Genomic DNA, 570,815 nt, shown 5'->3' with positions numbered 1-570,815 from the left:
TGTATTCCTGTTGTATTCGGCGCATGTGACAAATACAATCTGATTTGATTTGATCCATTTTAACATTCAATATGATCTGCTGGTTTGGTTAGAACAGGCTTGGTAACATCGTGAAACTAAGTAGCAGGATCATTGGTACGAACATAACTGACCATTCTGATCTGTATCAGACATGAGTCATACTTAAGGCTTAATCCATTCTGAGGGACTCCCAGCATCCCCCCTCGGAGCGCAGATACAGGCTGCCTAAGTTTTAAACAAAACTATCCTTCATGCTAGCTGCTATCAGGTTTCTCAATAAGCTGTAGCTAGTACTGAACTGTTAGGTATTGACTGACTGTTCATGCATGGTTTAAGGGTCTACTACCTGTGTACATATTGCTGTATATATAGTTTTTGTCTATATTTATTGTCATGGGTCCACTGTGTTTTTACTAAGTGCTGCAAAATGGATTGCCCCCAGTGATAATAAAGACTACTCTTCTGAATGAGAAGGACGATAGTCAGGACCCACATTCACAAAGTACTGTCTTTCTATTCAAACTGCACCACATGTCAGCACAAATGAGTCATTAGACGTTTTAGAAATGTTACTCAGAGGTAAAATTACATGCAATTAAAACAGTTGGATTGTCTTGTAATTATTCCATGAGGGCTTATAACAGGCATGCGTGAAATATGTTATCAAGCGAGGCTAGATTGATATTCACCAAATTAACGTCATTAATGTATGCTAATTTAATTGTGTGGATTAGCTCAAAATGTTAATTATGCAAATGAGTTAATTAAATATATTGGTTCAGGGAATGGGACGCTCTCTGACCTTTTCAAGTATCTTCCAGTCCAATAAAATACTCATTATGCTACCTATTTTTCAAATTCACTATTCCACAATTCACATTTTCAAAATATAGTTTTTCTTCTATTCATCTCCAAATGCACCAAAAAGGAAATGCAAGAGGTTTATGCTGCTGTTGAGCAGTGCTCATGCTGATATTATTCATCTAGGGGGTTTCTAAACAGGAAATGCACATGTTGATGTTAGTTTCTGTCAGAGCACAGCAGGGAAGCATCCCAGTAAGGCTTGGTAATCCTTTAAATAGCATGTGCTCTCACAGAGACTGACTGTCAGCGCAATGAAAATACTGCCTTACTACATCTCTAAATGAATGACGAGACACAAATTGGCGCTTCTTTGCGCTTTTATTTTCACTTTAGCTGCCACTTGCCTCAAAGCCCATGTAGTCATTCATTCACCCAGGCTGTCAGAATCACCACGGTGACAGAATGCATGAATAATAATTTCCCCATTTCACCTCAGCCATTAAGAGGATGAGAGTTGCCAGATACTTCTAATATCTTTATGCAAAGCATCTGTCTGTTGTTTAAAGGGGCAATCTGCAGTTGCTACATTCTTTTTTGGACTAAAGTTATGATATGTACCCATTTCATTCTTGAAGAATATATCTTATAAATACCGCACAAGCTTAGTTTAACTGTTGTACGCTATCAGAACTCAAAATATAAGCTTGTTTTACTCCAGTGTTTGTAAACAATGTAAATGTAAACAAACACTGGATAGCCTCAAAACATAGTTAAAACTATAATCATGGATGGTCAACCCTTGCATCCATAGCTCTGTCTATAAATTAAAGAGTGGTTACATTTCTTCATCCCCATCCCGAAAAAGTGGCAGGGACTCCACTTTGTTATTTTTTCAACTAAAGATTGTCCCTTAGCAAGCTCTTTGTTCCAAGACAATATATTTCCTTCTCCATTTTCTAACCTGTCCTCATTCGTCCAGCAGATACCTTAAATAAAGGTTAAATTAAAAAAATAAAAAAACATTTCAAAAGCCTTTGATTACACTGGTGAGCCCTGCCATGGCTGTGGCGATGATGAAGCTGGTGTGTGAATGGTTCTTTTTGTCCTGGGGTTAATGGTGACGTGAGAGAGATGGGGAAAGGGGGAGGTGAAGCAGGACCTAGCCAGCACAGATCACTGGCTTCAGAGGGTGTCTGCTGGCCTGCTAGGCCTTCCATGGGCAGTAATCACTGGGAATGACGAGATGACATGTCCAAGGTGTTCCATAACACCAGAGAAATGGCTAACTCGTCATTACCTCCTTTCTCCATCATAGCTGTTTTACCCAGCTACTGCTTTATTTCTCTAAGTTATTTCTGCCTTGTGTTTTCTCTGTGGATTTGAAGCCTTGGAGTAATGGACGATATACGGAGAATGTAGTGTGTGTGTGTACTGTAAATGTTGTTTGTGTTTTTTGTTGTTGTGTGGCCTGCCTGCGTATGTGTGGTTCTGGCAGCAGTGAGATATGGCCCCCAGCTCTCTGCTGTGAAGCAGTCACTCCTGGAGGACGCCTCTAATTGCTTATAAATGTGTGAGTTTAATAAAACGTTGAGAATCAGCTAATGATGATTTATTGTCAAAACTGGGGGATGCTGCCTGCCTATGAGAGCCAGGGGGAACAGAGACCCATCATACAACCAAGAGGAGAAATCGAGTACACATGAGGTGCAACCTTCATAGCACTGAATCATTTCTCAACTGGATCAGATACGGCTGTTTTGTTCACACCTGGATAAGGAACAAGTTCCATTTCTGTTGCCTTTGTCACCGAATGAACGCGTGGGATCACGTTCCCTAAAATACTGTGTTGCGGTGAAATTGTAAGGCAGTAATTCAAATCACTATGGAATATCAAAGACGTGTTAAATGTTGACCCTCTACTATGCAGTCATACTCTCCTTGTATTACCTGTGGTTCAGATGTTTATGCTCATTAGACTTAAATGATCACTTCTGTGATGATTAAAGATTCAATGGGGCTTCATTAATCACCTTGTAGCTGCTGGCAATTAGAGCTTTCTGCCACACACGCACACACACACACACACACACACACAGACTGAAGTCCCATGCGGGCAACTGCACACTATAGAGATGGAGAGAAAAAATAAAAATGTATGACAACTGATGAAATATATAGCTTTGCCTGTTAGAGGATTGTAGGCGCCCCATATCTCACCTGCACAACATCATCAGCCATTCTGATTCAGGACCAATCTATCCACATGAGTGATGGTTCTGTTCAAATACTGTAGAATTGGGTGTTTTTGAGTTTACCTGTGCCCTCACCTTCAACCCTTTCAGCACTCAATCCCATGCATATGTTGCCAGTTCCTCAGTTTATAAGAGAGCGAATTCATTTCCGTTTTTGCTGGCATAAAATATTCAACATTTTAGGTCTTTTTGGACAAGAGACGATTTGGCCTGTGTGATCCGAGTTCTACATGTAGCAATACCAAAGACGGCTTTAAACTCTCATGAAAGGAAATACTCCTTTACTTGCCTCACTATTTTAGTTTAGAACAATGCTACGTTGCTCTGTAAAATTTTAACATGATCTCCTCTCATTCTCAGAAGACATCGAAAAGGACGAACAAGAAGATGGAGAAGGCAGGAACCACCTGGAATGAAGTCAAGAAAACCTCCCAGCACAGATTTAGCTGGAGATCGTTGAGGCCCTTTGATCCACTAGGAGCTGAAAGGAATACAGTATGTCAAGTAAGCCCAAGTCCTCTCATTCCCTTAGTAACGTGACCATCTACTCATTCATGTAGATACTTCATACCTTATCCATGAACCTGTGAAATCATTTTCAACCTGGCAGCCAGGTTCTGTAACGTCAAATCCAATGTGAGTGGATGCTAAACTAAGGAGATATGACTCTCTACTGTGAACGTATACTCCCCAGGGTGTTGCGTGGGTAGGCTACTCCTCAGGGTTGGCGAGGGTTAGTGGCTATTTATGAATACTACCATCCCCAGTTGAGTCTGTGAAATGATACTCTCGGGAGAAAAAAATTACAGATTAGAAAAGATTAAAAATAGTTTATGGTTTAAATACCGTAATGGGCTCTAGTTCCATGTTATCTGAGAAGCAACAGCTTTGCCGTATTGAAAGGATTGTCAAAATGGATGCTGAGAGTTCCACTTGAATGAGCTTGAGTATGAGCAGGCTCTGTGAGTGGCATTGGTCATCGAGCCTGTCATGGTAATCTATTTGACGATGTTGTTTACGTGTAAACCCCTCTCAATTGTACTCATTCTAAGCACATACATGCACACACAGTCACACACAGCCACACACAGTCAACACAGTCACACACAGCCACACACAGTCACACACAGTCACACTTGCACCCACACACATTCATCAGACACCAGAAGAGGGCAATCATGAGCCTTATCTCGCTTCTCTCCTCCTTTGTCAGTCCAGACTGTCTGGACGTACCTGATCCTGACAGACTATTTTACAAATGGATGGATTATATATGCTTGAGACCCACTAAAGGAAGAACAGTGTATGCTTTACAGGGCTCAGTTCCTATGTATGTAATGCATTATCCTCACCATAGATGTTGGCTCTCTATTTGGTGTCAGAGGCAAATGCCAGATCACTGTCTCTCTCACACTTAATCAATAATTCTATCTTGATTAGTCAACTGTCTACCTCAGGGAGGTGGAGGTCTATTTGCTATCACAATGGCATTAGTGAACATGATCTCTCTGCTCACAGTGCTTTTCTACTGTCTTGTTGTTTTGAACACAGTCGGGACATGGTGCAGCTGAGCTCCAGTATGTGGCCCAACCCAGACTTGAACAGTGGGAGGAGAGGGGGACCCCGCTGGAGGGGACTGGGGCAGTGTGTGAACACACTAATCCCTGTAGCGGATGTGGGGACACACAGGGCCTGTGCAGCCAGCTGGTCCAGCAGATGTTGAGAGTAGATGGTAGCTGGTGTCATCCACACACGTGCACGGGGGCATCAGTCAGTGTGCTTTGGTGCATGTTTATTTCTGTGCAAATGCAGTCTTTGTGAGCATCCCATGTGACCTATGTTGATGGGTAATGTCTGTGCATGGCAAGAGAAGGAATGGGTGGTAGAGCTGGAGAGAAACTTGCATGTAAATAGGGGACCATACCTTTGTTCCCTCAGCCCTATGTTCCCTCAGCGCTATTTCCCCCCAGCCATGTTCCCTCAGCCCTGTTCCCTCAGCCTTATGTTCCCTCAGCCATATTTTCCCTCCGCCATATGTCTCCTTAGCCCTATGTTCCCTCAGCCCTGTTCCCTCAGCCTTATGTACCGTCAGCCCTATGTTCCCTCAGCCCTATGTATCTCTGAGCCCTATGTTCCCTCAGGCCTATGTTCATCATACCTATGTTCCCTCAACCCTATGTATCTCTCAGCCCTATGTTCCCTCAGACCTATGTTCCCTCAATTCTATCTTCTAAACTATTGGTCGGCAATCCAAATGAGAGAAATAACCTTTTTTCAAATTCTCTCAATATCTAGTACTTTTGGAGCTGCACGGAATGTACCCCTGTTTAAAAGGGTAAATGTGTTATGTGAAAATAAATATTTGACATAGGATATATTTTTTACCTGCTTGATGTACACAGGTCTTCTAGTGAGTGGATCCTCTGTTGTATAAATGAATCAACAAGGACCATCAATTACAGATCAGAAGCATGTTTATTGTAACACATTGTTTTTGTACCTTGCATAGGACTGCTCCGAAAAATAATTACATTTCTTTTACTTGAGTAGATGCTGAGATTATTTAGTTTTATCTCAGAAAATGCAATTCTGCTTTAATATTGACAAAAGGTCAAGGTCATAATGATTAAACATATTATTCAGTAGGACCCATACGCACTGAGTATACAAAACATTAAGGACACCTGCTCTTTCCATGACATAGAATGACCAGGTGAGTCCAGGTGAAAGCTATGATCCTGTATTGATGTCACTTGTTAAATCCACTTCAGTCAGTGTAGATGAAGGGGAGGATACATGGATTGTGTATGTGTGCCATTCAGAGATTGTGTATCAAGAATTTTCCACCACCCAAAGGACATCCAGCCAACTTAACACAAATGTGGGAAGCATTGTAGTTAACATGGGCCAGCATCCCTGTGGAACATTTTCAACACCTTATAGAGTCCATACCACGACAAATTGAGGATGTGCTGAGGGCAAAAGGGGACTAGGAAGGTGTCCTTAATGTTTTGTACACTCAGCCCATATCCTTGCATATTTGTGTAGATGTTGAAATAATCAGCATTTTGTACCTTGGCACAATAAGCATTTGAGCCAATTTTGATTGAAATTGTTTCAGTGTGTATTGAGGGAACATAGCAGGGCTGAGGGAACATACGGCTGAGGAAACGTAGAGCTCAGGGAACATAGGGAGGGGGGAACATAGGGTTGAGGGAACATAGGGCTGAGGGAACTTAGGTCTGAGGGAACATAGCAGGGATGAGGGAGCATGGCAGGGCTGAGGGAAAATAGGGCTGAGGGAACATATGAGCTGAGGGAACATAGGGCTGAGGGAACATAGGGCTGAGGGAACATAGGGCTGAGGGAACATAGGGCTGAGGGAACATACGAGCTGAGGGAACATAGAGCTGAGGGAACATACGAGCTGAGGGACCATAGGGATGAGGGAACATAGGGCTGAGGGAACATAGGAAATATAGGGCTGCATAGTTGACAGAGCAGAGGTGACTACATGTAAACAGAACTATATTGCACTGACCTTTATTTGCATTTCAGTATTCTCAGCATGCCAGGCTAGCTTGGAGCATGTATGCTGGAACTCCTTTGTCCACATTTTGAAATACAGAAAGAATGAAGGAGGTAATTACCACAGGGGTTGACTGAGGCATGTGTGCCATTAAAAATCACATAGTGAAAGAGGAGAAAAACATGGCTCTCCGAGCTCCTCTGGATCAAAGAAAGACCATCACATGGCTTGTTAGAACCACACATGTAACCATCCGCACATAACCACCTGTACAGTGGCTTGCAAAAGTATTCACAACCCTTGGCATTTTTCCTATTTTGTTGCCTTACAACCTGGAATTAAAATAGATTTTTTGGGGGGGTTTGTATCATTTGATTTACACAACATGCCTACCACTTTGAAGATGCAAAATATTTTTTATTGTGAAACAAACAAGAAATAAGACAAAAAAATGAAAACTTCTATTCACCCCCCCAAAGTCAATACTTTGTAGAGCCAGCTTTTGCAGCAATTACAGCTGCAGGTCTCTTGGGGTATGTCTCTATAAGCTTGGCACATCTAGCCACTGGGAGTTTTGCCCATTCTTCAAGGCAAAACTGCTCCAGCTCCTGCAAGTTGGATGGGTTCCACTGGTGTACAGCAATCTTTAAGTCCTACCACAGATTCTCAATTGGATTGAGGTCTGGGCTTTGACAAGGCCATTCCAAGACTTTTAGATGTTTCCCCTTTAACCACTTGAGTGTTGCTTTAGCAGTATGTTTAGAGTCATTGTCCTGCTGGAAGGTGAACCTCTGTCCCAGTCTCAAATCTCTGGAAGACTGAAACAGGTTGCCATCAAGAATTTCCCTGCATTTAGCATCATCCATCATTCCTTCACTTCTGACCAGTTTCCCAGTCCCTGCCGATGAAAACATCCCCACAGCATGATGCTGCCACCACCGTGGGGATGGTGTTCTCAGGGTGATGAGTTTGCGCCAGACATAGCATTTTCCTTGATGGCCAAAAAGCTTAATTTTAGTCTCATCTGACCAGAGTACCTTCTTCCATATGTTTGGGGAGTCTCTCCCACGCCTTTTGGCGAACACCAAACGTGTTTGCTTATTTTTTTCTTTAAGCAATGTTTTTTTTTCTGGCCACTTTTCTGTAAAGCCCAGCTCTATGGAGTGTACAGCTTAAAGTGGTCCTATGGACAGATACTCCAATGTCCGCTGTGGAGCTTTGCAGCTCCTTCAGGGTTATCTTTGGTCTCTTTGTTGCCTCTCTGATTAATGTCCTCCTTGCCTGGTCCGTGACTTTTGGTGGGTGGCCCTCTCTTGGCAGGTTTGTTGTGGTGCTATATTCTTTCAATTTTTTAATAATGGATTTAATGGTGCTCTGTGGGATGTTCAACGTTTCTGATATTTTTTTATAACGCAACCCTTATCTGTACTTCTCCACAACTCTGTCCCTGACCTGTTTGGAGAGATCCTTGGTCAAATGATGTGACTTCCGAAGGTAATTGGTTGCACCATATCTTATTTAGGGGCTTCATAGTAAAGAGGGTGAATACATAAGCACGCACCACTTTTCTGTTTTTAATTTTTTAGAATCAGAATAAATAAATGTTTTCATTTCACTTCACCAATTTGGACTATTTTGTGTATGTCCATTACATGAAATCCAAATAAAAATCAATTTAAATTACAGGTTGTAACACAAAAAAATTGGAAAAACGCCAAGTGGGATGAAGGCACTGTACGTAAACACTCACACATACACACAGTCTTGTACAACTAACCTTGTGCGGACAGCCAATTTAGTCCCAATCAAAATCCTATTTTCCCTAACCTTACCCTTAACCCTGGGGAGGCAGGTGGTTAGAACGTTGGACTAGTAACCGAAAGGTTGCAAGATTGAATCCCCGAGCTGACAAGGTAAAAATCTGTCGTTCTGCCCCTGAACGAGGCAGTTAACCCACCGTTCCTAGGCCGTCATTGAAAGTAAGAATTTGTTCCTAACTGACTTGCCTAATTAAATAAAAGTAAAATGAAAAATAACTAACCTATCCCAAAAACCTAACCCTAAACCTAACCTGAGCTATTAACCGTAAAACTAATTCTAATCTTAACCCTAAACCCACTAGAAATAGCATTTGACCTTGTGGGGACTAACTAAATTTCCCCAGTTGGTCAAATTTGTGTTTGTTTACTATTCTTGTATACATAGTTACATTTACATTACATTTACATTTAAGTCATTTAGCAGACGCTCTTATCCAGAGCGACTTACAAATTGGTGCATTCACCTTATGATATCCAGTGGAACAACCACTTTACAATAGTGCATCTAACTCTTTTAAGGGGGGGGGGTTAGAAGGATTACTTTATCCTATCCTAGGTATTCCTTAAAGAGGTGGGGTTTCAGGTGTCTCCGGAAGGTGGTGATTGACTCCGCTGACCTGGCGTCGTGAGGGAGTTTGTTCCACCATTGGGGTGCCAGAGCAGCGAACAGTTTTGACTGGGCTGAGCGGGAACTGTACTTCCTCAGAGGTAGGGAGGCGAGCAGGCCAGAGGTGGATGAAAGTTAGTTAAACATGTCCACACACAGACACAGACACAGACACATACACACTGCATAGCTTCACCTTCACTCGCCACACAAGAACAAACAGTCCCAAGAAGACTCATTATGTACTCCTACCCTCTCCTTTAAGGTAGAGTATTAGTGAATTCAGTCATTAAAAATGTTTATTTTGATATCTTTCATGCATTGCCCAAAAACCTTAAACATAGCCTACATATGCTCTAGGGCCCCTTTCCACTAGATTGGTAGCTCAATACCTCAGACTTTCTGAAGTGTTGGGTCAATAATGTTTTTACACAGTTTTAAGCATCGATTGCTGCCTGCAAGAGATTTAATTGTCTCTGTGAGTATGCGTTGGGTGAGATGAATAGCATGTTGGGCTATTGAACAAGGGGAAAAAGTCAGCCCATCACAATGCAGAATCAATGGCAAATGGAGTAATTTGTAGTTGATCTCATTGACTAATTTGTTGTGCTCCAATTACACTGATGATGTTTCACGGTTGAGTGAACGTGGGATTCTGTATAGGGTGGGGTCTCTGTGAATAACTAATGATCTCTGGGGTTATAGTGTTTTCTTTCCACAGCATGTGGGAGCTTTGTGGCCACTCAATAGAAAACATAATTCATCCATGTTAAAACTATGTATCATTTGTATTGTGGAAAATAAGTTAGTAAAATGGGTCTGGTATGATTTCTTACAGTTGGCCCAATGCACCATCTCCTGTTGTGATATTGACGTAATCAGCAGGTGGAGTCAGTGTTGAATAATGCTTCACTGTAGTCTCTATGTATGCCCCAAAGCCTCTCTCCCATCTCTCCTCCACTATGGCCCCCACTGGGCTCACAGTCCTTCCCCTCCCCCAGCCTCTCCTCCAATCACACGCTCCGCAGCCCAGCGCAGGACTGTGGGGGTGCGTAGAGGGGAGAGAAGAAGATTTATGGTTGAAATTAAATATGGAGAAGCACATCACAAGAGCAGAGGTGAGGGGGATTAGCAGTGTGGAGAACTGTGGAGGTGTAGGACTGCCATACCTCATGAATCCTAATGCTGGCTCACTTATGAATCATTGCTCTAAAGGGGAGAGGAATTACAATTCTGGATGAATGATTTAAAAAAAATCTCTACCCCAACCTGTTAGAGAAGTGCACCAAACCTGCCAGGAGGGTTTATGAAGTTTAGAAATTAGGAAGTTATGGGTTTAACTGTAGGAGTGAACTTTTAAAAGGATATTGCAACATAAAAGCATAGCAAATTACATTGATACCGTTTTGTGTTTGTGTTTTCATAACGAAGACTGTTTGTGAAGTTGACAGAAGGGGCTGTGCACCGGAAATCACACATCTCTTTGTCATCAAGCAGACAGGTCACGCTCATCAGAGCTAAACCTGGGCGATTCATCTCCTCTGTCTGATCATTGCTATTCTATTCTATTATCATTACCTCTCATCTCCATCATCTGTCTCATCTGCCATATGCAAATGCTGCCAGATATTTACTGCTTGGTTTCCCAAAAACCATTGATGAATGGTTCACCCAAACAAAGGCATTCCCGTAGAAAGGGAACAACATTTAAGGAGACATAAAGGAGAAGACATCTGAGTGGCCATCCTTTATCCTTTCAGATGGCTCCGTGTGCCCTGCAGCGTGACTAGAGCTAGATATTCAACAGGCCAGGTGTGGGGGAATGAAGCCAACGTTTGTTTATGTTTGTTTATATCTCCAGACGGCCAGACGTTTTGTCTGGCTGTCACGCCTTCAGCCGTTCAATCCCAGGATGTTATCAGTGCTTGGTGCTAACGAGGCCGTCTGTCTGTTCTGTCTGGCTCCCCACAGGTAAAGGTCAGGCCCAGAGCAGAGACCTGTCCTTTCTTTCACTACATCCACACATAGCTCTCTGCTCCAACCAACCACGGGCCTCCCAAACACTGTGTAGCAGCCCCCTGAACAGATACCGCAGCATTCTAATCTACTCCTGCTGATTGACACTATTCATTTCTGTATTGTTGCTGTTGATTGTCAATCAGCTGCATCATATTTTGCTATTCTCTCTCTCTCTTTTTCCCTCTGTCATCACAACATCCTTGTGAAGCAGAACCATAATAAATGACAGAGGAGAATAGGAGGGGATAAGAGATGGCTGCTGAGAGCGTATCAACCATTTGACGGGTGTTTTGTTGGGGCGTTCACGAGGGATGCTTCCTCACTCCTCGAGGGGGTAAATTAAGAGCCAGTCTCCATGCATGAGTAAGTATGAGTTTGGCTTCCCAGAGGCCCACTCTGCTGTGGAGGACTGTGCCTGCCTGCCTGCATGAGGGACAGCCAGTGGAACGATGGGGAGGGTCTGCTTACAGTAGCTCACATGCCACCCAAGAGAGGGAGGGTTGTGCCAGGCAACCACGTTGATTGACAGTTACTAGCTTGTGGTGATCTACCCTGACACTGCATCAGTAATGGGAGGGCGTGTGCTAAAGACAGCTTGAAATAGAGGATGTAATATTAGAAAGTGATGTCAGAGCCTTGTGAATGATCTCTAACACAAAGGAGCTTGTGCAGTGGTTATATACACCCAAAGCTACCAAAGTGCATGTGCGTGTGTGTTTGTGTGCGCAGTGTGTCTTCCCACCTGTATGTATGATCTTTCCGTACGGCAGCTCCTTCATGCCACTGCACTATCCAGCACAGAAGCTGACAGGCATGCAGGTCAATAACATGGTTCAATAATGCAGGGAGAGAAGTTCTAACACACGTTGGAGACAGAAAGTTTAGTACTGTCACGTTCCTGACCTGTTTTCTCTTGTTTTGTATGTCTTTATTGGTCAGGGCGTGAGTGTTGGGTGGGCAGTCTATGTTTTCTATTTCTATGTTGGGTTTTGTGTTCGGCCTGGTATGATTCTCAATTAGAGACAGGTGTGTATCGTTTGTCTCTGATTGAGAGTCATACTAAGGCAGCCAGGGTTTCACTGGTGTTTTGTGGGTGTTTGTTTCCTGTGTCAGCGTTTGGGCCACACAGGACTGTTGCAGGTTAGTCACGTTTGTTGTTTTGTTAAATTTGTAGTGTTTGTTGGTTTGCCATTAAAATCATGAATACCTCCTACTCCGCATCTTGGTCCGATCCATGCTCCTCCTCGTCTGAGGAGGAGAACGACATTGACAGCCGTTACAAGTACCTCCAAAAGATTGTGCATTTCTCTGAAATCCCCAGTGGCTGAATGAAAAGTGAGATTCAAAGCAGAACCTGTGAAGAATGTGACATAGCTCATATTGTCACAGAGGAGATGCGGCACAGAGCAGAGGCAGTTTAGACGCCTGTGGTCTATCACTGTCTGTGTCAAGGTATTGAGTGTTAGCTGTCTGTCATTCTCTGTCTCATGTCAAGGAGGAACTCACAGAGGACTATTCGATAGCTGAGCCTCAACAAATTGCCTAGTGAATAATGTATCTATCAATATCACTAATCCACACTAAAGAAACTTAGTGGAAAGTGAATATGTTATATTATCTAAGGATTTATTGGAAACAGGATTGCTTGGTGGTAATGTGTTTCTTATTTAGCACATATTTAAATTATCCAGAGGAACAGGGAGGGACAGGTACATTATAGCTGCATTTGATAGGGTCAGGTAAAGTAGGTTGACTGCACAATCCCACTGTAGCTGAATGATGTGGTAGGGTTCTTAGGACCAGTGGTGGAAAAAGTACCCAACTGTCATACTGGAGTAAAAGTAAAGATACCTTAATAGAAAATGACTCAAGTAAAAGTGAAAGTCACCCGATAAAATACAGAAATACTAGTCTAAAAGTATCAAAAGTGAATGTAATTGCTAAAATATATTTAAGTATCTAAAGTGAATGTAATTGCTAAAATATATTTAAGTATCAAAAGTAATAATATACCTCATTTCACATTCCTTATCTTAAGAAAACCTGATGGCACAATTTTATTTTTTAACATTTACGGATAGTGAGGGGCACACTCCAACACTCGGACACCATTTACAAATCGAGCATTTGTGTCAGTAGGCATGACCAGGGATGTTCTCTTGATAAATTCGTGAATTGGACCATTTTACTGTCCTGCCAAGCATTCAAAATGTAATGAGTATTTTGGGGAAATTGTATGGAGTAAAAAGTACATTATTTTCTTTAGGAATGTAGTGCAGTAAAAATAGTCTAAAATAAAATAGTAAAGTGAAGATACCCAAAAAACTACTTAAGGAGTACTTTAAAGTATTTTTACTTAAGTACATTAAACCACCCCCTAAGTATTGTATTTTTGGTACATAACGCTGTACAGTACATGCAGTGACTGTCCTAAGAGGGTTTTTTGTCTCAGTTAAAAGTCATGTTAGGTGTGAGGGATTCACCTGCAGATCTGTCTGAGGAAAAGCCCTATTCTGTAATGGAGTGTGTACTTGATTTTTATCTCATGTTCAGCTAAATCCTCAGTGTTGAGCAGAGCAGTGTAATCATAAAGCTTTGGAGCATAGAGGACTGGCTGAACACTTAATTCTCCAGCTGCTGGTTGGGCCTTTCATTAAGTACGGGATATCCTGTCATTTATCCTCTCAATAGCCAAGGTAACTCTCAAAAACGGGCTTTAGATGCCAACAAACCCGAAGTCAACAAGTCTACCCAGCTGTTTGAAACAGACACAAACACTCCCTTACGTATGTACAGTATTTGTACAGCGATGCAAAAATGTTTCATTTGTCTCTTTCCTCCAACATTTAGGATTTGAGATCAAATAGTTTTACCATTTAGAAGAAAACACTTTATATATCTAGTCCCCCCATTTGAAGATGTCAGAAGTATTTGAAAACATTTCACTTGTAGTGTATTAAAGTAGACAAAAGTTTAGTATTTGGTCCCATATTCCTAGCACACAATGACTACATCAAGATGTGACTCAAACTTATTGGATGCATTTGCAGCTTGTTTAGGTTGATTTGGATTATGTTTTGTCCAATAGGAAGTGAATGGTGAATAATGTGTCGTGTCATTTTGGAATCAGTTGTATTGTCAGTAAGAATATTTGTGAACACTTCTACATGAATGTGGATGCTACCGTGATTATGAATAACCATTCATGAATTGTGATTGATGATGAGTGAGAAAGTTGCAGAGTGACACATTTCATACCCTTCCAAAAAGGTTAGCGGGCTTTCTTGTAGCCTTTGTAACATTCATTGTTATTCATGATTCATTCATGATTTTGCTTTATCATGGAATTATCAGGATTGATTTAGAAGTGTTCTGAAATATCTTATTACTCACTTAGAAAGACAATTACTCCAGTCATCATTCAGTTCCTATTGGGCAAAACAAAACTAAAACCCAACCAAAACAAAATGCAAATGCATCCAATGAGTTTGTTGAGTCACAAGCTTGATGTAGTCATTGTGCCTAGCGCTTAGCGAACTGAATGATGAATTTGGAACCAAATACTAAACTTTTGACTACTTTGGTACACTATAAGAGAAATATGTACAAATAATTGTCATCTTCAAATGGGGGCACTAGATATATAAAGTGCTTTCATTTCTAAAAGGGAAATTAGATTTGCATGACAATACCCTCAAATAAAAGTCACTTCATATGAAATATTTGATCTCAAACCCAAAATCCTGGAGTATAGAGACACATTTAAAAATGTTGCATCACTGTCGGTAAAGGTTAAGCTCTGCCTTATCTCAGCTCACTGGTCACCATACAACACCCACCCGTAGTACGCGCTCCAGCAGGTATATCTCACTGGTCATCCCCAAAGCCAACACCTCCTTTTATGTTATTAAATTTGTTTTATTTCACCTTTATTTAACCAGGTAGGCCAGTTGAGAACAAGTTCTCATTTACAACTGCGACCTGGCCAAGATAAAGCAAAGCAGTGTGACACAGACAACAACAGAGAGTTACACATGGAATAACATGGAACAATAAACAAGCCAATAACACAATAAACAAGTCAATAACACAGTAGAAAAAAAGAAAGTCTATATACAGTGTGTGCAAAAGGCATGAGGAGGTAAGGCAATAAATAGGCCATAGTAGCGAATAATTACTATTTAGCAGATTAACACTGGAGTGATAAATGAGCAGATGATGATGTGCAAGTAGAGATACTGATGTGCAAAAGAGCAGAAAAGTAAATAAAAACAGTATCGTGATGAGGTAAGTAGATTGGATGGGCTATTTACAGATGGACTATGTACAGCTGCAGCGATCGGTTAGCTGCTCAGATAGCTGATGTTTAAAGTTGGTGAGGGAAATATAAGTCTCCAGCTTCAGCGATTTTTGCAATTCGTTCCAGTCACTTGCAGCAAAGAACTGGAAGGAAAGGCGGCCAAATTAGGTGTTGGCTTTGGGGATGATCCTGCTGGAACGTGTGCTACGGGTGGGTGTTGTTATCGTGACCAGTGAGCTGAGATAAGGCAGAGCTTTACCTAGCATAGACTTATAGATGACCTGGAGCCAGTGGGTCTGGCAACGAATATGTAGCGAGGGCCAGCCGACGAGAGCATACAGGTCGCAGTGGTAGGTGATTTGGTAACAAAACAGATGGCACTGTGATAGACTGCATCCAGTTTGCTGAGTAGAGGATTGGAAGCTACTTTGTAGATGACATCGCCGAAGTCGAGGATCGGTAGGATAGTCAGTTTTACTAGGGTAAGTTTGGCGGTGCGTGAGTGAAGGAGGCTTTGTTGTGAAATAGAAAGCCGATTCTAGATTTGATTTTGGATTGGAGATGTTTAATATGAGTCTGGAAGGAGAGTTTACAGTCTAGCCAGACACCTAGGTATTTATAGTTGTCCACATATTCTAGGTCAGAACCGTCCAGGGTGGTGATTCTAGTCGGGTGGGCTGGTGCGGGCAGCGAACGGTTGAAAAGCATGCATTTGGTTTTACTAGCATTTAAAGGCAGTTGGAGGCCACGAAAGGAGTGTTGTATGGCATTGAAGCTTGTTTGGAGGTTAGTTAGCACAGTGTCCAAGGAAGGGCCAGAAGTATACAGAATGGTGTCGTCTGCGTAGAGGTGGATCAGGGAATCACCCGCAGCAAGAGCGACATCATTGATATATACAGAGAAAAGAGTCGGCCCGAGAATTGAACCCTGTGGTACCCCATAGAGACTGCCAGAGGTCCGGACAACAGGCCCTCCGATTTGACACACTGAACTCTGTCTGCAAAGTAGTTGGTGAACCAGGCGAGGCAGTCATTTGAGAAACCAAGGCTATTGAGTCTGCCAATAAGAATACGGTGATTGACAGAGTCTAAAGCCTTGGCCAGGTCAATGAAGACGGCTGCACAGTACTGTCTTTTATCGATGTCCGTTATGATATCGTTTAGTACCTTGAGCGTGGCTGAGGTGCACCCGTGACCGGCTCGGAAACCGGATTGCACAGCGGAGAAGGTACGGTGGGATTCCAAATGATCAGTGATCTGTTTATTAACTTGGCTTTCGAAGACTATAGAGAGGCAGGGCAGTATAGATATAGGTCTATAGCAGTTTGGGTCTAGAGTGTCACCCCCTTTGAAGAGGGGGATGACCGCGGCAGCTTTCCAATCTTTAGGGATCTCGGACAATACGAAAGAGAGGTTGAATAGGCTGGTAATAGGGGTTGCAACAATGGCGGCGGATAGTTTTAGGAAGAGAGGGTCCAGATTGTCTAGCCCAGCTGATTGGTACGGGTCCAGGTTTTGCAGCTCTTTCAGAACATCTGCTATCTGGATTTGGGTGAAGGAGAAGCTGGGGAGGCTCGTGCGAGTAGCTGCAGTGGGGGCGGAGCTGTTGGCCGGGGTTGGAGTAGCCAGGAGGAAGGCATGGCCAGCCGTAGAGAAATGCTTATTGAAATGTTAGATTATCATGGATTTATCGGTGGTGACTGTGTTACCTAGCCTCAGTGCAGTGGGAAGCTCCTTTGGCCGCCTTTCCTTACAGTTCTCTGCTGCCAATGATTGGAACAAATTGCAAAAATTGCTGAAGTTGGCGATTTATATCTCCCTCACTAACTTTAAGCATCAGCTATCTGAGCAGCTTACCGATCGCTCTAGCTGTACACAGCCATCTGTAAATAGCCCATCCAACTACCTACCTACCTCATCCTCATATTGTTTTTATTAACTTTTTTTTGCTCTTTTGCACACCAGTATTTCTACTTACACATCATCTTCTGCACACCTATCACTCCAGTGTTAATTTGCTAAATTCCAATTACTTCGCAACTATGGCCTATTTATTGCCTTACCTCCTTACTCCATTTGCACACACTGTATATAGACTTTTCTATTGTGTTATTGACTGTACTTTTGTTTATCCCATGTGTAACTCTGTGTTGTTGTTTTATGTCGCACTGCTTTACTCTATCTTGGCCAGGACGCAGTTGTAATTGAGAACTTGTTCTCAACTGGCTTACCTGGTTAAGTAAAGGTGAAATAAAAAATAAATTAAAATTAGCTGTCCAAATACGTAAGTAGGGGAGTGTACCTTACTTTATATTAAGTTCACATACAGTACAGGCACTCATAAACTAAGCAATCTCTTTGTGTTGAAACAAAGTTGAATCATCTTTGCTTAGAAAGAAGAGCTCAGATACAGATGACTTTGATGATAGTGCAGTTGTGAGGTCATCAGGAAGTGCATGGTCAGGCTTGGCTGATGAATCTCCACGGTCATTATTTTGGAATGCAGCGCATCACAACAGGGGTTGACTATTTCTGAAGCCCATGCGGTGAGCCATTAACAGTCTGCATCCATACAGGGTGGTCCTGAGTTGTGCTGAGTTAGGTCTGGAATCTCTGAACTAATCTAATAGAAACGGTAAATAGTGTTAGCCAAAAGACAGTTTCCGCTGACATCGCAAGTCAGGTCTTTTAACTTCTGCTCTGACCTTGTTGAAGGATTCACGTGTTTGACGGGTGCATGTCTGTCTCTGTGTGTGTGTCAGGGTTGGGCTCAATCAAGAATTGTATTGAGAATGCCACAAATTCCAATTCAATTCTTGAATTTGAATTGAATTTGAATTTAAGTAATAAACAGGAATCAGAATTGCAATTTGAATAAAAGGAAATAGAACTGAATTCAGTAAAATTCAAATGCCTATACAAAAATACAGTCGGATCTGAAATTATTGACACCCTTGATGAAGATGAGCAAAAATGACTATGTAAAATAATTCAAATAATGAGCTATATTGTATGCTAAAAAATAATTGGGAAATTATTTTATACTAATACAATTGCTCAGAGAAAGAGATTTTGTTTAACAAGTAATACTTTCTTTCTCAAAAAGATAGGGATCCAAATTATTGACACCGCTGTTTTCAGTACCTTTCAATACCTCACCTTGCGAGGATAATGGCACTGAACCTTTTTCTAAAATGTTTTATGAGATTAGAGAACACATTGGGAGGGATCTCAGACCGTTCCTCCATACAGAATCTTTCCAGATCCTTGATATCCTTCGTCTGTGTTTATGGACTGCCCTCTTCAATTCAAAACCACAGGCTTTCAATGGGTTTCAAGTCCGAAGACTGAGATGGCCATTGCAAAATGTTGATTTTATGGCCAATTAACCATTACTTTGTGGATTGTGATGTGTGCTTGGGGTTATTGTCTTGCTGGAAGATCCACTTGCGGCCAAGTTTCAGCCTTCTGGCAGAGGCAACCAGGTTTTTGGCAATTTTTTTCCCTAGTACTGGGTAAAGTTCATGATGCCGTTGACCAGGGCCCCAGGACCAGTGGAAGCATTCAGTATGGAGGAATGGTCTAAGATCCCTCTCAGTGTGTCTCATAAAACATTTTAGAAATAGGTTCAGTGCCATTATCCTTGCAATGTGAAGTATTGAAAGGTATTGAAAACAGCGGTGTCAATAATTTTGACCCCTACCTTTTTGAGAAAAAAAGTATTACTTTGTACAGTATTAGTATAAAATAATAGAATTTTCGCTCATCTTTATCAAGGGTGTCAATAATTTTGGACCCCACTACTTGTACATAAAACATGAGACATGTCGTTATATACATGCATATAAAATATTGTTGAAACAACTGATTTTCAGGACAAACACTTAAAATGAATGGGGGGGGGGGGGGGGGCGACGACAAACACACACAGACATGGACACAGAGAGTAATAGCTAATTGAGTGTGTGCAGTGGTACAGTTATAGAGGGGGAGCATGGCTTTGCAGATAGCTTGATAGTAAGAATTGGAGTGGATATGGCCTGATGAGATGTGACACTTTGCTGAATGGGAGGATGTGAAGGTCAGTGTCTGGGATGAATAACTCCTCATCCCACATGGGAACAGCACCTAGAGCTCTACCAGTGCCACCTGCCATGGAGGCTGTAACAGAGATTTCAAATCAAAGTTTATTTGTTGCTTACACAGATTAGCAGATGTTAAAGCAGGTGGAGCGAAAATGCTTATGTTTTTAGTTCCAGTAGTGCAGTAAGTGTCTAACAGTACAATACTAAAACAAAAATAATCCCCCTCACAAAAATAAATAAATAAGAAAATAAGAAATATTACAACGAGAAATGTCAGAGTCCGGAATATAAATATAGGATCTCGCTAGCAATAAACATTATGTAAACATTATTAAAGTGACCAGTGTTCAATGACTATAGACACTGAGTATACAAAACATGAAGCTCTTTCCATGACATAGCTTTCACCTGGTCAGTCTATGTGCCCTTACTGATGTAATTTGTTAAATCCACTTCAATCAGTGTTAGGTGAAGGGGAGGAGACAGGTAAAAGAAGGATTTTTAAGCCTTGAGACAATTGAGACATGGATTGTGTATGTGTGCCATTCAGAGCCTGAATGGGCAAGACAAAAGGTTTAAGTGTCTTTGAACGGTGTATGGTAGTAGGTGCCAGGCACACCGGTTTGTGTCAAGAAATGCAACTCTGTTGGGGTTTTCACGCTCAACAGTTTCCTGTGTGTATCAAGAATGGTCCACCACCCAAAGGACAACCAGCCAACTTGACACAACTGTGGGAAGCATTGGAGTCAACATGGGCCAGCATCCCTGTGGAACACTTTTGACACCTTGTAGAGTCCCATGCCCCGGCGAATTGAGGCTGTTCTGAGGGCAAAAAGGGAGGGGGAGGGGTGCAAATTAATATTAGGAAGGTGTTCTTAATGTTTGGTAGACTCGGTGTACAGTACATAGGGCAGCAGTCTCAGTCTCTCTAATGTGCAGGGTAGTGTCCCGGGCTGTACCCGACTAGTGACAGTGTTTAAGATGCAGGGCAGGGTACTAGCCGGAGGCCAGCTAGTGATGACTGTTCAACAGTCTGATGGCCTGGAGATAGAAGCTGTTTCTCAGTCTCTCTGTCCCGGCTTTGATGCACTTGTACTGTCTCTGTCAGCGAGATGGTAGCAGGGTGAACAGGCCGGGGCTCGGGTGGCTGAGGTCTTTGATGATATTCTTGGGCTTCCTGTGACACCGGGTACTGTAGATGTCCTGGAGGGCAGGCAGTGTGCCTCTGGTGATGCGTTAGGCTGACCGCACCACCCTCTGGAGAGCCCTGCAGTTGCTGGCGGTGGGGTTGCCGTACCAGGTGGTGATACAGCCTGACAGCTCTTGATGGTGCATCTGTAGAAGTTTGTGAGGGTCTTAGGGGCCAAGCCAAATTTCTCTCGTGAGGTTGAAGAGGCGCTGTTGTTTCTTCTTCACAACGGTGTCGGTGTGGAGGGACCATTTCAAGTCCTCAGTGATGTGCCCGCAGAGGAACTTGAATCTTTTGACCCTCTCAATTGCAACCCTGTCGATGTGGATGGGGGTGTGCACTCTCTGCTGTTTCCTGTAGTCCATGATCAGCTCCTTCGTTTTGTTGACAGAGGTTATTTACCTCACACCACTCCGCCAGGGCTCTGTTGTGGAAATTCTTATCCAGGGACACTCGAAGCCAATCTTAAATGAATCATTGTTTATTATCAGCACGCTGGAGAGGTTCCAACAAACTTGATGCACCATAGTCTGTCAGGAGCTCTACTGGGGCAGTCCCAACTATGCCTATACAACGTAGTTTACAGAGATGTTACATAGGCATAGTTCATAGGGTTGGTTCCGGCATGTGTCTGGCACCATCTCCTATCTTAACATATTCTGGCCGTTCTGCCAAATAGTCTATAGAAGGAGGTCATGACACCCCCCCCCCCCCCCCCCATATCTTTACCAGGCACAGACAGGAACCAAGGATTGTTAATGACACCAAAGACAAGATGGGCAAAGTAAAAGTTTTAGAGCTCTCACATCCTCCCTGTAGTCCAAACAAAGGATCCAGGTCAGGGAAGTTAAATTTCTGGTTGAATTTTTGGTGAGTGACCGCCGATCTAATGTGCAAACGTTTTTTTTTGGTTGTGGGAAATAATACTAGAAAAGTTCTGAGCAAGTAATGTTAGAAAAAATATAAAAAAAGCTAAATACTGCAAAGGTGGCTAGGTGCTAGAAACAGGGTGACCGTGTCGGTTGGTGCCATCTTGTCACTGTAGCAACGGTCATCAAAATTGTTAAAAGGTTTTAAATGATGATATTTTGTACTTTTTAGTGATATCCAATTGGTAGTTACAGTCTTGTCCCATCGCTGCAACTCCCGTACGGACTCGGGAGAGGCGAAGATTGAGAGCCATGTGTCGTCTGAAACACGACCCTCCCAAGCTGCACTGCTTCTTGACACACTGCTTGCTTAACCCAGAAGCCAGCCGCACCAATGTGTCAGAGGAAACACTGTACAACTGGCAACTGTGTCAGCATGCATGCACCTGGCCCGCCACACGAGTTGCTAGAGCGCGATGGGACAAGGACATCCCAGCCGGCCAAACCCTCCCCTAGCCCGGACGACACTTGGCCAACTGTGCGTTGCCTCATGGGTCTCCTGGTCACGGCCGGCTGCGACACAGCCCGGGATCGAACCCGGATCTGTAGTGACACCTCAAGCACTGCGATGCAGTGCCTTAGACTGCTGCGCCACTGGAGGCCCCTTAAAAACAATTCTAATAAATATAACAGTAATGAACTGGGGTTATTTGCGTATATGAATGGATTAACATAATAGGGTGGAACAGGGCTGAAACCATCAAAACTTGCTCTGTCTAGGCCTCCCTGCACTACAGTGGCGGTCAGTGTCGTTTAAGATTAGGAGGACGATTTTTTAATTTTTATGAGCATGGTCTTATTTCTATTACAGCATATTGGTTGACTGTCATTCATATCCCATCACCTAGCTCAATGTAAACATCAATAGGTTTAGGCTTCTATTGTACATGATACTCAAATTTTCCCTATACCCATCATGAGGTTGCTACAACCTAGCCTACAAATTAAAGTTTACAACGTAGGTGCACAGGTCAAGAAATTGTTTTGAGTAATCAAGGTGACAGACACATTCAATACCGCATTGCACACTCTTGCCTGCATCTAGCTGATCTAGGGTGGAATCATTAGTCCAAACAGTTGCAGGCGAGATTGGACAAATTCAGATATGTTTATCCCCGCTTCGTTCCATTTGCTTCAGTTTAAGAAACGTTTTTCAACAGAATCGGTGGAATGAATACACCCCTGATCACCCGCAAACAGTTAACTTTCATAGCAGCCACATACAAACAGCATGATCACTTTGCTCTTTGTATAATTCCTTCTCGCATCTACACACTCTCCTTCTCTCACCTTTTCCCTTCACTTGTGGACAGCTGTCTGAGACCAGGCAAAAAGAAACATTCTAAACCAAACCTTCATACTATAACTGCTAACCGCTACACACAGCCTACATTGTTGTCACCATATTAGCTAACATCATAGTCTACAAATAGTTACTAGAAGTAATGCGTTAGTAAACCCGCTATAATCATGCAGTACAGTGTACAGCAAAGCTTACCTTGACTTGGAAGAGTTCCAGTGTTGGATTGCCTTAGCCAGCTAGATAACATAGCATCCCTCTCTGTTTGAGTCTGGTGTTTGAGTAGGCTAAACTAGCTAGCTGCATTCACTGGCTAAGTAAGTGAAAGCCAAAAAAATGCAATGAAATATAACCATCTCTCTCTCTCTCTCTCTCTCTCTCTCTCTCTCTCTCTCTTGCTATTCCTTCATTTTTACGAAATACTGTACATTTGTTCAAAACTGTTAAACTATTGTCTTTGTCTCTCTTTGAGTCAACTATTCGCCACATTTATGCACTGCAGTGCTAGCTAGTTGTAGCTTATGCTTTCAGTACTAGATTAAATCTCTGATCCTTTGATTGGGTGCACAACATGTCAGTTCATGCTGAAAGAGCTCTGATAGGGTGGAGGACATCCTCTGGAAGTTGTCATAATTACTGTGTAAGTATAAAATTGTATAACATTTTTACTTTTTTCAATTCCACAAAAAGGTTGTCTTTCTTCTCTTTCTTGTTATGTAAGTGTCGAGAAGATGCGTTAAATCCCTGATGAAGCTTCTTACAGATCCAACGGAAAGTCAATGTATTTCACTGAGCCCATTTCAGCCATTACCATGGTGTATCTGACAGGTCATTACAAACATTTTCACAGTTGTAACGTTAACGGAAGAAATTAATGACACAAGCAAGAATATACGACAGAGTCGCAGCAGTAAAATGAAAGCAATCAATCCAGCGAGATTTAAGTGACAAGTGGATTTTGCACCCCTCAAACACAGGAAATAAATAGCTGAAAAAAAGAGATCTTAAGGTGGGCGGGGCAGCTTCAGCTTCGCCTGCATGGTGGAGTCAGAGACAGTCACTTCCTGCTCCTCAGCGTTAATGCCTACTGTAAAAACAGGCCACAAAACAAAATCAAATACAATTTCATTTGTCACATGCTTTGTAAACAACAGGTGTGGACAAACAGTGAAATGCTTACTTACGGGCCCTTCCCAACAATGCAGAGTGAAAGAAAATAGAGAAATAATAGAAAAGTAAAACATGTAATAATAAAAGTATTAATAACCTCTATGGGATCGGTACCCCCCCCCCCCCATGGGACGGTTGAGCTAACGTGCACTATTGTGATTAGCATGAGGTTGTAAGTAACAAGAACATTTCCCAGGACATAGACATATCTTATATGGGCAGAAAGCTTACATTTTTGTTCATCTAACTGCACTGTCCAATTTACAGTAGCATTACAGTGAAATAATAAAATACTATTGTTTGAGGAGAGTGCACAGAAAATGTATTAATAAACCGATTAGGCACATTTGGGCAGACTTGATACAACATTTTGAACAGAAATGCAATGGTTCATTGGATCAGTCTAACACTTTGCACATACACTGCTGCCATCTAGTTGCCAAAATCTAAATTGCGCCTAAGCTGGAATAATACATTGTGGCCTTTCTCTTGCATTTCAAAGATAAGGAAAACTAAAACGCATGTTTTTTTCTTTGTATATATATATTTTTTTACAGATCTAATGTTTTATATTCTCCGACATTAATTTCACATTTCCACAAACTTCAAAGTGTTTCCTTTCAAATGGTATCAAGAATATGCATATCCTTGCTTCAGGTCCTGAGCTACAGGCAGTTCGATTTGCGTATGTCATTTTAGGCGAAAATTGAAAAAAAGGGTCCGATCCTTAGATACACAATGAGTAATGTTAACTTGGCTATATACAAGGGGTACCAGTACTGAGTCAATGTGCAGGGGTACGAGGTAATTGAGGTAGATATGTACATATACATGTAGCTAGGAATAAAGTGACGGATAGTAAACAGTAGCAGCAGCGTATGTGATAAGTCCAAAAAGTTAGTACACACAGGGTCAATGCAGATAGTCCGGGTAGCTATTTGGTTAACAATTGAACTACCTATTTAGGAGTCTTATGTCTTGGGGGTAGAAGCTGTTCAGGGTCCTGTTGGTTCCAGACTTGGTGCATCGGTACCGTTTGACGTGCGGTAGCAGAGAGAACAGTTTTTGACTTGGTTTGAGTCTTTTACCATTTTTAGGACCTTCCTCTGACCACCTGGTATAGAGGTCCTGGGCTGCAGGGAGTTCGGCCCCCTTTTTGAGGATCTGAGGGCCCATGCCAAATCTTTTCACATGTAGAACTGAGGAGAGGAAACATACTGATTATCAAGGACTGTAGTAATTGGCTGCTATGTTGGAATAGTTGACCTTTTTAGCCGTTGTATCACAGTAACTCTGCTCAGGGTTGTAGTGAGAGATGGATCCAAAAGTTAATCTCATGTTATTTTGCCAGTGGCTGCCAAATGTGGATCTCTGAGAAACATAGAAAATGCACTGGTCTTGACTTCTCCTTTACCTGCAGAAAGGATACAATACAGTGCCCCTGCTGAGACAGGCTCACTGTAGGTTTACTTTTCCTTTGATCTTTGACCTAACATGGAAAGGCAGATAGAGTTTCTCAGTTAGTTTCTGAACTATCCAGGGAGAAAAGCCAAACAACAATCTTTATCTCACTTCTTGACTCTCTTCCTTGACTGTGAGGATCATGAGGATTCTCTCAGAGAGCCTGTGAATTGTGTGGCCCTGACACTCAGAGAGGTAGAGGTAAGGGTTTCTGTTTGGCCCTGGTCAAGGGAGTTGAAGGAGTGGATTTGAGACGAATTTCATGGTGAGAGTGTGCTAGTTGTCTCTGTCATATAACACTTCTGTGTCACGCAAACTAACACTGTGGGGATGAGAATCAATTCAGGTGGGAAGGTTGGTACAAATCCTATTCCTTTGTAAAGTCTCCCCTTTGGTAACCTCTATGTTCAGCATGGAATGCTCCTGTCCAGTGGATACTGTCAGTCCACCTGATCAGTGACCAAGTGAAGGAGGGAGTCCTCTGTATGAAATGGAGCTAGATAGGTCACCCTGAGTAAGGGCATCTGCTAGGCTAATAAATAGAGTGGGGTAATACAATTATAAATGGCTGTGTTGGCTGACTTCCAAGTCTGTAAAAAGTACTGCCTTGTACCACTAACATTGATCAGGTGCTCTCTCGTCATGTCTTTTTAATGTTACATAACGCTCTGAGACAGGGCTCAGCTCTAGAACTCGAGCTTTAGAGGCTATTTTCTTTTTTCTTTATCTTTATCCAAGGCAATCCTAATCAATATTGACCTTTATAGATAATATATTTGAGATACACATCCTTATAAGGGAAATACAGTTATTATTGGGACAGTGAAGGATTTTTTATTCTTTGAGCTGTGTACTCCAGCACTTTGGATTTGAAATTATACAATGAAATGAGTTTAAAGTGGAGACAGCCAGCTTTAATTTGAGGATATTTTTATTGTTTCTAAACACTTCTACATTAATGTGGAGTGTACCATGATTATGGATAGTCCTGAATGAATCATGAATAATGATGAGTGAGGAAGTTACAGACGCACAATTATCATATCCCCAGAAATGCTAACCTCCCCTGTTATTGTAATGGTGAGAGGTTAGCATGTCTTGGGGGTTTGATATTTGTGCATCTGTAACTTTCTCACTCATCATTATTCACGATTCATTCAGGACTATCCGTAACCATGGTAGCATCCACATGAATGTAAAGTGTTTAGAAACATATTCTATTCGTATTTACAATAAAAGGGACTCCAAAATGACACAATACATGATTTACCATACATTTCTATTGGGAACAAAATGATCGGAAACACAACCAAAACAAACAGTAAATGCATTCAACAAGTTTGTAGAGTCTTAAGCTTGATGTAATCATTGCGTGCTAGGAATATGGGACCAAATACTAAACTTTTGACTACTTTAATACACATATATTGTAAGTGAATTTGTCCCAATGCTTTTGTTGCTCTAAAATGGGGGGCTATGTACAAAGAGTGCTGTAATTTCTAAACAGTTCGCCCGATATGAATGAAAATACCCTCAAATTAAAGCTGACAGTATGCACTTAAACCTCATAGTCATTGTTTGATTTCAAATACAAACTTTTGGAGTATAGAGCCAAAATAAGAACAAATGCTTCTCTGTCACAATAATTACAGCGGGCACTGTATATTACATTGCCTTCTCTTGATTCAAGGAACCCAATTGATGTTAGTTATTGGAGTAGGCCTCAAGCATCAAAATTAGCTTCCTCATAAAAATGTGATTAAAGCAAAAATGCGTCTGTTCCCCTCCAATAAGCTGAATCATATTAATCTACTTCAGCGAAAACATTGAAGCCTTTCAAGGGGGGGTAATTATTATCACATACTTCAAAATGTATGTTTTTTATTCACGCTTTCCTTCTGATTAATTGATGACATTAGATACCAGACATGAAAGTAGACTTAAACTTTGCAATTGAATATCATAGTTTGCTGCAGAATGAAAGCCTCTTGGATTTATTTTGGGTGAAGGATAAGACTGAATATCTTATTGTGTCAATTAATTTCACTCACATTTACCATAATCCACCAAGGAAATGTAAGTGTCAAAATGTCTTATTATTAGTTCAAATAATGAGTAATAATGAGTAATGCAGTAATTGTGATAACTTGGGATATTGATAACTACTGAAACAATACAATTGTGAATGATGCAGATAGACACAATGCACACATTACAGTACACTATTGAATGAACAAAAGACATAAGAAGCAAGTTTAGAAACAAATATAACAACAGTAAATTCAAGATAATTACAATCTTGATAATGGCTTGATAAGAAACACTTTAGCAGAACAAGAAGAAGAAATATGGCATATTGAATATTGACACAATGATGGCCTCATTTCCACAGAATTGGGAAGATAATAACAGACCTCAAACTTGAGGAAAGACTGTGTGTATCTGTGCACACACGCTGTATGTGTATGTGTCTGCATCTCTACCTGCCTTTATTGTTGTTTTAGGCCTTTGTATATATACCATTCGTACAGTGCATTCAGAATCTATTCAGACCCCTTGACTTTTCCTACATTTTGTTACATTACAGCCTTATTCTAAAATTGATTAAATAGTTTATCCCCCCTCATCAATCCACACACAATACCCCATAATGACAAAGCGAAAACAGGTTTTTTGAAATGTAAAAAACTGAAATATCACATTTACATAAGTATTCAGACCTTTAACTCAAAACTTTGTTAAAGCACCTTTGGCAGAGATCACAGCCTTGAATCTTCTTGGGTATTTTAGGTTGGATGAGGAGCGTCACTGCACAGTTGTGTTCAGGTCTCTCCAGAGATGTTAGATCAGGTTCAAGTCCGGGCTCTGGCTGGGGCACTCAAGGACATTCAGAGACTTGTCCCGAAGCCACTCCTGCGTTGTCTTGGCTGTGTGCTTAGGGTCGTTGTCCTGTTGGAAGATGAACCTTCGCCCCAGTCTGAGGTCCTGAGCGCTCTGGAGCAGGTTTTCATCAAGGATCTCTCTGTACTTTTCTCCGTTCATCTTTCCCTCGATCCTGACTAGTCTCCCAGTCCCTGCTGCTGAAAAACATCCCCACAGCATGATGCTGCCACCACCATGCTTCACCGTAGGGAAGGTGTCAGGTTTCCTCTAGACATGACACTTGGCATTCAGGCCAAAGAGTTCCATCTTGCTTTCATCAGACCAGAGAATATTGTTTCTCATGGTCTGAGAGTCTTTAGTTGCCTTTTGGCAAACTCCAAGCTGGCTGTCGTGTGCCTTTTACTTAGGAGTGGATTTTGTGTGGTCACTACCATAAAGGCCTGATTGGTGGAGTGCTGCAGAGATGGTTATCCTTCTGGAAGTTTCTCACTGTCATGCCCTGATCTGTTTCACCTGTCCTTGTGATTGTCTCCACCCCCTCCAGGTGTCGCTTATTTTCCCCAGTGTATTTATCCCTGTGTTTTCTGTCTCTCTGTCTTTCTCTCTCTCTCTCCAAAATGTTGGTTTACTTTAATATAGCTGTAAGCTAGGTGTTGATAGCAACTGGCTAACTCATGCAGTGCTACTGAAATTATTTTCCAATCGTTTAGTTCTGAACATATTTCTTTTGTTTTGTTCCGTTTAACTGTTTTCTGACCAGAAAAATTAAGTTCTGAACCGGTTCAGCCCCCCGTCCTCCCATAAATGTTTTATTTAAATTTTTTACATTTAGTTCAACATTAAATTACTTCAACAATCATGCAGCGGATAGAGCAGCTTGCTATGGAGCGGGCAAGCTATAGCACAGTGAGTTGTTTACATGCGTGAAGGAAAGACGGCGTGAGATGCTACTGAAATTTTGCTGTTGGGGAGAGAGCGAGAGAGGGTGGAGGAAGAGGCTTGGCTTGAAGCGCTGGGGATCTTGTGATGACATGCATTATCTGAATTAGGCTCACAATATTATACCTACAGAGGACCGGCTTCTATGCAGGAACTTTGAATGTCTTTGAACTTCAGAGTTGGTTTAATGTTGGACCAGAGAAGCTAGCTAGCTAACAATCTTGTGTGTGCAGAGCGGCACCAGAATTAAAAACACGTATTTAATAAATCCAATGTGAAATGTAATAAATATAGTATCCCTAACTAGCATTGAAAAATTTAATTAATTCTTCTCTAATTGAAAATCTCTCTCCTTATCTTCTGAATCAAGCTTGAAACATCAGTAGACTACAGCTATGCTTCGGAGGGGATAGGGCAGGTAGCCTACACGCGCACACACTGGCAAAGATTTTCAGCTGGCAAGCAGAAGCTGGAAGAAGTTTCTGGTTGACAGAGGGTGTCACGCCCTGACCTTAGAGAGCCTTTTTATGTCTCTATTTTGGTTTGTTCAGGGTGTGATTTGGGGTGGGCATTCTATGTTATGTTTTCTATGTTTCTTTATTTCTATGTTTTGGCCGGGTATGGTTCTCAATCAGGGACAGCTGTCTATCGTTGTCTCTGATTGGGAATCATACTTAGGTAGCCCTTTTTCCCTCCTTTCAGTGTGGGTAGTTGACTTTTGTTAGTGGCACTATAGCCCTGTAAGCTTCACAGTTGTTTCTTCGTTTGTTGTTTTGTTGGCGACATTTTAAATAAAAGGAAAATGTACGCTTACCACGCTGCACTTTGGTCCACTACATTCGACGGCTGTGACAGAGGGAGGAATTGAGTAGGCACTTTGTTGCGTTTTTTTGTGGGACTTTTAAAAAATGCTTGTAAAAGAACGTTATTAACCTGTTTCCATGCTTGTAAATTAACAGTTCTGTTCCGGAAGAGTATAGATCACTTTCGTTCCGACTTCTGAATCTGTTCTTTGGAAAATATTGTTATTTTCCGGTTTCCGGTTCCAACCCCTAGTGCTACCATAATGTTAGCAGGCTAGTTGGCTAGCAACCTTGTAAGCTGATATGTAACCATAAATTCATAAAGTATTTGCTTGTAAGTTCGTTGAACATTTTATTGAAACCAGTCGTCATGAATGCAAATGATGGGGTTTAATTTGAAGTTATACATTTGAAGTTATTTCTGTTGAAGTTTACATGATAGGGAATAGGCTGGCTTGCCGGGTCTTCCATATTACATCACACCCTGCAAAAAAAAATTCAGACATGACTTTGTCATTCTTCGGAATTCTGATCGGTTTTATGTAATAACTCGAAAAAATTGAAAAGTGAGATGTAACTTTGCATTGGGACTATGCATATACTAATGCAAATCCATATTTTACAATTGCTTAAGCTTATGCTACCTACTCTTTAAAGCTGCATTCATGACATGTCAGCACTAGGAAAACTCAAAGTTAGAAAGATGATACCCCAGTTTGTTTCCTACTTGGAAAGTATCAGAATAAACCAATAGGAAGCTTTACGCAAATAGCTCTTACGCTACTTGCAACTCGGATATAGGAAGTTCCCACTAGGACATGAAAGCCTAGTAATTTGAACTGAAATAGAATCCTTTTGCATAAGTTACAAAATTCATACACAAATATACAATCGGAAAGTTCTGACTTGGAAAGTCTTTGTATAAACATGATACCTCACTTTCCCAAGTATCAGAATAAACCAATAGGAAACTCCAATAGGAAACTCCAATAGGAAATCTACATTACTTTCAGCTCTTTTTCTTTTAGATCTAAACCTTCATGTTGAGCATCCAACATTTTGTTTACATCATGCTGTCATACAGATATCAGAACTGTCACGATCGTCAATGGGAGAGAGAGAGGACCAAGGCGCAGCGTGTGGAAAATACATCTTCTCTTTATTAGAAGAAGGACAACGAAACAAAACAACAAACAGACGACCGTGAAGCTATCAAAGACTAAGTGCAAACATGCAACAGACACAGACAATTACCCACATTAACTTAATGCCTATGGCTGCCTTAAATATGGCTCCCAATCAGAGACAATGAATGACAGCTGTCTCTGATTGAGAACCCTTCAGGCAACCATAGACTTACCTAGACAACTACACTATACACTGCCCCATACACATACAACACCCCTAGACACTACAAAAACACATACATTCCCCATGTCACACCCTGACCTAACTAAAATAATAAAGAAAACAAAGATAACTAAGGCCAGGGCGTGACAGTACCCCCCCCCCAAAGATGCGGACTCCGGCCGCAAAACCTGACACAGAAAGGGGAGGGTCCGTGGTGGGCCCCATCATGGCGGCGGCTCGGGTGCGGGACGTGGCCCCCACTCCACCATTGTCAATACCCGCTTTGGTAGCCTCCTCCAAATGGCCACCCTCCAAATTAACCCCACCGGACTAAGGGGCAGCACCGGACTAAGGGGCAGCACCGGACTAAGGGGCAGCACCGGGCTGGCTGGCTCTGGCGGATCCTGTCTGGATGACGGCTCTGGCGGATCCTGGCTGGATGACGGCTCTGGCGGATCCTGGCTGGATGACGGCTCTGGCGGATCCTGGCTGGATGACGGCTCTGGCGGATCCTGGCTGGATGACGGCTCTGGCGGATCCTGGCTGGATGAAGGCTCTGGCTGATCCTGTCTGGCGGCAGGCTCTGGCTGATCCTGTCTGGCGGCAGGCTCTGGCTGATCCTGTCTGGCGGAAGGCTATGGCTGATCCTGTCTGGCGGAAGGCTCTGGCTGATCCTGTCTGGCGGAAGGCTCTGGCTGATCCTGTCTGGCGGACGGCTCTGGCTGATCCTGTCTGGCGGACGGCTCTAGCGGCTCCTGTCTGGCGGACGGCTCTAGCGGCTCCTGACTGGCGGACGGCTCTGAACAGACAGGCGGCTTTGAAGGCTCGGGACAGACGGGCGGCTTTGAAGGCTCAGTACAGACGGATGGCTCAGATGGCGCTGGGCAGACGGATGGCTCAGATGGCGCTGGGCAGACGGATGGCTCAGATGGCGCTGGGCAGACGGATGGCTCAGATGGCGCTGGGCAGACGGATGGCTCAGACGGCGCTGGACAGGCAGGCAGCTCAGACGGCGCTGGGCAGACGAGCAGTGCAGGCGGCGTTGGGCAGACGGCCGACTCTGACCTGCTGAGGCGCACAGTAGGCCTGGTGCGTGGTGCCGGAACTGGAGGTACCGGGCTAAGGACACGCACCTTCAGGCTAGTGCGGGGAGCAGCAACAGGACGCACAGGACTCTGGCGACGCACAAGAGGCTTGGTGCGTGGTGTAGGCACTGGTGGTAATGGGCTGGAGACACGCACCACAGGGCTAGTGCGTGGAGGAGGAATAGGGCTCTGGAGACGCACCGGAAGCCTGGTGGTAGGCACTGGTGGTACTGGGCTGGGGCGGGGGAGGTGGCGCCGGAAATACCGGACCGTGCAGGCGTACTGGCTCCCTTGAGCACTGAGCCTGCCCAACCTTACCAGGTTGAATGGTCCCCGTAGCCCTGCCAGTGCGGCGAGGTGGAATAGCCCGCACTGGGCTATGCTGGCGAACCGGGGACACCATTTGTAAGGCTGGTGCCATGTACGCCGGCCCGAGGAGACGCACTGGTGGCCAGATGCGTTGGGCCGGCTTCATGACATCCGGCTCAATACTCACTCTAGCCCGGCCGATACGAGGAGCTGGAATGTACCGCACCGGGCTATGCACACGTACAGGACACACCATGCGCTCTACTACGTAACATGGTGTCTGCCCGTACTTTCGCTCTCCACGGTAAGTACAGGGAGTAGGCGCAGGTCTCCTACCTGACTTCGCCACACTCCCTTTTAGCCCCCCCAATACATTTTTGGGCTTGAGTAACAGGCTTCCAGCCTCGCCTCCGTGCTGCCTCCTCATACCACTGCCTCTCGGCTTTCGCTGCCTCCAGCTCTTCACGAGGGCGGCGATATTCTCCAGGTTGAGCCCAAGGTCCCTTACCATCCAATTCGTCCTCCCATGTCCAGAAATCCTGTGTAGGTTGCTCCTGCTGCTGCTTCACACGCTGCTTGGCCCTGGTTTGGTGGGTAATTCTGTCACGATCGTCAATGGGAGAGAGAGAGGACCAAGGCGCAGCGTGTGGAAAATACATCTTCTCTTTATTAGAAGAAGGACAACGAAACAAAACAACAAACAGACGACCGTGAAGCTATCAAAGACTAAGTGCAAACATGCAACATAGACACAGACAATTACCCACATTAACTTAATGCCTATGGCTGCCTTAAATATGGCTCCCAATCAGAGACAATGAATGACAGCTGTCTCTGATTGAGAACCCTTCAGGCAACCATAGACTTACCTAGACAACTACACTATACACTGCCCCATACACATACAACACCCCTAGACACTACAAAAACACATACATTCCCCATGTCACACCCTGACCTAACTAAAATAATAAAGAAAACAAAGATAACTAAGGCCAGGGCGTGACAAGAACTGCTGTCATGAAATGGTCATGGCCAAAGTGAAGAGAAACTGAATGAATTGGGAACCTACAACCCTCTGCCATAAAGTCTGTGTGCATTTGTGTTAGCAGTACACTGTTTTGTAAGAGTAAGATTGATGACCGCACTTCAATGTCTGTGAGTGTGGCACTAAATCTGCTACCCAATTTATACTTACCTGTGGCCTCTTGTTTCTAGTGCTGCCACATTCCATCAACACGGCGGGGAATATTCTCCTCACCGAAGAGCTCAACACTGGGAATCGACATCAACTACGTACTTACAGTACCTGACTAACTAGCCATTTAAAATAGTTTTTATTATTGTTACTGTAGTGTGCACACGTTCATTTTTCACAGCTGTCACTCATCCTGTGTCCAAGCAACCTTGATTTTGTTGTGAAATGATTTTTGGTTCCATTTCGTTTCAATTATTATTTTAAGTTTCTTTTTTATATATATACAGTGGGGAGAACAAGTATTTGATACACTGCCGATTTTGCAGGTTTTCCTACTTACAAAGCATGTAGAGGTCTGTCATTTTTATCATAGGTACACTTCAACTGTGAGAGACGGAATCTAAAACAAAAATCCAGAAAATCACATTGTATGATTTTTAAGTAATTAATTTGCATTTTATTGCATGACATAAGTATTTGATCACCTACCAACCAGTAAGAATTCCGGCTCTCACAGACCTGTTAGTTTTTCTTTAAGAAGCCCTCCTGTTCTCCACTCATTACCTGTATTAACTGCACCTGTTTGAACTCGTTACCTGTATAAAAGACACCTGTCCACACACTCAATCAAACAGACTCCAACCTCTCCACAATGGCCAAGACCAGAGAGCTGTGTAAGGACATCAGGGATAAATTGTAGACCTGTACAAGGCTGGGATGGGCTACAGGACAATAGCCAAGCAGCTTGGTGAGAAGGCAACAACTGTTGGCACAATTATTAGAAAATGGAAGAAGTTCAAGATGACGGTCAATCACCCTCGGTCTGGGGCTCCATGCAAGATCTCACCTCGTGGGGCATCAATGATCATGAGGAATGTGAGGGATCAGCCCAGAACTACACGGCAGGACCTGGTCAATGACCTGAAGAGAGCTGGGACCACAGTCTCAAAGAAAACCATTAGTAACACACTACGCCGTCATGGATTAAAATCCTGCAGCGCACGCAAGGTCCCCCTGCTCAAGCCAGCGCATGTCCAGGCCCGTCTGAAGTTTGCCAATGACCATCTGGATGATCCAGAGGAGGAATGGGAGAAGGTCATGTGGTCTGATGAGACAAAAATAGAGCTTTTTGCTCTAAACTCCACTCGCCGTGTTTGGAGGAATAGAAGGATGAGTACAACCCCAAGAACACCATCCCAACCGTGAAGCATGGAGGTGGAAACATCATTCTTTGGGGATGCTTTTCTGCAAAGGGGACAGGACGACTGCACCGTATTGAGGGGAGGATGGATGGGGCCATGTATCGCGAGATCTTGACCAACAACCTCCTTCCCTCAGTAAGAGCATTGAAGATGGGTCGTGGCTGGGTCTTCCAGCATGACAACGACCCGAAACACACAGCCAGGGCAACTAAGGAGTGGCTCCGTAAGAAGCATCTCAAGGTCCTGGAGTGGCCTAGCCAGTCTCCAGACCTGAACCCAATAGAAAATCTTTGGAGGGAGCCGAAAGTCCGTATTGCCCAGCGACAGCCCCGAAACCTGAAGGATCTGGAGAAGGTCTGTATGGAGGAGTGGGCCAAAATCCCTGCTGCAGTGTGTGCAAACCTGGTCAAGAACTACAGGAAACGTATGATCTCTGTAATTGCAAACTAAGGTTTCTGTACCAAATATTCAGTTCTGCTTTTCTGATGTATCAAATACTTATGTCATGCAATAAAATGCAAATTAATTAATTAAAAATCATACAATGTGATTTTCTGGATTTTTGTTTTAGATTCCTTCTCTCACAGTTGAAGTGTACCTATGATAAAAATTACAGACCTCTACATGCTTTGTAAGTAGGAAAACCTGCAAAATTGTCAGTGTATCAAATACTTGTTCTCCCCACTGTCTATCTGAACGTGGTCCAATTTGTACAACACAGAGCAGCTTATAGCATCGTCAAAATATAAATAAAACAAAGTACATCTTTGCTCCCATTTGCCTATGTTTCTTTGAACGGTTAGCTTGTAAAACTTTAAACTCACCATGTGATATAAGCACATTAATGACCGTTATATAACATCTCAAATCAATGTCACTTTATATAAGGTGTCTGTGCACACTCAGCATATGACATGGTTATGATGTAATAATGTGACACAGAGGTTGGTAAATTAGAAAGCACACTGTTATAACATCTGGTATGTAGACTTATGTATCATGTAATAACATATGACATAAGTTGTAATGCAGACTCTGAAGTGGCAGCTCTTCTTAACAGTTGACATTAGAGCATATAACCACAGGAAGAAAAGTCAGCCATAACACCCATTATAACCACTGAACAAAAATATAAATGCAACAAGTGCCATGTTTCATGAGCTGAAATAAAAAATCCCAGAAATGTTCCACAAGCACAAAAAAGTTTACCAGGTGTTATAGCGGTGCAGCGAAATTCTCATGTTACTAGCTCCTAACAATGCAGTCAAATGTCAAACAGCTAAAATGTAAAGAAAAATACAAAAAAATAAAGGCAAGAAATCAAGAACGGTGTGACAAATCCAATTAACAACCCAAATAGCCCTGTAGCAGTATCAAAATGAAATCTGTACACCAGGGGAGTTTACACAAGCTAAACTAAGAGGAACCCTTTGGAATTATCTGGATTTCTGCATACACTGGTCATACAATTTGATCTGATCTTCATCTAAGTCACGACAATAGACAAACACAGTCTGCTTAAACTAATAACACACAAACAATTATTTGTTTTCTTGTCTTTACTGAATAAACTGTGTAAACATTCACAGTGCAGGGTGGAAAAAGTATGTGAACCCTCCTTTGGCAGCAATAACCTCAACCAAACGTTTCTGTAGTTGGCATCAGACCTGCACAACGGTCAGGAGGAATTTTGGACCATTCCTCTTTACAAAACTTTTTCAGTTCAGCAATATTCTTGGGATGTCTGGTGTGAACCCCTCTCTCGAGGTCATGCGACAGCATCTCAATCGGGTTGAGGTCAGGACTCTGACTCGGCTACTCCAGAAAGTGTATTATCTTCTGTTGAAGCCATTCTGTTGTTGATTTACTTCTGTGTTTTGGGTTGTTGTCCTGTTACATCACCCAACTTTTGTTGAGCTTCAATTGGCGGACAGATAGCCTTACATTCTCCTACAAAATGTCTTGATAAACATGGGAATTCATTTTTCTGTCGATGATATCAAGCTGTCCAGGCCCTGAGGCAGCAAAGCAGACCCAGAGCATGATGCTCCCTCCACCATTTTACAGTTGGGATGAGGTTTTGATGTTGCTGTGCTGTGTTCCTTCTAAACAACTCAACTTTAGTTTAATCTGCTCTTTTGCGAACTTCAGACATGCAGCAATGTTTTTTTTGGACAGCAGTGGCTTCTTCCCATGAACACCATTCTTGTTTACTGTTTTACGTATTGTAGACTCATCAATAGATGAGTCTTTAGCTGACATTCTAGGATTCTTCTTAACCTCATTGAGTATTCTGCACTGTGCACTTGCAGTCATTTTTGCAGGACGGCCACTCCTAGGGGGAGTAGCAGCAGTGCTGAACTTTCTCCATTTATAGACAATTTGTCTTACCGTGGACTGATGAACATTAACGCTTTTAGAGATACTTTTGTAACCCTTTCCAAATTATGAAAGTCAACAATTCTTAATCTTAGGTCTTAGGTATTCTGAGATCTCTTTTTTCGAGGCATGGTTCACATTAGGCAATGCTTCATGTGAATAGTAAACTCACATTTTGTGTTTTTTTTATATTGCAGGGCAGCTCTAATCAACATCTCCAATCTCGTCTCATTGATTGAACTCCAGGTAAGCTGAGTCCTGACTCCAATTAGCTTTTGGAGAAGTCATTAGCTTTTTCCAACCTATACTGTGAATGTTTAAATTATGTATTCAATATAGACAAGAAAAATACAATAATTGTTGTGTATTCTGTGTTGAATTAAAAAAATTGCTGTTGATGACTTTGCAAATGCTATAAATAGCTTAATTGATGGTCATATTTTACTTGCTCTGTTAAACCTACCCTTTGGAATGACTTCTACAGCAACAGTGAATCTATTTAGTTTTTAAGTGGAGATCTCTTAACAATCATTCTCACGATAGCACATTGGTAATAGTCAGTGATAATTATCATAGCTAACAGGGCTGGGCTTTGTTAAAACCTTGGATGGGAAACCAAGGGGTAACTGTAGATGTATCAATTCTCCGGTAGGTGGTGCTGCCTAGCCTATTTTTTCTTCTACTTATAGTGGATATAACGTAGAACATCTGACGTTGTTTTAAAGGTACAAGTTTAACACATTGTCTATGTTGAAATTTGGTAACTATGATGACAATCATGTGGTTGAAATGTCACCCTCAAAACAACAGTTGATGAGGTTTTTCTAATATTGTCCACATAGATTTCACGTCACAATACGTTGACAAATTACGTTGAAACAACGCTGATTCAACCAGTTTGTGCCCAGTAGGAGGTGTGAGTCCCTGCATTTCTGCATGGCTTTATTGTTGGTGTTTTGTAGGCCTATGTGTATTTACGTATGGCTGTGTGTGCCTGTTCCTTTGTAATGGCCAAAAAATAGCAGACATTTTTAGGGAGCAGAAATGAGGTAGAGGGTGCCTCCATTATGTCTCCCCTTCTTTCTGCGCTCTTTTATTCCCCAATAAATCATTATCCAGTCCAAACACACACACAGACTAGGGCCTCTAACAGCCAGTAACTTCAAAGCCTGCAGGAGAGCCCCATTCTTCCCATAGAAATGGCTGTAGCTCTGTGCAGACAGAGGACTGGCGTTAGGAGGCTGCACCATTATTCCTGCTGCCTTCCAACACTCAGCCATTGTGATGTACCTGTACAAAGACCTTTGCTTCACGGAAGATAAGACAACTGGTCAAGAATTCCATTCAGTGTTTCAATTACCATTCCCATGCGGAACAATATCTGATTCATCTACATTTAATTCAATTAGAAGAGTTGTGGTCCTCGCAGATGCTAATGTCAAGCAACAGTTACTGATTCACACGTGGGAGCAGACTGGGTAGAGACAACAGTTACATATTCCTGGATTAATGCAAAATGTCACTCCATAAACTAATTGAATGATGGGATCTGTGGGTGTCTCATTTTGACCAACTCACAATACAGTTACAAGCAATAGAATATAATTATCCTTCAATAGTTTATGGACTGACGTTTTGCATTAATCTGGCTATCAAGACACAAGGCGAGACCCAAATGCAGACACAGGAGGCAGATGGTTGGAGTCTTTCAATGTTTATTAATCCAAAGGGGTAGGCAAGAGAATGGTCATGGACAGGCAAAAAGGTCAAAACCAGATCAGAGTCCAGGAGGTACAGAGTGGCAGACAGGCTCGTGGTCAAGGGAGGCAGAATGGTCAGGCAGGTATAAAGTCCAGAAACAGGCAAGGGTCAAAACCAGGAGGACTAGAAAAAGAAGAATGCAAAAAGCAGGAGAACGGGAAAACCGCTGGTTGACTTGGAAACATACAAGACAAACTGGCACAGAGAGACAGGCAACACAGGGATAAATACACTGGGGAAAATAAGCAACACCTGGAGGGGGTGGAGACAATCACAAGGACAGGTGAAACAGATCAGGGTGTGACACTGGCAATATGTAACTGTTGTTTCTACCCAGTCTGTGAATCAGTACCTGTTTATTATATTGCTTGTTGATGGTGTAACTGTATTGTGAGTTTGTCAAAATGAGACACCCATCTCGTTGTGATGGACCAAACGATGTCTCTCAGAAATCCCAGGGGTGTAGGAAATAAGTCTTGCCTGCTCCTCTGACTTCTTATTGTCACGGATTCGCTAATCATTTGCATCCAAAACAATTTCATACAGTGCAAGCTGAACTTCAAGTGCATGCCGATCATAATCAGAGAGGTGATTAATCACCTATATACTTAATTAAGTTGAGGAACAACAGCATATCCTCCATTCTCTTTTCTTCTGGCTATTGTCACAGTAGCACCAAAAGGTGTTTGGCTCAGATGAACTTTGACACTGTGAAGGTCAGGGAGATAACAGCCAGCTCAATGTGTTTTTAATTGTCTCATTTAGTTAGTTAATGAGCTTTGTATTAAAGCCAAAGAGGCACAGAGAGCATCCAAGAGGCCTCCAATTAATGATGTTGTTGTTTGGTTATCTAAAGGAGATACTCATCAATACCAACCTTAATTCATCAACAAGAAAGCATGAACTTAAAATAGTACACTACACTCATCAAGTTCATTACTATTTAGGAAAAACAAAGGATAGGGTAATAGCACACAATAGAGAGAAAGAGAGAGTGAGATAGATAGATAAGTAGATGGATTTGAATACCTTGATGGATGGATAGAGGGATGGACAGAGAGACATGATGGATGAATAGTTTGACAGATGAAAACAAAGAGTTGTAGAGTGATGGATGGGGTTATGGTAAAAATTGAGATATGGTTAGATAAATAAGATACTGTATGAGTGATGGATATCCATAGTTATGGCAGTGACATTACCAAAGGTGGAGAGGCGGTGGCAGGTGGTCCACAAGCAAACTGTTGTATTTCACTTCTCTGTGTTTGGTAACGATGAAACATGACCATGTAGACCACACAGACAATGGCTGTACATTGGCATCATCCAATAACACACGCTAGATGTCAGGTATTTGAGTTTGCACTGCTTGTGGATGTCAAACACATTGAATATAGTGGTTCTCTAGTCTAGGCAGCAGAATATCAGCTGTGCCAGTGATGTTGGTGGTCAGCTCATGTAAAGCCTGTGGGGTCTTATTCTTCACCACTCTACACAGAGGGACGGCACCCTGACATAATGTCTGAGTTCCCACTGATCCTTGGTGTCTCTCTGCAGCTCTCTGTGTTCCCTTACATGATGTGACTGACCAGTTATCAAGAGAATGTGATGAGTGTACAGTGGAAAAATGTCAATGAGCCTCTGCATAAGAAGCCTGGGTGGTGGGGGTTAGATAAGGATAAGGACGGTTAAGACACATGAACACTGCATGTAAACAGTCCAAGCCAATTCCAGGCTAGGTTATCTGAAGAAGGGGGAGGGTGGGGGGAGGGGGGACAGGGGGGGGGGGAAGACTCCACAGTCTACACCCTGGTACGAGGTGGACTTAGCTAAGCTTGTCCGTCAGTTCTCTGGTCTCGCCTTGCTTTCACTCAATACCACTACATCGCTGCCTGATGGCATGTATGGATTTCTGTCTGTTCGTCCATCCACTTTGAATGCTAATGTATTCACAGCTATGACATCGCTTGTCTGTAATGCACGTATCTATTTTTTGGCTGCAGTGGTAACCCTTTTTCAGCCTGTAGGTCCTGTGGCGGTGGACTATGGGAAAAGTCTGTATGTCACAGGTGTGTTGGTAGGAGGGCACAGAGCTTAGGCACAATAGATGAAGCTGAGCATTCATAGTACACGGTGTAGCAGGGGCTACAGATGAGAGTAATACTGTAGTATGTTGGTTGAAGCTGTCTAAATCACTGTAATTGGTTGGATGAGTCCGGCTCTGTCTCTATGTGTGCCTGACTCTGTCGTCAACACAGTTGGTATTCATGCCACCCAGTGGGCTGTGTACTTATTCAGGAAATACATTTGAATAAATCTCCAATAGATCACAACTCCCTCAAGGTCTCCGGCTGAGACGCACGCAGCAGCAATCTCCAGAGCCTCCACTTCCAACAGGGCCAGGAAATTATTTCTCCTCACTTTCTGTTGAGAAAATATATAATAACCTCCTTGAGATGGGAGATCTCACATTCCGTAAAATATTGTCTCCCGAAAGACAAACATGCCCTGGGTGCTTTTGAATTGGTTATGTTCAGTATTTTTGAACTGTCATTGTTGTTCAGTTATACTAGTGCTATGAATGACTCAAGGTTGAACCTTTTGCCATACAGACAGAGAACCCTCCCCTCCTGTAACGGCTGTTGGAAGGAGAGGACCAAGGTGCAGAGTGGTACTTGTCCATATTTATTTAACGAACACTGAAATAACAAAAATAACGACCGAAACAGTTCTGGCTGGTGCAGACACACAACAGAAAACAACTACCCACAAACACAGGTGGGAACAGGCTACCTAAGTATGGTTCTCAATCAGAGACAACGATAGACAGCTGCCTCTGATTGAGAACCACACCCGGCCAAACACATAGAAAAGGACAACATAGAACAAAACATAGAATGCCCACCCCAACTCACACCCTGACCAAACCAAAATAGAGACATAAAAAAGGAACTAAGGTCAGGGCGTGACACCTCCATTCTCCCCTGTTGCCCTCCCTTTAGTCATTAGCCTTTTGTTAGGTGAAAACAGACAGAAATCGATGAGTTTGTCACCTGAGTGATATCCTATGCAGAGCATGTGGAATGGTCTGTCTGTGCTGCAGGTACAGAGCTATGTCTGAGAGGAGTAATCCCACAAAGACAATATGGGTGCTTTGTTCAGAGTTAACTCTGTAACACTGATATGACTCTGTCACTGCTGCCCTATATACATACACAGACATGGAATCACTCGCCACTTTAATAATGGAATAGTAGGCACTTTAATAATGTTTACGTACTGCTTTACTCATCTCATATACATATACTGTATTCTCTTCTACTGTATTTTAGTCAATGCCTCTCCGACATTGCTCATCGTAATATTTATATATTTATTCATTCCATTCTTTTACTTTTAGATTTGTGTGTATTGTTGTGAATTGTTAGATACGACTGCGGCTGGGAACATAAGCATTTCGCTACACCGCAATAACATCTGCTAAATAATATGTGTATGTGACCAATAACATGATTTGATTTGATTTTATATGAAGGTTTAGAGTGCATAATGGATACAGTAGGGATATACAGTATAAAAACACACAACAGTGTACTCCTGCATGCAAGCTTCCACACAGAAACACGCAAACATGCATGTACTTGTTTTTTGATCTGTTAAAGGTTACGCCTCTCTCTACTCTAGAGCTTCCATGTATAGTAGTTGCTAATGAGAGTTTGTTCTGTGACACCACAGCTCTCCTGATCTATTTCCCCACCTGACCTCTGACCTGACCTCTCCAAAAAGGTAATCAGCTCCCCGATGGAGGATGTGCCTTAAGAGGCTTTCCTCCAAGACACCCATTGATCAGACACACATTAATCACTCTGTGTGTGAAGGAACACACCCTTCCTATGGTAAACCCATCATATGTTTTTTTATGAGAGGGGAGGTTGACCTCTAAGCTGAGCGATTTGTTAAAAGCATTTGACACACAAATTCAGGAAACAAGGGGGAACACAAAAATGGACTGACAGATAAACGGAGTGATGATGAGTTGGCGGCAGGGAGTGAATGGAGCTGGTGGTGTGTGTGTGAGAGACAGATAGCGCGAAGAAACAGAGATCGAAAGAAAGAGCTTGTGTGAGGAAGCTGTGCATTTGGCTTGAGAGGGTGGGGGTGGTAGGACCATAAAACAATATTAACCCCATCAAGGCTAACTGAGTGTGTTTAAAGGTCTTTGGGAAGCATTGTTCCATGTTAACGATCTGTTAAGCAATGATGTGGTGACGACGGGGATGGTGAGAGGGGCGGTCCTGGAGCGCTCCTTCATCCCCCTCATGGTTTTAATTAACCTCTAAAAGTCTAAGGAGGGGGGGGGGGGGGGTGTTCTACTAACATATGGAATTGTTTTTAAGGACATACGATGGATCATTTGGCTATTTGTATTTATTTTTCATATGATAAAATATAGAATTTGGGCTTTACTACTATAGCCCATTGAAACACATTGAATAACACATTCATAAATTGGAAACAGACAATCAAATAAATTATCATAAGGAATAAGATCCTATATCTAGCCTCTTTTTTTTGTTGGTACAAAACTATCTCCATACTTCCATTCATTTTTTTATACCGGTACCGGGTTACCTTCAGACAACTCCCGTGACAGTTGTGGGGGTTGTAGAGCAAAACAGAGAGAGGCTCCCCTTTCCATAGTGGATTCATATTAGTTTGTTGCCCAAACGGTTCGGACGCTACAGACAGAAGTTGGCACATCGGCAGTACTGACTTCAGACGAGTCCTGTGGGGCTTGTTGGGGTCGTAGAGCAAAACGTAGAACACCATCATGTTGGTGAGTCTCATATTTCCATAGAGTGGTCATATTACTTAGTAGGCCAAACCATCCGGACGCTACAGACGTTTTCACGAGAAGACGGATTTTCAGGATTCCTCCTGGTCTGACAAACAGTGCTATAGCCCTGCACTTTCCACCACAGATGCGAAAGGCCTACATAGGTGGATGCGATGGATTGAGAAGCAGCCCATGCAAAAACCAGATATCTCTCGTTTAAACTGATGGATTTCCATGGGAATGTTGTTATTATGTTAATTCGATTGACTCATGGGTGTCAATAGACTCTTAAGGATGACCGCACTGGATCCTCTGTGTTTTCCCACCTAACGACCCCTCATTTTACACGACTTAACCTCATGAATAACAAACACATCCCCTCATTACTAGCATATAAATTCATACAGTGCACACTTGGATTTTGTCTTATCTTGATTTTTGTCCAGCTATGTGGTCAAGTGCTGCTAAGAAAGACCTAGTTAAGCTGCAACTGGCCCAAAACAGAGCGGCACTTCTTGCTCTTCATTGTAATCAGAGGGCTAATATAAATACCATGCATGCCGGTCTCTCTTGGCTAAGAGTTGAGGAGAGACTGACTGCATCACTTCTTCATTTTATAAGAAACATGAATGTGTTCAAAATTCCAAATTGTTTGCATAGTCAACTTACGCAAAGCTCTGACACACACAGTTACCCCACCAGACATGCCACCAGGGTTCTTTTCATAGTTCCCAAATCCAGAAAAATGTAAGAAAGCGTACAGTATTATATAAAGCCATTATTGCATGGAACTCCCTTCCATCTCATATTGCTCAAATAAACAGCAATGTTGCTTCTCTGTGATGTCTTAAGTTCACAATTGAATGAGAAAATACAGTACACTTCACCACAAAAACAGGTCATTATCCTGTCAGACAGCTGTCTGCTAGTGTATTTGTTACTGTACTGTATTAATGGTCTGAGATAACAGGACAGCTACACAGACATTTTAGTAATTTAGCAGATGCTCTTTTCCAGAGCTACCACACAGTGAGTGCATACATTTTCATACTATTCCCCTGTGGGAATTTAACCCAGAATCCAGGTGTTGCAAGTGCTATGCTCTACCAACTGAGCTATATGGGACCTAGTATGTTAGTTGTTCTGACATACAGTACAGTATAACACAACCTGGTCTCAGTAGTAAACACTCCACAGAGCCCATGGCTTTCTCTGGTGCAGTTCCACACTGTTTATTTTGGAGATTAGCATGTAATCTTGTCAGCAAGGGCCCAGATCTGCTCCTTTTGAAGTGGAAATGTGGGGGCCATACCTGGCTAGCTTTCTCACTGAGTAAATTGTCTTCCTTTAGCAGAGACACTGACTGATCTCCCTCTCTCTCCCATGCCTGTGTTCACCACTGATTGATAACGAGTCGCTGTATAAAATATGTAGAACTGGCCGATAAGATCAAGGGGTCGTATCTCCAGCAGGTCACCAAGGAGATTTGCACCTATCAGAGGTGACTGCAGTCTCAGAATATTGATTGAGGGAAGCAGGAAGTTAATTTGTCTAAAGAAAATTGTGTATTTGTATGGAAAGAGGAATCAGAAAGGCAAATATCACACAATCGAGGTCAGATTACATAAATGTGAATTACTGAATATGAAACTGTGTATGTGCATGCATGTGCACGTGCACAATTATCTGTAGCCTTGCCACTTGTCTGAAGACCTCTGTTGTTTTATCCTGTTTGATTTGACGCTTCATCACTGGACTAATGCACAAGGCAGCTCATCCCTGTGTCCTCTAACTCAAATGTCAATTACACAGTGACTCTGATATGAGGTTCAATTTAACAGCTTCAAACTAATGGCCATCTCCGCCTCGCTCTATCTCTGCCTCCTCATTCCCGCTCTCTCACTTTTATTCATACTAATGTGATATTATCAGGCATAAGAGGGATTTGAGGATAATATCACCGGACATCCTTTGTAAGAGCTTTACTGAAAATGTGAAAAATGTTTATAGCCAATTTGACTATACCTTCTCTGTAGAGTAATTGGTTGAAAATGACATATAGACTGAAAGGCTACACTGACTTGATAAGTTTGACCATCCAAGTACAAGGACACAAAGTATTTACATGCTCCGATCAATCCACCATCTCTGGCAAGAGACAGAGAAAGACGGTCAGGCCAAAGGGGTGGTCTCCTGGGCCTCCCTGGTCAGATTACCACAGTATCCCCCCAGGGTACCCAGCAGACATTACACCACACTGAGGTGACAGGACTAGTGTTCAGACTCAAAACACATCAACTCTCACCTCCTACAAACACAGGGGGTTTGGGTGAATGGCCAAAGAGTGGCAGTGATGGGAACCCATTACGATTAGCTACTGCCCTCCACTGTATCTAACAATAGTATGTCTAGTCATTTCCATACTGGCTTGTAGGTTCAGCATCTCTCATGGCTGTGTTGCTCTTATCACCCACATCTCCAATCCGTCATGACTATTAGTCTGAGTGTGAATGAGGAGAGTAATTACATTAAGATGTGTATGTAACAAAAGAATGCAGAATGTAATTATGCTATTCATTCAATCTCCTCCATTTTGCTACTTTGCATTATTGTGGGCCCCTATCTCTCTCATACCTTCATATCTCCAGATTTGCAGTAGAGGCCCCCCTCTCCAGTAGGGACTATCTCGCCTCGGTTTCTCCACTCCTCAACAGGCTGTGACCCATGTCTCTCCTGCTCTGCAGTGAAAAAATGATGCAATATTAACGAGCCTGGAGAGAGAGCGTTTTGTTCCACTCCTCAGCCTTTAGGATAGAAACACATTGAATAAAATTCCTCCTTTAGGATAGAAACACATTGAATAAAACTCCTCCTTTAGGATAGAAACACAATGAATAAAACTCCTCCTTTAGGATAGAAACACAGTGAATAAAACTCCTCCTTTAGGATAGAAACACATTGAATAAAACTCCTCCTTTAGGATAGAAACACAGTGAATAAAACTCCTCCTTTAGGATAGAAACACAGTGAATAAAACTCCTCCTTTAGGATAGAAACACAGTGAATAAAACTCCTCCTTTAGGATAGAAACACAATGAATAAAACTCCTCCTTTAGGATAGAAACACAGTGAATAAAACTCCTCCTTTAGGATAGAAACACAGTGAATAAAACTCCTCCTTTAGGATAGAAACACAATGAATAAAACTCCTCCTTTAGGATAGAAACACAGTGAATAAAACTCCTCCTTTAGGATAGAAACACAGTGAATAAAACTCCTCCTTTAGGATAGAAACACAGTGAATAAAACTCCTCCTTTAGGATAGAAACACATTGAATAAAACTCCTCCTTTAGGATAGAAACACAGTGAATAAAACTCCTCCTTTAGGATAGAAACACAATGAATAAAACTCCTCCTTTAGGATAGAAACACAGTGAATAAAACTCCTCCTTTAGGATAGAAACACATTGAATAAAACTCCTCCTTTAGGATAGAAACACAGTGAATAAAACTCCTCCTTTAGGATAGAAACACAATGAATAAAACTCCTCCTTTAGGATAGAAACACAGTGAATAAAACTCCTCCTTTAGGATAGAAACACAGTGAATAAAACTCCTCCTTTAGGATAGAAACACAATGAATAAAACTCCTCCTTTAGGATAGAAACACAGTGAATAAAACTCCTCCTTTAGGATAGAAACACAGTGAATAAAACTCCTCCTTTAGGATAGAAACACAGTGAATAAAACTCCTCCTTTAGGATAGAAACACATTGAATAAAACTCCTCCTTTAGGATAGAAACACAGTGAATAAAACTCCTCCTTTAGGATAGAAACACAATGAATAAAACTCCTCCTTTAGGATAGAAACACAGTGAATAAAACTCCTCCTTTAGGATAGAAACACAGTGAATAAAACTCCTCCTTTAGGATAGAAACACAGTGAATAAAACTCCTCCTTTAGGATAGAAACACAGTGAATAAAACTCCTCCTTTAGGATAGAAACACAGTGAATAAAACTCCTCCTTTAGGATAGAAACACAGTGAATAAAACTCCTCCTTTAGGATAGAAACACAGTGAATAAAACTCCTCCTTTAGGATAGAAACACAGTGAATAAAACTCCTCCTTTAGGATAGAAACACAGTGAATAAAACTCCTCCTTTAGGATAGAAACACAGTGAATAAAACTCCTCCTTTAGGATAGAAACACAGTGAATAAAACTCCTCCTTTAGGATAGAAACACAATGAATAAAACTCCTCCTTTAGGATAGAAACACAGTGAATAAAACTCCTCCTTTAGGATAGAAACACAATGAATAAAACTCCTCCTTTAGGATAGAAACACAGTGAATAAAACTCCTCCTTTAGGATAGAAACACAGTGAATAAAACTCCTCCTTTAGGATAGAAACACAGTGAATAAAACTCCTCCTTTAGGATAGAAACACAGTGAATAAAACTCCTCCTTTAGGATAGAAACACAATGAATAAAACTCCTCCTTTAGGATAGAAACACAGTGAATAAAACTCCTCCTTTAGGATAGAAACACAGTGAATAAAACTCCTCCTTTAGGATAGAAACACAATGAATAAAACTCCTCCTTTAGGATAGAAACACAATGAATAAAACTCCTCCTTTAGGATAGAAACACATTGAATAAAACTCCTCCTTTAGGATAGAAACACAGTGAATAAAACTCCTCCTTTAGGATAGAAACACAGTGAATAAAACTCCTCCTTTAGGATAGAAACACAGTGAATAAAACTCCTCCTTTAGGATAGAAACACAGTGAATAAAACTCCTCCTTTAGGATAGAAACACAGTGAATAAAATTCCTCTGAGTATTAGCATTTTAATGATCATTTGCAGCTTTTATTATTTTTCATTTGTGGCTGTGACAGGTTAAGTGAAAAATCTTGGTGTGGCGGCACAGCGTTCATTTGCTGGTGTGGCAACCAGGGAAGGATATACTGAACAGCATGGTTTTTGTCATGTAACGTGTTTACTGAATGTAGAGCAGCACACAAAATGATATACGTATTCAAGGATTAGATTGCAAAGTCCCCCATGTGATTGTGTTTAGATTTAGATTTAGCCAGAGTTTGATTAGCTTGAGGAATGAAAGAAGCAGAGACTGCCCTGCACACCGATGGACGGATAGAGTATGACAATCGTTTGTCACTGTGAATATTAAAAACAGGAGTAAATGTTCTGATCATTTTTAAATGACATCAAAACACTATACATACCAATGAGCACATTCATGGATGAATAGTGAATCCCTTGTATTTTACTCAGTGATGGACATATTACCCATGGCACAGTACATATGACTTGTGGCATTGAGATCAGGCATATCAACTCACAAAATAATGTCTACAATCCCACCTCACTAACATCCCAGACACACCACAAACAGACTTTGGTTGGGTAGGAGAAGAGTCAAATCATAACTGCAAATTATCTGCCTACAAATTGTCGAAGAGGCTATTCATTATAATAGGGATGAGTTCATAATACGCTTTTTTTTTCTCAGACAAACGAAAAACCGAGAATGCAGTAATGAAGGAGAGGATGAGAGAGAAAGATGGAAGTGCAGAGTGAGTGAGAGAGACGGAGGAGTGGAGAAGGAGAAAAAAATGTTCATTACTTCACCCGTATCGCAATAGCTCTTGGGTATAACTGTTAAATTACAGGAGTGTTCTTTTCCACCTATTTCCCCTGGGGATTGTGGGTATTGATAAGGAAATCCTGATAAACAGAGCAGAGCAGAGAGGAAAGGGAGAAAAGAGTAGAAGAAATAGCAATCAGCCTCTGTAGAATTACACATTTATCTCACAGACAGAGCAGCACTCTGTCTGTGAGATAGAACCACAACCCTTTTTTTTTTACTCTTGCCAAGGACGGTAAAATATTGTCTTTCCAAAAGGTTATTGACATTTTCTTGTGTGCCACCTCTCTGGAATCATTGCTATGGAATAATTTAAACTGCTATTTCCACAATAGGGAAACATGGTCAAGCACAGACTCTCTACTTGTTTCTGTTTTCCCCCAGTTTTCATCCACTCTGTTCTCACTTTTTATGTGCTGTTTATCTGTTGCCAATTGTTAGTGTTGGATCTCTCTGGGGACAGCAGGCTATCACATGCCATGGTTTTCCCACAGACCCCTCTCATGCTCTTTCTTCTCCATGTTCACTGACACCCTCCTGTGGAGTGTTTGACATACCCGGACCGCCAACGGCCTCAGCTTCAGTGACTGAAGCCACTCTCTCTCCTCCCCACTCTCCCCTCTCCTCCCCACTCTCCCCTCTCCTCCCTCTCCCTAACTCTCACATCTCCCGCCATCAAAGACAGGCATCTCAGTAGTGGAGCACTCCCTGACCGTGCCCAGCCTTTCACACAGACCACCAGTAAAATAGGCCCCGATGTTCCTGTGGGGCACTGGGTCTGGCTGGCTGCTGGTGAGTCACTGTAGAATATGATAATAATGCATAACGAAAAGAGAGAGGTATATTGCCTGAGAGTGGCAATGGTTGTCTGTGAAAATTCTAGATCCAGTACACATGTGGATATCAAGTCAGGATTCGGCCATAATCAGACCATAGTGGGACTATCCTTCAATGGGAGACCTGGCTCAAAGTATGTCGTTGTTGCTAGTAATATCAGAATCATAACAATTATCAATTCGATTATTTGCCAATCAACAAATGGCTCCTTGAAATTATAACATTCCAATATCTCGGAGAGAGTAATTTGGTCCAGATGACCTCAGAACAAATTGGTCTCGATAGCAGGACTAGAACAATTCAGCACCTCCCTCATAGTATTAGGAGCACTTTCTCTGTTGAATTGCTAGCCCATCACAGTCGAGATGAAATGTATTACAGGTTTGATAGAACAGGACATTCTATCTTGTCTAGAACATTATTGCCATTGTAAATACTCTAAAGAGCCAAAGACCATGGACATTTTTGTGTTCAAACTATAAAACAACCCACTGGGCACAGACATCAGTTCAACACTTATTTTTTATTTACATTTGGTTGAGTTGTCAACTAACGTGAAATCAACAAAATATGTCACCGTGTCATTGGATTTAGGTTAAAAGTTGGGTGAAAAAAAGGTGAAATTCCCATATGTTAATGACACTTTGCAAGTCCAAAAAGTTTTTCAAGTTGATTCAACGTCATTACATACATTTTTTTGTCCAAATTACGTGGAAACAACATTGATTGAACTAGTTTTTGGGAAGGTTGTAACTGATTCAGTAGATACTTAAATTCCATACAATGCGCACTACAAAATAGTTTGATAATTAGGTTGGCCAAGATCTGTGCAGGCCTACCATTGAAACCCGAAGAAGGTACAGTGATGCCGAAACATTGGTGATTTACCCAATACATTACTGGGAGTTTATATACAGTATAGAGTGTGCGACTCTTTAATATTATAGCTTATAGTTTATTCGCCGTTAGTCAGCACCTCTACATAAAATAATTTTATCTGGGCCAGCTCATGTTTTTTATGCCATTGAAACCTGACACAAAATACCGATCTGTTGTTTTGGTAAATGTACGAATACGCACGTGCTCACAGGGGATATATTCACTAGATGTAGTGTTGTTCTATTTCCTGCCTCCTCTCAAGTTCTCCGTTCTTCTTTTTCTGACCTCGACCTGTTCTCTCCATCCATATTCCCTCTCTCCTTCAGCTGGGGGAGAAGCACAATACAGCCCTGACCCCCTATCTTCACAAACCTCCTCAGAGAGGCTCATGGGAAGTGAGATGAGCTTTCATCTCGGAGGAGAAAAACAGAAATAGCTATGGAGGAGAACTCTGCCCCCCCAGGCTGTGTGTCCCCCAGGAGTCAAACCCAGAGTGAGTTTATTACTCTCCTCTCTAACTTACTAACTGGGTTTGTTTGCTGAACAGCCTTCCTGGGCATTGCATGGGGCTGTCAGATGAAGACCCTTGCCGAAAGGGGAAAGGGTGCACTAGCAAAGAGAGGTGAGTGAACACAGTTAGCATCATCAGTACATGGGCAGACAGATGTTGTCATAACAGAAAGACAGTCTAGTTTTGGGTTTGTGTATGCGATACAAAAAAGCAGACATGATTAACCTGTATCTATCTTTGCTAAGTCTTACTTATTACCCTCCTTTTCCAATACGTTTCACACAAACAACATGCAATGTTTTACTTAAACAGCATTCACATTTGGATGTGTATAAACTGAAATAAATAAATGTGAGATTGTTCTTAATCAAGCTCATTTCCAGCCCTGTGATGCAGCGGTTGATGAGCAGAGTGGGCTGTATAATCGCTACAGTATTGAACTTTCCCTGTCTTCTTCCCTCTGTTTGTCTGTCTGTTCTCCCAGGAGAGGCTGAATAGGGGAGAGGTATATTGATTTAAATGGGATGGGGTGAGGCCTGTCTGTGTGCAGATAAATTCAGCCAGCTTAAAGGTGACCATCAATGCCCTTTCTCAGGCAGCCATTATAAATTGTCATCAATTACCTGTCCATAAAGCTACAGGCCATTCTCACATTATGGAATGTGTTCTATCAGATGAACTCCACAGGGTGACTCTCTGTATGTCTCTACCCGGGTTGTCTGTTATTCTGGATTCTTTTTCATTCTGTCCGTCTAGTAACCTGTAGAGATATACAGTATATGAGAGTACAAAACTGAGACGGCCAGACAGACAGGCAGTTGGATAGACAGATGGACATACTCCCTACAGTAAGAATGGGGCCTCTCTTAAGCCACTGGACTGCTTCTCTGTGTTGAGGGGGATAAGTACTGCAGCTGCTCTGGGTCAAGAGCAGCCCCAAACCCCAGACATACAGGTCTATTGTCTCACATCTATTGTCACAGACAGACTGCCACTGGAAAACACTCCCAAACGGCACACCTGTCTGTCATTACTGTCAAGTGCAACACCACTGAATGGTTGGGTAGAATAGGTTAAGAAAGAAAATCCACCTCACCGCACACTACACAGCCATTAAACCATTGAGAACCATTATACTAACACTAGAGCGCTATGAAAGCTCATTCTATGATTGTAGCACTAGGACAATAACAGATTTGTGAGGATTGTCAAGAGGTTAGAATAAAACACAGGAAAGTATGACCCTAATTATCATATGTGCACACCCAGGCACAAAACCAATGTCGAAAAACAGTGACATGGATTTTTTATCTATAGATCTGCCCAGAGCTTTGTGGTTATAGGAAGAGGTGGGAGTCAGATCCATCAGATACTAAAGGCTGGAATAACCTGCAGCACTGATTGTGGGAGAGAGGGGGAAACGCTGTTGCACTGCAGTTACAGTATCTGGGTTTTGTGTTTTACACCATGTGTCTCTGTTAAAGATAATACATGTGTTTATCTACTCGCTGTGTGCGTGCTACGTGTGTCCATGTCCATGTGAATGTATGATGATGCTTATTAGGCGTTATGGTTGAACCAAAAGATGACATGTAACAGAAATGTAATGACATTGGAAACAATTAAATATATATGTGAAATGAAATGAAACAATAATGTATGTTGATGCTAATCTTATGCTAATGCTAATGATAACAATAACCTAATATATTCAATATGCTGTAAACTATTGGCTTTTAACAGTTCCACTCAATTAATTCTAATCAACCTAATAATTATGACACACACTAATTGCACTGTTTGTCTACCTAACCTGGTTCAAACGTTCATGACATTACCCTGAAGAAGGCACAGTGATGCCGAAACATTGGTGTTTTACCCAACACTCTCTTTGTTTTTATAGCTTACAGTTTATACACTGCTAGTCAGCACCTCCACACTAAATAATTTTCTCTGGGTGTGCGCCAGCTCATGCTTTTTATACTCAACAAAAATATAAATGCAACCTTTAAAGAATTGATCCCATGATTCACGAGCTGAAATAAAAGATCGCAGAAATTTTCCATACGCACAAAAACGTATTTCTCTCAAATCTTTTACACGAATGTGTTTACATCCCTGTTAGTGAGAATTTCTCCTTTGTCAAGATAATCCATCCACCTGACAGGTGTGGCATATCAAGAATCTGATTAAACAGCATGATCATTACACAGGTGCATGTTGTGCTTGTGACAATTAAAGGCCACTCTAAAATTCACACATCACAATGCCACAGATGTTTCAAGTTTTGACAGAGTTATAAGCCGCCTCCAACGTTGTTTTACAGAATTTAGCAGTATGTCCAACTGGCCTCACAACTGCAGACCATGTGTAGCCAAACCAGCCCAGGACCACCACATCCGGCTTCTTCACCTGCGGGATCATCTGAGACCAGCCACCCGGACAGCTGAGGAGACTGGGTTTGAACAACTGAAGAATTTCTGCACAAACTGTCAGAAACTGTCTCAGGGAAGCTCATCTCATCGTCCTCACCAGGGTCTTGACCTGACTGCAGTTTGGCGTTGTGACCGACTTCAGTGGGCAAATGCTCACCACGGATGGCCACTGGCATGCTGGAGAAGTATGCTCTTCATGGATAAATCCCGGTTTCAACAGTACCGGGCAGATGGCAGATAGTGTGCATGGCGTTGTGTGGGTGAGTGGTTTGCTGATGTCAACATTGTAAACAGAGTGCCCCATAGTGTCGGTGGGGTTATGGTATGGGCAGGCATAAGCAATGGACACCGAACACAATTGCATTTTGTCGATGACAATTTGAATCCACAGACATGTCACCACACATTGAGCATGTTTGGGATGCTCTGGATCAACGTGTATGACAGGGTGATCCAGTTCCCGCCAGTATCCAGCAACTTAGCACAGGTATTGAAGAGGATTGGGACAACATTCCACAGGCCACAATCAACAGCCTGATCAAATCTATGCGAAGGAGATGTCATACTGCATGAGGCAAATGATGGTTACACCAGACACTGACTGATTTCCTTATGTGAACTGTAACTCAGTAAAATGAATCAAATCCAAATGTATTGGTCACATTCACGTGGTTAGCAGATGTTATTGGTCACGTACACGTGGTTAGCAGATGTTATTGTGAGTGTAGTGAAATGCTTCTTGATCCAACAGTGCAGCAGTATCTAACAGGTAATATCTAACAATTCCACAACAAAACCTAATATCTAACAAATTCCACAACAAAACCTAATACACACAATCTAGTAAAGGAATGGGATGAGAATATATAAGTATAAAATATATGGATGAGCAGTGACAGAGCGGCTAAGATACAATATATAGTAAAAAATAGATAGTGAAGGATACAGTACACGGTATATAAACTCAGCAAAAAAAGAAACGTCCTCTCACTGTCAACTGTGTTTATTTTCAGGAAACTTAACATGTGTAAATATTTGTATGAACATAACAACATTCAACAACTGAGACAAACTGAACAAGTTCCACAGACATGTGACTAACAGAATGGAATAATGTGTCCCTGATCAAAGGGGGGGGTCAAAATCAAAAGTAACAGTCAGTATCTGGTGTGGCCACCAGCTGCATCAAGTACTGCAGTGCATCTCCTCCTCATGGACTGCACCAGATTTGCCAGTTCTTGCTATGAGATGTTACCTCACTCCTCCACCAAGGCACCTGCAAGTTCCCGGACATTTCTGGGGGGGAATGGCCCTAGCCCTCACCCTCCGATCCGACAGGTCCCAGACGCGCTCAATGGGATTGAGATTCGGGTGCTTCGCTGGGCATGACAGAACACTGACATTCCTGTCTTGCAGGAAATCACGCATAGAACGAGCAGTACGGCTGGTGACATTGTCATGCTGGAGGGTCATGCCGGAGTGAGCTTGCAGAAAGCGTACCACATGAGGGAGGAGGATGTCTTCCCTGTAACGCACAGCGTTGAGATTGCCTGCAATGACAACAAGCTCAGTCCGATGATGCTGTGACACACCGCCCCAGACCATGACGGACCCTTCACCTCCAAATCGATCCCGCTCCAGAGTACACGCCTCGGTGTAACGCTCATTCCTTTGACGATAAACGCGAATCCGACCATCACCTCTGGTGAGACAAAACCGCAACTAATCAGTGAAGAGCACTTTTTGCCAGTCCTGTCTGGTCCAGTGACGGTGGGTTTGTGCCCATAGGCGACGTTGTTACCGGTGATGTCTGGTGAGGACCTGCTTTACAATAGGCCTACAAGCCTTCAGTCCAGCCTCTCTCAGCCTATTGCGGACAGTCTGAGCACTGATGGAGGGATTGTGCGTTCCTGGTGTAACTCGGGCAGTTGTTGTTGTGATCCTGTACCTGTCCCGCAGGTGTGATGTTCAGTTGTACCGATCTTGTGCAGGTGTTGATACACGTGGTTTGCCACTGCGAGGACGATCAGCTGTTCGTCCTGTCTCCCTATAGCGCTGTCTGAGGTGTCTTACAGTACGGACATTGCAATTTATTGCCCTGGCCACATCTGCAGTCCCCATGCCTCCTTGCAGCATGCCTAAGGCACATTCACGCAGATGAGCAGGGACCCTGTGCATCTTTCTTTTGGTGTTTTCGGAGTCAGTAGAAACGCCTCTTTAGTGTCCTAAGTTTTCACAACTGTGACCTTAATTGCCTACCATCTGCAAGCTGTTAGTGTCTTAATGACCGTTCCACAGGTTCATGTTCATTAATTGTTTATGGTTCATGGAACAAGCATGGGAAACAGTGTTTAAACCCTTTACAATGAAGATCTGTGAAGTTATTTGGATTTTTACTAATTATCTTTGAAAGACAGGGTCCTGAAAAAGGGACGTTTCTTTTTTTGCTGAGTTTATATATGAGATGAGTAATGCGAGATGTAAGCATTCTTAAAGTGGCATTATTAAAGTGACTAGTGTTCCATTTATTAAAGTGGCCAATGATATCAAGTCTGTAGGTAGGCAGCCAACTCTCTGTGCTAGTGGTGGCTGTTTAACAATCTGATGGCCTTGAGATTGAAAAACAGTTTCTATCTCTCTGTCCCAGCTTTGATGCACCTGTACTGACCTCGCCTTCTGGATGGAAGTGGGGTGAGCAGGAAGTGGTTCGGGTGGTTATTGTCCTTGATGATCTTTTTTGTCTTCCTGTGACATCGGGTGTTGTAGGTGTCCTGGAGGACAGGTAGTTTGCCCCCGGTGATGCGTTGTGCAGACCGCACCACCCTCTGGAGAACCCTGCGGTTGTGGGCGGTGCAGTTGCCTTAAACGATAGGCAGCTGTCCCTGATTGAGAACCATACCCGCTCAACACATAGAAATACAAAAACATAGAAATAAAGGACATAGAATGCTCACCCAAATCACACCCTGACCAAACCAAAAAGAGCCATAAAAAAGGCTCTCTAAGGTCAGGGCGTGACACCCACCTTAGATTGTGGGATTTTGTTTTTGCATAGTTGCTGTCTAGCCCTGCAGAACGTTACGTTCGGTTTTGTAGTGATGATCCATGGCAACAGTGTGCAGTGCCTGTCGATGGGTGAAGGGTGCTTATCATCAGTGGTGTAAAGTACTTAAGTAAAAATACCTTTAAGTACTACTTAATTCGTTTTTTGGGGTATCTGTATTTTACTTTACTATTTATATTTTTGACAACTTTTACTCCACTACATTCCTAAAGAATATAATGTACGTTTTACTCCTTACATTTTCCCTGACACCCAAAAGTACTCGTTACATTTTGAATGTTTAGCAGTACAGGAACATTGTCTAATTCACGCACTTGTCAAGAGAACATCTGTTACGCCCGTCGTTAGATGAATGAGACCAAAGCGCAGCGTGGAAAGTGTTCATGATTTTAGTACTGAACTCCGACAAAACAAGAAAATACAAAACCGAACGTAACGTTCTGCAGGGCTAGACAGCAACTATGCAAAAACAAGATCCCACAATCTAAGTGGGAAAAAGGGCTGCCTAAGAATGATCCCCAAGCAGAGACAACGATACACAGCTGCCTCTGATTGGGAACCATACTAGGCCAACAAAGAAATAGAAACATAGATTTGCCCACCCAATTCACACCCTGACCTAACCAAATAGGGAATAAAAAAGGCCTAGTAAAAGGTCAGGGCGTGACAACATCCCTGGTCATCCCTACTGCCTCTGATCTGACAGACTCACTGAACACAAATGCTTAGTTTGTGAATTTTGTCTGAGTGTTGAACTGTGCCCCTGGCAAACCATAATAAATTAAAATTAAAAATCGGGTTGTCTGGTTTGCTTAATATAAGACATTTTAAATGATTTATACTTTTACGTTTGATACTTAAGTACATTTAAAACCAAATACTTTTAGACTTTTACACAAGTAGTATTCTACTGGGTGACTTTCACTTTTACTAAATTCTGAAAATTCTGTACTTTTTCCACCGCTGCTTATCATTTCGATGGCATCAGCAGCGCCCCATCCCATGTTTATAATGCAGAGGCTGGCACTCCTCTGCGTCAACTGGCCTGCCCTGTGTTTCACTCTGTCTCCTGACACTCTATCAAGGCAAGGCTCGAGCACACAATAAACCATCCACCTGCAAGACACAGGCCGACAGCCAGCTTGGCAGGCAGCATGGATGGACACAAAGTGAAATTGATGCAGTAACAAAGCTGACTGGACTTCTCCCAGGCTCTGGTGAATGAGGCCATGAGACAACGGACGGACAGAAAGAGATAATAAGGGAATTTGGAGAGGTTGGAGGCACTGGCGTAACGGACTCCCCACGCAGCCACACGCTCTGTGGGCCCATGCACCTATCATGTCTATTGTCTATACATTTAATAAATCATTTTGATAGTAAGCTTCCAAAAAGTAATTCATAATGTACTAGGAAGCTATGTGTTTGTTTTTTGGGCTTCAGGAATGTGACTGAAAAAGTACACTCTATATACAAAAGTATGTGGACACCCCTTCAAATTAGTGAATTCGGCTATTTCAGCCACACATGTTGCTGACAGGTGTATAAAATTGAGCACACAGCCATGCAATCTCCATAGACAAACATTGGCAGTAGAATGGCTTTACTGAAGAGCTCAGTGACTTTCAACGTGGCACCGTCATAGGATGCCACTGTTCCAACAAGTCAGTTTGTCAAATTTCTGCCCTGCTAGAGCTGCCTGGTCAACTGTAAGTGATGTTAATGTGTAGTGGAAACGTCTAGGAGCAACAATGGCTCAGCCACGAAGTGGTAGGCCACACAAGGGTGGCAGGTAGCCTAGTGGTTAGAGCATTGGACTAGTAACTGAAAGGTTGCAAAATCGAATCCCTGAGTTGACAAGGTAAAGAAATCTGTTGTTCTGCCACTGAACAAGGCAGTTAATCCACTGTTCCTAGGCCATCATTGAAAATAAGAATTTGTTCTTAACTGACTTGCCTAGTTAAATAAAAATAAACCAGCTCACAGAATGGGACTGGCGAGTGCTGAAGCACGTAGTGTGTAAAACTGGTCTGTCCTTGGTTGCAACACTCACTACAGAGTTCCAAACTGCCTCTGGAATCAGTATAAGAACTGTTTGTTGGGAGCTTGATGAAATGGGTTTCCATGGCCGAGCAGCTTCACACAAGCTTAAGATCACCATGCGCAATGCCAAGCGTCGGCTGGAGTGGTGTAAAGCTCGCCGCCATTGGACATTGGAGCAGTGGAAATGTGTTCTCTGGAGTGATGAATCACACTTCACCATCTGGCAGTCCAATGGATGAATCTGGGTTTGGCGGATGTCAGGAGAACCTGACCGAATGCACAGTGCCAACTGTAAAGTTTGGTGGAGGAGGAATAATGGTCTGGGGCTGTTTTTCATGGTTCTGGCAAGGCACCTTAAATCCAGTGAAGGGAAATCTTAACGCAACAGCATACAATGACATTCTAGACGAGTCTGTGCTTCCAACTTTGTGGCAACAGTTTGGCCTTTCCTGTTTCAGCATGACAATGTCCCCGAGCACAAAGCCACGTCCATACATAAATGGTTTGTCGAGATCGGTGTGGAAGAACTGGCCTGCACAGAGCCCTGACCTCAACCCCATCGAAAACCTTTGGGATGAATTGGAACGCCAACTGCTAGCCAGGCCTAATCGCCCAACATCAGTGACCGACCTCACTAATGCTCTTGTGGCTGAGTGGAAGCAAGTCCGAACAGCAATGTTCCAACATCTAGTGGAAAGCCTTCCCAAAAGAATGGAGTCTGTTATAGCGGCAAACGGGGACCAACTCCATATTAATGCCCATGATTTTGGAATGAGATGTTTGACGAGCAGGTGTCCACATACTTTTGGTCATGTAGTATATAAGGGGATATCAGTGAACAAACGTTGTGGTCAAGGCTACGATGGCACCAGTGCAATTAGTGGAGCTTCCTCAGGTGTTCAAAGCACATATCAGACCGAGAGCCTAATGCTTCTTAGGTAGTTCATGAGTTTTAGTTTAGAAAATGATCTCTCCGCAGAAGCGACACTTACTGGGATGGTAGAAACAGCTTGTTTGCCGTAGCAACAGAGAAACCGGGCAGAAGGGAGTGGTGCTTCAAATATAGCAGTTCTGCAACACGTTACGGAAAGAAATTAACTGTACCGGAAGCTCTGGGGACAGACAGGTCTGGTTAGTGGACAGCCAATACATTTAAAGATGCAAACAGATGATCATCTTTAGTGGCTAACTGTTCTTCCTACTGGTAAACCAGCGTTTGAATTGTGTGGTTGCATTATCAACAGTCCCTTATCTCTGGAATAGCTTGGCATGCATCATTCAAGATTAAGTTTAAATTGTTTGCAGCACAATGGACAGGAAAGAATGTCTGGTTTGGCAATACTCAGTATAGAAAAGAGTCAGGCCCACAACCTGTACCTACAGGCCATGGTGAAAACATTTGTACACAAAAAAGGACAACTTCAGGAGTCTCAAGTTGGATTTCATTTACCTTGAATATTACAGCCCATTTGTGTAAGCTGGTAGACAGACAAAACCCACTGAGCTCAACATTAAATATTGGCTGATTGTCACTTTTTTTCCAAATGTGTCCTAATTGTTAAGCTATTTGATGTGTAGTTATATTTTCTTACAAATAGCAGTTAAATACAGTATATAGCTAAACAAACAGTCCCTAGTAAGCTAGTGTTGAGGGTGGACTGACTTAGTCGGGATCAGTAGACAAAAGTCAGTCTATTGATAGCCTACACAGGTCAGTTGTATAGTCAAACAAGTCCATTGGTAGCTTATATACTGGTGCAGCTGCAATGTTTGAATTGCCAACTGTACTAGTAATTACATGTTGCCACCAGCCCAAACATTGCAGCATTGTGACTGTATAGCTGTAACGGAGATGCAGGGAGTCAGCAAGCAGGTGCAGTCGGTGAGTTTAATAGAAACGAACATGGCACGAATAAAAAAAACAGTCTAAACATGATAGAATACTACCTGATGGGTGATACGAGTGCCAGATAAAGGGGAAGTAATCATGGAGTGATGAAGTTCAGGTGTGCCTCATGATGGGGCACATGTGTGCATAATGATGGTTGCCAGGACCGGTGGTTAGTAGACCGGCAATGTTCAATGGCAGCCAGCACCAACGGGAGGGGGGTAGCGGTACTTGGTTGTGATGGCATTGAGACCTCTAGTCAATGCATGGGCGAAGACCCCGTACTTGGCCACAAAGAAGAAACCTGCCGAGGTAGGAGAGGTGGATGAAACCTTGGAGAGCCTCCTGGATGTATTCCTCCATAGCCTTGGTTTCAGCCACCAACAGGGGGTAGATGCGGCTGCGTGGAGGTGCAGAGTTGGTTAGCAGGTCGATGGCACAGTCCCAGGAGCGGTGAGGAGGGAGAATGGTGTCGTGGGACTTGAAGAAAACCTTCCGGAAATCCTGGTAAACCTCCGGGATGTCGGCCTGGAGGGTAACCACAGAGTAAGGGAATGCAGGTCTTCCAATATCCGGGTGCCCAGGCCGTGATCTCCATCCTCGACCATGAGATGGTGGGGTCGTGGCGTTGGAGCCACGGGGGGCCAAGGATGACTTTCTGTACGGGTGTCTGGATGAAGAAAAGGTTTTGGTGCTGGGCCATTGCGATGAGTACGTCCAATGAGAGGGTGTCATCTCGTTTGGCTGCTGCTTCCATTATGAGGTAGTATTCTGTAACAGAGTCAGGCAGCATGGGAGTTTAATAGGACTGAACATGAATACAAAAACAAGAGTAGCGTCTAAACATGACAAAAATACTACCTGATGGGTGATACAACGAAGTGCTAGATAAAGGGGAAGTAATCAGGGAGTGATGAAGTTCAGGTGTGCCTCATGATGGGGTGCAGGTGTGCGTAATGAAGGTTGCCAGGTGTGCGTAATGATGGGTTACCAGAACCGGTAGTTAGTAGACTGGTGATGTCGAGCGGGGGAGTGGGAGTAGACGTAACAATAGCTTAGGCTTAACATGAAAAAATTATGACCAAATAGGCCTACCAATAAACGTTTATCCATTAGCTAAAGTAAAGCTATACATGTCCTGGCACCACAGAAAGTCTATCATCGATTCGATAGGCAGCCGCATAGACATGTCACAATTTCAGCATCATGGACAGCGATTGGTAATTTATACTTTGTGAGTGGCGTTCTGGCTGACACGTTACATTTTTATTTTTTGTTAGGGAGGGAGGGGGTGGGGGCCCGAACTCCGACCTTGTGGGGGTCCAGAGAAAGTGCGTTACGCCTGTGGTTGGAGGATCAAGTCGCTATGTAGGGAAGGTTGAGGCAGGAAGACCAAGTCAGGGAGTAAAGGAGTCCCTCTTCTCTCTTTACTCCAATCTAATTAATATAAGATAGTAGACTGGCAAAAAGCAAAAAGGGGGTGTAGTGGTTGGAGGATAGGGATACAGTGAGGATATGGGGAGAATGGAAGAGGAGGATGGGTAGGAGAGAGAGGCAGTGTGGTGTAGATTGTGATGAGAGGTGAGGTGAGGTTAGATTCAGTAAGGTCAGAGAAAGATAGAGGGATAGAAAATCGAGGGGTAAAGGAGAAATGGGAATTGTGGTGTGATTTGGTACATGTATGCTGCGGTTTACTGTGGAATGAGAGGTGAGATGTGATTTGGTGAGGTCAGAAAGAGATTGAGAGATGGAAGAGGAATAAAGGGGAGATGAGATTGGGATTCACCACTGCTCTCCTACACACTGGCTCACATACTCATTCTCATTCCACTCACACACCACTGTTTACTACTCAGTCACTGACCCATGGCTCTACAGGGGCATTCTTCCTGGCAAAGCTACAGTACGTACTGTAGATGTGGCGTAGTGTGTGTGTTGGTCTGTACGCCTGCAAGAGTTTGTGCACACACACATTTGAGTGTGTGTGTGTGTGTGTGTGCTTGCATGCTCACATTTCATTGTACTCCTGATGTATTCATTTGAGAACTGATTGACCTGCTACATATTTGTCGCCAAACCCACTGGCTCCAGGTCATCTATAAGTCTTTGCTAGGTAAAGCTCTGCCTTATCTCAGCTCACTGGTCACCATAGCAACACCCACCCGTAGCACGATATATTTCACTGGTCATCTCCAAAGCCAACCCCTCCTTTGGCCACATTTCCTTCCAGTTCTCTGCTGCCAATGACTGGAACGAATTGCAAAAATCACTGAAATTGGAGACTTATATCTCCCTCACTAACTTCAAGCATCGGCTGTCAGAGCAGCTTACCGATCGCTGCAGCTGTACACAGCCCATCTGTAAAATAGCCCATCCAACCAACTACCTTTTTTTTTTCTTCTGCTCTTTTGCACATCTGTATTTCTACTTGCACATCCTCATCTGCACATATCCCTCCAGTGTAAATTGATAAATTGTAATTACGTCACCACTATTGGCCTATTTATTGCCTTACCTCCTTACTTCATTTGCACACACTGTGTACAGATTTTCTATTGTGTTATTGACTGTACATCTGTTAGCCCATGTGTAACTCTGTGTTGTTGTTTTTGTCGCACTGCTTTGCTTTATCTTGGCCAGGTCGCAGTTGTAAATGAGAACTCGTTCTTAATTGACCTACCCGGTTAAATGAAGGTGAAATTAAAAAAATCTACATATATATTGTGAGAATACACCCTAAACAATTCACAGAAGGCTGTAGGCCTTCAGACAAGCTTTTGGTTTGCTTTGTGATTAGCTCTATAGGGATACGATCAGTGTTTGTGACACTGACTGATACATTAAATCTCCCCTCCAGGTTAAATACATAGCACATGAGTTGGTAGGCAAAGATTCCATCTCCAGCCCAAGGGGATCAGTGAGGGAATGGAAAGAGAAGAGTAGAATTCCAGCACTTGCAGACAGATTCCATGGAATTCATGAGCTGAATGTATTTTCCATTCAGGATGTACAAAGCAGTGATGTGCTGCTGGATCTTCCATCTCACTCTTGACTGAGAGGGAGAGGAGGCTTAAAGGGATAAGCCAGGAGAACACTGAGGGATACATGGTGTATTTCACAAGAGCAGTGGGTAGATTGGGATTGGCCTGGGGGTAGGGCTACGGTAGAGCGAGGAAGGGGATATTATTCAACCTTATGCCTTATGTTCTCTATCACTTCCTCTCCCTCTCTATCATCTCTCTCTCTTTCTCTCCCTACTCAAGGCTCTGACCTTGGCGAGGCCCTGGAAAAGCCTTGTCTCAGCATCCTTCCACTCCCCCGTCTACTGATACACTCAGAGCTTATTCAGATACATTTATGTAGCTCTGTCCTTGCGCTGTACTTGTCTATTAATGTTATGTATTATATCATGTTTTATGTTTTGTGTGGACCCCAGGAAGAGTCACTGCTACAGTAGGAGTTGCTAATGGGGGATCCTAATAAAATACTAATGCTTGCAGAGGTGCCGCAACGAGATTTCAATTGACATATGTACATCAAATTTCAATTTACATTAGCAACTGACTGTCAATGTGCTGAGAGAGAGTTGGGGGGCGTGGCAACGGACATTCTTTCACTGCAGTTTAAAATGTACCGTAACTATAAAAGAAAATACGACCTTAGAGCATTCTCAATTCTGACCATGTAGCGACTGCTCTATCCAATGTCAAGACAGAACCCTGCCCTCTGATAAGACAAAGGGCAGAATTTGCCATCCATCGAGTTAGACTCAACCATTGCTTCCATGGTAATCGACCCAGTCGTCTACTGGATAACAAGCTTCGCTGTAATGATCAATTAGCGGATATTGCAACTATTGAATCTGAATAAGGTGAATTACTATCAGAACCCAAATGAATCATCCGAAGATTTTATTGTTTCAATCAAGAATTGTACACCTCTGATTATAAATCCACACCAAGCCAGATGCACATTTGTGGCCTGCTGGAGGTCATTTTGCAGGGCTCTGGCAGTGCTCCTCCTTGCACAAAGGCGGAGGTAGCGGTCCTGCTGCTGGGTTGTTGCCCTCCTACGGCCTCCTCCACGTCTCCTGATGTACTGGCCTGTCTCCTGGTAGCGCCTCCATGCTCTGGACACTACGCTGACAGACACAGCAATCCTTCTTGCCACAGCTCGCATTGATGTGCCATCCTGGATGAGCTGCACTACCTGAGCCACTTGTGTGGGTTGTAGACTCCGTTTCATGCTACCACTAGAGTGAAAGCACCGCCAGCATTCAAAAGTGACCAAAACATCAGCCAGGAAGCATAGGAACTGAGAAGTGGTCTGTGGTCACCACCTGCAGAACCACTCCTTTATTGGGGGTGTCTTGCTAATTGCCTATAATTTCCACCTTTTGTCTATTCCATTTGCACAACAGCATGTGAAATTTATTGTCAATCAGTGTTGCTTCCTAAGTGGACAGTTTGATTTCACAGAAGTGTGATTGACTGGAGTTACATTGTGTTGTTTAAGTGTTCCCTTTATTTTTTTGAGCAGTGTATATATATATACTGTTAACAAAACGATTGCACATTAATAAAGGTAGCTAGTTAGTTGTGGCTTCAACAACTTGAAGGAGCACTGACATTTGGAGTAGTGAGGTTCATTTCTCCCCTGTTGTCTCTGTGTCACGCCCTGACCGTAGAGAGCTTTTTATGTCTCTATTTTGGTTTGGTCAGGGTGTGATTTGGGAGCTGTCTATCGTTGTCTCTGATTGAGAACCATACTTAGGTAGCTTTTCCCCACATGGTTTTTGTGGGTAGTTGTTTTCTGTTTTGTCTCTGCACCAGACAGAACTGTTTCGTGTTGTTCTATTTTTTTGTTATTTTGTCTCAGTGTTCAGTTTTAATAAAGAAAGCATGAACACTTCAGTCCTTCAGTCCGGAGCCTCCAGAGACGCGCTTTGGTCCACTCCCTCTTCTTCAGATGTCCGTGACACTCTGCTTGTTCCAGGTTGAAGGACATCCCACCCCGACACCCTACATATGTAAATAACTTGTTGGGAACCTCCCAGCAACCAGGATAATCACCATATCCCAGGATTTTATTCAGGAGTGTGCAACATCACAATGTTAGATAGAAATAGATTCACCCATGTACATGAATGCTGGAGGTTCATGTCCTTTCCTCTAGTGGTGTGGGGGCTGTGCTTTGGCAAAGTGGGTGGGGTTATATCCTGCCTGTTTGACCCTGTCCGGGAGTATCATCGGATGGGGCCACAGTGTCTCCTGACCCCTCTTGTCTCAGCCTCCAGTATCTATGCAGTAGTTTGTTTCGTGGGGCTAGGGTCAGTCTGTTATATCTGGAGTATTTCTCCTGTCTTATCCGGTGTCCTGTGTGAATTTAAGTATGCTCTCTCTAATTCTCTTTCTCTCTTTCTTTCTCTCTCTCGGAGGACCTGAGCCCTAGGACCATGCCTCAGGACTACCTGGCATGATGACTCCTTGCTGTCCACAGTCCACTTGGCCGTGCTGCTGCTCCAGTTTCAACTGTTCTGCCTGTGGCTATGGAACCCTGACCTGTTCACCGGACGTGCTACCTGTCCCAGACCTGCTCTCTAGAGACAGCAGGAGCGGTAGAGATACTCTCAATGATCGGCTATGAAAAGCCAACTGACATTTACTCCTGAGGTGCTGACCTGTTGCACCCTCGACAACTACTGTGATTATTATTATTTGACCATGCTGGTCATTTATGAACATTTGAACATCTTGGCCATGTTCTGTTATAATCTCCACCCGGCACAGCCAGAAGAGGACTGGCCACGCTTCATAGCCTGGTTCCTCTCTAGGTTTCTTCCTAGGTTTTGGTGGCTAGTTTTTCCTAGCCACCGTGCTTCTACACCTGCATTGCTTGCTTTTTGGGGTTTTAGGCTGGGTTTCTGTACAGCACTTTGAGATATCAGCTGATGTAAGAAGGGCTATATAAATAAATTTGATTTGATGTCCCTCACTTGGAAATTACTGTTTTTGTACTGACTGTGTTTTTAAGGACTCATGCACAGATACAGGAAAACCAATACAAATGTTAACATTATTGAAAATGACAAGTGTTGATGTTTCTGGTTTTGAGGCTTGGGCATCTGGTGACTGCAGTTCATGTGTCTAATCCAAGGAGAGAGAAAGGTAGAAATAATATTACAATGTTGTATTCATTTCATTGAATATACAGTGTATAAAACATTAGGAACACATTCCAACGGAGTTGCACCCCGTTTTGCCCCCAGAACAGCCTCAATCATTCGGGGGATGGATTCTACAAGGTGTCAAGCGCGTTCCACAGGGACACTGATTCAGAGGGGGTGGGTTAAATGCGGAAGACATTTCAGTTGAATGCATTCAGTTGTACAACTGACTAGGTACCTCACTTTCCTTTTCCTTTCCATGTTGACTCTACAATGCTTCCCACAGTTGTCAAGTTGGCTGGATGTCCTTCAGGTAGTGAACCATTATTGACTACACAAGGGAAACTGTTGAGTGTAAAAACCGGTGCATCTGGCACCTAATACCATTCCCCATTCAAAGCACTTAATTATTGTGTCTTGCCCATTCACCCTCTGAATGGCTCACATACAAAATCCATGTCTCAAGGCTTGAAAATGCTTATTTAATCTGTCTCCTCCCCTTCATACACTGATTGCAGTGGATTTAACAAGTGACATCAATAAGGGATTATAGCTTTCATCTGGTCAGTCTGTCATTCAGTGTTCCAAATGTTTTGTACACTCATTGCATAGTCCTGTTTTATATGCATTTATATAATTATGTTACCCTTTATCACATGCCAGTATTTGTTTTGCATCCAATGCCCATTTAGTTTACATTATAGGATGAAGTAGACTAGGTCTTCTAATCTTTACTGAACAAAAATATAAACGCATGTCACTCCTGCTCCGGCACTCGACATCGCCGGTTTTCTAACCACCGGTCCTGGCAACACATCATTACGCACACCTGCGCCCCGTCACCATTCACACCTGGACTTGATCACCACCCTGATCACTTCCCCTTTATCTAGCACTCTGTAGCCTCACTCATCAGGCAGTATGGGTTCTGTTTTAATGTCTTGAAGCTTCTCTTGTTATGATTAAACTCACTAACTGCACCTTCTTCCTGACTCCATTACAGAATACTGCCTCAAAATATGGACGCAGCACAACTTGGTATCAGCACAAAATATGGACGCAGAAGACAAAGACATCGCCCAGACGATCGATGACGGACACCTACTCTGCCAACACCATGATCAGCTGGCGCAACTGGATGAGGTCCTCCGCATGCTTGACGCCATGCAAAAGGATTCACCTTCAAATAGCAGAGGGCCTTCTACCATGAGTCGTCCCAGCGAGCCAGTCCCCCATCCTATACAGCAGTCCGCCCAGGTCATCGACAGCAGTCTGCCCAGGTCTCTGTTCCTCCCGGACAAGTATGACGAGACTCTATTTTGCCCTCAGATGGGAGCCCCCACCACTGAGAGGTCCAAGATTGCCACGGTCATTTCCATGCTGATCTGGCGGACGTTGGAGTGGCTATGGCCGTCTGGAGGAGAGGAAGAGCTGGGTTTCTGCAAGGAGTTCATGGCTCTGTTCAGGGCGGTCTTAGACCATCCATCCGAGGGCAGCCCCGGAGGTGGGCGACTACTCCAACTCCGGCAGGGTACCCAGACCTCTGCAGAGTATGCCCTCACCTTCCAGACTGTGGCAGCCTCCAGCGGCTGGAATGAGGCAGTGCACCGCACCCTATTCCTAAGAGGACAGCTCGAGGTGATCCAGATTGAATTGGCCTGCCGGGGTGACAACCTTTCCCTGATTGCACTCATCGCTAAAGGCCATCCGCCTGGACAACCTCCTTTGTGAGCGCCGGTGCCCCCCCCTTGCCCCTCACCCTCCTCCTTTTGCCGTCCTGAGGCAGAGCCTGAACCTATTGAGATAGGGCTCACACACACCTCCGCTGCAGAGCGACATCGCCAAAGACAGCTGGGGCTGTGTCCCTATTGCGGCCAGGAGGGGCAGAGGGACGTCACCGTGATCATCCGTCTTCCAGGGTAGGCATGAGTAGTCCTTCCTCATCGTTTCCCACCAAACCCTACCTTGGGTCCATTTCACTGGTTGGCTGTCCCCCAGGCGTTTTCTCTACGGCTCTAGTGGACTCCGGTGCCACAGGGAATTTACCAGGCCCTCGCCTCCTCCCTGAACATCACTGCGTACCCGCTCTCCTCTCCTTTTCTGGTTCAAGCCTTGGATAAATGACCATTGGGATCCGGCACTATCACACATCACAGCACCACTTAACCTCACTGTGGGAACCGTTCCTCGCTCACGAGGCCTTCCCCCTGGCCGGCATCGTCCTGGAGCTGTGCGTCGGGTCCTTCCCCCTTTATCTAGCGCTCTGTAGCCTCACATATCAGGCAGTATTGGTTCTGTTCATGTCTAGATGCTTCTCTTGTTTCGTATCACTCCATGTTTATTATTGTTAAACTCACTAACTGCACCTGACTCCCTGCGTCTCCATTACAACATGGAAAGTGTTGGTTCCAGGGTTCATGAGCTGAAATAAAAGATCCAAAATGTACATACACACAAAATACTTAATTCTCTCAAATGTTGTGCACAGCAATAGTTTACATCCCTGTTAATGAGCATTTCTCCTTTGCCATAATAATCTATCCACCTGACAGGTGTGGCATATCAAGAAGCTGCTTAAACGGCATGATCATTACACAGGGGCACCTTGTGTGGGGGACAAAAGGCCACTCTGAAATGTGCTGTTTTGTCACACAACACAATGCCACAGATGTCTCAAGTTTTGAGGGAGCGTGCAATTGGCATGCTGACTGCAGGAATGTCCACCAGAGCTGTTGCCAGAGAATTGAATGTTCGTTTCTCCACCATAAACCGCCTATAATGTTTTAGAATTTGGCAGTATGTCCAGCCGGCCTCACAACTGCAGACCACGTGTAACTACGCCAGCCCAGGACCTCTACAACTGACTTCTTTACCTGTGGGATTGTCTGAAACCAGCCACCCGGACAGCTGATGAAACTGGGTTTGCACAACCAAATTTCTTCAGAAACTTTCTCAGGGAAGCTCATTTGCATGTTCGTCCTCACCAGGGTCTTGACCTGACTGCAGTTAGGTGTCGTAACCAACTTCAGTGGGGAAAATGCTCAACTTCAATGGCCTCTGGCACACTGGAGAAGTGTGCTCTTTATGGATGAATCCAGGTTTCAACTGTACCAGGCAGATGGCAGACAGCGTATATGGCGTTGTTTGCTGATGTCTACATTGTGAACAGAATGCCCCACGGTGGCGGTGGGGTTATGTAATGGGCAGGCATACGCTACGGACAACGAACATAGCTTTAACTATGCAGAGATTACTTTTGTTCTTGTCACTTAAAGCCGATGATGCATGAGAGCAGCTGCTTGTAGCAGCTGAATTCCTAATGCCGAGAGTCTGGCGAGACGAGGCCTATTCATGTTCACATACTATTTGGAATTAGGAAACTCTGACATTTCCGACATGCTAATTTGTTGAACGAGGCACATGATTAGCTACAACCAGTTAGCAAGTCTAACAGTTCTCAGTTTCCTAGTTCCGACTAGCACGTGAATGTGGCATATATCTGGTCATCTGTCGCTGTGGCTGAGTCATTGAATATGCCTCATCTCGCCGGACTCTCTGGGTTTTCCTGAACAGACACTCTTGGTACTTCTGGGGGTTGAGACAGCCACGGCATATCTTTTCGTTCTAAATCTAGAATGAGCTTTTTCTCTCACTAAACAGCCAACTCTTTCCACGTCATTGGCAATTCTTTTATATTTGATTAGAAGATTTGAACAGGAGCCACATACTGCTTTTTAAAACCCGTCACCCAGTGTGTAGTCCAGTGGCAATAAAGATGATTTACCTTGCAAGTTTATGTATGTACCTGTTACAGTCATACGGTTCAGCAATAAACATATGTGATAATAATGATGACAGCAACCTGTGAGTTTGTATTTAGAATTTCGAGGCCGCACATTGAGATTTGTGATTGCAAGTACGATTCTTTATACGCAAGTTTATATCATGATGAGTATGACGATGTGTAAAAACGGTCGCAAACTTGTAACTTGACATTTGAATACACTTAATAAGATTTGCAAGCATAAATTATTTCATTTAAGTCAATTTACGACTATGAATACTCTGCTGTGAATAACAAATGCACTTGCAGATTTTGTAGCTGTGTACGCTCGGAGTTCTCTCACTGTTGTCATGTTACCAAGAGATACTTTAACTTGCATAAAGTTTTTTACGGTTGTAGAAAGAGATTTGCAAGTAAAAAAATTGGTTTGAGCAGCTTTGGTGGCAGGACCTTTTACTCTTGACCGATCAGCAAAAACCACAACCAGGTCTATTCCCACTGTCAGATTCCACATCAATGAGGAGAACTGAAATACAGTAATAGCTGAATATTAGTTGACTTCACAACTTGATGATGCCATTCAGAATGCAACATGCATTTCATTAGCTGTGGATGAATCAACACATAACACTGATATTGCCCAGCTTCTGGTGTTTGTCAGGAATTATGTGAGGAGCTGTTGGGTTTAACAAAGCACACACAAGGGGAGAGGTTATCCATGAGACCATCAAAGGGATGCTGACAAAAAGGAGGATAGATCTGAAGTCAGTGATCTCCATCAGCACAGATGGAGCTCCAGCCATGATAGGAAGATGGAGGGGACTGGTTGCAAAGAAGACCACTCTGACTTGACCACTTATACCACTGCATCATCCATCAATCTGTCCTGTGTGCCAGTCTTTTTCAGCCATGTTTTGAGAGCAACATCATCCCTACAACAACGCCTGTTACGAGGCTTCCTGACAGAGGCCAATGCCAGCTGTGATGACTTACTACTGCACAACCATGTTAGATGGCTCAGCAAAGGCAGAGTTTTGAAACACTTTTGGGCCATTCGGGAGGAAATCAAAGCTTTCCTATCAGAACAAATGAGTGACAAGGCAACAGTTATTACATTACACCGATAAAAGACCATATCCATCCAGACCTTTGCTACCTAGGACATTTGTGTCACTAAACCTTCTCAAATAGTAGTTGAGTACCCTGCAATAGAGCATCAAAATCGAAACAGGGTTTTTCTAAGGCCATACTGATTGAGAGAGCCACTGTCTTGGTCTCTGCAGATGTCCAATAGCCAAAACAGGTTTGTGACATCTTTATCATTACAATTGATTCCTTTGTTGTAAAACCAGCTGAGGATCATATCATTATTGTCACTAGAGTTTTTACATGTTACCAACATGTTTTATGCTCAGTGAGAGACTAAGGACTGCCCATGTCTCCAAAAACGCAGCTGTGCGCCCTAACCTATTGGCTTAACATTATCGTTTAGCTCGCTGTCCATATTGAAAATAAGGAAGGCTTCACAAATTCAAATAGGAAAAAGTTACACTTCTGATCTTTATTTCTCCAAAGCTATCAATGGCCTATTGACAGTATCTAGGGTGAGCAGGCCACAGTAAATAAACTTTCCACAAGCAAATTCAAATAGTTTACTCACCCCAGAGCAGAAATAATAGTCCAAATACAAGAATTTACAGTAGGCTTGTGCCAAAGAGAAAAAAGGATCTCAGTGACCGGGCGCGGCTTGCAATACATCGATTACAGTCGCCAACTTAAAGAAGTTTGTTTCAGAAAGAATTGTTGGTTAATGGTTGGAGAATGGAACATTCAAAGAAAATAATAAAGTTCCCGCGCGGCAAAACAGGTAGAATGAATCACCATTATGTAATTGTGTAGAAATGATGTTAAATATAATAATAAACTACATTCATCAATCTGACTCCATTATTATTATGAACGTGTAGGCTCATAGGCGTATCCGATGGGTCTTGCGAAGGTAGCAAGCCTTGCATCACCACTCAGAAGACTATAGGTTACATGTGTCTAAGATAACCGCTATGCAATTATAAAGAGGCTCAGAGACAAAGAGCTAATATCTTGTGATCAATGTCCTAGCATTAAATTATTGCGTTAATCTTAGCTCAGAGCTGCATTGTTAGAGACCAAGCATACAGTAGCAGTCAAAAGTTTGGACACATCTACTCATTCAAGGGTTTTTCTTTATTTAGACTATTTTCTACATTGTAGAATAATAGTGAAGACATCAAAACTATGTAATAACACATATGGAATCATGTAGTAACCAAAAAAGTGTTCAACAAATCAACAAATCTTCAAGGTAGCAAGCTATGCCTTCAAGCTATGCCTTGATGACAGCTTTGCACACTCTTGGCATTCTCTCAACCAGCTTCATGAGGAATGCTTTTCCAACAGTCTTGAAGGAGTTCCCACATATGCTGAGCACTTGTTGGCTGCTTTTCCTTCACTCTGCGGTCCAACTCATCCCAAACCATCTCAATTGGGTTGAGGTCAGGTGATTGTGGAGGCTAGGTCATCTGATGCAGCACTCCATCACTCTCCTTGGTCAAATAGCCCTTACTTTTTTAATTTTTTTATTTTACCTTTATTTAACCAGGTAGGCTAGTTGAGAACAGGTTCTCATTTACAACTGCGACCTGGCCAAGATAAAGCATAGCAGTATGAACAGACAACAACACAGAGTTACACATGGAGTAAACAATAAACAAGTCAATTACACAGTAGGGAAAAAAGAGTCTATATACATTGTGTGCAAAAGGCATGAGGAGGTAGGCAATAAATAGGCCATAGGAGCGAATAATTACAATTTAGCAGATTAACACTGGAGTGATAAATCATCAGATGATCGTGTGCAAAAGAGCAGAAAAGTAAATAAATAAAAACAGTATGGGGATGAGGTAGGTAGGTAGACTATGTACAGCTGCAGCGATCGGTTAGCTGCTCAGATAGCAGATGTTTAAAGTTGGTGAGGGAAATAAAAGTCTCCAACTTCAGCGATTTTTGCAATTCGTTCCAGTCACAGGCAGCAGAGAACTGGAAGGAAAGGCGGCCAAATGAGGTGTTGGCTTTGGGGATGATCAGTGAGATATACCTGCTGGAGTGCGTGCTACGGGTGGGTGTTGTTATCGTGACCAGTGAACTGAGATAAGGCGAAGCTTTACCTAGCATGGACTTATAGATGACCTGGAGCCAGTGGGTCTGGCGACGAATATGTAGCAAGGGCCAGCCGACTAGAGCAGCCTGGAGGTGTGTTTTGGGTCATTGTCCTGTTGAAAAACAAATGATAGTCCCACTAAGTGCAAACCAGAAGGGATGTTGTATTGCTGCAGAATACTGTGGTAGCCATGCTTGTTAAGTGTGCCTTGAATTCTAAATAAATCACTGACAGTGTCACCAGCGAAGCACCCCAACACCATCACACCTCCTCCATGCTTCACAATGGGAACCACGCATGCGGAGATAATCTATTCACCTACTCTGCATCTCACAAAGACATGGCGGTTGGAACCAAAAATCGCAAATCTGGACTCATCAGACCAAAGGACAGATTTCCACCAGTCTAATGTCCATTGCTCATGTTTCTTGGCCCAAGCAAGTCTCTTCTTATTATTGGTGTCCTTTAGTAGTGGTTTCTTATCAGCAATTTGACCATGAAGGCCTGATTCATGCAGTCTCCTCTGAACAGTATTATGATGGCGCCGGAGGGGAGGGCTGCCGTTTTATCGGCTCTCAACCAATCATGCTATTTTGTTTGTTTTTTCGCGTTGTTCGTGACATAATGTATCTGTTTTATACATAATGTTGCTGCTACCATCTCTAATGACCGGAAATAGCTTCTGGACATCAGAACTGCCATTGCTCACCTCAAACTGGACGAAGAGTTCTTCTTCAATAAGTCAGACGGGAGGAATATACTACTACAGACACTCAACCAGGCCCAGATCCCCGTGATTCGCTGGAGAAGGAAACTAAGATTTCGTGGGAAAAGATCAGGGTGCCTTGTGACGATGGGGCGATAAATAGCTAATCTACCCTTGCCTTCCATCCTGCTAGCTAATGTTCAATCACTGGAAAATTAATGGGACAAGCTGAAAGCACGTATCCTACCAACAAGACATTAAAAACGGTCATATCTTATGTTTCACCGAGTCGTGGCTGAACGATGACATTAAGAACATACAGTTGGCGGGTTATACACTCCATTGGGAGGACAGAACAGCAGCCTCTGGTAAGACACGGGGCGGGGGCCTATGCATATTTATAAACAACAGCTGGTGCACGATATCTAAGGAAGTCTTGAGGTTTTGCTCGCCTGAGGTAGAGTATCTCATGACAAGCTGTTGACCACACTATCTACCTAGAGTTTTTCATCTGTATTTGTCAGAGCTGTCTACATACCACCACAGACCGATACTGGCACTAAAAAACTGCGCTCAATGAGCTTTATATTACCATAAGCAAACAGGAAAACGCTCATCCAGAGGCGGCGCTACTAGTGGCCTGGGACTTTAATGCAGGCAAACTTAAATCAGTTTTATCAAATTTCTCTCAGCATGTTAAATGTGCAACCAGACGGAAAAAAATTCTTGACCACCTTTACTCCACACACAGAGATGCGTACAAAGCTCTCCCTTGCCCTCCATTTGGCAAATCTGACCATAATTCTATCCTCCTGATTCCTGCTTAAAAGCTAAAATTAAAGCAGGAAGCACCAGTGACTCGGTCTAAAAAAAAGTGGTCAGATGAAGCAGATGCTAAACTACAGGACTGCTTTGCTAGCACAGACTGGAAAATGTTCTGGGATTCCTCCGATGGCATTGAGGAGTACAGCACATCAGTCACTGGCTATATCAATAAGTGCATCGAGGACGTCGTCCCCACAGTGACCGTACGTATACCCCAACCAGAAGCCATGGATTACAGGCAACATTCACACTGAGCTAAAGGGTAGAGCTGCCGCTTTCAAGGAGCGGGACTAACCCGGAAGCTTATAAGAAATCCCGCTATGCCCTCCAACGAACCATCAAACAGGCAAAGCGTCAATACAGGACTATGATGGAATCGTACTACACCGGCTCCGACGCTCGTTGGATGTGGCAGGGCTTGCAAACTATTACAGACTACAAAGGGAAGCACAGCCGAGAGCTGCCCAGTGACACGAGCCTACCAGATGTGCTAAATAACTTCTATGATCGCTTCGGGGGAAGTAACACTGAAACATGCATGAGAGCATCAGCAGCTCCGGACAACTGTGTGATCACGCTCTCTGCAGCTGATGTGAGTAAGACCTTCAAACAGGTCTACATTCACAAGGCCGCAGGGCCAGATGGATTATCAGGACGTGTACTCCGAGCATGCGCTGACCAACTGGCAAGTGTCTTCATTGACATTTTCAACCTCTCCCTGTCTGAGTCTGTTTCAAGCAGACCACCATAGTCCCTGTGCCCAAGAACACTAAGGTAACCTGCCTAAATGACTACCAACCCGTAGCACTCACGTCATTAGCCATGAAATGCTTTGAAAGGCTGGTCATGGCTCACATCAACACCATTATCCCAGAAACACTAGACCCACTCCAATTTGCATACCACAGCAACAGATCCACAGATGATGCAATCTCTATTGCACTCCACACTGCCCTTTCCCACATGGACAAAAGGAACACCTATGTGAGAATGCTGTTAATTTTCTACAGCTCAGCGTTCAACAACATAGTGCCCCCAAAACTCATCACCAAGCTAAGGACCGTGGGACTAAACACCTCCCTCTGCAACTGGATCCTGGACTTCCTGACGGGCCGCTCCCAGGTGGTAAGGGTAGGTAACAACACATCTGCCACGCTGATCCTCAAAACGGGGTCCCCTCACGGCTGCGTGCTCAGCCCCCTCCTCTACTCCCTGTTCACTCATGACCGCACGGCCAGGAACGACTCCAACACCATCATTAAGTTTGCTGTTGACACAACAGTGGTTATTTTCCTTTATTTTAGCTATTGCTTTCTTTCTTTTTCCAGCAGGTGTTTACATCATCTGTTAGTTTTCTCTTGTGTCAGATTCTCACATAGAAGAGGGGCTGCACACACATCTCAGTTAGGGAAAGTGATTTCCATGTAAATGGTTGTGGAGTATAATTTTCCTGGTGGAGTGACTTGCTTTGAGGTGAGAGGAAATGAATTCCTGGAGACGGGAACGGAGGAACGGTAGCGGTAGATAGGGTCGGATTGCATTCTCACAGATAACCCCATGCAGCTCCCATATAATGGCCAATCCATTTAAATAGCATTTTCTGGATCCCCCTGTAGATGCTCAAGTGTTAGTCTACCTGGACAGAGCGTGGAAAGGAGAGGAAGGTGAAAGTAAGAGGGAGGAAAGGGGTCACCAGGCATTACCATATAAATAACCATGTCTGATACAAGCGATTGACCGATCAACCAACCTGTGTATGTTTGTTTGTGCAGGTATGTACTGTATGTATGTGCATGTGTGCTTGCTTGTGTGTAAGTGTGTGTGTACGTGTGGTAGGTTGGTGTGGCTGTGGGCATGGATGTGTGTAAAGGGAATTTTTGTATCACGATATAAATATGCTGTAGAAGTAAAGATGCAGAAAATGACTCATTTGGGAACAACAGCAAAATGTTAGCCATCTGTCTTCAACCGCCCCCGTTAGATGAGATCACATTTATAGTGGGAAACCACTAACTAAGCTGTCTTGTAACCAGACTACAGAGACAGGATTAGGAGATGAAACACATCCACATTGTTCCCTGAAAGATTCTGGAAGGCTGTTTCAGACAGATGTTTCTATAGCATTTCATTAACTCACCATCGTTAGCCAAAGTATTTGTTTCTTCATCCTGATATTAGTATATTGATTCATTGGTGAATGGATGAACCGTGGAGGGTAAATAAATCCTGCTGGGTTCAAGATGGGGCTCAGGGCTGGCCATTAGTCTGCCTGACAGTTCCACCATGGAGCACAGGCATGAGAGATAGGGATAGAGAGAGAGGGAGTGGAGGAATGGAGGAGAGAAAGAAGAGTGCAGTATCAGGGGTTAATAGAATACCCAGAACCTATCCCCCAAGCTCCTTTCTTCAACTATTTTATAGATAGAGCTCAGGTAAAATGCTTCTTTGCTTCCCTCTTTAGTCAGGTTTCTATGAAAGCGATATCACAAGACTGGTTTCTATTACAGCTGAAGAGCAGCTCATTCAATTCTTTGTGATGAATAACGGATGGATGTTACATGATTCTGTAGGATTCTGACCTTATAGGATTGTGAGGGGACTATAAAACAGTGGTGTATTCCAACATTCATCAGAATAACATACAGGGTGCGGTCCATTGATAGAACCCTTTAACTGCCTTGAGGTTAGCCTGCTGAGTGGGTCTCAAGTGACTGCTAACCAAGCCTAGCTCTTTGCATCAGTGGACAACCATACTCTGCTGAAGCGATTCAATGTGCATGGATACTGTAGGTGTGGGGGGGCTTTTTTACTGTAGAAAGTAGTATTTACTGCTAAGAATGTCAAATTGTCTTGACGTGAGCCTGTGTGATCTCACAGTGCATACCACAGTATCACATTATGTCCTTTTGTTTGTCTGTGAAAAGTAATTTTCCCCGCTAATGAATAACTCCTCCATTCCACGGCTGTCAAATAAAGCACCAATAATGGATTTACATCTCTATAAGAAGAAAAAACACGCTGACGCTCGCCCTTCAACTGGTTACGCTTCTCACTGGAGCTCCAATTAGTCTTGATGGAAGGCATTTTCTGTGGAGCGGAAAGGTTTCGATGCGCTATTCCACGGTAACGAGATTGATTGGAGAACGCTCGCCTTCGTCCAGGGAGACAGTGTGACACGGAGGAGAGGAGTCATAAGATAGTTTTTCTCTGAGAGGAGAGTTGAGCTGCTGCTTATTAGTCTACAGTTTGTTCTGTTCCAGCCTGGCCTCAGAGCCATACGAAACATACTTTACGTTTTTCTATGCACTTCCAAGACGTATACCTTCTAATGGTCTAGTTACTTTAGATAGAAATGAAACTAGGGAGGTTGGTCTGGGAGTATGGGTAGGCGTAATCCAAAGGTTGCGTGTTCGAGTTGCGTCGGGGACAACTGTAGCATTTTAGCTAAACCTTCCCCTAACCCTTTTTCTAAACTTAACCCAATTCAACATACTAAGTAAATTCTCCTAACCTTTGTCATTTTAGTTCTCCTAACCTTTCACGTAAAGTAACCTAACCTTCGTTGTTAACTTCACCTAACCACCAATGTAAATTCTCCCTGTAATTCTCCTTTGCTGTTATGATGCAACAAGCAACCAGGTAATTTGTACATGTAGGTAGGGGTGAAGTGACTATGCATACATAATAAACAGCGAGTTGCTGCAGTGTACAAAACAAATGGAGGTGGGGGGTTGGGGGTCAATGTAAATAGTCCGGTGGCCATTTGATTAGTTGTTCAGCAGTCTTATGGCTTGGGGGTAGAAGCTGTTAAGGAGCCTTTTGGTCCTAGACTTGGCGCTCCGGTACTGCTTGCCATGCGGTAGCAGAGAAAACTGTCTATGACTTGGGTGACTGGAGTCTCTGAAATTTTATGGGCTTTCCTCTGTCACCGCCTACTATATAGGTCCTGGATTGCAGGAAGCTTGGCCACAGTGATGTAATGGGTCGTACGCACTACCCTCTGTAGTGCCTTGCGGTCAGATGCCGAGCAGTTGCCATACCAGGCGGTGATGCAACCGGTCAGGACGCTGTTGATGGTGTAGCTGTAGAACCTTTTAAGGATCTGGGGACACATGCCAAATCTTTTCAGTCTCCTGATTGGGAAAAGGTTTTGTTGTGCCCTCTTCATGACTGTCTTGGTGTGTTTGGACCATGATAGATCGTTGCTGATGTGGACACCAAGGAACTTGAAACTCTCGACCCACTCCACTACAGCCCCGTTGATGTTAATAGGGGCCGGTTCGGCCCGCCTTTTCCTGTAGTCCACAATCAACTCCTTTGTCTTGCCTACATTGAGGGAGAGGTTGTTGTCCTGACATCACACTGCCAGTTCTCTGACCTCCTCCCTATAGGCTGTCTCAACGTTGTCGGTGATCAGGCCTACCACTGTTGTGTTGTCTGCAAACTTAATGATGGCGTTGGAGTCGTGTTTGGCCACACAGTCATGGGTGAACAGGGAGTACAGGAGGGGACTAAGTACACACCCCTGAGGGGACCCAGTGTTGAGGATCAGCGTGGCAGATATGTTGTTGCCGACCCTTACCACCTGGGGGCAGCCCGTCAGGAAGTCCAGGATCTAGTTGCAGAGGAAGGTGTTTAGTCCCAGGGTCCTTAGCTTAGTGATGAGCTTCGTGGGCACTATGGTGTTGAATGCTGAGCTGTAGTAAATGAACAGCATTCTCACATAGGTGTTCCTTTTGTCCATGTGGGAAAGGGCAGTGTGGAGTGCAATTGAAATTGCGTCATCTGTGGATCTGTGGGGCGGTATGCAAATTGGAGTGGGTCTAGGGTTGCCGGGAGGATGCTTTTGATGTGAGCCATGCCCATCCTTTCAAAGCACTTCATGGCTAATGACGTGAGTGCTACGGGGCGGAAATCATTTAGGCAGGTTACCTTCGCTTCCTTGGACACAGGGACTATGGTGGTCTGCTTGAAACATGCAGGTATTACAGACTCAGTTAGGGAGAGGTTGAAAATGTCAGTGAAAACACTTGCCAGTTGGTCCGCACATGCTTTGAGTACATGTCCTGGTAATCCATTTGGCCCCGCGGCTTTGTGAATGTTGACCTGTTTAAAGGTCTTGCTCACATCGGCTACCGAGAGCGTTATCACACAGTCATCCAGAACAGCTGGTGCTCCCGTGCATGCTTCATTGTTGCTTGCCTTGTTACGAGCATAAAATGCATTTGGCTCGTCTGGTAGGCTTGCGTCAAAGGGCAGCTCGCGTCTGGGTTTCCCTTTGTAGTCTGTAATAGTTTTGAAGCCCTGCCACATTCGAAAAGCGTTAGAGCCGGTGTTGTACGATTCAATCTTGATCCTGTATTGACGCTTTGCTTGTTTGATGGTTCGTCTGAGGGCATAATGGGATTTCTTATAGGTGTCCGGATTAGTGTCCCGATCCTTGAAATTGGCAGCTCTAACCTTTAGCTCGATGCGGATGTTGCCTGTAATCCATGGCTTCTGGTTGGGATATGTACGTACAGTCACTGTGGGGACGATGTCCTCAATGTACTTATTGATGAAGCCGATGGCTGGGGTGGTATACACCTCAATGCCGTTGGATGAATTTCGGAACATATTCCAGTCTGTGCTAGCAAAGCAGTCCTGTAGCGTAGCATCCGCGTCATCTGACCCCTTCCATATTGAACAAGTCACTGGTACTTCCTGCTTTAGTTTTTGCTTTTAAGCAGGAATCAGGAGGACAGAATTATGGTCAGATTTGCCAAATGGAGGGTGGAGGAGAGCTTTGTATGTGTCTCTGTGTGTGGAGTAAAGGTGGTCTTGAGGTTTTTTTCCCTCTGGTTGCACATTTAACATGCTGGTAAAAATTTGGTAAAACTAATTTAAGTTTGCCTGCATTAATGTCCCCAGCCACTAGGAGCGCCACTTCTGGGTGACCATTTTCTTGTTTGCTTATGGTCTTATAGTTGGTTGAGTCCGGTCTTAGTGACAGCATCGGTCTGTGGTGGTAAATAGATGGCTACAAATAATATAGATGAGAACTCTCTTGGTAGATAGCGTGGTCTACAGCTTATCATAAGGTACTCTACCTCAGGCGAGCAATACCTCGAGACTTCTTTAATATTAGACATCACCCACCAGCTGTTATTGACAAAAAGACACACATCCCCACCCCTCTTCTTACTAGACGTAGCCGCTCTGTTCTGCCGGTGCATTGAAAATCCCTCCAGCTCTATATTATCTGTGTCGTCATTCAGCCACGACTCGGTTAAACATAAGATATTACAGTTCTTAATGTCCCGTTGGTAGGATAATCGTAATCATAGATCATCAATTTTATTTTCCAATGATTGCATGTTAGCAAGTAGAATTGATTGCAGTGGGAGTTTACTCGCTTGCCGACAGATTCTAAAACGGCAGCCTGGTCTGCATCCTCTTTTCCTCCGTCTTGTCTTCAAGCAAATGATAGGGATATGGGCCTGTTCCCGGGAGAGCAGTATATCTTTCTCGTCGGACTCGTTAAAGGAAAAAGCTTCTTCCAGTTCGAGGTGAGTAATCACTGTTCTGATGTCCAGAAGTTATTTGCGGTCATAAGAGATGGTAGCAGCAACATTATGTACAAAATAAGTAAAACAAATAAGTTACAAAAAACAAACAAAATATCACAATTGGTTACTGGCATGTAAAACGTCAGCTGTCCTCTTCGGTGCCATCTTAACAGCTTAATGATTCGTTTGCTATTGTACGACCTGGTAAGACGTAGATACACTACGTCCTCTAATTCATATGATATTTTACAAAAGCTATTTGATTCATAATGTAACCGAAAGTAAAGTAACATGTAGTAAATGGAATGTCACAGATTTACATAAAGAATATTACGAATTTCCCTGAGACCCACGTTGCCTGTTCTCTGTAAGGAGGAGGAGCAACACAAGAGAGGTGGTTGACAGCTATTGTAGCATATTTGATTAATTTGATTTAAATTTGCTTTGTTAATATCTCCCGCGACAATAAAGACTACTTCAAGGTGATATGATTCTTGCTGGCTAATGTTTTGTGCAGTTCGCTGAGTGCCACCTTGATGTTTGCTTGTGGCGGTATGTACACAGCTGTGATAATAAACACACGTGACTTCCATCGGCATATAGTGCGATTGGCATTTTAGCATCAGAAACTACAGGTCAGGTGAACAGGATTATATCCTCTGTGGTTTGATGCATGTTATGAAATACATGGCCAGGTCGTAATTAGACTGTGCCAGGTTCATACGTCATTTGAATTGATACCCACATTGTGCCACATGCACCTGCTATTTGTGTAACCAGCAACTACTAATTAGGTTCACGTTTGCCTGATGTGTAGACTAAAAGGAACATTATGTAGGGTCTATTGCCGTACTCAGTCACTCATTATAATTAATAAGGTCCATAATGCTTATCTCCATGTACAGCACGTGCAAACGCTTGCTTTTTATGAGAAATGAACTGGTACTAAATCTATAGTAAGTCACAACCATGCTATTTACGTTATATGTTTTGTATGTATGAGACGGTATGAGACATACAATCAATCTCAGTGGAAGCTAGTCAAATAAGAGGTACAGTTTTATGAATAGCCTCCATTTTCAAGACAGATCCTTTGAGCAATGCAGGAGTTTAGGCTCACTAGCTGGAGTGGATTAGGTTGCCAATTATATTGAGAAAGTAACATTTATCCAGTCGTATTTATACTAGAGGTGGTGTGGAGAATGATGCAGGTTTAGAGAATGGGAGAACATGAAAGATGAGGAGAGACGTGACAGAACTGAAAGAGAACAGAAAAAAAGAGGATGAGGAAACAGAGAAAAAGAAAGACCATTTTAAAGTTTGCCGCTAAATTGGCTCATTAGCCTGTTTAAATGTTTGAACATCCAAGTGAGAGGAGAGGGAAAGAGGAGAAAGACAACTTTCATTCCGCAAAGGAGAGGCAGACTCTCCTATGGTGCCTTGGCTCGTTAGCCCTTATTTGATTAACGAGCAGCTCTGCTTCCTTTGCTGTAATTAGACAGCTTCCCCTGACCTAGCAGAGCCCCCTCCTTACCTCTGCGGGCTTGCCTTCTCTTGATATGCAGGAGGGGACTCCCAACATTGTCAATCTCTGGCTGGGGGCGAAGGCTATGGGGCTGAGCGAACCTCCAGACTGCCCGGCTTATCCTTACCTTGTTTTTCCCCTAGCCTTTCATATAGGACAGGTGGTTTCTGTAGCTCTGTAGCTCGAGGCATACCATGGGCACTGTTTTGGACCCTAATGGACTCTCTTTTGAAATAATTGTTTCAACCTACATCACAAGTTGGAGATTTGAATGAATATTTGAATCAGTATCTATGTATATACAGCATATAATTGGATAGCTCATGCAGAGATCTGACACATGCATATGCCAGTGATATTAGGCCCTGGTAGCGAGCAGTGGTAGAGTTTTGTCATCATGAAGCAAAATGAAAATACCATTATTTTATTCACTGCTGCTGGCTACCTCTTATTCCATATTGACACTAACAGCAGAGAATGTACTATTCACCTTGCCTATATGCTGCTAGGCTCGCATACAACACAGGAGTATAGGAGGGATTAGCATACGCTGCCATTTGCAGACTGCTTTGTGTGGACTCCGAGTGACTTAATGAATGTGGTAAGTAGAGTAAGCCCCTCACAAGGCTGACCTCACACCCAGCCCTCACCATGCAAGGTTGAGGCTATATCTCCAGCCAACCCAGAGCTGTCTTAGAGGCCCATGGCAACATGGTGGCGGGGCTTCAGTGCCTGGGTAATTAAACCATATCCCACAGACAGACTCCTATGAGAGGAATGGGCTCCAAGGGCTCCCAGGGTGCTCTGGCTAATTGAGTATCAGTTTAACAGTAACTGGCACCATTCTCTGAAGGACCAATGGCTACATATACCTCTGGGACCAAGCTTGAACCTGTCTCCCCCTCTAGCTCACTCTTTGCTCTCCCCACCTCTCTCTTGCTTTTCTCTTTCTTTCTTTCCGACTATCCCTCTTCCTCTGAGACATTCTCTCGTTGTGTGTACCGACAACAGAGGCAGAGGTCTATGTCCTTGAAACACCACCGTTGCATCACTATGAAGCTCCTCCTTCTCCTACACCTGCTTTCCCTGGGAGAACATTGAGAAGATGAAGTGAGGAATATGTGAGAGAAAGTGCTTTCCCTGGGAGAATATTGAGAAGGTGAAGTGAGGAGTATGTGAGAGAAAGTGTTTTCCCTGGGAGAACATTGAGAAGGTGAAGTGAGGAGTATGTGAGAGAAAGTGTTTTCTCTGGGAGAACATTGAGAAGGTGAAGTGAGGAGTATGTGAGAGAAAGTGTTTTCTCTGGGAGAACATTGAGAAGGTGAAGTGAGGAGTATGTGAGAGAAAGTGCTTTATCATTTACAGAACAACCATTTTGTGAAATTTACATTGAACCCTCTTACTCAGAAAGTAACCAATTAACCTTTTATACTTTAGCTTGACACCATTACATAATGCCTCTGTCTGTCTGAGGCTCAGGCATCCACACTGACTGTTGACATTAATATGCCAGGACATATTATGTACCTGTGGTAGCAGTGGTACTAGAGGCCGTTATGAGGGGAGACAGGGATCCTGTGTTCTTTCACACTTAGCCTGATGCCAGTAATGAACCTACACTCTGTCTGCTGACCAATCTAACCAGCTAAACACACACCAATACTGAGAACTTTGTAGAATGCTGGAAGTATGGCCTCCTCTGCTGTGACAAGTATTATCTGGTAACACCACTGTATTCATTATGTGGTGGTAAGGTGGCACCGGATGCGATGGCTGCCATTTTACGTGCTCCTAACCAATCGTGCTATTCTGTGTGTTTTTTCACGTTGTTTGGTAACTTTTTTTTGCACATAATGTTTTTACCACTGTCTTATGACCGAAAATAGCTTCTGGACATCAGAACAGCGATTACTCACCACAGATAGTCATGAAGATGGCGCGACAGAGCCTATTCCCCCTCAAGAGACTGAAAGGATTTGGCATGGGTCCTCAGATCCTCAAAAAGTTCTACAGCTGCACCATCGAGAGCATCCTGACTGGTTGCATCACTGCTTGGTATGGCAACTGCTCAGCATCCGACCGCAAGGCGCTACAGAGGGTAGTGCGTACGGTCCAGTATATCACTGGGGCCAAGCTTCCTATCATTCAGGACCTCTATACCAGGCAGTGTCAGAGGAAGGCTCTACAAATTGTCAAAGACTCCAGCCACCCTAGTCATAGACTTCTCTCTGCTACCGCACGGCAAGCGGTACCGGAGCACCAAGTTTAGGTCCAAAAGGCTCCTTTAAAACAGCTTCTACCCCCAAGCCATTAGACTGTTAAACAGTTAGTTAAATGGCTACCTGGACATATTTGCGTTGACCCCCTTTTTTATGCTGGTGCTACTCATTGTTTATTATCTATGCATAGTCACTTTACCCCTACCTACATGTACATATTACCTCAACTTACCTCAACTAACCTGTACCACCGCACATTGACTCTGTACCACTACCCTCTTTCTATAGCCTCGTTATTGTTATTGTGCTACTTTTTTTGTTAGTTTATTAGATGTTTATTTATTTTTTTTAGCTAATATTTTCTTGCTTACTTAAAGAAAATCTGCATTGGTGGTTAAGGGCTTGTAAGTAAGCATTTAACGATAAGGTCTAACTACACCTGTGTATTCCGCAAATAACATTTGATTTATGATTTGATTTGGTGCATCAAATGAATTGCCCTTGTTGTTATAGAGAGAGGGGAAAATATTGGCTCATAAATGAAATGGTTATTGTGGATAAATCTATGCTGAATGTCTTCAATAAACTACTATTACCAGTTTGGTGTGAGCTTAGACAGCTAACAGGTAGCTAATCAAGAGAATTTTCAACCATTGAATCACCCAATGGTAATGGAATACTTTCCAGTCGGCTTTAGGAATGTTAGAACATCAGGAGATGGAGTTTAAGAATGTATCAGTTTGGCATTTATACAGGCAGCCCAATTCTGAGCTTTTATCTCACTAATTGGTCTTTTGACAAATTAGATCAGCTCTGAAAAAGATCTGCTGTTGTCACGTTCCTGACCTTATTTCCTTTGTTTAGTCTTTGTTTAGTTGGTCAGGACGTGAGCTGGGTGGGCATTCTATGTTTTGTGTTTCTATGTTGGGTTTATTGTTTGGCCTAATATGGTTCTCAATCAGAGGCAGGTGTTTGTCATTGTCTCTGATTGGGAACCATATTAAGGTAGGCTGTTTCTCACTGTTTGTTTGTGGGTGATTGTTCCTGTTCGTGCATTCATGTGTTTTATGTTCTCTCGGTCAAGACTGTAGCGTCGTTGGTTTCGTTTTGTTTATTGTTTTGTTCGTGTTAAAGTAAGTGTTCCAATAAATATGGAAATGTACCACGCTGCGCTTTGGTCCTCCTCTCCTTCAACCAACGACGAGAGTCGTTACAACTGTGAAAAGACCAAAAATAGTAGAAAAGAATTGGGCTACCTGTGTAAACGTAGCCTATGGCTGTGTCCCAATCCAAAGGCAGCTGCCTACCTGCCTCCAAAGACCTTAGTAGGTAGTACTTTTCCAGTTGGTAACTTTTATTTGGAGCAGCATCATGTGACAACGCATTCACATTCCACCGAGTGCCAGACATTTAGTTACATTGTAGTCACTGTAGCACCGTGAGCAACTAGTGCTAGCAATTCAGTGAACAACTATCCCAAAATGGAAATATCTGACACAAATAACAAGATAACAAGTAACATAATTGATCTCCTCAGTACCTGTTCATGAATTAAGTTGACACCGACCAGAATACTTAGCCTACAGTATAGGGTCCTCCTCTAGCATATTGCTTGGTCTGCAGCTCCATAGTTGTGGAATGTGGACATGACAGGTAGGGTTGTATGCATGATACAGGAAACGATTTTCATGAGATTGCTAAATAAGCTATTTTACTGACTGCATAAGAATGATTAATAGCCAGAATAGTGGTGTTTCACTGTGAAGCTAATACCGCGTTAGAGCTGCTAACTTTGCAGTTAATTCAACTATCACAGCCATGCATATTATTAAATGACACTGATGTTCAGGATAACATTGTTTTATGTTCGTTGATAGCTAATATTGAAAGAAATACAGAGGAAGGCTAATTAATCGTAATGTAAGCTAAATGCAATGGATACAAATAGTGGCTTGTAATAAAAGATAACCTGTCCAATATAATTATATAAGTGCATATCGAACAGGAATATGTAATCAATGAAATGAATACACCATTGTACTGTAATATTATTGATGCCTTTCTCTCCCCTTGCAGGGACTTAGACAGATAAACAACAGGCACCAGATGCCCAAGTCTCAAAACCAGAATCGTATGGAGACATTAACACTTGTCATTTTGAAAACATTCAAACATTTTTATTGGTTTTCGTGTATCTATGCATTAGTCCTTAAAACAGTCCATTGTACAAAATAAGAAATTCCAAAGTGAGGGACATAAAGGAGATGAACCTCCAACATTCATAACCTTATTCAGTACATGAGGGCACATTTATTCATGACTGCCATAGTTTTTTTTAGAAACAGGACAGGAGTTTACAAGTTTTTATTCCAGCCCTTTACTAACACTTCATTCAACTAATTGTGGACTAAAAAAAGACTTGAAGACTTACACACAACACACAGTGCATTCCCCTGGGGCAGAAATCATGCCTATTTTAGAATGAGTTTTATAAGTTCGAATTTCATGACAAATCTGCATGATAAACCATAACATGGCTGAATCTATCTATCTCTAACATTGTGATGTTGCACACTCCTTCATGCCCTTCAACCCGGAACAAGCAGGGACAAGGGGGAGAAACTAACCTCACGGCTCACATTTCAGTCCTGGTTCAAGTTGGTGAAGCCACAACTATCTTTATTAATGTGCAATAGTTTTGTTAACGGTTTTGCATATTTTTAGGCTTGTTCAGTTGTTTACAGTAAGAGTAGAATAACAGCCTCTAATTTTAACTATGTTAACGTTAGGTAAACAGACACTGCATGCAGCTAGTTAGCAAGCTTGCTAAACAGACTCATCCACAGAATGCAAAAATATATTGGCTGGCTAACAAGCCTAGAATGAACAGAACACAGCTGGCTGCATTTCCTATGATTTCCCATCAGATGTTGTTAAAAATGTCTTACCTACAAACGAGTCTGGCAGAGCTGTTTTCTCCTGCCAAGCCAATACAATGAAGCGCATCGCGATCAGGTGCCCACCTTAGTCCCTGAAAACAAATGGGAAAAAACAATTCACTACATGTCTTTACATAGCTAGTAAGTTCACCAATTCATTATTTAAAAACTGTCCGGGTCTTCACAATTAACACATTGCTGAATCTACGATTAGGCCTAGTTAGTTAAGATGTTAATCTCTAAACAACGATAATCAGGATGAGATTCACTACTAACATTATCTAGCTATCGTGTACTGTACGAGGTTTTAGCTAACTAGCTTGGCAATGGGCTGATAAACAACAGTTACTCAATATTAGAATTCAAAATTCATATGAAATCTATTTGAACATTTTTACAGACTACTTACATTTCGCGAAGTTATTTCTTATTCTTCTGGGAAATTTTCTCCAAAGTGGGGACTTGTGTCTGCCATTAATTCAGAATTGTTTAGAATTTTTGGTGCACCACAAGGTGTTATGGCATAGCCTCCCTGGCGAAGGAAACAGGATGCTGCCTTCAAAATCGCCTGAATGAAGGCACCTTAGAAGGCAACATTTTAAGATACCTTGGTATTGGGACATGCCAATTTTGATGTACCACCTAGAAATGCTGATCCTTGTCGATTGGGACGTACCCTATGTGTCTACAGATGGCCTGTTCAGCATTACTGTCACAAATCATGCAGTAATAGTCTTTGTGTTGGTACAGTCGAGAGGGGTGATTATGACTGGAACTAGTGGTTGCGGAGAGAACTTTGCTGCTCCTCATTGCTATAGAAACTGACAAGACAAGCTCCCCCATTTTTCCCCCACCATGTTGTGCTGGGCTGGTTTCTCTGCAGGTATCACTGCAGGTATGTGTAGTGTTGTGCTGTGTGGCGGAGGAGCCTCACAGGATGAGCTGCTGGCCCGGCAGAGTGTAAACAGAGCCTTAGGGATGGTCTCCCATGGTGGAAGAGCACTCTACATGATTCTCTCCCTGGGCTGCTGTGTTCTCCCAGGGTGGGGGATGTTTGGCCTCTCCACTGGGAATCATTGGTCGTCTGACTGACGCTGAGCTAGATGCCGAGTCTCCCCAGGCTTCAGCAGGCCCCCATTCAGATCGACGGGGCTGTAGTGGAGCGGGTCGAGAGCTTCAAGTTCCTCGGTTGCCACATCACTAAGGATCTATCATGGTCGACGAATACCAACACAGTCGTGAAGAGGGCACGGCAACGTCTCTTCCTCCTCAGGAGGCTGAAACATTCAGCATGGGCCTCTCAGATCCTCAAAAAGTTCTACAGCTGCACCATTGAGAGCATCTTGACTGGCTGCATCACCGCTTGGTATGGCAATTACTTGGCATCCTACCGCAAGGCACTACAGAGGGTAGTGCGTACAGCCCAAGGCGGTGACCCGTTCCTGTAGGTTCATGCTCTACAACATTCGCAGAGTACGACCCTGCCTTACACAGGAAGCGGCGCAGGTCCTAATCCAGGCACTTGTCATCTCCCGTCTGGATTACTGCAACTCGCTGTTGGCTGGGCTCCCTGCCTGTGCCATTAAACCCCTACAACTCATCCAGAACGCCGCAGCCCGTCTGGTGTTCAACCTTCCCAAGTTCTCTCACGTCACCCCGCTCCTCCGCTCTCTCCACTGGCTTCCAGTTGAAGCTCGCATCCGCTACAAGACCATGGTGCTTGCCTACGGAGCTGTGAGGGGAACGGCACCTCCGTACCTTCAGGCTCTGATCAGGCCCTACACCCAAACAAGGGCACTGCGTTCATCCACCTCTGGCCTGCTCGCCTCCCTACCTCTGAGGAAGTACAGTTCCCGCTCAGCCCAGTCAAAACTGTTCGCTGCTCTGGCACCCCAATGGTGGAACAAACTCCCTCACGACGCCAGGTCAGCGGAGTCAATCACCACCTTCCGGAGACACCTGAAACCCCACCTCTTTAAGGAATACCTAGGATAGGATAAAGTAATCCTTCTAACCCCCCCCTTAAAAGAGTTAGATGCACTATTGTAAAGTGGTTGTTCCACTGGATATCATAAGGTGAATGCACCAATTTGTAAGTCGCTCTGGATAAGAGCGTCTGCTAAATGACTTAAATGTAATGTAAATGTACATCACTGGGGCGGAGCTCCCTGCCATCCAGGACCTCTATACCAGGCGGTGTCAGAGGAAGGCCCTAAATATTGTCAAAGACTCCACCCACCCAGGTCATAGACTGTTCTGTCTTCTACCGTACCGATGCACCACGTCTGGAACCAACAGGACCCTGAACAGCTTCTACCTCCAAGCCATAAGACTGCTACATAGTTAGTCCGGGTACTGTAGCTGTTTGGTTAAATATTGAACTATCTGTATTGATCCTTTTTGCACTAACTTTTGTGACTCATCACATACATTGTTGCTACTGTTTATTATCTGTCACTTTATTCCTAGTTATATGTACATATCTACCTCAGTTTCCTTGTACCCCTGCATATTGACTCGGTACTGGTACCTTGTGTGTATATAGCCAAGTTGTCATTAATCATTGTGTATTTAGTCAACTTTTATTATTAAGTCTTTTACTTTTCTTTAATTTCTCTATTTTCTCTCTCAGCATTGTTGGGATGGGAAGGGCCTGTAAGTAAACATTTCACTGTTCGTCTACACCTGTTGTTTACCAAGCATGTGTCAAATAAAATTTGACTTGATTTAGTTACAGATTGCGTTGTCTACTGTCAGGCTCGATGTCCGTGGTCTGTTCAGTGGGCTGTGACGTGCCAGGGACTTGGCTGGGGTTGTTGTGTAAGTATAGAGCCTGGATATTCAGCATAATGGCTGTATGTATTTTCAACAAGATATATCGCCAGGCTGTGATTAGCATATGGTGATCCCTGTTAAATAGCCACAGGTGAGAAAAAGAAAGTTAACTACTTAAAATTCTGTCATATAGAATTCTGTCCTCAACTTTCAACTCCCCCATGTCTCTCTCCAGTCTATCCCCCCTACTGAGGGAATGAAATGACCCGGTGTAGATAATAGAGGTGAGAAATCATTCGGTGGATACAGAACAAGTTGGGACTCGATGTCCCTCTTACTTTTTAAGAGCTGCTGAAGTCTCTATCCCTCTCTTTCTCTCTCTCCATCGGTCTCTCAAATGTCTGTCTCAAATGTCTGTCTTTCTATCTCTCTCTTTTGTTTCATATTTGAATTCCATGTTAGTTCTGCATTTCCACATTGAACAGGGAAACAAGTGATGATAAAATATTTTTCATTTTTACTGTTTAGGTCCAGATAGGATGCACATGATTTAGCTTTCACCCTGTCACTGAGTGTAGTTGGCAAACACACGTTAGAATACATTTCAAACATTAACTCAAGCTAAACTGCAAAGTTAACTGATTGGCACTTTAGTCACTATTTCCTGTCGATGTTATCTAATTGGCAATGCTTTAATTGTTTTTACCCCTCAACACATGTTCATCACTTTCTAGTCCACTGTCTACTTATTTTACTATGAAATTCACACCTGCTGTTTGTACCATATGAAATCCATTTTGTGTGGTCACGACTTAATGTGAGTCACATTACATCATATTCAATATTGACACACATAAATAATCTTATAATTAAGTCTTATTTAGAATTAATTTAGGAATTTATACACCCTCATAAGATACAAAACTCAGGTTTAAAAGATACCAGTTCATAGCCTCCCCAAATGCCCAGGTTGACAGGAAACGGTTTTTCATAACTACTGGACCTTTTAAGAGAACGAGATTACAATTTTACTCAAGGGTGAATAAACATAATACTGTTCAAAATGGAGCAGAAAGTCACACAGGCATTTCAATGAACAATCTGACCCACCCATGTAATGACAAAGAATGAGTGAAAATGAGGACGGATAGATGTACACATCTATTATCATTATCATGATATCGATAACAAACACGTGTCCAGCACAGTCTACGATATATCATAAAATATTCTCAGTATCATACTGTAGCTGCGTGTGAATCAAGTAGCCTATCTGTGAGCAAATTGCCTTAGCGCAGCCTTAGGACCCTGAGGAAATCGGCAGGTCACTGCAGGAGAAGGTGCGCGTGGTGATTTGTATGCGCTGCCACTCGTAGCTCGCATTATAGTCCATCTGATAGCGGCTCTGCATTGCCAGGTAGAACGGGATTAGGTTTTTACTCCCGGGGATCTTTCTCGCTGCTCAGGCTTGGGCGCCTTCTTGTTGATTTATCTCACACCTGAACGTATTTTCTCTTCTTTTCATAATTTCCTCTCTTTTTGGTGCCTATGCAAGGACATTTAACCGGAAAAAGATACATTTGCAAACGTTTTACAGAAAGGAGGGACCAGTAGTACATCAAACAAGCATTGAACAACTAAAGAAAGACGAATAACGACGAAAAGAGGGTGAGTTCTTGAATTCTTCAACCACTTTCAGAGGCAGCAGAAGTTAATTGACAACGTTAATTGCCAAATATTTTGACAAGGTGATAGGCTGTGGCGCGGTCTAAAAAGTTTAATTCAATTCTGTCTAATAATGGTGTAAAGTTGTAAAGACAAAATTATTAGGCTATCAATTTTGATAGAAAATGACTCAACCTGTTGATAAACTTTGATCTGAGTAGTGTGTGTGAACGAGAGAAAGGGGACTGAGAGTGTTAGAGGTAGCCTACATGTGTGAGTATTGACTGCATGAGTCCTTTGGATCCTTTGGATACACCCAGTTCGTCTAATACAATGAATCCGCATTAAGAAAGTAGGTCATATTTTCGTCTTTAAAATAATTTATGAGACTTTATTGATTTGCCATTGACGTTGTGTGGCTGTGTAATCTATAGGCTACCCTGAATTTGTTAGGTAGGCTAATCCATACAGTTTGGTTTTGCAACCAACACTGAATTACATTTTACATTTACATTTAAGTCATTTAGCAGACGCTCTTATCAGAGAAGATCTTTGGAGAACAAAGTAATTATCATTGTATTGCTTTTTAAGATATATTATATTACACACTGATTATCCCAGTACCAGCCCATGCTTCTCACCGTGCTATTTCATGGGTCAATCTAGCCATGTGTCAGAAAGGTGTGCTATAGCCTACGACAGATGCTTCCTCGCAAAACCACAATGAAGACGTATAAGCAGTTGTTGTACAATTTCCTTGACCGTCCAGACTTTCTTATTTGTTGTATATTGCCCACTGGTGTAATATCCTACATTTCAAAAGAAAGTCCCTGAGTTGATTCAGCCGTTTACGGCAGGAGCTGTCCATTCATTGTGGTGCTGAAAGTTAGAACCGCAGGTTCTAGAAGGCGGTGATGGCTTCGCTCGTGATGCAGATAATTCATGCTACTATAGTAGTGAAACATATAATTGTGTGTCTATAGAGTGTAATAATCTCATTGTCATTGATTCCGTTGAGTCATTGGTCACCCTTGGCACACAATCATATAATGGAAAGAATGGCTACAGTATCAGTACATGTATCACACTGGATAGAGGGATCAGAATTACACCTGATGTCTCTTGAACTTCTCCTTCATTAACATTCTGGGCTTGTCCCTTCATCCTGGGCCTTTTAATTCTCTGTGATTATAGAGTTTCTTTGCAAAATCCCATTGAGGCCCTGCCTTTGCCTCTCGCAGTCTGCAGTGGAACAGAGCAGACACACACACACACACACACACACACACACACACACACACACACACACACACACACACACACACACACACACACACAACATTACATCATGAGGGATTCAAACATTTCAAAGGTTGTTGATACAAGGACACTTAAGGAAACAAAAAGTACTTTCTCTTCCACACAGCTAGGCTGCCCATATCAGGTGAAACAGAGCAGTACCTTCTCTTCCACACAGCTAGGCTGCCCATATCAGGTGAAACAGAGCAGTACCTTCTCTTCCACACAGCTAGGCTGCCCATATCAGGTGAAACAGAGCAGTACCTTCTCTTCCACACAGCTAGGCTGCCCATATCAGGTGAAACAGAGCAGTACCTTCTCTTCCACACAGCTAGGCTGCCCATAACGGCTGAAACAGAGCAGTACCTTCTCTTCCACACAGCTAGGCTGCCCATATCAGGTGAAACAGAGCAGTACCTTCTCTTCCACACAGCTAGGCTGCCCATATCAGGTGAAACAGAGCAGTACCTTCTCTTCCACACAGCTAGGCTGCCCATAACGGCTGAAACAGAGCAGTACCTTCTCCTCCACACAGCTAGGCTGTCCATATCAGGTGAAACAGAGCAGTACCTTCTCTTCCACACAGCTAGGCTGCCCATATCAGGTGAAACAGAGCAGTACCTTCTCCTCCACACAGCTAGGCTGCCCATAACGGCTGAAACAGAGCAGTACCTTCTCCTCCACACAGCTAGGCTGCCCATATCAGGTGAAACAGAGCAGTACCTTCTCCTCCACACAGCTAGGCTGCCCATATCAGGTGAAACAGAGCAGTACCTTCTCCTCCACACAGCTAGGCTGCCCATAACGGCTGAAACAGAGCAGTACCTTCTCCTCCACACAGCTAGGCTGCCCATATCAGGTGAAACAGAGCAGTACCTTCTCCTCCACACAGCTAGGCGGCCCATAACGGCTGAAACAGAGCAGTACCTTCTCCTCCACACAGCTAGGCTGCCCATATCAGGTGAAACAGAGCAGTACCTTCTCCTCCACACAGCTAGGCTGCCCATAACGGCTGAAACAGAGCAGTACCTTCTCCTCCACACAGCTAGGCTGCCCATATCAGGTGAAACAGAGCAGTACCTTCTCCTCCACACAGCTAGGCTGCCTATAACGGCTGAAACAGAGCAGTACCTTTTCCTCCACACAGCTAGGCTGCCCATAATGGCTGAAACAGAGCAGTACCTTCTCCTCCACACAGCTAGGCTGCCCATATCAGGTGAAACAGAGCAGCACCTTCTCTTCCACACAGCTAGGCTGCCCATAATGGCTGAAACAGAGCAGTACCTTCTCCTCCACACAGCTAGGCTGCCTATAATGGCTGAAACAGAGCAGTACCTAGACACTTGTTTTGCTCTTCTCTTAGACAGGCCTGCAATCTGAAGGTTTATGTAAGTCTACGTACGTGGCAGAGACGGCCAAATATCAACGCCACCAACCTGCATCTGCACTTCAGGCTGTCCGAGTGTGATATGAGGGGCTGCTATTTAAGGAGCTTGTCAGATAAGGCCTGCTCCATGTAACAATGGAATGAGCAGCTCACCTCCAGAATCAGCCCCTACCTCTTGTCTCCCACAACAACAATATCTGGCTTATTCGTCAGACAAGAAAACACATGATCATCAACATCAAACCAGGCTCCTCTGACAAGAAAATGTTTATGTATGTCTGCTGTTGGTGAAACCACCTGTCTCACCTCTGTAGCTACCAGGTTGACGTGTGCAACAGACTCAAACACACACACACATTGGGATTGTTCTGGTTATTCACCCTGTCAAGTTTATTCAATAAAAAAATAAGCAAATGAAACTTACACAAAACACAATTCACCCGTTGTACCCCCCTTTGGGAATACATCTTCATTTGATTTCCTCTATAAATAAAGCATACTGTAGCCTCCCGGGTGGTCAGCGGTCTAAGGAACTGCAGTGCTTGAGGCGTCACTACAGATCCGGGTTCAATCCCGGGCTGTGTCGCAGCTTGCCGTAACCGGTTGACCCATGAAGCAACGCAATTGGCCCAGCGCCATCCGGGTTAGGGGAGGGTTTGGCCGGCCGGGATGTCCTTGTCCCATTGCGCACAAGCAACTCCTGTGGCGGGCCGGGCGCGTGCACGCTGACACGCTGACACGGTCGCCAGTTGTACGGTGTTTCCTCCAACACATTGGTGCGGCTGGCTTCCGGGTTAAGCAAGCAGTGTGTCAAGAAGCAGTGCGGCTTGGCAGGTTCGTGTTTCGGAGGACGCATGGCTCTCGAACTTCGCCTCTACCGAGTCCGTACTGGAGTTGCAGCGATGGGACAAGACTGTAACTACCAATTGGATGCCATGAAATTGGGGAGAAAAAAGGTTAAAAAAAATATTTGAAAAAATTAAGCATAGTGTGCCCCGCCCACTTCCTATTATGGTGGGAAGCATGAAGATGGATGGTGTTGACTGTGATCTTCTACCTCCTCCTATTGCCTGTTATGGCCGAACAAATCACATCCAAATCACAGACTTACACAGGGCATGTCCAGCCATGTAAATGTGGAACTGCATTGGATTTCAATAAAGTGTTGGTATGCATTATTGATGGAGACATAATACAATTTGTTTGTAGCTGGGGGTGTCTTGGCTGTGTAATGATTACAAAGACGGAGTTGACAGAAGCAGGGACTGGTCATTTAATTACACTATTGACTGACTGACAAGTCTGGGAGAGGTTTTCACCTCATGCTCGTTTCACTGTTGGTTGTTCCTGTCTACCTGTCTGTCTCAGAGATGGACAGCCACTGGCCTATCACTTGGACTGATGGGTAAAAGCACAAAATCAAGAAGAGGGAGGTTAAAAATGGCGGAGAGAGAGATAACCAGATGGATTGACTCACCAACAGAGGAACTAAAATGTCTAAAACCATGGATGAAAAAGTCAACCTAGAGAGTAATGTGCACTTATTTTGCGTATTATTATTTTTTCACAATATTTTGTGTTTGTGTAAATGTTTTTGTAATTCAAGACTGGGAGAGGCAAAGTGTGTATTTGTTGAGTGTGTATGTGCAAGTGTGTCTTTCTTGATCACTCCAGCGTATTCTAAGCAGAGCGTCCATATTTCCCTGGAGAGATGTGTCTTCTCTCTGAGGGACTGTTGCTACGCCACGTCATTCCAGCATTATTGAATTTCTCACTTTTCAGAAGCAAAACGCCTTTCACATTATAAAGGTGTGGAGAGGCTGCTTGCTTATTCAGTCTGGCTGTGTGCCATATCTCAGCTTAAGTAAAGAAGAGAGACAGAGATGAATATTTATGAGTAGTTATTTAGGAAGAAATTGTTTGTTTCACTGTGGGGGCAAAGTTAGTTTGCCTTGGAAAACAAGTCCTTGTAAGGCTCAGAGCTTGTCAGACGTCAATATTTAGTATCAAGACAAAAGTGTGCAAATGGTTTTTGTCAGGGGACTGTCGGCTGTAATTAAAGAAAAGCTGACACAGACTTCAGCCTGTTTCTAGGATTGTCTCTGTCTGTATATGCTGCGTGACTAGAGGGAAGAAGACAAAGAGGAGGAAAGAAGGGTAGAAAATAGACTGATAGAGACAAAGATAAAACACTTTAAAAAGCTGAGAGAAAGAAAAAAGGAAAGATGGGTAGATAAGGTAGGGCCAATAAGAAGACAGGCATACAGTGTAAAAGAACGACTCTAGGAAGATGGATACAGAGAGAGAAACAAAGCAAAAATAGAGAAGAGAGACAAAGGGAATGAAGGATGGTTTTGGTTTGATTTTAATGATCAACCTGGCCTTTCAATCAATTGGCTCTATCTGCTGGTTGCTCTTCTGTGCTTCTGACCACTCAGTTTGTACACATGTTCCAGGGGATGGATGTTTTGGGTAATGACCCATGTCCAATGGATGGACTTTGTCCTCCTTTATTGCCATAAGAAGTGAGTTGTAATTCATGGCCTCTGCTCCCGGGTCACCTAGGGGGAATCGATAGTGGCGCACCCCCATTGCCGAGATGCCACCTTGTCATTGTCTAGGCCATTGTTGTAATGTGTGGCTACTTGGCAAGTCATTTTCCCCTTAATGTCGAATAACGACAGCAGCACCTTTTATTTTTACCCTTGTTGATTGAGTGTCTTTTTATTGAATTTCCATTTAAGCAGTCGTTTCTCCAAACCATCCCCTCCTTTAATTTCACAGCAGACAGACACTCTCTGCACTGCTGGCATTGGCTGCAATGATAAATGGACTTTCACTTGGGTAAGGCTTATTCCTAGAGTCCCCGGCAAGCTCAGCCCAGCCCAGAGCACATACTGTAGGGCTTCTCTCTGTGGCAAAGAGCACCTGGGGTCTCACTCTGTAGCTCACAATCACATTCATTCTGATTTACAGACAGTGTACTGCTTCGATTACCATGGAAACCAGGATTTGGTAGATGGATACAAGAGTACAACACGTCTCCAGATGTGCTCTCACATCTCAGGCAATGTGTCCACTTTTTATCTATAGCAACAATACTTTTTTTTTTTTTTACATACACTGAGTATACCAAACATTAGGAACATCTTCCTATTATTGAGTTGCACCCCCCATTAGGAGATGGTTATTGATTAATGTTTGGTGAACTGAGAGGGAGATGTGTATGTTGTGTGTGGCTGATGAGTGAGAACCGTGTTAAAACCTGTGCGTGTTGCTAATGGTGTGTTATGTTATTTTGTGTTCTAGCATCTATCCACAGACATAACAGAATCAGCTAAGAGGTCAGAGGTCAGCGGCCTGCAGGCCAGTCAGACAGATCATCATCTGTAAGCCCTGACGACAGACCTTCTCACTAACCCTACCCAGCCTTATGACTGTCCATCATACTCTCCGTCAGGCCCCCAGCATCCCTCTACCTCTCCGATAGTTTTAATACTTTCTGTCTCGCTCTGTTAGCCCCTGTAATGCAGTGTCATAAGAATGGCTGACTGGCTGTGGAGCGTGGCTGCATCTGTCTCCCTGTCTGTCTCCTTACAGACAGGCTCATTCCTCACTGACACAATCTGGATATGAGGTATTTCCCAGGTGGATCTAAAGCTTACTCTAGTGTGATGGGGTCTGCCACTGGTAGAGCCTGATTCATCCCACTTTGAGTTTGCAGTACCTCTGTCACCTCATCCACCCGCTTCCAGGTTCAGACTCCTCTCAGCCCTATGCCCTGGTTGTGTTTGTGTGGTGTGTGTTGTGTTTGTGTGTGTGTGGTGTGTGTGTGTTGTGTGGTGTTTGTGTGGTGTGGTGTGTTTGTGTGGTGTGTGTGTGTATGTGTGTGGTGTGTTGTGTTGTTGTGTGTGTTGTGTGTGCGGTGTGGTGTGTGTGTGGTATATGTCCTCCTCCTCTGCTCTGAGGGTGTGATTCAATAGCACTGTTCAGTGTCCTAGGAGACCTACTGCTGGGCTCACTGATTTGGTCTCCAAATCTTGAGAAGGAAATAACCAGTGACACACACTTCCTGTACTCACACCCTGCTCTTCTTTGCTCCCTGGCACCTGCTGATCAGCCATCACATACCAATCTACCTCTCTGAGATGTGTGAGGAACATGTGAGGAAAACATATTTGTTGTCATGTGTGCTGACCTGGTTTAGGAGAGGGATGCCATACCATCTCCTTCCATCAATGTATTTCAACGTGATTATTTGATGAAAGATGGTTTCCATGTAAAAAGGGATTTAGCAATTCATGCCAGACAGATCTGTGTGGTTTGTGTGGGTTTTAGTGGTAAATATCATCATTTAGGCGGATCTCTACTTTACCATTGGCTGGTGGTGGTAGAGCACTTTTGCCTGCAGCCATTATCTGCTGATGTTGCAGGTGTTTGAATGCGCTGCTATGCTCTGTTAGGTGTCACTTCCATGTATCTCCTAAAGTTCATATGGTTTTGTTCAGACTAAATCCTTGATTTCCTGGCCCCTGACCTTATGATTGCTGATCCCTCTACCATATCAGAGTGCTGGGATGTATCCGTCTCTGCTGTGGTTTAGGATAGAGCCAGGGATAGAGAGGGGAACAGTGAGGGCACTGGAGTGAAAAAGCTGATTCTCTTCCCTGCTTCACACCCCAGTGCCTACATGTGATCTGTCTGCTGTGGTGTAGTGACGGTTCCTGCTCTCTGATATTGGCAATCTGTTAGGGGGTAAGAGGGAATGCTTCCCCCTGTCACAGGACTGGTAGAGGGAAGGATAATCAGCATCCCATTTTACTCAATCTGCAGCTCTCTCTCCATTACAATGTCATGCCTATGAATGGCTTACAGAGCAGGAGGTGGGTGTCGAACACCTAAACCAGGATTGCAACATGAGGACACAGTAGCTACATTAATAAAACAGCAAGACAGTGCTCCTGGATAAGAGTGTCTGCTAAATGACTAACATGTAAATGTAATATACAGTATTTGAAACCTGGTGTGGGACTCTGCATGTGAACCCTGTGAGATCTTGTCAGACATGTACATGCAAGACAGATATCCTCATAGACAGGGTCTTGCTGTGTGCAGACATCTTATCTGTTTTGTGTGCCTGTATGTGTGTGGGCGTTGGCCTATGTGGTGTGCATATGTGTCGTGTGTGTGTGTGTGTGTGTGTTTGTGTAGTGCACAGGCTCTCCATGATTCAGGTGGCAGCGGTGGCAGGTTAATTGAAGTATGGTAATGAGGCGGTGATAATGCACCGTCAGTCTGAGCCATTTAATCCAGGAGTCCTTAAACTTTTTCAGCCTGGGACCCAAATGAGAAATGTGTGTTTTCCTGGGACACAAGCTTAGGAAAATATGCAACTATACATAAATATTGGTACATTTCATTGCCCTTAAGCCTAAAACAAATGCAATATAGACAAAAACAATTAACAATGACATTAAATAAATTAAATATCCATATAAATATATATTAATGTTTATTTTCCCCCATTAAAACACTTACATATCTGTCTAGGTTGGAACTGTTGCTGTTAAAATACATATATTTTTATTTTTATATAGAATAAAAATGATGTATTGTATTTTAACAGCAGCATGTCTATTCTGGGCTCTGTTGTGACAGTACAACACTGGGATTATGGTCAGCCTTGAAACTTTTTCTGTACTTGTTTATTAAGTATGTCAGAGTTGAGAACCTTGACTCGCATAAGTATGTGGTGGCAAACTGGACCAGAACATCTACTGCGTTCCCAGTCGGGCAGGAGACCACTTCCTGCTGTAGATGAACAACCCAGAACTGTGTGAGTGTTTGCCTCAAAAAGCATCTCGCTTCAATCAGTTTATTCCAGTTCAGAATAACAATTATTATTGTATTTTAACAGCAACAGTTCCAACCTAGACTAGTTTCCAACGATAATTTCTACAGTAAAATGTACAGTGGGCCTGATCATTTTTCATCTTCATCTGTACTGTTACTTAGTGTTGCACTATCAGTAGCTAGCTTGCTTTGGCGAATGTTAGCGATTAGCTGTGTACAAGGCCAGGGGATTGTTTGAAAGATAAACTCACATCTACTACTGTGAGTGTTAGTTAGTACTCCCTTATTTCTGCTTATCACCTGTTATAAAATGACAATGTCTTGCTAGCTGACTTACTTTTCCACTGTCAAATCACTGTTTCCTGAAGTACTCTGCCCTGGTCTGAAAGAACTTCCTGGGTTTACCATCATGCTGTGGACTTTTGGTCAGGACGTGTTCATTTGTTCGTTATGTGAGACTCTTTACTAAACTCTTCACCGCACAAAACACATTGTGGGCGCTCCTCGTTATACGTTTGTATGAAAGAGAGAGAAACTCATCGCTGTATATTTTTCGTTTCGTGACAATTCAGTCAGAACTTGTGGCTAGCACGAATCCAATTGATGATAACGGTGAGTGATGGCGAGTGAGAATGACAAGTCAGTGGCAGACAGCGCATCGTCTGCTGCCTGAACGACAGCGCTGATCTTCAAGAAAACTGCAGAAAAAAATATATCCGTTAAACCGCGAAGCACACAGGCATCTCCCTCTCCCACTCGCGGAGCTGCCAAACTGAGCAGAGACCGCTGCTTAAGCAGAAAGCGCATTGAACAGAGAGCGCAGATGCTCTTGGCCGAATCAGTTCTAGTAATTAATGAAACAATTATACATCTACACTGACACGTCGCGACCCACCATTAACAGGACCCTTAAGGAAGGCTGATTTAATCCTTACCTGTCTCCACAGTGAGACACACCTGCATGTCTCACTGTGCCATCTAACACAGCACTCCTCTATTATCTATCCCATCACATATATCACTGGGCTCCCACCATAAACCACAGTCCACATCACCATACTGTAAAATCACCACCATCTCAGCATGTCACCACATGCACTGTTATGTCACACTTTGCTATCTCTTCTCACACTCCTCCATCTTCAAGCATATATATTATGTGTAACACCTGCTCTATTGGCTGCCTATGTGTTTTAACAGTGGAACTGTGCATGGCTTCAGCCTGCGTGTGTTGTAGAACTACAGCATATCCATCCCAGGCTGTAGTCCTGCTGTCTGTCTGCAGCATCCAGGTGCTCTAGTATACAACACTAATTACTGCAGTTTACTGAGGACCCAGAGTGCTGACTACAGATTACTGCACTCTGAAAGCGTCTGTCTCATCAGCTCCTCTTTCTCTCTTCGTACTTCCGTTTTCCCATTTAAAGTGTTTCATTAGTGTTAGACATATGCATGCGTTTTACTTATTTTTTGCTCGTTGTAATTTACCAGACACTCTTATCCAGTGCAACTTACAGGAGCAATTTGGCGTAAGTACCTTGCTCAAGGGCACATCAACATATTTCACTTAGTCAGCTGGGGGATTCAAACCAGCAACCTTTTGGTTAATGGCCCAGCCTCTTAACCGCTAGGCTACTACCCAGCCCACATATTGCAGAGGCAGTATGTTCTCTTTTTTTATCTCTTTAGCCATGTCTTTACTCCTACTGGTAGCCTGTTGCTACCAAATTATAAATGTTATTTTCTCTCGAATTCCACTGTTGGTGGATCTCTTTTTCCACTGTCCTCATTTAAAAGAGACATAACATTGTCTTGCCTGTGAAGTCTACAGTCTTCAACAGAGAGAGAACTCAGACGAATCAGAGAAGCGTTTTTTTTTTCATTTAGGGTGATCTAAAGTCATTGAAGCTTTCTGCCCTAAAATCAGGCCTGGAACAGGAACTATTAGTGGTGTAACGACCATGAACACAAAATGAAATGACCATTATAATCATCCAGAAACTTCAAGTTGTCTTTCAATCTGGCTAGCATTTTTGCTAGCGAACTTGCAACATAGTATACAGTACTACTGTATATCTTCCCAGTGAGATTGACAGATACAGCTGTGCAGGGAAGAAGTATCCAAGTTTCAAGTTTTAATGTCACGTGCACAAGTACATTCAAATGCCTTTCTTGCAACCTCTAAAGCCAACAATACAGTAATCAATAACAATGTAATACAAAAAAATAACATAAGATAGAAAAACAAACACATTAGAAATAAAAAATAAGAAATAAGAAAAACACATGAAAGTAAGGAAGCATCCTATATACAGAGTCAGTCAATTCCAGTCCTACTACAATATTTACAATGTACAGGGATGTAAGGTGACTAGGAATCAGGATACACTACCGGTCAAAAGTTTTAGAACACCTACTCATTCAAGGGTTATTCTTTATTTTTACTATTTCCTATATTATAGAAGAATAGTGAAGACATCAAAACTATGAAATAACACATATGGAATCAAAAAACTGTAAAACAAATCAAAATATATTTTATATTTGAGATTCCTCAAATAGCCACCCTTTGCCTTGATGACAGCTTTGCACACGCTTGGCATTCTCTCAACCAGCTTAATCTGGAATGCTTTTCCAACAGTCTTGAAGGAGTTCCCACATATGCTGAGCACTTGTTAGCTGCTTTTCCTTCACTCTGCGGTCCGACTCATCCCAAACCATCTCAATTTGGTTGAGGTCAGGGGATGGTGGGGGCCAGGTCATCTGATGCAGCACTCCATCACTCTCCTTCTTGGTAAAATAGCCCTTATACAGCCTGGAGGTGTGTTGGGTCATTGTCCTGTTGAAAAACAAATGATAGTCCCACTAAGCCCAAGCCAGATGGGATGGCGTGTCGCTGCAGAATGCTGTGGTAGCGATGCTGGTTAAGTGTGCCTTGAATTCTAAATAAATCACAGACAGTGTCACCAGCAAAGCACCCCCACACCATAACACCTCCTCCTCCATGCTTTACGGTGGGAAATACACGTGCGGAGATCATCCGTTCACCCACACTGCATCTCACAAAAACAGGGTGGTTGGAACCAAACATCTCAAATTTGGACTCATCAGACCAAAGGACAAATTTCCACAGGTCTAATGTCCATTACTCGTGTTTCTTGGCCCAAGCAAGTCTCTTCTTATTATTGGTGTCCTTTAGTAGTGGTTTCTTTGAAGCAATTCGACCATGAAGGCCTGATTCGTGCAGTCTCCTCTGAACAGTTGATGTTGAGATGTGTCTGATACTTGAACTCTGTGAAGCATTTATTTGGGCTGCAATTTCTGAGGCTGGTAACTCTAATGAACTTATCCTCTGCAGCAGCGGTAACTCTGGGTCTTCCATTCCTGTGGCGGTCCTCATGAGAGCCAGCTTCATCATAGCGCTTGATGGTTTTTGTGACTGCATTTGAAGAAACTTTCAAAGTTCTTGAAATGTTCCATATTGACTGACCTTCATGTCTTAAAGTAATGATGGACTGTCATTTCTCTTTGCTTATTTGAGCTGTTCTTGTCATAATATGGACTTGGTCTTTTACCAAATAGGGCTATCTTCTGTATACCGCCCTACCTCGTCACAACACAACTGATTGGCTCAAACGCATTAAGAAGGAAAGAAATTCCACAATTAACTTTTAAGAAGGCACGCATGTTAATTGAAATTCATTCCAGGTGACTACCTCATGAAGCCGGTTGAGAGAATGCCAAGAGTGTGCAAAGCTGTAATCAAGGCAAAGGGTGGCTATTTAAAACATTTCAAATATAAAATATATTTTGATTTGTTTAACACTTTTTTGGTTACTACGTGATTCCATATGTGTTATTTCATAGTGTTGATGTCTTCACTATTATTCTACAATGTAGAAAATAGTAAAAATAAAGAACAACCCTTGAATGAATAGGCATGATAAACAGAGTAGCAGCAGCGTATATGATGATTGTATGTGAGTGGGTATGTGTAGAGTCAGCTTACATGTATGTGCATATTCTGTATGTGTGAACAAATGATGAAGTGAGTTTTTATGTGTGTGTTGGTGTGTCAGTGTGCATTAGTATGTAGAGCTATGTAAGTGTGCATATATACAAGGGTCACCTCAGACCGTGTAGCCATTTTTTTTGCTATTTAGGTAGCTATTTAGCAGTCTTATGGCTTGGGGATAGAAGCTGTTCAGGAGCCTGTTGATGTCAGACTTGATGCACTGGTACCACTTGAGGTGCTGAAGAAAAGATAACAGTCTATGGCTTGGGTGGCTGTAGTCTTTAATGATTTTTCGGGCCTTCCTTTCACACCGCCTGATATAGAGGCCCTGGAAGGCGGGGAGCTCAGCCCCGGTGATGTCCTGCCTGTCCGTACCATCCTCTGTAGCACCATGTAATCGAAGGCGGTGCTATTGCCATACCAAGCAGTGATGCTGCCAGTCAAGATGCTCGCAATTGTACAGCTGTAGAACTTTTTTGAGGATTTAAGTGCCCATGCCAAACCTTTTCAACGCGCCTTCTTCACGACTGTGCACGTGTGTGTGGACCCTTTTAAAAGTCCTTAGGGATTTGGACCCCGAGGAACTTGAAGCTCTCGTCCTGCTCCGCTGCAGCCCCGTTGATGTGGATGGGAAGGTGTTCAGTCCCAGGCTACTAAGCATTGTCCCCTCCTAAGAGAGGACAATGGTGTTGAACGCTGAGCTGTAGTCATTGAACAGCGTTCTCACATAGGTGTTCCTCTTATCTAAGTGGGTGAGGGCAGTGTGGAGTGCAATTGAGATTGCGTCGTCTATGGATCTGTTGGGGCGGTATGCAAATTGGAGTGGGTCTAGGGTGTCTGGGATGATGGAGTTGATGTGTGCCATAACCAGCCTTTCAAAGCACTTCCTGATTACAGAAGTGAGTGCTACAGAGCGGTAGTCATTGTGGTATGAAACCTTAGAGTTCTTAAGAACAGAAATTATGGTGGTCATCTTAAAACATGTGGGGATTACAGACTGGAACAAGGAGAGGTTGTGGCCTTGTGGGTGTCGAGCTGATTAAAGACCTTACGTTGGCCTCGGAGAGCGAGATCACCTAGTCCTCTGGGGCGGCGACGGCCCTCACACCCGTCACAATGTTACTTTCTTCGAAGTGTGCATAAAATGCTTTGTGTTAGTCTGGTAGAGAGGCATCGTTGGGCAGATCACAGCTGGATACTCTTTTGTAATCCGTAATTGATTGTAGCCTCTGCCGCATGGGGCGACCATCAGAGCCTGTGTAATATGATTCCACTTTATTCCTGTATTGTCCTTTTGATGACTGTGCAGAGGTCGTAGCAGGACTTATTGTACTTGTTCCTGTCCTCGGCCGTAGCCTCGGGGTTGTCTACGACAGCTCTGTGTGTTGTAGCTCTGTCCTTTAGTTTAGCTCCAACCTCGGTGTTAATCCAGGGCTTTCGATGGGGAAGCAGCGAACCTTCACTGTGGGGATAACGTCGTCAATGCATTTCCTAATGAAGTCTGTGACGGAGGTGGTTAGCTTGTCAATGATATCGGCGGAGTTTTATAACATATTCCAATCAGCGGTCCTGTCGCATAACCTCTGATTCTGGTGACCATTTCTCAACAGAGCGAGTTCAGGTCATTTATAAACATTTGCGAAATGAATGTCATTAAAAGAGAAGTCCACCAAAAAGTAGATTGATAGTCGTTAAAGTAAGCTTCCGTCATCTGGTCACGTAGCTTAGCTAGCTAGCTCACAAATTATAAAAACAGTACAAACCTTGTTATCTAGCTAAGTTGACTACTAGCTACTGTACAAGGAGGCACAAACAAGCAGAAACATTTGCAGGTACAGAACTGTAAAGTGTGATTTTAGACATTCAACATCACATTTTTTCTCATCCCTTTTCTCTTGGTCCTTCACTCAGAAACACTTGAGAAGTTTAGGTAAGTTCTTAGTGTTGGCAACAGCTACTGTGTATTTTAGTGAGCGGAGGCGGGCGACAGAGTGGTGCAGATAATCTGTCAGCTGGTGCCAAGGCATCCCAGGAATCTGGCCTTCCATGAGAGAATGTGAACCAGGAGATAGCAGTTTGTTCCACAGATGGCTGATTGGTTAAACCAACTGGCCGCTCCTCTTCCACAGCCTGCCCATGTCACTGTGGCTCACCGGGCCCAAGAAAGACGGAGGATGAAGAGGGGGCGGGGGGAAAGGAGATATCTGGACAGAGCTGGCAGGAGAGTGACCATGCCTCGTTTTCCTCCAAATCAGCCTGTGAAATTGATTTATCAAACAGGAGATTGTGCCAGGGCAGCAGGAGGGTGCCAGAAAGAAAGATGACTTGCAGTGTGGTGTGTGTCTGAAAGTATATGTGAAATGAGACAAGTACGCTGCTAGGTGACACACATAATTACATTGAGGCACACAATCACACTCAGGTGCCCGTGCACACACGCAAACACACACACACACTGTATTTCCTCTGAGGGAACATGTATCAGCTGCACTGGTTTATCAGTGTGCGGGAATATAGTATTAATCTGGGCTCCTGTCAGAGTGTGTGTAGTTTGGATCAGAGAGATACTGTAGGCAGACCCAGTCAGAATGCCACTGTAGCGTTTGTTGGGTAGGCTTCAGAGCAAAGCCCATCTGTTTACCTCTTCTATCCTCTGTTGTGCCTCTTCTCTTGTTCTTTCCATGAGGTGGGGCCTTAGGAAAAGGAAGTCACCAGTGATGTTTAAAAAAAATCATTTACAAAGTAGATTGAAAGGTTTTAGAAAGTGAAAATGTCATTCAGTTCAGCACTTTTGTTTTTTAGCGACTTTATTTGTCAGTGTCTGATTGAAGAGCAACCTTTTATCTGTACTTCAATGATATCATCAAAGCAGATTATACTGTGTAGTTTACTCATTGTCTATCCATAGTAACATGTATTTCATTCAGTGGATGATTGGCAATTGCTGATTGGAGTTAATGGTCGATATACATGTGCCTCTCTCTCTCTCTCTCTCTCTCTCTCTCTCTCTCTGTCTCTGTCTCTGTCTCTGTCTCTGTCTCTGTCTCTGTCTCTGTCTCTGTCTCTGTCTCTGTCTCTGTCTCTGTCTCTGTCTCTGTCTCTGTCTCTGTCTCACTCTCTCTCTCTCTCTGTCTCTCTGTCTCTCTTTCTCTCTCTTTCACCCCATCTCTCTCCCTCGCTCTCCCTCATACCCCACTAGGCAAAAACTGGTTGAATCAACATTGCTTCCACATCATTTTAACCCCAAAAATATATTTCATGACGTTGAATCAACATGGAAATGATTGGATTTGCATAAAGTCATCAACTTCTGGGGATTTCCTATTTTCTTCATCCAACTTTTAACCTAAATCAAATGACATGGTGATTACTATATATTTTTTATGTTGAATTCACATGAGTTAAAAACTAGACCAAATGTAAATAAAAAGTAGACGTTGAACCGATGTCTGTGCACAGTGGGATGTATCAATCTTTCTGTATTTGCTGTTTGACCCTTACCTCTGTGTCTCTGTGTAGGATCACTAAAGGGGATGCTGGGCCAATGAGAACCATGTGGGTCATGTGGTCAGTTGTTACGGCTCTCCTTGTCGCCATGCTGCTCAGTATCGTCCATTCAGAGCTGCAGGAAGGAGCCCTCGTTCCAGGTAAGCAATCCCAACACAACACTCCTCATCAATCTACTCTTTGCCATTGGTCATGTAATTGACCTTACCTGCTGCAGATAGAGACTAGCACCTGTTACTGTAAAGTGCTTCTGTATAATTGCTTATCTTGGTAGTCTTATTATCAGTCATGGGTCTTTCGTAGCTTTAAGCTTAGAAAGTGAGTATCTATTTGGGAGTGTGAGATCTCATTGGTCATTGTTTGAGGTCTGGCATTAGATGTTCCATCCGTTCTACCTTTCCTCCCACTCTTATCACTGTAGGCTTCATCTGTCTCGGTGTGGTTGAGGAGTGGGCAGAGGATCATCACTCATAGTGCTCACATTACACACACTGTTAGGACTCAGGTAATTACTCTATCCATCAGAGAACCAGGGAGGGGAAGACAGGAAGAAAAGGTTTCATCTGGTCCCCATGTGGTCCAGTTTGAAATAAAGAAGTGGTAGCTGTATTCCATTTATTTTCCACTGTGGTGTGTTTAATTAGCTCTTCCTCTGCCAGGGGCTCAATCCATGCTGGGCTAACAACAGGGCTCTATGACTCAAATCCTGCAGGACTGTGTGTGTGTGTGTGTGTGTGTGTTTCTGTGTTTCTGTCTGTGTCTGTGTGTGTCTGTGTCTGTGTCTGTGTGTGTCTGTGTCTGTGTCTGTGTGTGTTGGCTGGATTTGTCTCTACTCCCCCTTAATTAGTTCCCCCTTAGCAAGCTCTGTCAATGACAATGAGATTCTATGGTTAAACAAAATATCTTAGACAATGTTCAAATGACTATATTGCATCACTTCGACCATGTAGATTAGCTGGATATCAAAGCAATTAAAGGATGAGGAGGATGCAATTGCAGCGGTTGAAAACCGGTTGGAGTAAGACCCAGCTTACACAGGGTCCTCCAGGGATTGTCTAAGAGCCTAGCAGGCTGTCTTGCAGATGTTTGAAGGGTGAGAGGCTAATGCAAAGGACAGTGTTCATTAGTAATTGAGAGCTGTTCACCATCTCACAGTGATGACTTGAGCCTGCTGTGCTGTGGAGCTCCAGAGCAGGGATTAGAGATCAGAGCAGAGAGATCAGGTTCACCCTCAGCGGTCATGACAGTCTGTCTGTCACTGAGGGAGAGAGACGTCACTTTAGGTATTCACACTGACCACTGACCATTGGATGCCGGGTGTGTTTACAATCAATCACCCTGGGGAATAGAGGGGTGATTCACATGACTAGCTTTTTTGGTAAGTTGTCCTGGAGATGTACAACTAAACACTTAAGGGTCCAAAAGATTGGAACCACATTTGCCTTCAGACGACAAGTCCATTTTTATAGGAGCTGACCCTAAGGTGAATGATCCCCAAGCTAGTGCATTTATGAAAGAAAGAGCACTAACAACATACTAGAAGTTGGGCTCAGAGGGACAGAAGAATGAACACTGTTCACTGATTGCCCTTGGCACTGGCTGGTTGTCCGTGCTGGTACCTTTAACTTTTCCATGCTGGTAACCTACCACAGGAAACTGCTAATGTCCACTGCATTGTGGGCATCCAGGGAAAAGCAATTTCAAATCAGTGGGAAGTTAAAAGGAGCTTGACATGTATAGAGCTTCTGCTTGCAAACTGTGTTTTTCCGGCTTCCTGAAGGAGTCTGTGTTGATTTATTTGTGCGTCTCTTGGCTGGTGTCCTCGTGATTGTGTGGATGGAATATTTGCTTGTGTTCTCCTTTACAGAGACAGGAGTATGATTGAGGGGAAGGCTGGAGTTATGAGGGCAGCCTGCCATCCTAATGGAAATTCCGGAAAAATAAAGGTTTCTTCAGGTACACTCTAGATGCAGATGTCAAGTGTATTTAAATTGTTCTGGCTTAAATATGAGAAAATAGTACATCAGTCCTTGAGTGTTGGGGTGTAGACTACCTGAATACTAATTTACTGCACTGTTGGTTATAAAACCAGAGGTTATGTCTGAATTTGTTAAGTTAATACAGAGGATCTGTTTCCCTGACTGTAATTCTTAGTGGGTAGTGTGACTTTCCTGACTGTGTATTGTGATGATGGTACAGCACTGGGGGCTGGTGGTGAGGAGCCCAATTAGGAAGTGTAATCAAAGGCCAGCTCGTTAGTGTTGCCATGTTTAATTAGTTGTGCAAGCAGCCTGGCGTTGGTGGGAGTTGGTAATCTAAGGGTTACCCATGGTGCTCTTTAACAACATGGCTGCCGGATGGTGAGAGAATCTATTAGTCATAGCACTTTCTCATTTTAGTCACGACACACACACACACGCGCGTGCACGCGTACGCACACTCGCACACGTAGGCACACACTCTCTCTAGTGTGACTCTCTGTCTCACTCGCTCTCTTTCTCACTCGCTCTCTTTCTCACTCTGATAATACATCACGTTCCTGTAAAAGTTGATTGAGTATACAGTATATACACTGATCTAACAATTGGGATTGTTATCTTGTTATTTTACAGAAGATGTGTTCATCTCTTGTTAGTAATAGGAGATACTTTATTACCTATTACACAGGACAATGAATCTATTCCACAGATCTACTGTACATATTAATTATATCAGTGATAATCTTTAGTTTGTTAACCCTGTGGATAAAAAATGGGGATTGCTTATTTCCCATTGGTGAGACCTTTTTTCCTCTCCTCACTGGCTCTTGGTAATCTAGACACCATGTTTGTTTCTGCCTCAAGGTGAGCTTGTTTCTAGATAACCTTGTGTCCCAAGGACATGAAGTTGTATACAGGGCTGAGAAATCCCAGCCTGAGCTTTCACGTATCCACTCTCACAAGAATTCCCTAGAATTAATCAACCTGTAAAATGCTGTCGTTTCCTTCCTGGCTGCAATCATTATGAAGTCAAATGGCTTTGAAGTGATTTGGGTGCTAGATGCAACCTCCCAATACAATGTGACACTAAAAGATAAGCCGCTGCTCCCCCGATAAGACTTTGATTGCAATGTACCACTTGACCTGACTCTGAAAAGAAGAACAGAGCTTCATTGGTCACACTCTAGTCATACTTTGGTTTGAGAGCCATACTATTTTAGCTCATTCTACTGATTATAGAGGAGGCTCAGTCCTTTGCAGATGGAGGAATATTTCCCTCTGCCGTGCGTGGGAGTGTAAGGGAGAAGACTGGTGACACGATGTGTGGTTAGCTAATTAGTAATGCTCGTTAGTCTATTTAGAGAGCCATGATGAGAGGAAGGCAGCACTAACCTCAGAGAAGAACAACCTTCACCACAACAACACCAACTGTTAGAGAGAGAAAGAGAGAGAATGTTGAGGGCTATCATTAACTGTTACACCGCTGATATGGTTTAGCTACGGTACTGTGCCACTGTATCATTGAAGAAGTGTCCTTGAGATAAACTCCCAGCTGTTCTCTATACTCCTATTGTTGTGGAGAGGCTCTTCAGACACGAGGCGAGCTGGCAGAGTGCCTGTCCGATTTTAAATAAGTGTACTCAATAGCCACTGGGCACAGACATCAATTCAACGTCTGTTCCACGTTGGTTCAACGTCATTTCATTTCATTGAAAGTGTGTGCCCAGTGGGTAGTCACCTGTTTTGGAGAGGGGGGCTTTGCCATAGTCTACTGCATAATTCGATTCAATTTCACCCATGAAGCCCACATTCACTACAACAACAACACCCTCAAGGACACTTCAGTTAGATAAATTTAGCCTTTCCATATTTTTCAAATCCTGCCAAATATACTCTCCTCACCTCCATGCTATGTTCCTCTCCTTCCCATGCCCTCTCCAACCCTCTCTGCTCTGTTGCCAGGGTAATCTGTCCAAACCAAACTTACAGAGGTGGCACTCCCCTCCTGGCAGATTGATTGCTAATATTGGAATTCATTGGCGTTTGAGTGGGAGGAAAGGCTAAGTGTGAGCAGTGGTGTAAAAAGTAAAGATACCTTAATAGAAAATGACTCAAGTAAAAGTGAAAGTCACCCATTTAAAATTAAAGTACAAATCTAAACGTATTTGGTTTTAAATATACTTAAGGATAAAAAGTAAATTTAATTTCTAAAATATATTTAAGTATCAAAAGTAAAAGTATAAATCATTTCAAATTCCATATATTAAGCAAAAAAGTATGGATAGCCAGGGGCACACTCCAACACAGACATAGTTTACAAACGAAGCATGTGAGTCCACCAGATCAGAGGCAGTAGGGATGACCAAGGATGTTCTCTTGATAAGGTTATAAGTTATTTTATTCTGAAATGTAGTGAAGTAAAAGTAGTCAAACATATAAATAGTAAAGTAAAGTACAGATACACCCCAAAACTACTTAAGTAGTACTTTAAAGTATTTTTACTTAAGTACTATACACCACTGTATGCGTGCGTGTATGAGAGATGTTTGCTATGACCTGTGGTGCATTTCCTCAGGCTTTATCATTATCACAGCACAGTGTCCATTTTGATTCATTTCGGGCATGTTTGTGTTGCTGGAAAATGTCTCAGTGATGCATTAAATTACGTTTTGACACCTGCTGACTCAGGTCATTAGTCATTCACAGATATCTGCTTCTGCCTGTGGCATCTGAGCTGATGTGAACTGAAACCTGAATAGATGCAGTATATCATTACCTTGAGTTGCAGTCATAATACGCAGATAGAATTATAGATAATCATGGCTATTATCTAGTATTAGGTGTGTATGATCTGTATGTGGCCCGCGTGTGGTCTCCTGTGCAGCTGTCTGTTGTTGGAGTTGCTGTGACAGACAGGGCAGCGCACAGGGAAAGGTACACAGAGAGGGATCAGTGTCTGACAGTGTGACAGGGGTGTGTGTATCTGTATACCCTGGTCTCAAGGATACTGAAAGGTCATTACCTCACGGATCTCTCCCTCTCCCTCTCCCTCTCCCTCTCCCTCTCCCTCTCCCTCCCCCCCATACTTGATTTAGATCAGCAAATAAACATTGTTAGTTCATTGTTTGCAACCTCCAACCAGTTAGCTGTGTTTTAGCTGTTGTTTCTGGGCCAATCCCAACATATTTGTCCTGAACATTGTATTCCACCATTTTCACACATCCATTCGGGGCACCAGTTACCTCCAGACACATGTCTATCCTGGGTGTGTTGGTGTTGTTAAATGTATTCTGGATGTTTAAACCTCTGACAGGTCCACTCTGTGAAGTTGTCTGAGCAGGGGGGGCGGGGGGCTGAGGGCGGTTGAAGGAGGGGCCGGTACAGGTCCAGCGCATTGATTGGCCACATGAATCAGCCCGCACGGCTCACTTTTTCGATCTCCATGGATTTGTGGGCGGGTGGCGGGGCACCTTTGTGGCTTATCAAAGGCACCGATTTAGCCAGCATTGCATGTCAGGCCATTCGTCTTCCTGTAAGTGACATGTCATTCCCCGAAACCAGCAGCCTCTGCCCTCAAACATACACATGCACACTTACAAGGAAAATCACACACCCGCTGCCACTCACAAATGTATTTACACACTGCTGTATATCTGAACATAGCCTAGAGACAAACACCACAACATAAAACCTTCAACACACATAACGTGCAAACCCAGTACAGTAAATGTAATGCCATTTTTTTACTGTGTCCCGTCCCTACCTGTGTCTGTGCTGTAATTCCACCCACAATGTCTCCCATCACCCTCTGTCACACACCAGTTTTCCAGTACTATCATAGGGTGATGCTAGGCTGTTCTGCATTGATTTACCATCAGTCATGGCTCCTGGCTTTGTATTGGTCTTGCAGGGAGTTGGCCCTCTCTGTCCCATCACCCTCTCTCTCTGAGGCGCTGAAATGATAAGAGTAAAATCAATAGCCAGCCTCTGGCCTCACACAACATGGCTACTCCACGCTGTATCTGTCTGTAATGTTGCACCAATTTATCAGAAAGATTCCTCCCTCCACTTATTGGAGGGTTCTGTCTGTCCATTGGTTTAATCCTGCCTGTCGTTACAGACAGACAGCAAAAATCAAATGAGTTTAATCCTGTTAGAGCAATCAAATAAAATGGACGGATCCTAAAGACTGCTTTCTCATTATTTTTTCAACCTTGTTTTCACTCGCTCTCTCCCTCTTTAACTTGGTGCTGTTTGTCCTCTTTTGCCCAAGACATAGAATGACTGTCACAATCCTAGTCCTTGCTTAGTGAGGTGTACACTAGCATAGCAAGGAACATACTGTACACTAAGCAAGATGAGCACACAGTGATGGACACAACACTAGACATGCACAATAACATTTCTGAAAGTATCTTTTCATCTATTTTCTTCTGCCTGTATTGTATTGCTGTGAATTGACCATGCACTCTTGTGCTTTTCGCAGTAGAGTTATCCCTTTACACTTGTGGGAATTGGTCTACATGGATAAGGCTAAATTTAAAAGTTTCTTACAGAAGAAATATGAAAAGCATATATGCATAACTATGGTAGCGACTGGAAGGGAACAATTTGGAGATACTGGGGAAATTCTTTGACCAAAGTTGACAACAGTTCAACTGACACAAGACTGCTTGTATTTATACTTTATAATAATCCTCAACATCTTTGAAAATACCTTGAGTCATCTTAATTTACAGCATTTCCCTCACTCGGAGAACAAAAAATGTCAAAAAGTTGCCGAATTAGCGGGAGAGATGGGGGCAATTTCTTATCATGTGCAGTGCTCGAGTTCAGAATGGCTGTCAGTCAAAACCCATATAGTCCTGGGAAATGCAGAGCCCTGACTTCATGTATAGCATGTTACTGTACAGCCACTACGTTCCAATTTAGGCACTTATTAGTGCCCAAATCTGCCATTTTCAACCCGTATACGGGTACCAGTGTAAAGGGCTACAGAAAGGGCAGAGGGTTTTTCTACCTTAAGTCCAAACTGTTCTTTAGAGGCAGTGGTAGACCCTATGGATATGTGAGGAGAGTAATGCAACAGTATACAAAGCAGCAGACCCTGGCTCTCTTCCTCTGTCTCACTGCTCCCTCCCACCCTGTATGCGCTGACAATCTCTCAATGAGATACAGTCCCATCCAGCAAATAGAGTCCTGTCACTGACCCCAAAGAGAGAGAGGCGGGGGAGAGGGAGGTGGGGAAGTTAATATCTTGCAGCTTCTTCGGATGGGATGACTGTGAGACGAGATGAGAATAAGAGGATGGAGCGTAACGATAATGAGGCTATGGTGGAAAGGGTAATGATAGTCAACGGAACAGAAGGAAGAGGCTGACAAGATATCACTCTGTCAAGGAGATAGAAGTTGGTTGAGAGAGAGTGCAATCATAGGAAGAAATAATTAGCATGTTTTTTACTGGATCAAAATGGGACTTAGGTGGTGGGCGTGGCGGGGGCGTGGCCACAGGTGTGGCCAACGGTGCGGTCGCAAACCAAAAATAATTGTTGCTGTGAACTTTTGCTGTTTTAAAGCTATTTTCCTGCAATTATACACATTTTGCCATGTGGCGGAGATAACATTTTGCCATTTTAAAACAAATATCCCAAAAAGTGGTAAACAAATCAAAATATATTTTGTATGTGAGATTCTTCAAAGTAGCCACCCTTTAACTTGATGACAGCTTTGCACACTCTTGGCATTCTCTCAACCAGCTTCATGAGTTAGTCAACTTGAATGCATTTCAATAACAGATGTGCCTTCTTAAAAGTTAATGTGTGGAATTTCTTTCCTTCTTAATGCGTTTGAGCCAATCAGTTGTGTTGTGATAAGGTAGGGTGGTATACAGAAGATAGCCCTATTTGGTAAAAGACCAAGTCCATATTATGACAAGAACAGTTCAAATAAGCAAAGAGAAACGACAGTCCATCATTACTTTAAGACATGAAGGTCAGTCAATACGGAAAATTTCAATAACTTTGAACGTTTCTTCAAGTGCAGTCACAAAAACCATCAAGCGCTATGATGAAACTGTCTCTCATGAGGACCGCCACAGGAATGGAAGACCCAGAGTTACCTCTGCTGCAGAGGATAAGTTCATTAGAGTTACCAGCCTCAGAAATTGCAGCCCAAATAAATGCTTCACAGAGTTTAAGTAACAGACACATCTCAACATCAACTGTTCAGAGAAGATTATGTGAATCAAGCCTTCGTGGTCAAATTGCTGCAAAGAAACCACTACTAAAGCACACCAATAAGAAGAAGAGACTTGCTTGGGCCAAGAATCACGAGCAATGGACATTAGACTGGTGGAAATCTGTCCTTCGGTCTGATGAGTCCAAATTTGAGATTTTTGGTTCCAACCGCCGTGTCTTTGTGAGATGCAGAGTAGGTTAACGAATTATCTCTTTATGTGTGGTTCCCACTGTGAAGCATGGAGGAGGAGGTGTGATGGTGTGGGGGTGCTTTGCTGGTGACACTGTCAGTGATTTATTTCGAATTCAAGGCACACTTACCAGCATGGCTACCACAGCATTCTGCAGCGATACGCCATCCCATCTGGTTTGCGCTTAGTGGGACTATCATTTGTTTTTCAACAGGACAATGACCCAACACACCTCCATCCAGCGTTATGGCTATTTGACCAAGACGGAGAGTGATGAAGTCCTGCATAAGTTGAACTGGCCTCCACAATCACCTGACCTCAACCCAATTGAGATGGTTTGGGATGAGTTGGACTGCAGAGTGAAGGAAAAGCAGCCAACAAGTGCTCAGCATATGTGGGAACTCCTTCAAGACTGTTGGAAAAGCATTCCAGGTGAAGCTGGTTGAGAGAATGCCAAGCGTGTGCAAAGCTGTCATCAAGGCAAAGGGTGGCTACTTTGAAGAATCTCAAATATAAAATATATGTTGATTTGTTTAACACTTTTTTGGTTACTACATGATTCCATATGTGTTATTTCATAGTTTTAAAGTCTTCACTATTATTCTACAATGTAGAAAATAATAAAAATAAAGAAAAACCCTTGAATGAGTAGGTATGTCTAAACTTTTGACTGGTACTGTATTTGTATATTTTTTATTTGGACATGGGCGGCTCGGGAAAAAAACATGAATGAGGAGAAGATGAGGAGCCGAGGACAGCTGAGAGAATTTGAAGAGCGAGCAAGAATGAGGAGAAAGTAGTATTCTTTGCCAAAGCAATCTGAGATCTGCCGTGTGCTATAAATGCAGTACATTATGAATGATGGTGGCTGGGTGTGATGAATACTGTGTTTGTCTGTCAGGAAGTCATTGTGTCTCTTTTCATTTATACCACAGTCTTATGTATCTTCTATTATATCTTGCCTTCTATCTATGCCTTCCCCATAAAATAAAAGGAAGAGGAAAATCATTTGTGAAGTTGGCCATTTTGAGAGCAGATTTATGGTTGTATGGAAAGAGCTCAGAGGGGAAACTACCTGTCTCTCATTGAATGCCTCCTAATCCCAGTCAGGCTCAAGGACATCTCTCCCATCTCTCTGAGACGATCGATACCCTGCCCTTATCACTAGATACTCTATGTATATGAGATTGCAGTTCCAAATTGATTCCAATCTCCTTGGATTAACACTAAATCGATATGCGTTCCAGCACCAGGTCTCTGGTTGTCTGTGCTAGCATGCTGAGGTGAGGTCTAAGTGAGCAACATCATGGGTGGGTGGCCACCTGAAACAGTGTCCCTGGGCTTCTCTTAGTGGACAGAGGGACTTCAGGCCGAAGTGGCAGCGATGCAGGAAAGGTTGACAGAGATGTTGCATTGTAGCCTAAGGTTTGTTCTGACAGACTGAGGAAATGCTTTTCATATCACAATTGAAAATCAAAAAACACAGTCAGACGGACTAACAAATACATTTCCGAAAGTCATTTTGCATGACACAGAACTGTTCTTTTGAAAGTGGGTAAGTTTTCCTGCTTTGTGTTGCTGAAAGTTGATGGCTGCCTTGATGTGCGGTGCCTTGCTGTTGTTTTTGGTGTTTACCGGCATAGTGGGAAGCAGTGGGACTGTGGCACGGTGACAAGCAGGCCTGCGGGCGGCTGCCGTCATGTTTAAGTGTGATTGATGGTCTCGTCTGCTCACTGAGAGTGCTAACGGTTAGTGCTGTTAATGAGCACACATCAACTTAACGCACCAAGACATTCATCTGGAGAGAGAAGCGGAGAGATGTGTGTGTGTGTGTAGTTTTACGCATGGACAAGGCTTGCTGTGATGTGTTTTAGAACCACCTGCTGGGTACCCACTGGGCACAGACGTCATTTCAACATCTAGTTTTGATTTACATTTGGTTGAGTTGTCAACTAACGCAAATTCAACATGAATTCAACAAAACATTTCACCATGTCATTGGATTTAGGTTAAAGGTTGGGTGAAAAAAAGTTAATTACTTTTTGCAAATCCAATCAGTTTTCCACATTCATTCAACATCATCGCATAGATGTTTTGTTGTTGAAATGAAGTGGAGACAACATTGATTGAGTGCTTTTGAAGTGACAGGTTGACACGAAATCTGTAGCTTATTGACAGTGCCCAACAGCTAGGCCATTTTGGTAATGAATATAGGCTACAATATAGGTATGGTAATTCACCTATTGAAGTATAAGGCTGTGAATGCAGCCGTATACACAGCTGTCCAAAATAATGCAAACTAAATGCTGATAGTAGTAGTGAAAGAGAGCGACTCTCCAGTTGGGCTGGTCTGTGACTCACTGACACCTTTCCTGGTCAGAGGAATAGAGCTACGCCACAGAGAGTTACACACAATAGGGAACTTTTTTTCCAGAGGACATAAGAGATGGATCAATCAATCAATCAAATGTATTTATAAAGCCCTTTTTACATCAGCTGATGTCACAAAGTGCTATACAGAAACCCAGCCTAAAACCCCAAACAGCAAGAATGCAGATGTAGAAGCACGGTGGCTAGGAAAAACTCCCTAGAAAGGCAGTCCTCTTCTGGCTGAGCCGGGTGGAGATTATGAGAGTACATGGCCATTTAAGGCTAGATTGTTCTTCAAGATGTTCAAACGTTCATAGATGACCAGCAGGGTCAAATAATAATCACAGTGGTTGTAGAGGGTGCAACAGGTCAGTACCTCAGGAGTAAATGTCAGTTAGCTTTTCATAGCTGAGCATTCAGAGGTCGAGACAGCAGGTGCGGTAGAGAGAGAGAGAGAGTCAAAAACAGCAGGTCTTGGACAAAGTAGCACATCTGGTGAACAGATCAGGGTTCCCTAGCTGCAGGCAGAACAGTTTAAACTGGAACAGCAGCATTACCAGGTGGGCTGGGGACAGCCAGGAGTCATCAGGCCAGGTAGTCCTGAGGCATGATTCCAGGGCTCAGGTCCCCCGGGAGGGGGGAGAGAGAGAGAGAATTAGAGGGAGCATACTTAAATTCACACAGGACACGAGATAAGGCAGGAGAATTACATCAGATATAACAGACTGACCCTAGTCCCCCAGGACATAGACTACTGCAGCATAGATATTGGAGACTGAGAGAGGGGTGGGTCGGTGGACACTGTGGCCCCTTCCGACGATATCCTCGGACAGGGCCAACCATGCAGGATATAACCCCACCCACTTTGCCAAAGCACAAGCCTCCCACCACTAGAGGGATATCAACAAAACACCAACTTACTACCTTGAGGCAAGGCTGAGTATAGCCCACGAAGATCTCCTCCACCGCACAAGCCCGAGGTGGTGCAAAACCGGACAGGAAGATAATGTCTGACTCAACCCACTCAAGTGACGCACCCCTCCTAGGGATGGCATGGAAGAGCACTAGTATGCCAGTGACTCAGCCTCCATAACAGGATCAGAGGCAGAGAATCCCAGTGGAGAGAGGGGAGCCCGGCCATGCAGAGACAGCAAGGGCAGTTCGTCGCTCCAGTGCCTTGCCGTTCACCTTCGCACCCCTGGGCCAGACTACACTCAATCATAGGACCTAAAAAATGTAAAACTTAAAGGTCGAGACCGAGTGTTCCTCTCTCACATGGATAGGCAGATCATTCCATAAAAATGGAGCTCTATAGGAGAAAGCCCTGCCTCCAGCTGTTTGCTTAGAAATTCTAGGGACAATAAGGAGGTCTGCTTCTTGTGACCGTAGCGTACGTGTAGGTATGTACGGTAGGACCAAAATGGGGAGATATGTAGGACCAAGCCCATGTAATGCTTTGTAGGTTAGTGATGGCTGTTTAACAATTTAATGGCCTTGAGATAGAAGCTGTTTTTCAATCTCTCTGCATCCATATTGATGCACCTGTACTGACCTCGCCTTCTGGATGGAAGCGGGGTGAACAGGCAGTGGCTCGGGTGGTTATTGTTCTTGATAATTCTGCCTTCCTGTGACATCGGGTGTTGTAGGTTACCTGGAGGGTAAGGTAGTTTGCTCCCAGTGATGCGTTGTGCCCTGCGGTTATGGGCGGTGCAGTTTCCGTACCAGGCGGTGATACAGCCCGACAGAATGCTTTCAATTGTGCACCTGTAAAAGTTAGTGAGGGTTTTCGGTGACAAGCCATATTTTTTCAGCCTCCTGAGGTTGAAGAGGCGATGTTGCACCTTCTTCACCACACTGTCTGTGTGCGTGGACTATTTCAGTTTGTCGGTGATATGTACACAGAGGAACATGAATTAATCACTGCTGAAGTGAAAGCTTGTTGAATGCTGCTTTTTATGCTCAATTAGGTTGGAACAATCAGTTGATCGAGCAGCAGTGAGGGCTCTTCGATATTGCACGGTACTGTCTTTCCAAGCTAGTCGGAAGACTTACAGTTTGGTGTAGCACCATTTCCATTCCAATTTTCTGGAAGCTTGCTTCAAGGCTTGGGTACTTTCTATATACCAGGAAGCAAATTTCTTGTGACAAATGTTTTTTGTTTTCAGGACTCTTTGTAATCAAATGCAAATGTAATAAAAAATCAAATCAAACAATTAATGAGAGCCCATGAGCTCATGTTGCGCAACAATTCTATAGGCTATGCAATTGTGCGAGAAAACAGAGTGATGGCCTCTTAAAAAGAGGAGGATCCCATCAGCTTTCTAAGGGCTAGGCCTACTATATTTATTTCAACTTTCTTAATTTTATGCAAATATTGAGCACATTGCTTATCTTTTCAACAGGAGTATATGAAAATGAACCACAGGAAAAGCGTCCTCCATTTGCTATTTAATGTATATCACTTGTGAATTCTATATTATCCCTTGTGGATGATGCCCAGCTTAAGGCAAGAAACAATGCCTTTTTTGTTCGAATCTTAGTCACACACCTCATGTAGCCTAACCCATAGGCCTAAATGTATGATAAGGTTGGTATCACAACTAAAGTGGCCAAATAATTTCTTAAAATTAAGCACATCTAAACATATAGCCCAACGTTTGTAGAACAACTAAAGTTACATTAATAACTCTAAATTCAGTATGTAGGAGTACCTATTTCTTTGTTAACCGCTCAACACAGAATAGCCGGATGTGCACACTAGAAATATCCTTTCTATTTTATTCAGCTTTGTTCAATTGTACTCTTCATACATAAAATAATATTAAATAATGCCAGCAAAATCTGGTCTGCTAAATGAATGAGTGTAGTCCACAGCCATATGACGTAGCCAGATCAGGACCTAACAAAAGGACAACTCAGAGGATGCTATTCTGTTCTTCTGAAATAGACTACATTTTCTTCATATCATGTTTCTTTAGACCTGTCTAAAATAAATAGTGGATTTATTGTGAAGGTGTAGGCTATATTACATGGATTTTACATGAAATGTAGATGGTCCAAAGGTCTGCATCAGTGGCTTGTAGGGAAGCCAGGAGATGCTAAATGCGTTTATGTTAATTAACGGTCAATTACCGTGAGACCGACAGTTATTTGCTTGACAATCACCGGCTGATTAAATTTTGTGACCGCCCCAGCCGTACTAATAGGTTGGCACGAAATCTCCTCTAACCTCTATCAGCACCATGGACAGCGCCCTATACAGTACACTAAAGCAAGTAATTTTGCCATTCCATACCTTAAGGTTTTTGCTGAAATGACACCACTGGCTATACCACAAATATTTTAATAAAAACCAACCAGCTAGATTGTTTCTTACCTTTTCAGAAGAGTTGCAGCCTTCTTGATGCTCTATGGAACTTCCTGAGTAATTGATCATTCCATTCTCCCCAAAATCTTTTTGTAATATCCACCTCAAAAGCCTTGGATTAGTTCAGCTTTCCTCGGGTGTAGCATGCTTCTTCTGTGCTGACTGAACACATTTGTCAAAGTGGAAAATGTGTTTTCACAGCTTCAATTGGAGTCTTGACCCCGGCCTTACAAATATAATTCAAATATTACAGGCGGAGGCGTATCCCATTATTCACTTAACCTACCACAGATGAGCCTACTACTTTCTATGGAAACCCAAAGGAGTCATACCTAACAGCCCCAGTGGCTTTCCATAGCCTGAACGTTGTGATGGCATAGAGCAGCGAAGATACAGATTTTGCCAACCTGTTCCTCAATCATTTGAACTTTTTTGCTATTTTTATATAGGGACATAAAACTAAAACTGAGGGGACACAAGTTTCAACTGAAGGGGCAGTGGTGGATAAAGTACCGAATTGTCATACTTGGCTACTTTTTAAAAGTAAAGATACCTTTATAGAAAATGACTCAAGTAAAAGTGAAAATCACCCAGTAAAATATGACTTGAATAAAAGTCTAAAAGTATTTGGTTTGAAATATACTTAAGTATCAAAAGTTACTGTAATTGCTAAAATATACTGAAGTATCAAAATCATTTCAAATTCCTTATATTATGGAGGCCAGACGGATAGCCAGGGGCAATCTCCAACAGTCAGAAATGATTTACAAATTAAACATTTGTGTTTAGTGAGTCCGCCAGATCAGAGGCAGTAGGGATGACCAGGGATGTTCCCTTGATAAGTGTGTGAATTTGACAATTTTCCTGTCCTGTTATGCATTCAAAATGTAACAAGTACTTTTGGGTGTCAGGGAAAACGTATTGAGTAAAAAGTACAATATTTTCTTTGGGAATGTAGTAAAGTAAAAGTAAAAGTTGTCAGAAATATGAATAGTAAAGTACAGATACCCCATGAAACAACATAAGTAGTACTTTCAAGTATTTTTACTTAGGTACGTTACACCACTGATTAGGGGTTAATGACAGGAAGTATCCTGTCGACATGGAACTCTCCAAGGTTCTTAAAAACAGTGACCGGCCCTTTGTTGACTTCACACACATACAGTGGTGGCCAAAAGTTTTGAGAATGACACAAATATTAATTTTCACAAAGTCTGCTGCTTCAGTCTCTTTAGATATTTTTGTTAGATGTTACTATGGAATACTGAATTATAATTTCATAAGTGTCAAAGGCTTTTATTGACAATTACATGAAGTTGATTTAAAGAGTCAATATTTGCAGTGTTAACCCTTCTTTATCAAGACCTCTGCAATCTGCTCTGGCATGCTGTCAATTAACTTCTGGGCCACATCCTGACTGATGGCAGCCCATTCTTGCATAATCAATGCTTGGAGTTTGTCAGAATTTGTGGGTTTTTGTTTGTCCACCCGCCTCTTGAGGATTGACCACAAGTTCTCAATGGGATTAAGGTCTGGGGAGTTTCCTGGCCATGGACCCAAAATATCAATGTTTTGTTCCCCGAGCCACTTAGTTATCACGTTTGCCTTATGGCAAGGTGCTCCATCATGCTGGAAAAGGCATTGTTCGTCACCGAACTGTTGCTGGATGGTTGGGAGAAGTTGCTCTCTGAGGATGTGTTGGTGCCATTCTTTATTCATGGCTGTGTTCTTAGGCAAAATTGTGAATGAGCCCACTCCCTTGGCTGAGAAGCAACCCCACACATGAATTGTCTCAGGATGCTTTACTGTTGGCATGACACAGGACTGATGCTAGCGCTCACCTTGTCTTCTCCGGACAAGCTTTTTTCCGGATGCCCCAAACAATCGGAAAGGGGATTCACCAGAGAAAATGACTTTACCCCAGTCCTCAGCAGTCCAATCCCTGTACCTTTTGCAGAATATCAGTCTGTCCCTGATGTTTTTTCCTGGAGAGAAGTGGCTTCTTTGCTGCCCTTCTTGACACCAGGCCATGCTCCAAAAGTCTTTGCCTCACTGTGCGTGCAGATGCACTCACACCTGCCTGCTGCCATTCCTGAACAAGCTCTATACTGGTGGTGCCCCGATCCCGCAGCTGAATCAACTTTAGGAGACGGTCCTGGCGCTTGCTGGACTTTCTTGGGCGCCCTGAAGCCTTCTTCACAACAATTGAACCGCTCTCCTTGAAGTTCTTGATGATCCGATAAATGGTTGATTTAGGTGCAATCTTACTGGCAGCAATATCCTTGCCTGTGAAGCCCTTTTTGTGCAAAGCAATGATGACGGCACGTGTTTCCTTGCAGGTAACCATGATTGACAGAGGAAGAGCAATGATTCCAAGCACCACCCTCCTTTTGAAGCTTCCAGTCTGTTATTCGAACTCAATCAGCATGACAGAGTGATCTCCAGCCTTGTCCTCGTCAACACTCACACCTGTGTTAACGAGAGAATCCCTGACATGATGTCAGCTGGTCCATTTGTGGCAGGGCTGAAATGCAGTGAATTTTTTTGTTGTTGAGATTCAGTTCATTTGCATGGCAAAGAGGGACTTTGCAATTCATTGCAATTCATCTGATCCCTCTTCATAACATTCTGGGGTATATGCAAATTGCCATCATACAAACTGAGGCAGCAGACTTTGTGAAAATTAATATTTGTGTCATTCTCAAAACTTTTGGCCACGACTGTACATCTGTACACTACAGCCCACTAAACAGGCATCATTGGAACCTACCTATTCTCTGATGGTGTCAGTATCTTGTGTATCCATGGCTATAAATCCCCATTAATTGATTTTGCCCTCTTAAGCACAGAGAAAGCTGCCATGCTATTGGTTAAGCACACGGATATATACCAGGATAATGATGCAGAGCAGGATACAAGAGTGAATAACTCAATCGTACTCCCGAGCCTGATCATGAGTCACCTGAATGGCTTATTGCCCCAGGCTTGCTGAATCCCTGTGGACTCTCACACATCCTATCATCGCATTCGCATGCAGGGATCTAGAGAATAATATAGTCTTATATTCTCATGAATCACATTGCCCTCGTATACAGAGATGGACCCCAAGCGGAAATCACACAGTGTGTGTGTGTGTGTGTGTGTGTGTGTGTGTGTGTGTGTGTGTGTGTGTGTGTGTGTGTGTGTGTGTGTGTGTGTGTGTGTGTGTGTGTGTGTGTGTGTGTGTGTGTGTGTGTGTGTGTGTGTGTGTGTGTGTGTGTGTGTGTGTGTGTGTGTGTGTGTGTGTGTGTGTGTGAGAGAAAGAGAGAGAGAGAATGTCAAGAATAGAGTGTCTGTGTTTGTATGTATTTGTAAATTCCAAATGCATTTGTGTGTGCTGTGTTGCTCCCTGTTTCCCGGTGGAAATCAGTGCATGTTGCAGGGGGATGAAGAGAAGGATGGATGAAGGCAGGGAAGAGGAATAAGGTAGAGTGAGTGTTCTGCTCTACAGATCTAGAGCAGTGCCAGGCCTGGCTCCAGACTATGATTGACACTTTAAGTGTATTCGTTCGCCAGTCGGCTGTTTGCTCTTGTGCACTGGGACCCGTGTGAGCGGCCAGCCATCTGTGCAACTTGCCGTTCTCTGTCGTCGCCTGTCGTCATGGCAATGTGCCCCCCTCTTCTAATGTATCCCATCAGCCTGGTGTACACATGGAACTGCCCCCCATACCAAGTCCTCCTCACCCCCTGTGTGTGTACCCCTCCAGCGATCCCTCTCTTAGGGCTGAGCTGAAATCCAATGAGATCCTTAATTTATATGGGTCCCCACCAGCTGGCTTCATTCGCCTGGTCTTGATTAAAGGGGTTTAGAAATTTGCCATTTGGCTGTTGATTTTGACCCACATTTAAAAAGTCTCCTGGTAGTCTGACTCTCTGTCCGTCTGTCCGTCTGTTTGTGTGAGCCAGGGCTGGAGTTACTTTGTTGCAGGTGGTGTTCTGTACTATGTTGTGAATGCATCATCTCTACTGATTGCATACATTGTTTTACTTTTGGACGTATATCTTACTGGTATCCCACCTAGCACCTTATCGATGCAAATATTACTACTTTATTAACTTTCCAGCACTCTCATAACCTCAGACAACACTTAAATTGTACTTACTGTATACTGTATCTAATCAAACAAAACATTACTACATGGTCAAAACATGACAGTATAAGATGGACACAGAATACACTTGTCTTTGTTGCCTCTTGTTCCTGCACGACACCCAGTAGGATGGAGTTGCAGTACCCTCTTGTGGCCTGTTTTTGAACATCACCTTCATAAAAGCTTTCCTCTTCTATCAATCTACATGTTATGAACTGAACCTTGAGTGTAATACTCAACATTGGAGTTTAACACCTTGAATGGTAGCTGACCTGTGCCAGGTAAAAGCAGTAATGTGGTTCTCTCTAGCAGCGGTGGGGAAAATACCCAATGATCATATTTGAGTAAAAGAGGAAGGACTCAAGTGAAAGTGAAAAGCACCCAGAAAAATACTACTGGAGTAAAAATCTAAAAGTATTTGGTTTTAAATATACTTAAGTATCATAGGTCAATGTAATTGCTAAAATATACTTAAGTATCAAAAGTAAAAGTAAATGCTATAAACCATTTAAAATTCTTTATTTTAAGCAAACCAGACAGCACAATTTTATTTTTGGTATTTTATTTACGGATAGCCAGGGGCACACTCCAACACTCAGACATAATTTACAAACAAAACATTTGTGTTTAGTTAGTCCTCCAGATCAGAGGCAGTAGGGATGACCAGGGATGTTCTCTTTATAAGTGAATTGGAACATTTTCCTGCATTCTAAAAGTATGGGAGTAAAAAGTTAATATTTTCTTTAGGAATGTTGTGGAGTAAAAGTCAAAGTTGTAAAAAATATAACGAGTGAAGTACAGATACCCAAAAAGTAGTACTTCAAAGTGTTTTTACTTAGTTACTTTACACTACTGCTGCAGAGGTACTCAGTCTTTTCCAGCAAGTTATTATTGATGTAGTTCTTGATGTTAGACTGTAGGGGCAGCAGGGGTTTAATCTTCAGTTATAACATCATTAATTAGTATGATTTTGGCCCGTGAGTGAGTAGCCTACAGATACAGTTGTGTATGTATGCACTGTGCAGTAGGCCTATAGAAGATATGCATGTTCATGTTTGACTGTGTAAGCATTTCTGTAATTGAAATGTGTGTGTCTGAACCTGGGGAATGGGTATGGCTGTGGGTGAACCAGTATGTTCATGGGAATCATACTGGATCTACTGTACTGAGGACTAATAAAGCCTTTGCCGTAGTATTCTCAGAAGTAAGGAGAGTTAGTTGTGTGGTTTCCAACCACAACTGTGTGGTCGATATCGAACATCCTCACATCAGAGCCCCTTTCCATGCAGCACCACACAGCTATAAGACAACCACTAAAGCAAACTGAAAAACATAGCTGTTACCAAAACACAGCTTCTTTCTCCTTGGTATGGTCTGTGTGTTTTACTGTACCTAGTTCTCAATCAGCAGTCTACCTGTGTCAGAAGCAATCCCAGCCCATTTTACAGATGGACTGTTTTTTTTCAGCTGGTGGTTGCCATGGGAATGTTGAGGAGAATGCACCACCTCACACACTGTAAATCTCAAGGTTCACCTTAAAGTCACCCAGCCCAGCCTCCCTCTGTCTCAATAGAGCAGTATACTGGTAGCATTGTCTCACTGGTCTTTCAGAAGCACTATAGAAATGGGAAATACATTCTGAGAGACAGTCTGTCTATGCAACAGGGAGACAATGCTACTAGTATACTGCTCTATTGAGACAGTCTCCCTGTGAACGTATTTCCCATTTCTATAGTGCTTCTGAAAGACCAAAAGTGTTTGCTTTTACAAATAGATGCTATGATGAGATCATATTCCTATGGTGACTTCCACATTGAGATATTGAGATCGATCACACTGCTCCTTTTTCAAGATTTATAGCATTTCACAGTTATGACTTTCCTCCTGGAAGCTACATCCTATCCAGTAAACAATTATCAAATGACAGGGGATTTAAGGTGAATTATGTGTTGCAACTAAGATGTCTTCATCATTGTCATGCACCTTATAATTATCATTTTCTTAGTGTGGAGAGAGACGAGTGAAGTCATGTTGTGCTCTCGTGGAGAGAGGAGAGAGCTTGAGAAACAGAGGGCAATAAGGTGAGGTGACGTGGGCCAATCTATAGCATGGTTTAGGATTAGGTAAAGGTTTAGGAGTTGGTTTAGGTTTAGGATTAAGTTTAGGTTTAAGTTTAGGATTAAAGGAATGCCGTTCTAATCTTGTTATTGTGTAAACCTGTGTGTCTGCTTTAAGATGATCTCTCTATAACAGTAGTGTGGAAGAATGGAGAGAATATGTTCAAAATAATCACTTTTCTTCACCTTACTCCTAATCGAATTGATATTGGCAATTTCCTTCCCCACTTTCCTCTCCATTTTTCTGCATTCCTTTTGTTTTGTCTTTTCTAGTGTTGATGGGGAGGTTAGTATGAGAAACTGGACCTGACAGAGATCCTATCCTGCACGGCTGGGACATAGGCTTAGCTTGAAATGAACAAGTCACACCTTGGCTTTCAGGGCTGATAAAGTTAGATGGTGGCAATTACTTCAATTATTCAGTTACAGTATATTTGCATAACTAGGCACACACTTCTGTTGGAAAAACCTCAGCCCATGTCATCCCTTTAAGTATTAGGCTTGAGATCTGGGCAGAGCCCTCGGATAACGAGTCAAGGATAACACTACTGTAAGAACTCAGATACGTAATAGATGGATATAAGAGGAAACTCTCAGTCGTGAGGTGAAAAGGATTAGTGTCAGCTCTATCTTCACCATATAACAGAAACCTCTCCCATTGTCTACTATCAGAGGAGTAATGTTTGGTGCTGATGACTGTCTTGGTGCTGGTCTAGGGGAAGGTAAGGTGCCAACAACATTCACAGCCTGATGTGATCAGTCATCCTTTAAAAACGACTCGATCTAATACAAATGTGTCCTGAATCCTCTTATCTGGAAAAATAATGTTAAAATTAAAGTATTGAAGGGTAACTCTTGTCCATATGGATGGCTCACAATTTCCTTGAGCTAAATCAAGACAAGACCGCGGTACTTATTGTTGGAGTCACAACACAGAGAGAGAATCTGGCCGCACATTTTAATTAATTGGCAATAAAGATAAAACACCAGATAAAAAACTTAGGTGTTATTTTAGATTCTGAACTCGATTTCGAATCACACATTAGGAATGTGACCAAAATAGCTTTTTACCACCATAGGAACATTGCCAAGTTGTAGCCATTTCCCTCTCAGGCTGATATAGAGAGACTCATCCATGCTTTTATTATAAGCAGGCTTTACTGCTGTAATGCTCTCCTGTCTGGTCTACCCAAGAAAGCCATTGGTCAACTGAAAAACATACAGAATGCTGCAGCACGGGTACTGATCAAGACCAGACGGAGAGCACGCATTACATCAGGTTTAAGGTCTCTGCTCTGACTGCCTGTGCGTTTTAGAATACTTGTTTTATATTCTTCTATTGGCTTTTAAACCACGATTGTGCACCCGAATACATGTCTGACATGCTTTTAAGTTGTGTATCCAGTAGGTCCCTCAGGTCCTCTGGCACTGGCCTTTAAACTATCCGAAAGCCTTGGACCAAGAGGCTTGGAGAGGTAGCCTTTCGTTATTATGCTCCCAGCCTCTGGAATAGCCTGCCAGAGAACCTGAGGGGGGCCGAAACTGTGGACATATTTAAAATATCTTAAAACATATTTTTAACTTTGCTTTTCCTCAGGGTGCTTTTTAGTTGTTCAGTTTGTGTCATTCTTTTGTTTTTTTATCTTATATTGTGTAGTAAATATAGAGATGTTTATTTTCATTGTTTGAATTCTTTTTTCATGTGAAGCACATTGCGTTGCATTCCATGTCCGAAAGGTTCTCTATAAATGAAGCTTTGATTTGATAAAGACTAATGGTACAGTGTGGAAGACTGACTTTCATTGAGGTCTTCGTCCTTGTCAGCTATTAGTGCTCTCAGACATTTCTATGTCATGGATTTGCTGCCAACCTTCAGAGGATCTTGCCCAATAAAAACAGCTCATGAAAACGTGTAGGCCCAATTGAACGTTGTGGAGGATATTGTCCACATTATGAGAGGTTGTGTTGGGCTAGCCATACGCCATGCACTCAATCTTCACCAGTTTGCTCAGTTTGGTCAGATCATTTCCATGCCACTCACTGGATGCATTGCTGAGAAATCCGTCAATTTCTCCTTTGTGACAGTATGACGTAAAATACCCAATATAAACAGCAAGGGGAAATAGAGGAACTTGGATCCTGTTCTAGGAAATCATGGGCCAACATATTCCTTCAGTACCCTCTAGTTCAGCCACAGAGTCAGGTCAGTATTTCTCAGAATTACACACCACCTCAAAGTCCAATCAGAGGACAAAACATGAGGGAATCCAATAACAACACGTTACAATACTACAGCATCATAACCCCTACTGTTAGTTCTACCACAACTACTAAGAACTAATAGAGTGAAAATAATCACAGTTTCCTAAGCCACAGACTGTTCGCTCTGTTACCATCTGGCAAGCGGTGTCGGCGCATCAGGTTTGAGACAGCTTCTGCAACCAGGCCATCAGTCTGCTGAAGAGCTAACCTTAGCTGTCTCCCTGAGCAGACCTGCACCTTAGAGACTATTTGCAACCTAGAGACTAGCTGCACCTGAAGACTTTTTGAACTGACTCTCCATGCATCCAGCCGGTACACACACACACACAACCACCCATAAACACGCACACACAAGCACATGCCCACAGACTCACACTCCCTCTCTCTCTCACACATGCACGCGCACGCGCACACACACACACACACACACACACACACACACACACACACACACACACACACACACACACACACACACACACACACAGTGCCTTTAGAAAGTATTCACACCCCTTGACTTTTCTACATTTAGTAGTTTTACAGCCTGAATAAAGTATTACATTTCGATTTTGTGTCACTGGCCTACATGCAATACCCCATATGTCAACGTTAAATGATGTTTTAAGAAACAAAACAACAACAAAAATATAATATGTCTTGAGTCAATAAGTATTCAACCCCTTTGTTATCGCAAGTCAGATAATACGTTGCATGGACTCACTTTGTGTGCAATAATAGTGTTTAACATGATTTTTGAATGACTACCTCATCTCTGTACACCACACAAACAATTTTATATAAGGTCCCTCAGTCGAGCAGTGAATTTCAAACACAGATTCAAACACAAAAATCAGGGAGGTTTTCCAATGCCTTGCAAAGAAGAGAACCTATTGCTAGATGGGTAAAGAAATTGGATATTGAATATCTCTTTGAGCATGGTGAAGTCATTAATTACACTTTGGATGGTGTATCAATACACCCAATCACTACAAAGATACAGGCGTTCTTCCTAACTCAGTTGCCGGAGAGGAAGGAAACCGGTCAAGGATTTCATCATGAGGCCAATGGTGACTTTAAAACAGTTACAGAGTTTAATGGCTGTGATAGGAGAAAACTGAGGATGGATCAACAACATTGTAGTTACTCCACAATACTAACCTAAATGACAGAGTGAATAGAAGGAAGCCTGTACAGAATAAAAAATATTCCAAAACATGCATCATGTTAGCAATAAGGCACTAAAGTAAAACTGCACTAAATATACCAAAGAAATTAGCTGTATATCCTAAATACAAAGCTTTGTAGAGTACCACTCTTCATATTTTCAAGCATGGTGGTGGCTGCATCATGTTATGGGTATGCTTGTCATCGGCAAGGGAGTTGTTTTTGTATATAAAAAGAAACAGAATAGAGCTAAGCACAGGCAAAATCCTAGAGGAAGACCTGGTTCAGTGTGCTTTCCAACATACACTGGGAAATAAATTCACCTTTCAGCAGGACAATAACCTAAAACATAAGGCCAAATATACACTGTAGTTGCTTACCAAGACGACATTGTATTCGGTGCATGTGACAAATACAATTTCATGTGATTGTAATATATATTGACACTCTAACACTTTCTATTTGTAAATACAATCATACTTGACAGAGAACATGCATACTCTATACTGTATATCCTATTGTGTACATATCAGGCTATTAGTAGTCCCTCTTCTATTACTGCTGCTTTTTTAAATACATTTTCTATTTGACTTCTTCTTATTGATTATTGTACTTTAACGTTGAGGGAGCTAGCACACAAGCATTTCGCTGCACCTTTTATACCTGCTGTAAACTGTGTACGTGACGAATACAATTTGACTTGATTTGAATGAAAATATAGTTTTGAGGATTGGCTTGAACTGGATGCTGTCAGGTACGGCTGTTCTGTTGAAACCCCATTATGATGACATTACTGCTGTATACACTCACCAGTTTATTAGGTATCATTCAAGAAAATGGATCACTCCTGCAGACAGTGAGTCACATGGCAGTGGCTTGCTATATAAAGCAGGCAGACAGGCATTGAGGCATTCAGTTACTGTTCGATTGAACGTTAGAATGGGCAAAACGACTGACCTAAGCAACTTTGAGCATGGTATGATCGTCAGTGCCAGGTGTGCCGGGCTTTTCACGCGCAACAGTAAAAACATCCAGTCAGCGGCAGTCCTGTGGGCGAAAGCGCGTTGATGAGAGAGATTGAAGGAGAATGGCAAGAATCGTGCAAACTAACAGGCGGGCCACAAACGGACAAATAACGGTGCAGTACAACAGTGGTGTGCCGAACAGCATCTTGGAATGCACAACTTGTCGGTCCTTGTCATGGAGGGCTATTGCAGCAGGAGACCACACCGGGTCCTACTCCTATCAGCTAAAAACAAGAAGCCTGTGGGCATGTGATCAGCAACACGGGACAATTGAGGATTGGAAAAACATTGCTTGGAGTGAATTCACGTTACTTGAGTGGCCTGCACAGTCCCCAGACCTCAACCCAATAGAACGTCTTTGGGATGAGATGGAACAGGCTGTTCGGAATATGAATGTACTGCCATCTAATCTGCAGCAACTGCATGATGCCATTGCGTCAGCATGGACCAACATCCCTGCGGAACTTTTCTGACATCTTGTAGAATGCCCTGAAGAATTCCGGCTGTTCTGGAGGCAAAGGTGGGTCCGACCCGTTACTTGATGGGTGTACCTAATAGACAGGCTATCAAGTTGCAGGTGATGATATCTTTCTCACAGCAAGACATCCTCAAACATTGTGACATTATGAAAGGTCAACAGCTGTGTGTTTGCCCAGTGATGGGAGATTGGACTGAGATGTCTGATGGAAAGGCTTATGTTTTACACACTCTGTTTTCATTTCTCTTTCTCTTTCCTTCTTTCTATCTCTGTTTTCTATTTTTCAATGGGCTTCGGGCTCAGTCACTGACCCTGTTAGTCTTTTTCGGGTTTATTTTCTTCCTCAGTTTTAAGCGAATGACGAAGGGCAGCATGGGCACAATCTGAGGAACGATCTCTGCTGTGTCAATAAGGGAAAGGGGGATACCTAGTCAGTTGTCCAACTGAATGCCTTCAACTGAAATGTGTCTTCCTCATTTAACCTAACCCAAACCCTCTGAATCAGAGAGGTGCGGGGGGGGTTGCCTTAATCGACATCCACGTCTTCGGCGCCCAGGGAATAGTGTGTTAACTGCCTAACTCAGGGGCAGATCGACAGATTTTTTTTACCTAATTGTAACAGGTCAAAGTGTTAGACTGTGAGAGAGGGAGGCGGTTTCTTATGGTCTAATCAATTCTTTGTGTTTTTCTCTGCAGAAACAGACACACGGGATAGGGCCAATGAAGATGCCACCCCCACACCCCCGTCTGAACATGAAGATGACAACTCTCTAGGCTATACAGGTACTGCAAGGATCTCTCTCTCTCTCTCTCTCTCTCTGTATCTACCTTTCAATTCAATTTCAGCCTCGAATGTTATTGTTTACTCTTAAAAGGAACGCACAATCCCTCCATCAGTGCTCAGACTGTCTGCAATAGGCTGAGAGAGGCTGGACTGAGGGCTTGTTGTAAGGCAGGTCCTCACCGGCAACAACGTCGCCTATGGGCACAAACCTACCGTCACTGGACCAGACAGGACTGGCAAAAAGTGCTCTTCACTGACGAGTTGTCTCACCAGGGGTGATGGTCGGATTCACATTTATTGTTGAAGGAATGAGCGTTACACCAAGGCCTGTACCATGGCCAGCGAAGAGCCCAGATCTCAATCCCATTGAGCATGTCTGGGACCTGTTGGATTGGAGGGTGAGGGCTAGGCCATTCCCCCCAGAAATGTCTGGGAACTTGCAGGTGCCTTGGTGGAAGAGTGTGGTAACATCTCACAGCAAGAACTGGCAAATCTGGTGCAGTCCATGAGGAGGAGATGCACTGCAGTACTTAATGCAGCTGGTGGCCACACCAGATACTGGCTGTTACTTTTGATTTTGACCGCCCCTTTGTTCAGGGACACATTATTCCATTTATGTTGTTTGTTTGTGGAACTTGTTCAGTTTATGTCTCAGTTGTTGACTCTTATGTTCATACAAATATTTACACATGTTAAGTTTGCTGAAAATAAACGCAGTTGACAGTGGGAGGACGTTTCTTTTTTTGATGAGTTTATGTATGCAGTGCTGTGAAAAAGTGTTTGCCCCCTTTCTAATTTTCTCCCCTTTCTATTTTTCATACTGAATTTTACGAGATCTTCAAACAAAATGTAATATTATATAAAGTGAGTGAACAAATAACACAACAATGACATACTTATTTAATTTATTTCATAAACAACGTTATGCAACACCCAATGCCCCTGTGTAAAAAAATAATTGCCCCCTTCCACTCAATAACTGGTTGTGCCACCTTTAGCTGCAATGACTGCAACCAAACGCTTCCTGTAGTTGTTGATCAGTCTCTCACGTCACTGTGGAGGAAATTTGGCCCACTCTTCCATGCAGAACTGCTCTAACTCAGCCACATTTGTTTCCAGTTCATCACCTTACAGAAAGAAAATTAGTAGGTGAAATAAACAGGGGGTATCATGCCACCCAATGCTGAGACACCATTATTATCATAAAACTGCATGGTAAACAATGACCCAAATCATGATGGAGCATGTTAAAAATGCTCGTTCATGGCCCAAATGTTCAAAATTGTCAAGAGTCAGCACAAACCAAACTCCTGTGCAACTAGGATTTTGATTATTACAGGCAACTGTCTTTTCCGTAAATCTGTGGAAACTAGGCGAAAGGAGCCACTGGCCAAATGAAACTAATGTGTTCTAATATTTAACTCCAAGAATGATGGAAATTCAGCGTCATGACTGGGACTAAACAGTCCCAGGTAGCAGATTGTGTTCCCTTCAGCTGGTCGGGACTACAAATTCACTGGATGCCAGTTCAGCAGCGGCCACGGAACCTCGAGTGCTCCTTCCAAAGGCAACATAATTCAATCTCTTCTCCGTTTCCCTTGGTATATTATTGTAAAGGTTCACTGTCGAGGGAGGTACCTTCATAGAGCAAATAAGCAAATTGATTGAGTTTCTCTCCATTCCGTTCCCAGAGCCTTCTCTCCCGTGGCCTAGGAGAGTGACAAACTGCACGTTCAGGCTACACAGAACAGATTGGAATGTGCTAAAGATCACAGCTTGAATGTAAGGGTCATGACCATATTACACTCCCTTGTTCACCATTTGAACACAACTATCCAGTGAAAGGAATTCAGATGTGATCAGGCACAGCCAGGTTGCTATCTTGACAACACAGTATTATCTGAAAAACACATCATTCAGATCTGTTATTGACTATATTATACATATTCGATGGACTACACCGAACAAACAAAATGGCAAAATATGGCACCCCTCTTTCAAGGCTGGTAGGTGTTACATGGAGGACCATGGGAGGAAGATGAACCCAACAACACCCTATACATTTGTGCCTACTTGCCTACCATGTCGACTGTGTTGTATTGGAACTATTTTATTATAGTGCGGGGCGCAAGTGTACTCATGGCGCCATAAAAGGTGATTGGACGAGTCGGTCCGTGTGCACCCGTCAAGTAGCAAGTCCAGTGAAAAACAGTTGCCGGTGTTATGTCGCTAGCTACCTAGCTATGCTTACTGTTTCATTCAAGTCAACCAAAGTTATATTCACCTCTGGATTCTTCATATAAAGCATAACATTACATGGTGTCAGAAGATCAGCAACGATGGCTAAGTTTCCACCTCCAGAAAACTTTGACTTCAGTCACTCAGAACACTGCCCAGAATGGAGCCAATGATTTAAGTGTTACAAGATTTCAACTAAGCTAAACAAAGAGGATGGAGAGGTACAGGTTTGTACTCTGTTCTATTAGCAGGGGAAGGAAGACCTCCTCTCTCTCTCTCTCTCTCTCTTTCTCTTTCTCCCTCTTTTTCTCTTCTCTCGGAGGACCTGAGCCCTAGGACCATGCCTCAGGACTACCTGGCCTGATGACTCCTGATTTCGGCTCTCTCTCTCTCTACCGCACCTGCTGTCTCTAACTCTGAATGATCGGCTATGAAAAGCCAACTGACATTTACACCTGAGGTGCTGACCTGTTGCACCCTCTACAACCACTGTGATTATTACTATCTATGAACGTTTGAACTTCTTGGCCATGTACTGTTATAATCTCCACCCGGCACAGCCAGAAGAGGACTGGCCAACCCTCAGAGCCTGGTTCCTCTCTAGGTTTCTTCCTAGGTTCCTGCCTTTCTAGGGAGTTTTTCCTAGCCACCGTGCTTTTACATCTGCATTGCTTGCTGCTTGGGGTTTTAGGCTAGGTTTCTGTATAGCACTTTGTGACATCGGCTGATGTAAAAAGGACTTTATAAAATAATTTGATTGATTGATTGATTCATGTTTTCCGTGGAGGAGAATCAGAATGATTATTAGACCGTTATGGGTAATCTGTACAATAATTTTGTGCCCAAAGTGAACATTATTCATGAAAGTTCCCGCTTTCATTAGCGAGCCAAAAAGCTTGCGGAAACCTAGCTGATACATGCACTTTCGATACTGCCAAGAACTAAAATATCCGGGGCAGGTTGGTCATAGGTATATTAGATAATGAGTTGTCAGAGAAGCTTCAGCTATTGCCTGAGTTGACAAATGACAAATCAGTAGAACTTATGAGGCAGTTAGAGCAAGTAAAAGGGCATATTAGCGAACAAGGGACTAATGCTAACGGTGCACAGCTCAGTGAAGTAGCATACAAACACACGTCGCACAATAACAAATAGAGACACAAAAACAGGTATGGACAAAGCAAACGGGCCAAAGCAAAATTACACAATTTGAACGACAGGATGCAGATGCTTCAGATGTGGTAAGGCACATGCTACAGAGGAATGATTTGCTGCTAGGAATGCAACATGTTGCAACTGTAGGAAGCTGGCCAAGATCCAGGCCATCAGGGCCTCCCGGGTGGAGCTGTGGTCTAGCTGTGCCACCAGAGATTCTGGGTTCGAGCCCAGGCTCTGTCGCAGCCGGCCGCGACCGGGAGGCCCATGGGGCGGCCGGGTTAGGGAGGGTTTGGCCGGCAGGGATATCCTTGTCTCATCGCGCACTAGCGACTCCTGTGGCGGGCCGGGCGCAGTGCACGCTGACCAGGTCGCCAGATGTACGGTGTTTCCTCTGACACATTGGTGCGGCTGGCTTCCGGGTTGGATGGGTATTGTGTCAAGAAGCAGTGCGGCTTGGTTGGGTTGTGTTTTGGAGGACGCATGGCTCTCGACCTTCGCCTCTACCGAGTCCGTACGGGAGTTGCAGCGATGAGACAAGACTGTAACTACTACCAATTGGATACCATGAAAATGGGGAGAAAAAAAGGGGTAAAATTATTTAAAAAAAAGATCCAGGCCATCACCCAGCTGGAACTGCCAAGCAATGTGACTGATCTGAGGAGTATACTGGGTATGATTCACTACCTAGGTAGGTACCTACTGGGTCTAGCTGATGTCACCAAACCAATCAACGACCTGCTCAAGAGTGATGCTTCATGGACACGGAGTGCAGTGCAGGAGGAGGCCTTTAGGAACGTAAAGCAAATCGTCACAGAGTCACCTGCACCGGCATTCTATGATATGACAAAGCCTAACATAGTCCGTGCAGACGCCAGTAGTTCTGGGTTTGGCGGGGTCCTACTACAGAAACATGATGGAAAGTTAAAGCCAGTAGCTTAGTGCTCCAGGACTCTCACAGATGCTGAAAAAGCACAGTCTGAACATGTGACAAGTTTACCAGATATCTGAATAGATGCATTCACACTGCAGAGGGATCACAAACCCCTCATTCCACTGATAAACTGTAAAGACCTTGACGTAGTGCCTTTGAGGTACCAGAGACTGTTGATGCGCATGATGTGTTGTAACCCTACAGCTGAGTATGTGCCGTGGAAGCAGCTTGTTATAGCACACAGCCTTTCCAGACAGACCTTAATGTGGAGGACAAGCTCGTGGTAATGGCTGGAGCGGAATGAGTGGAATAATATCAAACACATCTAACACATGGGTTCCATGTGTTAAGCCAACAGGCATCACGATTGAGAGGAACATCACAGTGGCATTCAGTTTGTCAATTTGCAGAGAAGAGAAACCCAGAGAGAGGGAAGAAATAGAAGAGAAACCCAGAGAGAGGGAAGAAAGAGAAGAGAAACACAGAGAGAGGGAAGAAAGAGAAGAGAAACACAGAGAGAGGGAAGAAAGAGAAGAGAAACACAGAGAGAGGGAAGAAAGAGAAGAGAAACACAGAGGGAAGAAAGAGAAGAGAAACCCAGAGAGAGGGAAGAAAGAGAAGAGAAACACAGAGAGAGGGAAGAAAGAGAAGAGAAACACAGAGAGAGGGAAGAAAGAGAAGAGAAACACAGAGAGAGGGAAGAAAGAGAAGAGAAACACAGAGAGAGGGAAGAAAGAGAAGAGCAGCACAGAGAGAGGGAAGAAAGAGAAGAGAAACACAGAGAGAGGGAAGAAAGAGAAGAGAAACACAGAGAGAGGGAAGAAAGAGAAGAGCAGCATGGTTTGTGCATCAGCAGTTCCAGACGTGCTGTAAGATAGAGAATATGAAGGCCGTCTGTCATATTTCACATTCTCATTGTGTGAATGACCCTGAGTGACTAGAGTGCTGCGCTCTGCGCTGAGTGGAGCTGACGAATGGAGAGAGAGAGAGGCAGAGCGTGGTGGAAAATGGGAGAGTTGGTGGATAGGTTGTTACAGATAATGGGGAGAAAGGGAAGACGCAGGAAGAGGGGGAGGTGAAATAGAAAATATTTGAAGATGAGAAATATGAAAGAGAGAAAGGGAAGATAGTGTTAGTGCCAGACACCCAGGAATGGAGTTTAAGACAAATTGGAATCTAAATTGACTGGTTAACACCACCAACGTTAACAAAGACCAATTATAACAGCCATCAGTGATTATGCACTCTATGTACATGAGGAATACCAATGTAAAATGGTACTGTATAATACTAAAATATTGTTGTAATGTATACAATACCATCCATCAACTCCATGAAACACACATAATAACTACATAAGCTTAATTGTCTCCCAAATGCCCTTAATGTCCTTAGTGATTGAGGAGCTCATTTCTACGGAGTTCTTGTGATTATGATGAGCTTATAGGGAAAGACACTGGATTTTTTGTTGTTGTGCTTCTTATTTACTGAAAGCTGCCTGACAGCAATACATGCCTTGTATAGGGGCGATTCCAGATGTCCTTGTCAGGAACACATAGCTAGTCAGGCATATGTTTAGCAGCACCTGCAGGTGTACTGTATGTTAGACTGGTAGCTACACAAAGAACAAGCTGTTGGAAAGATGGAGTGGGATGGACAGAAGCATGGTTCTTCTGTGTGAAAACACAAAGAAATCAGTTCTGTAGGAGCTACTCTTCACGACGAAGGTGACCCCACAGATATTTTCATGTGAAAGAGAAACAAAACATCAATCACTTATGACTAATTAATTATACAGAACTAACTATGCCATTATGCAATTATACACTAACTACAAAGCACTAATTATGCAGTGTTTGTTGCTGTTCGTATCTATGGAGATAGCACTTAATATGATTTATTCCTTCATGAATATCAGTGACAGTTTTAGTTAGTGTTTGGGTTCAGTCTTCTTTGGTATGGCTCGGAACCAATTTAAAGCTGGAGCTTTGAGTAGCAAAACAATCATTTTCAATATTTGCCATTGTCTGATCCCTCTGGCTTATTACTCCTTTCTCTATGACAACCAATATAATATTTGTGTTTCTCTTTGTGTCCACTTGTACTATCTGTTGCTGTAGTTACATTAGTCTTGGAGAGGCATTGGATGGTCAGGCGGACCTGTGAAATGTACCGTAGAAATCATAAACTCTGCACTCTGCAATGTGTGCTGCACCTGCTGTTATGTTGGCCACACGCATGTGCGGTCAGCTGTCCTAGTCGACCTCTACTTCATATTTATCACATTAGCCACGCTCTGCAGCTTTTGTTTAGGCAGCTGGCCTGGCACTATAGTCTCTGCTCTCCCTGGGAGAATCTGGGTGTTTGTGTAGGCAACCTTCTGACTCTTCTACACTGTGATGTGGTTGGAGGGAGGCCTCTTCTCCTCTTCTCGTCACCACATCCTCTGAGGTTAGTTAGCACATTTGATCCTCTGCTCAGGAAGGGGATTTGATGGCAAACTCACAGAATGTCATTGGATGTATTGACACGGATCCTTTCGTGTTTTGAGAGGAGAACAGTTTTCAACACTATTTGTCTCAGGAGGGGACTGGTTACAGAGGGATAATTCAATGGGAAGTATGTGTCCAGGCTTAAGTGGTTGTTTGTCTTCTTGGACTTCCTCAGCCTTTTACCCTGAAGTTTTGATTGATTGCCACCCATCCAAAACGGATCTACACTACCTTACCCCCTTTAAATAATGACCCCATCCTTCCTTTACCCCAGAGAGAGATGGAGGGGTACAAGGAGAAGAGTATCCAGCGTGATAGTGGATGGGGGAATGGGGGAGGTAGAGGGTGGGGTAGTGACAGTGGGAGGATGGAGGACCGAGAAAGTAGATCACATGTTTTTTTTTCTCATTCATCTTCTACAGGACCAAGCAGTTGTCACGTTGAGGTTATAGGACAGAAAATAGGGAACGAGTCGGCATAATGTAGCCTAGTGGTTAGAGCGTTTGACCAGTAACCAAAAGGTTGCTGAATTGAATCCCCGAGCTGACAAGGTAAAAATCTGTTGTTCTGCCCCTGAACAAGGCAGTTAACCCACTGTTCCCCTGTAGGCCGTCATTGTAAATAAGAATTTGTTCTTAACTGACTTGCCTGCTTTAAAAAAAAAGTGTGCATGTGTTTATGTGTGTGAAGGGGTGGAAAAACTCAATGTGCTGATGGTTAGCCTGTAAGTACCCATATTTTACTGTTTGTTTACCAGTGGCGCTGGGCTGGGCTGCTATGCTGCTGTACTGGTTCCAGAACTGGTCTCGTTTCATCTGCAAGCATACAGCTGGGCCGGCAGAGGCACACTCAGAGCAATAAAGAGATTTGAGGCAGGGAGGGAAGGCTTTCTTCCACCGTAGGAGCAATGCTGAGGTTTCTCTATGTGGACACATGGGAGTAAAGAGATGCTTTCTTGACAGCGAGAGAGAGAGAGGTGGTGGAGAGAATAGGGACATAGAAAGAGTCTGCAGCTCTGGGTTCATGTGTCAGGGTAATGTGTAACATGGTGCAGATTTTAAGAATAAGGAATGTCTCACATGTTGCAGGACATGCCAACAGTCGGTCATCAACATCCATTTCCCCGTAGTCAATCGCTTAGTACAAAACCAATGCAGCTTTGATAGTTTTAAGCAATTGTAGGCTGGAAATGAAAATAGTCTGGAATTTCCCTCAGCCACGAAAACATGTGATATGAGTTACCATGTTGGAAGACGGATAGAGCATCAAAGCAGGTAAATGCTGTACAATTTTTTTGTAGAAAGAGCATGAAAGAGAAGAAAACCCTCTTGTGAATAATCGCTAACATGATGCAAGTCAGCCAGCAGAGGGTGTGCTTGCTCTCTGGTCATGAAGCAAGCCAGAGAGCAGGGTTAGGCAAATTCCACTACATTCCTACAATAAACCCATTAAGCCCTCAGGAGAGTTATGTATCTTTATTGACACTTATTCAATGGTAAAATGTTCTTATTTGGTTGTATTTAAAACAGATGAAATATGTTCTCACTATGCTACATTTTTTTCATATGAAAATCATACGCTTTTATTCATACAAAATCAGATGTTTGTGTATTCTTATATTTAAAAAAATAAATACAAATAAATTAAGTGCATTCAAATTCATGCACTGGACTTGAAAAGTAAATGGTCATTCTGTCTGATGTTGGCATTGGAATGCTGAGACCGAGAGGTCTCTGGGGTTGATCTTAGTTCATGATTAAGAGAAGTGCAACACTGCTCCTGGCTAATCTCTGCCAAAGTGAATTTTAATTGGCTTATTAAGATAATATCTTGTGCCCAAGTGAGCCATTTGCGGGATTGAAAGGTCGCGTATAAACACATATGGTGTGAGACCTTGGTTCACACGGTCGTTTTAAACACAGTTATGTCTCCCAGCGGGTGACCGACGTCGTGCCTTCCCTTTGACTTTTCATTGAATAGGATGTGAAGGGAGCACCCTGTCTGTCAAACCATCCCTTTCACTTTATAAAACTCACACAGGGGACACCATTGGCTGTTGTTTAACATTTATTCTGCTGTTGTTTGAGTAGAGAAAAATTGCAGAAGAAATAAAAAATGTCCCCATCACTTTATGTTCTGCAAGTAGACGAATTCGACTGTTCATATAATTTAGTATAATTTTAATCAATTTGGTAAGACACATTAGTTAAAATTAATTCAAAAGACACTTTTAATTTAAATGTAATTAATTAAATAAGCAAGACGCGAAGTAGCTCTGGCTGGCCACAATCATATTAAGTAAAATAATATTGGTTTTAGATTTAGATTAACATTTGCACACATATATTAACATTTGCACACTCTAACGTAATAGTTAAATACATTCAATGAAGGTTCCCCGTGTTAAAATAGCCTCTGTGAAAAACCCCATTGTGGACTAGGAAGAGTGCACACTATGCAGCACTCACTAAGCGCTGCCCTTTTCAAACGTCCCTTCAGCCCTAAGTGCACGAAGTCGGGTGAGCGCCGGCTGGTTTGAGAAACAGGCAAATTAAATCAGGAAAGTGACTGAACTGAAGTTGGACGTTTGGATTTTGGACTCTGCCATATCACTCATGCGAAAGAAAACTATGACAAAGTGGAAATAATATTTGATCACAGATGAATTCGGCTAAAACCTCAGAGTTTAGTCTTGGATTTACGAAACTCACTCGGATTCGAGAAGAAGATCCCAGTTATGTGGACGATCTCGTGGGCAACCCTAATAATGTGACCGGGAGGTTTGGTATGAGCTATCAGTAAAGTATTATCTTTGTAACAGTGTACAGAAATACCAATCGTCCCGCACGGAGTTATTCGGAGACTTGCTCTCAGCATAGGCTACCCCAGCGCAGCGCACAGCCACATAAAAGAGAGTTGGAGACGGCGTGGTAGGCTATTTTACTCAAGAAGGAAGCAGAACATTTTTTATAAATATAATTATTTAGATCGAATAGGCCATATCAAACATTTGTGGATAATACACATTCGCTTCAGTCCTCTGCTGCTTTGGAATGATGCCTGCGCGTTCAGTGGGGATTTACTTTCTACTCGGATTTATTCACATTTGTTCAGGTAAAGACTGCACTATTTCACCTTATCTGACTTGGCTTATGACTTTGAATTTGAAAAGTAATATTCCTGTAATAGTCTATTCTCATGTGTGAGCATTTATGAGCGTGTGCTTGTGTGCGGAAATTAAAGATGGCATGGCATGGGTGGGGTGAGTGCATAAGTATCGACTGACTTAGAACTGTACTAAAACTGTACTATCATCCTTTCATATCTGTTTCCCTCTTTGACGTTGTGTGCCAAGCCCAGCAGTGTGGCATGAAGTGGTCTTTGTCTGAATCATGGTCTGACTGCTGACAACCAGGGTGTGCTCTTACTGCCTTAGTTGTGTAAAATAACAAGCTCTCATAGTCTCACGTCAGAATTTGAAGTTCATCGATGTTTCTCAAAAATCTAATTTCGAAGTTGTTCCAAACATCACATGTTGAAGTGTTTGGTTACATCTCTGTATGTTCCCGGGTGAAGTGTAGGCATTAACTCAGCATTCTTGAGGTTAGGTAAATTAACTCCGAATGGTAAAGGTTAGGTTTAAAACAAAAATATAAACATCTACTTTCTATAGCTGGATTTGAACATGCAACCTTTATAACCAGAGGCAGATGCTTACTGTATGCCCACCCGGCATCCCTGTCTACAACGCCTACTTGAAAGTAACAGCACTCACTCACTGTTGCCCCTTGTGGCTGATGTCCACGTCATCTCCGGATGTCCTCAGACATATATATACATCAAATACTGACTTGTATCCCAGGTGAACTGCCTGCTGTAAACATTTGTAATTATGAATCACTGGCAATCACATCAGCAGAGATCCTGAGATAAAGAATGAGACCATGTCCTCCTTATACTGTTTTAGTGTCCTGACTGTGCCTTCTCCTGGGTAGTCACCTGTCAGGGTGCCAGCTTTGCCGCTATCGGTGTTACACTTAGAGTCAACGTGATAAAGAGTGTGTTGTGTGTGTGTGTGTGTGAGAGAAAGAGCAAGAGTGACTTGAAATAGTCATTCTTCAGGGGTAAAGCAGGAACACACAAATGGTTTGTAAACGTGTAACAACCGGTCAACACACACTTTCTGGTCGCTGAGATCAGCAGTGGTGCAGGTTAATGACTAACAGTAGAAAGAGGCCAAGGTCAGTGGAGAGAGGCCTAATGAAGTCCTATTAACAACACCGCTCGTCTGAACAGGCTTGTGTACATACTGATGGGACTGGCCCGTATTGATAGGACTAACAGTGATATAGAGATTTATAATATACTCTTTAAACAAAACCAACGCCTTTTCTGTTTGGTTGTGAATGAGCAAACTGCACTTAGCTATATGAACAAGGCATTTTATTGTATTTTACATTTTATTGTGATCTCCGTTAGCTGATGCCAATCGCGATAGATTATCTTCCTGTTGTCCGACTCATAACGAAAAATACATTACAGACAAAAATACTTAACAATTTACAAAAACATGAACATAGACATTACAACTAAGTCAGATAGGGGAGAGGCATTGTGTTGTGAAGTGTTGTTTTATTCATTTATTTAAAGCACATTTTTTCTGTTTGCTCGAGTAATTTGAGATGGAAGGGAGTTCCATGTGATCATGGCTCTATACAATACTGTGCCTTGCCTTGAATTCATTCTGGATTTGGGGACTGTGAAGAGACCCCTGGTGGCATGTCTGGTGGGATAAGTATGTCTGTCATAGCTATATGTAAGTTGATTATACAGACAATTTGGACATTTCAACACAGTAAAATATCTCACAAGAACAAGGATTGATGCAGATAATCTCTCGTGAACCCTCAACCAGGAAAGACTGGCCTGCATGTTGTTGATGTTAGTTCTGTAGGTGCAGTTAAGGGCAAAGATGCTGCTCTGTTTTGAACCAGCAGCAGCTTTGCTAGGTCTTTATTTGCTGCACTTGACCATATTACCAGACAGTAATCAAGACGGGACAAGACCAGAGACTGAACAAATAGTACGGTTGATTTTTGCGTCAAAAATGCAGAACATATTTTTATAACAGACATACCCCTCCCCATCGTCACAACAACTTTGTCAATATGACTTGACCATGATAATTGACCATCAACTCAGTGGTCACACCTTTCACACACAACTCCAGTTGAGGTTTAGGTCTTAGAGAACGTTTTAAACCAAATGCAATGCTTTTAGTTGTAGCTGTATTTAAGACCAGTTTATTATTAATCAACCATTCGGATACTGACTGTAACTCCTTATTTATAATTTCAGTGAACTCACTGGCTTTGGGTGCTGACATTTAGTGTGGAATCATCTGCAGACATTGTCATTCTAGCTTTGTGTGAGACCAGTGGCAAATCATTTGTAAAAAAAGAAATATAATAAAACAGAGAGAGAGAGGGCTGTTAGAGCCAGCAAAGGGTGCTTTGCTATTTTTAGGCAGTGGAATTACTTTACCTTCCTTCCACGCCTGTGGACACACTCCTTTAGGCTTTGGTTAAAGATCTAGCAAATAGGGGTGGCAATACGGTCTGCTACCATTCTCAATGGTTTCCCATCACGGTTGTCAATGCCTGGTGGCTTATCATTATTGACGGATAACAATAGTTTTTCCACCTCTCTTACACGACTTGACCAAATTCAAAACAGCAATCCTTCTTTCATTATTTTATTTTTTATTTACTGAACAAAAATATAAACACAACATGCAATAATTTCAATGATTGTACTGAGTTACAGTTCATATGAGGAAATCAGGCAATTGAAATAAATTCATTAGGCCCTAATCTATGGATTTCACATGACTAGGCAGGGGCACAGCCATGGGTGGGCCTGGGAGGTCATAGGCCACTTGGGAGCCAGGCCCACCCACTGGGGAGCCAGGCCCAGCTAATCAGAAGTATTTTTTCCCCACAAAAGGGCTTTATTACAGACAGAAATACTCCTCAGTTTCATCAGCTGTCCGGGTGGCTGGTCTCAGATGATCCCACAGGTAAAGAAGCCAGATGTGGAGATCCTGGGCTGGCGTGATCACATGTGGTCTGCGGTTGTGAGGCCGGGTGGACGCACTGCCAAATTCTCTAAAATGATGTTGGAGGTGGCTTATTAAAGAGAAATTAATATTAAATTCTCTGGCAACAACTCTGGTGGACAGTGTTGTAGTCAGGATGCCAATTGCACGCTCCCTCAAAACTTGAGACATCTGTGTCATTGTGTTGTGTGACATTGTGTTGTGCACATTTTAGAGTGGCCTTTTATTGCCCCCAGCACAAGGTGCACCTGTGTATTGATCATGCTGTTTAATCAGCTTCTTGATATGCCACACCTGTCAGGTGGATGGATTATCTTGGCAAAGAAGAAATGCTCACTAACAGGGATGTAAGGAAATTTGTGCACAACATTTGAGAGAAAATAAGCTTTTTGTGCATTTTGAAAATGTATGGAATGTTTTATTTCAGCTCATGAAACATGGGACCAACACTTTACATGTTGCATTTATATTTTTGTTCAGTATACACAAATATTATTGTTCACTATTCAATGTTGTCGTTTCACTTCTGAGTTTTTCCACTTTACTAGGGAAATATATATACAGTTAAAGTCGGAAGTTTACATACACTTAGGTTGGAGTAATTAAAACTCGTTTTTCAACCACTCCACAAATGTCTTGTTAACAAACTATAGTTTTGGCAAGTCGGTTAGGACATCTACTTTGTGCATGACACAAGTCATTTTTAGAACAATTGTTTACAGACAGATTATTTCACTTATAATTCACTGTGTCACAATTCCAGTGGGACAGAAGTACAGTGGGGCAAAAAAGTATTTAGTCAGCCATCAATTGTGCAAGTTCTCCCACTTAAAAAGATGAGAGAGGCCTGTAATTTTCATCATAGGTACACTTCAACTATGACAGACAAAATGAGAAAAAGAGAGGCTCCTCTGTCCTCCACTCGTTACCTGTATTAATGGCACCTGTTTGAACTTGTTATCAGTATAAAAGACACCTGTCCACAACCTCAAACAGTCAAACTCCACTATGGCCAAGACCAAAGAGGTGTCAAAGGACACCAGAAACAAAATTGTAGACCTGCACCAGGCTGGGAAGACTGAATCTGCAATAGGTAAGCAGCTTGGTTTGAAGAAATCAACTGTGGGAGCAATTATTAGGAAATGGAAGACATACAAGACCACTGATAATCTCCCTCGATCTGGGGCTCCACGCAAGATCTCACCCCGTGGGGTCAAAATGATCACAAGAACGGTGAGCAAAATTCCCAGAACCACACGGGGGGACCTAGTGAATGACCTGCAGAGAGCTGGGACCAAAGTAACAAAGCCTACCATCAGTAACACACTACGCCGCCAGGGACTCAAATCCTGCAGTGCTAGACGTGTCCCCCTGCTTAAGCCAGTACATGTCCAGGCCTGTCTGAAGTTTGCTAGAGAGCATTTGGATGATCCAGAAGAAGATTGGGAGAATGTCATATGGTCAGATGAAACCAAAATATAACTTTTTGGTAAAAACTCAACTCGTCGTGTTTGGAGGACAAAGAATGCTGAGTTGCATCCAAAGAACACCATATCTACTGTGAAGCATGGGGGTGGAAACATCATGCTTTGGGGCTGTTTTTCTGCAAAGGGACCAGGACGACTGATCCGTGTAAAGGACAGAATGAATGGGGCCATGTAGCGTGAGATTTTGAGTGAAAACCTCCTTCCATCAGCAAGGGCATTGAAGATGAAACGTGGCTGGGTCTTTCAGCATGACAATGATCCCAAACACACCGCCCGGGCAACGAAGGAGTGGCTTCGTAAGAAGCATTTCAAGGTCCTGGAGTGGCCTAGCCAGTCTCCAGATCTCAACCCCATAGAAAATCTTTGGAGGGAGTTGAAAGTCTGTGTTGCCCAGCAACAGCCCCAAAACATCACTGCTCTAGAGGAGATCTGCATGGAGGAATGGGCCAAAATACCAGCAACAGTGTGTGAAAACCTTGTGAAGACTTACAGAAAACGTTTGAGCTCTGTCATTGCCAACAAAGGGTATATAACAAAGTATTGAGATAAACTTTTGTTATTGACCAAATACTTATTTTCCACCATAATTTGCAAATAAATTCATTAAAAATCCTACAATGTGATTTTCAGGATTTTTTTTCTCATTTTGTCTGTCATAGTTGAAGTGTACCTATGATGAAAATTACAGGCCTCTCTCATCTTTTTAAGTGGGAGAACTTGCACAATTGGTGGCTGACTAAATACTTTTTTGCCCCACTGTATATGTACACTAAGTTGACTGCCTTTAAACAGCTTGGAAAATTCCAGAAAATTATGTCATGGCTTCAGAAGCTTCTGATAGGCTAATTGACATAATTTGAGTCAATTGAAGGCCTACCTTCAAACTCAGTGCCTCTGCTTGACATCATGGGAAAATCTAAATAAATCAGCCAAGACCTCAGAAAAAAAATTGTAGACCTCCACAGTATGGTTCATCCTTGGGAGCAATTTACAAACGCCTGAAGGTACCACGTTCACCTGTACAAACAACGGTGTGCAAGTATAAACACCATGGGACCACGCAGCCATCATACCGCTCAGGAAGGAGACACGTTCTGTCTCCTAGAGATGAACGTATTTGGTAAAAGTGCAAATCAATCATAGAACAACAGCAAAGGACCTTGTGAAGATGCTGGAGGAAACAGGTACAAAAGTATCTATATCCACAGTAAAACGAGTCCTATATCGACATAACCTGAAAGGCCGTTCAGCAAGGAAGAAGTCACTGCTCCAAAACCTCCATAAAAAAGCCAGACTACGGTTTGCAACTGCACATGGGGACAAAGATCGTACATTTTGGAGAAATGTCCGTCTTCCAAATGGACAGTGACCCCATGCATGCTTCCAAAGTTGTGGCAAAATGGCTTAAGGACAACAAAGTCAAGGTATTGAAGTGGTCATCACAAAGCCCTGACCTCAATCCCATAGAAAATGTGTGGGCAGAACTGAAAAAGCATGTGCAAGCAAGGAGGCCTACAAACCTGACTCAGTTACACCAGCTCTGTCAGGAGGAGTGGGCCAAAATTCACCCAACTTATTGTGGGAAGCTTGTGGAAGGCTGCCCGAAACATTTGACCCAAGTTAAACAATTTAAAGGCAATGCTACCAATTTCTAATTGAGTGTATGTAAACTGGGAATGTGATGAAAGAAATAAAAGCTGAAATAAATCATTCTCTCTACAATTATTCTGACATTTCACATTCTTAAAATAAAGTGGTGATCCTAACTGACCTAAGACAGGGAATTTTTACTCGGATTAAATGTCAGGAATTGTGAAAAACTGAGTTTAAATGTATTTGGCTAAGGTGTATGTAAACTTCCGACTTCAACTGAATATATAATGGAGTTATGAAGACATATGGTGTTTGGGAAATACTGTTATGAGTAAGTTAGATGGCGGCTCCATTACCGGCTTTATGTGTCATAGCAGTAATGTGTTGAGGAAGTGCTAATGGCATGGTGCAGCACAGCGTCCAGAAAAACAGTCGCTTTCAAACTAGGGTTTTCGTGGCTAATTGAGGTAAAACAGGAATTCTACTCATAGATTATGCATGTATGAACTACACATTGACACGTCCAGCCCAAAGCAGAAGGTTTAAGAAGTACTTAATAGTCGCCAGAGTTCCGGAGCATGTCTTTATTGCCCCTTTTCAAGCCGGGCTGGTGTGAGTGTGAGTGTGTGTGTGTGCAGGCCTCCTTCTTACCCCAGAGTAAAGGGACAGTAGAGGTAACAGGTCCATGATAGCCCAGTGGCCTGCTGTGCTGCATACCATTCGTTCAAAGTGCCCCCTGTTTACTAAACAGATTCTTCTCAGGTGTTTCACTCCATAGCTTAGCTTTGCCCACCCTACTTTGACAAGTATTTTAAGTATGCCACCTTGTCTTGTCTCTCCTTCTCCACGGCACAACAACTGATGAGAGAACAGAGGACCATTAAGTACAAGACAATTCTAGACCTGTACAGGTGTTGTGCTCAGGGTGCTTCTCAGACAGAATACTGCAGCTTTGTGTAGCTGCCTCGCCTAGAACATCCCTGCCATGACACTCTCAATCCTCTTCTCAATGCTACATTTGGTATTCTAATTGAACAATCCGTATACTTTAAATGATGCCCATTAAAAGCAGTAGGAAAGAATTTGTTCCCCCCTGCAAATCCGAATGATGCATCCCTGGAGTGACGACATGATGCTAAGCAGCCTTACCCATCGGTCCCACCGCTCCCTCCTCCCCATGCCTCCATGTTTTTAACAGCCAACGTTCTCCTTAATGAATGCTCTGTAAACTCTCAGCCTCAAATGGGAATCTCTAACAAGAGAAACACATCTATGTTTTCCCTCCTTTGAATTGTGTTTTTCTGTACTGTTGTTTCCAACACTGCTCGTATAAGGGGCTTGTGAATGAGGAACATTGGCCTGAGATAATAGCCTCCTTCCTGTCCAAGCCTTGTTTGGCCTTGAGACTCTCTCAGCCATGGCTGGGCCAGATATCTCATTCTGAAGGAGGTCAGGAAGGTGTGTGAGAGGAGGAGGGAACAGAAAATAAATGGGTCAGAATATGCTCTGTCATTTGCGTTTCCACTTTCCAGAGGGGAGGAGAACTTGGAGACACCTGGCCTGCCACTGCCTTGATAGCTGAGCACAGGTCAGAGTTCACATGTATCTGGACACGCTGGCTAGTTGACAGTGACACAGTGACACAGTGACACAGTGACACCCATGCTCCTGACAGAGGGACAGCCCACAGTCCTGTGTTGTGACACCGTCAGTAATAACACAGCATGGAGTATTATGGACTAATACAGCTTGATGAGGAGGCTGACCTGCTATGTCATCCCGTATGTTAATGAGTCTCCCTCCAGTCTATTTGATGCTGACTGTGATTCACTGTATTCCTCCACTAATGAGACTCCTCCGCTACGGATGATGAGGCTGATGGCTGGGCCGTCTTGTGCTCTAAAGAGTCTCCCTTTGATATCCCTGTTCTTGACGGACTTGTCAGTTTCCTCCTGTTCTTCCACTGGAATAATGAACTAATGAGGGAGAAGCAGCACAGTTTGAATGGAATGTGTCTCCCAGCATGTCCACCATAAGACTGAGTCAGTAAGAGGGAATAAGGGAGGAAGGGAGAGAGAGGGGGTGGAGGAGTGAACAGTGTGTGTAATCTCCCCATACAGTGTGTTTTAGGAGCTTTCGTATCCTCACATCAGGGCCGGAGCTGGTTCATTCTAGCTGGCTGAAGTCTGCTCAAATGGTTGTGTTTGTTTAAAAGGAAACACACACACACACAGCTCAAGCTAAACGTAGCATTCAGTCATTCCTATCTGTTCTTTCTCTCTCTCCTGCCGGCAGCAATCTTGGCACGGCTTATGTTCTTAACCACATCATAATGGTTTTTGAAGCAATTTGTTTCCTTGTCGTTTTGGGGCGGATATTTGAAACCTGGTTTGTGATTTATCATTGAATTGAGTTGGCAGTGTTTTTGTTGAGAGTTGAGCTGGAGGTGACAGTATGGCAAGATTACGTTGTTACCTTTTTTCTTGCGTCGCGTTCCCTTGTCCTAACACATACACACTCCCACACACAACCCAGTGATCTACAGTTAACCATTATGGAAACAAAGCTGTGACAAATGGACCCTGTAAGCCAGTTGTGTTGCCAAGCCACTAGAAAGAAGAGCACTACACTGACACAACGAGAATACTGCTCACTAGGAACACTTGAATACCTGACAAAGGGATTTTATCACCCTACCAGAGAAATACTAAGACCTGCAATAAACCACAATAAAACCACCGCGCTATGCAACTGTAACCATCCATTTGTTTTCACTGCTTGGTCAGTCTTGGTCATGCTGTATTGGTTTGCAGCTCAACAAAGCACAGTGCAGTTATATAAAGTGCATTTAGAGTGGATTTTGCATTGGTATATCTTGTTTTTATTTCCCGTACAAAAAAATGGATCCTCTTTCCTTTATCGACAAGTTGTTTGAAATATCCTTTGTGTGTTTGGATGTAGGTGTGTGTGTGTGTGTTGTAAGAGCTGTGCTGAAAGCAGTGTTTCCTGATTGCTTTCCTTGTTTACGTGCTGGTTTCCTGGGGTGCTCAGTGAGCTGAGGAAGACATGGAGGGCTTTAACAAGTGCCTGTGGGGCCACAGGTCAGAGGTCATCACACCTCCACACACACGCACACACACACACACGCACACACACACACACACACACACACACACACACACACACACACACACACACACACACACACACACACACACACACACAAATACACCCCCCCCCCCAAAAAAAAGTATCTTTGTCTGCATTGCCCCTGAGGAGAGCCTGGAATGTGTATCTGAATGATTGTTCCTGGCCTGAGGCATGGAGCTCCCCATCTCTGAATGATTGTTCCTGGCCTGAGGCATGGATCTCCCATCTCTGAATGATTGTTCCTGGCCTGAGGCATGGAGCTCCCCATCTCTGAATGATTGTTCCTGGCCTGAGGCATGGAGCTCCCATCTCTGAATGATTGTTCCTGGCCTGAGGCATGGAGCTCCCCATCTCTGAATGATTGTTCCTGGCTTGAGGCATGGAGCTCCCCATCTCTGAATGATTGTTCCTGGCCTGAGGCATGGAGCTCCCATCTCTGAATGATTGTTCCTGGCCTGAGGCATGGAGCTCCCCATCTCTGAATGATTGTTCCTGGCCTGAGGCATGGAGCTCCCATCTCTGAATGATTGTTCCTGGCCTGAGGCATGGCGCTCCCCATTTCCCACTCAGCTTCCCCCTCAGCCCACGGTGCTGTGAGGCCTTCAGACTGTTGCATCCTGGGATCTGAGGTGAACCTGAAAGGACCCCCCCTAGACAACCCTGTCAACTGACCCCAAACCAAACCTGCAATCGTCCCTCTGCATACCAACCAACCTGGTCCATGTTGGTCTGTTGACCTGGATAGACCATGGGTCCCAAAGCTAAAGAATGCAAAGAGTATTGTGGTTTACTGTAGGCTATTTGGTCTATCTCTACCAAAGTTTCCTGTCCTTCTGAGATGTCCGGCATCTGCTGTGTGCTCAGTGCTCAGGGTGAGCGAGGGAGTTTTGGATAATTTGTTCTGTAAATAAACGCTGCTTAGTTTTCTCTCCAGCCCATAAGGTTGTCTGTGGTTGGTTGAGATCAGGAGGGATCCCACACGTCCGGCTCTGGAGGGTCTGTTTACTCTGGCTTTCCAGCCAGTGTCCTCCTCCTCCTCCCACAGTAAAGCTATATGGAGACAGGGAGTGTGTGTGTGTGTGTGTGTGTGGAGAGGGTCAGCCAGCTGGTTTCACTCTCAGATGGCTTTCAAAAGAGTCTTTGTGAAAAACACATTTGGAGTGGATATTATGCTGTTATGACAAGGCCTCATGGGTTGCCAATACCCCAGTGGGGTTTTAACCTATAAACAAGGACCTAATAGTGACCTACGTTATGCTGTGTTTGTTTTTGGAGCGTCAATATCAGCTTTTCCCCTAAATAAACTGTGGCTGAATACAGAGTGGAACCCATTGAGCAGAGCCGACCTAGGTGGAAATGTTTAATCAAATAAAAGGCTGTTCCCCTCACCCATTTCCCCTAGCTGGTTTCCTACAGGGAGCCTCCTGTGGTCAGAGGGAGAGGGTCTGACTAACCACTCTCCCATCCCCACCTCCCCCTGTCTTGTCCCCCTCGCCTTTTCTATGTGGGAGTCTAAACCAGGCCCTCAGGACTCCCCTACACATCTACATTCTCTTAAATCCCCTGGAATTCATTACAGTGTTCTTGACACCAGCTGAACGTTTACTAGAACACAACTATTAGGCAGCTTCACACCCTGGATGGGAGGGTTTACACATAACCTTGTATGTTTACAGAAGAAATCTAATGTGATGTGATAGGGTTGCAACGCCACACACTCACGGCACCTAGAGACAAGTACCCCTCATCTCATCATACAACATTGTTTATTTAACCCAGACAGAACCCACCTTGACAGATTGACTCATAACTAGCTTCATATTTGACCCTCTTCTTGTCCTCCCTCTCCACCTCCTCCCATACCCATCCTGACAGTACAGTGACAGAACTCAGACAACATGCCCTCCTCTCTAGGTTCAATTAGCACCCACTGTTCTAGGGCTAACATTTACATTTAAGTCATTTAGCAGACGCTCTTATCCAGACCTCATCATTAACAGTTCCCCCCAACATATCAAATCAAATCAAATCAAATTTTATTAGTCACATACACATGGTTAGCAGATGTTAATGCGAGTGTAGCGAAATGCTTGTGCTTCTAGTTCCGACAATGCAGTAATAACCAACAAGTAATCTAACCTAACAATTCCACAACTACTACCTTATACACACACACAAGTGTAAAGGGATAAAGAATATGTACATAAAGATATATGAATGAGTGGTGGTACAGAACGGCATGGCAAGATGCAGTAGATGGTATAGAGTACGGTATATACATATGAGATGAGTACTGTAGGGTATGTAAACATAAAGTGGCATAGTTTAAAGTGGCTAGTGGTACATGTATTACATAAAGATGGCAAGATGCAGTAGATGATATAGAGTACAGTATATACATATGAGATGGGTAATGTAGGGTATGTAAACATTATATTAAGTGGCATTGTTTAAAGTGGCTAGTGGTACATTTTTACATAATTTCCATCAATTCCCATTTTTAAAGTGGCTGGAGTTGAGTCAGTATGTTGGCAGCGGCCGCTAAATGTTAGTGGTGGCTGTTTAACAGTCTGATGGCCTTGAGATAGAAGCTGTTTTTCAGTCTCTCGGTCCTTGCTTTGATGCACCTGTACTGACCTCGCCTTCTGGATGATAGCGGGGTGAACAGGCAGTGGCTTGGGTGGTTGTTGTCCTTGATGATCTTTATGGCCTTCCTGTGACATCGGGTGGTGTAGGTGTCCTGGAGGGCAGGTAGTTTGCCCCCGGTGATGCGTTCTGCAGACCTCACTACCCTCTGGAGAGCCTTACGGTTGTGGGCGGAGCAGTTGCCGTACCAGGCGGTGATACAGCCCGACAGGATGCTCTCGATTGTGCATCTGTAGAAGTTTGTGAGTGCTTTTGGTGACAAGCCGAATTTCTTCAGCCTCCTGAGGTTGAAGAGGCGCTGCTGCGCCTTCTTCACAACGCTGTCTGTGTGGGTGGACCAATTCAGTTTGTCCGTGATGTGTACACCGAGGAACTTAAAACTTTCCACCTTCTCCACTACTGACCCGTCGATGTGGATAGGGGGGTGCTCCCTCTGCTGTTTCCTGAAGTCCACAATCATCTCCTTTGTTTTGTTGACGTTGAGTGTGAGGTTATTTTCCTGACACCACACTCCGAGGGCCCTCACCTCCTCCCTGTAGGCCGTCTCGTCGTTGTTGGTAATCAAGCCTACCACTGTAGTGTCATCCGCAAACTTGATGATTGAGTTGGAGGCGTGCATGGCCACGCAGTCGTGGGTGAACAGGGAGTACAGGAGAGGGCTCAGAACGCACCCTTGTGGGGCCCCAGTGTTGAGGATCAGCGGGGTGGAGATGTTGTTACCTACCCTCACCACCTGGGGGCGGCCCGTCAGGAAGTCCAGGACCCAGTTGCACAGGGCGGGGTCGAGACCCAGGGTCTCGAGCTTGATGACGAGTTTGGAGGGTACTATGGTGTTAAATGCTGAGCTGTAATCGATGAACAGCATTCTCACATGGGTATTCCTCTTGTCCAGATGGGTTAGGGCAGTGTGCAGTGTGGTTGCGATTGCGTCGTCTGTGGACCTATTGGGTCGGTAAGCAAATTGGAGTGGGTCTAGGGTGTCCGGTAGGGTGGAGGTGATATGGTCCTTGACTAGTCTCTCAAAGCACTTCATGATGACGGAAGTGAGTGCTACGGGGCGGTAGTCGTTTAGCTCAGTTACCTTAGCTTTCTTGGGAACAGGAACAATGGTGGCCCTCTTGAAGCATGTGGGAACAGCAGACTGGGATAAGGATTGATTGAATATGTCCGTAAACACACCAGCCAGCTGGTCTGCGCATGCTCTGAGGACGCGGCTGGGAATGCCGTCTGGGCCTGCAGCCTTGCGAGGGTTAACACGTTTAAATGTTTTACTCACCTCGGCTGCAGTGAAGGAGAGCCCGCAGGTTTTGGTAGGGGGCCGTGTCAGTGGCACTGTATTGTCCTCAAAGCGGGCAAAAAAGTTGTTTAGCCTGTCTGGGAGCAAGACATCCTGGTCCGCGACGGGGCTGGTTTTCTTTTTGTAATCCGTGATTGACTGTAGACCCTGCCACATACCTCTTGTGTCTGAGCTGTTGAATTGCGACTCGATTTTGTCTCTGTACTGGGGCTTAGCCTGTTTGATTGCCTTGCGGAGAGAATAGCTACACTGTTTGTATTCGGTCATGCTTCCGGTCACCTTGCCCTGGTTAAAAGCAGTGGTTCGCGCTTTCAGTTTCACGCGAATGCTGCCGTCAATCCACGGTTTCTGGTTTGGGAATGTTTTAATCGTTGCTGTGGGTACGACATCGTCAATGCACTTCCTAATGAACTCGCTCACCGAATCAGCATATTCGTCAATATTGTTGTTGGACGCAATGCGGAACATATTCCAATCCGCGTGATCGAAGCAGTCTTGAAGCGTGGATTCAGATTGGTCGGACCAGCGTTGAACAGACCTGAGCGCGGGAGCTTGTTGTTTGAGTTTCTGTTTGTAGGCTGGAATCAACAAAATGGAGTCGTGGTCAGCTTTTCCGAAAGGGGGGCGGGGGAGGGCCTTATATGCGTCGCGGAAATTAGTATAACAATGATCTAGGGTTTTTCCAGCCCTGGTAGCACAATCGATATGCTGATAGAATTTAGGGAGTTTTGTTTTTAGATTAGCCTTGTTAAAATCCCCAGCTACGATGAATGCAGCCTCAGGGTGTGTGGTTTCCAGTTTACAAAGAGTCAGATAAAGTTCGTTCAGGGCCATCGATGTGTCTGCTTGGGGGGGAATATATACGGCTGTGATTATGATTGAAGAGAATTCCCTTGGTAGATAATGCGGTCGACATTTGATTGTGAGGAGTTCTAGATCAGGTGAACAGAATGACTTGAGTTCCTGTGTGTTGTTATGATGATCACACCACGTCTCGTTAATCATAAGGCATACCCCCCCGCCCCTCTTCTTACCGGAAAGATGTTTGTTTCTGTCGGCGCGATGCATGAAGAAACCAGCTGGCTGCACCGACTCCGTTAGCGTCTCTTGAGTTAGCCATGTTTCCGTGAAGCAGAGCACGTTGCAATCCCTGATGTCTCTCTGGAATGCTACCCGTGCTCGGATTTCGTCAACCTTATTGTCAAGAGACTGGACATTGGCGAGTAGTATGCTAGGGAGTGGAGCGCGATGTGCCCGTCTCCGAAGCCTGACCACGAGACCGCCTCGTTTGCCCCTTTTTCGGCGTCGCACAGGGTCGCCGGCTGGGATCAGATCCATTGTATTGGGTGGAAGGCAAAACACTGGATCCGTTTCGGGAAAGTCATATTCCTGGTAGGAACGATGATGAGTTGACGTTAATCGTATATTCAGTAGTTCCTCCCGACTGTATGTAATGAAACCTAAGATTACCTGGGGTACCGATGTAAGAAATAACACATAAAAAAACAAAATACTGCATATTTTCCAAGGAACGCGAAGCGAGGCGGCCATCTCTTTTCGGCGCCGAAAAAAAAAAATCACAAACCACCCACCTGCCCCAATTGGATTTCAATGGGAAATGAGCTGTATTAGATAGTCTATGGTTAATGGAGGATTACGTTTGTGTGGGAGGTGTGTGTGGAGGAATGAGGTTTTCAAAGGTCAGCTGTAAAATGCCATGGTGATAGCAGGTCAATAGCAGTTGCTGATATTCATTTGGCTCTGTGTCAACTCTTTCAGTTCTATAAAGGTGCCTATCGATTGATGGACTAAATATGAGATCAGTACTCTTCTCTCTCACACACACACACACACACACACACACACACACACACACACACACACACACACACACACACACACACACACACACACACACACACACACACACACACACACACACACACACACACACACACACACACCCATTAGTGATTAGCTTGGCTCTTTGACTAATTAAACCCAGGATTAGAGCTAATCAGGATGTGTGAAACAGCTCAGTCTCGTTAGGGATGATAGGCGAGGAATGCACATTATCCCTGTACCACACACTCAATCCTCCTGCTCTCTCCCCCTCGCTTAGCCAGTCATTGGTGACACACCAGATACACAGTTCAAAGCTTTCAAGGGAAGACTGAATCCTAATGAATAGCTTTCCCATTCGTGCCATTCTCTTTTATTAAAGAGATGAAAACACACTTAATTTGCAGATCTATGATGAGCCAGTAGCTGTAAAGCTGGGGCCTGGGATCCATTGATAAGCATGTGTAATGAGTCAAGCTGAAGGCTCCAATAGTTCCCATAATTATTTGTGATTGAATACACCCCTGCTGCATTATACCTGCCCTCATCCTACCCCACTATTCTTACCCTAAACCCCAGCAGCTTTGTGATCATGCCCCTCTCATCTGAATGAGGAAGAGAAAGCGAGGGGGGTCCGGACTGGGAGTCAATGCGGTGGTGTGACGATAAGCTGAGATCAATCTAACATTCTATTAGATGTCGACAGAATTCTGCTGGATACGTGTTGACTTCCCACTTTAAAACCCATGCCTTAACATTTTAAAGAGTCAGGACTCTGACATAATGTCATTCCCATGGAATACATTCATTTGAAACATTATGGAGCCTGATAGCCTGATTCACTGTCTTGCTATACTGTAATTGTGAACCTTCTTCTATTGTGTTGGGAGCTCTTGGCTCCTCCATTGTGGCGGCTTGGTTTACCAAGCCTCAGTGGCGGTGGTTCAACCAGATGGATGGATAAACCATCCCAATCATAGCTACAGTCCCGAGAGGCTGGCATCATTCCTGGTCTGGTCTGGCCTGGGCTCAGCATGGTGTGGTCGGTATGCTCTACCACAGCCCCTCTCCATCACATCAAATCAAGTCCCATCAAACCAGCTCCTGTCCTCCAGCCACTCTTCACCTAACATGGCTGATTTGAGTTACCCTGCAGTCTTAGAGGGAGTGAGTGAGAGTGATCAGCAGAAGCAGTATAGTATTGTGCCCTGAGGGCTAACCTTGTTATCACACAGAGTGGACATGCCTATCTTCAGCTTAATTAACCAGAGGTTTGACCTTGTAATGGAGCCTCAGCCTGCCTGACCTATCTGGAGCCAGTCTCCTCTCCTAGCAGAGCAGCACTCAGTACAGACGGACGGACACCGTGTCTGGAGGCTTCTAATTAAGAGCTGGAATGAAGGGGGATTTCATTAGTGAGGGAGGGAGATAGTTGCTGTACAACGTGGGAGTGACTGAGTTAGTATGTGTGTTTGTGTATAGAGTTTGTATGTGTACTGTGTGTGTGTGGGCGTTTGTGGGCCTATACGGTTTCTGTGTACAGTGTTTGTTATAATGTGTGTGTGTGTGTGTGTGTGTGTGTGTGTGTGTGTGTGTGTGTGTGTGTGTGTGTGTGTGTGTGTGTGTGTGTGTGTGTGTGTGTGTGTGTGTGTGTGTGTGTGTGTGTGTGTGTCCATGTGCGTACGCGTGTGTGTTGTAAAGCGTGGGTGTGCGCAGCATTTCAGGTGGAGCCCGAGATAGGGGCCAGGAACAGGCTTGTCTGTTTGGTTTGTTCAGCCATACACACCTGAATGCAGCAGATACAAAAGACATGAATACGTATCTCTCATCTATTCAGTCTAATGTACACATCACAAATACTTCATCGCTGAGTGATCATAACAATATCCTCCTGTTCTTGTGTCCTGTATGGTCTGCAGTAAGCTGATGATGATGGCTATTGTTCCTCCTCTGCAGTAGACGTAGCAGTGCTCTCAGTCCGTCTCTCTCAGGCATGGTTACAGTATATCCAGAGCCCTTCTCATCTCTCTCCCCGAATATAAAAGTCCAGAGTTGAGTAACGACCACAGTGTGTGGCGATCCGCCAGCCCCTCCATTGCAGAGGCGCTCAAACTGCTTCTTCAAGCTAAATTTGATGCCTTTGTGACTATCTGAAATTGAAACCTTACCTCATCGGAAGAAATTGCTCCAGGGTGATGGTGGTGGTGGGATTGGGGGGTGGAGGGAGTGAAGGGGGTGAAGGGGGTGGGGATCAGAGCTGTTGAGTGGTGCTGTCTCTGACATTTGTGGTCTCTGGTGGTTGTGTGTGGAAATAATGAACTCATGAGAGATCCAGGCAGAGGATCAGTGGCTGTGTGGATGAGCTCCGTGATAAAAGGGAACTTCAGATAGTCATTAATCTCACTGACATTTGCTCCCATAGAACACCACTCCGCACCGTGCTCAGCTCAGCAGCAACACACCTTGGCTTCACCTCGAAATGTTCAAACCCGCAGTGTCTCTGACACACACACGCACAATAGTGTACTGCTGCTTCTGACAACATGATGTCGTGTACGATTGATAATAACGCATGGTTGATATTTTTTGATTCAAGGCCTCGACATGATAGTCGATTTGATGGGAGGTTATGCAGGGTTGCGTGGCTGCTGTATAATGAGTGTCCTGCAGTGCAAATGTCATAAGCCCTTAATCCTACCCCCTCTAGCCACATGGAGTCCACTCCATCCACACTGCCTCATCTTTCACTGAACCCACCCACTGCTGTTAGAGCATAGATTGCTGTCTCTCAGTTTCTCTGTCTCTCTACACTCACACATACATCACGCAAAGTGCCCATAGGAATCCCTTAATACCAGCATGCAGTGTGCGAGGGGAGAGAGAAAGGGAGACACGAAACAATAGGAAATGTCATCTAGTCGAGGGGGAAGAGGTGTCCCTGGGGGGGTGATTGACATTAGCAGAACTCCTGTGGATTCAGGTTGGGTAATTATAGAGCTCTAGGAAGGACTTTTCTTCACCATAATGAACTGACTTCTCTTTGGCAGGGCACTGCATCGCTGGACTGTGTGTTTTATTGCCACTCTTCCCTCTGTAATTCTTTTTTATTGACAGTCTCAAAGGTCAAATTGTTTTGCAGATGTGTTGTGTTTGAGGGATGGTTCCATAGCATATACCACAGTAGGAGAAGACTGGATAAGAGGGATGAGGGCCTCTGTAATGTGGACTGGGTCAGAGTGGGGATGAAGGCTCAGTTGTTTCCAGCCTTAATCACTCATAAAGACTGGTGTGGGTCCTGGGAGTGAGATGGGAGTTATAATGTGTGGTTCATAAGCTCACAACCTTAGCCCCCAGGGTAGATTTGTCTCAGCTCCCAGTCCCAGTGTGGATCTCCCAGCTTCCAGTTCATCTAATGACTAACTATGGCCTTGGCCAGGTTAGGGGAACACTTATCTGTCCCCTAACCCCCCCCCCCCCCCAACAGAAGTGAATGTCTTTTTAACGATGTCCCAGCCAGGCGCTTTACTGTGGCTATATTGATAGAAAAAGCCTCCTCCAGCTGAATTTGCCCCTCATTAATTTCCCATCGTAATATTTACGTTGCCCTGTTAAGCACGCGTTAAATCCCAACGCCATTTTCCCAAAGATCCCTTCATTCCGCCAGGCTGCTCCCGGGATTGTTTTCCCCTCCCTCCCTCCCTCCCTCCCTCCCTCCCTCCCTCCCTCCCTCCCTCCCTCCCTCCCTCCCTCCCTCCCTCCCTCCCTCCCTCCCTCCCTCTGTGCCCCTCATCTGGGATCAGCCTTCTCTGGAAACAGCAGCCTTCTCGGAATCTCAATCCTGCCTTGGATTTATGATGCCATTTAATTCCCATTCAGGCCAATAACATCAAGGGCTCCGACCATTCATTCTGCTGTTCCACAGGACCTTGGAAATAGCTTCCGTAGACCGGCCATGGTGAGAGAGTTGTTTCAGGTTGTAAGAGGGTGTTTGTGTGGTTGTGTGTGTTTGTGATGGGGATTCTAGAAGTGAGGATATGCACTCCTGAGTGGGCTATGGTTCTATGCTGCTGTGTAAATGACTTGGTGCACAGTGCTGCTCAGGCTGTCTCCTCACATTGTGACAGAGAGTTGACATCTGGCTGCCGCTGCCAGGGGCGTCATTAAGATCTAAAATACATGCTGTTCATGCTGACACACACACACCAGTGGTGGTCGGTGCTGTTTCAGATGAGGGAGGAGGATATTATTTTTCATAAGCCTGGCCTTATTTCTATTACACCATATTGGATGACTGTCATTCATATTCCATTCACCCACCTCAATTTTACAGCAATAAGTTTACATGATACTCTAATTTTCCCTATTCCCATCATGAGGTTGCTACAACCTAGCCTATTATTGAACGTAGGTGCACATAGGTCGAGAGAAGAGTTTGCGGTGGCAGACAGTGACACGTTCAATACCTTCTTGCACATTCCTGCCTTCATCTAGCTGATCATAGGGTGTAATCATTAGTCCAACAGTTGTAAACAATAGTTTGTTTTGTACAAATTCAGGTACGTTTATCCCCGTTTCGTTCCGTTTGCTTCCGTCTGGGAAACGTTTTTCAACAGAATCGGCAGAATGAATACACCCCTGATCACGCGTAAGCACAGTTCACTTTTATAGCAGCCACATTGTATTTCTTCTCGCATCTATGCACTCGCCTCCTCTCACCTTTTCCCTTTGTCGCTTGTGGACTTCAATGTACAACACAACAGCTGTATGTGACGTTTCCAAGCCAAGCCAAACCATATAATAACTGCTACACACAACCTACATCATCGTCCCCATATTAGCTAAAGTAATGTCATAATCAACATAGCTAATAGAACTAATGCGTTAGTAAATCCGCTGCAATCATGCAGTAAGACTGTTAAGATGGCCCCGAAGAGGATGGCTGACATTTTACATGCTCCTAACCAACTGTGCTATTTTGTTAGTTTTTTTGTGTTGTTTGTAACTTAGATTTGCACTTATTTTGTACGTAATGTTGCTGCTACCATCTCTTATGACCGAAAATAACTTCTGGACATCAGAACTGGGATTACCCACCACGAACTGGAAGAAGCTTTTTCCTTTAACTTCTCTGCGCTACGGATCCCTTTAGCAGGATAATTTTCCTGAACAACCACTGAATTGCAGGTCGCAAAATATTACTAACAATATTTATAATCATGCAATCACAAGTGAAATATACCAAAACACAGCTTAGCTTGTTGTTAATCCACCTATTGTGTCAAATTTTGAAAATATGCTTTGCAGCAAAAGCAATCCAAGCTTATGTGAGTGTATCAATCAATGCTACAACAGCTAGCCCCAAATTAGTATGGTCACGAAAGTCAGAAAAGCAATACAATTAATCGCTTACCTTTGATAATCTTCGGATGTTTGCACTCACGAGACTCCCAGTTACACAACAAATGTTATTTTTGTTCGATAGATATTACTTTTAAAACAAAAAAACGCCATTTGGGTTGCGCGTTGTGTTCAGAAAACCAAAGCCTCGTTCCGTTCAACGAAAATTCCAAAAAGTATCCGTAATGTTCGTAGAAACATGTCAAATGTTTTTTATAATCAATCCTCAGGTTGTTTTTAACAAACATAATCGATAATATTTCAACCGGACCGTAACCTATTCAATAAAAGAGAGAAAGAAAATGGAGAGCTACCCCTCTCGCGCGCAGGAACTAATCAGAGGACACCTGACTAGTTTTTAAAAATCTCGCTAAGTTTTCAAAATAAAAGCCTGAAACTATGTCTAAAGCCTGGTCACAGCCTGAGGAAGCCATTGGATAAGGAATCTGGTTGATACCCCTTTAAATGGAAGAAAGACGGGCCAGGAAATACAGATAAAAAAATACAAAAAATCACTTCCGGGTTAGATTTTCTCAGGTTTTCGCCTGCAGAATCAGTTTTGTTATACTCACAGACAATATTTTGACAGTTTTGGAAACTTTGGAGTGTTTTCTATCCCAATCTGTAAATTATATGCATATTCTACGATCTGGACCTGAGAAATAGTCCGTTCACCTTGGGAACGTTATTTAAAACAAAACAAAAATCTGACCCCTAGCGTCAAGAGGTTTTAAAGCATGCGCGGACTAACTGGGAAGTGTCTTCACTGACATTTTCAACCTCTCCCTGACCAAGTCTGTAATACCTACATGTTTCAAGCAGACCACCATAGACCCTGTGCCCAAGGAAGCGAAGGTAACCTGCCTAAATGATTACCGCTCCGTAGCACTCACATCGGTAGCCATGAAGTGCTTTGAAAGGCTGGTTATGGCTCACATCAACAGCATCCTCCCGGATACCCTAGACCCACTCCAATTCGCATACCGCCCCAACAGATCCACAGATGACGCAAACACCTATGTGAGAATGCTGTTCATTTACTACAGCTCAGCGTTCAACACCATATTGCCCACAAAGCTCATCAGGGTAGGCAACAAACACGTCTGCCACGCTGATCCTCAACACTGGGGCCCCTCAGGGGTGTGTACTTAGTCCCCTCCTGTACTCCCTGTTCACCCACGACTACGTGGCCAAACACGACTCCAACACCATTGTTAAGTTTGCTGACGACACAACAGTGGTAGGCCTGATCACCGACAACGATGAGACAGCCTATAGGGAAGAGGTCAGAGACCTGGCAGTGTGGTGCCAGGACAACAACCTCTACCTCAATGCGATCAAGACAAAGGAGCTGATCGTGGACTACAGGATAAGGCAAGCTGAACAGGCACCCATTAACATTGATGGGGCTGTAGTGGAGTGTGTCGAGAGTTTCAAGTTCCTTGGTGTCCACATCACCAATGATCTATCATTGTCCAAACACACCAAGACAGTCGTGAAGAGGGCACGACAAAACCTTTTCCCCATCAGGAGACTGAAAAGATTTGTCATGGGTCCCCAGATCCTCAAAAAGTTCTACAGCTACACCATCGAGAGCGTCCTGACCGGTTGCATCACCGCCTGGTATGGCAAGTGCTCGGCATCTGACTGTAAGGTGCTACAGAAGGTAGTGCGTACGGCCCAGTACATCACTGGGGCCAAGCTTCCTGCCATATAATAAGCGGTGTCAGAGGAAAGACCATAAAATTGTCAGAGACTCCAGTCAACCAATTCATAGACTGTTTTCTCTGCTACCACACAGCAAGCGGTACCGGAGCGCCAAGTCTAGGACCAAAAGGCTACTTAACAGCTTCTACCCCCAAGCCATAAGACTGCTGAACAATTAATCAAATGGCCACCGGACTATTTACATTGACCCCCCCACATTTGTTCTGTACACTGCTGCTACTCGCTGTTTATTATCTATGTATAGTCACTTCACCCCTACCTACATATACAAATTACCTCAAATTACACCGCACACTGACTCGGTACCGGTACCCCCTGTATATAGCCTGGTTATTGTTATTTAATTGTGTTACTTTTTATTATTTTTTCCTTTAGTTTATTTGGTAAATATTTTCTTAACTCTTTTTGAACTACACAGTTGGATAAGGACTTGTAGTAAGCATTTCACGGTAAGGTCTACACTGTATTTTGCACATGTGACAAATAAAGTTTGATTTGAGTCAGTAAGCAGTTTAGCACTTACACTGGCAGGCCGAGGTGGCAATAAATTTGTAAAATCAAAAGCTTACCTTGACTTGGAAGAGTTCCAGTGTTGTGTTGGATAGTCGTAGCCAGCTAGCTAACATAGCATTCCTCTGTTTGAGCAGGGTGTTTGAGTAGGCTAAACTAGCTAGATGCATTTACTAAGTAAGTGAAAATTAAAGTGAAAAAATAACTACAGAGTGCTGTTGATGCTATTGTAGACCTTCACTGCAAAACAGTGTGTATTAATCAATTATTTGGTGACGTGAATATATTTAGTATAGTTTTATCTAAAAAAGGATAACTTTAAAAAAATGTTTTACAATTATTATTTTTGTGAAATTCACTGAGGAGGATGGACCTCCCCTTCCTCCTCTGAGGAGCCTCCACTGACACACACACACACACACACACACACACACACACACACAGACACACACACACACACACACAGACACAGGACACAGACACAGGACACAAGACACAAGACACAAGACACAAGACACAAGACACAAGACACAAGACACAAGACACAAGACACAAGACACAAGACACAGGACACAGGACACAGGACACAGGACACAGGACACAGGACACACTCATGTAATATAGCACGGTGCTATTGCCAGCACTTAGGATTACTCTGTATAATGGTGCCAAGCAAATAAACACTATGAAAATGAGTGTCTTCCTAGCGTGTGAAATATGAAAAGCTTTTGACGATATGGCAGGCCTGTTTGAGACTGCTCTCTCTATAAACTCTTATGTTATTGCACATACACACCCACACACACACATATATTTACACATTATCTCACTACTTTGCTTTTCTAACCAAACTTCATTTTTCTCCCTTACTTAGTATCCTGCACTTTGTGCCTCTGTTCTCCTCTCAGTGTGAAGTGCACAGTGAACAGAATAGAAGCAGCAGGGGGTTTGACCTAGAACTGGGCGTCTGCTCTCTTTCCAGAGGGTGCTCTGCTCTGTGTGTGTGTGTGTGTGTGTGTGTGTGTGTGTGTGTGTGTGTGTGTGTGTGTGTGTGTGTGTGTGTGTGTGTGTGTGTGTGTGTGTGTGTGTGTGTGTGTGTGTGTGAGTGTGTGTGTGTGTGTGTGTGTGTGTGTGTGTGTGTGTGTGTGTGTGTGTGTGTGTGTGTGTGTGTGTGTGTGTGTGTGTGTGTGTGTGTGTGTGTGTGAGTGTGTGTGTGTGTGTGTGTGTGTGTGTGTGTGTGCTTCTCTACACATCACAATTCGTTTCATGTTTACGAGTGACTTATAAGGAGAGACTGTGTGGCAGTACTCCTCCTGTCAATGGGAATTTAGAGAGAGAGTGGTTGTACGCACCTTTCCCACAAGGACATACACACATTCCTCTCCCGCATACCTGAGTGAATGACAGTGTTCAGCTGTTCATTTAATTGTAGTTTATACAGCCTGAGAGTATTTCACTATAAAGAACCTGAGTGTGTGACTGTGTGTGTATGTCTGGAATACGTGTCTGGAAGGCATGGGAAACACAGACTGCGCTTTGTAGTGAGTGTGAGTAGTGAGTGACTTTACATTGTCTTGGTTGACTTTGAAGTTACTGGTGGAGAGAGGACAGAATCAATTTGTTATGGCCTTATTTGACTATATTTCTCATTGGGGTGATTTGATGTGCATCGCCTGGGTGAGTTGAGGCATACAGTGAGTACTTGGTCAGTGGAGAGGTGTAGTAACCAACAGATGAAGGAATATTTCAACATGTGTGATTACCCAGAAACACTGCTCTGCTCCTGCACATCCTTTGATGTTCTGCTGAATCCACATTTGCCAGAACTCATTATAAAATTGGCCAGGGAAGAGATAGAGAGAGGGATAAAGAGGGGAGGAGGGGAGGTGGTAAAAGAGAGGATGGTCTTATTAACTTCTTCATTCTGGTTCCACTGAGAGAGTTCTTAAACAACTTTCCTCCAATTTCCTCCACTTAACGTCCGGAGCAGAGCAGCCTCTCTCTCTCTCTGATTTCCAGTGGACTTTCTCACACAACCTGATCCTGTCCGTTCCCATCACATCCCCAATCCACGTCCAGGGCAGTATTCCATGCCAGCACTGAACTCTTCCCCTGGATACCATCCTGGTTTTCCCTGTTAGTTCCCATCCCAGATCCCAGCCAGCGACATCTCGTAAACAACCTCCACAGGGATGAGGTCATTAAGTATAGGGTATGGGGTCTCCCCAGCGTTAGGCTTGACAAAATACTGAAACCTTCTCAGGAGACAGACACACTGACCTAATTCAAGACCACAACCCATTAGCTCTGTTAAAGAATCTCAAGTAGAGTCAATAAAATAAAATAAAAAACATAACAATAGAAATCTCTTTTTGTGTGTGTTCTTGTTCTTCTAAATAACTCTCTGTGTTGTATTAGCCTTAGAGACGGTAGACCTCTCTCTACAAACGAGGGATGTTGTTAAAAGGCATAGACCAGTAACTAGGTACCAGCCAGCTCCAAATCTCTGTCAGACCAATTAGAGTGTGGACAGTAATCCTTGGCCTAGCCTGCGGATCACAACAAGGCAGCTAACAGACTTCTATGGACACATAAGAATATTTTAACAAGCAGTCCTTTAGCCCTCTGTTCTATAGCCCTTGTACTCCCTCCTCCCTTCTCATACCTGCCTGCTCTCATTAGGCCTGGATAGTTTGCTACCAGCTATAGTCACAGTGACACATGCTATTATGCAAAGGAATTAAGGAGTTTGAGAGTAGATATTTATCTAGTTAAATTGTGTGTTTTGTACACTGAGTGTACAAAACATTAGGAACACCTGCTCTTTCCATGACATAGACTGAACAGGTGAATCCAGGTGAATAGCTATTATCCCTTATTGATGTCACTTGTTAAATCCACTTCAATCAGTGTAGATGAAGGGGAGGAGACAGGTTAAAGAAGGATTTTTAAGCCTTGAGACAATTAAGATATGGATTGTGTATGTGCCATTCAGTGTGAATGGGCAAGACAAAATATGTAAGTGCTTTTGAACGGGGTATGTTAGTAGGTGCCAGGCACACCGGTTTCAGTGTGTCAAGAACTGCAACGCTGCTGGCTTTCTCACGCTCAACTGTTTTCCGTGTATCAAGAATGGTCCACCAGCCAAAGGACATCCAGGCAACTTGACATAACTTTGGGACGCATTGGAGTCAACATGGGCCTGCTTCTCTGTGGAACGCCTTGTAGAGTCCATGCCTTGATGAATTGAGGCTGTTCTGAGGGCAAAAGTGGGTCAACTCAATATTAGGAAGGTGTTCCTAATGTTTTGTACACTCAGTGTCAGTTTCTATATATATTGCATGTGAGTGCTGAGTGCTATGTTTGCTGTGTTTGTGTATGTCCACTGTTATGATAGATAGTGAGAAGACCATTGAGGTTCATTGTGATCCATTTTAAAGAATCCATTTCCCTCCTATTCCTGTCTATGACATTTGGTCAAAGGGATGAGAGGGGAGTATGCACAGATTATATTACTATTTGCCACAGTATCATCCCACCGGACACACATAGACAATCAATCCCATGTCACCCCAGGCGCAGATTTACTTCACCTGCCATCTCAGTCCTGATTGGCCAGGACTCTCCATGTGATGGGGTGATGTCATACCCGGCGTCACCGGTACCAGGGGGTGACATAGAGGCTAAAGCATTCCACACGTGTCAATGTCACCAACCGCAACTCAAGTACCTGGGTTAGGGGAACCAGCGAGTAGACAATAATGTGCATTGTTTAAGGAGTGCTTTTAGAGGGCCTGGTGTGTGTGTGAAGCTGGGCCAGAAACTGTAACCCAACGCTACACCTCCTCACACTGCTGCTAGTGGAACGGCTTTATCACCAGATCAGTTTTCATGGCTCATTCCCTGTGTGTGTGTGTGTGTGTGTGTGTGTGTGTGTGTGTGTGTGTGTGTGTGTGTGTGTGTGTGTGTGTGTGTGTGTGTGTGTGTGTGTGTGTGTGTGTGTGTGTGTGTGTGTGTGTGTGTGTGTGTGTGTGAGCAGTAATGTGGTTTTCTACCTGTGGAGGGGTTACTTTACATTGAGAGATGGCAGCCAGTGTAATCCCCAGTGCAGTGCTTTGATTTGCGGTTGATATCTCATCTCTTTAAGTGGTGTGTTTGCATCACCCCGCTCATGGCATCACACCGTGTTTGGTAAACTGGAACGACACAGGAACGTAAAGGACATACTCGGGATGTACTGATTCAGGCCCACCAACGGAATCGTGAAACCACACTTGATCGCAGCAATGTAATATTCAACATATGCTCAGACAGTCACTGCCTGGTCTTTTTGGCGGTTTAATTAAGATGAGGATGCCTGTTTTGACATTAATTCATTCATTAATTCATTAATCCACTTATTCATTCATCCTTACGTACATTACCTGGGTAGAAGGTGTGCTGGATATCAGATCTTCTTCCCAGTCAGTGGGCAAACAATACTATGGTCTCCTGCTTGGTTTTATCTAATGGCATATGTGTGACTTCACATTCTATTTGTCTGTTCCTGGAAAGAGAACCCAGGGCAGTTCTGAAAAGACAGAGGAGATTCACCTCTGCCATCCTCCCTCTTTCACTCTCTCCTCGGATACTCTCTCATATTCCCCTCGTTATCCCCTCATCCTTCACACCAAAGCTGATTACCGTCACTACAGCAGAACAGCCTCAGGGATGATTGACAGACATAAGAAGTAAGTGTATGTCTGGCATAGCTGTTACAAATGACCTTTGGTGAGTGTGTGTGCTTGTTGATTGCGTGCTGTCTTGCTGCTGGGTCTTTGCAGATAAAGCCTGGTCTTGCTGAAGGCCACCTGTGGAAGGGCGATACACCAGCCAGCTCAGGGAGCTTCTCCAACCCTTAGGCACAAACCCAACACAATTAAAACAAGCAAAACAACGAGTGTGCAGAGAATAGGCAACTGGGGAGCCTGGCTGCCTTTCTCCTCGCAATTTATTATATCCTTCTGAATATGTCTGCACGGAGTGTTAATTGTAATTCAATTGAAATATGTATAATTTTGCCCTGCGGCTAGGTTGTTTGTTTGCTGTCTTTTCACCTTGGAGTTGTTTGTCTGTGGATGTGTTTGTGTTTGTGTGTATTCATTTGAAATGCTTGACGGCATCCTCTCACCTGCCTTCGAAAACACCCCATAATTATGTTGTGCATTGTTTCAGGATTGCAAGACTCAATTAGATCAGTGTTCTCAGGAAGACAAGACAATCTTTCTAGGTTCTCTGACCTGGTATGTTTTAAAGGTTATCCAGGTGCCAGAGTACTGATCCTTACTGGGAAAGGAAAGAGTCGTGTTGTCACAATACCAGAATTTTGACTTATCGATATCAGGTTTAGTGTCACGATATTCGATACCATCACGATAATTGACACCAACATGATACCATGGCAAAAAAAAAAATGCATATTAGCCAAAGTCACAGAATGGCATTTAATCCAGACAGATCTTTTTAGTTGAGTATCATTACATTGGAAATGTTTTTATGTTAGCATTAATTATACAATCAATTTGACTTTTGCACCATTCTAACTACACATTTGAATGGTAAATATCTTGATAAACTGGGTAAATCAAGATATAGCCTAGGTCTTTTCACAATACAGGTGAATGCATATTCAATAGAAATGTGTGCATGCATTGAGTTATTGAGCTTGTTTTGGCTGATTTCATAAGGCTACAGATGAAAAACTATCTGTTTACCTTCCATTTGGGACTACTTTTCTTGTACTGATCAACAACATTTGCATAGAATAAGAAATCCCTTATTTTATAAAAGTGTGCGCTGTCTCTTTAAGACCCATAAAGTCATTCACAAACAAAGTCAGTTCGAGGCTTGATCAAAGATGATCTTGACTTGGAGAGACGTAAGGTAGGGGAGACGAAGTGAATGAATAAGATTTTTGGTGACAATGATCTTTGTAAGCAGCAAAATGTTGTGTTGTGGTACTAGGGTAGTGAATTGGCTTCAGCTGTTAGCTAACAAGGACAGTTAGCCTTCAAAGCTGGAAGTTACCGGTATCTTCTTGTATTCCAGTGTTCTAGCCTGTTCTGGATATGGTTTTGGGAACAGTAATTAGCAGTTTCAACATTTCTACATGCTGTGTTGCGTTATTCAAGAGTGTTAACTTCTGTGCAGCATAAGTGATGATGCAGCCCAGACTCCCAGTGAGTTCAGTGGTTCCTCATGTCAGGCTAGATCCAGCAAGAAGTAAGCGGAGCAGGGCATGGTGCTCTCACGCTATAAGGGGACACCAGCTACACTGAAAGTCAGACTTGATCCTCTCTCAATCAGTAGATGACGTGAGACACATTTGACAGAAGTACCGAAAGTAACAAAAAGTATAGTACCAAGTATCGAGAAAGTGCCAGCGTTTCGGTATACCATGCAACACTAGGAAAGAGTACTGTACCACTTGGCCCTCTGTCCCATCTTACTTCCCGAAGGCCCCACTGATGAAGTGGAGAGTGTCGAGGTTATCGATTTTCCCATAGATCAGCCCCTTGTTTCCCTCTACCTACGACCTAATGGGGGATATGAGGTGCAATGGTCCTGTGTGTGTGTGTGTGTGTGTGTGTGTGTGTGTGTGTGTGTGTGTGTGTGTGTGTGTGTGTGTGTGTGTGTGTGTGTGTGTGTGTGTGTGTGTGTGTGTGTGTGTGTGTGTGTGTGTGTGTGTGTGTGTACCCATGTGTGTGTGATTCAGGGTGAGGCTGACTGGAAGTAGCAGTTGATCGATCTGCGTGCCCTTTTTCAGTGAAACTCCCAGCACCACCCTTCCAGTGAGGACTGTGTCTAGAATTCTGTTGAGCCAGTTGAATTACATACTGCACTGTAGTCATAGCATCTCTGTTGTATATCATTACTATTTTCTACATTGTAGAATAACAGTGAAGATATCAAAACTATGAAAGAACACATATGGAATCATGTAGTAATCAAAAAAGTGTTAAACAAATCAAAATATATTTATATTTGAGATTCTTCAAAGTAACCACCCTTTGCCTTGATGACAGCTTTGCACACGCTTGGCATTATTTCAACCACCTTCATGAGGTAGTCACCTGGAATGCATTTCAATGAACAGGTGTGCCTTGTTAATAGTACATTTGTGGATAGGTCAGTCAATCCGGAAAATGTAATGATCTTTGAAAGTTTCTTCAAGTGCAGTCACAAAAACCATCAAGAGCTATGATGAAACTATCTCTCATGAGGACCCGCCACAGGAAAGGCAGACCCAGAGTTACCTCTGCTGCAGAGGATAAGTTCATTAGAGTTAACTGCACCTCAGATTGCAGTCCAAATAAATGCTTCATAGAGTTCAAGTAACAAACATGTCTCAACATCAACTGTTTAGAGGCCTTCATGGTTGAATTGCTGCCAAGAAACCACTACTAAAGGACACTAATAATAAGAAAATACTTGCTTGGGCCAAGAAACACGAGTAATGGACATTAGACTGGTGGAAATCTGTCCTTTGGTCTGACGAGTTCAAATTTGCGATTTTTGATTCCAACCATTTCTGATTTCTGAGACACAGAGTAGGTAAACGGATGATTTCCGCATGTGTAGTTCCCACCGTGAAGCATGGAGGAGGAGGTGTGATGGTGTGGGCTTTGCTGGTGACACTGTAAGTGATTTATTTAGAATTCAAGGCACAATTAACCTGCATGGCTACCACAGCATTCTGCAGCGATATGCCATCCAATCTGGTTTGCGCTTTGTGGGACTATGATTTGTTTTTCAACAGGACAATGACCCAACACACCTCCAGGCTATGTAAGGGCTATTTGACCAAGAAGGAGAGTGAAGGAAAAGCAGCCAGCAAGTGCTCAGCATATGTGGGAACTCCTTCAAGACTGTTGGAAAAGCTTTCTAGGTGAAGCTGGTTGAGAGAATGCCAAGAGTGTTTAACACTTATAGTTTTGATGTCTTCACTATTATTCTACAATGTAGAAGATAGTATAAATAAAGAACAACCCTAGAATGAGAAGGTGTATCCAAACGTTTGACTGTTATTATAGGTATGTATGTGGCTGAACTGTTGGTTGTGTGATTTAAGCAGTGTGCCTGCTCCTCTCCCCACAGTCTCTGCAGGGTAATGTGTTGCAGCTTCTCTGGTGTCGGTCTGGGAGTTAGGACTCTGTTTCTACACTACAGCATCATATCCCCATTAACGCTTTATAAACGATTTAACTCCCCAGTCAGGGCCACTGCAGGCACTGTAAGCAGGTCAGCATACTACAGTAGGTTCAGTTTGCTCCTAGCAGACCTCAACTAGGCTGAGTGCACGTATGTGCCTTGCATACTCCCTTGACCTTCGCTTGAGAAAGTAGAAAAAAGCGACAATAGTACTGTTTTTGCCGTGGAGATCTTAGTAGAGCAATTTTACATCTAACTGAGATGTTTAGTGCAGTGTTTCTCAAGTGGAAAAAATTGCATGAAAACGAGTCGTCTCTCGTTGAATGACAACAAAAACTTAATCAAAGAATCCTTACTGTTGACCAATCACCGACGAGGGGGCGTAGACTTCGGCTACTGAACTACGGCGTGCCTCCAGAAGAAATGACTTGTGCACGAACAGCCGAAAACATCTTGCCTATTACCCAATCCAAAAAGAATGAACTAAATGTTGTCGTAATATGCTGTATGCACAAACTGTTTCGGGTGGGAAGCATGCGGGCGCCTTAAAGGCATCTGCATACTAGATTTGGTTTGCTCCTAGCAGACCTCGGCTAGGCGAAGTGAACGTCTTTGCCTCGCACACTCCCTTAAAATATATTTGCTTGAAAAAGCGGTAATAGTACTGTTTGTCCATCTTGCGACTCCATAGCCAGTATACACTTCTTCAAAATAGTCTGAATTAATCTAAGATAACTCTGGAAATCTGTCATTAATTTTGATGTTCTTGCTGAGGAGAGCATAGTCACACAATTATTCATTTAACTAAGAGGTTTGGTGCCACATTTCTCATAACACAGCATATGCGCAAACTGATTCGGATGGGAAGCATGCAGACACCTTTAGTCAGCACTGTGTGAACCACTTTTAGCCACATGAAAGAGCAGCCAAATCACAACCTCCTGCTCCCAACAGGCAGTAAAACAGGTGAAATACCACCCACAAATGGCTGCAGTTACTGGACATTATTACCCCTGCTCCTCCCCCTCCAACCTCTCTCTCTCTCTCGCTCTCTTAGATCATCTGGTTTTTGTCTATCCTCTCAAATTGCTTTTCCATTACATAGCCCTCCACAGTTTTCACAAAAATACAGTTTAGATACACACCACACAGAGAATCACACACTACACACACTTAGTTCAGCACTTAAACCCTTTAATGCCAAAGTGGATCTGGTGAAATAGTAAGCATACCTACAGTAGAACCTGTACAAATGTCCTTCATCAGTCGTAACAGTGAAGCAAATGAGTTAAATCTGGAGAGATGGAGGGATGGAAGGATAGAAGGACGGGGGGGATGGAGGGAGGCAGGAACACAGACCTCAGTGAGGAGCCTTTGTCTCATGTCCCCTGAGGGAGGGAGGCCGGAACACAGACCTCAGTGAGGAGCCTTTGTCTCATGTCCCCTGAGGGAGGGAGGCCGGAACACAGACCTCAGTGAGGAGCCTTTGTCTCATGCCCCCTGAGGGAGGGAGGCCGGAACACAGACCTCAGTGAGGAGCCTTTGTCTCATGTCCCCTGAGGGAGACAGGAACACAGACCTCAGTGAGGAGCCTTTGTCTCATGTCCCCTGAGGGAGGCAGGAACACAGACCTCAGTGAGGAGCCTTTGTCTCATGTCCCCTGAGGGAGACAGGAACACAGACCTCAGTGAGGAGCCTTTGTCTCATGTCCCCTGAGGGAGGGAGGCAGGAACACAGACCTCAGTGAGGAGCCTTTGTCTCATGTCCACTGAGGGAGGGAGGCAGGAACACAGACCTCAGTGAGGAGCCTTTGTCTCATGTCCCCTGAGGGAGGGAGGCAGGAACACAGATCTCAGTGAGGAGACTTTGTCTCATGTCTCCTGAGGGAGGGATTGAGGACAGGACATTGTGGAATGAGTGACAGATAAACAGAATTAATTGAGGAGGAAGAGAAGGATTGTTTGTGTGTGTGTGTGTGTGTGTGTGTGTGTGTGTGTGTGTGTGTGTGTGTGTGTGTGTGTGTGTGTGTGTGTGTGTGTGTGTGTGTGTGTGTGTGTGTGTGTGTGTGTGTGTGTGTGTGTGTGTGTGTGTGTGGTGATGGATGATACTCAGAGTAGGGATCCAGGCTGAGAGTGTGTGTTGTGGTCTTGGTGGACTGGAGTCCATGCTCCCTCTCCACTCATAATACATTTTTTGAAAGAGCAGAGAACGGAGCTTAACCCCTTCATTCTGCCCACTGCCTGCCTGCCCAGCTCCCAATCTGCCAGCCTCTGCAGCTTTGCACAACTTAACCAGCAGAATGCTAATGTGTAATTCCTTAAATAAATATCGCCTGATAGATAAATATATATATATATAATAAATAATTTAGTAGGGAGGGTTGAACCCCATGACAGACCATGGGAACACTTCAAAGCCTTCTTTAATGAAACACACTGGACCAGCAGTGTTCCCTTCCTCTCTCTCTCAGAGATCCAGAGATATTCTGTTACAGTCAGCAGACCAAAGGGCATCGCTGCGTTACTGTGCCGACAGCAGGATCAAAGACTTTGATGCAGGCTTCTGACAAACGGTAGTTGATTAATAGCTAGACCCGGCCGCTTCGCCACTTCACAAGAGAGAATCGCCCATAATCGCTTTAGCTGTGTTCAATATGATCACATTCCTTCAGCGGGGTTGTAGATGTTTCAAAGTAAACCTCTCTCTCTCTCTCTCTCTCTCTCTCTCTCTCTCTCTCTCTCTCTCTCTCTCTCTCTCTCTCTCTCTCTCTCTCTCTCTCTCTCTCTCTCTCTCTCTCTCTCTCTCTCTCTCTCTCTCTCTCTCTCTCAATTTAAATTTAAATTTAAATTCAATTTCTCTCTTATCAACATAGAGAAAGAGCCTTGGAAACTATAATATAGTCCATATTGAAAATGGCATTAATAGCATTCGATTTTCCCTCTTATAGTCATATCATAGCTCAGAACCTACTGATATCATACTCTCACAGCTATAAACCAATTGATGTTTTCCTAGTGGAGGTTTTAGGGAAGACGTGTTTACTAAGATATGCCAAAATAAGGCCTCTGTTCGTCAACTCAGCTTACTGCTGTGTTCTGCCTCCTGGGACTCCGAGCCCTTAAACAATACAGAAACATTGTGTCTGCCCCATGACAATGTGTGTTAATTAGAATGTCAGACAGGATTATAGTTGGTACAATCACCGGCACAGCAATGATAATGCACTGTGTCTAATAACTGTAAACCTACTGCTGCTGCTGAAGGGAACAACTGCTGAGACTGATATGTACTGTAGGTACTGCTGGATGTGTGCATTAGTGGCTCAGTGTGGCTTCCTAATCATTGGAGATATGTATAGCTAGTGTGTGTATTGTATGTGTGTGAGAGATTTGTGTGTGTGTGATTAATATAGTCTCCATGTAGTGGAGTGCTACAGTTTTGTGTGTGTTAAAAGGGGTAGGCCCAGGCATATGGGCGATGGGTAGTGCTGTGGTCATAACCAATTGGGAAGGTGGTATTTGCCACATACGACTGGGAAATATCCGCTTGAATGCTCCTCCAACTGGTAATTACTAGTGGGAAACTCGTCTATCATCCATGAGCTCCGACTTCTCCCACATGCTGACCTCTGACGTCACTTACTATGGAAATTACCTTGATAACAGCATTTCCAAGACATTATTTATAAAAGCAATCTATTCGTATCTATTTTTAACACTATCATTTGTTTACAAGCATATGATAGCTGTAATTTTAGTTTATGGTTGACGGAGCTTGTTGGCCATTAGTTGGCAATTAGCCAATGGGTTCAAAGCACGTGAACTTCACAACTGGTAATGACCACCTTCCCACTTGGTTATGAATGCAGCATTAGGCTCAGGGTGGATAAGGCTGAGGAATTAATTCATGTGACAGAGTAATGTTTGGGACATGACATGAGCTACTGATTATCATTGTGCTTGTGGCCAGGGATTGCTCCAACATACATGCTATGTAAATCTCATGTCATATTTCCTCTTTACTCAGGATCTCGTCTTCGTCAGGATGACTCCCCTCCCCGGATAGTGGAGCACCCCTCTGACCTCATTGTGTCCAAAGGGGAGCCGGCCACCCTCAACTGCAAGGCGGAGGGGCGTCCTGCCCCCACGGTGGAGTGGTACAAGGACGGGGAGCGTGTGGAGACAGACCGGGACAACCCCCGTTCCCACCGCATGCTGCTGCCCAGCGGCTCCCTCTTCTTCCTACGTATCGTCCACGGCCGACGCAGCAAGCCAGACGACGGCAGCTACGTGTGTGTGGCCCGTAACTACCTGGGCCAGGCCGTCAGCCACAATGCCTCGCTGGAGGTAGCCAGTAAGTAATGTTCTCTGTCTCGGTGGTGGTGGGTCAAAGCCGTGTGGGTTGGTGTATCAACTACTAGCGACAAAGTGAGCATGCTGACGATAGCTATTTGCTTTATATCAAAGGATGTACATGGAATATGTAGATGTAAGTGATGGCTATCACTGCTTTATAACACTGAGGTCAGTGTTGTTAATAATTACAGAAAATGACAGAACACTGAGCGGTGCTGTGGTGCCTGCCTGGTTCGGACAATCTCTTAAAGGAGAAGTTTACTCAAAATCCAGAAACCTCCCAAGTGATTCCATACATTGAAACTAGATCAGTGGAGTTTGCCCCCCCCCCCCCTCCTCCATGTAGTGATGTACTGAAACAGCTGAAAAATAGCTCACGTGACTGGTGATGTTGCTGGATGCAGGCCTCACTCTGCACGTTGCCAGTGAATTCATTATTCAGAAATCCATGATGTGTGGCCAAATTCGTTGTTTTATTGAAAGTGTGTGGCCGAGAAGCTATTTTTGTCAAAAGTACTATCGGTTTTGAGTCAGGAAATGTGTACTTTTCCACCTAAAAGATTTGCCATTATTTTATAGCATTATTTTATGTAGCCGACTGCCACAGCAGCGGAGAGATCGGTAACCACTGCGCATATGCGCTCTTGGGAATCCCTTCTTAGTAGAAACTGCACGTTATGCCCTTATTCACAGATGCATGTTTTTTGGGTTGGCGAAGTAAAGACAACATTACACATTAGTTATAAAAAATAAACAACAACCTAGAAATATGTCTAATGACGAAATACTTGCAAGTGAAGAAAAAGACTACTGGAGGGCTGCCGATGGTGTCGTCAAACTGGGTTTATTCAGACTATTCAGACTAAGAATGGAGGCAAATTGAGCTTCAGGTGGCCTCCGCCCCTCTAGCCGCCGAAGCCACAGCAAGATCTGGTAGCAGTAGCTCCCCAGGATCGACACAGACTGGTGGTGCAGTTGGGGCAATTGCGCTCCAATTCCACGAATGAGGAATGTTTGTGCTGCAGAGAATTCAAATATGTTACTACAATTCTTACAGAAATCTAGGAACGTAATGCTGATGAGAGCAGTTAGGCTGCTTTTGCGACCACTGAGATTTATCTGCCCACATCAACGGTCCTGAAAAATATAAATGGTGACGCACCCCTGGTCCAGCTGGGCCAAATGGACAGTTATCTAACGAGTAAGTATCTAAACTTTTCTTTAGTGAATGATCGCTTATCATCAACCTCTATGAGCGGGACCGTTAGTGAGTTTATGTTTTCACATAAGCCCCAAACACTATTTAGTCTTTATTTATTCATCACAATGTTTTGGTGTATTCTATTCTGCAATGTAAGGTGACACAATGTTTACTGCATCTCAATCCCCCCCCCCCCCGTCATAAATACAAAGGGCACATATGCTAACCTGCAGAGCACCTAGGCCTCTGTCTACATGATATGGTGCTATGGTAACAACACAATAAGAACACCTTGAACGTTAAGGATCAGGCTCGGCTACATACCGCATGCTTTGTCACTTTCTCTTCTCAAACACACCTTTGTATTTTGGCACTGCGCCAGATCCAGTCCATGGAAACACAGTAGCGACAGCTGTATCTTGTAGTATCCTTCGGGTTTTCCGTCCCCGTAGTTTCAAATGGCATATCTCATTCACATGCATCGTCACTCAAGTGCTTGTTACACACACGCAGCGATGCAAGGTTGGCTGCAGGAATATTTACATTGTATTTACTATTTCGAAATGCTACTAACCGTCTTCTACATCTCTCTGTATCTTTTATCGGAAAACAGTCAAATTTGAGGCCTTCTTCCTTTGGTTTCCTGTATAAAGTGCATCCAGGAACCGAACACCAGCTTGCTCTTGCTGCCAACTCTTTATCCACTTTTTGTAACTAACTTTACCTGCGATATGCCTAACTCTATCATCTTTTTCACCAGCTCCTTCTCTCCCCCCCAAAAATGTAATCTGTGACATCAAGCTCCGTGTAAGGGCACATCTCTTAATCATGAGTTTACTGGCAATGGAACAGAGCGAGGCCTGCATCCAGCAATGACATGAGTCACGTGACCCTTTTTTTGCGGCTGTTTCAGTACAGCACTACAACGAGAGAGTGCAAACTCCACTAAACTAGTTTCAATGTATGGAATCACTTGGTAGTTTCTGGATTTTGGGTAAACTTCTCCTTTAAAGGAGGATATTCAAGGTCACCAACCACAGGACCAAATGAGCCCAGTCAAGAGCCTTGGACCAGAATAGACCGTGAAGTCATGTTCTCTGACAGTCTGATGGTGATGACAGGTCTAGCCCTGCTCACTCTCTCTCACTCTCTCTCACTCTCTCTCTCACTCTCTCTCTCTTGCTCTCTCACTCACTCTCTCTCTCTCTCTCTCTCTCTCTCTCACTCTCTCTCTCTCTTGCTCTCTCTTGCTCTCTCTCTCTCTCTCTCTCTCTCTCTCTCTCTCTCTCTCTCTCTCTCTCTCTCTCTCTCTCTCTCTCTCTCTCTCTCTCTCTCCTCTCTCTCTCGATCTCTCTATCTCTCTATCTCTCTCTCGATCTCTCTCTCTCGATCTCTCTCTCTCTCTCTCTCTCTCTCTCTCTCTCTCGATCGATCGATCGATCTCTCTCTCTCTCTCTCTCTCTCGATCGATCTCTCCTTCTCTCTCTCGATCGATCTCTCTCTCTCTCGATCGATCTCTCTCTCTCTCTCTCTCTCTCTCTCTCTCTCTCTCTCTCTCTCTCTCTCTCTCTCTCTCTCTCTCTCTCTCTCTCTCTCTCTCTCTCTCTCTCTCTCTCTCGATCGATCTCTCCTTCTCTCTCTCGATCGATCTCTCTCTCTCTCTCATCTCTCTCTCTCTCTCTCTCTCTCTCTCTCTCTCTCTCTCTCTCTCTCTCTCTCTCTCTCTCTCTCTCTCTCTCTCTCTCTCTGCTCTCTCTCTGCTCTATGACTACAGCTCTCTAGCTCTTGAAATGCCAAGGTTTTTATGAGGCTGCATCTGAGCCTCCATAAACTTTACCTGGAGACACTTCAATGACACTAATAACTCAACTGGCCCCGTACTGGACAGTTGGAACTATCTGCAGAGCATGGCCGTCTACCAACCTGCCTAGACAGTTTATCTAGGCTGTTTATCCTTTTATCATTGTTGTTTATTTTCTTCCCTCCTAACGCGGGGTCAAACAAGGTGAAACGCTAGCTTGCACTGATGTAAAGTCCTAATACATATATTCTCTCTATAGTAAATGTGAAATACACTGATTAATACAAAACATTAAGAACACCTGCTCTGACCAGGAGAATCCAGGTGAAAGCTGTGATCCCTTATTCATGTCACTTGTTAAATCCAATTCAGTCAGTGTAGATGAAGGGGAGGGAACAGGTTAAAGAAGGATTTTTAAGCATTGAGACAATTGAGACATGGATTGTGTATGTGTGCCATTTAGAGTGTGAATGGGCCAGACACTAAATGTAAGTGCCTTTGAACGAGGTTTGGAAGTAGGTGCCAGGCGTGCCGGTTTGTGTCATGAACTGTAACGCTGCTTGGTTTTTCATGCTCAACAGTTTTCCGTGTGTATCAAGAATGGTCCACCACCCAAAGGACATCCAGCCAACTTGACACAACTGTGGGAAGCATTGTTGTCAACATGGGCCAGCTTCTCTGTGGAACGCTTACGACACCTTGTAGAGTCCATGCCCCAACGAATTGAGGCTGTTCTGAGGGCAAAAATGTGGGGTGCAACTCAATATTAGGAAGGTGTTCCTAACGTTTTGTACACTCATTGTATGGTCTAATGAGCAGTTATTTGGGCTTTGAAATGATTTTCTATCTAGTTTGATCCTCTCTTCTGACTTCATAACTCCCTGTACAACCCCAGGGAGAGAGAGCAGTGATCCTCTCTTCTGACTTCATAACTCCCTGTACAACCCCAGGGAGAGAGAGCAGTGATCCTCTCTTCTGACTTCATAACTCCCTGTACAACCCCAGGGAGAGAGAGCAGTGATCCTCTCCTCTGACTTCATAACTCCCTGTACAACCCCAGGGAGAGAGAGCAGTGATCCTCTCTTCTGACTTCATAACTCCCTGTACAACCCCAGGGAGAGAGAGCAGTGATCCTCTCTTCTGACTTCATAACTCCCTGTACAACCCCAGGGAGAGAGAGCAGTGATCCTCTCCTCTGACTTCATAACTCCCTGTACAACCCCAGGGAGAGAGAGCAGTGATCCTCTCTTCTGACTTCATAACTCCCTGTACAACCCCAGGGAGAGAGAGCAGTGATCCTCTCTTCTGACTTCATAACTCCCTGTACAACCCCAGGGAGAGAGAGCAGTGATCCTCCTGGGTGTATTTCATCTGCCCTTCGCTGTAACTGAAACAGCCTTGTTACCAACTCCATTTCCAACATTGAAATAACAGCTTCATTTTGGATACTGTGTTAAGTGCTAGGCTTTTCTCTCTTATTAGTCCTTGCTTATGGGCGTGTAGTGATAATCCTTGTTTCAACAATTTCTGGCTGTCTAACAGGTAGGGAGGGCAAAGTCAGGGTTTAGCGTGGCTTATCTGGAGCTACAAACACGTAGGAACTCCAACTCTCCCCGCAGTACCTCACTACCTGACCCCAGACCTTGACTTACTCCTTTAAAGGCTTTTGAGTGATTCCTCACGAAATGTAATCCATAGAATAGTCCTTTGGAGTAAGGATTGTTGACATACAGTTGCGGCCAAATATATTGACACCCTTGCACTTTTCTTTAATAACTCCCTATCTCTTATCAAATAAGTTGCAAAAATAAATAAATACATATTGGTCTCCACATCTTATTGGATTTCAACATTGCAGAACCAATTACATTTTTGTAAATGTACGTTTACAATTTTAATTTTGAAAATAGAGACGAAAGGCATGGACAACATTATTTGCACCCTGGAGCTAGTACTTGGTTGCGGAGTCGTTGGCCAAGATAACTGCCAACACATGTTTCTTGTAGGCATCAATGAGCTTGCTGCACCTTTCTACTGTCAATTTGGCCTCGTCTTCAGCAGCAACCTGATCTAATGCTGATCTAATTTAATTCTGATCTAATCTAATTCTTCAATGTTTGAGAGGTGCCCAACTGCTGTTTCCAGCTCTCACATGAGGTTATGAATGTGATTCAGATCTAGACTCTTCGCTGGCCACTCCAGAACATTCCAGAACACTTCAGAACACTTTCTTCTTGAACCATTCCAGGGTGCGTTTGATATGTGTCTGGATGACCCACAACCTTCACCAGAGATACAGTTTTTGGACACTGGGTTGAACATCGCAATCCAAATCACCTTGATAATAGAGATCCATTTACATATTGGGATGTTGTATCGTATCGTTTTGACAATATCGCAACATGATTTGTGCGCTAGTTGGCTGTACCTGCACCAAAAGTCCAGTATTTCTTTCGTCATAGCTTGTTTTCCGTCTTCTTTTTAAATAGGGAGCCAATTTGTTACTTCCATTTCTCCTGTCTCTCTTGACCCTCTGCAGCAGACATAGAGTATGGTGAGCAATATGTTTGGACCATGGAATCTCAATAAATCACAGATAGAATTGTAAGAATCGTGAGAATCGGAATACATATCGTATTGGCACTTAAGTGTCATGATAATATCGTATTGTGAGGTCCCAGGCAATTTCCAGCCATACTTGATCATCTGCTGATTTCATGATGTCTTGAACACATTCAAGGCCCCCAGTACCAGAGGCAGCAGAGCAAACCAACAGCAATATCCAACCTCCCCAATGTTTGATTGAAGGGAGGATGTTATTTTCTTTGAATGTTTCATTTGGTCGTTGGTAAACACAGGAAGACACCACTGCTGAAGGAGACACAAGAAACCCTGATTGAACTTCTCGAAAAACCCACCTAAACAAGCCTTCATTCTGGGGAAAATGTTCTGTGGACTAGAGCTCTTTGGCAACGTGCGCAAGGCATCATGTTTGTTTTGGAGTCCAATATTCAACCCATTGTCCAAAAACCTATGGCAAGATCTGAAAACAGCAGTTGGTGGAGGGCACGCCTCAAACATTGAAGAAACAGAGCAGTTTGCTGATGAAAGTGGGCCAAATTGCCAGTAGAAAGGTGCAGCAAGCTTATTGATGGCTACAAGAAGCATTTGTCTGCAGTTATCTTGGCCAAAGCCTGTGAAACCAAGTACTAGCTCCGGGGTGCCAATCATTTTCTAAAATAAAATTGTCAACTTCAGTTTACAAAAATGTAATTGGTTGTGCAATGTTGAAAATCCAATAACAAGGTGTGGTGACAAAAAGTTAATTTGAATATTTATTTTAATAGCGTGACGTTTCAAAACCGCACATTTTAGAGCGGCCATTTCAGCTCATGAAAAATGGGAAAAAAACGTATACAAATGTCAAATATATGTCAATGATCTTTTCTCCAAAGGACTATTCTATGGAGGGCTTCACATTTCAGGGCTTCACATGGAGGGCTTCACATGTCAGGGCTTCACATGGAGGGCTTCACGTTTCAGGGCTTCACATGTCAGGGCTTCACATGTCAGGGCTTCACATGTCAGGGCTTCACATGTCAGGGCTTCACATGGAGGGCTTCACATGGAGGGCTTCACATGTCAGGGCTTCACATGGAGGGCTTCACATGTCAGGGCTTCACATGGAGGGCTTCACATGGAGGGCTTCACTTGGAGGGCTTCACATGTCAGGGCTTCACATGTCAGGGCTTCACATGGAGGGCTTCACATGTCAGGGCTTCACATGTCAGGGCTTCACATGGAGGGCTTCACATGGAGGGCTTCACATGGAGGGCTTCACATGGAGGGCTTCACATGTCAGGGCTTCACATGGAGGGCTTCACATGTCAGGGCTTCACATGGAGGGCTTCACATGGAGGGCTTCACATGGAGGGCTTCACATGGAGGGCTTCACATGGAGGGCTTCACATGTCAGGGCTTCACATGGAGGGCTTCACATGGAGGGCTTCACATGGAGGGCTTCACATGGAGGGCTTCACATGGAGGGCTTCACATGTCAGGGCTTCACATGGAGGGCTTCACATGGAGGGCTTCACATGTCAGGGCTTCACATGGAGGGCTTCACATGTCAGGGCTTCACATGTCAGGGCTTCACATGTCAGGGCTTCACATGTCAGGGCTTCACATGTCAGGGCTTCACATGGAGGGCTTCACATGTCAGGGCTTCACATGGAGGGCTTCACATGGAGGGCAGGCATCACCACTCATCTAGCGAATAGCTGGGTTGATGTGGTGCTGTAACAATGTTTATACAGTATGTAATGTTACAATGCTTTATGATCAGTGCAGGGTTTGGACTGAGCCTGGCCTGGACATAGCTGTTGTTCACTGTTTCCAGACAGTGTAGTTTAGGACTCGTTTATGCTTAGTTTGTTAATGCACCAGTTTGTTTTGTGGAAACTCTGCCAGAGTAATTCTACGTACTCTCTCAGATCTCTTGTTGAGCCTTATTTTCCTCTTATTCTTAACTGACCCAAGAACCAAGGTTATTTCGTGCATCTGAAAAAAACACTATACAGTCCATGTTTTACAGCCACATAAAAAGACATACAAGAAACTGTAAAATCCTACACTCAGGATGTCAGATAAAGTTCTCTGTTTTGGATGTTTTATTTGACAGAATATGTTTCTCTCACATGCAACATGAATTCTCTCACACACTGATGCTTATACACACGCATGCCTACTGACACACACAACCATACTCCTACTCACGCACATTCACACTATGGCTATTGTCCCAGCCCTCCTGTTGAGTAAAAGGAATGTGTTTTTATCGAAGCTAATTGTGCGCAACCAGAGCTTAATAGTAACATCAGTGAATCCAGTTACACATTTATGCACATATTGGATCTTTGTACGATGGGAGCGGTCAGGTGACCTATTGTAGTTGCATGCGATCTTCCTATATAGACTGACACTGACCTACTTCAATAGCTCTCTGTTACTCCTGTCTTCTAGGCCTCTGCTCTCCCTCTGTCCCCACCCCCCAGCACCTAGGCCCCTGTCACACCACCCTCCCCACTCATCTTCTCCTCCCTAGTTTAGCCACCACCTTTAACCTGATGCCTTAAAAGGAATGCATTTTGCATCATCATCATGATGTGGCCGGTGACACTTTGCTTCTTGAATGTCCAATATCTTGAAAACTTTTGGGGTTTTTGTCGACTGATGAAAAGAAAATGTATATTTTTGGAGTGGGTTTTCTGTTTAAGTAGAGTCGCACTCGGCTCTCTGTGTCGCTCTTTTCAAACCCCTTGCCAGTGAAGATCATTTGTTTACTTGCCAGACTATTTGCCTTTGATTAACTTTCTTACAGCATCATTCATTACTTCAGTCAGTCCCCTGATGTATTCAGATCACTTCTTGCTGTGGGGTCCCCTCACAGTCAAGGGAAAAGGCTAGAGATCCCAGGAGAACATGCTCCCGTTAGGCTCCCACAGCGTGTCTCAGCATGTGTCCTGGGCCTCTCAGGGCTGAGCACGTCCTCCCTGTCCCAGAGCCGTATCCATAGCAAGTCTTACTGAGGGGTCAATGGTAGGTTGGGACTGTCAGAGGGCCCAGGGGTACGCTTTTTGAGATGTGACAAATGCATAATTTGCCATGACTCGTGGAAATGTGGTATCAATTCACGCAAACATGTCTGCTTCACATCCCTATGGTAAAAACTCCAAAAAGGTTGGTGGACTTTTACTATAGGACCCACCTGCCATCCACAACAGCTGTGTGTGTGTGTGTTTGTGTGTCTAGTAGTGCACCAGTTTAGACTAAGGGTTTCTGTATTGCTAACAGGTGCCAGTGTTATTTTGTCAGAGTCTGCCCAGTGTGAGGGGTAAGCCTGTTGTGTTGTCTGTTAGACACGCTTTCACCCCATTGTCCCCCCCGTGAGGACTTTGTCCGCCTGCACGCTCAAAATACACATCAACCAAAAGTGTGTTTTTTTTATGGCCTTGGGGAGGGTGGTGGAATGAGCAGGGGCAGGGGGCAGAGGTTAGAGGTCAGGGGTGTTACAAAATAACATTGTGACTTTCTTTTCATGCTTGGTGACTATAAAGGAGGGGAGGGGTGGTAGAGGGGACAAAGGCACTGATTCTGGCAGCAGGCAGGAAAGACAGAGAAGAGAGGGACGTGATAACAGGGGACAGCAGAGATGGTGTTTTCCTCTCCTTCCTGGTGACAGGGATTAACGACAGTGGGCATGCCCTCACACTCCGTCCCTGCCTCAGTCACACTGGGTATCCATCTATCACCCAGCTACTTCCTGTGTCCGCTCCACTGACTCACTCTGAGGAGGTCTACTGCTGCCCAACACCAAACCTGTCTTTCTTTATGCTCTTTGTCCACCTGGGGAGTTTATTTTGGGATGTTGAGGTTTAAAGTTGAGCTAGAACAGAGGGACAGCTTGTAGAATCTCAACTGAGTTATTTCCTACTGATTCAACTCAAAGGGATCCAACTGACGCAGGGGTCATCCACGGGTCATTTCAGGGTCCAGGGGTCTCCCATATGTGGTGGAACAGAGCCCCCTCTGTCTGATACTCCTGAGTTTGGGCTGTAAGATATGTGAGTCAACGCGTGTTAGTCTAATGTGGTGGTATTTCTAAATCATACAACATTTTATTTGTCACATGTGCCGAGTACAACAGGTGTTGACTTTACCATGAAATGCTTACTTCCCAACAATGCAGAATTAAAAAGGAAGAAAATAAAGGAAATAGTAACACAATGAAATAGCAAAAACAAGGTTATATACATGGAGTACTGGTACTGAGTCAATGTGCAGGGGTACGAGGTGGTAAATGTAATGTAAATGTTGAGGTAATTGAGGTAATACAGCATCTACAGTTGAAGTCGGAAGTTTACATGCACTTAGATTGGAGTCATTAAAACTCGTTTTTCAACCACTCCACAAATTTCTTCTTAACAAACTACAGTTTTGGCAAGTCGGTTAGGACATCTACTTTGTACATGACACAAGCCATTTTTCCAACAATTGTTTACAGACAGATTATTTCACTTACACAATTCCAGTGGGTCAGAAGCTTACATACACTAAGTTGACCGTACCTTTAAACAGCTTGGAAAATTCCAGAAAATAATGTCATGGCTTTAGAAGCTTCTGATAGGCTAATTGATATAATTTGAGTCAATTTCAAGGTCTACCTTCAAACTAAGTGCATCTTTGCTTGACATCATGGGAAAATAAAAAGAAATCAGCCAAGACCTCAGACAACAAATTGTAGACCTCCACAAGTCTGGTTCATCCTTGGGAGCAATTTACAAATGCCTGAAGGTACCATGTTCATTTGTACAAACAGTAGTGTGCAAGTATAAACACCATGGGACCACGCAGCCATCATACCGCTCAGGAAGGAGACGCGTTCTGTCTCCTGGAGATGAACGTACTTTGGTGCGAAAAGTGCAAATCAATCCCAGAACAACAGCAAAGGAACTTGTGAAGATGCTGGAGGAAACAGGTACTAAAGTATCTATATCCACAGTAAAACGAGTCCTATATCGACATAACCTGAAAGGCCGCTCAGCAAGGAAGAAGTCACTGCTCCAAAACCTCCATAAAAAAGCCAGACTACGGTTTGCAACTGCACATGGGGACAAAGATCGTACATTTTGGAGAAATGTCCTCTGGTCTGATGAAACAAAAATAGAACTGTTTGGCCATAATGATTATCGTTATGTTTGGAGGAAAAAGGGGGGGGGGGGCCTTGCAAGCTGAAGAACACCATCCCAACCGTGAAGCACGGGGGTGGCAGCATCATGTTGTCGGGGTGCTTTGCTGCAGGAGGGACTGGGGCACTTCACAAAATAGATGGCATCATGAGGCAGGAACATTATGTGGATATATTGAAGCAACATCTCAAGACATCAGTCAGGAAGTTAAAGCTTGGTCGCAAATGGGTCTTCCAAATGGACAATGACAAGCATGCTTCCAAAGTTGTGGCAAAATGGCTTAAGGACAACAAAGTCAAGGTATTGGAGTGGCCATCGCAAAGCCCTGACCTCAATCCTATAGAAAATTTGTGGGCAGAACTGAAAAAGCATGTTGCTAGCAAGGAGGACTACAAACCTGACTCAGTTGAACCAGCTCTGTCAGGAGGAATGTGAAAAAATGCACCTAACTTATTGTGGGAAGCTTGTGGAAGGCTACCTGAAATGTTTGACCCAAGTTAAACAATTTAAAGGCAATGCTACCAAATACTCATTGAGTGTATGTAGTAATCTTCTGACCCACTGGGAATGTGATGAAAGAAATAAACGCTGAAATAGATCATTCTCTCTACTATTATTCTGACATTTCACATTCTTAAAATACAGTGGTGATCCTAACTGGCTTAAGACAGGGATTTTTTACCAGGATTAAATGTCAGGAATTGTGAAAATCTGAGTTTAAATGTATTTGGCTAAGGTGTATGTAAACTTCCGACTTCAACTGTACATGTGGGTAGGGTTAAAAGTGAGTAGACAATCAGGATATATGATAAACAGAGTAGCAGCAGAGTATGTGAAGAGTGTGAAAGTGTGAGGACCGACGCCGAAGAATAGAAGCAGGTAAGGGGAGTCAACATTTAATAGGAACAGACATGGAACAAACAAGCAACATCGTTAGCACCGGGTAACATAAGGACAGACAACAAACAATGCAGCAGCGGGGAACAGAGACGGGGAACTGAACAATATAGGGGAGGTAATAAACAGGTGATTGAGTCCAGGTGAGTCCAATAATACGCTGGTGCGCGTGATGGGGAAAGGCAGGTGTGCGTACTGATGGTGGCAGGAGCGTCTAATGTTGGGGAGCCTGGCGCCTTCGAGCACCAGGGAGGGGGAGCGGGAGCAGGCGTGACAGTACCCCTCCCCCCTCTAGGGGCACCACCCGGTGTCCCACCTGGGCGAGCCTGACGGGCCGGCCGAGGCACGGGCGCTGGACAAACCGGCTGGGTGTAAAATCTTGACGAACCGGCAGGGCCGTGGGAGCCTGGCGAACCAGCTGAGGCGTGCTAGCCAGACGACCCGGTTGAGGCGTGACAGCCTGATGATCCCGCTAGCACATGGGAGCCTGATGAGCCGGCTGAAGCGTGGACGCCTGGCGATCCGGCTGAGGCCTGACATGGGATGGGTGCCAACCGGGACAAGAAATCCTCTCGTGCCAGCTAGTGCGTGGAAGCCCGACGAGCTGGCTTAGACAACCCCTGTTCCATCAGCGGCAGCCTCCGGACCCGATGTCACCATCAATCCGGAACGCTAGCACTCCCCGATGCTTCGTTAGATGGCTGCTGCATTCTGTAAGGACAGACTCCGGAGAATAGAAGCAGGTAAGGGGAGTCAACATTTAATAGGAACAGACATGGAACAAACAAGCAACATCGTTAGCACCGGGTAACATAAGGACAGACGACAAACGATGCAGCAGCGGGGAACAGAGACGGGGAACTGAACAATATAGGGGAGGTAATAAACAGGTGATTGAGTCCAGGTGAATCCAATAATACGCTGATGCGCGTAATGGGGAAAGGCAGGTGTGCGAACTGATGGTGGCAGGAGTGCGTAATGCTGGGGAGCCTAGCGCCTTTAAGTGCCAGGGAGCGGGAGCGGGAGCAGGCGTGACAGAAAGTATGTGTGTGTGTGTGTGTGTGTGTTGGAGTGTTGAAGTGTCAGTGTAGTATGTGTGAGTGTGTGGGTAGAGTCCACTGAGTGTTCATAGAGCCAGTGCAAGAGAGTCAGAGCTAAAAAAAAAGGGGCAGCATTGCAAATAGTCCAGGTGGCCATTTGATTAAATGTTCAGCAGTCTTATGGCTTTGGGGTAGAAGCTGTTCAGGAGCCTTTTGGTCCCAGACTTGGCGCTCTGGTAGCGCTTGCCATGTGGTAGCAGAGAGAACAGTCCATGACTCGGGTGGTTGGAGTTTGATGTACTGGGCTGTATGCACTACCCTCTGTAGCACCTTATGGTCGGATGCCACGCAGTTGCCATAACAAGCGGTGATGCAGCCAGTCAAGGTGCTCTCAATGGTGCAGCTGTAGCACTTTGTGAGGATCTGAGGGCCCATGCCAAATATTTTTTTGCCTCCCGAGGGGGAAGAGGTGATCTTTTTTTGTTGTGTGTGTGTGTTTCTGGTGTGAAGGATACATATTGTAGAGTACTGAAATTCTAATCGCTGGCCCCTGATTGATTGTTGTAAAGTCCCTGTAGGTTTGGACAGACTGGCCCCTGGCTGTTGTTTAATCTTACGAGGTGTGTGTGTGTTCTCTCACTCTTGGTCAACATGGCTGTCAGTCAGTGATGAGACACAGAGCAGGCAGAGGGGAGTATGGGTAACGGGAATGGAGGAAGTCAGAAGTGTGAACTGATCAGAGATAAAGCCTCTCATTGCTCTGGCCTCCCAAATCAAATGAAATCAAATTGCAGTAGTCACATGCACCGAATAGAACAGGTGTAGACCTTACAGTGAAATGCTTACTTACGAGCCCCTAACCAACAGTGCAGTTTTAAAAAATACGGAAAAGAATAAGAAATAAAAGTAACAAGTAATTAAAGAGCAGCAGTAAAATAACAAGACTAATAAGACTATATACAGGGGGGTACTGGTACAGAGTCAATGTGCGGGGGCACCGGTTAGTTGAGGTAATATGTACATGAAGGTAGAGTTATTAAAGTGACTATGCATAGATGATAACAACAGAGAGTAGCAGCGGTGTAAAGGAGGGGGAGAGGAGCGGAGGGGGAGGGGCAATGCAAATAGTCTGGGTAGCCATTTGATTAGATGTTCAGGAGTCTTATGGCTTGGGGGTAGAAGATGTTTAAAAGCCTCTTGGACCTAGACTTGGCTCTCCGGTAACACTTGCCGTGCGGTAGCAGAGAAAACAGTCTATGACTAGGGTGGCTGGAGTCTTTGACAATTTTTAGGGTCTTCCTCTGACACCGCCTGGTATAGAGGTCCTGGATGGCAGGAAGCTTGGCCCCAGTGATGTACTGGGCCGTTCGCACTACCCTCTGTAGTGCCTTGCGGTCGGAGGCCGAGCAGTTGCCATACCAGGCAGTGATGCAACCAGTCAGGATGCTCTCGATGGTGCAGCTGTAGAGCCTTTTGAGGATCTGAGGACCCATGCCAAATCTTTTCAGTCTCCGAGGGGGAATAGGCTTTGTCGTGCCCTCTTCACGACTGTCTTGGTGTGCTTGGACCATGTTAGTTTGTTGGTGATATGGACACCAAGGAATTTGAAGCTCTCAACCTGCTCCACTGCAGCCCTGTCGATGTTAATGGGGGCGTGCGTTGTCTTCTTTTTCCTGTAGTCCACAATCATCTCCTTCGTCTTGAGCACGTTGAGGGAGAGGTTGTTGTCCTGGCACGACACGGCCAGGTCTCTGACCTCCTCCCTTTAGGCTGTCTCGTCGTTGTCAGTGATCAGGCCTACCACTGTTGTGTCATCGGCAAACTTAATGATTGTGTTGGAGTCATGCCTGGCCGTGCAGTCATGAGTGAACAGGGAGTACAGGGGGGAACTGAGCACGTGCCCTTGTGTTGAGGATCAGCGTGGCGGATGTGTTGTTACCTACCCTTACCACCTGGGGGCAGCCTGTCAGGAAGTCCAGGATCCAGTTACAGAGGGAGGTGTTTAGTCCCAGGGTCCTTGGCTTATTGATGAATTTTGAGTTGAGGGCACTGGTGTTGAATGCTGAGCTGTAGTCAATGAATAGCACTCTCACATAGGTGTTCCTTTTGTCCAGGTGGGAAAGGGCACTGTGGAGAGCGATTGAGATTGCATCATCTGTGGATCTGTTGGGGCGATATGCAAATTGGAGTGGGTCTAGGGTTTCTGGGATAGTGGTGTTTGTGAGCCATGACCAGCCTTTCAAAGCACTTCATGGCTACAGACATGAGTGCTACGGGTCGGTAGTCATTTAGGCAGGTTACCTTAGTGTTTCTGGGCACAGGCACTATGGTGGTCTGCTTAAAACATGTTGTTATTACAGACTCGAGCAGGGAGAGGTTGAAAATGTCAGTGAAGACACTTGCCAGTTGGTCAGCGCAGGCTCACAGTACACGTCCTGGTAATCCGTCTGGCCCTGCGGCCAGGTAGATAGTGTGGTCCACAGCTTCTCATGAGATACTCTACCTCAGGCGAGTAATAGCTGGAGACTTCCTTAGATATCGTGCACCAGCTGTTATTTACAAAAACACATAGTCTGCCACCCCTTGTCTTACCAGACACCACTGTTCTATCCTGCCGGTGCAGCGTATAACCAGCCAGCTGTATGTTGATAGCGTCGTCAATCAGCCACGACTCTGTGAAGCAGAAGATATTACAGTTTTGAATGTCCCGTTGGTAGTTTAATCTTACGCGTAGGTCATCTATTTTATTGTCCTAAGATTGCACGTTTGCTAGCAGAATGGAAGGAAGTGGGGGTTTATTCGATCGCCTACGAATTCTCAGAAGAAAGCCCAAGAAAAGCAGTATGTCGTTCGTGTCGGACTCATTAAAAGAAAAAGAGGATTGTGCCAGTCCGTGGTGAGTAATCGCAGTCCTGATGTCCAGAAGTTATTTTCGGTCATAAGAGACGGTAGCGGCAACATTATGTACAAGATATGTGAAAAAATACGTGCTCATCACAGAGAGATAGAGAGAGAATGCTGTAATGGGAGAGGGAGACATGTATAAAAGGTGTCAGAGAGGGAAACATGGTTGAAGTCAGACTATGGGAGGGATGATGACATAGAGAGTGAAGGGAGCAGGAGACGAGTAACAGAGATGTAGAGAAACAAGAAGTGCTGGCTCCGTTCTCTGTCCTTCATGGTGAAGAAGTGAGACTTCTTCTTTTGGGGACGCAGAGCTGAAGTGACAGAGCAGAGACAGTGACAGATGAAGTGTGTACTGGAGCCTGAAGCGTGACCAAGGGGCTGGGATACTGCCTGGTAAGCAGAAACACACACAGGGTCAGACTAGCGGAGCCATGCTGGAACTGAAGGGAGGAGGAAAAAGAGAGAAAAACATCTATAACCTAGTTCCCATCCAATAAATGTCAGGCAGGACACTCAGCATATTTCTCTGCCTGCAGGGAGCCAGAGGACCCTGGGAAATGAACATGTGTCCTATTGACCTCAGAGAGTTGATTCAATCATGGAGCTCTTTATTGAGGTGAAGGGAAAGTCACGGACAGTGTACACTTAAGGTTATTGGGCAGAAGAGTCAGTTTTAGGGCCGCCATATGAGGACAAATAAATGATGTTCTAGACCTTATTGGACAGTGTGCCATTTGGGAGATGGTTAGGCTTGCGGCATGGTTTAAAGTTTAACCACAAAGCATCAGGTTTCCCTCTATGGATGAGGTAATGAGTCACTTAGACCCATAAATACCCACACTCTTACATGATACACGTGTGTGTGTGTGTGTGTGTGTGTGTGTGTGTGTGTGTGTGTGTGTGTGTGTGTGTGTGTGTGTACATACTGTATATACATGTGTGTATGTGTTGTACGTGTGTGTTTGCTGTTCCTTATCCGATGGCTCCATGGACACTAGATGAGGGATCAAACCTGATGGGGTCCTTTCTGATGGACACGGAAGGAAGACTGGGCAGGCAGTCAGTCATGTATATACTGGACCTCTCTTTGTCCCAGTCAGACCTTTTTCTTCCTCGCCCTCTCTCTTTCTGTAGAGGGTGTGTTGGTGAAACAAGAGCTGTGTGTAACCCAACACTGCCTGTTGATACACTACCAACACCACATCCAAAGAAAGACACACTGGGCTTTGATGGGCAGGGACATGAGTTTTCCTAAAAAGATGAGAGAGAAGAGAGGAGAGAGAGAGAGAGAGAGAGAGAGAGAGAGAGAGAGAGAGAGAGAGAGAGAGAGAGAGAGAGAGAGAGAGAGAGAGAGAGAGAGAGAGAGAGAGAGAGAGAGAGAGAGAGAGAGAGAGAGAGAGAGAGAGAGAGAGAGAGAGAGAGAGAGAGAGAGAGAGAGAGAGAGAGAGAGAGAGAGAGAGAGAGAGAGAGAGAGAGAGAGAGAGAGAGAGAGAGAGAGAGAGAGAGAGAGAGAGAGAGAGAGAGAGAGAGAGAGAGAGAGAGAGAGAGAGAGAGAGAGAGAGAGAGAGAGATGGGGGTGAGGGTAGCAAGCCAGCTCCCCTTGATGTGGATCTGAGGATATGTGTCATGTCAGGCTGGGTGATTGACAGATGGAGGAAGGACACCCTTCCACCTCTCTCTCTCTGTTCTTCTCTGTACTCCTCTTTGATTGTAATCTCTGAAGAGGGGTTGTATCGAGAGGAAAGGGGAGGTCAGACTCACTCCATCTGTCTGTCCCACTCCATTAACTAATGGCTCCCCACTTCAAATGTCTGTCACTGTCACCAACGGCAACACCACTGCAACCTGACCACCAATTACAGCCATTGTGCAAGCAGTATATTCATCCAACAGATTACAATAGAATAGCACTGTAATAACTAAACAGTTTGTAATATTTTCTGCAGGTCGGTTGTATTTCTCAGCCATGGCTCTACGTTTATATTTGATTTATTTAGCAGACGCTCTTATCCAGAGTGACTTACAGGAGCACACTTTTCACTTAGTTGGCTCAGGCATTCAAACCAGCAACCTTTTGGTTACTGGCACAACAATCTTAACCACTAGACTACAGTACCTGCTGCCCCTATGTTCACTATGTTGATGTGAAGTGTTATTCCCTGCGAGGTGTGTGTGTGGAGACACTGTCAACAAGCTGATTGTAAGTGCTCTCCAGTCTCCACTCACAGCCACTAAGGTGGATAAATAACAGTGTTTATTTTCATTAACTTGGGGCAGTTTGCCTGAGGTATGCGACCTCCATGTTTCCTGCACAGTTTCCCACTACCCTCCTCTCCCATCAGTCCAGTCTTCCGATGTTTGGATCAATCCCAGAACACCTTCATTAACATACATAACATAAACGGAGACGGATGGTTTGTGTGTGTCTGCGCTGAAACGTACTGTCTAAATACATTCCTTTATATTCCCATATGCCCAGTGTTTCCATTGAGCGGGGAGCAGGCCGACTCATATCAAAGCTCCAACACTAAGGGAAAGGGTGCTGTTGGCCATGGAGCCAGGCAGGGGGAGAGGAAGTAGAGTCTCTCTGAGAGGTGGACATGTGGCTCTGGGCAGTGTGGCCCAGTGGCGGAAGTTTCAGAGCTGTTAGTCCTCATCTCACTGTGTTGTGTGTTTGCTTTTCTTCCTCTTGGCTAATGGCTTGTGTTTCTCTGACTTTCTATGGCTTGTGTGTGTTGAAATGAATGAAATGACAGCTGCTAGTTTGCAAGGAAGGAAGAACACGCCAGATGTATGTTTTCAGAAGAAGAAAAAAAATCACCACTCATTCATACATTAGTTGTTGTTTTAGCGTGAATGTTAGGAGGATGTAACAGCTGGGCGATTTGGACCAAAATCCAAATCACGATAAAATTACTGAATTATCAGGATAAATCGAGCAATAAGTTTAGAACATTAATGCACACCAGTTACTTGTATTATTTCCTAGTGTAACCATGTACCCTGAGAGTCAGGAAGCACGTTCAGGCAGTGAATACATTTACTAAATGAACACGTAACACAAACAGCGCACCGACATAAAACAGGAACAATGACGACTGGGGAAGAAACCAAAGGGAGTGACATAATCATGGAGGTGATTGTCATTATGCGCATAGCGCTGGTGACAGGTGTGCGCCCTAACGAGCAGCCTGGTGACCTAGAGGCCGGAGAGGAGCACACGTGACACCTAGGCTACATTCACATTTCTCTTCACATTCAAACTTCACATTTTGCTAGTATAGGCAACTTATCATTATTAACAATATCAGTAAAATGTCCTCAGTAAATGGTTGGTTCGTCGTGTCGATCATGTTTGGTTTATCTTCCCAGCTCTAGATGATTGGTATATAGCCCACTGCTCACTGCCCAGCGTTACTGATATCATATAGAAGCACAGGAGATGGGCTGTGGGGTCTCTGGGAGGATACACACACACACACACACACACACACACACACACACACACACACACACACACACACACACACACACACACACACACACACACACACACACACACACACACACACACACACACACACACACACACACACACACACACACACACACACACACACACACACACACACAACCCCAGAGTAATGGGGGAGAATCTACTGAGTAGCAGAGATGCTTTTAGAATGTCTATTTCCTTTCCTCCACTTCCTCTCTACTGTTGCTGTGTCTCTCTCCTTCTGATGATAAATGGGCAGGCTTTGTGAATAGTCAATTAGCAGCACTGTGGGGGGGTTCCATACATTAGGAGTACAGAGCATACTTCTTTCAATGCGTATGGCTGAATGTGTTTTTTCTCCCTCTTCTCGTTTTTCGTGCCTAAATTCGGAGAATAAATTGCTGACGAGGAGAGAATGGAAGGCCACAGGGGAACGGGTGGAGGGAGAAGACCAGGCTGGTGCTAACTGTGTGTGTGTGTGTGTGTGTGTGTGTGTGTGTGTGTGTGTGTGTGTGTGTGTGTGTGTGTGTGTGTGTGTGTGTGTGTGTGTGTGTGTGTGTGTGTGTGTGTGTGTGTGTAGCTTCTAAACCATTATGTGTGTCATGCTTGCAGATTGGTGTCAGAGTGTGTTTTCTCATGCCTTAGAAATACTGTCACATTCAATAGCCCTTTATGAACATATAGGGAGAAAACTAACACCAAAATAACTTGGCTTGACTCCTGCTCTCAGCTGGTGAGAATGTCAGAATGGGATTGGCTGAACAGGTTGGCCGTGCCGTTGCGCTGTGCATCTGGGGCCCCCTTAGCAGATGTATAATGCTGGCTAAACCTCCATCCCTTAGCATGTTCTCCTTATGTCCACAAACCCCAGAAGACTTCTCTACTTTCACATCTAATGAAGGAATGGTAGAAGAAGAAATCCCTTCCTGGCTCTCAGCTTGTGGCCCCTCGATCCATCACAGAGGCTAATGTATTCAGCTTTAATTGTTCTCTCTGAGACACTCTTAATCCTGGACCCGCTGCTCCTGTCACCAAACCTTATTTATGTCCAACGCATTGTCCCCCTCTTTTTTTTGCTAAATTGCAATTTTTCTACCCACTGTCGTCGCCTCTTCCTCTCCTCTCATTTCTCCTCCCCTCTAATTCCTTCCCTGAATAGTGTGCTAGCAAAACCCTGTCGCCTAGAGATGGCATGACAAGCTCACAGGAGAAAGACAGACAGATATGGGGAGAGAAGGGTGGGAGGGAGGGGAAGGCGGGTGAAAGAGAGGGGTGGACAAAGAGAGAGAGATGCAGGCTGCAGCAGCAGGCAGGGGTCTGGTCAGTGTTATCAGTGCAGGCAGGAAGCTGGAGCTGAGGTCCTGATAGGTAAGGTATCCCAGCCTGGGAAGGCCCATAGCACAAAGAGCCACTGTAAGGCACAGTGATACGGGCCGGGTGTGTCTCTCCTTCCCATTCCACTGGAGCCTGCTCTACAGATTAGACCTGAGGAAAGGACATAGTCACTGTTACAACCTCACTCTGTTAACCTACTGCATGATGCTGTAAAATAATGGCATACAACACATCAGAGAAAAATAACAAATACAAATTATTCTATTTACTGAGGGAAAACTCTGATCCCTCTGTATCCTTCATGGCTTACACTTCGGGTGTCCCCATAGGATAACCCTTTTTGGTTTAATGTAAAACACTTTTGGGGTTCAGGTAGAACCAACTTGGTTTCCATGTAAACCCTCTGTGGAAAAGGTTCTACATGAAACCCAAAACGGTTCTACTGTGGGGATAGCCGAGGAACCCTTTTAGGTTCTAGATAGCACCTTTTGTTCTACGAGTGTATACTGGGTGAGAGTCAAGCACAGACAAGCAGGCAAACAGTATCTGATCAAATACAGCCAGCTATCAAATGCTCCAATATTCACTCAGGCTGTGGGTTTTGGTACTGCACACCAATCAGAGCAGAACATCTGTCTGTGTGTGTGTGTGTGTGTGTGTGTGTGTGTGTGTGTGTGTGTGTGTGTGTGTGTGTGTGTGTGTGTGTGTGTGTGTGTGTGTGTGTGTGTGTGTGTGTGTGTGTGTGTGTGTGTGTGTGTGTGTGTGTTCACCTGCTCCAGATTAGTCACAGTTTCATAGGAGTGTGACTAGAGGCTGTTACATGGGAAAGCCTGCTTGTGTACAGACTGGGCCTGCTGTGAATGTGATGAGCTATTTCTGAACCCAAATAAGTTGACTGGATTTGTCAATGTGCTACTGGAGTAAACATATGGAGGACACAATGGGAGTTACTGACACACCGATACCTCTCTGGTGTTTGCATGTGTAGCCTACCTAGTTTACCTGGTCAATGGGAGAGCAGGCAGGAATTTCAATCAGACTGAACGCTATGAGTACCTATCTCTGATTCTTTCAGCATGGTCATCCTACCCCCCCCCCCCCCCCCCCCCCCTCCACTCTGTGTCATCTCCCCGATGGCGGGCGGCCCAGCGGCTGGGGATACTGTTTGATCAGGTGTTTATGTTTCTGCCTGATTTATGGGTGTGGAGCTAAGATAAGAGCCTGCCAGGCAAGCACGCTGCGGTGCTGTCTGTCAGGCAGCCTGAGAGAAATGGCCTGGCCTTGTGTTTGCTGAGGTGTTAGCCAAATCCATCCACTATCTGTCACTGCCCGTAGTCCACACACAGCATGGCCCCTCACCTACACACCAGACTCTACCGTCAACACCCCCCCACTGTGAACCACTCTCCTTATCACTGGACAGGGTCAACACTATCTCCCTGGGGGTCAAAGGTCATCTGGCCTCCCCTCTGTCATGGTCATTCCCATATGAACTCAACTATCAGCCGCCAGAGCTTTTTATGTGCTCTGTGGCAGTCAGTGCTTGTCCTTGTGTACATTCATTATCTGTATGTACTTTGTTTGCTATTATCTCTCTCTGAAACTATTGCTTAAAAAGAGTTGGAAGTTCCAGAGACCTGATGCTCTGCAGAGCGGCTCAACTATGACATGTTAACGTCTATTACACACGAACATGGTTGATCTCTGTTTAACCCCAAGCAGGAGATTCAAGCACAGAATATCTGATCACAACACCAGGTCATGAAAGAATGGAAAATGCAGTGCATTTTGAGGTGAGGTGGAGACACTTTCAGTGTGTGTATCAGTCTGTGATTAAAATGCAGACCTACCAGGCCGTCATTAAGTTAATCAAAGCGCTTGTGTGATCCAGGCTAGACGGCCAATTAAATACTTACCGTGCCATATCAAACCACACACACCAGGCAGACACCTACATTACTGAGGAATTCAACTCAGTGTTTTTCCCTTTGCAGCTTTTAATAGAGAAATAAAAAACACTTTTAAGCCGTCAAGCCCATCGAGAGTGATCCCCTCACTACTTGACAGTCATTGATGTGGGTATTGTTAGCTTAGGAAAGTGGAATGCTGCCACTCAATAGGCACTAATGCTGCAGAACTATTATACTAGAGCCGCTAATGGTAAGGACTCAAAGCCTCTATGGGCGTATGCTTTTATCGGTTCCGCACCTCACCTTTCACCTTAACCTCAACTAATGCCAGCACTCGGCAATTAAACAGTCCGAGCGATTAAAAATAAACCAAAGTACTTCAAAGGAACAAAATGTTTTTCACCGTTCTTCATGAGAGGATGAAATATTGTAACCCGTCTCTCCCAGTCCCAGGTGTTGATCACGGGTCACTGGGAGCCAGATCCCTTCATCTCCCGTAAGTCCCAGATCTATTGTAAGTCCTGCTGGAATCCCATGTGGACCCAGTGGAGCCACGGAGCCATTCAGGCTTTTGAGTGATAGATGTCAGATGGAGAGATTGGAGAGGGATAGAATGACTGAATTCTTAGGCTCCTAGCTGTGTGTACATTGGCCCGGGCAGCAGATGGAGGGAGGGAGAATTCCAACAGCGGTCTTGTCTAAGTCAGCCTCCAGCCTCACCTCTCTGGATCAGGAAGGGACTAGTCAGGAGAAGTGGCAGGAGAGAGGGCAGGCCTGTCACTCTCAGACCGCTCTCTGTTAGCGTAAGTAGAAAACCATGAATGGGTTAAAACACATTTAAATTCACTGAAGAGAATTTCCCCAGGAAGAGGGGGAGGGAGAGAGGTAGACTTAGTGAGGAAGAGAGAGCATGATAGAGACAGTAGCGTGTGTTCTAGGAAACTATGACAGTATTGCATGGAGGCAGGTGAGAGGCATTTCATTGGAGATATACTATAATGTTCCTACCTCCTGTAAGACACACAAAGAGAGCAGCTGCAGTTACCTTGGTGCTGAGGGAAAAACGGGACCATTCCTACATATTGTTTCCAATGTTAGTCCACTGAGACCAAACATTCTGGCATCTCCTCCAACAGGGTGTAGACTAGTGATTTATAACTTACAGTGGGCCGGGTGGAGAGAGAGAGGGGAGAGGGAGAAGAGGGGGAGCACAGAGGGCTGTCAGAGGAAACCTAGCTGGATAATTAGAGGCAGCATTCCCTCATTCTTTTGTTCCTGCTGTTTCTTTTATTGTGTCTCTGTGTGTCTGTGTGTGTGTGTCTGTGTGTCTGTGTGTCTGTGTGTGTGTGTGTGTGTGTGTGTGTGTGTGTGTGTGTGTGTGTGTGTGTGTGTGTGTGTGTGTGTGTGTGTGTGTGTGTGTGTGTGTGTGTGTGTGTGGAGATGAATAGTTCTAAGGCACTACCAAACCCACTCTGACTGCTGCCAGTTCTCTCTGCGTTCTCTCTCTTCTCCGTTCTCTCCACCTCCTCCTCTACCAGGCTGTGTGGAGGGAGCGTCCCTTCATCTCCTCCCATAGGAACACTTTGTTGTGTTTAGGAAGGCTGCTTCTGTTCGTAGCTCTTGCTGTTGTTGTTGATTCACCAAGCCTGCTAATTGAAAGCCTTGGCAACCAGGTAATGGCAACTTCCAGGAAGAGCACAAAGAGGTCTAAAATCATCACCATTATAATACTCAGATGACTTCCCTGAAACACTCAGACACACACACGCTCGCATAGGCCTACACACAGACAGACACACACATGTTCATATTTCTTTATGGTTTATGGTGTGATGTCTGCTCCCTAGTGAGAAGAGAGCGGAGTGGTGGTGAAACTGAGAGGGTAGTGTGTGTGTGTGTGTGTGTGTGTGTGTGTGTGTGTGTGTGTGTGTGTGTGTGTGTGTGTGTGTGTGTGTGTGTGTGTGTGTGTGTGTGTGTGTGTGTGTGTGTGTGTGTGTGTGTGTGTGTGTGTGAGAGTGTGTGTGTGTCTGAGCGTGTGTGTCTGAGCGTGTGTGTGTGTGTGCACGTGTGTGTGTCTGTGTGTAAAGAAAAGAGAGGGGGATAGAGAGAAAGAGAGAGGGAGCGGTAGAGAGAGTGTTGACGGTAGTAATAATTCATATTCACAGTCTTTGTGTTTTCCCAGCAGCCCACAGTCTGTCTCTTTCTCCAGCCCTAACACCGCCACTCCTCCCAAATATGAATCCTCCCTTGCCTCTATCTCAAGGTCTTTGTGCGTGTGTGTGTTTGTGTGTGAATTTGTTTGTATGTGTGATTGTGTGTGTGAGCATCTGTGTGCGCATAATGTGTGTTTGTGTGTGTGTTGGGAGTCAGGTGTGCTGTACCTCTCTCCAACGACAGGGAGCATACGCAGGGGGGAAGGTAGGACAGACAGACAAAGAGAGACACGCAGACAGCAGTAGATTTCAGGTCGAATCAGAGAGCTACATTTTTTTTGGTGTAGTCTCTTTGTGAGAGGAAAATACCAGAGAAGGATCCTGCTCTTATCATGAACACACAGCAGGGAACAATCAGCATGCAGAGCTTCAGGAACACACAACACAACTCAACACACTGCAGTGTTGAGAGAACCTGAAAAACCAACATTTACCCATTCACAGTGAGGATTTTCATGTCTCTCACATCTGCATATGGTTATGATATGCTTTTTCAATTGTGATTTTATTCATTGCTTGGGGCTGATCTGACGGATATTACGTCAAACACTTGATTGCATCGTTGACATCAGGTTAAATTGGAATTCTGAGAGACGATACAGTAACCTCCAAAATGATTGGCACCCTTGATAAAGACGAGGGGGAAAAAATAATGAGCACAAAAAATAAATGAGTACAGTAAATTATAGTTTTCTAATGTTTTGATCATACAATATAGATGGGTGTTAAAGTTATTGGCACCCCTGTTTTCAGTACTTTGTGCACCCTATCCTTACAAGGATAAGGATACTGAGCCTTTTTCTAAAATGTTTCATGAGATTGGAGAACACATAGGGAGTCATCTTACACCGTTCCTCCATACACTTCCCAGATACTTGATATCCTTCATCTTCGCCCAATTCAATTCAATTCAATGGGGTTCTAGGCCATTCCAAAATGTTGATGTTGTGGTCAATGAACCATTTCTGTGTAGATTTTGATGTGTGCTTGGGGTTATTGTCTTGCTGGAAGATCCACTTGTGGCCCAGTGTCAGCCTCCAGGCAGAGGCTACCAGGTTTTTTGGCTAAATAAATAAGGATATTTCAATATTTCAGGATGTACATTTTACACTTATCTTTTTGAGAAGAACACGTATTACTTGCTAAACAAAATCTCTTTCTCTGAGTAATTGTATTAGTATAATAGAATACAATGTTCATTTTTTTTATCATACAATATAGCTCAGTATTTTGTATTCTACATTTTTATAAAGTCTTTATTGCTCATTTTTTAAATGAAGGGTGCCAATACATGTGTAGGTGACTGTATCTGATATGTTAAAGCTGGTTTTGGAAGCAGAAAAGAGAGGAGGAAAAACCAGATCATGTTCCCTGCATGTCATTACACACCAGGAGCTGGAGAAGGAGTCAATGGGCGTGGGCATGCAGGGAAGGAGTGTGTGTGTGTGTGTGTGTAAATGTATATATGTGTGTGTGTAAATACAGTGTTTTGCATGGCTGGAATTAGCAGGAATCAGTCTCAGTGCTGTGGGTCATGTTACTCTGAACATCCCCTTCTCTAATTATCTTTCCCCACAGTCCCTCCTTACCTACCTACCTCTCTTTGTCTACACCCCCCGTCCCCTCTCTCTCTCTCTCTCTCACACCCCCCGTCCTCTCTCTCTCTCTCTCTCTCTCTCTCTCCTCTCTCCTCTCTCCTCTCTCCTCTCTCTCTCTCTGCTCTCTCTCTCTTCTCTCTCTCTCTGCTCTCTCTCTCTCTCTCTCTCTCTCTCTCTCTCTCTCTCTCTCTCTCTCTTTCTCTCTTTCTCTCTCTCTGCTCTCTCTCTCTTTTCTTTGCTCCCAGCAGCTTGTCTCATGCTGTTTTCAATTGCGCTCTTTTGTTAAATAATTTGCCTGTGCAATAGCCTTGGGACGTCTGGGAGAAACAGTAGATAAAGAGAGTACCACAGAAAGAGAAAGGGAGAGAGAGGGATGATAAGATTAATTTAAGATTCTCTCTCTCCCTCTCACTTTCTCTCTCACTTTCTTTCTCACTTTCTCTCTCTCTTTCAATTCAATTCATTGGCATTCATTGGCATGGGAAACATATGTTTACATTACCAAAGCAAGTGATATAGATAATAAACAGAAGTGAAATAAACAATAAGAAATGAACAGTAAACATTACACACACACACAATTTCCAAAAGAATAAAGACATTTCAAATGGCATATTATGCCTATATACAAAAAGGAAAATAAATCAACATAAATATGGGTTGTATTTACAACAGTGTTTGTTCTTCACTGGTTGACTTTTTCTTGTGGTACCAGGTCACACATCTTGCTGCTGTGATTTCACCCAGTAGATATGGGAGTTTATCAAAATTGGATTTGTTTTCAAATTCTTTGTGTGTCTGTGTAATCTGAGGGAAATATGTGTCTCTAATATTGTCATACATTTGGCAGGAGGTTAGGAAGTGCAGCTCAGTTTCCAACTCATTTTGTGGGCAGTGTGCACAGTTTTTTCTTGAGAGCCATGTCTGCCTACAGCGGCCTTTCACAATAGCAAGGCCATGCTCACTGAGTCTGTACATAGTCAAAGCTTTCCTTAAGTTTGGGTCAGTCACAGTGGTCAGGTATTCTGCCACTGTGTACTCTCTGTTTAGGGCCAAATAAAAATTTTGTTTGCTCTGTTTTTTTCTGAATTCTTTCTGATGTGTCAAGTAATTATTATTTTTTTCCTCATGATTTGGTTGGGTCTAATTGTGTTGTTGTCCTGGGGCTCTGTGGGGTCTGTTTGTGTTTGTGAACAGAGCCCCAGGACCAGCTTGCTTAGGGGAATCTTCTCCTGGTTCATCTCTCTGTAGGTGATGGCTTTGTTATGGAAGGATTGGGAATCGCGTCCTATTAGGTTGTTGTAGAATTTAACGGCTATTTTCTGGATTTTGATCATTAGCGGGTATCGGCCTAATTCTTCTCTGTATGCATTGTTTGGTGTTTTACGTTGTACAACACGTTTATTTTTGAAGAATTCTGAATGCAGAGTCTCAATTTGGTGTTTGTCCCATTTGGTGAATTCTTGGTTGGTGAGCGGACCCCAGACCTCAGAACCATAAAGGGCAATTGGTTCTAAAACTGAATCTAGTATTTTTGGCCAGATCCTAATTGGGATGTCGAATTTTATGTTCCTTTTGATCTTTCTCTCTCTGTATCACTATCTCTCTCTGTATCGCTATCTCTCTCTGCATCGCTATCTCTCTCTGCATCGCTATCTCTCTCTGCATCGCTATCTCTCTCTGCATCGATATCTCTCTCTGTATCACTATCTCTCTCTGTATCGCTATCTCTCTCTCTCTGCATCGCTATCTCTCTCTGCATCGCTATCTCTCTCTGCATCGCTATCTCTCTCTGCATCGCTATCTCTCTCTGCATCGCTATCTCTCTCTGCATCGCTATCTCTCTCTGCATAGCTATCTCTCTCTGCATAGCTATCTCTCTCTGTCTCACACAAACAGGCAAAGACACTCAACCCACTGAAGAGAATATGCATAATTTCAGGGAGCCATATGATGATACCTCGGTTGCCTTGACGCCCATAGAGGAGGTGTTAGTTCCCAGCCCTGCTATCAGAGTCAAACCAAATCATATCAAATGTTATTTGTCACATGCGCCGAATACAACAGGTGTAGACCTTACCGTGACATGCTTCCTTACAAGCCTTTAAGTAGAGTCATGTATTTATGGTGGAATGTCTCAGAGCTGGGTCAGGAGGAGCAGAGAGGACTTATCCTCTACTAGCGTGTCTAGAGGGAATCTTAATCTACTAGCGCCTCTTAAGTGGCCTAACTTACTCCTATTGACACAAAGCCTATGACCTTTGCTCTCTGTGCCGCCGCCCTGCAGCCGGAGATGAGGGGGTCCTGTCGGCACACAGTCTGGCCCCGGAGCTGTTACCGTGGCGACGCAGTGGCCACAGGCCCCCCAGGACAGAGAAAGGATCCGCTGGCATGACAGCCTGTCTACAGTCCTGTCAACGGCAGGGCCTTCGGAATGATGTGGAAATGTGTGTGTGTATGGGTAGGGTATCTGTTTGTGAGAGGGAGACGATGGCAGTCTGTTGCTATTGTGAGGTTGAATAGAAATACCATAACTATTGTGAAGCCACTCACTCTGACCCTGGGAATAATGAAAAGGGCCAATGGTAGACCTTGTATGTCTGAGAGGAGTGAGCCTTCCGTTGTCTAGTGTCTGTCTGTCCGTCTGTTTGTCTGACTTCCAGTAGATAGGAAAGCACACAGACTCTCAGGAGGCTTGCTATCAGAGACATTTTTGTGTGTGTGTGTCTTTGTGTGTGTGTGTGTGTGTGTGTGTGTGTGTGTGTGTGTGTGTGTGTGTGTGTGTGTGTGTGTGTGTGTGTGTGTGTGTGTGTGTGTGGTGGGGGGGGGGGGGGGGGGGGGTGCTGAGGGTGGGGTCAGAGGTTTGCTACAACACACTCCAATTCAAATCCAATTTACTTTTCTTTATTACTCTACCCTCTCTCTCTCCATCTCTGCCGTGTTTCTCGCCCTCTCTTTGTGTGCCTGACATTTTCTGGGTAAATATTTGCCGCACTCGTTTGGCCTGCAGGCGAAGGGTGAGAGGCGCTGCCGTCAGCCCCCCATCATGGGAAGAATAGAGATGTGGTGGACAGACACAACACAACACACACACGGAGGAATACGCTGCGTCACACTGTGGCCATCTCTGTGTTATCAATCTATTTAACACACAGTCAGACCAAACCAATTAAGCATATATTGAAGCGTTTTCAATTAAGCCCCTGGCACATGTTAATCTGTGTTGTTAATCTGTTTTTTTTTGTTAGATTTCCTGGTTCCAGTGGATGCAATGTGTCCCAGCAAGCCCATAATTAAATATCTCTTTTCCTGCAGCCAGTGTTTCCCCTATATTAATTTAGCAGCGGCAGGCCGCCTAAAACCAGACTAAGGCCAGATATAAAGTATGTAGGAAAGAAAATGGAGCTATATATTGACAAGATCATCTTTGAGAATTAACAACCACCAAATAAAAACTAGGCGGGGAGAATCTCAGGGCCTCTTCACACTTACTACAATTTGCGTAAAAATACCGTCGGCTACACATATTACTACAATGTAAACTTGTGTACTTGCTACGTCTCGACCTCTACCTCTGGAGGTAGAACACGACGCTAGCCCGAGTTGCCCCCTTGAAGCAGGGCAGTGTAAACAGAAGTGTCTTGTTGAGCCAACACTCCTACTGTATAAATGGTAATAGCAGAGCAATGTTTTTGAAACAGCTGAAATGTACAGACATATTTGAAACTTGTTTTATTGTTTTTACCTGAAACTGCAGTAACAGCCTGTTACATTCTGAAACTGCAGTAACAGCCTGTTACATTCTGAAACTGCAGTAACAGCCTGTTACATTCTGAAACTGCAGTAACAGCCTGTTACATTCTGAAACTGCAGTAACAGCCTGTTACATTCTGAAACTGCAGTAACAGCCTGTTACATTCTGAAACTGCAGTAACAGCCTGTTACATTCTGAAACTGCAATAACAGCCTGTTACATTCTGAAACTGCAGTAACAGCCTGTTACATTCTGAAACTGCAGTAACAGCCTGTTACATTCTGAAACTGCAGTAACAGCCTGTTACATTCTGAAACTGCAATAACAGCCTGTTACATTCTGAAACTGTTGCAGTAGCTGCCAGCTGCACTGAGCCACATAAACTATGGAAGCCCATCCCCACCAGCTAAAAACATGCAAAAGTAGATCATACAAATAGGATATATTTTTCATTTGTAACATTGTGTGGTGATTTCAGAGGTGGTCCCACAGGTCCTAGAGTGGTGGGGGGGATTGTTTTCCTGGGTCCCAGAGTTTTTCCTGATCTAGTAGTAGGCTAATCTAACCAACTCTGGACCCTAGTTGTAGCGTATGACGTAAATCAAATCAAACTTTATTTGTCACATGCGCCGAATACAACAAGTGTAGACCTTACCGTGAAATGCTTACTTACAAGCCCTTAACCAACAGTGCAGTTCAAGAAGAGTTAAGACAATATTTACCAAATATACTAAAGTAAAAAATAATAAAAAGTAACACAATAAAATAACAATAACAGGGCTATATACGGGGGGTACCGGTACCGAGTCAGTGTGCAGTTTTCCAGGCTAGTTGAGGTCATTTGTACATAGTAGTAAATCAGCTGTAAAAACTGTTCTATAAGGGCTATGATGGGACCAGATTATTTCTCTAATCAGGTCATATGGTTTAAAAAAACGACAACCCTTTACACAGACAAAGAGACAACAAATGTGTTTGGACAATAGAATTTACAGGGCTGAGATGGTTGTATGCAGGGTTGCGTCGTGTAGAACTTTGGATCTGTAATTAAAAAGATACTCATACAGCATGTCATCACTATTGTGTTGATTGATTCATTCCAGTCAATAATTCTGGATTAAAAAGGTCTTGGTAGCCAAGCCACCCGAAGTGTGAATATAAACCCCATTTGATCACATTCACATTTTCTCAGAACAAAAATAAATGGCCCTATAACTTAGTCCATAAAAACATGACGTTACGTTACCCCTGGCCCAGATGGGATCAGAGTAAACAGGCTAGGCTACCTGCAGCTGTGGTTGTCATAAGTAGGCTACAGACTGAAGCACAGACTAATTGTGCACGTTGACAAATCATTCCATATTAAATAGTTTGTCGTGGTGAATTCACTTATACCCACGTTTTTGTTTTGAATGATTTGCATGATATTGATCAAAATGAAGCCTGGTTTGGTGCAATGTTGTAAGGTAGTCCTTACTGTACTTTTACATTCGTATGAGAGGGTTGATCGTTCATTTTTGATAGGTTAACATTACTTGATGAAGACATGCTGTTAGTAACTCTGTGCTTCTGTCTTGAAGCTAAAATGTAATGAGTGTAGCCTACAGATGACAAAATAAACCCTTTAATTGTCTGCACATACTGTACATGCTTGTGAATTGTTGCATTATTGAAGAGTGTAATATGTTTCAGAAGAAAAGTTTCTGTCATTGTTGAATTGTTTGTGCTTACTGGCTAGTGTAGCTACTGTGGTCAATATTAGCTGCGGACCAAGAATGTCGAATTGCCGGTCACAGAGAAAGGTAAGAATGTAATGTGAATTGAAAAGTATAATTCTCTTTCAACCACCCCTCTTCTCAGACTTTCCTTCGTAGAGGGAATAGAGCCTAAAATTCTAAACATTTCATGGAATGGGGCTCCTACTGCTATAACGTTTAAGTCACTCAGAGAGCATAAGAACACGGCAAAAGCCATGTGTACAATTGCAGCAAATTAGCTTTAAAACGGCACATTTTCTCTCAGCCCCATGGCAATATGTGAAGAATTGTACCAAATTAGCTTTAAAAAGGAAATTATTCTCTTAGCCCCATAACAGCACAGCTAAATGTTGTCTCTTCGGCAAATAGGACGGCTCTAAAAGGGGAAACACTGTCTGCAGCCTACTGCACAATACCTATTCCATTCTATTCAGACCCAGCATCACTGAGTCATTCTATCCTATGCTCTATTGTAGCTCAGTCCTAACGTAGCCACATGTAGCTGTGCATGGCTGAGGCCCAGCCTGTCTGTCGGTCAGTCTGCCAGTGTGAATGGGTTTTGTGTGCGCCCACAATGGCAGGTGATAATACCATGTGATAGAATCTGGTGCGGCACAGGGGACTTCATTCCCCTCCATTGTCCTGCTGGCTCCCTAATGGATCCGGCCGCTCCCCAGGCCAGCCTGCTAATCACAGGTTAATTCGCTTCATTAGGGGTGAGTGGAGATGCAGAGATGGAGAGATGGATACGGGACACAGTGTGGTACCGCTGGGCTGTACAGGCTGCCTCCTCTATCCCGTCTCCCTCTCTCTCTCTCTCTCTCTCTCTCTCTCTCTCTCTCTCTCTCTCTCTCTCTCTCTCTCTCTCTCTCTCTCTCTCTCTCTCGTCAACACTTATCTGGGAATCGAGGCATGCTCATTGTCCCAGTCAGTATAATCTCCAGTGCAGAGGGAATGTGTGTGTTGACGTGTGTGTGTCTGTGTTATATCAGTCCCTCATGTAAACACTATCGACAGTCATCACCTGTTGCCCTTGCGACTCATTCCAGACAATCAACAGCCACAATACCCTGTCTGACCTACGGGTCATCAGACATGTACAAAAACAACCTCCAGATAGTCACGTTCCCAGCCTGTGTGGAAGTCAGAGAAATAGCCATTCAAGTTAGTCTTCATTTTAAGTTACGGTGCGATGTCACGATGGCATCTTCTGTGACAGCAGTCAATACATTTCCCCAACAGAGACGGCACGGGGAGATGTTAGGGGGGGGGGGGGGGTGCAGGGGTAGTGTCAGGATCCTTCTGTGCATGCTTGGATACATGCTGCAGAGAGGTGTGGGGGCTGATGTGGGGGCTGGTGTGGGCTGGCTGATGTGGGGGCTGGCTGATGTGAGGGCTGGTGTTGAGGGAGTCTCCTAGCTGTAGGCCAATAAACTAATCCCCTCATTAACTCACAGCGTCCATGACCTTGCTGAGACCAAACACACTTACACACTCAAACACACCGGCACACACAAACACACTCTTGCTGTATTCTGTTTTTGTCCTTTTGCTTGTATTTTACGAGTGTGAAAGAGTTTTTTTTTTTTGGAGGGGCAGTAGTGGAGATCATTAACTGAAGTCCCACAGACAGAGCTGTAGTCCCTGTCACAGTGTCTGTAGAAAGCAGACAGCGCTGGAGAGAGCCTCACAGTACAGCCCAGTCCAGCATAGTCCATCAGCAGACAACTCTTTAAATAAAGCCCCTCCATCACACCTCACTGTGTCCAATTACTGTCTTCTCTTCACAGCGACTCTCCACACACCACCTAGCCACATCTCTGTGGCTGTCTCCACACTGACAGATGGACGGTTGTATTCCCTTTACATCCCAAAGACCCTAGCTATGCGTCCTGTGTCTGTTGTCAGACCTGACAGAGGGGGTGTAGATTGATAGCGAGTCTGATGTAGAGACAGTGACAGTCTGATGTCACAATCGGATGGGTACGATGCTCTCACCTGTGGGGGACACCTGGGTCCTCTGCCTTAGTGGCTGCTGCTAGTGTGTTACAGGTCTCATATCCACTCTCTGATCTGGACAAAGGAAAAGAGAAAGGGGAACGTTGTGAAGTGAAATATAGGTTTGCTATAGTATGTTTTTGTAGAAATAATTGGGGCGTAGGCCTATAGTATTCATGTGTGTGGGAAGCTGAAGATGAATGTGCCGCTGGACAGTTGGGTCTTTTGTGTGGGGGTGTGTGTATGTGGGGGGGGCTGATTCTGACGTCAGGGATAGGGTGACCTGCCTGCCCCATGGGGGTCTCTCCCTCTCTCTCTCTCTCTGCTACACCACACTTCCTGTTGACTCCAGCACTCTCATCTAGCTATAGCATATGCTGCTGTGTTATCCCTATATGGAGCTTCCTTCCTTTCCATCGAGTGGCTGGTCTCAGGGATTAAAGAGACCATACTGTTACCATGGAGCTGAAACACAGAGTTGTGTTAATGTCTTACGACATGCTCTAATTTCATTAGACTTGGTCTTCACTGAGGTTAGGAGGATGCCATCAGTTCAGTAGGTTCATGTGCTACTGCTGTGCTTTCATCTGGCTCTGTTACCCAAGGTTGAACTCCATGCTGTAGAGTAAATCCTTTTGTTCAGACTGCTCACATCCAGCTCTATAAGGTTCACAGGGAAAGGCAGTCCACCTATGAGAGCGGAGCTACTGTACTTCATGCTGACCACTCACATACATTACAACATACCTTTGTAATATACAGTGGTGTAAAGTACTTAAAGTAAAACGTTTTTGGTATCTGTACTTTACTATTTATATTTTTGACAACTTTTACTTTTACTCCGCTACATTCCTAAAGAAAATAATGTACTTTTTACTCCTTACATTTTCCCTGACACCCAAAAGTACTCGTTACATTTTGAATGCTTAGCAGGACAGGAAAATTGTCTAATTCACACACTTATCAAGAGAACATCCCTGGTCATCCCTACTGCCTCTGATCTGGCGGACTCACGAAACACACATGCTTTTTTGGTACATTTTGTCTGAGTGCAACTGTGCCCCCGGCTATCCATAAATTAAAAGAAAACAAGAAAATCATGTCGTCTGGTTTGCTTAATATATTTATACTTTTACTTTTGATTCTTCAGTACATTTAAAACCAAATACTTTTAGACTTTTACTGTCACGATCGTCGTATGAGTGAGACCAAGGCGCAACGTGGTATGCGTACATTCTCTTTTAATGAATGACCACTTAACAAAAACAACAAAATCAACGGACGAAATGTGAAGCTAATACAAAATAGTGCAGACAGGCAACTAAACATAGACAAGATCCCACAAACACAAAAGGGAAAAGGCTGCCTAAATATGATCCCCAATCAGGGACAATGATAAACAGCTGCCTCTGATTGGGAACCATATCAGGCCAACATAGACATACAAAAAACCCTAGATAACCCACCCAAGTCACCATCATGCCCCAACCAACACAGAGAAAAAACAGCTTACTATGTTCAGGGCGTGACATTTACTCAAGTAGTATTTTACTAGGTGACTTTCACTTTTACTTGAGTAATTTTCTTTTAAGGTATCTTTACTTTTACTCAAGTATGAAATTGGGTACTTTTTCCACCACTGGTAATATACAGACAATAGATATAGAAATTGTTCTGGCAGTAATGGCCTTTCCTTCTCTGTTTCCCCCTCAATCCTTTGTCTTCCTCTTGCTGTACTGTGAGTCTCTCCTCTTGTCCTCTTGGTATGCAGCTTCTCTTCTCACCTTCCACTGTTCTGTTGTTATTGATTATATCAGCCAGACCTGAGGCAGGGTCCTCTCCCCAAAGACCAACCATGGCTGTGTGTGTGTGTGTGTGTGTTTACCTCCTCTAGCTCAGCTGCATGTTGAGAGGGGCAGCCATCTCCAGAGGTTTGGTAATACCGTGGATACTGTTACCCCCATCACATCGCTATAGAGGAGAGGAGAGGAGAGGAGAGGAGAGGAGAGGAGAGGAGAGGAGAGGAGAGGAGAGGAGAGGAGAGGAGAGGAGAGGAGAGGAGAGGAGAGGAGAGGAGAGGAGAGGAGGAGAGTATTCACCTGTTACCAGATATGAGTGAAACCTTATCTGTTTGATTAGCCTTCCGGCTCTGCTGTTTCTCCACAAAGCCTCCCAGTTCCACTGCTCTATTGGATTAGATGTATTTAAATATCGTTTTGTTTTTCTTGCAGAGATAGATACCATGGGAATGCATTGTCCAGTTGCTCGTGGGTATGTACACATTTAAAAAGAGCACCGTATAGTTTATCAGCAAATATATATATATATACAGTATATATTTAGTCAACCGCGAAACCTATGTTAATCCTTTAAGTATAATTTCACTCTTGAGGGTTAAATATTTTAATTGATTGAGATAATTGATATTGATCTTGTGAAGACATTTTGTTGACAATGACTATTCATTTTCCCATTACTTTCCCATTACTTTCTGTCTCTGGGGGCTGGGGATTGGCAGTTGGAGGTGTGTGAAGTGATTTTCCTGATGCCTGGACGTGTGTGTGTGTGTGTCTGATTGGCCCTAGTGTCTGATTGGTTCAGGGTGTGAGAGGTGAGATGAGGCATTTGGAGTTTCACACACAGCTCTGTGAGCACACAGCAGGGAGTGTGTGTGAACTATTTACAGTACACACACTCTCTGTGTTCCCCAGCCCTCCCCTGTCACTCCACCACGCTCCCTCAACACAGCGACATGCTCGGGAGTGCGTAGCTTAACAGCTCATGCATGTTAGCAAGCGCGCATCAATGAATTCCATTACTGCCATTCGTATTCATATGACTGGACCATTCAACAATTTACTGTGCACAGGCTCTGCCAGCCAGCCATTTTCCAATTTCCAATTTGTTAACTTCATTTCAATGTCCTGCCAGCAGGTGTCCAAATTAATTGGTTTCCCTGGTGTCGTGTGTGAGATGCACTGTTGTCGCCATGCTTTTGACTGCACACACTGCACACACTGTATGAGTGTGTTCTCTAGAAGTGATTAATTAGCTAAAGGAAGACGGGGTCTGTGAATGTAGAAACCCTTGAACAGCATGTAAAAAACACACAAACACACGCACGCACACACACACACACACGCAGATGCAGGAGATGATGTCATCAGCGCTGGACAGACTCAAAGTGGATCCTGCATGCTGCTGCTGGGATGTCTGGGATATCGCTCTCATAGCACGCCACTCTACACTCAACAGGGCCTAGCAGCTCACTGTCTCTCTGTCGACAGTGATAGACACGTCTGAACACTCTCCCACGGGCTCCAAGGACAATTTTCCATTTGCCCCAACAGGGCCCCATGATCTGTCTCTATGGGAAATGGGTTCCCTATCACGCAACAACCCTCCCTCTCCTCCTCCTTCTCATCCCTCTCTATCTGGATCTGGAAACGCTGCGGGTTGTTCCATGAGGCACAGGACAGCTGGAGCGATGAGAATGAGCTAATATACGTTATCTATCCATAATTCACAGTGTATTATTCCATTATTCATAGAGCTTAGCTGAGTGAGTGGCCCTTATCCGAGCCCACTTTACCAATCTAACATTTCTATACATTATTCAGTATTTATGCAGCTGGAAATTAAATCAGCCAATTCTGGTTAAGAACCGTGCAGGGGTAGTAGGGTGGTGGGTCTCTCACTTCATCCTGGTTTCTCTGACCAGGGCACCTGTAACATATTACTGATGGCTTGAGAGAGAGAGAGAGAGAGAGAGAGAGAGAGAGAGAGAGAGAGAGAGAGAGAGAGAGAGAGAGAGAGAGAGAGAGAGAGAGAGAGAGAGAGAGAGAGAGAGAGAGAGAGAGAGAGAGAGAGAGAGAGAGAGAGAGAGAGAGAGAGAGAGAGAGAGAGAGAGAGAGAGAGAGAGAGAGAGAGAGAGAGAGAGAGAGAGAGAGAGAGAGAGAGAGAGAGAGAGAGAGAGAGAGAGAGAGAGAGAGAGAGAGAGAGAGAGAGAGAGAGAGAGAGAGAGAGAGAGAGAGAGAGAGAGAGAGAGAGAGAGAGAGAGAGAGAGAGAGAGGGAGAGAGAGAGAGAGAGAGAGAGAGAGAGAGAGAGAGAGAGAGAGAGAGAGAGAGAGAGAGAGAGAGAGAGAGAGAGAGAGAGAGAGAGAGAGAGAGAGAGAGAGAGAGAGAGAGAGAGAGAAATAATTATAGTAGCAGAGAGAGATAATAGGCCTGTTCTCCAACCAGAGGATGAGTCAGTGGTTAGAGGTTAGTGGCTGATCCCAGATGAAAGGTGTGATGTGATTCTACTTCCTGACCAGGCCAGCCGCTCCAATGTGCTGCTGTAATGATGACGAAGAGCCCTCCTGACCACGGAAATCGCTTTTTGACAAAGCTTTGATTTTCGGAGCGAGGGGGTTGTCTGTGGACCCAGCGAGCATGAGAGCGGCGTTCACATTTAATCTGCGGAGCTATTGATCAAGTAGTCCTCTCTCCCTGCGCCCCTTTCCCCCACACGCCCGCCCGCCCGCACACCTCACTCCCCTCCCAAATCTGTTCCTCTCCACCCCAGCACCACAGCTGGGCGTCACAGCCCTGGAGCAGCCAGTCAAGCGTGATCTTTTCATTCCGCTGCTTTTCAAAACCAGTTACATGTGCTACATACAAATCACCTGATCAGACAAAATCATTAAGCTGGAGAGTCTCCCACTGCGTCCTCACTGTGTGTGTGGGTGTTTGTGTGTGTGTGTAAGAGTGTGGGTACCACCCTGGGGAGTGTCAAACATTGAGCGGATGGTGAGGTGACAAGCTTTGATTTGTGTGTGTGTGTGTGTCTTGCTGGGATGCAGTCGGAGCACATTTCCATATGTATGGTCACAGGGCTAATTAAATCCACCAGCCCACTGATTGCCTGGCACAGAGTCAGACACAGATTGGTGTGCGTATGTTTGTAAGGTAACAGACCAGGGGACAGGACGGGGGATCTGTGTAGTATCTGGTTGTGTAGTGGACTGTATGCATGATAGTGTGAGTGTGAAAGAATGGACCAAGCAAGTTGGATGGTTACACACTGAGGGTGTATTCACACTGAGGAGGTATTCACACTGTCACTGAGGGGGTGTTCACACTGAGGGGGTATTCACACTGTCACTGAGGGGGTGTTCACACTGAGGGGGTATTCACACTGTCACTGAGGGGGTGTTCACACTGAGCGGGTATTCACACTGTCACTGAGGGGGTGTTCACACTGAGGGGGTATTCACACTGTCACTGAGGGGGTGTTCACACTGAGGAGGTACTCACACTGTCACTGAGGGGGTGTTCACACTGATGAGGTATTCACACTGTCACTGAGGGGGTGTTCACACTGAGGGGGTTTTCACACTGTCACTGAGGGGGTGTTCACACTGAGGAGGTATTCACACTGTCACTGATGGGGTGTTCACACTGAGGAGGTATTCACACTGTCACTGAGGGGGTGTTCACACTGAGGAGGTATTCCCACTGTCACTGAGGGGGTGTTCACACTGAGGGGGTATTCACACTGTCACTGAGGGGGTGTTCACACTGTCACTGAGGGGGTATTCACACTGTCACTGAGGGGGTATTCACACTGAGGGGGTATTCACACAGTCACTGAGGGGGTATTCACACTGAAGGGGTATTCACACGGTCAATGAGGGGGTATTCACACTGAGGGGGTATTCACACTGTCACTGAGGGGGTATTCACACTGACGGGGTATTCACACGGAGGGGGTATTCACACTGTCAATGAGGGGGTATTCACACTAAGGGGGTATTCACACTGTCACTGAGGGGGTATTCACACTGAGGGGGTATTTACATTGCCCCTGCTGTGTGTGTTTGCACTAGTGTTGCAAAGGGAAGGTATATCACTGGTCATTTTAGAAGTTACTAGTAAACTACCAGAATTGTGGTAACTTTATCTCTGGCTCTCTGTGGTCTTAGCACATGTAAACTACAGTGCGTTCAGAAAGTATTCACACCCCTTGACTTTTTTCACATTTTGTTGTGTTACAGCCTGCATTTGTCACTGGTCTACACACAATACCCCATAATGTGAAAGTGGAATTATGTTTTTCGAAATGTTTACAAATGAATAAAAAATGAAAAGCCGGAATGTCTTTAGTCAATAAGTACTCAACCTCTTTGTTGTGACAAGCCTAAATAAGTTCAGGAGTAAAAAAAATCTTAACAAGTCACACAATAAGTTGCATGGACTCGCTCTGTGTGCTATGATAGTATTTACCATGATTTCTGAATGACTACCTCATCTCTGTACCACATACATACAATTATCTGTAAGGCCTCTCAGCCGAGCAGTGAATTTCAAACACAGATTCAACCACAAAGACCAGGGAGGTTTTCCAATGCTTTGCATTGTAGGGCACCTAAATAGACGGGTTGTTTAGAAACACAACCGACACGTGCGCAACTATGGGGCCAAACAGACAGGGCTGGCTTAGACTGGTGACAATATGTCAACTATATTTAGTCTCCAATGTTTATTGAAACATAAATCTATGTGCACAATGACCACTTGTTGTCTCTCAAATACATCGTTGCAGTTGTTGGTTAGCTAGCTAGTGAATGTTTTGCCATATTAGCATTGACATGAAATCAGTCAAAACACCTAAAAAAAGACATGGTATCAAGAACAAAATGAAACGTGTAACTATGACCCACATGGCAGTTTCTTGTCATTGTTGGTAACTATCTGGCCATCCAGAATCATAACAATTTACGGACTTCTGCCCCATTGAAGTAGGCACATCGTTTTCGTGATGTTGTCAACTAACCCATCTATTGTTGGAAATAAAAAAGCAGACATTGAATTTCCCTTGGTGAAGTTATTAACTATACTTTGGATGGTGTATCAATACACCCAGTCACTACAAAGATACAGGCGTTCTTCCTAACTCAGTTGCCGGAGAGGAAGGAAACCGCTCAGGGATCTCACCATGAGGCCAATGGTGACTTTAAAACAGTTACAGAGTTTAATGGCTGTGATGGGAGAAACTGAGGATGGATCAACAACATTGTAGTTACTCCACAATACTAACCTAAATGACAGAGTGAAAAGAAGGAAGCCTGTACAGAATACAAATATTCCAAATCATGCATCCAACAAGGCACTAAAGTAATTCTGCAAAAAAATGGTCAAAGCAATTCACTTTTTGTACTGGATACAAAGTATTATGTTTGGGGCAAATCCAATACAACACATTACTGAGTACCACTCTCCATATTTTCAAGTATAATGTTGGCTGAATCATGTAATGGGTATCCTTCAGGATAAAAAAAGCTAGGGAATAGAGCTAAGCACAGGCAAAATCCTAGAGGAAAACCAGGTTTCCACTAGACATTAGGTGATGAATTCAGCTTTCTGCAGGACAATAACCTAAAACACAAGGCCAAATCTACACTGGAGTTGCTTACAAAGAAGACAGTGAATGTTCCTGAGTGGCCGAGTTATAGTGTTGACTTAAATGTATGGAAAAACCTGAAATGGTTGTCTAGCAATGATCAACACCCAATTTGACAGAGCTTGAAGAATTTTGAAAAGAATAATAGGCAAATGTTGCACAATCCAGGTGTGGAAAGCTCTTAGAGACTTACCCAGAAAGACTCACAGCTGTAATTGCTCCCAAAGGTGATTCTAACATGTGTTAACTCAGGGGGATGAATACTTATCAAATCAAGATATGTTAGTGTTTGATTTTTCATAAATCTTTTGCAAATATTATAATTTTTCTTCCACTTTGACATTAGAGTATTTATTGTAGATCGTTGACAAAAAAATGACAATTTAATTAATTTTAATCCAACTTTGTAACACAACAAAATGTCAAAAAAGTTCAGGGGTGTGAATACTTTCTGAAGGTACTGTATATAAAATTATCAAATCATAAATACTAATAAAAAATTAAATGACAAAGCTTTAAAACATTATCCTAAATATACACCATCAACTTAGTGAATACTGTATGAATATATATAGATTTTTAAGTTATTCAAGTATAAATGACCAAAGTTACCATAGATTACCATAGATTACCTGTTAATGACGCAACTTACCAAAGATTCTGGTAACTTTGGTAAATTACTGGTAGTTTTGCAATGACACAGTGGAATGACACAAAGCCTGACCAACAGCTGTTTATTCAGCAGGACAGCTCTAGTCTGCATGCAGAGGAATGACAAACCATGAGACAAAAGCCATGCAGTATATCAGGAGAGGGAGACACTCAGATTGAATATAGATGCTCTTCATTTCTGTGGCCCTGTATGGCCGCTCAGAGGGCCTGTGTGTGTGTGTGTGACAGGCTGACAGGGGAGGCACCTTTGTCATGTGAAGAGAGGGGAGGGGAAGGCTAGTACCGTGAGGCTGGCCTGCCCTGTTTGCATGTTGCTGTAATTGAAACAGAATGCCAGTCTGCTCGTGTCTCTCGCTCCCTCACCCCGTTGTCTCTTTCTCTCTCTCTCTCACTCTCTCTTTCTCTCTCTCTCTCTTTCTCTCTCCTACCCCAGAAGTGGGTTGTTCACTCAGCCGTTTCCTTCACCCGTCTCAAATCTAAATGGTATATATGTGTTCTCCCTCCACCCCTCTCCCACCCCATCATTCCTCATGGCTGGCTCACTCAGGCCTTTTCCGGCATGACAGCAGAAACAAATGATCATATTAAAGGGGATGGCCTTAGCCTCACACTGCTCGCGCTGTGTGTTTATGTGTGCCAGGGAGTTTGTCCTTTCTCTCCATACAGCTATCCTGGCATGTGTGCATGTAAGTGATGATGATATATGTTGAATGAATAGTGTGTTTGAATGCATTTAAATTATTTTTTTGTGTCTTTTTGTGTGTTTGTGTTTGTGTGTGTCTGTGTATATGTGTGATTAGTCCATGCGCCTGCAGGTTGAGGGCCTGATGTATGTGTTTATTGGGAGAGGGTTAACGGGATGAGGATTTATTGTTGGCCAGGCCTGGCTGCGTTGCTCTCTCCACTCCACAGATAGATAAATAAATGGAAATTGGGTCCATTTGTCACTGCCAAGGGCTGGCTGAGCTGTGGACTACCTGAGCCAGTAAGGCTCTGTCAGTGTGCCAGCCTAAGCCCCTATCAGCCCCATCAGCCCCCCCCCCCACACCCCCCCACACCTCACTATCATACCCCAGCAGAGGACACCGCCACAGGGACGGCTGCTGTTCTGTTTGTATAAGCAGGGTGTGTGTTTGTGTGTGTGCACTCATGCTGTTTTCCTGGTCCTATGCATGAGTGACTTCTGCACACTAATTAACGTGTTCAGATGGCCCTTTTAATGATGATGAATAGGGAAAGTGGAAACGAGGTCTTCCAGACCCACGTTACTGCAAATACACTCTGCTTAGGAGTTTCAGTTCGATTGCCACAGCGTTCTTCTCCTGACCTCATAATAGGAGGTCGGAGGTGTTTGGGATGAGTTAGTGTTTGCCCGTCTCTGGGGTTACAGGGCCAGAGGCCAGTAACAGTACAGAAGGGGAAAGGTAGAGGAAGTTAGCGGTGTGGCGGAGATGTGTTTGAATTGAGAGATGTCTCCGGCGTGTTGGATGGGAAGAAAGAGAACATTCATCTACCCTTGAACGTTGAAACGTGTGTTTCAGTGTTGAACAACTGCCACAACTTTCTCTCTCTCACTATAGTGTATTATATTTGGCAAGCGAGACTCTCTTGAACTTGATAGGCTGGGATTCCAGCCAACGGCTCTACAGCTAATGGCTTTGCATACAGTTGGTGGGGGACTTGCACGTCTTATATAACCAAGAGACCAGATACCACATAAAGCAGGCGCACCATCAACAGTCTACTGGGACATTGTGACTGTGAAGCCTGGTAGTGGAAGAATATTTACAGCAGCTCACGTTAACCTGGTTTTATGTGATTGTCTCTCTCCCTCTGGTTGTGATTTAGCTAAGTGGAATTTAAGGAGACGTTTATGGAGCTGATGTATAGTGATCCATGCCTTTGCCCTAGCTGGCTTCTTGGCTGTCGTATAACAGATGGTTTTGTCATTCGTTTGTCGCCTGGGTTCTGAAAGCCGCAGCTTCAGTCTTAGTTAATTTGTAACGACGAAGACGGTAGTAATGTCCTCAACCTCACCACATTCATTTCTGTGTAAATGGACTTGATGTGCTTCTCCTAACTAGGCGTCGTATAAGGAGGTAGTGGCAGATTGGGGTGTTTTATATATAGACTAGAACCATCTGTCTCATCTGTGCCTTCTTCCTTACGCTTGTCTTGTGTTGATAATGAGCTGAAGCTGTTTTTACATTGGAGGGAAAAGCTGAGACAGAGGAGAAGCCACAGAGAGCGGCCGCGAGGTTTAGACAGGCATTCCTGAGACACTGGAGAAATGAGGAGAGAGGGATACAGAGAGGGGGGATGGAACGGAGACCGCACCGCAAGCAGGGGAGAGAGAGAAAAGAAAGGCAAAGCCATCAGAGGAAATGTAGAATGGGAGAGACGTTAGAGAGAAGGGTTGTAACAGAAAGGAGTAAAAAGAAGAAAAGATTATGGGGGAGGAGGAGTTGAGAGAGTTGGGGGATGGGAGTCGAGCGGAGAAGCAGAGAGAAAAGGGGGATTGAAGTAAGAGACAGGAAAACACCAGGGAGTGTGTGTGTGTGTGTGTGTGTGTGTGTGTGTGTGTGTGTGTGTGTGTGTGTGTGTGTGTGTGTGTGTGTGTGTGTGTGTGTGTGTGTGTGTGTGTGTGTGTGTGTGTGTGTGTGTGTGTGTGTGTGTGTGTGTGTGTGTGTGTGTGTGTGTGTGTGTGTGTGTGTGTGTGTGTGTGTGTGTGTGTGCGTGTGGTTTGGACAGATGCTGCCAATCTGTGCTGCTCTAATTTTCCACCATCACCAGTTAAAAACTTAAACCAGCCCCCATCAATTTCCTCATTCTCAAGCGCACGCACACACACACACACACACACACACACACACACACACACACACACACACACACACACACACACACACACACACACACACACACACACACACACACACACACACACACACACACACACACACACACACACACACACACACAGCTGCAGGAGCTACAGCAGCTGCATAGCCCAGGTTCAGGACTAACCCTGAATAGAGGGAGCAGACTATCTCCAGTCCCGTCCTCACCACTGGCATAATGGAAATGAACATGTTGACAGTAACCCTCCTTTTTCATTTCCACATGTAGCAAGCAAAGTGTTTGTGTTGTCCAATCTACATGGTAGTAGGTGAGTCAGACAGACAGACATCGTTTTCATGCATCTAATTCGCCTATTTCTCAGAGGCGCCGGTGGCAGCGCACCTCAGCTCCTCGCCTAATTGGCTATCAAGTTCCAAAAAGTTAGGTGAATCAGGTCGGACACGGATAGAAAGTGAATGCGTTGTTCAAGATGGTTAACCAAAAGGCAAGACCAAACTGTGCACAAAACACAGCAAGAAAAGCTTTATCTGGTCAAGCCCGTGCCAAATTACCGAAGCAAAGCTACCAGCTCGTCCTCAACTGACAAAACACCAGTTGGAAGCTAGTAGGCCTACATATGCAGCAGCTACCACTAGCAGCCTGCCAGTCCTGACAGAGCCCTCACTGCCTGGCCCGGCCATGACACTGGCCTTGCTCCTTCTCTTCTTCTTCCCCTTGAGAAAAGTGACAGTTCCTCTAGTGAGAGTGCCGGACTTCCTTCTCGTCCTCCTCCTCTCCCAGAAACCAAGCTGATGACTGCCAGAGATCCAGCGATGCTCATGAGACCGTCCCCCCTTCTGTGAACACTGGTAAGCAAACAAGTGCTGAGACGTATAGCCCCGATGGACTGATTGTATTATTTGCCGTTAATAGACTGGTTTTATGCAGCACAATCTTTCTATCCAAGCTGCGAGAGAGAGTGAGGACACCTTAGGTAAGCTATAGGCCTACAGGACAGTTGTATATTCCAACATCTATTGGCCACTGATTAGTATGCTGTTGCATCGATTTTTTTTTTTTACAATCTGCAATGTTTGAATTTCCCACTTTGATTACTGTAAATACATTAATTTCCGCCAGACAGCATTGCGACATCGTACGCCTATAGCTTTGTGAAACATAAATGTTAGGCTTAAACTGAGAAAATGACGACCAAATAAAAATAAACATGCATCCATTAAAGCAAAGCTATAGGCTACTACAAGCACTAGCACTAGGCAATCTGATAGGCAGCCGTGTAGACGTCGCAATTTCAGAACCATGGACAGCGATCGGTAGTCTATACTTTGTGAGTGACGGGGGCATTCAATTTTTTTTTACGGAAGGGGGGGGCAAACTCCGACTTTGCGGGGGGGGTTTCTCCAGCCAGACATTAATGTGTACCAACTCACACCCAAAACGGATAAACCTTTGGCCTATACACTCATCTGATCCATGGTCAACATCCCATCTCCCTTGACCTTTAAATGCTTAAATACGTCTGTTTCCACTGATATACAGGACATCATTTTAGTTCAGTCCTCCAATGACCAGATCAATAATTAGCTCTCTCAACACAGGATATGTCTGGAAGGTCCAAATAACCCCTCTCTGTGATGAAAGGATCTGACCTCATGGTCACTGAGGTCCCTTATGATGGCGCCAGGCCAGGTGTATATGGACAATTGGACATAGTCGATGGGGTTGCCTGCTCTCCATCCAGATAGGAAGTAATGATATGGCAGGTTTTCTCAACACAACACTTATGTCTCCATTCATTCCCGTGGCAGGCAGATGACACACACTCATCTATCTCCCTGGCGACCAGGAGTAACAACACCTCGAGGCTAGCGGCTAGCATCAACAGCTGGGACACGTCAGTCAGTCAGGCAGCCATGTTGAAATCAAACATTGACAGATGAGAATAAATATCCTCCAGGGGATACAACACTGTTTTTTGATGAGGATATAATGGGAGATGGAGAGAGGAGTGGTGAGGAGATGGAGGTGTGGAGGAGGTAGGGGCTGTGGTTGGCTAGGAGGCAGGTGTGTCCCACCACAAATATGGCAATGTTTTTCTTTCTAACACATCTTCCTGGAAGCGTGTGATTTAATTACAGGGGGTTTTCAGAATGACACTCCTCTCGCCTGTAGGAATGTGTGAAATGGCCCGTTTATGTTTTGGAGACTGTGGTTGACCTCTGGTTTCAAATGGAATTTAGATTACAATTAAATAAAAAATCTGTTGGTTTAGGCCTGGGGACAACAGAAGAAAATTGTACTACATAATGCAGAATAATGTCCAAATCAAACATTTTAATATAACACTCACACAATACATGCACCTACACACACACACATGTACACACACACATATACACACACACATGTACACACACACACATGTACACACACACATGTACACACACATGTACACACACATGTACACACACATGTACACACATGTACACACACACACACCCACACACACACACACACACACACACACACACACACACACACACACACACACACACACACACACACACACACACACACACACACACACACACACACACACGTACGGCATGCACTTACACACACTACTCTTGAATGTCAAAATACAAGCCTCAGCCTATCCCTGGCTGCCTCCCCAAACGTGGCTCTTTAACCACAGCTTCAAACAGAATGCCGTATCAGAAACAAGGCAGGCGAAACATGTAACGTGTCGTTTTTTATGTATTCACTTTCTTTTCCATTCTTCATACAGCGTTTGTAGCTAACCACCCCTCCCCCCTCCCTTCCCATACATATCAGTCCTCTAGAAAGACTGATCACCCTGTGGGCGGCTCTTCTAGCTGAACCATCATCAATTTGAGAGAGACTGAGAGGGAGAGAAAAGTGTACAATTATTCATCAGGGCCTCTGTATGAGGACGGTGCAGGTGTGGGGGAGGGGACTTGCACCGCACCAGCCTCACATAATTAGAGGAGAGACGGTGTTCCAGGAAAAAGAAAAAGACCATGGTTTGTTGATACATTTGGAACCCATTAGAGAGGGTGTAGTGTAGCACCCCGTATTATCAGCATATTCAACAGCGTTTAAGAAATATATTACCTTCAACGGTGTTATCTTGTGATCAAGCCATCAATGTTTTGTGATTGTTGGTGTCGTAAAAATGTTAGCTAACGAGTTAGCAATTAGCATGCTTGACATTTCAGTGGAAATACTACTACTATCAGCTTTTTGATAAGCGGTTTAGCAAAAAAATACATTACGTATTATCGGCATACGGTCCCCAGTTATTGGCCACCTTACTATTTTGTTCAATTACAAGGTATATCCGTTTAATTTTGTTCAAAAAAGAGACACCAACCTCGTATCCGAAGTGTTTACTAGATAATTGACTAGTTGTCTAGCCTTCCAGTAAAAAAAACTAAAATGTCTCACCTGTCAAGTTTTCATGACTCTTAAAAATGGTTCTTCACCAACATCTTCTTCAGTGTTGTAACCAAATAATGTCTCATTATTTATTTTACAGACAAATCTTATGTTTTGAGGAAGTAGATAACAGTTTAATACTAAGTATGAATAGTTTAGGTAAAAAGTTGGATATTAAATTATGTGTGGTCTGTCGCGCAGTCGAATTTTACAATATACAGCGTGTCCCACAAAATGTGTATATATGTTACTTTGTTGAAAACTCTCAAACCCTCACTTAAACTGAACTTAAACCTAACTTAAACCTAACTTAAACTTAAACCTAACTTAAACCTAACTTAAACCTAACTTAAACCTAACTTAAACCTAACTTAAACCTAACTTAACCTTAACTTAAAATCTGTGGGTAGCTACCTAGAAGGGTGTCTTTAGTCGCAAAACCTACCGTTATTTTCCAGTCCATTTAAATGTTGAGATCGAGGTGATTTAATCCGATGTTGGGGGAAAATTAGCTAGGGTTGTTGACCTCAGGGTATGGCTGTAGCAGGGTATGGCTGTAGCTGGGTATGGCTGTAGCAGGGTATGGCTGTAGCTGGGTATGGCTGTAGCAGGGTATGGCTGTAGCAGGGTATGGCTGTAGCTGGGTATGGCTGTAGCAGGGTATGGCTGTAGCAGGGTATGGCTGTAGCAGGGTATGGCTGTAGCTGGGTATGGCTGTAGCAGGGTATGGCTGTAGCAGGGTATGGCTTTAGCTGGGTATGGATGTAGCTTAGTATGGCTGTAGCTGGGTATGGCTGTAGCTGGGTATGGCTGTGCATGGCTATGGTACGGCAGCAGATTGAGGGACAATGTCATCCCTACTGCTGGTGGTGGACCACCTCTCACTTACACACCTCAGCGCCTTTCCATCAGAGAGACGGCAGGGCGCTCAGTGTGTGTGTGTGTGTGTCTGTGTGTGTCTGTGTCCTGGTGTATGTGTGTGCGTGCTGTATGTATAGCCATGACACATTCTGCTCTGTTGGAACTTGGCATGTTTGACCTTGCCTGTCTCCTCATGGTGTGTGTGTGTGAGAGATCCCTGTATTTATCATTTCAACATTCAAATCCTTTAATTTCCCACCCTGCCTGCTGAGATTCCTGTCCTAATTCCTCTTATATGACTGTCAGGTTGAGGAGAACACTGTTGCTGATGGCTCTGTGAGGAGACCAGACCACAGAATTATGAATGGCTTATCTTCAGTAATAAACTGTAAAGTGAGAGGTGAGGCTTATGAAAAGGAGGTCTACTCCTAACAAATGCTTGAGGACAGAAACCAGACGCACTCTAGGGACCAACACGCTCTGTAAAAGGAGAAAGGAAACCATGATGGTAGCCATGTGTAGGACTAGGTCTAGGATGTCTGTATACACTGTGGTCCCCTGGTTTGTTCTTATTGAGAGAGCGGTGAGTTGTTATCAACACATGGTGATAGGTCCAAGGTGAGGCAGGGCACTACTATAGGAAGACCTGTTCCCCTTCTCCTACCTACTAGGGCTAGAGAGAGAACGCTACACAAGTTGCTACGGCAATGCAGCCCGCCGGCCCGCTACCCCCAAATAACAGGGCAGCCACTGAATAGAAGTCAGTCATCATGGGAATTCTCTTCTTTTCTTTCTGTGTTGCTTTTTTCTTCCTCATCTCCTCAATGTCTTCCTCTGAGGAGTGGAGGATAGGACCATGTTCTGTCTCTCTTCCTCTGAGGAGTGGAGGATAGGACCATGTTCTGTCTCTCTTCCTCTGAGGAGTGGAGGATAGGACCATGTTCTGTCTCTCTTCCGCTGAGGAGTGGAGGATAGGACCATGTTCTGTCTCTCTTCCTCTGAGGAGTGGAGGATAGGACCATGTTCTGTCTCTCTTCCTCTGAGGAGTGGAGGATAGGACCATGTTCTGTCTCTCTTCCTCTGAGGAGTGGAGGATAGGACCATGTTCTGTCTCTCTTCCGCTGAGGAGTGGAGGATAGGACCATGTTCTGTCTCTCTTCCTCTGAGGAGTGGAGGATAGGGCCATGTTCTGTCTCTCTTCCTCTGAGGAGTGGAGGATAGGACCATGTTCTGTCTCTCTTCCTCTGAAGAGTGGAGGATAGGGCCATGTTCTGTCTCTCTTCCTCTGAGGAGTGGAGGATAGGGCCATGTTCTGCCTCTCTTCCTCTGAGGAGTGGAGGATAGGACCATGTTCTGTCTCTCTTCCTTTGAGGAGTGGAGGATAGGACCATGTTCTGTCTCTCTTCCTCTGAGGAGTGGAGGATAGGGCCATGTTCTGTTTCTCTTCCTCTGAGGAGTGGAGGATAGGGCCATGTTCTGTCTCTCTTCCTCTGAGGAGTGGAGGATAGGACCATGTTCTGTCTCTCTTCCTCTGAGGAGTGGAGGATAGGAACATGTTCTGTCTCTCTTCCTCTGAGGAGTGGAGGATAGGGCCATGTTCTGTCTCTCTTCCTCTGAGGAGTGGAGGATAGGACCATGTTCTGTCTCTCTTCCTCTGAGGAGTGGAGGATAGGACCATGTTCTGTCTCTCTTCCTCTGAGGAGTGGAGGATAGGACCATGTTCTGTCTCTCTTCCTCTGAGGAGTGGAGGATAGGACCATGTTTTGTCTCTCTTCCTCTGAGGAGTGGAGGATAGGAACATGTTCTGTCTCTTCTTTTTGCCGTTTCTCTCATTGTATGTGAAAAGTAGCAATCTGGAGGTTTTGCTGCTTTGTCCACAATGACCCTCCCTCTTTGTCTAAATGTGATGGCCTTGAGTATCTTATTATCAAGCTTGTCATCACAGGCTCTATGTCCTCATGGGCCCTTTTTCACTAGTAGCCTGTCTCCACATTCCTCCACTAGCAGCCAGCCTGTGAATTATGAATATGAGCCATTACCGTTAGAGCAGAGTGCCGACCAGGGCTATTGAGCATTGACTAACTCCAGCGTTTATGTGTTTTAGAAGCGAGCGTACACACATCTTGACAGGAGCCATTTTGCGAGGGAACTCGAGACGCTATTTAGTTCTCAGTCCCAGCGACAGACAGACAGAGTGGAGGAGATAGGGGCGGGGCGGATGATGAGTGAAGGGGAGTAAAGGGGGAGGAGAGGGGAGGTATATGGGGGAGACATGACTCTGTGCTGTGTGTGCTGTGGTTAGACTGGCCCACAGGAGAGAGGCAGGAGTGACGGAGGGGAGGAGCGAGGGAAGGAGAGAATGTCTCTCATGTGGCTCCAGTCTGTTCGGGGGCCTTTGTTTCCACCCACTTCAATGGGCTGGGGGGGCTGCTACCATCCACATTTCCTCTCCTACCCTCACTATTTCCCTCTCTCTTACTCTTTCCTCTCCCATTCCTCCCTCCCTTCCTCACTCACCCGTGTGTCCCTGGTGCAGCTCAGTCCAAACCCATGGGACTGCTGTCTCTCTCCATCCTCTAATACTCCTCTTAGGGTAGATATATAATTACCAGACTCTGGGCTCCCACTAAGTGGAGGAGAGGAAGCATAGATATATAATTACCAGAGCCAATGCTCGGAGTGAGCGCAGTGATTGATACGTTTGTGGGCCAGGCCGTTGTGTAAGACAAGAACGTTCATCCAACCTTATTATGGATTCAATCAGACCAAGAACATCCCATCCTCCTGGTCTGGGCCATTCATACAGTCCTCCAGAATATTATGGGATTTACTCATGTATTCATGCATGTGTGTAGAGACTGAGAGATGGCTGCCTGCTTCACAATAATCATGGTATAATTTGCTGAGTTTCTTCCTGGAACATATTTCCATTTCCAGTGTGTAACCACTGATAATCAGAATGCTTGAAAATAGCATATATTTCATGCAGTTTGCACTGATGTGGCTGGAGATTGTTTCAGAGAGGCGCGTCTGAGAGCAGCCAACCAGGGAAAATGATCAATTTACCACACATAGATATTCATAGAGCAAGGCATTCTGGGATGATAGCTCAGAATTATTAGAGATGCGTTTCTGCTCCTGGAGGAAAGTATTCCTTCCAAACACACACACACACACACACACACACACACACACACACACACACACACACACACACACACACACACACACACACACACACACACACACACACACACACACACACACACACACACACACACACACACACCGGCATAATCAAATCAAACACATCTGACATTAAACTGTAACACTTCCTCTGGTGACCTTTTCTGGAGAGCGAGCCTTGTGATTCCCATCCTGGGATCCGCTCGGCTAATGGATCCCCTTTTACCCCTGTTCAGGCTGTCATCACATAGGATGCGCTCGGGAAGTCATAGAGTGATGGTGTCAAATGTAGCGTGGGTGCTGTTCTTTGTGTCACGAGCTGCCTAAGGGCATCCAGTTATCACGGTGTGTATCGGTGTCTGGCCCCGCTGTCGGTATCTTGTCGAGTGCTGCTAAGATAATGGAATCGAACCAGTGTTAATAAAGCTCTGTTCTATTCTTCATCCCACTGTATTGTTAGTCTCCATCAGTCAGCATCTCATAGAATGTCTGAAATTGAATAGCATCGTCTACTGTTATGCCGAAACAGCCAGAAGCTACGTCTACTCCTCTGACATTCTCTCCCGTTCACTTTTCCAAAATCTTTGCTCACAGTGTTGTAAGCTAGCCTATTGCATCCTCAGGAGCCAAGGAGTGTGTCTCAGATTGACGACATAGTGGGGACATAGTGGGGACATAGTGAGGACATAGTGAGGACATAGTGGGCTACATGAGGGTGCAGTAGAAGGCGGTACACAGCCTATGATACCCAGCACCTGTGTGTGACGAAGTAAACATTCTCTGAGAGATGGCGTTGCCTATTTCTGTCGCCCCTCTTGGGGTTTCACACTGCCTTGCTCTGTCTTAGACAGGGCTCTGTTTATGATACACTGCATCACTTTGTCTAGTTCTTTTCTGTTTCTCACTCTATCCCAACCCGTTTCTGTTTCTCACTCTATCCCAACCTGTTTCTGTTTATCACTCCATCCCTACCTGTTTCTGTTTCTCACTCTATCCCAACCTGTTTCTGTTTCTCACTCCATCCCTACCTGTTTCTGTTTCTCACTCCATCCTTACCTGTTTCTGTTTATCACTCCATCCCTACCTGTTCTGTTTCTCACTCCATCCCTACCTGTTTCTCTTTCTCACTCCATCCTTACCTGTTTCTGTTTATCACTCCATCCCTACCTGTTTCTGTTTCTCACTCCATCCCAACCTGTTTCTGTTTCTCACTCTATCCCAACCTGTTTCTGTGTCTCACTCTATCCCAACCTGTTTCTGTTTCTCACTCCATCCTTACCTGTTTCTGTTTCTCACTCCATCCCTACCTGTTTCTGTTTCTCACTCTATCCCAACCTGTTTCTGTTTCTCACTCCATCCTTACCTGTTTCTGTTTCTCACTCCATCCCTACCTGTTTCTGTTTATCACTCCATCCCTACCTGTTTCTGTTTCTCACTCCATCCCTACCTGTTTCTGTTTCTCACTCCATCCCTACCTGTTTCTGTTTCTCACTCCATCCTTACCTGTTTCTGTTTCTCACTCCATCCCTACCTGTTTCTGTTTCTCACTCCATCCCTACCTGTTTCTGTTTCTCACTCCATCCCAACCTGTTTCTGTTTCTCACTCCATCCTTACCTGTTTCTGTTTATCACTCTATCCCAACCTGTTTCTGTTTCTCACTCCATCCCTACCTGTTTCTGTTTCTCACTCCATCCCAACCTGTTTCTGTTTCTCACTCCATCCTTACCTGTTTCTGTTTATCACTCTATCCCAACTTGTTTCTGTTTCTCACTCCATCCCTACCTGTTTCTGTTTCTCACTCTATCCCAACTTGTTTCTGTTTATCACTCCATCCCTACCTGTTTCTGTTTCTCACTCCATCCCTACCTGTTTCTGTTTATCACTCCATCCCTACCTGTTTCTGTTTCTCACTCCATCCCTACCTGTTTCTGTTTCTCACTCCATCCCAACCTGTTTCTGTTTATCACTCCATCCCTACCTGTTTCTGTTTCTCACTCCATCCCAACCCGTTTCTTTTTCTCACTCTATCCCAACTTGTTTCTGTTTCTCACTCCATCCCAACCTGTTTCTGTTTCTCACTCCATCCCTACCTGTTTCTGTTTCTCACTCCATCCCTACCTGTTTCTGTTTCTCACTCTATCCCAACCTGTTTCTGTTTCTCACTCCATCCCTACTTGTTTCTGTTTCTCACTCCATCCTTACCTGTTTCTGTTTCTCACTCTATCCCAACTTGTTTCTGTTTCTCACTCCATCCCAACCTGTTTCTGTTTCTCACTCCATCCCAACCTGTTTCTGTTTCTCACTCTATCCCAACTTGTTTCTGTTTCTCACTCCATCCCAACCTGTTTCTGTTTCTCACTCCATCCTTACCTGTTTCTGTTTCTCACTCCATCCCTACCTGTTTCTGTTTCTCACTCTATCCCAACCTGTTTCTGTTTCTCACTCCATCCCTACCTGTTTCTGTTTCTCACTCCATCCTTACCTGTTTCTGTTTCTCACTCTATCCCAACTTGTTTCTGTTTCTCACTCCATCCCAACCTGTTTCTGTTTCTCACTCCATCCCTACCTGTTTCTGTTTCTCACTCCATCCTTACCTGTTTCTGTTTCTCACTCTATCCCAACTTGTTTCTGTTTCTCACTCTATCCCTACCTGTTTCTGTTTCTCATTCACTCCATCCCTACCTGTTTCTGTTTCTCACTCCATCCCAACTTGTTTCTGTTTCTCACTCCATCCCAACCTGTTTCTGTTTCTCACTCCATCCCTACCTGTTTCTGTTTCTCACTCCATCCCAACCTGTTTCTGTTTCTCACTCCATCCCTACCTGTTTCTGTTTCTCACTCCATCCTTACCTGTTTCTGTTTCTCACTCTATCCCAACTTGTTTCTGTTTCTCACTCCATCCCTACCTGTTTCTGTTTCTCACTCTATCCCAACCTGTTTCTGTTTCTCACTCCATCCCTACCTGTTTCTGTTTCTCACTCCATCCTTACCTGTTTCTGTTTCTCACTCTATCCCAACTTGTTTCTGTTTCTCACTCCATCCCAACCTGTTTCTGTTTCTCACTCTATCCCAACCTGTTTCTGTTTCTCACTCCATCCCTACCTGTTTCTGTTTCTCACTCCATCCTTACCTGTTTCTGTTTCTCACTCCATCCTTACCTGTTTCTGTTTCTCACTCTATCCCAACTTGTTTCTGTTTCTCACTCCATCTCAACCTGTTTCTGTTTCTCACTCCATCCCAACCTGTTTCTGTTTCTCACTCCATCCTTACCTGTTTCTGTTTCTCACTCTATCCCAACTTGTTTCTGTTTCTCACTCTATCCCAACCTGTTTCTGTTTCTCACTCCATCCCTACCTGTTTCTGTTTCTCACTCCATCCTTACCTGTTTCTGTTTCTCACTCTATCCCAACTTGTTTCTGTTTCTCACTCCATCCCTACCTGTTTCTGTTTCTCACTCCATCCCTACCTGTTTCTGTTTCTCACTCCATCCCAACCAGTTTCTGTTTCTCACTCCATCCCTACCTGTTTCTGTTTCTCACTCCATCCCAACTTGTTTCTGTTTCTCACTCCATCCCAACCTGTTTCTGTTTCTCACTCCATCCCTACCTGTTTCTGTTTCTCACTCCATCCTTACCTGTTTCTGTTTCTCACTCTATCCCAACTTGTTTCTGTTTCTCACTCTATCCCTACCTGTTTCTGTTTCTCATTCACTCCATCCTTACCTGTTTCTGTTTCTCACTCTATCCCAACTTGTTTCTGTTTCTCACTCTATCCCTACCTGTTTCTGTTTCTCATTCACTCCATCCCTACCTGTTTCTGTTTCTCACTCCATCCCTACCTGTTTCTGTTTCTCACTCCATCCCAACCTGTTTCTGTTTCTCACTCCATCCCTACCTGTTTCTGTTTCTCACTCCATCCCAACCTGTTTCTGTTTCTCACTCCATCCCTACCTGTTTCTGTTTCTCACTCCATCCTTACCTGTTTCTGTTTCTCACTCTATCCCAACTTGTTTCTGTTTCTCACTCCATCCCTACCTGTTTCTGTTTCTCACTCTATCCCAACCTGTTTCTGTTTCTCACTCCATCCCTACCTGTTTCTGTTTCTCACTCCATCCTTACCTGTTTCTGTTTCTCACTCTATCCCAACTTGTTTCTGTTTCTCACTCCATCCCAACCTGTTTCTGTTTCTCACTCTGTCCCAACCTGTTTCTGTTTCTCACTCCATCCCTACCTGTTTCTGTTTCTCACTCCATCCTTACCTGTTTCTGTTTCTCACTCCATCCTTACCTGTTTCTGTTTCTCACTCTATCCCAACTTGTTTCTGTTTCTCACTCCATCTCAACCTGTTTCTGTTTCTCACTCCATCCCAACCTGTTTCTGTTTCTCACTCCAGCCTTACCTGTTTCTGTTTCTCACTCTATCCCAACTTGTTTCTGTTTCTCACTCTATCCCAACCTGTTTCTGTTTCTCACTCCATCCCTACCTGTTTCTGTTTCTCACTCCATCCTTACCTGTTTCTGTTTCTCACTCTATCCCAACTTGTTTCTGTTTCTCACTCCATCCCTACCTGTTTCTGTTTCTCACTCCATCCCTACCTGTTTCTGTTTCTCACTCCATCCCAACCTGTTTCTGTTTCTCACTCCATCCCTACCTGTTTCTGTTTCTCACTCCATCCCAACCTGTTTCTTTTTCTCACTCTATCCCAACTTGTTTCTGTTTCTCACTCCATCCCAACCTGTTTCTGTTTCTCACTCCATCCCTACCTGTTTCTGTTTCTCACTCCATCCCTACCTGTTTCTGTTTCTCACTCTATCCCAACCTGTTTCTGTTTCTCACTCCATCCCTACCTGTTTCTGTTTCTCACTCCATCCTTACCTGTTTCTGTTTCTCACTCTATCCCAACTTGTTTCTGTTTCTCACTCCATCCCAACCTGTTTCTGTTTCTCACTCCATCCCAACCTGTTTCTGTTTCTCACTCTATCCCAACTTGTTTCTGTTTCTCACTCCATCCCAACCTGTTTCTGTTTCTCACTCCATCCTTACCTGTTTCTGTTTCTCACTCCATCCCTACCTGTTTCTGTTTCTCACTCCATCCCTACCTGTTTCTGTTTCTCACTCCATCCTTACCTGTTTCTGTTTCTCACTCTATCCCAACTTGTTTCTGTTTCTCACTCCATCCCAACCTGTTTCTGTTTCTCACTCCATCCCTACCTGTTTCTGTTTCTCACTCCATCCTTACCTGTTTCTGTTTCTCACTCTATCCCAACTTGTTTCTGTTTCTCACTCTATCCCTACCTGTTTCTGTTTCTCATTCACTCCATCCCTACCTGTTTCTGTTTCTCACTCCATCCCAACTTGTTTCTGTTTCTCACTCCATCCCAACCTGTTTCTGTTTCTCACTCCATCCCTACCTGTTTCTGTTTCTCACTCCATCCCAACCTGTTTCTGTTTCTCACTCCATCCCTACCTGTTTCTGTTTCTCACTCCATCCCAACCTGTTTCTGTTTCTCACTCTATCCCAACCTGTTTCTGTTTCTCACTCTATCCCAACCTGTTTCTGTTTTTCACTCCATCCTTACCTGTTTCTGTTTCTCACTCCATCCCTACCTGTTTCTGTTTCTCACTCCATCCCTACCTGTTTCTGTTTCTCACTCTATCCCAACCTGTTTCTGTTTCTCACTCCATCCCTACCTGTTTCTGTTTCTCACTCCATCCTTACCTGTTTCTGTTTCTCACTCTATCCCAACTTGTTTCTGTTTCTCACTCCATCCCAACCTGTTTCTGTTTCTCACTCCATCCCTACCTGTTTCTGTTTCTCACTCCATCCTTACCTGTTTCTGTTTCTCACTCTATCCCAACTTGTTTCTGTTTCTCACTCTATCCCTACCTGTTTCTGTTTCTCATTCACTCCATCCCTACCTGTTTCTGTTTCTCACTCCATCCCAACTTGTTTCTGTTTCTCACTCCATCCCAACCTGTTTCTGTTTCTCACTCCATCCCTACCTGTTTCTGTTTCTCACTCCATCCCAACCTGTTTCTGTTTCTCACTCCATCCCTACCTGTTTCTGTTTCTCACTCCATCCCAACCTGTTTCTGTTTCTCACTCTATCCCAACCTGTTTCTGTTTCTCACTCTATCCCAACCTGTTTCTGTTTCTCACTCCATCCTTACCTGTTTCTGTTTCTCACTCCATCCCTACCTGTTTCTGTTTCTCACTCTATCCCAACCTGTTTCTGTTTCTCACTCCATCCTTACCTGTTTCTGTTTCTCACTCTATCCCAACTTGTTTCTGTTTCTCACTCTATCCCTACCTGTTTCTGTTTCTCATTCACTCCATCCCTACCTGTTTCTGTTTCTCACTCCATCCCATACCTGTTTCTGTTTCTCACTCCATCCCTACCTGTTTCTGTTTCTCACTCCATCCCAACCTGTTTCTGTTTCTCACTCCATCCCTACCTGTTTCTGTTTCTCACTCCATCCCAACCTGTTTCTGTTTCTCACTCTATCCCAACCTGTTTCTGTTTCTCACTCTATCCCAACCTGTTTCTGTTTTTCACTCCATCCTTACCTGTTTCTGTTTCTCACTCCATCCTTACCTGTTTCTGTTTCTCACTCCATCCCTACCTGTTTCTGTTTCTCACTCTATCCCAACCTGTTTCTGTTTCTCACTCCATCCCTACCTGTTTCTGTTTCTCACTCCATCCTTACCTGTTTCTGTTTCTCACTCTATCCCAACTTGTTTCTGTTTCTCACTCCATCCCAACCTGTTTCTGTTTCTCACTCCATCCCTACCTGTTTCTGTTTCTCACTCCATCCTTACCTGTTTCTGTTTCTCACTCTATCCCAACTTGTTTCTGTTTCTCACTCTATCCCTACCTGTTTCTGTTTCTCATTCACTCCATCCCTACCTGTTTCTGTTTCTCACTCCATCCCAACTTGTTTCTGTTTCTCACTCCATCCCAACCTGTTTCTGTTTCTCACTCCATCCCTACCTGTTTCTGTTTCTCACTCCATCCCAACCTGTTTCTGTTTCTCACTCCATCCCTACCTGTTTCTGTTTCTCACTCCATCCCAACCTGTTTCTGTTTCTCACTCTATCCCAACCTGTTTCTGTTTCTCACTCTATCCCAACCTGTTTCTGTTTCTCACTCCATCCTTACCTGTTTCTGTTTCTCACTCCATCCCTACCTGTTTCTGTTTCTCACTCTATCCCAACCTGTTTCTGTTTCTCACTCCATCCTTACCTGTTTCTGTTTCTCACTCCATCCCTACCTGTTTCTGTTTATCACTCCATCCCTACCTGTTTCTGTTTCTCACTCCATCCCTACCTGTTTCTGTTTCTCACTCCATCCCTACCTGTTTCTGTTTCTCACTCCATCCTTACCTGTTTCTGTTTCTCACTCCATCCCTACCTGTTTCTGTTTCTCACTCCATCCCAACCTGTTTCTGTTTCTCACTCCATCCTTACCTGTTTCTGTTTATCACTCTATCCCAACCTGTTTCTGTTTCTCACTCCATCCCTACCTGTTTCTGTTTCTCACTCCATCCCAACCTGTTTCTGTTTCTCTCTCCATCCTTACCTGTTTCTGTTTATCACTCTATCCCAACTTGTTTCTGTTTCTCACTCCATCCCTACCTGTTTCTGTTTCTCACTCTATCCCAACTTGTTTCTGTTTATCACTCCATCCCTACCTGTTTCTGTTTCTCACTCCATCCCTACCTGTTTCTGTTTCTCACTCCATCCCTACCTGTTTCTGTTTCTCACTCACTCCATCCCTACCTGTTTCTGTTTCTCACTCCATCCCAACCTGTTTCTGTTTATCACTCCATCCCTACCTGTTTCTGTTTCTCACTCCATCCCAACCTGTTTCTTTTTCTCACTCTATCCCAACTTGTTTCTGTTTCTCACTCCATCCCAACCTGTTTCTGTTTCTCACTCTATCCCAACCTGTTTCTGTTTCTCACTCCATCCCTACCTGTTTCTGTTTCTCACTCTATCCCAACCTGTTTCTGTTTCTCACTCCATCCCTACCTGTTTCTGTTTCTCACTCCATCCTTACCTGTTTCTGTTTCTCACTCTATCCCAACTTGTTTCTGTTTCTCACTCCATCCCAATCTGTTTCTGTTTCTCACTCCATCCCAACCTGTTTCTGTTTCTCACTCTATCCCAACTTGTTTCTGTTTCTCACTCCATCCCAACCTGTTTCTGTTTCTCACTCCATCCTTACCTGTTTCTGTTTCTCACTCCATCCCTACCTGTTTCTGTTTCTCACTCTATCCCAACCTGTTTCTGTTTCTCACTCCATCCCTACCTGTTTCTGTTTCTCACTCCATCCTTACCTGTTTCTGTTTCTCACTCTATCCCAACTTGTTTCTGTTTCTCACTCCATCCCAACCTGTTTCTGTTTCTCACTCCATCCCTACCTGTTTCTGTTTCTCACTCCATCCTTACCTGTTTCTGTTTCTCACTCTATCCCAACTTGTTTCTGTTTCTCACTCTATCCCTACCTGTTTCTGTTTCTCATTCACTCCATCCCTACCTGTTTCTGTTTCTCACTCCATCCCAACTTGTTTCTGTTTCTCACTCCATCCCAACCTGTTTCTGTTTCTCACTCCATCCCTACCTGTTTCTGTTTCTCACTCCATCATAACCTGTTTCTGTTTCTCACTCCATCCCTACCTGTTTCTGTTTCTCACTCCATCCTTACCTGTTTCTGTTTCTCACTCTATCCCAACTTGTTTCTGTTTCTCACTCCATCCCTACCTGTTTCTGTTTCTCACTCTATCCCAACCTGTTTCTGTTTCTCACTCCATCCCTACCTGTTTCTGTTTCTCACTCCATCCTTACCTGTTTCTGTTTCTCACTCTATCCCAACTTGTTTCTGTTTCTCACTCCATCCCAACCTGTTTCTGTTTCTCACTCTATCCCAACCTGTTTCTGTTTCTCACTCCATCCCTACCTGTTTCTGTTTCTCACTCCATCCTTACCTGTTTCTGTTTCTCACTCCATCCTTACCTGTTTCTGTTTCTCACTCTATCCCAACTTGTTTCTGTTTCTCACTCCATCTCAACCTGTTTCTGTTTCTCACTCCATCCCAACCTGTTTCTGTTTCTCACTCCATCCTTACCTGTTTCTGTTTCTCACTCTATCCCAACTTGTTTCTGTTTCTCACTCTATCCCAACCTGTTTCTGTTTCTCACTCCATCCCTACCTGTTTCTGTTTCTCACTCCATCCTTAACTGTTTCTGTTTCTCACTCTATCCCAACTTGTTTCTGTTTCTCACTCCATCCCTACCTGTTTCTGTTTCTCACTCCATCCCTACCTGTTTCTGTTTCTCACTCCATCCCAACCTGTTTCTGTTTATCACTCCATCCCTACCTGTTTCTGTTTCTCACTCCATCCCAACCTGTTTCTTTTTCTCACTCTATCCCAACTTGTTTCTGTTTCTCACTCCATCCCAACCTGTTTCTGTTTCTCACTCCATCCCTACCTGTTTCTGTTTCTCACTCCATCCCTACCTGTTTCTGTTTCTCACTCTATCCCAACCTGTTTCTGTTTCTCACTCCATCCCTACCTGTTTCTGTTTCTCACTCCATCCTTACCTGTTTCTGTTTCTCACTCTATCCCAACTTGTTTCTGTTTCTCACTCCATCCCAACCTGTTTCTGTTTCTCACTCCATCCCAACCTGTTTCTGTTTCTCACTCTATCCCAACTTGTTTCTGTTTCTCACTCCATCCCAACCTGTTTCTGTTTCTCACTCCATCCTTACCTGTTTCTGTTTCTCACTCCATCCCTACCTGTTTCTGTTTCTCACTCTATCCCAACCTGTTTCTGTTTCTCACTCCATCCCTACCTGTTTCTGTTTCTCACTCCATCCTTACCTGTTTCTGTTTCTCACTCTATCCCAACTTGTTTCTGTTTCTCACTCCATCCCAACCTGTTTCTGTTTCTCACTCCATCCCTACCTGTTTCTGTTTCTCACTCCATCCTTACCTGTTTCTGTTTCTCACTCTATCCCAACTTGTTTCTGTTTCTCACTCTATCCCTACCTGTTTCTGTTTCTCATTCACTCCATCCCTACCTGTTTCTGTTTCTCACTCCATCCCAACTTGTTTCTGTTTATCACTCCATCCCAACCTGTTTCTGTTTCTCACTCCATCCCTACCTGTTTCTGTTTCTCACTCCATCCCAACCTGTTTCTGTTTCTCACTCCATCCCTACCTGTTTCTGTTTCTCACTCCATCCTTACCTGTTTCTGTTTCTCACTCTATCCCAACTTGTTTCTGTTTCTCACTCCATCCCTACCTGTTTCTGTTTCTCACTCTATCCCAACCTGTTTCTGTTTCTCACTCCATCCCTACCTGTTTCTGTTTCTCACTCCATCCTTACCTGTTTCTGTTTCTCACTCTATCCCAACTTGTTTCTGTTTCTCACTCCATCCCAACCTGTTTCTGTTTCTCACTCTATCCCAACCTGTTTCTGTTTCTCACTCCATCCCTACCTGTTTCTGTTTCTCACTCCATCCTTACCTGTTTCTGTTTCTCACTCCATCCTTACCTGTTTCTGTTTCTCACTCTATCCCAACTTGTTTCTGTTTCTCACTCCATCTCAACCTGTTTCTGTTTCTCACTCCATCCCAACCTGTTTCTGTTTCTCACTCCATCTCAACCTGTTTCTGTTTCTCACTCCATCCCTACCTGTTTCTGTTTCTCACTCCATCCTTACCTGTTTCTGTTTCTCACTCTATCCCAACTTGTTTCTGTTTCTCACTCTATCCCTACCTGTTTCTATGCCTCCCTCTCTCTACTACTTTCCTATTGTCTATGTTTCACCACACACCTCCATCCTCCTCCTCCTCCTTCGCTGCTCTCTCTCTCCTCTGACCCCAAAAGCCCCTCTCGCAAGGAGCATCTCTCCAGGGTTTTAGTTAGTTATTTATTTTTCTCCGTTCTCTTTGTTTTCTCCCACAAACAAATGGCAGGTAGGAATAAAAACACACTTGTCATTCTTATAATGTAGACCTTCAACAAAGTCTATTCAGTTTAAATATGCACATTCCCTGCGGTTGTCCCCTCTTTCCTGTGGGTGTACGGTCCCTGAACTATTTAAATCTCTGCCCAGAGCATGGGGGAATCCAGCTTGTTGCCGATGGGCTCTTTTATTCTCTAACGAGGGCTCCATGGGGTCAGAATATGTATGCTTATGCATGTATTTATGTTAAATCTGGTTGTGTGTCCCTGGTTCCTGTCTGTCTGTCTGTTCTCACTCTCAGACTTTTAAGACAATTTAGCCAACAGCTGTAGCAGTGGTGAAAATTCATTATGCGAGTAGAGGTCTGTGTTTTGTTCAAACATACATGCACACTCACTCACTCACTCACTCACTCACTCACTCACTCACTCACTCACTCTCTCTCTTTTACCCATATTTTATCCCCTGTTTAATGCTCCAAATTACTTTTCTCAACAATGTTGTTGAACAATGTTGTTGAAAAGGCAATGCAGCCTTCTTAAAGTGCTGTTCTCTCATTCATAGGGCTGTAAGTGGATTTATTAATGACAATTTACTGCTCTCATGCTGGATTATTTTAATGAGGGGGTTAATGGGTGGCGCACGGCGAGCATAGCCTTTTTCTGCTTTGATACAGGGGATTCTGGGTCCTGGGAGGCTCGGCCACCATGTTTCCACTCCGTGCCCTTCCGTCGATGCAGCAGATGAGATCTGGAGGTAGCATCTAGCATGGACTCTGCCAACAACACGGCCTGCCTGGCTACATGGGTGTCCGCTGGTCACATGAGCACAGAGATGGTTGACAGACTGAGGAGCTGGTGCCATGTGAGAAATGCTTGCATGTGGTTGTGTATCCGTGTGGATGTGGGGAATTGAAAGGTGCTTGAATGACGCTAGGTTCCTAGTGTCGGCTGTCACACTTGCGGTCGTTGAAAGGAGACACCCACAATAACTCAAGCCCTGTGGTGCCCAGATATAAAGGAAGATCAGGTTACTGTTTTCTTTGTGATGGAATGCCATGAAGCTGATTGTCAGTGATACCAAACTACCCAGTAATTCCCTCCATTTAGCCTAACTCTCACACACACACATACATGCACACACATTTTAAACATGTTTTTTCTTGTATGCTGAGTATATCATGTACAATTATAACTTGTATGCTTTGTTTAACTGATTGAACAAACTTTTTTTTGCTGTTATATTTTTATATTGGTTTGGTTGTCATGTAAGTCCAAACTCACCTGCACACTGTTTTTACCTGTTTTCTTTCCCTGTACCCTTTAGTCTTTTACTTGTTTTCTTTGGTGCAAAAAAAACAAACATTCATGTTTGTCTCCTGTGAATGACATTCAGTCATGTATATTGCCTGTTTGAAGTCAAGGGGTGGTCTGTCAAAGGTTTTTTTCAAGGCTATCCGTTTTTTGATTGGTGTTGAATTTCAGTGAAAGATTGCACAAGTTGTTTTATTTCTAGGATTTATGTAAGGAAATTGAGTGCCTTGTGTACATAATGGTGTTGTGAACTGAATCATTGTTACATAGAAGTAATAAGTGTTACACCTAAGGGTCAGATGGTAGTTGTGATTAGCAAGGTTAGCGTTAGCTGGAGGCTGGCAATAATACAGCGTTAAGGTTCAGGTGTTGTGAATAGCAAGGTTAGCGTTAGCTGGAGGCTAGCAATAATACAGCGTTAAGGTTCAGGTGTTGTGAATAGCAAGGTTAGCGTTAGCTGGAGGCTGGCAATAATACAGCGTTAAGGTTCAGGTGTTGTGAATAGCAAGGTTAGCGTTAGCTGGAGGCTAGCAATAATACAGCGTTAAGGTTCAGGTGTTGTGAATAGCAAGGTTAGCGTTAGCTGGAGGCTGGCAATAATACAGCGTTACGGTTCAGGTGTTGTGAATAGCAAGGTTAGCGTTAGCTGGAGGCTAGCAATAATACAGCGTTAAGGTTCAGGTGTTGTGAATAGCAAGGTTAGCGTTAGCTGGAGGCTAGCAATAATACAGCGTTAAGGTTCAGGTGTTGTGAATAGCAAGGTTAGCGTTAGTTGGAGGCTAGGAATAATACAGCGTTAAGGTTCAGGTGTTGTGAATAGCAAGGTTAGCGTTAGCTGGAGGCTAGCAATAATACAGCGTTAAGGTTCAGGTGTTGTGAATAGCAAGGTTAGCGTTAGTTGGAGGCTAGGAATAATACAGCGTTAAGGTTCAGGTGTTGTGAATAGCAAGGTTAGCTGGAGGCTAGGCTAATCTCAGTGTGTCAACTGTTTCCTCTTCTCTCTGCAGGATGCCACATCATCCTGTGAATGATAGTGGCTAGATAGTTATCAGCTCTCAGTAAGTAGGTCATGTCTCTCCACTCTGCCCCCAGCTCGGGGTCCTCTGCTATCAGCTAGGTTACCTGTTGTCAGTTGTTGTTAGTCAGGCCTCTCACTAGTGGCCATATCCTCTCTGAATCTAGATTATCCTCAGCTGTTTGAGGGCCATTGGTCTCTTCCATCATCACTCATAGACAGGTATAAATTCCAGGCTTGTGAGGACTAATCAAAGAAACAGTCTCAGACTGAGTGAGGCAGCCAGGCCTGCGTGCTGTTATCATACCAACAGTGACACACTTTGTGTGGGCAGAGGGGGCATGCCGTGCTGGTAGGCTGTGGATGGTTCAGAGCCTGTTGGAGCCTGTTACTGTTTCTGCCAGCAGGCAGGGGGTACCGAGGTCAAGTAGCTTTCATATAGGGGCATGATGATGCTTTTCTGTGTGTGTGTGACAGAGGTGGCTTGTTCTTTATCTGAGGCAGAGGACACAGAGAGGCGGAGGGAGAGAGTTGGAGGAAGAGAGACTCTGAGGGCAGAAGATTAGTGAGTGGGTGAATGTTCTTGTGGATTTCAGACCAAGTCGTTGCCAAGTAATTGAAAAGAAACAGCGGCTTGGATTTGTGCAACGGTGCCCTTGAGAGATTTGAAGCTGATGTTGTACAGTTAGTCTGAGAGAAACTGGTCTTTTTTTCTACTCCCTTTGGCCTCGGAAAAGAACGAGCCAAGGAGAAAGAGAAGATAATGTCGGAGATAAAGGAAACAGACATGACATTGTGTTGCGGATGAGCAGTGTGTGCTGCTGTCAGATCCATTACCCAGCCCTGGGCCTGTTGCCTGGTGCCATGCTCTGGATCTACTGCTTGGGTCTGGGCTGCCTGGTGGGGTAGAAGGAGATCTGGACCTGCCTGGTGGGGTAGAAGGAGATCTGGACCTGCCTGGTGGGGTAGAAGGAGATCTGGACCTGCCTGGTGGGGTAGAAGGAGATCTGGACCTGCCTGGTGGGGTAGACGGAGATCTGGACCTGCCTGGTGGGGTAGAAGGAGATCTGGACCTGCATGGTGGGGTAGACGGAGATCTGGACCTGCATGGTGGGGTAGACGGAGATCTGGACCTGCCTGGTGGTGTACAAGCAGATCTGGACCTGCCTGGTGGGGTAGAAGGAGAACCGGACCTGTATGGTAGGGTAGAAGGAGATCTGGACCTGCCTGGTAGGGTAGAAGGAGATCTGGACCTGCCTGGTGGGGTAGAAGGAGATCTGGACCTGCATGGTGGGGTAGAAGGAGATCTGGACCTGCATGGTGGGGTAGAAGGAGATCTGGACCTGCCTGGTGGTGTACAAGCAGATCTGGACCTGCCTGGTGGGGTAGAAGGAGAACCGGACCTGTATGGTAGGGTAGAAGGAGATCTGGACCTGCCTGGTGGGGTAGAAGGAGATCTGGACCTGCCTGGTAGGGTAGAAGGAGATCTGGACCTGCCTGGTGGGGTAGAAGGAGATCTGGACCTGCATGGTGGGGTAGAAGGAGATCTGGACCTGCCTGGTAGGGTAGAAGGAGATCTGGACCTGCCTGGTGGGGTAGAAGGAGATCTGGGCTGCCTGGTAGGGTAGACGGAGATCTGGACCTGCCTGGTAGGGTAGAAGGAGATCTGGACCTGCCTGGTGGGGTAGAAGGAGATCTGGACCTGCATGGTGGGGTAGAAGGAGATCTGGACCTGCCTGGTGGTGTACAAGCAGATCTGGACCTGCCTGGTGGGGTAGAAGGAGAACCGGACCTGTATGGTAGGGTAGAAGGAGATCTGGACCTGCCTGGTGGGGTAGAAGGAGATCTGGACCTGCCTGGTGGGGTAGAAGGAGATCTGGACCTGCATGGTGGGGTAGACGGAGATCTGGACCTGCCTGGTAGGGTAGAAGGAGATCTGGACCTGCCTGGTAGGGTAGAAGGAGATCTGGACCTGCCTGGTGGGGTAGAAGGAGATCTGGACCTGCATGGTGGGGTAGAAGGAGATCTGGACCTGCCTGGTGGTGTACAAGCAGATCTGGACCTGCCTGGTGGGGTAGAAGGAGAACCGGACCTGTATGGTAGGGTAGAAGGAGATCTGGACCTGCCTGGTGGGGTAGAAGGAGATCTGGACCTGCCTGGTGGGGTAGAAGGAGATCTGGACCTGCATGGTGGGGTAGAAGGAGATCTGGACCTGCATGGTGGGGTAGAAGGAGATCTGGACCTGCCTGGTGGGGTAGAAGGAGATCTGGACCTGCATGGTGGGGTAGAAGGAGATCTGGACCTGCATGGTGGGGTAGAAGGAGATCTGGACCTGCATGGTGGGGTAGAAGGAGATCTGGACCTGCCTGGTGGGGTAGAAGGAGATCTGGACCTGCATGGTGGGGTAGAAGGAGATCTGGACCTGCCTGGTGGGGTAGAAGGAGATCTGGACCTGCATGGTGGGGTAGAAGGAGATCTGGACCTGCCTGGTGGGGTAGAAGGAGATCTGGACCTGCCTGGTGGGGTAGAAGGAGATCTGGACCTGTATGGTAGGGTAGAAGGAGATCTGGACCTGCCTGGTGGGGTAGAAGGAGATCTGGACCTGCCTGGTGGGGTAGAAGGAGATCTGGACCTGCATGGTGGGGTAGAAGGAGATCTGGACCTGCCTGGTGGTGTACAAGCAGATCTGGACCTGCCTGGTGGGGTAGACGGAGATCTGGACCTGCCTGGTGGGGTAGAAGGAGATCTGGACCTGCCTGGTGGGGTAGAAGGAGAACCGGACCTGCCTTGTGGGGTAGAAGGAGATCTGGACCTGCCTGGTGGGGTAGACGGAGATCTGGACCTGCCTTGTGGGGTAGAAGGAGATCTGGACCTGCATGGTGGGGTAGAAGGAGATCTGGACCTGCCTGGTAGGGTAGAAGGAGAACCGGACCTGCCTTGTGGGGTAGAAGGAGATCTGGACCTGCCTGGTGGGGTAGAAGGAGATCTGGACCTGCCTGGTGGGGTAATGAGAGATCACTGTCCTCTGCCAGTGGAAGCCCAACAGGGCAGGACAAGTTATTTAAAGTCTTTTTTTGTATTCCTTCCTTTCGTTGAGAGAAATGTTATTTCTGCATGCGAGCGAGGCTCTCATTTAGACAGAGCGGGATCCAGTGAAGCATGGTGGTCAGGCTAGGGATGAATACTCTATGTCAGGAAGGCTGACCTATATGTGTGTGTGTGTGTGTGTGTGTGTGTGTGTGTGTGTGTGTGTGTGTGTGTGTGCTGCACAGGGCCATTCAACAGGGTCAGACTGGGCACACGTTACAGTAACAGTTCAGAGCTCCACTGTGGACATTGTCTCCTTTTAGGCACCAAAGCCCCTGTCAAATGAATGATCCAACACAGGCTCTTAGAGAGAATAAACACAGCATTTCTGTGTCTAAATCTGTCTCGCTCTCTCTCCTTCATTCTTTGCCCTCTAACTCTCAGGCACACTGAAGTACACTCTGTCTACTGCTACTTAGCTGCACTCTGAATGCAGACCTTTAAATGTAGTCCTACAGAGCTCGTTAGTGATTCATTGTGTATGTTTCTCTAAGCGTGCTGTGTGTAAACGTCTTTTGGTCATTCTACAGTGGCTCTGAGGCTATTTTGGAGTGATTTCTCAGGTTCCATTGGAACAGAGACATTTATTTTTATTTTTGAAGGACTAAGGCATATATCTGTGAGGGAGAACATAGGGAGTAAGATAGCATCCTAACCCTAAAATGAATGCATTGTCCTGACCTATATTTCCACATCTCTGTGTGATTCAGCACCTGGCGCAGGTTATCACAGAGCTTCAGCTCCAGTTTCTGCTCCTTCACACCTGAGCAACTCTAACCACGGAGAGAACCCAGCTGAGAGCACAGCCCCTGAGGAGGGAAGGCAGGGATGGTGACGGGGCTCCTCTGTTTGTCCTCTCCTGCTCTCCGTCCCCCCACCTCTGGGGCCCAGTGTACTTGTCACAGGTGTACTGGCTCCATTGTGTGTGAGAGCAGGTGTGCCTGGGGCCCCAGAGGCAAACTTACCCAATGGGGACCTGTGTCTTAAACCACAGGGAGGAACATGCAGGTGGGGCCAATAGAGAAGAAAGATGTAGTTTGAAAGGGAATAGGGGGGTATAGAATGAGTACAATAGCAACAAGAACTTGTCTGTATTGACATAGATAGCGGTGAGTTTTTCCGGTGTGTGTGTGTGTGTTCGTCTGAGTGTGTGTTTCCTTGTCTGATTGATGTTATTGTTTGGCGGGCCCTCGCGGTGCTGTGTCTGTGTGGCCATCTTATTATATTTTCCTGCCATGTTTCTCAGTAGCTCAAAGACAACCTGAGGTATGTTTCCTCTCCTTGTCCTGTCCTCCTCAGCCAGGGGCACGCTGTAGGCCCATCTATTTACACACAGCTAATCATAACAACAGACAGCGGTGTCCGGAGCTGCACGCTGCCCCTATGGCTGCCACCACAAAGTTGTCTTGTTTGACTCTGCCTGATTGGCTCTCTGTTGAATAAAATGTATCTTTATTCACAAAGCTTCCCGTATCGTCTGTTCTGTTGTCATGCAAAGCGATTTCAACTTCAAAACTCCATGCCACAGTCATGGCTAACAAATATGGTCGCCCTACCTCTACAGAGCTAGAGTTCTGAATGGCCACACTCCTACAGCCTGTCAAACTATGCTATATGAGGTTCTATTTTCCTTGTTTGGCCAAATTATACATTGATATAGAATCTCCAGGGAATGACAAAACGTAATATTGGTCCCCCTGGTCTCTGTGGATGATACGTGATATGTGGATCCCGTGGGACAGCCTCTGTGCCTCCACTTCCTGCCTGCCGTCGCTTCCCAGAGGAAACGACTGTAAGTTATGTGTGGAAATGTTTTCATTGAAAACAGTAGCACAGTAACCCATAAAACAAAAGGGAAAGTGTGTGTGTGTTCTCCTATATACCTCCTTTCCTGCCTCCCTTACGGCTGATCAAATCTGTACACGCATAAATGTTGTCAGAAGCAATAGGTCTTAAATCTAAAGGCATTTTAAACATGTTTCATAACTGCCTCCCTATATTGAAGCAGACCCGTCATTTGTACTCCTCAAGTAACACATCTTTGTGGCATTCTTTGTTGACCGACAGAGCTGTATGTGACTTACTGTACATGATAAGGGCATGGAGAGGGCATTGAGCTACTAGAGAGGGGTCTGGCCCTGAGAACTTTTTATTTTTTCCTCTATTAAAACTATAGACAATCTGTCTGTTGGGCTCCCAAGTAGCGCAGCGGTTTAAGAAAATGCATCTCAGTGCAAGAGTCATCACTACAGTCCCTGGTTCGAATCCAGGCTGTATCACATCGTGCCGTGATTGGGAGTCCCATAGGGCGGTGTATGTTTGGCCGTGGTAGACCGTGATTGTAAATAAGAATTTGTTCTTAACTGACTTGCCTTGTTAAATAAATAACATGTTTTTATTTTATCTCTCTGTCTTTTTCTCTGTGCTCTCTCTGTCAGAGTGCTCTCTGTCTTATCTCTGTTCTCTGTTCTCTCTCTCTCTCTGCTCTCTCTCTTCCCTGTGCTGTGACTGGATCCAGTTACTCCACAGATCTTCACTTAGAACACTGATGTAATGCCAGATTCTCCTCTTCCACTGTACGCTGCCAACGCCCTCTCCTAATCCTCTTTTCCTCCTCCTCATCCCTCTCTGTCTCTCTCTCCCTCTGTTTTCTCTCTCTCCTCTCTAGCCTTCTCCCTCTCTCTCTCTCTCTCTCTCTCGGTTTTCTCTCTCTCCTCTCTCTAGCCTTCTCTCTCTTGCTCTCACCCATCTCTATCTCTCTTGCTCTCTCTCTCTCTCTTTGCATCCCACTCCTCTTGTCTCTCTCTCTGCTTCCATCTACCCTATCTTTCCCTGTCTGGTCCTCTCTCTCTCCGTTGCTTGGTTGGGTGTGAGTTGTGCTCTGTCTTCCCTGGTGTAAAAGGGGATGAGGGGAGGAGTTGAAATTGTGGGTTACACAATCCTTTTAGCTAGCTTTAATGTGTCTAATCCCTCTCTGACGCTCCACACATCACATCAGCAGGATTAGGGTGTCATGAAGACCAGACATACAGGGGCTGACGAGCCAGCTAGGGGATTCACCATGGCTCATCAACACATAAACACACACACACACACACACACACACACACACACACACACACACACACACACACACACACACACACACACACACACACACACACACCCTGTCATGGCAATGCAGAAATCCATAAGAATCCAGTCTCAGATGTATGGGTCATGTTTAAGCCCCACATATATCCACTCATCACTTTCTCTGTCTAGCGGCACTCTGGAGGAGTGCTTGTCCTTTGCTGTCGCAGTGTGGATGACTTAAACCCAATATAGCCTTTGTGCTGATTCTCAAATGGATTTACAGATGTGTTTAGCACCAGGAAGCCTATGATCATCAGGCCTAGGTTTAGCTTGTCTCTCAGTTCTCTGCTCCCCTTTTCTCTGTGCTGAGAATGTTGCCTACTGCTGAGAGAGAGAGTAAGCAAGAGAGAGAGAGAGAGGGTAAGCAAGAGAAAGGGAGAGAGAGAGATCAGGTTCATGCTGCCAGTATAACCAGGAGCTAGCCAGGTGAGGGTGCACCGGCGCTGAGCTAACCGGCTTTCCTAAACATCAGCCAGATTTATAGACGTGTGAGCGACATGTTTGGCCTGGGACGGCCTTTTAGGGGGAGAGGAAGGGTTTATCTGCTGAGATGAACATGTAATTCAGATCTCTCTCTGAGGGATGAATAGGAATTCCTGTAGCCTCTAGAAACAAGTGGGGTTTGTGCATTTGTGGTGTATGTAATGTGGAGTCTCTGTGGGGGTATTTATGATTCTCAGCCCATCCATTTATGCTGATTTGATACTCTTACCGTATCACTGTTTTATTGGATTTAACTCACCCCCAGTTCACATGCTGGTAGATGGTCTTGATGCCCTCTGGTCTGCCCCAGTGTGTGTGTGCGTGTGTGGTGTGTGTGTGTGTGTGTGTGTGTGTGTGTGTGTGTGTGTGTGTGTGTGTGTGTGTGTGTGTGTGTGTGTGTGGAGCAGCTGCATTTCCTGAAGCTCTCTCTTCTCAGAGCCCAGTGAGAGAGCATGGAGTAGAGAAAGAGATGGATCGAGGCTGGGGGAGGGAGAGGTCAGGACTGAGATTGCGAGAAAGCGAGGATTTGATCTCCCTAGGGATTTGAACATGTCTGAATTCGAAGGTGAGCTATGCTATCCATATATGCAGGTCTTTTTGAACTCCAAGCCCTGGGATGTTTTAGTCTAAACAGTCAGGGTTAGGTCTGAGCTGAAATGAATTGATTTGAAGCACTGAGAGCACCCCCAGCACAGTTTCAACGTTGAATGTCACGTGCACAAGTACAGTGAAATGCCTTTCTTGCAACCTCTAAACCCAACAATACGGTAATCAGAGAGTTGAGTTGAGAGTTTTTACTGTTGTTTGTTCTCTGCTAGTGAAATATGTGCTCTGCCAGTGTTCTAGCTATGCCAGCAAAATGGGTGCCATCATGGAATACTCTGAAACCATAATATCAGGGTCTGCAGTGAAGGCACATCATCTCCCTCTCTCTTTTTTCCTCACGTCCTCTCTCCTCCCTACTCCCCTCCCTTGCCTCCCTCTGTGGCATGGTGTGGTGTGGTGATGAATTACATATGCCATGACACACCGCAGTGAACAGCCCCCCTGGTAACCCAACAAGATCTCACGGTCTCTCTTCAGTATTCAACGTTTGTCCATGAAGGGGTTGGGGGGGGGGGGGGGGGGGGGTGATTAAACATCTATGGGTGAAGTGAAAGTAGGTAACACAGAAAAAACTTGACGGTTAAAGGTGCTACACAAGATTTTTGGGGGCATTTTTGGATTGTAATTTCAGAAAATGTCCATAACATATCTGATCCTAATAGTGGAATGATAGTGTTTCAACCTATTACTTACCCGGCAGTGTTGTCATTGGCTGTGATATTCACCTGATTTAGCAACCATGAAATGACAGTGTGATTTCCACTAGATAACACATCCACAAAGTCAGAACAGCTTTCCCAGTTTGACAACAATTGTAGCTCCAGCGGGAGAAATCCAAAGACGAATGTCACAGCCAATCACAACACTGGCAGGTAAGTAATACTGTGAAACACTATCATTCCACTATTAGCATCAGATATTTTATGGACATTTTCTGAAATTACAATACAACATTTTTTTTTAAAGATCCTATGTATAGCACCTTTAAGTTTAGCCATTCATTCTGACTAGTTAAGGATTAAGGTTTGCAATAAGGTTCAAATAGATTTTTTTTTACAAGTGCCTAGCAGAGGGATTGAACCCGTGATCCTTGTAGCCACAGTGTGCAGTTTAAGCCCTTCCTCTATCTCCATTCACAATGCCCTAGCAAGCAGCAATCTTTCTAGATGGCAGTATGTGCTCACGTTGCCCCTAGTGGACGATACTGAAGGCATCTCTCGACCGCCCTGGGGACCTGGACAAGCGTTGAATACTGAAGTTTATCTGGTGTGATCCTGCTGGGTAACCACAGCCGGAGAGAAGCCACCAGGGAGCGTCATTAGAGAAGCGTGCTTCCCTGCTCATGCTCTATTTATGAAATCACATGCTGACCAAAGCCGATTCCTCTGCTTATGCTGAATAAACAAAATAATAACGTGCACCGAGTTGACATAGAAAATCTGCAGTTTAGATGAATATTAAATATACATCTTGTAGATCATACACAATGATGTACATGCAAAAATACTAGAGTCGTGTCGTTTACAGAATTTGTGAAATATTGTGTTATTTCTAAGCATACAAAATAGTTTTTGTAGCTCTAGTTTAAACGCATTGTAGCTCTCTCTTTGACTTTCACCGGGGCACGGCCTTGCCAACGCGTCTGTGTTATGTCATAAAATGAATTGGCAAAGCAGTAAAGTGAAGTGTAGGCTGTGATTTATGTAGCTTCATGTACACTACACGTATATTTGTAGTAGGAGGGTGACTTTAGTGCTCTCCGAGGGGGGAAGCAAGCCAGCTGTGCTGAGCGAGAGACTGTGAAGGGAGGGTTTGTTTGGCGTGTCATACACTACCTAATGCGGTCTCTACACCCCTACAGGACATGGGTTTGATGTCTCGGTACCCCTGTAGTTTAGGCTAGGGGACTTTTTTATGTCGGAGGAGGTTGTGGCACAGTATACGGAGAGAATGCGGGGTATAATAGTGAAGTTTTGGGGGCCCAGGGTTATAACATTCCTCTCTTGGCCAAAGTGCTTTCCTGCTGGCCATGGCTGCCTCTCCATAGCCCTCCAATCAAAAGAGTGTTTATTTAAACTCTGAGGTGCCAAGTCTGTCAAAAAGTCTACCCACTGGCCGGGCAGTGCAGACCACCAACTCCCTAGTCCTCCAGTCCTCAAGACCTGATGAGAACAGTTTTGCAGGGAAAAATAAACACAGGCAGATCAATGGGTCTTCTGTCTGTGTGTGTGTGTATGTGTGTGTGTGTGTGTGTCTTTCTGTGGGTGCGTGCGTATGGGTGAGGATGTTAATGTGGAGTTGTACAGCTAGTTTTAAAGCAGTACTGTAGATTGGCCACTGATTGCTTTGGGCTGTAGTTCAGTAAGGCTGAGAAGAGCCGTGGGCCCTCTCCCTCCTAGCGTTAATTGGCAGAACGACCGGTGGCACCACACCAGCACCAACTGGTGCACACACAGCCATGCAGGGAGGCCATCTGCTAGTGGGACACTGCGACGCACCGGTACTGGAACACAGTACACTAATGACACAAGGAAGACAGGCTCCGTAACCTGTTGTTGAAATGTCAGTGATTATGACGTATAGGGTGGTATATTGAGGTTATTATAACACAGCTAGTTGAGAATAGAGCATATTCCTCCTGGAAGTTATCATCTCATATAGTCCTGGTGAAGTCACCTTGCATGACTTAGATATGCAACAGGGTATACTAGATCAATGTTAATGTTTTACTGCACTGCAAAATCAACTCCATATATTTAGACAAGGACTGGGATGCAGTGGCCAGTATGTCTTATCTCCACAGACCGGAAGAGGATAGTTTGTGTAGGGATATGACAAATGTCAAAATGTTCTTTACGTTTAAACTGTGTGCCCGTCCTCCATGTTCTCAGTGTACTCCCATGAGGTACATGGGACCTCATGTCCCACTTCTCATCAATGTGATGGCTCGCTGCAGTGATGCATAACAGTGTGTTCATAGACGTCCAACAATCTGTTGTTAACGCCACGTATAGTGTTTGAGCTCGCGCTTTGTACTTGCAGAAAAATCACTGTACAATTTCTCCATCCGGGATGTCACGGTTTTTCGACATGACATCTTGTAGTCTAATTCTACATATGCATTCAGGGCATTGAAGCAGATGTTCTCTACCATTGACAATGGGTGCATATAAACTGCAATAATTTCAGTAATCATCGCTATGATTTTCTCACTCTGTCCCTTATGGCATTTCTTTGGTGTGAAGAGCCTGTCTAATATCTGTGTTTGGTGTTCTGCTGCCAGCAACCGGTTGGCTCTCACGGTGACTCCCTTTCAGACGGTTAAGCATTGCACCTGTACTGCCACTGTAGCTCAATTCCACCTCGCAAAGTTTGCTGTTCTCCACCTTCTCATTTAACTTCTCAAAGTATTACCATACAGGACTTTGCTGCTGTCGCTTCCCTGTCTCACGCCATTTTTCCAACTGTTAACGACGAGGACGTGCGGAGAACTTTATATCCGTGGCAAATTGTTTGAAAGATATTTCCTCCTACTGACGTTACAGTATTTCTCCCTTAGGTATTACTTTATGATGATGATTGGGACCTGTTAGTGGAAGTTGTGTGATAACTGACTGCACTGTGATTTAAATTTAGGTTTTCGGTTAGGGATTTTTTCTAAAAGTTAACGATCCCAATTTCACACCCCTGCTTGATGGGCCAAATGTTTCCCCCCTAACATTCTTTGAGGTTTCTGCCAAATGTTGCATGACCAGCAGGTGTGTGTGTGTGTGTGTGTGTGTGTGTGTGTGTGTGTGTGTGTGTGTGTGTGTGTGTGTGTGTGTGTGTGCATGTGTGGGTGTGTGTGAAGCAAGAGGCTGTGAGAGAGGAGGCCCAGCAAAGATTCAACATCTGTTTGCCAATGTTCATATCCCTCAGAAGATTCTGAGGGAAATGAATAACAAAGCTGTTCAAGTGGTGAGAAAGTGTCTCTGCTTCAACACACGCCACACCTGACGTTGTCTTCCTGAGCGGAAAGGAGGAGGGTTTGGGTGTCCCGAACGTCGAGTGGATTTGCAATGCTACCAGACTGACTCACATGTTGAACATGCTCAACAGTGACTATGGGACAGTTAGGGAGTTAGCCAGAGCCTCCCTCGTTTTGATCTTAAGGAGGAAGAAGGTCCCATTGGCCAGGGACACTGAGGACAACTTCCTGAGCTTCAGGAGGAAGGTCCCATTGGCCACGGACATTGAGGACAACTTCCTGAGCTTCAGGAGGAAGGCCATTGGAAAACTGGACACTCATGCTTTGGAATCTGGTCTGACTGGCCAGACCTCAATGACCTGTGCAACCGGACTGGAGTGGAGCGCAGGTGGACACGGACTGACACAAACTGAGCCAGTGACTGCCTCTGATGCAGTTGTGGCAGACCCCTGTGTTGTCGTTGATGTATCAAATACTTATGTCATGCAATAAAATGTAAATTAATTACTTAAAAATCATACAATGTGATTTTCTGGATTTTTGTTTTAGATTCCGTCTCTCACAGTTGAAGTGTACCTATGATACAAATTACAGACCTCTACATGCTTTGTAAAAGTAGGAAAACCTGTAAAATCAGCAGTGTATCAAATACTTGTTCTCCCCACTGTACATAAACATTCTGTTGTCAGAGGAGCCTGGTTTGATGTTGATGATCATGTGTTTTCTTGTCTGACGAATAAGCCAGATATTGTTGTTGTGGGAGACCAAAGGGAGGGGCTGATTCTGGAGGTGAGCTGCTCATTCCATTGTTACATGGAGCAGGCCTTATCGGACAAGCTCCTTAAATAGCAGCCCCTCATATCACACTTGGACAGCCTGAAGTGCAGATGCAGGTTGGTGGCGTTGATATTTGGCCGTCTCTGCCACGTACGTAGACTTACATAGACCTTCAGATTGCAGGCCTGCCTAAGAGGAGCAAAACAAGTGTCTAGGTACTGCTCTGTTTCAGTCATTATGGGCAGCCTAGCTGTGTGGAGGAGAAGGTACTGCTCTGTTTCAGCTGTTATGAGCAGCCTAGCTGTGTGGAGGAGAAGGTACTGCTCTGTTTCAGCCATTATGGGCAGCCTAGCTGTGTGGAGGAGAAGGTACTGCTCTGTTTCAGCCATTATGGGCAGCCTAGCTGTGTGGAGGAGAAGGTACTGCTCTGTTTCAGCCATTATGGGCAGCCTAGCTGTGTGGAGGAGAAGGTACTGCTCTGTTTCAGCCATTATGGGCAGCCTAGCTGTGTGGAGGAGAAGGTACTGCTCTGTTTCAGCCATTATGGGCAGCCTAGCTGTGTGGAGGAGAAGGTACTGCTCTGTTTCAGCCATTATGGGCAGCCTAGCTGTGTGGAGGAGAAGGTGTTTTTTGTTTACCTAAGTGTCCTTGCATCAATGGCCTTTGAAATGTTTCAATCCTTTATGATGTAACGTGATTTGTGGATTCAAATCAAGTATTTACAATGTGTGTGTGTGTAGGACTCCATGCCCAGTGTGTGCTCATTTCTAAAGGAGTCTCAGTGTGGCAGGCTGCCCATTGCACTGTATGACACGGCTGTCTGAGGTACTGACAGGCGCTCAACTCGCTCTGTGTGTGAACCCCAGCTCTACTCTGCTCACCAAACCTACTGTTGGTAGCTATGGTCTTTTAACATACAATTTACTGTAATACTGCAACTTAATGACTGCAAAGTAGTACAACTTGGAGCGATAGCCTAATGGCAACAAGGATGACAGGAGGTGGTGTCAAGTCTTTCTAACCATATCTACGAAGACATGACCAAATAGCTGTAACAAAATGGTGCAACCAGTTTAACAGGAGGTCGGCTTTAACAGGAACACGGTGGAGAAGACAAAATGGAGGGAAGAGGCAGGATTAGGCTGGACTGTGGTTAGTAGGTAGGTTACCCTGGTCGGGTGAGAGGCTATGCTGTGTGGTGCGTGCCCCTGTCTGCAGGGCTGTAGTGTGCCCTGTCTGACTGTCTATCTGTCTGTACTGCTCTGTCTGTACTGCTCTCCTGCTGCAGTATGTATGTATGCTCCTGCTCTATCCTCAGGCTGCGAGTGGAGAGGAGAGAGGCTCCATCGGGCCCAGCAGTCAGACAGAATCAAATCCAGGGTTAAGACACCGTGTCCAGGGGTCTCCACCTTTGAAGTGGGCTGTGGGATTCTGTACTGGAGGGAGGGACAGATGGGGAGAGGGAGAGGTGTAGGTCTCAGCTCAGTGGACAGGCCTGTAGGCTAGCTGGGATAGCGTCAATATGTGTGAGCCCTCCTCGCAGAGCCCCACTGATGCACAGTCACTGAGCTCTCCCTCTGCTCTCTCTCCACCTCTGTCTGTCTTTCTCTCTGTTTTTCTCTCTCTCCACCTCCATCTCTCTCTCTCGTTCTCTCTCTCTCCACCTCCTTCCCTCTATCTATTTCTCTCTCTCTCCACCTCTTTCCTTTCTCTTTATCTCTCTCCACCTCTATTTCTGCCTCCCCCTCCCTCTCTATGCCAGACTATAACCTTGTAGTTTGAAGCTCGCTGGTTTGGGGGATTTGGGAGTATACACTGGTGTCAGTTACACTGGTTCAAGGAAGGAGACTGTCAGGATTACTTTACAAAAAGACTGCAGAAGAGGAATTACATGGGGCTGATGGATTGGGAGACAATGTAATGTAAGGGAGATGGAGGCAGTGGAGAAGAGTGAGAAAAAGAGAGAGGAAACTAGTTTAGCAGATTCTGTTTTTGTGCCTGCCTGTTTTGTGTGTGTGTGTGTGTGTGTGTCCCATGTGTGCGTTGGCACAAATGCATGTGTGAATTATCCCGTGTAAAAGCACGTAATGTTCTTAGCAACTTAACAACAACGCTTAAAACATTGGTTCTTGCCAGGTTGTTTGTGTGCTAACATTGCATGTTTTTACGACACTGAAGCTAGAAGACTCTTTGCACAAGAGTTCTCATGGCTACGTTTCTGTTCCTGTCTAGAGTAACTGCAGCCATGTTTTTGTGTCCCACAAGGAATGCCTTTTATCATGTGACATGGGAACAGCTGTTTCCCATCAGGCCCCAGTCAGCGAACAAGCCAGTCAGTCAGCTGCAGGCCTGTAGACTGCCTGTAGTCAGCCAGTGTTCTCCCTGCTCTCTGGATCAGATCAGAGGGGCCAGGGTGAGCAGACGGGAGACCAAAAGAGTTTGGCCAAAATGCCTCCAACTAGAGGGTCATCCCAATTTGTTCTCCCATGTCCACGCTGCTCATCAGGCCTCTCGCCCTCTCGTCCTGCGGAACGTGCAAATCCAGCAGGGCAGCCTGCCTGAGAGGAGAGAGCTGGGGCCATCTGGGAGTGATTACCCATGTTGTATTTTCTCATTGTTTCCCGTCTGCTTTCTGCTAGGCTCTGCTTTGCTTTCTCTCTCCCTGTTCTGTTGGCTGGGCTCCCCTGGCCTGGCCTGTTCAGGCTTTAATCCTGTGTTATTTATGATGGGTAATGTTTGGCAGAGCTTATGCGCAGCCCACCGCCAAATTAGCACAATTTAGCCGCTTCATCAGGAGAAGGAGTTTGCTCAGCGATACGTAAAGAGAGATCCAAATCTCTTCCTCTCTCTTGGTCTCTCTCTCTAGTTCTCTCGTTCTCTGTCTCATTCTCTCTCTTTGATTTGTCCACCCTCATTTTCTCTCCCTTTCTCTTGGTCTCTCTCTCTCTCTCTCCGTGACTCTCTTCTCACAGCTACTTTCTCTGCATCTCATCTTCTCCCATTTCCAATTTCAGTAGGGGCCCTGCTAGCATGTAAAGACATGAGATTACACTAGTGTACTTATTCACTGAGTGAAAATTACATTTTCGGAGCATGTTTGTGGGATCTGGAGTCCTGTCCCACTAATCACATATGTGCTCCTTGTGATGCTGCTGGGAGCTGGCAGCCAGGGGAGACAGGAAAGGATTGTCTGTGGTCAAGCCCCTGACCAAAAAACAGATTATTGCGCCTGCCATTTTGAGGAAGATGTGAGTTTTCTTTGTCTCCAGTTCAGCCTGTGGCTCTGTCAGCTAGCTCTGTTATCCTGCATAGTACATGTTGAGGAATTGCGGTGGTAGTTTTCCATTTCCTCCCGGCAGAGCTCAGTGCTCTCTGTGCTCAGGCTCTCCTGTCTGGACTGGTTTGTGCTGCTGTGTGGTATAGCAGCTCCCCGTCTTCATTACTGTCACAGCCATTAGGACAGACCGAATGGGCCGACAGGACAGACAGCCCTGCTTGCTAATTTGACGTCTCAGCAGCTGTTCCTAATATCCCTCATTCACTATCCCTCATTCACTATACCTCATTCAAGTTAACATACTGTATATGAATGCACTGCATAGGGGAGGCATAGCAAATGGGCCTAACTTGCCCTGAGGCTGTCATTTGAAAAGCACTCACAGCAAACTCTGTAGCGGATGGAACGGAACTGGGAGTTGAAGGTTAGGGGTGCAGAGGGGAGGTTCGGTACGATGTTCCTCAATCCAGAAAGTTGCTGGTAACAAACCACCACTATGTCCCCCAGCGTTTTGGCTGTTAAGTGTGAGTCCATGGGAAGAGTATTCTCTATCTGGACTCTGGGCTGTACGTGTCAGAGTTCCACAGTCTCCTACTCCCTAACATGATTACCGCTCCCCTGGCCTCCCCTGGTCTTCCCTGGCCTGGCCTACACTTCACAGCACAATACAACACAGCACAGCACAGTGGAGCAGAAGGCTGAGATTTGCTACACACTCAGACCAACATACAGGGAAGGAGATCAGGGAGAGAGAGAGAAAGTAATGTTCAAGGCTTATGGATAGAGAGAGGTTGATGGAGTTAAACTTGTGGTTTCTAGGTATGTATGAGGTGCTTGTGGACAAGGTAGGGATAGAGGGGTGGTCTGTGTTGGTCTCAGATCTTCAGAGCTACGCTAAACTGGGCATTGAAAGAGAAAAGAGACTACACACACAGGCTAAATACTGAAGAATTTGACCTACAAGACTTGAATAGCAAAACATTCCAGTATAAATGGTAAACAGCATTCCATTCCGTGTTCTCAGGTAAACACACTGCTGCTCAGTGGGACTCGAACTAGCATAATTATGGTGTCACACATGTATTTGTCTTCAGACTCCCGTGGCCACTAACAATATAGTACACACCGTTTTGACACACCTACATACTTTTTCTGTCCCGATAATAAGGTCGTAGCGTTGTAAGCAACAATGCAAATGATATTCCTACCCAAATGTCAGGCACTTCTGTGATTACGCTCATTTGCATACAGGTGATACAACACTGGTGCTTTGCATAGATGGGCTTACATTGTTTACAACATCAGCTTCCCTTGATAACCACCGACTGAAACAAAGTATTCAAAACATATTGTTTCTCTGGAAAGGAGTACTGGGAAATTATAGTTTAAATATGAACATACTCATTAAAACATTCTGGAAGTTTCTAGGAAGCTTTTTGGAATGAGTCCATATAGGATTCATGGATTGGCTGAAAGGCCTTATTCACTTTTGAGTGCGTACACGAATTCAACCTAGACACAGAGGAATGTCTTACAATCCCGTACAATGTAACGTAATGTCTTGCAGTGTATATAGAATATAGTGCCTGGTATTGAAGTGTCGGACAATGTAATGTAATGTTATCTATACAGTGAAATGTAATGTCATGTAATCCAGTTTGGGGGAGACAGAGGAGATTACATGCTGGCTGCAGGGGGCTAGGGAGGAGGGGAGAAAGGAGGGGGGCTTCAGTAACTGTGTTGGGAATATAATGAAAAGCGCTGCGGAGAAGGGATGAGGAATTTCTCCAATTTATGAGAGCATGATGTCCCTCAGGGTGTAGTCACTAACTCACTCATTCATCCGGAACGGGCTGGAGAGACAATCACTGGGCTGGCTGGGGGACTGTAATGGCCTAGACTGAAATGCTGTGGAGTCTCTCTTCTCCTGTCTTCTCTTGTCTTTTCTTCTCTGCTCTTGTCTTCTGTTCTCTTCTGTTCTCTTCTCTAGGCCTTTGTTAACTGGGCCAGTGTCTGTAGAACAATACATTCTCAGTTTCTAAATGTCATCAGGAGTAGACGGGCTGTCGTCGCTCCCTGACAAACTCAATGTCTTTATAGTCCATATAGAGCCTCGCACAAGCGCATCATTGCGTCAGCACTCCCCTCCACAGGCTGTACTCACTAACTAGCAATACACTGTGATTGTGTCAGGTTGTTATTGAGTATGATGCATCGAGTCATTGCTAATGGCCGTTAAACCTTGAAAGATGTTGAGCGTGTGTTTGCCACCTAGCTAGCTTGTTAATGGCTCTTGCGAAATATCCTCCTATCTCTCTTGAAGTGTTTGATGGGGCAAACAAGGTAGGGAAACATTAACTGGCAAGGTTTTATTTTGGTCAATGGATAACTCACACGTCAAACAAAGTTCCTGGGAGTCGTAAATGGGATTGTGATGCAAATGCAAGTGGTTTGCCTGTGTGTTTGTACGTTCCCTCAGGGCTGGAGTGGAGAGTGACAGTTGAGCCGCAGCTGGTAGAGAGTTAGTCTAATCAGACGGAGCGGGTGGTAGGCCTGTATTACTATAGAACATCAGGGATTTGGCACACCACCCCGGAGACCACTATTGCAAGATACAATGTCCAGCTACCTCAAGACAAGTGATCTGTCATCGACTGCCTCTGCTCAGACGTTAGTCCTTGCACTTCTAGAGTCTGGTCATAAGAGTCTTGAATATTGCACAGGTATACCCTAAACGTTCCACTGGTGCATTTTTTTCCTGTTTCATTTCGACCTGCAGTGCTAACGGGCCGTTAACCCCTTCCCTCTCCTATTCCACAGTTCTCCGTGATGACTTCAGACAGAACCCAGCGGATGTGATTGTGGCAGCGGGTGAGCCTGCCGTGCTGGAGTGCCAACCGCCCCGCGGGCATCCTGAGCCCACCATCTCATGGAGGAAAGATGGTACCAACATCAATGACCGGGATGAGCGCATCACGGTAAGACAAGCTTTGTTAGCCTCCTTAGAACACTCTCTGTACAGAGCAAGCACTGCAATAGGCCTGCGCATCACACCTGCACGTCAACACACACACGCACACACACCCCACTGCTTGCTGGCGCAGCTCCAGGAAGATCAAAGTGTCTCTGTTGGCAGACGTGTCATAATGAAGAGAAACAAATGCATAATCTATTTGACTAACATAATGTAATCATATTGTACTGTGATGTGGCTAATCAATGTCTATTTGGAACAAAGGCTATCTGTGGAAGCATGCAAAGAAATCAGGGGTGGGTGTGGGTGTATGTGTGTGTGCGCACACGCGCATGTTTGCTTGTTTGTGTGTCTGTATACGCTCTAGGGGACTTGTGAGTTGGGATCCAAGGCTCATCTTCCTCCGGAGTGACAGGTAGTTTCTCTCTGAGGGGCTGTGATGGACAGAGCAGCTCTCCTCCGCGCTGATGAGAGGGAGGTGGAGGAGAGAAGGAGGTGGCGGAGAGAGGGAGGTGGAGGAGAGGAGGAGGGCCTTCTGAAGGAAATACAAAGGCTGCGTTGGCTTTGTACTTCCCTGTTGTCTCCTCATTTACACCCATCTGCCTGCTTGCCTTCCTCATTCTCTTTACTGCTGCATGTCATTTCCATAAGGAACCAACTTCACTATAATGTAATAAAATACCAAGTCAAATAAGGTCTTGCAGTGAAGTCACGGTAGCTATGTTGACCACAGTCTGTGGTTGTCACTGGTGTACTGGCTCAGAGTGTATACAGACGGCCAGCTTGGTTTCTGCCTCAGAGCTATGGCTCAGCTCACTGGACTAATGGGCCTGCAGATAAGACTGTTTCCTAATGAGTCCACAGGCCCTGTAAACAACCCAGCGCTTGTGTTTATGGTTTGTTTCTAACACAACATCCACTCCAAAAAGTGTTGTTGTTTCTTTAACCACGTCGAGTCCCGGGGGTCTGCTGTAGGATTTGGTGCTGTGGGAATGAACGCGTTGTGTGGCCCAGCGGTTGTTTTAAATTGAAGGGGGAGGGAAGGGCACTGGGCTTGCCAGTGGTGTAGAGCGATGCATCAACAGCAGGCAGGGAGGGTGTGTAGTTTCTGTTCAGTTCTACAGTACTGTATATTGTAGCATAATATCACACTACCACCCTATATTGATTGTAGTGGGGTCAGGTTGGGGGTGATGTGGGTGGCAGCTCTCCGTCCTCAGGACTGTGATTAACTCTGAAGGGGCAGTGTAGTTAGTGATGGGAAACATTTTATACAGTTACATATCGGGATATTATTTCTAACGATATATATCGTATATTAATTGTTCAATATCTCAACATTATTTATGCGCTAGTTGGTTGTTCCTTTATTTTGCTTGTTCTCCATCTTGTTTTTAATGGCTTGCCAGTATGCTTTCAGCACTTTTATTTCCATGACTGATCAAACATATTTTTGTCAGCGGTCTCTCTCTCTCTCACTCTGCAGCAGACATAGTGAGCAATATGTTTGGAACATTGAATCGCAGTATCGAATCGCAATACATATACAATCATGACAATCGTTAGAATCGCACTACATATCGTATCGGCACCTAAGTATTGATAGGCACCCACATATAGTGATATGCACCTACGTATAGTGATATGCACCTACGTATAGTGATATGCACCTACGTATAGTGATAGGAACCTAAGTATAGTGATATGCACCTACGTATAGTGATATGCACCTACGTATAGTGATATACACCTGAGTATAGTGATAGGAACCTAAGTATAGTGATATGCACCTACGTATAGTGATATGCACCTACGTATAGTGATAGGCTCCTAAGTATAGTGATAGGCACTTACGTATAATGATAGGCACCTACGCATAGTGATAGGCACTTACGTATAGTGATATGCACCTACGTATAGTGATATGCACCTACGTATAGTGATAGGCACCTAAGTATAGTGATAGGCACTTACGTATAGTGATAGGCACCTACGTATAGTGATAGGCACTTACGTATAGTGATAGGCACTTACGTATAGTGATAGGCACTTACGTATAGTGATATGCACCTAAGTATAGTGATAGGCACTTACGTATAGTGATAGGCACTTACGTATAGTGATAGGCACTTACGTATAGTGATATGCACTTACGTATAGTGATATGCACCTACGTATAATGATAGGCACCTAAGTATAGTGATAGGCACTTACGTATAGTGATAAGCACTTACGTATAGTGATATGCACCTACGTATAGTGATAGGCACCTAAGTATAGTGATATGCACTTACGTATAGTGATATGCACCTACGTATAGTGATAGGCACCTAAGTATAGTGATAGGCACTTACGTATAGTGATATGCACCTACGCATAGTGATAGGCACCTACGTATAGTGATAGGCACTTACGTATAGTGATAGGCACTTACGTATAGTGATAGGCACTTACGTATAGTGATATGCACCTACGTATAGTGATAGGCACTTACGTATAGTGATAGGCACTTACGTATAGTGATATGCACTTACGTATAGTGATATGCACCTACGTATAGTGATAGGCACCTACGTATAGTGATATGCACCTACGTATAGTGATATGCACCTACGTATAGTGATATGCACCTACGTATAGTGATAGGCACCTACGTATAGTGATAGGCACCTAAGTATAGTGATATACACCTGAGTATAGTGATAGGCAACTAAGTATATTGATATACACATAAGTATAGTGATAGGCAACTAAGTATAGTGATATGCACCTGAGTATAGTGATAGGCACCTGAGTATAGTGATAGGCACCTAACTATAGTGATATACACCTGAGTATAGTGATAGGCAACTAAGTATAGTGATATACACCTAAGTATAGTGATAGGCACCTGAGTATAGTGATAGGCACCTAAGTATAGTGATAGGCACCTAAGTATAGTGATATGCACCTAAGTATAGTGATATACACCTGAGTATAGTGATAGGCAACTAAGTATAGTGATATACACCTAAGTATAGTGATAGGCAACTAAGTATAGTGATAGGCACCTGAGTATAGTGATAGGCACCTGAATATAGTGTAGTGTAGCACACATAACAGAGGAACTCAATGGAACACATGAACACAGTCACACACACCACCACCACCGCTATGTGATGGAGGGAACAGATGGAGAAGCAGATGCATGATGGAAAGGGAAAACAGAGGGGAACGCAGGAAAGAAAGTATGAGAGAGAGAGAAGAGAGAGGAGGAGGACAGGAGGGATGCATCTGACGTGAGAGAGAGAGAGAGAGAGAGAGAGAGAGAGAGAGAGAGAGAGAGAGAGAGAGAGAGAGAGAGAGAGAGAGAGAGAGAGAGAGAGAGAGAGAGAGAGAGAGAGAGAGAGAGAGAGAGAGAGAGAGAGAGAGAGAGAGAGAGAGAGAGAGAGAGAGAGAGAGAGAGAGAGAGAGAGAGAGAGAGAGAGAGAGAGAGACTAGAGGAATGGAGGAATGTGTGTGCAGGCTGATGGTGCAGGGATGTGACAGGAGGACATCTGAGGAGAAGCTCTTCAAAGGACCTGTGTCTCTTTGTTCTCAGGCCTCTCCTCTGGACTAGTACTGCAGCTCCAGATGTGCCTCTCATTGCCCCACCCTCACCTCGTCCCCCACTACTCTATACTGTACCAACCACTCCGGGTCTTGCTACACACAGACAGAATGCACACCGACAAAGACACACACACACTCACTAAAGATATCACACTCCTCGTCGCCTTTGCCCCCATCAAATGCAGGGTAATGTGATGACACTTCAAAAGTGTCCAGCACTACAGGGGTTGGAACATGGAACAGGTCCTGGCCCAGGGACCTCTGGGACCACTGGGCTTTGAAACCTGCCCACTGCCCTCCCCCCTGCTCTGCCCCTGTTCTCCCTCTCATCCCCCCCTTTCCTCTCCTTCCCCTGCTCTCCCCCTCCTCTCCCCTGCTCTCCCCTCCTCTCCCATCCTCACCCCTGGTCCCTGTGTAACACATGAGGACTTTTATGGCCTGGTAGAATGTGTCAGTGTGGAGAGGGAAGGTCAGCCTCCTCTCAGCATGTTTCAGGTGTTGTGAGGTTCACGGGGAAGAGGAGGGGGTGAGGGTGAGGAGCATGAGGAGGTTTAGAGGTGGTGTATGGGGACAGAGATAGGGGCGAGGCTGCTTTACATCAGGCTGTGAGTGGATTAGTTGTGACTGCTTGGCTGGTCATCCCAGCTTGGTTTACACACATTAAGATTGGAACCTGCTGGCCCACAGACCTGGCCCTGCTACGACTCCTCTACCCCCTTCCTCTGTGACACGCTCTGCTGCCTTGTGATTCCCCACCACTCACTAACCAACGTCCCTCTACACTGCACCATATGACTGGAAAATGGGGTTCCTGCACCCCACCAAACCTCTCTCTCTCCTCTATTGTCATTAAACATTTTGCTGCACCTGCAGCTATGTGAACACAACCAATAGCATTTGATTTTGTTACATTTTTTTTGTTACATTTTATTAGCAATCCCTATTTCAATACATTTTAATAGTTGTCTGTTTCATATGCATGATTTGGTTATGTTCTTTGAAAACCTGATTCCACAATTATAAGTGCTGCTTTGAAAATAACATAATTCTCCAACCTAACCGTCCAGAGTTATTTCCCATTACAACGATCCTGTTACGTGGCACAGTGCAGTATTTCTGGGCTGGTGCTGTAGCAGTGGTTCTCTGAGACCTGAAGGGTTGTGGACTCTCTGCTTCCAACTGTCAGCGGAATAAACTTGTCAGGCACTGCCCTCCCTGCCACGCAGCCAGCTAGCCGGGCTAGCTGAGAATGCACACACTATTTACCCCTAAAAGCTGCTGCTTCTTAAACCTACCAGACAAACCTCTGTCTGTGCTTGACAGGTGGCAAGTCATCATTTCATCCTCTATATTGTAGGACGCTCTAGAATCGTGTAAGCCCACAAATTGTTGCATCAAATAGTATTTAGGGAATTACAAGTATTTGCAAGCGTAACATGCTATATTCAATTACAAATGACCTTACAACTTCTACTTTTCTTCCCTCCATCTGTCAGATCCGCGGTGGGAAGCTGATGATCACCAACGCCAGGAAGAGTGACGCAGGGAAATATATCTGTGTGGGGACCAACATGGTGGGAGAGAGGGAGAGCGAGATTGCCGAACTGACTGTACTAGGTAAGATCCTGTCTGTCTGTCTGTCTGTCTGTCTGTCTGTCTGTCTGTCTGTCTGTCTGTCTGTCTGTCTGTCTGTCTGTCTGTCTGTCCCTCTATCTCGCCTCTCAGTCCCATTCAGTCACCTAGTCAGTCTCAGTTGTGACGGGGAAGGTCAAAGAGTCTGAGGCTGCCTGTCCCCCTAGGTAAAGGCTTTTCTCCCTAGCACATAATCCATTAATAAAAGAGGTTACGTAACAATGGCACCCAGTCCCACAGCTGTGCAGGCATTTCACTTGAGCCCCAAACTCAGGATTACCCTGTCGCCCCACCTTGACCCCTGCCACCCCTTTGCTGTCCTGGAGAGGTTGTACCCCCACTACTACATCCCACTCTCATCCGTTCCTCTTGTTGCCCAGTTAAGATATTGACTCAGAGACAGTCCAAGCACCGCTCAGGTAATACCTCACATCCTTTCTAAGCGTTATTATCGTACTGTTGTCTATACTGCCAGGGGTGTTATCATCGTACTGTTGTCTATACTGCCAAGGGAGTTTTCATCGTACTGTTGTCTATACTGCCAGGGGTGTTGTCACCGTACTGTTGTCTATACTGCCACGGGAGCTTTCATCGTACTGTTGTCTATACTGCCACGGGAGTTATCAGTTGTAATATTGCACCTATTCGTTTGAACTCCGCTCTTAGATCTGCTGTTGTCAATAGAGAAGCCCACTGCGGTCTGCTCACCCAGTGCTATTAGTTTTAAATTGAATACCCACTCGGTTTTCAAATCACGCAGAGGGCTTGGGCTAATACATGATAGCAACTAAAGCCCATGTAAGTCAGTTTATAACATTCCATCATTGGTTGCTCTGAGAGATCCTCATATTGACATTGGCAGCGGCCTTAGGGCCTATGGTGCCAACTTTGGAAAAGTAATTCCAATGTCTACTCTTTCCTCTATTACTAATAGAGATAGACCAAATAGGCCAGGTCTATGAAATCCTATAGCCATACCATCTATATCAATATCAACCATCAACATCAACATTCAGACAAGCCCTGTAACCGCCTATTCAATGTAGTTTGTTTGAGTTGGAGACTCCATGTGACTTTAAAAATCGAATAGGACTACTTTTTTCCCATTTTTTTTATTTAACTAGGCCCGTCAGTTAAGAACAAATTCTTATTTACAATGACGACCTACACCGGCCAAACCCAGACTTTGGTTGATGCATCTGAACATTAGGAGCTTACTTCCTAAACTGGGTTACATCAAGATCTGGGCTATGCAGACGAATCCGGACATTCTGGTTTTGACTGAAACGTGGATCTCTGGGGACATTCTGGACTCTGATATTAATATTGAGGGTCATAATGTGTTCAGAGCTGATAGACAGGTTAGAGGTGGTGGAGTGGCCATTCTTATTAAAAATAATTGATCTGTCTCTTTACTGAAATCCATTTCCCTTGCCAAAGCTACTATTTTTAAGCCTTTGTTTGGGGGAAAATCTACAGCTGAAGTCAGAAGTTTACATACACCTTAGCCAAATACATTTAAACTCAGTTTTTCACAATTCCTGACATTTAATCCTAGTAAAAATTCCCTGTCTTAGGTCAGATAGGATCACCACTTTATTTTAAGAATGTGAAATATCAGAATAATAGTAGAGAGAATGATTTATTTCAGCTTTTATTTCTTTCATCAAATTCCCAGTGGGTCAGAAGTTTACATACACTCAATTAGTATTTGGTAGCATTGCCTTTAAACTGTTTAACATGGGTCAAGCTTTTCGGGTAGCCTTCCACAAGCTTCCCACAATAAACTGGGTGAATTTTGGCCTATTCCTCCTGACAGAGCTGGTGTAACTGAGTCAGGTTTGTAGGCCTCCTTGCTCGCACACGCTTTTTCAGTTCTGCTCACAAATTTTCTATGGGATTGAGGTCAGGGCTTTGTGATGGCCACTCCAATACCTTGACTTTGTTGTCCTTAAGCCATTTTGCCACAACTTTGGAAGTATGCTTGGGGTCATTGTCCATTTGGAAGACCCATTTGCGACCAAGATTTGCGTCAATGATTTGCGTCAATATATCCACATAATTGTCATGATGCCATCTATTTTGTGAAGTGCACCAGTCCCTCCTGCAGCAAAGCACCCCCACAACATGATGCTGCCACCCCCGTGCTTCACGGTTGGGATGATGTTCTTCGGCTTGCAAGCATCCCCCTTTTTCCTCTAAACATAATGATGGTCATTATGGCCAAACAGTTCTATTTTTGTTTCATCAGACCAGAGGATATTTCTCCAAAAAGTACGATCTTTGTCCCCATGTGCAGTTGCAAACCGTAATCTGTCTTTTTTATGGCGGTTTTGGAGCAGTGGCTTCTTCCTTGCTGAGCGGCCTTTCAGGTTATGTAGATATAGGACTCGTTTTACTGTGGATATAGATACTTTTGTACCTGTTTCCTCCAGCATCTTCACAAGGTCCTTTGCTGTTGTTCTGAGATTGATTTGCACTTTTCGCACCAAAGTACGTTCATCTCTAGGAGACAGAACGTGTTTCCTTCCTGAGTGGTATGATGGATGCGTGGTCCCATGGTGTTTATACTTGAATACTATTGTTTGCACTGATAAACGTGGTACCTTCACACGTTTGGAAATTTCTCACAAGGATGAACCAGACTTGTGGAGGTCTACAATTTCTTTCTGAGGTCTTGGTTGATTTCTTTTGATTTTCCCATGATGTCAAGAAGAGGCACTGAGTTTGAAGCTAGGCCTTGAATTACACCCACAGGTACACCTCCAATTGACTCAAATGATGTCAATTAGCCTATCAGAAGCTTCTAAACGCATGACATCATTTTCTGTAATTTTCCAAGCTGTTTAAAGGCACAGTCAACTTCGTGTACATAAACTTCTGACCCACTGGAATTGTGATACAGTGAATTATAAGTGAAATAATGTCTGTAAACAATTTTTGGAAAATTAACTTGCGTCATGCACAAAGTAGATGTCCTAACCGACTTGCCAAAACTATAGTTTGTTAACAAGAAGTTTGTGGAGTGGTTGAAAAAAGAGTTTTAATGACTCCAACTTAAGTGTATGTAAACTTCCGACTTCAACTGTATTAGGGCTTACCCCATTTAGTCGACTTGTCGATAGACTGTTGGTCGACCATCTTTTTTTTTGTCGAGCAGTGGCAAATATAACTTTTTTAAATTATGCCACACAAGACACCTGTCTGATTCATGCCTTTCTGAGTGGACTAATCCATTGCGGAGGCCTCGGGGATGGCACACCATTATCACCAGTAGTACATTTACTGTTAATTCCCATAATTTCTAATCTACAATGTTTGTTTGGTTACGGTAATTTCTGTTAATGCATTCAAGATATTATTATTACAGTCTTACCATTGTCATTGTAGGATTGGACACGTTGTTTGCAGAGTACACAACCTAGATGTAACGGTGTTCCTCCTCCTCTTCATACGAAGAGGAGGAGTAGTGATTCGACCAAGGCGCAGCGTTGTGATATGACATGATATTTATTTAAATAAGACGAAAACAAACTATACTTGAATAAACTAACAAATAACAAAACGATGTAGACAAACCTGAACGTAAGAACTTACATGTAACTCGAAGAACGCACAAACAGGAAAAATGACTACATAAAACGAAACGAACAAACAAACCGAAAACAGTCCCGTATGGTGCAACATAGACAGACTACATACAAAACGAACGAACGAACGATACCGAAACAGTCCCGTGTGGCGTAACATACAGACACTGACACAGGAGACAACAAACAAACAGTGTGAAAACACCTACCTTAATATGACTCTCAATCAGAGGAAATGACAACCACCTGCCTCTAATTGAGAGCCATATCAGGTCACCCTTTAAACCAACATAGAAACAGAAAACATAGACTGCCCACCCAAACTCACGTCCTGACCAACTAACACATACAAAACTAACAGAAAACAGGTCAGGAACGTGACATAACCCCCCCCTCAAGGTGCGTACTCCGAACGCACCACCAAAAGTCTAGGGGAGGGTCTGGGTGGGCATCTGACCACGGTGGTGGCTCAGGCTCTGGGCGAGGTCCCCACCCCACCATAGTCAGTCCCAGCTTACGTCTCCCCCTTAGAATGACCACCCTCTTATTTCCCCCACCTAATTTAAGGGGCAACACCAAGATAAAGGACAGCTCCGGGACAAGGTAGCTCAGGACAGAGAGGTAGCTCAGGACAGAGAGGTAGCTCAGGACAGAGGGATAGCTCAGGACAGAGGGATAGCTCAGGATAGAGAGGTAGCTCAGGATAGAGAGGTAGCTCAGGATAGAGAGGTAGCTCAGGATAGAGGGGCAACTCCGGACTGAAGGGCAGCTCCGGACAGAGAGACAGCTCTGGACTGAGAGGCAGTTCTGGATGAATGACGGCTCCGGACGCTCATGGCAGGCTGACGGCTCTGGACGCTCATGGCAGGCTGACGGCTCTGGACGCTCATGGCAGGCTGACGGCTCTGGACGCTCATGGCAGGCTGACGGCTCTGGACGCTCATGGCAGGCTGACGGCTCTGGACGCTCATGGCAGGCTGACGGCTCTGGACGCTCATGGCAGGCTGACGGCTCTGGACGCTCATGGCAGGCTGACGGCTCTGGACGCTCATGGCTCGCTGGCGGCTCTGGACGCTCATGGCTCGCTGGCGGCTCTGGCTGCTCATGGCTCGCTGGCGGCTCTGGTAGATCCTGTCTGGCTGGCGGCTCTGGCAGATCCTGTCTGGTTGGCGGCTCTGGCAGATCCTGTCTGGTTGGCGGCTCTGGCAGATCCTGTCTGGTTGGCGGCTCTGGCAGATCCTGTCTGGTTGGCGGCTCTGGCAGATCCTGTCTGGTTGGCGGCTCTGGCAGATCCTGTCTGGTTGGCGGCTCTGGCAGATCCTGTCTGGTTGGCGGCTCTGGCAGATCCTGTCTGGTTGGCGGCTCTGGCAGATCCTGTCTGGTTGGCGGCTCTGGCAGATCCTGACTGACGAACGGCTCTAGCGGCTCCTGACTGACGAACGGCTCTGACGGCTCGGGACAGACGGGCGGCTCTAATGGCTCGGGACAGACGGATGGCTCAGACGGCACTTGGCAGACGGATGGCTCAGATGGCACTGGGGAGACGGATGGCTCAGATGGCGCTGGGGAGACGGATGGCTCAGATGGCGCTATGGAGACGGATGGCTCAGATGGCGCTGGGGAAACGGATGGCTCTGGCCGGATAAGGCGCACTGTAGGCCTGGTGCGTGGTGCCGGAACTGGAGGCACCGGACTGGAGACACGCACTTCCAGGCTAATGCGGGGAGCAGGGACAGGGCACACTGACCTCTCAAAGCGCACTATAGGCCTGGTGCGTGGTGCCGGCACTGGTGGTACCGGGCTAAGGGCACGCACCTCAGGGCGAGTGCGGGGAGAAGGAACAGTGTGTACAGGACTCTGGAGACGCACAGGTGGCTTAGTGCGTGGTGCCGGAACTGGAGGCACTGGGCTGGAGACACGCACCATAGGAAGAGTGCGTGGAGGAGGAACAGGGCTCTGAAGACGCACTGGAAGCCTGGTGCGTGGTGTAGGCACTGGTGGTACTGGGCTGGGGCGGGGAGGTAGCGCCGGAAATACCGGACCGTGCAGGCGTACTGGCTCCCTTGAGCACCGAGCCTGCCCAACCTTACCTGGTTGAATGCTCCCCGTCGCCCGACCAGTGCGGGGAGGTGGAATAACCCGCACCGGGCTATGTAGGCGAACCGGAGACACCATGCGTAAGGCTGGTGCCATGTAAGCCGGCCCGAGGAGACGTACTGGTGGCCAGATATGTAGGGCCGGCTTCATGACATCCGGCTCAACGCTCAATCTAGCCCTACCAGTGCGGGGAGGTGGAATAACCCGCACCGGGCTATGCACACGTACAGGAGACACCGTGCGCTCTACTGCGTAACACGGTGTTCGCCCGTACTCCCGCTCTCCACGGTTAGCCTGTGAAGTGGGCGCAGGTCTCCTACCTGCCCTTGGCCCACTACCTCTTAGCCCCCCCCAATAAATTTTTGGGTAGTACTCACGGGCTTTTCGGGCTTCCGTGCTAGACGCGTCCCCTCATAACGCCGGTTTTGGGCTTGATTCTCCGGCCTCCAGCCTTGCTTCCTTGCTGCCTCCTCATATCGCCGCCTCTCAGCTTTAGCTGCCTCCAGTTCCTCTTTGGGGCGGCGATATTCTCCTGGCTGCGCCCAGGGTCCTTTGCCTTCTAGGTCTTCCTCCCATGTCCATTTCTCCAAATAATTCAGCCTCTCCTGTTGTTGCTGCTTGGTCCTGGATTGGTGGGTGGTTCTGTAACGGTGTTCCTCCTCCTCTTCATACGAAGAGGAGGAGTAGTGATTCGACCAAGGCGCAGCGTTGTGATATGACATTATATTTATTTAAATAAGACGAAAACAAACTATACTTGAATAAACTAACAAATAACAAAACGATGTAGACAAACCTGAACGTAAGAACTTACATGTAACTCGAAGAACGCACGAACAGGAAAAATGACTACATAAAACGAAACGAACAAACAAACCGAAAACAGTCCCGTATGGTGCAACATAGACACAGACTACATACAAAACGAACGAACGAACGAACGAACGAACGATACCGAAACAGTCCTGTGTGGCGTAACATACAGACACTGACACAGGAGACAACCACCCACAAACAAACAGTGTGAAAACACCTACCTTAATATGACTCTCAATCAGAGGAAATGACAACCACCTGCCTCTAATTGAGAGCCATATCAGGTCACCCTTTAAACCAACATAGAAACAGAAAACATAGACTGCCCACCCAAACTCACGTCCTGACCAACTAACACATACAAAACTAACAGAAAACAGGTCAGGAACGTGACACTAGGCTTCACTTGTGAGAAACAAGTTTTGGTTTATTTAATTCCATTTATGAGTTGTATATTTATGAATTGTCTTTTGTTTGGAGCGCTCCTGTAAATCTTGTGTAAGAACACACATCTGATTACACATAGAAGTAGGTCTAGGCTACCTGGTCTGCGCACAAATGTAGGCCTATAACTGTGTTGATTTGGGGATCTGATACTTTTTCTGATTGTCTTACATCCATTGAGAATGATAATCGTTCCTCAACGTAGCCTATTGGAAAAGTCTTTTGAGTTCTCTCCCTTTCGATAAACACTCAGCGTGAAAGGGTGGAAAAATGGCATGCTCTGATCTGGTGGAAACATCATAAAACATGCCTACCTGATTACTTATTATCCCTTGCGCAAAGGAGCTCACTGGAGCGGAAACTCTGAGGGCCCAGAATATTTTATACAATGTTGCAAGTTTGGTAGCAGGAGCATTTGGCTGGGCCAAGTTAACAGTTGATACAATGTGTCCTTGCAGACAGGTCATGCGTAGCCAATGTGATTTATTATCAGGACATTTTCTGCCTGCGGGCTGCAATGTTTTTATTTGTTGGCTTTATTTAGGCTACTTTTACATATTGGCAATGTCATTAGAAGTTACTTGCCTGAATGCCAAGCCACACGTCTGGAGGACACCTGGCACCATCCCTACAGTGAAGCATGGTGGTTGCTGAATCATGCTGTGGGGATGTTTTTCAGGATCAAGGCAAAGATTAACGGAGCATAGTACATAGAGATCCTTAATGAAAACCTGCTTCAGTGTGCTCAGGACCTCAGACTGGGGCGAATGTTCACCTTCCAACAGGACAACGACCTTAAGCACACAGGCAGGACAACGCAGGAGTGGCTTCGGGACAAGTCTCTGAATGTCCATGAGTGGCCCAGCCAGAGCCCAGACTTGAACCCGATCAAACATATCTGGAGAAACCTGAAAATAGCAGTGCAGCAATGCTCCCCATCCAACCTGACAGAGCTTGAGAGGATCTGCTGAGAAGAATGGGAGAAACTCCCCAAATACAGGTGTGCCAAGTTTGTTGTGTCATACCCAAGAAGACTCAATGCTGTAATCACTGCCAAAGGTGCTTCAACAAAGTACTGAGTAAAGGCTCTGAATACTTATCAAAATGAGATATTAGCAAAAATGCTTTGCTTTGTTGTTATGGGGTATTGTGTGTACTTTCCAAAGGCACTGTATATGGAAAAATCCACGTTTTAACATTTTACCCAATCGATTGGTCGAAAGGACAGACGACTCTCGGTCGACCAATGTTTTTTTTTAGTCAGGGACAGCCTTAAAATGTATCAATAACTGTTATAGAGGTCTAACGTCCTCCCTCGGCTAACCTTTGTGCACTCGAGTAGTTAACTATTTTGTTATTGTGTTAGAGATGTGATAACATAAAAATCTAAGCCTCGTGTCATCACAAAGAGGAACTTTAAATCAAGCTTTTTTTACATGATCTTTATTTTAGTGACCTCCTTGATTGTATTTCAGCTATCCCTGAACCTGATTTAGCTTTGAGCCTTTTTGCAGATGCCTTCAGTATTATTGTGGATAATCAGGCTCCCTGATTACGAAGGGTTAAAGGTAGATGGAATACCTGGTACACTCTGGAATTATCAGAAGTCATTCATGAAAGAGGTGATGCTTGGGTCAAGGCCAGGAGCACAGGCTTAGGCCCGGACTTGCAAGCTGAGGAACTGAGGAATCAATGTGTAAGACAACCAGAAAGGCTAAATCTGATTATTATGTAACCGCATTTTCTGATTATAATGAGAGCTAAATTCTGTAAAACTGTCAAATCCCTAAAGGGTTCTACTTCTCTGCCACAACAAATTAATTCAAACACAGGCCTTATTACAAAAGAAAAGATATGCAATCGTTGGTGCATTTAATCACAATTTTATTTCAGCGGGCTATCTCTTTGAAATTACTTCTAAACCTATTCACAATGATATTGGGTCGGATGCTGATAGGGAAACTTGCTGAATGATCAGAGATTATAGTCAAAGCTTTTCTTTTAGGCTAATTACCAAAAAAAAGTCCTGGGTGCTTTGCTAGCAATAGACAACAAGAAATCCACAGGGGCTGACCAATTGGATCCCGGTCGGCATCATTGTTGGCTCAATAACCCAAATTGTTTAACATTGTTATCAGGACATATTCAAAAAGTATGGAAATCAGCTCTTGTGCTGCCACTCCATAAGGGCGTGGATAGTACTGATCTTATCATTTTCGCCCCATTTCAAGCCTTCCTTGTTCAGCTAAGATTCTTGAATCCTTGGTAAATGTCCAACTTTGATCTTTTTTTATCTGAGAAATGTATTATGAATGCAAACCAATCAGGGTTTAGGCCTGGGTATAGCCCTATTGCAGCAACCACTTTAGTTGTTAATGATCTTGTCATACTTTCGACCCCTCAGACTCGACTCTGGATCTCGAAGCCAGTTCCACTATGTTTTTAAAAATTCTTCCCCTGATGTAGACCTGGGACACCAGGTGTGCACAATTAATTATCAGGTAGAACAGAAAACCAGCTGGCTCCGGACCTCGTAGGGTAAGAGTTAAGTAACCCTGCTTTAGACACTAAAATGAAATGTGCTGATTGTTTGTGGACCTGTCCAAAGCGTTTGATACTGTTGATCATGCTATTTGATTGAATAAGTTGCCCTCGATGGGCCTGAGCTCTGATGCCTGTTCATGCTTTCATGATTATCTTAGTGACAGATGGGGTTAAGTCCGAATTTCTTCAGGTACATAAAGGTGTTCCGCAGGTGTCGATACTAGGACCGTTATTTTCACTATTTATATACAGTGGCAAGAAAAAGTATGTGAACCCTTTGGAATTACCTGGATTTCTGCATAAATATGTCATAAAATTTGATCTAATCTTGATCTAAGTCACAACAATGGACAAACACAGTGTGCTTAAACTAATAACACACAAATTATTGTATTTTTCTTATCTATATTGAATATATCATTTAAACATTCACAGTGTAGGTTGGAAAAAGTATGTGAACCCCTAGGCTAATGACTTCTCCAAAAGCTAATTGGAGTCAGGAGTCAGCTAACCTGGAGTCCAATCAATGAGACGAGATTGGAGATATTGGTTAGAGCTGCCCTGCCCTATAAAAACACTCACAAAATCTATTTGAGTTTACTATTCACAAGAAGCATTTCCAGATGTGAACCATGCCTCGAACAAAAGAGATCTCAGAAGATTAAGAATTGTTGACTTTGATAAAGCTGGAACGGGTTACAAAAGTATCTCTAAAAGCCTTGATGTTAGTCAGTCCACAGTAAGACAAATTGTCTATAAATGGAGAAAGTACAGCACTGTTGCTACTCTCCCTATGAGTGGCCATCCTACAAAGATGATTGCAAGCGCACAGCTCCGAATGCTCAATGAGGTTAAGAAGAATCCTAGAGTGTCAGCTAAAGACTTCCGGCGCCGACAGAGATGGCCGCCTCGCTTCGCGTTCCTAGGAAACTATGCAGTATTTTGTTTTTCCACATGCTTCAAGAGGGCCACCATTGTTCCTGTTCCCAAGAAAGCTAAGGTAACTGAGCTAAACGACTACCGCCCCGTAGCACTCACTTCCGTCATCATGAAGTGCTTTGAGAGACTAGTCAAGGACCATATCACCTCCACCCTACCTGACACCCTAGACCCACTCCAATTTGCTTACTGCCCCAATAGGTCCACAGACGACGCAATCACAACCACACTGCACACTGCCCTAACCCATCTGGACAAGAGGAATACCTATGTGAGAATGCTGTTCATCGATTACAGCTCAGCATTTAACACCATAGTACCCTCCAAACTCGTCATCAAGCTCGAGACCCTGGGTCTCGACCCCGTACTATGCAAATGGGTACTGGACTTCCTGACGGGCCGCCCCCAGGTGGTGAGGGTAGGTAACAACATCTCCACCCCGCTGATCCTCAACACTGGGGCCCCACAAGGGTGCGTTCTGAGCCCTCTCCTGTACTCCCTGTTCACCCACGACTGCGTGGCCATGCACGCCTCCAACTCAATCATCAAGTTTGTAGACGACACTGCAGTGGTAGGCTTGATTACCAACAACGACGAGACGGCCTACAGGGAGGAGGTGAGGGCCCTCGGAGTGTGGTGTCAGGAAAATAACCTCACACTCAACGTCAACAGCGACGGGACAGTAGTGGAGAGGGTAGTAAGTTTTAAGTTCCTCGGCGTACACATCACGGACAAACTGAATTGGTCCACCCACACAGACAGTGTGGTGAAGAAGGCGCAGCAGCGCCTCCTCAACCTCAGGAGGCTGAAGAAATTCGGCTTGTCACCAAAAGCACTCACAAACTTTTACAGATGCACAATCGAGAGCATCCTGTCGGGCTGTATCACCGCCTGGTACGGCAACTGCTCCGCCCATAACCGTAAGGCTCTCCAGAGGGTAGTGAGGTCTGCACAACGCATCACTGGGGGCAAACTACCTGCCCTCCAGGACACCTACACCACCCGATGTCACAGGAAGGCCATAAAGATCATCAAGGACAACAACCACCCGAGCCATAATTTGCAAATAAATTCATTAAAAATCCTACAATGTGATTTTCTGGATTTTTTTTCCTCATTTTGTCTGTCATAGATGAAGTGTACCTATGATGAAAATTACAGGCCTCTCTCATCTTTTTAAGTGGGAGAACTTGCACAATTGGTGGCTGACTAAATACTTTTTTGCCCCACTGTATATACTGTACTCTATACCATCTACTGCACCTTGCCTATGCCGTTCTGTACCATCACTCATTCATATATTTTTATGTACATATTCTTCATCCCTTTACACTTGTGTGTATAAGGTAGTTGTTGTGAAATTGTTAGGTTAGATTACTTGTTGGTTATTACTGCATTGTCGGAACTAGAAGCACAAGCATTTCGCTACACTCGCATTAACATCTGTTAACCATGTGTATGTGACAAATAACATTTGATTTGATTTGAAATATCTGGAACATGCTAACATCTCTGTTGATGAGTCTACAATACGTAAAACACTAAACAAGAATGGTGATCATGGGAGGACACCAAGAAGAAGACACTGCTGTCTAAAAAAAAACATTGTTGCACATGAAGTTAGCAAAATAGCACCTGGATGTTCCACAGCGCTACTGGCAAAATATTCTGTGAACAGATTAAACTAAAGCTGAGTTGTTTGGAAGGTACACACAACTCTATGTGTGCAGAAACAAAGGCACAGCACAAACATCAAGACCTCATCCCAACTTTAAAATATGGTGGAGGGAGCATCATGGTTTGGGTCTGCTTTGCTGCCTCATGGCCTGGACAGCTTGCTATCATCGGCTTATCAAGACATTTTGCAGGAGAATGTAAGGCTATCTGTCCGCCAATTGCAGCTCAACAGAAGTTGTGTGATGCAACAGGACAACAACCCAAAACACAGAAGTAAATCAACAACAGAATTGCTTTAACAGAAGAAAATACGGCTTCTGGAGTGGCAGAGTCCTGACCTCAACCCGATTGAGATGCTGTGGCATGACCTCAAGAGAGGGGTTCACACCAGACATCCCAAGAACTGAAACAGTTTTGTGAAGAGGGTTGGTCCAAAAATCCTCCTGACCGTTGTGCAGGTCTGATCTGCAACTATAGAAAACGTTTGGTTGAGGTTATTGCTGCCAAAGGAGGGTCAACCAGTTATTAAATCCAAGGGTTCACATACTTTTTCAACCCTGTACTGTGAATGTTTACATGGTGTGTTCAATAAAGACATGAAAACGTATAATTGTTTGTGTGTTATTAGTTTAAGCAGACTGTGTTAGTCTATTGTTGTGACTTAGCTGAAGATCAGATCAAATTTTATGACCAATTTATTCAGAAATCCAGGTAATTCCAAAGGGTTCACATACTTTTTCTTGCCACTGTACATGCTGTTGGTCAATCTGTTTAAAAAAATAAATATATATTTATATATATTTAGATTATATTATTATGACGCAATTGCCTCGACCTGGCTGTGACAAGGCTACAGTCCGATTTTGTAGTTGTCCTTACGGATTTTAAACTCATACTTAATATGGGCAAAACTAAACACGTGTTGTATTCAAGTTCTCGGAAGATTGTCTCAGACTGATTACATCTTTTCTCATCGGATGGTTCTATAATCAAACGAGTCCCTGCATCCAAATACCTTGGTGTTTGGATTGACAATGATTTATAATCTACCCCTTTCCTGCAGGCAAATGCCCTAGTGGCCTCATGGGGGGAATGTTATTTCATAATTAATAAACATTATTTCAAACAACCCCCTCGAAAATCTGGTGTTTTTATGTCAAATGGTTTTGTTATATTTCTATCTTCTATGATGTACATAAGGTGTAAAATTGGGATTCAAACTCAAAATTGAATACATTTCCACTCTATATCTGACATGGTACTGTACAGGTGTCTTGTTTTTTTAAGCCAATGTGGTGCAGTGGTGTAAGACACTGCATCTCAGTGCTAGAGGTGACACTGCAGTACCTGGTTCGAATTCAGGCTGCATCACATCTGGCTGTGATTGGGAGTCCCATAGGGCGGCGCACAATTGGCCTAGCGTCGTCCTGGTTTGGCCTTTATTGTAAATAAGAATTTGTTCTTAATTGACTTGCCTAGTTAAATAAAAATGTGTGTGAGGTTTTTGTTTCAAAGTAGATTTGTTTAAGACTACCAAGAAACACACTGTGATTTAGCCCACTGCAGCAAAAGGTTAAAACACATACGACTGGACTTGTTGAGAGACTAAGATTAAAAGTGTATTTTCTTTTACAGAAACAGATCTTGTCTCTCTCTAGTCAGCAGGAAGCAGATTGTGCAGTGAACCTTTCTACCTGGTCTTGATTATGGTTGTACTATTTATCAACGTGCAGCTGCCTCTACACTTAAACCCTTGGATGCCGTTTTTCATAACGCCCTTCGTTTTATCACAGGAGACAGTTTTATTACTCATCACTATATTCTTTACCAAAAGGTTGGCTGGACCTCTTTGAAGTCACATTGATCACATAATTACGCTGTTTTTGTTTACAAAGTCTTGCTCCACAAACTCCCCACTTCCCTAACATCCCTGTTAAGATTTAAAATGACAAGATATCAAACCCGCTCACAGGGATGGTTAACTCTGGAGACTCCTTTGGTGTCTAGAGAGTTAGGTAAATCAGCCTTTCATTTCATTGCACCTTACGTGTGGAAGGATCTAGAATACACTTTAAAATTGGAGGAATTGGTGCCTCTAGGGCATTTCAGACGGTTGCTAGGAGACCTTTTTACTGAAGAATGTGTCTGTATTTTATGATTGTGTTTTCCATTTCATGTATTGTTGTGTATAATGATGTGTATTTTAATGTCTATATGAATGTGTAGTTCAATTTGTTTATTGCATTTTGATGTGTATTGTGGTGCTATATAGGGCTTATCTGGAAAAGAGACCTTGGTCTCAGCATTGACTCCCTGTCGAAATAAAAAAATGTAGTGTCCCAGACCACTGACCCATAGCCTGTTCCAATCTCCACCCCCACCCCACCCCACCCTGGTGCCGCTCTCCACCCCCACCTCGTTCCTATGCTGTCACCATATCCACCCCCACCCCACCTCCTCGCACTCCCACCCCACTCCCTCTCCTAGCACTTCCCATCAGAGCAGACTGAGACGTCTTATCACAGAATCAGCTGGGCTGGGCGGCTGGCCAGGGCACACACATTTATAATGCCCAGTAAAAACATTTAAGGCTAATAGAATAATACTGCTGATTGAAGAAACAGATTTGTTTAAAATGTGCTCTGGGACCAATGTAAATAAAATGGCCCTGGTTTTAACAAGCCCTACTAGTTTTAAGTGGATTTATTGGTTTTCATCCACATGTCACAAATAAGAAAGAGGCAAATAAAATGGGTTTTAAAAGAAGTGGGGGGAATGTGGGTGAGAGGGTTACGGGGGGTTAATGGTATTCAGAGGTCTCATTTTTAGGTGCTTAATTCAAAGCTTTGTATTTTGTTATTTAACCTTTATTTAACTAGGCAAGTCAGTTAAGAACAAATTCTTATTTACAATGACGACCTACCCCGGCCAAACCCCGGGCGACGCTGGGCCAATTGTGCGCCACCCTATGGGACTCCCAATCACAGCCGGATATGATACAGCCTGGATTCGAACCAGGGACTGTAGTGACGCCTCTTGCACTGAGATGCAGTGCCTTAGACCGCTGTGCCACTTGGGAGCCCCGAATCAAATCAAATCAAATCAAGTGTTATTCGTCACATGCTTCGTAAAAAACAGGTGTAGACTGACAGTGAAATGCTTCCTTACGGGAAGCCCTTCCCAACAACGCAGAGAGAAAGAAAATAGAGAAATAATAGACACAGTCAAACACATAATAATAAAAGTAGTACACAATGAGTAACGATAACTTGGATATACATACGGGGTATCAAATGAAATGTTATTGGTCAGATACACATATTTAGCAGATTATATTGCGATGTAGCGAAATGCTTGTGTTCCTAGCTCCAACAGTGCAGTCGTATCTAACAATTCACAACAATACGCACAAATCTAATGGAATTAAGAAATATATAAATATTAGGATGAGCAATGTCGGAGAGGCATTGACTAGAATACAGTATATACATATGAATTCAGTAAAGCAGTATGTAAACATTATTAAAGTTAATAGTGTTCCATTATTAAAGTGACCAGTGATTCCATGTCTAAGTATATAGGGCAGCAGCCTCTAAGGTGGAGGGCTGAGTAGCCGGGTGGTAGCCGGCTAGTGATGGCTATTTAACAGTCTGATGGCCTTGAGATAGAAGCAGTTTTTCAGTATCGAGTCGATGTGCAGGGGTATGATGTAATTGAAGTAGGTATATACATATAACTAGGAATAAAGTGACAGATAATAAACAGTAGCAGCAGTGTATGTGATGAGTCAAAACAGTTAGTGCAATGCAGATAGTCCGGGTAGCTATTTGATTAACTGTTTAACTAACTATTTAGCAGTCTTATGGCTTGGGGGTAGAAGCTGTTCAGGGTCGTGTTGGTTCCAGACTTGGTGCATCGGTACCGCTTGCTGTGCGATAGCTGAGAGAACAGCCTATGACTTTGGTGGCTGGAGTCTTTGACAATTTTTAGGGCCTTCCTCTGACACCGCCTGGTATAGACGTTTATTTTTAAGGGCTCGGGTTGGAGATCCAAGCCAAGATTTCAGTTCAACTTCAAATGTGTGTGATACTGTAGAATGCCAATATTAACATAAACCAGCATGCGACTGCATTGGAACTCTAGGAAATGGAGGAAGAAAGCGTGTGCTGCGGGGGCTCTCTACAAACTGCCGTGCACATCTTCACACAAAGAATAGCGGTTATTTTGACGATTATGATAGTGATGATGATGATGATGTCAATGATGATGATGATGCTCTCCCCCTCCCCCAGAGCGCCCAGGGTTTGTGAAGAGGCCCAGTAGTGTTATGGTTCTGGCAGATGAGAGTGTGGAGTTCCACTGTGAGGCGCGGGGAGATCCGGTCCCCACTGTCCGCTGGAGGAAAGAGGATGCAGACCTGCCCAAGGGGAGGTACGGATGGATGACCCAGCACATACTGTGATCTAAACCTTATGCAGGGTCACATCTGGTCATGGAATCAGATGCTTGGGATTATACAGTGTGCATGCCATCGTGTAAAGTTCCTTTGTCTCACGTCTATCTTTCTTTATCTTTTTCTCTCTCTCCCTGTGTGTGTGTCTGTCTACAGGTATGAGATCCTGGAGGACCACACTCTGAGTGTGCGTGGTGTGGCACCATCAGACGAGGGCTCCTACACGTGTGTTGTAGAGAACATGGTGGGAAAGGCAGAGGCGTCCGCTACGCTGACCGTACACGGTCAGTACAACCTCCCCTGACCGTAACCCTAACCCCAACCCTGGTCACACCTGCTGTTTGACATGAAAGGTGCACAGACTATGAAACGTGCAGACTGGGTTTATGCTGTGCAGCTGTTGCTCTCACATTCATGTAACATTAGAGAACGTGTGAAGAAGAAGACAGCTGTTCTCAGAGCAGTTAGATATCCTACCTAACCCTGTCTAGCCACACCATGGAGTATTACCCCACTGATCTCTGGCCTGCCCTGTTTTCTTAAGCATGGATCAGTTTACATTCATGTGTCAAGTCAAGCAGTTCCCAGGGTAACAGACTGAGCTAGGTTATCAGTTCAATCTGTGAGGTTATGTAATTTACTGTATCCCCTTGGCTTGGGTTCATATCAGTTCTGAAGCAATCAGCACTCTACTAGCCTTGTTCCTTAATTACACAGCCCATTGCCACAGTCTAACCATGACTGGATCAGTGTAACAGATGGGAGTGTTGATGAGGCACCAGGAAGTGGGTTCATTTATGAGCAGGGATTCCCTGCCACAATGACCCCCACAAGCACAGGGACTGACGGCAGGAAATGAACAGTAACACCTCACTACACGACAGACAGACAGACAGACAGACAGACAGACAGACAGACAGACAGACAGACAGACAGACAGAGCAGGGTTTAATTAAAGACAATCCTGTGTCCCATGCTGGGAATGACATGGTTCCAATTACACAGTCTACACCAGCCCTGCCTGCCTGGGAAAAGAGGGGGACCAGGGTCTAATTTAGGGTCTGAACAGAGGAGAGGAAGAACAGATAGCAGATTCCTACAGATTGGCTTAATTGGAGGGAAGGGTGTAGCTGTCTAAGTACGGTGTACACAGGTTCAAGGTAAAACCCTTTTGGGTTCCATGTAAAATTCTCTGTGGAAAGGTCTAGCTCCACGAGGGAGCTAAAGGGGGCTTAGCCCCCTCACTTTTAGTTTTATGTCCCTACATAAAAATAGCAAAAAAGTTCAAATGATTGAGTGACAGGTTGGCGCAAAAGAATCTGTATCTCTAATGGACTGGGTGCACTGTGGTGTGTAGGGGGGCTATGGAAAGCCACTGGGGTGGTTAGGTATGACTCCTTTGGGTTTCCATAAAAAGCAGGAAAAACACTTCTTATCTCTGTGGTAGGCTAAGTGGATAATGTGATACGCCTTTAATTTTATACAAAGGTGGGGTCAAGTTTACCATAGAAGCTGCTTCACTCTTAGCTAGCTAGCTGTAAAAAGTGTTACTGTTATTAGCCTTAGCCTATTAGCTAACTTGAACTAGCTAATTTGCCATGATGGATATCAGAAATTGGCTTTGCCAAAGTACCCAAACAAAGGAGAAGGAGCAATGAGCATCAGCCTCAAACCACAGATGCCACCGCCAAGCCCAGCAGCTCCAGCTAGCTCCGTGTGAGAATACTCACCCTTCCATTAGCGCCGCCAGGATAATGGCTCCGCAGCCGCTTGCACCTCCGACTGTTCCTGATGATCTTTGAACAGCGCAGCCAGCCCAGGTTAGCCTATAATGCTACACTAGCCACAGGTTTTCTGTCTAAAAATGTTCATTTAATAGCAACTGGTTCATAGGAAGAGAGTGGCTGGAATACTCTTACTGTAGATGCTGTTGTGGTTTTCTTGGTAGCCTATCGGTTTTCGTTGCTGTGAATGGAACTGTATATATTGGAAACGTATTTATGGTAGGCTGGCATCGTTTAAGATTGGACCCTTTTTTCCCAAAATGACAGACCCAAATCTGACTGCCTGTAGCTCAGGACCTGAAGCAAGGATATGCATATTCTTTATACAATTTGAAAGGAAACACTTTGAAGTTTGTGGAAATGTGAAATTAATGTAGGAGAATATAACACATTAGATTTGGTAATGTGATGGAAAGGTTAATTGATTATGTGGGTGCAATTTGATTCATAGAAGTGCATTGTGACATATCACAACGTATTGCTTAACTCACGGGCAAGCGGCATGAATTTCTATGTTTGAAGCGGGCCTGTATGGGCCTGTTTATTTGGCAAGACAGTTGTGCATGTCTGCATCTCACTGTAGTAGGCTGTAGGCTGTGTTTTGTTATTTGGATCTCCATTCGCCTTTTGTTTACTGTTAATGTAACTAGCCTAAATGTAGATTAATTTGGTTCTGTTCGCATTCATTCATCGCAGTTGTAAATGAGAACTTGTTCTCAACTGGCCTACCTGGTTAAATAAAGGTTAAATAAAATGTAAAAAATGCATTTGCAGTTGTGCAAACTGCTATTCAGTATTTTTATTTGCATGCATGAATAACGAGGCTACTACTTTCAGCATTTAGTTTGCATTCTTTTAGTAAGATGTGTGTACAGCTGCATTCACATAGGCTGTTTGTAATAGGTGAATTGCCTTATCTATCTTGTAGCCTATATTCATTACCAAAACGGCCTAGCTGTAGGGTGCTGTCCGTTGTGCTGAAACAGCGCAGCAGAGATAGGCTACAGATTTCAAAAGCACTCAATGATCTCGGTGTCTCATCATTTTAACTTTATGTTTATTGTGGTATTAGCAGAATTCAATATAATTCCAGTGCAAGAACAACCAAAAAGTTTTGCCCCTTTGCCCATTTCAACTGTCACCTTAGTCACTTTATCCTGACACCGGGTCTGACCTAGAACCAAAATGGTTCTACCTAGAACCAAATAGGAGGAGAGGGGGGAGAGCAGATCTCCCCTGAAGGAAATGAGACATAACAACAACACTGTCTGACAAACACATTATCTCATATGGAGATACTTGAGGGTTCAGATCAACGAGATAGTAAAGAAAGAGAGAGAGAGAGAGAGAGAGAGAGAGAGAGAGAGAGAGAGAGAGAGAGAGAGAGAGAGAGAGAGAGAGAGAGAGAGAGAGAGAGAGAGAGAGAGAGAGAGAGAGAGAGAGAGAGAGAGAGAGAGAGAGAGAGAGAGAGAGAGAGAGAGAGAGAGAGAGAAGCTTGGAAGGTAACATTAGGGGCAGCACATTTTATAACCCCTCCTTTCAATCAATGTATTTTCAGTGTATCTCAAGTCATAGTTTCTGACTACAGGGATACGCTAGTATTCATTGTTACACAAGTACCAGAATAAGCCCACGGTAGTAATTTGAACTCCATAGTTTCTCTGTTTTCTGCCTCAAACACAAACATTATAAAGTCCTTGCTTTGTTTGAACATATTCAACAGAGCAGGCAGGAGACTAAGGGCTCGTTTCCTCTAGACTCAGTCTGGCCGTGTGATTGGTGCAGCCAGGCCACATTATCAGTAGTGGAAATCAAAACACATTGGAGGCCTCCTCACTCCAGTCAAGCTGCTTTCATTCCGAACACAAGGCTTGCACACAGGGTTTTCTCCAAGTATGTTTTCAGGCATATTTTCCATCACCTAACACTTTTACTGGGGTCGTTTATCACACTTTAACTAGTGCCAACACTCCAGATCACCTTGTAACATTTTTACGTAATTGCCAGTATTATCTGGATTCCTGTATTTTCTCCTCAGTCAAGTCTTAATTAGCAGCTATCCCTCTCGACTTACAGTAGTGAGTGTGTACATTTTCGTAATTGTCCCCCATGGGAATCAAACCTACAACCCCCATGCTCTACCAACTGAGCCACATCTACCTCTCTCTCTCTCTCTCTCTCTCTCTCTCTCAAAATTCAATTCAAGGGGCTTTATTAGCATAGGAAACATATGTGTCAAGCAAGTGAAATGGATAAACAAAAGTGAAGTACAAAGTTAACATATACATGGTCAAAGCTTTCCTTAATTTTTGGTCAGTCATTCTGCCACCATGTACTCAATGTTTAGGGCCAAATAGCAATCTAGTTTGCTCTGTTCTTTCTTAATTATTTTATTTTGAACCTTTATTTAACTAGGCAAGTCAGTTAAGAACAAATTCTTATTTTCAATGACGGCCTAGGAACAGTGGGTTAACTGCCTGTTCAAGGGCAGAACGACAGATTTGTACCTTGTCAGCTCAGAGATTCAAACTTGCAACCTTTCGGTTACTAGTCCAACGCTCTAACCACTAGGCTACCCTGCCGCCTCAATGATTAAAGTAATTATCTTTTTGTTTTCTCATGATTTGGTTGTGTCTAATTGTGTTACTGTCCTGGGGCTCTGTGGGGTCTGTTTGTGTTTGTGTTTGTGAAGAGAGCCCCAGGACCAGCTTGCTTAAGGGAATCTTCTCCTGGTTCATCTCTCTGTAGGTGGTGGCTTTGTTATAGAAGGTTCAGAAATCGCTAATAATTAGCGGGTATCGGCCTAATTCTGCTCTGCATGCATTATTTGGTGTTTTATTTTGTCTCTCTCTCTCCCTCCCCTCTCTCTCTCTCTCTCTCTCTCTCTCTCTCTCTCGGTGCATGCTGGGTGTTTTTGGAGTCTGAGTGTTTGGTGTGGAAAGCTCTATCCTAACTAACTTTCTTGATTCTTTTCTTTACATGTTATTTTCTATGGTGGAGGGTTAATGCAATATTTGATTTTGGCGGTATCCAAAGTTTTTTTTTCAAAGTTAGGGTGGAAGAGGACAGAGTAACTTTCCTGGGGGTTGGAAGGTGTAGTGTGCGCAATGGCTTCTCAGCCTAGCGCGGAGGAGACGCTGTCTATACAGCATGGATTCAGGTGTGTTCCTGAGAACGGAGTTAAGGTGGAGGAGGTTCTGCTCGCGGTCGGTGAACAGGTAGGAGCTGAGTTTATACATTCTGCTTCTAGAATGAACAAAGCTGTGGTTGTGTTCATGAAAAGGGCTAATTTGGTCGGTAGGCTAATTGCTAGCGGAATATTTGTAAGGGATGTGTTGGTGTCAATTTCACCTCTCTCTACCCCTTCAACAAGAGTTGTAGTGGCAAATTTGCCTCCGTTTATCACGGATGATCAAATTAGGAAAGAGCTGAGTCGTTTTGGTAAGTTTGCTAGCGGTTTCCGTGTACTGTCAGCAGGGTTTCAGGCAGATGCCGTTAAACACGTTGTTTCGTTCCGGAGGCAAGTGTTTATGTTTCTGAACAACAACGAGCAACAGCTAAATGTGCATTTTAAAGTGAGGCATGGGGAGGGGCTCTATGCAGGTTTTGCCAGCACAGATAGTCTACGGTGTTTTGAATGTGGGGATTTGGGGCACAAGAGCTTTGCGTGCCCACATAAAGGCCGTAGACAAGGTGAGGATACAAGCGCAAATGGGGGAAATCGAGGTCAAAATGCAGGGGGTAAGGAGATGCAGACAGCAGAGGCTGGGCCTAGTCAGTCTAGAGATGGTGGTGTAGATGAGGCTGGGCCTAGTCAGGCTAGAGATGGTAGGGTAGTGGAGGCTGGGTCTAGTCAGGCTAGAGATGGTGGAGAAGCAGAGGCTGGGTCTAGTCAGGCTAGAGATGGTGGGGTAGCTGAGGCTGGGCCTAGTTATGCTATGGAGGGTGGTGTAGAGGGTGCTGGGTCTAGGCAGGCTATGGATGGTGGTATAGCAGAGGCTGAGTCTAGTCAAGCTATGGATGGTGGGGTAGCTGAGGCTGGCCCAAGTCATGCTATGGAGGGTGGTGTAGATGATGCTGGGCCGAGTCATGCTATGGAGGGTGGTGCAGATGATGCTGGGCCGAGTCATGCTATGGAGGGTGGTGTAGATGATACTGGGTCTAGTCAGGTTATTCTAGTGGATGAGGAGAGTATAGTGGGGAAGTGTAAGAGATTAGGGGGGAGGAGGAGGGTGTCAAGAGGAAAAGGAAAAAGGGTGTGGACAAAGGCACCATGGAAATGTTGCCTGTTGCTGTGGGTGAGGCCCTAACCAGAGAGAAAGGGCAGGTGGTCAGGGTGGGAGATAGAGAAGAGGAGGAAAGTGAGTCTGAGGAAGAGGATGAGGAGTTATTTTTTTCAGACTCCTCTTCAATTGGCCCGGAGCTGACAGCCAGTCAACCAGAGGGGTCTAAGTACACGTTGAGAGAACTGACAAGGTTCCTGAATGAGACTAAGGGGAAAAAAGTTAATCTTGAGGCTTTTTTTCCTGATTCTAGAAAGTTTGTAAGATCAGTACAACATGCTATGAGAAATGAGGGGCATGGTGTCCTCTCACCCAAGAAACGGTTTAGGTTGAGGAAGTGGGTCACAACAGTGCGTAAAGGTTTACCTTCAGACACTGTTTAAATGTTTAATTTCTTACTGACACTGGGGCTTTTTGAGCTTTCCTATTGGTCTATTTCTCTGCTGGCTTTTCTCCCACTTCTTATGGAGACTCTTCGGGTAGGCTCGCTTAATATAAATGGTGCCAGAGATGCGGGAAAGAGGAGTGTGTTGGGTGAATATGTAAAACAAAAAAAAGTACATGTGTTATTTCTGCAGGAGACGCATAGTGATGTGGTGAATGAAGTTGATTGGGGGCTCTGGTGGAAAGGGGCAAGTGTGTTGAGCCATGGGACAAATCTTAGTGCAGGGGTGGCAGTCCTTTTTGCACCGGGTCTGGCTGTAAAAATTTGCTCCTCAAAGGAGGTGTGTAGGGGCAGGTTGCTTGTTGTTAAAGCAGAGATTAACAACATGGGTTTTGTCTTTATAAATGTGTATGCGCCTAACACAGGGAGAGAAAGAGGGGTTCTATTTGGGAGTCTTAGACAGGAACTCTCACAAGTAGCGCCTGAGGAGACGCTGGTGATCGGAGGTGACTGGAACTGTACAATGGATTTTACAAAAGACAGAAATGGGGAAGAGCCTCATTCAGTGTCAGTGGGAGTGTTAAGGGACATCTTTAATCAGTTTGACCTAGTGGATGTTTGGAGAACTAAACATCCAAACACAAGACAGTATACGTGGGTGAAGGTTTTTGGGGCTAGGGTGAGTGCAGCCCGACTTGATCGTTTTTACATGTCCAGGAATCAGAGCAATAGGCTGCTGGGTGCTACCATTCTCCCAGTGGGGTTTTCGGATCACCACATAACCATGGCTCGGCTGTCTATTTCACCAGGGCCCCGGCAGGCATCTTATTGGAAGTTCAATGTAAAGCTCTTACAAGATGCCACTTTTTGCTCAGGTTTCCAGACTTTTTGGGAAAGATGGGGGCAGCGAAGAGAGGAGTATGAGTCTCTGAGTCAATGGTGGGATGTGGGGAAAGTGCAAATTCGGCTTTTCTGTCAACAGTACACAGCTCTCTCATCCTCAGAGGCTAGGAGAGTATTGGGGGAACTAGAGCGGTGTATTAGTGAGATGGAGGTAGAGATGGTGGGGCAAGGCAATGTAGGCCTCCAGGCTAACTTAGCCGAATTACGTAGGGACCTGGGTAGTTTTTTCCAGGTTAAAGCAAAGGGAGCACTTGTAAGAGCTAGGTTCTCCATGCTCAAGGAGATGGATGCTCCCAGCTCCTTCTTCTTTGGTTTGGAAAGACAGAGCAGTGAAGCCAAGGGTATGCATTGTCTACGGCTGTCTGATGGGCGGGTGACCTCTGTGGTGGGGGAGATGCGGGAGCGGACTGTGGAGTTTTATACTGAATTGTATAGGGCAGAAATGTGTGATCCTATGTGTGCTCAGGTCTTGTTGACTCCCTAAGCTCTCTCGGGCACAGAGGGATGAAATGGACATTCCTCTGTTGTCACATGAACTGGCAGAGGCCGTAACCCAGATGTCCCCCGGTCGTGCACCCGGGGTCGATGGACTTCCAGTGGAGTTTTACAAAAAATTCTGGGGAACTATTGGACAGGATTTCTTTTGCGTGTTGCGTGAATGCGTCGAGGTAGGAGAGTTGCCGATGAGCTGCCGTCGGGCGGCACTGACTCTCCTGCCCAAAAAAGGGGACTTGTGTGAACTTAAGAACTGGAGGCCTGTGGCATTACTCTGTGCGGACTATAAGATATTTGCCAAGGTCCTCTCTAACAGACTGAAGTCCCATCTGGACTCTATAATACACAAGGACCAGACATATTGTGTACCGGGACGCTCAATCACGGACAACTTGTTCTTGATTAGGGACATGTTGGACTTGTCGAGAGGTTCTAATGTGAACTTTGGACTGGTCTCTTTAGATCAAGAGAAGGCTTTTGATAGAGTGGATCATGAGTATCTGTTTATTGTGATGTCTGTGTTTGGGTTTGGGAAGAGCTTTGTGAACTGTGTGAAGCTGTTGTATGCTGGGGCGTCATGTATGGTTAAGGTGGGAGGGGCGCTCAGTAGGCCTGTCTGGGTGAGACGGGGCATTAGACAAGGATGCCCTCTATCTGGGCAGCTGTACACACTAGCCATTGAGCCTTTTTTAGGACTGCTACGCAGGAGACTGCGGGGAGTGTGCTGGACAGGCATGGAGGTGGTGACAGGAATAGCAGTCTCAGCATATGCAGATGATGTTTCTGTGATGGTCAGGGATGGGCAAGATATGCAGGAGCTAGAGACCAGTCTGAAGGTGTACGAGGGAGCTTCATCAGCTAAGGTAAACTGGGGAAAGAGCAAAGCTCTGTTATGTGGGGCATGGGGGGATAGGGCTCCTCCTCTGCTTCCAGGGGGTTTGCAGTGGGGTTGTGAAGGGCTTAAAGTGTTGGGGGTGTACCTGGGCTCGGAGAGGTGGGTCAGCAAGAACTGGGAGGGGCTGTCACAGGCAGTGGTGTCAAGACTGGCCAGGTGGAGGTGGCTCCTGTCCCAAGTGTCATATAGAGGGAGGGTGCTGATAATCAACAACCTGGTGGCATCTTCCTTGTGGCATAAACTGGCTGTCCTCAACCCCCCCGCCGGTCTGCTTGCAGACCTGCAACGCAAGCTGGTGGACTTCTTTTGGTCGGGCCATCACTGGCTGAAGGCAGCAGTGTTGTACATGACCGTCCACGAAGGAGGACAGGGCCTGGTGGAACTGGAGAGCAGGATGGCTGCTTTCCGGCTAAAGGCGGTGCAGAGACTGCTGTACCATACTGATGTTGGCTGGAGGGAACCAGCATGCGCGCTGCTGAGGAGAGCTGGCGGATTAGGGTTGGACCGGCAGCTGTTCCTCATGAAGCTGGAGAGGCTGAGTACAGCAGGTCTCTCAGAGTTTTACTCTGCGGTGCTGAGGGCCTGGCAGCTGCTAAGGCCCACACGAGAAGGGGGTGTGGAGCCTGGGCAGTGGGTGTGGGAGGAGCCTATTTTCCACAACCCAGCCATCCCTTTGAGATCGGTTCAGTCGGCCACCCTGCAGAGGCAACTGATGGCAGGGGGTTTACAAAGGCTAGGTGACCTGAGACTGCTGGGAGAGGAGGGGTGGAAAACCCCGGAGGTCTTGGCGCAACAAACAGGAATAACGTCTCTTAGGCTGCTGGAGAGATTCCTGGAGGAGGTCCAGGAGGCACTGTCTGAGCCGGTAAGGGGGGTGTTTGAGAGGCCAAAGAGAGAGGGGCCACCAATGTTTCCGCCACTGCAGGTGACGGCAGAGACTGGAGACTGGCAAGGGGGTCTGGAGGACTTGTTAGATTTTAACACTCCGAGCCTGGGGGAGTTTGAGGGGGTGGGAGGTAAAGCCCTCTACAACCTCTGCGTTAAGGTTAGGAACATTAGAAGCCTAACAGGAGTGAAGGCACATCAGTGGCAGGGGGTATGTGGGGCGGAGAGTATGGTGGGTTTTAGATGGAGGGCGCTCTACAAACCCCCAGTACCAAAGAGGTCAGGGGACCTCCAGTGGAGGGTTCTTCATGGAGCCCTGGCCACTAACAGCTGGTTGGCACGGGTTGATCCGGGAATTGGGCAGGGGTGTCCTTTCTGTCAAATGAAAGAAACTGTGATTCATGTGTTTTCTGTGTGCACCAGGTTAATGCCATTAATGTCTCTGTTGGAATGTCTGTGTGAGAGGTTGGGGGTGGTTTTTGCTGTTGGGATGTTTATAATGGGATACAGGTATTCGAGTAAGGAGAAAGAAAAATGTGTTTTGTTGAATTTTCTGTTTGCTCAGGCAAAATTAGCTATTTGGCTAACAAGGAGAAACAGGGTCAAAGGTGGGGGGATAACAGACCCTTTACTACTGTTTAATGGGATGGTCTCTGCGCGCCTTAGGGTTGAGTTTGAGTTCTATAAACTGATCAAATGTGTGGAGATGTTTGAGGAGATATGGTGTGTTGGGGGGGCTGTCTGTATTGCTGGGGAAGATGTTTTGGATATACGGTTGTAGGAGAGGGTATTGTTTTTGTGTATGGTGATGGTGGTTTGTATCATGTGGTAGATGGAAAGGTGAGTATGGTACATGTATGCAGTACAGGATATATTTTTGTTTTTTTATTTTAGGGGGGGGTGAGTTTTAAATGAAATGAGAATGTTTCAATAAAGAAAGACAAAAAGTCAAAAGTCTCTCTCTCTCTCTCTCTCTCTCTCTCTCTCTCTCTCTCTCTCTCTCTCTCTCTCTCTCTCTCTCACTCACCACAATGGCCCTTGGTCACTTGCCTATCCATGCATATCACTGTTCAGCTACTTTATAGGCTTTAAGACTCACAGTGTGCCTCAGCCTTTATAGACATATGAAGGCCACAGTCTATAAGGCTCTCTATAGGCCTAGCTCTACACCCAGAGGGAGAGAGAGGAAGTTCCGGTCTCCGAGTGTCTGAACTGTAGTAGAGTTCATCCCCCTCTCTCTCCCCTCCAGGTTTATGTGTTCACTGGGGGGTTGTAACTCTGTCCAAACGGACCACAGAGCTGGCTAGCCTCGTAACTCAACCCAACACTCCCATGCAAGGCTTTTCACACCTTTGAGTCAACAAGTCCAATAGGTCTCATAGGGATGGGAACAGGCCACGCCTTGTCCCAGCAACCCTACTGAGCACACACAGTAATACACACACGTGTGTGACATACACACAGGCACGCACATACACATCGGCACAAATGCAGTACACACATGCATGTGCGACGCACACATTCACACACACGCTCCAAGATACATACTCTCACACTCCACCCTCACTTTACTGTCCCATTGAACTGACCAAACACACAAGCTTGTGTGTCCCCTCAACAACGCCTCCAATCACCCTATAAACCTGCCAGGGGAATTCATGCCTCTGGCCCCAGCTAACCCCATAAAACACATGCTGCAAGTCAGGGGTCAGCACTAGTCCTTCAGTGTGGATCTATCAGCACGACAACAAACTTTTCAAACACTCCCACCACTGTTGTCTGTGAGTGTGAGTGTGAGTGTGTGTGTGTGTGTGTGTGTGTGTGTGTGTGTGTGTGTGTGTGTGTGTGTGTGTGTGTGTGTGTGTGTGTGTGTGTGTGTGTGTGTGTGTGTGTGTGTGTGTGCGTGCACACATTTGCCAAGGAAATTATCTTTGTTCCCTGTGATTGATTAAGTTCCCATGTTACTCCACATAAATTAAATTAGACAGAAAAGTTAGCAAGGAATGTACAAATCCTGGTCCAAAATATTACATAGTGATAGAAACATAGTATTCTCCAGGTGCATAGTATTCAGTAAATGGACATTGTTACATTTTTTAGTATATGAAATATGGTGGGAGCCTGTAGCTGGGTGGGCATGTGGCCCGTGAAGGGGGTCTGGTCTGAGCTCAACACACTCAGGTAGGGGGCAGGAAGAGATGCTCCGCTTCCTCTACCTCATCCAGCACGACATGCTGGGAGCTGGACCCTGGCTCTTTTTAAGTCCATGGTCACATATTCATCACGTCCCGCTCCGGAAACATGGATGTCAGGCTTGGTGGTTATGGGGTTCAGCCAAATCCAACAACAACAACATGTCTTCCCCCCCGTCTGTGTCCTCCCTTACTCCTCCCTTTGTCTGGACCTTTCTTTAAGGTCTCACATGTCCCTCTGTGTTTTTCTTTGTATCATTAAGAAAGGACATTTCTGTTCTACTGTAGTGTAATAGTGATAAAATACTGCCTATACAGTTATTTGAGGCAACATGCGTGTATGTGTGTGTGTCCACAGTAACTGCATGTGTGAATATGTGTGTGAGAGTGTGTATGTCCACAGTAACCACATGCGTGTGTGTATGTCCACAGTGTTGAGGAATGTAGATGGAGGGAGGGAGATGTATTTACAGTCAAACCCACACTGAAGCAGTCTCACAGTGGAGTCCCGTTCATTAAATACATACCCCCTGAGACCAACCATAGTCAACACGCAGTGACTGAGTAGTGGACTATTACTCTACTACACAAACAGAGCTTCTGTGCAGCATATGCCCTCGCGGTCTATCAGATTGTTGTGTATTCCGTTCCTTTACTCATTCATGTATTCATTCATCAAAGTGTTTGTTGAAAATGTTTCATGATTGACTGATAATCTTTTGCCGTCGCATGTGCCTGTCATCATTATTCATCTCCTGCTCTTGTGTTTGCTTCTCTTCTCTTCTCTTGTAGTCTTCACTGGTAAGTTATCATCCGCCGGTCATCCCTCCACACTGTCATCCATCGGTCATCCTCCTCCACACTGACAGCAACACGACATCATTAGTCATTACAGTCCTCCTCTCCTTCCTCCAATCCTCCAATAGGAGTTCACATTTCAGTTGTCACGAGCAACCGGTAGTAAGTAGGTAATAAAATAAAATGCATATTTTTAAGTGGAAAAAAGGTAAACAGTCATTTTTTTCATCCTGTTGTATGTGATTTTATGGTTTGCTTTATCATTCTATTGCAATGCTTGCAACGTTTTTCAATGTTTGTCCTGTTAAACCAAGGTCCATCTCTCCACCCCTGCAGTGCCTCCAGCGTTCGCCATGCGCCCCAGAAACCAGGTGGTGGCAGTTGGGAGAATGGTCACCTTCCAGTGTGAGGCCACTGGCAACCCCCAGCCTGCCATCTTCTGGCAGAGGGAGGGCAGCAATGTGAGATACTATCCTGTCTATTTAAGATGAAAATGTTGATACACAGGCCTATATGTTGAAGAAAAGGTCTTGAATGCACCGTATCCTTAGAGTGTAGGTTATTGATAACACCATGTCCAATGGATGTCTCAAGGGTAAACATGTAATTCCAGTCTCATGACCAGTCTCTTTCTCTCCGTCCTCCAGAGCCTGCTTTTCTCCTACCAGCCCCCTCAGCCCTTCAGCCGACTTTCCGTGTCCCAGACAGGCAGTCTGACAATCGCAGACGCCCAGCGCTCAGACGCCGGCTACTACAGCTGTCAGGCCCTCAACATCGCTGGCTCCGTCATCACCAAGGCCCTGCTGGAGGTCACTGACAGTGAGTGAGGGAGGGAGGAGGGAGGGTTTCCTCTAATCAACTGACCAAAGCCTCCATTGGCCTGGTTGACTGAGTTGTCTCTCCATGATTGGAAAATGCTGAATTTCTGTCCTCCAATGTCATTACTGAATAACTACTTGCTGATTGTTGACTGGATATATGGCAGTTCAGCCTGTCCTGTAGACTGGCGAGATACTGTGGCCTTTACGGTTCAGTGTTTTTTGCTGGTTACTGTTGGCCTTGGTGACTAATTGTTGTTGGAGTGATTTCAGGAACCCTCAGCTGCAGGCATTTGGGCTCCAAACCCCCTGTTCCCATGGTGACAGTGCATGCAGACCGCCCATACCCTCCTTCCCAATTGAACCCTCCCCCAAAACAGATACACACATAATCACATTTTCATACACACACATTTTTACACACACACGCACACGCACACACGCACACACACACATATATTTAAACCCAAACACCTTTCGTTCTCCACCCTAATGTCATGCTGGTGAACCGAATTATGATAATCCTGATAATTGCATCAGTTATTAAAAACAGAATTTAAATTTTGAGTCTGGCTCCAAGTCCTACAATAGTAATTACAGCAGCCAGCACCAGCAGCAAAGTCTACTTGGTTATAATAAACTGACCTGAGAGAGTGTGAACATGTGTATGTGTGCGTGTGTGGATGCGTGTGCGTCTTCACTATGTACATATATTAAGTTAATTAACATAATTGCCTGAGGCTGGTACAGGCGTTGTCTGTGCATAGCGGTGACTTGGTGGCAGCTATTGGTTCTGGGTAATCATATGGTAATGCTTTCTGCAGCCGCGCCAGGGAAATGAGAGTCACCTACTTAATGTACACTCAATTACACTTAATGGAAATGAAACAAGGATGTAGCATGTTTGATTTAATCCACGTAGCACTCCTCACTCTGCCATCCCTTATTTCTCCTTCTAGTGAATAGGCTTACCCGTCTCTCTCTTCCCCCTCCACCTCTCTCCCCCTTTTCCCTCCTCCTTCCCTGTTTGAATGCTGTATCTGTATAGAAATAACTTGCTGCCATTACCTCTGGTGGTTTTCAAGGTATTTCCATTATTTTCCCCTGTGCCTCTGATTTTGGAGAGCCGTATCCCCTCTATTTCCACTGGGTTGTGAAGTGGGAGAGTGATGGCTGGCTGCTATCTAAATGGGATTTGTTATTTGTTGGTCTGTGGTGCTCCTACTATTGCCCAATGATTAGCCAGTTGCTCTGGGCATTGGGATAATCTGATTTCTATTCCCCTTCACTGCCCAACCTGTCACTCCTATTGTGTTCTTCTCGTGCCAATTTTCCTCAATATCTCTCACATCTCATCTGTCCTTGATTTTCTCTGTCTCTTTTCTCGCCATTCTATTCTCTTCATTCCAGCTTTCTCTCTCTATCTGAAGGGATGATAGAGAGACCTATTTATTCTGACCCAGACCTGGGTCAGACCTGGTTCAGACCAGGGTTAGACCATGTGTATTTGAGTCTTAGTTATTTAAATAAGTATTTTTTTAAATTAGTATTTTCAAATAATTTCCTATAAAGAGCCTGCTATTTGAAAGTATTTTCAAATACTTACACTGAGTATAAAAACCTTAGGAACGCCTTCCTAGTATTGAGTTGCACCCCCCCTTTTTTGCCCTCAGAACAGCCTCATTTCTTTGGGGAATGGAGTCTACAATGTGTCGAAAGCGTTCCACAGGGATGGTTGCCCATGTTGACTCCAATGTTTCCCATGGTTGTGTCTAGTATTAAAACCTACCCCAACCAAAAACGTGGATAGATGGCAGCATTTGCACAAAAATGAAAGTGCGAACCTTCACATTTAACCATGGCAAGGTGATTGGGAATATGGTTGAATAAAAATTGTGCAGAAAGGCAATCAAACAGACAAACGTCAGGACAAAGACAAAGTGGAGTCACAATTCAATTGATCAGATACGAGCGTATGTGGCAGGGACTTGCAAAGGGAGAACCAGCCACGGCGCGGACACAGATGTGTTGCTCCCGGACAAGCCAAAAACCTTCTTCAGCCACATTGAGGATAACACCGTGCCACCGACGCAGCCCGCTCCCAAAGACTGTGGACTCTCATTCTCCGAGGCCAATGTGAGTAAAACATTTAAGCTTGTTAACCCTCGCAAGGCTGCCGGCCCAGACGGCATCCCTAGCCGCGTCCTCAGAGCATGTACAGACCAGCTGGCTGGAATGTTTACGGACATTTTCAATCTCTCCCTATCCCAGTCTGCTGTTCCCATATGCTTCAAGATGTATACCATTGTTTCTGTACCCAAGAAAGACAAGGTGGTAACTGAACAAAATGAAGTGCTTTGAGAGGCTAGTTAAGGATCATATCACCTCCACCTTACCTGCCACCCTAGACCCACTTCAATTTGCATACCACCCCAATAAATCCACAGACGACGCAATCGCCATCGCAGTGCATACTGCCCTGTCCCATCTGGACAAGAGGAATACCTATGTAAGACTGCTGTTCATTGACTACCGCTCAGCCTTCAACACCATAGTACCCTCCAAGCTCATCATTATGCTCGGGGCCCTGGGTCTGAACCCCGCCCTGTGTAACTGGGTCCTGGACTTCCTGACGGACTTCTCCACTCCGCTGATCCTCAACACAGGGGCCCCACAAGGGTGTGTGCTTAGCCCCTCCTGTATTCCCTGTTCATCCAACTCAATTATCAAGTTTTCTAATGACACAACAGTGGTAGGTCTGATTACCAACAATGATGAGACAGCCTACAGGGAGGAGGTGAGGGCCCTGGCAAAGTGGTGCCAGGAAAATAACCTCTCCCAAAAACGTCAACAAAACGGGCTTGGTCCCTAAGACCCACACCAACTTTTACAGATGCACCCTTGAAAGCATTCTGTCAGGCTGTATCACTGCCTGGTATGGCAACGGCACCACCTAAAACCGCAGGGCTAACCAGAGGGTGGTGCGGTCTGCCCAACGCATCACCGGGGGCACACTGCCTGATCTCCAGGACACTTACAGCGCCCAATGTCACAGGAAGGCCAAAAAGAGAATCATTAACATCAACCACGGCATGTTCACCCCGCTATCATCCAGAAGGTGAGGTCAGTACAGGTGCTTCAAAGCTGGGACCGAGAGACTGAAAAATAGCTTCTATCTCAAGGTCATCAGACTGTTAAATAGCCTTCACTAGCCGGCCTCCACCCAGTACCCTGCGCTGAACTCAGTCACTGTCACTAGCCAGCTACCACCCGGCTACTCAACCCTCCACATTAGAGGCTGCTGCCCTATGTACATAGACATGGAATCACTGGTCACTTTAGTAATGGAACGCTGGTCACTTTAATAATTTATACATACTGTTTTAATCATTTCATATGTATATACTGTATTCTACCGTATTCTAGTCAATGCCACTCCGATAGTACTCATCCTTATATTTATATATTTCTTAATTCCATTATTTTACTTTGAGATTTGTGTGTATTGTTAGATATTATAGCACTGTTGGAGCTAGGAACACAAGCATTTCGCTACACCCGCAATAAGATCTGTTAAATATGTGTATGTGACCAATACAATTTGATTTGATTTGATACCCCGTATGTATATCCAAGTTGCAGTTCTTGACACAAACCGGTGCACCCTGGCACCTACTACCATACCCTTGTTCAAAGGCCCTTAAATATGTTGTCTTGCCCCTTCACCCTCTGAATGGTACATATACACAATCCACGTTTCAATTGTCTCAAAGCTTAAAAATCTTTCTTTAACCTGTCTCATCCCCTTCATCTACACTAATTGAAGTGGGTTTAATAAGTGACATAAATAAGGGATCATAGCTTTTACCTCTGGATTCACCTGCTCATTCTATGTCACGGAAAGAGCAGGTGTTCTTCATGTTTGGTATACTCAGTGTATTTTTAAGACTAGTTTGAAATATCTGGATTAAATGCATGGGAGTTTATTTGAGTCAGTTTATTTGATTTTTTTTTTTAAATATACTTTCCAAGTGTATTTCCGAATGCATTCCAATATTCAACTTCTTGTCTTAAAAAAAAAAAGAAATACTTCCAAATGTCTTTGAAAGTAATTGAAATACCCTAAATAGTATTTGAACCCATGTCTGATTGCGACAGTATAACTGGTATTAAACAGTACATTCTCCCTCTCCCTTTTGAATAGTGGTGTCAGACCGCCCCCCTCCCGTGATCCGACAGGGCCCAGCCAATCAGACGGCACCTGTGGACAGCACAGTGGTCCTGGGTTGCATAGCAACAGGAACCCCCACTCCAACAGTCCACTGGAAGAAAGACGGGGTGGTGGTGTCCTCCGATGACTCCCGCATCACTCAGATAGACACAGGAGCCCTGCAGATCCGCTACACTAAGGTAGGGGGCAGCATAACACCCCTCTCACTCATAAAGACCACCACTCAGACACTACTGAATGAGCCCACAATCACACTGTGTCTCTGTGTCTCCTTAGCTTGGAGATACAGGCGTATACACCTGTTTGGCGTCCAGCCCCAGTGGAGAGGCATCCTGGAGGGCGTACGTGGAGGTGCAAGAGTTTGGAGTGGTTGTCCAGCCGGGTCGACCCACAGACCCTAACCTGATCCCCAGTGCCCCGTCCAAGCCTGACGTGACTGACGTCAGCCGCACCTCTGTCACACTGTCCTGGAAACCCAACCCTAACGCTGGGGCCACGCCCACCTCCTATGTCATCGAGGCATTCAGGTAAGTGTAGGAGGGCCGAGATCTAATATGTTTGTCTAATATGTGTGTTCATGGCTGTATCTACAGTGCCTTCAGAAAGTATTCATACTCCTGGACTTATTCAACATTTTGTTGTGTTACAGACTGAATTCAAAATGGATTCAATAGATTTTTTGGGGTCAACCATCTACGCACAACACCCCATAATGAAAAAGTGAAAACGTTTTTAGAATTTTTACCAAATTTATTGAAAAATGTAATTACATAAATATTCACACCCATGAGTCAATAATTTGTAGAAGCACCTTTGGCAGTGATCACAGCTTTGAGTCGTCATGGGTATGTCTATCAGCTTTGCACGTTTGGCTTTGGGGATTTTCTCCCATTCTTCCTTTTTTCTCAAGCCCTGTTAAGTCAGATGGGGAGTGACGGTGAATAGCAATCTTCAAGTCTTTCCACAGATTTTCAATGGGATTCAAGTCTGGCCTTTGGCTGGGCCAACTCAAGGACTTTCACATTCTTGTTCTGAAACTATTCCAGCATTGCTTTGGCTGTATGCTTGGGGTCAGTGTCCTGTTGGAACATAAATCTTCGCCCTAGTCTAAGGTGTTTGCACTCTGAAGCAGGTTCTCATGAAGGATTTGCCTGTATTTGGCTCTATTCATTGTTCCCTCTGTCCTTACCAGTCTCCCAGTCCCTGCCGCTGAAAAGCATTCCTATAATATGATGTTGCCACCACCATGCTTCATGGTAAGGCTGGTGTTAAACAGGTGATGAGCTGTGCCTGGTTTTCTCCAGACATAGTGCTTTGCTATCACGATCTATCACAAGGATGACGCTGGAGAGACGAAGCAGGTACGGGGAGTAACATTTAATACATAACGGACATGGAACGAGACATAAACAGCTTAGCAAACAGAAAAACAATCAATGCAGGAGCAGGGAACAGAGCTGGGGAACTGACACATATAGGGGAGGAAATGAACAGGTGATAAGAGAGGCCAGGTGAGTCCAATAACGCTGATGCGCGTGACAAGGAAAGGCAGGTGTACGTGATGGATGGCAGGAGTGAGTGATGCAAGGCATTCTGGCGCCCTCAAGCGCCAGGGGGAGGGAAAGAGCGGGAGCAGACGTGACAGTACCCCCCCACTAGGGGCGCCACCCGACGTCCCACCTGGGCAAACCGGCCGAGACATGGGCGCTGGGCAAGCCGGTTGAGGCGTGGAAGCCCGACGAACCGGCTGGAGCGTGAGAGCCTGGCGAGCCGGCTGAGGCATGGGAGCCTGACGATCCGGCTGAGTCCAGACGCCTGTCGATCCCGCTGAGGAAACCCGATGATCCGGTGGATTGTGACGTGGGATGGGAAGCCACCGAGCCAACCGAGGCAATGAAACCTCTCGGGCCAGCCAGGGCATGAAAGCTCGACGGGCTGGCTTAGGCACCCCCGGTTCCATCGGCGGCAGAATCCACCCCCGACGTCACCGACAAAACAAACAACAAACAAAAAAAACTCCTGGACAGGCTGGGCAGACAAGAACTGACGATCCAGCTGAGGCCCGACGTGGGATGGGCGCCATCCGAGCCAACCGGGGCAAGGAAACCTCTCGAGCCTGCTAGGGCGTGGAAGCCCGACGAGCAGGCTAGGCACCCCCGGTTCCATCGGTGGTGACCCAGAGCCGATGCCACTATACCAACCAGAACGCCAGTACTCCCCGATGCTTCGTGTGATGGCTTCTGCATTCTATCACGATCTATCACAAGGATGACGCTGGAGAGACGAAGCAGGTACGGGGAGTAACATTTAATACATAACGGACATGGAACGAGACATAAACAGCTTAGCAAACAGAAAAACAATCAATGCAGAAGCAGGGAACAGAGCTGGGGAACTGACACATATAGGGGAGGAAATGAACAGGTGATAAGAGAGTCCAGGTGAGTCCAATAACGCTGATGCGCGTGACAAGGAAAGGCAGGTGTACGTGATGGATGGCAGGAGTGAGTGATGCAAGGCATTCTGGCGCCCTCAAGCGCCAGGGGGAGGGAAAGAGCGGGAGCAGACGTGACACTTTGCATTCAGGCCAAAGAGTTTGATTTTTTCTCCTCAGACCACAGAATATTTTGCCTTATGCTCTGAGTCTTTCATGTGCCATTCATGTGCCTCCAGGCATGCTATCATGTGCCTTTCTTTCAGGAGTGGCTTCCATCTGGCCACTCGCCCATAAAGCCCAGATTAGTGAAGTGCTGTAGAGACTGTTGTCCTACTGGCAAGTTCTCCCATCTCAACCAAGGAACTCTGTAGTCCTGTCAGATTGTTCATTGGGTTCTTGGTCACCTCCCTGACTAGGGTCCTTCTTATCCAGTTGCTCAGTTTGGTCGGACAGCCAGCTCTAGGCAGAGTCTGGGTAGTTCCATATTTTTTCAATTTCCCAATGATGGAGACCACTGTGCTCTTGGAAACACTCTAGACATAGTTTTATTCTCTTCCCCAGATATATGCCTCATCACAATTCTATCTCTGAGATCTACAGACAGTTCCTTGGACTTCATGGTATAGTTTCTGCTCTGACATGCACTGTCAACTGTGGGACCTTTATATAGACAGGTGTTTCTTTCTAAATCATTTCCAACTCTAATCAAGTTGTAGTGACATCTCAAGGATGATCAAAGGAAATTGGATGCACCCGAGCTCAATTTGACATGTCATAGCAAAAGGGTGTGAATACTTATGTACATTGATTGTTTCTGTAATTTATTTTCAATAAATATGCAAAAATATCTAAAAACATGTTCACTTTTTCAGTGTGGGGTATTGTGTGTAGACGGGGTGAGAAAACAAATCAATTTTGAATTCAGGCTGTAACAAAACAAAATGTAGAATAAGTCAAGGAGTATGCATCCTTTCTGAAGGCACTGTGTATGCACTGTTGTGAGTGATTGACCATTGTTCCTCCCTCTGTGCAGTCACGCGTCGGGGAGTAGCTGGGTGACTCTGGCTGATCATGTGAAAACAGAGACCTTTGTCCTGAAGAACCTCAAACCAGGTGCCGTCTACCTGTTCCTGGTTAGAGCAGCCAACGCCTACGGCCTCAGTGACCCCAGCCCCATCACTGATGCCGTCAGAACACAAGGTGAGACAACCCCCTCCTCTACCACCTCTACCTGATGATACAGTCACATTCATCTGATGACAGAGACACTGAGACTTAGTGGTCCTCATATCCTAACCACATGGCTTGGCTGGGCCAGAGTGAGTGCCAGAGTGAACTAACCCCTCACTGTCTCTGTGTCCCCATGCAGACACCCCTCCCACCAGCCAAGGAGTGGACCACCGTCAGATCCAGAGGGAACTGGGGGACGTGGTGGTCAATCTGCACAACCCCACCATCCTCTCCTCCTCCTCCGTCAGGGTGCAGTGGACGGTGAGTAGAGTCCTGGCCCTGGGCCCAGCTGTCTGCAGATACTGTCCTGCCAGAAGAGGTTACCCTAGTGTTTTTCTGTGTCAGCTGTTTTAGAATTATTACACTCAGTTTCTTACACTGCTTGGTCTGTTGGTCTCCCTACACCGTGATGTGCTGGCATGGCTATGTCTAATATTAACAAAAAGCAACACAAACGATGATTTGATTTGTTGACAAATTATGTTCTTCAGAACACATAGTTGAGTCTGTAGGCATAGACTGTGCTGTATAGCCAGCTGTGGGTAGGATGTGGAACTGTTGGCCTAATCAAGACCACCTGTGCTGACAGAGTGGGTTTTGATCCTGGCCTATGAAAGAGGACGTTTATACGTTGTGAGATGTTTCTCCGTCTTTCCCCCATGAAGGTGTTAGTTCCATCAGTGATGTATGATCCGACTTGTGCACATGTCAGGGGTGCGGTCCTAAACAGAGCCAGGGTGTAAATAGTTTAGTTGAGCAGGGCCAAAGCCAGGCAGCCAGGAAGGGAGAAGGCATCCCCATGGCCAGCATCATTGGAAGTTGGCAGGAGAGTCTTTGACTTTCAGCAGACTTGGACAAAAATTATTAATAGGGCCACTGTACAGTACAAATGAACATGATACTTTAAAACAGGTGATAACACTTTGTTATGGGCCTTTGCCAAATAACAGGTCATGGGCCCATAAAGTGCTTATGTAGTGCTAGGTTCCTTAGCTGTATCTACGATACCTAACTCTGAGGCCCATGTTTCTGCGAGAGCTGGTTAGCGGTGTCCTCCTGGCAGTGTCCTAACCAGTCCCAGGCTCTCAGGAAACTGGCGGCTAGTGATGACCTCATGCTGTGGTTTCTCTGAGATCTGGGAGATGAGAGGGTAGAACCTAAGCTCTCCCCGTAGACAACATAGCACAGGGCTGAAGACCTCTCCTGGAGGATGTTCCCTGGATATGGTTACCAGCCCAACACACACAGCAGGAGAGTTATGGTTCATAATGTATATTACTTTTGAATGTAGTGTTTTTCTACATGTGACACACTGGCCCAATACCTCAGACCTCTGTTCTACAGTATGTTCTGCTGGTATAATGGCTCTTTGACACTGGCTTCATAGATCCCAGAGGCTTACAATTAAATAGTTTTGGTTGGAAGTACAATATAAAAAATCAATGCCCATGGCAACCAACATTTTATAGCTATTTAATAGACTCATTTACAGTAGGGTTTCTCTTTCTAGTGTGGGAAGTATGGGTGCTACACAAACTGAATGAACTGGGCCTTTATTACTCCTTTTATGAGTGGAGAAAAATATTCCTCAGGACCCTAACATCTGTTTCCCTTCTCTGCCACTAGGTGGAGCAGGAGTCTCCGTACATACAGGGCTATAAGGTGATGTACAGGGCGTCTGCTGATCTGGGGCAGCCAGGTGGGCAGTGGGGCGTGTTCGAGGTGCGGACCCCTGGAGAGGACGGTGCTGTGGTGCCTCAGCTGAAGAAAGGGGTCACCTACGAGTTCAAAGTGCGTCCCTTCTTTGATGAATTTCAGGGAGCGGACAGCGAGGTTAAGGTGGCCAGGACGCTGGAGGAAGGTAAGAGGCTGGAGCCAGAGGTCAGGGATCAAGGGCTGCTGTTACAGAGGGTTGTGATTGGAAGTGTGGATGGAGATGAAAGGTTTCATACAGCAGTTCTAGTGTTAGGTTGGAGTAGGTTGTTTTTTGTCGAGTTTTATTCGTCTAGGCAAGTTAAAACAAAGACAAATTGACATTTTACATGTATAAATAAATGAATGAGAATTTTGAGAAAACATAACACATCCCTTACACCATACTGTGCTTGCTAATTGTTCCAGAGATGTGTGGATGTTACTGTATGGTTGGAGTAATCATCATTGGTGAGGTTTGGGAGTTTCACATTGTTTAAAGCTTATATGCGTGTACTCTAGCTCTTCCAGTGTGTGTACTCTGTATAGATGAGTGCGTAGCAGCAGCTGTGGAGACAAATTGTTTTCTTAATTGTTATCTGAGTTCATAAGTAGAGCGCCAGCCAGCCCGAGACAACAGACATGGCTGCTTTCATTATCTTTAACCAGAAGGTGCATAAGCTCCCGAGGCCGATGCACTACTGATTCAGTTGAATTGCTCTCATCAGGTGACTAGCACCATCACAGCAGCACAGCACACAAAGTCCCCAAGTATTACTAGAGCTCCAGCAACGTGTCATTCAACACAGCATCAGCTCAGACAATTCCTGTATTATATTGATGAGCAACTTGCCACGTCGACCTGTGGCTTCATGTGGGTTTCATACCCGTGGGCAGATAAATGCAAGAGGGTGTAGAGGGATAGGATGTGGTACATCCAGTGTCCCGGCTCGTCAGAGAAAACGTTGTGTTGCACATTTTCTCAAATCTGCTCACCTTACAAATGCTAACAATTATCACAACATGAGTAGAAATGATTCACTCTAGTTCCATAACCTTCAATTATTATTTATTCTTTAAAGATATTAACCTTGATTCATTCCACATAATGTTCATTAGCTGGTTACGATCATTCTGTTCAGTTCCTTCCTGTTGTTTAGTGCTTACTGTAGGTTTTCAGAATACTCTAGAACTACTGCATATGTGGCGGGCTGATGCCTCTGATCTGAATTGTCACTAAGTGTTCTTTCATGTTCAGTGAGAGACATGGCAGACTCTGAGCAGAGCTCAAATGAGAGTGAATGTCTTTGATGTCATCATGATGTCTGTGCGTCTGTCTGACGGTGTGTTCCTGTCTCAGCCCCCAGCGGAGCCCCCCGGGGCGTTACCGTGACGAAGAGCGATGCCAATGGGACCGCCATCCTGGTCGCCTGGCAACCACCTTCCGAAGAGGAACAGAACGGAATGGTACAGGAGTACAAGGTAAGATGGAGGGAGGGTGAGATAGGGGAACAAACAGAGAGGTATAGAGCAGAACCTCAAGCCTCACACTTTCCCCCTCAAACTTCCTTGGGTGCGTGTGTTTTTAGTTGCTCCAGCAGAGGTGGACTAAGTATTAAGGAGGCGTTGCCATCTACTGGACTAATGTTGAAATGTCTTATAACAGGTATTTTGGCATTTACTGAAAGAACCAAGTCCCTGTCTTACTATCCCCCTCCCCTTTATTTTACACTGTCCTCTCCAGATCTGGTGCCTGGGCAACGAGAGCCGTTACCACGTCAACCGGACAGTAGATGGCTCCACCTTCTCCGTGCTGATCCCCAGCCTTGCGCCAGGGATACGCTACAGCGTGGAGGTCGCCGCGAGCAACGGCGCCGGCCCTGGGGTCAAGAGCGATGTCACCTTCTTTCAACTTGGTGAGCTGGTCAACTGTAGTTAACACCTGACAGCCTCCCCTGAGTTTCTAAAAATACATTTGATCTCAGAACCAGGAAGCGGAGAGGTGAGTTCACTGTTAATCCACTGTCTACTCCAGGTCAACACCGGTTCAGCCTGTCTAAGCTCTTTTCATTCGTAGCCATCGGATAGATGGTCTGTGTGATTTGCATACTGTGTCTCACCATGACCAATGTACACAGTACAGGGTGTCCATCTCGAGTCCCGACATGAACATGTCCCTGAGTCAGCTCACAATGCCTTTACTCAGGTATCATCATCATCAAAATAATGACCATTTAGCTGTGTCCTGCCTTAGCCTCAGTTTCACCATTCGTGACAAAAAGCACACACACCACAGGCATTTTCAACTCGATTTTCCACCTCCATCTTCTTAGCACATTCCAGATTTTTCGCATGGTCCATATCAAGCATTTAGAGTAACTTCATAGAGCCAATTCACGAGGATAATGTCACCTTGAGTCAAGTCTCAAACCTTGGCGTCCAGTTCACCTCTTGGCCTAGCACTCTAAAGAGGAGCAGAGAATGAGAACATTCTTCATGACAGATTATGTGCCCAGATGTATTTAGAGAACTCCTTTCTCCAGCTGTCTCTCCTGTCTCTCCTATCTTATCTATGTAATGTTGTTTTCCATCTCCGACTCCTGGCCTTCAGTTGAACTTTAATGTTTTGAAGGACTGATGTTTGTCCTTCAGGGTCCGCCTCACTTTCTTTCCCTGCCAATGTTCTATGATATAATATGCTATGTACATGTTCTATGTCTCAATCTCCTCCTCGTCCTCCCCCTCTTCTCCAGACTCTACGGGTCAGATGATGGACAGTCCTGAGGACCAGGACACGCTGTCTCAGATCTCAGACGTGGTCAAGCAGCCGGCGTTCATCGCGGGCATCGGCGCCACCTGCTGGGTGGTCCTCATGGTGTTCAGTGTGTGGCTGTACCGTCACCGTAAAAAGAGGAGCGGCCTCAGCAGCAGCTACGCCGGTATACGCAAAGGTCTGTAGTGGATGTGGGTTTAGGTGTATATATCGGGGTGTTTGTGTGTGTATGGGTTACTGTGTGTGTGTGTATGGGTGACTGTCTGTGTGTATGGGTGACGGTGTGTGTGTGTGTGTGTGTGTGTGTGTGTGTGTGTGTGTGTGTGTGTGTGTGTGTGTGTGTGTGTGTGTGTGTGTGTGTGTGTGTGTGTGTGTGTGTGTGTGTGTGTGTGTGTGTGTGTGTATGGGTGACTGTGTGTGTGACTGAGAACTTTGATGTCCGTGTCTTTGAAGGTGTTTACAGTATTATACTGCAGTCAGTAGAGTATCAATGGTGGATCACACCCAGCTAATATGTTGTTGTGGAGAGATTGGACAGTGAGAGTGATCAGGAGGGGTAGACAGAGGGAGGACATTAGGTTGGTGTTGTGGTCGTTTAGCTGAACGCTGGTAACCTGCGCTCACTGACACACAGGTTAGACACAGTCCTCTGTGTCACCATTGCATTTATTCACTTCAGTCACATTAAGGTGTGTTTTTCTCCAGTAGCCCATAGTGTGACTTGCCTCGTGTCAGCTGCTTTTATCCTCAAAGTAGGGAGCCTGATAACCACATCTCACCCATAAAAGGGGGTTGGTCTAATCTTCTCCCCTGACTCAAAGACCTCAAAGGGTAGTGACGATTAGACGCCTAGCTGGCACATCCCAGATTACGCTGACATTCAAACGGTGACATTTAAGGCTCATTTCCAGGCCACCGCCCGCCGCCCCTCTCCCTGGTGAAACACAGTTAGAGTAGGGACAGGCCTGTCAGCCAGGTATTATGACATGTGTTCTATCACTGTTATCGCCCTCGCTCTGCCCCATGTGACCTCCATTATCCACAAGGCCACTTGTTCCTGAGACCACCGCGGTGGTGATTGATGCGTGTGTGTGTGCGTACGCGTGCGTTTGAGTGTGCGTGTGCGCGCCAATATGTCTGCCGGTTTTAGTTTTTTTTTCTCCACAGGCTTACGAAATGTATATTTTGCTATCAATAAATGACCCTTCTTCTCACTTTCTCTGCCATCTCTTTTTTCTCTCCTTCCCTCCCTGTTTGGCCCTGGGTTTGTTCCTGCAGTTCCATCATTCACTTTCACTCCTACAGGTATGTATGGCTGTATTCTGCTGTAAACATGTATTTGAGTGCTGAATGCACAGTTATTTACCCATGTGTGTACTGAACTTGAAGCTCCTATGATTCAGAGATGCCTGTACACAAACACAGTTCTCTCCCTATGTACTCTGTTTCTCGCAGCACTCAAGGCCAAGCTATTCCCATATACAAACAGCTAATGGACTTAGTGTATAAGTTAGGTGGCCTCACATCCATAAACCAATCTTTTAAAATCAAATCTTGCAGAGGGAGGTCAGTAAAGAGCTATGAAGTGATGTTCTGACATAATGTGAATCAGGTGACAGACAGCTCCTAAAGAGGTCATAAGCCCCTCCCTGTTCCACCCTCTTAGACCAGACATAGACAACCGACACACAGCAAGGGCAGATAGTGCTGCTGAGTCACTATGCTTTGTGACGAGAAGAGAGGCATAAATACAGTCCCATGTTCCCACTTGTCCTTCACGTACTGACTGTACTGTAGCCGTAGGATAGTGTATCTAATCATGTGGTTGAGGTGACTCACCCTCCAGTGAAGAGGATGTGTCTGAATTGCAGGGGGATCGCTCACTGTGAAGTGTGACTCAGGGCCAAGATATCATGGTTAAAGCTATCAGACTGATTTTGTTTATCTGCATGTACACCTCTCAATGCTAAGTGCCCCGTGTGTGGGTTACGTGTGTGGGTTACGTGTGTGTGTGTGTGTGTGTGTGTGTGTGTGTGTGTGTGTGTGTGTGTGTGTGTGTGTGTGTGTGTGTGTGTGTGTGTGTGTGTGTGTGTGTGTGTGTGTGTGTGTGTGTGTGTGTGTGTGTGTGTGTGTGTGTGTGTGTGTATCAGTTGTGAGTCAGACTGAAGAAAGGACAGCTGTATGAGTACAGAGTGACAGACAGGTCACACCAACCTGGAGTTCCTCTTTTATATGCAGGTTTTTTTCTTGTGTTTCTCACATTTGTTCTCTTTGTTTGATTCAGTGGCCTATCAGAGAGGAGGAGAGTCTGTCTGCAGTGCTGGGAGGTAAGGGGCATCCCAATGTGTGGTTATATGTGGACACTTTACCAGATAGGCTTTTCTCACTGTCTATATAGCACTTATTATGGCGTTTGAGAAATGCAGGAGGGAAAGTTGTAGAAGCAACAACAGAGTATTCCCTACTCTAACCACCAGAGGGAGATCTCTCCCTGTCTAATAACTGACAAAGGACAGAAACTCCCATACCCATCCGTGACTGAAACCCTGTTTACTTGACTTGGAGTAAAGCATGTTCTGTATGATAATGGTTCTGGTTGTGTGGTTCTGGTTCTGGTTCAGACCTGGGCTGCTGAACATGGGGGAGAGTGTAAACCAGCCGTGGCTGGCAGACTCCTGGCCCAACGCATGTGCCAACCACAAAGACTGCAACATCAACTGCTGCAACAGTGGCAACGGCACCAGCGACAGCAACATGACCACCTACAGCCGCCCAGGTCAGTAACGTTACAGCTACAAACCTCTTCTGGTGATACTGGTCAGGTCCCAGTAGTGGAACATATGGTACAGTTGAAGTCGGAAGTTTACATTCACCTTAGCCAAATACATTTAAACTTAGTTTTTCACAATTCCTGTTTTTAAACTCAGTTTAGACTCAGTTTTTCACAATTTAATCCATGTAAAAATTCCCTGTCTTAGGTCAGTTAGGATCACCACTTTATTTTAAGAATGTGAAATGTCAGAATAATAGTAGAGAGAATTATTTATTTCAGCTTTTATTTCTTTCATCATATTCTGAGTAGGTCAGAAGTTTAACTTGGGTCAAACGTTTCAGGTAGCTTCCCACAATAAGTTGGGTGAATTTTGGCCCACTCCTCCGGACAGAGCTGGTGTAACTGAGTCAGGTTTGTGGGCCTCCTTGCTCGCACACGCTTTTTCAGTTCGGCCCACAAATTTTCTACGGGATTGAGGTCAGGGCTTTGTGATGGCCACTCCAATACTTGACTTTGTTGTCCTTAAGCCATTTTCCCACAACTTTGTAAGTATGCTTGGGGAAGACATACTTGCGACCAAGCTTTAACTTCCTGACTGATGTCTTGAGATGTTGCTTTAATATATCCACATAATTTTCTCTCCTCATGAAGCCATCTATTTTGTGAAGTGCACCAGTCCCTCCTGCAGCAAAGCACCCCCACAGCATGATGCTGCCACCCCCGTGCTTCACGGTTGGGATGGTGTTCTTCGGCTTGCAAGCCTTCCCCTTTTTCCTCCAAACATAACGATGGTCATTATGGCCAAACAGTTCTATTTTTGTTTCATCAGACCAGAGGACATTTCTCCAAAAAGTACGATCTTTGTCCCCATGTGCAGTTGCAAACCGTAGTCTGGCTTTTTTTGGCGGTTTTGGAGCAGTGGCTTCTACCTTGCTGTGCGGCCTTTCAGGTTATGTCGATATAGGACTCGTTTGACTGTGGATATAGATACTTTTGTACCTGTTTCCTCCAGCATCTTCAGAAGGTCCTTTGCTGTTGTTCTGGGATTGATTTGCACTTTCGCACCAAAGTACATTCATCTCTAGGAGACAGAACGCGTCTCCTTCCTGAGTGGTTTGACGGCTGTATGGTCCCATGGTGTTCATACTTGTATACTATTGTTTGTACAGATGAACGTGGTACCTTCAGGCATTTGTAAATTGCTCCCAAGGATGAACCAGACTTGTGGAGGTCTACAATTTTTTTTCTGAGGTCTTGTCTGATTTCTTTGATTTTCCCATGATGTCAAGCAAAGAGGCACTGAGTTTGAAGGTAGGCCTTGAAATACATCCACAGGTACACCTCCAATTGACTCAAATTATGGCAATTAGCCTATCAGAAGCTTTTAAACTAATGACATCATTTTCTGGAATTTTCCAAGCTGGTTAAAGGCACAGTCAACTTAGTGTATGTAAACTTCTGACCCACTGAAATTGTGATACAGTAAATTATATGTGAAATAATCTGTCTGTCAACAATTGTTGGAAAAATGACTTGTGTCATGCACAAAGTAGATGTCCTAACCGACTTGCCAAAACTATAGTTTGTTAACAAGAAATGTGTGGAGTGGGTGAAAAACGAGTTTTAATGACTCCAACCTGAGTGTATGTAAACTTCCGACTTCAACTGTATATAGTGATATAATGCAAATCAAATGAGCGATGGAAAAACAAACATGGCTTCAACATAAAACATGATAATTGATGGTGTTATGTATATGACTTGACTTCCTGAAGGGTTAATGAAGGTTTAATGAAGGGGTAAAGTTTTACTAGACCTAACCCCATGTGGTCTCCTTTCCATAGCCGACTGCATCGCCAACTATGGCAGCCAGCTGGAGAAGCTGCAGGGCGGTCTACAGGGGCCTGAGCAGGCTGTGTACAGCGACGTGGACCTCTCCAACAAACTTAACGAGCTCAAGACTTTCAACAACCCCAGCCTGTGCTACGTGGGCCCAGGGGGGGGGCCGCCCACCCCCTACGAGCCCACCCCCTATGCCACCACCCAGCTCATCCAGTCCAGCATCCTGAACAAGGCTGCAGCAGCTGGGGCCGGGGCCCCTGACATACGCTGTTGGAACCAGCCCCCCTCCCACCTGCAGAAAACACAGATGCAGTACAACATCATGGAGCAGAACAACAGGCTTAATAAAGGTGAGAGGATTGGAGACTTACAGTAGCAGAGGGTATTTCGGGAAGTTAATACTTTTTTTGTTTATTTGTTTTACTCTGTGTAGTCAACAAGTCAACATCAGGGGCTTTTCAAGGAACTTTTTCATGGGGGGGGGGGGGGGGGGGGATTGGGGACCAAGAACCATTCATGGAAAATCAACAAATTGTATCACAAATAGCGTTAAAAATTCGCTTAAACTACAATGCCCTAATCTATTCAAATAAATACATTTGAAAATTAACATAGGGAAAATATTCAAGTTGGATACATGTTCAGTGGGAACTGGATTTTATGAAAGTTAAAGCTCATTTACTGTATTTTTTATTTTATAAGCTCTAAAATGCTATTTGGAGAACAGCAAAAACAAACAAAAATATCTCCAGCCATTATCACCTCGGCTGCTGTAGCTTCATTCACCTCAGTCGATACGGGACATACCCACCATTCTACAAAAACATGACATACAGCAAATAACTGCTACACACTAGCTCTGCCCAATTTCCTTTTCAAGTCAAGCAGCAGTTACGTAGCCATCTTCCACCTCTGCACTTCATCAACTGAGAGAGAAGTTGCGCTGTTCACTGCATCTGGACAATCTGCTCTCCATGGTCCTAAAGCCAACCCCTAATACCGCTAAACAGCCTGCCCACTGCCTCTGAGCAGTCTGGTCTTAAAGGTCCGAAAGCCAACCTCTACTACCGCTAAACAGCCTGCCCGCTGCCTCTGAGCTGTCTGCTCTCCATGGTCCTAAAGCCAACCCCTAATATCGCTAAACAGCCTGCCCGCTGCCTCTGAGCTGTCTGCTCTCCATGGTCCTAAAGCCAACCTCTAATACCGCTAAACAGCCTGCCCGCTGCCTCTGAGCTGTCTGCTCTCCATAGCCCTAAAGCCAACCTCTAATACCGCTAAACAGCCTGCCCGCTGCCTCTGAGCTGTCTGGTCTTAAAGGTCCTAAAGCCAGCCCTGATACTGCTTGAATGCCAGAACAAACGCACCAACCTTTCCTCTCCAATCTGAGCCAGACTGACAGCGCTCTGACCCAATGAGAATGGGAGGGTGCCAACCCATGACCCCCCTCTATCAACGCCCCTGGTCAATATATCTGTTTAACTCTGTCTGTCTCTCTGTCGCTGCGGTCTTCAGACCACTATAGAGGAGATGGGCCCCTGCAAGGCACCGTCCCCTATAACCAGGCCCACGAACACAGCACAGGAGGCTCTCACCACAGCTCTGACAGGGGCAGCAGCAGTACCTCTGGTGAGACACTGAGCACACTGACTATAGCAATAGGACAGATAAGTATTTTGTTCTGCAGTATGTTCGAAAAGTGTTTTCTATTGTCTCTGCAGGGAGCCAAAGTCATAAGAAGGGAACTCGCACTCCCAAACTTCCCAAAACGAACACAGTGAACTGGGGTGAACCTCTGCCCCCTCCCCCTGCCAACCCCCCACCAAGCCGGAGCTGTGATGAGTATACCCTGCCCATGGAAAAAAGCTTTAACCCAGATGCCCCATGCACAATGCTTACCTCACGGATGTACCTGCATCCGGATGAGATGGAGGAAGAGGAGGCGGAGGAGGGGATGGATAGGTGTCCCACCCCCCCTGTCAGAGGGGCAGCCTCTTCCCCTGCGGGTCTGTCCTACAGTCACCAGTCTACAGCCACTCTCACCCCCTCCCCCCAGGGAGACCAGCACAACGGCCTACACAACGGAACAGACCACCACAGGTAACTATGAGCCCAACTCACACTGCATCTCACTCATCCCAGCTACAACCAAAAACCATATATATTGGTCCATGCTTTGATCCTTTCCCCGTCTTCCTCCTTAGACAACACGCAGCCAGCCCACCTCCTCCCCCGCACCCCCTCTCCCCCCCACACACCTACGGCTACATCTCCAGCCCCCTGGCACTGGATACTGACGGCCAGGAGGAAGAGGAGGAGGATGAAGAAGAGGAAAGGGATGAGACGGATGCGGAGATGGCCCAGGGTCACTACCACCAGCACCAAAATAACCCCCAGCCCCACCAGAAACTGCCCCACCACCAGCACCACCCTCCCCCACGCAGGCTGCACCTCCGGGGGTTGGAGCAGACGCCGGCCTCCAGCACTGGGGACCTGGAGAGCTCTGTGACGGGCTCCATGATCAACGGCTGGGGCTCGGCCTCCGAGGAGGACAATGGCTCGTCAGGACGCTCCAGCGCTGTCAGCTCCTCAGACGGATCCTTCTTCACAGACGCAGACTTCGCCCAGGCTGTGGCCAACACTGGAGACTACACAGCAGGCCTACGCATGGCCAGGTTCCCAGAGGACACCGGGCCAGCAGGTGAGGAGGAGAGGGGAAAAATAAATTGGGTCAGGGGAAAATAGCAGCAGAAAAACACTAGATATACCTTCTTATATAAACGTCCATGTACTGAATGTTTGTCTGTTCCCTCAGGGCGAAGGTGCCAGCGTCCCAGCAGCCCCCTGTCCACAGACAGCAACATGAGCTCTGCAGTGATGCAGAAGAGACCGCCCAAGAGGCACAAGCAGCACCAGGCCCAGGCTGGCCACCAAGGCCACCAGCAGAGGAATGACTTCACTGACGGTAAGGGACTGGACCTGAGACACGGGTCACTTCACGGAACGGCTCTCCCATTGACTTCTCTCAGCTGTACAGTACATATTCCTTGGTGAATAAAGTCTGAAGTTCCACTTCTGTGTTCTTCTCTCCTCAGACTCGTGTATGCCCTTGAAGTCTCCTAGTCACATGTCGCGGTGTGGCTATGAGGTGAGGGGGGCCACGCTCCCTAGGATTGGCTCTGGGGAGGGACGGGGCCGCAGAGGGAGTGCAGGGGGCCAGAGGACCAGAGAGGGCTCTGTGGAGAGACGGGAGGCGCAGGACAAGAACAGGACTCCACAGGGAGGCAAGGGGAGCAGCAAAGGTCGTCAACACCCAGGTACTTACTGCAATGTAGTATACTTCCCATATGGTTTGTGTATTGGAACAAATACGTACAAATATGAGCATTATAACCTTTTGCTTTTATGTGGTTTCTACATGTCAAAATAAATCCCCTTGAATCTGTCTCTCTGTTCCAGGTTCTGAAGACATCCTCCCGTACAGCAGGCCCTCGTTCCCCTCGGTACAGGGCCAGAGCCAGGGCCAGGGCCAGAGCCAGGCTCAGAGCTCCTCCAGCTCCATGTCCTCCCGGGGCTCAGGGGGACGGAGGAGAGATGGGGCCCGCAGGAACCCCACAGACACACTGCCCAGCATCGCAGGCTTCCAGACCCAGGAAGAGGAACTAGAGGTGAGAACAAGATGCTCATAAAGTGTCAGTTTAATCGTTTCCATTAGTTGAAATTCTGTGTCCAAAATCTAGTAAGTCTATGAGCTTCTTTTGATGGCCATTAATCGAGGGGTTGCATTATAAACTTGTGTCCACAGCTGCTGGAGAGCTGAGGATCATGGGAGGAGGACAGGAAACTGCCACAGTGCCCTCACAGGAAGGCTTGAATCTGACATCAGTGACTATTATGTAAATTACTTTTCTTATCATACAGAATAAGGGGGAAAAAAACATAACAATACTTAATATTAGTTTTTCTTTTGACAATTTCTCATTTGATGCCATTTTGGAGGGGAAAAGAAAGTGTGAGAAAAAAAGTGCGATCACGTTTCAGTCTGTGCGCTCACTGGTACGAAGCACTATTAGATCATTGTTTACATGAGTTGTTGGTTGAGAACTGGCCTCTATGGTGAGCTAGTGACTAATATGAAAGTACATGCACATTAGATGACTGTTGTATACAGATACCTTGTCTTGGACCACCTTCTGTGGTGCCTCAGACTGGTCTTGGCATGTCTGTTGCGCCTGTTATATTACTGTAATTAATATTTGGACTTCACCATCCATCTTGTAAATTGTTCCGTCATTTTGCTGCCACAAAATTGCTACAATGGGATTTTTACATTTGTTTTTAATGTATTTTTGTAATGCACTGTTATTGTTTTGTTATTGATGTTGGTCTTGTCAATGTGCGTTATTTGTTCTACTTTGGTTTCAAAAGCACAATCACTTAACTTTATTTTAAACCATTGTTATCGATGACGTTCCGTCTTAAAAGAGGAACAATGATAAAAAATAATGTTGTTGATCGTTTTCTGTATACGATTGGACGAGTGTTATGTGTCTTAATATTCTGTTTCTGTTGGGATTGGGATGGAAACGAGACTCCCCTGTCTAGCTTAGGTTTAATTGAAACCAGAGTGATCATTTGGACTGAAGGGTACACTGCCCAAAGCGGTGACCAGATTTATCCATTTATTATGACACAAACTACTGTGTTGGTCGGATTATACCCTCATGTCTACAAATGCACTTATGAGGAAGTGAGAGAGACCGCAGACAACCTGAGGGACACATTGTACCAATAGAGAAGGGTGAGGAAGCCCCATTTCTCTTAGTAATAGTCTCCTTTCCAGATAAGTTAAGGGTGAAAATGTTGACGGATCCATCCTGGAAAATGGACTTCTCCGTGCCTGGTGATGGGTAGCATTTTGTCCATGAGCAAGCAACACACAGTGACACATCCACCATTGTTTCCCAGCAAGACAGGGTTGAAGGAAGTGAAATGAATACTGACCCAAAAGAAGGACTAAAGAAGAAGACTTGAAAATCCTGCAGCTTGGAGATGGAACAGCATGTTGTTGTTGGGTTTACGTTCTTTATGGCTACATCTAGGCCCAGCTTTGAGTCCATTTCTTTACTTCCTACACATGTACAAAATGTGTGAAACGATGTTCACTGAGGGCACCTGACATTTGTTTGGAGTTTGCCATGTTATAAAGAATTACACTACTATGTTCATGATGTCAGCCATGGCATTTCATTTCATTACTGAGTATGTTAAAAACGGGATGAAAAAAAAAACATTGTCATTTTATCACATTATTTATTATTAAAATATCTTCAAATGCCACTGTACCGTTTGAGATCTCTTCTTATTTTGGGTTGTTCTGTTTTTGTTCACTTGTTAGGTTGAACGCTTATTCCTCTAGCATTTCTCCAGTCAATAGAGCCTAACACAAGGTTGAAGTAAAGAAGGAAGTTGGGAGATGGAGAGGAAGAGGGAGAGCCACCCAAAAGCCTGTTCTTTATGGGAATGTGATGAGACACGCTGTTTAATTAACCTCACTCATGAACCCTCGTGGTTAATTAACAGAGCAGCTGTGTGCTGTCAAAAGGAAAGAGACGCTCTGGAGCCTAGCACAGGTGTGGCTCTCGGTGAGTGTGTCACGTGTGTGTGTGTGTGTGTGTGTAGTGGGGGATGGATGGCATTCAAAACTACAGCTACAAGCGGCAGCCAACATCCTTTCTTTGTCCTCCTCTGAGAACAAGATTGTGATGGAGAGAAATAAGCTGTCAATCAGCTACCCACATACAGTCTCCTCCAGAAAGAGTATAACGTCTTCCTATTGTTTAACTGTAAGTACATCTCTGCATAATCAGCGAGAGCAGAGCAGGAGACACATGCTGAGCTGCTGGAAGTCCTATCACTGATGAAACTACACAATTGCATTCAAATATAGATGGGACAGATTGCTGTTATAGCAGAAGCTTCTTTCGCCATCCGAGTGGAATGAACAGTGTCCCGGCAGCTGTACAGGGCTGTCTGTAAAGACTAGCTACCGATACATTGATGTCCATAGCTCTAGTCACCACAGTGCTAATTCCGTACCGTGAGGGGTCAACACGATGTAGCCGCCGCTGCTGCGTCTTGCCCACTCTAATTCTCTGTGGTTCACCAGTAGGACCTGCTGATGGAGTCAAACTCATGCATTTCCATCCTTCTTGCACTCTCCATTAATTAGGTCATCTATATTTCCTCTGTACCATTCAGTTGTCTGTGGGATGACTCCGATTTACTGCTAAAGTGTCTGAGGAGAGACCTTATGATAGTCAGGAGTTAGTTATTTTGCCTAATCTGGTGGCCTCCACTTCAATTCAATTTTATCCAGATATACAGTATTACAGTAACTGAGTTTAAGGGTTAAAATCGAACGTTTATTTAACTAGGCAAGTCAGTTAAGAACAAATTCTTATTTACAATGACAGCGGGTTAACTGACTTGTTCAGGGGCAGAACGACAGATTTTTACCTTGTCAGCTCAGGGTTTCGATCCAGCAACCTTTCGGTTACTGGCCCAACGCTCTAACCTGCCCCAACATGCACACGCACACACAGATCAGCATTCTTGCGCATGAATGTACGCACACACACATGCACACACACACACTCCCCTGGCTATCAGAGTAGTGTGCAGGCTTTGATGATGGATCACAGTCGAGGCGAGACACGCTTTTCGTGTCAGCATCAGCAAATAAACAGAGTCTATCCATCTTCATTATGCCCCAGTGTGGACAGCCTCTGAGGCCGCTACCCAGGAAGAGGGGCATTACTGGTAATGGAGTCTTTAGAGCAGTCCTGGGAGACTGGAACTGCTGGCTGGTTTCCATAGGCCTCAAACTACACAGAAACCGCATGGTTGCCTTTATATAGAGGAGAGACCAATTTACGAACTTACAGTCAATTTCAATGGGCGAACCCACAAACGCAGAGCGCTGCTTAAATGTGGAACGTTGAGGTCTTGAATGTGATGAATACAGCTTTATTTTCTGTCCCTCTGGGTTTCAGTTCTCGCTGAACACAGCTAGTCTAATGCCAGGGTTGTAAATGCCATTTGGTCAAATATTAAAATCAATAGCTTCTCCATTTGCCACAGTAAGCTGAATAAGGATTACTTTCACTCTGCCATTTCTCAAGTATTAAAGTCACTGTCCTGGGCCATGATTGAAGTGGTCAGTCGCCCATCAGTATGTTTCTCCACATCGATCTCCCTGGTACTCCAGCAAGCATGTCTACCCCAGTGCAGCACTTCTCAGTTGGGGGGAGAGAGAGAGTAATCCCCTGTCACCTCCTCCCCTGTTCTGCCCATGCAATTAAACCCACGCACCAGGATTAGACTACCCCCCTGCCTGCCTCCCCCATCTTTTCCCCTTCCATCCTTTTCCCTCATCCCCCTCCTACCCCCTTCCCTCCTCGCTGAGTCAATTAAACAACGACAAGAGGGATTTAATGCCCCTCTCTGTAGGCTCCTTCTCTCTCTAAATCCTAACTCAATCAAACACCAGAGGAAGAGGAAATGGCTCTTAATTGTTGCCTGAATTTCTGTTCTAAATGGTTTCCATGAAATTAAGCCACACCCGCTCATCAAGCCTGTGGCATTTACAAGCAAACATCAGTTTATAATCATTGATTTCTTGAACTTGTAAAATGATTTCACTTTGGTTTCCCCCTTTGATCATTTACGCACAGCCATTACATTACCAAAATGTGTTAATAAAATGTCAATTAGTATTCCTGTTAACCCCAGTATCCAATTTACACACCAGTGTGTTAATCTAAGTAAGATAATAAAACAATCCCCATGAAAATCCATCAGGTTATGCTAGAGATATCAGTTTTTTTTTGCATTGGATGCATCTCAATCCACCTCAGTATGTCGCAATTTCACATCTGCGGTGAAAGGTGGCAGAGCTAGAGCATCTGCGGTGAAAGGTGGCAGAGCTAGAGCGGTGTCTGTCAGACCATGAGACATCCTGAAAATCAGTCTTCTCACGAAAATGTCTGTAGCGTCCGAACAATTTCACCTACAAACTATGACCACTCTATGGAAAGGGGAGACACTCACTAACACGATGGCCATTTCAGTTTTTCTCTACGACCCCCACAAACGTCAGGGGACTCGTCTGAAGTCGATACCATCGATGTGCCAACTTCTGTTTGTAGCGTCCGAACCGTTTGACCTACAAACTATGACCCCACTGAGGAAAGGGGAGATTCTCATGAACACAATGGTGTTCTCAGTTTTGCTCGACCCCAACATGTGTCACCGGACTCATCTGAAGGTAACCGGTACAGGTATTTTTTGTATTCTAGAAGTATGAAGGTAGTTTTTTGCATACCCAAAAAAGTGGTTAAATATGTGTAAACAGTATAATATATTGGTATATTCAGAACTCTTCATTCAATATCCTACCATTTAGTTTTGACCGAATAATATTTTCCTGTAGATACGTTTAGCCCACCGTCTGTCTCTGTCTGCCTGTCTGTCTATCTGCCTGTCTGTCTGTCTGCCTGTCTGCCTGTCTGCCTGTCTGTCTGTCTGTCTGTCTGTCTGTCTGTCTGTCTGTCTGTCTGTCTGTCTCGCACCTCCTCTCGTCATGCCGGTGTCTACTCTACGAGTGTTAATTTCCTGCTTCAGTGGAACGAGTCACTCCAGGAGTGGTTTGTGACAATCCTCTGACGCCAAGCTGGAGAGAGAACCCTTGAGTCGTCGCTTACTGTTTAAATTATTAACAGGAATGGTGTCAGTGGTGTGCAGCCACTCATAGTCCTCTGTACCTTCATTGAATCATTTAGGGGAAGGGGATGGAGAGGAGTGGGGGGACAACCATTTCTTCCCCCTGTTATTTCACTCTATTTAAATATCATTAAATGAGCACGTCAGCATTCCCAGAAATGTTACCATCCAATTATAATGCTATTTTCGTGTGTTGTTTGTTGTTGTTTATAGATTGTATGCAAATGAAAACCTTATTATATTATTCATGTGCGCCAGGACAACGCACAAAATGCAATCCATTGTGTTACACAAGCATTATGCAGTCTATTTAGCAAATCTAAATGCACATGACTCTACAAGCTCTGCCATTATGACCGACATGCAGACAGACATGCAGACAGACAGGCAGGCATGCAGACAAGCAGGCAGACAGCTAGGCAGACAGGTCGGCAGACAAGCAGGCAGACAGAGAAGTCATACAGTACACAAATCTATAGAGGACATTGAAATGTCATTGTATTACCCTCCAGTCCCACATTGAAAGCATTGTCAACATAAATTCACACATAGCCCATACAGCCCCAGGGAATCACACCTCTTATTTTATCTTCATACTGCCCTAGGAGCAGGCCATATGGTTGGAGAGACACACCATTGTCCTAAAGCACTGGTGCCAAAGCAAACCATCCACAGAGGGAGCGGTGAAGACTCTGTTCTAGCTTTAGAAGCCATGTGTTTCTGATGTGTGTGTGTGTGTGTGTGTGTGTGTGTGTGTGTGTGTGTGTGTGTGTGTGTGTGTGTGTGTGTGTGTGTGTGTGTGTGTGTGTGTGTGTGTGTGTGTGTGTGTGTGTGTGTGTGTGTGTGTGTGTGTGTGTGTGTGTGTGTGTGTGTGTGTGTGTGTGTGTGTGTGTGTGTGTGTGTGTGTGTGTGTGTGTGTGTGTGTGTGTGTGTGTGTCTGCATCACACATTTGTGTATAAGCGTCTCTCTGTGTGTGTGTGTGTGCGTGTGCATGCGTGTGTGTATGCGTGTGGATTTATTTATCTCAGTCTGTTTATCCTTGGGCTCATAAGTGATTAATGTAGGTGGCCTTCATGTCGCTTTTATTTGATTAAGAGAGAGGAATAGCAGCTGCTTGAAATAAAAGCAGTTAGATAAGCAATCTGGTGTGTTGCTCACCCAAAGTACCAAAACTAAACATATACAAAGGGTTGTTTGGATAATTTTTTCAATAAATCTTTTTTTTGTAAGCTTTGAAATGATATCACACTCAAGCATTAATGTTTTCCAGTGATGAAGACATAGATTTGGCATTCAGGTCCAAAAAGTCACTTCCTGACCACTTCTTCCATGGGCAAACATGTATGGAAGGTTTTTTTAAAACCAAAAGGGATGCTGTCAAATAGTGATTGAATTCAAATGGATTTAACCGATAATATCCGAAGAAATTGAAATAGAAGCAAATGTACAACAAACAAAAGTAGTTTGCTGTCATTTCATCTGCTTGATGTGATTGTGAATTAGCTTTAGTTGGCTAGCTGGCAAATAAGAAGTAGCTAGCCTGCATAGCTACATGGGAATGATTTGTTTAGCATAGTAACTATTGATAATAGAGCTCGCCAGCTTGTAGTCCTAAAAAACACAAATGAGTTAGCATTTTCTACCTCTGGTTGGTTCGCCATAGAAAGCAATAGTAATGGCGTCTTTTTGTAGGCACTAACGGAGGTTAACTCCGCCATGGCTGGTTGTCCAAAGACTATGGGGAAATGAATTGGGGTTTTGGAAGGTTTTTGGATAAACTCAGAAAATAAGGTCTGTGGTAAACACAAGCTTAGGAGATCTTATATGTTTTGTTCTGTGAGATAATGTTCATCAGCAACGTTACTTTTTGTGAAATTTTAAGCATTTATGTAAACACATAAAGCACATAAAGGATTGATAATTCATAAAGATCATGATAACTGACTGATATTATCTTACAGAACAAAATGTATAATATATTCTAAGCCTGTGTTAACCTCAGATCTTATTTTCAGCGTTTATCCTAAAACCCCATTATTTTCCCATGAATTTCCCCATGCTGTGGGATTATTTAAGACACTGTTTGAAGAGGTAGGGATTCAGGTGCTTTCAGAAGATGGGCAGGGACTCCACTGTCCTAACTTCAGGGGGAAGCTCGTTCCACCATTGGGGTGCCAGGACAGAGAAGAGCTTGGACTGGGCTGAGCAGGAGCTGCCCTTCCGTTGTGGTGGGAGGGCCAAAAGACCAGAGACCAGTACTCGGGTTGGGGAATAGGGTTTGAGCCTGAAGGTAGGGAGGGGCAGTTCCTCTTGCTGCTCCGTAGGCAAGTACCATGGTCTTGTAGTGGATGAGAGCTTCGACTGGAAGCCAGTGGAGTGTGCGGAGGAGCGGTGTGGCATGGGACAACTTGGGAAGGTTGAACACCAGATGTTTCATTTCTGTTTTTTAGGACAACAAACTGGCAAGCTCTATTCCTATGTAAGAAACAAATGGGGAAAAGATTGGGGTTTTGGGATATACAGTGGCAAGAAAAAGTATGTGAACCCTTTGGAATTACCTGGATTTCTGCATAAATTGGTCATAAAAATTGATCTGATCTTAATTTAAGTCACAACAATAGACAAACACTGTCTGCTTAAACTAATAACACACAAACAATTATACGTCTTTATTGAACACACCATGCAAACATTCACAGTGCAGGGTGGTCCGTCTGATAAGGTAAGCTTTCCCACAATGTTATGGCTAGAGAAGTAGCTAGCTAGGACACCGGTACATACTGTCCTTCGCCCCCGTCTGTCCTTTGCCCACTGCTTTCCCACAGTTCTGTTAACGTTAAGGCTAGTGGTGGAAAAAGTATTCAGTTCATTCATATTCATACCTGAGTAAAAGTAAAGATACCTTTAATAGAAAATGACTTAAGTAAAATTAAAAGTCCCCCAGTAAAATACAATTTGAGTAAAAGTCTAAAAGTATCTGGTTTTAAATGTACTTAAGTACAGTGGTGGAAAAAGTACTAAATTGTGATACTTGAGTAAAAGTACAACGTAAAAGTACAACGTAAAAGTAAATGCTATACATCACATTCCTTATATTAAGCAAACCAGATGACACGATTATCTTTTTTATTTGTATTTATTCAGACGGGCACATTCCAACACTCAGACATAATTTACAAATGCACTATTTGTGTTTAGTAATTCTGCCAGATCAGAAATAGTAGGGATGACAATGTGTTACATTGATATTTAATTGGACCATAATTCTTCCCTGCCAGAGCATTTGAAATGCAACGAGTACTTTTTGGTGTCAGGGAAAATGTATGGGAGTAAAAATTACATATGTTTTAGGAATGCAGTGGAGTAAAAGTCAAAGTTGTAAAAAATATAAATAATAAAGTAAAGTACAGATATAAAATATTACTTGAGTAGTACTTTAAAGTATTTTTACTTAAGTACTTTACACCACAGGTTACGGCGAGGGAAGTGGCTAGCTTGCTAACTAAGTAGGACACGGTACACAGTGTCTTTCGCCCTCCGCCTGGTGAGCACTGCTTTCCTGCAGTTCTGTTAACATTACGGCGAGGGAAGTAGCTAGGTAGCTAGTGTAGCCAACCCAACTCGCGTGGTACTACCCTCACCGTAACGTAAAAATAACCTTGTACCCTACACATTGACTCAGTACCGGTACTCCTTGTATATAGCCTCGTTATTGCTATTTTATTGTGTTACTATTTTTTTTACTCTGCATTGTTGAGAAAGGGCTTGTAAGTAAGCATTTCACAGTTAGGTCTACACCTGTTGTATTCTGGGCATGTGACAAATCAAATTGGATTTGATAACTGCGGGAAAGCAGTGACACTATGTACCGCTTTCCTAGCTAGCTAGCAGCCTCAATGGCAGTGGGTGCGACATGTAGTGACCAGGGCCGACCTTAGGGGACATGGCCCTAGAGCTTGACATGGGAGTGAAAATAGATTTTTGTCCCCTATTGTCCTGTCAAATGTTTTCCCATACTGTCCTGATCCGCAACAGTTCTTTAACCCCGGAACTTTCATGTTCCGTCCTGATAAAAATCACTCCCGTCCCATGCTCATTTTTACACGCAGAAATCAGAAATAACTTCCTCTGTTAGCTGCTCGTCTGTCTGTCCACCGCTCTATAATGTGAGTTGTCATACGTTCATGATACAGTTGCCTGCCCTGTACACACAGCTGATAACAACCACATTACGAGATTTTAGCAATGAAGGCAGCCCTTCTAAATACCCAGAGTCAGATGAACTCTATTCCTCTCTTGAAGGCTTCATCATTTAGTGACATATGTTGGCATCTGAGGTAAAGTAGTGGTCATGGCTACAACTGGAGTGAGGCGCGAGCCAACAGAAGAGTGATTTCATTTTTTAAATATTTTTTTATTAAGTAAACTATATTAGGCCTTCACACAGTTTTATTTTTTCTGAAATGCTCCTCACATTACATATTTCTACCCCCCACCCCAAAAAACAAAGTTTATAACTATTCCTTTACTACCGTTCCTGTGGACTGTTGACTCCAGTCCTCGGGGGCCTGATTGGTGTCACAGTTTTCCCCCGTCCCATGCAAACACTCCTGATTTAAACTAATTACCATTTTTAACTGAAGATCATGATTAGTTGATTATTGGTGAGTTGGCTGGGGCTGGGGCAAAAGTGTGACACCAATCAGGCCCCCGAGGACTGGAGTTGCCCAAACCTGCTCTAGAACTTGACACCCATTCCTACCGGAATCCCATAGGACCCGCAAGAACCATGGGAATCCTGTTCCCGTGTCAACCTCTAGCCCACCCTACCATACCTCTTTGCTCACCCGAATAACATATTTAAATATTGATTATTTCTTTGACCAAGTCACACACTGACAGAAAGATGCATCAATCTCAGATAAAGCATCTGAGCGAGCGAAACAGCGCCCCTCTGTCTCAGTATGTGTAGCCCATGTATCTGATGCTGTCTGAACAAAAAGAGTAGGGCATGTCATAGTAATTTTGACCAGACAGCATCAGATACATTGGTTACATAAAGTAAGACAGAGAGGCACTGTTTCGCTAGCTTGGATGCTTTATCAAATCAAATTTGATTTGTCACGTGCTCCGAATACAACAGGTGTAGACCTTGACATGATAGACCTTGACCGTGTAGACAGGTGTAGACCTTGACCGTGACATGCTTACTTACATGCCCTTAACCAACAATGCAATTCAAGAAAATATTTACTAAATAAACTAAAGTAAAAATAGTAAAATAAAAATGTAAAGTAACACAATAAAAATAACATATATATACAGGGGGTACCGGTACCGAGTCAATGTACGGGGGTACAGGTTAGTCGAGTTATTTTATACATGTAGGTAGGAGTAAAGTGACTGTGCATAGATAATAAACATCGAGTAGCAGCAGTGTAAAAATAAAGTGGTGGGGGGGGGGGGGGCGTGTCAATGTAAATAGTCCGGTGGCCATTTGATTAGTTGTTCAGCAGTCTTATGACTTGGGGGTAGAAGCTGTTAAGGAGCCTTTTGGTCCTAGACCTGTCGCTCTGGTACTGCTTTCCATGCGGTAGCAGAGAGAACAATCTATGACTTGGGTGACTGGAGTCTTTGACAATTTTTTGGGCCTTCCTCTGACATCGCCTAGTATATAGTTCCTGGATGTCAGGAAGCTTGGCCCCAGTGATGTACTGGGCGGTACGCACTACCCTCTGTAGCGCCTTACGGTTAGATGCCGAGCAGTTGCCATACCAGGCGGTGATGCAACCAGTCTTCTGACATTGATGTGTCTTTCTGTCTGCGTTTTCTGTCAAATAAATTATCAATATTTAAATATTTTATTCAGACGGGCAAAGAGGTATGGTAGGGCGGGCTAGAGGTTGACACAGGAACAGGACTTTCTCCGGTGATATAGTTTCAGTCACTTGCGAATTGAAGGAAAGTTGGCGGGTGCACAATGCACTGTTAGGATGTTAGGATGCTGGAATTATTTTGGTTGAAAGTGTGAAGGTAACCTTCTTTTGAAGTGATATGTTTGAAAACATCTTCACTGGTTGTATTCATGCCTCAGTAGCCCTTTACTGCAATCAAATTAACTAGTGGGTGGGATGGGTTGGAAGCTAATGGGTGGAATGTTAATATTAATTAATATTCATTCATATTTTTCATAATTAATAAACTTTTCTTTTTTTTACGTCGAAAATCCAATGTTTCTATTTCCAACAGTTTTGTTATATTTCAGTCTTTTGTGATGTTTATGAAGTGTAATATTGGGATGCAAACTCCAAATGCAATACATTTCAACTCTATATCTGACATGGTACAGGTGTCATCTTTTTTTTTTAAGCGCATAACCATGTGTGTCAGGTGTATACTTTTGTTTCAAAGTAGATTTGTTTAAGACTACCAAGAAACACACTGTGTGACCCTGATTTAGCCCACTGCAATAAAGGTTAAAAGGCAATACATGTTTACAGTTAAATTGTATATCTTTACAATAAAACCCATAAAATAAAAACACAATCAAATGCCCGTCCAACTGATTCGTTTTGGCACCAGTTCTGGAAGTGGCGCTTAGTCGGCGTGGCATGTAGTAGCCACGGTCCGCAGATAGACCCTACACATTTTGGCTAACAACTTCAGAATCTCAGAACTAATGGCAGGCTTTTGCCTGGACTATTTTGTGTAGTGGAGGGGTGAAATAAAACAAATTTACTCAATACGTTTTTAATGAAAACATGTTGTTAATTTTTTTGTTGTTGTATATGTTGGCAACTGTTTTATTAAAAGCAATAAGGTACTCGAACCCAGGAATTATTGAGAATAACACCCTCCTAAGGGTCGTTTCACTGGCCCTTGGCTTCGCCTCGGGAGTTATTCACACAATAATTCCTGGGTTCTTATGCCTTATTGCCTAATTAAGCAGAAGTCCGAGAGTTTGGCTGGAGTAGTGACAGTTAACTCTACATTACATGAGATGTCTCAGAAATTAGTTTATTCATGAGCTGAAATGCCATGGGAAAAAATTCAGCAAAAATGTGAGAGAGGTTTAAGTGATACTGTATATCGGTCTGTGATCTCTTTCTGCTCCATGTTATTCTTTCATTTAGAGATAACAGGCCATTGGATACTCTGAGATCCAGCTGCAACGAAGGCTTTTGTCTTGATCCTACTGTGGTTTCTATTCAAGGACAACTGCCTTCCTTATGTCTATTCAATGTGGTTTCTTAGATACTGCAGATGTGTTGTGTAACGCGCTTCCTCCTTCTCCTCATCAGAAGAGGAGTAGCATGGATTTGACCAACGTGCAGCGGGTTTTGAATACATCATGAAACTTTATTTACAAGACAAAACTAAACACACGAAGAACACTTGAATATTTTACAAAACAACAAAACGAAGAAGACAGACCTGAACGAGAGTACTTACATAAAACACGAAGAACGCATGGACAGGGAAAACAGACTACACAAAAACCGAACAAACGCTACAGTCCCGTGTGGTACACCGACAAGGACACAGGAGACAATCACCCACAAACAAACAGTGAGAACAACCTACCTTAATATGACTCTCAATTAGAGGAAAACGCAAAACACCTGCCTCTAATTAAGAGCCATACCAGGCAACCCAAAACCAACATAGAAACAGCAAACATAGACTGCCCACCCAAAACTCACGCCCTGACCATCACACACATACAAAACAACAGAAAACAGGTCAGGAACGTGACAGAACCCCCCCCTCAAGGTGAGAACGCCGGGCGCACCAGCACAAAGTCCAGGGGAGGGTCTGGGTGGGCATCTGACCACGGTGGTGGCTCAGGCTCCGGACGCTGTCCCCACACCACCATAGTCACTCCCCGCTTCTGTATCCCCCTCCCAATGACCACCCTCCAACTAAAACCACCTAAATGAAGGGGCAGCACCGGGATAAGGGCCAGCACCGGGATAAGGGGCAGCACCGGGATAAGGGGCAGCTCCGGGATAAGGGGCAGCTCCGGGCTGAGGGACTCTGGCAGGTCCTGGCTGAGGGACTCTGGCAGGTCCTGGCTGAGGGACTCTGGCAGGTCCTGGCTGAGGGACTCTGGCAGGTCCTGGCTGAGGGACTCTGGCAGGTCCTGGCTGAGGGACTCTGGCAGGTCCTGGCTGAGGGACTCTGGCAGGTCCTGGCTGAGGGACTCTGGCAGGTCCTGGCTGAGGGACTCCGGCAGGTCCTGGCTGAGGGACTCCGGCAGGTCCTGGCTGAGGGACTCCGGCAGGTCCTGGCTGAGGGACTCCGGCAGGTCCTGGCTGAGGGACTCCGGCAGGTCCTGGCTGAGGGACTCCGGCAGGTCCTGGCTGAACGGCTCTGGCAGGTCCTGGCTGGACGGCTCTGGCAGGTCCTGGCTGGACGGCTCTGGCAGGTCCTGGCTGGACGGCTCTGGCAGGTCCTGGCTGGACGGCTCTGGCAGGTCCTGGCTGGACGGCTCTGGCAGGTCCTGGCTGGACGGCTCTGGCTGATCCGGTCTGGCGGGCTCTGGCTGATCCGGTCTGGCGGAAGGCTCTGGCTGATCCGGTCTGGCGGAAGGCTCTGGCTGATCCGGTCTGGCGGAAGGCTCTGGCTGATCCGGTCTGGCGGAAGGCTCTGGCTGATCCGGTCTGGCGGAAGGCTCTGGCTGATCCGGTCTGGCGGAAGGCTCTGGCTGATCCGGTCTGGCGGAAGGCTCTGGCTGATCCGGTCTGGCGGAAGGCTCTGTAGGCTCTTGGCAGACGGGCGGCTTTGCAGGCTCATGGCAGACGGGCAGCTTTGCAGGCTCATGGCAGACGGGCAGTTCAGGCGCCGTTGGGCAGACGGGCAGTTCAGGCGCCGCTGGGCAGACGGGCAGTTCAGGTGCCGCTGGGCAGACGGGCAGTTCAGGCGCCGCTGGGCAGACGGGCTCAGACGGCGCTGGGCAGACAGATGGCTCCGACGGCGCTGGGCAGACAGATGGCTCAGACGGCGCTGGGCAGACAGATGGCTCAGACGGCGCTGGGCAGACAGGCAGTGCAGAAGGCGTTGGGCAGACGGCCGACTCTGCCCTGCTGAGGCGCACAGTAGGCCTGGTGCGTGGTATAGGCACTGGCTGCGCTGGAGAGGAGGAAAGCTGTGACAGCGCTGGACAGGTGGGAGCAGCTGGAGAGAGAACCCGGAGAGACAGCCTGGTGCGGGGGGCTGCCACCGGTGGACTGGTACTTGGAGGTGGCACCGGGTATACCGGACCGTGAAGGAGGACACGTGCTCTTGAGCACCGAGCCTGCCCAACCTTACCAGGTTGAATGGTGCCCGTAGCCCTGCCAGTGCGGCGAGGTGGAATAGCCCGCACTGGGCTATGCTGGCGAACCGGGGACACCATTCGTAAGGCTGGTGCCATGTATGCCGGCCCGAGGAGACGTACTGGAGACCAGATACGTTGGGCCGGCTTCATGACATCTGGCTCGATGCCCAACCTAGCCCTCCCAGTGCGGCAAGGTGGAATAGCCCGCACTGGGCTAAGCACGCGTACTGGGGACACCGTGCGCTTTACCGCATAACACGGTGTCTGACCAGTACGACGCTCTCTCACTCCACGGTAAGCACGGGGAGTTGGCTCAGGTATCCTACCCGGCTTTGCCACACTCCTCGTGTGCCCCCCCCCCAAGAAATTTTTGGGTCTGACTCTCGGGCTCCCAACCGCGTCGCCGCGCTGCCTCCTCATACCAGCGCTCCTGGGCTGTGGCTGCCTCCTTCTCCTCCCGAGAGCGGCGATTCTCTCCCACCTTAGCCCAGGGTCCTTCTCCGTTGAATACTTGCTCCCAAGACCATAAATCCTGCTTCGTGCGCTGTCGTTGCTGTCCATTAACCCGCTGCTTGATCTGGGTTTGGTGGGTGATTCTGTAACGCGCTTCCTCCTTCTCCTCATCAGAAGAGGAGTAGCATGGATTTGACCAACGTGCAGCGGGTTTTGAATACATCATGAAACTTTATTTACAAGACAAAACTAAACACACGAAGAACACTTGAATATTTTACAAAACAACAAAACGAAGAAGACAGACCTGAACGAGAGTACTTACATAAAACACGAAGAACGCACGGACAGGGAAAACAGACTACACAAAAACCGAACAAACGCTACAGTCCCGTGTGGTACACCGACAAGGACACAGGAGACAATCACCCACAAACAAACAGTGAGAACAACCTACCTTAATATGACTCTCAATTAGAGGAAAACGCAAAACACCTGCCTCTAATTAAGAGCCATACCAGGCAACCCAAAACCAACATAGAAACAGCAAACATAGACTGCCCACCCAAAACTCACGCCCTGACCATCACACACATACAAAACAACAGAAAACAGGTCAGGAACGTGACATGTTGTGTGTGTGTGTATGTTTCCTTGTTTTCATTTCCAATTTCAGAATGTTTTCCTAGCTCTCTCGCCCCCCTCTGTTAACAAAGGGCAGTCCTTGACAACCAAGGCTATTTAAACGTTGGAGAATGGCAGTGTGTCTGAAAGAGTGAAATTGAAGGCTGTCACCCCAGTAGGGCAGCAACACTTTATCATCGCACACATCTGCAGTATGTTTCCTACACGCAGAAATACTGTGGAGAAGCCTCTGACTGATACCGTATGTTTTCATAGTGCAGTACTTCAACTACAACGTACACCGAGTATACCAAACATTAGGAACACCTTCCTAATATTGAGTTGCGACTCCACACGTTAGTGGTGTACGGGCCAGCTGTTTGTTCACTCGCACCCGCCCACAATTGCTAATAACCCATCCGCAACTGCCCGACTATACGCTGACTGTACAAAACATTGTACACATTGTACACCCGCCCCTTCCTTTGCCCTCAGAACAGCCTCAATTCATCAGGGCATGGACACTACAAGGTCTTCGAAACCGTTCCACAGGGATGCTGGCTCATGTTGACTCCAATGCTTCCCACAGTTGTGTCAAGATGGCTGGATGCCCTTTGGGTGGTGGACCATTCGTGATTTAACACTGGAAAATGTTGAGAGTGAAAAACCCAGCAGAGTTGCAGTTCTTGACACAAACCGGTGCGCCTGGCACCTACTACCATACCCTGTTCAAAGGCACTTAAATCTTTTGTCTTGTCCATTCACCCTCTGAATGGCACACGTCTCAATTGTCTCATCTACACTGATTGAAATGGATTTAACAAGTGACATTAATAAGGGATCATAGCTTTCACCTGGATTCACCTGGTCAGTCTACTGTATGCCATGGAAAGAGCAGGTGTTCTTAATGTTTTGTGTACTCAGGGGATTTGTATGGGCCATTATACAAGGACATCTGTATTGTATAATGGCACACAATGATGGTGACAGTGCACAGGTAATGAGTCTTTGGGTCACACAACACAACATTGACATGCTAATATATTGCCTATATTCCATAAACTGAAATGCCCTGTGTCACAGAGACATAGAAAAGGTATTGTTGGTACATGTCAGAGACACCAAGGAAAGTGCCTACTCCAGTACAGGGGGGAGATGAAGATGAGGATGGGAGACGGCGACAGAAACAAATTGGCCACTGAGGGAGCTGAAGGTCAGAGGACCCCAAGTGTTTACTCAGCCCCTCCGCCTGGGGGTAGTAGTGTTGTAGACTGGGACCTCCATGCTCTCCATCCGTGGTCTCCTGTGTCTCCCATGTAATTACATCACACAAGCATACTGTTCAAACTTTCCAATTAGCCAAATGTCATGAGTCATGAATGAGCTGTTCTAGCTCCAAGGCTATGGCTCCATGGAATCATATTTCAAAGGTTTAGTCCACACGTTAGTGGTGCGCTGGTTAGCTGTTTGTTCACTCGCACCCGCCCACAATTGCTAATAACCCATCCGCAACTGCCCGACTATACGCTGACTGTACAAAACATTAAGAACACCGTCCTAATATTGAGTTGCAACCCCGATCTCAGAAAAGCCTCAATTGGTCGGGGCATGGACTCTACTAGGTGTTGAAAGCATTCCACAGGGATGCTGGCCCATGTGGACTCCAATGCTTCCCACAGTTGTGTCAAGTTGGCTGAATGTCCTTTGGGTGGTGGACCATTCTTGATATACATGGGAAACTGTTGAGCGTGAAAAACTGGGCAGTGTTGCCGTTCTTGACACAAACCGGTGCGCCTTGCACCTACTACCATACCCTGTTCAAAGGCACTTACATATTTTGTCTTGCCCATTCACCCTCTGAATGGCACACGAGCACAATCCATGTCTCAATTGTCTCAAGGCTTAAAAATAATTCTTTAACCTGTCTCCTCCCCTTCATCTAAACTGATTTTAGTGGATTTAACAAGTGACATCAAAAAGGGATCATAGCTTTCACCTGGATTCACCTGGTCATTCTATGTCATGGAAAAAGAAGGTGTTCGTCATGTTTTGTACACTCATTGTATGTGATAAAGATTTTCTTTGCCAAATTTCCAAATTACATCAGTTTGACCGAATGCAAATAAATAAAATCTGTGAAAATGACCCAACATGTTTCTGATATGATTTCAGTTTGGCTTATGTGGTTGAAATACTATCAGCTTTCATGATGCTAATAAAGATAGCACCTCAACAGATGGTATCTAACTGCACATTCGCATTCTCTCAAGATGCTGTCCTATTTCTATTTCTCCACTCCTGTACCCGAGTAAAAATGTAGCATATCATTTGGTGTATCATTTTACTGCAAGAAATGCTTAATTCTGCAGTAGTTAATATTAACGGTCTGTGAGAAGTTATAAACCTACAGTCAGTGTCCAGATGTCTGTTTTCTTTTAACCCATCTGAACAGTAGGCTGCAGTTCCATTGACTATAGGCCTATTTGAAGTCCCGGTCTTGTGACTGTTGAATTTGTATAGCACCTCACAATCATCACACATAACAAAGCCGGCACTGACATCCTCTTTTACCACTTCACTTCCCAGTGCTGGTTTACCTCTGAAGCTAAGCATGGTTGGTAATGGTCGGTCTCTGGATGTGAGACCAGATGTAGCTGGAAGTTGTGAAAATAAGCATGTGAAAAATAAACGTGTGGGCAAGAAATGTCACGTGGATTTTTTTCAAGAAGGAAAAACACTTCAAATGGATGTTAAACTTCACACATATCTAAAACCCCGTCTGACTCGTGAAAATTGCAACAGCAAAACCAATCTGAAAACCACGTTTTTAACGTGTTTTTTTCATGTTTTCTTTTATAAGTGATACATTATTCCTTCCATATCTGTCATCAGAGTTGTGTTGCTCTCTGATTGGCCAGTAAGAACAGCCACGCTTAGCCCAGGGAGATGTATGTGACAGAGGCTGGAGCCAACAGTGATTTGAACATTTGCAGTACTAATGTGATCTCATACAGCAGTTGTTTCATTAGGTGTAGTGAAAACAGTATATAAAGAATGGAGATGAAAGGCATGGATTCCCCAGGAAAAGCCACCATAACTCTTTAAATCAATACAATTGCATTTCTGTATGGTCTGAATGTAGTAAAAGAGCTACAGTATCTAGACTGCTAAGGACGAACATGTCTGAAATGTAATCATCACTGAATTTACATGCATTTACAAAAGTCCATAAAGACGACGGAAAATAACTGGAATAAAGGAGAGAATCATCATCGTCATCCTCACCATCTGTCGTTGTATCCTGATATCCCCAAATCGCCAATGCTAGAGCTGTGTTATGGCTGATCAGCCTCTGAGTGTTCAACTTGTATTGTCTTGGTAAATGGATGACTGACATTTCCTCCAGTAACTAAATGTGTTCTGGTGTAGGAACAGGGAGGGGAGACTGAACGGATAGATGCATCAAAATGTAGTAATCATTCTTTTATTTTCCCATTAGCTCTGACTAAGACTGATTAAACACGGAGACGCTTGAGAGAGGGAGACCGAGTATTGTTCTTAATGTGCACCTAGTCTCTGATTCTGTTAAGAGTGTGTATTCTGCTAACGTGCAACTTATGAGTGTATGCACATAATGCCCTAATGGGGAAATCAGTTAACATTTCTCACATGAGGAGAATGCTTTGCACCATCAACTCACATGCACAGCACAGAGACTCATGGTTGATTCCACATACACGTTTTATTTGCATCGTAGGGTTGAAAAATGAACGGCCACACTGTACGTGCCTGAGTATTTCTGAGGGCAGACCGGATCTGGCAGGTACAGAGTCTTTATAGGTGGAGCCAATACAAAGAACAACCAGAAAAAAACAAAGAAGTGAATCAAAACACTGCATTGTGAAGCTAGCAACCAGCTGCCCTCCGTGACTGGTTACAGCGTTGAGGATATGCTGATTAAGCGAGGGGCTCACTATTCCTCACTAACCCTGACGAGTGTCACCAGTGTGTTGCCAGGGTGGTAGATAGGGGACACATTATACTGCACCAGTAGGATTAAAACAGACGGCCATCATATCTATGATGGGTGTATTATTCTAATCTAATTGCATATTGTTGTTAATCATGTTTACCAGTCACTGACAGCTATGAAAACCCAGTCTGGGATTAGCTAGTCGTCTCAAGGCCAACATCTCTTTATCTCACTTTGTTCCCATGGGCAACACTGACAGAGTCCATCTGTGCACACAGCTGTCCCCACCTGACCACACCTGAGTGGTGCTCTATGGGCCCAAAACCTCCCTATCAACAACTAGCTGCCACCCTTTGCCTCTGCCCTTTGCATCTACGCTACCATTTTAAATGTTACACATAGATGGTTTCACCCTTTATCGATTATTCTGAACAGTCATCATTTTTTGGAATCCAAGTACTGCTGCCTCACTGTCATGGGAATATATTGTATGGGAAACAGACTGCCAAGCAGCACAACGCACATTGGCCAGATCATCCTCACAAACCACCGCAGAACAAGAACAACAAAAAACATAACGTTTTCTCTGTGGCCGTTTTTTTTTAACATTATATCTCTCAATACATGTGTGTCTCTGAAAAGCACGTTCTGTCATATATTATCTATTAGGTTCTATTATAGACTCTCCTCTGCTTCCTTCTTCTTTCAGCTCAGCTGATGACTTTGTGCTTATTATCACCCAACGCTCTGTGCAAAGTAAACAATACAGTAGTTTCATCAAAATAAAATCATTATTTCAAGCATTTATGAAAAACGAATGTGGCACCACAAGTCCATCAACTCACAATGTAAAATTACAAGTAAAAGAGACAACTTCAATGGCAGATTTTGGCTTGCATAGCGAAGCAAAACAAGAGAAAAACTGAAAATACAAAAACCTATTTACAAGAAATGCAAGTCCTTTCACCTTCATGAGTCAACAGCTTAACTGTAGTGATTTTTCTTCATTAATGTAGAGTGACTTACTGTACATCTTGTGACATGAAACAGGGGGGGCAAGTGACATACAGAATATTATGTTGGAAGGAAGGATGAAAGTAACACTGTAAAAAGAACACTGTGAGACGTGTCTGTGTGTCTGTACATCACATTTACAGCTCTGCGTTTCCCTCTCACTCGCTCTCTTTCCACTTCCTGACATTTCTCCATCCTCCGTCCTGTAGCATTTGGAGAGAGGAAATCTCATTGCACTTATAGACAGGCAGCACTGGAGGGTCCGACTCATCACAAAGACTCTGCAAGAGGAAGACACAGAGATCCCAAACCAAAGTGTCAATCTCAGGTGATCATTCATCACAAATTCCTCACTTAATGTGGCACCACAAGTCCATCAACTCACAATGTAAAATTACAAGCAAAAGAGACAACTTCAATGGCAGATTTTTGTTGGAAGGAAGGATGAAAGTAACACTGTAAAAAGAACACTGTGAGACGTGTCTGTGTGTCTGTACATCACATTTACAGCTCTGCGTTTCCCTCGCACTCGCTCTCTTAAACAAATTGCCGCTGTGGACATATTAGTCAGGAGAAGCTAGATACGTACATCGTTCTCCATAGTTCTGCTCGGTGCTGTTGGGAGGCGGGTGGCCATTGTGGCTGTTGTGTGGGTGGTCAATGCCAGCCCCAGCCCTGTGGCATGCCCTGCCCAGGGTGCCCATGTTGGCGGGTGTGCCGCTCCAGGAGGCCATGTGCTGCCGCTCCAGCGTGGAGACCATACACTCCTCAGGGGGGTCCGAGCCTCCGGCTGCCCATGAACCATGCAGCCTGGCCCCCACACTGTTGACCTGCTCTGGGGCAGGAGAGGCCGCTGAGGAGAGAGGATGACAAGAGGCTCAGATTAACACTGTCATTAACCTTCGGGGTAATACACAGACTTTGTAATCAAGGATGGACCAGTAGGCCTCCCGGGTGGCGCAGTGGTCTAGAGCACTGCATCGCAGTGCTATGCTGCGCCACCAGAGTCTGGGTTCGCGCCCAGGCTCTGTCGCAGCCGGCCGCGACCGGGAGGTCCGTGGGGCGACGCACAATTGGCTTAGCGTCGTCCGGGTTAGGGAGGGTTTGGCCGGTAGGGATATCCTTGTCTCATCGCGCTCCAGCGACTCCTGTGGCGGGCCGGGCGCAGTGCGCGCTAACTGAGGGGGGCGGGTGCACGGTGTTTCCTCCGACACATTGGTGCGGCTGGCTTCCGGGTTGGAGGCGCGCTGTGTTAAGAAGCAGTGCGGCTTGGTTGGGTTGTGCTTCGGAGGACGCATGACTTTCGACCTTCGTCTCTCCCGAGCCCGTACGGGAGTTGTAGCGATGAGACAAGATAGTAATTACTAGCGATTGGATACCACGAAAATTGGGGAGAAAAGGGGATAAAAAAAAAAAAAAAAAAAAAAAAAAAAAAGGATGGACCAGTGGGTCATATCATAGGGATCAGTATGGCTATAAAGCTCGTTAACAACCACAGTCAACAAAGAAGCTCCCATCCACCCTCCTCATCTCTCTACCTGTCCTCTCCCCCCCTCACCCCATGTCTTACCATCTGTGGGGGTATCTCTCCGTCTGGGCAGTGTCCCAACAGTTTCTGCCCGGGGTTTGCGTCCAGTGTGCGTGGCCCTCTGGTGACCGAGGCTCTGTGTGCCCAGAGCACTGCCCTCTGTGGAGCCTGAGCTACCTGGCCGACCCCGCTGGGAGTAGCCTTTACCTACAGGGGGTGAAGGAGAGAGCACAGGGACACGGGTACAGAGAATTAGAGAGATGCACAACATAGCTAATCAGTTTAGATTTGCAATCAATGACTTATCACAGTTTTTGCACTGATAAGCTCTATATTAGAAATTATGCAGTGAAAGTACTAAAATGAACACAAGTATGAAAAAATACTATTTTGTAAATCAAATTAACTGAGGACAGGAAGAGAGGAGATGCCTCTATACCTGTATTGCTTGCTGTTTGGGCTTTTAGGCTGGGTTTCTGTACAGCAATTTGTGACATTAGCTGATGTACGACGGGCTATATAAATACATTTGATTGATTGATTGATTGGGGGGGGGGGGGGGGGGAATCACTGCAAGAAACTTTCCTAGATAAGACTGTTGGTGTGGGCAGTATGGATAAACCACTCTCACATCTTGACAATTCAAGGTAAAGGATAAGATGTGGCTGTAATTACTGGCTCCCATCCTAAATGCATTGGCCTTTTCAATCTGTGTGTGTTGGCTTGGTCTCTGGGGGAGAGGAGACAGAGGAGAGACCTTTGTAGAGATAAGCTGATCTAGCATAGCCTTCTTCCCACAGAGGTAACACAGCAGATTACTGCACACCACCAACTTTATCACAGACACAGCACATATATCAGCAGAGAGTCCCCTGTGTCTCAGCTAGCATGCCTAATGTTCCATCATCTCCCAGAAAACGGACTAGGACTGAATCGTGGTCTCACTCTCCTTCACAACACAGACTAGGGGTCGACAAAATAACATCAATCTTGCCCTCTGGATCTGAAATCGCCTCACCTTGTACCTTCTCCCCAACTCATTCTCTCACTCTCCCAATAGTTTTAGATGTCAGACGCTCTTGTGTGTCACTTTGTTTTATAACATAAGAGACACTGAAAGAAGAAGTGTTTAGACAATATGGTCATACCCTTGAAATGGCAGTGAGAGTTTGAAACAAAAAGCCCAAATGAGATGTCACAGAGAAAAGATAGCTTCCATCTGAAATAAAATAACTAACTAGTTCAATGTTTCTGTTCTTTCGTGGAGATAGATTTCACTAATGTGTGTGCACCAGATTGCACAAAATCGTTCCTTTCTTTCCCTTTCATAGAATGTTATTTTTTCAAATTAATGAGTCTGAATATCACATTATGAAACCATCGGTCGTGAGTATGACACGGTATGGTTGAGAAAATTGGAAATCAAAAAGCTGTCAGTCAAAACTGCATAATGTGCAGTCAAAACGGCAAAGCATTTACTCTCCATAAGTGGTTACTGAATAAAACCATTGCTATTGCCAATTTACTCACTGCTCCCAAATCTTTGACATCCTGCTCGATGTAAAGATGTGTGCACCTGACTGCCATTACAAAAAAAAACACATGTATATATTTTTGTTGTTGAAATTTTTGGACCCGTGTTAAGTTTCACATATACATTTTTCACAGGTTTTTCCCTCATGAAGAAAATACATTCCCGACATGTTACAAGTTTTTTCCACACGTTTATTTTTAAACCACATCTGGTCTCCCATCTAGGGATACCAACACATCTGGTCTCCCAATACCAATACCAACGCTGCTTAGCTTCAGAAGCAAACCAGCAGTGGGATGCAGAGTGCTATGCTGCTGGAAAGAATTTACCAAAACTTTCAACTGAAAAAAAGGCAGAGAAAGCAAAGGCCAGGGTAACATAACCAAAGATAGGGAAAATTGCACAAAAGAGGGAAGGAAGCGTGTTATTTAATTGCGTTATCATAACAAATGTTTCATCGTTTTTTTGTTTTTTTGCATCCAGTTACAATTAATTTGATTTTGCATTTAAAATTTATTTGCTTGCAATTTTTTTGTTGTTGCTATTAATAATTTGTGGTTCATGTTTTGATTTAAATATCTTTATTTTTGTTTGCAATTTTGTTCTCGACTTCAGAAGTTTTGCTTGATATTAATTCCACAAAAGCATTTCACTCCCTAGAGGATTGCACCATATAATAACACCATTACTCTAAGGTGTTTAAGGATCAGACCCTTTTATTCAAATTTTCGCCTAAAATGACATACCCAAATCTAACTGCCTGTAGTTCAGACTCTGAAGCAAGGATATGCATATTCTTGATACCATTTGAAAGGAAACACTTTGAGGTTTGTGGAAATGTGAAAGGAATGTCGGAGAATATAACACATTAGATCTGGTAAAAGATAATACAAAGAAAAAAACAACAGTTTTTTAGAATTTATTTTGTACCATCATCTTTGAAATGCAAGAGAAACGCCATAATGTATTATTCCAGCCCAGGTGCAATTTAGATTTTGGCCACTAGATGGCAGCAGTGGAAGTGCACCGTTTTAGACTGATCCAATGAACCATTGCATTTCTGTTTAAAATGTTGTATCAAGACTGCCCAAATGTGCCTAATTTGTTTATCAATAACTTTCATGTTCAAAACTGTACACTCTCCTCAAACAATAGCATGGTATTCCTTCACTGTAATAGCTACTGTAAATTGGACAGTGCAGTTAGATGAACAAGAATTTAGGCTTTCTGCCAATATCAGATACGTCTATGTCCTGGGAAATGTTCTTGTTACTTACAAATGCGGGACTAGCACAGAACAGTGAACAGAATATATATATATCTTTTTTGGGGAGGAGGGGGCAGGTTAATTGAGGGGGCAGGTTAATTTCAAATAGTGACATAGAAATTCTTAGTTGCTACATCCATTTACATAAAAATGTATGATATGTACCAATTGATTCTTGAAGAATATAATGTATAAATGCCTCATGAGCTTAGTTCATCTGTCATACCCCATCAGAACCCAAAATATAAGCTTGATTTACTCTGTTTGTAAACTTCTTCAGGATCGGTGGGTCCCCTGCGGGACGGTTGAGCTAACGTAGGCTAATGCGATTGTTCTGCGAATGTCCCGCAAAATCGTTCACTAGTCCCACATTTGTGCTTTTTAGATGTGGTCACCCTAATTCCACGGGTGTAAACATTGCTACTGCAACATTTAGCAACATCTTTTCACATGAGGAGGATAACATTATTTCAACCCCACATGTGAATCTGCAATTCCACATGTGAAATTGAGATTTTCATGTGGAGTTTTCTTACAAATTTGGTTTTCACTTTCAAATGTGGAATTGCAAGTTGAAAAAAAAGCGTGAAAAACAATTACATGTAAAAATCTAATTTGCAGTTTCATATTTGAAAAATTTCAGATGGGAAAATCTCACTTTCACATGTGAAATTGCAAATTCACATGTGAAAAACAATAAAATGTGGAAGTTTTTCACATATTAACCTGCAAATTAGATTTCACGTGATTGATTTTCCTATATGAACTTGAAATTCAATATGTGAAGTATTCTCGTCACATGTGAAAAGGTGGTGTTAATATGGTTTCACGTGTGAAATTTAAGCTCAACATGTGAAAAGAGCTATTTCACATGTGAAACTGCAAATTTAACAGATGTTTTTTTTGTAAGGGTGCACTGTGACGAGATGGCAAGAAGGGCATGATCTGTGTGTGTGTGTGTGTGTGTGTGTGTGTGCGTGCATGTGTGTCTCACCTGAGCCCTCCAGGTTGTCCATGCTTAGTCCAGCAGTGTAGTCAAAGCCACAGAGCTGACGTGACACTCCGTAGCCTTCATCCTCCTCTTCTTCCTCACACTGGAGGTTGGTGCCCAGGTCAGACCCCAGCGTGCTAGACACATAGCCCATCGGAGGGACAGGGGCCTTGGGCGGGTGTGGGCTGCCCTTCATATGCCTGTATAGAACATGAGGGAACATGTTATGTCACTGAGACAGGAAACTGAGCAGTAGATAAAGACACTAACAGACAGGACGTAAAGGCTAAAACACAAGTCCCTGAACAACCAAATGCCAGAGTGCAGTACTAGGGCCTCGTTCAGTATGGGTGAGTGTTTGTGTGGGAGATTGAATTCATTATTTTCCCTTCACATCTATGTGCACATCCCTTCCACGACGCTCGTGCTAGCACTAACACAATGGACTGGTAATTGTCTGGGTGAAGGGAGAAGAATGGCAGGGTTGGGCAGGGCTGTCAGTAACGTGTCTGTTTTCTCCCCCCACCGCTGTCCCCTCCGATGCCTCGCCCCACACCTCGTCCCACTACGGAGGAGACGCATATGTAATTAGCAGCTCTTCTTCCTGTTGTCAGAGCAGCACGCTAGGCCAAAACCCATCATTACCCTTCAACACGCGTTCCTACCGACATGACCCGTTTCCCAATGCCTGTTACACGTTAGAGGTGTAATCAATGAAGGGATGTTTTTATCGCTCACATGAAACATGAAACCAGGGGTTAGGATGACATGCCTAAATACCACACCGATATGAAACACTCAACAAGACTATTGGCTATTGATATGCAAAATATCTAGCTCAGTTCTAGAGAACGACAGCTCATTCATTCACAGTGCAAAGCAGAAATTGCCAGGTGAAAGTCTCATGATTGAAATATCATAGGCAATTTAGACAAATTTAACAAGTACCGGTGGCAATTCAAAAGAACACAAAGTACAGTACTTATCTGTTCATTTCACAGTGGAAAGTGGATACATAATGCATCCAAAACATGCAGCAAGGGCAATTGTTGTATCATATCATGTACCAGACTCAGGGCGCTCAGCACACTCCACAGAGGCTTTGAGAAGAGACTACATAGAGAGTAAAGAGTTATAGCCCAAAGGAATGAAGAAATCCATTGACAGATCCACAGTAATTTCTCTCCTCCTCACCATGTCTGTTTGGCCACTTCATACTGGTAGGCTCTGGTCAGCTCATCCAGGTGAGCCTGCAGCATGGACTGCATCTCCTCGTGGTGGGTGGAGCTTAGGGAGGAGGATGACGGTTGGCTGTAGGGAGCTGCTGCCGGGGAAGAGGCCACTCCCCTGAGTGGCGGGGTGGGCACTCGCTCCTCCTCTAGATCGTCGTCCAATCCCTGGTGAAGGTAAGTCTGGACAGGAAGGGGCGGGGCCCAGCTGTCACTGTCATACCTGCAATATGTAGGGAACGAGAATGTGAGTAATTCAGGCTAAAATCTAAAACCTTATACTGTGGATGTGTGTGTCTATGGATATGTTTACACAGGCAGCCCAAAGTTGATATTTTTTTACCACTAATTGGTCTTTGGACCAATCAGCAGCTCTGAAAAAGATCTGATGTGATTTGTTAAAATACCAATTAGTGGACATTGGGCTGCCTGTGTAAACACAGCCTATGGTGCTTAGAAATCTATGTAAGTGTGTTACTGCTAGTGCACAGTGACTTGCTCTCAGTGTTATACACTGGTGATGAGACAAAGCCTAGCCAACAGACAAATACTATTCTTTTTCTACTGGTTTGTATTTTGCCAGACCATTAAACACCCTGTTATCTGATGTTCTATCAATCAGCAGAGGGAGAGAGAGAATTACACAGATTGGCTGCGGTTTGTAATTACAAAGTGACTGGCAGGAATGGGGTGCTGAGATCAAATGAAAAGATCTAACCACATGCTGTTTTGTTATAAGTGGTGGTGAACCAGCCAAAGCTTCTTGAAACTGGCTGCAAGATATGTATGCAAATGTGCACACCCCAAGGTTTTAGGCAGAAATACACTGAGTGTACAAAACATTAGGAACATGACATAGACTGACCTGATGAATTCAGGTGAAAGCTATGATCCCTTATTGATGTCACCTGTTGAATCCACATTAGTCAGTGTAGATGAAGGGGAGGAGACGGTATAAACGTCCTCAGATTCCCAAGGAAACTATTATAATATAATAATTTTGAAATCTTACATTTGTCCTTGCACAGCAACAGTCCTACAGTAACTGCATTATATTACCCCCAATATCTAGGGCAAGGTTTTTCCACTGCCCTCTTTCCAAAAAATGCCTGTGACAAAAACAGTGTCTTTTTCTTACAATAACAAGCCGAGTAATGAAGATGGCTGTTTCCTCAGTATGACAAGTGCAGGCACCAGGAGCTCAATCAGCACTGGGGTACTACTTCCTGTAACAGCCTGCTGCTCGTTTGTGCTTAGCCCTCTCGTTTAGTGTACACACACACACACACACACACACACACACACACACACACACACACACACACACACACACACACACACACACACACACAAACACACCTAGAGATAGAGGAGAGCTCCAGGAGAGACAGAGAGCCACGCTGGTTACAGCCAATTAGGAGAGGGTTTTCTTTCCTCTCAGTGGCTCACTGACAGACCTTAGATCCCCAAAAGACAAGAAAGGCTACATGTGCTCCTTGCTATTATTTCACTTCCATCATGATAGAATGTTTATAGGTACATGCATCAAAATACTATTTAGGGTATTTTAATGACTTTCAAAGACATTTGAAAGTAAGTATTTAGATTATATTTTTTTAAAACAATAGTTAGTTATAGTAATAGAAATATACAGTGGTAATATTGGAATGGATTTGGAAATACACTTGGAATGTATTGGCACGTAGTATTACACAGTGTATTTCAAATACAAAAATATATACTCCCATGCATTTGAACCCATGCCCTGTTTGGTATTTGAAATAACGTATTTAGAAATACTGTAAGTATTTTCAAATAGTAAGCATTTTATCGGAAATTATTTGAAATAGAAGTAGATGATTTGGGCCACATTATTTGAACATACCAAAATACACAGAAAACAAGTATTTAAATAAAAAAGAATCAAAACATGTATTTGTACACAGGTCTGGTATGTCTACATGTGTGTGGAGAGAGAAAACATATTTTCTTACCCTCCTCCATGGTTCTCTAGGGGGTAGTGGTCCACCTCGGTGCCTGGCAGTGGGTGCATGGGTGGGGGAGGCAGGGGCATGTTGACCCAACAGGACCCATTGGATTTGGAGGTTTTCGACCCACCCTTCGACTTCTTTTTCTTGCCGCCCTTTCCACCTGAGTGGAGAGAGAGAAAGAGACTTGGCCCTAAACAGAGAGTACACAGTGGCAGAACACCTGACCACTGTGACTGACCCAAACTGAAGGAAAGCTTTGACTATGTACAGACTCAGTGAGCATGGCCTCGCTATTGAGAAAGGCCACCGTAAGTAGACCTGGCTCTCAAGAGAAGACAGGCGATGTGCACCCTGCCCACAAAAAGAGGTGGAAACTGAGCTGCACTTCCTAACATCCTGCCAAATGTATGACCATATTAGAGACACATATTTCCCTCAGATTACACAGATTCACAAAGAATTCGAAAACAAACCCAATTTTGATAAACTCCCATATCTATTGGGTGAAACACCACAGTGTCTTCACAGCAGCCAGATTTGTCACCTGGTACCACAAGAAAAGGGCAACCAGTGAAGAGCAAACACCATTGTACACTGCTCAAAAAAATAAAGGGAACACTTAAACAACACAATGTAACTCCAAGTCAATCACACTTTTGTGAAATCAAACTGTCCACTTAGGAAGCAACACTGATTGACAATAAATTTCACATGCTGTTGTGCAAATGGAATAGACAAAAGGTGGAAATTATAGGCAATTAGCAAGACACCCCCAATAAAGGAGTGGTTCTGCAGGTGGTGACCACAGACCACTTCTCAGTTCCTATGCTTCCGGGCTGATGTTTTGGTCACTTTTGAATGCTGGCGGTGCTTTCACTCTAGTGGTAGCATGAGACAGAGTCTACAACCCACACAAGTGGCTCAGGTAGTGCAGCTCATCCAGGATGGCACATCAATGCGAGCTGTGGCAAGAAGGTTTGCTGTGTCTGTCAGCGTAGTGTCCAGAGCATGGAGGCGCTACCAGGAGACAGGCCAGTACATCAGGAGACGTGGAGGAGGCCGTAGGAGGGCAACAACCCAGCAGCAGGGCCGTTACCTCCGCCTTTGTGCAAGGAGGAGCACTGCCAGAGCCCTGCAAAATGACCTCCAGCAGGCCACAAATGTGCATGTGTCTGCTCAAACGGTCAGAAACAGACTCCATGAGGGTGGTATGAGGGCCCGACGTCCACAGGTGGGGGTTGTGCTTACAGCCCAACACCGTGCAGGACGTTTGGCATTTGCCAGAGAACACCAAGATTGGAAAATTCGCCACTGGCGCCCTGTGCTCTTCACAGATGAAAGCAGGTTCACACTGAGCACATGAGCACATGTGACAGATGTGAGAGAGTCTGGAGACGCCGTGGAGAACGTTCTGCTGCCTGCAACATCCTCCAGCATGACCGGTTTGGCGGTGGGTCAGTCATGGTGTGGGGTGGCATTTCTTTGGGGGGCCGCACAGCCCTCCATGTGCTCGCCAGAGGTAGCCTGACTGCCATTAGGTACCGAGATGAGATCCTCAGAGCCCTTGTGAGACCATATGCTGACACATGCACATTTGTGGCCTGCTGGAGGTCATTTTGCAGGGCTCTGGCAGTGCTCCTCCTTGCACAAAGGCAGAGGTAGCGGTCCTGCTGCTGGGTTGTTGCCCTCCTACGGCCTCCTCCACGTCTCCTGATGTACTGGCTTGTCTCCTAGTAGCGCCTCAATGCTCTGGACACTACGCTGACAGACACAGCAAACCTTCTTGCCACAGCTCGCATTGATGTGCCATCCTGGATGAGCTGCACTACCTGAGCCACTTGTGTGGGTTGTAGACTCCGTCTCATGCTACCACTAGAGTGAAAGCACCGCCAGCATTCAAAAGTGACCAAAACATCAGCCCGGAAGCATAGGAACTGAGAAGTGGTCTGTGGTCACCACCTGCAGAACCACTCCTTTATTGGGGGTGTCTTGCTAATTGCCTATAATTTCCACCTTTTGTCTATTCCATTTGCACAACAGCATGTGAAATTTATTGTCAATCAGTGTTGCTTCCTAAGTGGACAGTTTGATTTCACAGAAGTGTGATTGACTTGGAGTTACATTGTGTTGTTTAAGTGTTCCTTTTATTTTTTTGAGCAGTGTAAATACAACCCATATTTATTTTCCCTTTTGTACATCTTTACAACACTGTATATAATATACATAATTTGAAATGTCTTTATTCTTTTGGAACTTCTGTGAGTGTAATGTGACTGTTCATTTTTATTGTTTATTTCAATTTAGTTTATTATCTACTTCATTTGCTTTGGCAATGTTAACATATGTTACCTATGCCAAAAAAGCCCTTGAATTGAACTAAATTGAGAGAGGGAAGGGAAGTCAGAGATAGAGAGTTGATCTTATCAGCCCGGTCTTTGCCTCACAATGTAGAGATATCCCTACAGCCCCCAAGCTGTGAGTTTTAATGAGCTGATACTATTTCCCACCCCATGGGGTTCTAACACACACACACAAACACACACACACAAACACTGCTGCTTGGAAAGCTATTTTAACATCACCTGGGCTTTCTCCCTCTCTTTCTCCCCCACCTGGCTCTCATTATTTCTCTCTTAGTGTGCTGACAGAGCAGTAAGACTTTTCCTCTATGTTGACATATTGTGACCTTGGGACTATACGGTTGTATTTGCACAAAGCATAGTTCTGAGATATTGAGCATAAGACTTTTCACATCGCAGATCTCAGAACTGTTTTGTAGTGAATTGTTCTTTCATAACCCATTAAGGTCCTCACCTTAAAGATACCTGAAATGCAGAGTATCAAAATGCTGAGACATTTGTAAATCCATTTTTTAGGGGGGTGCAATCACAGATAGAACCTTATGGCTCTGAAATGTCAATCTGGGTTCAACCATAAGGTTCTGTCTGACACTTCTGAACTAGACATGTTCAGTTAAGAAAACTGTAGCTATTTGAATGCATCAATGATAGACTGAAACTATTTTATCAAGATAGAGTCAGAACACATCTTCTACTATATTAAGAAATGCATTATGATCATCAGACAAATGCAATGATGTAAAAATATAATTTACTTAAACATAATTTACAGTTTTTTTGCTTGAGTGCCATTATTGATGGCTAGACTAGCCAAAACCATATTTAGAGTGAGATAGAACCTTATAATGCCTTTTTTTTCTAACTTCACAGTCCCAAGGTCTCGATTTCTTAAAGAAGCACTGAGACCTGGGGCCACGAGCTGCAGGCTGGCTCCCTCCCTTTGTCCATTCCCTCTCTTCCTCTTCCTCTCTGTTCCTTATCTCTCTCAGTTAACCAGCCCTCAGGTGAGCATACAGCCCAAAGCACGCAGGAGAATGGCCGGCCACCTGACCAACAGACAGACTGACTGAGACTCTCCCTACAATACGGCTCTGCTCGGTAAAGCCAAGCTAATTGAATATCCACGGGTCAAAACACAAAGGAATCCCTGCCTCTGCTAATCAAATTAATCCAAAGAAATGTGCCTTCATTTTCTGACATTTCTGGGGTAGAAAAACTCCTGAGGCTGAGGAGTAAAAATCGACATGAAGAGAGGAGCGATTAACCACTATATCCTCAGGGTCCATTTACAATGAAAATGTAAATATAACATCCCCCTCTCTCTGCTGCCCCCTTTCTCTCTCCCTCTCTAACTTGTTTTTTGTGCTCTCCCTGTCTGCTCTCTCTACTCAAGTCAACATTCAACTCTCTGCTCTCTTTTCTAATCAATCCTCTGAAAATACATCTCTTCCTCTATTGTTTCCAGGACTGGCGTAACACAGTTTCTCTGGACCACCACCGCAAGGTAGGAGTTGCCCCACCCCAAATAAAAAATTGCATGCATCAGCCAGACAGCTACTCACAAAGTATAGACTACCGATTGCTGTCCATGGTGCTGAAATTGTGATACGTCTATGCGGCTGCCTATCGAATCGATGATAGGCTTTCTGTGGTGCCAGGGCATGTAGCCTATAGCTTTGCTTTAGCTAATGGATAAATGTTTATTGGTAGAACAATTTGGATGTAATTTTCTCATGCTAAACCTAACATTTCACAAAGCTACGGTATACACAGTCTAAGTGTCATTAGGCTGCCATTTAGGCTGGTGGCAATAATGTAATTACTTGTTCAGTAATTAAGGTTGGAAATTCAATTATTGCAGATTGTAAAATGTATTTTCAATACAACAGCATACTAATCAGAAACCATTGGATTTTTTGTTGTTGTTGGATTTTTTATATACAGTACAACTGTCCTGTATAGCCAACCTGAACCTGCATGACATGAGCCTTCCTAGCACTCTGTCCCAGCTTGGATAAAAAGTTGTTGTGAGTAAAACCAGTCTAATAATGCCAAATAATACAGTCAGTCCACCCTCAAAACACTAGCTTACTAGGGATTGTTTCATTATGCAGTGTAGCCTACTATATATACAGTGGGGAGAACAAGTATTTGATACACTGCCGATTTGGCAGGTTTTCCTACTTACAAAGCATGTAGAGGTCTGTAATTTTTATCATAGGTACACTTCAACTGTGAGAGACGGAATCTAAAACAAAAATCCAGAAAATCACATTGTATGATTTTTAAGTAATTCATTTGCATTTTATTGCATGACATAAGTATTTGATCACCTACCAACCAGTAAGAATTCCGGCTCTCACAGACCTGTTAGTTTTTCTTTAAGAAGCCCTCCTGTTCTCCACTCATTACCTGTATTAACTGCACCTGTTTGAACTCGTTACCTGTATAAAAGACACCTGTCCACACACTCAATCAAACAGACTCCAACCTCTCCACAATGGCCAAGACCAGAGAGCTGTGTAAGGACTTCAGGGATAAATTGTAGACCTGTACAAGGCTGGGATGGGCTACAGGACAATAGGCAAGCAGCTTGGTGAGAAGGCAACAACTGTTGGCGCAATTATTAGAAAATAGAAGAAAATAGAAGAAGTTCAAGATGATGGTCAATCACCCTCGGTCTGGGGCTCCATGCAAGATCTCACCTCGTGGGGCATCAATGATCATGAGGAAGGTGAGGGATCAGCCCAGAACTACCCACAGGACCTGGTCAATGACCTGAAGAGAGCTGGGACCACAGTCTCAAAGAAAACCATTAGTAACACACTACGCCGTCATGGATTAAAATCCTGCAGCGCACACAAGGTCCCCCTGCTCAAGCAGGCGCATGTCCAGGCCCGTCTGAAGTTTGCCAATGACCATCTGGATGATCCAGAGGAGGAATGGGAGAAGGTCATGTGGTCTGATGATTCAAAAATAGAGCTTTTTGGTCTAAACTCCACTCGCCGTGTTTGGAGGAAGAAGAAGGATGAGTACAACCCCAAGAACACCATCCCAACCGTGAAGCATGGAGGTGGAAACATCATTCTTTGGGGATGCTTTTCTGCAAAGGGGACAGGACGACTGCACCGTATTGAGGGGAGGATGGATGGGGCCATGTATTGCGAGATCTTAGCCAACAACCTCCTTCCCTCAGTAAGAGCATTGAAGATGGGTCGTGGCTGGGTCTTCCAGCATGACAACGACACGAAGCACACAGCCATGGCAACTAAGGAGTGGCTCCGTAAGAAGCATCTCAAGGTCCTGGAGTGGCCTAGCCAGTCTCCAGACCTGAACCCAATAGAAGATCTTTGGAGGGAGCTGAAAGTCCGTATTGCCCAGCGACAGCCCCGAAACCTGAAGGATCTGGAGAAGATCTGTAGGGAGGAGTGGGCCAAAATCCCTGCTGCAGTGTGTGCAAACCTAGTCAAGAACTACAGGAAACGTATGATCTCTGTAATTGCAAACAAAGGTTTCTGTACCAAATATTAAGTTCTGCTTTTCTGATGTATCAAATACTTATGTCATGCAATAAAATGCAAATTAATTACTTAAAAATCATACAATGTGATTTTCGGGATTTTTGTTTTATATTCCGTCTCTCACAGTTGAAGTGTACCTATGATAAAAATTACAGACCTCTACATGCTTTGTAAGTAGGAAAATCTGCAAAATCAGCAGTGTATCAAATACTTGTTCTCCCCACTGTAGCTGTCACACCCTGATCTGTTTCACCTGTCTTTGTGATTGTCTCCACCCCCCTCCAGGTGTCGCCCATCTTCCCTATTATCCCCAGTGTATTTATACCTGTGTTCTGTATTTGTCTGTTGCCAGTTCGTTTTGTTTCATCAAGCCTACCAGTGTTTTTCCCCTCTGTTCCTGTCTCTCGATTGTTCCTGTTTTCTAGTTTTCCCAGTTTTGACCATTTCTGCCTGCCCCGAGCCTGCCTACCGTCCTGTACCTTTGCCCCACCTATCTGGATTACTGACCTCTGCCTACCCTGACCCTGACTGAGCCTGCCTGCTGTCCTGTACCTTTGCCCCACCTATCTGGATTACTGACCTCTGCCTGCCCTTGACCTGTCTTTTGCCTGCCCCTGTTGGATTAATAAACTGTTGTTACTTCGACGTTGTCTGCATCTGGGTCTACGTGATGATCGCTATATATAGTATTTAACTGCTATTTAGCTGCTATTATAAACCCTTTATAAAAATAACACATAAAAAAGCCTAACAATGAGGAAAAAAGTAGTTGGCTAGAGGATAAATTCAGCCAATATTTATTGTTACACTCAGCAGGTTTTGTCTGGCTAATAGCTTACACAAATGGGCTGCAATCAAGGTAAATTAAACGTAAAGAAATTAAATGAACTCCAACTTGAGAGACTGACCACGGCCTGTAGGTCTAGGTTGTGGGCCCGACTGCTTTCTATAGGCCTACTAAGTATTGCCAACCCAGACATTCTTTCCTGAGACATTGTGCATTATATATTACATTTAACCTTATATATTATATACAGTTGAAGTCGGAATTTTACATACACCTTAGCCAAATACATTTAAACTCAGTTTTTCACAATGTCTGACATTTAATCCTAGTATAATTTCCCTGTTTTAGGCCAGTTAGGATCACCACTTTATTTTAAGAATGTGAAATGTCAGAATAACAGTAGAGAGAATGATTTATTTCAGCTTTTAATTCTTTCATCACATTCCCAGTGGGTCAGAAGTTCACATACACTCAATTAGTATTTGGTAGCATTGCCTTTAAATTGTTTAACTTGGGTCAAACGTTTCGGGTAGCCTTCCACAAGCTTCCCACAATAAGTTGGGTGAATTTTGTCCCATTCCTCCTGACAGAGCTGGTGTAACTGAGTCAGGTTTGTAGGCCTCCTTGCTCACACACGCTTTTTCAGTTCTGCCCGCAAATTTTCTATGATTTGCACTTTTCGCACCAAAGTACGTTCATCTCTAGGAGACAGAACGCGTCTCCTTCCTGAGCGGTATGACAGCTGCGTGGTTTATACTTGCATACTATTGTTTGTACAGCTGAACGTGTTACCTTCAGGCGTTTGGAAATTGCTCCCAAGGATGAACCAGACTTGTGGAGGTCTACAATTTTTTTTCTGAGGTCTTGGCTGATTTCTTTTGATTTTCTCATGATGTCAAGCAAAGAGGCACTGAGTTTGAAGGTAGGCCTTGAAATACATCCACAGGTACACCTCCAATTGACTCAAATTATGTCAATTAGCCTATCAGAAGCTTCTAAAGCCATGACATAATTTTCTGGAATTGTCCAAGCTGTTTAAAGGCACAGTCAACTTAGTGTAAATATACTTCTGACCCACTGGAATTGTGATACAGTGAATTATAAGTGAAATATTCTGTCTGTCAACAATTGTTGGAAAAATTACTTGTGTCATGCACAAAGTAGATGTCCTAAACGACTTGCCAAAACTATAGTTTGTTGACAAGAAATGTGTGGAGTGGTTGAAAAACGAGATTGAATGACTAAGTGTATGTAAACTTCCGACTTCAACTGTATATATTATTATATATTAAAAATATACCATTTAAACTTAGTCTTGAATGATGAATGCCAAGATATACCAGAGATAAGGGACTGTTGATATTGCAACCAGAGCTTCCGATAGCCTACAGTTCATCTCTTTCCGTAAAGTGTTGAGGCCGGCAATTAAAGAGAATGAGAGGCTCAATTAAATATTTTGCAGAACTGCTGTATTTGAAGCACCACTCCCTTCTGCCCAGTTTCTCTGATGATGCTATGGCGATCAAGCTGTTTTCAACCATTCCGGTAGTTATTGCTTCTGCGGAGAGATTGTTTTTTAAACTAAAACGAATAGAGAACTACCTAAGAAGCACTTTGGACACCTGAGTAAGCTCCATCCATTGCCCTGGCACCGTCTTAGCCTTGACCACAGCATTTGTTCACCGATATGCCCTTACTTTCAATTAGTTCAATAGTACATTGTTCAAGGCCTGAGGCACATTCTTGAAGCCCAAGAAACAAAAATGTAGCTTCCCAGTGTATATGGAAAAGGGTTATGAATAACTTTTTGGAGGGTTACTGTCAAAAGGATTGATTAAATGTAAAAAACTATTTGTCGATGACGGGTGCATGGGCCCCCAGAGCTCGTGCCCCCCCCCCCCCCCACCTTGCGAGGTTGTCCGGTACGCCAGTAGTTTTCAGACTTTCTCTTTTCAAACTTTCTCTCTATCTTTCTCTCTCTTTCTCTCCTCCTCTACTAGTCTTGAAGCCTATTGTTATTCCAAAAAGCCATCTAACGAATGCTACACTTCACTCCGTGACTGACCATCCAGACAATGTTATACAATCTAGGGAGATCTGATGCTATGCTTTAGGGCTTCCTTTGGAGCATACACAAATCCAAGGACACATGCACACATTCAAAATCACACAGCCCTACCCCGCCCGTCCCCTCCCTGTGCTTCCTCAGTGTTGCAGTGGCGTACCGTTACAGGGGCGACCGTCGGTCAGTGAGTAGCCCAGGTTGGCCATCTCCTGCTGGGCTCGAAGGGAAGCCTTCCAGCGCGGGTCTGGTCTGTCCACAGCCAGCTCATGGAAACTGTTGGACTGCAAGATCTGGGTGGTGGCGTAGGGCGTGGCCTGTAAGCCCCGTGCTGGGCTGCTGTAACCAGCTTTGCCTGTGAAGTCTATACTGCTGTAGATGGCGCCGTCAGACAGCATGGTGCCCGTCTTCTCACCCACTCCGGAGGGTAGCACATCTGAGATGAGAGATTAGGAAACAGACAGATGCATGAAGAGATAAAGTGGCCATCTTTAAGGTCAGCGTGTAACACATTAGCACTCCCTGCTCCAGCGGTAGGCTCCCTGTGTTAGTTCAACTGACCACAATCGAGCTGAGATGAATCAAAGTGATTAGCTAGCAGGATAATTATCACGTCGCCATGCAATGCCCTGTAGGGGCCCGGCACTGTGTCCGAGGGAAAGGGCCCATCACACAGGGCTGACCTTCAGCTCTACCCACAGGGGCTCGGGGCCGCTCATCAGCCTGGTGGGAGCTAAATGAGCTACAGGAAAATGGCACCAATACACACATACTATCTCTCCATCTCAAACGCCCACACACACAGAAACACACACTGCCACAAGCAGATAATCTAGTTTACAAGCGTGTTTAACCAATCATGCATAGGCAGAAGAAACACACACACACACGCTCTCATTAAAGTTTGTGTCAGTTTTTTGAAGCCAATAGTGATGAGATAGGTAGCGTGATCCAGAGAGACTGAGAGTCCGGAGTGTGTGTGACGGCCTGTCAGTGTGCCTGCTGAGGGATACCCTCCACACTGAATAATGCATGCAGCTCATACATGTATTCACTGCCTCTCACTCTGGGCACATGACCTCTGACCTCTGGTCTCACTGTGGGGCTGTGGTGTTGCCGTGACACCATGGTCAGCTGGGATGGTCTGGGTCAGCCCTCTATCAACCTCCATTCTCTAATTCCCTGGGTCTGGTTCTGTTTGACCAGGGGTGATACCTATGTTTTCTTACCTCCACGACCAAAGTTACCCCGGTCCTTGGGACCTCCCAGGCCCCCGTTGGCCGGCAGGCTGGTGGAGGGCCAGGAGTCAGCCAACCAGGGGAATCCTGGGTCACCGGCTTTCAGTAGACCAGGACGGCTATTTTTTTGAGATAAAGAGACAGAAGAGGGACGGAGAAGAATGAGAGAGAGGTGAGGGAGAGAGAGATTGTTATTTAGAAAACATCTGCTCCCGTCTGAATCCCAGCAATACTATTCATTTTCTCACATGATGTTATACCAACTGATTCAACAACAAATTGCTGTGAAACCTCACTCAGCATATCTGCTCCTCTGGAGCAGCCTGGAGCAGAGGCAACAATGAACAAACAGAGAGACATAAAAAACTGACAAGTCTATAAATCAGTGCTGGGCTTTAGCGCCCCTAACACCCCCTAGAGAAACGGACCAGGACTAAACGCACAGACATTAAATCCCTTTTAGAGCCCAGCACTACAGACATTTACATTTTAAATTTAGAATCATAGAGGGCCTTCTGGCGGTTAGCCTGCCAGCACGGGGTGGTGGGGTAGTGTCTCCATAGCAACACACACGGCAAAGCTCATACGCTGTTTTGGTGAAACCACCCCTCTCACATTGCACAGGAAATTGGCAATTTCACTCCAATTCCTAAAATAAATAGAGAATCGTTTTTTAATTTTGTTACTAGGAGAAAACAATTATTTTTCTAAACGGTATATCTGGGCTATTAACTATTACCTTACATAGCTGTTGGTATGTACAGAGGCTTCAGTCACATGGCTCACATGCCTTTGTTTGCATTTGGTTAATTAATGCAGAAGTCCACAAATGCATTTCCCTTCAAGCCAGGTCTGCCAAGCACCCAGGGAATTGTATACATCTGACTTGTGATGGCTTAAAATGTGTTTAAACCATTCTAAGAGCAATTTCCATATACAATCACACAGGCATGTTCCCACAAATTTACAGACACACACACACACGTGTGCATGCACACACACATGCGCATGCACACACACACCCACCCACCCACCCACCCACCCACCCACCCACCCACCCACCCACCCACCCACCCACCCACCCACCCACCCACACACCCACACACACACACACACACACACACACACACACACACACACACACACACACACACACACACACACACACACACACACACACACACACACACACACACACACCACACATGGGCTCAGGCAACAACACACAGTTTATTTTTAGCTTATTTTTTGGCTGCATTTGTATCAGCTCTGGGCTGGATCTGCCTGCTCAGGTGTGACAAAGGAGAGGAAGAGAGGAGAGAAAAAAAGGACAAGAAAGCAGAGAGAAGGAAAGAGAGAGGGAGAGGAAGAGCCTGATCCCCTAGCCCCTGGGGGAGCTCTCTTCATATTCTCACACAGTCCGTGCCCAGTGATTTTCACCCAGTGATATTCAGAGCTAGGCTACGCATCTCTGTGCTCCGTCAGGCAGATCAGACTAGAGTTGCAGTAGACGACAGGGGTACTCTACATTCCTATACTGCAGTGTCTGTCTGCCTGCCTGGGGTTGAGTGGAACTGGGGAGTATCCTCTCCAGCCCCACTCCCTTGGGTCATTATCTCTTTACATCGTTACATATGCTTGCATTCTGGAGGCGTGCCGTTAGCAGCGCCTCTCCCCGCGTGTCGACAGGCAAATTCATCACCCCCCCTGGCAACGGCGCCACCAGCCCCGCTGCACAGATGAACGAGCCAATAAAAAAACCTGCTCTGCCCGCATTAATTGTTTCTGATAATTTCACGGGAGTGATTGATGACTCAATCAATCGATACATCAACGCACATGTTGCGCCAGGATGAATAAGCGGGGGAGTTTTGGAACATATTCATTCATCAGAACGGATCTATTCTTCTTCCGATGAGTCTGTACCCTCCGTGAAGGTTGATCATTCCACACTGATATGTTCTATCATCACACCAGCATCCATGTTGTTCCACAAGGGATGGATCATCATTTTTTTTTGTCACTGTAATCAAAGACCATGCCATTACGATGTGTTGAGTGACTTAATAAGGACTTTGTTTGTCCTCACCTTCCATTTTCAATCAGTCCTCTGTCTCGTTGAAACGTCACTGTGGTCCAACCAGAGAGAGATGGCAGGGAGCAGAGTGAGAGAGGAGGAAGAATTTTAATCAGAAGAGTGCTCTGAAAAACATTGAATGCTACAGTCCAACATCCAAATTAAGGTGAGAAGACAGGACAAATGGCCAATACCTGCACGGGTAAAGGTGAAGGACTGAACTGCAACAAAACAAGACAGAGATAGTGTGTGTTAAAAGCCTGTCGACACTGTAGACAAAGTCGATGCAACATCAGCAGAAACAAACATGAACACAACCACAGACATACAAAAAAAGATGCAACACCATCTGTTTGACAATGTTAGATACATCTGTATCAGGAAAGATGTGACAGAGACTATGGAGATTGGCTGGGTGAGAGATACAAAGCCGGCGGCAAAAAGACGACAAACATTGAACTGCATATTGAAGAAGAATTTGCTCTGAGTAGGAGCGCTGGTGAATGAAGCAAATCACTATTGAACTCGGTAACCACCATGGTTTCCACCCCAGCCACTGAAGCATGGTGATAGCAAACCAAATAATGCCAATAGTCCACAGCTACATGCTAAAATCACCCCCGGAAGGCCAAACGAAAAATTGCATACCTAAATCTGGAGAATGCATTTATGGCTAATGTGCGAATGACATGGGTCACGGTCCCATAATGTAAGGAAATGTGAATTACTTATTTCAACTGAGTGTATTTGAGTTTTATGGTGCAGGGTTGATGGGATTGTGTTCACAGCTGATGCACATAGGTGCACAATGGATTAAAGCAAAGAATATTTATTTCCTTCTGAGCTGAATATCTCCTTTATTCTGCATTAAATGATACACCATCTAGCCAAAACAGCTCTGTCTCTCACCTGGGATTCCACTAACTCACCCTAGACACATCGTCTAAGGCATTTGGGAAAGCTACCCTACACTGTAATGTTTCTGTATAGTGGTTTTGGTGTTGATATTACTCAGGCCCATATCCATAATAGTATAGTGGTTCTGACCTGCGTAGTTGCTGAGGCCCTTCCTCTTCTTCCTCCTCCAGTACAGCCAGGCGCTGAAGCCCATGAGGACGATCCAGCAGGCCCCTCCCAGCCCAGCGATGAAGGCCGGCTGCTTCACCACGTCTGAGATGCTGTTGTTGCCCTCCGCCCCCGTCATCACATCACGCAGCTCTGCACCTGGGGACAGACAGCAGGGGACAGGAGACACCAATCAGATGGACACCATGGCATCTGGTGGATGGGATAGCGTTTGGCTGTCCAGTAGACCCAAACCAGTCAACGGCTAACATATCTCAAAAACGAGTACAAATCTATGTTTATTGATAGTTAATATCAAAATCTACTATATGATCTGAAAACAAGAAATTCTGTAAGAAAGGTAAGGAAGGTACAATCACGTTACAGCTATTTTCTAGGGTAAAAACAACACTATAGATAAACAATATCAAATTAAAAACCCACACCATTGAAAGCATAAAACTGCAATATGTCGGCAGAGAGTTAATCAATTCAGCAGTGCTCTCATCAATTTGAACTCCGAGACGGGAGATTGACAGAGCAGCTCAGACAGAGTTTGATTTTCTGCTGCAGCTACTGTGCTGTGAAATTAGATTCACAGTCTCCAGCGGGAGCAGGAGCCCCAGCCCCAGTCATTAAGCCTCAGTCCACAGGCCTCTGTTTGCCATTCTGTGGCCGTTAAGGATATTTTCCCCACACATCAGTCAAAAGTCACGGATGAAGAGCGTTTGGCCTGGCTCTGCTATTGATTTTAGGCCTATCCTTCAGCTGTTTGATAAGATGTGATAGGCTGATAAGCCCACCCCAATAACACTGTCTACTTTGTTAGCGCTGGCCGCACAGATATCGAGGAGGATTATTGATATGGCTAACAGCACTCGCCACACTGTTACTGGACACTACACTAAATGAAATGCTATTGATTTCCTGATAGATCACTATGAATGGAGCCTTACAGAACTCAGTGAACCTTCAGCTTCCAGCAGTACACATGTGATCTCCGGCAAGGCACAATTTTCTTTTTTCCCAAGCGTGATAAATTGATCAATCATTTTTCCAGACCCCCTGTCTGTGAGACAGATTAGGGTTCCCTGTTATTATGTGTGTTGCCTCAGACCCTGTGTGTGTTACCTATGACGATGGGCTGGGGCTCGCTCTTCACCCCCACTCCGGTGCTGGTGCCTGCCGCCACCTCCACACGGTACTGCACCCCCGCCTGCAGACCCGCCACCACCACGGAACGGATGGCCGCATCCACCGTCTTATTCACATGGAAACGTGTCTCGTTCGCCAGGCACCAGATCTAACACACACACACACACGGGGACAGGCATTTGTGGGGAGAGGCAGTTGATACCAAATGTCTTGTAATATCAATGTGTGTATACAATACACACACAGTGAAGCTTTATTTTCTCAACATTTAGAATACAGATTGCCGCTGCCTACCTTGTACTCTTGGATGATGCCGTTCTGGTGCTCTGCGGGAGGGGGGTCCCAGGACACGCTGATGGAGGTGCTGTTATGGTTCCCCACTGTCAGCACTGTCACCTGCTGAGGAGGAGCGCTGGGCGCTGCATGGGGAGGCACAACAAAACACATCAGCATCACCACATCTTCACATTCCAATAGAGAACTGCTGCTGCCTGCTGTCCGCCAGAGCATAACCGAGAGCACTGCCTTTATTTATATTTAAAGGTTCAATGTGGAAGGCTTTCTCTGTAGCAGAAGCAAGGCACAATGCCACTGTGTTAAAAAAATGCGCTTGGGAGAGCCACCACAACATACAGAAATAATGACTGCACTCTCCACATTACCTCTTTTTATCTTTCTCTCTCCAACCTTCATCCCTTACTCAAGTCTTTCTTTGAATCATTCCTTTTCCTTGCTGAGTAGCAGTACCAGACGTCTCCTGGTGCCTTCGTAGGTCGTTTTTTTTAACCTTTATTTAACTAGGCAAGTCAGTTAAGAACAAATTATTGTTTACAATGACAGCCTAGGAACAGTGGGCTAACTGCCTTGTTCAGGGGCAGGACGACCTTGTCAGCTCGGGGATTCGATCTAGCAACCTTTCGGTTACTGGCCCAACGCTCTAACCACTAGGTTACCTGCCGCCCCAAAAGGTTTATGGGAATCTACTATAACAATCCATCTAGTTGAACAGGAAGTTACAATCTCTAATGCCAAACATTATTATTGTCTGTTGAACTTCCGAGGCCCAATCACTCTTCATTGCCTGGTGAAATTCCATGCAGTCTTTACTAAACATACCAATAACCGAGTAACTGTGCCCTTCCAAAAAAGAGCAGAGCAGACTGGCACATGTACCCCAGAGTAAAGTATGGGCTTGTGATGAAAGGCCCGAGCCCAGCGACTGATACTGCCTCTGTATTAATGGATCACCCCCATCACACGCAGTCACACGTTAGCACTCGGGATGCTAAAGCACCACATTATGCATATCTGAGCTAAATGAAAGCCCTCCATCGTGGTGTACAGTAACGAATGAGATGCTAATAAGCCCATTAGTTGTGTGATGTATCGCTGGCAGAAATGTGACCTGCTGCATGCCACGTGGCGTGCCAAGTGACACTTCGGTAACCCCATGTCCAATCGTTTTAGATCGACAAAACACTGCTGATCCCCAGTGTGGGCTGACAGACCGCTCATACCAGTCACCTTCAAAGGCTGTATAGGGATTCAAACAGCTTGGAGACACCTGCAGGCTAACAGCATGGCTATAGGACAGCTTAACACATAGACCTATTGTTTCTATAGTGCTGGATGTTTAGTATTCATTCATTCAGAACACTACAGCAGCTTAATACTCTGAACTACCATCTCTGTATTCCCAATGCACAACTCATTTAAATCTGATTGATTGGTTGGGTTAACTCAGAACTAAACTCAATTGAGAAGCCATACATTTTGAAATGGCATTATACAGTCAGTGGAAGATTCATGTGAATCAGCTATTGGATTGTGTCTCAGTGAAATGTGGCTAGCCAGGTGGGACGTTGCACAACAGTCTCATTTACCAGCTGGCCTCTGAGCCACCTGGCTACCGTGGATACAGTAGATTTCTCCAGAAGGACCTTAGGTCTGGAGAGAACTGTCTACACGGACTGAACATGCCCAGAGCGTTACACTTGGATAACAACTCCTGTGTGGGCCTAATTGGGTTAATGGACACAAGGAATAAAATGCAGCTTGAACGCTGCTGGCCCCAATTAATCAACCACTCACAGAGGGCTGAATCTTAACTTGAGACGCCAATGTAAGTTGAGCTTCTGTTCAAATCTCTGACATCAATGTTTGATTTACTGTAAGTGAACATTTGATTTATGAATGTGTATGAAGTAGAGGTGGAGAGGGGGCAAGTGAGAGAGAGAGAAAGAAAGAAAGAAAGAAAGAAAGGTAACATCTTAAAGTCACAATATAAATGTTGTATGCGACAGGGGCATGGCAGGCGATGTGACAGCAGGGGTCCAGAGAGAGCAGAGACAGGAACAGGGAGAGGCACAGAAAGATGTTTGAGCTGGTGTCACAGGAGACAGGCCACCCCACAGACTCACAGGCCTGTCATACCCCCCTACAGAGCTGAGATGTCTGGGAGATCTGCCACAGGGAAGATGTCACCCTAATACTCAGGGTTTGTGTGTCTTCTCTTTAGTTTTCTTATGTTTGTTTGCAGAGAGTGTGTTTGTGGGTGTGTACAATTATATTATGTATCAGCTTCAAGGTACAGTATGTGGCCATTACCAGATGTAGCACACAAGTAGCATTGATGTAAAAGAATTTCAAACGTTTTTGACAAAGTGAAAATAATACCTCCTACAGAGTTGGCAATGTCTTTTTGTTGCATCACTACACATATTGAGTTGGTAATGGTCCTTTACCTTCCTCCAAGGTGCGTGCTGTCATTGATTCACTGTCTGCTCCCTGGAACTCGTTGAAGTACGGACGGACTTTTATCTCATAGACAACGCCCTTCTTCAGGGCAGACAGCGCCACGTCTCTCTCAGATGGAACCTTGAGGTCCTGCACCTGCCAGGCCCCAGGGGAGGGCAGACCTGACGTCTGCCTGTACAGAACACGATAGCCCTGGATAAACTGGGAAGGGTTCTCCACCTGAGGGAGAGAAAGAGAGAGAGAGAGAAAGAGGGTAGGAAGAGGAATTTATTATTTATATTGTGGATTTTGAAAGGGATTTTTCAATAACTAGAGTAATGTTACAAGTACATTTTCTTCTTCAACATTTGCTGAATCCTATCGACTTTGAGTCATAGTAACTACTTACTGCCCATTTAAATACAGCACATGCCGACCAAACCATCAAAAGAGAGAGCTACAAAGCTCTTACACTTGACCCCGACAGAGTGGATTAAAACCATGCAGTATCCTTTCCGGTAAACAAATCCCGTTACTATGGCGGGGGAAAGTTGCAGTGGTGGGGTCTGGGGAGGGAGTGTGCAACATAACTCACAGTAATGGCTTGTTAACAGGGGCAGAAGCAAGCGAAAAGCTTTTACAGGCCAAATAAAGCAGCTGTTTACCCTTAGCCCAGTCCAAATAAATCATGCCGACGCGCTGCCAACGCTCAGCCTCTACGGGTGCCTGTTTGCATTTCATTAACGAAATGATTCGTGAATCCAAAAGCTTTATGAAGAAACCTTAGGGAGACGACCCCCCCCCCCCCCCTCGCGCTCTCTTTCCCTCCCTCCCTTACCTGTTAGAACTGACTGATCCAGCTAGCTAGATGCAGCCATAGTGGGAGTAAATACCATAAACAAGCGAATTCTGTTGACTTTTCCCTTGTTTTATTGGACAGGTATGCTAGGGTATGGTAGGAGAAGGGGTTTGCTTGACAACAAAAGTATGTGAAGAAGAAAACACCACACTAATTCTGGGATTTAATCTAACCTGTGTTACAATGTTATTTCATACTAGTAATATTATCATGTGGCTAATTGAAGATGGTAGAAGTATCTTTGTGTAATTTCACAAGAGTGGCATTTTTGATGGTTCACTTTAATGTTTGAACTCGTATAGCATTGGATAATATGGTCAAAGCAATGGTGCTATGCACTATAAAAATCCCCATCTCGAAGAGCCCAGATACCTAATAATGTTCAAACATCATCAAGGCACCGGTGCATACAGAGCCGAAGCATACGGAGAGTGTGCATGTGAGCATGTGTGTGTGCAAGAGTATATATGTGTGAAATAGAAAAGCCGCTGTCATTAAGCAGGGCTCTCCAGAAGGAAGATGGGACACCTTGCCAAGGGGAAAGATTAATAACCACCAGATAAAGAGCTGGCTGCAAACAGCTTCCAAAAGAGAGAACACAACATGTTGCTGCTAACGGTGATCTATTTGTCTCGGTGAGAAACATTTGTCTTAATTCCTGCGTCACCCCAAATTATCACAGATTGATGCAACACCAGCTGTCCCTGGACTCCACGTCCACCCGTCTCAGAAGCTGTCTGTGTGTGTGTGTGTGTGTGTGTGTGTGTGTGTGTGTGTGTGTGTGTGTGTGTGTGTGTGTGTGTGTGTGTGTGTGTGTGGGCGCAGACAGTGGATGACACACAGCATTGTGTGTGAAAACAAAACTCAAACTGTGTGTATGAAGCCTGGAAAGACTAGCTAAGCTGTCTCTGTTCCTGAACGATCCTAGTGCTGTCCTCCAGCAAGCCTGGAAAAAAGGTTAATCTCTCTTGCTATTCAGCTCTTGAGATTCTGCACTTCCTGATTCAGTGAGAATAACAACTCACCACAAAGACAAAGCACACTGGTTCATACCAAACCCCCTCATACAAGTTCCTCATTGCGTCATACATGGTAAATAAATGAATCATTGGGCTCTGCAAGTCAAAATGTTTAGCTACGCTTTATGCAGTGAGCCGTCTTACATGTGGTCAACAGGTGCTCCGACAAACTAACAACGGCATCTCTATTGACATGGAACAACAAAATACAATTGTAAGTAATCCAAACAGTTGTACTCACGGTCCATGTGACCTGGACAGAGGTAGAGCTGATGACCACAGGGTTATGCATGCTGGCCACTACATCACCCAGCTCCTTCTGAACACGACGATGGTCAACACCCTGCACTGGAGGACTGATGTCTAACAGAGAGAGAGAGAGAGGTGCTATTAAATATTGCCATCGAACCCGTTTGAAATGTCATGTTGGCATGGAGCACATTCTAGTTGGTACCTTGGGTGCGGACAGGCTCAGACATGGGGCTGGGGTCTCCGAGACCCTGGGCGTTGACCGCTCTGATGAGGAACAGGTAGACCGTGTTCGGTCGCAGGTCTTTGACCGTGAACTGTGTGGTCTTCACGTGGTCAGCCACAGTCTGCCAGCTGTTGCTGACCAGCTGACTGCTCACAGAGAACCGCGGAGAGGAAGAGCGTTAGTGAGCCCAGCCAAGGAAAGCTTTTACAGTAATAGCTCTCCATAGCTACAGTCCTATTGTTTTCTCTTGGCTAATTTACCTAGCACCATCAAGACACTGCACAGCTGGTCTGAAACCAAACCTAAACACTGAGTCAAATAGGCCCTGATCAACCTTCTTGGACTGCACATGATTCTCGTATGCAGACTATTCTACAAAATCCCTGGGATTGTTGTGCTTGCCCTGGATGTGGCAGTGACCCATATGCTCACATAAACGAATACATCTGTCATTGCTCTTAAAGTTTGGGGTCATTTATTGAGGCTTCGCTAGGGGATACTGTTCCCAGACGTACCCAAAGGCCTCGATGACGTAGGAAGTGACCGGGGAGCCCTCCTCAGGCCCAGGTTCCCATGACAACGAGACACTGCTCTTGGTGACATCAGTGACCTCTGGCTTAGACGGAGGCCCTGGGAGGGCACTGGCATTGTGGGCCATGGAGTCTGTGAGGTCACTGGACTCTGAGAGGGAGGAAAGGAGAAAAAGCTCTATCAAAAGGAATCAAAAGGAAAGAGGCATTGAAGGAGAAAGGTGCATTAGAAATGGTGGAACTCTTTGGTGCGTTTGGCTTCAATCAATGGTGGGTAGAAGGGACAGTAAATCAAGATGTTACTGTACCTCTAACATCCAGGAAGGCACTCCATGAGGTCTCCCCACTTGAGCTGGTGGCAACACAGGTGTACAGCCCAGAGTCAGACAGCTGAGGAGGACAGAGGGGAACAAAGACAATCACAACCCACACTGACCAGCCAGTTAAACAATTCAATTATTTCACATTTCATAAAAATAAAATAAATAACATCCATCCATTAAAATGGTCATACAACTGACCAACCAAATATTATGCTGAGGAACAGATCAATCAACACCTCACAAACAAAGGTGTTTGTATGTTCATTGAAATATGTGTGCCTTCTTGATAGTAGTGATATTGTTTGGTAGTGAATCTCCGCTATGGAAAGAGCTCGGCAGCCAGCAGTACACAAAAAATGCATTAACCTCCATTGGCCTGACTCACTCCCAGGGAGAGAGGGAGTGGGTGTGAATGAGAAGACGGAGTGGGGGAAGATGAAAAAAAGAGCCCTGGAAGTGCTGACGTTAATTTTCTTAATACATTTAATTTAGTACTAGTCAGCCCCCCACATCCTCAGCCCCATCATCATCAATACAGACACAGTGAAACAGAGACATGATAATCTATTTAACTCTGGCCGCTTTAACACTGGGGAACAATGACAGCTGGCCTCCCCCTTGCTCTCTCTCTCTCCCTTCTCTCCCTTCTCTCTCTCTCTCCCTCTCTCTCTCTCTCCCTCTCTCTCTCTCTCTCTGTCTCTCTCTCTCCCTCTCTCTCTCTCTCTCTCTCCGTCTCTGTCTCTCTCTCTCTCTCTCCCTCCCTCACTTTCTTGAACCCTCTCCCCTTTCTCGCTGTATTTTTGATTTATTTCCCCTCACTCCCTCCCCTCCCCTTCTCTCGGTCTCCTTATTTCACTTCCTCCATTTTCATAACCACGTCTCCCTAAGGTTTATTAAATCAACCCAGAGGACTGCAGCTTTGGCCAGTCTAATGGATATTCCAATGAGATTTGGGAGATAAAGGGGAGTGTGTGTATGTGTGTGTGTGTAGACATCTTACACACACTTTGATGGTGGTGATATGCTGCTGTACATGGTTACACTCCCACTCCCCACATCACTGTCCATGAGTTAGAGCATCTCTAACCGTTGCCCAGGAGACTGGCTCTAAACGACAGCTTTAAATGACATACAAATCAATACCCTCTATTCATCTTTAAAAGCAACATGACTGCACTTGTCCATTTGAATTACATCCAACTGACATCAGATGGGAAGTGTTCTATCTTCTCTCTCAAAAAACAATATGACACACACACACACACACACACACATACACACGCGGAGCGACAATCACACAAACCTTAACAGCCTGCCTTTGAGAATAGAGAGAAACCCTGAAGAACAGGCAGTGTATTGAAAAGAGGGCAAGGAAAGTAGAGAAGCAGAAAGGGAAAAGAGATGAAGCCACCGTGGCAGGCAGACTCAAGGCCAAATCATGAGTGAGTGAACACAGTGTGGAGTGTGGAGGAGAGGCTTGCTGCTGTGACTAGGTGTATTGTGTTTGTACACCATCAGTCCTATAAACCCACCCTAGTGCTCTGGATCTGCAGGCTGCCAGGCTCCAGCAGGGCCATGCGAGGATCCTTCCCCAGCAGACTGAGGCCGTCCTTCAGCCAGGTGACGGTGGGCTCCGGGTCCCCTGACGCCTGGCACCTCAGCAGGGCCACACCCCCCACAGCCTGCGTCTGGTTGGATGGGCCCTGCCGGATGATAGGCGGGGGTCGGTCTTTTGAGGCTGGAGGAAAATAAGGAATCAGAAATCATGATCAGGAATTTACAACGAAACACAAACAATGAATTGTAGTTTGGTGCTATACTGTATATGTATTTGATTTTTGACCCCATTAGTGAATTTACCACTGGAGACCCAAGGTCTTCTTGATGTATTTGTTGTGATACGGGGCACCTGTTTTGGGGGTCGTATGCAGGTTTCTGATAGTGCGTGCTCATGGCACCACATCACACCTTAGCACTCTAATTACAAGGTGTGGATTAACGATGGCTCGCCTAACGGGGCTAATTACCCTGCCTTCTTTCACAACAGATTTGAACACATTCACACCCTCCCTCCCTCCCAATCGCCCCTCCTCTCCTATGACTCACCACTGCACCACTGCACCCCTTTACAAAACACTGCTTAGAATGAACACGCCAACCACAAGAGAAATGCATCTCCTTAATGCTCTTATATGCATGCTGTCATTCATTGGGCAGCCTCCGCATTTCTGGGGTGTTCAATCTTTTCACGTTTTGTAATATCCTCTGTTCTCCTTACCCTCCTTATCAGTGCTGTTAGTCTCAACTCAGACAGAGTATTTGCAGCAGGTTCTAGAGCTCCTATTTCCTATCACAGCTCCTTCAGACTCAGAGGAACACAGTAACTCAACCAAGCAGACACCAGCCTTTTCCTCTCCCCACTCTATATGCATCTGCTAAATGGCATATATACAATATATATATATATATATGATATTATTATACATTGTATATGTTATCATTGTCAGCACCTCATTGTATGATTAATTGTACAACGGATATAGACTCTATTAATTGACTGTGATCAGACGCAATAACAAAAGATTACTCCTTTCTTGCATAATTTTTCACACTCAACCACTTGATCATTCCTTCACTCCCCCGTACAGTATACAGCGACACTATTTGCATGCTGATCTATCTTTTCCGACTCGCAGAGCAAGGCTCGTTTTCTTTCCCAAAAAATCCTTGAGCAGATGCTAATTCAATAATGTGTGTGAGAGGGAGCCAATAAATGAATGGAGAGCGAGAGAGAGAGAGAGACAGAAAGAAAGAGACAGAGAGAAAGAGACAGAGAGAGACAGAGAAACAGAGAGAGAGAGACAGAGAGAGACAAAGAGACAGAGAGGGTATTGAAGAAAAGCAGCATCTCTACATCCTCCTCGAATGCCCCCGCCGCAGCACTAACATTCAGTGTAGGGAACACATAATCCAGACCCTCCGTCCACCAATCAAAATTGGACGTGTCAGTCACATACTGCCAATGAAGTACTGGCAAGGAATCGCTTCCTAAGTAGGCGAGATGATCGGAACCCCGCTCTTTCTCCCAGCTCCTCCAACGATATGCTCCTGCTCCGCATCAGATGACCCAGCTTGGTACACCCCACACCTAACAGGCATGAACGTAGGCTGGCTGAACCCATAGCACGGGACTGGATGACTGTTATAAAAAAGGGGCTCTTCAAAAAGCCACATCCCTGGTGGCGTGCCGGCCTTACAGGAGTCAGGCCAGACATGATCCTGGAAGAAATGTTCACCAGGCCTTGCCCACCCTCGTGCAGTGGCAGGTACAGGGCTCCAGCTTCAATCCAATGTTGTCCAGACCAGAAGAAATTGACAAGGGTCCTCTGAAGCTCTTGTATCAGACACCCCGGTGGCTGTAACATCATTAGTCTGTGCCACAGAGTAGAGGCGGCTAGATTATTGGCTACCAGCAACCTTCCCCTATAAGACAGCTGGGGTAGCACCCATTTCCACCTTGACAATCTGGCACACACTTTCTCCACTACACCCTCCCAGTTATTTTTTTGAAAGACATGGGAGCCTAGAAAACCCCCCAAAGTTTTCATCCCATCTCTGCCCCACTGAATCCCCCCTGGTAACTGTGGAGCGGACCCTATATGAAGCTGACCTGCCCACAGCGATTCACTCTTTTCCCAATTGACTCTAGCTGAGGAGGCCCCCTCATACACCTTTAAAGCGTTTGAGAGAACCTTAACATCCTCACCCCCTGTAATAAAAACTGTCACTTCATCTGCATACGCAGACAGTGCTATCATGGGACCCTTCATTACTCCTGGCACAGAGAAACCAGTAAGACTCGCTCTTAAAAAACAAAGCATTGGTTCAATTGCCAGACAAAATAACTGTTCTGAAATTGGGCATCCCTGCCTGATACCCCTTTGGACGGGGATGGGGCAGCTCAAACCATCCCCACCTTCACCATACATGAGGCCCCAACATACAGTAAATTCATCCAAGACAAAAAAAACATCCCCAAACCCAAAGCCTTTCATTGTTTTGAACAAGTACTAGTGGTCCACACGGTCAAAGGCCTTCTCCTGATCCAAAGAAAGTAAACCCACATTCACATCAGACAGTTTACAAATGTCTAAAACATCTGTTATTAGAAACAAGTTATCATGAATAGAGAGGTCAGGTACACTGTAAGACTGGTCCTTGTGGACCAACAGCCCCAGATATTCTTTCAACTTGTTTGAGAGACAATTAGATATCATTTAAAATTCTACACATAGCAATACAACAGGTCGCCAGTTAAAAAAAAAGAGCCAAATCCCCCTTTTTTGGCAACAATGAAAGCGCAGCACGTTGACAGGATACAGGAAGAGAACCCTCACGAAAAGATTCACACACCACTTCATAAAAATCCCCCCCAATAGACCCCCAAAAGTGATTATAGAACTCAGATGGTAAACCATCGATGCCAAGGGCTCGGCCTGATGAGCGCTGCATAACTGCATTGGACAGCTCCTGCAGAGTAATGTCAAAGTCCAAAGTAGCTCTCTGCTCAGGGCCCAAATGAGGAAGTCCATGTAACAACTGTTCAGCACACAGAGAATCACAATCCTCCGCCTTATAGAGGGCAGAGTAAAAATCCACGGCATGTTCAGCGCATCTCACCGTCATCTGTGGTCACCTTCCCATCGGGGAAACGAAGGCAGACCATCTGTTTGCGTTGCAATGTCGGAGAAAAAAAAAACACTAGGAGAAAAAAAACACTAGGAGAATCCATATCCTTGAGGGTAGCAAAGCAAGACCTAATCAAGGCACCTTTCACTCACTCTTTCATGTAAAAACGACCTCAGTTCATGACTCTTGTCCTGTAAGTTCATGACTAGTCCGGGGTCATTCTGAGTGAGCAACTTCAATTCAATAGATTTGATGTCCTGTTCAGTCGCTTTAACTTCAATACGAGACACTGTTGACAAAACACATGTATTTGGGCCTTCCCAACCTTCCACCATTGTCTCAAGGACTCAAAATTAACTTGTTATGGCTGCAGGGGGCGTATTGAAAAACTGGAAAATATGTGCAAATTTTCAAACGGCCTCTTAATCAATTTTTGCTCTTACAATATGCATATTATTATTACTATTGGATAGAAAACAGTCTCTAGTTTCTAAAACCGTTTTAATTATTTCTCTAAGTGGAACAGAACTATTTTTACAGCCCATTTCCTATCCGGAAGTGAGATTTCCAAAATCGATGTCGCTCTTCAAGCCCTTGTCTATAAAAGGGCATGTCACTTAGGACTGTAGAAACACGTCATACGCCTTCCTCTGGGTGTCATGCGGAAGTGAGAGAAGAAATCACTTGATTATCTCGTCCTGGATTTGAACACAACCTCTTGGAGTGAGTGTTGCACAGTTTATTTTTCTTTCTGGGCGCGAAGTAGGACCTGGACTCGGCTCCTGGAAAACACTCTGTAAAGGTGAATATGATCTCTGGCTTCGATTTTATTTGATACATGTCACAATATCATCCTAAAGTATGTTATTTCAATATAGTTTAATTATATTATTGAAATGTATTCTGGACATTAGACGTGATGCGACGCAATAATTTTTTCAAGATGGAGAGGTTAGCGTCGCACTGCCAGTGTGCTTGATAATTCAAGAGGGAAATTGTTCGTTCTGGATCGAAATAAAGACATTTCTGAACAAAGGACCCCTTGGAGAACATTCTGATGGAAGATCAACAAAGATAAGGACCCAATTTGGGATGCTTTTTCATATATCTGTCGAACTGTGCTATGCTACCGTTTGCCTTGAGTCAATGCTGTTGTGATGTTAGCTATTGTAGTAAGCTAATATGACGATATATTGTGTTTTCGCTGTAAAACACTTCAAAAATCGGAAATATTGGCTCTATTCACAAGATCTTTCTCTTTCATTAGCTATCCACCATATATTTCTCTGAAATGTTTTATGATGTGTAATTAGTAGTTGACCAAATACAGTTGGTGTCTGTATTTTCTCTGGCTACTCCCGTGCGATTTCTGACTGTAGCTATGATGGTAGCAGTAATGTAAAACTGATTTATAGCTAAAATATGCACATTTTTTGAACAAAACATAGATTTATTGTGTAACATGTTATAGGACTGTCATCTGAGGTAGTTTTTTCTAGGTTATTTAGGTTGGTTCTAGGTTAGTTAGGTTGGCTTGTGCATGCTACTTGCATCCTACTTGTGCTGTGAAAAATGTCTGTCCTCCTTTTTTATTTGGTGGTGAGCTAACATAAATATATGTGGTGTTTTCTCTGTAAAACATTAAAAAAATCGGACATGTTGGCTGGATTGACAAGATGTTTATCTTTCAAATGCTGTATTGGACTTGTTAATGTGTGAAAGTTAAATATAAAAAAAAAAATAGATTTTGAATTTCGCGCCCTGCACTTGAGCTGGATGTTGTCATAGGTGTACCGGCGTCGGGCTGACGTCGGGCTGCAGCCATAACAGGTTAAATTTGAATAACCTTCCATTTTCCCCAAAACAACAAAAACTTTTCACAAAACATGACATCATGTAACATCTTAACATTAAAATACCAATAAGGTGATGACCTTCGTGAACAGGAAAAGTCACAATATGGTGATCAGAAAACCCCACAGGAGTAATGTCACACCTTCCAACCCTACTACAGTAGTGCTCGGATACATACAACCTGTCTAACCTTGCTGCACTGACACGACCTTTTGCATTCCTTACTCTCCACACGTCAGAAAGCTCCAACTCAGTTAATAAACCAGACAGGCAAATAGCTGACCGCAGCTGAGGTTCTTCAGCAGTGCGATCAACAGTAAAATCCACTGTACAGTTCCAGTCCCCCCCTAAAACATACACCCCTCTTGGTCACACTGCCTTAAGGTTTCCTTCATTTGATCAAATACAGCAATACATCCTGTACCCTCAATAGGAGCATAAACATAACAAAAGTTTTAAAAAATAACATAACATCTGCCTTGACCAATAAAACCCAACCATTGACAATCTCTGTTGTAGATACCACAGTCACCCCTAAGCCTGAAGAAAACAAAATTGCCACCCCAGCACTGAAATTAGTATATGCTGCCCCTCCCACCACATATCCCAGTCAAAGTCGTTAGCCTCATCACTATGTCTCCTGTAGAAAACCTACATTAAGCCTTTTCTGTTTTATTACTTCTAATACCCAAGCTCTCTTATTCCTGGCCATTTCCCCATAAATATTGAGAGAACCTACCCTTGGTAAACTCAGCAAAAAAAGAAAACGTCTTCTCACTGTCAACTGCATTTATTTTCAGCAAACCTAACATGTGTAAATATTTGTATGTACATAACAAGATTCAACAACTGAGACATAAACTGAACAAGTTCCACAAACATGTGACTAACATAAATGGAATAATGTGTCCCTGAACAGAGGGGGGGGGTCAAAATCAAAAGTAACAGTCAGTATCTGGTGTGGCCACCAGCTGCATTAAGTACTGCAGTGCATCTCCTCCTCATGGACTGCACCAGATTTGCCAGTTCTTGCTGTGAGATGTTACCCCACTCTTCCACCAAAGCACCTGCAAGTTCCCAGACATTTCTGGGGGAGAATGGCCCTAGCCCTCACCCTCTGATCTGACAGGTCCCAGACGTGCTCAATGGGATTGAGATTCGGGCTCTTCACTGTCCATGGCAAAACACTGACATTCCTGTCTTGCAGGAAATCATGCACAGAAGAAGCAGTATGGCTGGTCAGTATGGCTGGTGGCATTGTCATGCTGGAGGGTCATGTCAGGATGAGCCTGCAGGAAGGGTACCACATGAGGGAGGAGGATGTATTCCCTGTAACGCACAGCGTTGAGACTGCCTGCAATGAAAACAAGCTCAGTCCGATGATGCTGTGACACACCGCCCCAGACCATGACGGACCCTCCACCTCCAAATCGATCCCGCTCCAGAGTACAGGCCTCGGTGTAACGCTCATTCCTTCGACGATAAATGCGAATTCGACCATCACCCCTGGTGAGACAAAACCGCCACTCGTCAGTAAAGAGCACTCTTTGCCAGTCCTGTCTGGTCCATCGACGGTGGGTTTGTGCCCATTGGTGTCATTGTTGCCAGTGATGTCTGGTGAGGACCTGCCTTTACAACAGGCCTACAAGCCCTCAGTCCAGCCTTTCTCAGCCTATTGTGGACAGTCTGAGCACTGATGGAGGGATTGTGTGCTCCTGGTGTAACTCGGGCAGTTGCTGTTGCCATTCTGTACCTGTCCCGCAGGTGTGATGTTTGGATGTACCGATCCTGTGCAGGTGTTGTTACACGTGGTCTGCCACTGCGAGGACGATCAGCTGTCCGTCCTGTCTCCCTGTAGCGCTGTTTTAGGCGTCTCACAGTACGGACATTGCAATTTATTGCCCTGGCCACATCTGCATCATGCCTCCTTGCAGCGTGCCTAAGGCACGTTCACACAGATGAGCAGGGACCCTGGGCATCTTTCTTTTGGTGTTTTTCAGTCGGTAGAAAGGCCGCTTTAGTGTTCTAAGTTTTCATAGCTGTGACCTTAATTTCAACAACCGTTCCACAGGTGCATGTTCATTAATTGTTTATGGTTCATTGAACAAGCATGGGAAACAGTGTTTAAACCCTTTACAGTGAAGATCTGCAAAGTTATTTGGATTTTTACTAATTATCTTTGACAGACAGTGTCCTGAAAAAGGGACGTTTCTTTTTTTGCTGAGTTTACCTCCATATAACAAAGAGAAAGGAAAAGCAGAAGAAACCACAGAGAAACCAGACAAAGAGAAAAAAACACCATATGAGGCATGATCGTCATCATTGCTTTAATTTTCTCTTAACCTTTTCCCGATACCTTTTGCTGCCGTGACAGCAGTAACAACATTCCTCAAGCGGAAACGCTTCTTCACACTCAACTGATCTAACCCCACCGTCTTCTGTAACACCACAGCTAACCTCACAAACTTATCAACATAAAAAAAATCTGCCAATTCGACATATTTCCCAAAAGTCTGATCCAGGAACCCATTTACCTCCTCTAGATTGGAAATTGAGTCGTCGCCAGCTGCTATCATATCAGGAGAGATGTCCTTCTCCTGATCCTCCTCAACTGGAGAGGCAGGTAGCCTAGTGGTTAGAGCATTGGGCCAGTAACCGAAAAGTTGCTAGATCGAATCCCTGAGCTGACAAGGTATACATCTGTTATTCTGCCCCTGAACAAGTAAATTAACCCACTGTCATTGTAAATAAGAATTTGTTCTTAACTGACTTGCCTAGTCAAACAAAGGTAAAAAATAATAATTTTAAACTGAGGCCACAGACCCCTCATATCCCTCTCCCCACTTGTATCAGGCATCTCCTCCACTACCTCGGAGACTAGCCCCACCTGAACCCCCTCCTGTACCCCATTACTTGTAGTGGACATCTCCTCCACTACCTGGAAGACTAGGTCCACCTGAACCCCCTCCTGTACCCCATCACTCATACTGGGCATCTCTTCACCAGTCTGGGGAAATGGCCCCCCAGATCCATCCTTACCTACTACAACAATATTTTTCTGCTGCACATCAGACACTATGTTCCCCTCTGGCACAAGCTGCAACTCAGTACCCTCAACACGGACAACTTGTTCCTCAGCAACAGGCGCTTGTGACTGCTCTACCATTCTCAGCCCACCTTTCCCTACATCAGTGGGCTCAGACGTTACGAGGACCGCCTGCGTCCCTCCCTCCACCTTCTCCCTTTTCGGGCAAGCATGTCGCTTAGGGCCTACATCCCCACACTCAAAACACTGTTGACTACCCGTACTAGCATAAGCCATAGTCTGTTGTCATACTTGACTTTAAACGATAACTCCAAAGTTTGCTCCGTTGAGTCCAAAAACATAAACACCTGTCGACGAAACGACATAACCTGTTTCAAAGACGGATTTTGCAACCCAATGGGACAATCTTAATTGAAAGAGAGAGAAAAGAGAGAAGAGAGAGAAAAGAGACAGAGAGAGAGAGAGAGAGAAACAGAGAGAGTGAGAGACAGAGAGAGAGGAGGGCAAACAGCTACCAACTGGCAATACCTCAGCACTTAAGATAATGATGCTCCTGGAGTTCTCATCTGAACAGTTTCACTCTTTTCAGGATGTTCATGGCCTCTCTATGGTTCAACTTCCCACAGTGAGGCGCTAATGAAATGGATGAAGGCATTTGACCGATTAGCTCCTGCAGCGTTCGGCACATCACATCTCAGCCAAGATAAGTGCCAAGCATTAAACAGACAGCCTCTGACGCATTTTATGGCCGGCCCTTCAGTCAATGTTTTGAAGCAAGTGTGTGTGTGTGTGTGTAACGTCTGCTTCCAACTCACACTCTCAAACACATAGATCCCCTGAACGCAGCTCACTCTCCAGATCCCAATCACCTGAATTCTGATCACCTGTTCACACACCTGTATGTCATCATCACACACTATTTAGTTCAGTTCTTTGTACCCCATCATTGTGAGGTATTGTTTGTTTTGTGACACTTTTATTCGGAGTGCTGTGTTTCCCGAAATGTAATCCTCCCATGTATGATAGTTTTTGCCTGCCTCACTAATGACGCCTTTTGCCTATTCCCTGCCTGTACTTTAGCCTTTCGGATTTCCTGTTTCAACCTATTGATCTCCCAGACAACGTTACTAGCCTTTTCCTTGCCTGTACTGTTGCCTTTTTGGACTGTGTATGACCTTCTGTCTGCCCCTGGACCCAGCTACCTGCCTCCTCCTGTGGTCCTTTACCAATAAACACCTGCTGCGCCCTGCGCTTGAAACCAGCTCTCTGTCTCCCATCGTGTTCGTTACAGTGTTTGTGTGCTTGTATTTAGCTGTGCATTGTTCTCAGGCAAGATGCACAATTGTGTTGGCAAAGGTTCTGCAGGTGTCTGTTGGTTAGGATATGCAGGTGCACAGTGTCTGTGTGTGTGTGTGTGTGTGTGTGTGTGTCCGTGGTGTATACGTGCTGTATGCTCTCACCGTCTGCCACCTCCAGCTGAGCCTTGGCCAGGATGCTGCCGGCCACAGTGAGGGCCTGGCAGGTGTAGTAGCCTGCATCAGAGCGCTGTACGGAGGAGATGGTCAGCTCTCCACTCACTGACACTGACACACGGCTGTCTCCCTGGGCTGGCTGGCTGGGGAACAGCAGATCCTGGAAAGATAGGAGAGACTCATTAGCATGGTGTTTTGTCCTGTGCCCAATAGAAAACCAGCAGGAAACATGGTGAGATACAATTGACATGTTGCAGTTAATAGCGAGAGTGAATAGTACATGTTAACTGTACTGTGCTAAATGGTTAATACATTCAGTTAGTTATATAAGAGATGTGAAGGAAGAGGAGAGAAATGTAGAGTGACAGGAATTAAACAGAGGGAGTTTTAATTGCAGTGAGTGTCATCCTTGCCAATACAATGCTATATAACAGTATAGTCCTACACGCCACACATGTACAATGCGAGAGCACACTGCATTGACTAAAAAGCACCAACAAGTCAAACCAATCATCTGGAGCCTTGTTCTGTTTTCCTCCATGTCCATTCTCAGTGTTCATTACTGACTAGCGCTCCTATTCACTCACTTATACTAGAAATGTGTGTGTAATTCAGTAGTAAGTGCGGGGACCGAGGCGTCAGGGTCCTCTATCTGTTCAAGGTGGTTAGTCATTTACACTGTGGGTGAGAGGCGGTCAGCCCTGCCCGTGATGAAGCCCTGCAGTAGGGGTCTTGACATTGAGTGAGTCCTCACTGCCGCCCACTCATAGCCTTGAGATCTCGATCTCTCTATCGCTTAAATGAGATTTTTCCCCATTCCGTGTCCTGAGAGCAGACAAACGGAGGCGAAAGCAAGGACATTAGCCTAATCCCATTATGCCTAATGACGCTAATGTAGCAAATTAATGCAGTTTCTCGTGAAAGAAATGGCTGGTCAGAGCATGTGGAGTGGACTGATGATTGATGGCCACTTCATTATGTGACTGTCACGGGGACGGGAGTCCTGACCGCCACCTCTGGTCCCACGGCTCTGGCCACAGTCCAATCAGGACCAAACCTTCATGTCTCAATTAAGACAATCAGGAGAAGGGTGTTTTTGTTCATGTGCGTAAGAAGAGGCCAAAACACATAGGCAAGAGCTAACACACGCAGGCACAGTCAAGTATGCAGACATTCAACACACGTTATTCAAACAGGTGTTTCTTACCTGGCTGCCCTCTCGTTGCCAGAACACAGTGGGTTGGGGGTTGCCCTTGGTCTCACAGGGGAAGGTGGCTGTGCGCCCCTGAGCCACGATCTGGTCCCGGGGTCGCACCACAAACTGGGGAGCCTCTGAAGACCAAAGGTCAGAGAAGTGAAACCACTGTCACCACAACACAGCAGGAAGACATTTAGAGACAGTTCTGATTATGTGCACAAACTTATCAAGGGAAGCGACAGGTTACAGCTACAGGCTCCAGGCTACAAGCTACAGGCTACAGGCTACAGGGAACATGCAACAGGTGACTGTCTAGTAGTCTCTCTGAAGAAACATTACTACAGGTACCAGACCATACAGACCATTCATCCTGCTGGCCACAAACCTGAATGAATGAGACCAACTCATGGGCACGTGTGCTTTTACATGTACATTCTCCCCTTGTAGTCTCTACATCAGAACTACTGCATATCAACTACTATATCTTGACCAGCAAGTTGGAGAAACAGAGGGGTGGAGGGCTGGGTTGGGTGGTTCAAATTAAGGAGGAGCATGTGCATGTACTAGTATGTTGAATAATCAGGTGTGAATGTGTGCTGGTTTTTAATGGGTGTGTATGTACAGTACCAGTCAAAAGTTTGGACACACCACAATATATTATATATTTGAGATTCTTCAAAGGAGCCACCCTTTGCCTTGATGACAGCTTTGCACACTCTTGGCATTCTCTCAACCAGCTTCATGAGGTAGTCACCTGGAATGCATTTCAATTAACAGGTGTGCCTTGTTAAAAGATAATTTGTGGAATTTCTATATTATTTATTTCCTTCTTAATGAGTTTGAGCCAATCAGTTGTGTTGTGACAAGGTAGGGGTGGTATACAGAAGATAGCCCTATTTGGTAAAAGACAAAGTCCATATTATGTCAAAGACAGTACAAATAAGCAAAGAGAAACGAGAGTCCATCACTACTTTAAGACATGAAGGTCAGTCAATCTGGAACATTTCAAGAACTTTGAAAGTTGCTTCAAGTGCAGTCGCAAAAACCATCAAGCGCTATGATGAAACTGGCTCTCATGAGGACCAACACAGGAAGACCCAGAGTTACCTCTGCTGCAGAGGATAAGTTCATTAGAGTTAACTGCACCTCAGATTGCAGTCCAAATAAATGCTTCACAGAGTTCAAGCAACAGACACATCTCAACATCAACTGTTCAGAGGAGACTGCGTGAATCAGGCCTTCATGGTTGAATTGCTGCCAAGAAACCACTACTAAAAGGACACCAAAAAGCAGAAGAGACTTGCTTGGGCCAAGACACACGAGTGGAATGGACATTAGACCGGTGGAAATCTGTCCTTTGGTCTGATGAGTCCAAATTTGAGATTTTTGGTTCCAACTGCCATGTATTTGTGAGATGCAGAGTAGGTGAACGGATGATTACCGCATGCGTGGTTCCCACTGTGAAGTATGAAGGAGGAGGTGTGATGGTGCTTTGCTGGTGATACTGTCAGTGATTTATTTAGAATTCAAGGCACACTTAACCAGTATGGTGACCACAGCATTCTGCAGTGATACACCATCCCATCTGGTTTGCGCTTAGTGGGACTATCATTTGTTTTTCAACAGGACAATGACCCAAAACACACCTCCAGGCTGTGTAAGGGCTATTTGACCAAGAAGGACAGTGATGGAGTGCTGCATCAGATGACCTGGCCTCCACAATCACCCGACATCACCCCAATTGAGATGGTTTGGGATGAATTGGGCCGCAGAGTGAAGGAAAAGCAGCCAACAAGTGCTCAGCATATGTGGGAACTCCTTCAAGACTGGAAAAGCATTCCTCATGAAGCTGGTTGAGAGAATGCCAAGAGTGTGAAAAGCTGTCAACAAGGCAAAGGGTGGCTACTTTGAAGAATCTAAAATCAAAATTATAAATTGGGTGGTTTGAACCCTGAATGCTGATTGGCTGACACTCGTGCTATATCAGACCGTATACCACGGGAATGACAAAAAACTTATTTTTACTGCTCTAATTACGTTGGTAATACAGTTTATAATAGCAATAAGGCACCTCGGGGGTTTGTGGTTTATGGCCAATAAACTCAGCCCAAAAATTATTCTGCAAAAAATTAACATAACAAGATTCAACAACTGAGACATAAACTGAACAAGTTCCACAGACATGTGACTAACATAAATTGAATAATGTGTCCCTGAACAAAGGGGGGGTTAAAATCTAAACTAACTGTCAGTATCTGGTGTGGCCACCAGCTGAATTAAGTACTGCATTACATCTCCTCCTCATGGACTGCACCAGATTTGCCAGTTCTTGCTGTGAGATGTTACCCCAAGGCACCTGCAAGTTCCCGGACATTTCTGGGGAGAACGGCCCTAGCCCTCACCCTCTGATCTGACAGGTCCCAGACGTGCTCAATGGGATTGAGATCCGGGCTCTTCGCTGGCCATGGCAGAACACTGACATTCCTGTCTTGCAGGAAATCATGCACAGAAGAAGCAGTATGGCTGGTCAGTAAGGCTGGTGGCATTGTCATGCTGGAGGGTCATGTCAGGATGAGCCTGCAGGAAGGGTACCACATGAGGGAGGAGGATGTCTTCCCTGTAACGCACAGCATTGAGATTGCCTGCAATGATAACAAGCTCAGTCCGATGATGCTGTGACACACTGCTCCAGACCATGACGGACCCTCCACCTCCAAATCAATCCTGCTCCAGAGTACAGGCCTTGGTGTAACGCTCATTCCTTTGACGATAAACGCAAATCCGACCATCACCCCTGGTGAGACAAAACCGCGACTCGTCAGTGAAGAGCACTTTTTGCCAGTCCTGTCTGGTCCAGCGATGGTGGGTTTGTGCCCATATGCGACATTGTTGCCAGTGATGTCTGGTGAGGACCTGCCTTACAACAGGCCTACAAGCCCTCAGTCTAGCCTTTCTCAGTCTATTGTGGACAGTCTGAGCACTGATGGAGGGATTGTGCGTTCCTGGTGTAACTCGGGCAGTTGTTGTTGCCATCCTGTACCTGTCCCGCAGGTGTGATGGGGAGGATGTACCAATCCTGTGCAGGTGTTGTTACACGTGGTCTGCCACTGCGAGGACGATCAGCTGTCCGTCTTGTCTCCCTGTAGCACTGTCTTAGGTGTCTAACAGTACGGACATTGCAATTTAATGCCCTGGCCACATCTGCAGTCCTCATGCCTCTTTGCAGCATGCCTAAGGCACATTCACGCAGGTGAGCAGGGACTCTGGGCATCTTTCTTTTGGTGTTTTTCAGAGTCAGTAGAAAGTGTCCTAAGTTTTCATAACTGTGACCTTAATTGCCTACCGTCTGTAAGCTGTTAGTGTCTTAACGACCATTCCACAGGTGCATGTTCATTCATTGTTTATGGTTCATTGAAAAAGCATAGGAAACAGTGTTTAAACCCTTTACAATGAAGATCTGTGACCTTATTTGGATTTTTACAAATCATCTTTGAAAGACTGATGGAGGGATTGTGCGTTCCTGGTGTAACTCGGGCAGTTGTTGTTGCCATCCTGTACCTGTCCCGCAGGTGTGATGGGGAGGATGTACCAATCCTGTGCAGGTGTTGTTACATGTGGTCTGCCACTGCGAGGACGATCAGCTGTCCGTCTTGTCTCCCTGTAGCACTGTCTTAGGTGTCTAACAGTACGGACATTGCAATTTAATGCCCTGGCCACATCTGCAGTCCTCATGCCTCTTTGCAGCATGCCTAAGGCACATTCACGCAGGTGAGCAGGGACTCTGGGCATCTTTCTTTTGGTGTTTTTCAGAGTCAGTAGAAAGTGTCCTAAGTTTTCATAACTGTGACCTTAATTGCCTACCGTCTGTAAGCTGTTAGTGTCTTAACGACCATTCCACAGGTGCATGTTCATTCATTGTTTATGGTTCATTGAAAAAGCATAGGAAACAGTGTTTAAACCCTTTACAATGAAGATCTGTGACCTTATTTGGATTTTTACAAATCACCTTTGAAAGACAGGGTTCTGAAAAAGGGACATTTATTTTTTTCATATGTGTTATTTCATAGTTTTGATGTCTTCACTATGTCACGGCCTGATCCGTTTCACCTGTCGTTGTGCTTGTCTCCACCCCCTCCAGGTGTCGCACATCTTCCCCACTCATCCTCTGGGTATTTATACCTGTGTTCTCTGTCTGTCTGTGCCAGTTCGTCTTGTTTGTCAAGCTTACCAGCGGTCATCCTGTCAGCGCCTGTCTTTTCCCTGCCTCTCTTTTTCTCATCCTCCTGGTTTTTGACCCTTGCCTGTCCTGACCCTGTACCCGCCTGCCTGAACACTCTGCCTGTCCATGACCCTGTACCCGCCTGCCTGAACACTCTGCCTGTCCTGACCCTGTACCCGCCTGCCTGAACACTCTGCCTGTCCATGACCCTGTACCCGCCTGCCTGAACACTCTGCCTGTCCTGACCCTGTACCCGCCTGCCTGAACACTCTGCCTGTCCATGACCCTGTACCCGCCTGCCTGAACACTCTGCCTGTCTCTGACCCTGTACCCGCCTGCCTGAACACTCTGCCTGTCCATGATCCTGTACCCGCCTGCCTGAACACTCTGCCTGTCCATGACCCTGTACCCGCCTGCCTGAACACTCTACCTGTCCCTGACCCTGTTCCCGCCCGCCTGAACACTCTGCCTGTCCCTGACCCTGTACCCGCCCGCCTGAACACTCTACCTGTCCCTGACCCTGTACCCGCCTGCCTGAACACTCTGCCTGTCCCTGACCCTGTACCCACCCGCCTGAACACCCTGCCTGACCCTGTACCCACCTGCCTGAACACTCTACCTGTCCCTGACCCTGTACCCACCCGCCTGAACACTCTACCTGTCCCTGACCCTGTACCCACCCGCCTGAACACTCTACCTGTCCCTGACCCTGTACCCACCCGCCTGAACACTCTACCTGTACCTGACCCTGTACCCACCCGCCTGAACACTCTACCTGACCCTGTACCCACCCGCCGGAACACTCTGCCTGTCCCTGACCCTGTACCCGCCTGCCTGAACACTCTGCCTGTCCCTGACCCTGTACCCGCCTGCCTGAACACTCTGCCTGTCCCTGACCCTGTACCCACCCGCCTGAACACTCTACCTGACCCTGTACCCACCCGCCTGAACACTCTGCCTGTCCCTGACCCTGTACCCGCCTGCCTGAACACTCTACCTGTCCCTGACCCTGTACCCACCCGCCTGAACACTCTGACTGTCCCTGACCCTGTACCCGCCTTCCTGAACACTCTACCTGTCCCTGACCCTGTACCCGCCTGCCTGAACACTCTACCTGTCCCTGACCCTGTACCCACCCGCCTGATCACTCTGCCTGTCCCTGACCCTGTACCCGCCTGCCTGAACACTCTACCTGTCCCTGACCCTGTACCCACCCGCCTGACCACTCTGCCTGTCCCTGACCCTGTACCCACCCGCCTGAACACTCTACCTGTCCCTGACCCTGTACCCACCCGCCTGACCACTCTGCCTGTCCCTCAGCCTGCCTGTCGTCCTGTACCTTTGATCCACCTCTGGATTATCAACCCCTGCCTGCCTTGACCTGTCGTTTGCCTGCCCCTGTGGTTACAAAAAAACATTGTTACTTCACACAGTCTGCACTTGGGTCTTACCTTGATTCCTGATACACTATTATTCTACAATGTAGAAAATAGTCAAAATAAAGAAAAACCCTTGCGTGAGTAGGTGTGTCCAAACTTTTGACTGGTACTGTAAGTGTAGGAATATTTATTGAGCTTTAGCATGTGTGTATATGTGTGTGTGTGCATGTGTGTATGTTGTGTGTGACAGAGAAAAAGAAAGCAATGCATGCACAATGGGATCAGCTCATACTTACCAACAGGACGAGCTGGTGACAGAACAATGGTATGGTTGGGTGAGGACAAAACACAAGACGGAGAAGAGGAGAGGAGGAGAGGAGAGGAGAGGAGAGGAGAGGAGAGGAGAGGAGAGGAGAGGAGAGGAGAGGAGAGGAGAGGAGAGGGAAAGAAAAAACATGGAAATCAGAAATGAATGACGTGGTGTTGGGTTCAAAACTCCAGCAGGTAAGGATCAGGAGAATGGGGCTCAGGTAAAGGAAATTAAACCTGGGTATCATCATGGAGGGGTGTATAGTTTAACACGATAGCCTTGTACACTTAGGCGTATTCACAGATGTGGGAACACCACAGACTTGTCACTTAACAATGTGCTGATGTGAAAGCAAAAGACAGAAAGCTGGATCCCTCACCCTCTTCACCTCAAATACCCTGAAAACACTTTCTCACGTCACCAATTCTCCTTTTAACATCCCCGTTGACAGAGGACACAGTGAGGCGTGGTGATGTGCAGGCGAGGTGGAACGGATAGTGAGATACAGGGTGGGTAACACAATTGGTTATGGTTAAGTTGCTCATATCTGAGTGGAGGCTGGAAGTCCTGGTGCATTCATCCAGCCTGGGCCCTGGGAGAGCAGCGAGATCACACCAGATAGACTTTAGTATTCAACGTTTGTCCAGGTCCCCAGGACGTCGGGAGATGCCTTCAGTACTGTCCACTAGGGGCAACGTGAGCATGTGTTAATCTCGTAGGCTTGGGGCTTGCTAGGACGTTGTGGATGGGGATAAACGAAGGGCTTAAACTGCATGTTTCGGCTCTGAGGATCGCGGGTTTAATCTAATGCCAAACCTTGACCCTTGCCTTATCTCAAACCTTATCCCTTACATGTACCCTTACCTTAACCAGTCAGAATTAATGCCTAAACTTACCATCAACTTTTTTCTGTTTTAGGAAAAAATTTGAATCGTGAAGAGAGACTGTTCTTGTTGGGGAGAGAGTAGGACTGAGCCCAGCTCTGGGCTCACAGCAGGCAATAACACTCACATGGTGGGGTGGGCGAGAGGAACGGCCTGGGCCCACCCTGCTGAGACTATTACCACAGCTCCAGGAACAGGATTAGTGACAGGTGTCTGCCTGTCTGCTACAGTAGCCTGTACTCACCCCTGACGGTGAGGGTAGCCGAGGCCTCCACTTTGCCCACACGGTTCTCGGCCACGCAGGTGAAGGTCCCCTGGTCCCCAGCCGACGCCTTCTTGATTCTCAGGAGGAAATCCTCCTTCTCATATCGGATGTCATACCTGGGGAAGGAGAGGGGGAGAGGAGCAGTTTACATTAGAGTGAAGTCTAGCTTGCAGTAATCAGTCTCACACCTCTGATGGCTTGCATGCCACGACTGTTTTGATAAACGGCTGCTTTGAAACGACTGGAAAAAGGGGCAAAGTTCTGTATAAATAACAATTACACAAAACAATTTACTGTATGCTTACTACAGTAAGTAACCCATTCTGGGACATTTCAGAGTAAAGCTTACATAAAATAATAGGTTGTGGACATATGCTGTTTGAAGAATAAAGCGAAGCTTCCTGAGGTACTTAAGACTCCCTGCAGCAGAGAGACTGTTCTGCTACATAGGAGGAGGAGAAGGGGGGGCAATTATTCAGGGATGAAAGGCATGGCAAAATGAAAGGTGCTTTCAGCTGGAACCTTGACTGTTCCTCTATTTCAATATTTATGAAGAAGGGCACCCACTGTGGGGTGCGTGCGTGAGTGTGTGTGTGTGCGAGTGAGAGAAAGCCGAAAGAAAGAGAGAGCGAGAGAGAGAGACTATACTGTATCTGACATACTGTATCTGGTGCACTCGCATAAATCCACACCCAGATGCAGACAGACAGACAGACAGACAGACAGACAGACAGACAGACAGACAGACAGACAGACAGACAGACAGACAGACAGACAGACAGACAGACAGACAGACAGACAGACAGACAGACAGACAGACAGACAGACAGACAGACAGACTGCTACGGATGAGAAAGACTCGGCAGTAATGACTAATTCATAAAGATACACTACGCATCACAGCAGCCAGCTAGTCTCAGCAGTGAGAGAAACAGCAGTCCTAACAGAGCAGGGTTAACAGTCCATCACTCAGGGGCAGAGGGTTTGACATGGCAACAGAGCATGGAGCATTATGGAGCTGGACTCATCCCTATAAGGGGCCTCCTCTGGTCTCTGAAGTAGACAGACCAGCAGCCTGTAAACCTGTCTAGTCTTCCATACCATCTGGACATGTGAGACGAGCAGAGCAGTGAAACACAATGACGGGGGACATGGCGGGAGGGGTCACGGATCCAAGAGAAGGTGAGAAAAGTGAGGGGGAAAATATCGCTCAAGCTTTTCTGTCGGTTCGGACAGTTGGTCTGTCTGACTGAACCTTGTGAAGACTCCAGTCACGTCACGTCTCTGACCCACATACACACCTCCTTGGAGGGCCGGTCTGGGAGGGATGGAGGGATGGGGAAAGAGAGGGAGGGAGGGAGAGTAAGAGAGAGACTGAGAGAAAGAAAGAGAGAAGGGAGGAAGGCTGGTCTGGATGTAGGGCATGTTTCTGGAGACATGGGGAAGAAGGGAGTAAGGAGTGAGCAGACTGACAGACAGACTCTACTCTATCCCTGTCTGAGAGAGCACTCCCCACAGCCACATCCTGTCTCAGACACATGCTGCTGCTGCTGTACCACCACCAACACTCTCACACCACTACTTTAGGGTAGCTACTTCCTTTAGAAATACACACTTATGCCATGGAGGGAAAACACATTTCCTCTCATGCAGATCCCAATATGGTCAAAGACGTCATATGGGATTAAATATTGACAAACTGTGAGAGAGCGTTTTCCGTTACAGTGACGAAGAGAGCAGAGAGTCATGGTAAATGTAGTTTTATGCTGTGGACTTAAACACACATTGACTCCATTGGCAGCATGGTCCTGATATGATACAAAGTAATGGCCTAAATAGAGGACATTGTTAGACCTGGGGCCATGTGTAGTGTAGCTATATACACATAATTATTATTTATGAGTCTAGCTAGGACTGCTATAGCATAGAAAATCGAGAGCTCAAATACTAAATTATACATCCAGAAATAGAGATAGAAAGGATGAAGGAGAGTAAAGAAATTACATTTGTGGATTCCTCACACACACGGACAGCATACACGTCAGCCTGAAAACACACTAGCACGTGCATAGTAAGTGCAATAGATGACATTTCATCTGGGTTTAAGAACAGGACAGTGGGCTTTGATAAATAATATTAGGTACTGTGATCCAAGCTGTAGTAACATGTCAGGAGTTTACCTGCTGTAGACTGGGACTCATTAGTCCTGTCTCACAATCCATATGAACACCTGTTTCAACCACCACAGCAGGAACTCATAGAAAACACAGTCACACAGACACTCCCTCTCTCCTCACCTGCCACGGGGTATATCCACGTCGTCCTTCCTCCAGCGTAATGAGGGAGGTGGGTCTCCCTGTACCTGACACCTGAGCTCCACACTCTCCTCCACCAGGACCACCTGGTTCACCGGCCGACGGACAAACGTGGGTCTCTCTGGACAACCACCACACACACACACACACACACACACACACACACACACACACACACACACACACACACACACACACACACACACACACACACACACACACACACACACACACACACACACACACACACACACACACACACACACACACACACATACACACACAGAGCATGAGTCTACAAGCACTCGAAAAACAGGTAGCATGTTGACAAGTGCAGCTATTACAGGAAGCACCAGGGGGTGAGTCTGTCCTTACCAAACACAGAGAGCTGAGCCGTCTCACTGTCTCTCTCCCCCACCATGTTGGTGGCCACACACACATACATCCCTGCGTCACTCTTCCTGGTGTTGGAGATGGTCAACTTCCCTCCACGTACCTGACAGATAGACAGAGACAGCGCAACAACGTCTAAATCAGACACTCTGTACACTGCTTTCAGTGACGAGAAACATTGTGACTACTAGCCACTGACTGACACGGGGTTATACCCACGTCACGCTACCCCAGACGGAGGCGGTGGTTAAGGGATTTTGCATATCTCAGCCATCCCTAATGAGAGTCGGCGTAGAGGAGCGTGTCCCGAAAGAAGTGCTGTACTCACAGTGACCCTGTCACCTTTGAGGTCCAGACGGGCCTTGTCTTTTCTCCAGAAGGTGGTGGGCTCAGGGTGCCCACGAGGAGGCTGGCACTCTAGGGTGGCAGGCTCCCCCACCGCCACCACCATGTCCTGGGGGTTCTGTCTGAAGTCATCACGCAACACTGGGACAAACAGAGAGAGGGGGGTTAGACTCTTTCTAAACATTTTTTTTTTTACTAGGTTCATTGTGGATATAGTGGATGTAGTGTTTCATCCACTGTGTGGGTAGATAATCCAAGCTGGATGATCAACAAACAAAAAAACAAAGAGTTCACGGACAATAATATACAGTGTAGAAATAACGTTGCACTCTGTCAGTTAGTAGCGGAGTGAAGAAAATAACTGGAGGAGAGCCAGAGCCTAGAGCAGAATTCTAGTCAAACAGGAATCGTGTGGGATGGAGCCAGAGTCCCGAGGTCCTGCTGTCAATCACAGGAAGCTGTGGCAGACGAGATCTGGGGTGTCTCAGTCACAGAGGCCTGGCCAGGTCTACAGAGCCATATGGCTGGGTGGGTTCTGTCACTGTCACACGTCACTCCTCTACTCACTCAGACAAGCCTTTCTTCCACCCCATAGTAACACCCCCACTTAAAACATTGCACCTTTAGAAAACGCTGAGCGTCATATTCCATACGGATGCAATACAATTTACAAGCCTTCAGGAAGAAAAAGAATACAATTCTCGCCCGAACACTCGCACTTAACTTGTCTTAATAGCACTGACTCTGCTGATAGCTACTTTATTGAGGATATGTACTTACTATGACTGTGATAGGTGGTTGTCTCACCTAGCTAGCTTAAGATTGAATGCACTAACTGTCGCTCTGGATAAGAGCATCTGCTAAATGACTCAAATGTAAATGTGACAATGTAAGAGCCACATATTCCCGCTGTATTTGTTCCACCACAGTGAGGACAAAAGGAAAAAACACAACTGTGGGAGAGAACACATTTCGGAAGGCAAGAAGTGAATTTAGATGCAACCCTGCACACCTCTGAGAAGGTAGAAACCCAACCCAATAGAATGATTCTGAAATGGGCTTCAATTCTCTGGCATGACGGGTGGTAAAAATATGGTGCAATGTGAAGATATTTGGATATAAATGACCATAGGGGCCTCATTACAAGAAGTCCTCATTATGTGAGGTGAGAGGGGAGCTAGAGGTGGTGGTGCATCTGGTTACTGCATCCTAATATTACAAACTGGTCCCGTACATGTAGCTGAAGGCCATCATTTAAACCTTGCCATGATTCAAGCCTCCCGAAATGAGACAGAAATCTATCTACAGTATTTGAGAAATACGACTTGGCTAAACACCATAGACACAGAAAGCAGAGATGAAAAGGGCTTGAAACTGCATGTGAGCAATAAAATGAGTGATAATGATTTAAAAAGAGAGTAGGTGTTTAGCAAGTGGTTGTTTGTTCTGGCTTTGGTCTCGCAACGTACTCTATCATAAAAGAGGTATGCAAATCTTGCATGATAACATCTAACGATGTTACAATAACGATGCGCACGCTTCAATGGGGCAGAAGGCCATGTGTTGTTGTGATTCTGGATGGCCAGATAACTAGAAACAATGACAAGAGGAGAATCGTTTCAGGTAATTGTATCTTATTATTGATACCAAGTCCTGTTTTGAGGTGTTTTGACTGATGCCATGTTATGCTAACAGGTTTTGTTCTGGATCAAAAAGGGGCGTAGGTGGTGTGCATGGCAGGGATCGTGGTAGGGGGCGTGGCAATGAATGGGGTCTGGCCACCAGCACAGCTACATTTTAGAGAACATTTCAGAGGCCCCCACCTTGGTGTCGTAGAGACATTTTTAAGCCAATTTCTTGCAATTCTACACATTTTGCCATGCAAAATGTTGCAGTTTTAAAGCTAGTTTTCTGTAATTCTATGCGTTTTGCCATGGATAATGCTGTGTTCCTTTGTTCAAACATAACAACAAAACATTGTTTGAATTTTTAATTCTACCTGACTGTCTAGCTTCTATTTTGGTGATTGTTAGTTCTTAAAGATTATTTAAAAAATATATAGATCCACTCTATTATCTTTTCTACATACTTTATATCGTGTTTTAGTCGTTTGAGTTCACGCTTAAATCGGTTTTCCATCCCAAAAATGTATTAAATAAATACATTTTAATAAACACGGCTTGCCCAAGGATTACAATGGCAAATAAATTCCTGGCTAATAAGGCTCAAATTCGCTAGCTAGCTAACCAACATCTGTAACAATGTATTTGAGAAACAAGTGCTCATTGTGCAAATGTATTTAGGTTTCCAATAAACATTGGACACTAAATATAGTTGTCACCAACCTAAGCCAGCCCAGTGGGTTTTTCCCCATAGTTGTGCACGCGTCGGTTTTGCTGCTAAACAACCAACCCGTCTATACTGCATGTAGGCCAATGCTGTAACAGAGTCCAACAACTAGGACTACTACTGGCATTGCTGGCTGTAGAACGGGGTGTTTTATAATATGATCTCTCTTGACACAGGTCTGCAGAACAGTAGCTTGGAGTTTGTTGAATAGTCCATGTGATGAGAACAGCCTGCAGGGGCGTGTCACTTTCTCAACAGCAGTCAGAGGCCTGTCCCATTTCTGTCACACTTATGACACAGCCTACACACGTGCTCGTGCACACGCGCACATACACTAACACAGTTGCCCGGGTCACGTACTACCAACAGTTGCTGATGATGCTTTATCAAAAAGAGCCAGAGATGGAAAGCGAGAGCGACAACACACACCCAATGGGGTCTGGAACAGGGAGGGGGTTATTTGCATTGGGGGATTTTTGAATAAATAAACAACTTAGCATGTCTGTGCCCTAAAAAAGTCATCAGCAATCAGTCAGGAGAAACTTCAGTCGAGACGGCAAGCGTTTACCCAGCGTTCCCGAGGGCCATGAGCCCAGAACATTACCTATTAGAAAGCTCTCATTTCAGCAGCCAGGCAGCGACGGCAGGCAAGCACAGACAACAGACCAAAAGCCACTCACAGAGAGGACGTGGCTGGCGGCAAACAAAGTATATACAGTCATTTCAATTGTTTATACAATAGACACACAGATCACGTATAAGCAACTAAAGCTCGAGGAGCAGAGGGGGGTAAGGATGCTACTGATTACTAATGGTCACGACATGATACGTAACATCAATCAGCAGGTCACATCCAATTACTGATATTTAAACCACTGATGCCCCAACTTGTATCCTACTCCTTAGGTGTCTGTCTATGTGACTGGTGACATGTCTCAACTATAACAGTGAGTGCCTCTCCCTTCATAACTTTTAACGTTGCAACAGTACATGACATACTCCTCTCACAGAGATGTACCAATGTCTCAGTCTTCCAATTCGCCTGCGGGTCAGCCAGACAGCCAGCCAGTCACCATGAATGGTTAACAGTTAAGCAGTAACTACAATCATGTTGCATTAGCATCCCGTCCTCTTGTCATGTAATGTAAATTGAAGATGTAGGTGGCAGTGAACGCTCTCCTCCCCTCCCCCATCCCTCTCTCTCTCTACATTCTCCCAATTACAGTAACAGAGCTCCCGCAGACCACACTTCAACATCTATAATTGATTATCGTCTACTCGTCTGTCTCTTTACGCATTCACTGACTCTCACGCTTCTCCTGCTCCCAACCTTACCTAACCTACTTCTCTCCCTTACCCACTGAAACTTGCCTTCTACTGTACAACAGCAGCTACAGCTGGAGCTGGGAATTTTTGGTTTGTAGCCTTCTGTGTCTGAAAATACTGTAACATAGAAATATATGGAATGATGGCATGGTAAATGGCTTTTAATAAATGTTTATAACAAACTGAAGGACTTATCACAATCTGGGGGGGGGGGGAAGGCATTTAAAAGGCCTGATTTAGTACAATTAGATAATAGTCCTGTGTTTGACAATAAGTCAATCGCTGGGTTCTGATGTTGTCCATCTCTTGCCCAATCATACTGGAAATGGCTAAGTGGCCCACAGGCCACTAGGTGAGTTAGGATCACCACTTTATTTAAAGAACGTGAAATGTCAGAATAATAGTAGAGAGAATTATTTATTTCAGATTTTAATTCTTTCATCACATTCCCAGTGGGTCAAATGTTTACACTCAATTAGTATTTGGTAGCATTTCCTTTTAATTGCTTAACTTGGGTCAAACGTTTCGGGTAGCCTTCCACAAGCTTCCCACAATAAGTTGGGTGAATTTTGTCCCATTCCTCCTGACAGAGCTGGTGTAACTGAGTCAGGTTTGTAGGCCTCCTTGATCGCACATGCTTTTTCAGTTCTGCCCACAAATTTTCTATAGGATTGAGGTCAGGGCTTTGTGATGGCCACTCCAATACCTTGACTTTGGAAGTATGCTTCGGGTCATTGTTCATTTAGAAGACCCATTTGCGACAAAGCTTTAACTTCCTGACTGATGTCTTGAGATGTTGCTTCAATATATCCACAATTTTCCTTCCTCGTGATGCCATCTATTTTGTGAAGTGCATCAGTCCCTCCTGCAGCAAAGCACCCCCACAACATGATGCTGCCACCCCCGTGCTTCACGGTTGGGATGGTGTTCTTCGGCTTGCAAGCCTCCCACTTGTTCCTCTAAACATAGCAATGGTCATTATGGCCAAACAGTTCTATCTTTGTTTCATCAGACCAGAGGACATTTCTCCAAAAAGTACGATCTTTGTCCCCATGTGCAGTTGCAAACCGTAGTCTGCCTTTTTTGTGGCGTTTTTGGAGCAGTGGCTTCTTCCTTGCTGAGCGGCCTTTCAGGTTATGTCGATATAGGACTCGTTTTACTGTGGATATAGATACTTTCGTACCTGTTTTCTCCAGCATCTTCACAAGGTCCTTTGCTGTTGTTCTGGGATTGATATGCACTTTTTGGACCGAAGTACGTTCATCTCTAGGAGACAGAACGCATCTCCTTCCTGAGTGGTATGATGGATGCGTGGTCCCATGGTGTTTATACTTGCATACTATTGTTTGTACATGAACGTGGTACCTTCAGGCATTTGGAAATTGCTCCCAAGGATGAACCAAACTTGTGGAGGTCTACCATTTTTTTACGAGGTCTTGGCTGATTTCTTTTGATTTTCCCATGATGTCAAGCAAAAAGACACTGAGTTTGAAGGTAGACCTTGAAATACACCCACAGGTACACCTCCAATTGACTCAAATGATGTCGATTAGCCTATCAGAAGCTTCTAAAGCCATGACATCATTTTCTGGAATGTTCCAAGCTGTTTAAAGGCACAGTCAACTTAGTGTATGTAAACTTCTGACCCACTGGAATTGTGATACAGTGATTATAAGTGAAATAATCTGTCTGTCAACAATTGTTGGAAAAATTACCTGTGTCATGCACAAAGTAGATGTCCTAACCGACTTGCCAAAACTATAGTTTTGAAGAAATTTGAAGGAGTGGTTGAAAAACTAGTTTTAATGACTCCAACCTAAGTGTATGTAAACTTCCGACTTCAACTGTAGATAGGGAGAGAGTGAGAGAGTGAAATAGCAGAGGTAGACAGAAACACAGAGAGAGATGGAGACAGAGAGAAAGGAAGATAGAGAGAGTGAAATAGCAGAGAGAGAGTCTGAAGTTGTATTTTATTTCGCAGAGTGGTCGCTAGCATCATAAAACCTTCTAGCAATATTGTGAAAATGTTATGCATCAGCGGGAGTGTGAGTCAGGGATCTGAATCTTCCCTTTTATCCGCCTTGTTTCACTAAAGCAGCTATAGCCTGGGGAGAATGGCTTTATTATATGCACTTGTCTTCCTTCGCTGAGATCACACAGCGCGGTGTTGCAAAAGGTTGCTCAACCGTAATGGAGAGAACTTGATAATGCAAAATAATGTCCCTAAACGTGCTTGTGTTCTCACTAAGCTCAGGTTTAAATACCAACTAAACTGTTCAGCTTATCAGAGTAGGTGTGTAAGAGAAACAATGAGAGACAGAGAGAAGCAGAGGGAGCGCGGGTGTAAATCCCAGAGAAAAATATGGCTGCCACTCATCTTCTCAAATACGCCTGCTGCTCTCTCCTCTCTTCTCACTGACAAATGATAAAACAGCAAACAGGCAGATGAAACTGCATGAAATTCAGCATTTCTCTCCATCGGTCCAATTCTGCTGGGAGGTAATTTAAAAAAGTGGTGTCAGAGAGAAGCAACAAAATGCCTGGGACCATCTGTGCCTCGAAACCATCCAGCGTGTTCAAACAGTGGCGAGCAGAGCTGCCTAGCTAACTGAGAGAGCGGAGTGGGGAGGAATATTCTGAGCTTTGTTTACTGCCGGGCTACGATTACATTCTTTCTGCTGGACACATGCAGATGGCACAAAGCATGTATATGTTTAGAGCTATAGAATGTAAACAGGTGGAGGACGTGGCTACAGTAAACATGTTCCCATTTGCAACAGCTGCCATTCAGGACAAAGAGAAAGCTCATTAATATGGTAATGCCACGCTATCACACCAATCCATAATCACCCTTCTGCATACACACACGTCCTTTTGGTTGTTTCACTGAAGAGCGTGATAACGTGACCTTTGACTGGGGAATCAGCAGAAAGGTAAGGAGGGGAAACAATCTCAGGGCCTGCGGGGTCTGCGGGAGAATAGCACATGCTCTACAGCACGGGGTACCTTTAGACATACTGGTAGACACAATCTACAAACCCCTCCACTACACATTGAAGAACGATGGTGGGTAATGTATAATGTGCCAGTGTTGGTAGAATACCAGCTGCTAATAAGGCCACCACCACCAACCTTCTGTGCCAAGGGAAAGCGTGGCATCAAAACAAGTCCAGCGCCATGCGAGTGAGGAGGGGGAAGGCGTGGCGGCTAGGGGGTTGAAACAGGTGTGTTCTGCCCCCCACAGGCGCTACTGAGCCCCTGGAAGCAGCTTACAGTACCCATTAGGATTATTCACCCCAAATCCATGTTAATCACATTTGGGCACACGGTAACCCACTGCTGCCACTGCCACCCACCATATTAATCAGGACTGTAGACGGAGACGTAGTCTGGGGGACGGTTTGGGGTCAAAAGTAGCAGTGGGGGACAGCATCACTAGTCTCCCACATAAAAACACAGTCCAACACCCTGAGAGTATAGACACATGAAACCATCCCTGCACAGCTCCCTGCACAGCTCCCTGCACAGCTCCCTGCACAGAGCACCTGGGCAGATAAAGATGGACTATCAATCAGAGGCCTGACTGCAGTGCCACCTCAGCAAATGGCATCAATTCTTTACGGATGACAGTTCTACAGACAGATAGGCATGGGGAATCAGTCAAAGCTTTCCGATGATAGCTCATCAGAGGGGGATCACAACGAGTCTCCTCTGACGGAGGACATTCGGTCGCCCCTACACACTGCATACACAGACCTCATACACAGACACACGACACAAGCACGTCACGCACACCACATACACACCACACTCCTCTCAGGGAGCTCCACTGTAACATGTTCCAAAGGGCCTCTGTGTCAAACATTACTTCCCATTCAGCTGTGTGTGCTGGCACTGAGAGGGATCTGAGAGGGGAGCGGGAGTGAAAGAGAGAGGAAGGAGAGCAGAAAAAGAGGAAAACATAAGCGCTCATCCCACAAGAGGCCTTTGTGTGGCAGACTTCCAGGAATTAGGTTTAATCAGTTTTCCCTTCTTCTTCTGTCAGTCTTCTGCCTTCTCTTACACACACACACACACACACACACACACACACACACACACACACACACACACACACACACACACACACACACACACACACACACCACACACCACAGAACACACACACACACACACACACACACACACACACACACACACACACACACACACACACACACACACACACACACACACAAATCCCTGTCTCTCCCGACAGCAGCAGTAATTGTGCCTGCAGTCTCTCGTCCTCCATGACTCTCTCTAACTCTTCTGACAAACCATCTTGTTTATTTATTCACAAACCTCAGCATTAATCTCTCACCCCAACCATCACTCTCTCCTCCTCCACAATCTTTCTGCCACCGCTTTCACAATCTATCCTTCCATCTCTTCCACACTATCTCTCTAAATCCCTCACTCCCCATCTCTTTATCCATCTCCCCCTGAAGGGTAGAAAAGAAAATACTCTGTAAAAGAAGCCTGTTAATGTTTTATTTTGGGGGGTTTATCCTAAGCCTGCAATCGTAATAGAAAACCGTTAAAGTAAATTCAGATATAGCAGGTCATTACCAGAGCTGTGTGAAATGAACCTCAGAGGACAGAGGACAGTGTATACGTGACGTGATGCTGAGCAAAATAACAGTAAATACCAGGCTGGCTGATACCAGCACAGCTGGAGGTCTCAGCACCTCTAATCCTGGCTCTGACTCAGCCCACAGCCCACTGGCCCAGGGACAGCTGAGTGACAGGACAGGGACCACACCTCACTGCCAACTGGGCAAAAGACAGCAGACTGGCCTCACACTCCCTTTTAGAGACGTGTTAAGCTGTGTGTCTGTAGGGCTCTGTGTAGTATTGGGTCAAACAATGACTAGACTTTCCACTAACAGACTTTCCATTAACTGTAGGGTGTCAATCACTTTGGACTGACAGTTGGAAACAAACAAGTTCAAGTTCAACTTGAACTAACAAACTCAGTAATTCCAGTCCTATTATTAAACAATGATGTGGTTAGTCAGCAGATCTTTCAGTTGACACAGTCCTGCCTTGTTGCACTACTGCAGCTAATACCATCATTCTGTTGACAGTTGTAATGTCATGTCCTGTGAAGTCCGTATCATGTTGATGTGGCCACAGACTGAACACTGTACTGGTGGTGGCAGTCAAAGGACCGGCTGTCACATCAAACCACAGTGCTCTGATACAATCGTCTAGCAATCTGGCCATCCCAGAGACCGACAGCACATCAATGGCTGGTCAGAGCTCTAGCATATGGCTGACAGCGAGCCCAACAGCAGGACGACCGACTGCCTGAGCGCCCCCACTGCCCGGCCGGCTGACCGCTGGTCTATAAGCAGACTAACTGGGGACAGATCCGAGGATTAGCTTCTGCTCTTCATTCACTTATTCGATTTCCGGGGTCATCTGACTGACCAGGGCTAGGGACCCGAGGTGGAGAGGAAAGGGTTAATGCCAATGCTATTCTATACACTGTAGATGATACATCCAGCTAGTAGTAGAGACTAAACATTGGTGCCTTAACAATGTACCTGACCACACAGCCACATCCAGAGATCAGCATGGACACACATTCTTTATCAATATAGCTCATTCGTAGGCTCTCCACCCTAAGAAATCAGACACAGTTGATTCTATTGTCTGCTGTTTTATCTTATTATTTCATCAAGGTGAAACCCTTCCAAATCTTTTATTGCCTTCACCATCGCCCGCGGCCAGGCTTTGGTCATGGCACTGCTATAACTGACACACAGTGATTGATTACAGAAATCTCACCATCAGCAGAGAGAGAGAAAGAGAGAGAAAGAGAGAGAGCGAGAAAGAGAGGAGAAATAAATAAGGAAGGGATGGCTCTTCCCCTGTGGGCAGTGTAATAACCCTTTAAATCATCTGAAGATGACTGCTGTGACAGCCAAGCTGCCTCTGCCTGCCTCTGCCTCGCCAGCCACTATCTCTGCCTGCTGACACTGGAGCCAGTCTGGGGCTCCGTCCTCACATTTCACATACGTCTCCATATGCCAAACCCAATCGTCTATGGAGAGATGAACAAGAAGGAGGATCAAGACAACACTGACATATCCGTGGAGGAAGAGGTCATATATAGCGATGCATGCAATGAATGAATGAATGACTGGCACATACAGTACAAGGACATGGATGCTAGTACACATAAACACACACAATATGACAGACTTGTGATATCTAGTCCTTGTCCTGGTGTAAGGAGGGAGAACACAACAACACACCATATCCTCCGGTGGATGAGCATGTGTTCTGGCCTTGATACCTCATCGCGGCTGAGGTAGTTATCACCGTGGCAACACCGTGGCAACCCCTGCACCTCCAGTGACCATGATGTCATCAGAGGTGAGAGAAGCAGCCCAGTGGTTCTGCTAATTACAACAACAACCACTCGTGGTTAACGAGGACCTAATTGCCTGAACATGGCTTCTGCCATAGGGGACAGACAGACAGGGAGAGAGGGAGGGATGTTGTCTGGCAAGTGAGAGAGGACACAGTGAACTTTGAAGTGCAGCGTATACTGCACTGTAGTCAATATCTCAATGGTTTCAACTTTAGGGTAAGCTCCTAACAGCCTATCCTGGTCATATAAAGACCTGCACATTTTAAAATCCCATGCCCCTGCCCCACTGCCTGCTCTACTAAGCAGCTCACCATTGTCAAAGGCTATTGCAGCAAAAATGTAAGCATATCACAGTATATCCCCAGCCATTATGGAGCGCTTGATGCTGCATTACCAGGATGCCTACCTTCCCCAAGCTCCCTGAAAAGTACCCAGAGGATTTAAAGAGCACTAGGTCACTCTTCTCAAATGTAGCAGTCAGCTAAATCCCCTGGATTCTAAATCCCCTTCCCATTCCACTCTCCAGGGGGGCAAAGCCCACACCGCCACCATGATTCCCACTGTTGACCCTCCACAAGACTGGCAACTTCAACTTACTTCCCAAGGGCACTATTACGCTGAATGCCACGTTCCCTTTTCTGAAGATGCAACATGTGGGCCCACGAACGCAGAGACAGCTTGTTAACTAGACACACAAACCAGTGGAGAGAAAAATGGTTCACTTATTTTGGAAGCATTGAAAGCTAAATTAAACATACACACATGCACAGTGCATACACACATTTTGTTTCTCTCTCACAACAGCTTTTTAAAATCAGCAGATACCACAAACCCCAGCTGTGCAGCTAGTTGATTGCCATTATCATTATCAATAATGTCTCTTGAGTGATGAAATAACACATTAAAACAACAAGCACCCTAATGGAAATCAACGTTCTATTGTGAAAGAAAAATAACACAACCATTAAAAAAGTGAGTTAGGAGTTTATTTTTTTATTTTTTTATTTCACCTTTATTTAACCAGGTAGGCCAGTTGAGAACAAGTTCTCATTTACAATTGCGACCTGGCCAAGATAAAGCAAAGCAGTTCGACACATACAACAACACAGAGTTACACATGGAGTAAAACAAACATACAGTCAATAATACAGTAGAAAAAATAAGTATATACAATGTGAGCAAATGAGGTGAGATAAGGGAGGTAAAGGCAAAAAAAAGGCCATGGTGGCGAAGTAAATACAATATAGCAAGTAAAACACTGGAATGGTAGATTTGCAGTGGAATAATGTGCAAAATAACATTTGAAATAATGGGGTGCAAAGGAGCAAAATAAATAAATAAATAAATACAGTAGGGGGAGAGGTAGTTGTTTGGGCTAAATTATAGATGGGCTATGTACAGGTACAGTAATCTGTGAGCTGCTCTGACAGCTGGTGCTTAAAGCTAGTGAGGGAGATAAGTGTTTCCAGTTTCAGAGATTTTTGAAGTTTGTTCCAGTCATTGGCAGCAGAGAACTGGAAGGAGAGGCGGCCAAAGGAAGAATTGGTTTTGGGGGCGACCAGAGAGATATACCTGCTGGAGCGCGTGCTACAGGTGGGTGCTGCTATGGTGACTAGCGAGCTGAGATAAGGGGGGACTTTACCTAGCAGGGTCTTGTAGATGACCTGGAGTTGACAATGGAAAGCTGAAAAGAGGAGGAAGAGAAGGAGAAACAGACACAGCTAGAAAGATAGGAATGAAGAAGAGAGGAAAGAGAAGGTTGAGGAATATGGTTCAGCATTGTAGAGTCTCTCTTCTGACCTTCAGCTCCCCATTGGGATACACAGCCTCCCACACCGACAGACCACAAGGGAAAACATCATGTCATGGACAGGAACACAAAATGCCCCAGCACTAACTCTCCCTGGGACTACTATTGATGATACACAGTGAAGAAACAAACCCAGGCTGCGTTTCAAACTCTCAGCCCTCAAATTAAGTGGACACTTCTGATGACGTATCATGACGTCTGACGAGTATACACTTGCAGGGCAAAGGACAAGGGAGGTAAGGAATGATTCTTAAATGGACCTTCCTTGCCGAGAATATATATTAATATACGCCTACTGCATGATAGCTAGCAAATTAATTTGCTAACTAACGTCAGCCTGCCTAGCTACTTCTGAAGAGGAAAAGTGTTTTATTTCTACAATTTCCAAAAGCTAACCAAACAAAAACATCAATATGATGTGTTTGTGCATTAGTAGCACAATTTCTAACTTATTTACATTAGTTTTTATTACACTTGCATGTTGACTCCATATTGACGTTGAGGTTTTAAGTTTTGGCAGACTTTTCTTAGCAGATGTACAATCATCGCAAATTGAATTATGGGGCATTTCAGGCCCCGAAGTGATAAGCTAGATATGCAAATTCTTGACATTATAGTGTGTTTAGTTTCTAGATGATAATGCTAGCTAGCTAGGTGGTCGACAGCATTTTCATCCCTGGACCACCCCAAAATATGCATATAGCTATAACATTCGGTACAGCAATTGCGCACACAATACGCACAAGTATTTCTCAGGGAGATACTGGTGGAGACAGTCTGAGACAGTCTGTCATCACTTCCTGCTCGTCCACCCCTCAGAGGCCCATTATCTGCAACAATCACTCCTGTGGTCAAATGGCACGTTGTGTTACCTAATCCAAGTTTATCATTTTAAAAGGCTAATTGATCATTAGAAAACCCTTTTGCAATTATGTTAGCACCGCTGAAAACTGTTGTTCTGATTAACACAGGAGTGATGGTTGCTAATAATGGGCCTATGTAGATAATCCATAAAAAAAATCTGCCGTTTCCAGCTACAATAGTCATTTACAACATTAACAATGTCTACACTGTATTTCTGATCAATTTCATTTGATTTTAAATCGACAATAAACGTGCTTTTCTTTCAAAAACAATGACATTTCTAAGTGACCCCAAACTTTTGAACGGTAGTGTATATGACATTCTATTGGTTGCAATAATTTGTATAACAATTTAAACTCAAATATTCTATGTCTTGAATCCGGCGTCGTTTTGTGTATCAGTTCATAAACATCATTATGTATCTTGGTTATATGTTACCGGTAGCGTCACAGGGGACCTAGAGTACCTGCAGGTACTTGTTCTGGAAATATTTTGAGTTCTTATCACAGATAGAGCTTCAGCTTGCGTGCAGGCTCAGAAAAAAACACGAACATGACCATAGGTCTAGGTAAACATGACCATAGGTCTAGGTAAACATGACCATAGGTCTAGGTAAACATGACCATAGGTCTAGGTAAACATGACCATAGGTCTAGGTAAACATGACCATAGGTCTAGGTAAACATGACCATAGTTATTCGGTAAACATGACCATGGTTATTCGGTAAACATGACCATAGGTCTAGGTAAACATGACCATAGGTCTAGGTAAACATGACCATAGGTCTAGGTAAACATGACCATAGGTTTAGGTAAACATGCCCATAGGTCTAGGTAAACATGACCATAGGTCTAGGTAAACATGACCATAGGTCTAGGTAAACATGACCATAGGTCTAGGTAAACATGACCATAGGTCTAGGTAAACATGACCATAGGTCTAGATAAACATGACCATAGGTCTAGATAAACATGACCATAGCTCTAGGTAAACATGACCATAGGTCTAGGTAAACATGACCATAGGTCTAGGTAAACATGACCATAGGTCTCGGTAAACATGACCATAGGTCTAGGTAAACATGACCATAGGTCTAGATAAACATGACCATAGGTCTAGGTAAACATGACCATAGGTCTAGGTAAACATGACCATAGGTCTAGATAAACATGACCATAGGTCTAGGTAAACATGACCATAGGTCTAGGTAAACATGACCATAGGTCTAGGTAAACATGACCATAGGTCTAGGTAAACATGCCCATAGGTCTAGGTAAACATGACCATAGGTCTAGGTAAACATGCCCATAGGTCTAGGTAAACATGACCATAGGTCTAGGTAAACATGACCATAGGTCTAGGTAAACATGACCATAGGTCTAGGTAAACATGACCATAGGTCTAGATAAACATGACCATAGGTCTAGGTAAACATGACCATAGGTCTAGGTAAACATGACCATAGGTCTAGATAAACATGACCATAGGTCTAGATAAACATGACCATAGGTCTAGGTAAACATGACCATAGGTCTAGGTAAACATGACCATAGGTCTAGGTAAACATGACCATAGCACTAGGTAAACATGACCATAGGTCTAGGTAAACATGACCATAGGTCTAGATAAACATGACCATAGGTCTAGGTAAACATGACCATAGGTCTCGGTAAACATGACCATAGGTCTAGGTAAACATGACCATAGGTCTAGGTAAACAAGTTAGAACCAACACCACCAACTTAGTTTCAGCCAGTCAGGATATATACATAGTTATGCTGTTAGTGTAGATAAACACATGATTGAGAATAGTATGTCATATAAACACATTTCCACTGACTGGGTCTCTCAGTAAACACATTTAGAGATGTGTAGTGCTGCGGGAGTGAGGCAGCTGCATTCTGGATGTGCTCAGCAGACAACCTAATCCACCGCAGCAGCAGCAGGGGAATTATAAACCTCACACAAACTTCACTAGAATAGCACTGCAAGCCTCAGCTCCCAGCTCCAAGGCAGCAAAACTCATCAGACACCAGGGTTATTTCCAATGCTTTGCTGGGCTAAGCCATTTGCTGAGATCATTCCAACCATTTTGGTGGGTTTGTATATTTTTTATTGACTTGTATTTATTCAGGGGAACCCAATTGATACCAGTGTCTCATTTGTAGGGGTGCCTTGAGGACATAAATTCCATTGAAAAGGTATATTTACAGTATACAGTATATATCATTTGTTCCATGGCAAGGTCATGACCGACCGTAACACGAGTTATGACAGGTGTATGTGGGTTGATTGGTTGCTGGATTATATTAATTTAAAGATAGGACAATTGGACGATGGATTTATCATAAGGACATCCCACACAAAACAGATGTGTTACAAAAGACCTCATTCTTTTTTGTCCTCATCCCTCTCTTTCTCTGGCCATATACAGTGGCTTACCGTGTGCCAACACAACAACATACACAGCAATAAAGAACATGACATGGTTTCCCCTGCAAATATCATCCTTCCTAAATATACTTGTACATCATGTATCCGATAATCTAGATGAAGCTTTGATATCATATCTAAACGTAAAATGCAATCGACACAAAGCCCTTGTTTGAAAAGGGATTTCTCTTGTCCCTTGTATAACTAAACACACAATAATACACCGTTTCAAGGTATGTCCCTGTATAGGTGAATAGTGTTTGGCTCAGAGGAATGAAATTAGCAGCAGGAAAGATCATAGGAGCAACATGTCAGACGTACTCTATCCAATGGACTTTTACTCGTTTACAGTTTAAAGCTCAATGCAGTTGTAATGTAATTTAACTGGAGCCCCTAGAAAGAGCGTTCATCTATTCTGCTTCATCGCATTAGTCACAATGTACCGACCTACACACCAACATTTCCCTTTCGCAGTCTCTCTACTGTTCTCTCTCCTCCTCTCCCTGACCTCAGTTCAACCCTTCACCAGGCTCTTCTCTACATGAGAGTGTAACAGACAGGGGAAATTCATTGATCTGCCTGAGATCAAAAGAGGAAGAGGAGAAAGGAGGAAGAGGGCAGAGGATGTCCTCTCTTTCACCCCATCCTGGGCCGGAGGAGAGACACTGGCCTCTGCTCCTCTAGGCCATCCATCCATTCACTTAGTGAACGGAGCGGCTGGGAGGGAGAGAGGATGTAACGGCCCTGGGAGAGGTGGATTCATGAGGATAGGGTAGAATTTAAAGAGGAAGAAGCCCTCTATCTGAGCATCCCTAAGAGCTCTATACCACCCAGCTTATGAAGGGCAGCCATTTTGTTCCCTCTATCAGTTTGTAGAGGGAAAATGAGGAACGACTGACTCCAGTCGGACACACTTCTTCAAGGCTACTCAAACATCTCTCATCTTCGTCTATCTCCATCGGCCACTGGACACTTAATTTCCAGAACAACATGTTTTCTCTTAGTTCATTTCCCTTTGTTGTAGCTACAATTAACGCCAGCCCTATGGAAGTTTTCCTCCTATTGTTCGTCTATCATTTAATTGATCAGGAGAAAGAGCTGTAGTAATAAATTGTTTCAGAACAAATGTATAAATTACAGAGCTCAGCATGTGGCCACAGCTCCTTCAGTGAACAACTGTGTTTTCCAGCTTTTATCAGACTGGAACAATCATTACTACATTAGCTTGGACTCTTCCTCATTTACACCAATAATCAGTAATTACTTTGCAACAACACATTTCTCCTCCAGCGGATAGAACGCAACATATTCCACCCTAGAGTATATGTAACATCATGTGTTTGTTTCAAGAGAGGTAGAATTAATTAGTGATTAGCCATGTTTGCCAATCTCCATAAGTAAAGGAAATAATAATTATGTCTGACTATGACAGAGAGGGAAAGAGAGATAGCATGAGAGACAGGGTGGTGTGGGGGGGTGACGCAGACAGAAGAGCATTCAGGCTGTTCAGTCTGGCTGCTGTGTCGTTAGGGCTCGGTGGTTGTGCAGTTGAGCGCTGCTGGTTGGGTTTGGTGCGGGCAGCGATGCGACTCACTGTGGCCCACCCTCTAAGCCCTCACCCACCGAGACCAACACTACCGTCACATGCTACTGCCCCAGAGAAAACAACACACACACACACACGGTACACACAGTAGAGCCATTTTCATTAACGGAACCACTGGCACTCTCAGCCCAGCTGGTCCCTGATCCGACACTGGAACTGCACATCTGGTGTCAACGTTCCCTGAGAGAGGGGCCATCTGGAGAGATGGAGGGAGAGAGAGAGAGAGAGAAAGAGAGAGAGAGAGAGAGAGAGAGAGAGAGAGAGAGAGAGAGAGAGAGAGAGAGAGAGAGAGAGAGAGAGAGAGAGAGAGAGAGAGAGAGAGAGAGAGAGAGAATGAGATAATGAGAGAATGGGGGAGAGAGAGAGGGAAAGGGAGAGAGACAAAGATGGAGGGGAAGAGGTGGAAAGATAGAAGTAGACGGTGTAACATGGAAAGGGAGAGAGTGAGGGGGAAATGGACCAGACCCACCCCTGTCATACACCTGAGTGTACACATGTGTAATTATGCATGCATGCACTAGTACGGCATGTGTGTACAGAGTACTGTCTCGCCACACATGGATGAGAAGATTAGAGGTTGTAGTCAGGCATGGGTATGGAACTGAACTGATGGAGAGAAACAGATGTTCAATGTTTCCAGTCCCAGTAAAAACATGTCTGAGGATGACATGAATAATGTTTTGCATGGCTCTTCTTTAGCACACTCTCCAAAGGAAGCTTTAAAATAGCACTGTGTAAAGTACAGACTGAGTTACCATGACAGTGACTTTGGAAGACAATGGTGGGACATGTAATGTCTGCAAAGGGACCAGGCGTCATTATGATAATTATCATCACAGTTACTGCCCTGTTGATGTCGGTGCTGACGGCTCTAATGTTCTCTGCCTCACCTGGCCTGGCCACAGATTGACCCCACAGAGGCAGTAGGAGGTGGGTGGGGTGCTGCTCTTAATGGCAGCTCTAGGACACAGTTAGTTATAAGTGGAAAGGCATGGTAGAAGAAGAAGTAACGCAGGACTGCACACACACACTTACATTCACACACACACACAGTGGTATTCCCCAGCTCCCCTGCCTCCACTGTGACTGGATGGCTGGAGCTAAGCCATGGTTAAGCCTCCATCCGAATGTTCATATGAGCTAGGACATTATCCACTTACTGTTATTAATGCTGCAGCTCTCTGGAGAGACCATGGAGAGGTAGGGAGGGAGGGTTTTAGGGAGGGAGGAAGGGAAGAAGGGGGCGTGCACTCATAATCCATCCCCGCTAAATCACACAGGCTGCATGGAGCTCTATGGCTCCGGGTGGGACTGTCGGTACAGGCATTGGGGAAGTTGTCCATCCAAGCTGACAAAACCAGCAGACAAAACCAACCAAAGTAAACCAACCAGGCACATAAGAAAGAGGTAGGCTATATACCATCTCCAAATATATAACACAAATATGAGCCCAACTCGAGAGACAAAAAAGAGATACTGAAAAGATTGGCCTTCTGCCCAGGACTCCTGACTGAATGTTGTTGTAAACAACACGAGAGCCCACAATGCATCTGGATGACCTTACTGAGTTGACCTTCCTACAATATAAACAGAAACAGTAAAAGCTCACCTCCCCCTCATGCTGTCTCCTTACCTTTGTAGCAAACAGAAACACCCCACCTGACCCCAACACTAATGAGGGAGAGAGAGATAGAAGAGGGAAAGAAGAGGGGGATGGATTCATCCAGCCTGCTCCTCTCCTGCACTTCAACCCCAGCCTTGCTTAATTAGAAATTCAAAGATGTTCAGTTCGTAGAGCACGAGTGACCCTGTCAATTAAAACTGTGCACAGCTGTCTGTACGTCCATGTGAAGAGAGGGAGAGAGAGGGAGATGAGGAGGAGGAAGAGAAGTAGGACGAGGGGTTGAGCTTCTTTATCAGATGGCAGAGGCACAGGTAGATGGATGATGGTGTTAATTGGTTGGCTGTTTGAAGGATTCACTGAAAGAGACAGTAAAAATGATGGGTTGGGGTGGCTGTACGAGAGAGAGAGAGAGAGAGAGAGAGAGAGAGAGAGAGAGAGAGAGAGAGAGAGAGAGAGAGAGAGAGAGAGAGAGAGAGAGAGAGAGAGAGAGAGAGAGAGAGAGAGAGAGAGAGAGAGAGAGAGAGAGAGAGAGAGAGAGAGAGAGAGAGAGAGAGAGAGAGAGAGAGAGAGAGAGAGAGAGAGAGAAAGAGAGAGAGAGAGCAGAATTAGGCCAATACCCGCTAATTATCAAAATACAGAAAAGTGGAATTATGAGCTGCACTTCCTAACCTCCTGCCAAATGTATGGCCATATGAGAGACACATATTTCCCTCACATTACACAGACCCACAAAGAATTTGAAAACAAATACAATTTTGATAAACTCCCACATCTTTTGGGTGAAACACCACCTCAAAGCAGCAAGATTTGTGACCTGTTGCGGCAAGAAAAGGGTAACCAGTGAAGAACAAACACCATTGTAAATACACCCCATATTTACAGTATGTTTATTTATTTTCCCTTTTGTACTTTAACTATTTGCACATCGTTACAACACTGTATATAGCCATAATATGACATTTTAAATGTCTCTATTCCTTTGTAACATTTATGAGTGCAATGTTTACTGTTAATTTTGTATTTTTTATTTCACTTTTGTTTATTAATCATTTCACTTGCTATGACAATGTAAACATATGTTTCCCATGCCAATGAAGCCCTTTGAATTGAATTGAGAGAGGTATGTAACCTGTAATCACTGTGTAAGCGCACAAATGAAGCAGGATCGAGAGCATCCTGTCGAGCTGCATCACCGCCTGGTACGGCAACTGCACCGCCCACAACCGCAAGGTTCTCCAGAGGGTGGTGAGGTCTGCCCAATGCATCACCGGGGGCAAACTACCTGCCCTCCAGGACACCTACACCACCCGATGTCACAGGAAGGCCAAAAAGATCATCAAGAACAACAACCACCCGAGCCACTGCCTGTTCCCCCCCACCTCTATCATCCAGAAGGCGAGGTCAGTACAGGTGCAACAAATCTGGGACCGAGAGACTGAAAAACAGCTTCAATCTCAGGTTATCAGACTGTTAAATAGCAATCACTAACACAGAGAGGCTGCTGCCTCCATACAGACTTGAAATCATTGGCCATTTTAATAAATGGATCACTAGTCACTTTAATAATGCCACTTTAATATTGCTCATCCATATATTTATATGTATATATTCTTATTCCATTCCTTTACTTAGATTTGTGTGTGTATTAGGTAGTTGTTGGGGAATTGTTAGATTACTTGTTAGATATTACTGCACTGTCGGGAACTAGAAGCACAAGCATTTCGCTACACTCACAATAACATCTGCTAACCATGTGTATATGACCAATACAATGTGATTTTATTTGATGAAGAGGTATCTACTGAATAACTCATATATTTATGCTGTCCATGAGGGTGTGTGTTTGAGAGAGAGAGAGAGACTGTGTGGCCACGAAACTCAATCATCATGTTTGCAGACGACAACAGTGGTAGGCCTGATTACCAACAATGACGAGACAGTCTACAGGGAGTGGGGTGAGGGCCCTGGCAGAGCGGTGCCAGGAAAATAACATCCTGATCGTGGACTACAGAAGGGCACGCCTCCATCCACATCAGCAGGGTCGCAGTGGAGGGCCGGCGTGCACATCACTGACAACCTGAAATGGCCCATCCACTCAGACAGTGTGGTGAAGAAGGCGCAAAAAGTGCCTCTTCAACCTCAGAAGGCTGAAGAAATTTGGCTTGGCCCCTAAGACCCTAACGCATTTCTACAGATGCACCATTGAGAACATCCTGTCGGGCTGTATCATCTCTTGGTACGCCAATTGCAGCGTCCTCAACCGAAGGGCTCTCCAGAGGGTGGTGAGGTCAGCCCAACTCTCTCCCTCACTCTCTCTCTCTCTACAGCACCTGCTGTCTCGACCTCTGAATGCTCAGCTATGAAAAGCCATCTGACATTTACTCCTGAGGTGCTGACCTGTTGCACCCTCTATAACCACTGTGATTATTATTTGACCCTGCTGGTCATCTATGAACGTTTGAACATCTTGAAGAACGATCTGGCCTTAATGGATATGTACTCTTATAATCTCCACCCGGCACAGTCAGAAGAGGACTAGCCATCCCTCAGAGCCTGTTTCCTCTCTAGGTTTCTTCCTAGGTTCCTGCCTTTCTAGGGAGTTTTTCCTAGCCACTGTGCTTCTACACCGGCATTGCTTGCTCTTTGAGTTTTTAGGCTGGGTTTCTGTATAAGCACTTTGTGACATCTACTGATGTAAAAAGGGCTTTATGAATAAATGTAATTGATTGGTTGATCTACAGCACCTGGAAGGCCAAAAAGATAATCAAGGACCAGCCACCCGAGCCACGGCCTGTTCACCCCGCTACCATCTAGAAGACGGAGACAATACAGGTGCATCAATGACGGGACCGAGAGACTGAAACAGCAGCTTCTATCTTCAGGCCATCAGACAGTTAAATAGTCACCACTAGCCGGCCCCTGCCCAGTGCCCTGACCTGAACTTTAGTCACTGTCACTAGCCGGCGCAACCCGGTACTCAACCATGCACCTTAGAGACTGCTGCCCTATGAACATAGACATGGAAAACTTTAATAACGTTTACATAGTGTTTTACCCACTTTATATTTATATACTGTATTCTAGTCAAGGCTCATCCTATATAACTATTGCTGTACACACCTTTTCTATCCATATACTGTCCATAACCACACACCATCATATACTGTAGATATATATTTATATTCCGGACTCTGACATTGCTCATCCTGATATTTCTTAATTCGTTCATTTTATTTATTGTATTGGTGTGTCTTGTTGTGTATTGTTAGGTATTACTACACTGTTGGAGCTAGGAGCACAAGCATTTAGCTAGGTATTACTACACTGTTGGAGCTAGGAACACAAGCCTTTAGCTAGGTATTACTACACTGTTGGAGCTAGGAACACAAGCATTTAGTTAGGTATTACTACACTGTTGGAGCTAGGAACACAAGCATTTAGCTAGGTATTACTACACTGTTGGAGCTAGGAGCACAAGCATTTAGCTAGGTATTACTACACTGTTGGAGCTAGGAACACAAGCATTTAGCTAGGTATTACTACACTGTTGGAGCTAGGAACACAGGCATTTAGCTAGGTATTACTACACTGTTGGAGCTAGGAACACAATCATTTAGCTAGGTATTACTACACTGTTGGAGCTAGGAACACAGGCATTTAGCTAGGTATTACTACACTGTTGGAGCTAGGAACACAGGCATTTAGCTAGGTATTACTACACTGTTGGAGCTAGGAACACAATCATTTAGCTAGGTATTACTACACTGTTGGAGCTAGGAACACAGGCATTTAGCTAGGTATTACTACACTGTTGGAGCTAGGAACACAGGCATTTAGCTAGGTATTACTACACTGTTGGAGCTAGGAACACAGGCATTTAGCTAGGTATTACTACACTGTTGGAGCTAGGAACACAATCATTTAGCTAGGTATTACTACACTGTTGGAGCTAGGAACACAGGCATTTAGCTAGGTATTACTACACTGTTGGAGCTAGGAACACAATCATTTAGCTAGGTATTACTACACTGTTGGAGCTAGGAACACAAGCATTTCTCTGCAACTGCGATAACATCTGCTAAACATATGCACACAACCAATTATTCCATGTTTTTATTTGAGAGCAAGGGATAGGGAGAGCAAGGGATAGGGAGAGCAAGGGATAGGAAGAGCAAGGGATAGGGAGAGCGAGGGATAGGAAGAGCAAGGGATAGGGAGAGCAAGGGATAGGGAGAGCAAGGGATAGGAAGAGCAAGGGATAGGGAGAGCGAGGGATAGGAAGAGCAAGGGATAGGGAGAGCAAGGGATAGGGAGAGCAAGGGATAGGAAGAGCAAGGGATAGGGAGAGCGAGGGATAGGAAGAGCAAGGGATAGGGAGAGCAAGGGATAGGGAGAGCAAGGGATAGAGAAAGCAAGGGATAGGGAGAGCAAGGGATAGGGAGAGCAAGGGATAGGGAGAGCAAGGGATAGAGAAAGCAAGGGATAGGGAGAGCAAGGGATAGGGAGAGCAAGGGATAGGGAGAGCAAGGGATAGAGAAAGCAAGGGATAGGGAGAGAAAGGGATAGGGAAAGCAAGGGATAGGGAGAGAAAGGGATAGAGAAAGCAAGGGATAGGGAAAGCAAGGGATAGGGAGAGCAAGGGATAGAGAAAGCAAGGGATAGGGAAAGCAAGGGATAGGGAGAGAAAGGGATAGGGAGAGCAAGGGATAGGGAAAGCAAGGGATAGGGAGAGCAAGGGATAGGGAGAGCAAGGGATAGGGAGCGAGGGATAGAGAGAAACAAAGAGAGTATATATGCATGTTTATATGTACAGCGCATGTGTGTGTGTTGTTCAATCACACTCAGAGCACTGGCTAGGGTGCCAGCATCCGCCTGTGTATTTGAATACGCATGTCCACATTCAATCCCTCCTCTACTTCGCTTGTACCCTCCCTCTCTCTTTCCATCTATCCCCCTCCCTCCCTCTTTCTCCCCTCCCTCTCACTACCTCCAATTGACCTTTGAGCACAAAGTGCTTTCCTCTGTACTCATAGTTTTAGATTGCCCCCCATTTGATGATGTGCAGTATGACTGAGCTAGCCTTCCTCCCCACCACACACCACCACACAAAGACACACACAAAGTGCTTCCTTATCCTACAGGCTTTAGCTCCTCCCAGAACCACTGGCCTCAGGCTGTATGCTTTCAGAGGCTCTACAGTCGTATTCCCTAAGCCATAATACTGCTTCCCAGAATCACACAGCATATGGCAGCCGAGCCAGCCACCCTTGCCTGCCAGTCTGTTTCCCAGAAACACCAGTTCAGAGCGGGCGCTGCCTCAAAGGTACAGGCAGATGCCTGGAGAACACACACACACCCAGGGACCAGTAAGGGAGAGCCAGGCAGGAAAACTGTTCGGCAGGGACCAGGGAGCTCATCCAGGGATGTTGTGGAGCTCCAGCCCAGACTGGATCAGCCTTTGATGGGGAGGCATGACGAGAGGGGAGCCGCTCTCTCAGAGGGAAGCAGGTGTGTGGAGAAGTGATAAGGATGCTGTGGCAGCCATTACACACACACACACAAACACACAAACACACACATCGCAGCAACTCCAATAATTTCCAGATGCAAAATTCAAATGGCCTCGCATCAAATGACTGAGCTTCCTTTGGCACGATCCGTAACACTCCCTTCTCCTTGTGCAGTAAAAAGAGAAGGAGATAGAGGAAGAGAGAAAGGGAATGAAAGAGAATGGATGAGGGGGAAAGGAAGAGAGTGAGAGGGGGCTCTGAGGAGTCAGAGGAAATGCATTTCTTTATTGCAGGGTAGGAAGGGGGAACGTCTCTCTCCCTCTCAAAACGTTAAAACCTGTGTGTGCTATGGAGCAGAGAAAAGTAATATCTGAAAAGATACCATTTGTTTGGCTGGCTTATTCCAAAAGCCATTAACATTAATTAAGTGGTGCTTGAGAGTTAGCATTTCACAGATACATTACCATTATTAGCTCTACAGCGGTCAGTCGACTGAATTTACGGGTAGATATAAATGACAAAGATTGAGCACATTTACACACTGCGACATGGAAATATAAAACATATCTCACATGAGTGTGTGTGTGCGTGTGTGTGTGTGTGTGTGTGTGTGTGTGTGTGTGTGTGTGTGTGTGTGTGTGTGTGTGTGTGTGTGTGTGTGTGTGTGTGTGTGTGTGTGTGTGTGTGTGTGTGTGTGTGTGTGTGTGTGTGTGTGTGTGTGTGTGTGTGTGTGTATTAGTGGCATACGCTATGTGTATAAGTGTGCACCTGCCTATGCTTATGAACGGCAGACAAAGGAAGATGACGAGAGACAGTGATGAGAGACAGAGAGTAAGCAATTACAACCACCGTCATTAAATGTTTGGTTTCTTTTGCATGCGGAACACGTGAAACGGAGACGGACATGCAGGCAGGCAGGCAGGCCCACCTCATATACACTCTCATTTTACACTCTCTCTGTAAGCAATTAGCTGCAATCAGCGTTTAATTGAGCAAACACCGAAGGATTTTCGCTAAACCGTTCTGCCTTAGCGCTTTCTTTTACCTCAGTCTAATTAAAATATTCAGACGTGCCTGACTATGGACTGTGTGTGTGTGCGTGCAGTCAGAGAGCAAAGGTTAGCACTACATTCATTCCGTCCTCCTCCATCCCTTGTCTCTCCTCATACCTCAACCTTTTCATATTTCTTCCAGCCATCTTTTCCCTCTTCCTTCTATTCTCCACAGTCATTTATGTCACGCTCTTCCCTCAGACGGAGGAGAGGAGACACACTGACACTGTGGGTTGTAACAGCTTGCCTGGGCCTAATTGGTCCCTAGTGAATGTGCCTCGTTTCCAGTCAGACAGAGATTCTCCCTAATGCCTTCTTACACTTCTCTCTCGTCCTCAACTTCTTAGAGGGACCAACCATTCATTAAGTGGCTTCCTACTCGCATACCATACAACACAAACTGTTCAGACCCAACCACACTCATTTGTTTCTCTGCCTTTACTAAGCAACAGTGAAATTACAAAATGAGGGTCATTTTAAATGAATCATGAAAAGAAGAGCAGAAAAGCTTTAAGCAAATTTGGGCAAGAAACATTTCAGAGCAAGAGAGTACATTGTTCATTGAACAGAAATAACCTATAATACCACAGCGCAGTAGATATACACATTTGTCTTTTGTATCTCCATGAAAACATGTTCCCAGCAGTAGCTGAGGGCAAGGCTAGGAGTGCACTGCTATAGACGAGTCAGTGAATGACCAGATGGATGTGGAAAATGTGAATGATCCAACTGCTGAGGATACAGACGGGCCATGCATAGCCTACCACTAGTTACCTGATTATTTAAAAGGAACCATAACCTCCATGACGGTGACTTCTCTACACTATCACGCTGTGACTAGGAGACTTTGAGCCCTACTGTACATTATCTGCACTACACCACCAGGCTTTGACACAAAGAGCTGAGGAACATGGCGGAGGGCTGGAGAGGTTTTTCACAGAGATCTGGGGAGAAGGGGTGAGGCTCTGAGCCTCTACGCTTGTCTAATGTGTGAGATTGTAGGAGACAGACCATGTAGGCTTTGGGAGTGTAATTATACTGTATCCAAGGCCATAGGGAAATCTTTCTTAACAGACTCAGTGTGTCCGCCGGCCCACAGCCCCACAGCTCCAGAGCCCCACACACAGACAGACAGGCCCCTCAGACACACAGTCTCCACCACGAAGAAGCACCGCTGCGGGGCCAAAATGCTGCTGTGACCTCTATACCCCTCCTCCCTCTCTCCGGGGGATAGCCCACTGACCATGCCCTCCCTCTCTGAGTCTGTCTGCATTGCTTCCCCCATTTCCGTTCTCACACACACACACACACACACACACACACACACACACACACACACACACACACACACACACACACACACACACACACACACACACACACACACACACACACACACACATGCACCGATGTACACACACTCACTCGCGCTCTCTCTATATAATAAACACACTCATATTCCCTGGTCGACGCAATTGCAAGCAGTCCACTATACAAGACTCCATCTCTATCTCGGCACAACAGTATTACTTTCTATTTTTCATCAGAGTCCAGTTTGTGCCTATATAAGGGCCCAGAGAAGAGCAATATTGGAAGAGAGATGCACATCAACAAACATGAAAGAGTTACAGAGGAGAGGCTTGAATCACTGCAGAGCTGTTTCCTGCCAAATGGGTGCCGTTTTGGAAATCACATATCAGACTGTAGCAGTGCTTCAGAAAACATCAATACCAGTGGAGATGGAGAGACTCCATCAACAGTATATCATAGATGAACCAAACACTGTCTGTGCTCAGTAAAGAGAGAAACGGGTGAGAGCTAAGGAGAGAAATGGTGATGATGATAAGCGGTACAAAAGTATAAAGTTATAAAATATGAAGCCCTGTTATTCATGCAGCTCTGCATCATTCGGGTTCTGTCACACCGCTCATCCTCCAACCTATCTCCATGTACTGATTAATACATGGATATAAAACTGACAAGAGGAGAAAATAGAAGCATTCCCCTCAGGTTCCTCATCACCATCATCCTCATCATCATTATTATTATTACATCCCGTGGTGAAATATGACCGAGAGCGGCATCCCACAATGCTGTGCGAACGTCGGTGTGAGTTAGCATCAAGAAGACACAAGAGACATGCACGCATCATCTAGCCAGGAGAACATGACTTGTGGGAAGACAGCCAGGGGCCCTGAGGAGTGGAGGAGGAATAAAGAGAGATAGAGGCAGAGAGGGAGAGAGAGAGGAGGAGGAGGAGGAGGAGGGATACAATGTAGAAAGTCAATAATTGAAAGGGAAAATAACGTCCTCATATATCTCTACTGGATGAAGCAACAGAATAGAGAAGGCCAGATATCTGCCAACTATGTTGTGTGTGTAGGGCTGTGAGACTGTGTGTTTGAGATGGTACTGGGGTTGAAGGTGTGCATGTGAGTTCCGGGGAAAGAGGGGGGGTTCCATACACAGCTAGGGTCCATACCCCCCACCCCCCGCCCCTCCTCAGTAATCTGAATGCCCTTGATTGACCAGATTAAAGCCCAGATGCCAAACACAGGGACCACTGCAATGTGTGGAAATATCTGCTCAGGAACTCACTGTCCATTATTCCCCACGTTCAGGCCCCTTCCATCGGTCACTCTGCAGCCCCAGTCCCCTGTCCTAGTCCCCACCCATACATCTGCAGAGAAGACCAAGTTCACATTACCCAGCGAAGCATGAGCCCCAGCTAACAGCTAACCCACTAACCATCAGAGCATTATCATTATCCCCTTCTGGTTTGAGCTGTACCTTAACTAACAAAATGGACAACTCCTGGCCTGCCCTGAAATCAAAGCCATTTGACCTTATTTTGGCTTATGAGTTAATCCCATGGTCTCTAGTCAAGGCCGGTAGAGACGACACAAAGGGCTTAGTATGATGTTGGCCAACCATGGGGTGTAGCCTAGTGACTCATTGGCCCTCACTGTGCTGTTTAGATCTGGGTTCCCCTGTCTCTAATAGGCTCACTGCAGGCTGTGCTTCTCCTGTGGTTGGGCAGAGCAGGACAGGGGACTGCGAGGCTGTAGGCCCCGGGTTGCAGACTGGCTCTTAGCGTGTTTGTCCCCTGTGCCCTCTCTCTCTGGGTAGGACACGGGCACGGTACTAAGGCGGGAATTAGGGTGCCGGGAGGGGGCGGAAAGGGGGAGGTCATGGGGTCCATGAAGGTTTTATAGTGGTGGGGAGTGATGAGAGAGGATATGATGGTGGGGTGGGGGGGTTATGTTAGGGTATGCAGGAGCGGGGAGGGTTGATAGATCACGGCAGAGATGTGTGTAAGCATGAGGGTACTGCATTAATGCAGGGTTGCGGATGGTGAGGGGAGACTACATGCAGAGATAGCTCTGAAACGAGGAGGTGAGGTTGTACGTGTTAGTGGGGGATGGGATCGACTGGGATGCTAAGAGTATATGAAGGAAAGAGACGAATAGGTGAGGGCCTTCCCACTGGGCAAAAACTGGTTGAATCAACATTATTTCCACATCATTTCAACAGCTAGTTTCTGTCCTCCTCTGGGTATATTGACTTCAATAAACCCCCTTCCATAGACTTACACAGTAAATATGACAATTCCAGACGATGTCCTCCAGCCTATCAGAGCTCTTGCAGCATGAACTGACATGTTGTCCACCCAATCAAAGGATCAGAGAATAAGCTACAGCAATCTAGCACTGCAGTGCATAAAATGTGGTGTGTAGTTGATACAAAGAGAGAGAAAGAACTAATTAAGGAGGAGCAAAAGAGAGAGAGAGAGAGCGAGAGAGAGAGAGAGAGAGAGAGAGAGAGAGAGAGAGAGAGAGAGAGAGAGCTATACAGTTGTTATTATTACTTTCACTTTCACTTACTTAGCTAGCAAATGCCAGCAGCATACCACGCCAGCAGCATACCACCCTGCATACCACTGCTGGCTTGCTTCTGAAGCTAAGCAGGGTTGGTCCTGGTCAGTCCCTGGATGGGAGACCAGGTGCTGCTGGAAGTGGTGTTGGAGGGCCAGTAGGAGGCACTCTTTCCTCTGGTCTAAACAAAGATCCCAATGCCCCAGGGCAGTGATTGGGGACACTGCTCTGTGTAGGGTGCCGTCTTTCGGATGGGACGTTAAACGGGTGTCCTGACTCGCTGAGGTCATTAAAGATCCCATGGCACTTATCGTAAGAGTAGGGGTGTTAACCCCGGTGTCCTGGCTAAATTCCCAATCTGGCCCTCAACCATCACGGTCACCTAATAATCCCCAGTTTACAATTGGCTCATTCATCCCCCTCCTCTCCCCTGTAACTATTCCCCAGGTCGTTGCTGCAAATGAGAATGTGTTCTCAGTCAACTTACCTGGTAAAATAACGGTAAAATAACGGTAAAATAAAAATAAAATAAAAAAATGCAGCTAGCTAGTTTAGCCTACTCAAACACCTGGCTCAAACAGAGGGATGCTATGTTTGCTAGCTGGCTATGGCTATCCAACACTGGAACTCTTCCAAGTCAAGGTACAGCTTTTGGTTTTATTCATTTATTGCCACCAGGGCCCGCCGGTATAACTGCTAAACTGCATGCTGTACACAGTACTGCATGATTGTAGAGGGTTCACTAACACATTAGTTCTAGTAGCTATGCTGACTATGACGTTAATATGGTGACAATGATATAGGCTGTGTGTAGCGTTTAGCGGTTATGGCATGAAGTTTTGGCTTGGAAAGGTTTCTTCGCCTGGTCACAGACAGCTGAAGTCCACAAGCGGGAAAAGGTGAGAGGAGGAGAGAGTGTAGATGCGAGAAAAACGTATATAGACAACGAGAGAAGTGATGGTGGTGTTTATATGTGGCTGCTAGTTCTGTGTTTGCGTGTGATCCTGTTGAAAAACGTTTCTTAAACGGAAGCAAACGGAACGAAACGGGGATAATCCTACCTGAATTTGTCGCATAGAAACTCTCGTTTGTAACTGTTGGACTAAGTTACACCCCAGATCACCTAGATGCAGGCAAGAGTGTGCAATGCGGTATTAAAATGTGTCACTATCTGTCACCTTGATTACTCAAAATTTCTCTCAACCTGTGTACCTACGTTGTAAACGTTCAAATCAAATCAAATTGTATTGGTCACATACACATGATTAGCAGATGTTATTGCAGGTGTAGCAAAATGCTTGTGCTTCTAGCTCTGACTGTGCAGTAATATCTAACAAGTAATATCTAACAAATTACACAACATATACCCAAAACACACAAATCCAAGTAGGGATAAATGAAGACTATATAAACTCAGCAAAAAAAGAAATGTCCCTTTTCAGGACCCTGTCTTTCAAAGATAATTTGTAAAATAAAAATAACTTTACAAATCGTTATTGTAAAGGGTTTAAACACTGTTTCCCATGCTTGTTCAATGAACCATAAACAATTAATGAACATGCACCTGTGGAACGGTCATTAAGACACTAACAGCTTAGACGGTAGGCAATTAAGGTCACAGTTATGAAAACTTAGGACACTAAAGAGGCCTTTCTACTGACTCTGAAAAACGCCAAAAGAAAGATGCCCAGGGTCCCTGCTCATCTGCGTGAACGTGCCTTAGGCATGCTGCAAGGAGGCATGAGGACTGCAGATGTGGCCAGGGCAATAAATTGCAATGTCCGTACTGTCAGACGCATAAGACAGCGCTATAGGGAGACAGACAGCTGATTGTCCTCGCAGTGGCAGACCACGCGGGGTGAACAGCCAGTGGCTCCATTGGTTGATGTCCTTGAGGATCTTTTTGGCCATCCTGTGACATCGGGTACTGTAGGTGTCCTGGAGGGCAGGTAGTTTGCCCCCGGTAATGCATTGGGCGGACCGCACCACCCTCTGGAGAGCCTTGCGGTTGTGGGCGGTGCAGTTGCCGTACCAGGTGGTGATACAGCCCGACAGGATGCTTTCTTGATTTCTTTAGCCTCCTGAGGTTGAAGAGGCTCTGTTGCGCCATCTTCACCACACTGCCTGTGTGGGTGGTCCATTTCAGTTCGTCAATGATGTGTACGAAAAAGAACTTGACGTTTTCCACCTTCTCCACTGCGGTCCCGTCGATGTAGATAGGGGGGTGCACCCTCTGCTGTTTCCTGAAGACCATGATCATCTTCTTTGTTTTGTTGACGTTGAGTGAGAGGTTGTTTTCCAGGCACCACACTCTCAGAGCTCTCATCTCCTCCCTGTAGGCTGTCTCGTCATCGTTGGTATTCAAGCCTACTACTGCTGTGTCGTCTGCAAACTTGATGATTGAGTTGGAGGCGTGCTTGGCCACGCAGTCATTGGTGAACAGGGAGTACAGGAGGGGGCTGAGCACGCACCCTTGTGGGGCCCCAGTGTTGAGGATCAGCGGAGTGTTGAGGATCAGCGGAGTGGAGGTGATATATAGACAACGAGAGAAGTGATGGTGGTGTTTATATGTGGCTGCTAGTTCTGTGTTTGCGTGTGATCCTGTTGAAAAACGTTTCTTAAACGGAAGCAAACTGACGGGGCGGCCCGTCAGTCAGTCCAGGACCCAGTTGCACAGGGCGGGGTTCAGACCCAGGGCCTCGAGCTCAATGATGAGCTTGATGTGGGCCCACATCAACTTTCATTCGTAGGCTAGGTTGTAGCAGCAACATGATGGGTATAGGGAAAATGTGAGCATCATGTAATAGCCTAAACCTATCGCAGTTACATTGAGCTGGGTGAATGGAATATGAATGACAGTCATCCAATATGCTGTAATAAGTAATAGACCATGCTCATAAAAACCACTGGTGCCGATGTAGTATCAATGTGGAAAACTGATTGGATTTGAAAAAAGTAATCAACGTAAGGGAATTTCGTCCATTTTTTACAAAACTTAAAACCTAAATCCAACGACATGGTGATATTTTTTGTTGATTAGACGATGAATTCACGTTAGTTGACAACTGTACCAAATGTAAATCAAAACTAGACGTTGAACTGACATCTGCGCCCAGTGGGTTGAGTGAAGAAGGATTGGTTGGAGTATGCGGGATCTGTCTGGGTGCCAGCATACCCCCCGGGCTAACACATGCCCAAGTGGCTCTAATCCCGCCACCCGCTCCACCCATCTGCAGCGTGCCGCCATGGCTAGCCCTCACTAGCCCCAATGGAGAGCAGCGTGTACTGTATGCTGTGATGGAGGGATGATAACATGCTAATTGAGAGATGTGGATAGAATCTTGTTTGCTGTCACAGTCCCAATTACCTCCTGTATAGCGGTGGAGATTGAATTGACACACATTTGGGAGCAGCACAGAGGGCTAGAGACGGACAGGAACAAGAGGCTGTCAGCCCACATCAAGCTGTTCCCTCTGCTCTTACACAGGGGCCTGCGTCATAAAATAACCTGGCATGGCAAAGAGAGAGTGAAAACAGATAGATGGAGAAGAGTGAAAGTGCAGAGGATATATAAGACATAGAAAGCTACAGTACTACTACTGTGCTGTTTGTGCAGTGGATGTCATTAATTAATCAAACCCGCTGATGTTCCTCCTTTTTACTCAGTGAAGGGGATGCACTGTAGAAGTCTGATGTCACCCTAATGCTGTCCTTTCCCTGGGTCTCTCTCCTCTCTGTGAATGGGAGGTTGAGCGTGTCTGATGCCAAATGGTCTGCTGTGATGGAGCTGAATGTCTAAGCTAGACCACAAAAAGCCCTGTGCAGTGCAGTACCGGGTGTGACACTGAGCAGTCAGAGTGGAACGGGAGGTTGCCCTAGATAACAGAGGTTTGTAGGGTAGGGCACATGAATAATGCAGTCACTATGGAGCTCCTCTGGCTGAGAGTGCAGATGCTCCTCTCTCTCTCTCTCTCTCTCCTCTCTCCTGTCTTACCCCCAGCGAGCCAGGAGGAAGGGTACAGGGGGGTGGAGTTGAAAGGAGGAAGGGAGATAGGGGAACAAAGTTAGGGGCATTATGTCATGAAAGGACATGTTCGTTTGTGAATGTCTTACATGTAGCATGAAAGGCTCTGTCCAGTTCCACATATGTTTTCATGGTATAGTGAAAAAAAGCTGTAATAACAATGTCTTTAATTTATAAAAAATGTAAAATTCCCCACTATGGTAGTGCCCACGAGTTCTACTCTTATTATACAAGACAAAGCTTTAATCTAGTCTGCTGGTTACTTTTTTCGCCCTTCATTATCACTTCTTGGGAAGTAAATTGCCTGTACATGCCCACTCCCTCCCGCATACCAAGTCTCTAATGAGCCTGTCTCCTCCTGAATGGACGTCTTATTGTTTAACTGAACCTCCAAAGTCTCTCATCCATCATAAAGCCATTCAGTACATCACGCCGTCTCCTGTTGGGCCCTTTAGTCTGCACCTCAATCACAACTGTAATGCAGCAACCACTACAGACCACAGCCCCCTCACACACTGCTCTCAGGGGCCACATACAGTAAACATGCATTAACGCAAACCCACATATAGACCAGCACAAATGCATACGCACGAGCACACACACGGATACAAATGTAAAAGTACACATATATACAATCACAGGGACAAACATATTCATATGTAGACACTAATACACACATGGACAAAACAGCTGGACGGTACATAAAGGAGTACATAAACGGTACTACATGTGTATTTCTTTGTGTTTATGCTTGTTGTGCATGGTCCCACAATAGAGGACCATGCCTTTGATTAACTAATTAGCCGTCGTACTAAGACCAAATAGAAACTATTAACCCCAGCTATTACCTTGGCCTCTTTGCAAAGAATTTAATTTCCCTGTGGACCAGAGTTGGGGGCCAAGGGCCCTGTTGAATCGGCTCAATACAGCCCAGGTGGGCAGGTCACCTATTAAATCCATACAAACTAATTTAGCTCTTTAATGAAGCTCTGATTGACTTTTCAGGCTAACACATGTCGGACTCCCTGCCTCTACAAACACAGCAAGTCAGCAAGTCTGGAAAAAGAATCACAAGACCAAAAGTATTCTGGTCTGTATAACTGTACCTTTGTCCTCCGGATACCAATAGCTACTTCATTAATTAAGGATATCCTCTTCCCTCTATAATATGATTCTGTTTTCACCAAGATAAATTGAATGTTACTAGATAACTGAATAATACCATATGAGATTAACCAATAGAGATAGAAGAAGGGATAAAGTCATCGTCTGCCCTGGGTTAGCCGTCCGATTGACATGACGGAGGTACTGCACTGCTGCAGGACTCAGAGAGAGGGAGAGAGAGAAGGGAGGCTCCTCTAAACACACTTTAGCCCACTGATAGATGGCTGAGGCACTGGGGCAGTGGTGCGGTCAGCCCTGCGTCGTTAAACAAGCCTTCTCAGAGAACACAGCCGCAATGAACTCCCAGCTGCAGCTAGCTACAGCCATGCTAATATCACTCACGGATATAACCTAACACTTTATGTGAAGTGAGAGGGTGGGGCGGCGGGGAGAGGTTCAGTCTTACGGGGAAGAGATGCTTTAAGACAGAAGAGGATAGGGAAACAGGGACTAAGAAAATGAAATAATATCATCTTGGAAAACACGTTTTCCTTTTTACGTAGATCAAAAACTACCAATGACCTTAATGTCATTTCTAGTGTAGGTTACATCCCAGCTAGTGATGTTAAAAGAGTGGACCAACACAATACACAACACGACAAGTTAGCATGCTAGTTCACACCATATGCAGCCAGGCCTATGCTAACCAACTGTAAGAAGGTGCAGCAGAGCTCATAAAGGGTTTTGCATGGTCCAATTAACACCAGATGCTAGCCTTTAGCCAACTTACTTGAACAAAGTCATGCACATCTCTCCAAGGAGTTAGCATGGTCCAGTTAGCACCAGATGCTAGCCCCTTAGCTCATTCTCTCTGGCCAAGAAAATATGCAAAAAAAAGTGTGATGGTCCACACTCAAAAAGATGTCGCATAAAACTAACTTCATCAACATGCTGCAAATGTGTTCCAGGGACATGCCCAATCAGGCATGTGCACAGATATGAGTCAACCTGTGCCTCCCACTCTCCGAGTGCCCTTTTGGGTGGTGTTATAATTATTCTTGCTTTATTAAGTTTTGTCGTTGTTGTTCTGAACCCATTGCCTGCAAGTCGTCGTGACATCGTCAAGTTCGGCACCCTCCAGCCCATCCGTTGGTTGGCTGCGCCTGTTGGTCTGCCCTGAACAGAGCTTGCGGGTGCCAGGTTGCGCCTTTTTGAGATTGCACACGCCCGTTATCAAAACATGAATGGCTTGAGATGCGATTAGCACTCGAGTGTGTGTAGCTAGCTACGTAGTTTAAATATCAATAGTACTGCCACAGCAGCAAAACATTAACACTTGATAACACTTGGTTTACATTCTCATCAATATTCAGTCTGGCTGATATGTGCAGCAGAGAGAGGCAGAAAGACAGAGAGGAGCGGCTGCATCAATGACCATCCTAACTCCATCCCTTCCGCAAATCCAATCTAATCAAATGGTATTGGGCACATACAACGTGGTTAGCAGATGTGCATGCGAGTGTAGCGAAATGCTTGTGCTTCTAGTTCCGACAGTGCAGTAATATCTAACAGGTAATCTAACAATTCCCCAACAACTACCTAATACACACAAATCTAAAGGGGTGAATGAGAATATGTACATATAAGTACATGGATGAGCGATGGCTGAGCGTCATAGGCAAGGTGCAGTAAACGGTATAACATACAGTATATACATGTGAGATGAGTAATGTAAGATATGTAAACATTATTAAAGTGGCATTGTTTAAAGTGACTAGTGATCCATTTATTAAAGTGTCCAGTGATTGGGTCTCAATGTAGGCAGCAGCCTCTCTGTGTTAGTGATTGCTGTTTAACGGTCTGATGGCCTGCGATTGAAGCTGTTTTTCAATCTCTCGGTCCCAGCTTTGATGCACCTGTACTGACCTCACCTTCTGGATGATAGCAGTGTGAACAGCCAGTGGCTCGGTGGTTGATGTCCTCTATGATTTTTTTGGCCTTCCTGTGACATCGGGTGGTGTAGGTGTCATGGAGGGCAGGTAGTTTGCCCCCGGTGATGTGTTGTGCAGACCTCACTACCCTCTGGAGAGCCTTGCGGTTGAGTGCGGTGCAGCTGCCATACCAGGCTGTGATACATCCCGACAGGATGCTCTCGGTTGTGCATCTGTAAAAGTTTGTCAGGGTTTTGGGTGACAAGACAAATTTCTTCAGGCTCCTGAGGTTGAAGAGGCGTTGTTGCGCCTTCTTCACCACACTGTCTGTGTGGGTGGACCATTTCAGTTTGTCAGTGATGTGTACACCGAGGAACTTGAAGCTTTCCACCTTCTCAACTGTGGTTAAGTCGATGTAGATAGGGGGGTGCACCCTTTGCTGTTTCCTGAAGTCCACGATCATCTCCTTTGTTTTGTTGACGTTGAGTGAGAGATCGGCAGCAGCAACACAGGCAGTCTAGACCAGCTAACCACCATATACTAAAATATCCACACAAGCCACTAGCCAGTCAGCCATACATCATGAGTTAGAATATTATGAAGTTATTATTTAAGGGCATTGATGATAAATCACACGCTAGCTAACTAGCAGATTTACATCAATCATCAACATCAATGATCAGCTGATAGCCCCCCACCTTCTTTTCCTAAAGTAAATCATGTTTGTGATGAGTGAGTGTGTTGTTGCAGAAATAAATAGTCCAATGCTGAACAATGTTAAAATATTCACTACAGAGGCAGTTGGTATGATATGGATTTTGAGATGAGAATTATGAAAGTCTTTGTTTTTTCCCCCTTTTCTCAGTTTCAGCACCTTCCCCCTAAAAGGTCTGTGCACGGCCCTGTGCCCAAACCACCTCTGCCTCCGTTTCACCTAACTGTTCAAGTACACACACATACTCACGTACATACGCACAACAAATCACACACACACACACACACACACACACACACACACACACACACACACACACACACACACACACACACACACACACACACACACACACACACACACACACACACACACACACACTCTTACAATCACTCCCAGATTGTTACAGTCTGATTGTTGCTTTATAGCTATTGTAAACCCAAAGTGCTGACTGTACAGGTGAGTCCCTTCGATCCCATTGTCACTTAATCATCATAAAAAGATGAGTTGAGATGGAGCGTTCCATCATTTCTTACCCACACACCTCTTAGTCTCTCAGGAACTTTATTTTAAGCAAATGTATTCTTATGCATCACTATATTTTCTTCTGCACTGTGCTTGTACTGGAGAGGTTGCTTCTCTTATCAAAAGGTACAGTACACATGGATGAAAATAAGGTACACTACACACCCCCAATGTTAAACGACCTAAACTCACTTCTTCCTAGTGTGGTATACTGTGCAAAGACCCCTCTATCACTGGCTTTGTACCCCAGCTCTTAAGCGGGTGGCAAGCCCACACAGTGACAGCATTGCTATGGACGACCAGGTCCTCTGACATTTGAAACTGCCAGGAAGTGCACGGTGGCCAAGCCGAGTTCACTCTCAACTTTGACCTCGATTCTCAACACAAGCTTGACACAGGCTTGACAGTTGGGAGGCGGAAGGGGACTAGTATATGAGAGGGGTGTCTGTTGACTGGCTGTGGCCTTTCTCCACGCTCAGGCCACCCTGTCCTCTCACAGGACATGTCCCCACACCTTCCCAGGACACACAGGGAGGCATGGCATGGGGCTGGGGCTAGTGCTGGGGCTGGCGGCCAGCAGGTCAGTGTGAGAGAGTGGGACCTATGATTAATGAGAGCTGGCTAGGTGCCAAATACCCATACATACATTCTTCCTAGCGGCACTGCTACGGTCCAACCACAACCATAATCTCACCATGCCACTTATCACAAGTGTGCTGAATGATTATTGATCAAACCACTAACTCAGCATATAGTACTGCATGATCTACCAACGCAATCAAATCAAATCAAATGTTATTTGTCACATGTTACTTACAAGCCCTTAACCAACAATGTAGTTTTAAGAAAGTCAAAAAATAAATAACAAAAAATAAAGATGAAAATAGAAAAATAACAAATATTAGAGAGTAATGAGGCTATATACAGGGGGTACCGGTACAGAGTCAATGTGGAGGCTATATACAGGGGGTACTGGTACAGAGTCAATGTGGAGGCTATATACAGGGGGTACCGGTACAGAGACAATGTGGAGGCTATATACAGGGGGTACCGGTACAGAATCAATGTGGAGGCTATATACAGGGGGTACCGGTACAGAGTCAATGTGGAGGCTATATACAGGGGGTACTGGTACAGAGTCAATGTGGAGGCTATATACAGGGGGTACCGGTACAGAGTCAATTAAGGTAGTATGTACATGTAGGTAAAGTGACTATGCATAGATAATAAACAGAGAGAAGCAGCAGCGCCGCGATCAGCGTCACAAATAGAATTTACTTCTTTTTTAGTGCTTGGCAACACAGATGCTCGTTGGCGCGCACGAGCAGTGTGGGTGCAATAATTGAATAACATGTATGTTTAAATTTATTTTGCAACGCGAGAGCATGCGACGCGAGCGGTGTGGTCAGCATGTTAGTCCACTCTATCCATACACACCATCACACTATGCAATATTGTACATTGTGTGCAAGCCAAAACATCTGACCACTCCAGGCATTTATCCTAACCGTCTGTCTGTCTGGCTATCTGTCTGGGACGATGAGGATTTATTGATTGATGTTTGTCTGTCTGGCTGGCTACTCTTCTAATAGCCAGAGGAGTCTACAGACAGGCAGAGGGGAGGGGGTGAGTGGGTGGGGGGTCTGTTTGTGAATTATTTATACCAATCAACACCCCCCCCCCTCTCTCAACACATCATCATTATTGTGATTCAGTCACTTATTATAGCTACTCCTAATCCCATCAGCAGCCAGTCACTCCCATTAGAGCTGTCTGCAGGGGGTTGGGGGTCAGAGGGGTGTTTGTGGGTGTTATAACGCTATAACTGAAATAGAGTTCAGCTGAAGTGTTGGAGCGGGCGGTGTGGTGGCTGGGAGGTTGCATGTCTGGGTGTTGCTGACATCGAAAGCAGGTGATGATTGTTATTCAAATAATCTCTGGCTGTTCTGACAAAACAGCAGGAGCTTGCCGACACCGTACCGACACTGTGTAACAGTGACAGAAACACACTATGTCCTCTTCAGACCTGATCCACCTGTCCTCGAGGCACAACAAGACTAAAGCTGTGTCTCAGGTGGCACAGGAACTAACACCTCATGGTAATACTGCTCTTTAGTCAACAACTCAAAAAGTCTAAATTAAATAGTCCTATTTCATCTATGTTCCCATTAACCAACAATAATGCATGAGAGCCCCAGGAGGGATCGCTTAGAGCAGTTTCACACCCAGAGACATAACTGTCTGATTAGCATCTCAATTAGAGCTTCCTCACTATGTGCAACTCAGAGAAGTGAGAGTGTGTATTTAACTTAAGTACAATTGATGTCTAATGGGACTCATGTAATGGAATTTAGAGTTAAGGCCAGGGCTATGATTCAGGGACTTGAAAAAGGGTGTCAAAAACAATATCAGACATGGCAAAAGGCCGGGCCAAGGTAAAGTCTTACGTTTTTGCTGTCTCTAACACAATTGCATGAAATCCCATACAGTCTTAGAAGTAAAGGTGCCTGGAAGAACCTTTAGTGCTGCCACACCGGCGGAACCTTTCCAGTTGAAAAAGGTTCCTCGAGTAACCCCTCTGAAAAGGTTCCTCGAGTAACCCCTCTGAAAAGGTTCCTCGAGTAACCCCTCTGAAAAGGGTCTTCGAGTAACCCCTCTGAAAAGGTTCCTCGAGTAACCCCTCTGAAAAGGGTCTTCGAGGAACCCCTATGTAAATGTTCAAATTGGAACCTTTTTGTGATGGGCGTAGTTCAAATTGGAGGTGCGGCCTAACAGATTAGAGGTGTGGCTTTCAGATACTGTAGTTATTTTTAGTCACGTCACCTGTTAGCATAAATGTCATTTCTGTTCATGTTAAGTTTGTTCCTTGAATATCTATGCACATTACATATTCTAATATAATATGAATAACATTGCTGATTACGTACAGTAATAAAGTGGTAACTATTCTAACTTTGGGATTTGCATTGGCTTCTGAGGAACTCATACACCTCTGTTAGCCTCACTGAAACTACGAAACTGTCAGTGTTCAACCTTAATATGTGACGACAATACAACAGAACCTATTAACAGGAATGGCATTTACTCTAACGGGTGGCCAAAAAATGTATATATCTTAAAGCCACGCCCCTCCTAAGCCATGCCTCCACTTCAGTGTTCCTCCAGGAACCCATTGCTACATTGAACCATTAAAGGTTCTTCCAAGAACCCCTCAACTAACCGAAGGTCCTGAACTCCAGGGGATCCTATTCTCCTACAGCACACTAATCGAAAATGATTTAAAATATGTTCTATATATGAATTAATCCACAATATATCATCTATTATTTTTTTTTAAACAACAATAAAAATGCCAAGACAGCACATCCCCCTCCTACTCACACACACTTCCCTTCCACCACACACTCTTCCCTCCCACCACACACTTCACACTCTCACACACAGCTGTCTAGTTGGAGAACTGATGTGTGTGTCTCAGATATCCTGCGGCTCTTCACCCATAATCCTTTCCCAGGACAGCAGGGCAGTATTGATTACAAACCAGGCAGAGGAAACAGCAGGAGGAGGAGGAGAAGAGTACAGGGGAATAAAGGATAGAAGGAGGAAAGTGAGTGATATGGGAAGGGAGTTAGGAAGGAGAGGGTGGGAAGGAGGAGAGGGTGGGGGAGAGAGGAGATGAGGTGCATAAGGAGACACATAGTTCTCAGGTTTCGTCTTCATCCAGCAGCTGTTGGGTTTGAGTGAGAGGGTTGTCTCCCGGGCTCATGCCAAACACAAATCCACCAGCGTCAAAACTGGACCATACCACTATAACTCTGCTCCACCACTGACCCCAGGGCCAGTGCCGTTTCTAGGCATAAGCAACATAAGTGGCTGCTTAGGGCCCCGCGGCCACTAGGGGGCCCCCAACCTCCCATATATTTTTTAGGGGGTCAGTCGGGGTCTCAACTTGCTGTTAGTTAGAATAGTAGAATACACAATGTATCATTTCGATATTTGGTTGTGCATCAGCAGTTTTCCTTTTGTTATGTCAGTCACTGATAGTCACTCAGTTATCCCATATCAGCTAACATTTTATAGATGACTAGGTAAGTTAGTCTAGCCAGCTATCTAAACCTTGTAGTAATAATCATGGCTGAATTACTGACCGAGCACCCAAGGCCTAGAGGCCCTGACCTCCAGGGGGCCCCCATTGTATTTGTTCGTCACTCACTCAGATATCATATGAACATGGCATAAGTCATGGCAAAATGTGTAGAATTGCAGGAAATTTGTTTTAAAACTGCTAAATGTTTTCTCCATCCCTTGGCAAATCTCTCTTAGGGCCCCAAAAAAGCTAGAAACGGCCCTGCCCAGGGCACAGACAGTAAGACAGATGCCTGATGACAGATTTAAGGGAGGACAAAATGGAGGAAACCCCCCCTCTCCTCACCTCTCCTCTCACCCCAGGGAGGAAAGTGTACACCACACTGAAGTCATCGGGTCATACTTTCCCTTAAGACCCCCACTTAAAAACACACTGCAAACCCCCAGTCTATAATGTATGTGAATGTAAATATGTATGTAGATATGCGTGTAGCACAAATCTACAATTACATACCATTCATATTTTCCTATATTTCCATTGTTTCTCAGGTGTTTGCTGTGAGTGATCAGAATGTGTGCGCTGTGTGGTATGTTAATGTCGAGGAATCAGTTCAGTTTAACACATAATGGCGATGTGAATAGCCCAGAGCTCTTGTTTCCTACACAGGGAAAGTGTTGGCTGGGCACATGAAGAACGGAGGAAGGAGAGAATAACTTGGGTGAAATCCTGCTCTCACTGCCTGGAGCGATGTTCAGCTCTACCCACGCATCGCACACAAAGGTCACTCAAACAGGTCTTTTTAACAATGTACACACACAAACACACACACACACACGAATGGAGGATTGCACACACATGCACGGTGCACACAAGAACACACGCAAAGAGGAATAGAGAAGATGGAAGGCACACAAACATGCGCTCACAAGGATCAGTCAAATAGGTCAGGTCAAGTTACACAGATGATGACAGCCACACATTTTACATATGGGCTCAGTCCCCACCCCTCAACAGAGATGTATGCTCTTTCCGTATAACACCCTAACCTCTATCCCCTACATACATACAGTCACCTCCTAAGCACTGAAAAATTCAACACCTCATTTAACATCAACCCCTCCCACCTCAGAGACCACATTAACTTCCCAGCGAGGGGCAGAGGAAGTACACAACGTCAAATGCAAATAAAATAACAATCTAGAGACTTCAACAATTTATCATGATTTTTTCATTCAGTCTCTTAGGACCCCAGTAATGGCCATCAATAAATCAAGCCGCTGTCACACTCTTAAGACCTATAGGGACCACAATATAAAGAGCCTATAGGTCTAGAAACACATGCACGCGCAAACGTATGGACCCACACACGCATTTCATTATTCAACACAGCATTATTCTCTGCAATTATTCTCTATAATTATGCTTCTACATAACTTGAAGTTATGACCGTAATATTGCCACCCATAAAACATGTAAATGTGTTACTAATATCATTATTATGGTCATATCTTTGAGTTTGCAATAACAGCATCATTAACACATACACAAAGGCAACACAGCTATGCCAATGGGGCCTATCTCTCCAACTTCATGGCACTCATCCATAAAATAGATTGTTGTGGGTCGGACTTACATGCTACTTCTAATGATGCGTTTCTGCTCACTGCCTCCCCCAGGTAGTTACGGGCCAAACACACATAGCTGCCGTCGTCTGGCTTGCTGCGCCGGCCGTGGACGATACGTAGGAAGAAGAGGGAGCCGCTGGGCAGCAGCATGCGGTGGGAACGGGGGTTGTCCCGGTCTGTCTCCACACGCTCCCCGTCCTTGTACCACTCCACCGTGGGGGCAGGACGCCCCTCCGCCTTGCAGTTGAGGGTGGCCGGCTCCCCCTTGGACACAATGAGGTCGGAGGGGTGCTCCACTATCCGGGGAGGGGAGTCATCCTGACGAAGACGAGATCCTGAGAGGAGAGTAGAGGAGAAAATATGATTAGCTACACATACGACCACATAAGATAATATGTTCAGTAATACCACCTGACAATATCGATAAGGCTGGATTGATGATTGTCTGAGAAAAAAGCCTATAAATGAGAGCCAGGCCCTGACAGGGAGCACGCACGCCATGTCACCACAAAACACAAGCCTGAATATCCACACTGACAGAAAGGAGCCAGGGAGTGATTATCGCTAATTAGCTTTTTAATTTACACACTCTGTCAAAGGCTCTGTTCCTCTTAGATGCTGCTGGGTGGTGAGTGGGTAGGTTTTTTGCGACGTTTTTGTTTGTTTTGGTGTTCGGTAGGGGTTTTTCGGCTATTTCGAGCACACACATATTTTACTTGAGGCAAGTCGAAGATTGGTAGCTGAAGTCCACACCCTTTCGTTCGGTGATTGGTCAACAGTACTACTCCTAGTAGGAGAGGGATCTATGGACGGGATACTTCAATGAAGTGTTTGTTGTTATTCAACTAGTTTTCATTAACATTTTTTCACTTGACAAATACTGCACCAAACATTTTAGTAGGATGTAAAATTGCACGACTAAGACCTCTGCAAAAATGTCAAAATGACTTCCATATTTCTTGCTTTATCTTAGATTCCTTCAGACTATTTTGAGGAAGTGCATACTGGCTATGTTGTTGCTACGGCATCTCAAGAGGTAACAGTAATATTGTCGCTTTTATATAATTTCTCAAGCGACGGTCTTTTAAGGGAGCATGTGAGGCACATACGTCCACTTTGCCTAGCCGAGTCCTGCTAGGAGCAAACCGAAACTAATATGCGAGCGCTTCTAGAGTGTTGATTGTGAGTAGAGGTCGACCGATTAATCGGAATGGCCGATTAATTAGTGCCGATTTCAAGTTTTCATAACAATCGGTAATCTGCATTTTTGGACACCGATTATGGCCGATTTACATTGCACTCCACGAGGAGACTGCGTGACAGGCTGACTACCTGTTAGGCGAGTGCAGCAAGGAGCCAAGGTAAGTTGCTAGCTAGCATTAAACTTATCTCATAAAGCACAATCAATCTTAACATAATCACTAGTTAACTACACATGGTTGATGATATTACTAGTTTATCTAGCTTGTCCTGCGTTGCATATAATCGATGCGGTGGCTGTTAATTTATCATCGAATCACAGCCTACTTTGCCAAACGGGTGATGATTTAACAAGCACATTCGTGAAAAAAGCAACCATAAACATCAACGCCTTTCTTAAAATCAATACACAAGTATATATTTTTAAACCTGCATATTTAGTTAATATTGCCTGCTAACATTAATTTCCTTTAACTAGGGAAATTGTGTCACTTCTCTTGCGTTCTGTGCAAGCAGAGTCAGGGTGTATGCAGCAGTTTGGGCCGCCTGGCTTGTTGCAAACTGTATGAAGACCATTTCTTCCTAACAAGGACCGTAATTAATTTGCCAGAATTGTACATAATTATGACATAACATTGAAGATTATGCAATGTAACAGCAATATTTAGACTGCCACCCACTAGGATGCCACCCATTAGATAAAATACGGAACGGTTCCGTATTTCACTGAAAGAATAAATGTTTTGTTTTCGAAATGATTGTTTCCGGATTTGACCATATTAATGACCTAAGGCTCGTATTTCTGTGTGTCATTATATTATAATTAAGTCTATGATTTGATATTTGATAGAGCAGTCTGACTGAGCAGTGGTAGCCAGCAGCAGGCTCCTAAGCATTCTTTCAAACAGCACTTTCCTGCATTTGCCAGCAGCTCTTCGCTGTGCTTCAACCATTGCGCTGTTAATGACTTCAAGCCTATCAACTCCCGAGATTAGGCTGGTAATACTATAGTGCCTATAAGAATATCCAATAGTCAAAGGTATATGAAATACAAATGGTATAGAGAGAAATAGTCCTATAATTCCTATAATAACTTCAACCTAAAACTTCTTACCTGGGAATATTGAAGACTCATGATAAAAGGAACCACCAGCTTTCATATGTTCTCATGTTCTGAGGAACATGGAACTTAAACGTTAGCTTTTTTACATGGCAAATATTGCACTTTTACTTTCTTCTCCAACACTTTGTTTTTGCATTATTTAAACCAAATTGAACATGTTTCATTATTTATTTGAGTCTAAATTGATTTTATTGATGTATTATATTAAGTTAAAATAAAGTGTTTTTTGTTCATTCAGTATATAATTATAATTTTCATTATTACAAATATATATAAAAATCGTCCGATTAAGCGGTATCGGCATTTTTGGTCCTCCAATAATCGGTATCGGTATTGGCGTTGAAAAATCATAATCGATCGACCTCTAATTGTGAGTAACTGTGGAAACAATTGTGAACGTCGGTCTCTATTTCTAATTGAGTCTTCAAGTAGGCACATGTGTGCCTGTTAGGATATATAACAGCATGGACATCTAAATGTACGGTGTATGTGTGTCTTTGTCTCCTGGGTGAATGAAGAGTCTGTTTCTCTGTCCCTCTCCCAGGGTTGGATGTCACCGTGAACAAGTCAACAGGAACGCATTCCTCGTGTGGTGTGTCGGCTGGAAGTGGAGGAAAAATGATTGCTCCCACACTGCCTCCAGCCCTACCCAGTACCCACAACCCTCCTCTTATCCCCTTGTCTGTGTCAGCGACGCAGTGAGGCAACACCACACGACATGATTCTATCATTACTCTTAAGGAGATAAATTAGATATTACAAACAGTACTCTGTCTCTCTGTGTAAGGATGGGAGTACGTACTTAAGAGGGTAACCTGGGAGCGAGCTATAGCGTTTTGTTGGATGATGAGACTAGCTGAGCCATGACAGAATTATATGTTTTAGTAATAGGTTTAGTTTTCTGCATCTGCCGCTCTTTCAAGTACACACACATCTTTGCTAGTGCTATTTGTATTGGCATCTGTTAAAAATTCACTAAATAAATCCAATTCCACCTTCCTAAATCCAGTTGACTCTTCCCATTCCAATAGATGGATTTTCTAAAGCCTTGTGACTGGCAGGCTCCCTCCGTCGCAAACTGAGTGAAGCTGCCAGCCACTGTTCTCCCTGGGACACCACACTCCATAAGGCCACTCTCAGATGATTCCCAATACCCAGCCTACTCAAGTGTGCCGACTCCCTGCCTGTCTAACTTACTCTCTCTTCCGCTCGCTCCCCCTTCCTCCCCCACACCCACCTCCACCTAGTGTTTAATGGCCCTAATGGGGGCTGGCTGGCTGGATCCATTCAGCTATAACCACAATCATAAAATCACACATAACCAAAGATCTCTGCTCTCAAAAACGCTTCTCGTTTCATTAGTCGTTCAATGAGCTTGTTCATGGAACTGCCTACGCAATTCATGCACTCAGTTTCACCCAAGTCCTGAGAGCAGTACAGAAACAGACTAATGCTGATTAAAAACACCAAGGGCTTACTCTACTGCAGCCTTGCATACTGTACGTATGAGGAGTGGTTTTCTCACTATAACAATGGCTTCCACCGGTGGATTTAGCCCTGAATAAAGATCTTCCAACAACCTGAACTTTCTGAGATAACGTTTTCCCCAACAGAGCAGCCATGGTCTTGACAAACTCATTACTCGTTACCTTATCTCCCTCTCTGAGGTAAAACTGTACGCCCAGGCGACAGCAGCACAGTGGCTGTCTGAAAGCAGTAATGCCACAGATACGCTTGACTGGGATTTAGCTGAAATCTGGCTACATAAAAACATATGAAAACAGCACTATCTCCTTCTGCACTTTAACTTTGACCATATCAACTGTCACATCCATTTGGGCTGACATCCCTCTCCTACTGTACATAGCTGCTGGCTGGAATATTCATACAGCAGAGTGTACTGAGAGAACCCAGTCAGCAGGAATGGTTATAGTAATACCATCAACAACCACTGATATTATCAACACACTGTACTAATTTTCACAAATCACAATGTCCTTTGTAACTACAGTGCAATTACAATTATACTATTATAACGTATAAATGTATTTGAATTGCTGACTGGTGAACTGCACTGTGCACTTTCAGAGTTTGCCCTTACCAATGTCCACTTATCACGAATTGACTGAATATGTGACCCGTTTCAGGAAGCTAGGCGTATGTCGCATTTCACTACTTCACAAGAGGCATTTTAACGTGCTTTTGTGTTTTCTGGCAGAAATGCCTTCTGAAATATGTTTCATGTGCCTTAATAACAAACGTGTATTCCATCTGTAAATTACGAGCCAAGTTGGTTTAGCCACGGAAAAAGACAGGAACCTTCCCGCTAGCCATGATTGGATGAGATAATGTATGGGCTGGACATGCCGGGAGATTGCGTTTAGATTGCTCTGCCATGTAGCACGACTCTGTCAATAACGTGAGCTGCTCAGTATGTGCTGATAATCCTTTCTAGTGCGGGTTTTTGGAAGATATAACGTTAGTCATCGAGAACTACAAAAGTTTTGTTACTTTTCTCAACAACATTGATGCCCTGAATTTAGCAGGCGCTATTGACAGATCAGTTGGAAAAAGTTGTGATGGGCTATTTTTATGCACATGCCACGGTCAGTGTGAACCGGAGTGACTTGACACAACGCTGGCCAAACAAGATGTAGCTATAAACATATCAGAGTTAAATGGTTCCAGTCTGCCGTGAAGCATTCATCCATGTATACGGGTAAGAGTCTAGCTACATTTTCAGACATTATACGTTTCTAAATTTGTCAGGAAGTCATTTTCATTGCAAGTTAAAGAATACTGTTAGCTAGCCAGCGAACGTTAGCTTGCTGGCTCGCTAGCTAATGTTAAGAGTATGATCTGTGTAGTAGTATTATTCTAATCAGAAAATCCATTTGCATTGCTAGTTATAGCCTAACGTTAGCTAGCTAGCTAACCTTGAAACTAGTTGATTAGCTTTAGCTACCTGCAGATTCATAATACTGCTATGACAATCAGTTTGTATTGGTAACGTTAGTAGTATACAAGTAAGCATTTCACTGTACTGTTTACACCTTCTGTATCCTGTGCATGTGACAAATAAACTTAGATTTTATTTTATATAGTGTGTGTTTACTAGAGACGGTAATGTGATGAACAACATGACCTGCACCAAAGTCAGTTTAGGATATAGGGTCAAGGACTAGATAAAGTGTATTTTTACATGAACTTTTTCCTCATTGTAGGCTACTACTTTTACCACTTTTAGTCTTGAAATCTTTGGTTGTTTACTTCACTACTCACATTGTTTAGCACATGGCCTCACATGTGAATCCTTAAAGAGATGGGTGGTGCTAAAGAGGTGAATGATTGTGTGAATGATTCTGAATGGGTGTAGACAAAGAAGAGCTCTCCATTAGGTGTACCAAAACATTCAAGGGCCATTTTCTCAAAAGAGGGGTTACAAGTTTATCATCTTTCAAAGCAGAATTACTTTCCAATTGTTCCTCAACTGCAGTGTATGATATACCATTTTCTAACTTTTAGTCTCTACTTTTATTCAATGTAAAAAACACAATTTCGAATCCAGATGTTAAGTCACATATAGACTAATGAATATTGACCCTCTTGGACAATGGGGGAAAAAAAGGTTTATTCAAGCCAAACTCTCCAATCCAGGCAGAGGATGATAAAGTGTCTTTCTCTGTGACTTGGCGATGTCTCATAATTTTCCTGTTTAATCTCAGGCTTACTTTCATTCACACAGCGCTGCCAAGACCTTGCTCATTTAAGCACTCACAGACAGTCGAACAAATGGTAATTGCCCATGGCCTTGTGCCTAAAATCCTCTACTAACCCCACCATGTCACCCTCTTTCACACACAACACTAACACACATGCATAGGCAGTACAAAACCTCAAACCCAACTTAACAAAGTTAGAAAGAGAAGAGTGGCAAATCAATGAAGAGAAAGAGAGAGAGAGAGACAGAGAGAGAGAGAGAGAGAGAGAGAGAGAGAGAGAGAGAGAGATACTTCTAATGGACCGTAGACCCTTAATGCACAGTATAACACACTCTTCCCAATTGTAAAGGTATAGGAGTTTTAAAAAAGCCATGTAGAATAAGCAACCGGGTGGACACCAGTGTATATAGAAGTCAACAGCCATTGGGACATCCCCCACGCCTTGGGGCACCAACCTCCTCTTTCACCAAATCAATGCTCTCAATGTGGACATGATAATCAACAACAGCTGCATGTCCAGTGGGGGACAACACGGTTATGAGTGGTCCTCAAGGGACAGACAGTGCTTACAGTATGTTCTGTGACCAGGGGACACAGTGTCCACATATTACAAACCAAAACAAATCAAAGGACCATAAGATCATTCAGCATCATAGTCTCCATGACAGGTTTTGCTACTTTTCAGACAAATTATCTAAACTCCACCAGCTGCATATCAGAACCCAAATAATCTGGGCATAACACAAGCCTTCTGATGTTCAGGGTCCACCTGTATAGATCCACCAACACAACAGCTTCCTCTTAAGACTCTGAAACTTTAGAAGGAGATCAATGGTGTCTATGAAATTTGAAAATGTTGGGATGACAACTTATTATATATTTAAAAAAATATGACAATAAAACGAAAACTGAGACCTATTGAATATGTGAGTCACCTATGGGCAATTCATAACCATGCACAGAAATGTCATTAAATTCAATCTGAATAACTGCTGCATTAAATTATCAGCCAAGGGCAAAGTTAAACCTTTCATGTCCTCCCTAATGATATACGTGCATGATATCAATTAGGAAGATTAAATTAATGAACTTTGGAATTAATCAGGAACCCCCAAACCAAGCATATGTATACATGATTAATTATTATGACTGTTCATCAATTTCAACAAATCGATCAAATAACACAATGACAATATATTGCTCGTAAAATAGTCAGGTGTGCTGCAAAGCCAAGTTGAAAGGAGCAATCCCGGCATGCTGGGACTCATTGAGCGCGCAATGGGAGACCACACGTGCGACCCCTTTTCACCTGTCTTTTCCAACGTTTTGAAATTAGGAATAAACGGAACAACTGATGCAAAATACTGTTGTTACTGCAGGTGGTCTAATCAAACGGGGAGATGGAAAACAGGAAAAAGCAATATTTGTATTAGAAAGTTAATTGTGTAGACCAAATCAAGTTTAAGATTTCAGGACTTACCGTTGATTTGGGTGTGCAATAGTCCACAGAAAAAGAAAAACCGTAGTAGACCCATTCTGGCATACTGTAGTAACCGTCCACGGTTTATCTGCACACAGATTTGTCCGATAGACTTCTTTATCTTGCAGATTGTCCGACTCTCAATAGTTTTGGTTCTTTGCACATGAAATGTGGAATTTTAATACAGTTGTTTATCGTGAAGTGTACAACGAAATCATTCACGAGACGACTTCATGTTTTCTCTCAAAGAGCGGACTGGATGGGCAGCCTACTTCTCCATACATAATGTTTGTAGCTGGGTGTCTCACCACGCAGACACCAACCGCGCAGAGCAACGATGTGCTCGTCTCATAACATCGCCCCGACCTCCCAGAGCCTATAATGTTCCGTCCAGCTAAAAGTGTCCAAAGCGAAGCATACACTCAATATAGATTAGAAATTGTCAGAATGACCATGATTTTAAATATCACTTCGAATGAATACGCGCTGTTATATCTTTACACTGTTGTGAGCCAACGGTGGTGGTTCCAGACCCGAGGTGAATGAATAGCTGCAGTTACAGCTCCCTCCTCGTAGAACTGTAAAACACTGGTACAGCAGTGGGCTATAGGAACGCAGATGCGCAGACTTCCATCAAACCAGTGCAAGATGTTGCCCCTATGCGATGATCTGAGGTCAGTTTGGGTCTACATTAGGATCTGAATTAGACGATAAACTGATCCTAGATCTGAACTGTACACAGCCGACGGGGCAGCTACATACAGAGTGCTGTGGAAACCGCATACAAATTACATAAACACATTAGGTTATCACAATATTTATTTGCAAGATGTGAGTGCAGGAATGTTATTTGTGTTTGGTGTTTAATTAAATGGCTACCTATGCAATTGGTATGCGTTTGATAGGCACATTAAGGCAATTAATGGCACTGCTCTGTGCCCGTTATAACATCTGGAGTAGGCCTATATAGGCTAAACATCCATGGACAATAAAGTAGCGTCCCCTATCGACGACATGACTATCTCGTAGATCTCGTCTGGCATAGACAGAATGGGACTGCAAAGTGTTTTGTATATGGCAATTCTCTCAGTCAATACCAATGACAATTTGACTGCTAATAACCCATGGCGCATACTGTCTCCTGTCAGCGGTCGATTCCTGCCACATGCATAACTGGAATACAAATCCTGTGCTTTATTTTTATTGAACTGCGCATTCAATGAGTTATTGGAGCAAATACTCTTCCCAACAAGCACATTCAATAATGCTTATCTACTGATAATTCCGTTTGCCCGGTGGACTGATTTGAAATTTCCTGTGAAATTTCCTTTTTGGTTAATCCCTTTAGTATAAAGGGAGTCATCATTTAGTGTCAGGAGTTATCCAGGTGGTGAATACATGTGTGTGCCTTTGTCGCTATTGAGAATAAGGTCAATCAGTTATGGTACTGTACTGTAGGTAAAGTGAGGCGGTTCCAGGTAGATGGCTGAGTGCAGAGCACTCACAGCAACCTGAACTCAGGGGTAGAGGTAACATAGTAAACGAAAATCCGGGACACTCAGATTAGTATGATACAGTATGTTTCGTTTGGTATGGTATGTATTCGTTTGTGGATGTCCATCATCCGTTTTGTATGATATGTTATGAATTCAATTCGTACAATATGTCACAAATTTGCAATATGTATGATGTGTTACATATTCCAATTTTTTGGTATGGCTATAACGTTAGTTAGGTGGTAGGTGGCTAATGCTAATATCAGCCAGGTTGCTAACGTTAGCTAGGCTAGGGGTTAGGCGGCAGGGTTAAGGTTAGGGTTAAGTCAATGTGTTAAGGTTAGGAAAGGGGTTAGCTAACATGCTAACTACAGTAATTACAAAGTAGCTAACAAATGGTAGTTGCAAAGTTGCTAATTCACAAAAAAAAAAATTATACACCCAGCCATCCACCCTGACCAACCAACCTCCTTTCATTTTTGCCTTAAGTAACCTTCTGTCTTATGTAACCATACCAAACGTAATATATCACACTCATTTTAGTGTTCAGAATTTTTATTTACTATGTTACATCCAGTCTATGACACCAGCCTGCTCACAGGTAAGTGCTGTCATGAAGTGGAAAGAAACCATACCGTGATTGCTTCTGATGGGAGAGAGTGACCCTCTTCCCCTCACACTTCCCTTTCTCTACCTCTGACACGCACATCTGTGGACTTGTCTTTTAGAAGATGCCTCCACATCTCCACTGCCATTATTGGCACTCTATCTGAAAGACACTTTGACAGAAACAAAACAATGATACAAGTTTCATAAATTTAATTTTTTGAGGCGCATACTCACACCCACAAAGGCTACAACACTAGTTCCATTGAGTAACAATGAAGATAGTTGTTGTTCGCCAAATGAGAGTTCATACAGCCCTCGGAAAATGAATGTTCTCTCACTCAATAATACATAACAATGGTTCGTGAACATCTCAATGAAATCGGCGCAGGCACTCACATATACGAAAAAAGTGTCGTTCATGATTTTGTCAAAGGGTATAGCCTATAGGTTACCGTGTCTCACGGCCAGTGGAGGTGATAGGTAGCCTAGACCCAGGAGGAAAATATGATTTATTATAGGTGCAGGTGAATAAAGGTGCAGAGTGATCATTGACAACTTCATTTATGTGAGGAGAAAAAAACGGCCCGTCTTTTACGAGAAAAAACTATTTGGCTCAGTGTCACTTTGCACTTAACTTGTAGCAAGATAAATTGTCTAAAAGTCAGTCCAAACTTGACCTGACATACCATACACATGTCTGTTCCCCTCCTTCTCTGTCAAAACTGAAAGGTTGGAATCAACTAAATACCCTTATTGGGAGAATCTCAAATGGTTTTGCTTGAATCCTCGCATCCTCTCCTCTGTCCTCTCCTCGTCTGGTTTTGAAAAAGTTAACTGAGGAGTGGAGGCGTGGAGAAGAAACATGGAAACAAATGAGACTCTCCTTCTCCACTCATGTGCCATTAGATATGGTGTTTACAAGCAAGGGCGGACTGGCCATCTGGTATTTCAGGCAAATATCAGATGAGCTGGTCACATTTTTTTTGTTGTTGAGCAAAATTATCATTATCTATAATCTAGATCAGAATCTATCATTGTATTTGCAGGTCTGAGAAAAAAATGCCTTTTACAAAAATGTTATGCAATTCTGTCAATTTACATATTAGCAGAATATTTTTTAATACCACACAAATTACCGAAATTACAGGCTAAGAATGGACAGAGAATGGACAAATGATTCAATCTGAGACGTCATTAGGAATCTGAGCATGGTACTTTCAAAAGTTAGGACTGCCATCCTACTCCAGACAGAGTAGGCCTACAAACGCTGGAAAATGTCAGCTTTATCTGCTGGCTATTCTTCTTCTTCTGTGGCTTAACCCAATGAGAGTTGGTCCCAAGTGTTTTCCTAAAAGCTGTCTGGGTTTAAACATCTTCTATTGTCCAGAAAGTGAATAGTTTAATACATTTATAGTGACAGAATGACATTACTTCTTAAGCAAGGTAAATGTTCTGTCTCCTTGGCTATAGAAGGTTGTAGCTCAGCCTCTGAATGTAAAAAAAAACAAAACAATGACATCCCCATATGCATCGGTGTCACGTCTTTCCGGGGTATTTTACAGCTTGTTTGTAGCATAAAGTATTGCGAAACAAAGTGCTGCTATAGATCACTTTTTATAAATCAGATCTGCTTTATTTTCTTCGAAATCTTAAGCTAACAAGGGGTAGGCCTGTGCTTTTTGCCATTTTCTTTAATAAAAGGTAGGGCTATGGCATACCCACTCATACCCCCTCAATTCGAGTCCTGGTTTTAACTTAACAGCCCTTTACTGACACGGAGGTAGGCTATTTAAAGAGTGCATGGTGGGTGGAGGAATTAGCCGACAAATCTATGGATATAGAAGCTTATAGCCTAATTTCGTCTGTCAAACAGGTGAATTAAAATGAGGATGTTTAAAATGAATTATGCCTACCCGAATTTGCTTACTTTCAACACCATGAGCTGTCAATTTCCGATTGATTGTGTCTCGGCTGCTGCTTCAAGTTTTAGCACCACCAGTGGCGGATTTAGGTATAGGCGACATGGGCAGCCGCCCAGGGCGGCATTTTGCCAGGGGCGGCACGGGGCGCGGCACAAAAAAAATTGTAATGGTGACATTTGCACGATTGATTTTCTATCGCTCATTTGCATGTCACGTCAATTATATCATGTCACCGCGTGGGACTGTGGGTCACTTAACCTTGTCGGAGTGGGCACCTTGATTCTAGTTTATGAGCTAGGAAGGCTACTGCCTGGGAAGGTCTCCCACTCAAAAGTATAAGATGGGGAGGGAGGAGGGGGTAGGATGACCTCAAGTCTCCCCACTGGAAGGGGAGACTCGAGGTAGGGGAGCGGGGAAATCTATCAAATAGCGCACCTCTAACTTTGTACAGTACTAATGCAATTAGTAAGATCAGTCACACTACGAAATGCTACCAAATATCACAAATGCTATCAAATATCGCAAAAATCACTGAAGCTGGAGACTTATCTCTCCCTCACTAACTTTAAGCGTCAGCTGTCAGAGCAGCTTACCGATCGCTGCAGCTGTACACAGCCCATCTGTAAATAGCCCATCCAACCTACTACCTACCTCATCCCCATATTTGTTTTTCTGCTCTTTTGCACACCAGTATTTCTACTTGCACATCCTCATCTGCAAATATATCACTCCAGTGTAAATTGCTAAATTGTAATTACTTCACCACTATCGGCCTATTTATTGCCTTACCTCCTTACTTCATTTGCACACACTGTATACAGATTTTAATATTGTGTTACTGACTGTACGTTTGTTTATTCCATATGTAACTCTGTGTTGTTGTTTTTGTCGCACTGCTTTGCTTTATCGTAGCCAGGTCGCAGTTGTAAATGAGAACTTGTTCTCAACTAGCCTACCTGGTTAAATAAAGGTGAAATATATATATATTTTTAATTAACCACAATTCATTCATAATACTGTGAACATATAGTTTCAAAGTTGACCCCCGTCCTCCTTCTCATCTTTGCGCTCTCCTTCTTAAACTTAACAGAACATAGGCTATAGGCTTGTCCGCCTGCAAGAAATTGAATTTTTTGCACTACGCCTAACAAACAAACAAAAATCGGAAAAAGCCTTTGACTCTCCTCCTGAACTGCCACTGTAGGCCTACACAGCACAGCATTGGTTAGGCAGCACACAAAAAAAGGTTTTCATCAGCAAGAGCAGAGCAGGGCTCAGGGTTGGAATATCCGTTGCAGTGTGTAATCAGCCTGGTTTTATTTACACCATTCCAGCAGCTATCTTAGAAATATATTACTTTTCTCTGTGCTTCTCCGATCATGCACATCGTAGCCCATAGCCTATAGGCTATGGATCATCTGACTGAGACCACACTAAATAGCCTATAGGCCCACTTGATATTGTGCTCCCAGCAGAGAATCAGAGATGAGTGGCAGCATTGGGCACACATCGATATATAGCATAATAAGCAACATTAATCTAAAACACAAGGGAGAAAATGGTGTTAGAAATGCCAGGGCCGATTTTTTGTCCCAGTCCGTTACTGTTTACAGGGGTGGAATCCCAAAATAAATGTGTAAAGTGATAAAAACAAATGTAACTAGTTGTGCAATACATTTAAAGTAGCGGATTCCTTTTCTTTTTTTTTCTTTTTTTTTTTACATGTGCTTGACCATGTGCTTGACCCTTGAGAAAACAACAGCTAATTCAAAAACACTTCTGCTCTAGCTGCCCGGAGGATACTCTTGCACATCCTCTGCCGAAGTAGGTAATCAAGGAAGTGAGCAAACTAGTCTGTTTGCCTACTAACAAATTGAAACTCTTCTAGACCACTTGACCACTTATCAATTTCCGGGCCCTGGAGGAGTTGAGGAGAGGACAGGCTTTTCCCCAATTGAGAATCTCCTTGGGCAAGTTCCCTTGCTCAGTCAACGGATTGGACAGGAGCAATTTCCCCTCCCTTGCATGCCTGCCTCACCTGGGACAACCTTAGATATTCCTGTTTCTCTACAGTCAAAAGACTACAATAACCACAAGGTTGTTGACAACCGGGGCAACCATGACTGCAATTGTTTAAAGTGATGCTACAACGTTTTGTATACTTTTGAGCCAGTAGTTTTGAAAGTAGCACTCAAGAGCCAAAAAGGGTCCCCCGAAAATGTGGCACAATTGTGTACACGTCACATTAGTGTATCACTTTGTTGCACATGCTTTGTTGTGTGCACTGAGCAGACTTGGGCCCGCCCTGCAACCTCATTGGACAATACAGCCGACCTGATCCCAATAACAGTTGTATTGTTTTACAAGCTGCCTTCCTCAAACTAGTAAGCCTAACTTCTTCCAGTAATTGAGCAGGACTGATAATGCAATTTCAGACAATAGAAAAGTTATATTTACAGTATATGTTTGCATCAAATAGCCTTGTCTACTCCTGATTTTTTATGTCTATTCATATTGATTATAAATGATCATAGCGCATTGTATAGAGACAGGCTTTCAAAGTCACGTACTGGCACATGGCTTCAGTGTGGTGAATTATCAATTGTGCAATCAAGCCAACAGAGGATTTCAATAGATGGCATTACAGAAAGGTAGGCCAATATTTTCTTGTCTCGTAAGTGGATGAAAACAACAGTGCTTGTATAGCCTACATGTCGAGAATCCATACAAAGTTGTAATATGTCACAGAGGGGCCAGGATCCACTATGGGTGGACTCTCATATAATCTACATTTACATTTGAGTCATTTAGCAGACACTCTTATACAGAGCGACCTACAAGAGCAATTAGAGTTAAGGGGGAATATCAGCCCAAATCTGTTAACCGCAATCTTTCCAGCAAATTTACTCCCCTACTCTGGTCTACTCATGATCATGATTTTTTTTTGTATGTATATATTTTTTTCTTTCAATTGTTTTCTTTTCATTTTATTTTGTTTCTTTTGATTTGTTGCCAAATCAATGGCTATGGCGATAATTAGCATAACACTCGGTGTTCAGCCCCTTCCTCCCGCCAAAATGAGTTTATTCATTGAGCAGTGTTGCTGCGTGATCTAGGCGGTGGAGAGCAACTACAGTGCTGCGCCAAAGAGAATTTAAATAAGGAGGCCTAGAAACTGCTTCTCCAATAGAAATCCCGGATCAGGTTTGTAGGGGATTTAATGGGGACGTTAGCTAGCTAAGCTCAGGCGTAGAAACACATCATTAGGTCTAATGGTTGTGTTGTACCGTACTGCCCATGTGCGGACCGTCAAATCAAAGGCACTCCTTCGATATAAAGTAGTTTTTGATGAAAATGTCAACATGTAAGTTTTTCTCTTTCACAAGGATGTAGTAATGACAGTATCAGGTACTTAAGACATTGGCTCGAATTTAGGTTTTACCTTTAGATTTCGAGAAAATTAACATCTAAGGACAACCTTTTTCACTTCACCCTTTGACTTGCCAAACCCCGGGTCTGTTCTGTCGAGTCTGCTTCAGGAGGCATTCCCGGAAGTATTAGACTGTTGGGCCTCTGGGTTTGAAAACTGTGGCTGCGCAATTCGTGGCTATTTCGCCGACGCAGGCGGTGACTCCAGTTTCATCGGCAGAAAATTGGGACACTGCAGTTGACATGTCGAGTAGATCAATTTTGCCTTTCAAAATGTGTTGCATTACGGGGATAAATTGTCCGACTTGCGCTTACACGTAGACAGCATGAACTTTACAAAAACCATGAGATCAAAGGCAATGACAGTTTTTGATGAAGTCGCCTTCAAGTCAATGCAGTTGCTTCTCACAAACTGCAACATGCAGCCATCGGCTGGCTAGTGGGAGGCACTATTTTTCAACCAATCATTGGGATGTTTTTGGTTGACCCACGCATACGTGGCTAAAGATGTGACTGAAACAGGATTCAACTTTGTCACAATTTGTCAAATCTACAGGGAATATAAAGTGCTATTTGAGACCTCTCTCTAACCAATTAACTGTACACACGTTATGTTTTCAGTTTGTGAGTGTGTGATATGGGGATATAGAAAAGTTTGTCAACATTTATAAAGAAAAATGTTGACACTGCCATGTTGATGTGAGCCTTGTTGTTATAAAACCTCTAGGCCTACAGTGTCCGACTTTCAGCTGTCGCAGATTCACCTCCGCTGACTTTCCTCATCAACTTTCGTCTACAACACACCAACTCTTTTGGCTATGAACCCAACATAAACCGGTAGGAATTAACCCATTGGGTGATGCATTTCACTGCCTGAACAGCGGAACGTAACCCCTGTGTCAGGGAGGAGGCTTGCTCCCTCATGCATGCTCTTTGCACGTGCACCCAGCAGCATCGGGTTGACTCTCACAGGCAAGATGAAAAAGACTGCATTGACCATGATCCTTTGCTAGTTACAGCCACTTTAACCATGATCCTTAGCGATTTCTGGTGCCGTTCAGCCCTATTCAGCAATGGGTGCATTCGAGCAGATCACTTTTGTCAAGACGTTGACGAACGTTGGTCACCACCTTTCAAAGTGTGTTGCATTATGGTTATAAACATTTTCCCACTTGTAACTACATATCAACTGCATGACCCTTACAACAACCATATGATCAAAGGTCATGAACTTTCGATTGCAGTCGACTGTAGATTTCTGCAGTTGCTCCTCCCCAACTGCAACTTGAAGTAGGAACCAAAGCATTGTGCGAGACATCCTTTGTCTGTTTTTTTAGAGGCTTAATCTGTGTTCGGGAAACCGTCCCTTAATGAGCAAGTACCCCATACACCAGTTGTGGGTTCAATACCATGTGCGTTATACTGCTTGGCATATTGTTTACTCAATAACTTATGTGAACTGCATATATAGTCTAACACTTTTCTGTAAAGTGAGTGTTTTGTCCTTCATGTGATTGAATCAAATGTGATTCTTTAGATGCTTACTGACAAAAGCAACATAAAGGTTGAGAATGAAAGAAATACACTCTAGGCAGTAGTGATGCTGACCTGGACTCCAATTAATCACATCCGTTACAATTCCATGTTGCACAATCACAAATAATAATAAGGAAGGTACAAGGGCGTGAAGTAATGGCCAACAACATAGCATATCCCATATGCTGCAAAAACACATATGCTTTCATTCTAGTAGCCTATGCACTCACTAACTGGTTATATTTTGGTAAAACCATCACAAAAATACAATGTTAGAAAGAGCTAGGGCTGGTATCTAATGTCCTTATCTTCACAATATTCATTGCTTGGACCATGTTGATCATCTTCGGCTTCATGTAGGAGAAGTGGAATTTCGATAGCACCAACTTCAGTGGCAATAACAAAGGCGAATGCCATGTCTGCCATTAGGCAGGTTTCCATTGACCCAGGTTTATTGGACCATAGCAATGTTGCAACAAAAACATATTGCGACACGTGTAATAGAAACGGCAGATATAGGAGACATTTTCTGAGGATCACCAACATTTAATCCATTCGACGGGTGGATTTTTGTGGGACTAACTTTATTGCGACAAATGATGATGGAAACAGTGTTTTTTGAATAAATGATGATTGACGAATACTTTTGAAGCTACACGGGGCACGTGATGTCATCACGTAACTATAAACTCCACCCCACATTTAATTGTAAATGCCTAATGATTGCAAAATAACAAATTTAAACTATATGAAAATGTATTTGCAGGACAAGGATTGTCCTGACATTTAAGAATGCCTGAATTCCTTCACCTTGCTTTTCTGGTTGGCTGGCAAGTTTCACCATCCAATTATTTCAGATCTACAGGAGTGCAAGTCTCACCATGGCGATACGTTGGCACATGAGAATGATTAGAATATGGCAAATATTAGTCAATTATTGCATTCTATGCATGCTGGCTTTCTCGGGCTACCTGAGAGATGAAACAGATAGGGGGGAGGGGGGAACAGGCTGTCAACAATTTATTAATGCACAATTTGCCTAAATGGGTAATGGAAACACTTGAACCACTACAATCTTATTCACACTAGGTTTTTGCACATTCCTATAAATATTTTTGATGTGACGTCATTACGATTTTATTGACACAGATAGTTCAATGCCAACGCACCCTAGCAGGCAATTGTCGCATCTATTTTCGATGCAAATTTGTAAATGTCGACAAAACAAATCACTGGACAACTTAATGGAAACATAGCTAGCGTTGCATTTCCTAGAAACAGCAGAAGTTGTCCTACTTGCTGTCAGTGCTCCCCTGACTTTACTCAACTGTCGGCTACTTTTGGATTAGCACTCAAACGTGCCCAATATGGTGTGCTTCAAATTCAAATACTTCCGGCTTCATGCGCCATCGGGAATTTTCCATAAGTACACGTGGATGATGTCAGCACTATCACTATCTACTGGTTTTAATGGCTGTGTTTGAGAGCATCTAAACGACTGCAGGTGACTGCTGACTGACTGATCTACAAGTCACCTTGCATCATAAATAACAACTCATTATTATTTGTAAATCAGTCAGTCAGTCACAATTTACCCATGATACATTGTGGTTTTGATCCTCTCAAACACAGTTTCCATTGATCATCCTTGAGATGTTTCTACAACTTGATTGGAGTCCACCTGTGGTAAATTCAATTGTTTGGACATGATTTGGAAAGGCACACACCTGCCTATATAAGGTCCCACAGTTGACAGTGCATGTCAGAGCAAAAACCAAGCCATGAGGTCGAAGGAATTGCCCGTACAGCAACGAGACAGGATTATGTCGAGTCACAGATCTGGGGAAGGGTACCAAAAAACTATGCACCATTGACGGTCCCCAAGAACACAGAGGCCTCCATCATTCTTAAATGGAAGAAGTTTGGAACCACCAAGACTCTCCCTAGAGCTGGCCTTCAGGCCAAACTGAGCAATCGGGGGAGAAGGGCCTTGGTCAGGGTAAATTTCAGTAATTCTTTTTTTTTTTAATGTGCAAAAATAAAATACAAATATTTGTCAATTTAGGGTATTGTGTGTAGATTGATGAAGGGGGAAAACAATTTCATACATTTTAGAATAAGGCTGTAACGTAACAAATTGTGGAATAAGTCACAGGGTCTGAATAGTTTCCGATGGCAATTTATATGGTGCTTTTAAGACAACTGAGTACTCAAAAAAAGGTCAAATAATGACGTCAGTGATCTTCAGGTCGGAAAGTCGGACCTCTAGAAAGATGACAGAGTTTCCGACTTGGAATCCCAAGTTGGAAAAAATCACAGTTGGAGATTTTTCCAGAGTTCCCAGTTGTCTTGAATCCACTGAAGTCGGAAGTCGAAGATTTCCAAATTCCCAGTTCCCAGTTGTTTTGAACATGTCAATAGTATCCCTATTTATAAACATGTGGCATCAGTTAAGCATATTATCCCCACTTTTCATGTACATTATCACAAAACGACTCAATACATTCATGTGTGATTGACAAGTAACAATAGGTAGCCTAAGTATCAGGAAAGAAAAACATGACAAACATGATTATAAGAATGATAAACTGTTCTAAAAATGAAAATTCCCCATCACTGCAATGACAATGGATAGGTTCCCAAACGATTACAATCGTGTTTTTCCGGACTAGGACTATGGCTACCGGAGTGGCCATGAGGTGGGGATAAGATAGAGGACAGGAAAAAAAGGAGAAAAGTGGAACATATAAGTAAATATGGAATTTGTGTATGCACAAGCATTCTGGAAGATCTGATGAAGGAAAAGAGCTACAGAAGAAAGTTGAACTTGACTAGAGTGAGGATGAATTATCTGTGGTGGCAGGTGAGGTAAAGACTGCCAAGTTTGAGCCATGTCCTGATGATGACAAAGATGATTCCGGCACAGTGGGAGTGAGATTTTTGGAGAAAATGGATCCTTGCCTTCTGACTCGGAGTGCAGTCGTGTCAATTTTTTTGTTTTTCTGTTGCCCAGAGGGAGCGTGTGCTCCGCACCACATGACTGGGGACAAGATCTGTGACATGTTTTCCACTCTGGAGTAGTGCGCCGTTGAAAGGAGTGATAACTGGAGGGGCGTTAAGTGTTGAGGAGGATCAACTGGAGTTGAAGATTCCCAGTGTCTGTGACACCCGCCGTTTGGTGCGATGCAGACCCGGGAGAGCGTGGTGAAACAGAGAAGAAACTGTATGTACTAATGAGTCTTTACCAGATAAAGTCAAGATAGGATGTGTCAGTTATCCCGTGAACGCTTTTGTCCCGAATCCATTACGGTGTTTAAGATGTCAAGCTTATGGTCATGTGGTAGCAGTGTGTAGGATGGAGATTCCTAGATGTGAGAGGTGTGAGAGGTGTGCAGGAGGACACGAGACAAAGGAACGTGTTGTATCGGTGGAAAAAGTTGGGTGTAAACTGAAGGGGTACCCATGGTGCTGAAGATCAGAGGTGTCTGGTGAGAGAAAGGCAGGTTGAGGTTGCCACGATCAGAGTAGTGCAGAAGGTGTCATATGCTGAGGCAGTGAAAAGAGTAGTAGAGGAAGATGTGTCCAGGGTGAGGTTATCCTAAGAGGACCCCTGTGAGTAGGACGAGGCCAATAGAGAGTGATAGGAATAACATGTAGTGCCTCAGTACGGCTGTTTTTTAGGCGTTCATGGTCATGGTTGTCAATTGTACCGCAGGAATGGAACGTAAATCACAGACGATAGATGTTGTGGTGGCAGCTGCAGAGAAGTGCTTGTGTGTACGAGATTTTACTGCAGAAGAGTAACAAGATGTTTTGAATGATAGTGTCCAATCCTCCCAGACTGCTGGCCTGGTGTAGGATCAGATAGCCAAAGTAGTGGAGTAGTGGTGAGGTTTTAATGGGTGCAAGGTTAGTTGGTAGGGCAATTTTTCACAAAGTGAATTCATACTACAGAATAGTAGGCTGATACACAGCCAATACAGTAGGTGATGGAATACACCTATAATATTTGTTTGCAGACTGCCATAATATCAAAGAAGAAGAAGAAGAAGACCAGCCCTCCCCTGGGTATTTGCACACAAACCCCTTGGAGAGCAAGGCAGTGCTACAGGTATCAAAAACAACGTTAATGTATAGATGTCATTTGTTGCCAAATCACGGCCTAATTAGACCTGGAGCATTCGCAAATTGCAGTTTGCAAAATCAATATAATCAACTAGAGAACTAGACAATAGCGGCAGCAAAACACTCCAAAACACTTTTTCAGTGTGGGCTGTAAAGTAGGCTACACATTTTATGTCCGACTGTTTTTATAACATGAGAGAGTTTGCTTGCAGGGGAAATGTTGCGCTACAGTCATGTGGTAATGTCTGTATCTGGGCTCAGAGACTGTTCAAATACTGGGATCTACTAAAGAGATCAAGAAGATGTGAATTTCTGCAAAATACTAAATCTATGTCAATTTCAAACATGAGGCAAAGATGCATTGCAATAGATGGTAAAGAGAAAGCCTCTCCTTTTTGGTTATCCCCTCTTCCATTTTCATGAGGTCTGTAACAGCTCTAATGAAATGGCCCATTCTAGTTCACCGCATGTGCTTCCAACCCTCCTCAGCCTGGTCAATACTGGTCAATACTGGTCAATACAATTATAAATGCAGTTCATTGTCATGAGATGAAAGTGAGACAGGCTGCATTAGGAGCTATTGGTCCAGAGAGGGAAATGAAATCCCTTTTTACTCAGGCCAAATCAAATTAGAATTGTTGATAATGACAACATTAAATTGCAGATGATGATGAAGCAGGCTGTGCTAACCGATATTAAATGTCACTATAGACGTAAATGTTATGTTTATTAACAGAGGTTTTGAGTTGTATTGCTGTCCTTCCATATTGTGGCCATGGAAACGGCATCTGAATTCCCACTACAGCACAAGGCCACTGGCTATTCATTGGCACGTTGCGCAACACACCCATTCAATAGAGCATTTTACTCCCTTATTTGCCCATCTGCAACAAAATTATGATTTTTCTCTCTTTTGAATCCAGAAACAGCTAATCCAGGAGCAGCAACATCAACCATCATCCTGGTCCAAGCCCATTTCCAAAAGAGGTCCAGACTGCTATCGCGAGTACTTGTAATAAGATCAAGCCCGATCTATATTTTATTTGAGTCTATAAGTCTACTTATTTCTAGATCAGATGTTAGACCATGAAAGGCAGCACTGTATGTGTAGATGAATTCACAGTGTGAATGGATGGATAGACTAATAGGCTGCAGGCTGACACTGCAGGGATCACAGTCTACAGAACCCTGTTACACAAAAAGAGCAGCGCTCATGGCATAGACTGGATAGACTCGATATGAGAACACTGCCCCTGCAGACAAGCTCTGCCTCATTTTGAAGTGATTCAGGCTTTGTTTTGAAGCCTTTATTTGGCACTCAATGACCTATGGTTACCCATGATCTCTCTGTAAAATGTCATTAGTACCAACAGCCGTTTCACATCTAATTGAGAGACACAGATTGTAAAAGAAATAAGCGTAAAGACATGCATGAGTACCTAAACCACACACAGCATATAATATGTTTCTCTGGTGGCCACAATGCACATTACTAACACCCTGCCCAGTACACACACCACTTAGATACCAAACACAAAATCACATAAATCAATTCTTGACATTGTAGATAATCTCAAGCCTTGTGTTTTATTATCAGGCTTTTGTACAGGCCCCTATCAATAGGCCTCTGACAATAATAGAATTGTCAAACATGCTTTATTATTTTCTGGACCATATATTACTATAAGGAACAGCTCCTTTTGTACACTTCAAAGTAAAAGCGGGGAATTTGAATGGGCCTTTGAAATTCCCTCCTATTTATTCTACTTGATTTCTTCCCATAAGCGTGGAGCTGAGGTAATAAGGCCATAACAGAGGCCTCTAGTGGCAAAAAGGCCATATTGTCATGGGCAGCGCTATTGAGGGCTTCCACCATTTTAATGTAATCAACTGGGTGGTACTTCCAACTTCATTGACTGATCCCTCCTGGTGACCCGGTTGGAGTCATGTCCAACCGGGTCATCAGGAGGGATCAGCCAATTGTGAAGAAGAGAATTGACTACTTTAAAATGGAGATTGTGTGAATGGAGCTGCCTATTCTGTCACAGACGCTATAATGACAAAGATTATCTATCTCTATGGGCCATAATTAACTTGGTGATACCTTGCGTGGGGCCAGTGCAGATAGGGCCACACATGCTTTATGTTCAGACTGAGGCTGAGAGAATGGCCATGCAGATGCATGGCCAGCACAGAGAGAGAGACATATGTGCTCTTGAGGGGCCAAAACAGTTTTTGTCAAAGTTCCTCCAAACCCAGATATCTTCCTACTCCAGCCACAGCAAACTCCACCTCTCATCCTGCTTCCATCACAGAGACAGACGTGTTGCCAGGCAACGTGGGAGTGCCCCCCCTCACCAACCCAACCCAAACTCAGTCACACACACACACACACACACACACACACACACACACACACACACACACACACACACACACACACACACACACACACACACACACACACACACACACACACACACACACACACACACACACACACACACACACACACACACACTCACATTGGACAGTGTCAAGGTCGTGGGCCTCTTTGTCCGCACCATTACCCTCTCGTCCCTATGTTTGTCCAGCCCCGCCGCGTCAGGGGGAACAGATGGTGTTAGTGACAGAGTGGTGAGGGCCAGGAACAGTCCACACACACAGCCAGCCTAGTGAGAGTGGACACCTGTCATGACCATGCATGCCAGCCATGGGGATGAGAAGCAATGGTCTCAGTGCCCAGTGACAAACCTCTGTCTTACAGTTTAGAAACCTGTTATAAACACCGGGCATGGACCCAGAGCTAACTCAGACCTCATGTAGAGATTCAGTCTGTAGAGTTATCTAATTTTCTTTATCATGTTCTATCTGCTTTAGTTTCCCTGTTGTTTTTACCATAGGGTGTTTTCACACAGTGGAAACACCCTATCTTTGCTCGGAACCTCAGCTGCAACTCAAGTAGATGAACAATGTCTTTCAGATCTTCTTAGAAAAGTAGGGCGATATGGGCCTCTAGTTGCCTGTGGGCCCTGACTCACTGCATGAAGCACAATCGGTCCCATTCAGACAGCCACCAGGTCGGAAGTCAAGATGTTATTTTCTGCAAGCCGCACAGTGTAAAACAAATGCTACATGACCTGTGTGCATTAGACATGAAAAACATACCTTAGTTTCATAATAATTACTGTAGGATCCAATGGAATGTCTCTATTGGTTTTGCTTGTTTTTGAGACAGTGGGTGTCATATCTGTCACGCCCTGACCTTAGTTCCTTGTTTATGTCTCTATTTTGGTTTGGTCAGGGCGTGAGCTGGGGTGGGCATTCTATGTTTTGTTCTATGTTTTGTATTTCTATGTGTTTGGCCTGGTATGGTTCCCAATCAGCGGCAGCTGTCAATCGTTGTCTCTGATTGAGAACCATACTTATGTAGCCTGTTCCCACCTGTGTTTGTGGGTAATTGTTTTCTGTTTAGTGTATTGCACCTTGCAGAACTGTTCGCTTGTCGCTTTGTTGTTTTTGTTCTAGTGTTCGTATTTATTAAAAGTATTATGGACACTTACCACGCTGCACCTTGGTCCTCTTCTCCTTCTCCCGACGACAATCATTACAATATCCTTAAATGAGGACCACAATTTGTTTCATTTGAGATCCTCCCGTTATTATCTGTCATGCAGTCCAATAAACCTAACCCTGTTACTCGTATCCGTCAGTACACCTCATCGAGCTAACATTTGCTTTAGTCAGATGACTCTGGCTGTTACGGTTATTAACGTGAGGTTTCATAAAATGGTGTGATGCTGGCAAACGGTCGATGCTGGCAAAATGTCCAATAGACTGAGCCTGGAGAGAAAAACAGAATTTATGTTGTCAAGGAGATGAGCTATAACCTTCGACCCTCTCCCTGTGCCTGTGGGGAGGTCATGTGACTCTCTCGCTGTCTCAGATTGATCCATTTCCCTGGACTACAGCATCATGAATTTCTAGATCAATGGGTAAATGGAGTGCAGCGCCACTCTCCAGCCCTGCAGGGTCTGCCTGACAACGTCTCTCAACAGTCACACAACATATTAGAGCCTAGCCTCCGTCAGCACAGGTTGACTCTCAGCAGATGTTGGTATAAACTATAGCCTAGACTACATGCTTATGGTCGTTATTTCTGGTGGTCTATAGTAATATGTTATCTCAATGTGAATGGTACTAGTATAACTATTACTACTATGTTCCCTTTATAAATGCATCCTTACTCTGGGAAAGGAGATTTCTCCCGAAATGTACCATTCCTCTTAGGACACATTTTATGTAGCACATTGAGGGCTCTCAAGACTTCTTCTCTAGAGTGTAGGGCTCATTTTCTCCCTGAGTGTTGGGTCAGGTCCATCTATTATCCCCAGTCATTTTATACATCGTACCAGCAGTCACAGACAGCCCCTCCAACCCCTGTGAGGAGGCTCCATCCTCCACTGTAGTGCAGAGAGAGGGACCTCTACGTTCACCACTGGAGTGCAGAGAGAGGGACCTCTACGTTCACCACTGGAGTGCAGAGAGAGGGACCTCTACGTTCACCACTGGAGTGCAGAGAGAGGGACCTCTACGTTCACCACTGGAGTGCAGAGAGAGGGACCTCTACGTTCAACACTGGAGTGCAGAGAGAGGGACCCCTACGTTCACCACTGGAGTGCAGAGAGAGGGACCTCTACGTTCACCACTGGAGTGCAGAGAGAGGGACCTCTACGTTCACCACTGGAGTGCAGAGAGGGACCTCTACGTTCACCACTGGAGTGCAGAGAGAGGGACCCCTACGTTCACCACTGGAGTGCAGAGAGAGGGACCTCTACGTTCACCACTGGAGTGCAGAGAGAGGGACCTCTACGTTCACCACTGGAGTGCAGAGAGGGACCTCTACGTTCACCACTGGAGTGCAGAGAGAGGGACCTCTACGTTCAACACTGGAGTGCAGAGAGAGGGACCTCTACGTTCACCACTGGAGTGCAGAGAGAGGGACCTCTACGTTCACCACTGGAGTGCAGATAGAGGAACCCCTACGTTCACCACTGGAGTGCAGAGAGAGGGACCTCTACGTTCACCACTGGAGTGCAGAGAGAGGGACCTCTACGTTCACCACTGGAGTGCAGAGAGAGGGACCCCTACGTTCACCACTGGAGTGCAGAGAGAGGGACCTCTACGTTCACCACTGGAGTGCAGAGAGAGGGACCTCTACGTTCACCACTGGAGTGCAGAGAGGGACCCCTACGTTCACCACTGGAGTGCAGAGAGGGACCTCTACGTTCAACACTGGAGTGCAGAGAGGGACCTCTACGTTCACCACTGGAGTGCAGAGAGAGGGACCTCTACGTTCACCACTGGAGTGCAGAGAGAGGGACCTCTACGTTCACCACTGGAGTGCAGAGAGAGGGACCTCTACGTTCACCACTGGAGTGCAGAGAGAGGGACCTCTACGTTCAACACTGGAGTGCAGAGAGAGGGACCTCTACGTTCAACACTGGAGTGCAGAGAGAGGGACCTCTACGTTCACCACTGGAGTGCAGAGAGGGACCTCTACGTTCACCACTGGAGTGCAGAGAGAGGGACCTCTACGTTCACCACTGGAGTGCAGAGAGAGGGACCTCTACGTTCAACACTGGAGTGCAGAGAGAGGGACCTCTACGTTCACCACTGGAGTGCAGAGAGAGGAACTCAATCCCAACAGCACAGCCATTTAAATTCATTAAAGGTGAAAAGGGCCCTGTTCGCCCACTGAAAGAGTTTCTTTGGGAGATAGCAGTGGCAATATGACTCTCAGGATACACAGAGTGCTGGAGCAGAGTAGAGGAGGGGTTGCTAGGTTATCAAGCGCAAGGACATTTACACAATTTGTTTTTCCTCTGGATGAGCGCAAGGAAGGGAAAAAAAGGACGGGAGCAAAAACAAGTGAGAGAGGCTGAGAGGAATCAGACGAGAGAAAACCCACAGTCTGCTGTCCTCTTTACGTGCCCAAAACGGCAGATAATAGACTTCTCCCATGCGTGTAAACATTGCATTTCCATCGAAATGGCCTCTTTCCCCCGTCTCTGGCGGGTAGTCAGGGGTGAGGGAGGGATGTGCCACTTGCCTCTTAATCCTGTGAGCCGTTCCTAGGACTGTGCCAATGCTCCGGTTTCAATGTCTCGGCTGGAAGAAGCAAATTATAACAAACACACACACAGCAAACTGGCCGCAGAGACTCATGCTGGCGGGCAGAAAGACAACGATCTCCAGCCTTCCGCCTCCCTCTGCTTACCCCTGGCTCCCAACACTAAACAAACACCTCTCACTGCTCATTTGCATTCTGGGTTATCTTCACCATCACCCCCGGCCACTTTCTAAATGCATTGCTGTTATTCCCTTTATGTTTTGAGAGCTTCAATAAATGTTGTCTTCATCTCCTCTTTTCCATAGCAATTTCCTTCCTTAGACCTCATCAGAGTAGATCTTCTCACTAGGATGCAAAACAAATGCTCATTACAGAGGATCAGAAAAGCTATTAGAAGGTTGCTTGAGGTCACTATAAGGGCAATCACATGAATGAAGACCATCCAACTGAAGACCACTGTATTGTGCTCCTGTCCTGAAACACTTGGTGAATGTGCTGGCACCGTTGGTCAATGGACATTCATTGCCAGCCTTAGAGGATAGTGATGGTGATGTCCCTGGTGTTTGAATACCAGAACCTGGTAGCAGTAATACTGTACAAGGGCATCACAACTCAAGGACATCATAATTTGTAGTCATCAGTTTGGATGGTTGGTTTATCCTGAGGAGGAGTTTAAGATATCTCTCTCACAAACTAAAGCTCTCCGCTCTGCTTGTCTCAACTTCCTGCAGACTGAACCTCAGCAACAGCAGTTGCTGTCTTCATTGTACTGTACTGCACTGCTGCCCCCTACAGATTAATATTGGTACTCACACCACAGGGAGAAAGTAATCCAGCATGCCATATGCACATATACTGAGAATGTTTATCTCTCCAAAAGGACATTGTTGTGATAACCCATGTAATGCTGGCCAATGGAAATGTGGATATGGATGAGTTAGGTCTGCATGACATTTATGATAATGTATGTCTCTTCGATCACCACTATTACAATGTCCACACTATCTAATAAATGAATAAATAAAACCAATGCTGCTGTCTCAAAACAAAACAGCATTTCCATAAAATAATCCAACAAACATTGTGTAGGCACTATCTAAAATCCCTGAGACTCTATTACCCACGGGCCACGAGACAGAAACTGACAAGTGCCTTCATTATATCTAGCAGGTTCTAGACACTTGTCCATCTTGTGCTGTTGTTGTCGTTGTTGGTGTTGGAGGTAACAGAGAGACAGAGTAAAATGTAGAACTGTTCATGCAGAACATAGACTCAAAGCAGACAGCACACTCCAGACTGCAAACAAAGACAGAGGAATCAATCAAACACATTTGCATTCATCCCCAGAGAGAGTGGTGCCTGCCTGCCTGCCTGCCTGCCTGCTGCACACCTCGCAGTGTATTACAATATGGGAGAACATGCAGTCTCATGAATAAAATTATGCATATTGTCTCTCCACTGGTGGAGAAATCAGCAGATATATAGATTTCAGAGGCGATTGCTCCATTGGACAAGAATGACACCAAGGTTTCCGCTCTCATCCACAAAGAAAATAGTCTTGACTGATTCTAGACTAAGTAATGCCCATTCACCATCCGTTGCCAGAGCACCCATGGAGAAAACTATGGAAAACTAGTAAAAACACTAACAATGAGAGATGCAGATAGGAATTCCTGCTTGAGTGGTACCGTAAAATATATTGTACCCACAGGCAATGCATTTAATGTGTGTTAGGTGCTTAACTTAACAGGCCTTTAAACACTTTCAGCTTCAGTAGCCGATGAGGGGAGTGTATGTGAAGGGTGTGTGTAGCAAACTGTGTATGAAGAGGGCACCTGCTGGGCAAATAAACAATAACATCAACTGTTTCATGACCAGCGTGTACTGGTTTTAACATGCCACCCGCGGAAATAGAGGCGAGGGAGGAGTGGGGAGAGTATGGGTGGTGGGGATCTAGTTGGCAAAGAGATCAGCATTTGCACATCAACGGAGGGAAATAGCAGAGGAGAAGAGAGAGGGATGAGGATGGTGGAGGAGAGGAGGAGGATGGAGGGGGGTCTGCTGAATCTACAGAGCAGCTAATGCTAATAAGGAAAAGCTGAGCTGTTAGAGGGGCTTTAAGGAGCTTACGGAGGAAGAGAGACTAGATTCTGCCCAGGCTTTTTTTTTCAAAGACTGAAATCTGGAGGGGTTTAATAACTCTCTCGCTTATGACAAGGAAAAAGAAAAGGAATATATATATGCATACTCCGCAGCCATCAGCTCAGTCTCAGCGCTTAGTGTGTGGTAGTTAGGGCTATTTGGAACTGGAATGAAATAGCTCCGTTTTGCAGAAATACTGCCTACTGCTACAGTTTAATACAATTCTAACATTAACACTAATGCACCCCCAATTTGCAGTTCCGTGTTTTTGAGTCATTTAATTTCCTTTATGGGGACAAATGATATGGACTTGAAGCCTGATTATATCTGACATCCAATCTCATCCAGATTGGTCAGTCTCCAAACAGGTTGCCAATCTAGTTTCACATAAGTCTGTCCTAATAGGCAGGCATCGACGTGAATCTGCTAAGTGAGGTGGAAGGTGGGAAGTGACCCTGGCTGACTCATAGGAGGTTGACTTCTGATGTTGACACTAAGTGTTTGACATCTTTCTCTCCTTTTCTTCCTCCACCGTCTCTTTCAACTGAAGATTCAATCAATAGCAGGAACAAAATGCCTGTACTGTGGAGTGAACCATAAGAGATGCTCTTAGTGACGCACACAAATGCATATTGTAGGACATATGGCACTATAGCCAAATTGTATCCTCAGACATATTTTCGATCTGATGTTTGCCTCATAAAAGGTGCATTTTATAATTTATTCCAAGAGATCATCCATCACAACCATCAGTCAAATGTTCCCTAATACCCTGATGGCGCCGGAGGGGAGGGCTGCTGCGTTACTATTTCTTAATAACCAACCGTACTATTTTGTTTGTTTTTTCGAGTTGTTAATAACTTATTTTGTACATAATGTTTCTGCTACCTTCTCTTGTGACCGAAAAGAGCTTCTGGACATCAGAACAGAAATGTCTCACCTCGAATTGTACGAAGGGTTTTTCTTTAATGAGTCGGACGGGAAGGATATACTATGAACACCCAAACAGGCCCTCATCCCCATCAATGGCTGGAGAAGGAAACAGAGATTTCGCGGAAAGAGCCTTGTGAGGATCAGGCGACGAGTGGCTAATCTGCCTTTGCCATCCGTCCTGCTAGCTAACGTTCAATCGCTGGAAAATAAATGGAAGCATGTATATCCTACCAACGGGACAATAAATACTGTAATATCTTATGTTTCACCGAGTCGTGGCTGAACGACAACATTAATAACATACAGTTGGCGGGTTATACACTCTATCGGCAGGATAGAACAGCAGACTCTGGTAAGACACGGAGTGGGGGCCTATGCATATATGTAAACAACAGCTGGTGCACGATATCTAAGAAAGTCTCAAGGTTTCTCATGATAAGCTGCAGACCACACTATCAACCTTCAGAGTTTTCATCTGTATTTTTTGTAGCTGTCCACATACCACTACAGACCAATGCTGGCACTAAAACCACACTCAATGAGCTGTATACCGCCATAAGCAAACAGGAAAATGCTCATCCAGAGGCGGTGCTCCTAGTGGCCGGGGACTTTAACTTCTTGCAACTATAGGGGGTGCTGTTCCGCATTAGCATATTTGGGTCTCCAAATTAAACTGCCTCGTGCTAAATTCTTGATCGTACAATATGCATATTATTGTTATTATTGGATAGAAAACACCTTCTAGTTTCTATAGAAGTTGGAATTTTGTCTCTGAGTGGTACAGAACAATTTCTACAGCACTTTTCATGACAGGGTTCAGATTTCAGAAATTTTTACCTCTGATCTGGGGTCTGTTTTTAAGGCGACAGTGAATGCTATGAAGAAACCGACACTGCCTACGTCTTCCTCTGGGTGTCTGTACGTCATCACGTTTTCAATGAAATCGATGGGACATTCACAGCCATTATAAAAGACCAAAATGTACAGAGACCCCCCTTTCTCATCGTGCGCCTGAAGCGTGAAGGACATCGGACCTGCCTCGTTCCAAATCGTTTTCTAACCAGCAATATTTCTCCGGTCATGTTTTCAGTCGTTATAGTTGTTAAAAACATCATAATGTAGTTAATTTGAACCGTTTTATAGCAATTTATATCCGTTTAGTGCGATTTTGAGGAATTTCTTTGTTGTGCACTCTGAAACTTTGGACACGTTTTGGGGTGTCGGTCGTTGGTGGTGGACATTTCGAAGGACAGAGGACATCTATCGACCAAAAGACGTTTATAACATAGAAAGGATACATTGCCCAAGAATCTGATGGAAGAACAGCTCAAAGTAACCAATATTTAATATGATAAATCGTGTTTCTGTCGAAATATTTTAAACGCATATTTCGCCATTTTGTTTGGTATAGCTTCACTTGGCGAACCCTGTATTGAAAAGTAAGGATAATTTTAAAAATGTAAATCAGCGGTTGCATTAAGAACTAATTTGTCTTTCGATTCCTGTCAACCCTGTATTTTTTAGTCAAGTATATGATTAGCTTTCAATTAAACTAGATCACTCTGATAGATGACGTCAGACATATTGAGGCTTGATTTCCTAGTATTTTTATTGTGTAACCACGGTTTTGTATGGCTAAATATGCACCTTTTCGAACAAACTGTATATGTATGTTGTAAAATGATGTTACAGGAGTGTCATCGGAAGAATTCTGAGAAGGTTAGTGAAAAAATTAATATCTTTTGGCGGTGATTACGTTATAGCGCTCTTTGGCTGGAATCGATGCTCTGGTAACGTTTGCACATGTAGTATGCTAACTTATCGATTTATTGTGTTTTCGCTGAAAAACGCTTAGAAAATCTGAAATATGGTCTGAAATCACAAGAACTGGGTCTTTCCATTGCTATGCTTTGTCTATTTTTATGAAATGTTTTATGATGAGTAAATTGGTCATACACGTTGCTCTATCTAGTAATTCTAGTCGATTTGTGATGGTCGGTGCAATTGTAAACTGTGATTTCTACCTGAAATATGCACTTTTTTCTAACAAAAACTATCCTATACCATGAATATGTTATCAGACTGTCATCTGATGGTTTTTTTTATAGGTTATTGGCTATCAATATCTTAGTTGAGCCGAATTGGTGATAGCACCTGAAGGAGTAAGAAACTGATGGAGTTAGAATAGTGGTGTATTTTGCTAACGTGTTTAGCTAATAGATTTACATATTTTGTCTTCCCTGTAAAACATTTTAAAAATCTGAAATGGTGGCTTTATTCACAAGATCTGTATCTTTCATCTGGTGTCTTGGACTTGTGATTTAATGATATTTAGATGCTACTATCTACTTGTGAAGCTATGCTAGCTATGCTAATCAGTGTGTGGGGGGGGTGGGGGGTGATCCCGGACCCGGGGTAGAGGCTCGTGAAAGGTTAATGCAGGGAAACTTAAATCAGTTTGACCTAATTTCTATAAGCATGCTAAATGTGCAACCAGAGGGAAAACAACTCTAGACCACCTTTACTCCACACACAGAGACGCGTACAAAGCTCTCCCTCGCCCTCCATTTGGCAAATCTGACCATAATTCTATCCTCCTCATTCCTGCTTACAAGCAAAAATGATAGCAGGAAGCCCCAGTGACTCGGTCTATAAAAAAGTGGTCAGATGAAGCAGATGCTAAACTACAGGACTGTTTTGCAAGCACAGACTGGAATATGTTCTGGGATTCTTCTGATGGCATTGAGGAGTACACCACATCAGACACTGCCTTCATCATTAAGTGCATCGATGATGTCATCCCCACAGTGACTGTACGGACATACCCCAACCAGAAGCCATGGATTACAGGCAACATTCGCACTGAGCTAAAGGGTAGAGCTGCCGCTTTCAAGGAGCGGGACTCTAACCCGGAAGCTTATAAGAAATCTTGCTATGCCCTCCGACGAACCATCAAACAGGCAAAGGATCAATACTGGACTAAGATCGAATCGTACTACACCGGCTCCAACGCTTGTCGGATGTGGCAGGGCTTGCAAACTATTACAGACTACAAAGGGAAGCACAGCCGAGAGCTGCCCAGTGACACGAGCCTACCAGACAAGTTAAATAACTTCTATGGTCGCTTCGAGGCAAGTAACACTGAAACATGCATGAGAGCGTCAGCTATTCCGGACGACTGTGTGATCATGCTCTCCGCAGCTGATGTGAGTAAGAGCTTTAAACAGGTCAACATTCACAAGACCGCAGGGCCAGACGGAGATTACCAGGACATGTACTCCGAGCATGCGCTGACCAACTGGCAAGTGTCTTCACTGACATTTTCAACCTCTCCCGGTCTGTAATACCAACATGTTTCAAGCAGACCACCATAGTCCCTGTGCCCAAGAACCGTAAGGTAACCTGCCTAAATGACTACTGACTACCGAGGCACTCACATCTGTAGCCATGAAATGCTTTGAATGGCTGATCATGGCTCACATCAACACCATAGTCCCAGAAACCCTAGACCCACTCCAATTTTCCTACCGCTCCAACAGATCCACATATGATGCAATCTCTATTGCACTCCACAATGCCCTTTCACACTTGGACAAAAGGAACACCTATGTGAGAATGCTATTCATTGACTACAGCTCAGCATTCAACACCATAGTGCCCTCAAAGCTCATCACTAAGCTAAGGATCCTGGGACTAAACACCTCCCTCTGCAACTGGATCCTGGAATTCCTGATGGGCCGCCCCCAGGTGGTAAGAGTAGGTGACAACACATGCGCAACGCTGATCCCAACATGGCGGCCCCTCAGGGGTGCGTGCTTAGTCCCCTCCTGTACTCCCTGTTCACTCATGACTGCGTGCCCTGGCACGACTCCAACACCATCATTAAGTTTGCCGATGACACAACAGTGGTAGGCCTGATCACTGACAACGATGAGACAGCCTATAGGGAGTAGGTCAGAAACCTGACCGTCTGGTGCAAGGACAACAACCTCTCCCTTAACTACAGGGCTGGGGAAGAGGAGGACCGAGCTCACCCCCATTCTCATTGACAGGGATGTAGTGGAGCAGGTTGAGAGCTTCAAGTTCCTTGACGTCCACATCACCAATAAACTAACACGGTCCAAACACACCAAGACAGTTGTGAAGAGGGCACGAAAAAACCTATTCCCCCTCAGGAGAATGAAAAGATTTGGCATGGGTCCTCAGATCCTCAAAAGGTTTTACAGCTGCACCATCAAGAGCATCCTGACAGGTTGCATCACTGCCTGATATGGCAACTGCTTGGCCTCCGAACGCAAGGCACTACAGAGGGTAGTGCATATGGCCCAGTACATCACCTGGGCCAAGCTTCCCGCCATCCAGGACCTCTATACCAGGCGGTGTCAGATGAAGGCCCTAAAAATTGTCAAAGACTCCAGCCACCCAAGTCATAGACTGTTCTCTCTGGTACCGCACGGCAAGCGGTACTGGAGCGCCAAGTCTAGATCCAAGAGGCTTCTAAACAGCTTCCACCCCCAAGCGATAAGACTCCTTAACAGCTAATCAAATGGCAACCCAGACTATTTGCATTGCCTCCCCCCCCCCCCTTCTACACTGCTGCTACTCTCTGTTATTATCTATGCATAGTCACTTTAATAACTCTACCTACATGTACATATGACCTCTATTACCTCGACACCAGTGCCCCCACACATGGACTCTGTACCGGTGCCCCCTGTATATAGCCCCGCTATTGTTATTTACTGCTGCTCTTTAATTATTTGTTATTCTTATCTCCTACCTTTAAAAAAAAAAAATCTGTATTTTTCTTTAAACTGCATTGTTGATTAAGGGCTTGTAAGTAAGCATTTCACTGTCACCTGTTATATTCGGCGCATGTGACAAATACAATTTGATTTGATTTGATTTTGATACGTAGAGTACAGGTCAAAGGTTTGGACCCTACTTATTCAAGGTTTTTCGTTATTTTAACTATTGTAGAATAATAGTGAAGACATCAAAACTATGAAATAACACATATGAAATCATGTATTAATCAAAAAAGTGTTAACAAATCTAAATATATTATATATTTGAGATTCTTCAAAGTAGCCACCCTGCGCCTTGATGACACCTTTGCACGTTTTTGGCATTCTATCAACCAGCTACACGAGGTAGTCACCTGGAATGCATTTCAATTAACAGGTGTTCCTTGTTAAAAGTTAATTTGTGGAATTTCTTTCCTTCTTAATGCGTTTGAGCCAATCAGTTAAGTTGTGTCAAGGTAGGTGTGGTATACAGAAGATAGCCCTATTTTGTAAAAGACCAAGTCCATATTATGACAAGAACAGCTCAAATAAGCAAAGAGAAATGACAGTCCATCACTACTTTAAGACATGAAGTTCAGTCAATCTGGACCATTTCAAGAACTTTGAAAGTTGCTTCATGTGCAGTCGCAAAAACCATTAAGCGCTATGATGAAACTCTCATGAGGACCGACACAGGAAGACCCAGAGTTACCTCTGCTGCAGAGGATAAGTTCATTAGAGTTAACTGCACCTCAGATTGCAGCCCAAATAAATGCCTCGCAGAGTTCAAGTAACAGACACATCTCAACATCAACTGTTCAGAGGAGACTGCGTGAATCAGGCCTACCTGGTCAAATGCAAAGAAACCACCACTAAAGGACACCAATAATAAGAAGAGATTTGCTTTGACCAAGAAACACAAGCAATGGACATTAGACCAGTGGAAATCTGTCCTTAGGTCTGATGAGTCCAAATGTTAGATTTTTGGATTCTAACCGCCGTGTCTTTGTGAGATGCAGAGAAGGTGAACGGATGAACTCTGCATGTGTGGTTCCCACCGTGAAGCATGGAGGAGGAGGTGTGATGGTGCTTTGCTGGTGACACTATATGTGATTTATTTAGAATTCAAGGCACACTTAACCAGCATGGCTACCACAGCATTCTGCAGCGATATGCCTATCTGGTTTGTGCTTAGTTGGACTATCATTTTTGTTTTTCAACAGGACAATGACCCAAAACTCACCTCCAGGCTGTGTAAGGGCTATTTGACCAAGAAGGAGAGTGATGGAATGCTGCATCTGATGACCTGGCCGCCACAATCACCTGACCTCAACCCAATAGAGATGGTTTGGTATGAGTTGGACTGCAGAGTGAAGGAAACGCAGCCAACAAGTGCTCAGCATATGTGGGAACTCCTTCAAGACTGTTGGAAAAGCACCCCAGGTGAAGCTGGTTGAGAGAATGTCAAGAGTGTGCAAAGCTGTCATCAAGGCAAAGGGTGGCTACTTTGAAGAATATATATTTAGATTCGTATAACTCTTTTTTGGTTACTACATGATTCCGTTTGTGTTATTTCATAAGTTTGATGTCTTCACTATTATTCTACAATGTAGAAATAGAAAAAATAAAGAAAAACCCTTGAATGAGAAGGTGTGTCCAAACTTTTGACTGGTACTGTATGTCTGCTTTGTCCCAACCACAGATGCCTCCTTGTGTTTCAACCAATCACAGGCCTTGTGCTGGGGTCTCACTTTCCCCCTCCACTGTCATCTGGCCTTTCCTGTGATGATAATACCCACAAATGACAGCAATAATCCCAGCATACCATGCTGCTCCATCACAGCCTTCCCAGAGAGCGGGATTAGGAAAGGGGATGGCAGGCGGGAGAGGAGAGGGCTGACGGCGCTGTTACTGGGAGAGAGGGAGAGGGAAAGAGGGAGGAAGACTAGCACAGACCAAATCCAGTAAATCCCATACAGCCTGTCACCAGCTGACAGAGCAGCCAAGCATGAAGAAGGTGTTTGTGTGTGTGTGTGATTGCGTGTGTGTGTGATTGTGTGGTGCATGTGAAACCATGTGAAATAGAGAATTTATGTCAACATGAAAGATGAAAGGACGAGACCCGATGTTAGGTTTATATGTTTGATATTAGGTGAAAGACCATGAGACACAGAGCATAGGCAGGGCCTGCTGTGACTATGTCCTACCACTGTTCAGTTCAAGACTAGATGGACCATGCAAACAGGCTTTACTACAGTGAACTTGGGAAGCGGTGGGCATCTTTCACCAGTCGCCCACGTCTCCCTTCACATCATATCTCAGTGTGCGTCATTCCCCATAATATATACAATGTGACAGGCATCTTAGCGGATCCCTATAGTGCCACCTCCATAGGAGAAATATTGGGTGCACTGCTTTTGCCCTAGGCTCCATGACAGCCAGTCAGACCTACTGTCATAACTGAATTTCCAATTGGATGTTGATTCCGTATAGTAAGATTGTCAGAACTTTCCAGCATTCTTCAACAGAATCTGGAGTTATACAGTATAGTATCTCAACATTGCATATATTTCATGCAGAGAGGAGCTTGTGCAGGCTACAGACCAGCAGCAGAGCAGAGGGCTTGCATTGCATAAGGAAGCAGACACACATCAGTCACAGAGAAATGATTGCCAGAGAGCCAGGCTGAAGCTAATGAGGTTTACATAGTGAGAGAATACCAGTCAGTCAACGGAACACTGTAATTAACAACATGTGTCAATCATATGCTCTGTCTGGGAGATCTTCTATTAGAAGTGTTGGGAGGCAATTAATGCATGCAAAATAGTGTAATTCAAATTGATAAACACTTATTGTTCATAATGAATAAATAACTTTCCATCACTTTCTGACTTTACCTTAATAAAACACTGTCTGTCTTCTAATGTTAATGAGTTGGAAATTACTGATTAATACCTGCATTATGAATGGCATGTTGATATAAGTCATTTATTCTCATTTTGTTTTATAATCCTTTTGTGTGGATGTTGCCTCCGGAACCACGTTCTAATGGGATGATTGAATGGTTATTCACGGGGGTAACTTAAGTTGTTTTGAATGTAAAGTACAGCACAGGCTTGCATGTGTGGATGCAATGTGTGTGAATCTTTGTGCACATAGCTACATACATTATGAGTTCACATGCTGGCCTTCTCTACCATGCAAAAGAGCATGCGTCACATTTCCTCCTCCTCTACTGGACTACAGGGATAGATTACCGCCTCCAAAGCCATTGCAAACACTTTCACTCTCCTCATTAAAGGGTAGAAAGCGGGAGATTTTACTCACCAATGTAACACAGTGTGGTCAAAGACTTAGAAACTTGGTTGCAGTCACTATCTGGTGACGTATAACTACAAACATAGTTACTTTTTGGGGTTCTTACATATTTATTAACTTATTCCCGGATGTCTTTTAAACCACCCACAACATCATATGGAGGATATACTCTGCTATGGAGTTCGTATGATAGCTCGGTAGCTAGCCTGCTAACGTTAGCCACTAGCCATGCTAGCATCTAATGTGTTAGCAGTGGTGAGTTACAATCCACCAATCACAAGGAAGTGTGATGTAAACAAGGAGCAGATGGAATACGTGCGGCCATGCAGCATGCTCTTCACAGACTTTGTGACTCTGTTATCTAGTGGGAACCTGTTAGCATGGCAGGCTCTTGTGCCTTCTTGTCGTGGGCTCAAAACGAAAGACAAAATCATACCAGTTTGCTCTAATTGTGTAGTACCTCATCTGTTCTCCTTTTTGTTTTTTCAACTTTTCGGTATGTTGTCTATGAAGTAGACTACCTTGGCTTAGTGCTAGTGTGCTAGATGATGGAATCTATCTATTTTGGATTTCCCTGAGTCTCCCTCGGTTGGCGAAGCGCCTGCCTCCCCCTCGCCTTGGTAGCTAACTTTGCCTGCACTCTTTAAAAAGCTTTACCATCTTATGGGCCCCTGGTATCAATCTGTAAATCTGCTCTCTCTTTGCTTGTAATCTTTGTTTATGTTTTGGTTGTGCTGTGTTAGTTGTGTTCTAGCTGGTCCCCAGCTTACCGACCATAACCGTGATGGTTGGCTAGGCTGACTAGGCTAATAGTTAGTCGGCTAAATAGCTAACGTTAGCTGGCTGGATAGCTTGCTGTCTAAGATAACTGCATATAGCTAACATTTTTTGATGACTGGTTCGAAGGCGTTATGTATTTCCAGAACTTTGGTTTACTTTAATGTAGCTGTAAGAAAGGTGTTGATTGCAGCTGGCTGACTCATGCACTGCTCATGTTAGCAGGCTAGTAGGGCTAATGTTAGCAGGCTAGTTGGCTAGCAACCTTGCAAGTTGATTGGTAACAATAAATTCCTAAAGTATTTGCTTGTAAGTTGGCTGTACATTTTATTGAAACCAGTAGTCATCAGTGCAAACGATTTGGTTTTATTTGAAGTTATACAATTTAAGTAATTTTCTACTGCAACTCACTGTTGGCTGCTTGTGCCATCAAACCCCTGCAACTTATCCAGAATGCTGCAGCCCACCTAGTTTTCAACCTTTCCAACTTATCCCATGTCACCCCGCTCCTCTGCACACTCCACTGGCTTACAGTCGAAGCTCGCATCCACTACTAGACCATGGTACTTGCTTACGACGCAGCAAGAGGAACTGCCCCTCCCTACCTTCAGGCTATGCTCAAATCCTACAGGGAAGCTCCCGCTCAGCCCAGTCCAAGCTCTTCTCTGTCCTGGCACCCCAATGGTGGAACCAGCTTCCCCCTGAAGTTAGGACAGCAGAGTCCCTGCCCATCTTCCAAAAGCACCTGAATCCCTACCTCTTCAAAGAGTGTCTTAAATAATCCCCCTCCTCACCTTGACCCCCCCCCCCCCCTTCTAGTGTGGACTTTGCTGATACCTACTTTATTGAGGAAAAGTGTTCTTATTATGCCTGTGATATGTGGTTGTCCCACCTAGCTATCTTAAGATGAAAGCACTAACTGTAAGTCGCTCTGGATAAGAACGTCTGCTAAATGACTAAAATGTAGAAATCTTGGATTTTCCATTATAGGGAATAGGCTGGCTTACCGGGTCCTCCATATTATATCACACCCTGCAAAAATATTTTCCAACATGACTTCGGCATTCTGATTTTATGTAATAACTAGAAAAATAGAACAGAGAGGTGTAACTTTGCATTGAGACTTTTGATGCGTATACTAATGTATATCCATATGTTACATGTGGTTACGTTTATGCTACAGTGCCTACCCTTTAACAGGCATTACGGGGCCATCAGCATGGACCTGCTTTCACCAGGGAGGCCCTGGTAGGAGCCACTAGGAGCCATTGTCAATTTGACTCTCCAGTCAAGCGTGGTAAGCTACAGGATATGTAAATGCTATCAAAGGATTGGGGTCACGTGGCCTGTTCCTCCTGACATTAAAACAAAGCAAGCCACGCACCCTTCACGGGAGGATGCCCCCCGCCACCATCCTCAGGTGGGCGGGGGGGGCCCTCTCATCTCCATGGCAACCGCCCCCACTGCTTATCACTATCAGTTCAAATTAACTTTAATATGCAAAGGGCCCCGGGGTGTGGACTCCACAGCTGACACACCTTGTGAAAACTTCTCTACGATTACCTAGAATGACAGCCACAGAGAAGGACTTGACTGAGGGGGAGATAGAGGGATTGAAATACAGTTTGTTTGATGTGGTATGACCCTGCTTAATGTAATTATCCATATTTTTTACACTTTGGATGGTTGCGTTGCTATTTGTGTTATGTTGTCTAAAAGGCAATGCATTCGGCAGTCCTAGCTGGAGCTGTCCAAGGCTCTGATCTCACACTACCGCTGCATAACCTTGTTTCATCGTTTCATACTAATCTTTATGTCAACCAAAATATCTATCTAAGCTATAGGGAGATGTTGACTTGAGTGTGTGTCACTATACATTGTTGTTGGTGAATCTGCTCTGTCCTGAGCTGTGGGGACTATGTGTGTCTTCCTTAGGAGCTGCGCTGGCTGTACAGACCCTGATATTCCAGACAGATACAAACAATGATAACAGCAAACTGTGCTCTGTGTCTGCCCAACATGTCCGCTTCAGTGAGCAGAAAAATATGAAAAGCACAGCTTTCAGTGACACCTCAACCCAAAAGTTAAACTGAGGGATTGTGACCAGCATCGTGTGGGACTAAGTAAGCATTTCACACTAAGGTCCACACCTGTTGTATTCGACGCATGTGACAAATAACATTTGATTTGATTGATTTGTGACCTAACTCTACCTAGTTCACAGCCTGTGTTTGTTTACTGAAATAACTACCCATCCACCTCACCTGTCAGCCTCCTCTCTGCCTTATCCCTAGCTCATCAGGTTGGCTAATGATCAGTATGCAAAGCAGGCTGGTTCCAGCACTTAGCCTAATGTATGAAAGCTTAAGCTGTGATCCGTGAGCGGTGTCAAAGAACCCTGGCCTCCTTTGAATACGCCTTATTAGCCTTTTCCCTCCACATACCCCTCTCTCCTCAACTCTCACACCCCTCTTATTAGCAGCTGAGTAAATAGGTCCTGTAATTATGTCAAAGCACATTTTTCACATGAATCTGGACAGGGATTATGACTGGCTGCTGAGGAAAATATTTGTCTCGGGTGAGTGGTTGGATTGTAGCAGATTATGTTGAGGTTGACAGACCTCGTCTCCTGCAGTGAGCTCTGTCAGTAAGGAATGTCTCAAACTGTTTAAGACACACAGGGATGCAAATACGGGTAAACTTGAGGTGTAGTTTTGTATTAGAAGGCCAATAGGGCCAACAATTGAAATATATTAATTGTAGGAAGCACATCCATCGTCTTTAGCTCATGAAAGTGTGACTTTGCGGAAACACATGGCTTACATGCTAAGTAGCATAAAATTGTGTATACAGACTGTAGAATGTAATGGAAAAACACAAGCACTGTTGTGCTGAGACTGCAAAACTGCGGTGTGAGAAAAAAATAAGCTTTATCTTCCAAGCTAATGTTTATATTTTCTGGCCTCCTCCTCTTGTGCTTCCTATAATTCCGCCTAAACGTGTGACGAATTGAGGAGCGAAGCCTCTACCCCTGGTTTAGAGAGTGAGGCAAAGCACACTGAGAAACATACTGTAAGCTAATGTGTGTGTGGCTGTGTCAGAATGTGTGTGAGAGCAGAGAGGAGGTGAGGATAAGAGCGACGAGAGAGTCATGAGGGAAGGAGAGAAAACAGGAGGAGGAGGATGAGAGGGGCAACACCAACACATGGCCTGCAGTGTCCAATATGACTGGATAACGATTATTTCGAGGACTACTGTATTCTGTTTCAGTGCTGTAAATAAAGTCAATTCAGTCATGCTCCACTAACCAGCTTTCTACCTCTGACTCTCACACACAGGCTATGGCTGAGGGACATCCATAATGAATAGATATAGTCAGTCAATGCCTGCACCAGCACCCAGGGACCACAGATAACACACTTCCTCACCTGAATCAATTCCTGTGGTTATTGCCTGTATGTCTAAACTGAAGCCAAAAATGGATGAAATAATACAACACAGGAGATGACTTTGAATGCATCCACACCAATCTATTGTTTTGATCTGAGATATGGTGCTGTTGGAAATCCAATGCCCGTTGAATGAACTCTTTTTTGTGGTGTGTTCTCTGTTGATCACCCATCACTCGTGTCTCAAAAACTCTCTTAATCTTGAAATGCATTACACAGTACCAGTCAAAAGTTTGGACACACATACAGTACTCATTCAGGGTTTTTTCTTTATTTGGACTATTTTCTACATTGTAGAATAATAGCGAAGACATCAACACTATGAAATAACACAAATGGAATCATGTAGTAACCAAAAAAGAAATCAAATGACAGCTTTGCACACCCTTGACATTCTCTCAACCAGCTTCAACTGGAGTTCCCACATATGCTGAGCACTTGTTGGCTGCTTTTCCTTCACTCTGCAGTCCAACTCATCCCAAACCATCTAAACTGGGTTGAGGTCGGGTGATTGTGGAGGCCAGGTCATCTGATGCAGCACTCCATTACTCTCCTTATTGGTCAAATAGCCCTTACACAGCATGGAGGTGAGTTTTGGGTCATTGTCCTGTTAAAAAACAAATGATAGTCCCACTAAGCGTAAACCAGATGGGATGGCGTATCACTGCAGAATGCTGTAGTAGCCATGCTGGTTAAGTGTGCCTTTAATTCTAAAGAAATCACAGATAGTGTCACCAGCAAAGCAGCCCTAGACCATCACACCTCCTCCTCCATGCTTCACGGTGGGAACTACACATGCAGAGTTCATCCGCTCACCTTCTCTGCATCTCACAACGACACAACGGTTGTAACCAAAAATCTAACATTTGGACTCATCAGACCAAAGGACAGATTTCCACCGGTCTAATGTCCATTGCTCGTGTTTCTTAGCCCAAGCAAATCTTTTCTTCTTAAAGGGGTTTCTTTGAAGCAATTCGACCGTGCTTCTACACCTGCATTGCTTGCTGTTTGGGGTTTTAGCTTGGGTTTCTATACAGCACTTTGAGATATCAGCTGATGTAAGAAGGGCTTTATAAACACATTTGATTTGATTTGATTTGACGAAGGCCTGATTCATGCAGTCTCCTCTGAACAGTAGATGTTGAGATGAGTCTGTTACTCTGTGAAGCTTTTTCTGAGGCTGGTAACTCTAATGAACTTATCCTCTGCAGCAGAGGTAACTCTAGGTCTTCTTTTCCTGTGGTGGTCCTCATGAGAGCCAGTTTCATCATAGCACTTGATGGTTTTTGCGACAGCACTTGAAGAAAAGTTCAAAGTTCTTGAACTGTTCACATTGACTGACCTTCATGTCTAAAGTAATGATGGACTGTCGTTTCTCTTTGCTTATTTAAGCTGTTCTTGCCATAATATGGACTTTGTCTTTTACCAAATAGGGCTATCTTCTGTATACCACCACTACCTTGTTAGGACATAACTGATTGGCTCAAACGCAATAAGAAGGAAATAAATTCCACAAATTAGCTTTTAACAAGGCACACCTGTTAATTGAAGGTGACTACCAGGTGGCTAACTCATGAAGATGGTTGAGAGAATGCCAAAAGTGTGCAAAGCTGTCATAAAGGCAAAGCGTGGCTACTTTGAAGAATCTCAAATATAAAATATATTTAGATTTGTTTAAAAAAAAATGGGTTACTACGTGATTCCATATGTGTTATTTCATAGTTTTGATGTCTTTATTCTACAATTAAGAAAATAGTCAAAATAAGGGGGGCACCCCCTTTTGCCCTCAGAACAGCCTCAGTTCGTATCAAGGTATCAAGCGTTCCACAGGGATGCTGGCCCATGTTGACTCCAATGCTTCCCACAGTTGTGTCAAGTTTGCTGGATGTCATTTGGGTGGTGGACCATTCTTGACACATGGGAAACTGTTGAGCGTGAAAAACCGAGCTGAGTTGCAGTTTTTGACACACTCAAACCGGTGTGCTTGGCACCTACTACCATACCCCGTTCAAAGGCACTTCAATGTCTTATCCATTCACCCTCTGAAAGGCACACATATACAATCCACGTCTCAATTTTCTTAAGGTTTAAAAATCTTTCTTTAACCTGTGTCTTCCCCTTCATCTACACTGATTGAAGTGAATTTAATAGGCGACATCAAAAAAAGATCAAAGCTTTCACCTGGATTCACCTGGTCAGTCTGTGTCATGGAAAGAGCAAGTGTTCCTAATGTTTTGTTCACTCAGTGTATACATTATAAGTAAGTATCCAAAAGGTGTGGTAATATACATAAACAGCCAAGATGCACAGTTACATGTGAAAGAGGATTTTTACATCTTTCACACCTACGTTGGAAGGACAGACATTCACATAAAAAAATTAAGAGCTGAATACAGGCATTGAACATATTATCGTTCTACATTTGTAAAGGAGGATCATTAGATACACCATTAAAACCATTTTCTAAAATATATTAATTGGGATATACAGTAGATAGAGCACTGTGAATCTGTTAATTGCTTTAATAGCCTTGCTAAAACTATGTATTGATTCATTGTGCAGAATCCGTCTTTCGTTCCGACTGGTCACCACCGTGCTAGAGCAGTAAAAGCTTTTCTCTCTTTTTCTCTCTCTCCCCCTTTCTCTCAGTCTATTTCTCTGATAACGTACATTCTCTCACTTTGGAAAATTATAGAAGTGAGACCATACAGTATTGAGCCTGTTGGAAATGATTACAGAGAAAAGTGTATGTACTGCACATGGAGAGGTCATCCTCTGTTGTGGAGTTTGTCTCTGCGAGGACAGTCGTTAGTCAGGAGGTTCTCGCTGGCACCAGCTGAAAAGTCTCTAATGACCCGACAAGAAGCAATCGATCAGGTGCTCAGGGCCATTGTGACTGTACCCCCCCCCCCCCCCCCCCCCCACACACACACACACACACACACACACACACACACACACACACACACACACACACACACACACACACACACACACACACACACACCGGGGGAGAGCAGTAAGAATGTATTTTATCCCCTCCTGATATGATGACGCCCCTGATTGAACCCCTTCCCTCACATCCAGTTAGATCGATGTTACATCTTCCATTCATTATTTACCTAGCTTTATCTCCCCCCTCTGCCCTCTTCAATCACCATCAGTCCCACTGATAAGGTAGACCCTCCACTCCACTGCCTCCGCTTCCAGATAGGTCACATTCTCACCACTACTTTTCTTGCTCTTCCTCTCTGTTAATCTCACCATCCCTTCTCTCTCCCTTCCATTCTGTTCCTCTCTCTCTCTCTCTCTCTCTCTCTCTCTCTCTCTCTCTCTCTCTCTCTCTCTCTCTCTCTCTCTCTCTCTCTCTCTCTCTCTCTCTCTCTCTCTCTCTCTCTCTCTCTCTCTCTCTCTCTCTCTCTCTCTCTCTCTCCTCTCTCTCTCTCTCTCTCTCTCTCTCTCTCTCTCTCTCTCTCTCTCTCTCTCTCTCTCTCTCTCCATATTTGGCACAGTGTTTTATAGACAAGAGAATAGCTTTCCTGCCGTCTAATGTTTGTTGTTTATGGGCTGACCTTGTTTTCTGCAATTCTTACTGCAGTGAACACACAGGGACTCAAATAAATATAATCTTGCATAATGATGATCAACCACCGCTCATCTTCTTATAGTTTTAGCTTCCCTGGCTGCATTTGAATATATTTGCATTATAATGCTGTTTACACATTGTGAATGTAACGCTGTGTGTTATTTGTCCTAATTCCAGTTTTGAGTTGGAAGCTGATCCTCGGTGGGGCCCGATGCCAGAGGAGGACTGCTGGGGAATCAGAGAGAAGAAGTCACTGGCAGGGAAGTAGTGAAAATTAACGCACATCAAAGCCTGCAATTCTGCATCTCTTATTCCCATGACACGTCTACTTACATCCGAGAGAAAGTTTGACTGAGATGTTTGGAGAGAGGGGATGGAAAAGAGAAGACATGGAGAGATATGGAGTGAAGGAAAGGGAGACAGCTTGGCAGGGGTGCATTTCAACTCAAAGTTTGGAGAGTTGTGTAGTATTGTTTTTTGGAAATTAATTGCTTCTGTCTCTCTGGATTTTACAGATAAGAACTAATATACAGTAGGCCATACATACACTACCTGACCAAAAGTATGTGGACACCTGCTCGTCAAACATCGCATTCCAAAATCATGGGCATTAATTTGGGGTTGGTCCCCCCTTTGCTGCTATAACAGCCTCCACTCTTCTGGGATAGCTTTCCACTAGATGTTGGAACATTGCTGTGGGGACTTGCTTCCACTCAGCCACAAGAGCATTAGTGAGGTCGGGCACTGGTGTTGGGCGATTAAGCCTGGTTTGCAGTCAGCGTTCCAATTCGTCCCAAAGGTGCTCAAAAGGGTTGACGTCAGAGTTCTGTGCAGGCCTGTCAAGTTCTTCCACACCGATCGACAAACCATTTCTGTATGGACCTCTCTTTGTGCACAGGGCCATTGTCATGCTGGAACAGGAAAGGGCCTTCCCCAAACTGTTTTCTCAAAGTTGGAAGCACAGAATCGCCTAGAAAGTCATTGTATGCTGTAGTGTTAAGATTTCCCTTTACTGGAACTAAGAGGCCTAGCCCAAACCATGAAAAACAGCCCCAGACCATTATTCCTCCTCCAACAAACGTTACAGCTGGCACTATGCATTCGGGCAGGTAGTGTTCTCCTGGTTCCACCAAACCCAGAATGGTGAAGCTTGATTCATCACTTCAGAGAATGCTTTTCCACTGCGGCGAGCAGTCCAATGGCGGCGAGCTTTACACCACTCCAGCCGACACTTGTCATTGCGCATGGTGATCTTAGGCTTGTGTGTGGCTGCTCGGCCATGGACACCCATTTCATGAAGCTCCGGACGAACAGTTATTGTGCTGCAGTTTGAAACTCGGAGGTGAGTGTAGCAACCGAGGACAGACGCACTACGCTCTTCAGCACTCGACGGCCCAGTTCTGTGAGCTTGTGTGGCCTACCACCTCGTGGCTGAGCTGTTGTTGCTCCTCGACGTTTCCGCTTCACAATAGCAATAACACAATAACAGTTGACCGGGGAAGCTCTAGCAGAGACGAAATTTGACAAACTGACTTGTTGGAAAGGTGGCATCCTATGACGGTGCCACGTTGAAAGTTACAGTTCTCCAGTACGGCCATTCTATTGCCAATGTTTGTCTATGTAGATTGCATGGCTGTGTGGTCGAGTTTATACACCTGTCAGCAAAAGTTGTGGCTGAAATAGCCGAAGGGGTGTCCACATACTTTTGTACATATAGTGTACCATATTAATTTTGTAAATAGCATTAGAAAAGGGACATTTTCTTCTCTGATATTTAGATCACACATAGTGACTGAACACAGGACACATACAGGGCCCACTGTTTACAAAGGTGACATTCTTGCCCTTCCTCTCTACCTCCTCTCCTTCCATCTCCTTTTCTTCGTCTTCCCACTTCTCGCCATCATCAGTGTGCCGGCAGTCTTCTCGACGGGCCCTGTGCACGTTGTGCTGTAATTAAGGTGTGTGGGTGAGGTGGCTGCTCTCCTCGATTAAGAGGCATGTGTCTGGAAGGCCGCACTAATTACATATGGGGGTGTTCCACTCCCATGATGACTCTGTCACACTGCTGCAGCTGAATTAATAATGGCAGCCACCCCACCACAGGCTTTAAAAGACAACAGCCTTGTACTTCAGGCCCTGAACAGAAAACACATCATTTCAGATTGTAACATCTCTCTCTCCTCCCTTTTACTGACGAAATGGGTAAAGAGCCATGAGACACACATAAAACATGTTTTCAGTTTTGCAGCCGTAAGGTATAGACAGCCTGCTGTGCAAAACTGAGCAGAGTCTGACCACGACTCAAATGTTTGTTCATAGTAGCAGTTCATGATGCAAATGAGAAAGTGTGGTGTAAAAATGGTGAACAGCTCTTTCTCGCAAGATCATTGTCTCCCTTTCACTCAGTGAAGAGGCTCGTGTTCTGGCACTTCTGTGTGTGTGCGTATTTGTATGTGTGTGTCTGTTCGTGTGCAGCCTCATGTGTCCCTTGTCTCTTCCTAAAAGCTTCTATTTCATCAGCAATCAGTGAATTGAGGAACTAGGGAAAACATACTCTGTATAAACTGAACGCAACGAGGAGAGGGAATACATATTAAATGGCATAGACCCTAATCTTCGTCTTTCAACATGAGGCCTTGAGAATCTCAGTGAGACTTATAAATATTTAATGTGACACATTCTAGTGGTGGATTCTATTTGATCATTCAAATCATCACTTTAAGGATCAAAGATCTGTTATGTGCTCAATTTTTTTCCTCAGAAATCTTACATTCAGCACAATACAAAAAGGAAGAAGCATCAGGCTTTATCAATGCTTAGCTTAACGGCTGTGCTGCCATATATCAGTCTATAATCCTAAACTACTCAGGCGCAAGGACAAACCACAAGACTAGAATGTTCCACTTTGCAATGGGCAAATGTGCAACAGGGTAATGGGTAGAGATGTGTAACAGGGTAATGGGTAGAGATGTGCAACAAGGTAATGCATAGAGATGTGCAACAGGGTAAAGGGTAGAGATGTGTAACAAGGTAATGCATAGAAATGTGCAACACGGTAAAGGGTAGAGATGTGTAACATGGTAATGGGTAGAGATGTGTAACAAGGTAATGCATAGAGATGTGCAACAAGGTAAAGGATAGAGATGTGTAACAGGGTAATGGGTAGAGATGTGTAACAAGGTAATGCATAGAGATGTGCAACAAGGTAAAGGGTAGAGATGTGTAACAGGGTAATGGGTAGAGATGTGTAACAAGGTAATGCATAGAGATGTGCAACAAGGTAAAGGGTAGAGATGTGTAACAGGGTAATGGGTAGAGATGTGTAACAGGGTAATGGGTAGAGATGTGTAACAGGGTAATGGGTAGAGATGTGCAACAGGGTAATGGGTAGAGAAGAGCAACAGGGTAAAGATGTGTAACAGGGTAATGGGTAGAGTTGTGCAACAGGGTAATGGGTAGAGATGTGCAACAGGGTAATGCGTAGAGATGTGTAACAAGGTAATGCATAGATATGTGCAACAAGGTAAAGGGTAGAGATGTGTAACAGGGTAGAGGGTAGAGATGTGTAACAGGGTAATGGGTAGAGATGTGTAACAAGGTAATGCACAGAGATGTGCAACAGGGTAAAGGGTAGAGATGTGTAACATGGTAATGGGTAGAGATGTGCAACAAGGTAATGCATATAGATGTGCAACAAGGTAATGCATAGAGATGTGCAACTGGGTAAAGGGTAGAGATGTGCAACAAGGTAATGCATAGAGATGTGCAACTGGGTAAAGGGTAGAGATGTATAACAGGGTAATGGGTAGAGATGTGCAACAGGGTAATGGGTAGAGATGTGCAACAAGGTAATGCATAGAGATGTGCAACTGGGTAAAGGGTAGAGATGTATAACAGGGTAATGGGTAGAGATGTGCAACAGGGTAATGCATATAGATGTGCAACAAGGTAATGCATAGAGATGTGCAACTGGGTAAAGGGTAGAGATGTGTAACAGGGTAATGGGTAGAGATGTGTAACAGGGTAATGGGTAGAGATGTGTAACATGGTAATGGGTAGAGAAGAGCAACAGGGTAAAGATGTGTAACAGGGTAATAGGTAGAGATGTGCAACATGGTAATGGGTAGACTTGTGCAACAGGCTAATGGGTAGAGATGTGTAACAGGGTAATGGGTAGAGATGTGTAACATGGTAATGGGTAGAGATGTGTAACAGGGAAATGGGTAGAGATGAGAAACACGGTAATGGGTAGAGATGTGTAACAGGGAAATGGGTAGAGATGTGCAACAAGGTTTCATTTGTTCGGTTTTTTATTTAACCTTTATTTAACTAGGCAAGTCAGTTAAGAACAAATTCTTATTTAAAATGACGGCCTAGGAACAGTGCCTTACTGCCTTCTTCAGGGGCAGAACGACAGATTATTGTCAGCACGGGGATTCGATCTAGCAACCATTCGGTGACTGGTCCAACGTCCTAACCACTAGGCTACCTGGGTAGAGGTGTGATACAGAGTAATGTGTAATGGGTAGAGAAATGGGTAGAGATGTGTAACAGGGTAGTGGGTAGAGATGTGCAACAGGGTAAGAACTGATGCAATATATAGTAACAAGAGACTATTGATATGCCAATGTAAATAGATAATGTACTGTATTCATACTATTATGTTGTGTTAAGGTATACACACACTCATAGACACGCAAATGCCAAATACAGTTAGAGGGCATTTCAAATACCATGGTACAGTGGAAAACTATTTCTTGATAAGCTTAATCTGACCTCAAAACACAAATTAGAAAATGTTAAACATTGTATAATGGGATATACAAAGAGTAATGAGAGTATGGCTTGTGGCAGAAGATACAGAGACCATAAATAAATCAAATGAATACAGTACAGTTGTGGAGACTAGATAGAATTCAGAGAGTTGTCCACTGTGGCCCTTCGTTACAACATTTTGCCTTAAGATACAGATAAATAAATCAGCACTCATTTATTCATTTATAATAAATACTAGGAGCCCATCATTTTCATAACAGTGTGTATTTATTCATGTTTTAATACCTAAGTTAGCTTAAGGAGGTGTACGCTGTGATGAAATGTTAATGCTTAGAGAAAATACCATGTTTTGGTTACAGCATGAAGTAATACAGGCTGTGACAGCAGCGTCCCTCCACACCCCAGTGAGCATGACAGGCCCCAGTGGCCCAGTCCAGTACACCATGTACTGGTGCACAAGACATGGAGTTTCATCAATAGGGAGAGGGCATTAGATAACTGGCTCTTTGGAACTGAAACTCAAGAGAGGGCAAAGAATGTATTCTGGGAGTTTTCTGGGGGTGTGCAGAAAGAGAGAGGTACTAAGACTGTCTAGAGAGATATAGAGAAGAGAGAGACCTACAGTACTAAGACTGGACTGTCTGGAGAGATGGAGAGGAAGAGAGAGACATACTAAGACTGGACTGTCTGGAGAGATGGAGAGGAAGAGAGAGACATACTAAGACTGGACTGTCTGGAGAGATGGAGAGGAAGAGAGAGACATACTAAGACTGGACTGTCTGGAGAGATGGAGAGGAAGAGAGAGACATACTAAGACTGGACTGTCTGGAGAGATGGAGAGGAAGAGAGAGACATACTAAGACTGGACTGTCTGGAGAGATGGAGACGAAGGGAGAGACATACTAAGACTGGACTGTCTGGAGAGATGGAGAGGAAGAGAGAGACATACTAAGACTGGACTGTCTGGAGAGATGGAGAGGAAGAGAGAGATACTAAGACTGGACTGTCTGGAGAGATGGAGAGGAAGAGAGAGACATACTAAGACTGGACTGTCTGGAGAGATGGAGAGGAAGAGAGAGACATACTAAGACTGGACTGTCTGGAGAGATGAGAGGAGGAGAGACGAGAGAGATGACTAAGACTGGACTGTCTGGAGAGATGGAGAGGAAGAGAGAGACATACTAAGACTGGACTGTCTGGAGAGATGGAGAGGAAGAGAGAGACATACTAAGACTGGACTGTCTGGAGAGATGGAGAGGAAGAGAGAGAGAGAGCAGTGACTAAGACTGGACTGTCTGGAGAGATGGAGAGGAAGAGAGAGACATACTAAGACTGGACTGTCTGGAGAGATGGAGAGGAAGAGAGAGACATACTAAGACTGGACTGTCTGGAGAGATGGAGAGGAAGAGAGAGACATACTAAGACTGGACTGTCTGGAGAGATGGAGAGGAGGAGAGAGAGACATACTAAGACTGGACTGTCTGGAGAGATGGAGAGGAAGAGAGAGAGACATACTAAGACTGGACTGTCTGGAGAGATGGAGAGGAAGAGAGAGACATACTAAGACTGGACTGTCTGGAGAGATGGAGAGGAAGAGAGAGACATACTAAGACTGGACTGTCTGGAGAGATGGAGAGGAAGAGAGAGACATACTAAGACTGGACTGTCTGGAGAGATGGAGAGGAAGAGAGAGACATACTAAGACTGGACTGTCTGGAGAGATGGAGACGAAGGGAGAGACATACTAAGACTGGACTGTCTGGAGAGATGGAGAGGAAGAGAGAGACATACTAAGCCTGGACTGTCTGGAGAGATGGAGAGGAAGAGAGAGATACTAAGACTGGACTGTCTGGAGAGATGGAGAGGAAGAGAGAGACATACTAAGACTGGACTGTCTGGAGAGATGGAGAGGAAGAGAGAGACATACTAAGACTGGACTGTCTGGAGAGATGGAGAGGAAGAGAGAGATACTAAGACTGGACTGTCTGGAGAGATGGAGAGGAAGAGAGAGACATACTAAGACTGGACTGTCTGGAGAGATGGAGAGGAAGAGAGAGATACTAAGACTGGACTGTCTGGAGAGATGGAGAGGAAGAGAGACATACTAAGACTGGACTGTCTGGAGAGATGGAGAGGAAGAGAGAGACATACTAAGACTGGACTGTCTGGAGAGATGGAGAGGAAGAGAGAGATACTAAGACTGGACTGTCTGGAGAGATGGAGAGGAAGAGAGAGACATACTAAGACTGGACTGTCTGGAGAGATGGAGAGGAAGAGAGAGACATACTAAGACTGGACTGTCTGGAGAGATGGAGAGGAAGAGAGAGACATACTAAGACTGGACTGTCTAGAGAGATGGAGAGGAAGAGAGAGAGACATACTAGGACTGGACTGTCTGGAGAGATGAAGATGAAGAGAGAGAGACATAGGGAGACTGGACTGTCTGGAGAGATGGAGACGAAGAGACACGTTGGAGGGTATGAGCTTCAGAGAGGGATTGTGCAGTGAAAGCATTCTCCGGTCACTCACTCTCCACAGAGTTATTGCTCATGACATTTAATTGCACGAGAAGCGCGCTACTTCATATATTATATCCTAGGGCATGTAATCAGGCTCAGACGAGAGGGAGGAACATTTGTTTGTATGTCATATCCTGCAGCATAATATCAGTCCTCAAACAAAGGAAAAGACCACACGCTAACCTGTACACTTAAATATGTTTCTTCCTCCTTTACATCCTACAGTTTCTAAATGATCTATGATTTTTTTTTAATCAAAAGTAATATCCAAATCAAAGAATCAAAATTGGCACTGTATATTTCCCATACAGTACAGTAGACTACATATGTTTCCCATACAGTACAGTAGATTACATATGATATCAGGTGCCGATAGAGTACGATCTTCATACTATGTAATAACAATTGTGTTTCTTCTATAACTCTTCAGAAAAAAAACAAGTCAATCTAAGTAAACACAATTTCATAGGCCGACCCACATAGTCCAAAGCACAAGCAGTAAGAAATGCTAAGTTTCGCGAACTGTTTTACTGTGAAGGAACAGTCATATAACCTCCAGTGTTAGCATATTCATGGCTCCTTTCTCAGGATGTACTCAAGCACAGGGTAGAGGATTAAGATCCCAACCCAGCTGCTGTACCCCCTGCAAAACGTTGCTACATTTCTAAACATTACATTACTGGCCTTGTGAAAAGGCTGTTAAAAGCAGTTACAGTAACTGGCTGTAACTCACGACTCATTGCGAGCTCACAGAACAGGGCTCCGGGCAGCCGAGCGGAAATGGAGGAAAACTCGCCTCCCTGCGGACCTGGCATCCTTTCACTCCCTCCTCTCTACATTCTCCTCTTCTGTCTCTGCTGCTAAAGCCAATTTCTACCACTCTAAATTCCAAGCATCTGCCTCTAACCCTAGGAAGCTCTTTGCCACCTTCTCCTCCCTCCTGAATCCTCCTCCCCCTCCTCCCCCCTCCTCCCTCTCTGCTGATGACTTCGTCAACCATTTTGAAAAGAAGGTCGACGACATCCGATCCTCGTTTGCTAAGTCAAACGACACCGCTGGTTCTGCTCACACTGCCCTACCCTGTGCTTTGACCTCTTTCTCCCCTCTCTCTCCAGATGAAATCTCGCGTCTTGTGACGGCCGGCCGCCCAACAACCTGCCCGCTTGACCCTATCCCCTCCTCTCTTCTCCAGACCATTTCCGGAGACCTTCTCCCTTACCTCACCTCGCTCATCAACTCATCCTTGACCGCTGGCTACGTCCCTTCCGTCTTCAAGAGAGCGAGAGTTGCACCCCTTCTGAAAAAACCTACACTCGATCCCTCCGATGTCAACAACTACAGACCAGTATCCCTTCTTTCTTTTCTCTCCAAAACTCTTGAACGTGCCGTCCTTGGCCAGCTCTCCTGCTATCTCTCTCAGAATGACCTTCTTGATCCAAATCAGTCAGGTTTCAAGACTAGTCATTCAACTGAGACTGCTCTTCTCTGTGTCACGGAGGCGCTCCGCACTGCTAAAGCTAACTCTCTCTCCTCTGCTCTCATCCTTCTAGACCTATCGGCTGCCTTTGATACTGTGAACCATCAGATCCTCCTCTCCACCCTCTCCGAGCTGGGCATCTCCGGCGCGGCCCACGCTTGGATTGCGTCCTACCTGACAGGTCGCTCCTACCAGGTGGCGTGGCGAGAATCTGTCTCCGCACCACGTGCTCTCACCACTGGTGTCCCCCAGGGCTCTGTTCTAGGCCCTCTCCTATTCTCGCTATACACCAAGTCACTTGGCTCTGTCATATCCTCACATGGTCTCTCCTATCATTGCTATGCAGACGACACACAATTAATCTTCTCCTTTCCCCCCTCTGATAACCAGGTGGTGAATCGCATCTCTGCATGTCTGGCAGACATATCAGTGTGGATGACGGATCACCACCTCAAGCTGAACCTCGGCAAGACGGAGCTGCTCTTCCTCCCGGGGAAGGACTGCCCGTTCCATGATCTCACCATCACGGTTGACAACTCCATTGTGTCCTCCTCCCAGAGTGCTAAGAACCTTGGCGTGATCCTGGACAACACCCTGTCGTTCTCAACTAACATCAAGGCGGTGACCCGTTCCTGTAGGTTCATGCTCTACAACATTCGCAGAGTACGACCCTGCCTCACGCAGGAAGCGGCGCAGGTCCTAATCCAGGCACTTGTCATCTCCCGTCTGGATTACTGCAACTCGCTGTTGGCTGGGCTCCCTGCCTGTGCCATTAAACCCCTACAACTCATCCAGAACGCCGCAGCCCGTCTGGTGTTCAACTTTCCCAAGTTCTCTCACGTCACCCCGCTCCTCCGCTCTCTCCACTGGCTTCCAGTTGAAGCTCGCATCCGCTACAAGACCATGGTGCTTGCCTACGGAGCTGTGAGGGGAACGGCACCTTCGTACCTTCAGGCTCTGATCAGGCCCTACACCCAAACAAGGGCACTGCGTTCATCCACCTCTGGCCTGCTCGCCTCCCTACCTCTGAGGAAGTACAGTTCCCGCTCAGCCCAGTCAAAACTGTTCGCTGCTCTGGCACCCCAATGGTGGAACAAACTCCCTCACGACGCCAGGTCAGCGGAGTCAATCACCACCTTCCGGAGACACCTGAAACCCCACCTCTTTAAGGAATACCTAGGATAGGATAAAGTAATCCTTCTAACCCCCCCCCCCTTAAAAGAGTTAGATGCACTATTGTAAAGTGGTTGTTCCACTGGATATCATAAGGTGAATGCACCAATTTGTAAGTCGCTCTGGATAAGAGCGTCTGCTAAATGACTTAAATGTAATGTAAATGGCTGGTGTGCTGAGGCTGGCCTGGGGTGAAGAATGGGGCAGGAGATAGAGAGACATTCTCAGGCTGTGACTGGGAGGCGCTGGGTGGCCGCTGGTGGCGGTACATTTGTGTCACACATAAATTTGTCATGGTTGCTGCTTTTTTCCTTTAATCTCTGTTGTGCACGTGCGGGTGCTTTTGTGTGTATGAGTGTGTGTTCATATGTGCGTGGGTGCATATTTCAGTGTGTCTGTGTGTGGTAGTACTCAGGCAGGGTTTGAGGGAGCAGTGTGAGTCAGCTCCACCCACCCTGCAGAGTAGGTTTTTCCATTATTAAACACCAACATCTGTACTGACTTTTGGACTTCTTAATCCTCCCTGATATAAGGCTGAATTCTGCTCATTCGGCATAGAGCTTCTTAGAGTGGCCTGACAAAATCCCCCGTTACTGTAAGTCACCAAATTCCTGCACGTTACTCTGACTCAGACTCCCCCTCTATTTCTTATTTTTTCCCAATTCATCCTTCTTTCCAATTAATTTTCTTTATCATTAAAAGTTAACTTTCCTTCTTTCCCACCTCCCACTTGTCATGCCCCCCGTTTTCATATGAATGTGCAACACACACCCCTCCTCACACATCCATCCTCATCCAACACCATCTCCCTAGTGAGGATGTTTATTTTCCTTATCTTTTTTTACCTGGCTCTCTTCATTTTGCAGTGCTGAATAATTTAAGATGTTGATTCCCAAATCATGAAATTTTAATGTAAAATGAATTCATAATTAATGCTGAAGGATTTTCTCTCTGAAGGTATATTTTCCTTCTCAATCATTCGTGATGGAGGATGATGGCAGTGAACAGACAGGTCTGGTGTGGATCATCTCATAGTCAAAAAGGTCCCATGTCCATCACATGTACTCTCACATCAAGGCTGCCTAACAGTGTGTCTGTCTGCTGTACAGCACATCTGCGAAGCAACGTGTAAATTAACCAATGTTCCCTCTAAACTGCTGCATGCACGGACTCGCAGTAGGTCCGAGACTGCCAGGCAGCTCCCCCTGGACTGCCTCTCAGCCCACAGAGAGAAGCACGAGATTGAACCTCACTCAACTTTTTAGAGCAGTTGTCATCGACTGGTCAACCTCCAAGGCATTCCTAGTCGATCGCCAAACATTTCTGTAAAAATACAATGACAACAACTTGTGTTCCTATTGTTTTTTATTCATCTCCGGCTGTTGGCTGACCTGCGCGCCGGGTAGACAAACTTTTGCCATTTTGAACAATTTCATGTGTCTGAAGGTACAAACTCTGCCTTCCCAGCGGTCCAGAGAGCAAATCAAGTGCACTATAGGCCTACCGCTGGCCAATCGGATGGCCCAGATGACCGTGTCTGCAGAAAGTTAGCACGCATAAAAGAAAGCTACAGCAAAGTTGATACTGTGAGATTTCAAAATGTTTAAAACCATGACTAGAAAGAGACCGTCAACGAATACAGCAAAGAGCTGCTGTTTATATGAGTGAGTTCATGTTTAAGTTCTTACTTAGCACTGTCAACACTTTGTATTCAACACTTTTATAAACCATAATTTGCGGGTTCTTTCTATTTCCACTCAGCGCTACAACAACCACTGCAGCAGTAAAAAATGGATAGGAACGTGTATTGATAGGTTTGCGTTGTTTTTATTATTAGCAGCTTGGGTATTTTTTCATATCGAGGAATATTTCACTTTTTCTGTTCATAGGACTAACAACATGAATTTGTGCATGAGGCAGAAATAATGGGGTGCTGGAGGAAAGGGAGAGAGGAGGAAAGGGAGAGAGGAGGAAAGGGAGAGAGGAGGGATGTTGAGAGGCGGACCCTCAGTTTGCTGCTCTCTCCCTCTGCTGAGACTGACCATCAGATGCTGGCACCATCAGACCAGGAAAATATAAATAAAAAGCAAATTATTTAAACGTATGCTCACTCAGCTGTGCCTCACAAGTAATACAACACCGGATCTATTACCAATGTGATCATATAGCCTACCTCCAATTTTTGTATTCTAATTTTAAAAAATGGTCATGAACGACAATGCATTGGCAAGTACGCGGTGATAATGTATGGACCTATAGTTTACTGCACAAACGTCATTGCTACAGTACTGTTTATAATTGGTTAAGAGGTTTTAATGTTGCATAGGCTTACGTTTTTTAATTAATGATTAAAGAAATCTGAGCTGTAGATCTCGGCTTTCATTTTGACTCAGAAAAGGTTGGTGACCACTGTTCTAGAGTTTTCCCTGTTGACACTATCAACATTTCCCTTTACTGTGGCAATTGAAGGAATCAACACAATATTAGCCGCTTTTAATGCAACATACTGAAACGAACTATGAAAGAGATTTTGCTGTAGGCAGAACGCATCAAAGTGCGATTCTATTACACTTACACACACAACTCAGCCCGTACTCTACACAGACTGGTGCGGCATAATCAGAGCTAAAGTAGGATTATATATGCAATTAGACCATTGCCATATATGGATCTGTGCCATTTACTTTGAACTGGACTGTGTTTACAGCATGAGCGGTCTGTGTATATGCACTTGTTTTGAGATCAAAGCCGAGAGCTGCATGTAGCCACGTGTGCACATTTTGTTCATATCCTTTGCTCGTTAGTGAGGTATTACCACAGTTATACATTGTAGAATAATAGTGAATACATCAAAACTATGAAATAACACATGGAATCATGTAGTAATCAAAAAAGTGTTAAACAAATCAAAATATATTTTATTTTGTAGCCACCCTTTGCCTTGATGACAGCTTTGCACACTCTTGGCATTCTCTCAACCAGCTTCACCTGGAATGCTTTTCCAACAGTTTTGAAGGAGTTCCTACATATGTAATTTCATAGTTTTGATGTCTTCACTGTTATTCCACAATGAAGAACATAGTAAAAATAAAGAAAAACCCTTGAATAAGTAGGTGTGTCCAAACTTTTGACTGGTAATGTAGATCATTTGTTGTTAGCAATACGGCAATGCTTTTGATTGCTTCCTACAAGAGTACAAAATATGTACATTTCAAATCAAATCAAATGTTATTTGTCACATACACGTGTTTAGGAGATGTTATTCTAGTCATCTTTGAAAGAAAGTCAGGTAAAGAGCTTTTTTTTTACTTAAACGGGCAGTGTTGTATTTTGAGACAGGCTTGAAAAAGCTAACTAGCCAATAGGCAAAGGGTAGCATAATTTGTAGTAATGAGTGGTAATAAGTAATAAGAGGTTTCTTGCATCAAACAACACAAAAACATGTTCCGTCACCTCCTGGTCTGAAGGACAAGTGGATAAACAGGTTAATGTCAAGCATGTTTTTTTTAAAGTCTCATCGAATGTATTCCTACATTGAACACCACCCATTGGCTGCTACTGTAGGCTGAATGATAGAACAGCTCTTTCCATGTTAAAATGCTATGGGATGCATTTGATCCATTATGATCAAATAGCCACAGTAGCCTACTTGGCCATTGTTAAAACTGTAACTTAATTTAAAGTGTGTACAGCCTCAGTGTTCATAGTAAACGCGCCCTGGAACCTCCACAGAATTTTCACAACGTTCAAGTTTGCGCTCAGTAGACCTGAAATTTGCTCAGTGTCGAACATTTTTTGAGGGAACATTGAAAGTAACTAAGTAAAAAACACTTTGAAGATACTACTTAAGTATTTTGGGGGGATATCTGTACTTTACTATTTATATTTTTGTCAACTTTTACTTTTACTCCACTACATTCTGAAGCAGGACTAAACACATATGCTATGTTCGTAAATAAATAAAAATTATACAAATTTGTGCTGTCTGGTTTTCTTAATATAAGACATTTTAAATGATTTATAGAATTTACTTTTGCTTTTGATACTTAAGTATATTTTAGAAATTACATTTACTTTTGATGTTTAAGTACTGTACATAAAAAACAAATACATTTAGGCTTTTACTCAAGTGGTATTTTTTGTGTGACTCACTTTTACTTTAGTAATTTCCTACTAAGGTAGTTTTACTTTTACTCAAATATGACAATGGGGTACTTTTTCCACAACTGATGCAAATCACCTTTGGCCAATAGGTTCAATTCAAATATCCTCATGCATTATTTAACGTTAATATACCGTATTCATTTTACAAAGCAGTGGCGTTTATGTGGTAAGAAATAGTGTGATATCATAGCTGTAGCAAATCAAATCAAATCAAATGTTATTTGTCACATGCCCCGAATACAACAGGTGTAGACCTTACAGTGAAATGTTTACTTACAAGTCCTTAACCAACAATGCAGTTCAAGAAATAGAGTTAAGAAAATATTTACTAAATAAACTAAGGTAAAAATGTAATTAAAAGTAACACAATATAAGTAATATAATGAGCCTATGTACAGGGGGTACCGATACCGAGTCAATGTGTGGGGGTACAGGTTAGTCAAGGTCATTTGTACATGTAGGTAGGGGTAAAATGACTAAGCATAGATAATAAACAGCGAGTAGCAGCAGTGTAAAAACAAAGGTGGGAGGTCATTATAAATAGTCTAGGTGGCCATTTGATTAATTATTCACCAGTCTTATGGCTTGGGGGTAGAGGCTGTTAAGGAGCCTTTAGGAACTAGACTTGGCACTCTGGTACCGCTTGCCGTGCGGTAGCAGAGAGAACAGTCTATGACTTGGGTGACAAGAGTCTGACCATTTTTTGGGCCTTCCTCTAGTATGTAGGTCCCGGATGGCAGGAAGCTTGGCCCGAGTGATGTATTGGGCCGTACACAATACCCTCTGTAGCGCCTTATGGTCAGATGCCAAAAAGTTGCCATACCAGGCGGTGATGCAACCGGTCAGGATGCTCTCGATGGTGCAGCTGTAGAACTTTTGGACGATCTGGGGACCAATGACAAATCTTTTCCCACTTCCTGATGGTGAAAAGGTGTTGCAGTGCCCTCTTCACGACAATCTTGGTGTGTTTGGAACATGATAGTTTGTTGGTGATGTGGACACCAAGCAACTTGAAACTCTTGAACCACTCCATTACAGCCCTGTCAATGTGAATGGGGGCGTGTTCGGCTCTCCTTTTACTGTAGTCCACGATCAGCTCCTTTGTCTTGCTCATGTTGAGGGAGAAGTTGTTTTCCAAGCACCACACTGCCACGTCTCTGACCTCCTCCCTATAGGCTGTCTCATCATTGTCGGTGATCAGTCCTACCACTGCTGTGTCGTTAGCGAACAAAATTATGGTGTTGGAGTCATGCTTGGCCACGCAGTAGTGGGTGAACAGGGAGTACAGGAGGGGACTAAGCACGCACCCCTGAGGGAGCCCTGTGTTGAGGATCAGCATGGCAGATGTGTTGTTGCCTACCCTTACCACCTGGTGGCGGCTTGTCAGGAAGTCCAGGATCCAGTTGCAGAGGGATGTGTTTAGTCCCAGGGTCCTTAGCTTCGTGATGAGCTTTGTGGGCACTATGGTGTTGAATGCTGAGCTGTAGTCAATGAACAGCATTCTCACATAGGCGTTCCTTTTGTCCAGGTGGTAAAGGCCAGTGTGGAGTGCGATTGAGATTGCTTCATCTGTAGATCTGTTGGGGCAGTATGCGAATTGGAGTGGGTCTAGGGTTTCCAGGATGATGGTGTTGATGTGGGCCATGACCAGCCTTTCAAAGCACTTCATGGCTACCGATGTGAGTGCTACAGGGCGATAGTCATTTACACTGTGAGGAAGGGAGGTTAAACCATGTCATTGGGACGTATGATCCTTTTATCCCAAATTGGGTAGAGAAGCCCTCTCAGCCCTCTGAGCATTGCTCTGGATCCCTTCTCTCTTCTGTTTTATTTAGGCTATGGAACATATCAGTCAGCCCCACAGGTCTGCAGAAGACTCGCCTTCACACCACAGTATACCACACCACAGTATAGCACACCACAGTATACCACACCACAGTATGCCACACCACAGTATACCACACCACTGTATACCACACCACAGTATGCCACACCACAGTATACCACACCACCGTATACCACATCACAGTATACCACACCACAGTATACCACACCACCGTATACTACACCACAGTTTGCCACACCACCGTATACCACACCACAGTATGCCACACCACAGTATACCACACCACAGTATACCACACCACCATATACCACATCACAGTATACCACACCACAGTATACCACATCACACCACACCACAGTATACCACACCACAGTATACCACACCACAGTATACCACACCACAGTATACCACATCACACCACACCACAGTATACCACACCACAGCATACCACACCACAGTATACCACACCACAGTATACCACATCACACCACACCACAGTATACCACACCACAGCATACCACACCACACAGACCGCCCATAGAGAGCGCCGCTCAGCAAGGCAGCAACAGATCATTTACACGTTGTTTTAGAGATGAATGGGGGCCATTACGCATGGATAATACGAGTCAGAAAAATGAAGTACACTCTGAATCACGCTGGCATGGTGTGAGAAAACTTTATGGAAACATATTGGCCTCGCCGGTCAGAGAGTCAGGCGTGTTTTGTTAACCAGCTGCTCTTATTTCACATAAAAGTCCAGTTCACCTGGTAGTTTATGCCTCTCTACTACTGCAGCCATGGTATATCTCTACTCCTCTTTTCCCTTGAAGAGAGCAGAAAAAAAGCACCACAATATTAAAGTCTAGCTCAGACATGGCAGAGACGAGGAAACGTGTGGACACCCTCTCCCCCTCAGTCAATGTGGGTCAGCACTTAAGGCACCACCGTGAGTATGGTACATATTAGGGTATGTAGAACACATACTAAGTGCCAGGATTGGTGAAGGGAGTAGAGGGGGTTGGGATGTGAGAGGAGGTTCATTGTGATATCTCCATATTTATCTCTTTAGAAGCTTACAGCTAAAACTTATAGCATTTACTTATAGTAGTCCCATTTAAATGAGAAAATGGAGATAAGCATTAAAGCTTTACCCGCTCTTCATCTTCCTATAGAGGTTCTGCTCTATACCAGCCTTCTACTTAACAGGTAAAGAGTGGAGAGACAGAGAAGATGTTCTGATATCAAACCTATGCTACTGTATGTGTCCATGAAAAGACAAGGACTGTGATGGAGAGCGGAGAGAGAGAGGAGAGAGTGAGGACAGAGATTCCATTTCATAATGTACAGTCTTAAATTAGAGGAAAAAGATATTCCCTGTCATTTTAAGACCTGAAGCTCTGGCTGAATGGATTCCTAGTTTAGCAGCAGTCCTCTATTTGTTCAGTAAGCTCTAATAAGCATCTAGTCACTCTGTTCTTTTCTCAGTTATTGTCAGACATACGTAGCAGGCTATTGTTGGGCATAACATTGACCAATCAGAGCACTTAGTTTGAACCCTACAACACAATATCATCCTGATTTCTCTCACTCTCCCTCCATTATGTGTTCAGAAATAGTCTCTTGGATGGACAATCTCTCTCTCTTTACCAGAGGCCTGTTAATTCAAACACGGGAACATAATTACAGTGTACCTCGGTGGATCTCCCTGGTGGACTGGGTAATTGTGTTTAACTTGGCTGCTGCTGATTCAGATCAACCCTGATTGTCTCCCTCCCTTCCAGGCTTTATCTCTGGCTTCACTTGCCTGGAAGAATATGGACTACAGTTCACAGGTTATGCCTCCTCCATTCTAGAGGGGATCGGATGCAAAAGCTGTTGCATATTATGTATTTTAGGTGAATCCACATTAGCGTTCTGGCTGTGTGTTGTGAGCAGAGTGTGATGTAGTGTTGCACACAGACATACATATGCATGCACGCATTCACACACACAGAGTTGTGCACAGTACATCATTCTTCACACTGTATTGTGCTACATTCATGGTCATGTGTTTATGCTTGCAGCATTTTTATGATCCAGTGTATACGTGAGTGGAAAATAGTTGGGTAAGGGGGAACAATATGTCACACACAGCCAATCCATGACTCACCTTGAGTAGCAACCTGGTCTCAGAGCATTTTGTATTATTCTGTAAATCAGAGATACTCCATTTAGTATGATATGTTACGTTTCATATGGTTACATAAGACAAGTGGTTACTTGAAGCAAAAACGAAAGTAGGGTGGTTGGGTTGATGTATAGCGCAAACGTCTACCAACCCAAAGCTACTTTGTAACTACTTCCCCTTCCCCCTTCCCCCTAACCTTAACCCTTTTAACTAACCCTTCCCCTAACCCTAACCTTAAACATTAACCTAACTCCTAAACATAACCCTAACCCTTAATCCGTACCCCTATCCTAGCTAATGTTAGCCAGCTAGCTAAAGTTAGTCACCTAGCTAGAATCCGTAACATATTGTAAATGTTGAAAATTTGTAGCTCATAATACAAATTTGAATTCGTAACAAATTATTTGAACTGTGTGATGTACAACCACAAATGAATACATACATAAGAAACGTCACATATCATACTAAATAGAGTGTCTCGGATTTACGTACAGGATCATTTGGAATGCTCTGCTTTCAAATAAATTGGTTAATTAGGCGTCCACAGTCCAGCTAGTAGAGAGAGTTCACCAGTAATCTGAACCCTGTCTTGAATAACAGCAACTTCCTCTTAATTATCACTACCATTGTACAATGCTCAATACAAACAGGAGACTCCATAAAGCAGAGCAGAGGGAGCTGGCTGCCTGGCAGGCTCTCTGTATGCTCCATGAAATATTCATCTTCAAACACGATGACCTATTTAACATTACACCTTTGCCAGTGGGCTGCCTCTAGCAGTAGAGGCTGCTGAGGGGAGAACGGCTCATAATAATGGCCGAAATGGAGTGAATGGAAGGTCACCAAACACATGGAAACCTTGTGTTTGATGTATTTGATACCATTCAACCTATTCCTCTCCAGCTATTACCACCTCCCCAATATAGGTGCCACTAAACTCCTGTGGCCTGTAGTCTCCGTAATTCCCCCCTGATGGTGACAGGCTGATATGAGCTCACACACACTGCTTAGCATTTCAAACAGGAGACCACTGGACCACGGCATGGGAGTGGAGGAGCAGATGCCATTCTAGTCACATCATCATGAATATGGATATACATGTATATACTGTATGTTGACAGGTAGTCTAATGACACACAAGGATAAAAAGCTAGTGCATGAGAAACTGAAAATGATTCTCAAACTTATAGACAAGAGCAAGACACAGTAGTCAGTAGAACACTACTCCAATTACTGGATGGTCAAACAAGGGTCATGGGCTAATACACTTCGAGTGACTTTGTCTTAGATTGACAACAACATGCCACCACTCTGATGTCATAGCCAAATATGACAATGATGTGACTAATTAGGATTGTATAACTGTAATCCAAATACATTTTTAAAGCAAAAAGCTATTTCATTTTCGTTCGAAGCCCAGTTTGGAGACAAAAAGATGCATACATAAACCATGAAGCATTAAATGTGTTTGGCAGGAACGACTGGATTTTGTTTCCACAGCGAATCGTTTGTATGTTTTTAGCCAAACGAGCCACAAAAAAGCCTGACACTTTTGACACTTTTTATGCTTCAGTAGCCAGTCATACCCTCAAGACCCATTTCCTAATCCATAAAATAGGACTGTATATGTTGGCCATGGAGTCTGCTCACTGTTTTAACGGAAAATATGAAAGGAAAAACAATGGCGCACATACACCAAGTCATGCTGTCTCTCCTGCTTTACCCTCACATTCTCCCTGCATTGGCATGTCGAAGTAGGAATGGCAGACAATTTAGGCTTCAAAAGAAAAGAGAAAAACAGAAAAGCTTATGCCTGCAAATTCGGAATTAGCCTAATTCTTTTGTATCTCCACTGAATGTTTTCCAAAGAAAACTCATTTTCTTAGCGTGCCTAAGAAGCTCATTTCACTTGGAAAATGGTTCAACGCGGTACTTTTGAATGAGCCGATTACGATACAGTGTTTGTTCCATCCTCACATCATGAAGAATGCTCTTTGTTTTGGATTTGGTAATACACTGGCACAGGCTCTAAGACTGGGAGTGCTATGTCCAAATGTTTTGTGAATGAGTTAGCATAATGTGCAGAGCAATTCTGGGGTGCTGTAATGTGGCCAAATAAAAACATCCTTACCATATCAGTGAAGGTGAAGTTGTCTATACCATATCATCACATCAGTGGCTCCTACGTGAGTCATCTTCTCAAGACAGAAATAGCGTTTGTGTCAAGGAAAACCTTAGTGAGAAATCTCTCTCTCTCTCTCTCTCTCTCTCTCTCTCTCTCTCTCTCTCTCTCTCTCTCTCTCTCTCTCTCTCTCTCTCTCTCTCTCTCTCTCTCTCTCTCTCTCTCTCTCTCTCTCTCTCTCTCTCTCTCTCTCTCTCTCTCTCATAAAGGACTTTCATAGTTCATACCTCAAAATTCATAACATACCAAATGCCTCTGTTACAACAAAAAAAACCATTTTTGAGCATAGCCCTATTTATTTATGCAAAAACACACTCACTGATCATCATAAATTATAAGAAAGCTAATTACAGTGTCTCCTAAACACATGATTGACATAAGGAAAATAAGTTGGGCTATCAGCTGATCATTGATGTTGATGATTGATGTAAATCTGCTAGTTAACTAGTTCGATTTGTTTTACTGATTGTGATTTATCTCCAATGGTCTTATCAGATAGTAGAGTAGTCCTAATCTTCTAACTCATGATATATGGCTGTCTGGCTAATGTCTTGTGTGGATATTTTAGTATATGGTGGTTAGCTATAGTCTGAACTACCTGTGTTGCTGCTGCTGCAACCCCCGACTGAAGAAGGGGTGGACTGGTCCTCTCTATGTCTTTCTGCCTCTCTAAGCCAGCCAGACCGAATATTGAAAATGATGTACGCTAAATCAAGCGTTATCAAATGTTAAACAAATGTTATGCTGCTGTGGCAGTACTGTTATATTTTAACTAGGTTGCTCCACACACTCGACCGGTGACCACAGCTCTCAAGCTGCTGGATGATGTATGGATACCTGTCGAGTGCATTCTCCATACAGGGCGGACTGGAAACAGGCACAACTGGGTGCACATGAGGCCTGTACAGGGCAGATCAACAGGCACAACTGGGTGCACATGAGGCCTGTACAGGGCAGATCAACAGGCACAACTGGGTGCACATGAGGCCTGTACAGGGCAGATCAACAGGCACAACTGGGTGCACATGAGGCCTGTACAGGGCAGATCAACAGGCGCAACCAATGGACATGGTGGCGGGTGGCGAACTTGAATATGTCACGTAGACTTGCGGGCAGTAGCGTGCAGTGGGTCCAGAACAACAATGACAAAATATTTATACCCCCCCCCCCCCCCCCCCACAAAATGTGGGGAATTCTACCACCACCCAAAATGGCCCTTTGGAGACTGGAAGGGCAAAGGGGCATGTACTCTGCACAGGTAGAGCCCTATCTTAGTGCCTGAGTCTGCTTTCTTTTCACAGCTGGATAGCAGAGCATGGCATGCTGGGACAGATACTACTGGGGCCATCCTCGAAGAGGTCCGGGTCTCATTGACATTCCTTGCATAAGTTGTAGAGAGAGAACCAGTCCCAGCCATTACATATTCAGAGATAGGGGCCTGTGCACACAGCCGATCTGAGTATGATGAAGCAGACAATAAACTGGGCGATCCAACATGATAAGGTTGTGGCTGAGGAGGCGAGTCGCAGACAAATGTGGCCTGCCAACGTGTAGCGGGGCTGTGAGAGTTAGTCCCTCATTTAGAGGTCCTCCATTAGGATGGTCAAGGTTACCCTGACGACAGCCAGATTACAACCCTGCATGGAATAAATAGACACGTTCATCTTCATGTTTTATCCTCAACATGCTTTAACCTGCTCACCTGACCTCTGCTGGGCTCAAAGCAGATGCTGAAGTACAGTATGTCTGAGGCTAAAGCTATGGAACCTACTTCTCTTGGATCGGCCATGTTGGTTGAATTTTGGTCATTCAAGCCACATCTGGTTGGGTAAGATATCAGGTTGTTGACTAATCATAGATATAGTGACAGATGTGCACAATGAGTTTGAGTGGAATGGGTGACAGAGGAAAATAGATCCCAGCTAGAGATGATTCACTCTGCTCTAGACCATGGACAACGCCAGGTGTGCAGAACTACAACCTTGAACAGAACAAGCCTCTGATGACACTGCCACAGGCTCACATCATATTCTAGTCCTTTACAGTGATTTATGCAAGATGAGTAGCACATGTATATCATGTGTCATCCCCCTTTTCAGCAGCGGGGCAGAAAAATGGGCCACCAAAACAGGAAATACATGCACACACAAACAGTTCTGTTTTGATGTCATGGCATAATTATCTCCTGCCACTGTCACATCAGTGTGAATAGTAAAGGCCATCAGCCATGCTGCCTCCACAGTTTGACTAAAATTACACAAAGAGCATGTCACTGAGCAGCTAGCCAACCACTGGGGCTATTTGTTTTGTGAGGTCAGTGAGGACATGATGGACATGGAGGCATGGATCGCGGGCAGTAATGTCGAACATACACACCCGGCAGTCCCTAACTGTCACTTCTACTGATCTGAGACCTGTCCATCCTCATTAGGCCTACACACAGACTGGGCAGAGGGGGCTAATTAACAACCACAGCTGAGCGATGACAGTGTTGGTGAGGAGGAGTGGGAGTTGGAGAAGGAGGGGTGGACGAGCAGGAAGTGATGACAGACTGTCTCAGACTGTCTCCACCAGTATCTCCCTGAGAAATACATGTGTGTGTGATGTTGCTGTACCGAATGTTATAGCTATATGCATATTTTGGGGTGGTCCAGGAATGAAAATGCTGTCGACCACCTAGCTAGCTAGCATTATTATCTAGAAACTAAACACACCATAATGTCAATAATTTGCATATCTAGCTTTAGATTTTACATTTACATTTAAATACATTTACTAGCTAATGCTAGTTGAAATTAAGGCATTGGGCATATTGTGGGGTGTATGCAGTGTAGCTACATGATGCTATCGTTAGATTCCTTTGAGTACAAAACAGTCCGAATACAGAATATTCTAGCTAGCCTTGTTAGCTAGCTTGAACATTGGTTAACAGCTAATGTAGCTAGCAGGCTAAATACACAACCCAACACTTACCTAACGTTACCAGTCCATGAGACCGGTAGCCATTTTGGCATCACTCTTCCACCTTTCAATTTTTCCCCCAATGTTTCTGGATGGGTCATGAGCAGGCTTTTTCTCGCTTTTTCTTCTCTTTTGTGGTTGAGTTGATTCAGATCCAAGAACAGAGAATGATGCTTGTTGGCTTTGTGTGCTCTATTTTTTTCTGGCAGCTGTAACATTAGGATTACCAGGAGTTGGAGGGATAAGGGAGGATGGGGTTGAGGAGGTGAGAGAAAGGTATGGCTAACTAGTCAATCCCATCATGTTACTATGATAACTGGACTCTGCTAGCCATGAGACCCTCCCGAGGGAAGGGCCAGGTCATCACACCGGGGTCAGATTGGCTCTTAACTCATAACAACGACTCCTATCACGACGGCCATAAAGGAGCACAGTGAAGATGGAGCTTGGCATAGTGTTACTACATCATGCTCATCATACTCTAGCACAGTGCAAGGAACTGCACCAGAGCATCTCCACATCCAGCCGGTCAACATGGTGAACACTAAATGAGATGTTCTACTATTTCATCTCCAATGTTGGCATGAGTTCTATAAATGTACTGTATTCATTACTCAGAAAGAATACTGCTGTTTATGATTTTAAAACATCAGAGAAGATCAGGGGAGATTCCGTTTGGCCCTCATCTACTGTTGGCAAGCATGTTTGTAATGCTGCCCTCCAGGCCAGACTCTAACAGAGTGGTGGAGAAAGATATGGACTGAGATACAGTAGGGTTCGATTCCACTGCCTTGATACCACATCCCGCTCAGGTATATGGAATACAAATTTCATGCTACACAATGCAAATGATTATTCACTGACCACAGATATTTCCCATAATATATAATAACAATGATTTATCTTTGCATTACTCAAATGTAATGACCAATGTGTAATAAGATAGGCCTGATTGTTTTGTTCTCTGGAAAATCCTTCACAGGTCTTAAACTTCTTTGGGGTAGGGGGCAGTATTTTCACGTCCAGATGAAAAGCATGCCCAGAGTAAACGGCCTGCTACAAAGCCATAAAAGCTAGAATATGCATATTATTAGTAGATTTGGATAGCAAATACTCAGAAGTTTCTAAAACTGTTTGAATGATGTCTGTGAGTATAACAGAACTCATATGGCAGGCAAAAGCCTGAGAAAAAATCCAACCAGGAAGTGGGAAATCTGAGGTTGGTCGATTCTCAACTCAGCTCCTATTGAAGATACAGTGGGATATTGGTAATGTTGCACTTCCTAAGGCTTCCACTAGATGTCAACAGTCTTTAGAACCTTGTCTGATGCTTCTACTGTGAAGTGGGGGAGAATGAGAGGGGAATGAGTCAGAGGTCTGCCAGCAGCCATGAGCTGACCATGCTCTGACCATGCGCGTTCACATGAGAGTTCGCTCCCGTTCCATTTGCTTTTCTGAAGACAAAGGAATTTCCTGGTTGGAACATTATTGAAGAATTATGTTAAAAACATCCTAAAGATTGATTCAATACTTTGTTTGTCATGTTTTTACGGACTGTAATATAACTTTTTAAACTTTTCGCCCGTACTTTCTGCTGGACTTGCCCGCGCGTCGTGAGTTTGGAAAGTGTACTGAACGCTAGAACAACAAGGAGGGATTTGGACATAAATGATGGACATTATCGAACAAAACAAACATTTATTGTTGAACTGGGATTCCTGGGAGTGCATTCTGATGAAGATCATCAAAGGTAAGTGAATGTTCATAATGTTATTTTTGACATGTTGACTGCACAATATGGCGGATATATTTGTGTCTTGATTGGGCTCTGAGCGCCGACTCAGATTATTGCATGGTTTGCTTTTTCCGTAAAGCTTTTTTGTAATCTGACACAGCGGTTGCATTAAGGAGAAGTGCATCTAAAATTCCATGCATAACAGTTGTATCTTTTAGCAATGTTTATTATGAGTAATCCTGTAAATTGATGTGGCTCTCTGCAAAATTAAAGGATGTTTTGGAACTTCTGAACAGAACGTGCCAATGTAAACTCAGATTTTTGGATATAAATATGAACTTTACCGAACAAAACATACATGTACTGTGTAACATGAAGTCCTATGAGTGTCATCTGATGAAGATCATCAAAGGTTAGTGATTCATTTTATCTCTATTTCTGCTTTTTGTGACTCCTCTCTTTGGCTGGAAAAATGGCTGTGTTATTCTGTGAATAGGCACACCTAACATAATCGTTTGGTTTGCTTTCGTCGTAAAGCCTTTTTGAAATCGGACACTGTTGCTGGAGTGTATCTTTAAAATAGTGTAAAATACATGTATGTTTGAGGAATTTTAATTATGGGATTTCTGTTGTTTTGAATTTGGCGCCCTGCAGTTTCACTGGCTGTTGAAGAGGTGGGACGCTACCGTCTCACGTACCCTAGAGAGGTTTTAACTGCTTTTATGTCAGATCAAAATATCAGTGCTTTAGAGACTGCACAGAGAACTATATCAAAAAGAAACACTTAACTATACATTATTCACTAACTTTGCATTATGTGCATAATTAGGACTGGAAATCGCTTGCAACACAAGTTTCATGCAAAAATTTCCTATTGACTTGGATGATTTATGCAAACCTCTTCATGATTCAGACCATCGTATTTCATAACTATGTTGTTACAGTCATCATCATCTAGTGTTGTTGTTCCCACATCCTAACTCTTCCTTTCTCACCTCGCCCACCTCTCTCTTCCTCTGTCCCTCTACCTCCATGTAGGCCCCTCTCAGTAAGTCAGTCTCCAGGGAGGCAAGGGGAGCAGAAGGGGGATCTGCTATTAGCCGAGGCCAGGCTTCCGCTGGTGTCCCTTACAGAAAAACCGTATGAATTTCACTTCATCTTATGTCAAGTTAAGGCAAAATTTCCTTAAAATATGTTTTCCTCCTCACTTGTGAACAGGTGGTGTTAAGATGTGAACTCTACATTTAATACATACGAACACATGGTTTCACATGTGAACAGGGTTGGGGAGTAACAGATTCCAAAAAAACGGTAACTGTAATCTGTTATGTTACCAGCAAAAATATTGTAATGAGATTAAAGATGCTTTTGAAAAACTAAATGATTACTTCAAACATTACTTTTAAATTCAGAAAGGATGTTTACAAAAAAAAACATTTGACACTTCTCTGTTTTCTCAATGACATTCAAATCAGCATTGAAAAAGTCTCAAGTTTAAGTTTGTTCCACCTGAGCGAGTCTGACCACAAGTCAGAGAACACTATGATGACACGTCAGATGTGTTTGATGGATCGTGGGAAAAGAGCAGGAATAGGCTTTTGTAGGCTACAGTCCAAGCTATGTCTTCCAATGGTGTGACTGCTGTCAGCATTCAAAGATTATCCAACTTGAATAAACGCTTGGAGGTAAGGATGACAGAAGTGGTGTAGTCTACGGTCATACGGAAATAACTTATTATTGATATCTACATAGCGCATTGATGTGAATCACACTGCTGCTCTCTCATTTAGCTATTTGCGCCTTACGGATTGTAGTTGTTGTGATGGCTGGTCATAAATCTGAATGTGTATTTGAACCCAATAATGGTTGAATTCAAGAAGTTTAAGCTGCCTATCAATCATTGTTTTTGAAACCAGTGGACAACCAGTGAAAATGCGCTCTTGCAACCGCTGCATAGTGCGGATCCCAGCCTATGGAATAAAAGCAGGGGTTTTATTGCTGAATCTAATTCATGCTGATAAAAAAAAATCCAGAGGCCTAATGGACACATGTTCAAACTCGCAAACATGTGATAGACTTTAAGGGGCGATTGCTAAATATTTTTTTTTTATATATATAATTTATAAGTCCAAAAATGGATGAAACAACCTCGTGAACTAACTTCTAACTAAGTTATATTCTTCAAGAATCAATGGTGCAGCTTCATTAAATAGTACCCACAAAACACCAGTCTTAACGTCAACAGTGAAGAGGCAACTCCGGGATGCTGGCCTTCTAGGCAGAGTTGCAAAGAAAAAGCCATATCTCAGTCTGGCCAATAAAAATAAAAGATTAAGATTGGCAAAAGAACACAGACACTGGACAGAGGAACTCTGCCTAGAAGGCCAGCATCCCGGAATTGCCTCTTCACTGTTGACGTTGAGACTGGTGTTCTGCGGGTACTATTTAAGGAAGCTGCCAGTTGAGGACTTGTGAGGCATCTGTTTCTCAAACTAGACACTTTAATGTACTTGTCCTCTTCCTCAGTTGTGCACCGGGGCCTCCCACTCCTCTTTCTATTCTGGTAAGAGCCAGTTTGCGCTGTTCTGTTTAGGGAGTAGTACACAGCATTGTACAAGATCTTCAGTTTCTTGGCAATTTCTCGCATGGAATAGCCTTCATTTCTCAGAACAAGAATAGACTGACGAGTTTCAGAAGAGAGTCTTTGTTTCTGGCCATTTTGAGCCTGTAATCAAACCCACAAATGCTGATGCTTCAGATACTCAACTAGTCTAAAGAAGGCCAGGTTTTCTCCAGGCCCATCCATCAGCTTTTTACCAAAACAGAGGTGGGGCGACCGTTTTGTTATTGTTTCATCTGTGGATTTGCCCTTTAAACAGCTGCATATTATCAAGATATCAAAGTGTCACCAACTCAAAGGGTAACAATAGGCCTATAGTAAATGCAGCATATGGCATTCATTTTTCACATGTAAATAGCACTTTTCAGTAGTGCTCAAAGCATGCCATTACATGAGCGCAGTATTTATTCAACTCGAATCAATGAGCCCAATCAGTCTCCATGACAACAGAGTATGGTTGGCTAATAAATCCTTAGTTTTGGGCTTATGCTCAGGTAAAATCATTTGGCTAATATATACTTCCATATTTCCAAGTCATATTCTTGAAGATCAAGGGGTATAACATTTATTGGAATGACTGGAATTCTGATATACTTTAGCTTTTGATGTGGCGGCAGGTAGCCTAGAGGTTAGAGCGTTGGACTTGTAACCGAAAGGTTGCAAGATCGAATCCCCGAGCTTAGAAGGTAAAAATATGTTGTTCTGCCCCTGAGCAAGGCAGTTAACCCACTGTTCCTAGGCCGTCATTGAAAATAAGAATTTGTTCCTAACTGACTTGCCTAGTTAAATAAAGGTAAAGATGTAATTTAATCGTAATATTCTATGTTTAGAAAGCAATGGGTTAGAAGAAGCCTACATAACAAACCCATAAATAAAATGTAACGTCCAAATATGGCCAGCTATGTAAACATTAACATTGATTTATCCTGCAATAGATGTCGTTCATTTGGTAACATACATTTTTGTCTTCTAATGCCTCTTCAGGGGAAAGTAATCTAAAAGTAATCAGATTATGTTACTGAGTTTGGGTAATCCAAAAGTTACATTACTGATTACAATTTTGGACAGGTAACTAGTAACTGTAACGGATTACATTTAGAAAGTAACCTACCCAACTCTTTTGTTTTCACATGCGGACATTTCAGCTCAACATGTGAAAACACTGATAATGTGATTTCACATGTGCTTTGTTTTTGCAAGGGAATGAAATGGTATGTTTTTTTAAAGAGTAAGTGGTACGCTGTTCAGCTAAAATAATGTACAAATCTTTAATCAATGACAATATGATTACATTTGACATGATCACTTAGTGACTTTTCAATATGACCCCACCTGGGATTTGAACTAGATTTGTGGTACGCTGATCTTTCTGCTGTAGCATGATAATATAATAGTTTTCTCGAGTGTATTTTTAACAAAGCTGAGATTTACTTTGAAGTGCAAAGTGTAGCAATACAGGTGAAATGAGTCATTGACCTGGACATGGTGGTGTATCAGGAAGATCAGAATGCCGTGAACCAAGAGGTTGTGTGTTCAAATCCTAGGTGAGGAAATGTTGAATAATATTTACTGTATGTATAAATAAACAAACAACATGTAATCATCTATGTCAAATATCTAAGTTGAAAAAACAGTGTATGTTAATTACAAGCACTTGTATTTTTATCCCAACAACTCATTTTTGTTTGCAGGGCATCACCTGTCAAATCGCAACTGAAAAATATTCACATCTGAACATTTGAAAGGTTTTGTGATCACGTGAAAATCCACATGTGAAATATCATCAAGTGTTCCAAAAACACATGGTTTCACATGTGAAATTTCAAGTATGTACCCCTCAAGACACTAGCTACATCCTGTGTAACACCTAGTAATTACACTGTAATTATACAGATTTTACATGTACTCTGTGGTGTACTTATGTGTTTATCCTCCAACTTGAGGATGACACCCGTATGGTAGACCCCAGTCAGCGAGGTTGATCTATATCTGATCTGTTTTTGTAAACTCAACCAAGTCATCCCAGATGATACACTTCTGGGGGGCAACTGCTAGCAACAACATTGAATGGAATTTTTGAAGTGTGCATTCACGGGTTGGTAATTAGAGCCTATGTAATCTCGGGACACCCAGCACATCTGTCCACAAGAGATTACAACCTTGTGATAGTTATTACTGAATCGAATGCAGCTGAGAAGAAACGACGCGTTAAATTGGTGAATTTAGTGGAAACTTTCCCATTTTGTAACAAGCATGGTAACAAGCATTCGTTGTTACACCTCAGTAATTACAGACTGCAATTACCACCAATAACTGTACATGCTGTTTTACAGCGCAACTATTAGTTATTACAATTAATTACAATGTGTGTTAGAGTGTAATTACACATGTAATAACACTGTAACGACGACCCCTTAAAATGAAGTGTTACAGCAGGCAGGGAGGGCAGAGGAGCCACAGTAATAGCCTCCTTTACATCCCCTCCATTCTCCCCTGGTTCTGCCCCATTTACTCTGTTTCTCTACCTCCACCCACACTGCCATGAGGGCTGAGGTAAAGAGCAGTCCTCTCTCTCTCCATAGCAGCGGGTGGAAGATAGGGAGAACATCAGAGCTGTCATTCTCAGCGAGCTGAGCTGTCTATTGAAGGCTGCATAGATTGGTACAGTACGTGTAGCTAGAAGACATAGTGAAGTGCACAGCTCTCAGAGAAGGTTCCAACCTCAGGAACACTTTGCTCAACAAGCCAACAAAACAAGTTGGAGGGTGTGTGTTTTCAGTGTATTTCCATGTGCTCACGGCAATCATAATAATCTATCTGGAGACATCTAAACATATTTACCTGTGTGCTACACAGTAGTTTGCAGAAACGCTTTGTAAGTCACCCTGGATAACAATGTCATCTAAATACACATTAATCTCCTACCAACAGAGGGATGAGTGCAGGGGTGAGGGGGGGGGGGGGGGGGACATGAAGAAGAGAGGGAGGAAAGAGAGGAAACGGACAGAAAATTTGGTTAAGGGGATCAGAGTGAGTTCCATCACTGGTCCTTTGAAGGCGGGCACTGCACTGTGCTGCCAGGCAAAGGAGGGGGGTGGGGGGGTGGGTGGTAGCGCCAACGGGGAGATAAGAGAGGAGCATTAATCCAACAAACAGGATTAGGTAGTGAGGTGGATGAGAGGTGCTGGGTAGGATGGGTCACTGCCACCCCTGCTCAGCCATTGGGCACAGTGGTAGGGAAGCTGTCCAAGCCATATCAGCAGCACCACACAGGGCTTTCGGGGTGGCCCTGGGGAACATGACACCAGACCAGGCAGAGCCCCGGGCGTTAGCTGGGAGATGTGTGGCCTCTTATTAATGCATCTGTTCTGCATGGTCCCTATCATGACATGGCACAAGCACATGGGTGTTACCCACTGAGTTCTCTCTGCCAGGCCAGACCTCTGTACTCCAGCATCATGGGAGCTACGGCCACACACATGGACTGAAAGAGATAGAGTCCACCCTACTCACCTCAGAGAAGATCATGCACAACCACTGCACTATGCAACATCTGCTATGGAATCAAAATGGCTCAAGTATAGACTTTAAAATCATTCAAGGACACACAGGCATAGCAATCCTTGAACTTGGTACAAAGCAGGGGTCCAAAACTATGATCACAACCATGGACACCAGGGCTTTCCCACACACCCCTCCAAATGTTCTTACTAACCTCTTTAACACAGTAAACAGAAACTAGTGTCAGAGAGATATGAAAGGAAACATAGACCATCGGCTCATATTCATGCCAGTGGTGTGATACAGAACAAGAATTTTAATTCCATAGCGTATATTCTAATCAGAGGGAGATGGAAAACGGATCCACTGCTCCCAATTGACTGACTCTATCACCATCACCACAAACTCACAGCAGATCAGCAATCCTCAAAACATCACAGCCTAGAACAGAAGCATTATCTCTTACGCACATGTCAACAGATCCAGAGTCCGTCTGGACTTCTGTGTGACTTACCTCCCTTGTTCCTGTGTCTGCCTGGCGCCCTGCCCTGCAGGCTGACCTCTGGTCCTCCCAGGAGCAGGAAGAGAATCAGAGCCAGTTCACAAGCAGACACACATCCACATCCACACCTGGTCCTGGGTGACATCTCAGGGCTCAGTCTGACACCTGGGTCTCCTCACACACACACTCTGGGTAGTTTCCACTGTGGGACACTACTGTCTCCACCCAGCAGTCTCGCCAATCACAGGGAGGGCAGCATGGGAGATGTGAGTGGGACGGTCCCACTCTGTCTGCTACACCCTCAGTCCCATCCACATCAGTTCCAGTTCCCAGGTGCCTTTGCAGACACTTTCATGGTATCCCAAAGTTGATGTTGATAAAGGTCTTTTCCTTTGTTCTTAGTTGGCAGTTGGCTGTTTCTCTTGGGTCTGTCCACCATGCGATGGAGAGACTGTGTCTCCTTGCAGACAGAGCTGCTGTATCCACAATCACATCGTCAGAGAGCTGTAGAAGCGTTGTGCAGTCCCTTTCCAGAGGATCCTCTTAGACAGCACTGCACAGGACAGCTTGAGGACAGAGCTGGCTGAGCAGAGTCACACAGCGTGGAGCTCTCCCTCACTTTCTCTGTTTCACACACATACTCTCTCTCTATTTCTCTCTTTCTCTCTGAAGGCTGAAACAGCTGCAGGTAAAGCTGGTGCTGATTATAGTGGTAGTGATGGTGCTGATGGAGACAGTGGTGTTGATGGTGTTCATGGTGGTGAAAGCCTGCTCTTTCACCACCATGTGTTTACTCAGAGGAGACGTCCATGCAGGAGAGGAAAACACACCAGTCCAGAGGTATGAGCGCAGGGGATGGAGAGTGAGAGAATGAGAGAGCGTGTGTGAGTGTGAGAGAGGCACGAGTACAGTGTAACAGTAAAGCGAGCAGTGGAAAGAGAGTGAGAGAGAGATAAATGAAGCCAATGGTTGAGACGTGTGGAGGAATGTCAGGTTGGCGCGTGGAGAGAGGAGAGAAGTAACGGAGACGGCTCTAATCCTCACACGCAGGCAGGCAGGCAGCTCTGGAAGCAGCAGTCGATAGAAAAACACTTTCCGAGGAGAGAGATGACAGCTTCACCACGCGGCTATGTCAGCTCAGCGTCATAGATCAGTGTGGAGAGAGTGAGAGAGAGAGAGCAGGGGATATGGAGAGAGGGAGCTGACTTCAGAGAGTCGGGGGGGAAGTAGAGGGATATGGAGGCAAGGACAAGAGAGGAGAGGGAAGGGGGTGGAGAGGGGTGATGTACGTTCCTAGCTATCTCTGGGGTGTGCAAGGTTTTTCCACAACAGTTACAGGAGTTGAGCGAGTGAAATGAATGTTTATCACAAGAAACCCAATCACCCTCTGACACTCTTTACATACAATTACTATCTTCCTCTCTCTTGCCCTTACACCACCCCTTATCCAAGCATGTCAATTAACAATATGGGATAGCAGATCTTCAGATCAATGTAGCTGCAATAAGAGACACCAGGCTGTCAGAGGTGTCAATGTGTTGTTCCTGGTTATTTGAACCCTGCATGTACACTGAACAAAAATATAAACAAAACAAATTCAAAGATTTTATTGAGTTACTGTTCATATAAGAAAGTCAGTTCATTAGGCCCTAATCTATCGATTTCATATCACTGGGAAAACAGATATGCATCTGTTGGTCACAGATATCCCCCCCAAAAGGTAGGGCCGTGGATCAGAAAACCAGTCAGTATCCGGTTGGACGTACTGCCAAATTCTCTAATACAACGTTGGTGGAGGCTTGTTGTAGATAAATGAACATTCTATTCTTGGGAAACAGCTCTGGTGGACATTCCTGCAGAAGCATGCCAATTGCATGCGTCCGCAAAAGTTGAGACATCTGTGGCATTGTGTTGTGTGACAAAACCACACAATTTAGTGGCCTTATATTGCCCCCAGCACAAGGTGCACCTGTGTAATGAGCATGCTGTTTAAGCAGCTTCTTGATATGCCACACCTGTCAGGTGGATGGATTATCTTGGCAAAGGTATGTAAAACAGGTGTGTAAACAAATTTGTGCACCAAATTTGAGAGAAATAAGCTTTTTGTGCGTATGGAATATTTCAGCGATCTTTTATTTCAGTTCATGAAACATGGGACCAACACTTTACATTTTGCTTTATGTTTTTGTTCAGTATAGATAAAAGGAGATGCAAGATTAATGAGGCATGGCCGTGTGCAAATGTGTGTGTGTGTGTATGTGTTAGTGATGCGCGGATCAGCTGTTTGTTCACCTGCCTGCAATTGCTAATAACTCATGTTACCACCTTGACATGTTTTCTTCTTATGTTCCAACATTTTGGTAGGCTATCTGTTATGGCTGCAGGGAAAGTATTGAGTAGCCAGATAAAAGGTGCCCATTTCAAACGGCCTCGTACTCAATTCTTGCTCGTACAATATGCATATTATTATTACTATTGGATAGAAAACAATCTCTAGTTTCTAAAACCGTTTGAATTTTTTCTCTGAGTGGAACAGAAGTCATTTGGCAGCACTTTCCCTGACCAGGAAGTAGAATGTCAGAAATCTATTGCTCTCTTCAACGTTCTGCCTATACATGGTCATGATACGTAGGACCCTACGTACACTTCATACGCCTTCCTCTGGGTGTCAAGAGGATGTGAGAGAAGGAATTTTGTGTTCATCTTGTTCTGAGGTGGAATAAAAGCTATTTCTTTGACGTGACCGTCCACTTCCGGAACTCTGAAGCGCGCGACTTGGAAGTGAGATTGCGTTCTGTTTTGCTGCCGTTTCGGACGACAACTATCTCCGGCTCGGTTTTTATTTGATAAATGTGACCATATCATCGTAATGTATGTTTTTTCAATATAGTTTAATCAGATTATTAGAATTTTTTGGGGAGTTTTGCCGTGTTCCGTTCTCTTACTTTTTTTTACGTTGGACAGATCCGTGCCACTCGACCAGTACCCATGCTAAATGAAGAGGGAAAGTTGCCATTCTGAATCAAACAACGACTCATCTGGACAAAGGACACCTTGATCAACATTCTGATGAAAGATCAGCAAAAGTAAGACCCAATTTATAATGTTATTTCATATATCTGTCGTGCATGTGGACTGGTCGTGGGCGCCCAAGTGTGTCTGGCTATTGTGGCTATGCTAATATAGCGCTACATTTTGTTTTCGCTGTAAAACATTTAATAAATCGGAAATATTGTCTGGAATCACAAGAATCCTGTCTTTCAATTGCTGCACAGTATGTATTTTTCAGAAATGTTTTATGATGAGTAATTAGGTATTTGACGTTGGTGTCTGTAAATGTTATGGCTGCTTTCGGTGCAATTTCTGATTGTAGCTGAAATGTAATTTATGATTTATACCTGAAATATGCACATTTTTCTAAAAAAACATATGCTATACAATAAATATGTTATCAGACTGTCATCCTATGAAGTTGTTTCTTGGTTAGTGGCTATATATATCTTTATTTGGTCGAATTTGTGATAGCTACTGATGGAGTAAAAAACTGATGGAGTAAAAAAAAGTGGTGTCTTTGCTAACGTGGTTAGCTAATAGATTTACATATTTTGTCTTCCCTGTAAAACATTTTAAAAATCGGACATGTTGGCTTGATTCACAAGATGTGTACCTTTCATATGCTGTATTGGACTTGTTAATGTGTGAAAGTTAAATATAAAAAAAAAATAGATTTTGAATTTCGCGCCCTGCACTTGAGCTGGATGTTGTCATAGGTGTACCGGTGTCGGGCTGCAGCCATAACAGGTTATTACACTAGTCTATAATTTTCTACCATCATTACTTGTTACCCTAGAAGAGTAAATAAACCGTTGCTCACCAGAAAACGGCATACATCAATAGAATGCTTCAATCTAGTTGACATCAGTAAAGTTTTCTCTTTCACCTCTGCTTCTCTTGTGCAGCAAAGACGTTTAGGGACCGGGGACACAATGCAATAACATAAAAAAATATATATGGGAAAGATTTTCCATGCAAACATTCCAAATGACGTCAGTTTGACAAATTTTAAGGTAATTAAAAAATTTGAAAACGAGCCAATATGTTTCTAGTAAGATATCAGTTTGGCTTGGATGCAAATTTTATGTGGTTGAAATACTATCAACTTTTTTGAAGCTGATAAAGAGAGCACCTTTACTGTGTGTGTGCGATGCACAGTCATTGATGTCTTCTAGGTAATTGAAATGCTTCATGGAACCTCATGAGGTGTGTCAATCAATGGCCACTTGAGTCACTATAAGCAACAGGGCATCGCTGCAATCGTTTTTTCTTAGGTGGGAAGGTCTCACCTGGGCTAAATTATGATCAGTACTGCTTTTCCATAGAGGGAGTTTTCCAACACACATGGTTCCACTATTTACTGCTGTTCCACAGAGGGAGTTTTCCAACACACATGGTTCCACTATTTACTGCTGTTCCACAGAGGGAGTTTTCCAACACACATGGTTCCACTATTTACTGCTGTTCCACTGTAACGGGCTTCCTCCTTCTCCTCATCCGAAGAGGAGTAGCAGGGATTTGACCAAAATGCAGCGGGTTGTGAATACATATTGATTTAATAGACAAAACGGAAAAACACGACAAACACTTGAATAATTACAAAACAAATAAACGAATGTAGACAGACCTGGACACGAACTTACATACAACGTGAAGAACGCATGACACCAGGATAAACATGACTACATAAAACAGAACGAACTTACCAAAACACCGGACACTAGTTCCGCTGTGGCGTAACATACAGACACTGATTCCACAGGAGACAACCATCCCACAACGAACACTGTGAACACACACCTACCTAAATACTGACTGCTCCATTAGAGGGAGTATGCCAACACACCTGCCTCCACTATTGAGAGCCATTCCACAGAGGAAGTCCTTAAACCAACATAGAAACAGACAACATAGAATGCCCACCCAAACTCACGTCCTGACCAACTAACACATACAACAGAGGAGTCTTCCAACACACATAGGTTCCAGGATTTACTGCTGATATCCACAGAGGGAGTTTTCCAACACACATGGTTCCACTATTTACTGCTGTTCCACAGAGGGAGTTTTCCAACACACATGGTTCCACTATTTACTGCTGTTCCATAGAGGGAGTTTTCCAACACACATGGTTCCACTATTTACTGCTGTTCCACAGAGGGAGTTTTCCAACACACATGGTTCCACTATTTACTGCTGTTCCACAGAGGGAGTATTCCAACACACATGGTTCCACTATTTACTGCTGTTCCACAGAGGGAGTTTTCCAACACACATGGTTCCACTATTTACTGCTGTTCCACAGAGGGAGTTTTCCAACACACATGGTTCCACTATTTACTGCTGTTCCACAGAGGGAGTTTTCCAACACACATGGTTCCACTATTTACTGCTGTTCCACAGAGGGAGTTTTCCAACACACATGGTTCCACTATTTACTGCTGTTCCACAGAGGGAGTTTTCCAACACACATGGTTCCACTATTTACTGCTGTTCCACAGAGGGAGTTTTCCAACACACATGGTTCCACTATTTACTGCTGTTCCACAGAGGGAGTTTTCCAACACACATGGTTCCACTATTTACTGCTGTTCCACAGAGGGAGTTTTCCAACACACATGGTTCCACTATTTACTGCTGTTCCACAGAGGGAGTTTTCCAACACACATGGTTCCACTATTTACTGCTGTTCCACAGAGGGAGTTTTCCAACACACATGGTTCCACTATTTACTGCTGTTCCACAGAGGGAGTTTTCCAACACACATGGTTCCACTATTTACTGCTGTTCCACAGAGGGAGTTTTCCAACACACATGGTTCCACTATTTACTGCTGTTCCACAGAGGGAGTTTTCCAACACACATGGTTCCACTATTTACTGCTGTTCCACAGAGGGAGTTTTCCAACACACATGGTTCCACTATTTACTGCTGTTCCACAGAGGGAGTTTTCCAACACACATGGTTCCACTATTTACTGCTGTTCCACAGAGGGAGTTTTCCAACACACATGGTTCCACTATTTACTGCTGTTCCACAGAGGGAGTTTTCCAACACACATGGTTCCACTATTTACTGCTGTTCCACAGAGGGAGTTTTCCAACACACATGGTTCCACTATTTACTGCTGTTCCACAGAGGGAGTTTTCCAACACACATGGTTCCACTATTTACTGCTGTTCCACAGAGGGAGTTTTCCAACACACATGGTTCCACTACTTACTGCTGTTCCACAGAGGGAGTTTTCCAACACACATGGTTCCACTATTTACTGCTGTTCCATAGAGGGAGTTTTCCAACACACATGGTTCCACTATTTACTGCTGTTCCACAGAGGGAGTTTTCCAACACACATGGTTCCACGATTTACTGCTGTTCCATAGAGGGTGTTTTCCAACACACATGGTTCCACTATTTACTGCTGTTCCACAGAGGGAGTTTTCCAACACACATGGTTCCACTATTTACTGCTGTTCCACAGAGGGAGTATTCCAACACACATGGTTCCACTATTTACTGCTGTTCCACAGAGGGAGTTTTCCAACACACATGGTTCCACTATTTAATGCTGTTCCATAGAGGGAGTTTTCCAACACACATGGTTCCACTATTTACTGCTGTTCGACAGAGGGAGTTTTCCAACACACATGGTTCCACTATTTACTGCTGTTCCACAGAGGGAGTTTTCCAACACACATGGTTCCACTATTTACTGCTGTTCCACAGAGGGAGTTTTCCAACACACATGGTTCCACTATTTACTGCTGTTCCACAGAGGGAGTTTTCCAACACACATGGTTCCACTATTTACTGCTGTTCCACAGAGAGAGTTTTCCAACACACATGGTTCCACTATTTACTGCTGTTCCACAAAGGGAGTTTTCCAACACACATGGTTCCACTATTTACTGCTGTTCCACAGAGGGAGTTTTCCAACACACATGGTTCCACTATTTACTGCTGTTCCACAGAGGGAGTTTTCCAACACACATGGTTCCACTATTTACTGCTGTTCCACAGAGGGAGTTTTCCAACACACATGGTTCCACTATTTACTGCTGTTCCATAGAGGGAGTTTTCCAACACACATGGTTCCACTATTTACTGCTGTTCCACAGAGGGAGTTTTCCAACACACATGGTTCCACTATTTACTGCTGTTCCACAGAGGGAGTTTTCCAACACACATGGTTCCACTATTTACTGCTGTTCCACAGAGGGAGTTTTCCAACACACATGGTTCCACTATTTACTGCTGTTCCACAGAGGGAGTTTTCCAACACACATGGTTCCACTATTTACTGCTGTTCCATAGAGGGAGTTTTCCAACACACATGGTTCCACTATTTACTGCTGTTCCACAGAGGGAGTTTTCCAACACACATGGTTCCACTATTTACTGCTGTTCCACAGAGGGAGTATTCCAACACACATGGTTCCACTATTTACTGCTGTTCCACAGAGGGAGTTTTCCAACACACATGGTTCCACTATTTAATGCTGTTCCATAGAGGGAGTTTTCCAACACACATGGTTCCACTATTTACTGCTGTTCGACAGAGGGAGTTTTCCAACACACATGGTTCCACTATTTACTGCTGTTCCACAGAGGGAGTTTTCCAACACACATGGTTCCACTATTTACTGCTGTTCCACAGAGGGAGTTTTCCAACACACATGGTTCCACTATTTACTGCTGTTCCACAGAGAGAGTTTTCCAACACACATGGTTCCACTATTTACTGCTGTTCCACAAAGGGAGTTTTCCAACACACATGGTTCCACTATTTACTGCTGTTCCACAGAGGGAGTTTTCCAACACACATGGTTCCACTATTTACTGCTGTTCCACAGAGGGAGTTTTCCAACACACATGGTTCCACTATTTAATGCTGTTCCATAGAGGGAGTTTTCCAACACACATGGTTCCACTATTTACTGCTGTTCCATAGAGGGAGTTTTCCAACACACATGGTTCCACTATATACTGCTGTTTCACAGAGGGAGTTTTCCAACACACATGGTTCCACTATTTACTGCTGTTCCACAGAGGGAGTTTTCCAACACACATGGTTCCACTATTTACTGCTGTTCCACAGAGGGAGTTTTCCAACACACATGGTTCCACTATTTACTGCTGTTCCACAGAGAGAGTTTTCCAACACACATGGTTCCACTATTTACTGCTGTTCCACAAAGGGAGTTTTCCAACACACATGGTTCCACTATTTACTGCTGTTCCACAGAGGGAGTTTTCCAACACACATGGTTCCACTATTTACTGCTGTTCCACAGAGGGAGTTTTCCAACACACATGGTTCCACTATTTACTGCTGTTCCACAGAGGGAGTTTTCCAACACACATGGTTCCACTATTTACTGCTGTTCCATAGAGGGAGTTTTCCAACACACATGGTTCCACTATTTACTGCTGTTCCACAGAGGGAGTTTTCCAACACACATGGTTCCACTATTTACTGCTGTTCCATAGAGGGAGTTTTCCAACACACATGGTTCCACTATTTACTGCTGTTCCATAGAGGGAGTTTTCCAACACACATGGTTCCACTATTTACTGCTGTTCCACAGAGGGAGTTTTCCAACACACATGGTTCCACTATTTACTGCTGTTCCATAGAGGGAGTTTTCCAACACACATGGTTCCACTATTTACTGCTGTTCCACAGAGAGAGTTTTCCAACACACATGGTTCCACTATTTACTGCTGTTCCACAAAGGGAGTTTTCCAACACACATGGTTCCAATATTTACTGCTGTTCCACAGAGGGAGTTTTCCAACACACATGGTTCCACTACTTACTGCTGTTCCACAGAGGGAGTTTTCCAACACACATGGTTCCACTATTTACTGCTGTTCCATAGAGGGAGTTTTCCAACACACATGGTTCCACTATTTACTGCTGTTCCACAGAGGGAGTTTTCCAACACACATGGTTCCACGATTTACTGCTGTTCCATAGAGGGAGTTTTCCAACACACATGGTTCCACTATTTACTGCTGTTCCACAGAGGGAGTTTTCCAACACACATGGTTCCACTATTTACTGCTGTTCCACAGAGGGAGTATTCCAACACACATGGTTCCACTATTTACTGCTGTTCCACAGAGGGAGTTTTCCAACACACATGGTTCCACTATTTAATGCTGTTCCATAGAGGGAGTTTTCCAACACACATGGTTCCACTATTTACTGCTGTTCGACAGAGGGAGTTTTCCAACACACATGGTTCCACTATTTACTGCTGTTCCACAGAGGGAGTTTTCCAACACACATGGTTCCACTATTTACTGCTGTTCCACAGAGGGAGTTTTCCAACACACATGGTTCCACTATTTACTGCTGTTCCACAGAGGGAGTTTTCCAACACACATGGTTCCACTATTTACTGCTGTTCCACAGAGGGAGTTTTCCAACACACATGGTTCCACTATTTACTGCTGTTCCACAGAGGGAGTTTTCCAACACACATGGTTCCACTATTTACTGCTGTTCCACAGAGGGAGTTTTCCAACACACATGGTTCCACTATTTACTGCTGTTCCATAGAGGGAGTTTTCCAACACACATGGTTCCACTATTTACTGCTGTTCCACAGAGGGAGTTTTCCAACACACATGGTTCCACTATTTACTGCTGTTCCATAGAGGGAGTTTTCCAACACACATGGTTCCACTATTTACTGATGTTCCATAGAGGGAGTTTTCCAACACACATGGTTCCACTATTTACTGCTGTTCCACAGAGGGAGTTTTCCAACACACATGGTTCCACTATTTACTGCTGTTCCATAGAGGGGGTTTTCCAACACACATGGTTCCACTATTTACTGCTGTTCCACAGAGGGAGTTTTCCAACACACATGGTTCCACTATTTACTGCTGTTCCACAGAGGGAGTTTTCCAACACACATGGTTCCACTAATTACTGCTGTTCCACAGAGGGAGTATTCCAACACACATGGTTCCACTATTTACTGCTGTTCCATAGAGGGAGTTTTCCAACACACATGGTTCCACTATTTACTGCTGTTCCACAGAGGGAGTTTTCCAACACACATGGTTCCACTATTTACTGCTGTTCCACAGAGGGAGTTTTCCAACACACATGGTTCCACTATTTACTGCTGTTCCACAGAGGGAGTTTTCCAACACACATGGTTCCACTATTTACTGCTGTTCCACAGAGGGAGTTTTCCAACACACATGGTTCCACTATTTACTGCTGTTCCACAGAGGGAGTTTTCCAACACACATGGTTCCACTATTTACTGCTGTTCCACAGAGGGAGTTTTCCAACACACATGGTTCCACTATTTACTGCTGTTCCACAGAGGGAGTTTTCCAACACACATGGTTCCACTATTTACTGCTGTTCCACAGAGGGAGTTTTCCAACACACATGGTTCCACTATTTACTGCTGTTCCATAGAGGGAGTTTTCCAACACACATGGTTCCACTATTTACTGCTGTTCGACAGAGGGAGTTTTCCAACACACATGGTTCCACTATTTACTGCTGTTCCACAGAGGGAGTTTTCCAACACACATGGTTCCACTATTTACTGCTGTTCCATAGAGGGAGTTTTCCAACACACATGGTTCCACTATTTACTGCTGTTCCACAGAGGGAGTTTTCCAACACACATGGTTCCACTATTTACTGCTGTTCCATAGAGGGAGTTTTCCAACACACATGGTTCCACTATTTACTGATGTTCCATAGAGGGAGTTTTCCAACACACATGGTTCCACTATTTACTGCTGTTCCACAGAGGGAGTTTTCCAACACACATGGTTCCACTATTTACTGCTGTTCCATAGAGGGGGTTTTCCAACACACATGGTTCCACTATTTACTGCTGTTCCACAGAGGGAGTTTTCCAACACACATGGTTCCACTATTTACTGCTGTTCCACAGAGGGAGTTTTCCAACACACATGGTTCCACTAATTACTGCTGTTCCACAGAGGGAGTATTCCAACACATATGGTTCGACTATTTACTGCTGTTCCACAGAGGGAGTTTTCCAACACACATGGTTCCACTATTTACTGCTGTTCCACAGAGGGAGTTTTCCAACACACATGGTTCCACTATTTACTGCTGTTCCACAGAGGGAGTTTTCCAACACACATGGTTCCACTATTTACTGCTGTTCCACAGAGGGAGTTTTCCAACACACATGGTTCCACTATTTACTGCTGTTCCACAGAGGGAGTTTTCCAACACACATGGTTCCACTATTTACTGCTGTTCCACAGAGGGAGTTTTCCAACACACATGGTTCCACTATTTACTGCTGTTCCACAGAGGGAGTTTTCCAACACACATGGTTCCACTATTTACTGCTGTTCCACAGAGGGAGTTTTCCAACACACATGGTTCCACTATTTACTGCTGTTCCATAGAGGGAGTTTTCCAACACACATGGTTCCACTATTTACTGCTGTTCGACAGAGGGAGTTTTCCAACACACATGGTTCCACTATTTACTGCTGTTCCACAGAGGGAGTTTTCCAACACACATGGTTCCACTATTTACTGCTGTTCCATAGAGGGAGTTTTCCAACACACATGGTTCCACTATTTACTGCTGTTCCACAGAGGGAGTTTTCCAACACACATGGTTCCACTATTTACTGCTGTTCCATAGAGGGAGTTTTCCAACACACATGGTTCCACTATTTACTGATGTTCCATAGAGGGAGTTTTCCAACACACATGGTTCCACTATTTACTGCTGTTCCACAGAGGGAGTTTTCCAACACACATGGTTCCACTATTTACTGCTGTTCCACAGAGGGAGTTTTCCAACACACATGGTTCCACTATTTACTGCTGTTCCATAGAGGGGGTTTTCCAACACACATGGTTCCACTATTTACTGCTGTTCCACAGAGGGAGTTTTCCAACACACATGGTTCCACTATTTACTGCTGTTCCACAGAGGGAGTTTTCCAACACACATGGTTCCACTAATTACTGCTGTTCCACAGAGGGAGTATTCCAACACACATGGTTCGACTATTTACTGCTGTTCCACAGAGGGAGTTTTCCAACACACATGGTTCCACTATTTACTGCTGTTCCACAGAGGGAGTTTTCCAACACACATGGTTCCACTATTTACTGCTGTTCCACAGAGGGAGTTTTCCAACACACATGGTTCCACTATTTACTGCTGTTCCACAGAGGGAGTTTTCCAACACACATGGTTCCACTATTTACTGCTGTTCCACAGAGGGAGTTTTCCAACACACATGGTTCCACTATTTACTGCTGTTCCACAGAGGGAGTTTTCCAACACACATGGTTCCACTATTTACTGCTGTTCCACAGAGGGAGTTTTCCAACACACATGGTTCCACTATTTACTGCTGTTCCACAGAGGGAGTTTTCCAACACACATGGTTCCACTATTTACTGCTGTTCCACAGAGGGAGTTTTCCAACACACATGGTTCCACTATTTACTGCTGTTCCACAGAGGGAGTTTTCCAACACACATGGTTCCACTATTTACTGCTGTTCCATAGAGGGAGTTTTCCAACACACATGGTTCCACTATTTACTGCTGTTCGACAGAGGGAGTTTTCCAACACACATGGTTCCACTATTTACTGCTGTTCCATAGAGGGAGTTTTCCAACACACATGGTTCCACTATTTACTGATGTTCCAACGACCTGTTATGATCCAGTCCTAATACTGACAAACTCATAAGTCAGCAAACTAGCTCAAACAAACAACATGTTTGTGCCAGAACCAAGTTAAAGAGGATATCTGCAGGTCAAAAAACAACAAAGCAGGCATGCCACCACTTTTTTGATTAACAATAAATCAATGAGTATCTATCATTAATTTAAAAGTCCAAAAAGTTTACATACACTTAGGTTGGAGTCATTAAAAGTCATCATTTTTCAACCACTCCACAAATTTCTACTTTGTGCATGACACAAGTCATTTTTCCAACAATTGTTGACAGACAGATTATTTCGCTTAAAATTCACTGTATCACAATTCCAGCGGGTCAGAAGTTTACATACACTAAGTTGACTGTGCCTTTAAACAGCTTGGAAAATTCCATAAAATGATGTCATGGCTTTAGAAGCTTCTTATAGGCTAATTGACATAATTTGAGTCAATTGGAAATGTACCTGTGGATGTATTTCAAGGCCTACCTTCAAACTCAGTGCCTCTTTGCTTGACATCATGGGAAAATCAAAATAAATCAGCCAAGACCTCAGAAAAAAATTGTAGACCACCACAGGTCTGGTTCTTCCTTGGGAGCATTTTCCAAACACCTGAAGGTACCACGTTCATCTGTACAAACAATAGTACGCAAGTATAAACACCATGGGACCACGCAGCCGTCATACCACTCAGGAAGAAGACGCGTCCAGTCTGCTAGAGATGTGCCAATCAAAAGTGCAAATCAATCCCAGAACAACAGCAAAGGACCCTGTGAAGATGCTGGAGGAAACAGGTACAAAATGATCTATATCCACAGTAAAACAAGTCCTATATCGACATAACCTGAAAGGCTGCTCAGCAAGGAAGAAGTCACTGCTCCAAAACCACCATTAAAAAAAGCCAGACTATGGTTTGCAACTGCACATGGGGACACATATTGTAGTTTTTGGAGAAATGTCCTCTGGTCTGATGAATCAAAAATAGAACTGCTTGGCCTTAATGACCATCGTTATGTTTGGAGGAAAAAGGGGGAGGCTTGCAAGCCGAAAAACACCATCCCAACCGTGAAGCACGGGGGTGGCAGCATCAAGTTGTGGTGGTGCTTAGCTGCAGGAGGTACTGGTGCACTTCACAAAATAGATGGCATCATGAGGAGAGAAAATTATGTGGATATATTGAGGCAACATCTCAAGACATCAGTCAGGAAATTAAAGCTTGGTCACAAATGGGTCTTCCAAATGAACAATGACCCCAAACAAGCATACTTCCAAAGTTGTGGATAAATGGCTTAAGGACAAATAAGTCAAGGTATTGGAGTGGCCATCACAAAGCCCTGACCTCAATCCTAAAGAAGATTTGTGGGCAGAACTGAAAGAGTGTGTGCGAGCAAGGAGGCCTACAAACCTGACTCAGTTACACCAGCTCTGTCAGGAGGAATTGGCCAAAATTCACCCAACTTATTGTGGGAAGCTTGTGGAAGGCTACCCAAAACGTTTGACCCAAGTTAAACAATTTACAGGCAATGCTACCAAATACTAATTGAGTGTATGTAAACTTCTGACCCACTGGGAATGTGATGAAAGAAATAAAAGCTGAAATAAATAATTCTCTCTACTATAATTCTGACATTTCACATTCTTAAAATAAAGTGGGGATTCTAACTGACCTAAGACAGGGAATTTTTACTAGGATTAAATGTCAGTAATTGTGTAAAACTGAGTTTAAATGTATTTGGTTAAGGTGTATGTAAACTTCCGACTTCAACTGTATACAGTTGCCTGATGACTCATCCTGAAATAATTTCCGCTACTCTATTGATTGCTACATACATTCAGTCAATCTGCCATCCTAGAAGTTGTGTGACGTCAAAAAAATTAGGGTAGTTGTACAAAATAAGTTAATCAGCGATTGGATAGTCTCAAACAAATCTAACCAATCAGAGTATCAAAGTTGATAACATCATGTAGGCCGGTGATATTGATGGTTTCTCTTGAATTGATGGCTTCTACCATTGTGGCTAGATGGAGTACAGCTCCATTTAGTTGTAGTGTAGAGGACAACTGTAGCATTTTAGCTAAACCTAACGCTTTCCTAACCTTAACCTAATTGTCCTAATCTGCGATGTTAGTTCTCCTAACCTATGTACAGTCACTTCTGTCCATAGCTGTCCTCTGTCTAGCCACAACTGTAGAAGCCATCAGTTCCAAGAAACTATCGCCACACCGGCTCTGCCCCAACCAATCGGTTTACATGATTTAGCAGACGCTCTTATACAGCGTTAGGGTTCAGCATTTCTGGTTAAGTGCCCTGCTCAAGGGCACAGCGGCAGATTATTTACATAGTCGGCTCGGGGATTCAAACCAGCAACCTTCCGGTTACTGGCCCAACACTCTTAACCGCTAGGCTATCTGCCGTTTCTGGGACCAATCAGAACAGTCAGAATGTGTTCGCATTCCGGAAGTCGTCAGGGAGGGAGGTAAATCCAGACTCATCATGGAGAAGAAACGTTAATGGCCCTGATGTTTGGCCGGAGTGATGTGGATGGGGAGCCAGGCAACATATACAGTGCATAGGTTGGAAAAGTATTTCATACAGATATGCAGTGAGATCTCTGCTTGAGACAGTGTTGTGACTGTGAGCAGGTTGACAGTTGAAGTAAAACAAGGCATCAGTTACAGCAGGGAGGCAGTCAGTGAGACAGTCAGTGAGGGGGAGAGGTTGTCACAGCAGTAGAAGAACATCCACAGGCCTGCTTCTGCACGGTGACAGCAAATTACAGGCAGTCAGGGTTTGGGTACATGTGACAAGAGAGATTCACCCCTCACTGGAAGAGGGGAAGAGGAAAGGGGAAGCTCAGGAACTTGAGGGTAGGTAGCAGGGGTTGGAACCGGTTCAGGGCACATAAATGAAAACCGGAAAAGAATGACATTTTTCGAGGAACATAATCAGAATCTGGAACGAAAGTGATCTGTACTGTTCTGTAACAGAACTGTTATTTTAAAAGCATGGGAATCGGTTAATAATAACGGTTAATAACGTTATGGCCATTCAGTCGCACAAAAAAAACAACAAAGCACTTATGCAAAACCCTCCCTCTGTCACTCAGAAATGTGTTCTTCTGTCTGCCTGCCAGCTGGAAAAACTTTGCCAGTGTGTGAGTGTGTAGGCTACCTATACCCCCAAAATATATGTTACTGTAGCCTACTGACGACATTACAAGCAGGATTCAGAATACTAGTTAAGGATACTATAGTTATCACATTTCACATTGGATTTATTAAATACAAAAGGCAAGACGTGTTTTTAATTCTGGTGCCGCTCTGCATATACAGGCTTGTTAGCAAGCTAGCTAGCGAGCGAAGGTTAGCTCTGCTCCAACGTTAAGCCAACTCTTGGAAGTTCGAAGACATTCCTTCAAGTTCGGCTTCTATCAAGTTCCTTCACAGAAGTCACTCCTCTGTAGGTATAATTCTGTGAGCATAATTCAGAGAATGCATGTCATAACAAGATGCCGGGTGCTTCAAGCCTCCTCCACAACCCTCTCTCTCTCTCTCCTTCCACCCACAAAATTTGAGTCGCATCTCACACGCTACACTTGTCTGTACATCACACATGTAGACGACTATAGATTGTCCATAATATCCTTTTATTAAATGTCACTCTGCAAATGTTTCAACAATAATTGAGCAGAACGTGTGCCATTACAACTGTACCGGTCACAGGGCTGACCAGTGCATATGCAGCAAAATGAGATCCAGGCAGGTTCAGCTTTTCAATCTGGGCTCCAGTCCTCAGGGACACAGTGACATTTCACCTCTAACATGGGACTGACTGCCCTTCATACGGAGTCTATTGAAGCCAAGCGGGGAGGGAAATGTAATATCTGATGATTCCCTTTTCCACTGAACAATGAAAAATTCAAGAGGTACTCATAAAACACCAAGGGGTATCATAGTTTAATCAAGTATTGTTTATTATTGTGGATCTTGGTAAGCGATATATAGCCTATTTTCGTATTAGAACTAGATCATAGCATAATAACCAAACACATTTACCCTGTTTTTTCTCAGTGAGACACACATACTGTATTCTTCAAAATCTCTCATCGTCATTGATTATTCATGAACATAATTACATCTTCTCCTCCCCAGAAATACATATATAACATTTATACAATGGGTGGCAAGGAGTGTGACATACAGTGCCTTCAGAAAGTATTCACACCCCTTTACTTTTCCCACATTGATTACATTTAGATTTTGTGTCACTGATCTATACACAAAGCGGAATTATGTTTGTAGAGTCAATAAGTGTTCAACCCTTTGTTATGGCAAGCCTAAAGTTCAGGAGTTAAAATGTGCTTAACAAATCGCACAATAAGTTGCATGGACTCATTCCGTGTTCAATAAAAGTGTTTTTGAATGCCTACCCCATCTCTGTAGCCCACACATACCCATTAACCTAACGGTCAAACACGGAAATGTTTCCAATTGTTTTTCCACCATTCATTTTATTCATTGTGGATTCTAGAAACACGTTTTTTGTAGGCTTACCCTGGTGTGACGTTTTTGACAACCATGTAAATCTCTCTCGGACAAGGTGACTTCCATCAATACATTAGGCTTGATTTACTCTCAGATTCTAAAAACCTAATTAGTGGGAATATCATTTGTTTTTCAACAGGACATTGACCCAACACAAAACAGACATCATGCAAGACTACAAATCCCTGCAAACCATCTCTAGCTGACACATTTGCTTTGACACCTAGCTACCTGGATCCAAAACAAAATATATATTGAACATTTACATTTAGTTACATATTTTATTTAACTAATACTTGTCTTATTTATACATTTGGTCTTGTGTCTTGTACAGAATACTATCCTAGTAGCAGTTCGATATTTAAAATGTGCCACGAATACTATCCGCTTTTGTTTGCAAATAAGCTACAGTATATACGTATCTAGCTACAGTATCTAACTAGGTGATATTAGCAACATACCCTTATTTTACCAGATCCTCTTCTCATTCAACTGGTGGAGGTCTTTTTTAAATCCCTTATAATTTCTGCCAACTTTATGAACAAGGTGACATCTATTTAAATGAATGGGTATTAGAGCAATACAGATCTACTTGTTAACATGTTCTGTTGCAGATTCAAAGCCAGATTAACTCATTGCAGAATGTATACAAAATAATGAATAAATAAGCATATTTATTTGACAAAAATGCACCTAGTCAACTGCAACAATTACATTGTTTTAAAGAAATCAAAATAGTAAACAATGCATACATATGCTTTTTATAAATAACATACACTACCGATCAAAAGTTTTAGAACACCTACTCATTCAAAGGTTTTTCTTTATTTTTACTGTTTTCTACATTGTAGAATAATACTGAAGGCATCAAAACTAGGAAATAACACATTTGGAATCATTTAATCAAAAGTGTTAAACAAATCTAAATATATTTTATATTTGAGATTCTTCAAATATCCACCCTTTGCCTTGATGACAGCTTTGCACACTCTTGGCATTCTCTCAACCAGCTTCATGAGGTAGTCACTTGGAATGCATTTAAATTAACAGGTGTTAATTTGTGGAATTTCTTTCCTTCTTAAGGCGTTTGAGCCAATCAGTTGTGTTGTGACAAGGTAGGGGTGGTATCCAGAAGATAGCCCTATTTGGTAAAAGACCAAGTCCATATTATGGCAAGAACAGCTCAAATAAGCAAAGAGAAACGACAGTCCATCATTACTTTAAGACATAAAGGTCAGTCAATTCGGAAAATGTCTATAATTTTCAAAGTTTCTTTAAGTGCAGTCGCAAAAACCATCATGTGCTATGATGAAACTGGCTCTCATGAGGACCGCCACAGGAATGGAAGACCCAGAGTTACCTCTGCTGCAGATGATAAGTTCATTAGAGTTACCAGCCTCAGAAATTACAGCCCAAATAAATGCTTCACAGAGTTCAAGTAACAGACACATCTCAACATCAACTGTTCAGAGGAGACTGTGAGAATCAGGCCTTCATGGTTGAATTGCTGCAAAGAAACCACTACTTGGACACAAATAATAATAAGAGACTTGCTAGGGCCAGGAAACAATGCAATGGACATTAGACCAAATTTGTCCAAACTGGAGATTTTTGGTTCCAACTGGCATGTCTTTGTGAGATGCGGTGTGGGTGAACGCATGTGTATTTCCCACCGTAAAGCAAGGAGGAGGTGTTATGGTGTGGGATGCTTTGCTGGTGACACTGTCTGTGATTTATTTAGAATTCAAGGCACACTTAACCAGCATGGTTGGTTTGGGCTTAGTGGGAAAATCATTTGTTTTTCAACAGGACATTGACCCAACACACCTCCAGGCTGTGCAAGGGCTATTTTACCAAGAAGGAGAGTGATGGAGTGCTGCATCAGATACAGCTGGCCTCCACAATCCCCCGACCTCAACCAAATTGAGATGGTTTGGGATGAGTCAGACTGCAGAGTGGAGGAAAAGCAGCCAACAAGTGCTCAGCATATGTGGGAACTCCTTCAAGACTGTTGGAAAAGCATTCCAGGTGAAGCTGGTTGAGAGAATGCCGAGAGTGTGCAAAGATGTCATCAAGGCAAAGGGTGGCTATTTGAAGAATCTCAAATATAATTTATATATTTAGATTTGTTTAACTCTTTTTTTGGTTACTACATGATTCCATAGGTGTTATTTCATAGTTTTGTTGTCTTCACAATGTAGAAAATAGTAAAAATAAAGAAAAACCCTTGAATGAGTAGGTGTTCTAAAACCTTTGACCTGTAGTGTATAAGCATTTACATTTAAGTAAACATTAAATTATTTATGAATTAATGACACAAATGTGGTACGTCAAAAGAGCACCAAATGAATTATTTTTACTATCTTAGCGCACACATTATTCTGCTTTTCCATTTGAGGTATTAGACCAACACAAATAACACAAAATGTAAAACAGATTTTGTGATTTTGGTGGGTGAGTTAGAATTTGAAAAACTGAATGTTTAAGGTAGGTTTTATGTAAAATACTAGGTCAAAGAATGAGAAACACACTTAACAGACCCAAAACAAGGAAGGCATGCCTAAGCTATAGCAACACCCTTCTGGTCAATTTAAGGTCCATGTTGCTGCTGTCAATTGTGAGCAGCACATTTACCACTGCATTCAGTCTGAACCCCAGAATAAGCAGGAGGAGGACAGCATTACACAGGTGAAAAGAAGTAGCAAAAACAGTACACCACAACCCCTTTAAACGTGTTACTGAGTCTAGATGTTATACAAGTGAAGGAAGCAGCATAGGGAAAATGGGTGAAGGTAGGGTGGGTTTATAGAGATAAGATGGAGAGTTTCAATGTGTCTGAAGTTGAGGGACCATGGGGAATAAAATGCATAGTGTGGAATGAGGCATAGCTAGAGAGATGGTTGGTCATGGAATAATCAGAAAATGGTGTGCTTCTGCACCCCTTTTAGGTCGTTGTCACTAATATCCGGCCAACGTCCAGTCATACTCAGAATCTCAGCTTGTGTCCCGATGACATCATTCCGTCTCAGTTGCAGCATTCAAATCATGGTCATCGTGTGTCTGGGAATCACAACATTAAAGAAGATAAGTGATCACAGCCTTTCCACAAATTGAGCTATAGACAATACAACTTAAGCATTGAGCACAGCATTTTGTTGACAACATGGGAGTTTACAGGATAATAGCAGACAATTTTGCCACTCCTATTTTCACATCTTCAATTTAAGCCTACTAGAGAGCGTGTGCCCTCAGGCCTGGAGGGAAGCTAAAGTCATTCCGCTACCCAAGAATAGTAACGCCTTCTTTACTGGCTCAAATAGCCGACCAATCAGCCTGTTACCAACCCTTAGTTAACTTCTGGAAAAAATAGTGTTTGACCAGATACAATGCTATTTCTCAGTAAACAAACTGACAACAGAATTTCAGCATGCTTATAGGGAAGGACACTCAACAAGCACAGCACTTACACAAATGACTGATGATCGGCTGAGAGAAATTTATGATACAATTATTGTGGGGGCTGTTTTGTTAGACTTCAGTGTAGCTTTTGACATTATCGATCATAGTCTGCTGCTGGAAAAACGTATGTGTTATGGCTTTACACCCCCTGCTATAATGTGGATAAATAGTTACTTGTCTAACAGAACACAGAGGGTGTTCTTTAATGGAAGCCTCTCAAAGATAATATGTTTAGGCCCCTTGCTTTTTTCCATTTTTACTAACGACATGCCACTAACTTTGAGTTAAGCCAGCGTGTCTATGCATGCAGATGACTCAACAATATACACGTCAGCTACTACAGCGACTGAAATGACTGCAACACTCAACAAAGAGCTGTAGTTAGTTTCAGAGTGGGTGGCAAGGAAAAAGTTACGCTTAAATATTTCTAAAACTTAAAGCATTGAATTTGGAACAAAACACTCACTAAACCCTAAACCTCAACTAAATCTTGTAATAAACCATGTGGAAAATGAGCAAGTTGAGATGACTAAACTGCTTGGAGTAACCCTAGATTGTAAACTGTCAAGGTCAAAACATATTGATGCAGTAGTAGCTAAGATTGGGAGAAGTCTGTCTATTTCAAAGCGATGCTCTGCCTTCTTAACAATACTATCAACAAGGCAGGTCCTACAGGCCCTAGTTTTGTCACACCTTGACTACTGTTCAGTCATGTGGTCAGGTGCCACACAAAAGGACTAAGGAAAATTGCAATTGGCTCAGAACAGGGCAGCACGGCTGGCCCTTGGATATACACAGAGAGCTAATATGAATAAATATGCATGACAATCTCTCTTGGCTGAAAGTGGAAGAGAGATTGACTTCATCGCTACTTTTATTTATGAGAGGTATTGACATGTTGAATTCACCGAGCTGTCTGTCTAACTACTGGCACACAGCTCAGACACCCATGCATACCCCACAAGACATGCCACCAGAGGTCTCTTCACAGTCCCCAAGTCCAGCACAGACTATGGGAGGCACACAGTACAACATAGAGCCATGACTACATGGAACTCTATTCCACATCAAGTAACTCATGACAGCAGTAAAATTAGATTTAAAAAACAGATTAAAAAAACAGTATATGGAGCAACACAAACATTGGCACAGACACATGCAAACACACACACACACACACACACACACACACACACACACACACACACACACACACACACACACACACACACACACACACACACACACACACACACACACACACACACACACACACACACACACACACACACACACACACACACACACACACACATGGATTTAGTACTGTAGATTGGTGGTAGTGGTGGAGTAGGGGCCTGAGGGCACACAGTGTGTTGTGAATCTATTGTAATGTTTTTAAAATTGTACAAACTGCCTTAATTTTCCATAATAATTACAAATACAACATACAAATGTCTACTGTGTGTGAATTATGGAAGAATCTTACCCCAGCTGATAGGTCCATTTCAGTGTGTGTGGACGCTTAGACCTGCACATCAACCAGTACTGGGACCGCTGGAGACTTGTGATGCTTGCTCTCAAAGTGTTGCTTGAATGTCTTCGGGTTCTGCATCAGTAAAGGTCAAGTACAAAATGGATGAAGTTAACAATCTGTGGCTTAGATTGAATTCAAAGTTGACACAAATGATAAACTAAGCAAAACGATGCAACAAACTACTGCACATATGAATGGCAGTAATACACAGGCCAGTACAATAGCCTACACATGGAGAGGAACCTAAAGGCACATACTGTACCAACCAATACTACTCACCTGACTTCTTAGCAGCCCCCGCCATGGTATCAGTCAACAACTTCAATTTCAACTTGAGAGTTGTACATGCGTTATATATCAATACCACCTCCCACATCTGAATGGCAGGAGTGTGTATAAGCTTTTGTTCCTGCCCAGCCCATACCTGATTACTAATCATAGTCTATCATGTGATTCAGTGAGTTGGTTATTTAAGTCAGGTGTTAGAGCTGGGCTGGGACAAAACCCTTCACACAGTACAGTGTTCCAGGTTGAAACCACTTACGTAGTTGAGAGAGGATAAGACTCAGGCACACTCATTGGTTCGGGAATAGAGAAGGTGCAAATAAGGTTTGCAATTTTCATCAAGAATGCCTAGACCTAGCTTCACCATCTAAGTTAGCTAGCTAGTTAACTAGCAAGCTAGATTGTTGGTTTATAAATGCAAAGAAAGCTAAACTTGCTTTTATGAATTTCTAATGAATTTAAATGGCTAGACAAATACAGTAGATGGATAATGTAGCCATCTAGCCAGGCTAATCAAATCAAATCAAGCTTTATTTAAACGGCACATTTCAGACATGGAATGCAACGCAATGTGCTTCACAGGAAAAAAAAAAGATAAAAAACAATGAAAATAAAAGCTTAAATATTTACTATACACAACAAAGATAAAATAAAAAACTAAATAATGACAAAAACTGAACAACTAAAAAGCATCCTAAGGAAAAGCAAAGCTAAAAACACGTGTTTTAAGGTCCCCTCAGGTTCTCTGGCAGGCTATTCCAGAGGCTGGGGGCATAATCAAATCAGGTCCCCCGAGAGAGAGAAAGAAAGAGAGAGAGAAAAAGAGAATTAGAGAGAGCATACTTAAATTCACACAGGACACCGGACAAGACAGGAGAAGTACTCCAGATAACAGACTGACCCTAGCCCCCCGACACATAAACTACTGCAGCATAAATACTGGAGGCTGAGACAGGACGGGTCAGGAGACACTGTGGCCCCATCCGATGATACCCCGGACAGGGCCAAACAGGCAGGATATAACCACACCCACTTTGCCAAAGCACAGCCCCCACACCACTAGCACAGCCCCCACACCATAATAACTAAAGGCTGCCTCTCAATGCCTGTTGGTTCTACGCTTTGGGATTGTTAAAATACCACTGCCAGAGGACCTGAGGGACCTACTGGGTACATAACTTCAAAGCATGTCTGACATGTATTGGGGTGCACAATCTTTTAAAAACCAATAGAAGAATATTAAAATGAATACTAAAACTCACAGGCAGCCAGTGCAGAGACCTTAAACCTGGTGTAATGTGTGCTCTCTGTCTGGTCTTGGTCAGTACCCGTGCTGCAGCATTCTGTATGTTCTGCAGTTGACCAATGGCTTTCTTGGGTAGACCAGACAGGAGAGCATTACAGGAGTCAAGCCTGCTGTAATAAAAGCGTGGATGAATCTCTCTGTATCAGCCTGAGAGAGAAACAGCCGCACCTTGGTAATGTTCCCCAGGTGGTAAACAGCTATTTTGGTCACATTCCTAATGTGTGATTCAAAATTCAGTTCAGAATCTAAAATAACACCTAGGGTTTTACCTGGTGTTTTATCTTTATTGCCTGTGAATTCAAATGTGCAACCTGATTCTCTCTCTGTGCTTTGACTCCAACAATAAATACCTCGGTCTTGTCTTGATTTAGCTGGAGGAAGTTGTGAGCCATCCAAGTACTTAAATTATTAGTACAGTCTGATCATTTATCAGTGGAGCTAAACTCCTCTGGTGACACAGACATGTAAAGGCTTGTATCATCTGTGTCACAGTGAAAATCATTGCTGTGCTTTCTGATAACGCTGCAAATGGATAACATATATAAACCGGACCCAAAATCGAACCTTGTGGAATGCACATGTGATATGTATTTTCTCTGAGTTATGTTTACCATGGTTGCTAGCTAGATAACAGGCGTTGCCCAAGACAGTTCACAGAATTGTCAATTTCAACAACCTTAGCCAATTTATAATGACTACATTTAGCTAACATTAGATAGTTAATTCAGAGATTCTTACCTTTGCCTCGATTCGGCAGTCTCGTCCAGATCATCATGGCCCTGGTGAGTGACGTGAAGCTTGAGACAGGCATTTGTAGTTCTGTATGATAGCCACATTAGCAGCTAATTAGCATTCAATTTTGGAGGGTAAATACTGGTGAATATATTGATAAAAGTCACCTTGTCCGAGAGAGATTTACATGGTTATCAAAACCTCCACAAAACACAGCCCTTGTTTGAAGTGTTTCTAAAATCCATAATTAATCAAATGAATGGTGGAAAAATGATTGGAACCATTTCCGTGTTTGACTGCTAGGTTTTCTGGGTATTATGACTCATAATGTGGTAGAGGTAGACTATTATCTGTAAGGACCCTCAATCGAGTAATGAATTTCAAGCACAGATTCAACCACAAAGACCAGGGAGGTTTTTCAATGCCTCACAAAGAAGGGCACCGATTGGTAGATTTGTGAAAATGAAAACAGCAGACACTGAATATCCCTTCGAGCATTGTGAAGTTATTAACTAGGCTTTGGATGGTGTATCAGTACACCCAATCACTACAAAGATACAGGCGTACTTCCTAACTCAATTGCCCGAGAGGAAGGAAACTGCTCAGGGATTTCACCATGAGGCTAATTGTGACTTTAAAACTGTTGTGATATGAGAAGATAGATAGATCAATAACATTATACATTATATTTACTCCACAATACTAACCTAAAGGACAGTGAATAGAAGGTACCCTGTGCAGATTTTTTTTTATTCCAAAACATGCATCCTGTTTGCAACATTGCACTTAAGTAATACTGCAAAAAATGTGGCAAAGAAATTCTATTTTTGTCCTGAATACAAAGCATTATGCTTGGGGCAAATCTAACACAACACATCACTGAGTATCAATCTTCATATTTTCATGCATGGTGGTGGCTACATCATGTTATGGGTATGCTTGTCATTGGAAAGGACTAGGGTGTTTATTTTTTACAAAAAGAAAGGGAATACAGCTATAAGCACAGGCAATCTCCTAGAGGTTAACCTAGTTCAGTCTGCTTTCCAACAGACACTGGGAGACAAATTCACCTTCAGCAGGACAATAACCTTAAACACAAGGCCAAATCTACACTGGAGTTGCTTACCAAGACGACATTGAATGTTCCTGAGTAGCCTAGTTACAGTTTTGACTTAAATCTGCTTGAAAATCTATGGCAAGACTTGAAAATGGCTGTCTTGCAATGATCAACAATTAACTTGACAGAGCTTGAAGAATTTTCAAAAGAATAATGAGCAAATATTGTACAATCCAGGTGTGCAAAGCTCTTAGGGACAGATCGTAAAATTAATTGCACACCCTGCCCCCTAATAGAGTTAAATCCAAATAATGTTATCGACCACAAATCAAAATAATTGTAGCGACCCTGTGTTTATAAACGTGGATATCGACTTTGCCACTTGAGCATGCTTTTGTGGCACAGTCGATGACACGCAGGGCTATGGGCCAGAAGGTCCCAGCCTGTTTTCATTTAATTTTCATTACTATACGATCAGAGCCGGCTGCAGACAATGATCCGCTTGAAGAAAATCTGATTTTCAACATTTCAACATTGATGATGCCCTATTTATAATTATATAAAAAATATTAACTGAATTTTCCACCAACTGGTTTCTGTGCTAATGCACCACACAACCAATAAACAAAGCATACTGACTTTAGGCACTTCAACATCATGTTTTGCGTTTTCAACATCACAAGAAATAGACAATCTAGGCAAACAGAAAATACATCCCATGTACCGAAGACTTGGCTTGACAATCTCCCGAAAGTCATTACAATTTTTGGTGTTTTGTAACAGATGTCTCTTTCCATTCATCAATTGCACATTTTGGATCAATTGATTGATTTTATTTGTCAGTTAAAAAAAAAAGATATATACTGAACACAAAGATTTTTTAAAGTGACCGAGATCGCACAATAAAGTCAGGGACTTATTTCTATTGTGGTCTCTATTTTTTTACATAAATACATATGCAATTACATAGATACAGACACATTACGGAGATTGAGACAAAAAATATATAATTTGGACCACCCCTCCCCCCCAGTAAATTTCAATCTGTCCCTTAGAGACTTACCCAAAAAGACTCAAAGCTGTAACCACAGCCAACGGTTCTTCTAAAAAGTATTGACTCAGGGCATGTATTTAATTTTTAATACATTTGAAAACATTTCTAAAAAAACATGTTTTCACTTTGTCATTATGGGGTATTGTATGTAGATGGTTGAAAAAAAATACATATTGAATCCATTTTGAATTCAGGCTGTAACACGACAAAATGTGTAATGAGTCAAGGGGTACTAAAACTTTCCGGAGACACTGTAGCTGAAACTGGTCAGTGCTCCACATTTCAACTGGAAAATGCTTCCAGCATAACACTGCCATCCAGTGGCCATGAAGAGAATAGCAAAATCAGCTCTGTCCTTGGCATTGAGAGAACAGAACCTTGAATTTATGTGCATGCAAAAAAATATAGTCAATGGGCTCTGAGGAAATAAAAGTTATAGTCGATCATAATGGCTTGTGCATAATCATGTTGCCAAGGTAACAGACAAATACAATCACCCTAAGGCTTTTATGATCAATATCAACAAAGGCAAAACCTCAGGCCCAACCCCTTCATTAAAGGAACCCGCTGACAAACAGCATAGATATATATATACACATCATAGTCTGACAGAAGTGACTCTTCTCAATCAACCCCCTCTGCATGAGAGTGCTACCTTGAGTTACCAGAATATGACTCTGCAAAGTTCTGCCTGTGCTGGTGAGAGGAGCTGTACAACCATCTGCCACACAGTCACAACCCAGCAGGTTTCCCCCCAGCACACACAGCCATTCATCAACATATTAACATGGGTCCTGCCCTTAGCCATACGCCTCTCACAAGGCTAAATGAAGTCTGAGAGTCATTCCATCGTAACAGATGTACAAGACTACACTAGATGTACTGTTTGAGTTCTCTACAGTTTAACCTGAACTCTGGCAGAGAAAAATAGGTTCTCTGATGAAAAATGCTAAACTAATAGGATAGTCAGGAAATACTGTATGTGGTATGGAACACACAGTGGAGAGTTTTACTGTGGACACAGGGTAGAGACACAAACCTTGATGTGATTCAGGCAGGCTCTCTCACCTGGACTGATAAAGGAAATTAAGAAAAAGAACAACTGGACAATAGCAGCTGGAAGAGAAGCTAGTTTGAACATTGGCTCTGCAGTATTTCTTCTCTAGACGACTTCGCTAATAAAGAACTGATAATAAATAACTACTCTCAACCTTCACTGAATAATAGATTTTGGGCTTTCTCTCTCTCTTCATGTTTGTATGTGTGTGTGTGTGTGTGTGTTAACTGCCAAAGTTTCAATATTTCAACCTTTTTATTGGAAAAGGGAAAATAACAGGCTATTATATCTTTACAGCCCCTTGCAAAAATGCATTGGAAGCTTATCTCCCCATTGACTTTCTGCATTGCCTTAGAAGCGCTTATCTCCATGTTCCTCTGTGAACGGTCATGCTAAGATACAGCCAACTGTCACTGTGTATGCAGTCTGTAGTCAGCGATAAATACAAAAAGCACACACAAGGGAAAATCTTTAAGATAATTCATCTTTGATACAGGCAAGGTTTTACATCAGTCTCTTAGAGCTAAGATAAAGGTGGAATTGTAAAGATGTGATTAACTATTTCTGGGCAAGTGTGTTGATCCCAAAAAGAAGATATGTGTGTTTCTGCGTTGATACAACCCACATTCCAACACCCCTTAGAAGATAGAGAGCCAGTACAACCATAGAATCCCTGCCAGGGAACTTACAAAACTGTTTCAATTCAGGAGAGTCTGAATGAGGACTATAATGGGAGCATTGATGTTGGCAGCTTTGCAGAAAGCTTATTTTGCAACAATCTGTCAGGATGGAGGAAGCCAAGCATTATTTTCTCTTCATCTCCATAAGCATTTATAATTGCTTTCCCAAAACAAATGTTTTCACTTTAGCTTTTTGAGCAACTTAATCATCACAAAAAGCAGTATGTCAGATAATCTAATGGTATGGAAATGAAAGTATAGTGTTATTTGTCAAGCCATCAATGAAAACGCCATAACCTAGATCTAAACACTAGACAATTTGTAAATGACAATGGATTAAGTATAGACACCGTCACCCCCCACCCCACCCCACCCCACCACCCGCAAGGTTTGAGCAATGCCCCCCCCAACCCCCCCAAAAGTACTTGATCATTACACAGGTGCTGGGGGGTTGGGAGAGACAATAAAAGGCCGCTCCAACATTTTTGTCACACAACACAGATGTCTCACATTTTGAGGGAGCGTGCAATTGGCATGCTGACTTCAGGAATAGCCACCAGAGCTGTTGCCAGGAGTATTTCTGTCTGTAATAAAGCCCTTTTGTGTTGAAAAACTCATTCTGATTGGCTGGGCTTGGCTCCTCAGTGGGTGGGCCTGGCTACCAAGTGGGTGGACCTATGCCCTCCCAGGCTCACCAATGGCTGCGCCCCTGCCCAGTCATGTGAAATCCATAGATTAGGGCCTAACGAATTGAGTTAAATTGACATGTTCATATGCTATCAGGGAGTCCCGACCTCCTGGGGTGTATGCTACGCCAGTGCAAAAAACATTCCCAGTCTTGTGACTTCAAAAATGAAGAGGGAGCTGTCCACTGTTCCTAGTGCTGAGTAGTGCTTCCATCTTGTGGCTTTGACCTGCTACTGCAAACTTGCAACAAAGGATAATACTCACCCAGACATTCAGATTGAGTTAATAGTGGAAAGAATGCCAGCTGCTTTGCTGTGAATAAAAAGATTGTGGATTTGCCGTCTTCATGCTATCAAAATATGTATTTGTGAACAGACATGGAATGGGCTATGGGTCTTGCGAACACAGGCTCATTTTCAACTTTTCCTCTTATCCTTGTCAACTCCTCTCCTTCCTTCCCTTCATACTCTCCCATTGAGACAGGTAGAGTCAGAGCCCTCCCAAGGAGCACCATCTGTCCCATGCTCCCCTCTCCCTGGTGTGTGTTTGCGTTGGCATACACACAGAGAGATGAACCATTCATCAGGCCCTGTCCAGCCTAAACACTCCCCAACTTGAGGGCACATTAACCTTGTGCTGTGGTGCTGTGCTGCTATGAGAGAGACAGTATCTGTGGAACAATATGTTCATCACAAACCGCTCTAATAACATCCTGATAATTCCTGGAAGATTTGGCAGCTTTGCAGAAAGCTTATTTTGCAACAATCTGTCAGGATGTAGCTTGAAAGTTGTGCAGCTCCGGTGGCCTGGTTTGGTGATCTTAATGTTGGTAACAAAAACAGGCTAGACAGGGTTGTAAAGGTGGCCAGCAAGCTCAGAAAGCAAGTAGTTAGGAGAGCTAACAGTATTCTCGACTGTCCTGATCACCCTCAGGTTGTCATTTTAGACTTCCCAAACTCAAGAGCAACAGATCCAATAACTATTTTATCCCACAGGCGGTAACTATCTGAATCTGCACATGATGTTTTGAGACTGTAACCGATCTCATTATTTTACTTATGTGTACACTGTATCTGTTGTATGGTTTTCACAGTTTTTAATGTTGTTTTCATTGTTTAACCCAGACTGCACAACACATTTCCCAATTGTGACAATAAAGATATGGATTGATGATTGATTGATTGATTGATGAATAAGGTTAACAATATTTTTATCTTCATAATGCCTAACATTCTTTTTCAATTCAGCATGAAGATATGAACCATTTAAAGTACCTTGGGTTCCCAATTGCTTACTGTGTACTGCAGTTACTATTCCTGTTTAGATTCAGGCCGGGCTTCAATCCGATTGTGTTTTGTCGGCAAATCACGTTTTAAAGGCAATGCTTACATGTTCGTGGAATCAAGGTAAACGCTTTCAGCGGAAATGACCTTTAAATGGTGCATTGTCTAAATCTGTGATCAGACTGAATCCTGGCCGTAATTGTCAAATATATTCTCCCAAATACTTGCCCCATCCCCAGCCAGGCAGTCACATGCGATATCTTACCTTGCCCATGGACAATCTCTAGGATGTGGAGGAAGAGGAGGAGCAGGAGAGAGGAGGGTATTCTGGACTGAGAGGAGAGTGGTTTTGCTCTGTCCTGATAGTCCATAGTCACACAATGGGCATCTGTAATCACAAGTAGTCATCAACATAGACATATTGAGAACATCTCTGATGAGTGACGTCTAGTTTAGCTGTTTATTTTTCAGTTATTAGTAGTGGTAGTGCTTCATTCTATAGCTAGAGCACTCCTGATATATCCAGGAGTGATAAGTATACCTTTTGTTGTCTTTATCTGTTGTGGTCTAGTACGGTCTTTTTTCTAGCTAGGGCCATCTGCTTTAAGTGCTGCCTGCCTTTCAAGTGGCCTACTTGGTGTGTGAACTGCTGACTGCTGATCATTTGCAGATAGTTGTTGACACATCAACCAGGATCAAGGGGCAGGACAATTTGTGACTTGTTTTGGTAATCAGTGGTTGTATTGGAGGGGGAGTGGTTTCACCTCTCCTAAGCAATCAGCAATTTGTACAGGGAGGTGTGCTCTCCGCCTCTGCTAGGTAGTTAGCAATTAGTGTTAGTTCTTCAGTCTCCCCTGGTTTCTCAGTGGCATCTGTAAGTGGCGGTCATGTCAGTGACACTTTTGTTGCAAAACTAAGACCGTTGCCTAAACAAAGCTAGTTTTGTCGAGTTGTTCGAGGAAGGAAAGAGAGGAAGGCTCCACACCCCTCCCTCACGTGAGTATCTTTCCTAGTTAATTTTCAAATGATCAATTTAGATATTTTGTAGCTATGTCAACTATGTGTGTTTTCTATACCTGTTCGCACATCTCCCTGTAGGCTTTAGTGTACCCTGCGCGCACAACCCATGTGGAATTACGGGTCTCTGGCAGCGTTTGGAACTGCCGATCTGCCGAGTTCGTCTCAGCCTATGCTGCCTTTCAGTCCCTTTACTTTTTGGCTTTGACAGAGACATGGATCACCCCAGAGAACACCGCTACTCCAGCTGCTCTTTCATCATCTGACTATGTTATCTCTCATAGCCCGAGAGCATCTGGCCGTTGTGGTGGTAGCACAGGTCTACACATTTCTCCTAAATGGAGATTTTCTTTTTTCTCCCTCACTCACCTGTCCATCTCCTCATTTGAATTCCATGCTGTCACTGTCACTTGTCTATTCAAGCTTAACATGGTCATCTGTCGCCCACCAGGTGCCCTTGGAGAGTTCCTCAATGAGCTTGACATCTTGATTAGCTCACTTCCTGACGATGGCTCACCGCTTTTCGTACTTGGCGACTTCAACCTCCCAACATCTGCCTTCGGTAAATTTCCTTGCCTCTTGACATGACCCTTTCCCAATCCCCTCCAACTCACAAGGCAGGCAATACACTTGACCTCATCTTTACTAGATGCTGCTCGCCTACTAATCTCAATGCAACCCGCCTCCAGGTCTCTGATCACTACTTTGTTTCCTTTTCTGTCTCCCTTTCCTCCAACCCTAACTACTGTCATGACATGGCCCTCTTTGGGTATTGCATGCCTTCCCCCTCTCTCTCTCTCTCTCGCCTACACCCAGGCTGCTGTTATCTCAGGTCGTAAATTCCTGGAGGAGACTCTCTTCCTCATGGCCAGACATTATAAAGAGAGAAGATGTTTCACAGGAGAACAAAGGAATTTCTTCCACGTCACAACTTGAGAACTGAACAATATTCATGTTCTGGAGAATGTATAAACGGTCGGTGAAGTATCCAGCTACGAACTGGACCGTTTTGTACAATTTTGTGAAACTCATGAGACAATACAGCAACATTACCATATCCCTGTTTATACAAGAGTCTGTTATGAGGCTTGAATCTAATTGTTGTATAAAATGAATGAGTAAAGGTGAAACTATTTGTGAAATTATGTAATGTGATTTTAAACTGTTTAATGAGAGGAACTCCGATTCCCGCCCCATGAGCACAGACATTGATCTGGCGTCATGGGACAGCCCCTTTCTGCTCTTCCGAATATAAATTCCCAAGGTGGGGGTTATATTCAGACCAAGCTTACCTCAATTACGAGAGGGCTAAGGTTTGAGCCCAGACCAGCTTACCTCGATAACCGAGAGGGCTATGGTTTGAGTAGATTGCTGAATTCTTAACCATTCCACGTGGATAACAACATTGCTGAATGTTACTCTGAACTATCCATTCTAACCATGGCAGAGAGAGAGAGGGCGGACGAACTCTCCAACAGAAACAAACTTTCCAACAGAGATCACGACGACACACTGAGTGTGAATATACAGTGGGGAGAACAAGTATTTGATACACTGCCGATTTTGCAGGTTTTCCTACTTACAAAGCATGTAGAGGTCTGTAATTTTTATCATAGGTACACTTCAACTGTGAGAGACGGAATTTAAAACAAAAATCCAGAAAATCACATTGTATGATTTTTAAGTAATTAATTCGCATTTTATTGCATGACATAAGTATTTGATCACCTACCAACCAGTAAGAATTCCGGCTCTCACAGACCTGTTAGTTTTTCTTTAAGAAGCCCTCCTGTTCTCCACTCATTACCTGTATTAACTGCACCTGTTTGAACTCGTTACCTGTATAAAAGACACCTGTCCACCCACTCAATCAAACAGACTCCAACCTCTCCACAATGGCCAAGACCAGAGAGCTGTGTAAGGACATCAGGGATAAAATTGTAGACCTGCACAAGGCTGGGATGGGCTACAGGACAATAGGTAAGCAGCTTGGTGAGAAGGCAACAACTGTTGGCGCAATTATTAGAAAATGGAAGAAGTTCAAGATGACGGTCAATCACCCTCGGTCTGGGGCTCCATGCAAGATCTCACCTCGTGGGGCATCAATGATCATGAGGAAGGTGAGGGATCAGCCCAGAACTACACAGCAGGACCTGGTTAATGACCTGAAGAGAGCTGGGACCACAGTCTCAAAGAAAACCATTAGTAACACACTACGCCGTCATGGATTAAAATCCTGCAGCGCACGCAAGGTCCCCCTGCTCAAGCCAGCGCATGTCCAGGCCCGTCTGAAGTTTGCCAATGACCATCTGGATGATCCAGAGGAGGAATTGGAGAAGGTCATGTGGTCTGATGAGACAAAAATAGAGCTTTTTGGTCTAAACTCCACTCGCCGTGTTTGGAGGAAGAAGAAGGATTAGTACAACCCCAAGAACACCATCCTAACTGTGAAGCTTGGAGGTGGAAACATCATTCTTTGGGGATGCTTTTCTGCAAAGGGGACAGGATGACTGCACCGTATTGAGGGGAGGATGGATGGGGCCATGCATCGCGAGATCTTGGCCAACAACCTCCTTCCCTCAGTAAGAGCATTGAAGATAGGTCGTGGCTGGGTCTTCCAGCATGACAACGACCCGAAACACACAGCCAGGGCAACTAAGGAGTGGCTCCGTAAGAAGCATCTCAAGGTCCTGGAGTGGCCTAGCCAGTCTCCAGACCTGAACCCAATAGAAAATCTTTGGAGGGAGCTGAAAGTCCGTATTGCCCAGCGACAGCCCCGAAACCTGAAGGATCTGGAGAAGGTCTGTATGGAGGAGTGGGCCAAAATCCCTGCTGCAGTGTGTGCAAACCTGGTCAAGAACTACAGGAAACGTATGATCTCTGTAATTGCAAACAAAGGTTTCTGTACCAAATATTAAGTTCTGCTTTTCTGATGTATCAAATACTTATGTCATGCAATAAAATGCGAATTAATTACTTAAAAATCATACAATGTGATTTTCTGGATTTTTGTTTTAAATTCCGTCTCTCACAGTTGAAGTGTACCTATGATAAAAATTACAGACCTCTACATGCTTTGTAAGTAGGAAAACCTGCAAAATCGGCAGTGTATCAAATACTTGTTCTCCCCACTGTATATATTGATTGCAATTATTCCAGAATGAGTGAGCGTTCATGTGCAAAGGATTAGCATTTCAATTGATATAATTATCAACTTTGTAGTGTCTTTTATCTCCGTCGACCCACACTTCCCTTTTGTCCACCAAGCCACGATACCGGTTTATCCCACTAGGGAAACTCCGCTATTATTTCCTTGTAACTATATCTACTGTTTGTTTGTTTATGCATTTCTGTGATTATTTAGTTAGTAAATAAATGATGTATGGATGATTCATAGTGAAGACTGGGTTCGTGCAGATAACCAACAATTTACTACGTTTGAATGAGACTAACGTGAGGTAAAGAATAATTCATTAATTAGAAGACTAATTATTCAGATATTAAAATATCTGAAAGTTATATTAGGAAAATGATAACTTTGTAATCTGAATATTTTCCTCTTGTGCCCCGACTTCCTAGTTTACATCTACCTGATTAGTTAATTACGTAATAATAATTACAGATATTTGATAAACTAAACAGTCTTCAGTGTAATGATGCCAGGGACATGACACTACTCAGCCCCTACCCAGATGGTCATGCGCCATCGCAATCTTCTCACTCTCTTTCCACCAATTCTTTCTTCTATCCTATTCTCTCTTCTATCCTGGCATGATGACTCCTTGCTGTCCCCAGTCCACCAGGTGCTGCTGCTCCAGTTTCAACTGTTCTGCCTGCAGCTATGGAACCCTGACCTGTTCACCGGACGTGCTACTTGTCCCAGACCTGCTGTTTTCAACTCTCTAGAGACAGCAGGAGCGGTGGAGATACTCTCAATGATCAGCTATGAAAAGCCAACTGACATTTACTCCTGAGGTGCTGACTTGATGCACCCTCGACAACTACTGTGATTATTATTATTTGACCATGCTGGTAATTTATGAACATTTGAACATCTTGGCCATGTTCTGCTATAATCTCCACCCGGCACAGCCAGAAGAGGACCACCCCTCATAGCCTGGTTCCGCTCTAGGTTTCTTCCTAGGTTTTGGCCTTTCTAGGGAGTTTTTCCTAGCCACCGTGCTTCTACACCTGCATTACTTGCTGCTTGGGGTTTTAGGCTGGGTTTCTGTACAGCACTTTGATATATCAGCTGATGTAAGAAGGGCTATATAAATACATTTGATTTGATCTCTCCCTTCTGCTAAATCATTCTTCCTCTTGTCTCCTGATTCTGCCTCTTTGACCCTACTCTCCTCCCTTTCCGCATCCTATGACTCGCACTGTCTCCTTTCCTCCCGGCGGCCCTCTTCTCCTGCTGAGTGCCTCATTGTGAGCTTACAGAACAGGGCTGTGGGCAGCTGAGCAAAAATGGAGGAATACTAAACTTCCGGAGGACCTATCATCTTTTCACTTCCTCCTCTCTAACTTCTCTTCCTCTGTATCTGCTGCTAAAGCCACTTTCTAACACTCTAAATTTCAAGCTTATGCTTCGAACCCTAGGAAACTCTTTTCCACCTTCTCCTCCCTCCTTAATCCTCCAACCCCCTCCCTCTGTGGAAAACTTTGTCAACCACTTATAAAAAAAGGTTGACGACACCAGCTACTTATTCAGCCTATTGAGTCCACTGGTTTCAAACACAGAACTACCCTACGCCTTGACCTCTTTCTCCCCTCTCTCTCCAGATGACATCTTGCGACTAGTGAGGTCTGGCCGCCCGACAACCTGCCCGCTCATCCCCCCCCCCCCCCCCCCCTCATCTGACATCAAAAGCTATAGACCTGTATCCTTTTCTTTCCAAAACACTGGAGCGTGCTGTCTCTGATCAACTTTCTCGTTATCTCACAGAACGATCTTCTTGACCTTAACCTGTCAGGCTTCAAGACGGGTCACTCAACCGAGACTGCTCTTCTCTGTGTCAAGGAGGCTTTCTGCACTGCCAAAGTTGACTCTCTCTCCTGTGTTCTCATTCTCCTAGATCTATCCGCTGCCTTCGACACAGTGGACCATCAGATCCTCCTCTCCTCTCTCTCAGGGCTGAGCGTCTCAGGCTATGCACACTCTTGGATTTCATTCTACTTTGCAGGCCACTCCTACCAGGTGACATGGAGAGGATCTGTGACTGCACCACGTACTCTCACTACTGGTGTCCCCCATGGTTCGGTTCTAGGCCCTCTTCTCTCTGTACACCAAGTCATTCGGCTCCATATCCTCACATGGTCTTTCCTGTCATTGCTATATGGATGACACTCAACTACTTTTCTCCTTCGCCCCTTCTGACACACAGGTGGCGACACGCATCTCTGTGTGCCTGGCAGATATCTCAACTTGGACAACCAGCTCAACCTTGACAAGACGGAAGTGCTCCTCCTCCCGGGAAGGCCTGCTCGCTCAAAGCCCTCCATCACGATTGACAACTCCAGAGTGCAAGGAACCTTGGAGTGACCCTGGGAGACACCATGTTCTCTGCAAACATCAAAGCAAGTGACCCGCTCCTCAAGGTTCATGCTCTATAACATCCGTAGAGTACGATCCTATCTCACACAGGAAGCGGCGCAGGTCCTAATCCAGGCACTTGTCCTTTCCCGTCTGGACTACTGCAACTCACTGTTGGTTGGGTTCCCCGCCACCAAACCTCTGCAACTTATCCAGAATGCTGAAGCACGCCTGGTGTTCAACCTTCCCAAGTTCTCTCATGTCACACTGCTCCTCCGCACACTCCACTGGCATCCAGTTGAAGCTCACATCCACTACAAGACCATGGTGCTTACTTATGGAATAGCAAGAGGAACTGCCCCTCCCTACCTTCAGGCTATGCTCACACCCCAACCCGAGCACTCCATTCTGCCACCTCAGATCTCTTGCCCTGAGTGCAGCTCCCATTCAGCCCAGTCCAAGCTCTTCTCTGTCCTGGAACCAGCTTCCCCCTGAAGCTAGGACTACAGAGTCCCTGCCCATCTTCCAAAAACATCTGAAACCCTACCTCTTCAAACAGTATCTTAAATAATCCTCCTCCTCACCTCAACCCCCCCCCAAAAATATAAATAAATTAACAAGCACTTGCACTTGACCCCTCCCACCCCCCTTCTAGCTCTGACTCTACTGATAGCTTTGTTATTGAGGAAAAATGTACATTCCATGCCTGTGATATGTGGTTATCACACCTAGATAAGAGTGTCTGCTAAATGTAAAATGGTGAAAAAAACTGTGCCATGCTGGGGCAGAGCCGTCTCCCTACAGGAACCTAAGTGATAAAACTGACCTCAATCTGAAATACAATTAGAGAGTTGTGCAGCTTTTCCAATCCTTCTGACCACCATGTCTTCTACTAGATGGTAACGTCATGCAGCTCCTAAAATCAATAAGCACAGCTTTACAGTTTAATGTCCTTTCCTGCAAACTCCAGCCACATCCGACTGAAATGTTATATTATGCAGAATCATTGTGCACGAATTTAGGATCAACATTTAGGGAACAGGTATAGCCGTCTACATGTACTGTTTTACATGTGTTAACTTCAGTCACACTTTCACTTGGGAGGATGTGCTTGGAGAAGCGTTCATAACTAATGGCATGATAAATAGAGCAGATTACTGAACCCTTTGGCCCACATGCAGTGGAAAGGAGAATGGCCCACATCAGGCGGATGTTGAGACCATGACCATCCGATAGCTGGACACCTTTTAATTGGTGGCCTGCTTTTATGTGTAATTATGTTGAGCGCAGAGAGGTGCATCCAGTACATAAGTACCTGTCTCAGTTGCCTAAGTGCCTTTATATTAGCTCTCTACATCCACTCAGTCAGTCTGAGTCACATGGCAACAGAGCCGAATGGCCAACCGAATGCTTTTTACATTATAATGCACTGCTTACCTATTACAGGAGGATAGAGAAGCACAGTGACTAATATAAACAAGGACTGGCTTAATAGAACATAATGAGAAAGAGCAGCTATTAACACCCCTGCAACCTGAACATTCATTTTTCCTCTCTCAGACCATGCTTTAAATTCACTATCTGTCACTGTATCTCTCTCTAGTTCTATCTCTTGGTTTGCTTTGGAGGGCCATTTACAGTAAACACCAACATGAACAGTGCTATAGTTCGTTGATGACCAGCTGAGTGTGAAAGTAATGATTTGAAACTTTCTTCACGCCTTATACATGACAATACGAACTTACCGTGGTCTGTCTGTAGTGTTGCACAGTGTTTGGGAATAAAACCTCGACCTAAGATACCGTTTAAACAATTGTTAACACCTAAACTCAACAAAAAAAGAAACTTCCCTTTTTCAGGACCCTGACTTTCAAAGATAATTCGTAGAAATCCAAATAACTTAACAGATCTTCATTGTAAAGGGTTTTAACACTGTTTCCCATGCTTGTTCAATGAACCATAAACAATGAATGAACATGCACCTGTGGAACGGTCATTAAGACACTAACAGCTTCCAGACGGTAGGCAATTAAGGTCACAGTTATGAAAACTTAGGACACTAAAGAGGCCTTTCTACTGACTCTGAAAAACACCAAAAGTAAGATGCCCAGGGTCCCCGATCCTCTGCGTGAACGTGCCTTAGGCATGCTGCAAGGAGGCATGAGGTTTGCAGAAGTGGCCAGGGCAATAAATTGCAATGTCCGTACTGTGAGACGCCTAAGACAGCGCTACAGGGAGACATGACAGACAGCTAATCGTCCTCGCAGTGGCAGACCACGTGTAACAACACCTGCACAGGATCGGAACATCCAAACATCACACCTGCGGAACAGGTACAGGATGGCAACAACAACTGCCCGATCTGTGCTCAGACTGTCCGCAATAGGCTGAGAGAGGCTGGACTGAGGGCTTGTAGGCCTGTTGTAACCGTCGCTGTTGCAGGTCCTCACCAGACATCACCGGCAACAAGGTCGCCTATGGGCCCAAACCCACCGTCGCTGTACTAGATAGGAATGGCAAAAAGTGCTCTTCACTGACGAGTCGAGGTTTTGTTTCACCAGGGGTGATGGTCGGATTCGCTTTTATCGTCGAGGGAATGAGCGTTACACCGAGGCCTGTACTCTGGAGCGGGATCGATTTGGAGGTGGAGGGTCCGTCATGGTCTGGGACGGTGTGTCACAGCATCATCGGACTGAGCTTGTTGTCATTGCAGGCAATCGCAACGCTGTGCATTACAGGGAAGACATCCTCCTCAATGCCACCAGCCATACTGCTCGTTCTGTGTGCATGATTTCCTGCAAGCCAGGAATGTCAGTGTTCTGCCATGGCCAGCGAAGAGCCCGGATCTCAATCCCATTGAGCAAGTCTGGGACCTGTTGGATCGGAGTGTGAGGGCTAGTGCCATCCCCCCCAGAAATGTTTGGGAACTTGCAGGTGCCTTGTTGGAAGAGTGGGGTAACATCTCACAGCAAAAACGGGCAAGTCTGGTGCAGTCCATGAGGAGGAGATGCATTGCAGTACTTAGTATCTGGTGTGGCCACCAGCTGCATTGACTGCTACTTGTGATTTTGACCCCCCCTTTGTTCAGGGACATATTTTATCAATTTCTGTTGGTCACATGTCTGTGGAACTTGTTCAGTTTTTGTCTCATTTGTTGAGTCTTGTTATGTTCATACAAATATATACACATGTTAAGTTTGCTGAAAATATACACAGTTGACAGTGAGAGGACGTTTCTTTTTTTGCTGAGTTTAGATACACCTGTGTGATCTTCCCCCTTTGGGGTGTGGACCCTCCATCTCCTAAGAAACCATGCTACTGCCCAAAGCCTCTTGTCACAGCAGCTCTCTGACTGGGATTTCAACACCAGCTTTTTGTCATGTATAAGGACTAACAAATGACATTTCTCTTGCCAGTTAATGACAGGTAACAATAGCTAGGAAGGAAGTTATTCCAAAAGAGCTGAATGTTGTATTACCTGTCCGACACGTTCCAGGTCCAAAACAGAATGTGAAAATGACCACACTGTACCCCCATCCATCCACCGGTAAATACCTCGGTCTGTCCTAGACGTCCTCAAACAGTTGTCTGCTGTACATTCCACCACAGAACACAAGGGCAGGAGAAAGTAGAAGTGAGTGAGGTGAAAGGAGAGAAGCATCGAGGGAGAGCGGAGAAATATTGAAGATCATTCTCTATTATCTTGGCTGCATATTTGTTGTGCTCTTTCTATGTTGAATACAGGCTACTGACAAAATAAATTCCTTGCTACCCATGAACAATCTAGATGCAGGGAGAGAGTGAGACAGAGAGAGCAAGAGACAGAGGGGGAAGAGAGAGGGTAAGGAAAGATTGTGGAGAGAGAGTAGAGGAATAGGGTATTACTTGTATTACAAGCCCTGCTGCCTTGTGCACACAGAGAAGAGGGCTCTCACCCTTAACTATAATTGAAAGGAGGAAGGCACTTATTTTCTGTACCTGTAGGTGTACTAGGCATTTCCAGACAAAATGTTTCTTTTTCATAACTCATTATGGATGCTCTGTCTGCCCTGCTCCTGCTACCTGGTGTTCGTACATGACAGTTTGCACATGCGATCGTGCATGACACTTCCACTCATCCTTTTAAAGATGGAAGTAGTTAAATGTTTTGGGGGGTTATATGCAGCTAGATATTCAGTAATAGTTCTCAACGTTTTCCCTAATTTAGACATTTTATTGAATGCTCCTTTATAAGATTCAGTACAACAAAACACATTGTATTATATATCTCCGCGGATAAAATTACAAAAACACAGTTTATGTCGCCAATTATGAAATGAAGGTCATACACACAGGGGACTTGCTGTTTAAAACTGCAGGTGGCATCATTTTCATAAACCTCTTCCCCATCAGATCCAGGAATTGGGTGACCATGAGAACAACATAGCACTCATATCAATTATTAACATGCCAGGGGCAGAGGGGAGATTCCCAGAGAATAAAACACAGGCTATTAATGGATCTATGGAGGGAGGCAGACATATCTGATAATGACCATCACAGGGACATCAAGCCAAGCCTTCCCGGACAGGGGCACTTTACTGATGAGGGATGGGAGGAAGTCAGCAGAACGTCAGGGCGTCTGCCTCCATGTGTCTCGCTGATGTCCTCTAAGGCTCAAACCGCTGTCTGTCTCTGTCTGTGTGCCTCCAGTCATCCGCAGAAGATATATGTTCCACCTGCACTTCAACTCAACTCCCCCCATGGAGAGGCCGTATTATACAATAGTGTCTGTAATGCAGAATATCAAAAAATGACTAAGCACAAGTACAGTATACATTACATTCAAATATAAGTATACTATAATGTATATAAAATAATATAATTTCATTATTTTGGCGCAATAAGATTTGATACTGTTACATTAAATCATAATCATTGCTTGCTGTACCAGGGATTTGGAGAGGTGGGAGTTGAATCTACACTAATTTATGCATTTTTTATTCCCATACATTACCGATACATCAACTTAGGCTGTGAAATACAGTATGTTCATATGGGCAGGCCGATGTTTAGCCACTTGCATAAGCGAGACATTGCCAGAGCAAAGCGGTTGCGTTAAGGGGACGTGCAGGTTGGGCTTGTGTAGGTGGGGGGGGGACTCCATCAGCGTAATGAAGGCTAGGCAGACCCTCAGACACAGAGCACTCTACAGAATTACACAGCAGGGATAAATGAATTGGACAGCTGGGGCACTGCCAGAATGAGGTGGTAAACATTGATAATAGTTTAACAGATTTCCTGATTTGGCCTCATTTTAGATTTGGTTAATTAAGAAATACTAGCTGCCATGACTGAAGTAAAATGTGAGTTGTTTTCAGTGTGTGGTTTGATGGGTGTCTCTTGTATGTGGTCGCTGGTTGGAAGAGTTAGACAAATTGTTTCACCAATTAGCTTTAGCCAGCTCGTGTGTGACTGTGGCAAAGTTGGTTTGACTTTGGATAGCCTGGCTCTGGGGATAGTTAGGAACCATTAAAAAAATTACACAATGTAAATGTGATAATATTTTAATTTTGCACATCTTTTAGTTGTGTCATTAACTGCTTTCAATTTTTTTATATGAATTTCAAAAATCTACAGTTGGTTTGAAGTTTTTAAGTCATTGAAATTTTGACCTACTGACCTTGTACATTTTGTAATTTACTGATGGTCCCTAAATAGCCCCACAGAGATGTCGAATGTCAAACCAAATTAACCATGGGCATTGAGGCTGGACGAATTGAGGCTGTTCTGAGGGCAAAAGGGGTGGAAGGTGTTCCTAATGTTTGGTACACTGTGTGGGAAAGATGCTGTCCACAGATAAGTGCGTGGTCATACGCACATCCTTTGAAACAAAGGTGCTGGGCTATTAAATAGTATTAGTAAAGAACAAGAAGGCCCGCACACTGTTAAAGCTCCCAATTCACTGCTTTATTGACAACGTTTTCCATTCAAAACGGATCTTCGTCAGGTCAAACAAACAAACTGAGTATTCACATCCCAAAACATACACATTTAACCTCACATAACCATTCTTTTTGGTGGGAGCAAAAACAATCTCTAAAAATGTAATAACAAGGAGATGGGTCCATGTAGTAGGTGCAGAAAATAAGATGCTGTCCATCTCATGTCATTTATATTTAGGAGTGTAGTATATTGTGTTGCCCACAGGATGGCAGTGTTGCAGTATGTTACTTGACTGGATGAACATATCAATGATATGTATGCCATGCAAGGCCATAATCAAATGATGACTTCCCTGTTAGTAATTTGGTAGATTGTCAAATTCATCATGCATCATGATACATCCTGCATACATCACAATTTTGATTATTAGATATTTTTTTTTACCTTTATTTAACTAGGCAAGTCAGTTAAAGAACAAATTCTTATTTACAATGACGGCCAAACTCGGACGACGCAGGGCCAATTGTGCACCGCCCTATGGGACTCCCAATCACAGCTGGTTGTGATACAGTCTGGATTTGAACCAGGTTGTCTGTAGTGAAGTCCCTAGCACTGAGATGCAGTCTTAGACCACTGCGCCACTTGGAAACCCATTTTTTAATCCAGTTTGGTCAAGTAAATTATGGGAAAATACCTTTAGGTTTGGTTTCTATAATTTAACACAATATAAAAGAAAATTCAAAGTCAAACAGCTAAGTTGCACTTATACTAACTCAATTATCACTAGCTAGCATACAGTACAGCTTCATTTTGATCATCTGTGTAACCAACAAAAGCAATACAAATCTGTCTGTGAGAGTTCACTTTGCGTTTTGTTATTCTGATTACACTTTTCTCTGTGTAATCTACTGAATGAATGGCGCCACAGTGCTGTGTGTCTGTTATTACATGGCTAGTATTTTAAAGCCATCTCTTTCTCTACATAATAATGATATCCTTGCATTGAAACCTTTTGGTCCAAATATAATAAATTGCTGAAGGAAAAGTACGCTGTTGATTCATTCAGAATGTTGTATTGGAGCTGTTAACCACACTAAAACCAACACACACTTGAGTTGTTCCTGTTGTCATTTTTATTGACACAGAACAACAGCTGTCCTTGGGATACAATGTCAACATTCTTAGTAAACCTGCAGTGCTGTATTCCTTTACAGTATAACCAAAAGTCATCAATACAAACATACAGCAATAAGCAGAAACATATATATTACATCACTTTCTATACCACAACATGTTATATAGTGTGTACCTACAAGGCCACTCATCCAGTACAATCAAATGTTACATTTTTTTTTTTATACAATCTAACAATTTTCTGGAAGGAGATTTATTAAGGAGGATGAGGGTGCCAGGATATGTAAGGTTAAGATGTGTCTTACTGCTGTTTTGAACCATGGGTAAAACAATGCATAGATCAGAGGGTTAAGGAATGAATGAATGTACACAACCCAGGAGAGAAATGCTATGATGACATCTGAATGTGCCAGGTAGTCCTCAGTAAGTGAACCTACATAATATGTGATCCAACCGACGAGGAAAACCGATAACACAACCCCCAGTGTTTTGGTTGCCTTACTCTCTGACATCTTGATCCTAGTTGTGATATTCATCACTTTTACGTGAATTCTTGCCACTTTGAAAATGTTCATGTATAAGCATATAATAACAGAACAAGGTGCAACAAAGGAGACAAAAAGGTCAACAATTCCCCATGTAAAACTGATAATCAACACACATTCTCCATGGCAATTCTTGTTTGCCTGAGAACGATACCATTGACCATTACAGTATAGAATAACAAGATTATATATAAAAGAAAATATCCAGGTTAGGAATATAGAAGTCAATGTTTTTCCAATAGTTATTTTTGAAATGTAGAGTAAAGGATCACAAACAGCAACATATCTGTCAACAGCTATGATAACTAAATTGTATAGAGATGCAAAAATGACAGAAAAAACAATCCCATGAAAAACTGAACACATTGTTTCACCAAGATACCAGCATGACTCGATGACTTTGATGGCTTCCACTGGAATCACAACAATCCCAACCAGCAGATCTGCCACAGCCAGAGAGAGGATGAGCAGGTTGGTTGGAGTGTGGAGCTGCTTGAAGTGAGAGATGGAGATGATCACCAGCAGATTCACAAACACTGTGAATGCTGACACAGAGAAAAAAAAAAGGTGCATGAGTATATTTTCTGCTATGGATCGCACCTCCTTAACGCAAGACGAGTTGTGGAGAGGAAAACAGTATTGTACTGCTTGATATCCATCCACTTCACTGAACGCCATTGGAAAGTAAAAACAGTGTTCTTTTCAATTGAGCGCAATGAATCAAGTGTTATTTCTTAGTGTAGATTCATAGTGTATCTGAATAATAAACTAAACTGTGCAGAGCAGCTTTATTTATATCTGAGTTAGATATAGGAGTGTGTGTGTGTGGGGGCGGTACACCCATTGGAGCCCAGCCCTCTTATCTATTATATTGAAGGAGATTGCTGATGTATAATGAGCTACAGTAAAACAAAACATATTGGCATGAACCTAGAACCTATTGTTGTTGTAGGGATGGCTCATATATATTTTCTAATCTGAGACTTATAATTGCATCAACATAGAGAGCTCCCCAGACCAGATCCCCAGGCCAATATAGCAACTCTTACATGCAGTAAGCACCACACTATTCACCATGGTGACCACATCTACTGCAGCTCACTCTGAAGAAGAGGATAGAGCCCAGAGACAAGAGGTCAACCAGTTTACCCAATCCCATGATCACCTACCTACTGAGACTGAGCCACCCAGACTTCACACCCCTGACTGACCAGGACCGGAGCAAGGCAGAAAGAGAAATCACTCCACAGCATGTGCCTTACTGAGAGGCCCCGACATTACTAATCCACCCCGCGATGTGATGCATCATCTGCACTTCGCCACCACTTTACAGGGTCACTATGCCACCGGCGAGAAGAGATGTGGTTTTCTACCTGCCGTGGGACCTTCCTGGTTGTCACGTTCTGACCTTAGTTCCTTTGTTTAGTCTTTTGTTTTAGTATGGTCAGGGCGTGAGTTGGGTGGGTTGTCTATGTTAGTTTTTCTATGATTTTCTTTTTCTGTTTGGCCTAATATGGTTTTCAATCAGAGGCAGTTGTCAATCGTTGTCCCTGATTGGGATCCATATTTAGGTAGCCTGTTTTCTGTTGGGTTTGGTGGGTGGTTATTTTCAGTCTTTGTGTGTCTGTACCAGACAGAACTGTTTTCGGTTGTTTCTTTGTTGTTTTGTTATTCAGTGTTCAGTTTTGATTATTATTAAATATCATGAACACTTACCACGCTGCACCTTGGTCCTCACCTTCTTCCACCGACGACAGCCGTTACACTGGACTCTCATCAATTTCCGCCACTGCACCCCTCTACTAGCTTGAACCAGAAAATGGCTGCTCATCGTTCGACTGCAGGTGAGCCTAAATGGATGTGTTTCGGAGCCTAAATGGATGTGTGCCTTCTTCCCCTGCCTCCGGACTTATGACTTTCAAATTGCTTTGAGCCCATGTACCAGCTGTCTTCTGCCGGGGGCTTGGGTGTTCGCTCTGTGGCTGTGGATGCCCCTTCAGCTACCTTTCCCTGTCCGAGTCATTCAATTGCCTGGGCACTGCCTGGACCACCGCGGCCCCCCCCTCTGCTGGGCCGTGCTCTCTGGATCAGAGCTCTGTCCCTTTGGCTGTTGTGTCCTGCACGCAGCTGGCGTCGCAGCAGCCTTTTTCTCGGGTGAGTTCTGTGGCTCTGGCCTAGCAATCAACTTCGAGACACGGCAGAGGCCAGATCATTCCAGCGATTGTGATATGGAGTTCCATGTTGAGGCATATATCTGTACATGGGGCAAAGACTGTGTTTTCCTGGGGCAAAAGTTCAGGATATCACCAGGTTGCTTCCTGTGGCTGTAAGTCAGTCAAACTCCATCATTCATTGAATCAGATGGCTAATTCATCACACAACCCACTGATATTGCCAACTACATTAATGATTTTTTCATTGGCAAGATTAGCAAACTTAGGGATGATACAAACGCTGACAATACACATCCAAGTATATCTGACCAAATTATGTAAAACAAGCATTGTAATTTTGAATTCCGTACAGTAAGTTTGGAAGAGGTGAAAAAGTAGTATTGTCTATCAATAATGACAAGCCACTGGGGTCTGACAACTTGGATGGAAAATTACTGAGGATAATAGAGGACAATATTACCATTCCTATTTGCCATGTCTTAATTTTAAGCCAAAGTGTGCCCTCAGGCCTGGAGGGAAGCAAAAGTTATTACCCTACCTAAGAATAGTAAAGCCTCCTTAACTGGTTCAAATGTGATCAGTTTCAGGAAACTAGGCATATGTCGCGGGTCAACTACTTCACAAGAGAGCCGTTTGAACGTTAACTTTTTTTGTGCAGAAATGCCTTCTCGAACATGTAAACTTTCATGTGCCTTAATAACAAAATTGAATGCCATCTGTAAATACAAATAAAGTTGTTAAATTACGAGCCTGGTTTAGCCACATTTTAGCCACAGAAAAAGCCGGAAACCTTCCCATGATTGGCTGAGATAATGAGTGGGCTGGACATGCCGAGAGATGAGTTTGGATTGGTCTGCCAAAAAGTACGCTTCTGTCTATTTGAGCTGGTCAGTATGTGTAGGTAATCCTGTCTAACGCAGTTTCTGAAATGTATTGCGTTGTAAAATTGCATAAGTGTTGCTCTCCACTTTCTGGAGGACCGAGTTTGGAAATCAGTGGAATTCGAGTATGATAGCTAAAGAGATGGAGAAAACACCTGTCTCCGGATTACATTTTCAAACTAAGGGCAACCATGGCATCTGTGACAGGAGAAGCATCCATCGATGTTGTATACGGATAAGAAAGTCTAGCTAGCTACATTTTCAGATATTACACATTTCTAATTTTGACAGAAAGTGGTTTCATTTCAAGTTATAGTGTACTGTTAGGTAGCTAACGTTAGCTGGCTGTCTCGCTAGCTAATGTAATGTATATGATCTTATTATTTGTATCTCAGAGACATTTGTTGCCTAGTTATAGTCTAATGTTAGCTAGCTAACATTGAACGTGCTTGGTTAACTACCTGCAGATTTATGCAGGGTAGTAATGTCATGAGTTGGGATTAGTATCCATTTCAATAGAATGTTACTGCAACAACTGTTGATAGTAAATTCGCTCTGGCTATCTACTCCGATTTCAGACCACCGGTAAGATAGTCTAGCTAGCTTCATTTTCAGATACTACACGTTTCTAATTTTGACATAAAGTATTTTCATTTCAAGTTGAAGTGCACTGTTAGCTAGCTAGCTTACGTTACGTGTATGATCTTATTGTTCGTATCTCAGAGCCATTTGCTTGCCTAGTTATAGCCAATTGTTAGCTAGCTAACATTGAAACTGGTTGGTTAGCTATCTACAAATTCATGCAGGGTAGTAATGTCATGAGTTGGGATTATGGTTCATTGTTTAGCTAGCTAGCTAGCTAGCTACATGTCTTAACAAAATATTCCACTACGCAAGTAACCATTTTGGGTGCGTTCGTAAATCAGTCTGGCCATATACTCTCGTCTGAGTGTACCAATTTACGAACGCTCAACAACTGTTGAATATCAGCAAACATTGGCAAAAAAAGTAATTAAATTATTGCCAGCAGCACAGTTACAGTCAATAACGCTCCTGATAACATGAAAAGAGCCCAACCAGCTCTGCTAGGGTGATAAAAATGGTCAGAGTGGGTTATTCTCTTATTTGTGTCTGGAAGTAACTAGCAAGCTAGCCAATGTTAGCCAGTTAACTTGTGCTGTTTTTATTATCCACCTAACCCCTGGCCCAGACAATTCGTAAGGAAATAGCAATAATTTACTTCAACTCTACTGTTCACTTCATCTCAATATACACAGACGATATATTACTATATCTAGACAATGTATCTCAATCACTTCCAAATACATTGAAGATTATAGATAAATTCAGCTTCATCTTAGGTTATAAAATTAATTGAACCAAATCAGCCCTACTTTCTCTCAAGACCATGATGGAGGACTCCATCTCTACTTATGGAATCCCAATCGTTTATCATATAAAATATTTGGTAGTAGATATACACCACATGACCAAAAGTATGTGGACATGTGATCGCCGAACATCTCATAAAAAAATCATGGGCATTAATATGGAGTGCTTTAACAGCCTCAACTATTAGATCTTATCTGTCGGGAAGATATCAATTTGTCTCTGTCATTCGAAAACATAATGTTAACTTTCACTGCTATGAGGTCGACACACAGCTGTACATTTCGATGAAACATGGTGAAGCCCCAAAATTGCCCTCCCTGGAAGCCTGTGTTTCAGACATAAAGAAGTGAATGGCGGCAAATGTTCTACTTTTAAACTCGGACAAAACAGAGATGCTAGTTCTAGGTCCCAAGAAACAAGTAGATCTGTTGAATCTGACAATTAATCTTGATGGTTGTACAGTCGTCTCAAATAAAACTGTGAAGGACCTCGGCGTTACTCTGGACCCTGATCTCTCTTTTGACGAACATATCGAGACTGTTTCAAGGACTGCTTTTTCCATCTGCGTAACATTGCAAAAATCAGAAACTTTCTGTCCAAAAATGATGCAGAAAAATGAATCCATGCTTTTGCCACTTCTAGGTTAGACTACTGCAATGCTCTACTTTCCAGCTACCCGGATAAAGCACTAAATACATTTGAATTAGTGCTAAACACGGCTGCTAGAATCTTGACTAGAACCAACATTTTTTATCATATTACTCCAGTGCTAGCCTCTCTACACTGGCTTCCTGTTCAGGCTAGGGCTGATTTCAAGGATTTACTCCTAACCTACAAGGCATTACATGGGCTTGCTCCTACCTATCTTTCCGATTTGGTCCTGCTGTACATACCTACATGTACGCTACGGTCACACGACGCAGGCCTCCTTACTGTCCCTAGAATTTCTAAGCAAATAGCTGGAAGCAGGGCTTTCTCCTATAGAGCTCAATTTTTATGGAATGGTCTGCCTATCCATGTGAGAAACGCAGACTCGGTCTAGACCTTTAAGTCTTTATTGAAGACTCATCTCTTCAGTAGGTCCTATGATTGAGTGTAGTCTGGCCCAGGAGTGTGAAGGTGAACGGAAAGGCACTGGAGCAACGAACCACCCTTGCTGTCTCTGACTGGGATTCTCTGCTTCAAACCCTATTACAGGGGCTGAGTCACTGGCTTACTGGTGCTTTTTCATGCCGTCCCTAGGAGGGGTGCGTCACTGACGTGATCTTCCTGTCCGGTTTTGTGCCCCCCCTTGGGTTCGTGCCATGGGGGAGATCTTTGTGGGCTATACTTGGCCTTGTCTCAGGATAGTAAGTTGGTGGTTGAAGATATCCCTATAGTGGTGTGGGGGCTGTGCTTTGGCAAAGTGGGATATGTCCTGCCTGTTTGTCTCTGTCCGGGGTATTGTTGGACGGGGCCACAGTGTCTCCCGACCCCTCCTGTCTCAGCGTCCAGTATTTATGTTGCAATAGTTTATGTGTCGGGGGGCTAGTGTCAGTCTGTTACATCTGGAGTATTTATCCTGTCTTATCCGGTGTCCTGTGTGAATTTAAGTATGCTCTCTTTATTTCTCTCTTTTTATCTCTCTTTTTCTCTCTCTTTTTTTCTCTCTCTCTCTTTCTCGCTCTCTTTCTTTCTCTTTCTCTCTGAGGACCTGAGCCCTAGGACCATGCCTCAGGACTACCTGACCTGATGACTCCTTGCTGTCCCCAGTCCACCTAGTCGTGCTGCAGCTCTGACCTGTTCACCGGACGTGCTACCTTGTGCCAGACCAGCTGTTTTCTCTCTAGAGACAGCAGGAGTGGTAGAGATACTCTGAATGATCGGCTATGAAAAGCCAACTGACATTTACTCCTGAGGTGCTGACCTGTTGCACCCTCTACATCCACTGTGATTATTATTATTTGACCCTGCTGGTCATCTATGAACATTTGAACATCTTGGCCATGTTCTGTTCTGTTATAATCTCCAACTGGCACAGCCAGAAGAGGACTGACCACCCCTCATAGCCTGGTTCCTCTAGGTTTCTTCCTAGGTTCTGGCCTTTCAAGGGAGTTTTTCCTAGCCACCGTGCTTCTACACCTGCATTGCTTGCTGTTTGGGGTTTTAGGCTGGGTTTCTGGTTTGTGACATCAGCTGATGTAAGAAGGGCTTTATGAATACATTTGATTGATTGAATGATTCTGGGAAGGTTTTCCACAAGATGTTGGAACATTGCTACGGGGACATTCCATTCAGCCACAAGAGCATTAGTGACATCAGGGCTCTGTGCAGGCCAGTCAAGTTCTTTCACACCGATCTTGTCAAACCATTTCTTTATGGACCTCGCTTTTTGCACGGGGGCATTGTCATGCTGAAACAGGAAAGGGCCTTCCCCAAACTGTTGCCACAAAGTTGGAAGCACAGGATTGTCTAGAATCAAATTGTTTGCTGTAACTTTACAACATCCCTTCACTGGAATTAAGGGGCCTAGCCCGAACCAGGAAAAACAGCCCCAGACCAATATTCCTCCTCCACCAAACCTTACCATTGGCACTATGCATTCAGGCAAGTAGCGTTCCCCTGGCATCCGCCAAACCGCCAGTCTGCGTCTATTTGTAAATAACAGCTGGTGTACGAAATCTAATATTAAGGAAGTCTCGAGGTTTTGCTCGCCTGAGGTAGAGTATCTCATGATCAGCTGTAGACTACACCATTTATCAAGAGAGTTTTCATCTATATTTTTCAAAGCTGTCTACCTACCACCACAAAACAATCCTGGCACAAAGACGGCACTCAATGAGCTGTCTACGGCCATAAGCAAACAAGAAAATGCTCATCCAGAGGCGGCACTCCTAGTGGTTGGGGACTTAATGCAGGGACACTTAAATCTGTTGTACCTAATTTCTACCAGCTTGTTATATGTGCAACCAGAGGGGGAAAAACTCTAGACTACCTTTACTCCACACTCAGAGACACGTACAAAGCTCTCCCTTGCCCACCATTTGGAAAATCTGACCATAACTCTTTCCTCCTGATTCCTGCTTACAAGCAAAAACTAAAGCAGGAAGTACCAGTACTCGCTCAATATGAAAGTGGTCAGATGATGCAGATGCTAAGCTATAGGACTGTTTTGCTACCACAGACTGGAATATGTTCCGGGATTCTCTTTACAGGCGCAATTGTGACCTGTAAGAGTGGACTTGTTTAGGGGTGAGGGTTGTACTGAGGCTGACTGAGAGTGTCCTAATGGAAGTTGTACTCATTTGCATGCACAGAAATTACACTAGAGAGGTGTACTCAGGTTCACTCCAAATGTTTATGATGTATTGGGGCCTTGGAGTATATCGTGTGTGTCTCGAACACCTTTAATTGGTAGAATTCCTGAGAGTGTTGGACCTCATTATATCCACGCTTTGCATACAGGTGATAATAGGACCATCTGATGTGAGAAACCTAAACAAGTCAAACTCACATCATTAAAGAATTGTTCACTTACCCTGTGGAGATTACATGGTCCTGGTGACATCAGCCATGGAGCACAGGTTGAGTTCTTCTGACCTAATATGCTCTTTTGGGAATCATGAGGACTACAGAGCTGAAATGACAATGTAGTAGTTGTGTGTGTGTGTGGGGGGGGGGGGGGGGGGGGGGGTGGTTCGTGTGTGGTGTGTGTGTGTTCATGTTTGAAACCTCCTAGAGTGATGTAAGTGTTAGTATTACAGAGCCTTGCATGTTGGTGCTAACAGGACCCTCTGGAATCTGAGAGAACAACAACAAGCCAGAGAAAACAAACAAATGGTGTTGATTGGGTCAGAATACCACAGGGTGATGTCTGGCAAATACTATTTGTCAGTATGATGTAACGGTCTCCCTTAACTTATACAATAATTCAGTTCAGATGGACATTTTTACATGTCTATGGAATGTTCCTATGGAATGCTTTTTAGCCTATGCCATCTTATCAACTTTCTAACTGTCAATTTTGTTTTGCACATACTGTATGCTTTGATGTCTCCTGTAGTCTCACTTGTCCATCCTTCCAAATCTCGTTTTGTTGCCTCGACTGTTGAAAGTCTGGAGAACTTCAGTATGGGATTTTGCGTTTGAATGGGAGGGCTGGCTGTTAACCCTTTACACTCATGGGAATTGGCCCATCTGCATAGGGCTGAATTTTACGGTTTCTTACAGAAGAAATATGAGAAGAATATGCATTACCATGGTAGTAATTGAAAGGGAACACTTTGGAGGTTATTATTATCAGATATTATCAGAACAAAGGTGAGAACACAACAGTTCACCTGACACAAGACTGAATCCAAAAATGACACATTCATTTTATGTTACATTTACTGTACTTTTACGCAGCATTTGTTGATAACAAAATCTGAAAATGATTTCAGGAACATAAGAATATTCATGGCTATTTGGGATAGGTGCAACATAAGACAAAACAAAGACAAAGGGTTTGATTGACAGGTCTAAATGGTGTCTCCAAGTGGCCACACACCTCTCCTAAGTGTCCTCAGTTCCCTTTAAATATAATGGCATATTGCTGAAGACATTATTTTTAAAGATATGGCAACCAAAATTCATCAGTAATATCACCTTTTCACAATCTGATTCAGTATAAGATTATGAAAAAACAAATAGGGGTGCCATGCCCCAATTTTTGGGCATCCCTTCTAATATCAATACATACATCTCTACCAAATTCAACGCTTGTGTCCGCTGTGCAACTATTTCATTATAAGATGATATTACATAAGTTGAAGCGTTATGTAAACTATGTTAGAATGACCATCTCCTGTTTAAAGGGGAATGGAAACACTAGGATTTGGAACGCCAGCTAACTGTAACTGTAAATCGCCATAATGGCATTGCTGCATCACTGGCAGGAGAGAAGTTTGGAAATCCTAAAGATGGCTGAATTTACCAAAAATAGATCTGAGTCTATTTTTTTTAACTAGGCAAGTCTGTTAAATACAAATTCTTATTTTCAATGACGGCCTAGGAACAGTGGATTAACTGCCTTGTTCAGGGGCAGAAGGACAGATTTTTTACCTCAGCAGCTCAGGGACTTGATCTTGCAACTTTTCCGTTACTAGTCCAGTGCTCGAACCACTAGGCTACCTGCCGGCCCGTTCATAACAGTGGCTGAAATAACGTTAGTTAAGGAGTCAATAAACCTACTGAAGCCGTTCATGTTTGAGCCAATCGTTGCCCCAGATCAAAGAGTTTGTTCTAGTAGCAGGTACAAAGATATTCCGCCTGAAACACCTCAGCTAGAGGGTCGGCGCAGCAGTGACACAATTTGGTGTGAGTGCGGATGCTGCCAGATAATAGCTAGAGTCTATGAGTGTGTGTGTGTTGTAGAGAGATGGGGGTGATACAGCACAATATCTCAGCGGATGGTGGCTGTATTACATCCAGTCAGAGGTTCCTGTCAGTCTGTCTGGATGGTGATGTATATGAATTAGACGTGTCACTAATCATTATGAAGGACTTCTTGGAAGAAGAGGTTACTCGACCAGTCAGCAGCGAGTATGCTAGTGAAATAATTGCTGAAATTTTGCTTGATTATAAATTGTTTAAAGCTAATAGCAGTAGTGGGTAGGTGCTGAACACATATAATCAGTAACCTATAACGATGTTCATCGCAAGTGTTGTTTGGTGAGTTGGTAACACATTGACCTTAGACGACCGCAGTTCGAATCGCAGACAGCATCATGAATTATGAAATCTATTTCTAACAAATAATGGGGCGTGCTCATTATAAATCCATTGTGATTTAGTTTCGGTATCAGACTTGCGATAGCAGAAAAAACAGTCTATAACTTGGGTGACTGAAGTCCATGACAATTTTATGGGCTTTCCTCTGACACCGCCTATTATATACAGTGGGGCAAAAAAGTATTTAGTCAGCCACCAATTGTGCAAGTTCTCCCAATTAAAAATATGAGAGGCCTGTAATTTTCATCATAGGTACACTTCAACTATGACAGACAAAATGAGAAAAAATTATCAAAATTATGGTGGAATTATGGTGGAAAATAAGTATTTGGTCAATAACAAAAGTTTATCTCAATACTTTGTTATATACCCTTTGTTGGCAATGACAGAGGTCAAACGTTTTCTGTAAGTCTTCACAAGGTTTTCACACACTGTTGCTGGTATTTTGGCCCATTCCTCCATGCAGATCTCCTCTAGAGCCGTGATGTTTTGGGGCTGTTGCTGGGCAACATGGACTTTCAACTCCCTCCAAAGATTTTCTATGGGGTTGAGATCTGGAGACTGGCTAGGCCACTCCAGGACTTTGAAATGCTTCTTACAAAGCCACTCCTTCGTTGCCCGGGCGGTGTGTTTGGGATCATTGTCATGCTGAAAGACCCAGCCACGTTTCATCTTCAATGCCCTTGCTGATGGAAGGAGGTTTTCACTCAATATCTCACGATACATGGCCCCATTCATTCTTTCCTTTACATGGATCAGTCGTCCTGGTCCCTTTGCAGAAAAACAGCCCCAAAGCATGATGTTTCCACCCCCATGCTTCACAGTAGGTATGGTGTTCTTTGGATGCAACTCAACATTCTTTGTCCTCCAAACACGACGAGTTGAGTTTTTACCAAAAAGTTCTATTTTGGTTTCATCTGACCATATGACATTCTCCCAATCTTCTTCTGGATCATCCAAATGCTCTCTAGCAAACTTCAGATGGGCCTGGACATGTACTGGCTTAAGCAGGGGGACACGTCTGGCACTGCAGGATTGGAGTCCCTGGCGACGTAGTGTGTTACTGATGGTAGGCTTTGTTACTTTGGTCCCAGCTCTCTGCAGGTCATTCACTAGGTCCCCCCGTGTGGTTCTGGGATTTTTGCTCACCGTTCTTGTGATCATTTTGACCCCACGGGGTGAGATCTTGCGTGGAGCCCCAGATCGAGGGAGATTATCAGTGGTCTTGTATGTCTTCCATTTCCTAATAATTGCTCCCACAGTTGATCTCTTCAAACCAAGCTGCTTACCTATTGCAGATTCAGTCTTCCCAGCCTGGTGCAGGTCTACAATTTTGTTTCTGGTGTCCTTTGACAGCTCTTTGGTCTTGGCCATAGTGGAGTTTGGAGTGTGACTGTTTGAGGTTGTGGACAGGTGTCTTTTATACTGATAACAAGTTCAAACAGGTGCCATTAATACAGGTAACGAGTGGAGGACAGAGGAGCCTCTTAAAGAAGAAGTTACAGGTCTGTGAGAGCCAGAAATCTTGCTTGTTTGTAGGTGACCAAATACTTATTTTCCACCATAATTTGCAAATAAATTCATAAAAAATCCTACAATGTGATTTTCTGGATTTTTTCCCCCTGATTATGTCTGTCATAGTTGAAGTGTACCTATGATGAAAATTACAGGCCTCTCTCATCTTTTTAAGTGGGAGAACTTGCACAATTGGTGGCTGACTAAATACCTTTTTGCCGCACTGTAGGTCCTGGATGGCAGGAAGCTTGGCCCCAGTGATGTACTGGGCCATTCACACTACCATCTGTAGCACCTTACGGGAAGATGCCGAGCAGTTGCCATACCAGGCAGTGATGCAACTGGTCAGGATGCTCTCGGTTGTGCAGCTGTAGAACCTTTTGAGGATCTGGGGACCCATGCCAAATCTTTTCAGTCTCCTGAGGGGGAGAAGGTTTTGTCGTGCCCTCTTCACAACTGTCTTGGTATGTTTGGACCATGATAGTGATGTGGACACCAAGGAACTTGAAACTCTCAACCCGCTCCACTACATCGATGTTAATGGGGGCCTGTTTGCCCCGCCTTTTCCTGTAGTCCACAATCAGCTCATTAGTCATGCTTACATTAAGGGAGAGGTTGCTGTTCTGGCACCACACTGCCAGTTCCCTGACCATCTCCCTATAGGCCGTATCATCGCTGTTGGTGATCAGACCTACCACTGTTGTGTCGTCAGCAAACTTAATGATGGTGTTGGAGTCATGTTTGGCCACGCAGTCGTGGGGGAACAGGGAAAACAGGAGGGGACTAAGTACACACCCCTGAGGGGCCCCAGTGTTAAGGATCAGTGTGGCAAACGTGTTGTTGCCTATTCTTACCACCTGGGGGTGGCCCATCAGGAAGTCCAGGATCCAGTTGCAGAGGGAGGTGTTTAGTCCCAGAGTCCTTAGCTTAATGATGAGGTTCGTGGACACTATGGTGTTGAATGCCGAGCTGTAGTCAATGAACAGCATTCTCACATAGGTGTTCCTTTTGTCCAGGTGAGAAAGGGCAGTGTGAAGTGCGATTGAGATTGCATCATCTCTGGATCTGTTGGGGCGGTATGCGAATCGGAGTGGGTCTAGGGTGTCCAGGAGGATGTTGTTGATGTGAGCCATGACCAACCTTTCAAAGCACTTCATGGCTACCGACGTGAGTGCCACGGCACGGTAATCATTTAGGCAGGTTACCTTCGCTTCCTTGGGCACGGGGTCTGCTTGAAACATGTAGGTATTACAGACCCGGTCAGGGAGAGGTTGAAAATATCAGTGAAGACACTTGCCAGTTGGTCTGTGCATGCTTTGAGTACACTTCCTGGTAATCCATCTGACCCAGCGGCTTTGTGAATGTTGACCTGTTTAAAGGTTTTGTTCACATCGGCTACCGAGAGCGCTATCACACAGTCTTCCAGAACAGCTGGTGCTCTCGTGAAATGCTTCGGTGTTGCTTGCCTCGAAGCGAACATAAAAGGCATTTAGCTCATCTGGTAGGCTCAGGTCACTGGGCAGCTTACTTCTGGGTTTCCTTTTTTAGTCTGTAATAGTTTTCAAGCTCTGCCACATCCAACGAGCTTCAGAGCCGGTGTAGTAGGATTCAATCTTAATCCTGTATTGACGCTTTGCTTGTTTGATGGTTCATCTGAGGGAATTGCGGGATTTTTTATAAGTGCCCGGATTAGTCTCCCGCTCCTTGAAAGCAGCAGCTCTAGCCTTTAGCTCAATGCGGATGTTGCCTGTAATCCATGGCTTCTGGTTGGGATATGTACTTA

General features: G+C 44.3%; 3 protein-coding genes and 1 long non-coding RNA gene across 8 annotated transcripts; 1 reads left to right on the top strand and 3 right to left on the bottom strand.

Annotated features, from left to right (window-relative positions):
- The first annotated feature begins 93,628 nt into the window (after nt 1-93,628).
- Nucleotides 93,629-322,492, top strand: LOC139537179 (roundabout homolog 1-like). Of its 2 annotated transcripts, XM_071338197.1 has the most exons (29): nt 93,629-93,916; nt 109,987-110,114; nt 135,990-136,076; nt 180,881-181,207; nt 264,803-264,960; nt 270,044-270,164; nt 286,579-286,717; nt 286,896-287,023; nt 299,696-299,820; nt 300,007-300,178; nt 304,382-304,587; nt 304,685-304,935; nt 307,879-308,045; nt 308,215-308,336; nt 309,702-309,936; nt 311,128-311,249; nt 311,512-311,683; nt 312,521-312,718; nt 313,819-313,845; nt 314,825-314,867; nt 315,162-315,316; nt 317,158-317,505; nt 318,668-318,781; nt 318,874-319,252; nt 319,357-319,853; nt 319,968-320,117; nt 320,248-320,469; nt 320,612-320,820; nt 320,958-322,492. In XM_071338197.1, exons 2-29 carry the CDS (start codon nt 110,012-110,014, stop codon nt 320,970-320,972), a joined length of 4,992 nt encoding a protein of 1,663 aa, XP_071194298.1. In that variant the 5' UTR covers nt 93,629-93,916; nt 109,987-110,011; the 3' UTR covers nt 320,973-322,492. The 2 variants fall into 2 exon arrangements, with proteins under 2 accessions (XP_071194298.1, XP_071194299.1); XM_071338198.1 differs by lacking the exons at nt 93,629-93,916; nt 109,987-110,114; nt 135,990-136,076 and adding an exon at nt 145,357-146,010.
- A 13,428-nt stretch (nt 322,493-335,920) lies between these two features.
- On the bottom strand, nt 335,921-513,850 carry LOC139537178 (roundabout homolog 2-like). Of its 4 annotated transcripts, none has more exons than XM_071338192.1 (27): nt 512,727-513,850; nt 435,330-435,656; nt 392,420-392,577; nt 392,074-392,194; nt 391,681-391,819; nt 389,363-389,499; nt 382,336-382,460; nt 381,117-381,288; nt 371,600-371,805; nt 370,053-370,134; nt 369,730-369,895; nt 369,194-369,360; nt 368,981-369,102; nt 366,870-367,101; nt 364,420-364,544; nt 364,102-364,273; nt 362,953-363,129; nt 362,100-362,126; nt 361,918-361,957; nt 359,820-359,947; nt 358,754-359,026; nt 349,864-350,020; nt 347,835-348,092; nt 346,644-346,840; nt 342,891-343,055; nt 341,910-342,173; nt 335,921-341,601 (listed from the first exon to the last, which is right to left on the bottom strand). In XM_071338192.1, coding segments are annotated over exons 1-27 (4,272 nt in total). In that variant the 5' UTR covers nt 512,860-513,850; the 3' UTR covers nt 335,921-341,599. The 4 variants fall into 4 exon arrangements, with proteins under 4 accessions (XP_071194293.1, XP_071194296.1, XP_071194295.1 ...); XM_071338195.1 differs by lacking the exon at nt 512,727-513,850 and adding an exon at nt 442,847-443,424; XM_071338194.1 differs by lacking the exon at nt 362,100-362,126 and having other exon boundaries at nt 512,727-513,849.
- A 17,055-nt stretch (nt 513,851-530,905) lies between these two features.
- LOC139536665 (uncharacterized) lies at nt 530,906-536,256 on the bottom strand. Its single transcript, XR_011667374.1, has 3 exons — nt 536,150-536,256; nt 534,974-535,093; nt 530,906-533,085 (listed from the first exon to the last, which is right to left on the bottom strand). It is a non-coding gene; the product is annotated as an uncharacterized lncRNA (long non-coding RNA).
- Nucleotides 536,257-557,004: 20,748 nt separating this feature from the next.
- On the bottom strand, nt 557,005-557,997 carry LOC139536701 (trace amine-associated receptor 13c-like). Its single transcript, XM_071337308.1, has one exon. The coding sequence runs from the start codon at nt 557,995-557,997 to the stop codon at nt 557,005-557,007; it is 993 nt and encodes a 330-aa protein (XP_071193409.1).
- Nucleotides 557,998-570,815: the final 12,818 nt, after the last annotated feature.

Source organism: Salvelinus alpinus, chromosome 13 (genome assembly GCF_045679555.1).
Source record: "Salvelinus alpinus chromosome 13, SLU_Salpinus.1, whole genome shotgun sequence".
Classification (NCBI taxonomy): Eukaryota; Metazoa; Chordata; class Actinopteri; order Salmoniformes; family Salmonidae; genus Salvelinus; species Salvelinus alpinus.
Note: the sequence above shows the minus strand (reverse complement) of the source record. Positions and strands in the feature narration are given on the sequence as shown.

Excerpts from the sequence above, each read along its gene's own strand:
- LOC139537179 (XM_071338197.1), top strand. The coding sequence starts at position 110,012 with ATGAGAACCATGTGGGTCATGTGGTCAGTTGTTACGGCTCTCCTTGTC. Across the intron at positions 300,179-304,381 it reads CCTGCTGGAGGTCACTGACA|TGGTGTCAGACCGCCCCCCT; the intron begins GTGAGTGAGGGA and ends CCTTTTGAATAG. Across the intron at positions 312,719-313,818 it reads CTACGCCGGTATACGCAAAG|TTCCATCATTCACTTTCACT; the intron begins GTCTGTAGTGGA and ends TTGTTCCTGCAG.
- LOC139537178 (XM_071338192.1), bottom strand. The coding sequence starts at position 512,859 with ATGTCACCCAGGACCAGGTGTGGATGTGGATGTGTGTCTGCTTGTGAA. Across the intron at positions 362,127-362,952 it reads GGGCCTCAGCAACTACGCAG|TTCAGTCCTTCACCTTTACC; the intron begins GTCAGAACCACT and ends GTTTTGTTGCAG. Across the intron at positions 343,056-346,643 it reads GGACAACCTGGAGGGCTCAG|GTAAAGGCTACTCCCAGCGG; the intron begins GTGAGACACACA and ends CACCCCCTGTAG.
- LOC139536701 (XM_071337308.1), bottom strand. The coding sequence starts at position 557,997 with ATGGCGTTCAGTGAAGTGGATGGATATCAAGCAGTACAATACTGTTTT.